At 43.1% G+C, this 576,716-nt stretch overlaps 6 protein-coding genes, 1 long non-coding RNA gene, 1 other non-coding gene and 1 pseudogene across 37 annotated transcripts; 5 read left to right on the top strand and 4 right to left on the bottom strand.

The window, feature by feature from the left end:
- Positions 1-31,203: 31,203 nt before the first annotated feature.
- On the top strand, positions 31,204-40,235 carry MRPS33 (mitochondrial ribosomal protein S33). 3 transcript variants are annotated; one of them, XM_005550959.3, is made up of 3 exons: positions 31,204-31,256; positions 35,787-36,028; positions 39,868-40,235. In XM_005550959.3, the coding sequence occupies exons 2-3, from the start codon at positions 35,814-35,816 to the stop codon at positions 39,971-39,973; spliced, it is 321 nt and encodes a 106-aa protein (XP_005551016.1). In that variant the 5' UTR covers positions 31,204-31,256; positions 35,787-35,813; the 3' UTR covers positions 39,974-40,235. The 3 variants fall into 3 exon arrangements, with proteins under 3 accessions (XP_005551016.1, XP_005551017.1, XP_065398753.1); XM_005550960.5 differs by lacking the exon at positions 31,204-31,256 and adding an exon at positions 31,489-31,617; XM_065542681.2 differs by lacking the exon at positions 31,204-31,256 and adding an exon at positions 31,489-31,816.
- A 6,338-nt stretch (positions 40,236-46,573) lies between these two features.
- LOC102140489 (T-complex protein 1 subunit delta-like) lies at positions 46,574-48,448 on the top strand (annotated as a pseudogene).
- Positions 48,449-114,684: 66,236 nt separating this feature from the next.
- BRAF (B-Raf proto-oncogene, serine/threonine kinase) lies at positions 114,685-317,774 on the top strand. 8 transcript variants are annotated; one of them, XM_045387414.3, is made up of 20 exons: positions 114,685-115,018; positions 191,517-191,618; positions 207,377-207,640; positions 233,583-233,686; positions 234,520-234,622; positions 241,324-241,472; positions 242,417-242,536; positions 248,758-248,917; positions 256,161-256,197; positions 257,620-257,739; positions 260,287-260,423; positions 261,084-261,201; positions 264,516-264,600; positions 265,504-265,680; positions 283,537-283,583; positions 284,374-284,492; positions 288,194-288,325; positions 297,221-297,355; positions 302,454-302,607; positions 310,615-311,981. In XM_045387414.3, the coding sequence occupies exons 1-20, from the start codon at positions 114,893-114,895 to the stop codon at positions 310,635-310,637; spliced, it is 2,412 nt and encodes an 803-aa protein (XP_045243349.1). In that variant the 5' UTR covers positions 114,685-114,892; the 3' UTR covers positions 310,638-311,981. The 8 variants fall into 8 exon arrangements, 6 of the variants coding, with proteins under 6 accessions (XP_045243349.1, XP_005551007.1, XP_045243354.1 ...); XM_065542676.1 differs by lacking the exon at positions 257,620-257,739 and adding an exon at positions 131,034-131,091 and having other exon boundaries at positions 114,884-115,018; positions 310,615-317,774; XR_012432935.1 differs by lacking the exons at positions 257,620-257,739; positions 310,615-311,981 and adding an exon at positions 290,165-290,246 and having other exon boundaries at positions 302,454-302,703.
- LOC123572550 (U6 spliceosomal RNA) lies at positions 157,480-157,586 on the bottom strand. The gene has a single exon (XR_006697122.1). It is a non-coding gene; the product is annotated as a U6 spliceosomal RNA (small nuclear RNA).
- A 6,219-nt stretch (positions 317,775-323,993) lies between the features above and the next one.
- On the bottom strand, positions 323,994-333,992 carry NDUFB2 (NADH:ubiquinone oxidoreductase subunit B2). Of its 2 annotated transcripts, none has more exons than XM_005550947.5 (4): positions 333,852-333,992; positions 327,503-327,647; positions 325,552-325,655; positions 323,994-324,068 (listed from the first exon to the last, which is right to left on the bottom strand). In XM_005550947.5, exons 1-3 carry the CDS (start codon positions 333,947-333,949, stop codon positions 325,581-325,583), a joined length of 318 nt encoding a protein of 105 aa, XP_005551004.1. In that variant the 5' UTR covers positions 333,950-333,992; the 3' UTR covers positions 323,994-324,068; positions 325,552-325,580. The 2 variants fall into 2 exon arrangements, with proteins under 2 accessions (XP_005551004.1, XP_065398752.1); XM_065542680.2 differs by having other exon boundaries at positions 325,552-325,625.
- On the bottom strand, positions 332,214-332,567 carry LOC135970261 (uncharacterized). The gene is made up of 2 exons (XR_010585884.2): positions 332,429-332,567; positions 332,214-332,331 (listed from the first exon to the last, which is right to left on the bottom strand). It is a non-coding gene; the product is annotated as an uncharacterized lncRNA (long non-coding RNA).
- A 2,765-nt stretch (positions 333,993-336,757) lies between the features above and the next one.
- Positions 336,758-359,754, bottom strand: ADCK2 (aarF domain containing kinase 2). 4 transcript variants are annotated; one of them, XM_005550944.5, is made up of 8 exons: positions 358,438-359,754; positions 357,941-358,087; positions 353,427-353,555; positions 351,490-351,585; positions 345,386-345,637; positions 342,978-343,106; positions 341,885-341,938; positions 336,758-337,204 (listed from the first exon to the last, which is right to left on the bottom strand). In XM_005550944.5, the coding sequence occupies exons 1-8, from the start codon at positions 359,368-359,370 to the stop codon at positions 337,064-337,066; spliced, it is 1,881 nt and encodes a 626-aa protein (XP_005551001.3). In that variant the 5' UTR covers positions 359,371-359,754; the 3' UTR covers positions 336,758-337,063. The 4 variants fall into 4 exon arrangements, with proteins under 4 accessions (XP_005551001.3, XP_005551003.3, XP_005551002.3 ...); XM_005550946.5 differs by lacking the exon at positions 345,386-345,637; XM_005550945.5 differs by lacking the exon at positions 353,427-353,555.
- A 29,456-nt stretch (positions 359,755-389,210) lies between these two features.
- Positions 389,211-512,673, top strand: DENND2A (DENN domain containing 2A). Of its 10 annotated transcripts, none has more exons than XM_015448139.4 (20): positions 389,211-389,521; positions 422,348-422,449; positions 425,589-426,727; positions 440,894-441,021; positions 442,919-443,040; positions 454,278-454,478; positions 458,828-458,921; positions 459,751-459,801; positions 461,268-461,455; positions 469,709-469,818; positions 471,363-471,432; positions 473,968-474,045; positions 480,521-480,661; positions 481,967-482,115; positions 503,317-503,494; positions 505,004-505,045; positions 507,292-507,409; positions 508,923-509,168; positions 511,372-511,458; positions 512,354-512,673. In XM_015448139.4, exons 3-20 carry the CDS (start codon positions 425,733-425,735, stop codon positions 512,383-512,385), a joined length of 3,030 nt encoding a protein of 1,009 aa, XP_015303625.3. In that variant the 5' UTR covers positions 389,211-389,521; positions 422,348-422,449; positions 425,589-425,732; the 3' UTR covers positions 512,386-512,673. The 10 variants fall into 10 exon arrangements, 8 of the variants coding, with proteins under 8 accessions (XP_015303625.3, XP_073892246.1, XP_045243358.2 ...); XM_074036145.1 differs by lacking the exon at positions 389,211-389,521 and adding an exon at positions 389,986-390,079 and having other exon boundaries at positions 454,281-454,478; XM_045387423.3 differs by lacking the exon at positions 389,211-389,521 and adding an exon at positions 389,986-390,079.
- Positions 512,674-551,684: 39,011 nt separating this feature from the next.
- Positions 551,685-572,464, top strand: MKRN1 (makorin ring finger protein 1). 8 transcript variants are annotated; one of them, XM_065542672.2, is made up of 10 exons: positions 551,685-551,889; positions 554,578-554,723; positions 556,531-556,639; positions 558,786-558,914; positions 565,605-565,834; positions 566,599-566,825; positions 568,726-568,940; positions 569,692-569,802; positions 570,359-570,497; positions 570,858-572,464. In XM_065542672.2, the coding sequence occupies exons 4-10, from the start codon at positions 558,793-558,795 to the stop codon at positions 571,068-571,070; spliced, it is 1,257 nt and encodes a 418-aa protein (XP_065398744.1). In that variant the 5' UTR covers positions 551,685-551,889; positions 554,578-554,723; positions 556,531-556,639; positions 558,786-558,792; the 3' UTR covers positions 571,071-572,464. The 8 variants fall into 8 exon arrangements, with proteins under 8 accessions (XP_065398744.1, XP_065398745.1, XP_065398746.1 ...); XM_065542673.2 differs by lacking the exon at positions 554,578-554,723; XM_065542674.2 differs by lacking the exon at positions 556,531-556,639.
- The last annotated feature ends 4,252 nt before the right edge of the window (positions 572,465-576,716 follow it).

Here is a 576,716-nt window from a genome sequence, read left to right as displayed (position 1 = left end):
ACTATCCCTAAGAAACCCTAGCTTTCAAATTATCTCAGAGACCGATTTGAGAATTAACTCCCATCCTTCCACTTGGCCAGCCCTGTGACTATTAAACTCTTTCTACGAAGCAAAAAAAAAAAAAAAAAAAAATGGATGAAATAAATGATATGCAGAATACTACCACTGTTTAAAACTGTACTAATAAATTTCATACCAAAAAAAAGTTTATAGCAATTTCCATTCCCATAGAAGAGTGTGAGCATTCTTGGTCCTTCACAGCCTCACCTATCCTGAGTAAAATACCTTTTTAATCTACACCAACTTGATCTCTGGGGGGGATGGGGGTGGAAATCATATAAAGTATTAAACATACCATATGTTTAATACTAAATGCTAAATATACCTATTTCTCATTTCTTCAGAAAGCATGCTAAATATACCTATTTCTCATTTCTTCAGAAAGCATGCAGATGAACTCGTCATCACAAAAAAAGTATTTCTGAAAATGTGTCTGTAGAGAGGATATGTCTTAATTGAAAAAAAAAATCCTCATCAGTTAGTTTAAGCAGAAAAGGGATTTATTAAAGAGTATTAATAGCTCACGGAATCATTTGGAAAGCTGGAGCAACAGTCTCAAGGCTCAGAACTGGCCTGGTGAGTCAACTTTTGCCACCACCAATGACCAAATGCCAGATGAAATTCCTGATTCAGAAGTACTGATATGGGAGTGGTTGAGGAAAAGCTGGAATTCAACTCAACTCAGCTTTGGCTCAGAATTGGCATAATTACTGTCTCTTCCATCGGCCCAAGCAAGTGATATGGCCAAGTCTGGAAATGGGGTGGGGTAATATTCTCCACCTGTATGGAGGCACGAGCAGGCACAGGTGACAGTCAGGGCTGTGTAATCCTCTTACAGGGACAGGAGCAAATACTGGAGAAAAGTAATATAATCTACCTATTTTCAATCTACCAACTACCAGTAACCAATCATTAACTGGAATGTATATTTTATACATATATATCTGAGACAGATTTTCCCTCTGTCACCCAGGCTGGAGTGCAATGGCACAATTTCAGCTCACTGCAACCTCCCCTTCCTGGGATCAAAGGATTCTCCTGCCTCAGCCTCCTGAGTAGCTGGGATTACAGGCATGTGCTACACGCCCAGATAATTTTTGTATTTTTAGTAGAGACAGGGTTTTGCCATGTTAGCCAGGCTGATCTAAAACTCCTGACCTCAAGTGATCCACCTGCTTCAGCCTCCCAAAGTGCTGAGATTATAGTTGTAAGCCACTGTGCCCAGCCAGGACAAAATATTTAACTTGTCACTTTCCTTGACTTCCTCAAATGTAAAAATATCTTTAAGTACTCTTCTTGCTCTGAAATTCTAGAATTTTAAGTAAAACTTTATACATTAAGTCAAATAGTTAACTCACTAGGGTGAATATTAATAGGAAACATAAAGCTTTGTTTAAAGTGAAAAATAATTTTACATGCAAATAGTCACTCCTCAAATAGACATTTCATAAATCTTCTCAAATATCAGCTTCTCTTAAAGTAAAACTCATTTAAATGTCTCTGCTTTTACTGTATCAACAAGTACAAAAAATCTAAAATGTAAAGGTCAATAAACTGTGGACTTTAGGGAAAGATTAAATTTTATTTTAAATAAACAAGGAGCTAGAACATTTCCAATATTTTCATTTTGCTTTAGTGGCTACCAAATACAGTTAGGTTACAGACTTACTCAAGGAGCATGGATATTAGATATGAAGGCTTTTGAAAGAAAATTCTAGGCTGCGTGTGGTGGTTCTTGCCTATAATCCCAACACTTTGAGAGGCCAAGACAGATGGGTTGCTTGAGCCCAGGAGTTTGAGACCAGCCTGAGCAACATGGTGAACCTTGTCTCTTCCAAAAAAAATACAAAAAGTAGCTGGGTGTGGTGGCTCACATCATAGTCCCAGCTACTCAAGAGGCTGAGATGAAAAAATCGCTTGAGCCCAGGAGGCAGAGTTTGCAATGAGCTGAGATCATGCCACCGCACTCCAGAGTGGGTGACAGAGCAAGACCCTGTCTCGGAAGGAAGGAAGGAAGGAAGGAAGGAAGGAAGGAAGGAAGGAAGGAAGGAAGGAAGGAAGGAAGGAAGGAAGGGAGGAAGGGAGGGAGGGAGGGAGGGAGGGAGGGAGGGAGGGAGGGAGGGAGGGAAGTAGGTTGGTTCTGACTTGACAGGGAAAGGAAATAAATTGCAGTAGGACAAATTAACACAGTTAATTTAGTTAATGTCCAGCATTGAGGATTTAGATTGAAGAGTTAGTCTACTCTTTATTCTGAAGTCCACACCATGTAGCAATAAAAAAATTGCTAAAATATTAATTTTGAGAATCCTGTGCCCCAAGTCTCTGGTACATGACCTGAGCATCCAAATCCCACTGCAGCATTTTTGTCTTTGATTTGTTGCTATCGCATGTGGACATTGCTGATTTAAGAAATAATTATTATATGCTACAAGGGTAACTAATAATTAGGGATTCATGAAGGTCTCTGAAAGTTCTCAAAAATCACAAAGGTTTATTATATTTTTTAAAGAAGACACAAACAAGTTTTTAAAAGAAAAATACATCTTTATAAATGAAGAACAAGCTACCATGCATAATACAAAGGTCCACAGTCCAATTGTCAGACGCAACATTAGTTAAGACTCTTCTTGTTGCAAGTGACAGAAACTCAACTCAAATTGTTGTAAGCAAAGGGTTTGGGCTTGTTATTGAAAAGCCTCGGGGATGGTATTAATCTGTTCTCACATTGCTATAAAGAACTACAGAAAAGAGGCTTAATTGACTCACAGTTCCCCAGGCTGTACAGGAAGCATGGCTGGGGAGACCTCAGGAAACTTACAATCATGACAGAAGGCAAAGGCAAGCAAGCACATTTTATCATGGTGGAGCAGGAGAGAGAGATAGTGCAAAGAGGAGATGCTATACATTTTTAAACCATCAAATCTCATGAGAACTCACTATCATGAGAACAGCAAGGAAGAAATCTGCCCCCATGATCTAATCACCTCCCACCAGGTCCCTACCCCAAAAATGGGGATTACAATTCAACATGACATTTGAGTGGGGACACAGAGCCAAACCGTATCAGTGATTTTCAGGCCTGACTTTATCCAGGAGCCCAAATGATGTCGTTAGGACTCAGTTTCTTTCCGACTACCATTCAGTAGGCAGCTTCCTCGGCTCTCATCCTCCCAGGTTATATTCCAGCAAAGATGAGACCCCTTTACTCAGTGTCTCAGGTATAAGTTCCTGGATTCATATTGATTGGATCAGTTTTGGTCACCTGCCTGCTCCTGATTAATCTGGCCTTGGTCACTTGTGCTGCCTCTGGAGAAAGAAGGGAGCCCCCACCCAATCCACAATCCACAGGGATGGAGTCCCAGAGAAGTGGTTTTCCAAAGGCAATTCAGGGTGTCCTAATCCAGAAAAGAAAAGCAAATGTGTAATAGTTCAAAACAGTAAATGTTGCCTATGGATGCTGATATGGTTTGGCTGTGTTCTTGCCCAAATCTCATCTTGAATTGTAACTCCTACAATTCCCACATGTCCTGGGAGGAACCCGGTGGGAGGAGATTGAATTATGGGGGCGGGTCTTTCCTGTGCTGTTCTTATGATAGTGAATGGGTCTCACGAGATCTGATGGTTTTAAAAATGGGAGTTTCTGTGCACAAGCTCTGTCTTTGCCTGCTGCCATCCACGTAAGATGTGACTTGCTCCTCCTTGCCTTCAGTCATGATTGTGAGGCCTCCCCAGCCACATGGAACTGTAAGTCCAACAAACCTCTTTCTTTTGCAAATTGCCCAGTCTTGGATATGTCTTTATCAGCAGCGTGAAAACGGACTAATACAGTTGCTTAAGATAAAACCGAAGGAATCTGTGGCTTCAATAGATGAATGCCAGATCCTAAGCAAATGTAGGTGCAGCGTCAAACTCTCCCTGTTTGGAAAGCAAGAGAAAGTCCCAGGACTCTGGCCAACACAAGTGTTCCAGCAACTGTGGTGAAGCATAGCTGCTCCATGACTGCCCCAGAAAAACATTCTAAAACTTCTGTAGTATCTGTTGCCTTTCTGCCTTTGGAAGTTTAACCATTAATGTAATTGTCAGAGAAACCACACCACCAGCTCAGTGTTATGTATGAATTGATGACCTTATTTTTCATTGAGCCAGTCTTCAGTATAGCCAAATTTATTCCTTAATCTGTTTATTTTTGTGTAATTAGCAGCCTGCATGTTTTAGGTGTTCATTTGTGTGCTTTTTTTTTGGAGACAGGGTCTCGCTGTGTTGCCCAGGCTGGAGTGCATTGGTGCAATCACAGCTCAGTGCAGCCCCAGCCACCCAGGCTCAAACAATTCTCCCACCTCAGCCTCTCGAGCAGCTGAGACGACAGGTGCAAGCCACCATGCCTGGCTAATTTTTTGTAGAAACAAAGTCTCACCATGTTGCCCAGGCTATTTTTGTGCTTTTAAACACATGTTGGAATAAACAGTGCAATATATTTTGGGGGAATAAAACTTGACTTATACTATTGAAACTGTTGAACTAGCATTAGACTATATAGAAGATAAATACTAACCTAAGTGTATACATTTTTTTCTGAGGAAAGTCCACCCCATCTCAAAGGGTTGATGACTCAAAAAGTGTCCAGGGCACTGGCCTAAGCCCAGGACCAGAAAAGCACATTTTGCCCATATCAAAAAGACGATGGAGCATGATGAGGACATGCCAAGGCAATGAAGTCAGACTCAGAGTTTAAACCCTGGCTCTACTCTGTAACTTCACGCAAGTTACATGGTCTCTCTGCGCCTCATTTTCCTCATAAAATAAGGATAATAATAGCTCCTACCTCAAAGGCTTATGCTGTAATTAAATGAGATAATTTATGTCAAGTATCTGAATCATTAACTGATCTGTAGTAAGTAATGAATAAATGTTAGTTATTATTATAACTACATAAATTTGGTTTTCATATTTCTCTTCCTTAAACTTTCAAACTCTATTTGTTACAATATAATTAATCCATAGTTTATGCAACCTCAAGATGCCTATACTCACCATATAGTAATATATTTACATAATGAAGACATACACACCTGGAATTCGGTACTAAAAATTTACAAATTAATTATCTTGTATTTACTACATATGTATATAGCACTAACTGTGTATTGAGGCTGTTATTAAACACTTTACTAATATTAACCCATTTAATCCTGAGAATAACCCTGTGAGGTAGGTTATATCAGTATCCTTCCTTTACAGACGAGGAAACTGAGCCACAGAGAAATTAAGTAACTTGCCTAAGGTTCCATAACTGGTTAACATTAGATTTAGGTTTGAACCCAAAGAATCTGCTTCCAGAGTCAAGGACTTTAACTACTTTGCCATTTGTGTTTCATTTTTGCTGCTCATTTGACGGAGAAGGAAGGGTTAGAAGAAAGAGAAAACAATCATCAACTCTTGGCATTTAGGAAGCACCTACTGTGCTGCAGCTTTCACACTTACTTTAATACTTTCATCTCTGTTAAGACTTTTAAGAACAATCATAAAAAGATTTTTATAGAGCACTTAAATACCAGAGGTTATCTCATTTAATATTTTAATAGCACTACAAAATAGGTGCTATTATTACCGCCATTTTACAGATGGGGAAAGTAAAGCTTAAAAGGATTAAGTGATGTGTCCAAAGTCACATGGGTAGTAAATAGTGGAGCTGGGCTTCAAACCCACAGTCTGGCTTTGAAACTCTTGTGTTTAACCATAACACTCTCCTGACTCCCTAACCCTCTAGGGTACATATTATGATGCTATTATTAATAAATCACATGAAGTTATTCGACCTCCATTCAGAGGATACTGACCACTGACACTGTTATCTATCGCTTTGGAAATGGGAGAGTAAAGCCATGGAGACTAAAGAGAGACTAGAAAGACCCAACGAAGTGTCAGTCTTGTCACTGGGAAAGCCTACTGCAGTCCAATTGGAGAAGCAAATGAGTGTTCCTCGAGGGTTTCCAAGCTCTCTTTCAAACCTGTCTTTCATCCTGGGAACTCTGATTCCCCATGGTGCTATTGGAAAATAATACATTCTCTCCAAATTATTATGGCTCGATTAAGAACTCAAAATAGGTTAGGGAGGATATGATGAAATATAAATGTGGAATTCTCAGACTGCTAATCCTGTCATTAGACCGCTAAAGGCAGGGTGTTTCCATTAACTAAGAATTTCTAACATTCTGGTGTGTATCTGAGGACAAGAACTCCGTCACCCAGGGCAGAATTGTGGAAAAACTTTGAGGAGACTTTTGGATTCAGAAATTAAGAAATATGGAGGACATTTTTAAAAACACTCTACTCAGGAGTTTGACCTAACGGTAATAAGTGCCAGAAACAGAGTTTAACTTACGGAATTTCTTCTTTCTTCCTTTTTGTTTTGTTTTGTTTTTGAGATGGAGTCTTGCTCTGTTGCCCAGGCTGGAGTGCCGTGGCATGATCTCGGCTCACTGCAACCCCCGCCTCCCAGGTTCAAGCGATTCTCCTGTCTCCGTTTCCTGAGTAGCTGGGACTACAAGCGTGCACCACTACATCTGGCTAATTTTTGTATTTTTAGTAGAGATGGGATTTCTCCGTGTTGGCCAGGTTGGTCTCAAACTCCTGACCCCAGGTGATCCTCCCACCTCAGCCTCCCAAACCACAGTGCTGAGATTATAGGCATGAGCCACTGTGCCCTGCCTTTTTTTTTTTTTCTCTTTTTTTTGAGATGGAGTCTCGCTCTGTCGCCCAGGCTTGGAGTGCAGTGGTGCAATCTTTGTTCACTGCAACCTCCATCTCCTGGGTTCAAGCGATTATTCTACCTTAGTCTCCTGAGTAGCTGGGATTACAGGTGCACACCACCATACCCAATTAATTTTTGTATTTTTAGTAAAGACGGGATTTCCCCATGTTGGCCGGGCTGGTCTTGAACTCCTGACCTCAGGTGATCCACCCACCTCGGCCTCCCAAACTGCTGGGATTATAGGCATGAGCCACTGTACCCAGTTTATGGAATTTCTATTGACAAGTCCAGAGAAATTAAGTTTCTGGGTAACTCCTAGGAGGGCAGGTTCACCTTTAAACTGAAAGGAATGACTAATGGCAAACACACACTATGTAGTTCACATATCATGCTTTTTAATTTTACAATTGCTTTGCTAGGTAGCTATGACCAACCTGTTTTATTAATAAGGAAGAGTATCTAAGTGTCATTGGTAGGAAAGATAGGATTCACACATAGTTCTGTCTGATTCCAAAGAACTTTAAAACAAAAAATGCTGCTCCTGGGAGCCGAGAGAAAACATGCCTATCCCAGGATTGCAAAATTCACCCTAGTCATGAGAGAGAAAGGTAAAGTACCAAAGACCAAGCTGAGAGAAGCAGCCAGTCTAACACAAGCATGTGTGCCTGTAATTTACATATAGTATCACACCCCCTTAAACGAGAATTCTTCTACGTGGTCCACTGGCTATGCTAGGCTGTGTTAATCTCTGAGACACTGCCTCCTGCCCAAGTGATCTAAATGCTAACATTTCTGGATACTGATGGGGATGTATTTTCCAATGATCTCTATGACATCAACATCTTTGTCTGGATCCTTTCCCTTTGGTATTGGCAGGTGACTTTCTGCTCTGTCCAACTTGTAAGTTCCAAGATTTGAGTTCAGGTTTGGGAGTAGGCCACGTCAGCCCAAATCTTTATATTCATGAGTCCTTAGGCCAAAGTACCATGATAATGTCACTCATCAGCACTTCATTACAAGGTTCGGAATAGGCTGGGGGGGTTCGTCTTTACTTTTGATTTTTTCAAAATAATACTTGTACTTTAAAAAATACACTTTATATTTTAGGGCAGCTTTAGGTTCACAGCAAAATTGAGCAGAAAGAATAGAGAGTTCTCACATGTCCCCAGTCCCCCAGTGCACAGCCTCCCCCATTATCAACACCCCCCACCAGCCTGGGACATTTGTTACAACTGATGAAGCTGCATGGACACACCATTACCACCCATAGTCCAGAGTTTGCATTAGGGTTCACTCTTGGTGTTATTCATTGTGTGAGGTTTAGACAAATGTATTCACCATTGTAGTATCACAGAGAGGAGTTTCACTGCCCTAAAAATTATTTGTACTCCAACTATTCATCCCTCCCTCCCTGCAGTCCCTGGCAACCACTCATCTTTTGACTGTCTCCATAGTTTTGCCTTTTGCAGAATGTCATATAGTTGGAATCATACAGTATGTGGCCTTTTCAGATTAGCTTCTTTCACTCAGTAATATGCACTTAAGTTTTTTCCAGGTCTTTTCATGGCTTGATAACTCATTTCTTTTCAGTGCTGAGTAATATTTCATTGTCTGGATATACCACAGTTTATTTATCCATTCACCTACTGAAAGACATCCTGATGTTTCCTGGTTTTGTTTTCAATGAAGAAAAAAGTCCAAATCATTTGGACAGGTTAATTGAAATAGGTGCTAATGAACTCATACTATTGTATGATATTTCCATGATGTTTCTAGGACTTGCTTCAAAATAATAATCATGTGAAACAAGATAGGGAATGGGTCGATGTGACCTGAAAGTGGATAACGAGTAAGTAGGGATTCTTCACATTATTCCTCCACTTGTATATATGTTTGAAATTCTCTATAATAAAAACATTTTAAATACATTCCTGGCACCAAGATTTTGTTTAGAACATTCTCACAGCCTGTCACACACTTCTCTTCTTCTCTGAAAACTCAGTCCCATTGCTCTGATTCTTCAATCAATGCTGCTGCTGAGGGGCTTCTAGAAGTCCTGTGAGCAGGAAGAAGCTAAGATCCACTGTGCAGGCCTGAGGTCATTATTCCATTAGCAAAGTGTTAAGAAACAGAGTTAGGGAAAAGTACTGAACAAGCAAGGTCTGTCTGGAAAGAATCTATGATGTGCTGATCACATGGTGCTTGATTAAGAGAAAGTGGCTAAGAACCCAGAAACGAGAGCAATTATGTTACTAGGATTAGGAATCGCTAGAGATAACCAGCCGGGCATGGGGACTCACGCCTGTAATTCCAGCACTTTGGGAGGCTGAGGCAGGTGGATCATTTGAGGTCAGGAGTTCGAGACCAGCTTGACCAACATGGTGAGATCCCATCTCTACTAAAAATATAAAAATTAGCTGGGCATGGTGGCACATGCCTGTAATCCCAGCTACTCAGGAGGCTGAGGTAGGAGAATCACTTGAACCCAGGAGGCAGAGGTTGCAGTGAGCCGAGATCATGGCACCGCACTCCAGCATGGGTGACAGAGTGAGACTCTGTCTCAAAAAAAAAAAAAAAAAAGATAGAGAAAAACACTTTTTTTTCAGTTAGACTAGCTTCAAGGATATCTCCCTCCCACATTCCTTCGACCAAACTGTAAATTCTGATTGAATTTTTACTATGGAACAGGCTCTACACTAGCCTTGAAGGGTACAATGACAAAACACTTATCATCTCTACCCTACAAAAGCCTAAAGTGCAGAATATACACAATAATTACAACAAAAAAGGAAAGAGGGCTGGGTGCAGTGGCTCATGCCTGTAATCCCAGCACTTTGGGAGGCCGAGGTGGGTGGATCACTTGAGGTCAGAAGTTCAAGACCAGCCTGGTCAACATGGAAACCCCACCTCTACTAGAAATATAGAAATTAGCCAGGCGTGGTGATGAGCGCCTGTAATCCCAGCTACTCCAGAAGCTAAGGCAGGAGAATCGCTTGAACCCAGGAGGCGGAGGTTGCAGTGAGCTGATATTGCGCCACTGCACTCCAGCCTGGACAATAAAAGCAAAACTTCGTCTCAAAAAAAAAAAAAAAGAATGTTATTTTTATACAGCTAGAATTCAATGAGCACTTAACTCTGTGACCATCACTGTCCCAAGCATATTACATGTGTACTAATTTATTTGATTTTCACAACAATTTCTGGGAGGTGGGTACTATTGCTATTGCCATTTTGCAGGTAAGAAAACTGAGTCATGAAGAAATGAATTTGCCCAAAGGGCCATGGCTGAGAAATAGCAAAGCCATGATTCTAACTTAGGCACTCTTTATACTCAGTCTAACCACAGCCTTTACCTGCAGGCTACACTGTCCCTAACTACACAATCACACACATTCACTCAGTCACCAACACAGTTTTAGAGCAGCAGGAAAGGCTATCTGAAAGAAATGCTACCTCATCTGAGAAAAGAGGGGAATTAGCCAGAGGAGAAAAGAGAATATCCCAGCTAAAGATGCATCCTAAAACTGAAAGTGACTCAGCAAAACCAGAGTGAGGATTTTGAGGAAGGGAGTGGAGAAATATGAGGCTGTGGGCACAGAAGCCAGCTTGTGATGAGACTTGTAAACCATGCCAAAGAGAAATGGGAAGCCACTGGAGAACGCTGGGGTTGTGGGGAGTGATGTAATCAGATTTGTATTTCAGAAATACAGATACTCTTGCTACAGTGAGCAGAATCAGCTGGAGGGAGAGTAGGCTGGAGGGAGGAGACCAGTTAGGAGGTCATTATAACGTTGTGGACAAGAAACAAAGGGACTTGGAGGATGGATGTGGGGGAGGAGGGATGGGAACTCAGAGATAATTCCCAGACTTCTGACCTGAGCATCTGGAAGGATAGTGGTGTCATTTACTGAGATGAATAACACGGAAGAAGGAACAGTTTAGTGTGACAAAGGAGAGGGGAATGATAATGAGATAAATGAGATACAATCCTGCTAATAATCCAGAACATGCATATTAGATGTTATTTCTCTCCAAGTTTAACAAATCTGCTCATATGAAAATTAGAAGTGAGAAAACAGAAATATTTATATGTTTCCAGTGGGAAATTAGTACTACCATTTTTAAATTTTTTAATTGACAGATAAAATTAGATGTATTTGCTGTGTGCAACATATTGCTTTGAAATATATATATATTATGGCCAGGCGTAGTGGCTCACCCATGTAATCCCAGCACTTTGGGAGGCTGAGGCAGGTCAATCACCTGAAGCCAGGAGTTCGAGACCATCCTGGGCAACATGGCGAAACCTCGTCTCTACTAAAAATATAAAAATTAGCCAGGTGTGGTGATGGGCACCATAACCCCAGCTACTCAGGAGGCTGAGGTACTAAAATTGCTTGAATCCGAGAGGTGGAGGTTGCAGTGAGCCAGGATCGTACCAGTGCACTCCAGCCTGGGCAACAGAGCGAGACCCTGTCTCAAAAAAAAAAAAACATTGCGATATACATACATTATGGAATGACTAAATCTAGCTAATTAACATATGCATTACCTAACATAGTTATCGTTTTTATGATGAGAACATTTTACATGCACTCTCTTAGCATTTTTCAAGAATCCAATATATTGTTAATGATAGTCACTTGTTGTACAATAGATCTCTTGAACTTTCTCCTATCTGAAAAGATGTATCCTTTAACCATCTCCCCAACCCCACGCCCCAACTGCCCCAGCCCCTGATAAGTATCATTCTACTCTCTACTTCTATGAGATCAACTTTTTTAGATTCCACACTTGAATGACAAGATATGTGCATTTTTGTGCCTGATTTATTTCACTTAGTATAATGTCCTCCAGATTCATCCATATCATCACAAATGACAGAATTTCCTTTTCTTATGGCTAAAATGTATCCCATTGTGTATATGTTCCACATTTTATTTTTCCATTCATCCATTGATGGACACTTAGGTTTGATTCCATATCTTGGCTATTGTAATTGATGCTTTAATAAACATCGCAGTGCAAATATCCTTTTGACATACTAGTTTCACTTCTTTTGGATATAAACCCAGTAGTGGGATTGCTGGATCATATGGTAGTTCTATTTTTAATTTTTTGAAGAACCTCCATGCTACTTTCCATAGTGGTTCAGACAACCATTTTTTAGATCAATTCGGTGATGCCTAATAAAGTTGAAAGTTATATCCTTTAAACCAGTGATAACATTTCTAGGTGCCTTACCTAAAGAGATGCTTATGCATATGCTAAAGGTGACTTAGAGCAATGGTCATTGAATCATTGTTTCTGATAACAAAAGATAAAAAATGGAAACAACTGTCCCCTTACTGTAAAAAAAAAGCTAAATAACTGTAATTTATTCATACAGTGGACTACTCTACATAAATTAAAATGGATGAATTAGATCTGTATATATTAACATGGATTAATCTCAAAAACAAGTTTAAGTGATTAAAACAAGCTGCAAAAGATTCACATAGAATAATAGCATCTATACAATTTTTAAATAAAAAATAGTTGTATGTATATGATTTATAGATACATACATATGTCCTAAAAGTTAAAATGGACACCTGAGAATAACACACAACAGTTTCAGAACAACGCTTATCTCTGGAAAGAAAGAAAGTGAGAGAAAAGGTAGGAGGGATAGAACTTCAGCTATATCTGTATCATATTTTACAGAGCAAAATCTAAATTTTAAAAAGCAAAAAGTTAAGGAGGCATTCATTCAAAAAGCTATAAAAAGAATATCTCTTTTTTAACAATTCAGGTTTCTTGTGATGTAATTCCATACCATAAAATCCAGCCTTTTTAGGTATACGGTTTGATTAGTTTGGGGAAACGTTCTGTTGTGCAACCACTAACATAATTAAAAAACATTTCCACTACCCAAAATGTTCCTTCATGCCACCTTTGTGTTCAATCCCCTCCCTTCATGTCCAGCCATTGACAACCACTGATCTGTCCCTATAGTTTCCAGTCCTTATGGTATTACCTTTTCCAGAATATCATATAAACGAACTCACACAGCATGTAGCCCTTTGTGTCTGGCTTTTTTCACTTAGCATCATCATTCTGGGATTTATTCACCTTGTGGTTATGTATCAGTAGTTTATTCCTTTTTATTACTCAGTAGTATTCCATCATATATAGGTACTGCAATTTGTTTCTCTCTTCACCAATTGATGGACATTTGGGATGTTTTCAGTTTAGACTACTAAGAATAAAGTTGCTATAAAAACTGGGGTACAGGTTTTTCTGTAAACATATTTATACATTTCTCTTGGGTGGAATAGAATTTTTGGGCCTCTTGGTAGTATATTTTTACCTTTATAATAATCTGCAAATTGTTTTCCAAAGTGGCTGTACCATTTTTCAATCCCATTAGCTCCACATCCACATCAGCACTTTTTATTGTCTGTTTTTAATTTTAGCCATTCTACTCAGTATGTTGGCTTTAATTTGCATTTCTCTAATAACCTAAGATGTTAGGCATCATTTCATGTGCCTATTTCTCATCTGTACTTCTTTGGTGAAGTGTCCACAGCATTTGCCCATTTTGTTGTTGTTGTTGTTGTTTGTTTGTTTTGAGAGGGAACTTCACTCTTGTTGTCCAGGTTGGAGTGCAATGGTGCGATCTCGGTTCATTGCAACCTCCACCTCCCAGGTTCAAGCAATTCTCCTGCCTCAACCTCCTGAGTGGCTAGGCTTACAGGCACGTGTCACCATACCCGGCGAATTTTTTGTATTTTTAGTAGAGACGGGGTTTCACTATGTTGGCCAGGCTGGTCTCAAACTCCTGACCTCAGGTGATCTACCCACCTCGGCCTCACAAACTGCTGGGATTACAGACGTGAGCCATCACACCCAGCTTGCCCAAGTTTTAATTGGGTTAATAATTGGGTTAATTGTCTTAATTTTGAGTTGTAAGAGTTACTTATATATTCCGGGTACAAATCCTTTTCAGATATATTTTTGTAACTATTTTCTCCCAGTTGTGGCTAGTCTCTTCATTTTTTAACAGTTTATTTCAAAGATCAGAAGTTTTTAAAAGTTGATAAAGTATAACTTAACAAATTTTTTTACGGTTTATGTTTTTCCTGTCCCATCCAAGAACATTTTGCCTAACTCAATTTCACAATAATGTTCTTATGTGCTTTCCAACAGAATTGTATAGTTTTAGCTCTTACATTTAGATCTGTGTGTGATACAGAACTGTCTGAATCAAATCAAGTTGCTAGCCTGCTAAAACAGACAAACAAAAATCAACATTCTCTAGAGAAACGAAACAGGCCTGAGAGACCTCACAATATAATATTCAGATTTTCCAGGATACAGTCCAAAATTACTCAACATAGAACCAACAAACTGTGAACAATCTCAAGGGAAAAGGAAATCAAGAGATCACAACCTCAAGATGACCCAGATGTTAGACATATCAGACAAAGACTTTAAAGCCTATCACATCTATGTTTCGTGAGGTAAAGATAAACACTTCTTAAGTGAATAGAAATACAAAAGTCATCAGATGCTGGGTGCAGTGTTTCATGCATGTAACCCCAGCATTTTGGGAAGCCAAGTGGTGAGGATCACTTAAGCCTAGACGTTTGGGGCTGCAGTGAGCTATGATTGTGCCACTGCACTCAGCCAGGGCAATAGAGTGAGACCCTGTCTCTAAAAAGAATAAAAACATTAAAAAATGTAATTTTAGAAAGCTAACAGAAAAAAATAGAATAACAAATAATCAAATGTAAATTTTAGGACTAAAAAATATAATATATAAGAAGTCATTGATTGGGCTCAATAGCCAAATGGAGATAATGACAGAAAAAAGAGTCCATGAATTTGAAGATGGATGAATAGACATTATATAATCTGGAGAAAAAAGAGGTGTGGGGAAAAAATGAACAGAACATCATCAAATGATCTAACATTCTTTTCACTGGAATCCAAGAAGGATAGGAAAAGTAAATTGGCTCAGAAAGAATATTTGAAAAAACAAAGGCCAGAACTTCCCTAATTTGATGAAGGACATAAATTACAGATTAAAGCAGCTTAGAATCCCAGACAGGACACCTGCAAAGAAAATCAACTGTGGCCAGACACATCAAAGTCAAACTTCTGAACACCAAGGTTTATTATTCTCGTTGCTGATCTTGAAAACAGCCAGGAAGAAAAGTGGCACATTACATAAAGGGGAAGAACTATTCAAACAACTGCTGATTTTACATCTGAAATCATGGAGACCAGAAAACAGTGGAACAACATCTTTAAAGAATTGAAATAAAAGAACTGTCAAACCGGAATTCAACATTTGCTGAAAATACCCTTCAGGAATGACCGTGAAATAAAAACATTTTTACATAAAGGAAAAGTAAGAGAATGTGTAACCAGCAGACCTGCTCTAAAAGAAATGTTGAAAGTTCTTCAGGCTGACAGGAAACTGTATTAGAGGGACACTTAAAATTTTAAGAATAAAGGAAGAACAACAGAAATGGTAAATATCTGGGTAAATATTTTTGTCCTTTAATTTATTTTATTTTATTATTTTATTTTACTTGAGACAGAGTCTTGCTCTGTTGCCCAGGCTGCAGTACAGTAGCATGATCTCAGTTCACTGCAACCTCCACCTCCTGGGTTCAAGCAATTCTCCTGCCTCAGCCTCCAGAGTAGCTGGGATTACAGGCATGAGCTACCACGCCCAGCATATTTTTGTATTTTTAGTAGAGACAGGGTTTCACCATGTTGGCCAGGCTGATCTCAAACTCTTGACCTCAGGTGATCCACCCACCTCAGCCTCCCAAAGTGCTGGGATTGCAGGCATGAACCACCATGGCTGGCCCCTTTAATTTATTTAAAATAGATGAAAGTATTAAAATAGACTGTTGAAAGCAAAAATTATCACATTCCCTGGTGAGGGTTCTAATATATGCAGATGTAATACTTAAGACAACACTAGCATATAAAGGGTGGAGGGTAAATGGAGTTCTATGGCTGTAAATCTTGAAAGAAGAAACCAAGGGAACATAGGAAATAAAGGACCTAGGGGGATGCAAAAACCCTTTGTAATATGTCTTTATATATCTATGCACTGTTAAATCCTTTCACAAAAATTTGACATTTTTAACTATGCTGATGTAAGAGAAGATGTATTGAAATCCATTTCATAAAATAATTTTTCCTACATTGCTAAGTTTTATTTCTCCTTTATTTGTCAACTTCTTCGTATAAAATAGTATGCAACAAATATATGAGAAGGGAATAACAGAAGCAAAAAGGAAGAAAAGGTCATTTGTAGTAGTATGTGCCACCAGAAGAAAATTTTGCTTTCCTGTATCTGTAACTTTGATTAAAACTACACAAGGGCTGGGCAAAGTGGCTCCCGCCTGTAATCCCAGCACTTTGGGAAGCTTAGGTGGGTGGATCACTTGAGGTCAGGAATTCAAGTCCAGCCTGGCCAACATAGTAAAACTGTGTCTCTACAAAACATACAAAAATTAACTGGGCGTGGTGGTGCATGCCTGTAGTCCCAGCTACTTGGCAGGTTAAGGCAGGAGAATCACTTGAACCCAGGAGGCGGAGGTTGCAGTGAACTGAGATTGTGTGGGAAGGAGGGGAGGAACAAGTCCTGAGGGCCCTGCTTGCTTTCTCAGTGGGGAGGCTTGTAGCCTGGGGCAAGATCTCAGCCCTGCTTGCCAGCTGCCTGGATATAAATGTAGTGCTATTGCTGGGGCACAGAGACAGTGAGAACAGCTTTGCTGGCCAAGGGAGCTGGGTGAGGCCTGTCACTGCTGGCTTTCCCCACTTCCCTGGTGACCTGTATAATGTAGCAGAGACAAATACAATCCCCCTGGAAACATAACTCTATTGGCCTGAGAAGCATCTCCCTATCCCCTACAGTGGCACCAAGTTCTGCCCAAGGAGAGTCTGAGCTCAGACACACCTAACACTGCCCCCTACTGATGGTTTTTCTCTACCTGCCCTGGCAGCCAAAGACAAAAGACATAGGCCGGGCGCGGTGGCTCAAGCCTGTAATCCCAGCACTTTGGGAGGCCGAGAAGGGCGGATCACGAGGTCAGGAGATGGAGACCATCCTGCCTAACACGGTGAAACCCTGTCTCTACTAACAAATACGAAAAAAACTAGCCGTGCGAGGCGGCGGGCGCCTGTAGTCCCAGCTACTCGGGAGGCTGAGGCAGGAGAATGGCGTAAACCCGGGAGGCGGAGCTTGCAGTGAGCTGAGATCCGGCCACTGCATTCCAGCCTGGGCCACAGAGCGAGACTCCGTCTCAAAAAAAAAAAAAAAAAAAAAAAAGACATAAACTCGTGGGAGCTCTATGGCCCCATCCACGACCTGAGAAAGCCGATTTCTTATCTGGTAAACGTAGGGCAAGCTTATATCTCCCTTCTACTACTGCAGGTGGGGCTCTCTTGAAAGCACCACCTCATGGCTGGAGGCCAACAAACTCAAGCCATTACAGCGACTCATAAGAGAAAAATCCTGCTCCAAAGAAGGAGAAAACAATAGCTAATTCCACCACCTGCAACATCCTGGCCAACCAGAGGTCCTGAGTCTGTCTATGTGACAACTTCACTGCTAGCATAACCAGCATTCGAGAAAACCAGCACATTAAACAAAACTACAACCAAGGACTTTAACAGAGTCTAATTCACTCCCCTGCCACCACCACCGGAGCAGGCGCTGGTATCCACAGCTGGGAGAGTTGAAGATGAATCATATCACAGGACTCTTTGCAGACATTCCCTAGCACCAGGCCAGGGCCCAGAAGGGCAATAACAATCACTGCGGTCTGGCTCTCAGGAAGCCCCATTCCTAGGGGAAGGGGGAGAGCACCACATCAAGGAATTACCCTGTGGGACAAAAGAATCTGAACAGCAGCCCTTGAGTTCCAGATCTTTCCACTGAAACAGTCTACCCAAATGAGAAAGAACCAGAAAAGTAAGTCTGGTAATATTACAAAACAAGGTTCTACCACACACTCAAAAGATCATCCTAGCTCTCCAGCAATGGATCCAAACAAAGAAGAATCTCTAAATTGCCAGATAAAGAATGCAGACAGTTGATGATCAAGCTACCCAAGGAGGTAACAGAGAAAGGTAAAAACCAATTTAAAGAAATTTTTTTTAAAAACAGGCTGGGGCCAGGCACGGTGGCTCACTCCTGTAATCCCAGCACTTTGGGAGGCTGAGGCAGGCAGATCATCTGAGGTCAGGAATTCGAGACCAGCCTGGCCAACATGGTGAAACCCCGTCTCTACTAAAAATACAAAAATTAGCCAGGTATGGTCATGGGCAACTGTAATCCCAGCTACTCAGGAGGCTGAGGCAGGAGAATCGCTTGAGCCCAGGAGGCAGAGGGTACAATGAGCCAAGATCATGCCACTGTACTTTAGCCTGGGTGACAGAGCAAGACTCAGTCTAAAAAAAAAAAAAAGAAAAGAAAAAAAAGACAGCTAGGCCTGGTGGCTCACGCCTGTAATCCCAGTACTTTGGGAGGCCAAGGCAGGTGGATCACGAGGTCAGGAGATCAAGACCATCCTGGCTAACATGGTGAAACCCTGTCTCTACTAAAAAAATACAAAAAATTAGCCGGGCATGGTGGTGGGCACCTGTAGGGAGGCTGAGGCAGGAGAATGGCATGAATGTGGGAGGCGGAGCTTGCAGTGAGCCAAGATCACGCCACTGCACTCCAGCCTGGGTGACAGAGTGAGACTCCATCTCAAAAAAAAAAAAAAAACAGGCCAGGCACAGTGACTCACACCTTCACACCTGTAATCCCAGCACTTTGGGAGGCCAAGGAGGGTGGATCACCTGAGGTCAGGAGTTCAAAACTAGCCTGGCTAATGTGAGAAAACCCTGTCTCTACTAAAAATACAAAAATTAGCCAGGCATGGTGACATGTGCCTGTAATCCCAGCTACTTGGGAAGCTAAGGCAGGAGAATCACTTGAACCTGGGAGGCAGAGGTTGCAGTGAGCTGAGATCATGACACTGCACTCCAGCCTGGGTGACAGAGTGAGACTCCTTCAAACACACACACACACACACACACACACACACTACAGGATATGGATGAAAAAGTCTCCAGAGAAACAGACATCATAAGGAAAAGACAATCACAACATCTGGAAATAAAAGACACACTTATAGAAATGCAAAATACACTGGAAAGTTTCAACAATACAATCGAACAAGTAGAAGTAAGAACCTCAGAGCTCAAAGACAAGGCTTTCTAATTGACCCAATTCAACAAAGACAAAGAAAAAAGAATTTCAAAAAAATGAACAAAGCCTCCAGAAATTTGGGATTATGTTAAGCAACCAAACATAAGAATAATTGGCCCTCCTGAGGAAGAAGAGAAATCCAAAAGTTTGCAAAACATATTTGAAAGAATAATTAAGGAAAACTTCCCTGGTCTTGCTAGAGATCCAGACATCCAAATACAAGAAACTCAAAAGAACACCTGGGAAATTCATTGCAAAAAGATCATAACACAGGCACATAGTCATCATGTTACCCAAAGTCGAGATGAAGGAAAGAATCTTAAGAGCTGTGAGGCAAAAGCATCAGGTAACCTATAAAGGAAAATCTATCAGATTAACCGCAGACTTCTCAGCAGAAACCCTATAAACCAGAAGGAATTGGGATGCTATCTTTAGCCTCATTAAACAAAACAATTATCAGTCAAGAATTTTGTAGTCAGCAAAACTAAGTTTCATAAATGAAGAAGAGATAAAGTTTTCAGACAAACAAATGCTGAGAGTATTCACCACTACCAAGCCAGCACTATAAGAAATGCTAAAAGGAGTTGTAAATATTGAAACAAAACCTTGAGATACACCAAAATAGAACCCCTTTAAAGCATAAATCTCACAGGGCCTAAAAAACAATAATGCAATTAAAAAAAAGGGTAGTCAAGCAACAACTAGCATCATTACAGAACAGTACCTCACATCTCAATGCTAATGTTGAATATAAATGGCCTAAATGCTCCACTTAAAAGATACAGAATGGCAGAATGGATAAAAATCCACCAACCAAGTATCTGCTATCTTCAAGAGACTTACCTAACACATAAGGACTCACATAAACTTAAGGTAAAAGCATAGAAAAAAATACTCCTTGCAAATGGAAACCAAAAGGGAGCAGGAGTAGCTTTTCTTATATCAGACAAAACAGACTATAAAGCAACAACAGTTTAAAAAGACAAAGAGGGATTATTATATAAAAATAAAAGGATTAGTCCAAGAGGAAAATATCACAATCTTTAATATATACGCACCTAAAACTGGAGCTCCCAAATTTATAAAACAATCACTACTAGACCTAAGAAATGAGATAACCGGCAACACAATAGTAGTGGAAGACTTCAGTACTCCACTGGCAGGGCTAAACAAGTCAAGACAGAAAGTTAACAAAGAAACAATGGACTTAAACTATACCCTAGAACAAATGCCCTTAACAGATATCTACAGAACATTCTACCCAACTGCAGAATATATATTACTTTCATCAGGACAAGGAACAATCTCCAAGATAGGACATATAAGGACATAAGATAGGACACAAAACAAGTCTCAATAATTTAAGAAAACTGAAATCATATCAAGTACTCTCTCAGACCACAGTGCAATAAAATTGGAAATTAACTCCAAAAGGAACCCTCAAAACAAAACAAATACATGGAAATTAAATAATCTGCTCTTGAATGATCTTTGGGTCAACAATGAAATCAGATGGAAATTTAAAAATTCTTTGAACTGAACGATAATAGTGACACAACCTATCAATACGTCTGGGATACAGCACAACGGTGCTAAGAGGAAAGTTCAGAGTATTAAATGCCTACATCAAAAAGCTTGAAAGAGCACAAAGTGACAATCTAAGCTCACACCTCAAAGAATTAGAGAAACAAGAACAAACCAAGCCCAAACCCAGTAGAAGAAAATGAATAACAAAGATCAGAGCAGAACTAAATGAAATTGTAACAAAAAAACACAAAAGATAAATGAAACAGAAAGCTGGTTCTTTGAAAAGACAAACAAAATCAATACAACCTTCGTAGATTAAATCAGGAAGAAATAGAAACTATAAACAGACCAAAACCAAGTAATGAGGTTGAAACAATAATTTTAAAATTGCCAACAAAAAAGGGTCCAGGACCAGATGGGTTCATAACTAAATTCTATCAGACGTTCAAAGAAGAATTGGTACCAATCCTACCGAAACCATTCCAAAAGATAGAGAAAGACAGAATCCTCCCTAAATCATCCTATAAAGCCAGTATTGCCCTAATGCCAAAACCAGGAAAGGACATAACAAAAAAAAAGAAAGAAAGTAAAAGAAAACTACAGATCAATATCCCTGATGAACATAGATGCAAAAATCTTCAACAAAATACTTGCTAACTGAATCCAACAGCATATCAAAAAGATAACACACAATGATCAAGTGGATTTCATATCAGGGATGCAGGGTTGGTTTAACATATGCAAGTCAATAAATGTGATATACCCCATAAACAGAATTAAAAATAAAAATCATGCGATCATCGCAATAGATGCAGAGAAAGCATTTGACAAAATCCAGAATCCCCTTATGATTAAAGCCCTCAGCAAAACTTGCATAGAAGGAACATATCTTAAGGTAATAAAAGTCATCTATGACAAACCCACGGGTAACATTATACAGAATGGGGAAAAGAACTGGAATAGGACAAGGATGTCCACTCTCACCACTTCTATTCAACATAGTACTGGGTCCTAGCCAGAGCATCAGACAAGAGAAAGAAATAAAGGCTGTCCAAATCAGTAAACAGGAAGTCAAAGTGTTGCTGTTGACTGATGATATGATCATATACCTAGAAAACCCTGAAGACTGGCCGGGCGCGGTGGCTCAAGCCTGTAATCCCAGCACTTTGGGAGGCCGAGGCGGGCGGATCACAAGGTCAGGAGATCGAGACCACAGTGAAACCCCGTCTCTACTAAAAATACAAAAAATTAGCCGGGCGCGGTGGCGGGCGCCTGTAGTCCCAGCTACTCGGGAGGCTGAGGCAGGAGAATGGCGTGAACCCGGGAGGCGGAGCTTGCAGTGAGCCGAGATCGCGCCACTGCACTCCAGCCTGGGCGCGAGAGACTCCGTCTCAAAAAAAAAAAAAAAAAAAAAAAAAGAAAACCCTGAAGACTCATCCAAAAAGCTCCTAGATCTGATGAATGAATTCAGTAAAGTTTCAGGATACAAAATCAATGTACACAAATCAGTAGCACTGCTATACACCAACAGCAATGAAGCTGAGAATCAAATCAAGAACTCAAGAGCTGTTTTACAACAGCTGCAAAAAATAAAATAAAATAAAATACTTAAGAATATAACTAACCAAGGAGGTGAAAGAATACAAAAAACTAGCCGGGCGAGGTGGCGGGCGCCTGTAGTCCCAGCTACTCGGGAGGCTGAGGCAGGAGAATGGCGTGAACCCAGGAGGTGGAGCTTGCAGTGAGCTGAGATCCGGCCACTGCACTCCAGCCTGGGCAACAGGGCGAGACTCTATCTCAAAAAAAATAAAAATAAATAAATAAAAACAAAAAATAAAATAAAATAAAATACTTAAGAATATAACTAACCAAGGAGGTGAAAGATCTCTACAAGGAAAACTACAAAACACTGCTGATAAAAATCAGACAATACAAACAAATGGAAATACATCCCATGCTCATGAATGGATAGAATCAATATTGTGAAAATGACCATACTGCCAAAAGCAATCTACAGATTCAATGCAATTCTCATCAAAATACCACCATCATTGTTCACAGAACTAGAAAAATCAATCCTAAAATTCATATGGAACAAAAAGGAGCCCACATAGCTGAAGCAAGACTAAGCAAAAAGAACAAATCTGGAGGCATCATATTACCCAGGTCAAACTATACTAATACAAGGCTATAATTTCCAAAACAGCATGGTACTGGTATAAAAAGAGGCACATAGACCAATGGAATAGAATAGAGAACCCAGAAATAAAGCCAAACACTTAACAGCCAACTGATCTTCAACATAGCAAACAGAAACATAAAGTAAGAAAAGGACACTCTATTCAACAAATGGTGCTGGAATAATTGGCAAGTCACATTCAGAAGAACGAATCTAAATCCTCATCTCTCACCTTATACAAAAATCAACTCAAGATAGATCAAAGACTTAAATCTACGACCTGAAAGCATAAGCATTCTAGAAGATAACATTAGAAAACCTCTTCTAGACATTGGCTTAGGCAAAGTTCATGACCAAGAACCCAAAACCAAATGCAGCAAAAACAAAGATAAATAGATGAGATTAATTAAACTAAAAAGCTTCTGCAGAGCAAAAGAAATAATCAGCAGAGTAAACAACGCACAGAGTGGGAGAAAATATTCACAAACTAGGCACCTGACAAAGGACTAATATCCAGAACCCACAAGGAACTCAAACAAATCATCAAGAACAAAACAAATAATCCCATCAAAAAGTAGGCTAAGGACATGAATAGACAATTCTCAAAAGAAGATATATAAATGGCCAACAAACATGAAAAAATGCTCAACAACACTAATTCTCAGGGAAATGCAAACCAAAACCACAATGCAATACCACCTGACTCCTGTAAGAATGGCCATAAATTAAAAATCAAAAAATAATAGATGTTGGCATAGATGTGGTGAAAGGGAACATTTTTACATGGCCAGTGGGAATGTAAACTAGTACAACCACTACAGAAAACAGTGTGGAGATTCCGTAAAGAACTAAAAGTAGAACTACCATTTGTTCTGTTTAGGAAACGCACAAGGGGAGAAGAAAAGACACACACCCAGTACCTTTAATGGTAAACAAGCTTTAACCCATGTAAATGGCAATGCAGATATAATAAGCAAATGATATACTAAGCAAATTGCAATGGGAAGGGGAGAACGGAAAAGAGATATATGTATTTACACTCACCAGACTATGGAGGATTCACCACCAGACTGGGAAGCAACCAGCCTGGGTTCCAGAGTCGGCCACTCATCTGTGCACAGGTGAGGAAAGGTTTCATGAAGCTTCGGCACAGTCTGGGACCACAGTCTGGGACCCTAGCTCTTTTTGTAACGAGTTGTTTGGCATGAGGCCCAGTCACAAGGGCCCTTCACGACTGGGCTCAAGGAACACAAAAAGGTCAACTTGTTTTTGCAACTGTCTATTGTTTTTCAATAACTAATATATAGGAATAGATGGAAATAGAGATTTCTCCGAAACAGTGCTGGATGAATTTCTGAAGAGGCTCATACAACCTGTTCCAGCACTTGGTGACCATTGTTTGTGTCCACATTCAATTGAGTTGAAATTTAAAATTTAACTTTTCCTGCACACTCACCAATCCCACCACTAGGTATTTACCCAGAGGAAAAGAATTCATTATATGAAAAAGATACTTGCATACGCATGTATGCAGCATATGCATGTATAGCAGCACAATTTGCAATTGCAAAAATATGGAACCTACCTAAATGCCCATCGATCAATGAGTGGGTAAAGAAAATGTGATATATATATCATGTAATACTACACAGCCATAAAAAGGAACAAAACAGTGGCATTTACAGCAATCTGGATGGAGGTGGAGACTATTATCCTGAGTGAAGTAACTCAGGAAGGAAAGCCAAACATCATATGTTCTCACTTATAAGTGGAAGCTAAGCTATGAGGACACAAAGGCATAAGAATTATATAATGACTCTGGAAACTCAGGGGGAAGAGCGGGAGTGGGGGTGAGGATTAAAAGACTACACATTGGGTACAGTGTACACTGCTCGAATGATGGTTGCACCAAAATCTCAGAAATCACCACTAAATAAACTTATCCATGTAGGGCCAGGCGCAGAAGCTCATGCCTGTAATCCCAGCACTTTGGGAGGCCAAGGCAGGTGGATCACAAGGCCAGGAGATCGAGACCATCCTGGCTAACACGGTGACACCCCGTCTCTACTAAAAATACAAAAAATTAAACAGGTGTGGTGGCACACACCTGTAATCCCAGCTACTCGGGACGCTGAGGCAGGAGAATCACTTGAACTAGGGAGGCAGAAGTTGCAGTGAGCTGAGATCACACCACGGCACTCCAGCCTGGGTGACAGAGCAAGACTCTAATAAAATAAAAACAAAAACAAAAACACCTTATCCATGTAACCAAACACCACCTGTTCCCCAAAAAACTACTGAAATGCAGGAAAAGGTCTCCCTGTGTCACCTAGACTCTCGAACTTCTGAGCTCAAGAGATCCTTCCGTCTCAGCCTTTCAAAGTGCTAGGATTACAGGCATGAGCCACTGCACTTGGTCGGTTTACATCATTGCTTTTTCTCCTTGAAGTTATATTCTACTCCTCTCACAAAATGTTACTTTATTTTAATATGTTTTTATGCTTGAAAGCTTTTAATAACCATGTGTCACATTTTCCTGCAACAAAATAGTTGTCAATTGAATTTTAACTTTTTTAACTTCTATGACAAAAAGTATGTGTTAAAAACATTTTTCCCTTTGGATTGAGTTATCCTTACAAATTTTTTGTACACAAATGATCAAAGTGACTTAAATATATCATGAATTTTGATGAACACTTATAAACAAAACACTTCTTAACATATCCCTTAATAGATGAAGCTTTCCCCATTTAATTAATATATTCAAATATGACTTTTTAATTGCTTGAAGGGGAGAGCATTAATCCTATTACTATTTTCACTTAAATGGATGTAAGCATTGAGAAAATGTGTTCACATAAGTGGATGGAAATGGGAAAACCTGTGTTAGAGCAATATCACACAATTTTTTAAAACCACGGTTTAAAAAAACACAGAACATAAAATTTACCATCTTAACCATTTTTAGTGTACAGTACAGTAGTGTTGACTATATGCACATTGTTGAGCAATAGGTCTCTAGAACCTTTTTATCTTGCAAAACTGCAACTCTGTATCCATGGAACAACTGCCCTTCCTTGCTTCCTCCACCCGCTGGCAACTACCATTCTACTTTGCATTTCTAAGAATTTGACCACTTTAGATGCCTCATATAAGTGGAACCATGCAACATTTGTCTTTTAGTGACTGGCTTATTTCCCTTAGCATAATGTCCTCAAGGTTCATCCATGTTTTAGCATATGACAATATCACCCAATTATTTGAACTCTCTCTGAGTTATATGACAAAGGTACACAGAAATCTATTACAAAAATTATTTAATTATCTGTCAGCTAAAAACTTACCTAGTTCCTTCTTCTTTTTCTGAAAACAAAGAATTACTTTCAACCTGACTTTTAAGAGCATGTACAGTCATTCGCTTTCATAATGTTTGGGAAATATACCAAAAAGGCAACACCAAGATTTGCAAAATCTATATTTGTTCTGTTTTCATTTAGAATCACCTTGTTTTGTCCAGGAACAGTGGCTCATACCTGTAATCCCAACACTTTGGGAAGCCAAGCAGGGAAGGATCACTTGAGTCCAGGAGTTCGAGTCAAGCCTAGGCAACATAGCAACACCCAATCTCTACAAAAACTTTAAACAGTAGCTAGGCATGGTGGCTCATACCTGTAGTCTCACCTACTCCAGAGGCTGAGGTGGGAGGATCTTTGAGCCCATCCAGGGGTTAGCAAAATGGAAATATTGTTAATTTTGACACAAAATATCTTTTATAAAAAGATTTTATCTCATCATGCACTTTTACATTTTTGCCAAACCTTGGAGCTGTAGATATGGCTTATTCAATTCATAGAAAACACCCATTAGCCACATCATCTAATTAGTAAAGCTAATCCTCATTGTCAAACCAATCATCTAGGTCAGATTTATTTTCTAACCTCATTTTTAACTCAACTAAATGTATTAGAATATGTATTTTTAGGTTTTTTAAGCTAGGAAATTATCAAATACATCTCATAACCTCAAATATTAAAAGCAGTCAAGATTTAAATGATATCAAAACTATTAGAATAGGTTTATCCACTTTTATTATACACCATAAAACTTAGAATAAATCTTTATGGTTTTTCTCATTACTTATTTCATAATAATAAAACATAATGTGCAAGATAAATGTTATTTATGAATTAGAGTATAACAGGCAGGATTCCTTCAGTATCTGTGTGTATACTGAACTTTGGTTTTCAGCTTTTAGGAACAGCTGAAGAATAATAATATATAAATATTCTAGAATAGCTCTAAACAATTTTTTGGAAATCATAATCAAAATGTTTCCTATATATTTAATGAAGAATAAAATAATATGCTATTTTAAAAGTAATTAGCTTAGAAGCTAAAGCATAATTTTGTTTTTGTTAATAAGAGGCAGAAAGAAGTCAGGATTGAAGTATTTCTCTATTTCATAATAGAATTTGATAAAATAAGTGTATTAGACAAGATAGGCTAGGTCATGCTCCAATAACAAACAACAAATTTGTATGACTTAAAACAAAGGCATGTGAATTAAAACAACAACAGCTCATTTCTAACAAAAGCTATTATTTCCATTATGGGCTGGTGGAACAGGATCAGCCCCTCATAACGATTCAGGAGCACAGGCTGACAGAGCAACAACTCTCTATCTCAGAGGGGAAGGAGAGCTCTGGAGTTTCATCAGGGTAAATAACCACCCTCATCAGAAGGTGATGCTTCACATCTGCTCATAACTCATTGGCCAGAAAGAGTCACATGGTCCTAACCAATCTCAAAATTCCCATGAAATACAATCTAGCCAAAGTAGAAGGAAATGGAAAAGATCTGGTGAACTGTATCAGTGATCATCACAATACACTTTCACCTTCATTAAACATCACACACCAAATCTAAAATAAAATTATGTATTACTTTTGCACAGTTTATTCCAGTGCAATGTGAAAAATATGAAGGTACTTGAAAATAATCTGTATGATATTTACAATGATCAGTGTCATGACCAGGAGCAGTGGCTCACATCTGTAATCCCAGCACTCTGGGAGACGGAGGCAGGCAGATCACCTGAGGTCAGGAGTTTAAGACTGGCCTGGCCAACGTGGCAAAATTCTGTCTCTACTAAAAATACAAAAATTAGCTGGGCGTGGTGGCAGGTGTCTGTAATCCCAGTTATTCAGGAGGCTGAGGCACAAGAATCGCTTGAACCCAGAAGACAGAGGTTGCAGTGAGCCGAGATCACGCCATTGCACTCCAGCCTGGGCAACAGAGTGAGACTCTGTTGAAAAAAAAAAAAAAAAATCTGTCACAAAGCTCCACTACTTCAGCTGTTCAGAGCTGTGTTTCTTTCCAGATAATGATATATCTTATGGAGAAGTACTGAGAATAGCTGAAAAGAATTGCTTAGGTTTAAATATTCGGGAAAAACATTGGCTTCGATACTTTCTTCAATGCTGCTTTGCTCTGCTCTCACCAGACTCTCCTTCAAAAACAATGCACTTTTCGACAGAGGACAGAAGAGATCTAATGATTAAAGGAAAATTACTGTCACTCTTACCACTAACATTCACACAGTATATCTGATTTCAGAAAATCACAACAAACCAACTACCATATTTCTGACAGTCGTACTTCACCGTTAAGTGGAATATATGTAAGATGGGAAGGGACATGAAGCCTAAGAAGGGTTGACAGTGCCTTGATTGATCATTAGAGGAAGCTTCCTCCAAAACATTTTGAATCTTCCTTTCATATGTCATCCTGGAAGGTATATCCCTCACACCTTGGGTGAGAGGGATATACCTTTCTTTTGTAAGGTCCAAGAACTGTTGTAAATGCAGAAGTAGAAAAGAACCTACATGATGCTAAGAAAGAGTATTTATGAAAATACGGTATCTGTAAATTGATTTACTTAAAGCAATAAATTTTCCCCTGCCTCTTGGACTATGCCACACCATAAGAACTTGAAGTTGATGTAGCTTTAATTCTTGCTCTGCCTAATGACAAAGAACATTTGCCAAAGAGTATGATGAGTAATGAAATCACTTAAAGTGGAGGCTTTCCATTTTACCCAACCGACAGCAAGAAATATAGTTATATTATGATCCAATGCACATATACATATTGTTTCATGAAACAAGTTACCCCTACTACATGTGATGCATTTTGATATTTTGTATCCTAATGTCTTTCTTTTAATGCTGTTCTCTATTCATTAAATTGATTTCACAGCCAACTAATGATTCACAGCACACAATTGGAAAACATAGGACTACAGAAAACAGAAATATATAAGGCAATATCTGATTTATAGAGCAATCTGTGATTATAAAAATTGCTCCCAAAAATGTGTTATCTTGGAGGTGTAAATGGGTAAGCCAAGGTCTGGTGAAGTTAATATCCATAGAAGGTTCAATTTTATTCTATTCATTTCATTTTTCCATCCCTAACATTCCAATTTTCCTATTGACCAGTGACAGTCTCTGATTGGTCAATTTCAAGGGCTTGCTCCTTCCAGTCCTGTGGCAGGCTGAAACTGTTCCCAAAGATAACAGATTCTGCAAATGTTACCAGATACGGGGAAAAGGCCTTTGAAGATGTGATTAAATTAAGGCTCTTCATATCCAGAGAGTATTTTGGATTAGCTCCGTGGATCCTAAATGCAATTACACATTCCTAAAAGGGAGGCAATGGGAATTCTGACACACACGGTGAAGGGAATGTGAAGAGGGAACAGAGATTTGAAGATGTTGGCCTTGAAGTCTAAAGTGATGTGGCCACAAGCCAATGAATGCCAGCAGCCACCAGAAGCTGGAAGAATCAAAGAACTGATTCTCCCCTAGAGTCTCTGGAGGGAACACAGCCCTGTCAACATCTTGATTTTGGCCCAGTGATGCTGATTTTGAATAAATGGTCTCTAAAAATGTGAGAGAATAAATTTCAGTTGCGCTACAACACCAAGTTTGTGGTATTTTATTATAGCGGCCTCAGGAAACTAATACGAACCCCATGAAATTGATTTAATAAAAGCGATAGTGCAAAGTACCTAAACAGTCACCTGAAACTCTATATACCTAGCTATGTTTCAAGAAAGATTCATGGTAGCTTACAGCAATTCACAAAACATTGATAACACCAATAATTCATTCGTGAAAAGGGAAAAACAGGAAGGATATACAAGACGAAGCCAACAAGGTTTATGCAAATATATATATAATATATATACACATATATATAAAATATATATACATATATATATATATAAATAGCTCTTGCCTCAAGCCAATTAAAATTTGGCTTTAAACCAAATTTACAGCTTACACGTAAAGGAAGTTTTCTTGTTTATATGATTAAGTAGCCATTAGATAAAAACAAGCCAACTCCACAGAAACAAGTACAAAAGACAAGATGAAATTCCTCCCAAAAGTTTCGCTCCTTAGGACTTCTTTTTCGGACTGCAGCCATGCATAGGATACTCATTACCCCTTTGTAAACGTAAATGTAGTCACTAGACCCAAATTTATAAGGCTGTTTACTATATGATATAGGTTGATAACATGTCAAAACTTAACTTGATAAAAGCAAATCCTATAGCATAGATTGATTAGACGTCAAACTCTAACTTAAAAGTAAATTCTGTAGGAGGAAAGAGGGTGTAAATACAATATCCACTACTAGGTAGGCAACTCACTGCCGATATTAATTCCAGGGTACATTTTGGAATATTTATAAAATGCCTTGAACGATGCTCAGAAACAAGTACTGTTTCCTCACCCAAACTATCAAACGTTGAGTAAGTGCTGCATACAATGCCTATGGGACGTGGCTTGCTTGAAAACAGATTTAGTATGGAGTGAAATACTCACAGTGTTTTCTACTATCTGCCCAGCGAGGTCTAGATAACTACCGAGGAGACAAACGTTCCATCCCTACTCCCTGAAGAAGCTCCTGAGACAATGGGGGAAAGTGCCGCTAACCCAGCGTAGGGGTAGCAAGGAAGGCTTGCAGCTGGTGAGCCTAATTAACTGTTAGAGGATGAGCAGATAGATGGAAGGGGAGGAGGATAGCGCCGAAAGTCGGTCAGAAAGAGCATACGGCACACGCATCGCCATTGCTTCAGAGCTTTTGGGGGCAGGTCTGTAGCCATTCCCAACAAAATATACTACCGAACCCTGCAAGCCCTTCCAGAGAGCCAGACCTCCCTAACTCTCCCCAGCGGGTCCTCTGCACAGGCGGCGGCGCTAGCCTCACTGCGCAGGCGCCAGGTACACCTCGGAGGCCTCAGGAGGGGGAGCCAGTAACTCCGGGTCCACTAGGCCTCCGCTCTAGCCGCCAAGCTTCTGTTTCTCTACTGCTCCCGTAATAGTTGCCTGCGCGAGTTTGGAGCCGGGTAGGGGGCGGGCCTTCCGGGACGAGGGCGCGTGGGTGAGGAAGGTCAGGTCCAGGTAAGGCTGTCAGTGATCTTTGGGGGTCTGCAGCGAGGGGAGATGACTGTAGAGGTCTATGGGGGTCTCCAACCTTGTAGAGTCGCCAGGAATAGGGCGAATCCATTTATTAGTGATCAGTTCGGGCGGTTCACGTGCATCACACAAATAACTCGGCCTTTTCCTGCGTCAGTTGGGGGATTTCTTAAACGTAGGATACCCGCGTTTCCGCTACTGTAATTTCCTCTCAGGCGCAGTTACTCTCTTCCAGATGGGTTAACAGTAGAAGGCTCAGTTTCTCTGCTCGCCACACGGCCTTCTGCACCGTAGCTTTGGGTGGTGGGCTGCAGATTAATTTTGTAACCACCGTAAGAAAAATACGGTAAGGTGATATTTAAGAAAAATGTTTGTGAAATGCGCTCCCGAGTCAAACGTCGGTTAACTTGACACTACTACAGCTCCCATCACAGTCAGGCATGATCGAGTCAGGTGGAGGGAGTCGAAGATTGTTCTTGCTGAACTGAATGCAGCTAATACACTTTCAGTGCCGTTGATGCCTCTGTGACTCCGTAAAATAATCGGTACCGGGCTTTTTTTTTTAAAGCATTCTGTTGAGATTGTTTTTATGTTTAGATTGTTTCTATGACAACGTGTGTACACTGTGAGTTCCTTGGATCCTGATGGTTATTAGGGTAGGCACTGTGCCGTGAATGTTGTATGTTAGCTTCACATCGCAGGTAGTATGACTGTCCTCGTGTGGTCGATGAGAGAACCTGGCAGAGAATAAACACCATTTAAAAACGACGTGACCATTAAAAGGCAGAGGCGAGATTATTGTGCAGCTGGTGCGTTCTGCTAACCAGTGGTTTCTGGGAAACTGGAGAAAGCTCTCTCCCAGAACGATTTACAGACACACGTACATACACATATCAGCATACAGATTTACACTTCCACTGTTTTCAAAACACATCCAGGTTAAGAACTCTTGCACTTCATCTTTACCTTTCAAAGAGAAAAGGCAAACCTAATACAAAGCCACTTATTGAAATAACCTTTTAAATGCATGAGACCTATCAAAAAGATCAAAGAAGTTTGCCGTTTTATGCCAAAGTAAAAATATGGGAATTTTCTTCTCATGTGAGCTTAATTTGTTTTGCTCAGCACATTTGAGTAACTTGTTTTTGCTTAGCATTTTCAGTTCCAGTTAACTTATTTCATGATAGTACAGTTTTCTTTAGTTCACATTTTAAGGAAGGTAACACTTAAAGTGGCTTGTTTTGTATTCCCTGAGAATGGCTTCATGTGAATCAAAATGTAATTGATATGCACATTGTAAGAAAAGCTCCCCTGTCATTCTTCGTGAGAGACATGTATCTGTGCACTGTGGAAGGAAACAACAAAGCAGTGTCATTGGTAACTGTTAAAAGCACTTTCCGTTTCCTCCTGTTTAGCAAGCCTGGGCTTTTGTTTCTAGTAAGGGATTTAGGTTTGAAGAGGCTTATTCCCTTTCTCTGTCATAAAATTTTAGGACTTGGATTTTATGATATAACCATGTTCCAGCCGATTCTAATGTGACCTTTTTACTTACAAGTTATGTATCCCAGTAATTTGCCACATTCCAAAATGGGCATGGAGATAACAGCAGCATCCTGTGATTGCTTCAGTGACTACTTACTGTCCCACTGAGTCCCTTCCTCCTCCTGGCTACCTTGGCAAGTTACCAAGGTGCTGGTCCTCTCCCTATGTTTCTCTGTCAGTCTTTGTAAGTGAGGTCATCATTCCAGGGAGGCACGAAGTTTTTACTGTATGGAATATGTATCTGTCTCTCTCTTTTTTTTTTTTTTTAACATGATTAAGAACAAGGAATAAATAAATGTGTCTATGTAGAACGTATGAAAACCAAACTTACAGTTCAGGGCTCGTTCTTTTTTGTAAGTTACCATTTCTACTGAGTGCCACTGTTACTCATTTTCCCACTAGTCCTGCAAGCTTTGTTTTCAGAAAAGGAAACTCAGGTTTAGAGAGGATGAGTAATGGTTCACAACAACCGGAGGATTAAGTGACAAAGCCAGTAGTCAAACCTAGGCCTCAGGAATCCCTGTTGCCTCTTCATTTACAAACGAAGGGACTTGGAGTTCAGAACAGAGGCCTGAAAACACTGGAACAAACTGGTAGTTCCCAGACCAGCTTACAGATACTGTGGAAAAACTCTGCAATTACAGCAGAAATCTATTCCGATGACACAATGGTAATTAAGCAAAACAAAACAAAGTTGATGAAGAAACTGTTGTTTTTTAATCTAATGTTTGGAAAAAGATAATTTTAAAGGGCAAAGGAAGAGAAAAAGCATGCAAAGAAACTAGGTGACTTCTGGACATTTGCAAGGCTTTTTAGAGGTTAATGGCACTGGTTTGTTTATACATTAAACTGTTAAATGACTTTTTTTCACCTTGAGACTATAACCCTAGTCCTAACAATCCCACCCCCAACCAGAGTTGGGAAAGAAGTGAATCAGGAAACTGAGAATGCTGAATGGAAAAGGAAGAACAGGCTGCAGATGGTGGGAAGGGAGGGGTGGGCGTTGGATCGGACAGTTCTACCATTGCCAGCCTTCAGGTGGCACTATTGACCGAAGATTGCTTGGTGGGTGTTCTGAATGGTTTTGAGGTTGACAGTTGGTTTGAGATCAGCCTCTGCCTTTTTTTTTTTTTTTTTTTTTTTTTTTTTTTTTTTTTTGATGCACAATCTTGCGCTGTCACTCAGGCTAGAGTACAGTGGTGCAATCATAACTCAGTGTAACCTCAAACTCCTGTGCTCAAGCGATGCCCCTCCTCAGACTCCACAAGTAGCTGGAACTACCGTGTGCACTACCATACCAGACTGATTTTCTTCTTTTCTTTTCTTTTTTTTTCTGTAAAAACAAGGTTTTGCCATGTTGCCTCGGCTGGTCTTGAAGTCCTGGCCTCAAGCAATCCTCCCATCTCAGCCTCTCAAAGTATGGGTTTATAGGCATGAGCTACCATGGCCAGCCTCCTCTGTTAATGGATCTTGAAATAGGCATTGAGGCCGGGCGCGGTGGCTCAAGCCTGTAATCCCAGCACTTTGGGAGGCCGAGGCGGGCGGATCACGAGGTCAGGAGATCGAGACCATCCTGGCTAACACGGTGAAACCCTGTCTCTACTAAAAAATAAGAAAAAAACTAGCCGGGCGAGGTGGCGGTCGCCTGTAGTCCCAGCTACTCGGGAGGCTGAGGCAGGAGAATGGTGTAAACCCGGGAGGCGGAGCTTGCAGTGAGCTGAGATCCGGCCACTGCACTCCAGCCTGGGCGACAGAGCAAGGCTCCGTCTCAAAAAAAAAGAAATAGGCATTGAAACTTCCTTAATTTAAACACGGTTTGTTTTCTTGCAAGAACTATTTTGAAATTCACTTGGCACCATGCTTATGTAGGAGGGTTTTTTGGTACATTTCTCCCATTGGTTTTTCAAGGTTTGTGCCTTTTTCCTGCTTGAATATCAGCACCTTTTCATCTCAGCTGAACTGTTTCCCAGGATAGTCTCTGAGTCAGCGAAGATTCTCATCTCACTACTAAACTTTCTTATAAATTGGCATATTCTGCCAACAATAACCCCTACGTCTGGTCTAAACTGAGTTGAGATAGTTATTCCACCAGCAGCTTTCTTGATTTTTATGTATCCCCTGTATATTTTTTTATGTCTATTAGCTGTAATTTGTTCATATCGTGGATATCATTCTTATACCTATTTCAGTGTTGTGCGCCTCTGAAGAAAAAGCTACTGTTTTCCGCTGATAAGAACTTAGCTAGTCTGCATTAAAGCAGAATGTATAAGATGGAAGATACAGCAAGTAACCTCACAATTCATACGTGCCTTCTATTTAGTAAGAAAATGAATCTTTTGAGCTATTGGATTTATTTCTATAGGGCTACTGTCTGTTTGTTTTTCCCAAATGGCTCTCAGTCTCTAGGCAAAATTCAGTTCAGTAACCTAGAAGCCAAATGACCTCATAACTCATTAGCAGCTCTCAGAGCCTTCTGGAGCCCTTGAGGAGAACAGTGTTCAAAGGACTGATAATAAAGACAACAGCATAATTATGTCTCTGCCATGATTACACCTTTTGATGGCAAGCAGTCAGCATATTAACGTTGCGGATTGCTTAGGTGGGTGTTTTCTGAAGGTATAATAATGCTGGACTAGGATAACTTGTTTCCCTGTCTTCTTCATCCCCAGCCTACAAATAGGTAAACTGACTGTCAGTAAATAACCTGGTGAATCACAAAATAGTTGGTTGTAAAGGAGGCAATACAGCAAGGAAGTAATAGCATGTAAACACAAAATGTAAAAATCGCAGCTGTAAAGCATGAAAAGGAAATAGCCATTTGGCCTGTGGATACTTCTCCACTCCTAGGCATATCCTGCCAGCACGGCACTGATCCATGAGCGGCTTGCTGTGTTTGCATTTTCTAAAGTATTCATTAGCTAATCTCGGAATTTCTTACCCTAACCTGTTTATCTTTCTTCTCATTTTCTATAGGAACTCTAACTCCTTGCCACTCAAGAAATGTCCTCCCTTTCAGAATATGCCTTGCGCATGTCTCGTCTCAGTGCTCGGCTATTTGGTGAAGTCGTCAGGCCTACTGATTCCAAGTCTATGAAAGTGGTGAAACTGTTTAGTGAACTGCCCTTGGCCAAGAAGAAGGAGACTTATGACTGGTATCCAAATCACCACACTTACACTGAACTCATGCAGACACTCCGATTTCTTGGACTCTACAGGTGATGACAAACACAAAGAGGGACCTATGAGAGACCTTTTTTTAGTAGATCAGAAAAGGAAAAAACTTAGCCTTTCTATCCTTGCAGTTTTGTTCTTACAATAGAGCCCAGGTAATTCAAAAGGTACAGTTTGCAGGAGAAAGGCTTCTTTCAAAATACCCATAATGGAGAGACCAAAAAAAAAGGAAATTCATGTTTGTTGGAAGATATATTTTAATTATGTCTACAACATGACTAATGTTGAATAGATACTGAGCTGTAGAGAAGTGTTTAATAATTTGTTAATCTAAGAGCACTCTAAAAAGGATGCCGAGAGGCCGGGCGCGGTGGCTCACGCCTGTAATCCTAGCACTTAGGGAGGGATTGGTGGGTGGATCACGAGGTCAAGAAATCAAGACCATCCTGGCCAACCTGGTGAAACCCCGTCTCTACTAAAAATACAAAAATTAGCTGGGCGTGGTGGCGCACGCCTGTAGTCCCAGCTACTCAGGAGGCTGAGACAGGAGAATTGCTTGAACCCAGGAGGTGGAGGTTGCAGTGAGCCAAGGTAATGCCACTTCACTCCAGCCTGGCAACAGTGAAACTCCATCTCGAGAAAAAAAAAAGATGCAGAGAAAAACTGGTCTAAGTACTGAGGAAGAAAGCCCCAGAAACACCACCAGGGCAGTGGGCTCTTGTTGTCAGATGAACGGAATCCCTGACCCACACTTGATCTGCTGCTTAACTGGTATGTGGGAGCCTTCTTTCTCTTCTGGTGGCATTTTTGTTGCCATTTCTTCCTACTCTCTTCTGGCATTTTTATTTTATACCCTTTTTGATATATTAATTTGGTCTGGATAAGCTATAGTTTGCCATTAAGGATAATATGTAAATCACACAGGTTCTTTACACCATATGTTTGTGTGTGTGTGTATGTCTAGGAAGTAGGTGCTTAGGACTGTATGCGTCTCTAAAAAGAAAAAAGATCAGGCCAGGCACAATGTCTCAGGCCTGTAATCCCAGCACTTTGGGAGGCCGAGGCAGGCGGATCACCTGAGGTCAGGAGTTTGAGACTAGCTTGACCAACATGGTGAAACGCTATCTCTACTAAAAATACAAAAATTAGCTGGGCGTGATGTCACACTCCTGTAATTCCAGCTACTTGGGAGGCTGAGGCAGGAGAATTGCTTGAACCCACGAGAAGGAGGTTGCAGTGAGCTGAGATCATGCCACTGTACTTCAGCCTGGGCGACAAAGCAAGACTCTATCTCAAAAAAAAAAAAATCAAATACCTTTGTGATCCTTTTCATTAAATTATTTTTTTGGCCAGGTACGATAGTTCACAGCTTAATCCCAGCACTTTGGGAGGCCAGGCGGGCAGACTACTTGAGGTCAGGAGTTCTAGAACAGCCTGGCCAACATAGTGAAACCCCATCTCTACTAAAAATACAAAAATTAGCTGGGCATGGTGGTGCATTCCTGTAATCCCAGCTACTTGGGAGGCTGAGGGCAGGAGAATCGCTTGAACTCAGGAGGCAGAGGTTACAGTGAGCTGAGATTGTGCCACTGCACTCCAGCAACAGAGCGAGATTTGGTCTCAGAAATAAAAAATTATTTTTTTTAATTACCAAACTAATACATGCGCAATACAAAAGAATTCAAATAGTACATAATTGTACAAAGTTAAAATACCATCTTTTTAAAAATTTAACAAGTTATAATTGGACTTGTCTTTGGGCAACAATACTAAAATTATTTGGAACCATTTATTCTAATACAATAGAATTAATAGTACAGCATAACATTCATTCCAAATCGCTAAAGATTGGTACATTCACTGTCCAGTGGCTATTTCTTACGTACCTTCCAGGTGCAGGCACTTAAGATGGCACTAGGGGAACAGCAGTGAACAAAATAGACGTGGTTGGTTAACATATCAGAGGTTACAATCTATGACATGTTTTGAATGTTTGGAATTGCTTTGGGAGTACCTCTCTTGCCATCAGTCTGGGCTCAGAAAATAAAAACTAATTTTATTATAACCCAAAATAAAATATTGGGAGGCACGTATCCTGAGGAGATTATAACCCATGAAAAAATCACATTCAGTTATTTTATCTTTTTGCTGCTGCTCTCTGTTTGAAGAATAAAGACTTAGCTATCTTTGGGGACAGGGAAAAATTACTTCAAGTATCCATAGAAAAACTTATTTTCATGTAGTCCCTAGGTATGGTAAATGACACCTTTAATGCTAGGCCTCCTGTGGCATCAGGCAGGATGAAACTAGACAGTCTCCAATAAAGAAAATATTATTCAGAGACCTGCAAAAGAGGGAGGGAAGCACCAGTTCTCAGAAACAATTGATCCATTCAGTTAACCAGGTGCCCGGCTTGTATCATCAACAGAGACAGAGTCACCAGAAAGCTATCTTTCTGTCCAATGGTTGATGAGAATGAGGGAGGGACAGAAGAGGGGGAAAAAATAAGTAAATTATGTGATCTGTTACAAAGTTGAACATGCTATGGAAAAAAATAGTAGAGCCGGCTGAGCAGGATCCAGAATGCCGACGGGGCCTGCAGTGGGTGGGGAGAGGCCAGATTACAGGATGAAACAGGACAGTCAGGGTCAGCCTCATAAAGGAGTCGAGGTTTAAGCAGAGGATTGAAGGTGGCGAATAAGCCGAGTAGGACTTGGGGAAGAGCTTGCAAGGCAGAGGGGCAAGAGCACGGCAAAGGCCTTGAGGTGGGAGTGTTCCTTTCCAGGAGGCATGCAGGTTACGGGGTGTGGGACTGGAGACAGGTTGCAAGGGGCTGTGAGGCCGTAGTAAGGACGATGGCACTTGCTCTGGTTGAAATGGGGAACCATTTGCAGGGCTGTGAACAAGAGTAGCATGATCTGACATATACTTTAGAAGAATTACAGCAGCTGCACTGCTGAGAATTATTTGGGGACACTCACCACTAATCCCAAAGAGTTGTATACTGTCCTTGATGTTCATGGATAGCCTAGAAAATTAAAACTTAAGCTCAGCAAACCCTTCTCTTACATTTGATTCATACACTGTTATTATCCATACTTTACAGGTGAGGAAACTAAGGTGCAGGGAGGTAAGGCCACTTATCCAAGGTGACAGATCTAGTAAATGGTGGAGCCATGATTTGAACCCAGGTTCACATGGGATCCAGAGCTTACATGTTTAAACACCATACCATTCTTTAGGTATCTGGGCTTAAGATGTAGACTTTTTTTTTATAGTATAAGTAATCATCAACTTCTATGCCATCCCCATACTTACATAGTCCTGGCTGCTTTGATTCCTTTAGTATCTGTCTTTTGATTTGGCTTCTTCTGCCTGAGCCTTTCCCCAGCAGCCTTTTTGTGGGAGTTACCTACTGCCACTAAGGTTTCACCATGTTGGCCAGGCTGAGCTTCCTCTAGACCTCACCCCATTCTGAGTAGATGCTAGTTCCTAGGGCAGTCAGGGTCTCTGTGTAGCTATTGAAGCTGATGCCCACTTTTTCCCCTCTCTGTGTTTAGTCTTAGTGTTGCAGGGAAATTCGGGGTAATCACTAGTGTTGTGTCATTGTTATGTAGGTTTACATAGGCTGGCCTGGGAATTTCACTGCAGCTTGTGGCATTGTTTCTGTGAAGGGAAACGGACTTATAAGCGAACTTTTGGAATACACTGCATGTCTATGATAGGGACTCCCTATACTTTTGTACACCAAGCTGAGCGTGTGGCGAACTTGTAAAAGTCAAAGATTGATAACCAGAATGACCCAGGAAAACAGCGCTAGATCAGTGTACTTTTCTACTCTCATAAAAATAACTGGTTAATTATTTTTTCCTTCTTCATTCAGAGATGAGCATCAGGATTTTATGGATGAGCAGAAACGACTAAAGAAGCTTCGTGGAAAGGAGAAACCAAAGAAAGGAGAAGGGAAAAGAGCATCAAAAAGGAAATAGTGTTGGTCCCTCAAGAGGGAGAATTTCCTCCTCAGTGGCAGAGAGAAGAAAGTGCATTTATTGTCTTTCCACATATTGGAGGAATGTCATCTTCCTGAATGAAGGTTATTTGGAGGAACACAGTCATCTCCTTGTTGAAATCTAATCCGGTTACATTGTGGCTGATTTCTTGAACACATTCTAACTGTGCACAATTATTTTGGCCTTGGCCATGTAATGTGAGGTTTACCTGATTCTCTAATGAAATAAATACCTAAGTTATTGTTTGACGATTTGTTTGGGGTAGGGTGGGATGGTGGGGAAATGGAGGGGAAACCTCATTAAGTGAGCGTCCTATAGTGTCCTCATTTCTCCCTTTTTGCTTACTCACTCACCCAGCCCTAAACTTCTTTCATCTTGGGCCCTTCAGCCACTGTCTCCACCACCAAGCTCACAAACTTTCTTTGTGTCTTCACCTACTCCTTTGAGAAATCTATTAAGATGAATTTGTAGGGTATCTTTTAAAAGGAAGTATTGAATACCTGCTCTATACAAGATATTGGGGCCCTGGTAATACAAGTGGTTAGCAAATATTCCCTACCTCATGTAAGTTTCAGTCTTGTGGGAGGGACTAATATTACATAATTACATACAATTGTATTACATGCTACAAAGGAAAAAGTCAGACTTCTGTAAGAGCATAGATGGATGGATGGATGAATGCAGAGAGAGATAGCCAGAAGCCCAAACCACGTTAGGGAATTTAAATAAAGCTTCCCTAAAGAAATGATGTTTAAGCCGGGCATGGTGGCTCACGCCTATAATCCTAACTCTTTGGGAGGCCGAAGTGGGTGAATCACGAGGTCAAGATTGAGACCATTTTGGCCAACATGGTGAAACCCCGCCTACTAAAAATACAAAAATTAGCTGGGCGTCGTGGCATGCACCTGTAATCTCAGCTACTCGGGAGGCTGAGGCAAGAGAATCGCTTGAATCCGGGAGGCAGAGGTAGCAGTGAGTTGAGAACGCCACTGCACTCCAACCTGGCAACAGAGCAAGACTCCGTCTCAAAAAAAAAAAAAAAAAAAGTATTTAAGCTGAACCTTGAAGGATAAATAAGAGGTCGCCAAAAGGAAAATGGTGAGAAAGGTGTTTGAGGCAGAGAGTACCATTTGCAAAGCCCTAGGTATGAAGAAATTGTCTGTCCAAGGAATAATGATTTGTTCATGATTGGCCATAAGAAAACAGAGGCCAGATCATGAAGGGCTTTGCAGATTCTGTGGAAAAGCTTGAACATAACTAGAAGTTCTATGAGAGATGATTGTTGTATAGATTTGAGTAGCTCGCTGCTGGTTTTATTGTATTCTACCAATGAGTTTCCAAAGAAATTGTGAAGGCTTGGCCAGGCACGGTGGCTCAGGCCTGTAATCCCAGCACTTTGGGAGGCTGAGGCAGGTGGATCACGAGGTCAGGAGATCAAGACCATTCTGGCTAACACAGTGAAACCCCATCTCTACTAGAAAATACAAAAAATTAGCCGGGTGTGGTGGCAGGCACCTGTAGCCCCAGCTACTCAGGAGGCTGAGGCAGGAGAATGGCATGAACCCTGGAGGCAGAGCTTGCAGTAAGCCGAGATCGTGCCACTGCACTCCAGCCTGGGCGATAAAGCAAGACTCTATCTCAAAAAAAAAAAAAAATTGTGAAGGTTTCTCTGATTTTTTTTTTCCCAAGAGTTGTTCTGAATCTTTAGCATGTCCGGTAAAAACATAAAATTAATGATCTTAACCATATGTAAGTGTACAATAGTGTCAATATTCAAATTATGTATTATTCAAAAAATATTCAAAATATAAAAGTATTTTAGTGCAATAGTATTTATTGGAGTATGTGTAGCAGCTACTCCAGCCGTTAGAGTAGAGTGTAATGCAGTTTTCTTTCTCTGTAACACTGAATGATTCCTGAAGTAGAAAGAATCCCAGTACATATGTTTAAATGAATGCTACTTTTAAAGATACCTAATCCAGATGGTATGGCTAGGGCCTATTTTATAGCCTGTTTAAAAAAAAAAAAAAAAAAAAACTAAAATTGGGTGGTTTGTATGTATGTGATAGAAGTGAATTCCAGCAGGAGAATTCATTCATTTAGAACTTTTTTTTTTTTTTGAGACGGAGTCTCGCTCTGTCTCCCAGGCTGGAGTGCAGTGGCGCCATCTCAGCTCACTGCAAGCTCCGCCTCCCAGGTTCACGCCATTCTCCTGCCTCAGCCTCCCAAGTAGCTGGGACTACAGGCGCCCACCACCACGCCCGGCTAATTTTTTGTATTTTTAGTAGAGACAGTGTTTCACTGTGTTAGCCAGGATGGTCTCAATCTCTTGACCTCCTGATCCGCCCGCCTCAGACTCCCAAAATGCTGGGATTACAGGCATGAGCCACCACGCCTGGCCCATTTAGAACTTTTGACTGAGCACCTGCCATGTGCCTGACACATGATAGTTGTAGAGGATACACAGACAAATAGACTTAGTCCCTAAGATTGTGTGAATGAGCATGTGTGTATTACAAAGTATTGGCAAGATCTCAGAAACGTGCTTAGAAAAGTGCAGATGCACTGTTATTCTTGGCCAATGCAGCTGAGCCAGGTGTAGGTGGATGATTACCCCAGGATGTTGGGCTGAGAAACAGGCTCTCAGCCTGAACCCAGTGTAGCTAAGTAGATGTTTGAATTATGTGATCTCCAGCTTTTGGAAAAGATCTGAATGTAAGAGGAACTTAACAGAATTAGCATGATATTTTAAAGACAGTAACTGCATTACACTCTAACCGCAGACCTGAGTCAGAAAACAAGTAAAGAATCAATGTATTGGTTTGCCAATGGAAGAGCTTCAGTGAGATCTCAGACCCTGACCCTGCAGTGAGCCTTGGCAATGGTTGACAGGGAAGTTTGTAGATAACACAGCAGTAGATTAGTGTGCCACTGCTCCAGGCTGAAAATCAGAAATGAAAGCTAAAACATATTTGTACATAAGCTATACCTTCAATTGATAGAGCAAGCTGTGTGACTCAAAACAGCCTGTACAGAAGTACGATGGACCAGCTGGATCATATTAATAGAAGATAAGGAAAAGTTAACCCTTGACACCAGGGAAGTCAACAAATTTCAGGACAACAGTGACCAATGGTTAAGAGGATGACTAAGGCCAGGCGCAGTGGCTCACGCCTGTAATCCCAGCACTTTGGGAGGCCGAGGCAGGCGGATCACGAGGTCAGTAGATCAAGACCACGGTGAAACCCCATGTCTACTAAAAATACAAAAAATTAGCCGGGCGTGGTGGCGGGTGCCTGTAGTCCCAGCTACTCGGGAGACTGAGGCAGGAGAATGGCATGAACCCGGGAGGCGGAGCTTGCAGTGAGCCGATATCGCGCCACTGCACTCCAGCCTGGGCAACGGAGCAAGACTCCATCTCAAAAAAAAAAAAAAAAGATGTTGACTAAGTGTAATCAGAAAAAAATCTTTAACTCCAAGTTTAGACTAGCCAGTTTGTTTAATTGGATTTCTCTGGTCAAAACCTAACTATTGGTGCTTTCTAACGTGTGGGGATCACTGTGCATAGACCATTTTGCTCTCGATTTCAGCATAACATAGTAAAAAGACTGGGTTTTAGATTCAAAAATCACAGGTTTGTGATATAGTGTACTTACTGGTTATGTGACCTTACGTCAGTTACCTTCTCCTTCTCTATAAAATCATAATACTTCACTGGATTAATGAAATAAGATATCTGTGAAAAGGACTCTGTAAATTATAAAATGTTAAAAACTTTTATATATAGCACATTGTGTGACTAGTAAGTACTGCTGTGTCTTACTAGCACAATTTTCTGTGGCAGCGTTGACACATATCTCCTAAAAATACAAAGTTCTCCACATTTACAAGCAGCATGATAGGTTCAGGAAGAGGAGGTAGATGACAGGTAACATCTTATTATTTATGTAATTATGGGCTCCAGAAGTTTATTTTTTTAAGCACCATGTATGTGTGTGTTTCAAGATAAACATAAGGCATCATATATTTAAACATATATAACCATAATGTTTGTATTTATAAATCATCTTCTAAGAAAGAATAAATCAAAATTTGAAATTCTGCCTGCTTCACCCCGTCTCTCTTTACTCACACATTTCTCCCAAAGATCCTGTGTGCCTAATTTTAGAGATTTAAAGCAGGGAACAAACTTCAGGAGCAATAAATAGGGGGAAACATCTGTTATCCTGCCAACCCTGTCTTCGTGGCTTTCCTTAAGTACTCAAGAAAAGTTCAGAAGAAAGCATTTCTTAGAAGAAAAAAAAAGAGAGAGAGAGAATCAGCAAAACAAACAGTATTACATTCAAGGAGACAGATAAAACAGAGAGACTGTCCAGCCCTGGATATTAAGATAACTGGGAAAACAGTAAAACATTTATGCTGAACTTAAAACAGTGAAATGTTTTTTAAATGCCATAAAAGCAGCAAAATGGAGAGAAGCATTGTAAAACTAGCGAGATGCAATTTTGTAACAATTGGAGATGTGGCAATATTACAGGTTCACATTAAAGTAGAAACTAGAGTTAAACCAATGTAGATTCTAAGACCTTTTTCATTCTACTTAAGGAAATATGTGTTTTCTGAAAGGATGGATTCATTTATGGAGAACTTTCTGTGTCCCTGTCGCAGAAGACTGAGCTCCACCTAGCCTTGTCTCAGTAAGACAATCTAAATGGTGCTCAGTGCAGAATCATTTTCCCGATAGAGCCACAAACAATTGGCCCGTTGAGTTTAGAATAAAAACTATTCTAAACAGAAATGGAAAGTCTAAGGATACAGATTAATCTAAAAAGAGCTCCAGTCTGAGAATATCTGTGAGAAATAGCCAGTGGGTTAAGCACCAAACAAGTTAATATTTAATAAGAGGGTTAGAGATAAAAGAGGTCCATGTTCACATCATCAGGAATGACTTCCCAAGCAGGAAAGCAATAAATGCAGATAAGGCCAGCTTTTCTGGAGTGTTGAATACATTGTGCTTTGTAGGCTATATCTTATTTGACCCCCCCCATATGATAAGTATCCCCATTTTGCACATAAGGAGACCAATGACCAAGATCACCCAGCTATAAATGTCTAAAGTTTTAAATTCAAACTGCTGACTCTAGAGCATGTACCTTCTTTTATTTCTATTCTCCATCCCTGGTAGGTGACAAACCCTGCACCTTTCATCACACTCTTAATGTAGGATTTTCACAAGCAGAGAGAAAGGGTTGAAGCAAATGGCATGAACAAAGACCCACAAGCAACCATAAAAACTCTGCTTAGTGATAGCTGTAGTGCATGGCCTCGCAACCTCAGCGTCATAACCTGAATAAACCAACACTGAGCCCTCAAAGTCCCACTGTCTTTTCATGACCTCGTGATGTAGCTCTAATCTCTCTGAGTATTATTATACCCGTAACTATCATTTGTCAAGTGCTTCACCATTTGCTAGACACTGCTTCACTTTTTTTTTTTTTTTTTTTTTTTTTTTTTGAGACAGTGTCTTGCTCTGTTGCCGAGGCTGGAGTGCAGTGGCACAATCTTGGCTCACTGCAACAACCACCTCCCAGGTTCAAGAGATTTTCCTGTCTCAGCCTCCCAAGTAGCTGGGACTACAGGCGTGCGCTATCACACCCAGCTAGTTTTCTGGTGTTTGTTTGTTTGTTTGTTTGAGACAGAGTCTCGCTCTGTCTCCCAGGCTGGAGTGCAGTGGTGCAATCTCGGCTCACTGCAAGCTCTGCCTTCCAGGTTCACGCTATTCTCCTGCCTCAGGCTCCGGAGTAGCTGGGACTACAGGCGCCCACCACCACGCCCGGCTAATTTTTTTGTGTGTTTTTAGTAGAGATGGGGTTTTGCCATGTTGGCCAGGCTGGTCTCTAACTCCTGACCTCAAGTGATCCACCTGCCTCGGCCTCCCAAAGCACTGGGATTACAAGCGTGGGCCACCAGCCTGCTTCATTCTTACTGTAAATTACATCACTTAATTCCTACAACAGCCCTAAGAGGTAAGTATTATTTTCCCCCATTTTATACACAAACAAGTTTAGAGCTGTGGTTCTCAACTCTGGTTATGCATTAGACTCAAGATTCCTGTCACTGGTCCCCTTCCAGACCAATCAGAATAGGGGTGGATAGAGAAAAGCTCCTTAGGTGGCTCTACTGTGCAGCCAAGGTTAAGAAATATGGTTTAACACAGTATTTCTCAAACTTAAGTATTCATCAGTATCATCTTGAGGGTTTGTTCAACGTAAATGGCTAAGCCCCACTTCCAGTTTCTTATTCAATAGGTCTCCAACAGGGCCCAAGAATTTGTATTTGTAATAGGTTCCCAGGTGTGGCTGATGATGCTGGTCTGGCGATCACACTTTGAGAACTATGGTTTAAAGTAACTTGGCCAAAGTCCCCCAGCTGGTAGATTCCTGTGGCCCCCTAGCTCGCTAGTGGAATTCCATAGCCATCCTGGAGCCTTTGCCTAACCCTAAAGGAGCACATCTTTAGAACCTGACAGCAAAACAAGCAACAAAAAACAAAACAAGATGTAACACATAAGGAGAAAGTTTTAGTTAACATGCCCAAGTAAAGACGTCATTTGGACCGTGGGGCAGGGCACCCACCAGGGCTTCCAGCTGTGTGTGAAGGGTGCCTGTCAGGGACATGACAAGCAGGCTGAGATCTGATTCAGCAACATCACAGCCAAAACTGCTGCTGATGCTATTAAAACCAGCCTTGGACCAAAAGGAATGGGAAAAAAAATTCAAGGTGGAAAAGGCAATGTGACCACTACAAATGATGGTGCCACCATTCTGAAACAAATACAAGTGTCACATCCAGCAGCAGAATGCTGGGGGAGCTAAGATACAGAAGCAGGAGATGGTACCACATCAGTAGGCACTATTGCTGGCTCTCTCATGGGTTCCTGGGCCGAGCTTCTTCAGAAAGGGATTCATCCAACCATCACTTCCAAGTCATCCCAGAAGTCTTTGGAAAAGGGTATTGAGATCTTAAGTAACGTATCTCAACCTGTGGAACTGAATGACAGAGAAACTTTGTTAAATAGTGCCACGAGTTCTTTGAACTCACAGGATGTCTTTCAGTATTCAAGATCTGCTTTCTCCGACAAGTGTAAATGCAGTGATGAAAGTGACCCAGCCACAGGTACTACTGTAAATCTTAGAGATATTAACATACAGTCATGTGCCATGTAACAGTATTTCAGTCAACAGCAGACTGCATATATGACAGTGGTTATAATGCCATGTATTTGCTATACCTTTTCAATGTTTAGATATGTAGTATTCAATACAGTAACATGCTGTACATGTTTATAGCCTACCAAGCAATAGGCTATACTATGTAACCTAAGTGTGTAGTAGGCTATACCACCTAGGTTTGTGTAAGTATACTCTATGATGTTTGCACAACAAAATGACCTAACAATGCCATTCTCAGATTATACCCCATTGTTAAGCAATACATGACTGCAGTTAAGAAACTTGGTGGAAAAATTAATGACTGTGAGTTGGTGGAAGGTCTTATTCTCACCCAGAAAGGGGTAAATTCTGGCATAACCCAATTTGAAAAGGCTAAGATTGGGCACATTCAGTTTTGCTTATCTGCTCCCAACAGATACGGAAATCAAGTAGCAGTTTCTGACAATGTTCAGATGGACTAAATGCTATGAGAGAGACAGCGTATATTTTAAGTTTAGTGTAGCAAACTTTTACAAATGGGTTATAATGTCCTCCTCATACAGGACACTTTAGAGATGCTTCTAGTGATCTTCCATGCCATTTCCTGAACAAAATTATTATGTTGGTTAAGAATATTGAAAAAGAAGATGTTGAATTCATTTGTAAGACAATTGGAACCAAGCCAGTTGCTCATACTGACCAAGTCACGCTGACATGCTGGGTTTTGCTGAGTTAGCTGAGGTCAGTTTAAATGGTTCTGGAAAACTGCTCAAGATTACAGGCTGTATAAGTGCTGGAAAAACAGTTAAAGTTGTCATAGGACTGAAGAATTGAGCCCTCCATTCATGATGTGCTATGTGTTATTTGCTCTTTGGTGAAGAGAGCTCTTACTGCAGGAAGTGGTGCTCCAATAGAATTGGCCCTATGGTTAACTGAATGTTTGTGAACATCGAGTGGTATGGAATTTTCCTGTGTTCATATTTTGCAGATGCTATGGAAGTCATTCCAACTACACTAGCTGAAAATGCTGGCATTGAATCTCATTTCTACAGTAACAGAACTAAGAAATCAACATGCCTAAAAAGAAAAAAATTGCAGGCATTAATATCAAAAGGGTGGTATTTCCATTTTGGAGGAACTGGTTGATTGCCCAACTTTTGTGATTTCATTTATTGCTCTGACCCTAGCAAATGAAACTGTCCAGAGAATTCTGAAAATTGATGCTGCGGTAAACGCTCAGTAATCTGGATAATACTGACTGGCTTACACTCTTATAGCTACTAGTAGTGTGGCTGAAGTGGAAGATCACCTTAGTGCTCTTTATTATTTGGAAGATTATTTCCTCTGTGAATTCCTGGGCTTGGTCTCCCAATTGGCATTTGCTTGAAATTGTATTGATACAATTTAGTGAACACATTAAATATTTGGTTTCCCAAAAAGGTAATTATTCATATTTAATTTATGTAATTTATTTTATAATTTTTATCAAAATTTTAATGGACATTTTTGGAGTGCAGTTGGAAAAACAATCCATTTGGAAAAATAAATAGGAGAGAACACAAGAGAAATTCTAAAATGCAAGAATAATGTGGGGACCCATATGAGATGTTGAAAATTATGTAATTAAAATTGATTTTTAAAAATCAGACCACTGACATTGGTGGTCTTAGGTATTTGTACACTCATGTCTATAGTGACATTATTTAGACAAATAGTCTGCGTCTGAACACAGAAGTGCATACAAAGAGGTAGTCATTGTTGTTGCACCTCCTATTCTTGCAAGCCCCTCTGCCTTTAGCTGAAGTGACTTCAGGAGATTTAAAGGGTAAGGGCCCTCTTTTCTCTTCCATTTTTCTTGTTTTACCCCTTTGGGAGCCAGGCATTTTGTCACTACAAAAAAATGCAAAAGTTAGCTGGAGATGGTGGCATATGCCTGTGCCTTTAGTCCCAACTACTCAGGAGGCTGAAGCAGGAGGATCAATTGAGCCCAGGAGGTTAAGGCTGCAGTGACCCATGTTCATGCCACTGCACTCCAACCTGAGCAATGGAAAAAAAAAATACACACACACACACACACACACACACACAGAAATGAGAAAGGAATATAAACATTTCTCTCCAAAAACAAAAAAACAACTAAACACAAAAGACAGTAATGTAAAAATTAAAGAAAATGAGGAACTAAAAAGCCATAATGTAGAAAACATAGCAAAATAACAGAAGTCCCTTCTTATCAGTAATTACTTTAAATATAAATGGATTAAAATCTCTAATCAAAAGACAGAGATTAAAAGAATGGATAAAAAGACATGATCCAATTATATGCTGTCCACAGAGACTCATTTTAGATCCAACAATACCAATAGAATGAAAGTGAGAAAATGGAAAACGATATTCCATGAAAATATTAACCAAAAGAGGATGTCTCTATTGCCTAGAGCCTGACTCAGTTGGAATCACTAAATTTTTATTGAATGAATGAAAGAAATATCCAAACTCACCTGGATTGAAGAATCAATGAGGTACATTTTCTCATTATATTTCAAGATAAAGTAAGAATAAAAGGAAAGAGAAAGAAAGAGAGAGAAGGATGGAGGGAAGAATAAAGACAAAGATAGATGAATGATAATCCATTTGAATTGACAATGTGATTTAGTAGAACTGAAAAAATTGGTGGCAGTGTGTTTACTTTAAACTTACCGAAAAAATATCTGTATACTTAGCTGTTAGTAATATCCATGTTTTTTTACTCCAAAATACAAGTTGTAGACCTTGTTTTCTAAATACTATTCTCCAACAAAAGAAATTGTGGCTCCTTGAAAAAATAGTGGATTCCAGAGCTAGGAGAGGTAAGACAGAAATTATGCTAAAAAGTAACGAAGTGCCCCCCCACAAAAAAAAAGATGGGAATCTTGCTGAAAGGGCATGAGAGCCAAACTGAAAGAGCCCCCTATGGCCAAGGCTGAAACAATTTGAGCAACAAAATAAATAAGAATAGTACTGGATTAAGCATAGTACTATATTATGATAGTACTAGATTAAAACCCAATGGTTAAATAAAAATCTTTGAGTCCATACCATATAAATAAATTGAGGAGAAAGTACAACTTTACTTTACAGAATAATTCCAGTTGTAAAATGTAAGGAATAAGGAAATAGAAAATCATGATTAGAATATCACAGTAATAATAACTACAAGCAGTATCCACTGATGGACGCTAAAATTGATGGGCAAAAGTTTAAGGAGAAGCAGGATACTTGTACAGTCTCAAAGTATCTCTCCCCAAAAAAAATATTATTTACAAAGAGAAAAGTAATAACTTTATGGTGGAAAAAAAAAGTTTCTTAGTTTTGGTAATTGTACTTTGGTTATAAGATGTTAACATTAAGGGAAGTTGGGTGAAGAATATACAGGAATTCTCTATACCATTTTTGCAACTTTTCTGTAAGTCTAAAATTTTCTTCAAAAATGTTTAAACTATATTTTCAAAAAGCTTTTTTGGCTGGGCACAGTGGTTCATGCCTGTAATCCCAGCATTTTGAGAGGCCAAGGTGGGTGGATCACCTGAGGTCAGGAGTTCGAGACCAGCCTGGCCAACACGATGAGATCCCGTCTGTACTAAAAACACAAAAATTAGCTGAACGTGGTGGCACACGCCTGTAGTCCTAGCTACTTGGGAGGCTGAGGCAGGAGAATCACTTGAACCCAGGTGGCAGAGGTTGCAGTGAGCCAAAAACGTGCCATTACACTACAGCCTGGGCAATAAAGTGAGACTCTATCTCAAAAAAAAAAAGTTGTTTTTTTTTTTAATATCTTAAAAAAAAAAATGACACAGGGTCTTACTGTATCATCCAGACCCAAGGGCAGTGGTGCAATCATGGGTCTTACTGTATCAACCAGACCCAAGGGCAGTGGTGCAATCATGGTTCATCGAAGCCTCAACTTCCCGGGCTCAAGCAATCCTCCCACCTCAGCCTCTCAAGTACCTGGCACTACAGGTACATGCCACCACACCCAGCAAATTATTTTACTATTTGTGGAGACAGGGTCTCATTATATTGCCCAGGTTGGTATTTAAGACTATTTTAAGACAAACACAGGCCAAACACAGTGGCTCACGCCTGTTATCCCAATACTTTGGGAGGCCAAGGTGGGAGGATCACTTGAGCCCATGAATTGGAGACCAGCCTGGGAAACAAAGTGAGACCCCGTCTCCACAAGAAAATTAAAAATTAGTTGGGCATGTTAGTGTGTACCTGTGATTCCAGCTACTCAGGAGACTGAGCCTGGGAGGTTGAGGCTGCAGTGAGCTGCATTTGGGCCACCGTACTCTAGCCTGGGCAACAGAGACCCTGTCTCAAAAACTTTTTTTAAAAATGAATTTAAGAGTTCATGTATAGAATGCTGTCAGTTATAAAAAGAAAAATGCAAATGAACAAAAAGACTGGAGGAACTATGCCCAAATATTAACATTTGTTGCTTATGAGAGATGAGACTATGGTTGGTTTTCTTTTCTACACTTTCTGAATTTTCTGTCACGAATACTTACCATTTCATAATTAGATGTAAAAAAAGCAAAACGTTAAAGAGCTAAAGGAGGGTGGGGTGTGGTGGCTTATGCCTGTAATCCTAGCACTTTGGGAGGCCAAGGCAGGTGGGTTACTTGAGCTCAGGAGTTCAAGACCAGCCTGGGCAACATGGTAAAAACCCGTCTCTAGAAAAAATACAAACATTAGCTGGGTGTGGTGGCGCACGCCTATAGTTTCATCTACTTGTGGGGGCTGAGGCAGGAGGATTGCTTAAACCGGGGAGGTCAAAGCTGCAGTGGGCCAAGATCACACCACTGCACTCCAGCCTAGGGGACAAGGTGAGATGCTTATTCAAGAAAAAAGATAAGGCCATGCATGGTGGCTCATGCCTGTAATCCCAGCACTTTGTGAGGCCAAGGCAAGAAGATCTCTTGAGTCCAGGAATTTGAGACCAGCCTGGGCAACATAGGGAGACCCTGTCATTACAGAACAAACAAACAAATTATTCAGGCATAGTAGTACACACCTGTGATTTCAGCTATTCAAGAGGCTGAGACGGGAGAATTACTTGAGCCTGGGAGGTCGAAGCTGCACTCCAGCCTGGGTGATAGAGCAAGACCTTGTCTCAAAAAAAAAAAAAAAAAAAAAAAGGCTGAAGAAAAAGCAAGAGGGACAAAAACGGGAAGAGAGAACATTCCAGGGTGAGGACATAACATGAGGACACAAATGTGGCATTGGAAGATGGCATGGTCCTAAAAAGAATAAGATGTTGGCTATAGTTAGAGCAAAAGTGGCATTTGGGGGGAGATTTGAAAGAGAGAGAGAGAGAGATCAGGCTGGTGAGATAGGGCCCTGTGGGCCACTGTGAATTTAGGCTTTGCCCTCAGATAATGGGGAACTGTTAAAGGGACACAGCAGGGTGATGATGTCAGATCCATAGTTTAGAGTTCCCTCAGGCAGCCAAACGGAGGGTAGACTGGAAGAGACTAAAAAAGGTGGAAGGAGGTGAGTCAGAAGAGCACCAGGGTGGTCCATATGACAAATAAGGAGAAATTGATTTGAGCAGGGACAGTGGGAATGGTGAAAAAGATCCTTTTAGTTTGGACCCAGGACCAGGAAGACCAGAAAGAGCTATAAGTGCTCCCCCGCCAGTCAGTTTCATTTATATTTCCAGGGAAAATGGCCCACATCAGACTCCTAGAAGGTTGGTGCCCTCAGGATTTTAGAGATAATCCCAGAGCCAGATAAATGGCCAGCCAGACCAGGGCAACAAGTCTGATGGGCGATGTAGGGGCTGGGTCACTCTGGGTCTCCAACCACAACTTGACAGGTCAGCTGGGGAACAGTGGAGCAGAACCCAGGAGGAGCCAGGCCCTCGGGCAGAGTGTAAATCCCACACAGGGATGCAGGAACCCAGAGGCAGAGTGATCCCTGAGAGATAAGAGGTCCACCTTTGCCAGCAAGGGGCTGGAGCTCTCGGTAAACAAGCAGCTCTGCTGCTATGAGGCAAATGGCCCTGGGTGCTCTCTGTAGCTGCTTCACAGGCAGTTCAATTCCGGATGGAGAGGCTGGGCTAAGTAGAAGAGAAAAAAAAAAGGTGACAAAGTCACTACCACATGAAAAATCAAAAGTGGATACATTGAGTTAGACTTAAGGGAAAGTAAAGATTAACTCACACAAATGTGATTATACACAGCCTTTTTAAAATGCCCCTATGATGTAAAAATTGAGGTTTGTCTATTTTGTGTTTTCTCTGCTTTGGGTCTCTTCCCTTCTTTGCCCGTAGCTCCTGGTGGGAGACCAGCAGAGGTAAAAACATGACTTTCTTTCCTAGTGTCACAAGACCTACATTGGTTTTTTTTTTTGTTTTTTTTTTTTTGAGTCTTTTTTTTGTTTTGTTTTGTTTTGTTTTGTTTTTTTGTTTTTTGAGACGGAGTCTGGCTCTGTCGCCCAGGCTGGAGTGCAGTGGCGCGATCTCGGCTCATTGCAAGCTCCGCCTCCTGGGTTTACGCCATTCTCCTGCCTCAGCCTCCTGAGTAGCTGGGACTACAGGCGCCCGCCACCGCGCCCGGCTAATTTTTTGTATTTTTAGTAGAGACGGGGTTTTACCGTGGTCTCGATCTCCTGACCTTGTGATCTGCCCGCCTCGGCCTCCCAAAGTGCTGGGATTACAGGCGTGAGCCACCGCGCCCGGCCGGGTCTTTTTGTTTTGTTTTGTTTTCCTCAAGTGCCTTGTCAGTTAGTGTGAATTCACTAAGGCAATTATGCTCACAGGGTGGGCTCAGTCCACCTCCCGAGAATCACCAGGGGCTTCTCTGAGTCAGCAGGCTGGGCTGCAGCCCAGGAATCTGCATTCCCAACAAACTCTTCCAGGTGTTAAATATGCCTCTAAAACACGAGAATCCCTCTTTTAGGAATTCTGGTGAAAGCAAAATTGAAAGAGATAAACTCTGGTTCCAAGTTGCTTATTTACTAAGTCCCAAGATGCAGGCATCCAGATGACCTGGGCTCTTACCTTGTGCTTGGGAATACATCAAAGATGCATTGACTTTGCATTGTGCTGTCCTCATCACCTAGTCTCCTTCAGCCTCTGGTTTTATCATTCTCTCCAACAAGCTCAGACATCTGTCTGGATTATCCTTAGTGAGTCCTTGGTGTTGATGATTGTTTATCCTCCTAATACAATCTAGCACGATCTCTTGTCTCTGCAACAGTCTTTATGTGGGGGATGTTTTGGGATAGAGGTAGTAAGCCCATCCCAATCCCTGGGTGCTAAATTTTAGCCATGTGGTCTGCTTCAGGCTATCTGTGTAGGTTGTAAATTTTATTAGGGAAAGGAAGGCATGACTAGAATGATCCTTCTTGTGAAAAAGAATCACCTAATCTCTCCTCCTCCTTCATTAATCTTAAGAAGTCTCCTATTCCATTTCACAATCAGCATAAATAGCAGGGAAGATGAAAGTGAAGAAAAGCTCAGTGACCTCATTTTGAGATCACAATTTGTCTGTAGCACAACAAGCGGGCCCCGCAGCTCTTCTGCGACTGCAGATAACAGTTTGCCATATTACCAAACCCTCACTGGTGCCAACACCCCAAGGAGGGTAGACAACTGGGCGATGTATGGAAAATAGAAAGGAGAGGAAATTAGTCCAAATCATCTACTGAACTATGACCACCCCAAAATGTTATGGGGGGTTTTTTGTTTGGTTGGTTTTTTTGTTTTTTGTCAAGTGTTCTGCAAAGAACAAGTGCCTATTTCTAAGATTTTTAAAAGTTTTTTTTTTTTAAGAAAAAAAAAGTTATGAATTTAAAACAAACCATTCCAAGTGATGTAGCTATTTTCTCACTAAAAATTCAACACCTGAGAAAGCATCATCAAAAAAAAACTCAAAGTGGCGATTGGGGTCATGTTTTTCTAGTTATTATTATTATTATTATTATTCTGAAGGAGCCCCAACCAATTTAAATCTTGTGAAAATACTACATGCCTGGCTTTCTTCCCACCTCCTTCCACAGTCCCCTCACACTAAGGATTTCACCATTGCCCTGGATGCACAGGAACTAGTCGGGCCTGTCGGGACCTTCCCCTCACCTTTCCTGTAGTGCTTGCTCCCATGTCATCTGGACGAGTGGCCTCCAGGATGAGTCACTCTGTTTACACCTGGGCTGGTTCAGGACAATGCAGAATCTGTTTCTGAAATATCACAGTCTCAAAAAGAGGGCCTTCAGATACTTGCTATAAATGTTCTTATGGCAAAAGACAAATGTGTCATCTCCATCTTGTTTCTAGGTTGCACCAAGTAGCAGGCCTGACTGAAACACACAACAGTTTACAGTGCTTGCAGCCTTTCTGCTCAAAGTGTGGTCTCCAGGCCCCCGGGAGCTTGTTAGAAATGCAGAATGACAGGCTCGCTCCAGGCCTTCTGAATCAGAACCTGAATATTAATGTGCTCCAGATGGTTTGTATACACAGAAAGTGTGAGAAGCACTGGCCTAGGATTTGCATTAACTTTCAGAGTTCTTGGAGGCCACAGGTGTACAAGGAATCCAAAAGCCTTTCTGCCTTCACTCATGCAATTCATTATTCTCTGTGCCTGAAAATGTCTTCCATTTTGTCTTACCAACCTAGAATTCCTACTCACCCTTCAAGGCCCAGGCCAAAGATCGTATCTCCATTGAAATTTTTCTGATACCCTCAGTCAAAACTAATTATTTCTTCTTCTCTGCTCCCTTGACATTTTACATCTATATCCAGTATATGTCAATATTATGCAGCCTTCATATCATAACTACGTGCTCATTTGTCTGTGTCCCACGAAAGTGTGTTATTCAAGGACAGAGAACATCAATGTCCTTGTTCATCTGTGTTTTTTTTTTTTTCTTTTGAGATGGAGTCTCGGTCTGTCGCCCAGGGCCCAGGCTGGAGTGCAGTGGCGCGATCTGGGCTCACTGCAAGCTCCGCCTCCCAGGTTCACGCCATTCTCCTGCCTCAGCCTCCCGAGCAGCTGGGACTACAGACGCCCGCCGCCACGCCTGGCTAATTTTTTTGTATTTTTTAGTAGAGACGGGGTTTCACTGTGTTAGCCAGGATGGTCTCGATCTCCTGACCTCGTGATCCGCCTGTCTCGGCCTCCCAAAGTGCTGGGATTACAGGCTTGAGTCACCGCGCCCAGCCTCATCTGTGTTCTTTAGCACCCAGCCCAGGACTTGGAAGAGAAACTCAATAAATATTACTTGAAAACTATCTTTTCATCTTTCCTTCCACTGTTTTAAAGTCACATAATAACAAACCTTATGCTGCCTAAAGATTTTCACATTTTAACCTGCTATACTTTTAAAATTATTCTATTTTTAATATGCTAATTTACAGCAATAATTCAAAAGCACTTCTGTTGGCCTGGAAACAATCTCTGAGTATATATCTGATTGGGATAACTATTTCTGCCCCCTTTCCCTCACACATACACCCCTTTCACAAAACATGACATATTTATTGCAGATGAAAAGCCAGACTACTGGATAAAACAGATATTTTTTAGGGGGGATTGTGGGTGGAATAATAAAATAAATTATTATATTTATTCATTTATAGTAAGCCTTTCTCAGTACCTCTGATATTTTCTTACGATATATAACCGATATTGCTACATCAATTGTGACTAAAAGATAATAGTAAAGAGAAGGAAGTAAAGTAGAAGGTAAACAGTGATCCGACTGTCGCAATAATTAATAGCTGTCTGCATTCTTAAAATAAACACAACAGAAAACATGTAGGTAATAATGGGCACTTAACAGAATTAGCATAACCCCTCCAGTTAACAATTAACTCTTGGGAGACTGTAATCATGTACCAGCCTGCATGAGATAACACATAATTTACAAGTAATATACAAGGGCAACTCTCCCTTCTCTGTGCTGATAGCAATGCACACATGGCTCATTGCCATTGCTGTGTGCTGGCCAGCAAGCAATGCACAGCTGTAAGTGCTCATGGACCATAAGGGCTCATCCAAATGACCCACAAATTTGACTTAGCATTATTCACACTTGTTGCTAACATATGGTTCTCCCAGTGGTCATTAAGAGAAGCTATTTAGCTGCACTTTGTGCTTTCTACAGTGCAATAGTCCTTGCAATATTTATCAATAGGTTAAATACAAATATTGTTTGACTCAGGAATTCCACATCTATACCACAGAAAATAGAGGCAAATGCACAAAAATATTACTTGCAGTTTTTTGTTTTTCATTTTTTGAAACGGAGTCTCACTCTGTCACCAGGCTGGAGTGCAGTGGCACGATCTCAGCTCACTACAACCTCCACCTTGTGGGTTCAAGCGATTCTCCTGCCTCAGCCTCCCAAGTAGCTTGGACTACAGGCACGCACCAAATACACCCAGTTAATTTTTTTTTTTTTTTTTTTTTTTTTTTTTTGAGACGGAGTCTCGCTCTGTCGCCCAGGCTGGAGTGCAGTGGCGCGATCTCGGCTCACTGCAAGCTCCGCCTCCCGGGTTCACGCCATTCTCCTGCCTCAGCCTCCTGAGTAGCTGGGACTACAGGCGCCCACAACCGCGCCTGGCTAATCTTTTGTATTTTTAGTAGAGACGGGGTTTCACCGTGGTCTCGATCTCCTGACCTTGTGATCCGCTCGCCTCGGCCTCCCAAAGTGCTGGGATTACAGGCGTGAGCCACCGCGCCCGGCCACCCAGTTAATTTTTGTATTTTTAGTAGAGATGGGGTTTCACCATGTTGGCCAGGATGGTCTCAACCTCTTGACCTCATGATCCACCCTCCTTGGCCTCCCAAAGTGCTGGGATTACAGGTGTGAGCCACAACATCTGGCCATTAGTTGCAGTTTTTTATAGAAAAGGAAAGCAATCCACATGTTCATCAATGGGAAAATTAGTATATGAGTTATATTACATCCATGCCCTAGATATGATAGAACTGCATTAGTTATTTAAAAAAAAAAAGAGGTATATGTATTCGTACTGACATGGGAAAGTGTCAGTAATATAGCATTTTACAAATCAAGCAGCAGGCCAGGCATGGTGGCTCACTCCTGTAATCCCAGCACTTTGGGAGGCCAAGGTAGGCAGATCACCTGAAGTCAGGAGTTCAAGACCAGCCTGGCCAACATGAAACCCCATCGCTCTCTACTAAAAATGCAAAAATCAGCCAGGTGTGGTGGCAGGCACCTGTAATCCCAGCTACTCAGGAGGCTGAGGGAGGAGAATTGCTTGAACTCCGGGAGGCAGAGGTTGCAGTGAGCTGAGATTGCACCACTGCGCTCCAGCCTGGGCGGCAGAGTGGGACTCCATCTCAAAGAAAGAAAAGAAGCAGAATATTCTATTGTATAGTTGAGTATGAACCTACTAGCAATTGTACAGGAACAAACATGGAGACACATACGTATACATGTATTTGTATATGCATAGCAAAAATTTAGAAAGCTACTCACCAAATTATTCATTATGATAATATTTGAGGAAATAGTGAAAGAAGAATAAGAAATCACTTTGAAATCCCTTACCCTTTTTTAAAGAGATACACTTCATATATTGTTTAAATTTTGTTAAATTTTTATTTTGACAAAATTTCAGATTTATACTAAGTTACGAAAATACTATGATGAGGCCAGCTGCAGTGGCTCATGCCTGTAGTCCCAACACTTTGGAAGGCTGACACGGGCAGATCACGAGGTCAGGACTTTGAGACTAGCCTGGCCAACATGGTGAAACTCTGTCTCTGCTAAAAATACAAAAATTATCCAGGCGTGGTGGCAGGCGCCTGTAATCCCAGCTACTCAGGAGGCTGAGGCAGGAGAATTGCTTGAACCTGGGAGGCAGAGGTTGCAGTGAGCCAAGATCGCGCCACTGCACTCCAGCCTGGGTGACAGAGGGAGACTCTGTCTTGGGGGGAAAAAAAATAGTACAAGGAATTACTTTGTAACCTCTACCTAGATTCCCCAAAAGTTAACATCTGTAATATTTGTAATAGATGTTTTATCTTTCCCTCTGTTTTTTTCCCCTCTGTAATCTCTGCATGCGTGCGTGCGTGTGTGCGTGCGTGCGTGCGTGCGTGTGTATGTGTGTGAATTTCAAAAACTGTTTGAGGGTAAGTTGCAGATGTGATTCCCCTTATTTCTAAATACTTCACCATGTATTCTCTAAACACATTCTGTTACATAACCATAGCATAATACTAAAATCAGGATAATTAAGACATTAACACTGATAAAACATTATTAGCTAATCTATAGACCATATTTAAATTTCACCAATGGCCCCAATAATGACTTTTATAGAAAAAGAAAATCCCAGGTAGTGAATCGAATGTAGTTGTCAGGTTTCTTTAGTCTTCTCTAATTACAAACAGTTTCTTACTTAGTCTTTCCTTGTTTTTCATGACCTTGATATTTCTGATGAATACAGTCCAGATATTTTGTGTCCCTCAATTTGGGTTTGTCTGATATTTCTTCATGACTCAAGTCAAGTTACCATTTTTGGCAACAAATTCACAGAACTGTTGTTGTGTTCTCAATGCTTCATGTCAGGAGGCACATGATATCCCATTACAACTGATGTTAAACTTTCAACACTATTGACTGGAAGGTGGCATGCACCTGTAATCCCAGCTACTCAAAGGCTGATGCAGGAGGATTCTTTGAGCCCAAGAGTTACAGACCAGCTTAGGCAACATAGCAAGACCCCTGCCTCATTAAAAAAATAAATAAAATAAAATACTTTGAACGCTGGTTAAAGTGATGTCTGCCAAGTTTCTTTAGTGTTAATTTGCTACTTTTCCCTTTGAAATGGTGATTTTCTGATTCCATCATTCCTTCTACATTAATTAGTTGGAATTTTACCATCAAGGAAAGTTTTCCCTTTTTCCCATTCATCCATTCTTTCATTCATTCACATCAATATGGATTCTTTATCCTCATTATTTACTTTGATGCAGAATGATTTACTGCGATGCAGAATCCATATTGCTATGGATTCTTTATCCTCATCATTTATTTAGATACACAAATTGCCCCAGATTTGGCCAGTGGGGGACCCAGTGGAGCTGGCTCCCACATCCTTTAGACGCGTTCCCTCTGTCTTTGAGCACTTCCTTACTTTCTGACACGAAGATGCTCTACACCAGCGGTCCTCAACCTTTTTGGCACCAGGGACCGGTTTCATGGAAGACAATTTTTCTGTGGACCCAGGGGTGAAGGATGGTTTCAGAATGATTCGAGTGCATTACATTTATTGTGCACTCCAACCTTTTGGGCACCAGGGACCGGTTTTTGGTCCTCAACCTTTTTGGCACTGGGGACTTGTTTCACGGGAGACAATTTTTCCACAGACCCAGGGGGTTGGAGGATGGTTTCAGAATGATTCAAGTGCATTACACTTATTGTGTACTTTATTTTTATTTTTATTACATTGTAATAATCAGGCCTCAGATTCTCATAAAGAGCACGCAACCTAGATCCCTTGCACAGTACCAGTCCATGGTCTGGAGGTTGGAACCCCTGCTCTACACTCATTTTGTACTCTCACAGCCCCAACCTTGCAGTCAGCCATTTCTCCAAGGATATTTGGTTCTCTTTAATGTAGAATGGCATTTGGAAGTTAATTGCTACTGGCTTTCACTGTTTTTAGGCCTTCTTTTTTTTTTCTTTTTTGAGACAGAGTCTTGCTCTGTCCCAGGCTGGAGGGTAGCGGCATGATCTTGGCTCACTGCAACCTCCACCTCGTGGGTTCAAGCTATTCTCCAGCCGCAGCCTCCCGAGTAAACATGGTTTCTCCATGTTGGCCAGGCTGGTCTTGAACTCCTCATCCGCCCACCTTGGCCTCCCAAAGTGCTGGGATTACAGCTGTGAGCCACCGCGCCGGGCCTTTTTTTTTTTTTTTTTTTTTTTTTTTTTTTGGTAGGGGGATGGAGTCTCGCTCTGTCACCAGGCTGGTATCCAGTGGCGCAATCTCGGCTCACTGCAACCTCGGCCTCCCAGGTTCAAGCGATTCTTGTGCCTCAGCCTGCCAAGTAGCTGGGATTACAGGTGCACATCACCATGCCCAGCTAATTTTTGTATTTTTAGTAGAAACAGTGTTTCCCCATGTTGGCCAGGCTGGTCTTGAACTCGTAACCTCAAGAGATCTGCCACCTCGGCCTCCTAAAGTGCTGGAATTACAGGCATGAACCATCATACCCGGACTGCTTTTAGGCCTTCTTAACAGGGTTAGGAAATACATACACAAATGCATACATATGTCCCCCCACCACACACACACACACACACACACACACATTTAAATTTATTTCTATACCATATTTATGTAAATATGTAAAAAAAAAAAAAAGAACCATAAATTCATACCCATACCTTCGATTCTAATCCAATACCACTGGTTCACATTAGCCTTCCACTTTCCCTATTGATAACTAATATTTTTGACACTGGAACACATGACTCCCATTAATCACAATGTATTTACTTTGTTGCTGAATCTTAGGATACACAAAAAGTAGCTTTAGAGTTGTTTAAAACATTGTTATGAGGTACATATTGTATCAAGGTTTTTTATAAACAAAGAAAACAGAATGTATGACATTTGTAATTTGAAAATCAATTTAAAAACAATGAATAACTTAAATCTGTTTCTGGAAGTATTGATTGGTACATGTCCTTCTTTCTTTGAGCATTTCCTTACTTTCTGATACAAGGCAATTAGATAACGAACTTTAAATATGTGAAGTTCACTTGATCCTCGATTTTACTTCTCAGAATTTAGCCCAAGAGTAGAATGATATATGTTTACAAAAATTTAGCCACAAAAATGACCATCACATTATTATTTATAATAACAATAACTTTGAAACTACCTAAGTACTCAAAAATGAGTACTTTGTTAAGTAAATTTTCTTCAAGTAATGGACAACAAAGAAGTGGTAGGCCGGCGCGGTGGCTCAAGCCTGTAATCCCAGCACTTTGGGAGGCCGAGGCGGGTGGATCACGAGGTCAGGAGATCGAGACTATCCTGGCTAACATGGTGAAACCCCGTCTCTACTAAAAATACAAAAAACTAGCCGGGCGTGATGGCGGGCGCCTGTAGTCTCAGCTACTTGGGAGGCTGAGGCGGGAGAATGGCGTGAACCTGGGAGGCGGAGCTTGCAGTGAGCCGAGATCACGCCACTGCACTCCAGCCTGGGAGACATAGCGAGACTCCGTCTCAAAAAAAAAAAAAAAAAAAAAAAAAGAAGTGGTAGAGTATAGCAGTTAAGAGCAGATTTTAAATCCAAGCAGACTAGATTTGAATCCTACCTCTACTAATTATGACATTGGGTAATTTACTCATCTTCTGTGTGCTTCAGTTACCTTGTGTGTAACATGAAGCTGATAATAGTACCTTCCTCATAGGGTAGCCATGAGGATTAAATGAGGCCAAGGCACCTCGCCCAGCCAGATGCCTTTTTTTTTTTTTTTTTTTTGAGACGGAGTCTTGCTCAGTCACCCAGGCTGAAGTGCGGTGGCTCCATCTCGCCTCACTGCAAGCTCCGCCTCCTGGGTTCACGCCATTCCCCTGCCTCAGCGTCCTAAGTAGCTGGGACTACAGGCGCCCACCACCACACCCGGCTAATTTTTTCTATTTTTAGTAGAGACGGGGTTTCACCGTGTTAGCCAGGATGGTCTCGATCTCCTGACCTCATGATCCGCCCGCCTCGGCCTCCCAAAGTGCTGGGATTACAGGCATCAGCCACTGCGCCCGGCCCAGATGCCTTCTTAAACATAAATTTTGGAGGATCATTTAAGACTAAAAATTTGGCGGGATGCAGTGGCTCACACCTGTAATCCCAGCACTTTGGGAGGCCGAGGCGGGCGGATCTCTTGCGGTGAGGAGTTCAATACTAGCCTGGCCAACACAGGCAAACACCGTCTCCACTAAGAATACAAAAATTACCTGGATATGGTGGCGGTTCCCTGTAATCCCAGCTACTTGGGAGGCTGAGGCAGGAGAATGGCTTGAACCCGGGAGGTGGAGGCTGCAGTGAGCCTAGATCGCACCACTGCACTCCAGCCTGGGAGACAGTGAGACTCCTTCTAAAAAAAAAAAAAGACAATATTTATCATTTATCATCACTTTTTAATTTCACTCATTCAAAAATCTGACTTTTCCTGATACTTTTCCTGTAATTAGTCTATGTGCCATCACGTGGCAGTAGTGCCTTAATCATGGCCAGTTTCTTTGCCTATAACAATTTACAGTAGGAAGATATTCTAGTATGTATGTTTTTATTCTTTGCGATGTTTTAATTCTTTATTAAAATATTTGAATTTAATTGAATATGATAGATATTTCTTATACACAGTCACATTGGCCAGGTGTGGTGACTCACACCTGTAATCCTAGCACTTTGGGCGGCCCAGGCAGGTAGATTACCTGAACTCAGGTGTTCAAGACCGGCCTGGGCAACATGGTGAAACCCCATCTCTACTAAAATACAAGAAATTAGCCGGTCATGGCAGCATGCGCCTGTAGTCCTAGCTACTCAGGGGGCTGAGGCACGAGAATTGCGTGAACCCAGAAGGCTGAGGTTGCAGTGAGCCAAGATCACACCACTGCACTCCAGCCTGGGCAACACAGCAAGACTCATCTCCAAAAGATAAAAAAAAAAAAAAGAAACAAACAAAAACAGTCATGTGCTGCTTAACAATGGATATATGTTCTGAGAACTGTGTCGTTAGGCAATTTTGTAGTTGTACAAACATCATAGAGTGTACTTACACAAATCTAGATAGTATAGCTTACTGTACACCTAGGCTGTATGGTGTACCCTATTGCTTCTAGGCTACAAATAGGTACAACATGCTACTGTACTGAAAACTGTAAACAACTGTAACACAGTGATAAATATTTATGTATCTAAACATAGAAAAAGTAATATATTGTGCTACCATATTAGGACAGCTGGATGTCACTAGGTGTTAGAAGCTGTCATTATATGTGGTCAGTCACTGACAGAAACATTGTTATGAGGTACATATTGTACCAAGATTTTTTATAAACAAAGAAAACAGAAAAAGCTATCTAAAAAAGAGAACCAACACAGTCAAGTTAGAGATAGCCTATTCAATTAGTGTTACTTAAAGGAATAACATACATTTGTCTTTCTAGTATTCCTGATTAGCTAAAAAGTTCTGGGCTGCTTCCCATGACTCTCCTAAAATGTCATTTTTATATACGTAAAAAAGAAGAACAAGAAAAGTTATGCTTGTTAGATTTTTCCTAATTGTAGGTTTTTTTTAAATTCAAGTTTTAGAGCTAGGTGAGACCTTAGTGATTTAGCCAAGGCCCCAATATTACAGCTAAAGAAACTGGCATTCCAAGAGCTGGTGTTTTGCCTACAGTCCCTTGAAGATGCAGAACCAAACCCCAAGTTTTATAACAACCCTTGACAAGTGAGCTCAAACAGGACACACATGTCGACTTGTGAAATTTGTGGTCACTTTATAAGGCTGAGTTTACAAAGCCAGTTCTTCACAAACTAAGAAGTTCCTCTTAGTCACTATGCCTGCCGTTCAGAGAGGTTAAAGAATAAAACCTAGGCAGTAGCTAAGAGACCCGTCAGCTAGGCACTTTCCAAGTAAGAATGATTATGAGGACATACGTTACAATTTCAATTTTTAAGAAATGTCCTTGCTAAATGGGTAACCAAAACAAATGTTTAAATAATCCACAGGGGTAAAATAAAAATAAACAGTTCCACAGATAGATAAAATTTTATTAAGTATAAATATTTACCTTTCTCATGTTGAATTTCAAATTGTATGAATGTGTAATCTAATTATGATATCCCTTATTTCATGTCAAAAGGGAAACTTCCAACTTCCTCTCCCTCTGGCTTCACAACTACAGAGACCACCTTCCGTACCCTGAGACTCAAGTTTTCCATTCAACAACCTGCTTCTGTTATCACAGGAAAAGATGGTAAGAGACTCCCGGGCATTCCCAGACTGCTTTCCTCCAGTTCTCTAACCTTTTAGGTGCTCTCAGTTTTTTTGAAAATGAGGAACTTTGTATTCTACAACCCACAGCTACTTTAAGTCATCATTCCTTGGATCCAAGGTTGCTATACATTTCTTCTAGAAACTCAGAAAAAAAAAAGAAGAGAGTGGAGAACATGAGGAGGCCTCAAAAAAAAGAAGAGTGGAGAACATGAGGAGGCCTCAAGTTCAATGTGAAAATGTGTATTTGCAGTCAGGAGGATTCTCTAGCAGCCTTTGTCATCCCAACTCTTCATAACAAGCCACTCATCCACGGTAACAAGTGTTTCTTTCAAATGCTCTTATTGAAATTTGTGGTCCAACTGGTTCTTAATAAAGGACAGCTTTAACTTCTTGGTGAATCACTACCTTTGCCTTCTTTAAGTTGATTGGTATACCCTCTGACTTTCAGGTGTATGTGTAGGTGTGAGGTATATGTGTAGGGGTGTGTGTGCGCATTACATTTTAAATAATGTATGTATATACAGCAAAAGATGCTAGGAGGAAAACTTTATTAAATCTCAGGACTGGAGATAACTTTCTAAGGTTAAAAATAATAAAAGCGGCTGGGTGTGGTGGCTCATGCCTGTAATTCCAGCACTTTGGGAGGCGGGCAGATCACCAGGTCAGGAGATCAAGACTATCCTAGCTAACATGGTGAAACCCCATCTCTACTAAAAATACAAAAAACTAGCTGGGCATGGTGGTACGTGCCTGTAATCCCAGCTACTCAGGAGGCTGAGGCAGGAGAATCGCTTGAACCCGGGAGGCGGAGGCTGCAGTGAGCTGAGATCATGCCATTGCACTCCAGCCTGAGTGACAGGGCGAGACTCTGTCTCAAAAAATAATAATAATAAGAGAAAACAAAAGATTGAAAACATGGAATGCAGCAAATGTTTAAACTTCTATGTATCAAAAAGATATATGTAGGTTTGAAATATAAGCAATCATTTGAGGGAAATAGGAAAACAAACATTATGGATTAAGCACTAAATAAGCACATACAAATGAGTAAAATTAAAAACAATTCTAAATTCTCAATAGTAATGGACAAAGAATATGAATACACAATGGACATGTGATTAAATGATCAACTTCACTAATGATCAAATAACTGATCATTAAAATTGCAAATATAGGCCGGGTGCAGTGGCTCATGCCTGTAATCCCAGCACTTTGGGAGGCCGAGGCAGGCGGATCACCTGAGGTCAGGAGTTCGAGATCAGCCTGGCCAACATGGTGAAACCTCATCTCTACTAAAAAATACAAAAATTAGCCTGGTGTGGTGGCAGGTGACTTCATCCCAGCTACTTGGGAGGCAGAGGCAGGAGAATAGTTTGAACCTGGGAGGCAGAGGCTGCAGTGAGCAGAGATAGAGCCATTGCACTCAAACCTGGGGGATAAGAGCAAGACTTCTCTACAAAAAATACTGCAAATATATAATACTTTGCCTACCTACCAATGTAACAAAGATGTATTAAAATGTGAATTCCCCAAGCCGAAGGTGTACTAAAACAGTTTCTTTCATGTATTGCTGGTGGTAGGAACAAAAACTAATATATCCTTTCCAAATAGCAATTTCATGATGTGTTTAAAGAGGCTTTACAATTGCAACAAAAACTGACAAAAAACTGACCCAGAAAATCTGACAAATGGGAACTAATTAAACTAAAGAGCTTCTGCACAGCAAAACTATCAACAGGGTAAACAAACAACCTACAGAATGGGAGAAAATATTCTCAAACTATGCATCTGACAAAGGATTAATGTCCAGAATCTATAAGGAACTTGCACAATTCAACAAGCAAAAAAACAAGCAACCCCATTAAAAAATGGGCAAAAGACATGACCAGACAGTTCTCAAAAGAAGACATACAAGCAGTCAACAAACGTGAAAAAATGCTCAGCATCACTAATGATCAGAGAAATGTGAATCAAGACCACAGTGAGATACCATCTCACACAAGTCAAAAAGGCCATTATTAAATGTCCAAAAAGTAACAGATGCTGGTGAGGCTGGAGAAAGAAAAGGTTCAATACGCTGCTGGGGGGAATATAAATTAGTTCAGCCACTGTGGAAAGCAATTTGGAGATTTCTCAAAGATCCTAAAACAGAACTACCATTTTATCCAGCAATCCCATTACTGGGTATATATACAAAGAAAAATAAATAGTTCTGCCCAAAAGATATATGTATCACGAGTTTATTGCACCACTATTTGCAATAGCAAAGACATGGAATCAGCCTAGGTGTCCATCAACAGTGGACTGCATAAAGAAAATGTGATACACATCTACCATGGAATGCTAGGCAGCCATCAAAAAGAACAAAATTATTGTCCTTTGCAGCAACATGGATGCAGCTAGAAGCCATCATCCTAAGTGATTCAACGCAAGAACAGAAAACCAAATACTGCATATTCTCACTCGTAAGTGGGAGCATTGGGCACACATGGACGTAAAGATGGAAATAATACACCGTGGGGACTGCTAGAGGTGGGGGAGAGGGGAAGAGGGGAAGGCCTGAAAAGCTACCTATTCAGTATTATGCTCCCTACTGGGTGACAGGATCATTCACATCCCCAAACCTCAGCATCATGCAATATACTCATGTTAACAAACCTGTACATGTACCTCCTAAATCTAAAATAAAAATTTGTGATATTTATTTTAGATTCATAGGGGGTACATGTGCAGGTTTGTTATGTGGATATATTGTTTGACACTTGAAATTATTTAAAAAGGGGATTTAAAATGTTCTACTTTCTGATCCTGTAATTTCAGGGGTTTTGTTGTTGTTGTTGTTGTTGTTTCTTTTGTTTTTTTGTTTTGTTTTGTTTTGCTTTGTTTTGTTTTTGAGACAGAGTCTTGCTCTGTCACCCAGGCTGGAATACAGCGGCACCATCTCGGCTCACTGCAACCGCTGCCTCCCAGGTTCAAGCGGTTCTCCTGCCTCTGCCTCCTGAGTAGCTGGGACTACAGGTGCACACCACCACACCAAGCTAATTTTTGTGTTTTTAGCAGAGACAGGGTTTCACCATTTGGCCAGGCTGGTCTCAAACTCCTGACCTCATGATCTGCCCGCCTTGGCCTCCCAAAGTGCTGGGATTACAGGCGTGAGCCACTGTACCCAGCCAATGTAGCATTTTTATGCAAGTGAAAAGTTTGACATTAACTTGACATCTAACACTTGGGGTCTGTTTAGACAAATTTCATAAGTAAAACACTAACTAGTTAGCCATTTGAACTGATAGGCATAATAATTTTTTAAATAAGAAAAATGTGTATTCTATAACATTACATGTAAAAAGCAGGGCATAACTTTTTTAAAAAAATGCATGGGGAAAGAGACTGGAAGAAAGTATTTCCAAAGGTTAGCAGTGTTTCTAACTGGGAGGTGGGATACCAACTTATTTAATTTCTGCCTCTTTATACTTTTCTCCACTTTTAAAACTTTCTGGCCAGATGTGGTGGCTCAAGCCTGTAATCCCAACACTTTGGGAGGCCGAGGCGGGTGGATCACTTGAGGTCAGGAGTTCGAGACCAGCTGGCCAACATGGTGAAACCCTGTCTCTACTAAAACTACAAAAATTAGCTGGGTGTGGTGATGCACTCCTGTAGTCCCAACTACTTGAGAGGCTGAGGCATGAGAATCGCTTGAACCCAGGAGGCAGAGGTTGCAGTGAGTCAAGATCTAGCCACTGCACTCCAGCCTGGGTGACAGAGTAAGACTCCATTTCAAAAAAAAAAAAAAACCTTTCTATATTCATCATGTATTACTTTTCTAATTAGAATAAAAGAGAAATTAAAATAAAGACTAAAAGGAGAAAAGCCAAAGAACAAAATATGTATTAATGAAACTACTGTGATTTCCCCATCTTTCTGAAAAAATAAATTCAAGACCCTACAAAGCCACCCTCTAGGTAGTCCTCGTTACCCTGATGTTTACAGAGAGGTGTTGGTTTATTGCAATATTAATGTGGTAAATTGAGACATGCCCTAGTTCCTGCCACATGACTTTATAGGGTGCTGAGTTCTCTGCAATAACATGCATAATAATCTTTTTAGCAATCCCTGCAATTAGGGGGTTGCCAAACTGGAAATGTTACTTTATTTGAGACAGGTACACACACATATGCACGCACGCACAATACTGGAGACACAGAAACAACTACCCCCTTGAAGAAAAATAATATAATTAGATCTCCTTTAGATGAAAAGATATTCCTCAACAACCTAAATATTAAAAGATTTCATACTTATTTTTCCTTCTAAAAATACAGATCACCAATTTCTACCACATATTAGTGAGAGGTCAGGGAGATGACATCACATCTCAGTGATATCATAGGTGCTTTGGCCCTTAGGACGAAAAATTAAATTGGTGACTTGTAGGACACAGAGACCCACTCAAGCTTTGGAGGTAAAGAAGCCATGAAGGAAGTTCTCAGGTTGCACCGTGAGAACCAATTTTCTCAAGCAGAACTTAATTACAACTGTACAACTGTGAAAACATTTATGGAGAATGCTAACCCTACACCCACTACTGGGCTTCTATTAAGCTGATTTCTTTGAACTGAATTGTTCCCATCCAGTGTGCACATGTGTGTATGTGAGAGAAACAGAGAGAGAGAGAAAGTGACTTGGAATATCTACTGTTTCTGCTCAGTATCAACAATTTCCCTCCCCTCGTCTCATTTATAAAGCAGAATATTTTCTCTTTGCCTGTCAAGAATTCAAACAGAATAATATCTTAGGACCTAGTACTATTTACCTACCCCCGTCTTGTTTATAAAGCAGAATATTTTCCCTTTGCCTGTCAAGAATTCAAACCGAGTAATATCTTAGCACCTAGTACAAGTCCAGCTCTTGCTTTAAATATAAGAAAACCATATTTGGCCAGGCGCAGTGACTCACACCTGTAATTCCAGCACTCTGGGAGGCCGACGCGGGCAGATCACAAGGTCAGGAGTTTGAGACCAGCCTGGTTAACATGGTGAAACCCTGTCTCTACTAAAAATACAACAAAATTAGCCGGGTGTGGTGGCGCACACCTGTAATCCCAGTTACTCAGGAGGATGAGGCAGGAGAATCGCTTGAACTGGGGAGGCGGAGGTTGCAGTGAGCAGAGATCATACCACTGCACTTCAGGCTGGGTGACAGAGTGAGATTTCATCTAGAAAAAAAAAAGAAAGAAAGAAACACACACATTTTCTAAAGTTATACAGCTAATTAGTGATAGTGGTTTTACTGGAACCCAGTTGTATTCCATTGTTCCATTGCCTTAGCTGTGTGGTACACTTCCTTGCTTTTCCCAACGAGAAAACTAAGATATGAATATTTAGATTGTGTCTTTGAACGCAAAGAAAAATAGAAAAGTAAGACAATGAACTGAATGATTCTGTAGGGGGAAAAATAGCCATTTGTGATGTGAAGGACTCTCGCCCTTCTGGGGAGAACTTGGGGCTGATTCAGAGATGGTCTCTGCACCAAAGATGGTGATCCATGCAAATGAGAAGGTCACACCCACACAGGGATGGGAAAGAAAAGGAATCATGACCAGATAGATACCAGCATCAAGGACAATCAGATGATTTGGGAGAATGGATGGGAATGGAGCAGACAGGAGTTAAACATTCTATTTCAGCCCATTATTTGAAAATAGGGTGGTAGGTCTTTGGAAGAACCATGGGAAGTGAATAAGCACCAGTTGACCTTTTCAGCCTAACACACACACGCACACACACAAACAAACACAAGTACACATCCCCAGGGCACCTCTTAGACTCGCTGCCTATGAACAGTACTGATACACAAACACGCCCTTTAGCGTCTTTCCTTTTGAACATGCAATTGCTTCTACTTTACTCCTCTGAGCAGGATAATTTTTACTTGTCCTCAAACACTTAATTCAAGCCACACTCCTCCGGGACACTGTCTCTGAGCTCCCTCATCCCCTCTGCTTTCACCCAGGCTAGATTACAGACTTCTCTTCTGTGTTCCTGAAACAACTTGGACATACCTTACTGAAGTGCTTTTCACACTGCATGGCAATTGTCAGTTCATTGGTCCATCAGCCATGAAGGGATCAGAAGCTGTTGGAGAGGCAGGGACCTTGTCTTTCCTTTTTATATCCCAGTACAGAACGCTGGGCTTGTCACATATTATTGAGTAAATGACTCCATTCATTCAACCTGTGACCATGGAGCATCTACTCTTCTAGGCCCTGGGGATACAGCAGCGGCAAGATACAAATGGTCCCTGCCCTTAAGCATCTTCTGTTCTGTTAAGGGACACTGGCCCACTCCAAAAGCTTCCCTGTAAAAATTGTTTAGCCTAATGGATGAATGTCAGATCAGTCTGACATAGAAATAAATAAATGTTTATTCTGCAGCACTGTCCTACTTCAATTGTGAAAATAGACCTGAGGAGAAGCATTTACCGTGACTTGGGTTTTCTTAGATAAACTGAATCTTAAAAGGCGTGCTCACAGAGACAGGGCACAGATAAATTGGTCTGAGGCTGAATATTAATCTTTCACAGCAACGCCTCACAAGACTAGCAGTCGATACATACAGCAGAATAAAGACAGTTACTGCCAAACCTTATTTTATTGAATTCTGCTAATTTTGCATTTTTAAATTACTCACTTAGAAACTTGGCTGACCTGTACTTTGACACTGCATATAGAGAATATGGTTTTCAGAGAAATTTAATAATAAAAATGAATCCTTAAATAGCTCTTGCAAGTTTGTCTTTCATATATTTTATTTTATTTGATAATGAGACTGCAACTACTGCCACCTTGGGAATCTTGACCTGTGAGTTTTAGCTCTTCTCAATAGGAGGTACTGAAGAAAATGAAGTTTGATGAACCGTTGTCCTCTCTGAACTGAGTGGCCATCACTTGGGAAGGGCACTCAGTTCAGGTGATGATCGCAGTATTGACTTCATCCTCACACCATTCCCAAGGATCCCAGGGGTTTCAGTTTGAAATATTATGGTTTTTTTTATTGATTTACTTATTTATTTGTATTTATTTATTTTGAGACTAAGCGTCACTGTGTTGCCCAGGCTGGAGTGCAGTGGTGCGATCTCAGCTCACTGCAACCTCTGCCTCCCTGGTTTAAGCAATGCTCCTGCCTCAGCCCCCTGAGTAGCTGGGATTACAGGCGTGCACCAGCATGCCCAGCTCATTGTTGTGTTTTTAGTGGAGATGGGGTTTCACCGTGTTGCCCAGCCTGGTCTCAAACGCCTGGGCTCAAGCGATCCACCCACCTCGGCCTCCCAAAGTGCTAGGATTACAGATGTGAGCCACAGCACCCAGCCTGTCTTTTTTTAGAAAAAAGGCAGGCTCATGCCTCTAAGAATAGAGCTAAAGAATCTTAATTGACTAATTCTTTTCTTTCACCATGTTCAAATCTTTAGAGAAACGTGAAACGTAGCAAAGTGTTTAAATGGAATTTTCAGTTGAGACCCCAAGGCTCTAGATATTAGATACCAAAATGAGTTTTGAGACAAACCATCCTAAAGGAGTCTTTTTTTTTTTGGTTTTTTTTTTTTTTTTTTTTTTGAGACGGAGTCTCGCTATGTCGCCCAGGGTGGAGTGCAGTGGCCGGATCTCAGCTCACTGCAAGCTCCGCCTCCCGGGTTTTTACGCCATTCTCCTGCCTCAGCCTCCCGAGTAGCCGGGACTACAGGCGCCCACCACCTCGCCCGGCTAGTTTTTTGTATTTTTTAGTAGAGACGGGGTTTCACCGTGTTAGCCAGGATGGTCTCGAACTCCTGACCTCGTGATCCGCCCGTCTCGGCCTCCCAAAGTGCTGGGATTACAGGCTTGAGCCACCGCGCCCGGCCCTAAAGGAGTCTTAAAGTAGATACTGAAAACTGGTAACGTGGCTTGTAACAAACCTTGACCTATACTGAGAGCATAAAGGAAGCAAACTGTTTTAAAAAGGAGAATTTGTGGTACATGTACCTGTAGAATATAATTCTGTGACTGTCTCTCCGCACACCTCAGGGAAGTGGTGGAGGGTCCTTCTCCCTTTACATCAAGTGAGTGGATTGGTGCCTGACTCCCACCTGGAAAGTCCTGAAGCCAGAGAAGGGCTGGAACTAGATGCAGAAGCAGGATAAAGACAAGGGAGACAACGGCAGGTGGCCTGTGCTCCTACAGCATCAGAGCAAAGGATGTGTGAGTGTTTTAAAGGCTCACTGAGCCCTCTCAGTAGAGAGCCAGACCGCCATTTTAAATCCTGCCCCGGGGAACCACAAGAAAGAATGAGGGGATATCAGAAGACAAGAGTCTATGGCGCAAACTACTGAAAAACCAGAGAGAGAATTGATCGACCTGTCCAATCACTACTTTCACCCACATCATAGGAAATGCAGCCAAATGTTCCAGGGACAGCTTCTAGAGAACCACCCGAGAAGAGTCCCAGGAGAGAAAAAGTCAGCTTTAAACCCCTGCCAGACCCTGAGTTGTGAAGCCATTTTCCAAGTACACCAGGAAAATAAGAACCTTCCTGCAGTACCATGCCAAGCCCTATTGGAGCCCGAGGCCACAGGGAAATCTATGCCCCTATATATGCACTTACCAAAATACCCTCCCATATTGTGAAGCAAGTGGAAAAGCTAATAAAGGCTCTCCAATCAAAAACCGTGATTACACATAATGTCCCAGCTTGCCCAATCTGTTCACGTGCCATTGTAAATCTTCATAAACCCACCCATCAAGGGACACCAAGGCCCTATAGCCCGTGAACCTCAGGCTGACCAGAAACACTGTTCCCATTGAGCAATAACTCAAGGTCACAGAACAAACAAAAACAGCCTTTCTTTGTTTACATTTTTGGTATTCTGTTCATCCTGGATGCTTTGCATTTGGACTTAAAGAAAAATATTGCAGGGCCAGGAGCAGTGGCTCATTCCAGTAATACCAGCACTTTGGGAGACGGAGGGGGCTGATCGCTTGAGCCGAGGAATTCGGGACCAGCCTGAGCAACATAGTGAAACCCTATCTCCACAAAAAAAAAATAATAATAATAATTTAGCTGGGCGTGCTGGTGCATGCCTGTAATCCCAGCTACTCAGGAGGCTGCCCTGGGAGGATTGCTTGAGCCTGAGAGGTTGAGACTACAGTGAGCAGTGATTGTGCCACTGCCCTCCAGCCTGGGTGACAGAGGGAGACCCTGTCTAAAAAAAAATTGCATTAATCTTTATCTTGATTCTGAGACCCCTTAGATTTTGCACGAGGTGAATGCTTTACTGCTGGCCCTACTTTCCTGGTGTTTTCCTTCTTTATTCATCATCTTCAAGCTCACAGAACCCAGGAACTGTGCTTAACAAGGAGGAAAATGGAATCTAAAATAGACAAACTCACAGAAGCAGAAAGTAGAATGGTGGTTGCCTGCAACTGGGGGAGGGGAAATGGGGAGATATTGATCAAGGGGTACAAAGTTTCAGTTATGCAGGATGAAGACACTCTGTAGACCTAATGCACAGCAGTGTGACTATAGTTAACATACTATCTTATATACTCGAAATTGGCTAAGAAGGGAGATTTTAAGTGTTCTGACCGCACACACAAACAAATAAAATAGTAACTATGTGAGATGATATGTATTAATACCCACATGCCGTGGCAGTCAGTTTTATAGGTACCCTGAAACACAGCATGACTCAGATGCCTTTAGGATGGGCAGGCTCTGCACAAGCTAAAGGATATCCACAAGAGAAAGCCAAATCCAAATGCTTCAGGTTAACTAGTGTTTCTCACCTGCTGAGCATTCTCTGTCTTTTCATCACCTGACCCTCTCCATGAGAGGCAGCTTGGACCCAAAGCACCTTGAGGACCATTCTCTAGATTTTATATGCTTTCTGCTGGGAAGTGTAAGATCAAAGAAGACTCCAATGTCATATGCCTAAGAGATACAAGCTTGCATATTTTACCATGTTCTCAAAAACACCAGAAACTTGGCTGGGTGCGGTGGCTCATGCCTGTAATCCCAGCACTTTGGGAGGCCGATGTAGGCAGATCACTTGAAGTCAAGAGTTTGAGACCAGCCTAGCCAACATGGAGAATCCCCATCTCTACTAAAAATACAAAAACTACCTGGGCATGGTGGTACTCACTTGTAATCCTAGCTACTCGGGAGGCTAAGACAGGAGAATCACTTGAACCCAGGAGGTAGAGGTTGCAGTGAACTGAGATCACACCACTGCACTCCAACCTGGGTGACAGAGTAAGACTCTGTCTCAAAAAAAAAAAAAAAAAAAAAAAAGGATGGGGGGAGCTTGGAGGACAGCCATAGTAACTTCATTGGTTTGATGGGCAATAAGACACTCTAGTTAAGTACCGTATAAACAGAAAAGTGCTATAGAATGTTGACAATGATCATTCTCATTGTGCTGTCCTTGCTGTTGTTCTGTTTCTGCAGGCCAAGCATCAGGGCTGCCAAGGGTATTCATGTTAGTTACTCTGTCCACACCATGGTGTGCCTTTAATATTGTAGTATTTGTGAATGGTGGCCCCCAGAATTGGGCAGCCAAAGGTAGTCTCACTGCCAACATTTTATTTCAAGGACAACCAATAAACCTTAAAAGTTTCTGGTGTGTTGTGTTTTTTGTGTGTTTGTTTGTTTGAGACAGAGTCTTGCTCTGTCACCCAGGCTGGAATATAGTGGTGTGATCTCAGCTCACTGCAACCTCTGCCTCCCGGGTTCAAGCGATTCTCTTGTCTCAGCCTCCTGAGTAGCTGGAATTACAGGCGCCCACCACCACGCCAAGCTAATTTTTGTATTTTTAGTAGAGATGGGGTTTCACCATGTTGGTCAGGCTGGTCTCGAACTCCTGACCTCAAGTGATCTGCCCACATCGGCCTCCCAAAATGCTGGGATTACAGGCATGAGCCGCTGCGCCCAGCCAAGTTTCTGGTGTTTTTGAGAACATGGTAAAATATGCAAGCTTGTATCTCTTAGGCATATGACATTGGAGTCTTCTTTGATCTTACACTTCCCAGCAGAAAGCATATAAAGTCTAGAGAATGGTCCTCAAGGTGCTTTGGGTCCAAGCTGCCTCTCATGGAGAGGGTCAGGTGATGAAAAGACAGAGAATGCTCAGCAGGTGAGAAACACTAGTTAACCTGAAGCATTTGGATTTGGCTTTCTCTTGTGGATATCCTTTAGCTTGTGCAGAGCCTGCCCATCCTAAAGGCAACTGAGCCATGCTGTGTTTCAGGGTACCTATAAAACTGACTGCCACGGCATGTGGGTATGGCCTGCTTAAAGGTAATTGCCAACCCAGACGATTATTGATAGGATCTGGAATGTTCACATTATCCTCATCGGACCTTCTCTTCTCCACCAAATATAATTGTCCAGAAATGAAAGACAGTGCCTAAGAAAGAACTTCAGTGCAATTTCTTCCCGGCCAGCATCATGGGAGGGACCTTGTTTTACAGGGAAACAATTGATCTTCCTCAGATAATCATGGTAAGCCCAAATATGAAAGAAAATGTTCAAATAGTCATTACTAAAACTATAAAAACTTCTGTAAGGTACAGTAAGAAATCTTAAAATATAGAAAATGTTAGGTACACCATGATTATAAATGGATAAAAATATATGTGTACCTGGTTAAGGTATAAAAGGAACGCCAAACTAAAAAACTTATACCTGGTCAAGTGTGGTGGCACCTGCCTGTAGTCCCAACTACTCAGGAGGTTGAGGTAGGAAGAACACTTGAGCCCAGGAGTTTGAGGCCAGCCTGGGCAACATAGTGAGACCCCATCTCAATCAATCAATCAACAGAATTAAAATAATTGTATTAGGCTGCTAATGGGTATGGAGTTCCTTTTGTGGTGATGAAAATGTTCTAAAATTAGATCATGCTGATAATTGCACAACTCTGTGAATATACTAGAAAATTAATTCATACATTTTAAATGGGAAAATTTTATGGTACGTGGATCGTTTCTCAATAAAGTACTTGCACATAAAAAAGTTTTGTCAGCGTAGTAGGATTGTGGATCTTCATCCACCACCTCCCCACTTCCACAGCTTCATCCTCCAAAAAAAAAAAAAATAAGTGGCTCTTTGAGCCTCGGGTTCAAAAGGATGAGCGGAACATGGTAAGATGCTGGAGTCACACCAACAGGAATAACAAGCGACTAAGAGCAAGTCACTCTCTTTTCTCCAGGTTTGCATTCTACTTCTAGGATCCCCCACTGGCAGAGCCTGACATGGGAGCCAGCTGGCGCAGGACAAATGTGGTTTGCAAAGACCTAGCCCTAGCATAACAGGGCAGACAAAAGAAGGGTGGATTTTGAACTAAAAGACAATAACTTCTTTTTTGAGATGGAGTATCACTCGCTCTGTCAGCCAGGCTGGAGTGCAGTGGCATGATCTTGGCTCACTGCAACCTCCACCTCCCCAGTTCAACTGATTTTCCTGCCTCAGCCTCCCAAGTAAGTGGCATTACAGGCATGTGCCACCACGCCCCGCTAAGTTTTGTATTTTTAGTAGAGACGGGGTTTCACCATGTTTGTCAGGAATACTTTTGAACTCCTGACCTTAAGTAATCTGCCTAACTCAGCCTCCCAAAGTGCTGGGATTACAGGCGTGATCGACCACACCCTCCTGGCCTAAAAGACAATAACTTAAAAATCACCACAGATGCCCTTAAGCAAAAAGTAGGGGACCATTGCAAGGAAGTCATGGAATCAATAAATAATGGAAATCCCAGAAATGAATAAACATTTTTTTAAAGTCAATAAATTTGGCTGGGCACAGTGGCTCACATCTGTAATTCCAACACTTTTGGAAGTCAAGCTGGAATAATCACTTAAGGCCAGGAGTTTAAGACAAGCCTGGGCAAAATAGCAAGACTGGGTCTCTACAAAAAAAATGTAAAAATTAGCCAAACATGGTGGTGCACGCCTGTAATCCCAGCTGCTTCGGAAGCTGAGGTGGGAGACTTGCTTGAGCCCAAGAGTTAAAGGCTGCAGTGAGCTACTATTGTACCACTACACTCCAGCTTGGGCAACAGAGCAAGATACCATCTCAAAAAAAAAAAAAAGTCAAAGTATTTATTTATTATTTTATTGCATTTAAGACAGAGTTTCACTCTTGTTGCCCAGTCTGGAGTGCAATGGCACAATCTCAGTTCACTGCATCCTCCACCTCCTAGATTAAAGCAGTTACCCAGCCTTGCCTCCTGAGTAGCTGGAATCACAGGCGTGCGCCATCAGACCCAGCTAATTTTGTATTTTTAGTAGAGATAGGGGCTCTCACCATGTTGGCCAGGCTGGTTACGAACTCCTGACCTCAGATAAGCCACCGGCCTCTACCTCCCAAAGTGCTAGGATTATAGGTATGAGCCACTGCACCCGCTAACAGTCAGTAAATTCAAATAATGACTAACTGTAATTTTTAAATAACTAATTTCTTTGAGTTTAAAAGAGATAATGCAAAGCTATTCAAAAATTAAAAGATGGAAGAGGAAGATTATAGTTAGAATACACAAGATCTATATTGTTTTGAGAGAAGAATAGGAATACTGAATAATTTTAGACATATACGACAAAGGCAAACATATATATATTAAAATAAAATATATTAAACATGCGTATTTAAGTATGTGGTACTGGTATCAAGACAGATACATCGACCAATGCAATAGAAAAGATATTGCAGAAATAAACCCTTACATATATGGTCAAATGATTTTTGATAACGTTGCCAAGACCATTCAATAGGGGAAAAGATGGTTTTTTCAACAAATAATGTTGGGAAAATTGAGTATCCACATGAGAAAGGATAAACATGTACTCTTATCTTACACTAAATATAAAAATTAACTCAAAATGGATCAAAGACCTAAATACAAGAACTAAAATCATGAAATTCTTAGAAGAAACCATAGGAGAAAAGCTTCTTACTGAATTTGGCAGTGATCTTTTGGGTATGATGCCAAAAACACAAGCAACATAAGTAAAAATAGATAAATTGGACGACATCAAGGTCTAAAACTCCTGTGCATTAAAGGACACCACCAACAGAGTGAAAAGTCAATTCACTGAATGGGACAAAATATTTGCAAATCATATATCTGATAAGTGGTTACATCCAAAATATATAAGGAACTCCTACAACTCAACAACGAAAAAACAAACAACCTGATTTAAAAAATAGAAAAAGGTCTTGAGTAGACATTTCTCCAAAGAAGATATACAAATGACTAGTAAGTACATGATAAAATGTTCAACATCAGTATCATCAGAGAAATACAAATCAAAGCAATGAGATACCACTTTACAACCATTAGGATGACTACTATCAAAAAAAAAAAAGCAGAAAATAACAAGTGGTTGACGAGGATGCTGAGAAATTGTTATCCTCGTGTACTCTTGGTAGGAATGTAAAATGGTGCAGTCAGTATGGAAAACAGCAAGCTGGTTGCTCAAAAAAATTAAAAAGAGAATTACCATATGATTTAACAATTCCACTGGGTATATACTCAGAAGAGTGGAAAGCAGGGTCTTGAAGAGATATTTGTACACCGATGTTCATGGGAGCATTATTCACAATGACCAAAAGGTGGAAGCAACCCACGTGTCATTAACAGATAAATGAATAAACAAAATGTGGAATATACATACAGTAGAATAGTATTTATACTTAAAAAGGAAAAATACTCTGACAAATACAACATAGATGAATCTTATGCTAAGCAAATAAACCAGGCACACACACGAAAACAAATATCGTATGATTTCACTTATATGATATACTTAAAAAGGCCAAATTTATAGAGACAAAGCAGAAGAGTGGTCGCCAGAGGCAAGGGGAAGGAAGTGATGGAGAGTTGCTTAATGGATATAGAGTTTCGGTTTTGTGAGATGAAAAGAGTTCTAGAGATTGGTTGCACAAATATATGAATGTACTTAACACTATGAAACTGTATACTTAAAAATGTTTAAGTTTTTTTTTTTTTTTGAGACAGAGTCTCACTCTGTCGCCCAGCCTGGAGTGCAGTGGAGCCATCTCAGTTAACTGCAGCCTCTGCCTCCTGGGTTCCAGCAATTCTCCTGCCTCAGCCTCCCAGGTAGCTGGGATTACAAGTACGTGCCACCACACCCGGCTAATTTTGTATTTTTGGTAGAGATGGGGTTTCTCCATGTTGGTCAAGTTGGTCTTGAACTCTCAACCTCAGGTGATCTGCTCGCCTCAGCCTCTCAAAGTGCTAGGATTACAGGTGTGAGCCACCACCGCACCTAGACAATAGCACTATTTAATTGGCTTTAATAATAATAATAATAGGCCGGGCGCGGTGGCTCAAGCCTGTAATCCCAGCACTTTGGGAGGCTGAGACGGGCGGATCACGAGGTCAGGAGATTGAGACCATCCTGGCTAACACGGTGAAACCCCGTCTCTACTAAAAATACAAAAAAACTAGCCGGGCGAGGTGGTGGGCGCCTGTAGTCCCAGCTACTCAGGAGGCTGAGGCAGGAGAATGGCGTAAACCTGGGAGGTGGAGCTTGCAGTAAGCTGAGATCCGGCCACTGCACTCCAACCTGGGCGACAGAGCGAGACTCCGTCTCAAAAAAAAAAAAAAAAAAAAATAATAATAATAATAATAATAAACTCTCGGCCGGGCACGGTGGCTCAGGCCTGTAATCCCAGCACTTTGGGAGGCCGAGGCAGGTGGATCACAAGGTCAGGAGATCGAGACCATCCTGGTTAACACAGTGAAACCTCGTCTCCACTAAAAATACAAAAAATTAGCCGGGCGTGGTGGTGGGCACCCGTAGTCCCAGCTACTCGGGAGGCTGAGGCAGGAGAATGGCGTGAACCCGGGAGGCGGAGCTTGCAGTGAGCCGAGATCATGCCACTGCACTCCAGCCTGGGTGACAACGAGACTCCGTCTCAAAAATAATGATAATAATAATAATAATAATAAACTCTTATATAAATTAAGTATCCCTAAAACTCCTAGAAAAATAGAAAATGACCCACATACTTTTTAAGTTCCTGTGACTTGGGAAAACTTTGGTAAACAAAAATATTGTTGGTTTAGAAAAAAACTTAAAAAACACCAGACATGTTTTCAGAGTAATCAGCACTAAGTGTAATACAGGCACACAACTTCTTCTACCTAGTTTTACTAGTTAAAAAAAAAAAAAAAAGGTTGTCTTTATGCTACAAAACTTATCAGCAAGAAAAATAACTTAAAATGATGCGTTATTTAATATCACATAAAATTTTCATAAGCAATCCAAACATAATTGTTAAAAATGAGTGAATTAAATAGTCATATATAAAATTAAAGCTTATAAATAAACTTTTAAAAAAATAGTTACAGAAATCTCTTTGGTAACTTATACCTTGCAGTTATAATAAGTTAAATATAATGATGGATAGTCATTGAATATTTAGATCATTTCCAAATAAGATAAAGTCCTGAAATATTAATTGCTGAGCATGTTTATTTACTGTTAGCATTGAAAGAATTTGGAACACACCACCCCAAATATTCCACTCCGGCATATTGACTATTTTGAGTTAAAAGCACTTGAAAAATGGGAGATGCAAAAAAACAAAAACAAAACAACAACAAACTCTACATTTCCATCTTTTTCTTAAAAGCTAACATGAAAATTTTTATTTAAAAATATATTTTTGAAAAAATATGTATATTACAAAAATTGACTCAAGAAGATATAGGAAATTATTCTCCATCAACAGATACCATGCACAAAAGTTTTACAAGAGAATGTTACCTAATTGCCAGGGAATCTCTATCTTATACAAACTGTTACAGAGAATTAAAAAAGCCTGGACCCGGAGAATGCATTGTATCAGATCTGGACTCCCTACCTATCCTCAAACGTCTTGTGGCTTGAGACAAATAATGCTCTGTTTAACAGTCACATTGAAGTTTTTTATTACTTGTGGCTCAAAATATTTCCTACTGATTATGAATTTTGTCAGAAATGACCAGCTGCAAGAAAAAATAAACTAAATCGGGGAATTAGCTAAGAAAAAGTAGGCCAGAGGATACCAAGACACCAATCATTTAAGGCTGAAGAGCTGGCGAAATTTGGCGTATGCTGATGAAACATTTGAGCAGATTGTCACCAGCCATAGCTTGGAATATATACCATATGCTTACTAGGGCTTCTGACTGTTAGTGAATAGTAAGAAAATTTCAGAATGTTGACACACGCAGTATTTTTTCTTTTTAAGTTAATATCTGAGTTTCTACTATGTGCTGCTACTACCACATACCAGGCATTGTTCTAGAAACTCCAGATACAGTGGTGAATAAAAGTGACCAAGGCCCCTGCTCTCATGGAGTGCAGTGGCATGATCCTGGCTCACTGCAATCTCCATCTCCCAGGTTCAAGCGATTCTCCTGCCTCAGCCTCCCGAGTAGCTGGGATTACAGGCCCTCACCAGCACACCCTGGTAATTATTTTATTTATTTTATTTTTTAGCAGAGACAGGGTTTTACCATGTTGGCCATGCTGGTCTCGAACTCCTGACCCCAAATTATCTGCCTGCCTTGGCCTTCCAAAGTGCTGAGATTACAGGTGTGAGCCACTGTGTATGGCCTCATGAGGTTTCTGTTCTAGTGGGGGAAACAGGTAATAAACAAACACACATATGATGTATAATCTAAATCTAAGAAGTGCTATGGGAAAACAAATACACAGAGTAAGAGAGATAGGTAGTTCCCAAGATAGGATTGCTATTTTATATGAGGAGTCAGAACTCCAATAATTTGCCAGGTAAACAGATATTTGAAGTATGTGAGAGAAGGAGCCAGGAGGAGACCTGGGTGCACTGGCTAAGCAGGGAAAACAGCAGGAGTGTCCTTGTAGTGTTCATGAAAGAACATGGAGACAAACAGAAGGATAGCAAAAAGTGATGCAGAGGGGTGTGTCCTGGGGGAGGGGAATGAGATCTGGAAAGACTGTGGCTTTTCCTCCAAGTGTGCTGGGAAGCTGTATTTATTGCCACCTTCAACGAAGACCTCCAAAAGAGGAGCAAACTGAGACTCAAGCCAGCCAGAATTTGAGCAGAGAGGAAAGGGAAGATGGAGAACCGCACGGTCAAGAGGGGCTCACTCTGCAGACTCTCCAGCTCTGAGATAGGGAGACTCATGAAACTGAAAAAGCCTAATGCTTGAGCACCTCACCCTGAGGTCCCACCAGTGGAGCTTTGCAGCAGCAGACCTGGCAGGATCGATGCCCAGGAGGCCAGAACTTTATCCAATGCCTTCATTTTAAGAATGCTTTGCCCGGCAAAGAGGCAACACCAGCTGAAGAAGATAGGATGAAGGATGTTGTCCTCCTGACATTCGTAAGAATGCCTCAAGGCAGTGGCCATTAAATTCTGGGGGTAGGGGATTGGCAGAGCACTAAGGCCAGCCTAAAAGCCAAACATTCTCAGGCCTGAAGTCTGTCTAGAAAATATCTTGGCTTTGGTTACTTGCATGTAAAATTAATTGGAAATAGATTATCCAAAAATCTACTGAGTTTGAGAGAGAACTGTATTGATTAAAACACAAAAAACACTGAAGCTTGCAATCTGGTCTTAAAAAAAAAACAAACACCCAAATCTGATAATAGTCTGTGGCTGTTGAGCCCTAAGGAAATCTATGGGCCCTCAATAGTACCAGCAGGTGGAGAAGGGCATTATCTACAATGCAATGAGGGATAATGGGGACAGGGGGAAGACTGGGGCTGCCAGATTGGCTAAGCAAGGAACTTATTTCACAACCAGGGCAGACAGTCCTCACAGATCTTGTCCAGCAGAACTTAGTAATTGCCCAGCAGCATTCAATACTTCGTCAAGATTGGTAATTGCTGTAGTTTCCCATTCTCCCCTTTTCTCTGAGCAGGAGTTTTTGTTGCAGTTGTCTTCGTTTTCCTCACCATTGTATATTAGATGTCGTGGACATTGGCAATTTGTCTTTAAGCCTATGGGTTGCAGGACTATGGGAAGCCAGGTTCACACCTGATGGAAAGGATGGCACTCCATCCAGAGATCCCAAATGTCGACCTGGACACGCTCCATGGATATGTTTTTGCTCCATAAGAGAAGAAGAATCTGTACAGGAAAACATGAGGTAGCAATTGGAGGTGGTCTGACCCAGGCTCTAGCCTCTTTATCTCTTGACTGCTGAACCATACAGGCTGTAAAGCTATTTCTACTGTTAAAAATTAAACTTTAGACAAATGTAACAGTTTGAACAAAGAACAACTCATGACTCAGGTAGCACTCAAAACTGGAAAATAGAGACAAGCATGTTTATTGCAGGATTGTTTCTAATATAAGAAAAAAGGGAAAGGGAAGACTTCAATATCTATCAAGAAAAAGATTAATAAATGCTGCTATTACTCATTAAATAGTAAATGTTATTATATTCAATTAAAGTAGTAAGTATATTATTATATCATTTATATAAATTTTTAAAACTTGGAAAGTCATTCTATATCCTGTTTATGGATATTTGTATACATGAAGTGCAAGTGTAAAAAATACATGAGAAGACTAAACACGAAATTTAGTACAGTAGTTGCCTCTGGAGAAGGAACGGGGTAATGTCATAAGGGTTTCAACTATATCTCTTGTTATTATTTTTTAAACATAAATTTGAAGCAAATAGGTAAATTAGTAATCACTGATATAGGTTGGTCATGGGTGACATGGTGATTTATTATTCTCTCTCTTTTTCTCTGTGTTGGTAAAATTTCATAATTTAAAAAGGAAAAGAAAAAGGATTTAAGGCAAATACTAGAGCAGAAGCAAGGTAACCTCAAAAAGAAAAATAAACACAGAAATATTATCTAATGGAGAAAAACGTACTGATTAGAAAAAATGAGAGTCATAGGTTTCAGATGCTCCTGCTTCAAATATTTAAGTGCTGCAAGCCACTCTCTGCCTTCCAATTAATTCACCAAGTCTCTTTCTGTGATTTGCTAGATCAGAAGGAAGAATAAAAGTCTTTTGATGCCAAGTTTATTTGAGCCCCAGAATACTTGAGGCATGAACACACCAGGGGAAGTTTTTAGATGGACTTCTTTGCTCAATAAACTTGGTAATTACTAACATTTATTTTGCACTTACTATTTTACAGGTACTGTGTGAAGAACTTTGTATGTATTATTTCATTCCATCTTCACAATAACCCCATTTGGTAGGTAGGATTATTATCTTTATTTGACGAATGAGGAAATCAAGGCTAGTCACTGGCTGGTAGGTGGTGAAGTTCTTGATATAAACTGAGCAGTTTCCCTCCAGGGGGCTTCATTTTTTTTTTTTTTTTTTTTTTTTTTTTTTTTTGAGACAGAGTCTCGCTCTGTTGCCCAGGTTGGAATGCAGTGGCTGGATCTCGGCTCACTGCAAGCTCTGCCTCCTGGGTTTACGCCATTCTCCTGCCTCAGCCTCCCGAGTAGCTGGGACTACAGGCACCCGCCACCTCGCCCGGCTAGTTTTTTGTATTTTTTAGTAGAGATGGGGTTTCACCGTGTTAGCCAGGATGGTCTCGATCTCCTGACCTTGTGATCCGCCCGTCTCGGCCTCCTAAAGTGCTGGGATTACAGGCTTGAGCCACCGCGCCCGGCCTGGGGGCTTCATTCTTAACCACCTTGCAATGTGCCATGCACTCAGGTGCCGAGGGGCCAAAACTTCATAGAGTTGCATGCACAAAACAATTTTATTAATTTGTTCAATTCTATGTCACAGAGTCCTGCTTGTTCAGTGGAATAATTACACAAAGATTTTTTTATGTCCCTCCTTCCCTTTTTTCAGTCTTATTATAGACTCAGGGATCTAAGATACTTCTAAAAACATGATGTTTGAAGACAATGTGAAATTGGAACAGAGCAATGGAACAGAATTAAGAGCCTAGGCCATAACATAACCAGCATTAGTAAGATTTGAAAAGATCAATAAATGTGACTATATATCTCTATATATGTTTGTTATTTTTGAGACAGAGTCTCTCTCTGTTGCCCAGGCTGGAGTGCAGTGGTATAATCTCAGCTCACTGCAACCTCCACCCCCTGGGTTCAAGCAATTCTCTTGCCTCAGCCTCCCGAGTAGCTGGGATTACAGGCACCCATCACCACACCTGGTTAATTTTTGTATTTTTAGTAGGCATGGGGTTTTACCATGTTGGCCAAGCCGGTCTTGAACTCCTGACCTCAGGTAATCCACCCACCTCAGTCTCCCAAAGTGCTGGGATTACAGGTGTGAGCCACCTTAACCAACCAATGTCACTATATTTTTTAAAAATAAAATAAACAAGCAAAACTCTGTTGTTTGGAAGATGACTTTAAGAAAATAAAAAGGCGGCCGGGTGTGGTAGCTCACATCTGTAATCCCAGCACTTTGGGAGACTGAGGCGGGCGGATCACAAGATCAGGAGATTGAGACCATCTTGGCTAACACGGTGAAATCCCGTCTCTACTAAAAAAATACAACAAATTAGCCAGGCATGGTGGCGGGTGCCTGTAGTCCCAGCTACTCCAGAAGCTGAGGCAGGAGAATGGCGTGAACCCGGGAGGCGGAGGTTGCAGTGAGCCGAGATCGCGCCACTGCACTCCAGCCTGGGTGACAAAGCGAGACTCCGTCTCTAAATTAATTAATTAATTAATTAATTTTAAAAAAAAAGAAAAGAAAAAGGCCAGAGTGGGAGAGGATATTTTCAACACATATAACTGACAATGAGCTTGTATCCAAAATAAAAATACTCCTACAAATCAGTAAGAGCCAGACAACACAAAGTAACATGGGCAAGAGAGTTGAACAAGCACTTCACCAAAAAAGGTTATTCCAATGGCTGATGGACATAGGAAAAGGTATTCTCAACCTCATTAGTAATCAGGAAAATTTAAACTATTGTGATAATGATTTAAAATTTAAACAATAGATTTAAGGGGTACATGGCTGGACGCAGTGGCTCATGCCTGTAATCTCAGCACTTTGGGAGGCTGAGGCAGGCAGATCATGAAGTCAAGAGATCAAGCCCATCCTGGTCAACATAGTGAAACTCTGTCTCTACTAAAAACACAAAAATTAGCTGAGCGTGGTGGTGCATGCCTGTAGTCCCAGCTACTTGGGAGGCTGAGGCAAGAGAATCACTTTAACCCAGCGGGGGGAGGTTGCAGTGAGCTGAGATCATGCCACTGCACTCCAGCCTGGTGACAGAGTGAGACTTCATCTCAAAAAAAAAAAAAAAAAAAAAAGATTGAGGGAGTACAAAGTGCATTAGCACTCGGTACTTGTATGATTAAAACTTTTTAGCCAGGTGCAGTGGCTCATGCCTGTAATCCCAGCACTTTGGGAGGCCAAGGTGGGTGGATCACCTGGGGTCAGGAGTTTGCAGCCAGCCTGGCCAACATGGTGAAACCTCATCTCTACTAAAAACACAAAAAGTTAGCCGGGCATGGTAGCACACCCCTGTAGTCCCAGCTAATCAGGAGGCTGAGGCAGGAGAATGGCTTGAGACCAGGAAGCAGAGGTGGCCATGAGCCAAGATTGCACGCCACTGTCTGCTAGCCTGGGCAATGAAGCAAGACTCTGTCTCAAAAAAAAAAAAAAAAAATACATATATATACACACACACACACACACACACACACACACACACACACATATATGTATATATAATCTTAAGAAGTTTATGGAACATCGACTGAAAACTCTCCTACACTGATAATGGCATTGTAAGTCAGTAAAGAAGTTTAGAAAACAACTTGTGTTATTTAACAAGTTTGAACATACCCAATCTTCTGACCCCAAAGTTAACATTCCTACATATATACCCAAGAGAAAAGATGTTTTCTTTTCTTTTTTTTTTGAGACAGAGTTTTGCTCTTGTTGCCCAGGTTAGAGTGCAATGGTGCAATCTCAGCTCACTACAACCTCTACCTCCCAGGTTCAAGCGATTCTTCTGCCTCAGCCTCCCAAGTAGCTGGATTACAGGCATGCACCACCACGCCCGGCTAATTTTGTATTTTTAGGAGAGACAGGGTTTCTCCACGTTGCTCAGGCTGGTCTTGAACTCCTGACCTCAGGTGATCCGCCCACATTGGCCTCCCAAAGTACTGGGATTACAGGCGTGAGCCACCATGTCCGGCTGAGAAATGTTTTCATAGGCACAGAATGTTAATTATAGCACCTAATCGCCAAAAACTGGAAATAATCCCAAAGTCTATTATCAACAGTAGATTTTTTTGTTCAGAATATGTCACTTGTGGTATACCCATGCAATGGACTACTGTGCAGTGATGACAATGAACTGTGGATATATTTTTTTAAAAAAAGGATAAATTTGACAAACAGTATTGAGCAAAAGCAATATTCAAAAGAATATATACTCTAGTTTATTTACATAATGTGAAAGACAGATTGGGCCAGGCACTGTGACTCATGCCTGTAATCCCAGCATTTTTGGAGGCTGAGGAAGGAGGATTATTTGAGTCCAGGAGTTCAAGACCAGCCTAAACAACATAGTGAGACTCCATCTCTACAAAACAGTAAGACTAATATGATAGACAGATAAATAGACAGATAGAGGATAGATAGATGACAGGCCAGTCCACAGCGTTAGAACAGTGTGAAATTTGAAGGGATGAAGGTGCACACAGGAGGCTTTGGGGGAGCTTCTATTGTTCTGTCAAGGTTTTATTTTTGTCTGAGGAGCTATTAGGCAGCAGAAATACCTGTGCAAGAAGGAACAAGAGCCACATGAGTAGTAGGAGGAAGAACCATGACGTGCAGCAGGGGTGTGGGTGCGAGTCTAAAATTTTACATATATATTTTGTTTATTTTTATTTTATTCATTTTTTTTTTGAGACAGAGTCTCACTCTGTCACCCAGGCTGGAGTGCAGTGACACCATCTCGGCTCACTGCCTCAGACTCCCGAGTAGCTGGGATTACAGGTGCCTGCCACCATGCTTGGCTAATTTTTGTGTTTTTAGTAGAGACTGGGTTTCGCCATGTTGGCCAGGGTAGTCTGAACTCCTGACCTTAAGTGATCCACCCATCTCTGCCTCCCAAAGTCCTGGGATTACAGGCATGACCCATGGTGCCCAGCCGAGTCTAAAATTTTAAGTACCATACAATACCATAATACTTAACAATGTATATATAGTAATAGAACAAATAAATGCAATGAGTGAACTTTATTTAAGATAAACTTTTTTCTCTCCCTCAGGTGATAGATGGTAGTGGGAAAAGATAATCCTGGTTGACTTCTGTTTCTCCACTTTCTCCTTCTTTTTGCTCCCTAATCAACTAGACATGGTTTCTGCCCCTCCAAATTTAGGGTAAAATAAAGGAAGGGAAAACCGGGTGTGGTGGCTCTCGCCTGTAATCCCAGCACTTTGGGGGGTCAAGGCAGGTGGATCACGAGATCAGGAGTTTGAGACCAGCCTGGCCAAGATGGTGAAACCCCGTCTCTAATAAAAATACAAAAGTTACTAGGTGCGATGGTGGGCAGCTGTAATCCAGCTACTCGGGAGGCTGAGGCAGGAGAACTGCTTGAACCCGGAAGGCAGAGGTTGCAGTAAGCACCAGTGCACTCCAGGCCTAGGCGACAGAGCAAGACGGAAGAAAGAAAGAAAGAAAGAGAGAAAGAGAGAAAGAGAGAAAGAAAGAAAGAAAGAAAGAAAGAGAGAGAGAGAGAGAGAGAGAGAGAGAAAGGAAGGAAGGAAGGAAAGAGAGAGAGGGAGGGAAGAAAGGGAAGGGAAGAAAGGGCAGAAAGGGAAGGGAAGGAAGGGAAGGAGGGAAGGAAGGAAGGAAGGAAGGAAGGGAAGGAGGGAAGGAAGGAAAGAAGGAAGGAAGGAAGGGAAGGAGGGAAGGAAGGAAAGAAGGAAGGAAGGAAGGGAAGGAGGGAAGGAAGGAAGGAAGGAAGGAAGGAAGGAAGGAAGGAAGGAAGGAAGGAAGGAAGGAAGGAAAGAAGGAAGGAAGGAAGGAAGGAAGGAAAGAAGGAAGGAAGGAAGGAAGGAAGGAAGGAAAGAAGGAAGGAAGGAAGGAAGGAAGGAAAGAAGGAAGGAAGGAAGGAAGGAAGGAAGGAAAGAAGGAAGGAAGGAAGGAAAGAAGGAAGGAAGGAAGGAAGGAAGGAAAGAAGGAAGGAAGGAAGGAAGGAAGGAAGGAAGGAAGGAAGGAAAGAAGGAAGGAAGGAAGGAAGGAAGGAAGGAAGGAAGGAAGGAAAGAAGGAAGGAAGGAAAAGGGAAAAGTGGTAAGAGACAGGAAAGATTTTATTTACTTTGTAATTAGCATCTTAATTTATAATACTCTAGTTTGGATTAGTAGCAACTTAATTTTAATAGTCTACAAAAACTTTATTTCTGTAAACTGCATTCTCCCCATACTCCTTTGTGCTGTTACTGTCATACAGTATACAGTGCACATGCATCAGTGCAGATTCATAATTATTGCTTTATGCAAGTGTGTTTAAATCAAATAGGAGAAATAAAGTTATAAACAAAACATGCATTTACATTGTCTTTCATATGTACCTATCCATCGCCAGGTGCAGTGGCTCACACCTATAATCCCAACACTGAGAGGCCGAGGCAGGTGGATCACTTAAGATCAGGAGTTCGAGACCAGCCTGGCCAACATGGCAACACCCCATCTCTACTAAAAATACAAAAATTAGCCGAGCCTGGTGGCACATGCCTGTAACCCCAGCTACTTGGGAGGCTGAGGCAGGAGCATCGCTTGAACCCGGAAGACAGAGGATGCAGTGAGCCAAGATCGCGCCACTGCACTCCAGCCTGGGCAACAGAGTGAGACTCTGTCTAAAATAAATAAATAAACAAATAAATAAATCAAAAAATAAATATTTACCTATGCAGTTACCTTTACCAGTACTCCTTATCTTTTCATGTGGATTCAAGTTCCTGTATAACGTCCTTTTAGTTCAGCCTGAAAGATTCCTTTTAGTGTTTCTTATAGGGCAGTTCTGCTGCCAACAAATTTTCTCAGTTGTTGTTTATATAGAAATGTCTTATTTTTTCTTTACCTCTAAAATACATTTTTTTGACATATAGAACTCTTGGGTGACAGTATCTTCCTTTAGCATTTTGAGTATGTGATCCCAGGGTCTCTAGGTTTTCTGGTAAGAAATCAGATGATATTTTTATTTAGCCTCCCTTGAATGGGATGAGTTACTTCTGTCTTGTTGCTTTCAAGATTCTCTCTTTGCCTTTGCCTTTTGAGTTTGATTGTGATGTGTCTAGGTCTGACACTCTTTTAGTTTATCCTACTTGAATTTCATTTAGCTTCTTAAATGCGTAGATTGATGTTTCTCATCAAATTTTGGGAAGTTTTTGGCCATTATTTCTTCAAATATTCTTTCTGCCCTTTCTCTCTCTCTTCTCTTTCTTGGCTTCCCATTATACATATGTTAGTGTATTATACTTCACGGGGTCCTAGAGGTCTTTGGGGGCTCTGTTCATTTTTCTTCATTCTTTTTCCTTTTTCTTTCTCTTCTTCACACTGGGTAATTTTAATTGAGCTATGTTTGTTTATTTATTTAGTTAGTTAGTTATTTTTGCTCTGTCTCCCAGGCTGGAGTGCAGTGGTGCAATCATAGCTCACTGCAACCTCGAGCTCCTGGGTTCAAGCAGTCCTGCCTGCCTTAGCCTCCTCAGTGGCTCAGTCTACAGATACACACCACCACGTCGACCAATTTAAAAAAAATTTTTCTTTTCAGACAGGTACACACCATCACCATGCCGAGCAACTAAAAAAAAAAATTTTTTTTTTTTTGAGACAGGGTTTCACTGTGACCAAGGCTGGAATACAGTAGTGTGATCATGGCTCACTGCAGCCTCGATCTCCTAGGCTCAGCAATCCTTTCACCTCATCCTCCCTAGTAGCTGGGACCACAGGCATGTGCCACCAGGCCCTGCTAATTTTTGTATTTTTTTGTAGAGATGGGGTTTTGCCAAGTTTCCCAGACTGGTCTGAAACTCCTGGATTCAAGTGATCTGCCCACCTTAGCCTCCCAACGTGCTGGGATTACAGGGATAAGCCATCACGTCCGACCAATTTTTTTGTAGAGATGGTGTCTCATTATGTTGTCCAGGCTGGTCTTGGACTCCTGGCTCCAAACAATCCTCCAGCCTCCCAAAGTGCTGGAATTGCAGGCATTAGCCACCTTGCCGAGCCTTAACTGAGCTATCTTTAAAGATCACTGATTCTTCCTTCTGTCTGCACAACAGTACTGTTGAGCTCTTCAAGTGAAATTTTCATTTCAGTTAGTTTACTTTGCAACTCCAGCATTTCTAGTTGTTTCTCTTTTATTATTTCTATCACTTTATTGATATTCTGTATTTGGTGAGACATTATTCTCATACTTTCTCTAAGGTCTTTAGTCAGGATTTTCTTTAGTTCTTTGAACATATTTTATTTTATTATTTTTTTTTAGATGGCGTCTCGCTCTGTGTCTCAGTCTGGAATGTAGTGGCATGATCTCGGCTCACTGTAGCCTCCGCCTCCCGGGCTCAAGTGATTCTCTACCTCAGCCTCCCTAGTAGCTGGGATTACAGGCATGCGCCACGATGCCTGGCTAATTTTTGTACTTTTAGTAAAGACAGAGTTTCGTCATGTTAGCCAGGCTGGTCTTGAACTCCTGGCCTCAAGTGATCCACCTGCCTCAGCCTCCCAAAGTGCTGGGATTAAAGGCGTGAGCCACCACGCCTGGCCGAACATATTTTAAATTAGCTGAAAAGTGTTTGTCTAGTAAGTCCAACATATGGGCATCCCCAAGGAGAGTTTCTATTAAATGTTCTTTTTCCTGTGTATGGGCTACACTTTCTTGTTTCTCTGAATGTCTCATAATCTTTTGGTTGTAAAACTGGACATTGAGATAATAGAATGTGTCAACTCTGGAAATGAAATACACCACCCCCTTCCCTGGGCTTGTTTTAATTGTTGTTAACATTGTTTATCTAGTGACTTTTCTGAACTACTTCTATACAATCTGTATGCTTTGTCATGCGTGGCACTGAATTCACTTCTCACTTAATCTAGTTTTTAGTGACTGAATGTAGATTTTTTTTTAATGCTTGGAACCATTAAGTCTCCCAGTATTTGCTGAGGGGCTCTGTTTAAGGGTTGGGGCATGACTTCAACACTCAGTGAGGCCGTTCACAACTCTTCCTTTGCCTTCAATTCATGTTTGCACAGAGCCCAAGTTTAGCCCAAGAGTAGAGCCTAAGGATTCTCAAGTCATTCCTGAACATACACACATCCTAGGGCATGTGCATAGCCCTACACATATCTGACCTCCTCCCATGAATCACAAATGTTCTTAATGGTATCTAGAACGGTGAATCCTTCCCAAAATGTTTTCAATTTACTTTGCCCAGTTTCATCAGAATTATCACTATCTATCGCAGCAATAGCCTTACAAAATGTATTTCTTAAATAATAAGACTTGGAAGTCAAATCACTCCTTGATCTGTGAGCTTCAGAATGGATATTGCATTAGCAGGCATAAAAACAACATTCATCTCCTCGTAAATCTCCATCAGAGCTCTTGTGTGATGAGGTGCTTTGTAAATGAGCAGTAAGATTTTGAAAGAAATCTGGTTTTGAGCAGTAGGTCTCAACAGTGGGCTTAAAATATTTAGCCAACCATGCTGTAAAAGGATGTGCTGTCATCCAGGCTTTGTTAGAGTAGTCAGAGTAGAGTAGATTTTGTGTCATTCTTAAGGACCCTAGGATTTCTGGAATGATAAATGATCGTTGGCTTCCATTTAAAATCACCAGCTGCATTGGCTTCTATCAAAAGAGTGAGTCTGTCCTTTGAAGCTTTGAAGCCAGGCATTGCCTTCTCCTCTCTAGCTATGAAAGTCCTGCATGGCATCTTCTTCCAATAGAAGGCTTTTTAAATCTACATTGAAAAATCTGTTGACTGTAGCCACCTTCATCAATGATCTTAACTAGATCTTTTGGATTACCTGCTGCAGCTTCTCCCTCAGCACTTGCCGCTTCATCTTGAACTTTTATGTTATGCAGATGACTTTTTCCCTTAAATCTTATGAACCTCTGCCAGCCTGCAACTTTTCTTCTTCAGCATCCTCACCTCTCTCAGCCTTCATAGAATCAAAGGGAGTTAGGGCCTTTTCCCGGATTAGGCTTTGGCTTAAGAGAATGTTGTGCCTGATTTGATCTTCTGTCTAGACCACTAAATCTTTCTCCCTATCAACAATAAGGCTGTTTTGCTTTCTAATCATTCGTGTGTTCACTGGAGTCGCATTTTTAATTCCTTTCAAGAACTTTTCCTTCGTATTCACATTTTGGCTAAGTGTTTGGCACAAGAGGCCTGGCTTTCTGCCTGTCTCAACTTTTAACTTGCCTTCCTCTCTAAGCTTAATCATTTCTAGCTCTTGATTTAAAGTGACATATGCGTGACTCCTCCTTTTACTTAAACACTAAGAGGCCATTGTAGGGTTATTTTACGGTGGGGTTATTAATTGGCCTAATTTCAAAATCTTTATGTCTCAGGAAATAGGAAATCCCAAGAAGAAGGAGACAGACAGGGGAACAGCCAGCTGGTGGAGCAGTCAGAACACACACATTTATCAGTTAAGTTCATCATCTTACATGAGCGCGGTTCATGGCACTCCAAAACAATTATAATGATGATGTCAAAGGTCACTGATCACAGATCACCATGACATACATCGTAATAACACAGAAGTTTGAAATAGTGTGAGAATTGACAAAATGTGACGGGGAGACACAAAGAGAGAACATGCTATTGGAAAAACGGCACCAACAGAGTTGCTCGATGCAGGCTTGCCACAAACCTTCAATGTGAAAACAGCACTGTCTGTGGAGCACACTAAAGAAAAGTGCAATAAAATGAGGTATGCCTGATACAAAACAGATGAAGATAAAACGATGGAAAATAAATATTCTAGCGAAATATTAACCAGAAGTAACCTAAGTGTCACAGCAAACAAAATAGATATTAAGGCAAAAAACAAAAAAACATTGTCAAGGATGGAAGGTTCAGTATGCTTTCTTGTCTTGGCACCCCTGACATTACACTCGTTTAGTTTTCTACTGATTTATTCTTTCCTGTTTCTCAGTGCTTTTTATGAATACTTTTTGTTGCTGTGACTTCTAAATGTTAGAGTGTTTCAGTCCTTAGAACTTGACTCCCTTTTCTTAACCATCTTTAGTCTCTCTCTCACTAGTTTCATCCAGATCCAAGACTTTATAAGAAGCTGTCAGACCCTTTTCCATAAATGTTATTTCATTTTACACATCAACCAACAATACATGAGAATTCAAGTTACGGTTGTTCAAATCCTTGCCAACATTTGGTGGTGCTGTTCTTCTCAAAATTAGCTATTTTGGTGGAAGTATAGTAGTATTTCATTGTGACTTTATATTACATTTTCCTCATGACTAGTTAATGATGAAGACTTTTGTGTACTTATTAATAACTTTCTTGTAAAGTCTCTGTTCAAATTTTTTGCCTGTTTAAAAAATTGAATCATTTGTCTTTTTATCATCAAGTTGTAGAAATTCTTTATTTCCTGGGTACCAGTCCTGTCAGAAAATGATTTTATGACTCTCTCTTTCTCTCTCTCACTCTCTCTCTCTCTCTCTCTCTCTCTCTCTCTATATATATATATATATACACACACACACACAAAAACACACACACATATACTATTTTTTGTTTTTGAGACAGGGTCTCACTCTGTTGCTCAGGCTGGAATGCAGTGGTGCAACTTCTGCTCACTGCAACCTCCACTTCCCGGGTTCAAGCAATTCTCCTGCCTCAGCCTCCTGAGTAGCTGGGATTACAGGCAAGCACCACCACGCCCAGCTAATTTTTTGCATTTTTAGCAGAAATGGAGTTTTGCTATGTTGGGTAGGCTGGTCTTGAACTCCTGGTCTCAAGTGATCCACCTGCCTTGGCTTCCCAAAGTGCTGGGATTACAGGTGTGAGCCACTGCGCCCAGCCCTATGACTGTATTCTTCCAGTGTGTGACCTGCTTATTTTCTTAAGAGTCTTTTGATGAGAAGTTTTAAATTTTTATTAAGTCTAATTCACCAATCTATTCTTTTATGGCAAGATAGTTCTGTGTTCTGCAAACCTTGCCTACAAGTCATGAAGATATTCTCCTATATTTTCTTTTATATGTTTTGTAGTTTTCACCTTTACATTGAGGTCTTTAATCAATTTAGAATTAATTTTTGTGTATAGTGTGAGATAGGTCTTAAGGTTCGTTTTTTTCCATAGTAATATTTAATTGTTCTAACATTTTATTGATTATTTATTTATTTATTCATTTTATTTATTATTTATTTATTTTTTGAGATGGAGTTTCGCTCTTGTTGCCCAGGCTGGAGTGCAATATTGCAATCTTGGCTCACCGCAACGTCCGCCTCCTGGGTTCAAGCGATTCTCCTGCCTCAGCCTCCCGAGTAGCTGGGATTACAGGCATGCACCACCATGCCCGGCTAATTTTGTATTTTTAGTAGAGACAGGGTTTCTCCATGTTGGTCAGACTGGTCTCGAACTCCTGACCTCTGATGATCCGCCCGCCTCAGCTTCCCAAAGTGCTGGGATTACAGGCATGAGCTACCGCACCCGGCCTGATTTTTACTTTTTATAAAGACAGGGTCCGTTGTTGTCCAGGCTGGTTTCAAATTCCTGGGCTCAAGCGATCCTCCTACCTCAGCCTCCCAAAGTGTTGGGATTATAGATGTGAGGCGCCTCACCCAGCCCATAATTTGTTGCAAGATTTTCCTTTCTTCATTGTATTGCTTTGGCATCTTTGTTGAAAATCAAACGATGATATGTGTGATTCTGTTTCTCAGATTTCTCCTCAGTTCGTCACCTTTTTGTTGATCCTTATAGCCGTACCACAAAGCCTTACTTTAAACTTATAGTAAATATTGAATCAAGTAACGTTAGTCTTCCAACTTTTTCTTTTAAAAAATTCCTTTGGATATTCTACGTCCTTTTATGCTTCCACACAAATTTTAGAGTGAGGCTTTTAATCAAAGAAAAAAAAGCCTAGTGGGATATGATGGAGATTGCACTGAATCTGTAGATGTATTTGGAGGAAAACTGACATCTTAACAATATCGACTCAGCCAAACCACAAATATGGTATTATTTCTTCATTTAGGTTTTCTTTAATTTATCTCAGCCATGTTTTATAATTTTCAGTATAGAGATTTTACATACATTTCGCTTAATTCTTATCTAAGTATGTTATATGCTTATTATTATTATAAATGGAGTGCTTTTTAAAATTTTCCTTTCCAATTGTTTGATACAGTATACAAATACACAACTGATCTTTTATATGACCTTATTATATCCAGGGACCTTGCTAAATTCACTTACTTGTTCTAGCAGTTGCTTTATGGAGGTCATAGAATTTTCTTCACATTCAATCATATTATCAACAAATACAGGGCAGACTCAGCATTTTATATACCATCAATATTTCAATCACCCCTAAATCTCTATTTCTATTGTGGCCTCTTCCCTGGGCTGCTGACTTGTATACATACTAAATTCTTGACATTTTCCCTAGGCATTTTTTTTTATTTTGAATTTTTAAGATAAAATTTACATAACTTTATCATTTTAACCATTTCAAAGTGTACAACTGAATGAATGGTTTTTAGCATATTCCCAAAGCTAAGCAACCATCACCGCTGTCTAACTCCAGAACATTTTCATCACCCCAAAAAGATATCCTGTCCTCACTAGTGATCATTTTCTATTCCCTCTTCCCCTCAACCTCTGGCAACCACGAATCTACTTTCTGTCTCTATGTATTTGCCAATTCTGCACATTTTATACAAATGGAATCATAAAATATGTAGCCTTTTGTGTCTGACTTCTTTCATTTATTTTTCTAGGTTCATCCATGTTGTAGTATGTATCAGCACTTCCTTCCTTTTTATGACTGAATAATATTCCATTATATGGATGTATGACATTCATCAGCTGATGGACATTTGGGTTGGTTTTTCTCTTTTGCTCTTATGAATAATACTGCTATGAACATTCACGCACAGGTTTTTGTGTGAGCACATATTTTCAGTTCTCTTCGGTATATACTTAGACTTGGAATTGCTGGGTCATATGAAAACTTCATACTTTGCATTTTTAGGAATGGCCAAATTGTTTTCCATAGTGGCTGTACCATTTTACATCACCACCAGCAAGGTATGAGGGCTCCATTTTCTTCACATCCTTGCCAAAACTTGTTATTTTCTGGATTTTATTCTTGTTTTAACTGCAGTCATCCTAGTTGGTATGAGTTAGTATGTCATTGCTGTTTTAATTTGCATTTTTCCAAATGGTTTGTGATGCTGAGCACCTTTTCATGTGTTTACTGGTCATTTGTTCATCTTCTCTAGAGAAATATCTGTTCAAATCCTTTGCTCATTTTAAGATTGTGTTGTTTGGGGTTTTTTCCTTTCTTTCTTTCTTTTTTTTTTTTTTTTTTGGGACAGAGTCTCACTCTATCACCCAGGCTACAGTACAACAGTGGTGTGAACATAACTGTAACCTTGAATTCCTGGGCTCATGTCGTCCTCCTGACACAGCCTTCAGAGTAGCTAGGACCACAGGTGTGTGCCACCATGCCCAGCTATTTTAAAAATATATATATTTTTGTAGTGCTGAGATCTTGCTATGTTGCCCAGGTTGGTCTTGAACTCCTGGTCTCAAGTGATGCTCCTGCCTCAGCCTCCTGAGTCATTGAGATTACAGGTATGAGCCACCATACCTGACCCTGATTACCTATTTTTTCTTTAGTTGCTTGTATTTTTGGTGTCTTATTTAAGAAACTATTGCCTAATCTAAGGTCATAAAGATTTACACCTTTGTTTCCTTCTAAGATTTATAGTTTTACATTTACCTTTAGATCTTTGATACATTTTGAGTTACTTTTGAATATGGTGTGAAGTAGGGGGTCCAAATTCATTCTTTTGCATGTGAATATACAGTTGTCCCAGGACCATTTGTTGAAAATACTATTCTTTTCCTATTGAATAATCTTGACACCTTTGTCCAAAGTTAATTGATCAGAGATGTATGGGTTTTCCCCAGGCTTTTAATAGGTCAAGCGTCCAAAGAAGAACTTCTGTTTTGCCCCTCTGTAATAAATATATACAGCTCATCTTCATTAGATGGTACACAAATCATAAAGCTCACACACATATTAGCATAAGCAAGAAAGCAACATGGGGGCGAGGTGCAGTGGCTCTTGCCTGTAATCCCAGCACTTCGGGAAGCTGAGGCAGGTGGATCACGAGGTCAAGAGTTTGAGACCATCCTGGCCAACATGGTGAAACTCCATCTCCACTAAAAATACAAAATTAGCCAGGCGTGGTGGGGTGTGCCTGTAATCCCAGCTACTCAGGAGGCTGAGGCAGGAGAATTGCTTGAACCCGGGAGGCAGAGGTTGCAGTGAGCCGAGATCACGCCACTGCACTCCAGCATGGGTGACAGAGCAAGACTCCATCTAAAAAAAAAAGAAAAAAGAAAAAAAAAAAGTAAGACAGAAGAAAAACAAACTGTGAAGAAAATACACCAGAGAATTGGTTGGAAGGTGAGACAAGCAAGAAAGGAGGTCTGGTTCATATGGGGTCTTTTAGTCCAGGGTATGCAGTATGGGTTTTATTCTAAATGCAGTAGGAAGCCATTGGATAGGGTTGTTGTTTTTTAAAAACATTATTGGCCGGGCGCGGTGGCTCATGCCTGTAATCCCAGCACTTTGGGAGGCCGAGGTGGGCGGATCACGAGGTCAGGAGATAGAGACCATCCTGGCTCACACGGTGAAACCTCGTCTCTACTAAAAAATACAAAAAACTAGCCGGGCGAGGTGGCGGGCGCCTGTAGTCCCAGCTACTCGGGAGGTTGAGGCAGGAGAATGGCATAAACTCAGGAGGCGGAGCTTGCAGTGATCTGAGATCTGGCCACTGCACTCCAGCCTGGGTGACAGAGTGAGACTCTGTCTCAAAAAAAAAAAAAAACCAAAACATTATTTATTTATTTATTATGTATTTTTTTGTAGAGATGGAATCTTGCTCTGTGGCTCAGGCTGGTCTCAAACTCCTGGCCTCAAGTGATCCTCCTGTCTCAGCCTCCCACAAAGTGCTGGGATTACAGGTGTGAGCCACCACACCCAGTCCATTGGATAATTTTGAGTGGGAAAGTAAGATAAAAAGATTGATATTTTTAGAAAACCATCTGGCTGCCAGGTGAATTCTGGAGCATAAAGTGACAAGGGTGAAAGCAAGGAGACCATTAAGATGTTATCGTAGTATCTAGGTAAGAGACGATGATCCTTTAGATAATGTGGCAGTAGTGACAGGAGGGAGAAGTAGAAAGATTCAGGATATGTTTTAGGGGTAAAGATTTGGAGTGGTGGTGGCTTATGCCTATAATCCCAGCACTTTGGGAGGCCAAGGTGGGGGGATTGCTTGAGGTCAGGTGCTCCAGACCAGCCTGGCCAAAATGGCGAAACCCCATCTCTACTAAAAATACAAAAATTACCTGGGTATGGTGGCGCGCTCCTGTAATCCCAAAATCTCAACTACTCAGGAGGCTAAGGCATGAAACTCTCTTGAACCCGGGAGGCGGAGGTTGCAGTGAGCCAAGAGATTGCACCACTGCACTCCAGCCTGGGCAACAAGTGAGACTATATTTAAAAAAAAAAAAAAAAAAAAAAGATTTGGAGGTAGACATAATGGATGGGGTACTGTGGAGAGTGAGAAAGAGGACTCAAGAATGATTTTTAAGTTTATGGCTTGAATACCTGGGTAGGTGACTGCTCAGTTGCTTTACTTCGTTTGCCTGAATGTGTAAAACTAGAAGAGAGGAACCAGGCCGGGGGGTTGGGCAATCTGGGAATTCATGTAGAGGACAGGCCTGGACCTTGAACTCTGCAAGAGCAGTCAACACAGGGAAATTAAGTTGCATGTGCGCAGATGGGTCTTGTATGTTGATAAACATCCTATGTGACTCTCACAATGAGAAGATAAATAAAAGGTGACTTCAAGGATGTGATAACAAATTCTGAGAATGACAGGAGAGGAGGAGATGGGGGAGGAGGGGAGAGGAAGGGACTGAGGGGGAAGGAGGATGTGTTGAAGGTAGAGGGGGTGGTATTGGTATATGGATATGTGTAGAAAGGATTATGTACTTTTCTCAATTCTGCATTAGGGTTACTAGAAAAGCCCGCTGCTGCATTGTATCATCAAGCTAGTCTTTAGGAACAAATTATATTATATTTTGTGTTTCTTTGTGGGGTTTTTCTTTGTTTGTTTTTTTGAGACAGAGTCTTGCTCTGTCACCCAGGCTGCAGTGAAATAGCTCACTACAACCTCCGCCTATAGGGTTCAAGTCATTCTCCTGCCTCAGTCTCCCAAGTAGCTGGGACTACAGGTATGTGTCACCACACCCGGCTAATTTTTGTATTTTTAGTAGAGTAGAGGTTTCACCATGTTGGCCAGGCTGGTTTTGAACTCCTGACCTCAAGTGATCCAACCACCTTGGCCTCCCAAAGTGCTGGGATTACAAGCATGAGCCACCACAGCCGGCCTTGTTTTGTTTTATGCGACAGGGTCTCACTCTGTCACCCAGGCTGGAGTGCAGTGGCATGATCTAGGTTCACTGCAGCCTTGACCTCCCTGGCTCAGGTAATCCTCCCACCTCAGCCTCCTATGCAGCTGGGACTACAGAAGTATGCCACAATGCCTAGCTAATTTTTTGTATTTTTGTAAAGATGGGGTTTCACCATGTTTCCCAGGCTGGTCTTGAACTCCTAAGCTCAAGTGATCTGCCTGCTTTTGCCTCCCACAGTGCTGGGATTACAGGTGCCACCATGTCCAGCCAAATTATATATTTGGAATGTGAATGGACACTAAACTAGAACCACTAATTCACTGAAACTCATACTTGAGAAATGCTATAGGTATTATTATTATTATTATTATTGAGACAGGTTTTTGCTGCTGTGTTCCCCAGGTTAGGGTGCAGTGGTGTGATCATAGCTCACTGCAACCTCAATCTCCTGAGTAGCTGGGACTAGAGCACATCATCACCCTCAGCTGATTTATTATTATTATTATTATTCGTAGAAGAGGGGAGGTCTCGCTTTGTTGCCTAGGCTGCTCTTGAACACCTGGGCTCAAGGCATTCTCCCACCTTGGCCTCCCAAACTGCTGGGATTACAGGCATGAGACACCATGCCCAGATATGTAGGTATTCTGATCAATAATATAAATAAATTTGGGGCAAGATATGTAATAATACTTGTTTACAGTATTGTTCAGAAGATTAAATAAGATTATGATTTATTTTACTGCCTGGCAGATAGTAACCTCCTAATAAGTGATAACTATTATTGTTAAATGTAAAAAATAAAAGATCAGAATCAGCAGAAATTGGTGGTAATGATAGCAGTATGTTAAATGGTGTATTTAATTAATGTGGGGTTCTTTTATTATAGATCCTCTCTGAAATTCATGGTTTCTATATTTTAAAAATAGTTTTGTGTTTAATGTATGTATGTGTGATTTTTTTTCTTGAGATTTTACCTCTCTTTTGTAAGGTTGCAACAACAAAGAATGCCAGATTTCTTAAATTCTAGCAGCTTGTAGCGTTGTTTGCAATAAAACCATAAATAGTTAATGAGGCTGGGCATGGTGGCTCACCAGCTGAGTTTTATCTATTCTTTAAAGAGCATAAAATCTCAATGTGATTTATACTATTCCAGGCTGTTCAAAAAAAGATAAAAAGCCCATCAATTTACTTTAAGAAGTCAGCAAACTGTAAATCTAAACCCAATAAAGACAATACAAACAAAACCAAACCAAACCAAACAGGAAACTGTAGCTCAGTCTCATTCATGTGTACAGATGCACATTTCTAAGTTTATGGATATATATGCATGATTCCACACAATTACACTGAATTCAGAACTGTAATCAAGATTTTTTAAAGGTGGTTGACTAACAGAAAACCTGTCAATATAATCCAATATATCAACAGATTTAAGAGGAAAACTATATGATCACGTCAAGTTACATGATATATATGATCATGAAAATATAATTGATATAACTCAATAGCCATTCCTAACAAAAAATTCTACATAAATTAGATATAGAAGAAAATTATTAATATAATAGACTATTTATCAAAACCCAACAGGAAATGTCCTAAATAGTAAAATACCAAAAATTGTTTAATTAAAATCAATAACTAGTTGATTTTAATAACTACAACAGCATGCTATACCAGCAGTGTTATTACTTAACACTGGCTTGAACAGTCTAGTACCTTCAGTAAGAGAGGAAAAACAGTATAAATATTAGTGGCACGAGCCAAGACCACGCCACTTCACTCCAGCCTGGGCAATACAGCAAGACTCTGTATCAAAAAAGGAGAAAGGAAGGAAGGAAGGAAGGAAGGAAGGAAGGAAGGAAGGAAGGAAGGAAGGAAGGAAGGAAGGGAGGGAGGGAGGGAGGGAGGGAGGGAGGGAGGGAGGGAGGGAGGGAGGGAGGGAGGGAAAGAGAAGAAAGAGAAGAAAGAAAAGAAAGAAAGAAAAGAAGGAAGGAAGGTTGGCCGGGCGCAGTGGCTCACGCCTGTAATCCCAGCACTTTGGGAGGCTGAGGCGGGTGGATCACGAGGTCAGGAGATCGAGACCATCCTGGCTGACATGGTGAAACCCCGTCTCTACTAAAACTACAAAAAAATTAGCCGGGCGTGGTGGCTGGCGCCTATAGTCCCAGTTACTTGGGAGGCTGAGGCAGGAGAATGGCCTGAACCCGGGAGGCACAGCTTGCAATGAGCCACTGCAAAATGAGATTGAGCCACTGCACTCCAGCCTGGGTGACAGAGCGAGACTCCGTCTCAAAAAAAAAAAAAAAAAAAAGGAAGGAAGGGGAAAAAAAGAAAAGAAAGGAAAGAAGGAAGGAAGGAAAGAAAGAAAGAAGGAAAGAAAGAAAGGAAAGAAAGAAAGAAGAAATAAAGAGAGGGAAAGCATTCACGTGCTTGGATGAGAAGACTACTATTAAAACATGCGAGAGGAACTGAGGAGATATAGATCAGAAGATACAAAGCGGTGGATATGCAGGATGAACAAGTTTCAAGATTTAATGTACATGAAGACTAAAGTTAATAAAATTGGTCAGGCACAGTGGCTCATGCCTGTAGTCCCAGCACGTTGAGGGGCCGAGGTGGGTGGATCATTTGAGGTCGGGAGTTCAAGACCAGCCTGGACAACATGGTAAAATCCCACCTTTACTAAAAATACCAAAAAAAAAAAAGAAAAAAAAAAAATTAGCCAGGTGTGGTGGCAGGCACCTGTAATCCCAATTACTCAGGAGGCTAAGGAAGGAGAATTGCTAGAACTTGGGAGGTGGAGGTTACAGTGAGCGAAGATTGTGCCACTGCACAACAGCCCGGGCGACAGAGTAAGACACCAACTCAAAAAAACAAAAACAAAAAACAAATAAAGTTAATAAAATTGTATTAGGGATGTTTGTTTAAAACAACAAAGTAGACTTTAGCTGCTCTTGTCACCGAAAAAGAAACTATGTGACATTATAGATGTTAATCTGCTTCACTTTAGTAACCATTTTACTGTCTATTTGTACCCTATAACATCATGTTTAAATCTGAAATAGGTTATTAACAATAACATCTATTTGTAAAAACATCTATTTGTAAAAACTAGATAAGTCAATTTTCCCAAAATGATGTATAAATGTAGTTAAATTGTAATTAGTACTCAAATAGGCAGTGAGTGATCTGGATTAAATATCTTTAAGAGTTACACGGACAGGCTGGGCACAGTGGCTCATGCCTGTAATCCTAGCACTTTGGGAGGCCGAAGCGGGTGGATCACTTGAGATCAGGATTCAAAAGCAGCCTGGCCAACATGGTAAAAACCCACATCTACTAAAAATACAAAAAAGGTAGCCAGGTGTGGTGGCAGACACCTGTAATCCCAGCTACTCAGGAGACTGAGGCAGGAGAATTGCTTGAACCTGGGAGGTGGAGGTTCAGTTTTTTGAAGGAGGAGCTAATTTTTTGTATTTTTAGCAGAGATGGGGTTTCACCATGTTGGCCAGGTTGGTCTCAAACTCCTGACCTACACTGACCCTCCCATCTTGGCCTCCCAAAGTGCTGGGATTACAGACTTGAGCCACCACACCCAGCCTACATTCATGAAGAGAAATTCTTACATGAACAGTACCATCTATAAAACCACACTAATTCTGAATAATGTAAGAGAGATACATATATATATATATATATATGCATCTCTGAATAATTAGAATATTTGCCTCCCAAGCCATTAGGTTACTTTAATGTATAAAATATATAAACTGTGATTAACATATATACTAGCAATCTAAATAATATATATCTATAAAATGTTTAATATTTGGCCTAAATCATCTAATAATGAGCTATTAAAATAAAAATGTAAGGAAATGATGAAGGCAGATGTTGAAACCAGAACTTCAAACCCAGGAGTAACTGAGCTACCCAGAGAAGTATCAAAGTAATAAATAAAAGGGAAATATTCATATTTTCCTTCAGTAGAGGACACCTAATGTGGAAAGATGTGAAAGTGAAGACATATACATTTACCAATCTGCTGTTGAAAAACTTCTGAAGTAGCTGAACTCAATTACTAAAAGTGATTACATGGATTCACTGAAATATTTATATTATATCTGCAATAGAGAACAAAGGATAGAATTAGTATTTGTCTTTAAATAATAAAGTCAAAAGGTGGTAACTAACTGAGATTTTAAAAAATTACAGGTTGAGTAGCTGATGAAGCAGAAAGTGGGAATTGTAGAGTTCAGTTTGGGACTTGCCAGTTTGGCAGTGTTTGTGATATATTCAGGTGCAGACAACTAGTAGGTAGTTGGATACAACCGATTGAGGCCGGGAGAAACATTATTGTAAATAAAACCAATGGAATGGGTAACAGGGTAGAAGGAGTTCTGCAATGGACCAAATGTTTGTGTTCCCCCCCAACAAGTTCATACGCTAACATCATAATCCCCAATATTAGCAGGCAAGAGCTTTGGAGGGTCATGAGGATGAAGCCCTCATGAATGGGACTAGTGACCTTATAAAAAGGGGCCCCAGAGAGCTCTCATGTCCTCTTTCTGCCATGTGAGAACACAATAAGAAGACGGCAGAGTGTAACACAGAAGAGGGCCCTCACCAGAACCTGGCCATGCTGGCACCATGATCTCAGACTTCTATCCTCAAGAACTGTGAGAAATAATTTTTGTTGTTTTGAAGCCACCCAGCCTGTAGTACTTTGCTATAGTGGCCTGAACTGACAGAGACAAGTTCTGTAAGAAAAGAAATAGGCAAAGAATGGAGCCCTGTGTTACACCAAAAGTTAAACTGCAGATGGTCAAAACTGATCCCATTACGGAAACCAAGAAAGAACTGGCCTTCAAGAAAAGAAGCAGGAGTATGTAGCATCATGACATCTAAAGCAACAGATGTTTTCAAGAAAAAGGAAACAGTCAAAAACATCAAATGCAAAAAGAGGAGCAACACTTCATATTGTGAGGCAGGAAAGGAAGTAAGAATGAACAAAAATGCATACAAGTTTATAGTTGTAATTTGAAGCTACAGAGTTCATATCTTAGAGCCTATATTTTCTCTGTGCAGTGGGAAGCAAGATCTCATAAAAACATATCTATACCTAAGGATCAAACACAAGAGCAAAGCACAGATTTGAAAATCGGCATCAGAGATATTAAACACACAAAAACAGGCCAGGCGTGGTGGCTCACGCCTATAATCCTAGCACTTTGGGAGGTCGAGGAGGGCGGATCACGAGGTCAGGAGTTCGAGACTAGCCTGACCAACATGGTGAAACCCTGTCTCCACTAAAAATACAAAAATCAGCTGGGCATGGTGGTATGCACCTGTAATCCCAGTTACTCAGGAGGCTGAGGCAGGAGAATCGCTTGAACCCGGGAGGCAGAGGTTGCAGTGAGCCAAGATCACGCCACCGCACTCCAGCCTTGGCGACAGAGGGAGACTCCATCTCAAAAAACAAACAAAAAAAACAAAAACAAAAACCACACACACACACACACACACAGAAATTCTGGTATCTATAAAAGTGGGGGTACTATTAGATATGTACTCTTTAACAGTGTACTGTATTTAAAGCTATCCTACAGTAATGATAAATGTTAAAACAAACAAAAAAATCAAAGACTGTCATTGTTCAGATTATATAAACAGCCTAGCACAGTGGCTGGCATACAGTAGTTATGCAATAAATATTTGTTGAATAACTGAAGAAATTAAAAAATGGAACTAGGGGACACCATAAAAATATTTTAAGAAACCAGGAAAGGTTTTGCTGTAAATGTTTATAATAAAAAACATGTATTCCAAATAAACACTTAGAATAATATACCTATATTTAATATATGTGAAAATTTCTACTCGATAGGTAGAGATACATTACAAGGTCTTATTAAAACTTGATCAAAACCCATAAAAAAATGTTGTCTTGGCTGGGCGTGGTGGCTCACACCTGTAATCCCAGCACTTTGGGAGGCTGAGGCAGGCGGATCACCTGATATCAGGAGTTCAAGACCAGCCCGACCAACATGGAGAAACCCCATCTCTACTAAAAATACAAAATTAGCCTGGCGTGGTGGTGCATACCTGTAATCCCAGCTACTTGGGAGGCTGAGGCAGGAGAATTGCTTGAACCTGGGAGGCAGAGGTTGCAGTGAGCTGAGATAGCGCCATTGCACTCCAGCCTGGGCAATAAGAGCGAAACTCCATCTCAAAAAAAAAAAAAGGTTGTCCTGCAGACTCTTATTGTCTATGAATCATGATGCAAAATGGTTTAATTCCAAAGTATCAGAAAACAAAAAGCATCTACAAAATAATTTATCAGGAATAGAGTTTAGGCAGATAATGCAAGAAGAAGGTAACAATACAATAGTAACAGTAATAGATACCTAACATGTTGTTACTTGTCTGCAAGAAACATTCCTTTAGAGACTCATTACAACATTTTATTACCTTAAATGTATATTATTTTTATGTTACAAAAGAAAAATTTCTTTCAGTTTTTTTTGAGAAAATTTCAAATGTACAGAAAACTTAAAAAATAGTATTACAGGGCCAGATGTAGTGGCTTGTGCCTATAATCCTAGCACTTCAGGAGGCTGAGGCAGGAGGATTGCTTGAGGCCAGGAGTTTGAGACAAGCTAGGGCAACACAGTGAAACCTTGTCTCTACAAAACGTTTTCAAACTTTAAAAAAGAATAGCATTACAATTACTATATGCTTCATCTAGATTAATCAATTGTTTTTCTTCCTCAATTGTTAATATTTATCACATTTTCTTTATTTCTCTGTCTCTTTTTCTGAACTACTTAAAAATTGAAGACATGATATTTCATCCCTAAACACTACTTCTCATAAAATAAGGAAAGAACATTAATTAAATTAATTACTATTAACTCAAAATTATAACTTGGTATACAGCCCATATTTAAATTTTCCCAATTGCCCCAAAAATATCCTTGTAGTTTATTTTCTTATTCAGGATTCAGTTGTTTCATGCATTGTACCTGGTTCTTACATCTCCTTAATCTCTTTTAATCTAGAATAATCCCCCCTGCTTGACTTTTTTGTTCCTCATAATATAGAATTTTTGAAGAGTTAAAGTGATTTGTCTTGTCCCACAATCTGGATTTGACTATTTCCTTATGATTATATTCAGGTTAAGCACCTTTTTGGCCCAAATACCCGCACTACATAGGTGACACTTCGCACAAGCACTTACATAATGTTGAATTGTATCCCTGTTTGTGATGCTAAATTTGTTAGTTTGAGGTGACTGCCACATCTCTCCATTTTAAAGGTAGTATCTCCCTTTGCAATTGATAAGATCTGTGTGATGGTACTGTGAAGCCATGAGACTGTCCTAGACCTCAAAAATCCTTCACCCAGTAATACTTTTAGCAACTCTTGATGGTTCTGACCTGGAGTAGTTTTTATATTGGTGGTCGCAAAATAGTGACTTTTCTAAATCTGTCATTCATTTTCTCTATAGTAACTAGAATTCGTCCTTAAAAGAAACTTCACTTCCTACCTTTCTTTCAACACTTTTCTTTCACACACTCTTTCTCGCTTTCATTATTATGGACTTACGGATTTAAAAACATTAAATATATTGCAACTCATTTCTGTCATTATTATTTCTTATCTTTCTATTGTCCTATTTTGTACCAATGGGGGTCTTGTAGTTGGCTCCTTTTGACATGAGCTAGTAGTCTTTAATAAAGTCATTGATCTCAAGCATACCAAGGCTTGTCATATGCAAGCTCAATTTATGAAGTTCCTGCCCTAGATCTGGAATCAGCCATTTCTCAAAAGAGCCCTGGTTACTTTTAGTGGAGAACAGCATTTCAAAATCAAGATGCTGGTACCAGGTATACTTATTGTTACTCCTAAGCACCCCTTTCAGTGGGCAGAGCTAAGAATACATGAATACACACACACACACACACACACACACACACACTCCTATGTTCATATTGCTACCTCAAATTCAAATACAACACCAAAGGGTTCTTCTTCAATTTCCCTTGTTCTATATTTGTTTCTCACTTTTTCCACAGGAAAAACCCTGATTCCCAACTTTAACATACGTACTTATTCGGTTCTATCACACAATAAGCACAGCATTGTTTCAGAATTACAAACCAATATTGCTATCAATAACAAACCTTCTAAATAAAGTTAAAGGTTTACTTGTAGTTTGTTTTGTCCAAATTTGGTTGCAAGAAACCAAATTTGCATGGACCAAATTTGGAACAGTATTCAATTGATGGGTCTATGTTTTAAGAAGAACATTGAAAAGAGTACACAGCAAGAAGAGAAAATGCTTGGAAGAGAAAGTGCTACAGGAAACAGTTTCCCTCAAATACTTAAAAGAAGTTACATAGAATAAGAAATAGGCTCATCCTGTGTTCCTCTAGAAGGCAAAACTCAGACTAGAATATAGATGTCATAAAGAGGAGGATTTCAATTCAACTTCAGAAACTGTTAGAGTTGAATGTACTATATTAGCAAGGTCCCCATCATTAAAGTATTTAGACAGAGTCTGGAATTCCACACAGGGGTTTCTGAGCACTTCTCAGTGGGAGAGTTGTGCTGAATCAACTCTATAATTCTATTTTCTGTTCACACCTAAACAGCTTCTGGAAGCAGACCTCCATTAAACAATATAGGAAGTGTCGTTATTCATAATAATGACCTTGATTCATAAAGAAATATTGAACTATGATCAGTTATACATCATTGAATCTGGTTGGCACTGCAGAAGCTTCCTAGAGGCTGCTTGCTTGTTTTCCAGTAGTTGATCATATCAGTGTGGGATCAGAGCTGGCTGGGCAGGCCTGGCTGGCTGGTGGGACTCTCCAGCATCTATTATAATAGAATGCAGGATTCGAGATAGAAATGCTGGTAGGAAATAAACTTGCGTCCGGGGAAGAAAGGGTCAGACCTGGCAGTAAAGCTCTGAACAGTGTCTCAGTCATCAGCTGAAGCAATGCTCTGAGCGGTGCCTCTCACCTAGATTTGTTTTCCAACTTCCTGTGAATACATGAATGCCTTAGGGCGAAAGGGGATTTTGAATAAAACCTAAAAGTGCTGTGTTGATTTAAATGTCTCTAAGACTTTAGAATGCAAGATAATGCTGCTTTGATGCCTATATGGCACACTACAACACAAAAGGGAAAGTTTTGGCTCAGAACACGCACTGGTTTAGCTTATTATGGGCTATGGGCTGCAGGAACACTGTTTTGTGCAGAGGGTTTCAGTACATCAACACTGCCTATGGCAGCACTGGGGGTTTGGCGGAGGTGCTCAGAAGACAGGCTGTGTCCAATGGCAAAGGACTTGTATCTATTTTTGCATGCAGTGGAGGCCTCAGAAGCTGAAAAAAGAAGGTAAGGGCTTATTCATTAGCATACTATATTAGTCCATTTTCATGCTGCTGATAAAGACATACCCTAGACTGGGCAATTTACAAAAGAAAGAGGTTTAATTGGACTTACAGTTCCACATGGCTGTGGCTGGGGAAGCTGCACAATCATTGCAGAAGGCAAGGAGGAGCAAGTCAACGTATTACATGGATGGTAGCAGGCAAAGAGAGAGTTTGTGCAGGGAAACTCCCATTTTTAAAACCATCAGATCTTGTGAGACTCATTCACTATCATGAGAACAGCGCAGGGAAGACCTACTCCCTTAATTCAATCAGCTCCCACCGGGTCCCTCCCACAACACATGGGAATTCAAGATGAGATTTGGGTGGGGACACAACCAAATACTGAGATGTATCTTGGTGATTACTAGTAATAAAAAGGAGAGAAAGTTGACTGGTGTAGAACCCTTTGGAAGAAGGTGTGTATGTGGCTACAGAGTAGCCAGTTTATTATTCTAAACACGACCTGTGGTGGCTGTAAATTATTTGACACTTCATTGAGAAGTGGGCTCTATATCCCTTCTCCTTGAATTTCAGCCCGACTTAGTGACTTGCTCATAATATACAAGGATGGAGCAGAAGTCATGCTGTGTGGCTTTGGAGGCTAGATCATAAAATGCAATTCAGCTTTAACCTTGTTTACTGAAACACTAGCATTTGAAGCCCTGAGCTGCTTCGTAAGAAGTCTGACTACTCTGAGGCAGCCATGCTAGGAGGAAACTCAGGCCGCATGAAGAGTAGGTTTAGGTATTCTGGCTGACTGCCCTACCTGAGGTCCCAGCTTCAACCACCAGCCATGTCAGAAAATATGCTCCCAAAGGATTTCAGTCTTCCACCATTGAGACACTCCCAGGCATTGAGTCTTCCCAGATGAAGCCCCAGACATCATGGAGCAGAGATAAGCCATCTTTGCTGTGCCTTGTCTGAATTCTGACTGAGAGGGTAATTTTATATTTTTCAGAGGGCAAAAGTATGTTTGATCCTCACAATGATACAGTTAGGCAGGTTGGACTAGCATTATTATAACCTTCATTTTATAGATTAAAAAACAAAATAACAGGGATTTAAGCTTACCTGCTTTGCGACTATATAGGTAAGGTGTGGAGTGCTGACACTAAAATCCTGATCTTTGGACTCCAAAGCTTATGCTTTCTCTCTTGTTTCCCACTTGGACACTGTAGGACTTTAGAATGGCCTAAGGAAGTAAAATAGGATATATACAGAATTTTAAGACAAGGTCAGAAAATGTCGAATGAGTAGAACGCTAAGAAGAATCAATATTAAATGGATGAGACCAGTCATCCTATGGAGAAATAATCATGGAAAATCTGAACTACAGATTGATGCTGACAAGACTAGAATTCAAAATGGAACCAATGCGAGGAAAAAAAAACCCTTAAGACTTTTAATGTTATAAGGAAGTGTTACAATGATATAACATTTTTAGCAGTTAATTTTTTAAAAATGAAATAGGACAGTTAGAGAATTAAAAAAAACTCTTGCCACTTGTGTTTCTGATGAAAGGGTGATGAAAGGGAAAAGGTGTCATGACTAGCTATTTCAGTCTGCTTCTAAGTATGTCCTTATAGTAAAGGGTGCTTCAGATTCGTTTAGCTTGATTACATCATCCCTTATGATCATTTACTCTACATTTGTCAAGCCACTTTTTGATTTAAATTTATTTCCTCATGGAAACTTTCTTACTTGGAGGAGAATGTACAATGAAGTTAACAAAGCATATCATGTTCGTGTTTTTTTTTTTTTTTTTTTTGGAGTCTGGCTCTGTTGCCCAGGCTGGAGTTCAGTGGTGCAATCTCAGCTCACTGCAACCTCCGCCTCCCAGGTTCAAGTGATTCTCCTGCCTCAGGCTCCTGAGTAGCTGGGATTACAAGTGTGGACCATCACAACAGGCTAATTTTTTGTACTTTTAATAGAGATGAGGTTTCTCCATGTTGGCCAGGCTGGTCTCAAACTCCTGGCCTCAGGTGATCCACCCACGTTGGACTCCCAAAGTGTTGGGATTACAGGCGTGAGCCACTGCGCCCAGCCTACAATGTTCATCTTATGGGTTATATTTTTTCAATGCAGAAGAATGTTAGTATTGATTCATCAAGCAGCCTCACACACCATCCTTCACCTGAGAGTAAGCATCAGCTCCCAGGCTTATTATGGTGACCCTAATCAATATGAAGACACACTGTTTCAGAAGTCAGTAGGACACCTTTCTATTTCTTGAATCATCCAAAATACAGTAAGGAGGTCGTTCGTGACTTCCCCCATGATGGGAAGTACTAAAAGGCAGAATCCACCTAGCTTTTCATGACTTCATGTTTAGGTTACTTTGGTGATTCACTCCAGGCCATTGGGAGCCCACAGTAATTGTTTCTCGTTCCCGTTTCTCTCTTCCTTAAACATTTCTTTTCCAATTATTTATTTTTATTAGATACATGCATTTTAAATAATGAATTTAATTTCATTCTGTAATTGGGCTTCTCAAAGATAATTGACCTCTTCTCTCCCAATTGTTTTCATGCGTATTTTGCAGAGAATGCTTGGAATATTCCGTTCATGAAAGGCACAAAGTACATAAAATATTTTGAGTGATTCTTTTCAAAATAAAAATTAGTTTTGATGCTTCAGTTGTCTAGAATGCTATGTGCCTTGCACAGGCCCTATGGCATGGAAAGTGCTCAATTGATATTTGTTAAATGAATGAATCTGGAAAACGAAAAATACACGAAACATTTTATTCCTCAACAATGAAGAAAAAGCTTTTAGACTTCCATTTAGACTCATTTTAACTAGCTGAATTCTTCAATGAAAAGAAAACAAGCCTCGCACTGCTAATTTAGCTGTTCCTAAATATATTTCCATCAAATTCTGCTTGGCTGTTTCAACCTTGGGGTTGAAGTCCTTATTTTTATGACACAGAGACGTTCATTGCAGTGGAAATAGCAAATAGTATTGGCTTCCCCGCCTTTCTCCCTCTAGGATTTCAACTTCTCCTCGAACACCAGCCCTGCTCTTCTAGTAAATCCCACATTAGAGAACAGGCTGAGGATGGACGAGACGAAAGGAAAGTAGGAAATCGGAGCCATGGAAACGGCGGAGCGGAGGCAAAGTGTGAGAGCGCGGGTGGTTAGAGGGTAAGGAACCCTCCTCTGACGACGGCGCGAGGGCGCTCCACAGATTACGTCACGCACCGGGGTGACGTCACGACCGTGACACGCGGGTGACGCCGTTGCCGCGGCGACTTCTCGTCGTCTCCGCCCCCTTCCCCCGCTCCCCCCCCCCCCCACCCCCGCCTAGCGTCCTTCCCCCAATCCCCTCAGGCTCGGCTGCGCCCGGGGCCGCGGGCCGGTACCTGAGGTGGCCCAGGCGCCCTCCGCCCGCGGCGCTGCCCGGGCCGCTCCTCCCCGCGCCCCCCGTGCCTCCGCCTCCGCCTCCCCCAGCTCTCCGCCTCCCTTCCCCCTCCCCGCCCGGCAGCGGCCGCTCGGGCCCCGGCTTTCGGTTATAAGATGGCGGCGCTGAGCGGTGGCGGTGGTGGCGGCGCGGAGCCGGGCCAGGCTCTGTTCAACGGGGACATGGAGCCCGAGGCCGGCGCCGCGGCCTCTTCGGCTGCGGACCCTGCCATTCCGGAGGAGGTGAGTGCCGGCGCCACCCTGCCGCCCTCCCGACTCCGGGCTCGGCGGCTGGCTGGTGTTTATTTTGGAAAGAGGCAGCGGTGGGGGCTTGGTGCCCTCAGCCACCTTCTCGGGCCGGCTCCGCTAGCTGGGAGGTGGGCATCGCCCCCGCGTCCCTTTCCGTCATGCAGCGCCTTCCTACGTAAACACACACAATGGCCCGGGGGGTTTCCCTGGCCCCCACCCCAGATGTGGGGATTGGGGCAGCGGTAGTTGAGCGGGAGGTTATCAATAGGGGGCGAAACTCAGGGTTGGTCCGAGAAGGTCACGACTGGCTGAAGTATCGAGCTCTGCATCTCTTCGATGTTTTCGTTATTTGGGGGTGGGGGCGGCGGCGGCCTCGAGGTGGAGGATATAGGTTAGTAGCTGGGGCTGGGACCACAACCCGAGTTACTGTCGCGTGCAATTCTTACATGGTCGTGGGGGTGATGGGGCTCATGATTTCCTCTCTCTCCTCTCCCGGACTGTCCTCCTTCTCAGGCCGCTGCCCTTTTTCACGTTTCTGTTTGGGGGGTTTCTCTTCACCTGTTTTACCCAGCAAATGATTTTGATTTAGTCTTTACTTTTTCACTCCTGAATCGCAGTTTCCTATGCCTTTTCTGGTGTCTGGTCCTCTATTCCTAATGTTTGTCGTGCTCTGTCGCTGACTGGTAACCCCCATTCTATTCCCATCTACCGCCCGCTCATTTTCCAGTTGTCGGACCTGCCTGTCTTCTAACCCCACTTCCCACTTAAGAGCATTTTTGCACTTCTCTTACCCTGGTCCTCTTGAGGCTCTATACTTCATCTCACCACTCCCTAACATTGTTGTCTGTTGTTATCCTCACAAATCCTCCTGGACACTTTGGAGCTACTTATTTCTGAGCCCAGAAGCTGTCAAGATTCCATCAGGTTTCACTTGGCTCTTTTCGCCCTTGCACTACTGGCACTTTTGGGCTAGTCTTCCATTGTGCATTCACACCTCTTTATTCCTACCCATTTTTATAGTTCTGATTGATTTCTTAGTGTTGTCCTCCTTTTTGTCCTATTTTTTTTCCTTTTACTTTTTCCTCTCCAGTCCTTGCTTCTCTTAGCCTGTTTTTTCATTAGCCTCTTAGCACTGTGTCAAATTATTTACGTTTTGTTTTTTATTACATAAAATTTATTACAAATATTTGGTATTTTATTACATAAAATAATGCACTTTATTATGCTTTACGAATAAGCTATGGTATAGTAATTGTGTTTACAGTTATTGATTAGGCAATGTGACTTACTCTGTTGACTTTGCTCAAAGTTCTCTTTTCTACCTACTGTTGACATCTGATTATCTGATTTCTCAATTCTCATAACGTCCCATTCTTCTCTCTGCAATTCCTTTTTTTTTTTTTTGCATCATTATCTTTGGAAATTCATCCAATATGCTTACTTTATTCAGCATCAGCTTGTTTATGATAATGTTTGTTTTCTACTCTTTTATATCATCTTTATCTACATGCCTAAAATGTGTTCTGTATCATCATTTGATCTGTTCTAAAATTTCTCATTTTTAAGTTTCTTAAAATCATTCCACTTTTCAGTTTTTATTTTTGCTTAGATCGGTTTCCTCTCATATCTGTTCCTTTCCCCCAGCTTCTTCGTTTCTAAGGAGAAAGCTTTTCTCTACTTCAATTTCCTAGTTTATTCTGTTTCCCTCGTCTCCAGTTACCATTCATTTTGCCTTGTTTCCTGGCTTTTGGTACTTAACTTTCTGAAGCTTCCTCTTCTCCACACCTCCACGTTCCTTCTTGTTTATAAACATCTTTGTTTCCGTTGACATGGAAATTTATTTTTAGGATACATTGTTTTTAATGGATAAATACTAGGGGTCACATCTGCTGTCTGTTTTCTCCAGGAATCGGATATGCCTTTGTCTTAACCAGGCACAGGTGCCTCTGGGCTTTATTTTACTCTGTAATAGATGTGTAGTTTTGTTGAATTGTATACTGTTTGAAGACTACTACAGAGTGGAACATTGAGTAAAGTAATGGGTAGGGGTTATGAATTGTAATTCTCTGATTATAAAATTGTTTATATTGGGAACTTTGTTGCAGAGTTATTGGAACAGTTTGCAATTCTGTAAAGAAGGCTTTTGTGAAGTAAAATCTCTACCCTTCTATTTTATTTGAAAGGGCCAGATTGTTTGGAACGGTACCCCCTGAAGAGTCTGATTTAATAAGTGAGAGCGACGGCAATAGATTTCTGTATTTGGCACGTCTTGAGCAGTTCCCATGTACCAACCTTGAGAACCTCTAGGCTAGCTGAATTTAAGTATAAATTGCCAGTAATTGGAAAGCACATTTACATCTTCTGAAACTATAAGGATACTCTAATTTTATTTGGTTGAAAGACAATTGTTTCCCACCGTCCCCTCTACCCAGGTTTTAATGTTTAGTGGTGAACAGTAGTTTTTCTTCTACATTTTCTTCTGAACTGATAATAAATGTATTTGGCTGGGAGGGTGACATATGATTAAAAAATGTATGTCTTGAATGTAGATATCAATATTACAGATGATAAAATAAATTCCTCCAAGAAATAATTTTAAATTTGAAGTTGATATTTGGTGGAAACTGAAATGTGCTGTGGTCTTTTATTTGAAGTCTCTCTTATATACACTTAAAGGCATCTCTTACTGTAAATTACATGGAAAGAATGAAAAGGTTTGCTTGTGTGTAATGACACATTTTATTCTGAAGATTTATTTTACCTAACAGTAAAATGTAGGTTTTTTTTTTTTAAATAAAAGTTTCTATTAAAACTTTTAATAGAAAACTCCTGACCTCTATTAAAACTTTCAATAGGGGAAAATTTCAGCTAAATAAAAGGTCTAATTTCAAAGGGAAAGCAAGTTCATTGTCAAAAATTAGAAAAATATAAGTACAAAAAGTAAAAAATCATCAGTAATTTTGCCACTAAGATATTATTACTATAGGCATTTTGGTGTATTCCATCTGTTCTTTTTTAATGCTTGTATAACACAATGTAGTTTTGTATTTTTAAAAAACTTAAAGCAAAACTTTCTGTGTATTATTAGATACACTGTGATTTATTTAACCGATCATCGTTTTGGGGTGTTAGGTTGTTTTTAATTTTTTACTGCTATCAAACATCTTGAACATAGGATGTAGATTTTAGTCTTTAAAATATGTTGGGGAGTGAACAAATTTCATGTCCTGTATTTGTAGTATTAATACTTTGTAGGTGCTCAAAATAGAATATTCTGGTAAATGACAGGTGCTTATTAAATATTTATCAAATGAATGTACTTATACTTTTGGCATTAAACATTTACATCTGACCATTTATATTTACCTGATGTTTTTTTCTATGGCCATATGGTATGATATAGTATATGGTATAAAATAACCATATGGTGTAATAAATACTTTTTTTTAAGTGTGATACCAGAGTGATATTTATTAACTGTTTTTCTTGTGCTGTTTCTGTAGAAGGGAGCTTCTTACAATTGCATTACAGTTATTATTTTATTACGTTCTGTTTTCAAGATCTCTGATCATCAATCTTAAACTGTTTAATTATCATAATATATTGACTAGGGAATATTCTGGGATGGAATCTCCTTTATAATGAGGTCCACTGCATTAAAAATACATCTTTGTGAACCACACCAGGTTGGATTGCATCATAACCCTGAAAAGTGATATTCTCATTAATGTAGGTGTTGTGCAGTTTTGGCTATTGTTGTTAAGACTTATCCAGATACATTCACAGGTGCCCTTTTGGCAAAAATCATAAAATAGTTGTTTGTCTTTCGTATTTCTAGGGTTCCCTTTCTGTATTCTTTTCTCTCTCATTATTTACTGAACTGCCTTCTTTAGGCATCCACTCCTTTTTCTGTTTAGAATATTATCTGTCAGTCATTTTGTATGTTGGCCATTAAAGGAATCAATTGTCAGTAAACAGCTAAGAAAGGAATGTTGGACTGGGTGCTTGAATCCTTGAATGTAGTAAATGTGAGTGAGTGCAAACTTGATTTAATTGTACATGTATTTGGGTAATAGGCCAGAAAAATTACATTAGGTTAACAGGCTAGAACAATCTGACTTTTCTTGTTTTTCTATCCCTTACTTTCTTGATTAGGATGAATAGAAGGTGGATCTGGATATAGCACCTGGAAATCTATGTTCCATGAGTGATGGGGAAGAGAGGGAGGGAATAGGTTCCTTTGTTTTTTGGCATTTTCTAAGACCTGATGCCCACCTTGTCAGAGAATGCGATTACTACTTTTGTGTTCTTCCTTTTCCCTTTTTCTCCCAACTATGAAGTTGTTTTCTCTTTCAGAACTGCAGAAGTACGTTTTGTTTCTTTGACACTTTGATATTGTTAATTTAGCTGAATACCTAGTGAACATTCTGTGTCATACTCCCCTTGTTTTATGAAATCCAGCATGGTCTAATCTTTACATTTCTGCCTCATATTGTCCTTAAGATAAGCCTTTTTTTTGTCAGTAGCTCTTACTAGATTTTGTCTTCATCAGAAGTTAAATTGTTTTAAGTCCTTTACTCATTCTTTTTGTCTATTTTAATGTACATTGGTTATTCTGTAAAGTCAGATGTGGCAGTAGGGCTGAGTGTGGTGGCTCACACCTGTAGTCCCAGCTACTTGGGAAGCTGAGATGGGAGGATCACTTGAGCCCCGAAGTTCGAGACTGCAGTGAGCTATGATTGTGCCACTGCACTCTAGCCTGGCAACAGAGTGAGACGCTGCCTCAACAACAACAACAACAACAACAACAACAGCAAAAAAAGCTTGGTTGTAGAACTTCTGAATTCAAAATAGGTGGGCCTCTTTGGGAGGTTTTCTGTTTTTAAGGTGTTAAGTAGTGCTTTTTAAAATCATAGGGTTATAGATAACTTCATGTTAGTATAAGAAGAAAAATATAGCCTCATTTGTTCCATTTCTTTCTTAAATTTTTTGTTTTTATTGCCTTGTTTTTATTTTTCAATTTCAATTTTTCCGACCTAAATCACTAACATACTTAATTAGCATGGTAATCAGAAGAAACTCTTTAATACAGTCTCCACCCGAACATTAAGCAGTTTTTTTTCCCCTTTACCCTCTGAGATTACTTTTGTGTCCATGTTTTCTCTTGGGCTTAAGAAACAAACAAACAAACAAACAAACAAAAAAACTGTTATTCCTTCCCGTATCAAGACTATACATATAGAGGGAATTTGATGCCCAGTACTACTTTTTCTGGGCCCTGGTGATATAGAATATAAAAATTGATACAGAATATAAAAATTGCTTTGAACTCAATTAACTTTATATCTTCTGGAAGCTCTGTAACATCAAATAAAACATCGTTTTCATTCTTGTAATGTAGCTGCAGTTTCTAACAGCACTTTTGGGACAAATGTACTATGGGACGGTGGTTTTCAAATTACGCCAGAGCTCTATGAGAAATTTTCAAAAGCATTCTATCGCTGTAAAGAATAATTTTTTTTTTTTTTTTGAGACGGTGTCTCGCTTTGTCACCCAGGCTGCAGTGCAGTGGCGCTATCTCGGCTCACTGCAAAGCTCTGCCTCCCGGGTTCACGCCATTCTCCTGCCTAGCTTAGAGTACAGGCGCCTGCCACCACGCCCGGCTAATTTTTTGTATTTTTAGTAGAGATGGGGTTTCACCGTGTTAGCCAGGATGGTCTTGATCTCCTGACCTCGTGATCTGCCCGCCTCGGCCTCCCAAAGTGCTGGGATTACAGGCATGAGCCGCTGCGCCCGGCGAGAATAAAAATTTTAAATTGCACTAATACATATGTGAAACTGTTGTTGTCTGTTTTGTACTTTCTACATCTTCATCTGTAATAGTACCTGGCACATAGGTACTAAAATATTTGGTGAAAGAATTAGTGAATAAAGCCTTACTAGATATGAGGTGATCTGATTTTCTATAATGTTCTATTCTTTTTTTGTGCCAGTCATAAAATCAGCTTATTAAATTGACAACCAAATTGGCTGCAACAGGCAGTTTGAAAAACACTGTTTTGGGGTTTCAAGGACCTTCTTCAGAGGTTACTGCAGGGTTCTGTTTAGTGCCTCCATACCAGGGGTCCCCAACCCCTGGGCCACAGCCTTGTACCTACCAGTCCGTGACCTGTTAGGAACCTGACTACACAGCAGGAGGTAAGTGGCAGGCAAGTGAGCATTACACCTCCTGTCAGATCAGCGGCAGAAGCATGAACCCTATCAAACTGTGCATGTGAGGGATCTAGGTTGTATGCTCCTTATGAGAATCTAGTTGTGTGCTCCTTATGAGAATCTAATGCCTGATGATCTGAGGTGGAACTGTTTCATCCTGAAACCCCCTGTGCCCCTGTCCATGGAAAAATTGTCTTCCATGAAACTGGTCACTGGTCCCAAAAAGGTTGGGGAGTGCTGCTCTATACCATAACTATTGAAGTTCTTCATTTATCTGCTTTACATGTTAGTTTCCTTGAAAAAAGAGTTTTATGGCTGTAAAAATTTTAGAGCTACTATGTATGGAAGAGAGGTTTGTGCTGGCATAAATCTTCTCGGGTATCATCTGTGTAGAAAATTTCAACAACTTGTATCTAAGGCAGAGGTCAGCAATCTTAAGGGCCAGATGGCAAATATTTTAGGCATTGTGGGACATACAGTCCCTCTCACAATTCTTCAACAATGCTGTTGTAGCTCAGAAGTAGCTAATAGACAATATTTAAACAAATGAGTTTGACTGGGTTCCAGTAGTCATTTTCAGGACACTGAAATTTGAATTTTATATCATTTTCATGTGTCATGAAAATCTTCTTTTGTTTTTTTTCAACCACTTAAACATGTAGAAATTATTCTCAGCTTGTGAGCTATACAAAAGCAGATAGTTGGCCAGTTCATGGGCTGAACTGTTCTGACTCCTGGTCTAAGGGAGACTACATATATTATATTAGAAGTTCTGAAAGTAAGTTGTAGGTTAGAGGTCTACAGAAAGTTCGTAATTGCTACACAAAATTTATTTATTTGAGAGAGAGAGAGTGGTGGAGTTTTCATTGTATTGCCCAGGCTGGACTTGAACTCTGGGCTCAAGCAATCTTCCATACTCAGCCTCCCAAGTAGCTAGGACTACAGACATGCACCAAGCCCAGCTCCTAGTTCCTCTTTGCACTCAATTTCATCTTCTACCCTCAGCCCCTGGCAAACACTGGTCTGATCTCTAGTTGTGCCCTTTCCAGAAAGTCTTATACATGGAGTCATATAAAAGTCACATCAGTGGTTCGGGGCACAGTGGCTCAAGCCTGTAATCTCGGCACTTTGGGCCGAGGAGGGCAGATCACCTGGGGTCAGGAGTTCGAGACTGGCCTGGCCAACATAGTGAAACCTCCTCTCTACTAAAAATATAAAAATTAGCTGAGCATGGTAGTGGGCACCTGCAATCCCAGCTACTCGGGAGGCTGAGGCAGGAGAATCACTTGAACCCATGAGAGGGAGGTTATAGTGAGCCGAGATCGCGCCATTGCACTCCAGCAATTGTGAAGCAGTGGGTAAGGTTCATTCATTATTTTACATATGGATGTCCAATTGTTTCACATTTATCAGAAAGACTAACCTTTTTCTTTTGAATTATCTTGGCACTTTTATTGAAATCAATTGCTTATGCTTGTGAGTTTTGGATTCTACTGTTTTATTGATCTGTATGTGTTTTCTTAGGCTAATACCCTACTACCTTAATTACCATAGCTTTATAGTTAAATTTAAAATTAGGTAGGTCCAGTTGAGAAGATTTTTAGAACTTTGACTTTTTAATTTCTTGCATTATCATACTTTTGGAAGGAGAAGACCCATAATTTTAATCAGATTTTCAAAGGTTTCTTCTACCCTAAAATACTTAAGCCTTCAGTATATAGTTAATATATCTGTATCTTGAATTATGTGATGGTGAGGTTCATGAAAAGTGGCAGGTAAAAGTTGCAACCAAAATTAATTTCCTTATAAGAAATAAAGGAGATATTCTAGTAGGTTGCACAGAAAAGTCAATCACATCCTTTTTACCATGTTGCAAAATTATGAGATGTAATCAAAATGTGTATAGGGGAAAGTGAATATGTTAAGATGTTTATTCACCAGAAAAAGTCACCGGAAGTGTCAATTAGGCCGTGAAAGATACTAGTTTACAATGTGTTATTCTCCATCTTCTTTAGAAGAGTTCTTTCATTTGAAACCTATGTCATGTTCTGTGATGTTTCAGAATTAGTATCTTTATTAATCTTGGAGGCATCATTAAATCATTATGCTTCTGCTAAGGAAAGGCGTATGGAATAGTTGGTCATATTTCTACCTTTTTCAGTGGGGCCCATAGGGCCCCTTTACTTTGTTTTAAATTGCACTGGTAATAGTTTTTTACTGGTTAGCCCAGGGAATGTCCCTACAGTGTAAAATGATGTTTCTCATCATGATTTTCATTTAATAATATAAAAACAAAGTATCAGGAAACACATGTTTCTAGAGAAGAAGTGTGGAATACCTGACTAGTAGAGGGTCAGGTGACAATTGGGAAGGTAGAAACTGACCAAGCTTTTGATCATGTTGCAAGGAGTATCATTCCAGTTTGATTGGGTCACCCTGCAGAGTTTTTTTTTTTTTTTTTTTTTGAGACAGAGTCTTGCTCTGTCGCCCAGGCTGGAGTGCAGTGACTGAATCTCAGCTCACTGCAAGCTCCGCCTCCCAGGTTTATGCCATTCTCCTGCCTCAGCCTCCCGAGTAGCTGGGACTACAGGCACCCGACACCTAGCCCAGCTAGTTTTTTTGTATTTTTTAGTAGAGACGGGGTTTCACCGTGTTAGCCAGGATGGTCTCGATCTCCTGACCTCGTGACCTGCCCGTCTCGGCCTCCCAAAGTGCTGGGATTACAGGCTTGAGCCACCGCGCCTGGCCCGAGTTTTTTTTTAAAAATCCTTGGGTTTTTTTTTTTTTTTGGAAGAGATGCTGTGTTGCTCAGGCTGGTCTTGAACTCCTGGGCTCAAGCGATCCTTCTGGCCCAGCTTCCCAAAGGGCTGGGATTACAGGCATGAGTCACCGCACCCAGCCTCACCTTGCCGATTTTGAAGCTGCACTTCAGGGAGAGTAATACAATATCTTGGCAGACTATTTTTAACTATTGTTCCAAAATTAATGTGTTTTTAAAAAGTAAAAAAGTGCGGATAGCTTTAAAAGATACTTTAAGTAGGCCGGGCATGGTGGCTCACGCCTGTAATCCCACAGTTTGGGAGGCCAGTACGGGCGGATTACCTGAGGTCGGGAGTTCAAGACCAATCTGACCAACATGGAGAAACCCCCATCTCTACTAAAAATGCAAAAAATTAGCCGGGCTTGGTGGCGCATGTCTGTAATCCCAGCTACGTGGGAGGCTGAGGCAGGAGAATCACTTGAACCTGGTAGGTAGAGGTTACAGTGAGCCGAGATGGCGCCATTGCACTCCACCCTGGGCAGCAAGAGCAAGCGAAACTCCGTCTCAAAAAACAAAAACAAAAAAACCTTTAATTATATTTAAATTGGGGAATACTTTTGTTTTATGTATTTTCTTGCACTAAATATATAACCTTTAAGTTAATAACACCAGAAAATTTTTACTTTATAGTTTTAGAACTGCTTAATTAAAATAAAATGTTAGGATACTTTGAATTAGTCACTTACTTTCAAGTATTTTAAACAGTTTAATGTACTGCTTGGTGTTGTTTCTCAATTGACTTGATATTTTTAAACTGTATTTTGTACCTTGTACCATTTATTTTGCAAAATAAATTTCTGTTTGGGCTTATAGATGTGCTTTTAATATTAAAGGGGATTATTAGTGTCAGCTGTAAAATTTTAATTAAGTCTTAAGTAGGTATGTTTTTTTTTTTTCTTTTGAGATGGAGTCTCGCTCTGTCGTCCATGCTGGAGTGCAGTGGCGTGATCTCGGCTCACTGCACCCTCCGCTCCACCCCGGGTTCAAGCGATTCTCCTGCCTCAGCCTCCCGAGTAGCTGGCACTACAGGCACATGCTACCATGTCCGGCTAATTTTTTGTATTTTTGGTAGAGACGGGATTTCACCGTGTTAGCCAGGATGGTCTCGATCTCCTGACCTTGTGATTTGTCCGCCTCGGCCTCCCAAAGTGCTGGGATTACAGGTGTGAGCCACCGTGCCTGGCTGATTATTTTTATAGAGCTCTTGTTAGCCTAATTTCTGGTAATGTTTTATGAAGGTGACTTAATTCCCATCATGAAAATTTCCCATCTTTTCTGTGACTAGCAAGCAGTTATTGCCTTCATAACTTTTTTTTTTTACTGTAAAAAGATAAAGTGCTATTGATAATTACTCCTAAATAACTCAGAACATTTTTTGTTTTACACACATTAATATATACTTCCATGGGAATAGTGTCAGAGAACATCAAATAGGGAAGAGATTATGATTCAGAGTAGTCTTTCTATTCCTATTCTAGAGCCACAGAAAATGTTCATCTTCCTTTAGTTTTTACAAGATTGCCTCTAACATGGATTCTATTCCACTGATATTCTTCCTGCACATGCCTTCTCATACTAACAGTAAGTCACATATCGCAAGTAAGTTTCATTATACATGAGAACTCAGTTGAATGCTTGCCTTTCACTGGCATCTCTTGATCCTCCTCCCCCTCCTTGTGGTGTGCACTGAACTTCTGGTAGGCCACATGTGTTAAGTAGATCATAGGAGTGGTATGAAAATAAAGTGAAATGATGAAAATGTAAAAGCCTTCACAAAATTATAGTGTTTTCTGTTGATTTTTAAGACAAAAGATAAATACTATATATGTAAAAATTTCCTTTTCGAAGTCTTTTTTCTTTTTTTTAGAATGTGCAATAATATGCTTAGCACAGGGCTGTAGTTAACATTTTTGGCAGTTCTTAATGTCGGACTGATGATTGTCCTAGAACTGTTTCAGTGTTAACTACATTCTATTAATGTTACTTTAAAACATTACTTAAAGAAACATGAAGTGGCAACATATTGATTCATGTATTCAGTAAGCAATTGATGGGAAAGAGGTAAACTTTCTTTTTTTTTTTTTTTTCTTTTGAGACGGGGTCTCGCTCTGTCGCCCAGGCTGGAGTGTGGTGGCCGGATCTCAGCTCACTGCAAGCTCCGCCTCCCGGGTTTACGCCATTCTCCTGCCTCAGCCTCCCGAGTAGCTGGGACTACAGGCTCTTGCCACCTCACCCGGCTAGTTTTTTTGTATTTTTTTTAGTAGAGACAGGGTTTAACCATGTTAGCCAGGATGGTCTCGATCTCCTGACCTCGTGATCCACCCACCTTGGCCTCCCAAAGTGCTGGGATTACAGGCTTGAGCCACCGCGCCCGGCTGTAAACTTTCTTAATAACAGTAGAAAGACCTTTCCATTTATATGAAAACTGGTAATTATGACTTGTGTTTTGGTATTTTAAAGCTGTGGTTGGCTGTGCACAGTGGCTCATGCCTGTAATCCCAGCACTTTGGGAGGCTGAGGTGGGTGGATCATGAGGTCAGGAGATAGAGACCATCCTGGCCAACATGGTGAAAACCCCGTCTCTACTAAAAATACAAAAAATTAGCTGGTTGTGGTGGCGCATGCCTGTAGTCCCAGCTACTCTGGAGGCTGAGGCAGGAGAATCGCTTGAACCAAGGAGTCGGAGGTTGCAGTGAACCAAGATCTCGCCACTGCACTCCATCCTGGTGACAGAGCGAGACTCTGTCTCAAAAAAAAAAAAAAAAGAAAGCTGTGATTAACATTTGTTTTGTCATTCATCCAAAACTACATTGGTGACTTTTGTATTGAGTCATTTCATAGGACAACAGGTATTCATGTATTCAGTAAATATTTGACTTCCTACTATATGCCAGGTAGTGATCTAGGTGCTTGGTAGTACACTTGAAAACAAAACAAAGGTCTCTACCCTTATGTAGCTACTGTCCAGTGGAGGTGTGTGTGTGTGTGTGTATATTGGGGGATGGGACTGAGAAACCTTAGACGTACAGAAAGGAAATTATATAGTATGTTCAAAGGTAATAAGTACTATGGAGCAATGAAAGTTAAACAGGTTAGGGCTGGGATGGGGGTAGGTAGCAATTTAAATAGGGAGGTCAGGGTAGGCCTCACCTGAGAAGGGGGCATTTGAACAAAAACTTGAGAAAGGAGGAGGAGGTATTTCAGATAAACCAATTAGTTCAAAGATTCTGTGTCAGGAATGTTCCTTGCCTATTTAAGAAATAGCAGGAGGCCAAAGTTGCTGGGGCAAGGTAGAAACTAGGAGATCAGGGAAGGATCTCTTTCGGTTATCTAGGCCGTATTGGTGAGAGCAGAAATAATGAGAAGCAGTCAGATTTTGGATGTTTTGAAAGTAGATTCGTCCGGGCGCAGTGGCTCACGCCTGTAATCCCAGCACTTTGGGAGCGAAGGTGGGCAGATTACCCAAGGTGAGGAGTTCGAGACCAACCTGGCCAACATGGTGAAACCTTGTCTCTACTAAAAATACAAAAATTAGCCGGGTGTGGTGGCAGGCACCTGTAATTCCAGCTACTCGGGAGGCTGAGGCAGTAGAATCACTTGAACCTGGGAGGCAGCTGGGAGGCAGAGGTTGCAGTGAGCCGAGATTGTGCCACTGTACTCCAGCATGGACGACAGAGCAAGACTCCTTCTCAAAAAAAAAAAAAAAGAAAAAGAGAAAGTAGATTCAACAGGATTTGTTGATAGATTGGATGTGAGATATGCAAGAAAATGGTGTGAAGGGGGATGGGAAGGGCGCAGATCAGGAATTAAGTTTTGGGCATTCTAAGTTTGAGATATCTATTAGCTGTTTAAGATACTGAGTAAGTAGTTGGATGGATGAGTCAGGAGTTTGGGAGTGAGGCCTTGTGGCAGAGACTCTTCACAGTAATACATGTCTCATTTTCTTTAGATACACATCTAGACACCATTTTCCCTTGCGTTAGGTGTGGTGATGTGATTGAGTGGAATGCGAGCTCATGGAATATGGGCACAAGTGATGTGTGCTAGTACTAGGTCTGGCCCGTGCAAACATCATCCTGTTTTCTCCTTCTGTCAGGCTGGCATCTGGAACTGAGATGATTACTGAAGTATGCTGGAAGCCATGTGTCCAAAAACTCAGCCTAGATTCCTGAATGATCGTGTACATAAGGACCACCCTGTTAACCTGTTCAGATTCCTAGTACTGTTAGATAACTAAGAAATACACTTTGTCATGTTTGTATCCTTTTACCTTTTGCGTGTTATAACCATTAGCCAGCCTTAAATTTGGGCATTTAGATGATACTTAAAGCTGTGAAGCTAATGTGTGCTCATCAAGGGAATGAATGTGGATAGGAAAAAGAAAAGATCCAAAGTTGGAAAAAAGAGGAAGAACCTGAGAGGGAGCAACCAGTGAGGGAGGAAATAAAATGAAGAAAGTTTATTAATAGAGAGTGGTCAGTTGTATAAAATGCTACTGCTAGGTCAAGTAAGGTGAAAACTAAGAATTTATCATTGGAGTTAACAAAGTGGAGGTCCTGGGATTTAGATAAGAGTAGAGCATTGAGGTGAAATATTGAAGGAGATGTTTTGATTGAAGTGATTTTAAGAGAGAAGAGGAGGGGAAGTAAAGATGGTGAGGAATTATCCTGTAAAGAGGAACAGAGAAATGGGGTCAGAGCTAGTGAGGAAAGTGGGGTCAATAAATTTTTAATGATAAGAAAAATAAGGGCATATGATGATAGGAATAAGCCATTAGAGAGTAAAACATTTCAGGAGGGAGAGATAAGAATTGCTGAAGCACTGTCTTAGAAGAGGCAAGAGGGAAAGGGATTTAGTGTATAAATAGGAAGGATTGGCTTTCTGTAGGAGCGTCTATACTTTATGATAATAGGCCATAAAGCAGAGTATGCGGATACAAATGCTGCTAGGAAGGTTGATGTGATTGGTGGAGTCTGTACACATTCTCTTCCAGTTGCTTTGGGTTTTTTCAGTGAGGTAAGACTTGAGGTTATCAGTCGAGAATGAGGATTGGAGATATGTGAAAGTAGCTCCGCAGAAGTATGGGTGCATAAATGAACTGGAAACAAATAGTAAAATTAATGGGCAATTTTTTTCTTTTAAGAGACCGGGGTCTCACTCTGCTACCCAGGCTGGAGTACAGTGGAGTGCAGTGGCACAGTCATAGCTCACTGCAGCCTCCAACTCCTGGGCTCAAGTGATTTTCTCACCTCAGCTTCCCGAGTAGCCAGGACTACAGGCTAATGGCAGTATTAAGTTATTTTATGAGTTGTCTAGACAGCATTATGGGTCTCCTAACTTTCTGGTACTGATCTTCAGATCAGAGTTAAATGTAATTTGCCCAGGCAGTTTAAACGCTCAATGTGAGTCATTTTCATTTGGACTCAAACATGGAATCATTGGGAAATAGAATATTAATTATTATTATTATTATTATTATTATTATTTTTTTTTTTTGAGACGGAGTCTCGCTCTGTAGCCCAGGCTGGAGTGCAGTGGCCGGATCTCAGCTCACTGCAAGCTCCGCCTCCCGGGTTCACGCCATTCTCCGGCCTCAGCCTCCCGAGTAGCTGGGACTACAGGCGCTGCCACCTCGCCCGGCTATTTTTTGTATTTCTTAGTAGAGACGGGGTTTCACCGTGTTAGCCAGGATGGTCTCGATCTCCTGACCTCGTGATCCGCCCATCTCGGCCTCCCAAAGTGCTGGGATTACAGGCTTGAGCCACCGCGCCCGGCCTAGAATATTAATTATTACTCCTTCATGAAGTACCTGCCACTATCCTGCCATGAATGTAAGCTAAATTTGGAGCAGTCTGGTAACTACTTTTCTTTTAAAAACATTTTCTTTTTAAAGATACTAAGTATCGAATACTTACTGGTTTTTCTATGTAGAATAACATAATCTCAACATTACTTTCTTTCACTCTCCAAATTTGACTTGTCTTTGTTCATGTTTTTCCTACCACCTGAAATACAGATTTCCTCCCCCTTCCCACCCTCCAAACCTTCCAGACTTAGCTGACCTACTATTTATTCTAGGAAGTTTTTCTTAACCTCTTTCCAAGCCCTAGTTGATGCCTCTGCTTTGTGCTTTTGTAGAAGCCCAGGGTTTACCTTGTTTTGCTGACTGTATTGTATTGTGTTTTTTTTTTTGTTGATAGGTATTTGTTTTTCCTCTAGACCTGGACTGTTCAGTCATACTTTCTGTGATGATGGAAACGTTCAGTGTCGTCTTAAAATGGTAGACAGTAGCCATATCTGTGTGGTTACTGTGCACTTAAAATTTGCATAGTAGGACTGAGGAACTACATTTTATTTCATTTTAATTAATTTAAAATTAACTAGTCTCATGGCTAGTGACTGCTTTGATCAGTGCAGTTCCAGACCCCTTCAAAGTCAAGAGTGTGTGGGATTCATACTTATTTTCTCATTGCTTAACAATAGTACAGTCTACTACTTAAATGACCAAATTCTTTTTCAGTACTCTTAGCCTGCATAGTTATAACTCACCTGGAATATGGCAGTTTTCTTCTCTAGATTTCTGTCTTTAACCATAGCTTTTCAGTTTGTTTTCAAGATTATGTTGATTTACACAGCACTGAGTTATTCAGTCCTGTGAAGTTAGCATTTTGGTTGGATGTGGTGGCTGGTGTCTGTAATCCCAGCAATTTGGGAGGCTGAGGCGGGAGAATTGCTTGAAGCCAGGAGTTTGAGATCAGCCTGGGCAACATAGCGAGCCCCTGTCTCTACAAAAAATTAGCTGAGTGTGGTGGCATCCACATGTAGTCCCAGCTACTTGGGAGGCTGAGGGTGGGAGGATTGCTTGAGCACAGTTCACGGCTGCAGTGAGCTATGATCGCACCACTGCACTCCTGCCCGAGTGACAGAACGAGACCCTCTCAATAAAAAAAAAAGGTTATTTTTTTTCCCCTTTAGGACTGAAAAATTGGGTGTTGCAAGATTACCTCAAGGACTGATCTGAGAACTGGGCATGGTAAGGAAGAAACTCAAGTGGCCAGGCTCTGGTTTGTGGGGGTAGGTGGGCAATTTCTGTTTCAGCCAAAGCAGTTCTACTTCATAAATTAATATATTGGAATTGTGCTTGGGATTTCATTTGGAGGGGAAAAAAGCCTTATAAACAATAACACTGTTAATTGAAGAGACAAATCATGCATATGGCAGCACGTGATTAAGCACCAAATTGGATGACAGATCAAGAAGACGTGGGAGGTTGTTATGGGTTAGTGAGGTCTTGATGGAAGTTAAGGTTTAGTTTAGGTAGGTAGAAGGAAGACAAAAGGATGTAATAGGCAGCGGGAATAGAATTTGCAAAGAATTGGAGTTGGAAATACGTATGTTAGTTTTGATTAAGAAACAGAATGAGCTGTTTATAGTTGAGCCAATTGTATGAAATAAAATTTGATGAAATTAGATGGGACTGGCTTGTAGAAAATGATAGACTGACAAAAAAATGCACTTTATATTGTATGCAATGGGATGAAATCCTTGGAGGTATTTTGGTTGTTACAAAGATGGAGGAAGAGGACACTATTAGCATTTGATGAGAAAGGATCAGGGAAGTCAGCCATGCCACAATGTTCAGGACAGTTTGCATGTTTAAGAATTGTTCCACATCACCACATGACCTAGAATGACTTTGCTGGACTTTGATGATGTAGGTTTAAAAAAAAAAAGTGATCATATTGATCTGAGCATAGACGGTAACTCCATTTTATGTATGAGGCACTTTGTTGTTGTTGTTGTTGTTGTTGTTGTTGTTTTGAGATGGAGTTTCGCTCTTGTTGCCCAGGCTGGAGTGCAGTGGCACCATCTCGGTTCACTGTAACTGAGGCACCTTTAATATACACTAAGATTTTCAGGAATTCAGTTACTACAATATTGGAGGAATGCTGAAGTTTTTGTTCAGAACTTTATTGGGGTACTCCACTGCTTTAGAAAATCACGTAATTGATGGTAGTGTCACTTGTGCAGTATTGGTGACCCAGATACTCTTCAGTCTGCAGTTGTAACTGCCACAGTCACAGTGCTTGTTACATATATGTATAAACAACCCTCAATATGTTATTTATTATAGTAATTGCCTAAATATTATAAAATTGCACTAAGGTAGATTATCTCTGAATTATATTTATTTATTTTATTTATTTATTTATTTATTTATTTATTTTTTGTTTATGAGACAGAGTTTTGCTCTTGTTGCCCAGGGTGAAGTACAATGGCACAATCTTGGCTCACCAAAACCTCCGCCTCCCAGGTTCAAGCGATTCTCCTGCCTCAACCTCCCAAGCAGCTGGGATTACAGGCATGCACCACCGTGCCAGCTAATTTTGTATTTTTAGTAGAGACGGGGGTTTTCCATGTTGGTCAGGCTTGTCTCGAACTCCCGACCTTAGGTGATCTGCCCGCCTTGGCCTCCCAAAGTGCTGGGATTACAGGCATGAACCATTGTGCCCAGCCTCTGAGTTACATTGAAGGATAGTATGGAGAATGTACAAAATAGTTGTAAAAAGGAGAAATTGATTTCTGTTTTCAGTATTGGAGAACTGGGTTATTCAGATGAATCCTTTTGATGAAAACAACTAAAATTCTTGGAAACAGTATTTAAAAAAAAGAAAGAAAGAAAACTTAGAGCAATTACAGAGCTGAAAAGATAGTGGGGAGCTGCCAGGCCAAATTGTAGGAATAAACAATAATCCAAATAAATAAGTGGGTTAAGTAGCTTTTGCCCTAAGGGCAGTTGCGAATCTGTATAAGTTGGGCTTTGGTTTTTTTTTGTGGACCATTGGGGTGAAGAGGACAGAAATCAAGGCCTAGAGTTCATCTGAAGTGACAGTCAAAAAGAATAACCTCAATTTTAGATGGGACCCCAATGACTCTATCGTTAGGTTAAGGATGAAACAACTAAACTGTCTACACACTCCCATATCCAGGTGATTGTAGGAAAGGTTGAATGGAGCAGGAAGAGGAAAAGGAAGTTAAGAAAAATAAACCTTTCAAGTTGTGACCACAGTTTTAGTCTTCACAGTGATTTACCTTACAGGTTTGCTGTGTCTGGGTGGTCCAGGGACCCTCCATGATAAATGACCCTCCAGCCATTTATCATGGTTACTGATTTCAGACTAGTATTACTTCCATGGCCTGGCAGATGGAAAGGCAAATCATCTGTGGAGAAAGGCCCTTCATTCCAGGAAATTGCTACCAGTAATTTTTCAAGGACAGTGAACAGTACATTGTCGCAAGTAATCAAACATAGTAAAAATAAAAAAATTAGCAAGCAAAATTACCTGAGATATATATAATATGTAATATATGTGTAGAATTCTTTCAGGAATGTAATTAAAATTTGTGTAGTTTTCTTTATGTACATATACCTAAAAGTAAGTTTTTAAAGAGGAAAAATAATAACCAAGCATGCATCCAGTTGGCACTGTGAATAAAAAGAGAGCGGAAATAGATCTATAAAATCTTCAAATGTTGCAAATATCAGATGGATTTAAAACAATCACTGTTAAATTTAAAGAATTGGAGACAAACTTGAAGAACAAAAGACTCTTATAAAGTGACTTAGGGCCGGGTGCGGTGGCTCACGCCTGTAATCCCAGCACTTTGGGAGGCCAAGGCAGGCGGATTACCTGAGGTCAAGAGTTCAAGACCAGCCTGGCCAACATGGTGAAACCTCGTCTCTACTAAAAATACAAACATTAACGATGTGTGGTGACGCATGCCTGTAATCCCAGCTGCTCAGGAGGCTGAGGCGGGAGAATCACTTGAACCTGGGAGGCGGAGGTTGCAATGAGCCGAGATGGCACCATTGCACTCCAGCCTGGGCTACAAGAGTGAAACTCTGTCTCAAAAAAAAAGAAGTGACTTTGGTACATGCCTGTAATCTCAGTACTTTGGGAGACTGAGGTGGGAGGGTCCCTTGAGGCCAGGAATTTGGGACCAGCTTGAGCCCAGGAGTTTGAGGCTGCAGTGACCTATGATTGTGCCACACTGCACTCCAGCCTAGGCAACAGTATGAGAAACTGTCTCAAAAAAAAGGAAAAAAAAGGAAAAAAAAGTCGGACACAGTGGCTTACGCCTGTAATCCCAGCACTTTGGGAGGCCAAGGCAGACGGATCATGAGGTCAGGAGATCAAGACCATCCTGGCTAACACGGGGACACCCTGTCTCTACTAAAAGTACAAAAAATTAGCCGGGCGTGGTGGCAGGCACCTGTAGTCCCAGCTACTCGGGAGACTGAGGCAGGAGAATGGCGCGAACCTGGGAGGCGGAGCTTGTAATGAGCTGAGATCGCACCACTGCACTCCAGCCTGGGTGACAGTGCAAGACTGTCTCAAGAAAAAAAAGGGGGGGTAAAAAATCCAACTTAGTAGATTTTCTAAAAACCAAATAGAAGTTCCAGAAGTGAACACTTTACCAAATATACCTAAGAGAAAGGTTTAACAGGTTATACCTAGCTGAAGAAAGAGTTCATTACCTAGAAGACAAGGCAGAAGAAACTGTTTAGAATGTGGCACAGAATAAAAAAGACAGAAAATATTGACGAAAGGTAAAGAGACATGGAAGACAGAGTGAGATCTAGTTTCTTTAATCAGAGCTCTGGAAAGAGAGGAGAAAGACAATGGTACAGAAGTAATATTTCAAAAGACATTTCTGGCTGAAAATTTTGTAGATCCAGTGAGAAACCAGTTGATTGATTTAAGCTTAATGAATTTCTAGCAATATAAATAGAAATCTACACCCAGACAAATCATAGGAAAACTGCATAAACCCAGATACAAGGAGAAAAGTCTTAAAAAAGATGTTTTTCAAAGAAGCAACTATGGACTGATGGTTGACTTGTCAACAGAAAATCATATATATTCTCAAAATAACTCCCAATCTAGAATTCTATAATTAGCAAAAAATTATCCCTCAAGAATGAGGGTAAAATACTTAGTTGAACAAACCATCAGCTCTTTCTAAAGGAAATTACAAAGTATACATTAATACTTAAGGTGAAAGATTCCAGATAAAAGTCTGAGGTATAAAATGGAATGAAGAGCAAAGAGAGTGGCAAATATGTGGATGTACTGAAAGAAACATTGGCTGTATAAAGTACTAGTAAGACCTTAATTAAAATACGTGACAAGAAGCTGGGCATGGTACTTTGAGAGGCTGAGGCGGGCAGATTGCTTGAGCCCAGGAGTTTGAGACCAGCCTGGGCAACATAGTGAAATCCCATCTCTACAAATAATACAAAAATTAGCTGGGTTTGGTGGTGCATGCCCGTAGCCCCAGCTGCTCAGGTGACTGAGGTGAGAAGATCGCTTGAGCCCAGGAGGTTGAGGCTGCAGTGATCCTTGGTCGTGCCACTGCACACCAGCCTGGGCAACAGAGTGAGACCCTGTCTCAAAATAATAAAATATGTGAGACAAGTGAAGGCAGTGTTCTAAGACCTTTGTATTGTCAGAGAGAAAGGTAGAAAGTATTAATTGACTTGCCCTTGACAAATTATATGTTTTAATTTCTAGTTTATCGTCTAAAAATGTAGAAACCAGACTTTTACCTTCTAAACCAACAGAAGAGAACAAATGATTAATAAAAATTAATCCCAAGGAAGTGAAGAAAAGAAAGAACCAGTAGGACAAATAGCACAAAGTAAGATGGGTAGATTTAAATTTAAACATATCACCGGCAACATTAAATACAAAATGGATTAAATTATTCAGTTAAAAGACAAAGATTGTTACACTGCATTTCCAAAAAAATTCAATTATATGGTGTTTATAAGAAATATATCTGAAACCTAAGAATAAAGATCAAACGTAATTATTGCAATAAGAAGTGCCATGCATATTCTAAGAGACAGTATGGTACAGTTAATATCAAAAGTGGACAGTAAGGCAGAAAACATTGGCAGAAGTGTCACTTCAAATGATAAAATGACCGATTCACTGTGAAGATTTAATAGCCTTAGTAATATAGTATAACCTGAAATATAGCCTTAGAATATTTATAGCAAAAGTTAACGAAACTACAAGAAATAGACAAATTCACAGTCTTGTGAATGGGGTATTTTTAAACAGCTCTCTAACTGATATAAGAAGCAGATAGGTTAGTTAGGATATAGAATACTTGTATAACGCAATGAACAAGTTTAACCCAGTGGGTGTATAGAACCCATTCTACCCAGCAGTGTGGCAGGCTACACATTATTTTCAAGCATGTAGGACTTTGCGGGGGGGAAATTGACTGAGTAAGATGTTGTAAAACAAGTTTCAACAAATTTCAAAGGATTGAAACCAAAAAGGCATCTTTTTCTGTCCATAATGCATTTTCATTAAAGATCTCTATCAGGGTAATTTTTAAAGCTTCATATGTTAGAAATTGAGCAACTGTTAATACTTTGAAATAATCTGGTCAGGCACAGTGGCTCACACGTGTAATCCCAGCACTTTGGGAGGCCGAGGTGGGCGAATCACGAGGTCTGGAGTTTAAGACCAGCCTGGCCAACATGGTGAAACCGTGTCTCTACTGAAAATACAAAAAGTAGCTGGGCGTGGTGGTGCATGCCTGTAGTCCCAGCTACTTGGGAGGCTGAGACAGAAGAATCACTTGAACCCAGGAGGCAGAGGTTGCAGTGAGCCGAGATCATGCCATTGCACTCCAATCCGAGAGAGCAAGACACCATCTAAAACATAGTAATCCATGCATTAAAGAAGAAATCACAATGGAAGTTGGAAAATACCTTGAACTGGATGATTAAAAATTTTTGATTGATCAAATTCCACAACTTAATGTATCTTAGACCATTGAAAGTGAGAGAATCAAATGTTACGTCTTTAGATATGAAGGTTCTTGACGCTCCTCCCCTACCCCCCCAAAAAAGAAGTACCTACCACCTATGAAAGATTCTTGATTGAAAAAAAAAATAACTGAGTTGGAGTTTCATTAATCTTCTAGATCTACTGGGAAATTCACAATCATTTGTTCACTCCATGAGTCATAATTGTTTTGCTGTGGATGGTCTTGCCTCAATGTTGATGGCTGCTGGCTCATCCCTGGTGGTTACTGAAGGATAGGATGGCAATGCCAATTTCTTAAGACAACAGTGAGGTTTGTGGCATCAATTGACTTCTTTGCACAAAAGATTTCTCTGTACCAGGTGATGCTGTCTGGTAGCATTTAAACCACAGTAGAACTACTTTTAAAATTGAAGTCAGTGCTCTCAAATCTGCCAGTGCTTCATCAACTAATTCTATGTAATATTCTAAATCCTTTGCTGTCATTTTAACAGTGCTTGCCCACAGCATCTTCAGCAAGAGTAGAGTTCATGTCAAGAAACCACTTTTTTTACTCATCCATAAGAAGTAACTTCCCATTTGTTCAAATTTCATCATGATATTATAGCAATTCAGTCACATCTTTAGGTTCCACTACTAATTGTAGTTCTCTTGCTGCTTCTACCATACCTGCAGTTCCTTCCTCCATTGAAGTTTTGAACTCAAAGTCATCCATGAGGGTTAGAATCAACTTCTTCCAAACTCCTGTTAATGTTGCCAGTTTGACCTCCTCCCATGAATTACAGATGTTCTTAATGGCATCGAGAAAGGTGAATTCTTTGCAGAAGGCTTTCAATTAATGTTACCCAGATCCATCAGAGTAATAACAATACCTGTGGCAGCTATAGCGTAATGAAAGGCACTTCTTAAATGAAGTGTTGAAAGTCAGAATTACTTCTTGATCCATGGGTTGCAAAATTTATGTGTTAGCAGGTGAGAAAACATTAATCTTCCTGTACCTCTCCATCAGAGCTCTTGGGTGACCAGGTTCATTGTCAGTGAGTAGTAATGTGTTAGAAGGAATCTTTTCTTCTGAGCAGTGGGTCTCAACAGTGGGCTTAAAATATTCAGCAAGCTATGCTGTAAAAGAATGTGCTGTCATCCAGGCTTCATTGTTCCACTTACAGAGCACAGACAGTAAATTTTGCAGAATTCCGAAGGGCCCTAGGATTTTTGGAATGATAAATGAGCATTGGCTTCAACTTAAAGTCACCAGCTGCATTAGCCTCTAACAAGAGTCATCCTGTCCTTTGAAGCTTTGAAGCCAAGCATTGACTTAGGGAAATGTTGTGGCTGGTTTGATCTTCTATCCAGATCACTAAAACTTTCTTTATATTAGCAATTAGGTTGTTTTGCTTGCTTAAACTATTTTTCTTTTAATTCTTAGAGGGTCTCACTGTGTTGGCTAGGCTGATCGCAAACTCCTGGCCTCAAGCAATCCTCCCACCTTGGCCACTGAAAGTGCTGGGATTACAAGCATAAGCCGTAGTGCCTGGCCTGCTTTCTTATCATTCATGTATTCACTGGGGTAGTACTTGCAGTTTCCTCCAAAAACTCTGCCTTTGCATTTACAATCTGGCTGTTTGGTACAAGAGGCCTACCTTTCAACATGCCTTCTTCACTAAGCTTAATCATTTCTAGCTTTTGATCTCAAGAGAGACATGTGACTCTTGGTTTCACTTGAACACTTAGAAGTCATTGTAGGGTTTTTAATTGGCCTAATTTCGATATTGTGTCTCAGGGAATAGGAGGCCCAAGAAGGGGTAGGACAATAGCTGGTCAGTGAAGCAGTGAGAACACACACAACATTCATTGAATAAGTTCACTGCCTTATACGGGTGTGGTTTGTGGCACCCCAAAACAATTACAATAGTAACATCGCAGGTCATAAAACACCAAAATAGACATCATAATGTTGCAAAAGTTTGAAATACTGTGAGAATTACTGAAATGTGACAGAGACGTGAAGTGAGCATATGCTGTTGGAAAAATGGTGCCAACAGACTTGCTCGATGCTGGGTTACCACCAACCTTCAGTTTGTAAAAAACAAACAAAAACCATTATCTGCTCAGAGCAGTAAAGCAAAGCACAATAAAATGAAGCATGCCTATACAGTTTATACTTTACAGTCATTGGTTAAATTTACTCATTCCTTTTAAGCATAAAAAATAATTATTTAGCACCTTTGTGCTGAGTTGTATGCTAGGCACTGGGATATAGAAATGAATGATAGTCTGTCTTCAAGGAGCTTACAGTTTAGTGGTAGAAGCAGATAAATAAGTAAAGAATTAAGGACCATGTACTGTGATGAAAGTGTGCCCCAGATGCAGAAGAGTCACAGAAAAGGAGCACAATTCAATATGCTTTTAGGGGATGGAAGACAGATTTCCTAGGAAAGGAGATACTTAAACTAAATTTTAAATACTTAAGATGTACAAAATCTTTATAAAGAAGAGTAATTAAACCTTATTTAGAGACAGACCACCTATATAAATAGTACACACCATGTACTGAGTGTGGATTGAAAGACTGAGTATGTTAAAAATGTTAGTATTTCTCAAACTGATAGTGGATTTATTGAAATCCAAATGCACATTCCTGTAGGTTTTTCTATGGAACCTAACAACCTGATTCAGCAATTTCCATGGAAGTTTTAAAGAGGCAAGAATAGCCAAAATATACTTTAAAAACAGTAAGGTAGAAAGACTTTTTCTATTTGGCAAATTTTGAATGCTATATGGTAGGCACTGCTCATCTTGGTTATTACCTTGGTGAATGTGAGATCTGGCTCCCACCCAAAGCTCGCATTCAGATCCACTTGTAGTGATATCTAGGGTTTTGAATAGAACACTTCCTGAAATACAGGTAAGTACTGGGACTACCAACAAACAAACTTACAACACTAATTTTATTATATGATATTTGTATTTAAAATTTTTCTTGATCATATTTTTTCATGCAAACTTTCGTTAATTGCTATTAACTTCTTTTGACATAGGAAGCTTAGAAATAGGCTTTGCTTATAATCTTTAATATTTGTGTCAGTTGGACTATGGCTTTGTTAGAAAGGTAGAGGAGAATCTACTGCTGAGTGCTGTCCATAGAGCAGTTACCTGACTGAGGAGAGAGGGAGGATGACCTTGAGGGTCTGACAGGCATGGGTTTTTAGGCCCAGCCTGTGGAGTGTCTGAGGGACTTATAAAAAGAAAAGGGACCCAGGCGCAGTGGCTCATGCCTGTAATCTCAGCACTTTGGGAGGCCAAGGTAGGTGGGTCACTTGAGGCCAGGAGTTTGAAACCAACCTGGCCAACATGGTGAAACCCCGTCTCTACTAAAACTACCAAAATTAGTTGGCTGTGGTGGTGCACGCCTGTAATCCCAGGTACTCAGGAGGTTGAGGCCCAAAAATCACTTGAATCCAGGAGGTGAAGGTTGCAGTGAGCCGAGATTGTGCCATTGCCGTCTAGCCTGGGCGACAGAGCAAGACTCAGTCTTAAAAACAAACAAGCAAACAAAAAATAGCAACAAAAAGAGGAGCTGAATAACAAAATGGCAGGTAATACTAAATAATGTAGATGAATTTTCTTACATAGGGGTAGGTGGATGGACACCTACCTGCTCTATGGCAGATTAGTTGAGAAAGGATACACTTGCTGGAACAATGCCTACCATATTAAATAAATGAAGCTAGACTTCCCCATCTGTTATGCATAAAAATCAATTTCTTGTAGGTTAAAGATTAAATACAAAAGGGGCAACCTTGAAAGCTTTTAGAAAAATAAAGGGCCATTATTTAAGGCAGAGAAGGATTTCTTAAAACTCAAAACACTAGCCATAAAAAATGGACAAATTTGACTACATTGAAAATAGAAACTTCTATTCATTAAGCGCCATTAAGACACTGAAAAGACAAGGCAAGGAATAGAAGATATGTATAACACACACTATTAGTTATCTATTGTTGTGTGATTACCTAAGACTTAGCAGTATGCAATAACATTTATCTCACAGTTCTGTGGGTCAGGAATCTGAGAGTGGCTTAGTTGGATGGTTCTGGCTTAGGGCCTTGAGGCTGTAATCAGTCAATGGCTGCAGTCATTTGAAGGCTTGACTGCTTAGTGCTCCATCATGTGGATGTAGCAGGCCTCAGAAAATCCACTTTCAAATTTATTCACATGGGCCTCTTCATAGGGTCACCTCACAGCCGGTAGCTTTCTAGAAGAGAGTAAGAGAGAACACCCAAGATGGAAACCACAGTATTTCAGTCTTGGAAGTGGCACCCCATCACTTCTGCCATATTCTTTTTGTTAGAAGCAAGGCAGTAACTCCAGCTCACATTCATGGGGAGTTTGTACAAGGCACAAATACCAGGAGGTGAGGATCATTGGGAGCCATTTTAGAGGCTACCTACTACAACATATAAAGAATGAACTGGTATGAAAAATAATGCATGAAGAATTCCTATGGATTACTAAGACAAAGAACACCAAATTGAAAAAAGGGTAAAAAATCCTGAGCTGGCATTTGAATTTAAAAAAAAAAAAAAATTAAATGATTGATAAACATATGAAATGATCCTTAATCTTGTTAACAATTAGGAGAATAGAAATTAAAACTACAGTGAGAGACCATGCCATATAAAGTAGATTGGCAGAAATGAAAACATCTGACAATATTAAGCATTGGTGAGGCTATGGAGCAGTCTGAACTTTCTTCCACTGATGGATGGGAATGTAAATTGGGGGAAAATCCTTTGGAAAATAATAGGATATCCTATAACCAGCAATACCACTCACTCTTAGGCGTTTACCCTGGACTAATGGTTCTTGAGTGTGCATCAGAGTCATCTGGAAGACTTGTTAAACCCAACTGTTGGGGCCACCCTTAGAGTTTCTGATTAAGTAGGAATGGGGTGGAGCCTGATAGTTTGCATTGCATTTTTAACAAGTTACCGCAGGGAGCGGGCTGGGGAATGGGGGAGGGTGGTCGGGATGTTGGTGCTGCTTGTCCAGAAATCATACTTTGAGAGTCAGCCATTGCCTTAGACATAGAGAAATGTGTGAATATGTGAAGTAGGAAGCATGTATATAAGAATGCTCAGAACAGCATTATTCATATTAACCCCAAGATAGAAAAAAAGTTCAAGTTTCCTCAGTAGTGCAGTAGATACCATTGTGTGTTTACTTATGAAACAAAAAACTAGTTCAAATAGCTGAGAAAAAAAAACCACACTACAGACAGCTCCTGCATCAATATGTATGAATCTCACAAATATATTAGTCATACCTTAGAACCAAGTCACAAAAGATTACATGCAACATGATTCTATTCATAAACAGTTTAAAAAACAAATGTAGTTAACTGTATTGTTTAGGAATACAAATATAGGTACTAGAATTGTAAGTAGAGATACTAGAATTATAAGAAAAATTAAGGGAATCATGATGACAAGAGTGAGTGATAGTGACTACCTCAGGGAGGAGAGAAAGTGGATGTGATAGAGGAAGGACAAATGGGAGACTTTTAAGATAATTGGCAATGCCGTTTCTTACCTTGGGTTGTGGGGTTTGCTTTACAGTTGTGCTTTAATGGAACGATGTTTTGCAAATGCTTCTCTACGTAGTTTTATAATAAAAAAGGGAAAGTTTATCTCATTTTAATTTTCATCTCTGATTACTAGTGAGGTTGAGTATATTTTTGTGTGTTAGCCTTTGGGTTTTTTCTTAAATTGTTTGTAGACATGCCATTTGTAGATTATGCTATTTGTTTTAAACTTATTTTTAGGTGTTCTGTTATGGATAGTCTTCTTTATCCATCATATGTCAAATACTTCCTTCTAGTCCTTTTTTATTTTTATTTTTATTTTTATTTATTTATTTATTTACTTAAGAGGCAGGCTTCCCACTCTGTTGAGGCCCAGGCTGGAGTGCAGTAGTGTAATCATAGCTCACTGCAGCCTCCTCGGCTCAAGTAGTCTTCCAGCCTCAGCCTCCTAAGTAGCTGGGACAAATGCACACCACTGTGCTCAACTAATCTCAAAAAAAATTTTTTTTTTTGTAGAGATGGAGTCTCACTATGTTGTGCAGGCAGGTCTCGAACTCCTGGCTTCAAGTGATCCTCCTGCCTTGGCCTCCCAAAGTGTGGAATTACAGACTTGAGACGCTGTTCCTGCCCTAGCCTTTCCTTACAAAGAAGTTTGTTGTTGTTACTGTTTATGTGGTCAGATTTAGCAGTCTTTTCATTTATTCATTTATTTATTTATGAAATCTTTCCTGGCCGGGGGCAGTGGCTCACGCCTGTAATCCCAGCACTTTGGGAGGCCAACGCGGGCAGATCACGAGGTCAAGAGATTGAGACCATCCTGGCCAACATGGTGAAACCCCGTCTCTACTAAAAATACAAAAAGTAGCTGGATGTGGTGATGTGCGCCTGTAGTCCCAGCTACTCGTTAGACTGAGGCAGGAGAATTGCTTGAACCTGAGAAGCAGAGGTTGCAGTGAGCCAAGATAGTGCCACTGCACTCCAGCCTGGCGACAGAGTGAGACTCTGTCTCAAAAAAAAAAAAAAAGAAATCTTTCTTATTCAGAGTTAAAAGCATATTCTCTATATTGTCTTCTCATAAATTTAAAAAATTTTGTTTAGGTATTTAAGCAGTCTAGTATTTGTTACATGAAGATATCTTGGGGGAAATTATTTTCCCAACACCATTTGTACGTATGTGCACTGTCTTTTTCTCACTTATTTGTAAAGCAACCTCTCGTTTCTACCAGATTCCCATGAACCAAATTCTGGGCTATTTCTTAACCTGCTTGTCTATAACTGTTTGTCCACATTACTACTTTATATCTTTGGTTTTGGTAATGCCAGTCTCTTTTGTTTATTTGGTGCAAACATATGCTCATTCACTCTTCCATGTGACCATTAGAAGAATTAGATTGTCAGTGTCCTTGAAGTCTAGGTATTTGGTTAAAAAAAAGAATTAGGTTGTCAAATTCTGTAAAAAGTACTATTGGGATTTTCATTGTGATTGCATTAAGTTTATATGTTACTATAGGGACATGTATATTAGAGATTTATAATCACAATGTTGAGTTTTCCAGTTCCTGAACATGGTTTTTATCTTAATTTGTCTAGGTCTCTTTTTTTTCCTTTTTTTTTTTTTTTTTAGATGGACTCTCGCTCTGTCACCCAGGCTGGAGTGCAGTGGCACAATCTTGGCTTCTTGCAACCTCTGCCTCCCAGGTTCAAGCAGTTCTCCTGTCAGCCTCCCTAGTAGCTGGGGCTATAGGTGCACACCACCATGCCTGGCTTATTTTTGTATTTTTAGTAGAGACGAAGTTTCACCATATTGGTCAGGCTGGTCTCAAACTCCTGACCTCAGGTGATCCACCCGCCTCGGCCTCCCAAAGTGCTGGGATTACAGGAGTGAGCCACCGCACCTGGCCCACGTGTTTGTATTTTTAGTAGAGACAGGATTTCACCATGTTGGCCAGGCTGGTCTCAAACTTCTGACCTCAGGTAATCTGCCCGCCTCAGCCTCCCAACGTGTTGGGATTATAGGCATGAGCCCCCACTCCCAGCTCTGTTTTTTTTTCCTTAAAAAAGGTTTGTAGTTTTCTACATAATGTTTTCATCCTTTTGGATGTAGAGGGTTGGTTTTATTTGTGAGAATCTTTTAGTGCTATTGTGAATGAGATGTTTAGAAACATATATATTTTTTTACTGGATATTCATATACGGAAGAATGAAACTAGAACCCCACCTCTCACCCTATACAAAAATCAACTCAAAATGGATCAAAGACCTACCTGTAAGACCCAAAAGTACAAGATGAAACCACAGTGTGGTATCATCTGGCCCCAGTTAGGATGGCTGCTATAAAACTGTTAGAGGAAAACTTGGGGGAATGCAAATCAAAACCACAATGAGGTATCTTCTCACCCCAGTTAGAATGGCTGTTATATAGAAGACAAAAAATTAAAAATGCTGGTGAAGATACAGAGGAAAGAGAACTCTTGCACGCTCTTTTTCTGGGAATGTAAACTAATACAGCCACTATGGAGAACAGTATGGAGGTTCCTCAGAAAACTACAAATATTAGAGTTAGTTACCTGTGATCTAGCAATCCCACTACTGGCCATTTACCCAGAGAAAAGGAAGTCAGTACATTGAAGAGACATCTGCATCCCCATGTCTATTGCAGCGCACTATTCACAGTAGCCAAGATATGGACTCAGCTTAGGTGTTCAGCAACAGAAGAGCGGGTAAAGAAAATGTGGTTATTTATCCAAGGGAATGCTATTCGGCCATAAAAAGGAAAAATCCTGTCATTTGCAGCAACATGATTGAAACTGGAGGACATCATGTTAAGTGAAATAAGCCAGCAAAAGAAAGTTAAACCCTGCATGTTCTCAGTCTTATGTGGAAGCTAAAAAGAGTTGATTTCTTTTTTTTTTTTTTTTTTTTTTTTGAGACGGGGTCTCGCTCTGTCGCCCAGGCTGGAGTGCAGTGGCTGGATCTCAGCTCACTGCAAGCTCCGCCTCCCGGGTTCACGCCATTCTCCTGCCTCAGCCTCCCGAGTAGCTGGGACTACAGGCGCCCACCACCTCGCCTGGCTAGTTTTTTGTATTTTTTAGTAGAGACGGGGTTTCACCGTGTTAGCCAGGATGGTCTCGATCTCCTGACCTCGTGATCCGCCCGTCCCGGCCTCCCAAAGTGCTGGGATTACAGGCTTGAGCCACCGCGCCTGGCCTAAAAGAGTTGATTTCATAGAAGTGAAAAGCAAAACAGAGGATACTCGGGCTGGGAGTAGTAGGGGTAGAGTGGAAGCTCTGGGAAGATTTATTAATTGATACAAAATTACAACTAGATAAAGGAATAAGTTCTAGTGTTCTGTAGTAGCATAGGATAACTATAGTTAATAATACATAGTTTCATATAGCTAGGAGGAGGATATTGAATGTTCCTAACACAAAGAAATGACAAATGTTTGAGATGATGGATATGTTAGTTACTGTGTATTAAACATCAGTATGTGTACTCTGTAAATATGTACACTTATCAATTAAAATTTAAATTTTCTTATTGGTGGTGGTATATGGGAAATCTGTTGACTCTTTAGTACATAGATGTTATATCTGATTGTTAACAGAACATTTGTTACTTAAGTTTATCAATGGATTGTCCTGGATTGTTAAGTAACACTCATAAGTACAAATAATGATTGTTTTATCTTTTTATTTTCCTATCTTCATTTGTCTTCCCCCCACCCCTTATTCTAAAGCACTGGCTAGGGCCTCCCATGTAAGATTTGATAATTGTAATGATAACAGACATCTTTATTTCTCCTGTCCTCTGTGTTTATAAGTGAGCTTAGTCTATAGCTCTCTGAGCTGTTCCATAGTTTCGGTATCAAGAGCTGCTTCGTTTTCTAGAGTTTTCTGTGATTTTGGCCAGTTTTTATATCAGACCAAAGAAAGTGTTTCTTGAAAGTAAGTTCGTTAGGCTTTAAGTAACCTCTGGGCCCATCTTTTTATTTTCAACTTTTCTGAGTGAGTTTTAGATGTAGATGTTATATACAGCATTTGTTCAGGGCTTTGGTTTGTGAGCCAAGTTTCTTTTTAAAATTTTTTAAATAGATGAGCTTATCTCATTTATATTTTGTTGATAAGGCAGTTCTTCCACATTATTGATTATATTTTTCTTTGGGGGCTTTGTCTCTTATGGATATGTGTGTGTTTCCCATCTGATCGTTTTTGATGGTTCATAAGTCTTATTCTCTTACTACCTTCATAGATTTAATATCCATTTCTTGATTTGTGAAAATACTCAGGATTATTTTAACTCCTTGCTAATAAAGATAAGAAAACCAGTGCACTTATACCTCCCTTGCCCCAGCTACCATTAACAAAAATTTTTTTCCATCCCTTCATGTGGGATATAAACCTTGTCAATGAAACAAATGCATTATTTTTTACTTTATCCTTAAGTCTCAGAGTTACATGTTTCAATGGGATTAATATTCACCTGTAATTCTTTAAAACTATGACTTCTTGATTTCCGATTCTGCTCTTTTATTGATGTTTTCATTAGCTCGATTTTTCTGTCAAGTAGTTCTGTTTTTTCTGAAGGATGGCTTCCTTTTTTCTTCTTCAGCCATTTCTTTCTGTTTCCACTGTGGCCTTCATTTCTGAAGTGGTCTTTTTATTACCTTCCATTTCTTTCTTGAACCCTGCTAGCTGACTTTTCATTTCCTCTTTTTTTTGAGACGGGGTCTGGGTCTGTCACCCAGGCTGGAGTGCAGTGTTGTGATCTTGGCTCACTGCAACCTCTGCCTCCTGGGCTTAAGCCATCCTCCCATCTCGGCCTCTCGGTTAGCTGGGACTACAGGCATGTGCTACCACACCTGGCTAATTTTTTGTGTTTTTTTGTAGAGGCAGGGTTTCATCATGTTGGCCAGACTGGTCTCAAATTCACCTTGGCCTCCCAAAGTGCTGGGATTACGGGAGTGAGCCACTGTCTCCTGCCTCATCTTCCATTTCATCTGTTCTTCAATTTAGTTTTTTCAGTCATTTTTTTCCCCCCTAAAATGCATTTGTTAGTGATAGATGGGGATATATCAGACAGTTCTTTTGTTTCCTTGACTGACTTTTGGTGTTTATCTGTCTTTGCCTATTATGTTTTTTCTGTCATCCCCTGCTCTGTTTTATTGGTGGTGTGGAGGGGTGGGATTGTTAACATTTCTCCTCACAGGCCCTTTGCTGGGTTGTTTCTTTTTATTAGTCATCCTTGTTGTCTTTGAGCAGAGTATTTCTATTTGAGGTTGCTCTTTGCTTAAGAATGTTATGGGGGTCGGGCGTAGTGGTTCACGCCTGTAATCCCAGCACTTTGGGAGGCCGAGGTGGGCAGATCACGAGGTCAGGAGATCGTGACCACCCTGGCTAACATGGTGAAACCCCGTCTCTACTAAAAATACAAAAAATTAGCCGGGCGCGGTGGTGGGCGCCTGTAGTCCCAGCTACTCGGGAGGCTGAGGCAGGAGAACGGCATGAACCCCGGAGGCAGAGCTTGCGGTGAGCCGAGATCGTGCCACTGCCCTCCAGCCTGGGTGACAGAGCAAGAATCCGTCTCAAAAAAAAAAAAAAAAAAAAAAAAGTTATGGGGAACAGCAGGGAGAATAAGCCCAAGCAGGCATAACCTTTTTCTCAGACATCTTGTCTCAGAAAGCTCGTTCACCAAATCTGTTGTGTTCTCTACCCTGGGAATACATCACTCCTCCATTTTTAATGTCTTTTTCCCCCTTCCTGCCATTTTGGGCCAAGCCCATCATTCAGTCAGGATGAAGACTCCATCCAGGCAGGAGATGGGTAAGGTTTATAGTGAAGTTGGACATCAGATAAATTCCTGTTTGATGATTTGATTTTTAACTTATTCTGCTCAGCTGCCTTTAGCTTTTAACCTTTTATATCTTATGTTCAATAGTTAATTCTCAAAAAGGAACTGGTTCCCAACATAAATTTAAAATTAAAAATTATCAGTTCTCTCCTCTAGCAAAGTGTAACTGCTTTTATTTTATGTGATGTGATCTCATGTATTGTTTTGTTCCCTTGATCATTTCGCGGTGGGGAAGTAAAGACAGGGAGGTCTGTGTTTCACTTTAAAAACAAAATCTAAACCAGAAAAGAACTCGTAAAATGTCATATTTCAGGTCCTCTGTGATCTTGCCCTTTCCTACCTCTCTGCCCCTACCCACGTCTATCAACCATCCTTGCTGTGTACTAAATGCTCTAGCACAGTATTTCCTAAAGTTTATATTGTGGATACTGAATATTCAAAGTGTTCTCCCAAAGATGGTTTCCATAGTTTACGATTTTGGGAAATTTTAAATGTTCCTCGTCTAACCTGTTGAGTTTCTAAGCTCAAATGAGGGGGGAAACTGTGTTATCTAAATCTTGTTTGATTTCTGTATTTCACATGTTAAAGGATTCATCTAAAAAGTATCTGAATTGATTTGGCAAGCAGGTGATACCCTGTACTATATTATATAGGTCCCCTTTTGGGATTTCATAGTTGGATATTAGCATAGTAATAGTTGAGAAGAACTGTAGTAAAGAAACTTACCTTTGTTTGTTTGTTTATTTATTTATTTATTTCACACAGAGTCTTGCTCTGTCATCTAGGCTGGAGTGCAGTGGAACAATCTCGGCTCACTGCAACCTCCACCTCCTGGGCTCAAGCAATTCTCTTGCCTCAGCCTTCCAAGTAGTTGGGATTACAGGTGCGTGCCATCACACCCGACTAATTGTTTTAAAATATTTTTAGTAGAGATGGGGTTTCACCATGTTGGACAGGCTGGTCTTGAACTCCTGACGTCAAATGATCCACCTGCCTTGGCCTCCGAAAGTGCTGGGATTACAGCATGAGCCGCTGCACCTGGCCTTAACTTTGTCTAAATTAGAATTGTATAAACTTCCTTGGCTATGGAACATTGCTTGTGTGTAGTATATGCTAATATTCTTTGAAACATTTTAGGGAAATGCTGTTTAATACCAATCAAACCCTTGCATTTTTCAGGATTTTTCCTGTTGTTTTCTGGCCCTTTGTCCTAGAATGCTCTCTTCCTTCATCTTCTCCCCACCACCCAATTTTTTTTTTCCATTGGTTTCTGAGGTGATTGATAACTTGCCCTGCCGAGAGGCATCTGGAAATATTTTGGTTGTCATGACTGGAGGATGCTATTTGGGATTTAATGCCCACAGATCAAGGAACACAATGCACTAAAAGTCCTACACAGCAAAGAATTGCCCCACTCTAAATGCCACTTTTACAGTGGCCCTCCATATCTGCAAGTTCTGCATCCTAGAATTCACACAACTGTGGATCAAAAGTATTAGGAAAACAGTAAAAAGTAATACAAATACAAGATAATACAGTATAACAACTATTTATATAACATTTACATTGTATTCATCATTATAAGTAATCTAGAGATGATTAAAGTATATGTAGAGTAAGTTATATACAAATCCCTCCCTTTTTATATAAGAGACTTCAGTATCCAAGGATCATTGTATTGTAGGGGAGAGTCCTGGAACCAATCCCTTGTGGATATGGAGGGATGACTGTATACTCCTTTGGAGAAAACTGAACTCATCACTTTTACTCATCCTTTAGAATTTAGTCCTGGTTATCTTTTCCAGAAGCTTTCTCTAAGTACTTTTGTTTTCCCCTCTACCCTACACCCTCTCATTTTCTATGCGTGGTACTCTCATAGTATTTTAGGCACATCTTGATTATTTGAAGTAACCACTTTGTAGTGTAGGAGTCTATAACTCTATACCTCCACTGTACTGCGAGTTCAAATCTTTGAGGGCAAAGACATTTTGTATCCTTGGTACATGATATATAATTAGTCTTTTAAAAAATGCATGTTACATGAATACATTAATAAATTAAGTTGTACTTTTAAATCAGAATTGTGGTATGACTCTTAAAAAACTGTTGCTTAGATTGCATTAATAATCTTGTGCAATTGTGGGAAATAATCTCATTTTACTCCCATAATAGAAAATTAAAATATGCTTCCTTTTGTTCAGGTATGGATGACAGATGTTAAAGTAGTGTTTTATTTGGGTTTTGACCTTGCCTGCACATCAGAAGTACCTGGAGAACTTCAGAAGGTACAGATGGCTGGGGCCCTTCCTCAGAGGTTCTGGTTTTTGAGAGTGAGGCCTTGGCATCTGGATTTTTAAAAGCTTCCAAGGTGATTTTTAATCTGAAGTCAAGATTGAAATGTCATTTAGTGAGACACTGATATGTAGCATTTTGGGAAGTCAGTAAACTTAAGAGTGAGAAGTTACTAAGTCATTGAAGAACAGTGAAAGAAGTAGGGATTTTTAGCTTAGAAAAAAAATGGAGTATGTGAGTTCTCTGAGGGCTATAGGAATGTGTCAGTCTTGCTCACCACTGTATCCTCAACTCTTGGTATGAACCTGAGCACGTAGTAGAGATTTGGTAAATATTTATTGGCTGACAGAAGAATATCTATCATTAGGTGTTTAAAAGATAGTCATTGTAGAACTACAGAGATTATCCCCAAAAAAGTTTTATAATAATAATGTGCCACTTAATTTTATGATTAAAAATAATGAACTGGATACTTAATTCATTTATTATTTCAGTTTATTATTTACTTTGTGCTAGGCACTGAGGATTCCATTTGATTCTCTGGTCAAATCCATGAAGTTTGTATCATTCAAATAATAGGGATATGTCAAGAAACTGACACTTGGGGGTTAAGTAATTTGCCTAAGGTTACAAAGCTAAGTGACAAGAGCTGGAATTCTTTTTTTATTTTTTTTTGAGACAGAGTCTTGCTCTGTCGCCCAGGCTGGAGTGCAGTGGCACCATCTTGGCTCACTGCAAGCTCCGCCTCCTGGGTTCACGCTATTCTCCTGCCTCAGCCTCCGAGTAGCTGGGACTACAGGCATGCACCACAACGCCTGGCTAATTTTTTGTATTTTTAGTAGAGACGGGGTTTCACCGTGTTAGCCAGGATGGTCTCGATCTCCTGACCTCATGATCCACCCGTCTCGGCCTCCCAAAGTGCTGGGATTACAGGCTTGAGCCACCGCGCCCGGCCAAGAGCTGGAATTCTTAAAGTCTGTACTCTTAACTACTATGCCTGACCATAAATCTTCACCACAACCCTAAGAGTTAGATACTGTAATTCCCATTTTGTAGTGGAAATAGGTTTAGAAAGGTTATGCAGCTTGCCTAAGGGCACATTGCTTGAGTGGAAGATTTGGGACTTGGACTCAGACATTGTGACTCTAGAGTCCATGCTGTTAACTCATATGCTAAGAGCCCCCTGCTTCCTATCGTATAACGTCCAACCTTGTATTTTCATGAGATTATTAACCACAGTTGACAGCTCATGTTGCTCTCCTTATACCTTTTGGCAGTCCTCACTGACTTTTGACTGATGGTTTGAATTTGGATTACTGTCTTGAATCTCCTTAGTACCCTGGGCTGTGGTAGTCCTAGAAAATAAAACATTTCTTTACTAGGTTCTTTTTCTTCTTCATTTCTTTTTTCTTTTAGTTAGGATTTTAAATTAGAATTTTCATAAACTTGCTTGTATTAATACACTGGTATCTATTAGCTTCAGTTATTTGAGTCAGTAGTCTCTGGACTTAAAAATTTTGTGCTGTATCATTAAAAGAAAAAATTGACCACATTACCCCTGGTACATATCTGTTTTATTTACGCTATATGTGTACCACTGAAGAAAATGGTAATACTTTATAAAATATGAACTTGTTAAATGAATTTTTTTAACGCTAAGCTAAAAATGATACAAGTTTAAAATTATGAAGGGTGTTTTGGTCTTTAGCTAGTGTTTCAAGTTATAACATACCATTAGGCCAAGCTTTGTTATAATAGTGTATACAAATTCATATTTTAAGTAACCTGGATAATTTTTTTAAAATAGCCAGTTTCTTGTCAGAGATTAAGTAACCTGGATAATTTTTTAAAAGCCAGTTTCTTGTCAGAGATTATTAGATTAGGGTTTCTCAACATTGGTGCTGTTGATGTTTTGTAATGGATATGATTCTTGCTTGTGGGGTTTTGATCTGCAGTTGGGTGAATCCTAGGATGCAGAACTTGCAGGTATGGAGGGCCACTGTAAAAGTGGCATTTTGGGTGGGGCAATAATACTATGCATGGTAGGATGTTTAGCAGCTTCCCTGGCCTCTGCTCACAAGATGCCAGTAGTACCCCCCAGTAGAAACATTAAAAATGCCATGAGACATTTCCAAATGTCTTGAGGGGCAAAATTGCTTCTGGTTAAGAACCACTAGATTAGATCATTGTTTTTGTTTTTGTTTTGTTTTCTTTTTTTTTTTTTAAAGACAGAGTTTTGCTCTTATTGCCCAGGCTAGAGTGCAATGGCGCAATCTTGGCTCTCTGCAACCTCCACCTCCCGAGTTCAAGCGATTCTCCTGCCACAGCCCCCTGAGTAGCTGAAATTACAGGTGCCCACCACCACACCCTGCTAATTTTGTACTTTTAGTAGAGACAGGGTTTCTCCATATTCGTCAGGCTGGTCTCAAACTCCCGACCTCAGGTGATCTGCCCGCCTCAGCCTCCCAGAGTGCTGGGATTACAGGTGTGAGCCACCGTGCCCGCTAGATCATTGTTTTTATCCTGTATTATGGATGACAAACAGCTTGTACTAGAGTAGGGTAAGTGTTAACTTTGATTTTTTTTCCCTCTAGCAGCAATAATGTTTTCTTCAGTATGAAGTTTAAGGTCTGTTTGTAGGAATTCTTTTAAGTCACTTATCCATTATATAAGGTTTAGTTTAAGCTTGGTAACATAATCCATACATTTACTTAAATCAATATATGGGAGTCATAGTATGTCACAATGAGATAAATGCAAGAGGAGAGCCCCTGTCAAGTGTTCTGCCATATGGAATGCCCAGTCTTCAGCAGACCTCTTGACTGCATGTGTCACATCTCTGATACTAACCCTAAGTTAGGGTGCCTATGTAAATAGGTGCCATATTAAATGCCGAGGCCAGGCACAGTGGCTCATGGCTGTCATCCCAGCACTTTGGGAGGCTGAGGTGGACGGATCACAAGGTCAGGAGATCGAGACCATCCTGGCTAAACACAGTGAAACACCATCTCTACTAAAAATATAAAAAATTAGCCAGGCGTGGTGGCATGCGCCTGTAGTCCCAGCTACTTGGGAGGCTGAGGCAGGAGAATCGCTTGAACCCAGGAGGTTGCAGTGAGCCAAGATCATGCCACAGCACTGTAGCCTGGGTGACACAGCGAGACTCTGTCTCAAAAAAAAAAAAAATAAATAAACAAGCATGGTGGCATGCATCTGTAGTCCCAGCTACTTGGGAGGCCAAGGTGGGAGGATTGCTTGAGCCCAAAAGTTTGAGCCTGTAATGAGCTGTGATCACACCACTGCACTCCAGCCTGGGTACAGAGTGAAACCCTACATCTCAAAAAATAAATATTAAATGCTTACTTTTTCTAATTTTCTAGATGAACACGTTAACTAAATAATGTAGCCTACCTATATCCCCAACAAAGAGTTTTCCTATGGGCCTTCAGGTGTATGTGCATACCTATTTTGTAAATGACTTGTTTGGCCATCACATTGTAACTTACTGTTCAATTTGTGTCACTGCAGCCATATTACTGAAAAGGGAAAAGTAATTTTAGCTCTCTGAACTGACCTCCACCTAACCAAGTCATCAGGTTAACTGATGTTCTCCATTTCAAAAAATATTTGTGGTCAGATTAGGTGTGAATCATATTTAAAGGAAGACTGTTGGTCCTATATCAAAGATTAGAGAATGAATGTTCATTTTACAGTTTTAAGTTAAAACGTTTAAGGTCAGTGTTTACCATTGCTTATGATTCCCTGATTTAACTGACCTTTTCAGTTAACTAGCCACTAGGCATAATTACATTGACTGTAGGGGCTTCTTTTGTGCCACACCAGTGTTGGAATTGTGTTGATTTACTTGTGGAGTTGGAACTACAGATTCTCTCAGCAGCCTGCTTACTTACCTGGTTGTCTCAACTTGTAGCTGAATTATTATACAAAGTTTTCAAACTTTCTGTTTTGAAATGGTCATTTACTCAAAACCATGGCTTCCTCCTTGCTACCTTACAGGGTTGTTGTGAGAGTATTCCTTAGCAGTAGTTCAGACTCTCATTACTTCTTGCCTATAATTGTAGCATGCTTTTAATGGGATTCCCTGCCTCCAGTACCTCTCTGGCTTGTTGGTTAACATAAACATTATTGCCAGATTAAACATCCTGAAATATAATGTCTAATCAGAACAAAAGCCATTTATAACAATAAAAACTACATTAAAAATTACTTATGTCCTGGGCTTAGATGTGGTCTCTGCAATCAGATGTTCGTTAAACAAATTATTTAAAAAAGTACGTATGTACACACACACACGAATTCTGAATTGTGTTATGTGCCAAAAGAAAAAATACGGGGTGATGTGAGAGCTCAATGAGGATCAAATATAGATTGGCAGGAGGGTGATGAGGAGAGACTTCTTTGAGAAAGTTAGATTTAAACTATCTGAAGAAGCTGTGCTTAGTTTAGAAAAGTGCTAGGCAAAGAGTGTTCCAGGAAGAAGGAATAGCATGTGTGAAGGCTCTGCTCTGCTTCTGAAATTGTGGAAGCTTATTGAGTATGGCATAGAGTGAATAGTGCCTGATGAGGCCGGAGGTAGGCTGGGATGAGATCTTTTCACATCTTGCACTCTATACTAAGAAGTTGAGGTTTTATTCTGAGTGACTGGGGAGCCATTAAAGGGTTTAAGGAAGGGAAGTGTTGTGAATCAGTTATGTGTTTTACAGATTCTACTCTGACTACAGAGTGGATGAGACTAGAATGGGAGTTAGAGCAAAAGAAGTGAGGAAACCAGTTAGAATTCCTTTTTAAGTAGTAGGTCAGAGAGAAAGGATGATAATTTTAACTAGAGTCATGACGGTAAACAAGGTAACACATGAAGTGATTATGTCATAGGCTATTACCATTACCCTGTGAAGAAAGTATGAGCAGAATAAGATTTAGAATAAACTTATCTAAGCCCATCTAATAAAGGGTGGTGTGAGGAACTGAAACAATGGGTGTTTAAGGACATTTGGTCCTTGTCTCTAAAATAAAATCCAAACTCTGTTGAAGATTTTTCAGCCTACTCTTATTATCTTTATCCTCTCCCAAACTCTTACTCACCTATGCTATAACCATACCAAACTATTGCAGTGAGTATCATGAACATGCCCTGTACCCTGATGCCACTGATGATTGTTTACTATGGCTAGAATACTCTTACTCCCCCACACACTTAACAAAACCCTACTCATTGTTTAGGATCCAGATCAAATATGAATGAAGCCTTCCAAATTTGCCTCCAGATTGATACTGCCCATTTATCTTCTTTTAACCATAGTAGTTCTTATTAATATCACATTATAGTATATTATTCAGTAGATTTCTGCGTAACCGATTATGTGCCAGGTACTATGTGTAGACATTATGGACATATCCACATGTAAAAATAGACACAGTTGCCACATTTGTGGAATCTACATTCTAACACAGACCTTGAAGGAAATCTGGGCACAAATATGTAACTAAATGTTAATAAGAGGTATGAAGGGATAGTAAAGGGTGCCTGCAGGTTTCTGAAACCCTAATAAGGCCCTTGAGGTCAAAATTATTTTCATAATCCTACTAAGATACTATTTGCCTTTTCATTTTCGTTCTCGTGAGTATATAGTAGTAATAGGATTTATGATATTGCAACAAATTGAATACAGAAGGTGGGAGAATCCAGGTATCTTTTGTTAAGACAGACGTTAAAGAAATTGGCAAAAAAAAAAAAAAAAATTTAAAAACAGCCACTTTGGGGCCGGGCACGGTGGCTCACACCTGTAATCCCAGCACTCTGGGAGTCCGAGGTGGACAGATCACTTGAGGTCAGGAGTTCAAGACCAGCCTGGCCAACATGATGAAACCCTGTCTCTACCAAAAATACGGTAGCCAGGTGTGGTAGCACACGCCTGTAATCCCTCCCTGTAATCGGAAGGCTCAGAGGCAGGAGAATCGCTTAAACTCAGGAGGTGGAGGTTGGAGTGAGCTGAGATCGTGCCATTGCACTCCAGCCTAGGTGACAAGAGCAAGACTGTGTCTCAAAATAAATAAATAAATAAAAATGAATAGGCCACTTTGCCTTCTCATTGTTTTTTGATGTTTTGGAAAATGTGGTTATTTTTTTCATTAAAAAATAGATCACTTTTGTTAATTAGTTTTCTTGTCATTTTAAAGTGAATTTTAAACATTTCTTGGTTATAATTTTTAATGTGGTAAATACTGATAGCAATAAACTACATAGATAAAAGCTTTCTAGGGTCCTCCATAATTTTTAAGAATATAAAAGGGCCAAGTGTGGTGGCTAACACCTGTAATCCCAACACTTTGGGAGGCCAATGCAGGAAGATCCAACATAGCAAGACCCTGTCTCTACAAAAAATTTAAAAATTAGCCAGGCATGATGGTGTGTGCCTGTAGTCCTGGTTACTTGGGAGGCTGAGGTGAGAGAACCACTTGAGCCCAGCCCAGAGTTTGAGATTGTGGGGAGCCATGGTCATGCACTGCATTCTTGCCTGGGCTACAGAGTGAGACCCTATCTCAAAAAAAAATAAAATTATGTTTATACACACACACACACACACACACACACACACAGAGATTGTGAAACCAAAATGAGAATCCCTGTAATGGGGATCTTATTTAAATTGGGGGCTTCTAGAGAAGTGAAAGATATCTTATGTCTCCGTTAAACACTTACGTTCTAAAAATTAGGAGTGTGGTTTTCTCCATATTTCCAAAAACTACAATTCTTTTTATATAATGAGTTTGTTGGTTGAATCTGATTTTTTAAAAAAAATTTTAATTTAAAAATTTTTTAATTTTTAAAAATATGGAGTGCTTCATGAATTTACATGTCATCCTTAGGCAAGGGCCATGCTAATCTTCTCTGTATTATTCCAATTTTAGTATATGTGCTGCTGAAGCAAGCACCAGATTTTGTTATCAAAGTCTACTGTAGATGCCCGTTCTTTCTTTAAGTTGTGGTTTGGTTGAAACCTTTGTTGGAAATACCGTCTTATTTCTGATTGCTGTAGGAAATAGAACTTGATTCAAATTCCTCTTTGGTATGAAGCTGGGAAGATTACTTATCTTGCTAAACCTTACCATTATTTATGTGTAACATGGAATACATTTTATCTTACTGTGGTGTAATGATTTAATGAACTAATGTTATATGACCTGATTAATAAGTGACCAGAACAGAGACGATCCATAAAATGGTAATTCTTTTTATTTTATATACACAGCATATACATACTCGGGTTAGTTTCAGTTAGTGAGCAGAGAGGTCTGTGGATAAATCAGGATATAACAATCGTCATTCAAGGACATATTCACCATTCAGTGTATCAGAAGGCAGAAAGCCAGAATGATCTGTTGTATGGTTATTCATCTTTAGAAAAAGGAACAGAAAAGGTGAGCTTAGAATATTTTAAATAAGTAGCTCTATATTACAGTGTAGATGATTTACGGATAGGGTAGAGTTTTATGTGTCTGGCACTGCAAAAGTGCCTCACATTTACTAAATGAATAATATTAATTAACTAGAGATTCTTGAAAACACATTTTTAGAAGCCTTAAAAAGATGTATACTACAGATTAAAGGCCAAGCCTGAGAAAGCTTACATGGCTAACTGGAAAAATAAATAAAGGTACCATAGAGGAAAAACAAAATTGCCCTGTGGGGAGAACATGTGGTGTCATATGGTGTGAGTAAATAGGATCCAGTGAGATAAGACAAGGTAGAGCATCTTGGGAGTGATTCCATGTTCCAAGGTTGAAAAATATTAACTACATTAAAGATAGTAAGCCAGTGAAAGAATCCTCAAGATCCCAGTGCAGAATGTTTGCCAAGAGATAAGAAGATCAACTGACTGCTTTGGTATTCATAGCAGAAAGCCATAAGAAAATTATCCTTTTGATACTCTTTTTTTGAAGAAGATAGGTCCTTTTTTTTTTTTTTTTTTTTTTGAGATGGAGTTTTGCTCTTGTTTCCTAGCTGGAGAGCAGTGGCGCAATCTCGGCTTACTGCAGCCTCCACCTCCTGGGTTCAAACAATTCTCCTGCCTCAGCCTCCTGAGTAGCTGGGATTACAGGCATGCACCACCATGTCCGGCTAATTTTGTATTTTTAGTAGAGACAGGGTTTCTCCATGTTGGGCAGGTTGGTCTCGAACTCCTGACCTCAGGTGATCCACCCGCCTCGGACTCCCAAAGTGCTGGGATTACAAGTGTGAGTCACTGCGCCCAGCCAAAGATAGGTCCTTTCTAAAGACAGATACTTAGAGCCAGGTGCTGTGGCTCATGCCTGTAATCCCAGCACTTTGGGAGGCTGAGGCAGGTAGATCACCTAAGGTCTGGAGTTTGAGACCAGCCTAACCAACATGGTGAAACCCAGTCTCTACTAAAAATACAAAACTTAGCTGGGCGTGGTGGCATACGCCTGTAGTCCCAGCTACTCAGGCGACTGAGACAGGAGAATTGCTTGAACCCCTGGGAGGCAGAGGTTGCAGTGAGCCGAGATCACACCTCTGCCCTCCAGCCTGTGTGACAGAGCAAGACTCCATCTCAAAAAAAAAAAAAAAAAAAGATACTTTGATAAAGAAATAATAGTTATTTCTCATTTTATTTCTCATTTGAGATGATCTCAAAGTTGGCTAAAGCGACTCACAGGTTTGGACCTATAAATTGCTTTCATTTTAAATATTAGGTTGGTGCAAAAGTAATTTTGGTTTTTGCCACCCAATAGAGAGGATTGTAGGCATTTTTTTTCTTTGTATAACAACTGTAAAGCATTGCAGGAATTATATGTAGAATAATAGGCATACTTTGTTTTATTATGTTTCATTTTATTGTACTGTACAGATGTGTTTTTTTGTTTGTTTGTTTTTAACAAATTGAAGATTGGTGGCAACCCTACATCAAGCAAGTCTGTTGGCACCATTTTTCCAACAGCACATGCTCACTTTGTGTCTCTGTGTCACCTTTTAGTAATTCTTGAAATATTTCAAATTTTATCCGTTTTGGTGTTCTGTGATCTTCCATGATACTATTGTAATTGTTTTGGGGTGCCACAAACCACACCCATGTAAGGCAGTGAACTTAATCAGTAAATGATGTGTGTGTTCTCACTGCTCCACTGGCTGGCTGTTTCCCCAACTCTTCTCCAGCCTCCCCATGCCCTGAGACACAACAATGTTGAAGTTAGGCCAATTAATAACCCTACAATGGCCTCTAAGTATTCAAGTGAAACCAAGAGTCACATGTCTCTTGAAATCAAAAGTTAGAAATGATTAAGCTTAGTGAAGAAGGCGTGTCAAAAAGCTATTCCTTTTGTGCCAGACAGCCAGGTTGTAAATGTAAAGGCAAAGTTTTGCAAGGAAACTACAAGTGCTACTCCAGCGAATACATGAACGATAAGAAAGCAAAACATGCTCATGCCTGTAATCCTAGCACTTTAAGAGGCCAAGGTGGGAGGATCACTTGAAGCTAGGAGTTCGAGACCAGCCTGGCCATCATAGTGAGACCTCGTTTCTGTTAATTTAAAAAAAGCAAGCAAGCAGAACAGCCTAATTGCTGATATGGAGAAAGTTTTAGTGATCTGGATAGAAGATCAAACCAGCCGCAACATTCCTTTAAGTCAGTGACTGGCTTTAAAGCTTCAAAGGACAGGCTGACTCTGTTATTAGAGGCTAATGCAGCTGGTGACTTTAAGTTGAAGCCAGTGCTCATTTATCATTCCAAAAATCCTAGGGCCCTTTGGAATTCTGCAAAATTTACTCTGTTTGTGCTCTGTAAATGGAACAATGAAGCCTGGATGACAGCACATTTTTTTACAGCATGATTTACTGATTATTTTAAGCCCACTGTTGAGACCCACTGCTCAGAAGAAAAAAATATCCCTTCCAACATATTACTACTCATTGACAATGTACCTGGTCACCCAGGTACACTCTGATGATGTACAAGGAAGATTAATGTTCTCTTTTGTTTTTTATGTGTGTGTGCTTTTTTTGTTTTGAGACAGGGTCTCACTCTGTTGCCCAGGCTGGTGTGCAGTGGTGTGATCATAGCTATCTGCACCCTTGAACCCCTGAGCTCTAGTAATCCTCCTGCCCCAGCTTCCTGAGTAGGTGGGACCACAGGCACGCACCACAATGCTCAGCTAATTTTTTTTTTTTTTTTTTTTTTTTTTGAGGCAGAGTCTCGCGCTTTTGCCCAGGCTGGAGTGCAGTGGCCGGATCTCAGCTCACTGCAAGCTCCGCCTCCCGGGTTCACGCCATTCTCCTGCCTCAGCCTCCCGAGTAGCTGGGACTACAGGCGCCCGCCACCTTGCCCGGCTGGTTTTTTGTATTTTTTAGTAGAGACGGGGTTTCACCGTGTTAGCCAGGATGGTCTCGATCTCCTGACCTCGTGATCTGCCCATCTCGGCCTCCCAAAGTGCTGGGATTACAGGCTTGAGCCACCGCGCCCGGCTTTTTTTTTTTTTTAAAGATAGAGACGGGGTCTGACTATGTTTCCCAGGCTAGTTTCACAAACTCCTGGTCTCAAATGATCCTCTTGCCTCAGTAATGTTTTTCCCAACCACTAATATAACATTCATTCTGCAGCCCATGGATCAAGAAATAATTCTGACTTTCAATTCTTATTTAAGAAGTATCTTTCATTAGGCTATAGCTACCATAGATAGTTATTCCTCTGATGGATCTGGGTAACATTAATTGAAAACCTTCTGCAAATTATTCACCTTTCTAGATGCCATTAAGAATGTTTGTGATTCATGAGAGGAGGTCAAAATAGCACCATTAATAGGAGTTTGGAAGACGTTGATTCTAATGCTTGTGGATGACTTTGAGGGGTTCAAAACTTCAGTGGAGGAAGGAATTGCAGGTGTGGTAGAAATAGCAAAATAACTAGAATTAGAAGTGGAGCCTAGAGATGTGACCGAATTGCTACAATGTCATGGTAAAACTTGAACAAATGAGAAGTTGCTTCTTACAGATGAGCAAAGAAAATGATTTTTTGAGATTGGATTTACTCCTGCTGAAGATGCTGTGAACACTGATAAAATGACAGCAAAATATATAGAATTTTACATAAAATTAGTTGATGAAGCACTAGCACAGTTGAGAGGACTGACTCCAAGTTTGAAAGTAGTTCTACTGTGGTTCAGATGCTATCAGACCATATTGCCTGGTTCAGATAAATCTTTTGTGAAAAGAAGTCAGTCGGCACAGCAGACTTCATTGTTGTCTTGTTTTGGGAAATTGCCGGTCGGGCGTGGTGGCTCACGCCTGTAATCCCAGCACTTTGGGAGGCCAAGGCAGGCAGATCACCTGAGGTTAGGAGTTCAACACCAGCCTGACCAACCTGGTGAAACCCCGTCTCTACTAAAAATACAAAAATTAGCCAGGTGTGGCAGGCACCTGTAATATCCCAGCTACTCAGGAGGCAGAGGCAGGAGAATTGCTTGAACCCAGGAGGCAGAGATTGCAGTGAGCCAAAATTGTGCAACTGCACTTCCAGCCTGGGAGACAGAGCGAGACTCCCATCTTAAAAAAAAAAAAAAAAAAAGAAACAAAGAAATTGCCACAGTTACCCTAACCTTTAGCAACCACTGACTTGATCAGGCAGCAGCCATCGACACTGAGGCAAGACCCTCCACCAACACAAAGATGATGACTCGCCCAGGTAATTGTTAGTGGTTTTTAACACTATTTTAAAATGAAGATATGTACTTTCTTTTTTTAGAATAATGCTATTGGACATTACTAGACTACATTATAGTCTACACTTTTTTGTTGTTAATTTAAAAATTGTGGGCCGGATGCAGTGACTCACCTCTGTAATCCCAGCACTTTGGGAGGGTGAGGCAGGCAGATCACAAGGTCAAGAGATCAAGACCATCCTGGCCAACATGGTGAAACCCCATCTCTACTGAGAATACAAAAATTAGCTGGGTGTGGTGGCACATGCCTGTAGTAGCAGCTACTCGTGAGGCTGAGGCAGGAGACTCTCTTGAACCCGGAAGGCGGAGGTTGCGGTGAGCCGAGATTGCGCCACTGCACTCCAGCCTGGCAACAGAGCAAGTCCCTGTCTCCAAAAAAAAAAAAAAAATTTTTTTTTTGGCCAGACGTGGTATTTCACACCTGTAATCCTGGCTCTTTGGGAGGCCGAGGCAGGCGGATCACTTGAGGTCAAGAGTTCGAGACTAGCCTGACCAACATGGTGAAACCGCGTCTCTACTAAAAATATGAAAAAATTAGTTGAACTTGGTGGCGCATGCCTGTAATCCCAGCTGCTTGGAATGCTAAGGCAGGAGAATCGCTTGAACCCGGGAGGCAGAGGTTGCAGTGAGCTGAGATTGCACCACTGCACTCCAGCCTGGGCGACAGAGCAAGACTCCATCTCAAAGGGAAGAAAAAATGGATATGTATAGTTTTACGTATTTCTGGGGTACGTGTGATATTTTGATATAGGTATACAGTGCGTGATGCTGAAGTCGAGGTGATTGGGATACCCGTCACCTTAAACATTTATCTTTGTGCTGGGAACATTACCGTTCTTCTTTTCTAGCTATTTTGAAATATACAATAAATTGTTAACTATAATATCCCTACTATATCAAATACTAGAACTTATTCCTTCTGTCCAATTGTATGTTTGTACCCATTAACCAACTTCCCTTTATCCCCTTCTCCCTCCTTTTCTTCCCAGACTCTGATAACCACTACACTACTGTTTACCTCCTTGAGATCCTTTATGTATTTTGGATACAGATCCTAACTAAATCCATGACTTGCAGCTATTTTCTGGCATTCTGTAGGTTTTTTTTCACTTTCTTGAGAATATTCATTGCAGAAAAGGTTTTAATTTTGTTGAAGTACAATTTGTCATTTGTTTTGTTGTTGTTGCTCATACTTTTGGTGTCATATCTAAGAATCCACTGCTAAATCCAAGGTCATTAAGATTTACCCCTATGTTTTCTTCTAGGAGTTTTATTATTTTAGCTGCTATGTCATGTATTCATTTTGAGGGCTTTTAAAACATGGTGTGAGGTAGAGGTGGACTTTTCTAGCTATAAATTGTCCTCTGAGCATTGCTTTTGCTGTATTCCATCAGTTTTGGTATGTGTGTTTTTTGTTTTCATTTGTCTAAAAGTATTTTCTAATTTCTCTTGTGATTTCTTTTTTGATCTTGTATCTATTCATGAGGGATATTGTGTATAATTTTTTTTGTACAATGTTTCATATTAGTGTAAAGGTGATGCTGGCATCATAAAGTGAGTTGGAAATTATTTACTCCTTTTCTGTTTCATGGAAGACATTTTATAGAGGTAGTCTTTTTTTTTTTTTTTTTTTTTTTTTTTGAGACAGAGTCTCGCTCTGTCGCCCAGGCTGGAGTGCAGTGGCCGGATCTCAGATCACTGCAAGCTCCGCCTCCCGGGTTTACGCCATTCTCCTGCCTCAGCCTCCCGAGTAGCTGGGACTACAGGCGCCGGCCACCTCGCCCGGCTAGTTTTTTGTATTTTTTAGTAGAGACGGGGTTTCACCGTGTTAGCCACGATGGTCTCGATCTCCTGACCTCGTGATCCGCCCGTCTCGGCCTCCCAAAGTGCTGGGATTACAGGCTTGAGCCACCATGCCCGGCCTTATAGAGGTAGTCTTATATCTTCTTTAAATATTTGATAGAACTTGCCACTAGAGATTTATTTTTAGAAAGGTTTTTAACTATGAGTTTAATTTCCTTAATAGTTACAAGATCATTCAGATTATCTGTTTTATCTTGTGAGAGTTTTTTCTTTGGTTTTTGAGGAATTGGTTCATTTTTTTCTAACATTTTGAATTTATGTAGAGTTTTTCATAGTATTAATCTTTAAATGTCTGTGTGTAGGGGAGTCTGTATTTCATTCTTTTTTTATTACTGATATTGTTAATTTGTGTCTTCCCTTTTTGTTTGTCAGTTTTGCTAGAGATTTATACATTGTATTGGTCTATTCAACAAACAAGCTTTTGTTTTCATCATTTTTTTTCTGTTTTCAATCTCATGAATTTCTGCTTTTTATTATTTTTGTGTTGCTTTCTTTGGGTTTTTTTTTTGTTCTTCATGTTTCTTAAGATAGACTTGCAACTGTTTTTCTTTGCTGATATAACAGTATCAATTTAAGAGCAGGGCTTAGTGGCGCATGCCTGTAATTCCAGCTATTTGGGAGGCTGAGATGGTAGCATCATTTGAGCCTAGGAGTTTGAAACTAGACTGTGCAACATACAAGGACCCCCCCCCCCGCCCGCAATCTCTTAAAAAAACTGAAAAAAAAAATGGCATAAGCTTAATGATATTAGTTCACTGTAGCACTACTGTAGTTGCATCCCACAGATTTAGTATGTTGTATTTTCATTCCGTTGAATACTGAACTAGCCTTGTGATCCTGGAATTAACCTTATTGTCATGTTTATTATGCCTTTTATAATTGCTGGATTCAATATGCTAATGTTTTGCTAATGATTATGAGGAATGTTAGTATGTAGTTTGGGGCTTCCATTTGACCCGAAGATTATTTAGAAATGTGCTGTTTAATTTTCAAGGATTTAGAGATTTTCCTATTAGCTTTCTATTTCTAGTTTAATTCTATTATGGTCAGAGAACAAACGTTTGTGTGTTTTTTTAAGCTTGTGAAAGTTTGTCTTATGACTCAGAAGAACATGGTCTGTTTTGGTGAGTGTTCCATGTGCATTTGACAAGAACATGTATTCAACTGTTAAATAGAATGTTATATAAATATCAATCAGATCAGGTGAGTTGATGGTGTTCATTTCTTCTATATTACTAATTTTCTGTCTACTAGTTCTATTAAAGGAGTGCTGAAGTCATCAAATATAATTAAGAATTTGTTTTCCTATTTGTAATGTTCTGTAAGTTTTTATTTCATGTTCTTTGAAGCTCCATTATTAGGTGCATATACATTAGTTATGCTTTCTATTATGTGAATTATATTTGAAGTGAATTACTCATAGATTACATATAGTTGGGTCATTTTAAAAATTCATTCTAACAATCTTGTCTTTTAATTTGTATCTATAGACTATTTACATTTAATGTAATTTGGGTATGTTTAGATTTGGGTTTATCAGTTTAGTAATTTGTTTTCTCTTAGCTGCTTCTGTTTTCCATTACTCTGTCTTTCCTGCATTCTTTTAGATTGTTTGAACAATTTTTAGCCATTCTGTTTTAATTTACCTGTTGTGGCTTAAAAATTCTTAACTCTCCATGTAGTTTTAGTGATCAATCCAGAGATTACATTATAAAAACTTAACATTTTTACCACCTGCTTTAAAATAAATTCATTTATTTTAAGTGGATTATGGTCCACTTAAAGAAATGTTAAAACTACATGGGTCTCTTCATCCAGTCTCCTCCTTTTCTCTTATTGTTAGCTGTATGTTACATTTCCATTAATTGAAAGCTTCATTGGGCAGTGCTGTTGTTTTTACTTCCAACCATTAAACATATTAAAGGAAACTAAGAGGAGAGGGTTAGTGTATTTTTGTCTGCATGTTTACCATTTTCCTTACTCCTCAACGTACTCTTCCTGGTTACCTCCTGGTATCATTTCCCTTCTGTGTGAGAAATTTCTTTTAGCAATTCTTTTAGAACAGGTCTGCTGGTAGCAAATTCTCTTAGTTCCCATTTATCTGAAAATATCTTTGTTTTATGATCATTCTGAAAGATACTTTAACTGGATATAGAATTTTAGCCTGACAGTTTTCTTCTCTTTCAGCACTTTAAAATGTGTAACTTCCTTCTGGCCTTCATGGTTTCTGCTGAAAAACCTGTTGTTATTTGAAGTGGTGTTCCCCTATATTTTATGGATTGTTTGTCTCTGTTTTCAAGATTTCTAGGCTGGGTGCAGTGGCTCACACCTGTAATCCCAGCACTTTGGAAGGCCGAGGCGGGTGGATCACCTGAGGTCGGGAGTTTGAGACCAGCCTGGCCAACATGGTGTAATCCTGTCTGTACTAAAAGTACAAAATTTAGCCAAGCATAGTCACGGGCACCTGTAATCCCAGCTTCTGGGGAGGCTGAGGCAGGAAAATCACTTGAGCCCGGGAGGCAGAGGTTGCAATGAGCTGAGATAACTTTTGCACTCCAGCCTGGGTGACAGAGTACGATGCTATCCCAAAAAATAATAGTAATTTTTTGTGTTTCATTGTCACCACTTTATGATGTGTGAGAGTGTGAAATTCTACGTATTTATCCATTTTGGGATTCACTGACCTTTTTGAATCTGTAGTTTTATGTCGTTTGTCAGATTTGGGAAGGCTTTTGATATTATTTCTTCAGATATTTTTAATCATCCTATTATTTGCTTTTAGAAGTTCACTGACACAGATGTGAGATCTTTTGTTACTGTCCCATAGATCCCTGATATATTACTCTATTCTCGAATTGCTATAAAGAAATGCCTGAGACTAGGTAATTTATAAAGAAAAGAGGTTCAGTTGGCTCATGGTTCTGCAGACTGTACAGGAAACATAGCAGATTCTACTTCTGTGGAGGCCCCAGGAAACTTAAAATCATGGTGAAAGGTGTAAAGGGGAAGCAGGCATATCTCTCATGGCTGGAGCAGAAGCAAGAGATGGGGAGGGTGCCACATACTTTTAAATGACCAGATCTTATAAAAACTCACTATCGCAATGACAGCACTAAGGGGGATGGTGTTAAGCCATGAGAAACCACTTCCACGATCCAATTATCTCCCACCAGGCCCCACCTCCAATATCGGGGATTACATTTGAACATGAGATTTGGGCGGGGACCTAGATTCAAACCATATCACCTTGGTTCTGTTCATTTTATTTTAATCCCCACAGCTACATCAAGTGGAGACCCTGGTTCTCTCCCCGCTCTTAGAATGTTGGCTCTTTTGAAGATGCTATTGTTGCTGCTGCCACCATGGGGTTACTTGAGGGTTAGGGTGAGAAAAGTGAAGGGAAAAAACTGAGACACTATCTTTGAATGTTATTTCTTTTTTTTTCTTTGAGCTAGAACTGGCGAGCTTCCCCCAGAGCTCTCTGTACCCCAGTGCCCCCTTCTGGGTTGGCTGAGAGATACTAGAATTTCTTTTAAAAAATAAACTTTTTAAACTTTTTTTTCTTTGCCTTTTTTTTTTTTTTTTTAACTTCTTTTTCTTTTAAAAAGTGAACTTTTTTTAGGCCAGTCGCAGTGGCTCACGCCTGTAATCCCAGCACTTTGGGAGGCCAAGGTGGGCAGATCACAAGGTCAGGAGATCGAGGCCATCCTGGCTAACATGGTGAAACCCCGTCTTTACTGAAAATACAAAAATTAGCTGGGCCTGGTGGCACGTGCCTGTAATCCCAACTACCCAGGAGGCTAAGGCAGGAGAATCGCTTGAACCAGGGAGTTGGAGGTTGCAGTGAGTCGAGATCATGCCACTGCACTGCAGCCTGGCGACAGAGCAAGACTCCGTCTCAAAAAAAAAAAAAAAAAAGTAAACTCACTGATGGTTTTGTAATGATTGAGATCCTTGTCCTCTATCCCAATCTGTCTACTGCTATTTACTTCCAGCGTTCTCGATTAGCTGCTCTGTGTGTTCTCTCCAAGTTTTATAGTTGGACTACATCTTTGAAGTGTGTTCCCACCCCCCATAATGTGTGACTACTAATATTTCTGCCCAATTTGTTTGTTTTTTTTTTTCCCTTGTTTTTATTTTTATTCTTGGCTTCCTAGGGGTTGCTCCTGTCTTTCCATAGCTTAATGTCAAGCTAAAAATATTTTGTTTAAATATTTCAGGGCCAGTAAGGTTTCTGTTCTTTCTTTGTGTGTCTATCTGTGTATCAGGGAGCATATTCAAACTTCAGGCCACCATGTTGCCTGACCTGGCTTTTGTTTTCCTTCAGGCTCCTCTGTGTCTCCTGTGTGCATGAACATGCAGAGGCTCAGTCAGTCAAGGATGTGTGCAGTTGTGGGCCCTGTCCAGACTTTGTAGCACATGCTTGCAGTGTCCATTCAATCAGTGGTGTGTAGAAAGTGCATGAAGCCCCCAACTTGCAGTGGAGGTTATCACTTAAATTCACAGTACTCCAAATCAATTGACAACACCTTCACGCACACAGTTTCTAGCTGAACACACAGCAACAGAGGGAGAGATTGGGCAGTCATCAGAAGAAGGGCTGGCAGCAGCCTCAAGCAAAAATGCCACAGATGGCTGGGCATGGTGGCTCACACCTCTTATTTCAACACTTTCGGAGTCCAAGGTGGGTGGATCACCTGAGGTCGGGAGTTTGAGACCAGCCTGGCCAACATGGTGAAACCCTGTCTGTACTAAAGATACAGAAATTGCCAGGTATGGTGGCGCATGCCTGTAATCCCAACTACCTGGGAGGCTGAGACAGGAGAATCGCTGGAACCTGGGAGGCGGAGGTTGCAGTTAGCTGAGATCGTACCATTGCACTCCAGCCTGGTCGACAAGAGCAGAACTCCATCACAAAAAAAAAAAAAAAAAAAAAAAAGCCACAGACTGTGATGTTCTTACTCAGATTCAGCCTTTCAGCCTTTGGCTGAATTCCAGAGCACTGAAATGGTTGTTTTGACGGTTTTGTTCAGCTTTATAGTTGCTTTTGGGGGAGAGGATTTATCAACGTACTCATTTCATCATGCCAGAAGTAGTAGTATTGATACGATTTTTTATATATATCTTAGAATTTTGAAGATACTGTTCCCTTATTTTCTAGTATACAACAATCTGATTCTTGTTTTTTATTCCTTAGAATTTTATTAGTACTTTCTTGTTTCCTTTTGAGTTTAATTTACCAAGATTTGTTTAATTTTATCTCTCTCCAAGCACCCAGGCTGGAGTGCAGTAGTACAATCATGGCTCACTGCAGCCTCCACCTCCTGGGCTCAAGTGATTCTCCCTCTTTGGCCTCCTAAATAGCTGGGACTACAGACACATGCCACCATACCTGGCTAATTTTTTTTTTTTTTTTTTTTTTGATAGAGATGAAGTCTCGCTATGTTGCCCAGGTTGGTCTCAAGCTCCTGAGCGCAAGCAGTCCTCCCGCCTCAGCCTCCCAAAGTGCTGGGCTTATAGGCCTAAACCGCCATGCCCAGCTCTTATTCTTTCTTTGTTGAAAAAGGAACTTTGGTTCTGAAGACTCTTATTTGCCTTTTGGCTCAAGGAGAAATTCTTAAATTTTATTTGTTATTTCTTCTTTTTTTAAATTCTCATAAAATTTCTCTTAGATGTATGTAGAATAATTTAATCTGTATTCTGTGATACTAACTTTACTCTCATAATTTTAGCTTTCATTTTACTTCATATTTTTTATTTCTTTTTTACTTTTTGTTAAAGTACCATTTGGACTTTAGCTTTGTCCATTTTGCTCGTTAACTCCTCTTATAGGTTTATTTCAACAAAGATTTTAAATTTCAAGCTTGTTCTGTGCAATTTATTTATTTTGAGATGGAGTTTCACTCTTGTTGTCCAGGCTGGAGTGCAGTGGTGCAATCTCGTTTCACTGCAGCCTCTGCCTTCCAGATTCAAATGATTCTCCTGCTTCAGCCTCCCAAGTAGCTGGGACTACAGGCATGTGCCACCACGACCGGCTAATTTCATACTTTTAGTAGAGACGGGATTTACCATGCTGGTCAGGCTAGTCTCGAACTCCTGACCTCAAGTGATCCACCCTCCGCAGCCTCCCAAAGTGCTAGGATTACAGGCATGAGCCGCCGTGCCTGACCTCTGTGCAATTTATTATTTTTGTTTTGTTTAATGAGTGCAGCTCATCCATAATAGGACTAGATACAATATAATTTTCTGTGCTCTTCAATATATTAGCCAGTAGCTGCATGTGGCTGGGAATATGGCCTATGAGACAGATAAACTAAATTTTATATTTTATTTAATGTTAGTTTATATAAAATTAAATAGCCATACATGTCTAATGACTACTAGATTGTACAGCACAGCTCTGCAATTTAAGAATCCTTATACTTTTTGGCTTCAAAATAATTCTGATGCCTTAGTTTATCTCCTCATTCAATTGCATGTCTGTTTTTTATGCTCTTGGTTTTTTTTTTAGGTGTCTAAAGGTTAATAAAGGTTAAAAATTATCAATATTGGAAGTTAGAGTAGGTTTCCTCAATACCTAAGTGAGTTTCTTCTGGAGAAAGTTAATATTGAATATAAAAATCCATTAATTTCTAGTTCTACTAAGTGAGCCTAGGCAGTCCTTGCTTTAGAGAATATGAGTACTTCTTCTCAATTTGTGTATGTGTGTAGCCTATGTCCCTGTGGTCGCCAGAATTTACTATAATTCTGTCTCTGGCCATAGTGTCCAGACAGAAATCCCTGTAAACTGATTACCCTTTTCCACCAGGTTTAGACCAGATACAAATATTTGGGAGCAAAGACTGAGTTACTCTTTTATTTTTATTTTTTTGTGCGTGAGATGGAGTCTTGCTCTGTCCCTCAGGCTGGAGTAGTGGCGCAATCTTGGCTCACTGCAAGCACCGCTTCCAGGGTTCACGCCATTCTCCCGCGTCAGCCTCCCGAGTACCTGGGACTACAGGCGCGTGTCACCGTGCCCGCCTATTTTTTTTTTTTTTTTTTAAGTATTTTTAGTAGAGACGGGATTTCACCATGTTAGCCAGGATGGTCTTGATCTCCTGACCTTGTGATCTGCCCACCTCAGCCTCCCAAAGTGTTGGAATTACAGGCATGAGCCACCGCGCCCGGCCAGACTGAGTTACTCTTGAACATGTAATTTGCATGTAAACCAAATTTGTTAAAAGTCTTTTTTTTTTTTTTTTTAAGTAAGAAAAGGCAGTGGTTTTGATTTGTGATGTCTCTTGTTAAGAGAAGTAAAAGAAAAAAAATTCTTGAAGAAAAGTGAGCCAGAATTACTGCCTAGGGAGCGATAGTCATATAGGTTCACAATGAAGCTTAGAAATGCTCTTTGTGGTTCTGTTTCCTCTTTTGCTTTAGTGTTCAGGAAACCAAAAACTGACAGTAGACTAGTTGGAAGATAGACTAAGGCTTTTTTTTTTTTTTCTGGTTAACCTGTCTTAAGGGCGATATAACTAGAGACTTGGAAGTAAAGAGAGCTACCTGCAAAGACTTGAAGTACTAAGATTACCTAGAACCTGAATGCCCTGTGTTACTCTGCAGGTAGGGCATTTTATTGTTATGAAAAGATAAGAACTATTGTAAATAGTCTAAACTAATAATAATGAGTTAAGTATGGAATTGGCGTTTTTCCTTTAAAGTTTTAGCATTTAATTTTGAAATGTTTTAAAAATATTTTTGAAATCTGTTTCTATTTTTGAATTTCTCTTTTAAAAGTCAATCTAAAATAAGTGTGTATATCTTACATGTAAGGAATTATTAACTTCATTTTTTCATAAAAATAATCAGAGTAAGACTTTCAACAGATGTAACCTCTGTTCAACAACTGCAAGAGTTCAACAACTGCAACCTCTGTCTTCCAGGTATAAGCGATTCTCATGCCTCAGGCTCCTAAGTAGCTGGAATTACAGGCACCCGCCACCATGCCTGACTAATTTTTGTATTTTTAATAGAGATAGGATTTTGCCATGTTGGCCAGGTAGGTCTGGAACTCCTGACCTCAAGTGATCTGCCTGCCTTGGCCTCCCAAAGTGATGGGATTGCAGGCATGAGTCACCGCGCCTGGCCAGAAAACAGTGATTTTTTAAGATGTCATCAATTGTATGGTAAAATCTGAATTCAAAGATGTTAAGAACAGGATGGAGGGAAGGTGTCTCTTAGAACATATGAAAGACATGTTATTTCTGTCAACTTCCAAACTTTTATCTTCAGCCACATCTTTTACTTGATTCCAGATTTGTATATCCAGCTCCTGTTTTACATTTCCACTCTGATTGTTTAATCCACCTCCCAGGATATTTAAAATATAATTTTTAATTCTGCATCCTGTGCCTTGTCCTCTCAACCTCAGTGATCCTCCTTCATTCTTTTTGATTTTTGGCTCTTACATCCTTTGACTTAGGTTATAAACTGTAGAGTCAAGGATGACTCCCTTTTATGATACCTCAGATCTGTTTACCAGCAAATCCTACTGACTGTACCTTTATAATATATTTAGCATCTGACACATCTTACCATCTCTTCCACTATCAGGCTGATAAAAGCCACCATCGTCTTTCAGCTGGCCATCATTTCCCATCTAGTTTCGTGGCATTAACACTATGGTTCATTTCCAGTATAGCAGCCAGAGTAATACTTTAAAAATATAATTGATCATATTGTTTCCTTTTTTTTAAAAGTAACTTCATTGAGATTGAGTTCACCTACCATACAAATCACTCATATAAAGTGTACAGTGCAGAAGTTTTAGTGTATTCAGTGTGCACAACAACCATCACCAAATTTAATTTTAGAATGTTTTCTAATTAGCGGTAAAAGAAACCCCACACCCATAGCCATTCTCCCCCAATCCTTATATTCCCCTCATTTCTAGGCAATCTAATTTCTGTCTCTGTGGATTTTTCTATTCTGGACCATTTTATATACGTGGAATCATACACTGTGTGGTGTTTTGTGACTGCTTCTTTTACTTAGTGTGATGTTTCCAAGGTTTGGTCATGTTATAGAATATATCAGCGTTTCGTTTCTTTTTATTACCAAATAAAATTCCACTGAATGGATATGCGACATTTAATTTAGTCATCAGCTGATGAGTGTTTGGACTGTTTTAACTTTTTGGCTATTGTGAATAATGCTGTTATGAACATAACAGCATTGTTGTGTCTTCTGTTGTGGACTACTGTTTCTCTAACAGAATGTATTAATTTTCTTTTGTATAAAAGCCACTCCAAAGCCTGGTGCTTAAAACAACCACTGCTTGGGTCAGTGAGCATGCTATATTCTGCGCTGTGCTAACTTTGGCTGTGCTCATTCGTGTCTGTGACCAGTGGTGGTTTTAGGTAGATGGCTAGTCTAGGATGGTCTTGAGTATACAACTTGGTTCTAGTAGACTAGTCCAGGCGTGTTCTCATAGAAAGGCACAGGTGAGAGAGTGAGCAAGTTCAATTGTACGAGAGGACAAGACTTGCATACTTGCATTTTAAGACTCTCTTTGGGTCATGTTTGCTAATACTGCATTGCAAGATGTCACAAGAACAAGGAGAAGCCCAGGGTCAGAGTGGAAAGGGGATTGCAGCGTTATGGGTAAAAGGTGTGCCTACAAAGAAGCCATTAATTGGGGGTCATTAATGTGATGTCTGTTGCACATACCAATTGTGCTTCTACCTTAGTGCTTTTTGCATTTGTTTCCCTTCTGTTTGAACTAGTTTTCTCTTACATGCCTACATGCTAAACTTGTTTCACTTCCTTCCTAACTCTGTTCATGTATCATCTTATCAATGAGACCTTCAAGTTTTACCATACTACAAAATGAATAGCCACCCAACCCCATCCTGCTCACAATCTCTATTTTTCTCTATAACTTTTTATGACCATCTGACATATTCTTTTTTTTTTTTTTTTTTAGTGCTTATCTTCCCTCAACTGGAATGTATGCTGTATGAGGTTAGGGACTTGAATTACACTGTCTTCATTGCCTAGAACCCTGGCATTCATTAAATGTTTGTTGAATGAAGAAATGAATCTACATGGATCCACTTTTACCTAAATTTGAATTATCTAAAAGTTCTAACCTGGCTTCATGCCACGGCACGTATAAAGTGTCAGCTTCTCTTGATTAGAGTACCTAATGATGGAATATTTCTTCTTATGCAGACATAGGCCATGCAGTATATGAGCAATTCTACCGCTTACTTAGCTGTCTGACTTGGGCCAAGTTTTTTTTAACCTCCCTGTTTCCTCATCTGTAAAATAGGGGTAATAATAGTCCCAGCCTCATGGAACCTGGCACAAGGTAGGCCTGTATAAGGTTGGTACAATGTGTATTGCATAATATTTTTTATCACGTACTTGTTATTGGAGTATATGGCACAAGGGAAAATGGAATTGAAAGCTGGAACAATTTTGTATTATGGAGAAGTTGCAAAATCTTTGAAAACTTTTTTTCAGAAGGGACAAAACACATAAAACAAATGAAATAGGTGATTTTTTTTTTTTATTGAGTGCTTCATAACATTATATCCTTAAAACACTCTCTTATAAAGTGCTCTCTGAAAAATACTGTTCTTTATTTCAAAGTTTACTAAAAAGTACATAAAACTAGCAAGCATACATCTTAACTCTCTGAGAGTCTTGTAAGTACCATCCTAGATGCATGGAGAGAAGATAATTCATTACTTACACTAGGTCATGCCTTAGGTCATTAAGACTTAAGTCTGTCATGGAACCCCAGTTGAGAAAGAACAAAAATATAACATCTTGACTAAGGTGGCTACTGCTTCTCTGATCTTAACTATTATTTCTCTAGCCTCAGGTGAGCCTTCTTGAATGTGATTTCATCAATCTCCTCTAAGCTTACCCAGAATATAGAATTTTTAATATTTTTTATAGACAGAACTTATAAACTACCTACTTCATGCTAGGTAGTATACTTAGGTGCTAGGAGTAAAACTGATCAAGGGGGGTAGGTTCCAAATTCACAGAGCTCACAGTCCTAACAGGCTGTCATGCCTCAGTTGTTTATTTGTGGCAATGTATCCCACAGACTTTTAATTTTGGAATGATAGGATGTGGTGCTCTGGAATGGTGTCCCAGGGTTTTGGAGAACTGAGAGTAACTTGGGAAAGCAGGCTACAGTGAGAGAAAGTTATGACCAGGAGTTGTACCAAAATGCAAGAAACATGATATGTATGTTGTTATGGTGCATAAAAATATTTACAGTTAAAAGTCCTGAACCTGTACTGCATCTATTGTTTCACATATTTCCCTTCAATTTAAATCCTGCTCCAAATCCTGAAATTCATTTCAGTCTGTGTGACAGAAATTTGATCTGTTTCATTGAAAACCCATTTGAATAGTAATTGTGAGCAATTGTTGAATTTGTAAATGTTAAGTAAATTTAGTGGATAACTTTGTGGACAGTTTGACGTTATAGACAGTTATTCATGATACTGTTTTGTCTCCTCTCCCCTGCCATCCCTGAAACTTTAGGGTTTAATCTGCTCTTAATTATCCAGAAAAAAAATGTTTGATCCTCTTACTCAGTTTTAGATTATTTTAGATGATTTCTAAGTTAAACTCTAAGTTAGAATAGTTTCTGCTTATTGATTTCATGAATATCACTTCTCTATTTCTATTTCTCACCTTCTACCAGGCCAAAGGAATTGTGGAACTATGATTAACAAACTCCTAAATCATCAGCCTTTTCCTTAAACCTTGAAAGGGTTCTGTCTATGTAGACACTTGTCTGGCTCCTGATTACAGTTTTACTATTCTCAAGTGAAACTGTTTCATCACAACTCACATAATTCAGGGTCAAGATACTATTATGAAATGACTGTAAAAATTACTAGTACCTTTGACTCTCTAATTCTTCTCTGTTTTCATTACATGGGCCTGACAAAATGCTGACTACCTGCCCGCACTTAGGCAGTTGAATGTAGTGTTTTAAATGTATACCAGAGTCCTCAACAGGGCATCATCAGTGTCTGGCAGTGCAGCTGCTTCTTCACTTTCCGAATTAAGAATGCATTTGCTGGCTCGGCACAGTGGCTCACGTGTGTAATCCCAGCACTTTGGGAGGCGAAGGCGGGTGGATCCCTTGAGGCCAGGAGTTCAAGACCAGGCTGGCCAACATGGTGAAACCCCGTTTCTACTAAAAATATAAAAATTAGCTGGGTGCGGTAGCACATGCCTGTAATTCCAGCTACTTGGGAGACTGAGGCAGAAGAATCGTTTGAGCCCAGGAAGCAAGAGTCTGCAGTGAGCCAAGATTGCACCACTACACTCTGACCTGGACAACAGAATGAGACTGTCTCGGAAAAAAAAAAAAATGCATTTCCTCCACTCATTGCAAACCTCTCACAGCTCCCACTCCTATCTGTGGAATTCACTTCAAACTTTTACTGAGAAATTAAGTGCAGCTCTTGTCATCTTTTCACCACCAATTCTACAGACTTGTCTGCATTGGTCCTCTTGTTCTTCCTTTCATTTGTTGTCAAAGACCACTCCTGACAGTCTGATTTCTCTACTTGTGACTTAGATTTCATCTTTTCTGCATCTCTGTCTTCCGTATCATTTTTCTCCCCTCTATTGAATTCCCTTCAGCCACAAACATGCTCTATTATCTCCTAGCCCCAATACATCTGCAAATGTATGTAAATAGGAATGACCAAGTACGTACAGATATACAATTCCTACCTTTCCTAATGTCTTCTATCCACTATTATATGTTCCTATTCTTATCTAATAAATTTTCTTCACTTAATATTTTTTCCTTCTACCTCAGAGTCTCTTTCTTTTCAGCCATTTTTGGTTTCTCTTGTAAATGTTTATGACACCCAGAGCTGAGCCTTCTTAGCCTATACTTCCTTGTAGGTCTGCCTCCCAGTATGCTAGTGACACCCAAATATATCTTCAACCTCATCTCTCCACCAGGGTTCTACACTTGCATAGCCAGCTGCCTTCTTGATCATTTAGTCAGCCTCTCCTGTTGGTGACATAATACTTGATTTCTCTCCCTCATGGCATCACTGTCCACCCGTTGCACACATCAACATTTCAGAATCAGCCTTAATTCTTAGTTTTTTCTCACTCCTCCTCCATGTCTAATCCAGTAGCCCTATCTCCACTGTTTTCCACCTTGGTCTAAGCAATCATCTCTTGCTTAACTATGGTTGCTTAACACAACCATAGTCTCAAGTAGTCTTCCTCCCTGCATTCATTCTTGGTCCACCGTAATCCATTCTCCACTAGAGTGATAATTAGAGGTACTATAATATATGCTGCTCTAGAGTTACATTGTCTAGAATTAAATCCTGACTCTATCATTTACTAGCTGAGTGGCCTTTAGCAATATATTTAACACTTGTGCCACAATATGCTTATCTATAAAATGGGATGGTATATTTATCTATTCCCTGATTGCTGTAAAGGAATACCTGAGGCTGAGTAATTTATAAAGAAAAGAGGTTTAATTGGCTCACAGTTTCACTGGCTGTACAGGAAGCATGATGCTGACATCTGCTCAGCTTCTGGGGAGGCCTCAGGAAACTTACAGTCATGACAGGAAGGCAAAGCAGGAGCAGGTGCGTCTTACATGGCAGGAGCAAGGGGTAGGGGAAGGTGTTAAACACTTTTAAACAATCAGATCTTTTGAGAACTCACTCATCAAAAGGACAGCATCAAGAGGATGGTGCTAAACCATTCATGAAGAATCCACCCCCATGATCTAGTCACCTCCCACCAGGCCCTACCTCCAACGTTGGGGATTATAGTTTGACATGAGATTGGGTGGGGACACAGATCCAAACCATATCAGAAGTAAATTGTTAGTAATTAAAATATAAATCAGATTATGTCACAGGTACCTGTTTTTGAAACTTTAGATTCTCATTGCTCTTAGAATAAAAGTAAAACTCTATTTTCCATGGCTTTCAGGACCCTTCATAACCTGGCATCTTGCCTAATTTTTCTGATATCCATCTTGTTTCTACTCTCCCCTTGCTTACCAGATAGCCACAATCACTATCTTTAACTTTCTAGTTGGAAACATGGCTTTTTGTGGGGTATATTTCCTATTATTTTTTATTGTTTTTGGACCAACTTATTCACGTCAGTTTTGTGTTTGTTTTGTTGTATGTAAAAATAGTGCCTTAAAAAATCAGTTAATTTTTTTTTTTTTTACCTGGTGAATCATTTGTTTTATCTTTATAAATGCTGGGACGAGAGGCCTACTCTTTTTTTCCAATTTTGTGAGAGATTGGTAAAATTCCTAGAAGTTTAATTGATAGGTCAAAAGATAGAAGTGTTTTCAGATGGATGATTCCTATTGAAGTAAATTTTTTGAGAACTTAACATGTCCAAAAAGGTTTTCATTTGCCCTCATGCTTGCCTGGATGTAAAATTCCAGATTCATAGTCATTTTTGCCCAGACAGTGAAGACATTATTCCACTATCTTTTAAAAAATAACAGTTTTATTGAGGCATAATTCATATATCATACTATGTGCAATTTAGTGGTTTTTAATATATTCACAGAGTTGTATAGCCATCACCACAGTCCATTGTAGAATATTATCACTCAAAAACGAAACCCCTGGATTTATTAGCAGTCATTCTCTGTTCCCACCAATTCACCCACCCCCCAACTTGAAGTCAACGAGTAATCTACTTTCCGTCTTCATTGTCTTTTAATGTTGCTGATGAAAACTCTGCTGCCAAATTAATTCTAGTTATACGAAGCTTTTAGAGTTTTGAAATTCTGGAATTTAATTATGTAAACTAGGATTTATGTAGAGTTTTGAAATTCTGGAATTTAATTATGTAAACTAGGATTTATGTAGATATTAGTCTTTTAACTCATCTGCCTTAGCCTCACTGAGCCCTTTTATTCAGACCATTGGTATTTTAACTCCAAATATTTTTAGCATCGTCTTTATTTCTTCTATTTTCTTCATTTAGAACTCTTATTAAATGTGTTTTGAACTTCTCAAGTGTATTCTTTATATCTCTTCAACTTTTTACTTGTATCACCCATTTCTTTCTCTCTCTCTCGTTCTCTCTTTTTTAACCTCTCTACCTTCTGGTACATTTCTTTGTATTACATATCACTACTATGATCTTTATCAAACTTCTGTTATTTACCCCTTCTCAAATGTTTTCTTAATAATAATATTTCAGTTTTCTCCTTGCCTGTTTATTCTGTTTGTTCATTGTGATCTTTTTCTTTCCTCCCATTGGATATTCATAGTGTCTCGTGATTCTTGTTTTTGAATAAGGAGTAAATTGTTAGAAGAACTTTGCAGTTATATAGGTCTAGGATTCTTTTTTAAATGGGAAATGACTACAAGTGTTGTGTATTCACTGACTGGCTTTCTTCCAGGGTGCAGGGATTTTAAGAGGCAGACTTAAGGCCACCCCAGTTACAAAAGTAAGGACAGCTTTAGTATGTTTATTTCTGGAAGGAGCTAGCTAACTTACTTAGTATCCTCCTCCTTCAGTATCTTCCCTCTTTTCCTCTTCCCTTCCCACTTTTCCTTTCTACTTCAAGTATATAGGAAAGTGTAGGGAATGATAACTGTGTACCTATTAACTCAGTTTTGTTGAATTGTCTTATATATGCTTCAGATTTTTAGAAACCAAAAAATTATAGACACAGCTATAGCACCTTACAGGCTTACTTTGATACTTTTCCCTGCCCTTTCTGCCTTTTCAGAAGTAACCATTATCCTGAATTTACTGTTTATCGTGCCCATGCACATTTCAAATACTTTTGCTGTGGGTATATATCCACAATCTAGAACATTGATTGCATGTTTTTGTGAACGCTGAAAGAACCAACCCTTTAATACAGATCCTGAGTGGCTAACAGTCCAAATTCAAAATAGAGCCATGCGATCATTTGCAGACTTGTAGAGATCACATGTGTACTCTGTATTCCTGGAATATCTACACACCCAGTAACTTTAGGACTTTCATAGCTGTCTGTTCCTATTTATGCCACCTGAAACACCAGCTACGAGAAAATACCATTTGGCCTTTGGACCTAACAGATACACTGTGACCTGCCTCAGCCAATCAGAACTGAACAAGTTTGCACCCCTCATTTGTATAGTGGACCAGAGTGGAAACCTGACTGTGAACTTTCTCTGTAAATGACAACCCCTTTTCTTTGTTCTCTCAGAAGCTGCCTTTATTTTGTACCAAGGTACGTCTCCACGGTTTGCAAACTGCTGGAATAAAGCCTGTTTCCTTTTTTAAAAAGAAAATATTTTTCGGTAGATTGTTGACATTTTAAAGTTGTATGTATCCTGAAACTTGCTTTTTCATCAATACTATGTTTTTGTGATGTATTCATGTGATAAATATAGCGCTAGCTTTTTGTTTTGACTTAATATGTGGTATTTTGTTATACAGACATACCAGTTTGCCATTTTTTCTCTCTTAGGGAACATTTGAGTTGGTTCTAGTTTTTTGCTATTACAAACATTGCTGCAGTGAAAATAGCTTGTACATATGTGAATGTAAGTAGCTACATGATAGGATATGCTTATCCTTAGCTTTACTCTAGATACTGCCAATTTACTCTCAAATATTTATGTTATACCCCATGTAGAATATGGTAGTGTTTGTTGCTGCATGTACATGATTACCACTCTTTGTATTATTAGGCCCAATTTTTTTGCAATCTCACTGGTTTTTCATATGTATGTATGTATTTTTTTGAGACAAGGTCTTGCTCTGTCGCCCAAGTTGGAGTGCAATAATGCATTCCAGTCTTATTGTAGCCTCAAACTTCTGGGCTCAGGCAATCCTCCCACCTCAGCCTCTCAGCCTCCTGGTAGCTGGGAGTACAGGCATGCGGTACCACATCCAACTAATTTTTAAAAATTTTTTCTAGAGATGCGGTCTTGCTATGTTGCACAGGCTGGTCTTGAACTCCTGGCCTCAAGCAATTCTCCCACTTTGCCCTCCCGAAGTGCTGGGATTACAGGGATGAGCCATTGTACCAGGCCTGGTCTTTCATTGTATTTCTTTGATTACTAATAAGGTCATTTATTTTATGTGTTTATTAGATATTCTGAATTCCCTATAGTGAACTACCTATTCATAAGTATTTTGCCCATCTTCTTTTGGATTAGTTGACCTTTTCCAAAAGGATGGTCACTTACCCTGGCAATATTTATTATATAGTCCATTCTGTTCCCTACTAAATTATAATGCCAACGTGAACCGTATGCTGTGTAAATAAATACCTGTGCCTCTGTTTCTGAGCCCTCTCTTCTGTCCCTTTGGTCGTTCTGTCTGTATGCTAGTATCATTTCTCTGTAAGTCTTGTTTTCCTGGTAACACCAGTCTTACCCTCCTTATTATTCAAAATAGTCAAAGGCTACTACTATACAGTGCTTCCATAAAAATTTTAGAATCAGGCTGTGCACGGTGACTCACGCCTGTTATCCCAGCACTTTGGGAGGCTGAAGTGGGTGGATCATGAGGTCAAGAGATTGAGACCATCCTGGCCAACATGGTGAAATCCCGTCTGTATTAAAAATACAGAAAATTAGCTGGGCATGGTGGCGTGCACCTGTAGTCCCAGCTTCTTGGGAGGCTGAGGCAGGAGAATCACTTGAACCCAGGAGGCGGAGGTTGCAGTGAACCAAGATCATGTCACTGCACTCCAGCCTGGTGACAAAGCGAGACTCCATCTTTAAAAAAAAAAAAAAAAAAAAAATTAGAATCAGTTTTTCAAGTTCCATGGAAGAAAAATTATTTTTGGAATTTTGTTTATTTCACTACACTGAATTTATTTGTGGAAAGTTGACATCATTATAATATTGAAACTTCCCATAAAGGATATTTGTGTAGGTCTTGGTCAAGTGAAGGGGAACACATCTGCATGCACACATGCATGTCATTTGGTGTAATGTGAAATAAGGTTTAGTGGAGAAAAATAAAGTATTAAGGCACACACAATTCCCTAAGGTCTGTTGTCCCCATATAGATGTGTGCGTTGACCAGACACAACTAGAACAATGTGCTGTGGAAAGGGCTCCTATGTAATAATTGGAGCTTTGAGGTTGATGAAATGGCCTTATGAGGACGGGAAAGCCGTCGGTACTCTGTGGCTGATCAGCCTTTTCTTGCATTAAACAAACTCAGACCTGCTGAGCCAGCTTTTTGATAAGCTACCAAAACAGGGGTGGAAACCTCTAGAGTCAACTGAATCTGTTTCTCTTCTTAGTAGTCTTTTGTGCACCTGCACATTATTTTGTTGTTCCTGTCGCAAAAGTCTTGGGAATCTTTTGTTAGACTTTTCTTCTAGATTCTTTATAGTGTTGCTATCATGAGAAGCGTCTTTCTTTTTATTGACTCTGGCTAATGTGTTAGAACACCATGTAATTTTATGTCCTTGATTTTATATCCAACAAACCTTGCTAAACTCTTCCCTTAGCTTTTATAGTTAATAGGTATTAGCCCTCATGGTTTGTAGATTCTCTTGGATTTTTCTGTAGATAGCATGTTTCCTACAAATAAGTTTTTTGTCTCTACATTTCTAATTCTTAGGCCTGTCTCTATATATATTTATATAAACACTTATATAAACACTACCTATACTACCAAGATTCAATGATTGTTAACATTTTACTGTATGTATATCTCCTAAGAAAAAGGAAATCATTTGACCAAAATATCATATCTAGGAAGATTAACAACTCCATCATCTTACATCTGATATGTGTTCAGATTTCCGTGGTTGTCCCAAGAATGTCTCTTACAGCTATCTTCCATCCCTAAACTAAGATCCACTTGTGCATGCACTGAATTATTTGTTGTCTTTTAGTAGTAGTTATCTTTTAAACTGGCCACCTACTGTTTTGTTCTCCCATGAAATGATTTATTAGAGAGTCCAGGACAGTTGTCTTAGAATGTGCCACATTTTGGATTAGTCCGATTGCCAACGCTTTGACTTTCAAAGAGAAGAAAAATGTCTTATAGAATGTCCCACAATCTATATTTGATTATTTCATTGTAGTAGTTTTAGCATATTTCTCTATTCCCTGTATTTCTTCTAAACTAGAAGTTAAGTTTAAAGGCTTGATTAGATTCAGTTTAAATGTTTTGCATGTATACTTCATGGGTGATGTCTCATGTTGCATCACATCAAGAGGCATATGTTGGTTTGTTCCACTATTAATGGTTCTAAGCCACTTGAAGGTATGTTTTCCCCTTCATCTTTAATATGTGGGAAAATACTTTGGCACTATGTAAGTATCCTGTTCTCAATCAGCTTTCCTCCTAATGATTTTAGCATCCTTTGATCCTTTTCTAAACCAATTATTTTATATTAGCTGGCATTCTTTTGTAAAGAAGCATTTCCCTATATCAAGTGGGAATAACTAATTTTTCCTAAAAAGGCAGGATACATGCATAATTTTTTTCATTTAAAATTCAGTTTTCTAAGGGTGTAATAGTCATCTACAGTGTGAGCAAATGCTCTCCTACCCTTTTAATTGTTATGGAATTATGAAGTTTTTTTGTTTATTTGTTTTTGCATACCATCTGTTATGGTCAATTACAGTACTTATTTTTCATTTTTATTTTTTTGCTGAAAATCTCCAAATTTGGTCAGTAGGAGTCCGTTCAACCTGGTATCTGGCACAAGATGTTCCTAGATCTCTCTTCTTGAATAATAATAGATAGGTTTTGAAATGCTGTAATGTGGGCCCTTTCCCCCATTCATGTAGTCATTGTTTTGTTACTTTTATGTAAATCTAATATGCTTATTTTGTTAAGACCTAATATGCTTATTAATAAACTTATTAATAAAACCTAAATGCTTATTTAGGTTTGCTTTCATGTGTATTAGTCACTAGATTCTCCATCTATGTTCATTTTCTATGGCTGCAATAATAAATAACAACAAACTTGGTCACTTACACCACCACAAATGTACTCTCTTACATTTCTGGAGGTCAGAAATCCGGAGTGAGTTTGTTTTACTGGGCAAAAATCAAGGTATCAGCAAGACTGCTCTCTCTAGAGGGAATAAGGAAAAATCTGATTTCTGGCGTTTTCTGGGTTCTAGACCTGCACGCCTTGTATTTCTTGGCTCATGGCCACCTCCTCCATCTTCAAGGTCAGCAGTGTAGCATCTTCATATCTTTCTCTGCTGAGTTTTTATATCACCTAATCAACTATAATAAAATTCTCCTTTATTTCCCTCTTATAAGTATGCTTGTAGATTACATTTAGGGCTTACCCAGATTTCCAGAATAATCTCCCTGTTTCACAATACTTAATCACGTCTGCAAAGTTCCTTTTTAACATTTACAGGTTTTTCTGGGTCTTGGTATATGTTTAGTTATCTTGGTGGGGGAGCTACTATTTAGCCCTCTCATGCCATTCTTTCTTTGATACTACTTCTTGATTCAGTTTCCTTTTTCTAGGTTGTTAGTTATTTTCTTCTTGCATCTTAACATCAGTTCATTGTCTTCTTGCTTCTTTTACTGATGTTGAGAAGTATGCCACCAATCTAACTTGTCTTTTCTTTCCAGTTGACTTTAAGAACTGAATTTTTTTATTTTCACTTGTTTTGGAAAATTTATGGCCAGCTTCTGTTCAAATATCTCCCCTATTCCCTGTTTACCTCCCAGATTAACTCATTCTGTGCTTCATGTCTTTCATATTTTCCATCCATTTATCTCTGCCTTTTGGCTAATTTTCTGAGTCACCTTCTAGTTCTTTAATTCTCTCTTCAGCAGTAATCTGTTTTACATTACCTGAGGTTTTAATTTGATGACTGTATGATTCAAAACTCAGGTCTTTATAGTTTCTTCATGCTTCCTTCTTATATGTGTTGTCTTTAAGCTTGCTGTTCTTCCAGAGTTATCTTAGTAGAAATTTACTTTTGTGTTTTGGTCTGCAGTTTATTAGCTTTGATTTCTTTGTCAAACTGATTATATTCATTTTCTATTTTTCAGGAATGTTCTGAATTTTTCCAACTAAATGGTTGATGGTTCTGGCCTCCTTGCTTTCAGTACTGTGATTCTTTCAACCATTTTCTTGAAATTTTGGGACAACTTCTGTCTCTTCCTTCCCTCCCTCTGTTCCTCCCCCAACCCCACCTTTCATAACAATTATTTGTTTCTTGGAATCTTTTAGGCTGGTCCTGTAGTTTTCCCTTTGACCTATTAAGTATTATGTTACTGGATTCCTAATTAATGATTATTCTTGCTTTTAATGTATATATTTTTATATATACTGTTGTATATGTTTATATATCATATATATGAATTTAAGAGTTTGATGCCTTTCTTCACAGTTTGGATTATTTTATGTTTTGTTTGTTTGTTTGTTTGTTTAGAGATAGTCTTGCTCTGTCACCCAAGCTGGAGTATAGTGGCGTGATCTCAGCTCACTGCAACCTCCGCCTCCCAAGTTCAAGAGATTCTCCTGCCTCAGCCTTCCAAGTAGCTGGGAGTACAGGCGCACACCCGTACCCAGCTAATTTTTGTACTTTTAGTAGAGAAAGGATTTTGTCTTGTTGGCCAGGCTGCTCTCGAACTCCTGGCCTCGGCCTCCCAAAGTGCTGGGATTATAGGCATGAGCCACTGCACCCGGCCTGCTTTTTTTGTTTTTTTTTGTTTTTTGTTTTTTTTTTATATTATCTTTGTTGAGTTTTAACATCTAGGTTTTGCTAGCTTCTTAATTTAGAAGATATTCATGTATATAAGTATATATATATATATATAAAATCACCTATTACTAATTGTTATTTTAATTATATTTTCTTTAAGGGATGAGGGGAGCCAATGGCTGTAGGTATTTTTTTGTGCCATAACTCACTCCCCTTTATGTCCTTCCATAGCAGTTTGTCTGCATTTATATTTTAACATGGGCATCTTCTAGGATTTTTTTTTTTTTTTTAATTCTCAGCCTTTTTTTTGGGAGAAGGAGTTTTGCCATTTGTAAAGTCACTAAAAATGATGACTTATTTACTAAGCTTGCTTGGCTGTAATAGCTGTGGCCTACTGAAGAGATTAAAACAGGAGAGGAGATCTTTTAGTAACTTTCTTGAAGTTTTTAGTTTTGTTTTTAATTTTTTCATCTCCCTTTTAGGATTGTGGCAACAGATTTTCCTTTTTTTTCCAAGAAGATGTTTTAACTGTGTACCTACTGTTAGCTTCTCAGTATTGTATTCTACTTTTTAATATATCTCTATTTTATAAGAGTCATCAGAGTTCTTTCTGTAACTCCTCTGGAGATTCTGAAAGACTTTTCTCTCCCAAACTCATTCTTTAAAATTCCAACAAGGGTCATTGTGACTTTTGTTTATTCTTCGGATATAAAATTACTCTTCTTTGGGGAGATAAAAAACCCGACTTCCAGACACTCATGGTCTGGCCTCACTATACCTAACCAATCTTATTTTCTTTTTCTTTTTTTTTCTTTCTTTTTTTTTTTTTTTTTTTTTGAGACAGAGTCTTGCTCTTGTCACCCAGGCTGGAGTGCAGTGGCGTGATCTCAGCTCACTGCAACCTCCGCCTCCCGGGTTCCAGTGATTCTCCTGCCTCAGCCTCCTGGGTAGCTGGGATTACAGGTGCACGCCCCCATGCCCGACTAATTTTTGTATTTTTAGTAGAGACGGGGTTTCACCGTGTTGGCCAGCTGGTCTCGAACTCCTGACCTCAAGTGATCCACCCACCTCGACCTCCCAAAGTGCTGGGATTACAGGTGTGAGCCACCACTGCTGGCCCAATCTTATCGTTTTTTTATATCTCAGCAAGAAAATTTTATTCTAATCAACTCATTCTCTTCATTTCTCATCTCTGATTATTTTCCCCCACTTTCTCTCTCCCATCCCTTGGGAGAAATAGTTCTTTATGCTAACTGCATATAAGTTTTTATTGAAAAAAAAAAAGGGGGAGTGTGGGTAATATCGTCCTGAATTTACTGGACCTAAGAAAGGATCACTGAACTAGGATGACTTGTTTTCTTTCTTACTCTTTTCTGAAACCAGCTTAAATCTTCAGCTTTAATTGAGTACCTATTATGACTAAGACACCAAAATAAGTCATGAGGGGACATAAAAAGAAAATGTTTCTGATCTTAACGTAGCTAAAGACATGGGAAACATAATCAACTCTGTGTTATCAAATTATGACTTAGAAAACAGTTTTGTCCAGTTGATCAGTGAACACATCATAGAGGGATGCTCTAAGGAAAGATCCATCCTGGGCAATGTGGCAAAACCCCATCTCTACTAAAAATACAAAAATTAGCCAGGTGTGCTGGTGCGCACCTGTAGTCCCAACTACTTGGGAGTCTGGGGTGGAAGGATTGATGCCAGGGAGGCTGAGGCTGCAGTGAACCAAGATTGTGCCACTGCACTCCAGCCTGGGAGACAGAGACCCTGTTTTAAAAATAAATAAAGTATTCATTTGTTTTAAAACAAATATATGTTTGAGTGCTTATTGTATGCTAGGCACTGTTCTAGGCTCTGGGGATAAATCAGAAAAAATAAGACAAAAACCCATACTCTCCTGGACTTTATTCTTTTGGGGAGTGGGGAAGACACACCACTAACAAAATAAACACATAAAATATATATAGTAAGGTGGTTGCATATGCTATGGAACAAATAAAATTAACAAAGGGTATAACTGACTCTGTGCCTCTAAGGAATGGGAGGGATAGAGGCTTTCTAAATGAGAAGGTAAGAGAATGCTTCATTGATAAGGTGACACTGGGATAAAGAGATGAATTAACTTGATAAGATAGCAAACCTTATAGAAATCTTAGGGGAAGAGCATTCCAGGCAGAAGGAATAGTAAATTCACAAGTCCTGCATTGGGAGTATACTTGGCATGTTCAGTGAGGCCAAGTGTGATTGGAGAGGGATGAGTGACGGGAGAACAGTAAGAAATGAAGATAGACAAATAGCAGAGGGCCAGGTCATGGCTTTGGTGATTTTTATTGAGGAAGCCAGTGGAGGGTTTTGAGGAAGAGAATGACATGTGATCTGCAGTTATAGTTCTGTTTTTGAGATGGGGTTCACTCTGTTGCCTAGGTTGGGGTGATGCGATCACGGCTCATTGCAGCCTCAACTTCCCAGGCTCAAGCGATCCTCCCACCTCAGCCTCTGGGACCACAGGCACACACCACCACGTCTGGCTAATTTGTTTTGTTTTGTTTTGTTTTGTAGAGACAGGGTCCTACTATGTTGTGATCCTCCTGTCTCAGCCTCCCAAAGTGCTGGGATTGCAGGCATGAGCCACCATGCACGGCCTGCAGTTATAGTTTTTGAAGAACAGCTACTGTCCCATTCTAGGCATGAAACAGGAGAGGCCGTTTCAGAAACTGTTGTAATAAACTAAGAGAGAATTGAAGGTGGCTTAGACCAGGATGGTAGTGGTAGCGAAGGTGACTAATATCTACATATCTTTTGATCTGGAGATGGATTGAGATGGATTGTCAGATGTGAGAAAAGAGTCAAGGATGATGCTGAAGTTTTGGGTTTACTCAAAGAATGGAGCTTATCATTTTTGAGGTAAAGAGACTAGGAAAAACAAGTTTTGTGGGGGTGATGGGGGAGATCAGAAGTTAGTCTTTGAACATGTTAAGTTTGAAATGCTTTTATTAGGTATAATAGTAGATATATTCAGCAGGCAGTTAGGAATCTGGTGTTGAGAGGAAAAGATAGAGTTGGATTTTAAATTTTGGGCATCGTCAGTTCATAGTTGGCATATAAAGATACAAGATTGGATGAGATCACCTGGGGAGTAAGTGTAGCTTGATAAAAGAAGCCATCTAACACTTTTTGGAGATATGAGAAATTAGCAAAGGCATCATGAAAGAAAATATTGAAATACCTGACTGGAAAAACAATTTGGAACCTCTGTCCTTGCTTCTCAGACTTTAATATGCATATGAATCATTTTGTTAAAGTTCTGTATATCTGAGGTGGAGCTTGAGCTTCTGCTGGTTTTTTTGTTTTTGTTTTTGTTTTTTGGCAGGTTGTGGGGTGGCGGTAGAAACTGAATCTCACTCTGTTGCCCAGGCTGGAGTGTAGTGGTGCAGTCACGGCTCCCTGCAGCCTCAACCTCCTGGGCTCAGGTAATCCTCACATCAGCCTTCTGAGTAGCTGGGACTACAGGCTGGTACCACCATGCCCAGCTAGGGTTTTGCTATGTTGCCCAGGCTGGTTGTGAACTCCTGGGCTCAAGTGATCCGCCTGCCCCGGCCTCCCAAAGTGTTGGGATTACAGATGTGAGCCACTGTGCCAGGCCAGCTTCTGCTGTTCTCACAATCTTTCAGAAGATGCTGCTGCTTCTGGTCTATGGACCACACTTTGAGTAGCAAGACTTTATATGACAAGAGTCATGAAAAACAATTGAAAGACCTTAACATTTGCAGAAGAGTAAAGATTAGTATCCAGAATAAAGACTATCTATAAATGAATATGGAAAAAACAACTCAATAGAATAAAAGGGAGTACAGTATAGGAAATTTTCCAAAATCTCAAATGGCCAGTAAGTATAAAAAGTGCTCAACTTTGTAAGAAATACAAATTAAAACATGATTGCCTTTTCCCTTTCAGATTGGCAAAAGTTTAGAAGTGTGATTATGCTGGGTGTTGGTGAGATTGTGGGGAAAGGAGTGGACTTATACCCTGCAGATAGGGACTTGACTTGATACATTTCTTCTTTTGGAAGACCGTTTGGCATATATATTAAATTTTAAAATAGGTATGTCCTTCAATCCTGGAATCCTGTACCTAGATACCAAAAAATAAAACTTGCACCTTTACTGTGAAAAGCAGTTCAGAACTATTTTTTGAAGTATTGTTTGATGTTGAGGAAATCGAATAATCTAAATGTCCATTAGTAAGGAAATTATTAAATAAACCAAGAGATTTGGAACTCTTTTTTTTTTTTCATTTATTTCCCTGTACATTTAAAAATTGATATCTCACATTTTTTCATTATAACTTTGAATAGTTCAAAAGGCCATAATTTCTACTGTGTATTACTTTGAATAGTTTAAAAGGTCATAATTTCTACTGTGCATTATATTTATGTTAAATGCATTTTTTGGACAAGCCTTTAAGCTGCAGATTTAGATCATTCAACTTAGAAATAGAATCTGCCATATAACCTGATAGCCAGTTCTCACTATCAAACCAGACAAATTGGACTGTTTTTCTTTTTTATCAAGAAAGAAAAAAACCTGATGACTTATTTATCTTAAAACAAATATGCTAATATGTGCCTTTTAATAACCACTAAACTTCTGGATTCTAGTCTGGCTGGCTGGATAGATGGGTAAGGCTTGGAGCCTTGCCACAGATTTGTTTCATTGATAAAATATGGTCCTGCTCTTAATTTTTCCCCCTTTTCTCTCAAGGAATTTCCCCGTTTTAATTGTCTATTTGTTAGGTACTTTGGAATTTATACATCTCAGAATGATGCATCTTAGTAGTATTTGAGGTGGAAAAGAACTTTGCCTTTTTTTTTATAAAGTGGAAAATAATTATTTTAAAAGAAGAAGTAGGGAAGGAGAACCAGTTCTTAAGCAGATCAATCAGGGAACATACAGATAAAACTTGAGGATCTGCAAATTCTCTTAAAATTGTCTATGCCCACCTAACCCCTGGATACCACTGAAGTTTAGAGACTGTTGAAATAAGCAGTGCAATGCTATGAAATGAATGCTATATAACCATTAGGGAGTAAAATATATGCATATTGACGTGGAGAGACTTCTGAGGCATTATTATTCTGTGAAAAAAGCAAGTGTTAAAAGTATTTTATATATGTATTTAATTATATTTGTACATTTCATATACATATGTCTTTATGTTTTTTCCATGAGTAAAGGGAAGACATGGAAGGTTGCTCACCAAACCGTAAACAGAACTTAACCTTTTTGAAAGGGGGCCTGAGAATGTGAGGAAGATGAAGAGAGATTTCGTGGTTTATTCTGAATATTCATGTATTATTTGAATCTTTTATAGTTGAGAATACGTTGTATTACTAGTGTAGAAAAATATTTAAAGATGTTTAATAATAAAAGAAAAACCACTATATTAAATGATCTCGAAGCTCAAAATTTGAGGAACACTGGCAGTTACTGTGATGTAGTTGTCTACGTTAAAATATTTCTAATTCATATCCTAAGTGATTTTTATTTAAATTCTTTTAAAATATTTTTTAGGTGTGGAATATCAAACAAATGATTAAGTTGACACAGGAACATATAGAGGCCCTATTGGACAAATTTGGTGGGGAGCATAATCCACCATCAATATATCTGGAGGTAAGCTTTTGAGTATCATATCTGTAGTAATTTTGAAAAGAAAAAAATGAACTTGTAAAAACATTTGTACTGATAATCTTGATTATTTTAGGGGGTGGGATTAGGAATAGATTTGGGAAGAGAGAATTAGCTTTGCCTGTATTATACTTCTTAATCTTGTTTTGTGTCACTTGTTATAATAAACATGTATTTTATAATTTAGAAAACATCAGAACTAAGGGGGAAGTCATATAAATTTCAAGGTATTACTCTGAATTAAATTTTTTTTTTTTTTTTTTTGAGACAGAGTCTCGCTCTGTCGCCCAGGCTGGAGTGTAGTGGCACAGTGTCGGCTCACTGCAACCTCCGCCTCCCAGCTTCAGGCGATTGTCCTGCCTCAGCTTCCTGAGCAGCTGGGACTACAGGTGCGCACTACCAGGCCCGCCTAATTTTTGTATTTTTAGAAGAGACGGGGTTTCACCATATTGGCCAGGCTGCTGTTGAACTCCTGACTTTGTGATCCACCCACCTCGGCCTCCCAAAGTGCTGGGATTACAGGTGTGAACCACTGTGCCCGGCCAATTTTTTTTTTTTTTTTTTTTTTTTTTTTAAAGAGAAAGCACACAGTTTTGGAGCTCAGCAAACCAGTTACCATATTGGAAAATGGAGCAATTTTGTAAAATATTTTTTCCAGAATGAGTCTCCCCAAAATTGGTTTCTGCTTCCTTATAGGTAAAATTTATAATTTTTAAATAGCTCAACATTGTTTAGGTTTACTGTTCAATAGTGCCTTGAGGTTTGTATCAAACCTTGAGCATAATTGTAAATTTATATTCATTAATCCTATGAGTTAGTAGGTGCTGTTGTAATCACAGATGAGCTTTCTTAGCATTAGTTTTCTTATGTAGTCAGACTCCACAGCCAACAAGGTGTTACAGAATCTAGGTGGTAAGGCTCTAGAGCCCATACTGCTCACCACTACCCTACACCCCCTTTGTCTATAAAAGCTGGCTCAGCTATCATCACTAGTGATGCAAGGAGATGGAGAACTCTAAATTAGAAATGATCAGGTTGCCATTTGGCTCCAAATACCAGAGGTTTTTAAGCACAGATTGAAAGACTTCTAAACTAAATTTCTAACTTAGTTATTTAATTACTTTTTGAAGGGCAAGTTAAGTCAAGTATTTTATGAGAAAGTAAGTTTATATTTCTAAAGTAAACTTGGAGGCCGGGCGCGGTGGCTCAAGCCTGTAATCCCAGCACTTTGGGAGGCCGAGACGGGTGGATCACGAGGTCAGGAGATCGAGACCATCCTGGCTAACCTGGTGAAACCCCGTCTCTACTAAAAAATACAAAAAACTAGCCGGGCGAGGTGGCGGGCGCCTGTAGTCCCAGCTACTCGGGAGGCTGAGGCAGGAGAATGGCGTAAACCCGGGAGGCGGAGCTTGCAGTGAGCTGAGATCCGGCCACTGCACTCCAGCCCGGGTGACAAAGCGAGAGACTCCGTCTCAAAAAAAAAAAAAAAAGAAAATAAATAAATAAATAAATAAAGTAAACTTGGAAGTTTGGAAATAACAGGTAATATGCTGTTTTTTTCTCCTCCTTTCATATGGCTTATCCCAGATCACACTCCTAGTTAATATCAAAGCTAGGACTAGAATTCTTATTTCTCATTACCAGTTAGTGTACTTCCTAATATCCTGTGCTGTCTTCTATACATATATTATTAGGAGGCTGATCAAAGGTGTCATAAGGAAGCAAGTACTCCTAATGAGAATGGCAATTTTTTATTAACCAGAATTAGACAATATAACCAGCAAATTTTCTTCCAACCATTTCTGTGTCTTGGAGACTTTGAACCCAGGCTGAGATGTAATTCATTTGCATCAATAACTAGGTCCCACTATATCAGTGAGTCACCGCCCCCTCCTCACATATCTCTTCAGGCTTTTTACTATTTGAAGACTGATCACTAACAACAACAAACCTTAGAGCTTCTTATTCTGTGCCCAGTACTGTGTTAAATGCATTTTATTACTTAATTCATTTTTTATAGTTACTTTGAGCAAGATACTAGGTACTAGATATTTTTGTTATTCCCATTTTACAAGTGAAAAAACAGAGAGAGGTTGAGTAACTTGATTCAGGTGACACTGCTAGTTAGGGGAAGAAGGCAGATGTAAGTCAGAAATCTGTGCTCTTGATCTCTATCTTATTCTACCTTTATCTTGACATTGTCCCGTCTTCCCCCACCCTCACCTCCCAGACAGCTTTTCTTATTTGGGCTAAATATTTGTATTCCCTTCAGCCATAGCCATTCTTTGTAACATAATTTATGGACCTTTTATTAGATATAGTCTTTTCAGTTGGTTGTTTTAGAATTAGACACACAAAATTGAACTACTTATTAAAATTAAATCTGACTAGGACAGCATACATCAGACCATAACTCACAGGTTATATTATTAGCTTGTGGTAAAACAGATTTTTATTCTTGGGGACTTGTGCTATATAGTGTGTGTGTATTATGTGTATGTAGTATGCATATATGCACGTACATACACACACACTGAAGTCGGCAGTATAATATAATGATTACGATGAGCCGTAGAGTCATACAGACTCCATGTTTGAATCCCAACTGTGGCTTAGTTTCTGTACTCAAGATATCCAGCCTTCTTATATCCTACCTCATTAGTAAAGTGGGAATAATATCACACCTTGGGTAATTTAAGGATTAATTGAGTTTATAATTATGAAATAACGTAATTCCTGATACAAATATTAAGAATTCTATAAATAGTTGATTCATCTTGTGCTGTTCTAGGCCTTGGGGAATAGCAATTTTCTTTCTTTTTTTCCCCCCCGAGATGGAGTCTCGCTGTCTCCCAGGCTGGAGTGCAGTGGCACGATCTCAGCTCACTGCAACCTCCACCTTCCAGGTTCAAGCAATTTTCCTACCTCAGCCTCCCAAATAGCTGGGATTACAGGCATGCACCACCATACCCAGCTAATTTTTTTGTTTTTAATAGAGATGGGATTTCATCATGTTGGCCAGTCTGGTCTCAAACTCCTGACCTCAGGTGATCTGCCCGCCTCGGCCTCTCACAGTGCTGGGATTACAGGTGTGAGCCACCGCGCCTGGCCGGGAATAGCAATTTTTAAAAAAATGGCCAACAATCTCCGCCTTTTTAAGCTTGTGTTTTATTGAGGGGAGGGAGATATAGACAATGAACATATAAATGATTTTTAGAACATTGCACTTATCACCATTTTAATTTTTTGTTGAGATGGAGTCTCGTCCTTTTGCCCAGGCTGGAGTGCAGTAGCACAATTTCAGCTCACTGCAGCCTTCTGTCCTGTGTTCAAGCGATTCTCCTGCCTCAGCCTCCTAAGTAGCTGGGATTACAAGTGTGCGCCATGACTCCTGACTAATTTTTGTATTTTTAGTGGAGACAGGTTTTGGCATGTTGGTCAGACTTGTCTCAAACTCCCGAACTGAAGTCATACACCTGCCTCAGCCTCCCTAAGTGCTAGGATTACAGGCGTGAGCCACCATGCCTGGCCATCACTATTTCATATACTATGAATGGACTCTCACCAGCCCAAGAGAAAAGACCTGTATATACTGATATTTGAAGGCCCATCAGTGAAGAGCCAGATCTACTGATTACTCACTGAGACCCACCATTCTGCAGGTTTCTAATCTGCCATTTAAGATTCCTTAACACTTTTTATTTTTTTCATTGGGGTAAAATATGCCTAACAAAATTTACCATTTCAACCATTTTTAAGTATATGGTTCTATGGCATTAAGTCCATTCATGTTTTTGTGTAACCTTCGCCACCATCCATCTCTAGAAATTTTATCCAAAACCGAAACTCTCTAGCCATTAAACACTAAATCTCTATTTCCTTCTTTCCCTAGTTCCTAACAACTACCATTCTACTTTCTATCTCTGATCTATGAATTAGACTACTCTAGGAACTTCGTATTAATGGAATCATATATTTGTCCTTTTGTGACTGGCTTATTTCATTTAGCTTAATGTCTTTGAGGTTTATCCATGTTGCAACAAGGATAATGCATATAGCAAATTTTTTTTCCTTTTTAAGGCTGGATAATAATCCATTGTATGTATTTACCACATTTTGATTATCCATTCATCCATCATTGGACACTTGGGTTGCTTCCACGTTTTGGCTATTATCAATAATGCTGTGAACATGGGTGTACGAGTATCTGTTTGAGTTCCTTTTACTTCTTTGGGGTATATACCCAGGAGTAGAATTGCAGGATCACATGTTGATTTTATGATTATTTTTTTCTGGAGTTGCCACACCTTTTTCTGTAGCACCTATCCTATTTTATATTCCTACTGGCATCGCACGGGGTTCTAATTTTTTACATCCTTACCAACACTTACTGTTTTCGGTTGATTAAAAAAACATAGCCTAGGCCAAGCACGTTGGCTCACACCTGTAATCCCAACACTTTGGGAGGCCGAGGTGGGTGGATCACGAGGTCAGGAGTTTGAGACCAGCCTGACCAACATGATGAAATCCTGTCTCTACTAAAAAATACAAAAATTACAGGTGTACGTAGTGGTGCATGCCTGTAATCCCAGCAATTCAGGAGCCTGAGGCAGGAGGATCGCTTGAACCCAGGAGAAGAGGTTGCAGTGAGCCAAGATCATGCCACTACACTCCAACCTGGGGGACAGAATGAGACTGCGTCTCAAACAAAACAAAACAAAACAAAACAAAAAAACATAGCCTAATGTGTGTGAAGTGATACCTTATTATGGTGCTGATTTGCATTTTCCTGATGACTAACAATGTTGAGCCTTTTATTATGTGCTTATTGGCCATTTGTATATCTTTTTTGAGAAATGTCTGATTTAAGTTCTCTGTCCATTTTTTAATTGGATTGTTTGTTTTGTTGTTATTGAGCATAGTTCTTTATATATTCTAAATATCAGTTCTTATTGGATATTTAATTTGCAAACTTTTTCCCATTTTGTGGGTTCACTTTTTGCTCTGCTTATAGTTTTTAAGTCCAAATTATCTGTTTTTCTTTTTGTTGCTCGTGCCTTTAATATCATATCCAAGAAATCATCACCAAATCCAGTGTCATGACATTCTTCTCCCAAATACTCTTGCATTTGGGTCTTTGATCCATTTTGAGTTAATTTTTATATATGATGTAAGGTAAGGGTCCAACTTCATTCTTTTGCATATGGATACCCAGTTTTCTCAGCATCATTTGTTGAAAAGACTGAATGGCCTTGGCACCCTTGTCGGAAACCATTTGACTGTATATGCAAGAGTTTATTTTTGTGCTCTCTGTTCCATTGGTCTATATGTCTGTCTTTATGCTGTCATCTTACTGTTTTGATTACACTACCTTTGTAGTAAGTTTTGAAATCAGGAAATGTGAGTTCTCCAACTTTGTTCTTTTTCAAAATTGTTTTGGCTATTCAGAATCCCTTGAGATTCCATGTGTGTGGTTTTTGTTTTGTTTTGTTTTGTTTTTTTGAGATGGAGTCTCGCTTTGTCACTTAGGCTGAGTGCAGTGGCATGATATTGGCTCACTGTGACCTCCACCTCCCAGGTTCAAGCAATTCTCCTGCCTCAGCCTACTGAGTAGCTGGGATTACAGGCACCTGCCACCATGCCTAGCTTTTGTATTTTTAGTGGAGATGGGGTTTCACCTTATTGACCAGGCCAGTCTCGAACTCCTGACCTCAAGTGATCCATCTGCCTTGGCTTCCCAAAGTGGTGGGATTACAGGTACAAGCCACTGTGCTCGGCCTCCACGTGAATTTTAAAAAGGATGTTTCTGTTTTTACAAATAGGTCATCAGGATTTTGATAGGGATTGCATTGAATCTGGAGATTGCTTTGGTTGATACTGACATCTTAAGACTGTTTTTTTTTTTTTTTTGAGACGGAGTCTCGCTCTGTCGCCCAGGCTGGAGTGCAGTGGCCGGATCTCAGCTCACTGCAAGCTCCGCCTCCCGGGTTTATGCCATTCTCCTGCCTCAGCCTCCCGGGTAGCTGGAACTACAGGCACCCACCACCTTGCCTGGCTAGTTTTTTGTAATTTTTAGTAGAGACGGGGTTTCACCGTGTTAGCCAGGATGATCTCGATCTCCTGACCTGGTGATCCGCCCGTCTCGGCCTCCCAAAGTGCTGGGATTACAAGCTTGAGCCACCGTGCCCGGCCCATCTTAAGACTTCTTAACTCTGAAATATGAATGGACAGTTAAGAATAACCAGATATTTAAAGAAAGCTTTCAACAGGAAAGACAACAGCAGAAATGGTCAACAGAAACTCAGAAATAGTGCAGAAAACAGAAGAAAACTTAAAAATAACTATAACATCAGAGATAAGATCCATTAGTCCAGTCTTGCTTCATAGCAGTACTAAAGAAGCAAAAGTAACAGAGAACAAGAAAGACCTCTTAGAGATTAAAAATACAATAACCAGAAATTTATTTTATTTTTATTTTTTAAATTTTTAATTCTCAGCCAGGCAAGTTACTTCTGTAGAAGGGTGCGCCCTTACAGATGGAGCAATGGTGAGCGCACACTTGGACAAAGGAAGGGAAGGGGTTCTTATCCCTGACGCATGTGGCCCCTGTTGCTGTGTCGTTCCCCTGTTGGCTAGTGTTAGAGCGCACAGGCTAAACTAATTCCGATTAATAGCCAGAATTTTTTTTTTTTTTTGACAGAGTCTAGCTCTGTCGCCCAGGCTGGAGTGCAGTGACATGATCTCAGCTCACTTCAAGCTCAGCCTCCCGGGTTCACGCCATTCTGCTGCCTCAGCCTCCCTAGTAGCTGGGACTACAGGCACCCACCACCACACCCGGCTAATTTTGTTTTTGTATTTTTAGTAGAGATGGGGTTTCACCATGTTAGCCAGGATGGTCTCGATCCCCTGACCTCATGATCCGCCCGCCTTGGCCTCCCACAGTGCTGGGATTATAGGTGTGAGCACAGTGGTGCCCAGCCCAGAAATTTTAAAAAGTATATGTATATACAGACATATAGGTATGTATATGTGTATATATGTATGTGTTGTGTGTATATAAATAAATGTTGAAAAATAAGTATTGGAAGATAAATGTTCTAGAAAGCAGAGTAAAAGCAGAGAGATGGGAAATTTTAGAGGAAACACAAGAAAAATGAAGGAATAAATCCGGTTCCATAAAAATTATAAATGCTTTTAACTGCAAGAAACAGAACCCTTCAAGAATAAGTTTCCTTTCACATAGTAGGAAGCATAGAGGTAAGTTATTGTAAGACTAGTTCTACAGCTCAGTTGTCAGGTACTTGGTGGAATCTGTATAGTCCCTTTGGCTTTTCTGTCAAGACCACAGCAGAGTTTTAAGATCTTTCCCTTATACAACTCCTCAAAGCAGAAAACAGAGAACTTCTCTTATATACTAAGCTCTTGCTAGGAGGAAAATCTTTCTCAAAAATCCTCTATAGCTTCTCCTTTTATCTCATTGACTAGAATGAGGTCACTTATCACCCCTAGACCAGTGACTATGCTTACACTTCCTGAAATAAGAGTCTACTAAGTCAAAAATTTCCAGTGTTCACAATTTTTCCTCAGATTAGTTTGTATGCTGTCAAGTAGAAGTTGTACTATGATTATTTTATTCTATAATGTTTCAACAGAATCCCCTGTTATGTTTCTATAGGAAGATAAATCTTCAACTACTTATTCTTGCTGCTTCTCTTCATTGTAGCAAAACAGAGACATTGGTTACACCACCATCAGAAATCCTCTTGATTTTCTTTTTCCCACTCACTAATTTATTTAAAAGCCATCTTTTCAGTTCTAGATGTTCTGCTGCAGATAACAGTCAACATTCTATTGATTCCCTTTATGATAACTACAGTGAAATATGAGATACAGTACTCTATAAAGAATTTCAAATTTGTCTTCTCAGTCGATCTTTGGTTCCCTTTTTTCTACCATCATCCAAAGGAAGAAAAATAAGTTTACCCTGAAAAGTTGTTCCCCACAGTTTCTTCATTTGCTCTCTGTTTCTGTATTCATTTATCCAACAAATTATTGGAATGCCTTCTCTGTGTAAGATGTAATGCTAGATACTTCTCTAGTAGTAGATTCTTTTTTCTCTACTTGATTTATTGGAGCCCAGAGGTGAAGGGATATTGTCTCTGTAATCGCCCTACAGCTGAGTCCTAACTACTTCAGAATTTATGGTTGAATCCTAGAGTCCCCTGTAGACTGATGAAGACAGTAACAGCTCCTGACATTTACTGAGTACTTACTATATATCAGGTACTAATCATATATTAGTTCATTTAATCTTCAACCTACCCTTTGAGTTACACTTAGGTATTCTCATTTTCATTTTATAAATGAAACAATTCAGGCACAGAGGGGTTTAATAATGTGGCCAAGGTTACACAACTTGTAAATGGTAGCCAAGGTTTGAATCCCAGACATTCTGAATTTACAGCCCATGCGTTTAATCACTGTATCATTCTGACAGCCTTTCTGATTTTTAGTCTATATAGAACCTAGAATAATACAGAGGCATTTTATCAAACCCTGCAGTGAAATGAATACTGGAAGCTGGATGCTTCCTGTGGAATGCAGAACAGTCCAGTTATGGGCAGTTTGTAAGATTTCATTGTATCTTGTGAGTAAGAATAATTAGACTAAATTTAATTAACTAAATGATAAAAAATAAAATTTTTATTTCACTGCTTTTTCTCGTTACATTGAAATTAAATAGATCCTTAGATTTTTCCCTTCTATTTTAATTGAGAATAATTCACATACTATATGATTAACTTTTTAAAACTGTGTGATTCAGTGATTTTTACTGTATTCACCATATCTTATTCCAAAACATTTTTATCACTCCCCAGAAGAAACCCTTTATGCATTAGTAGTCATTCCCTGCAGACCCTGAGAACCAGTGATCTACTTTTTGCCTTTATGGATTTGCTGGTTGAAATATTTCATATAAATAGAATTACATTATGTGGCCTTTTGTGACTGGCTGCTTTTACTTAATGTAATGTTTCCAAAGTTTATTTATGTAGTATTATGTCTCAGTACTTCATTTCTTGTTATGGCGGAATATTTCATACACATATACCACGTTTTGTTTATCGGTTCGTCAACTGATGAACATTTGGACTACTTATATGTTTTGGCTATTATGAATAATGCCACCATGAACTTTCAAGCGCAAGTTTTTATGTAGATACATTTTCAGTTTTCCTGGCTGTATGCCTAGGAGTGGAATTGCTGAGTCTTGTGGTAACTCTGTTTTACACTTTGAGGAACTGCCAGATGGTTTTTCAAAGTTGCTGCACTATTTTATATTCCCAACAGCAATGTATGAGGGTTACAGTTTCTCTCTATCCTCATCAACACTTGTTATTATACATATGTTTTTTAATTAAAGCCATCTTAGTAGGTGTGAATTGGTATTTCATTTGGTTTTGATTTGCAGTTTCCTAATGACTAATAATATAGAGCATCTTTTCATGTTCTTGTTCGCCATTTGTATATCTTCTTTGGAGAAATGTCTATTCAAATCCTTTGCCCACTTAAAAAAACTGGGTTTGTGCTTTTATTACTGAGTTGTAAGAGTTCTTTAGGCCAGGCATGGTGGCTCACACCTGTAATCCCAGCACTTTGGGAGGCCGAGGCGGGCAGATCGCTTGAGTCCAGGAGTTTGAGACGAGCCTGGGCAACATGGCAAAACCCCGTCTCTACAAAAAATACGAAAATTATCTGGGCATAGTGGTGGATGCCTGTAGCCCCAGCTGCCCGGGAGGCTGAGGTAGGAGGATCACTTGAACCTGGGAGGCAGAGGTTACAGTGAACCAAGATGGCAGAGTCACCCAGGCTGGAATGCAACCTCCGCCTCCCAGGCTCAAGCCATCCTCCCACCTCAGCCTCCCGGGCAACTGGACTACAGGCGTGCGTCACCGCGCCCAGATAATTTTTGTGTGTTTTGTAGAGATGGGGTTTTGCCATGTTGCCCAGGCTGGTCTCAAACACCTGGACTCAAGCAATCCGCCCACCTCAGCCTCCCAAAGTGCTGGGATTACAGGTGTGAGCCACTACACCTGACTAGGAGTTCTTTATATATTCTAGATAGTAGATCCATGACTTGCAAATACTTTCTCCCATTCTGTGGTATTTTTTCCCACTCTTTCATTTTTGTCTTTTGAAGTACAAAAGTTTAAATGTGGATGGAATTCCAATTTATCTATTTTCTGTGGTTGCTGTGCTTTTGGTGTATCATATATGAGAGATCATTGCCTAATCAAAGGTCAGGATAATTTACTCCTGTGTTTTTTCTTAAGAGTTTTATAGTATTGGTTATATAGCCAAAACAGGTTTAGTTGCTTGCTGCCTGCAGAGTCCAATTAATAAGAGCAAAGTCTAGTATAAAGTGACTTTTTTATTCCAAAGTTAGCTTAAGGAAAGAAGTACAGGCTTCCTGCCTTAAGGGTACTGCTTCCCTGTTGGAGCAGAAAGTGGGCGCTTTTAAAGAAGGTGCCTACACGGGAGCAGAAATGAGCAGGTGGAAGATCCACATATACCCTTCGGTGCCTTCTCTCTCAGGCAGTCACGTTGGTGGCTTCATGGGCAAAAATACCTCACAGAGGTGGCTGAAAACTCTAGCAGGCATACTTTTGGTTGTAGATCAGGGTTGCCTCAAGAGGTAACAGTGTGAGAGTTCCACTCTGGATTGTCTAAGCACATAGTTAGATCAGATCAGCTTGCCCTGTAGGGAGTGTCTGGTGAAAAGGAGATAAAAGGTCATAATTGCATTTCTTTTATTCCTTTATGTTTTTGTTTTTCTTTTTTTTTCTTTTCTTTTCTTTTTTTTTTTTGAAACAGAGCCTCATTCTGTCACTCAGATTGGAGTGTAGTGGCATGATCTTGGCTCATTGCAGCCTCTACCTCCTGGGCTCAGGCGATCTTCCCACCTCAGCCTCCTGGGTGGCTGGGACTTTATGGGCATGCCACCATGCCCAGACAAGTTTTTGTATTTTTTGTAGAGATGGAGTTTTACCATGTTGCCCAGGCTAGCCTCAAACTCCTGGGCTCAAGTGATCTGCCTGCCTTGGCTTCCCAAAGTGCTGAGATTACTGGTGTAAGCTACCACCCCTGGTGTATAATTGCATTTCTAAAGAGCTGAGTAGGAAGTGGGGGGGAGGAGGAAAGAAAAAAATAATTTAACTATTTCTTAGAAAAATGGGGTGCACAATCATGTAATAGGTATATGACCCATTTTGTTTTATTTTTAATTTTTGTGAAGATGGAGTCTATGTTGCCCAGTCAGGTCTTGAACTCCTGGCCTCGAAAAGTGATCCTCCTGCCTTGGATTCCCAAAGTGCTGGGATTACAGGCATGAGCCAACATGCCTGGCCTATTTCGAGTTAGTTTTTGTGTATGTTGTGAGGTAGTAGCCCAACTTCATTCTTCTGCATGTGGATATTCAGTTGTATCAGCGCCAGTTGTTGAAAAGACCATTCTTTCTTCATTGAATTGTCTTGCCGACATTGTAAAAAAAAAATCAATTGACTGTAAATGTAAGATTTTATTTCTTGTTCTACTGAGAAATAATTCACATACTGTATGATTCACTTTTTAAAAGTGTGTAATTCAGTGATTCTTAGTGTATTTACACAATGGGCAACTGTCACCACTATCTGATTCTAAAATATTTTTATCACTCCCAAAAACAAACCGTTTATGCATTGGAAGTCATTCCCTCCAGCCCCTGACAACCACTGATCTACTTTTTGCCTTTATGGATTTACTAGTTGCACCTTGTTCTATCCTGTTCTATATGTGTGTCCTTATTCCAATATTATTACACTGTCTTGATTACTACAGTTTTATAGTAAGTTTTGGAATCAGGAAGTACAAGTCCTCCAACTTCTTTCTTCTTTTATAAGATTATTTTGATAATTTCAAGTCCGTTGTATTTCCATATGAATTTTAAGATCAGCTTGTCAGTTTCTACAAAAAAAAAAATTGAAATTTTAATAAGGATTACATTGAATCTGTAGATCAACTTGGGAAGTGTTGTCATTTTACGATATTAAGTCTTCTTAGATTCTTTTTTTTTTTTTTTTTTTTTTTTGACATGGAGTCTTGCTCTTGTTGCCAGGCTGGAGTGCAGTGGCGTGATCTTGACTCACTGCAACCTCTGCCTCCCAGGTTATCAGTTATTACTAATACAAATATTTATTGGATTTTTTGCTATGTGGTAGTCTCTACAATAATTTGTTTTACTTGTATTATCTCATTTAATCCTCACAAAATTATTTTGAAGTTGAGAAAAATTTGCCGTATAAAGAAGAGTATGATAACATATTCTAAAGGAAATAAAGAGAAAGGATACCTCTTCTGGATTTTAGCAAAGAGAGCTTAGAATTAGACTTTTTGAAAAATAAGTAGAGTTTTGATGAGAAGGAGTAGAGTTTTTGGAAAATTGTCTCCTGAAGAAGTGGCATCTGGTATCTGCAGCATCTTGAATAACCAAAAGAATTTTGGTGGTGGTGGTTGTGGTTGAGGTTTGCACATATGTTGGAGTGGCTTGCTCATATTAATAGAGTGAGAAAACAGAGGGAAAGGGAAAAGTAGATGATATGAGAGAAAACTGAGGGGGAATGGTAGACTAAGGCCCTAAACACCCAATGTTAGCCTGAAGTGAGAGTAGAAGAAGAATGGGGAAAGATGTGGAGAATTATGTAGATAAAGAAGTAGAGTAAACTTTTCATTTGATTATGTTGATCTTCAGAGTGGATTTGAAGGTAATGTGATTTTCAGAGTGAATTAAAAGTTGAGGGATGAAGTTAAGATCCAGAGAAGAATTCAGAAGGTTAGAATAACTGTTGTGACTATAATATGATGTTTAAAACAAGCATGATTTTCAGGCAGTAGTGTGAAGGACCAGGCAAATCTAAGTTCCATGAATTGGTCATGGAATCAATTACACTAGTTTTATTATTTTCTCCACCAGTGTGTGGTAACCTGACAGGAAAAATGGAATAATTGAATGATCAGATTTACCCAAAATTTGTATCTGGCAAACTAGATGATAAAATAGCAAGAATTAGCCAGAAAATCTAAGACATCACCAATGGCATTGTTGCAATTGTGAGCCACAAAGTATGTGAAGGAAGACAACAGTGGCCAGATCTTAGCAACTGTTTGAGAGATTAATGTTGACCTTGAGCAGATTAATATAGTGAGATAGACATTTAAGAAGCTGGAATAAGTATGTGTGCCTCTGGGGTGTGTGAGGTTCTAAATTGAGATCTTTTCATCATTTTTATTTCTTTTGTAAAGACTGTGATGCTTCTTTGGGTCTTGAAGATAGAATGGAAATAAATGCTTTTAGAGGTGAGAGGTTAAGAGAAATCTATGGCAGAGTGTTAAAAGAGTAATTGAAGTTCATACTGAATGCAGCAAGGGTAGTAGGTAAAATGAGCCAGAGGCCTTGGTAGATTGCAGCTTTGAGGATGGAGAGAGATGGAATAAGTAGATGTCTTGTACTTAACTAAAGGAAAAGCTATTGATAAATGTGGTGAAGTGATAGTTTATAATCTGTCATGGAGGGATCAGTATACTTTCAAAAATTAAGGCTAACATTTTGGTAAGGAAATATGTTTGGAAAATTGTTCTATTCATTACTTTTCCTAAGGTTTATTTTATATAGTAACTGTACTTGCTCAGGTGACAGTAAATAAGAATATTTTATCCCTGCAGGAGGAACCTTTGTGTTCCAGACTGCATTTATGTGATCTTCAAAGAGTAAGAACTGTGTTTGTCTTATTTGTGGTTGTAGTCTGAGCCCTAACAGTGCCAAGCACATGTATTAGTATATATTTACTTAATGATTGAAGGCTCAATAAATAGATTGTATTGAGAGAAGTATGCTTAAGTAATTAGGCCTTGGTACTGAAAGCTAAACCAAATTGCAGCTCAGAAAATTTGGAATCTATTTGTTTATAATGCCCTGATCTGCTATGAAACAGTCTAGGTAGGGCAACTAGCAGGCTGTAAACAAAGAAGACCTTTTGATGAAGTTTAAATCTCTTACCTCAACAGCTCTTGTTACTATTCCCCGCCCCCCTTATTTTCTTTGAAATTATGTGGTAAGATGCAGCATAGCAGGGTCCTGTGTCCTTTATTGAAATGAATTTTCTCTTTCATTTTCCTCTACATTTTATAATTCTCTCTTGCTCCCTTATGTTCAGACTTCATAGCATGGCGTATATACTCTCTACAGTCTAATCCCTTTCACCTTTTCAGCCTTATTGTTTCTCTACCTGTTTTTCATTTAAATTTCTCTTTCTTTTTTTTAAGAAAACAGGGATGCTGCTAAAGCTTCATTTAAATTTCACAAACATATATCGATCCTTTGTTATGTCCCAGGTATTATATGACATTGAGCTATACCAATCTAGTTTTTCCTGTGTCTTAAACTTTCTCGCCTGTGTTTCAGAAAAAACAAACTCTTTGTTACAGAATTTTTCCTATATATAGGACTCCCTCCTCCGTACTTTCTTCGTCCATCTAAATGCCAACCTTTCAAGGCCGTCCTCCTTCCTCATTATTACCTTGTGTCAAGAATATTGTTTATTTCTCATGTACAGCAGTTACACAAATAAAAATACAACTATCTCCTACTCCACTGCCCAACGGTAAACTCCTTAAGAGGCGGGAAGGCCATTTTAAAATCTTTGCTTCTCCCTTTCATAAATGTTTATAGTATTGCATCTATTTGAGATGATAGGTAGAAATAGTAGAGCACGGTGTGAGTGAGGGGATTACCAATGCCTAAAAGAACTATGGACTTGTATATTCCAATTCGTTCAATGTCATTCTGTCCTTTTAAAATTTGATATCTTGTATGGTTGCTTGACTTTGTAGCCTTTGTCAAATGAAACTTCTAGGAAGATACCCTGATGGATAGTAGCCCCAGAATTTCTTGGCTATAGGGTATAATCCACATTTTCAAATACAATTCTGTTTTTGTTTTTTCACAAGGCTTACGGCTTTGCATACAAGTTCCAATCTCTAAACAGCATTTGTTGGGGAAAGAAGTCATCAAAGAGCCATACTGAGAAGAATAAACTATTTTAACTGATAGCTATTTCAGAAAGAATGTGGCAGTTAAACATTTTCTAAACCATATTGAGGAGGTTTTGGTGCTAACAGTGAGATCTGGCTGGTACTGTGTCCTAAATTTTGGGGGTTTTTTGGACAGATCTTCTTTAATACTGAGGTATTATATTATATATACTTTTCAACTTCTTTTTCTGTTGAGAGAGAACAAATGGAATTTATATGCCTACAACTTTTCTGGGACAAAATAATTTTTTTAATGGGAGGAACACTTATCCTTGATACAGTGTTTTATGTTAGACGTGGTTTGGAAGGTAAATATAAGTGGACCAGAAAATTGGAAATACTGTGCTTTTTTTATTATTCATGGACCATCTAGATATCCCATATGCATAGGTCACATTTATCAGGTGTAATATAGTGTAGTGTCTAATAACAAAGAATTTATCCATTTAAAGATGAAAGTATTCATTTATAGTATTTCTGGCACTTATTTTGTAATTTGAAACTTAAAACCCTATCAGCTGGTAAAAAGATTATAAGCAAAGGCTAAAATTTTATATTATCTTTTGTTAATGTCAGGGCAAAGTCCAGATTGAATATAAGTCTACTTTATTTTATAGGCCTATGAAGAATACACCAGCAAGCTAGATGCACTCCAACAAAGAGAACAACAATTATTGGAATATCTGGGGAACGGAACTGATTTTTCTGTTTCTAGCTCTGCATCAATGGACACCGTTACATCTTCTTCCTCTTCTAGCCTTTCAGTGCTACCTTCATCTCTTTCAGTTTTTCAAAATCCCACAGATGTGTCACGGAGCAACCCCAAGTCACCACAAAAACCTATCGTTAGAGTCTTCCTACCCAACAAACAGAGGACAGTGGTGAGTCAGTTTTAATATCACCATTTTGCTGTTTCTTTGTATTTTTCAGACAGATCAGTTGTTGAAAATTAATATATTATTACTTAATACTCAGAGGTCATGCAAATAGAGGCATCCATGTCATGCAGGAATTTTAAAGACATAATTATTTGGTGGCAAAGTCTATATTCCTTATCTGAAATAAATTGTATTGTCTCTGGTGTTGGATTTGACATTTAAACCCGTCTGCCAAACTTGAACCACAGTCATGTCTAAGCACTAGTTTAAAATAAATCAGAATTTTAAGACTTGAGCTTGTTCGTTATCTAATTTGTGTCAGGTAAGATTCATTCTTCACCCTTGAGAAATCTCCTTTCTGAGTTATATTATCGGATGTTGAACTCTCAGTGTGATTGATATGTTTCCTCTCATCTACTTGACTTTTGGTTGTTGAAAATTAGTATTACCATTGGAACAGTGTACCCTGTAAGTAACATTTAAAGCATTTAAAGAGAATCTGTGGAATTATTGTGGATGGTCTATAATCCTTAAGTGCAACAAATATTGTCAGTAGACTTAATAAGTAACCCATCTGTATACATCACTACTTTTTAAATGTCTATGGTTACTTTTGACAATAAAAAAAATTTCATTTCCAAATACAACTGAAGTCAAAATTTTTCATTTTTTTCTCTGACATCAGAAATTAAAAGTGCAATTGGTCATTGTTTAATGTTCCAAAAATTCCTTTCTGACTTAAGAAAAAATGTTATTATAAAGGCATTTTACTCTCAGAAGTTAAGAATTCCTGCATATGAGTTTAGAAAACTAATGGAGTTATAAGTTATCAGCCTATAAATTTTTATCTTAGGAAATATGGCTTTCTAAAGGCATCGTTTATTGTCAGGGAATAACATGCCTTTTTTCCAGGTACAGACAAAACTTGGTGGTAAAAAATGGACTCTAATTTTTATTGTACAGAATTACAAATCAATTTATAAAACAAATCCAGTTCTCCTACCCTTTCTCTTCTGTTGGGTAGAATGAAATTAAAATTATTTTTCCCACATTAAGATGGGGAATTACTAAGCATATCTTTCCAGGGATGCCCCATTTAAAGGGGAATGTCAACATATGAATTATCTGTGAATAGATAGTCTATCTTTGAAGTAGCCTAACAAAACTGTGGCAAATATCCCATCCCCAGTAGATCTTAAATTAATTCTTTATTGTCTGTATTCATGAGTGGAAAGTAGGAAATGTGTTCTTCAGTCCTAGGCGTTTCCCTTCTCTTCATCATGGTATTCTTGTTCCTTCCAGGTTCCACTAAACTTGGTAATTGTGTGAGTTTCTATATACAGATGTAAAATTGGGGTTGTTGGAGCCCTTTCAAATTTCTCAGCCTAATGATTAAGTTTAACTAGCCTCCGGCCGGGCGCCGTAGCTCATGCCTGTAATCCCAGCATTTTGGGAGGCCGAGGCAGGCGGATCACGAGGTCAGGAGATGAGACCATCCTGGTTAACACATGGTGAAACCCCGTCTCCACTAAAAATACAAAAAAATTAGCCAGACATAGTGGCGGGCTCCTGTGGTCCCAGCTATTTGGGAGGCTGAGGCAGGATAATGCCGTGAACCTGGGAGGCGGAGCTTGCAGTGAGCCGAGATTGCACCACTGCATTCCGTCCTGGGTGACAGAGCGAGACTCTGTCTCAAAAAAAAAAAAAAAAGTTTAACTGGCCTCCTCGTATTTATGAGAGAGGACAAGAGAAATTTACAAGTATCCCTAAAGCTTATAATTTCCCTTTTAAAACGAAATGAAAACAACTGAGACTCTTCAAAGATGTAAAATGATCATAAATGAATAACTATTGGGCAATTGACTAGGCTTACCTTCATTATTCTGGCTAGGCTTACCTTCATTATTCTGGCTAGGCTTAGATTAAATAAGTAACTTGTTCCTGTCCGTCATACTCCCAGTTTAACAATTCATATTCAATACTCAGAAAAACTGTATATCGTGAACTTAAAAGGTCTTATGAATCGTCAATAAATGGGTTTGTGGTAGTAGACTCTTTCAAGAACATTATTTTGCCATTCTCTCTTTTATCTGAATCTGTTAACCCTTTACTTAACTACCTCTTTTCCTCTCCTTTTCTCCCCTCAATTTTTATTAAGATTAACAGTTACTGTTTGAGCATTTGCCATGCTGTGTTCCAAGTTCTGTGCTAAGGACTTTACATATATATTCTCAGCCAGGATAATTCACATTCTAAGTAAAATTGTTTGTGGTAGTGAATGACCACTCCTCCATCAAAATACATACGCTTCTGTTTGTCCTGAGCACTCAGGAACAAAGGTTAGTAGAACCTACTAGCAGCAAATGAAATCAAGTACGAAGAATGAGATTATATTTTTTAAAGTGGACTTAGATTTGTAGACCAAGATAGCACACTAAACACTTGCCTTTATATCTTTATTCCTCTCCAGAAATTTCATTGAAATGATAGTAAAGATATGTAAAAAGAATAATAAAACAGGATAGGATTTTGTCAGAGAACTAGAAATGTTTAAGAATTCCTGGACGATGGAAACTATATGAGTGGTTACATAAATAAGCCAAAATAGAAAACCAAACAAAATACTAGGAGCTAGAGTCTTACATGAAGGGAGCCATTCTTAGCAAAATCCTGATGACGCAGATAGCATAGTCAGCAGATTACAAAGAAGTGGATTTGCCTGTTGGGTAGTCATCAGACTAATTAGTCGAAGGTCTTGCTCTGGCAGGAAGACAAAGTCATGTGTCTTCATAAATCGAGCAGGTGATGTAAATATGAATATTTTGAAGGTATGTATTAGTTGTGAGTCCTGTAGAGAACCAAAACAAACCAGATTCAACTAAAAACACTGAAATTCTGAATTAAAAAAAATTTTTAAAGGTCCTGGCCTGATATTTTGAGACATCTGATAATGGGTTGCTGAGTCCTGAGTCCCCGGTATAGCCTTACATTGCACATGTCCGTAGAGATGTGAATGTTGCCTCCTGGAATTGTTCAACAAGGGGATCCTGTTAGTTCCTCTTCTGTATATATGGAACAAATAATTTATAGCATTTATTCCATGAAAAAAGCTCTAAAAGTCATTTTCTAAACAAAATTTCTGCCTGGAGAGTTCTGTGTGACTGCTGTGTGTGTTTAAATGGTGGAACTGAACATCAGATGTCTCTGAACCTCAGAGAAATCCAGTGGGGTAAAAAGTAAAGGTTAATCTACCCAGGAGTAAAATAATACTCTGCTTCCGTCTGGAATATACCAGACTTCTCACCTCTGTACCCATTAGTAATCTGTTTGGAAAACAAACTGCTTTCTCCTACTACACAACACATTTTTGTGACTAGATGTGTGGGGGTGTTTTTCCCCACCAAGCAATCTCCAGTTCTCTGTAGGTAATCAGCTGGGTGTCTCTACCCAGTTGTCTACAATTGTTAAGTCGCCTTCAATTTAACTCAGTTCTGACACTATCTACCCAGGGATAGCGTAGACCCCACAGGTTAAGAGCTCAGTCCCACAAGACTGTGTCCTCTTGAGATGCTAGTCACAAGTTCCAGGTTGTGACTTACACTTCTCACCAGCTGGCTATAAATCAAGGATTCCCGCATCTTCTAATCTTTTATCATTTGCTAGAATAGCTCAAAAAACCTCGAGAAACACTTACGTTTACTGGTTTGCTATAAAGGATGTTACAAGAGGTAAAAAACAAACAGCCAGATGGAAGAAATGCATAGGGAAAGGTATGTGGGAAGGGATGCAGAGCTTCTGTGCTCTCTTTAGCAGCATCACCTTCCACTACCTCCAAATGTTCAGCACCCTGGAAGCTCTAGGAACCTTGCATTTCAGTGATTTTTATGAAAGCTTCATCATATAGGTGTGATATTTACTAGGCCAATCTCTAGGACCTCCCACCTTCTCAGAGGTTGGTGGATGGGGCTGAAAGTTCCAGACTTCACATCATGGCTTGGCCTTTCTTTTGACCACCTTCCATTCAGGAACCCACCAAAAGTTACCTCGTTAGAACAAAAGGTACTCCTATCACTTAGGAAATTCCAAGGGATTCAGAGCTCTGTGTCAGGAGCCAAGGTCAAAGACCAAATATGAGAACAAAAGATGCACCTGGCACCCTGATCACTCAGGAAATTACAAGTTTTAGGAGCTCTGTGCCTGGAAGTTGGGTTGAAGGCCAAAGGGTTGAAGACCAAAATATATATTATTATAAACCACAATATCAGAGTTTGTCAACGTAACAAACCACTTGCCATTTGTTGGACCTCTACAACTGTGCAGGAGAAAGTCCCCACCAAATCAATCTACTTTTTATTTTATGAATATGACTAGAACACCAACAGCAACAGAGAAAACTCAAGAAATAAAGCAACTAGAAGATGTAAAAATATTATAGCTCAGGATGTACTTCATTCTCGAAGCCAAATCAATTTGATATAGAAATTGAGTCAGAGGACCACAGAGTTTGAAAATTGAAAGTATGATTGTTGACTTTTGTTAAACAGAAAGGCCAAATATTAGGACAGCTAGAGTTAATAAGTATTTTGGAAAGTAAAGCTAAAGACATACCTTTTAAGATACGCAATAAGGGGGCAAATATGAAAGAAAAGATAAGAGACATGAAGAGAGCAAACGTTCCAACTTCTGTTTAATAAACGAAGAAGCAAACAAAAATAGAGGGAAGATGTATTCACAGATATAATACAAGACAATTTTCCTGTGTTGAACAAAAACCAGCCTTCAGATAGATAGGGGCAACTGACTGTCAACAGGAAAACAAAAACGGAAATTGACCTGGATGCTTGCTGTATAATTCGAAAGTTGAAAGAGAACATCTTAAGCCCTTTCAGAAAGATAAACTGGCAATCTACAGGAGAATGAAAATTGGATAGTTTTCTCATTGGCAAACTGAGGGCTAGAAGGCAGTGGATCAGGGCCATTAAAGATCTAATGAAAGTTGATAGCCAAGCTAATATTAAAAGTAAGACACTTTGGGTATCTGGGGACTGAAAATTATTTCAGTAGAATATAATAGGTATCTAGAAATAGATCCCAGATTTTCAGAAAATGTTATATGAAAAGATGGTTCAATCAGTAAGAAGACGGTACATTATTTAATTTTTGGTGCTGGCATATCTAGAAGAAAACAAAATTGGGCCCACATCTTAGACTGCTTACAAAAGTAAATTCTGTCAGAATCAAGAGATTAAATACCAAAAAAAAAAAAAAATGTAAATCTTTCAAGAAAAATCTAGTAGGCTGAGTAGGCTGCATGTAAAATCTAGGAGTTGAGATCACTATCTTAATCAAACTTAATTAGCTCAAAAGCTGTAAGAGACAGATTGATTAAATACAATTTCGAAATTATGTATGCTCCCCCACAAAAAAAAAAAAAAAAAAAAAAAATCCTTGACAAAGTCAATAGTCTGTATAAATTTGGAAACAGCATTGGTGCCCAGATAACAACAAGTAAATAGTCTTTTGTATATTCAAAGAACACTTCAAAATTGACAAGAAAAAGACAAAACCCGGTAGAAAAATAGGGAAAAGATATAAATAGGCAGTTCATATAAGATTAAATCCAAATGAACAGTAAAGCACATGAGCACTGTTCAGATGCAGTCAGTTGTGAGTGTGCAAATTAAAACTATGAGATCATTTAATCTGTCTGGCAAAATAGAAATTATTATTGGCAGGGATTTAGTGAGAAAACTCCCTTAGTTAAGGATAGAAATGTGAAGTATCACAGTTTATTGGAAGGCACTTTGATAGTATCTGTCAAAATTTACAAGAGCTGTATCTTCCAAGCCAGTACTCCAACTATTGGGAATTTAGCACATAAAAGCACCAATATATAGGGACATTTATACAAGGATATTTGTTAAATCATTGTAATGAGAAAAAAATATAGAATGTCATCAGTAGAGAAATGATTGTATAAATCATGGTACAGACACACCATGTAGTACAAAGCAGCCTGTAAAGACTTGTACTTGAAGGTTTTTCTGAGAGGTATTATAATTGAGAAAAGGAAAGATGTAGGAAACTTACTTATTCTTTATGTGTACCACATTGCAGTATTCTAGTAGGTCTAGAAATATCTCTCTCAACTAGAAATGCTGAATAAAATATGTTTATTTAAGTATATAGCTGAGCTTAATAGAAAAACCTTTAGAGGGTGAAAACAAAAGGGAGTTGAAAAAACCAAAGAAGCATGGGGGCTGATCTGTTAAGGTATTGCTGAACTGTAGCCTTCAACAAATGTAACCCACAGTCTATTTTTATATAGCCTGCAAACTAAGAATGGATTTTACAGTTTTAAATGCTTGAAAAAAATTAAAGGTATAATAGTATTTCATAATCTATGAAAATTACATGAAATTTAAATTTTGGCCAGGTACAGTGGCTCATGCCTGTAATCCCAGCACGGGAGGCTGAGGGGAGTGAATCACCTGAGCTCAGGAGTTCTAGATCAGCCTAGCCAATATGGCGAAACCCCCGTCTCTACTAAAAATACAGAATTAGCCGGGTATGGTACCTCATGCCTGTAACCCAGCTACTTGGGTGGCTGAGGCAGGTGAATCGCTTGAACCTGGGAGGTGGAGGTTGCAGTGGGCCGAGATTGCGCCACTGCACTCCAGCCTGGGCAACAAAAGCGAAACTCCGTCTCAAAAAAAAAAAAAATTAAAATTAAAATTTCAGTGTCCATAGGTAAAATGTTATTGGAACACAACAATGCTAATCTGTTTACATGTTGTCTGTGGCTGGTTTCATGCTTTAGCAGCGGTGTTGAGCAGTTGTACATCACGCTGTAATCTACAAAACCTCTGGTTCTTTATGGAAGAAGTTTGTTGACCTCTGCTATAGTGACCTCAAGGCCAGTTTGTCACTCTGTAATAAAGGACGTGAATATCAGTGTGTGGGGATACAACACTGGGCCTTCAGCCTGTGTCACAAAGGTAATTGGAACCCAGATTCTCACATAAAACTGACCCTTTGAAGGACATCACCTTCAGTGAAAGGATGAAATCTATTCACCAGAATACATAAAGGTAACAATAAACTTGACTGTCTTTGACAGTACTCTAAAGTTTCTCCTGTGACTTCTTAACTATGGACCTATTCTAATCATTGTGTGGGATTCAAATTTATACTACCTACATTGTCTAGGAACCCTCAAGCCATGAAGTGGGCATAACAACTGGTCTTGAGTGGTAATAGCACTCAGGCACTGAACAGAAGCAATGCAAACCCTCCCTTGGCCCATCTAGGTCTCGTAGAATTCACAGAGATAATGCTTTACTGACGATCTCAAGATCTCAAGTTATAAGACATGCAAGGAAACAGTCTACCATCAGTGAGTTAGCAGACTTAAAAACAGCAGGGTTAGACTCCTAAGAAAGAACCAAGTAGAGCTTTTAGGTAGTCTTGATTTAAACCTCATCATCTATGAAGTATTCTTGCTTGGATTAGGACTTTCTCCTGTGCCCCTTCCAATTCACTAAAAGTAACCACTATTTCATTTCTATCTTTGTCAGTTACTTTGAAACTTCAAATTGTGTGATGGAAATCAACATGCAGAGAAAGAGAAAAAGCAAATATGAAAAGATAATCTTAGAATCTAAGAAAGAATTTGGATGTTAATTGTACCATTTGTTCAGATTTTCCGTCTGAAATTTTTTTATAATAAGAGTTGGAAAACTTGAAATGACATAGAAAAAAAGAAATGTAGAAAGTTCAAAAGAAACAGTTGTCTCTAGGAAAAAAGAGTGAACATACTGATATTCATTTGAGGATGTAGCAAGATAACACTTTAAGTTAAATTTCAGTGTATCAAGTTCGCTACAGCAAATTACAGAAGAAATGTTTAAATGTTATATAGAAATTCAAATATTTATTTAAAAAACTCAGTGAACAAGGTAAAGCTAGATTAAACCCAACCAAAGAATGAGTTAAAGAACTCTGGAAAGCAAAGAGAACTATAGAAAATATAAAAGAGAGGTTAAGCGATATGAAAAATGGAATGAGCATTATATGTCTCAAAGGAGTTCCAAAAGGTAAGAATAGAAATAAATGAGTAGAGAAAAATTCAAATAAATTAGGGCTAACATTTACAAGTGACATAAATCTAATGATTTAGGAAGCACACTCTCTGAGTTGGACAAACAATTTGAATCTGATGTAGCCATAATAAATCCAAAGAATATTTTTTTAAAAGCACTCAGGGAAAAAATTATGTGGAAAATAATTATAATTAGTCTGGGAAATTTTTTTTTATGGCAGCTGTAGAAATTAGAAGACACTAGGATAATATACTCAAAGTACTGAGAGGTACCTGTAAATCTCTCAGCTAAGCTAAGCTATAAATCATAAAGTCCTTTCCAGAGAAAGAGTTTACTTTCATAGGGTCTGCTTGAAGGAATTGTCCAAGAAGGTTTACTGTATAAAGGAAATTCAACTCAGAAGGAATGAAAAGTAAAAATTAAACCTAAAATTTGCAGAAGAAAACACGACAGAAAACTTTTGTGACCTGGGGTTTGGCAAAGATTTCTTAAATATGACACCAGAAGCACAATCTATAATGAACATATTTATTGGATTAATCAAAATGTAAAACTTCTGCTCTTCAAAAGACAGTGTTAAGAGAATAAAAAGAAAAACCATAGATTATCTTTGCAAGCCATATATCTGATCAAGGACATGTAAAATATATAAAGAACTCTGAAAACTCAATAACAAGAAAACAAATGGCCAGATGTGGAGACTCACTTCTGTAATACCAGCACTTTGGGAGGCTGAGGCAGGTGGATCACGAGGTCAGGAGTTCAAGACCAGCCTGGCCAAGATGGTGAATCCCCGTCTCTACTAAAAATACAAAAATTAGCTGGGCATGGTGGCAGGTGCCTGTAACCCCAGCTGCTCGGGAGGCTGAGGCAGAAAATTGCTTGAACTCGGGAGGCAGAGGTTGCAGTCAGCCGAGATTGTGCCACTGCACTCCCGCCTGGGCAACAGAGCGAGACTCTGTCTCAAAAAAGAAAAGAAAAGAAAAGAAAAAACAACCCAATTAAAACTGGACAAAGGATTTGAACAATTTCATCAAAGAGATATATGGATGGTAATAAACACATGAGAAGATGATCAACATTAGTCATTGGGAAAATGCAAATTAAATAGGCACATAATACCCTTACATGCCTCCTAGAGTGGCTGAAATTAGAGTGGCCACACCAAGTGTTAGTGGGGATGTTAAAGAACTAGAATTTCCACGCACTGCTGATAGGAATGTTTAATTGGTACAACCACTTTGGAATAAAATTTGGCAGTTTTATTTAATGAAACTTTTTCAAAATCCGAACAGTGTTTTTTGTTTGTTTGTTTGTTTGTTTGTTTTCCAGAAATAGAAAATCCTTCCTAAAATTCATACAGTATCTCAAGGAATCCCATGTAGCCAAAACAGTCTCCAAATGAAAGTACAAAGTTGGGGGCATCATGCTTCCTGATCTCAAAACTTACTACAAAGTTACAGTAATCAAAACTAAGTGGTACTGGCATACAGACAGATGAGAGTCCTGAGCTAAATCTTCACATTTATGGTCAAATGATCTTTGACAAGGTTCCCAAGACCACTTCATGAAGTAAGGAGAATCTCTTCAGCAAATGGTGTTGGAAACTGAATATCCACATGCAAAAGAAGGAAGTGGGACCCTTCCCTTATACCATGTACAAAAAGAATAACCCAAAATGAATCAAAGACTTGAACATAACAGTTAAAGTCATAAAACTTTTACAAGAAAACATAGGAGAAAAGCATCATAGCTTTGGATTTGTCCATGATTATTGGCCGCAATGCCAAAAGCCCATGGAACATAAGAAAAAATGGAAAAATTGTACTATTATCAGAATTTAAAACTTATGATCATCAAATGATATAATCAACAGAGTGAAAAGCCAACCTGGAATGGGAGAAATATTTGCAAATCGTATATCTGATAAGGAGTTAATATCCAAAATATAAAGAACTCCTATAGTAGCATACAACCCTGTTTAAAAATGGGCAGAAGACTTGAACAGACATTTCTTTAATGAAGATATCTGGATGGCCACCAGCATATGAAAAGATGCCCAACATTGCTAATTATTAGGAACACGCAAATCAAAACCACAATGAGATACCACCTGACACCCATTAGGATGTCGGCTATCAGATAAAAGAGAAGATAGCAAGAGTTGGCAAGGGTGGGGAGAAATTGGACCCCTGATGCACTGTTGGTGGAAATGTAAAATGGAGGAACTGCTATGGAAAACATACAGAGGTTCCTCAAAAAACTGAAAATAGAATTACCATATAATCCAGCAATTCTTCTGTGTATATACCCAAAATAATTGAAAGCAGGATCTCAAAGAGATATTCGTACACTCATGTTCATAGCAGCATTATTCACTATAGTAGCCAAAGGCAGAAGCAACCCAGATTTCTGTTGATGGAGGAATGGATGAACAAAATATGGTATGTATATACATTGGAATATTCAGCCTTAAAACAGGACATTCTAACACATACTGCAACATGAGTAAATCTCAAGGACATTATGTTAAGTGAAATGAGCCAGTCATAAAATGACAAATACTGTATGATTCCACTTACTGAAGTACCTAGAGTGTTCAGACTCATAGAGACACAGAGTAGAGTGGTGCTTGCCAGGAGCTGGGGAAAGGGGTGCTGGAGAGTTGTTTAATGGTTATAGAGTTTTAGTTTTGCAGGATGAAAAGAGTTCTGGAGATTGGTTGCACAACATTGTGAATGTGCTTAACACTACTAAATTGTACACTTAAAAAGTGGTTGAAATGTTAAACTTTATGTTAGGTATATCTTACCATAGTTTTGTGAAATAATAATATGGTAGTTATATAAAACATTAGGCTGGACATGGTGGCTGACACCTGTAATCCCAGTGCTTTGGGAGGTCAAGGCAAGAGAAGCACGTGAGACCAGGAGTTCCATACCAGCCAGGACAACATAGTGAGACCCCATGTCTACAAAAATTAGCCAGGTGTGGTGGTGTACATCTGTAGTCCTAGCTACCTGGGAGGCTGAGACAGGAGGATCACTTGTGCCCAGGAGTTAAAAGCTACATTGTGCTATGTGCACCATTGCACTCAGCCTGGGTGAAAGAGCAAGACCCTGTCCACCCCCACAAAAAGTCAAACGTACACTTAGTATATCACCCAGCCCTTCTACTCCTCCGTATTTACCCAGGAGAAAAGTGAGCATATGTTCATTCAAAGATTTGCATACAAATGTTCTTAGTTGCTTTGTCATAGCCCCAAACTGGAAATAACCCAAATGTCCATAAACAGGTGAATGGTTAAATTGTGGTATGTCTATAAAAGGGAATACTACTCAGTAGAAAGGAATGAACTGCTAATGCACACAACATAGATGAATCTCAAAATAATTATGCTGAGTGAAAGAAGTCAGACAAAAATTGATTACATGTTTAAAAATTCAATTTACATAAAATTCTAGAAAATGCAAACTCTTCTATAGTGACAACAGATTCTTATTTGCCTGGGCACAGTGTTACGGCAGGATGGAAGGTTACATAGGAGCACAAGAAACCTTTCAGAAAGTGATGGGTATGTTCATTATCTTGAATGTGATGATGGTTGCCTGGGCATATATATAATCTCAAAATATATCAAATTGTGTACTCTAAATCATTGCAGTTTATTATATGTCGGTTGTACCTCGATAAATCTGTTTTTTTTTTTTTAATAGCCTTTAAGAAAGCTGATAGTACTGTGGAAATATTATATGAAATAGACGTTGGGAGAAATAATTATTAAATTTTTTTTTCAACTTTTATTTTAGATTCAGGAGGTACATGCGCAGCTTTGTTATCTGGGTATATTGCAAGATGCTGAGGTTTGATCCCGTCATCCAAGTACTGAGCATAGTACCCAGTAGTTTTTCAACCTTTACCCTCCCCCCTCTAGTAGCCTCCAGTTTTTGTTATTGCCGTCTTTATGTCCATGAGTACCCAAACTTTAGCTCCTACTTAGAAATGAGAACATTTGGTATTTGGTTTTCTCTTCCTGTGTTAATTTGCTTAGGATAATGGCTTCCAGCTGCATCCAGGTTGCTGCAAAGGACATGATTTCATTCATTTTTATGGCTGCATAGTATTTCATGGTGTATATATACATTTTCTTTATGCAAACCGCCATTGATGGGCAGCCAGATTGATTCCATACCTTTGGTATTGTGAATAGTGCTATGTTAAATATGTGATTTTTTTGTAGAATGATTCACTTTGTTTTGGATGTATACCCAGCAATGAGATTGCTAGATCGAATGGTAGTTCTATTTTAAGTTCTTTGAGAAATTTCCAAACTGCTTTCCATAGTGCCTAATTTGCATTCCCACCAACAGTGTGTAAACTTTCCCTTTTCTCTGCAGCTTTGCCAGCATCTGTTGTTTTTTGCGAGCACTTTGGGAGGTTGAGGCGGGAGGATCACTTGAGGTCAGGAGTTTGAGACCAGCCTGACCAACATGGTGAAACCTCATCTCTACTAAAAATACAAAAAGAGAAATTAGCCAGGCATGGTGGCGTGCACCTGTAATCCCAGTTACTCAGGAGGCTGAGGCAGGAGAATTACTTGAACCTGGGAGACAGAGGTTGCAATGAGCTGAGATCCCGCCACTGTACTCCAGCCTGGGTGACAGAGCAAGACTCTGTCTAAAAAATAAAAAAAAAATAAAAATAAAAATAAAAAATTCAGAGGCTGGGTGTAGTGGCTTGCGCCTGTAATCCCAACACTTTGGGTGGCCCAGGCAGAAGGATTGCTTGAGCCCAGGAGTTCAAGACCAGCCTGGGCAATGTAACCAGACCCTGTCTCTACAGAAAATTAGCCAGGTGTGCTAGCATGAGTTTGTAGTCCCAGGTACTTGGGAGGCTGAGGCGGGAGAATCCAGGATCTTGAGGCTTCAGTAAGGTATGATTGTGCTGCTGCACTCCAGCCTGAGCAACTGAGTGAGTCCCTGTCTTAAAAGGAAAAAAGATTTTCTAGATCCTGGAATATATGCAATAACTAAAAATAATAAACATATATGTCCTTTGAGATTTTTATTTTTAATTTTATTTTTTGAGAATGAGTCTTGCCCTGTTGCCCACAATGGAGTGCAGTGGTGTAATCACAGCTAACTGCAGTCTTGACTTCCCACGCTCAGGTGATCCTCCCATCTCAGCCCTCAAGTAGCTGAGACCACAGGCATGTGCCGTGCCTAATTTTTAAATTTTTTTGTAGAGATAGGGCCTTGCTATGTTGCCCAGGCTGATCTCAAACTCTTGGGCTCAAGCAGTCCTCCCTCTGTGGCCTCCCAAAGTGCTGGGATTATAGGCATGAACCACTGCACCTGGCCCTGAGATATATTTGAATAAATTGTAAAAGTCTGTTAATTGTGGTTATCGGAGGGATGGGGATATTCCCTGGGACGAGAAAAAGGGACTGACCTTTTGCTTTATACTTGATACCCTTATTTCGCATAATGCCAGGATGTCTGTTTTTTATGATTGTTCAGGATAATTATATATTTATTCATGTATTATTGTTTAGGGTGGTTATATCTCATTTAGCTGTTTCTTTCTTGATAGATAATTAGGTAATGTTGCAGTATATATTTAAATACATATATCCTGAAACACCATGGGAATATTTTTACTGGGGAAGATAAATACCTTGAAATAATTATTGGCATAGAATATAAACACTGAAAACTTTGCGATAACTTAATATAAGAAAAGATTTTGATTCTCAACAAGTGTATGAGACTTCCTTTTCCCACAAGATCCTGGCCAACATAGAATGTTAACAGAATTTTTAAAGTATTACCAATCTAATAACACTTAAAGTATATTTGACTTGAGTCCTGTGTATATTGTTTGTCTGTATGACAGTTGTTTGTGTTATATGACAAAAAATTAACCAAGAAATATTAGACTCACCTGATTACCCCCAAAGATGGCTTGTGTTCTAAGCCTGTTTAGGTTTATAAGTCAAAATAAAATTTCTTTTAAAAAATTTTGCTTGATGGTTTATTGAGATATAATTCAAAAGCCATACCATTTACCCATTTAAAGTATAAAATGATTTTTGTATATTCACAAAGTTCTGCGGCCGTGATAATCCATTTAAAAATATTTTTTCACCCCAAAAAGAAACACTAAACCCGTTAGCAGTCACTTCCCATTCCTCTCATCCCTGTGTAACCACCCATTTGCTCTCCGTCTCTATAGATTTGCCTATTCTCTGGCATTTCATATAAATGAAATCATACAATATGTGTTTGTGACTGACTGCTTTTCCTTAGCATAATGTTTCCAGACTCTATCCACATTGTACCCTATGTCAGTCCTTCATGCCTTCTTATGGCTCAGTAATATTTCATTGGATGTATATACCACATTTTGTTTACACATTTATCAGCTGATGGACATTTGTGTTGTTTCTACTTTTTAGCTATTATGAACATTGCTGCTGTGAACATTCATGTTCAAGGCTTTGTGTGGACATATGATTTCTTTTATGCCTCTAGTAACCTTTTAAGAGACTGGCAGAATGTTTTTCAAAATGGCTACACCATTGTACTTTCCCTTGAGCATGAGGGTCCTGTTTTTTTCACATCGCTGCCAAACTTGTTTATTATTTGTCTTTTTTATTATAGCCATCCTAATGGGTATGAAATGGTGTCTCATTTTGGGTTTTATTTGCATTTCCCTTCTATCCTAGGAATGTGAAGCATCTTTGTGTGTGATTGTTGGCTTTTATATATCTTTGTGGAGAAAGGGTTTGCTTTTATAAATAGTTTTACATACAATTCATAGTTAAATACCAATGACCTGAGACAAGAAAAATTACAAAGATTTTTGAACGATGCTCTAATAATAGAAGTCGGACAGAAAAGAGAAAGTAGCCAAGATTATTTCCTCTAGAGATGGGAAGATGTACAAGTTCTCCAAGGATCTATGACACAACAGGAGAAAGAAGTGGAGATAACAAGAATAAAACTGAATGCTCTAGGGACACAAAAGGGAAATATTGAAGATAGGTAAGCTATCTTCAGTATCTTCTTTGTTTCTAACTTTATTCCTAGGTAAGCTATCTTCAGTATAAGATAGACTACGTAAGATAGGTAAGCTGTCTTCAGTATAAGGTAGCCTAGGTAAGCTATCTTCAAAATAAGGTAGACTAAATGAAAGGATTGTAATATCAAGAAATGTGATAGTAGCAAGTCCCTGGATGTGGCCTTTTATATCACTAAATGAAAACCATACTTATAAGTTGTATATAGTGTTGTAAAGAAAGTTGCCTGTTTTAGGTATTTCAAAATTGGTAACTTTGGTTTAACATTTAGAAAATATTGTTCATAAGGTTTTTTAACTTTTTGTTTAGAAAATTTAAAATACTTGGCCGGTGCCGACGTGTTGGCTCATGCCTATAATCCTAGCACTTTGGGAGGCCAAGGTGGGTGGATCACCTGAGGTCAGGAGTTTGAGACCAGCCTGGCCAACATGGTGAAACCCTGTTTCTACTAAAAATATAAAAATTAGCCAGGCATTGTGGTGCACACCTGTAATCCCGCTACTCGGGAGAGTGAAGCAAGAGAATTGCTTGAACCTGGGAGGCAGAGGTTGCAGTGAGCCGAGATCATGCCACTGCACTCCAGGCTGGGCAACAGAGCAAGACTTCATCTAAAAAAAAAAAAAAAATTAAAATACTTATATGGAAAAGTATAAAGGACAATATATTAAACAGCTGTGTTTAGTTACCTACAATGAACAAATACTATTTTTTTGTTATATTTGCTTCATATTATACATAGAATTACAAATTTAGGTTCCTCTGCCAGTCCCATTCCTCTGCTGAACACCCCTCATCCCATCTTGTCCCCAAAGGGGCAATCACTATGATAAATGTGAGGTACCTTCAATCATATTTTTATATTTTGTTATGTATATGTGTTCCATAAGCCAGTGTTTTTGTTTTTTTAATTTGTAAGGTGATATGATACTATATGTATGTAATGGTCAGCATCTCGTCCTTTTTATTCAAAATTATGATTTCAAGGTGTATGTATTTATATGTTGATACATACAGATCTATTTCATTCAATGCTATTATCAAGTATTCCAGCTTCTTAATATACCACAGTTTATCTTTTTCTCCATTGATGAGCATTTAGGTTATATTTGGATTTTTTTGTTATGACAAACAGTGATGTAATAAGAACATTCTTGTGTTAGTCTCTTTGTACACATATAACAAGATGTCACAAACCTGAAAGTGGAATTCCTGGGACAGGGAGTATTATTTGAAGAGACTGTCCTTTCCCCAGTGTATGTTCTTGGCACCTTTGTCAAAAATGAGTTAACTGTAGAAGTATGGAATTATTTCATTGTTCTTTATTCTGTTTCATTGGTCTGTATGTCTGTTTTTATTCCAGTACCATGCTGTTTTGGTTACTATAGCTTTGTAGTATAATTTGAAGTGAGGTAATGTGATTCTTCCAGTTTTGTTCACTTTGCTTAGAATGGCTTTGGCTATTCTGGGCCTTCGGGAGTTCCATATAAATTTTAGGATTATTTTTCTATTTCTGTGAGGAATGTCTTTGGTATTTTCATAGGGATTGCATTGAATGTGTAGATTGCTTTGGGTAGTATGGACATTTTAGCATATTGATTCTTCCAGTGTCTTTCCATTTTTTCATGTGTTCTCTCCAATTTCTTGCATCAGTGTTTTATAGTTTTCATTGTAGAAATCTTTCATTTCTTTGTTTTTAAGTTTATTCCTAGGTATTTTATTTGTAGCTATTGTAAGTGGAGTTACTTTCTTGATTTTTGTTTTGGATTGTTTGCTGTTGGCATGTAGAAATGCTGCTGACTTTTTAATATTAATTTTGTATCCTGCAACTTTACTGAATTTGTCAGTTATAATTTTTTTTTGGTGGAGTCTTTAGACTTTTTCAAATATAGGATCATATTATACACAAACAAGGATAATTTGACTTATTCTTTCCAATTTGGATGCTCTTTATTTTTATTTTTATTTTATTTTTTATTTTTTTTTTTTTTAGATGGAGTCTCGCTCTGTCGCCCAGGCTGGAGTGCAGTGGCCGGATCTCAGCTCACTGCAAGCTCCGCCTCCCGGGTTCACGCCATTCTCCTGCCTCAGCCTCCCGAGTAGCTGGGACTACAGGCGCCCACCACCTCGCCCGGCTAGTTTTTTGTATTTTTTTAGTAGAGACGGGGTTTCACCGTGTTAGCCAGGATGGTCTCGATCTCCCGACCTCGTGATCCGCCCGTCTCGGCCTCCCAAAGTGCTGGGATTACAGGCTTGAGCCACCGCGCCCGGCCTATTTTTTTCTCTTATCCAATTCCTCTAGCTAGGACTTTCAGTAGTATGTCGAATAACAGTGGTGAAAGTGGGCATCCTTGTCTTGTTCCAGGTCTTAGAAGAAAGACTTTCAGGGTTTTTTCATTAATTATGATGCTAGCTGTGGGTCTGTTGTCTGACTGATGAAAAGTCTGAAACAGTACCTAAAACTACTAAATAAATTTTAACATCTATGGGATGATTTTAGTTCTGTGAGAACAGCTTATCTATTTTGGTTTACTCAGTGAGTAGAGTAGTGTCTAATACTGAGTAAATGTACTGTAAGTATTTTTGAAAGAATGAGTCTTTGGGTTTACCATACCCTGGGGTTTGTAAATAAATGTCTGTTGATTGGCATTAATCCTGGTGGCATCCAAGGTAAAGGAATGGCAAAGGGAAAAAATAGGGCAATAATGACTGACGCTTCAAAATCATGCCCTAGTTGTGCTATAATCAAGCAAGAAATGTTTATGGAATGGAAATGTTTATGGAATGGAAAAGGTATGTTCTTATTTTAGCCAGTTTAGGAATAAAACTAATACCAGAAACTTTACCTTTCACCAGTACAAATAAATAGTTTCAATGGAATATGTCGAAAGTAAAGGGACATCACTAGAGTAAATGCTAGACCTTCCCTCCCCTTTTATTTTTAGCAACAGCAAAGCAGAACTAAGTTCTACAAGTGATAAAAGAGGGTGATCCATTCAATTTCTGTGTGGTACAGTTTGTAAAAACACTTTCACTTACTCTCATTTCATCTTCATAGCAACTTGATGAGGATGAATACCATAGGAAGCAGTATTAGCTCAGGTTGATACTTAAATTACTATGTTTAAATTTCAATAAAACAGCTATGGAATCGAGGACATTCTTGGCTCCTAATAAACTATATTCTTTGCCAACAGTGAAAGTGCTTCTCTGTTGCCTGGTAGGTTTTTTCCCCTTAGAATACTAATAAGGTAATTGATTAACTTTCATTTTTATTTTGATTTGATTGGGACAGCAGTTTAGCAGTAAAAGATGTCACCTTTATAAATCCTGTGGTTTCTGGTTCTTGGCCAGTTAAATTCAGCCTGACCAGGAGGCGTGCTTAATTCTAAAATTGCTTTTACCTTCTGAAGTTTTTGTGGTATAGACATCCTTCTTCTTCTACTTTAATGAAAACATGTTATAAGCAGATCATAGCAATCATTTTTCTTTAAAACAATATTGTAATTAGGCCAGGTGCAGTGACTCATGCCTGTAATCCCAGCACTTTGGGAGGCTGAGGCACACAGATCACTTGAGGTGAGGAGTTTGAGACCAGCCTGATGAACATAGTAAAAGCCCGTCTTTACTAACAGTACAAAAAAATTAGCTGGGCGTGCTGACACATGCCTGTAATCCCAGCTACTCTGGAAGCTGAGGCATGAGAATCACTTGAACCTGTGAAGCGGAGTTTGCAGTGATCCTAGGTCGCATCATTGCACCAGCCTGTGTGATAGAGGGAGACCCTGTCTCAAACAAAAAAAAAGACTGAGTGCAGTGGCTCATGCCTGTAATCCCAGCACTTTGGGAGGCGGAGGCGGGCGGATCATGAGGTCAGGAGATCGAGACCATCCTGGCTAACACGGTGAAACCCCGTCTCTACTAAAAATACCAAAAAAAAAAAAAATAGTTGGGCATGGTGGCAGACGCCTGTAGTCCCAGTTACTCCGGAGTCTGAGGCAGGAGAATGGCATGAACCTGGGAGGTGGAGCTTGCAGTGAGCCTAGAGATCGCGCCACTGCGCTCCCGCCTGGGCAACAGAGTGAGACTCCATCTCAAAAAAAAAAAAAAAAATGTAACTGATATAATAGTGCCAAAAAAGAACTTGGTGTTAAGTTAAATCATAACATCAGAAAGCTATATATTTAAATTTGTATTCAGAATCTGTATATTGGCATGTGTATTCTGTGCCAGTTTATTTAAGATGTTACTGTATCATGAAATTTACTCAAAGCATGTAATAGTCTGCACTGTAAAACAAATTATCAAATTAATGTACTAGCTCAAAGAATTAAACGTATAACAATTTCGATGACCACCTAAATTTTAGAACTATTTTTTTTAAACTTTTTAACTATGGAAAATTATATATATATATATTTATATATATATATTTTTTTCCCTTTGAGATGGAGTGTCACTGTGTCACCCAGGCTGGAGTGCAGTGGCACCGTCTTGGCTCACTACAACCTCTGCCTCCTGGGTTCAAGTGGTTCTCCTGCCTCAGGCTCCCTAGTAGCCAGGATGACAGGAGCCTGCCACCATGCCTGGCTAATTTTTATATTAATAGAGATGGGGTTTCACCATGTTGGCCAGGCTGGTCTCGAACTCCAGACCTCAGGTGATCTGCCTGCCTTGGCCTCCCAAAATGCTGGGATTACAGGCATGAGCCACCATGTCTGGCCAACTATGGAAAAGTTTAAACATACACAAAAGTAGAGTAGTATGTGAATCATCGTGAGCTCAGTAACAAAAGATAATTTCGGCCGGGCGCGGTGGCTCAAGCCTGTAATCCTAGCACTTTGGGAGGCCGAGATGGGCGGATCACAAGGTCAGGAGATCGAGACCATCCTGTCTAACCTGGTGAAACCCCGTCTCTACTAAAAAATAGAAAAAACTAGCCGGGCGAGGTGGCAGGCGCCTGTAGTCCCAGCTACTCGGGAGGCTGAGGCAGGAGAATGGCGTGAACCCAAAAGGCGGAGCTTGCAGTGAGCTGAGATCCGGCCACTGCACTCCAGCCTGGGCGACAGAGCGAGACTCCGTCTCAAAAAAAAAAAAAAAAAAAAAGATAATTTCAATTCACTTTAAAAATTGACGTGAAAGTTTGGACTCATGAATTTTGTTTTGGTCTAAAGTTTCCTTGGCAAATATTCACATGATTCCATTGACTCTGGCTCCTTTTTAAGGTAGGATGCTTTTGTATTTTTTTAAGAGAAAAATTATTGCTCTGACGAGCTAATCAAAGATACTTAATTTTAGATTTTGGAGGAAAGGCATAAACCTAGTTTATTACAAAAATACCTCTTTTTAGTTTTCCTCACCTTAAAATATGAGACAACGTCCCTCCCTTTACACAGGTTATACTTTCATATGGTATTTACGTAAAGAAATCTTGTTTTCACCCCAGCCTAAATATATGTCCAATTTTCTCTGCACCTTTTAGCTAACTCTTTTTTAAGGAGGGGTGTGTGTGTGTGTGTGTGTGTGTGTGTGTGTGCGCGCGCGCGCGCGCGTGCGTGCACACACACACATATACCTGCGTGTATGAATTTTCATGGTTTTAAAAATATAGACATAAATACAAATACATTTATTTCCCCACTCTTCATACATAAGATATACTGTATATATCATTCTGTATTTTGTTTTTAATGTTTATGTAGGGCATTGTGGAAATTTTGTTTCTATACGTAATTTTTTTTTGTATCTGTAACTAGTTCCATTGTATAGATGTACTATAGTTTATTTAACCAGTGATGTGTTTATGGACATTCAGGTTCTTTCTGGACTTTTAATGTACAAGTAGTACTGTAGTGAATAATGTTGCAAATACATTATTCTTATATATTGCAGGCATATCTGTAAGATAGATTCCCAGAAGTACGCTTGACTAGGTCAAAGAGAAATTTGCATTTGTGACTTTGATAGATACAAATTTTGCTTCATGGGTCTTGCTTAATTATGAGATGTCTGTTTACCTATAGCTTCGTACCAGTAGAATATGTTATCAAATGTTTGGATTTTTGCCAATCTGATAAATGAAAAATATCTTCACAAATTTGGATTTGCTTTCCTCTGAGTGAGAGTGAATACATTTTCATATGTATGAAGGCCATTTCTACTTCTCTTTCTGTGACCTGTCTCTCATATCTTTTTCCCTTTTTCTCTTGGTGGTCTTCATCTCAATTTTTCAGGAGCTCTTTGTGTGTCAGGAAGCTAACATACCTGCTAAATGAGTTGCATATATATTTTTCACCATTTGTACGCTTTTTACTTCACTTTTAATGTGTTTGTTTTGCCATCCAGAAGGTTTTTTTTAGTTTTATGTAGGTGAATTTAATATTTTTTTCCTTTATGACTTGTAGATTTTGCATCAGAGTTGTAAAAGCCTTTTTCATTTGAAGATTTGAAGGTGCCATGCTTTATTCTAGTTCTTTTATGGTTTGTTTCAGTCTCCTACCCTTCCTCCTTCCAGCATTTAAATATTTGATCCATTTGTAGTTTATTCTGGTATACAATATGAAGTATGGATGAACCTTTTTCTCTAGATTAGTTCCAGTTGTCCCAGCATCAATTATTTAAAAGTTCATCTTTACCCCATTTCAGATGTTGCCTTTATCTTATTCACACTTCCTTTATGTGTTAGAGTCTATTTTGGTCTTTCTGTTTTGTTCCGTTGATGTCTTCATCTGTTGCACAGGTACTATCATGAAAGAACAAATAGTGTAAAAATTAAGCCCACAAAAGTGAAATTAAAAAGGACTGATAGATGGCTTGCCTTGGTAGTAGAGCAGAAAACCAAATTTTTGCCTGTTGATGAAATATATATACAACTTAGGATCAGCATATGTAGAGAAGCATGAGGGAGCATAGCCATATTTGAAGTGCATTCCTGGAGTGCCTGAGGGAAATTACCAAAGAGGCTGAAGGATAGATAACTCCAAGTCATTGGTGGCCTTTTATGAAACATTATGGAATTTGAATTTTGTCTCATAAATAATGGGAAAATTTTAAGCAGACTAGTGAAATGTAAGAGTATATTTTAGAATGGGTTAAATGCTGAGTTCAGTGAACTCATCGTGGGCTTCAGATTGCACAAACCCTATGAAATTTTGTTTCAGAGAGCACATTTGAGGCTTTCATTAGATTCTCAGAAGTCTTTCTTTCTCTCCTCCTCCCACCCTCACACACACACACACACACACACACACACACACACACACACACGGGTATGCATGCACATGCATGCGCAAAAGTTAAAAATCCCTTCTTAAAAGTAAATTAAAAACAAAGATAAAAAAGAAAAAGAAAAAAAGATGTCTTCTTTAGAAAGATTTCTATGGTAACATAGGATAGGATACATTGGATGTGGTTTAAAACTAAAAATCGGTCACCAGTCAGGAAATTTTGGCATTAGGCAGAAGATGAGTGGCACAGGGAAAAGTGAGCTTTCACTTCAGTTCATTATTTCTGAAAGGTTACAACCAGTTCTCATTGTTTGTAGTAGTTATGTTCTATAAATTCAGTACAAACAGTTAGTGAACACTGAACCTTGCTCCTAGAGGAAATACAAGGATTATTATTATTTAAATGAGCCAAAAAAAAAAAAAAACCACCCTCTGTATATTGGCCTCTAGGTTGTTTCTTCCATTACAAAAGGTTGAGACCTATTGGCTTAAAAGTGTGCTTGCAGCAAACTAAATTTTTTATACATCTAATTGTTTTAAACATAATCCTGATAAGCAGATTTTTAGCCACTGAGAGCCTGCCTACTTTGCAGTTCCCACAAAACTACTTTGCAGTCCCCACAAAACTATTTTGTACTCAGCATCTATTAGGTATAGATAAGATCAAATCCCAGGGCTGTAAAGATTCCAAGCTGCTGTTGCCCTTTGGAGCTCTTCGATACATAGACTCCCTCCTGGGTTGTCTAGCATTGTCAGCTAGACATATAAGCTCCCTCTCCTATTCCCCTCTCCCCTGAGAGTCCCCTACCCCTCCTCTTCTGGATGATAGCCACTCCGCCTCAGCTTCTGGCCAGTCCTGTTTGGGTAGAGGCCACTCTGCCTTAGCCTCTGGACAGTATGCTTTAAGGACATCCTCTGCATGCAGACCTGTCAGTGTCACCCATTAAAGCTATGCATGCGATGGCCGGGCGCGGTGGCTCAAGCCTGTAATCCCAGCACTTTGGGAGGCCGAGACGGGCGGATCACGAGGTCAGGAGATCGAGACCATCCTGGCTAACACAGTGAAACCCCGTCTCTACTAAAAAATACAAAAAACTAGCCGGGCAAGGTGGCGGGCGCCTGTAGTCCCAGCTACTCGGGAGGCTGAGGCAGGAGAATGGCGTAGACCCGGGAGGCGGAGCTTGCAGTGAGCTGAGATCCGGCCACTGCACTCCAGCCTGGGCAACAGAGACTCCGTCTCAAAAAAAAAAAAAAAAAAAAAAAGCTATGCATGCTACTGCCACCTCGTGGTCATATATTTTTCCTTGATCAGACCCCAAATCCCTCAAATTTAAAATGCAGTTAGGTTCCTACCAGCCTCTAGTCACATTTTCATCTATCAGTCAATACATAACCTTGTTTTGTGTGTGTTTCTGTTTAAAGACATATTGTTGATTCATTAACATTGAACTCATGGCTGACATTACTATCACTCATGCCCGAAGGAAGCTGGCCTAACACATGTACTTAGTCTGCCAGGGATGTTACAGCCTTCTTATGCTTACCAGCCCTAAACAGCACTTGAGCACTATGCTTAGAGATTATTTTAAACAGTAGAATCATCAACAAAAAGCACAAAAGTGAGAAAAAAGTGGCACCAGATAGGCTCTGCCCAGGATACTTGTTTATAGTATGAAAATTGAAACAAGAAGGCAAGAGAGAGCTTCACTGTTCGACCTCAGTTGGAGAGGTGCATGCGTTAGATGACTCAAATATCTCACTGCTCTGTGCATGCCTGTGAAAGCACTGCAAGTATTGACTTTAGAGTTATAAATAAATTTTAGCAAGTAGAGAGATTTGCAAGTATGGACTCCACAAGCAGTGAGGATCAACTGTACCAATCCAGTCTCCTCTTTAATACTTACGATGATAAGCCCACTCCCTCGTGACAAACTTTTACCTTGCTGGATAGGTAAAAGTTTAGGTTTTGTTTGTTTGTGGTAATGTCTCACTCTGTCACCCAGGGTGGAATGCAGTGGTATGATTTGGCTCGCCGCAACTTCCACCCCCTGGGTTCAAGTGATTATCGTGCCTCAGCCACCTGAGTAGCTGGGATTATAGGCACCCGCCACTACGCCTCGCTACTTTTTTTGTGTTTTTTTGTAGAGATAATGTTTCACCATGTTGGCCAAGCTGGTCTCGAACTCCTGACCTCAAATGATCCGCTCACCTCAGCCTCACATAGTGTTGGGATTACAGGTGTCAGCCACCGCACCCAACCTGGATAGTTTTAATGGTTATATTGCACTACCTGCTGCATCCTGTTATTTCTGGTCATAGATCCTAATTAGACTTTCTGGACTCTTCCCCCTTCAATATATTATTTGAATTCAGCTGTCTTATATTTACCTTTACCCCCATTTTTTCCCCTCTAGCATAAATACTCCCAGTTTCTTTGGAAACTTTTGGTTTGCTAAGAACCTTAATTTAAACGAATGGAACTTATTGTTACAAACTAACACTTCCCCTACTTCTTACACCTCCTCCCAATAAAAACTGTATCCTCTGTACTTACACTGCCTCACTTTAATCTACACCTTCAGTTCTAACTTACTCAGATTTGCCTGTGGGGGATGAGGCAAGGCAAAGGCTAGAGATATGGATAACTTTAAATATACAGAAAGATCGCTTTCTTTTTCCCTTTCCCTTTCCCTCCCCCCGCCTCTCTCTTCCCTCTCTGCTTCTTCGTATGTTAGCTTCATTCTGTAACAGATTTTCTCAATGTGTGGAGAGTATGTCCACTGAGGGCTCCAAATTTGTATCTTCTACAAATCTACAAAACTACAGTAGAAACAAGGACTTTTCTCAATCAGTGTCCATGTATCAATTTAGGGAAGAACTCAGCTGCTGTTTGGGTCATATATATAGCCCTGGACCAGTTGCTCTTGCCAGGGGTATGGGAAACTGATTAGCCAGCTTCTGTCATCTGTAGTGACATAAAAGTTGTGACCCTTGATTGATAGCTTTTCTAGTACTATGTGGATTTCTAGAGAAGGGAATATTCCCAGAGGAAACAGGGGCACCAAACAACAAATATCAAGTATACACATTACATTTTTTTCTTCTCGCTATGTTTAGGGCCAGTAAGATGTCTCTTAAGGACAGTCAGTGTGATTGAAGGGTTGTACAGTTTTCAGTTCTGAACAATATTGGATCAAAATTGATTTTGCTTTTAATATTGACATGACATCTATTATTTCGCAGTGATGGATGTACTGTGTTGGTGGGTATATTGTAGCAGATACTGTTATTTTTTCTTTTTATGTGTTTAAAATATTTCATAATTTTAATGAAAATTAATTTTGCTTTAAGTTGGTGAATAATAACACATATTTGGGTTATAATTTTCCTTTAGTATTAAGTTAGCTGTAGAAATGGTGTTGTGTCTGACCTAGTGACCCATTTGACTTTTTAAAGGTGAACTACTAAATTTTTTTAATGATACGAAAAAATGTAATTTGCTCCCTTTACCTCTTATCAATATATTTATGATACCATAGGTACCTGCAAGGTGTGGAGTTACAGTCCGAGACAGTCTAAAGAAAGCACTGATGATGAGAGGTCTAATCCCAGAATGCTGTGCTGTTTACAGAATTCAGGATGGGTATGGTTTGTATGTGACGTGAAATTTTGTTTAAAAAGAAAATCACACATTAAATTTTGAAGTTTTCTTAGGATCTTTACCCAAATCTAGGGAATTGAAAGTCTACTTTAAGAAAAAGTATTAAATTAATACTAAGCCTGAAGAAATTTTGTAGACCATATGAGGAGTTAAATTAAATAATTTTATATGACTGTAGTGTTTGTTACTTTGATCAAATGATTTTATTTGGAATTTGAGATTCTTACAATTTTTGAACCATTCAGAGTGTGATTTATTTGGATAATGGACTCTTACCCCCCTCCCATTTTTAATACAAATTCATAGTTTCACAAAAGGTATATCAAAATTAACATTTTATATTGACCTACTTTTCTTTCAGAAAGTGTCTAACATTGTTCCAAGACCCTCACATTTTGAATCCTCTTTTTAAAAAAAAAAAAAAAAAGAAATCATTTTGGGGGCATGTCGTCCCTGTCTCTTCAGTACTCTTTTTCCGTGAATGGATAGATAAGTCCGTACCTGTGATTTTTTTTTTTTTTTTTTTGGACCCCAGGAACAATCCATTTTCTGCTGTTGTAGGTCTTTTCTGGAGCTGACTTGAAGAAAAGAGTACATCTCTTTACCCTGCTGTTTGTCCAAGAGTGATACATTTATTTGGGGTAAACTTAAAATTAATTTATTGCCATTTAAATTTCTAACGATGGAATACTAGGGAGCCAAACCTCCCTCACTGTTACTAGCCCCTTGATAACCAATTTTCATATCTTCAGCATGAGGTATATGAATATTTTTAGGTGTAATAACCAAGAAAGGCTTGTGTCTACATTTTTCAGAGAGAAGAAACCAATTGGCTGGGACACTGATATTTCCTGGCTTACTGGAGAAGAATTGCATGTGGAAGTGTTGGAGAATGTTCCACTTACAACACACAACTTTGTATGTATCTTTACATTTTTTTTGAAATGTCAGAAATGTTCAAATTTTATTGAATGAATTTTTATTTAAGGAATGTGAAATATGGATGAGTAATTTTGGAATTGACATTTTACCTGAGTTGAAATCAGTTGTTTTCTTTAAAAACTTATAGTTAAACAAGAGTTTAATTTTAATCTTTATACTCTTTTTAATTTAAAAAAGTAATATGTATGCATTGTTAAAAGAAAATTTTGAATAGTGCAAAAAGTATGTCAAGTAAAAAAAGTGAAAATACCCTCCTAGGGGCCAACATTTGTTTAGATTAACAGATTATTGTTCTGTCTTCCAAACTTTTTTCTGTGTATATAAACATGTGCTTGTACCTGTAAGCCCAAAGTTTTTTCCTTTCTTTTTTTCTCCTTTTCCTTCATTACTTTCTTTTCTTTTCCCTTTCTTAAATCAAAAATGGAGCCATACTATGTGATATTCTTTGCTTTTTTTAAAATTCAACAGGATGTCATGGACATCTTTTCATGTCAGTATGCCTGGCTTTATTTTAGTATGGTTATGTAATAATTCATAAGAATAGGAATTCAGTATATTTAACCATTTCTCTATTGATAAACATTTAAGTTTTTGTATTTTAAAAAATCTGTTACATACAGGGCTAAACAGGGTCTTTCTGCATATATCTTGACACACTTGTACACATCCTTGTGTTTCTGAAGGATAGGTTAATGGAAATAGAATGGCTGGGTATTAAACTCTCCTTGAGGCTTCTTTCTTTGTCTGGTTTTTGCATTTGCTAGAACCTAGCATGAGCGTAAGTGTCACCAGCATAAGGCCCAGAATGTGGGACCTTTCATCTTAGAGATGAAGATCTACATAGAACTTGAGAACCTAGCCTCTAAAATGGCAGGCAGAAGCCAAAAGTTGTCTGTGAGTCAGGAATATATTTCTTTCTTTTCTCTATATATGGAATTTTGGCCAGAGTTTTTTCTAGGTGGATAGTTACTGCTACCTTTTAGGCGTCAAGTATTTTCCCATGTGTCTTTGTGATTAATCCAGCTGGGCTCTGAAAGCAGATGATTGATTAGATTATTTCATTTGGGGTTTATGCTTTCAAGCCTCCATTAGTAGTGAATAATCAAATCAGATTTGTGTTTCTGTAAGGCATTTTTTTTGGGCAAGTGTAAGCTACACCTAATGTCAATCAAACTTTACTGTGCAGCAAATAATTTTAACATGTTGAATTTTAAGTGGATAAATTTTAAGATTTTTATTTAAGTTCTTAAGAATACAAATACAGTTGAGCATACATTTCATAGTGATTACTACTCTGTTTCTTAATAATTCTTCTTAGCTAGCAATTGGATATGAGGAGATAAAAGAAGACCTAAGTTGCTAAGCATGAGAAAATAGCATTAAAATGATGCCTCAGGAAGGTCTTTGCCACAGAAGGATAGTGAAAGCAAACTGCAGATTGATTCCAGAGTATGGAAGTTGTCACCACCTAGTTGGATACTTGCCAGTAAATTTTTATTGAGAACTTTCCATTTGCCAATACCATATCTTACCTAGGGATATGACAAATGAATAAGATAGTGTCATTGCCTTAGAGTAGAGAGAAGATTTAATAAATTTTCATAAACATTCATAATTACTATGTTTGTATAAAGTTCTGTAGATGCACAGAGATTCCTAACCTGGCTTTTGAGGAGTCAGGTTTCTCAGAGACAGAAATATCTAAGCTTAGGCCTGATGGATGAGGAAATAAGTATCAAGTAAAGAGTACCCTAAACAGAGGGAACAGCAAGAAAGCATGTTACCTTTGAAAGTTTTGAAAGAAGTTCAGAATGGATGATACAAGGTTGAAGAGTGGGTTGTTAACAGTACTGTGGGTAGAATAAGAGTTGTGGGTAGAATAAGCAGAGTCCAGCTCATGAAAATCCTTGTAAGCCGTATTAAAGATTTGGACTTTTCTGTAAAATAATTAGAAATGTAATAGTTGTAAGCATGGAGAGAAATGTGATTAGATTTGTGTGTTAGAATGATTGCTTTGAGTGCCATATAGAGGCAAGAGTAAAAAGCTGTGTTCCGCTTAGAAAGGAAAAGTGTTCTTGGCTGTCTTAGGTTTTGCTTGGCTATTCAAGGAGTACTGCTTATGCCTCATGGTTTCATAGTCAGTTATAAAAGAATCCCTTCAAGATTTCTCTATATCCCAAGAGTCCTTGGGAACTGAGAAGGGAGGAAACAAGATTTAAAACATATATTATGTATCCAGCCCTTCTCCTTTTTCTACAGACACTCAGTGTCTTCCTTCACACAGCCCCACACCTTACAAATTAATGCATGCAAATTGCCAGGACTGTGCCTCTCACTAATTTGCCATACATATTTATGTATACTCAGATACTAGATTAAGTGTAAGTTATGACCCAAAAGAAAGATGTATCTTCCAGTGCTCATCTTTATTGACAAAGGTATACTTACAGATATAGGCTTATATTGCTTAAAATTTATGATCAAATGCATATCCACATGTTTTCTTTCCTTCAGATGTTTTGGTCACCTCCCTACTTGGTTTGGTAAATAATGGCCACATAAAAAATTTTAAAGATTTTAAAATTTCTTGTATATTCAAAGACAAATGGAAAAATAACACAACTAGAAATAGGCACTTACCTGTTTTATATCCCCTGGAAAGTGATACATAGGAAAAAAGGTGAAGAAAATAAGAGCCACTTTTAAAACTAAATGTCCTCAAAAAGCCAGAATGTATTATGTATCAGGATGAATTTTTTTTTTTTTTTTTGGAGACAGAGTCTCGCTCTGTCGCCCAGGCTGGAGTGCAGTGGCGTGATCTCAGCTCACTGCAAGCTCCGCCTCCCAGATTCACGCCATTCTCCTGCCTCAGCCTCCCGAGTAGCTGGGACTACAGGTGCCTGCCACCACGCCAGGTTAATTTTTTGTATTTTTTTTAGTAGAGATGGGGTTTCCCCGTGTTGGCCAGGATGGTCTCTATCTCCTGACCTCGTGATCCACCCACCTTAGCCTCCCAAAGTGCTGGGATTACAGGTGTGAGCCACTGCGCCAGGCCAGGATGTAATTTTCTTGAAATATTTTCAATAACTTTCTATTCTTAATGGAACAGAATGTGTAAATAAGTATGTATTGAAAATGGAGTTCTGGCTGGGCACAGTGGCTCATGCCTCTAATCCTTTGAGAGGCTGAGGCAGGCAGATCGCTTGAGCCCAAGAGTTCAAGACCAGCCTGGGTAACATGGCAAAACCTCAACTCTACAAAAAAATACAAAAATTAGGTGGGCGTGGCAGTGTGTGCCAATAACCTTGGCTATGCAGCCTGAAGTGTGAGGATAACTTGAGCCTGGGAGGCAAACTTTGCAGTGAGTCATGATTGTGCTTCCATACTCCAGCCTGGGCAAAACAGCAAGACCCTATCAAAAATAAATAAAATGAAAAATAGAATTTTGATGTTGAAATCTATTTAATATATCATTAAAAAATTACATGTAGCAGAATAGATTAGAAAGTTCTAATTCATGTTGTATATAGTAAGGGTAAGTATTGTTGTATGAATACAGTTATATATGGGATCATAATGTAAAATATATTTCTCACTATTGCTTATGATTAAAACTCTGAAAAACTGGCCGGGCACAGTGGCTCATACCTGTAATCCCAGCACTTTGGGAGGCTAAGGTGGTCAGCTGACAAGGTCAGGGGTTCAAGACCAGCCTGGTCACCATGGTAAAATCCTGTCTCATTTGAAAATCTTGTGAGTTGTAACTGGTTTTATACAAAATATCGAATAGTGGAAGTTGTATAATTACAATCATGTAGTTAAAAGTATTAACCCCCCCCCAAATGAAAAAACCTGTCTCTGCTAAAAATACAAAAATTAGCCGGGTGTGGTGATGTGCACCTGTAGTCCTAGCTACTTGGGAGGCTGAGGCAGGAGAATCACTTGAATCCAGGAGGTGGAGGTTGTAGTGAGTCGAGATCGTGCCACTGCACTCCAGCCTGGGTGACAGCGAGACTCTGTCTCAAAAAAAAAAAATCTTTGAAAAACTGAAATGAATTAAGAATATAGAGGCTGAGTGTGTTGGCTCATGTCTGTAACACTCTGGGAGGACAAGGTGGGTGAATCACTTGAGGTCAGGAGTTCGAGACCAGCCTGGCCAACATGGTGAAACTCCATCTCCACCAAAAAGTACAAAAGTTAGCCAGGCATGGTGGTGCATGCCTGTAGTCCCCAGCTACTTGGGAGGCTGAAGCAGGAGAATCACTTGAAACCAGGAGGCAGAGGTTGCAGTGGGCCGAGATCCTGCCACTGCACTCCAACCTGGGCGACAGCGAGACTCCATCTCAAGAATATAGAGCAAAGAATAAATAATGAAATAGAAGTCACCCATGTTCTCGCCACTCTGAAATAGCCACTGTTAACATTTTAATATTCTTATGTTTTCTTCTTATTATATACACTAAATAAATATATTTTAAACAATTTCTGGCTTTAGTAGGATAGATTCTCCCTAGCTCAGTTCTGTTATGTGACTGATGTTCTACATCATTTGCCTTTGACGTGGAATTCTTACATGTTGCCTTCTAAGTTTCACCTAGAGAAGTGTTCACAAATAAGTTTATGTGGCCCAAACATTCTAATCCTCTAAGAAATTGCTCATTTGTTAGAAAAAATAGATCTTATTGTCTTTTAGGTGATTTTTCTGTTCATTATTTTTTTTAGTAAGATTAGGAAGAGCTGTTTCGATTTTCATATGATTGCTTACTAGTTTTATCTTTTATAAATAATTGTTTTTACGTTTTTATCCAAAGTTAACCATTATGTTTTTGGACCGTAGATCGGGGGTTCTGATTCTGTCAGCTATTTTGTTTTTGTTTTAGCTATTATGTAGATTATAGTCTCTCCTTCCCACCCCCAATTCCACTCTAGAGGAAATCACTGTTAATTTTTAATGGTTTTTGTTTTAAGCTCTTTGGTGGTTATTTTCATCTAAATAAATACAGTTACACATTGCCTAACGACTGGGATATGTTCTGAGAAATGCATCAATGGTGATTTTGTTATGCACTTACACAAGCCTACATGGTATAGCCTAACTGTGCAACTAGGCAATATGGTAGAGCCTGTTGCTTCTAGGTTAATAACCCGTACAGAATGTTACTGTACTGAATGCTGTAGATAACCTTAACACAATGGCAAGTTTGTGTATCTAAATATAGAAAAGGTACAGTAAAAATACAGTATAAAAGATAAAAAATGGTGTATCTGTGTAGGATACCTACCATGAACAGAGCTTTTAGGACTGGAAATTGCTCTGGTGAGTGAGTGGTGAGTGAATGTGAAGGCGTAGGACATTACTATCTGTTACTGTAGACTTTATGGTAAACATTGTACGCTTAGGCTACACTACAGTTAAAAAAATTTTTCTTTTTAATAAGTTTATAAAGTAAAAAATCTATAGTAAACTAAGATTTAATTTTTTTAACTTTTTGACTCTTGAAATAACAATTTCAAAAAATTTAGAAAACATATAGCTATACAAAAATATTTTCCTTATGTGCTTGTTCTATAAGCTTTCTTCTCTTTTTAAAATTTTTAATTTTTCTTTATTACTTTTTAAACTTTTCTGTTAAAAATGAAGACACAACCTGCACACGGTGGCTTATGTTCGTAATCCGAGCACTTTGGGAGGCCTAGGCAGACGTATCACCTGAGGTCAGGAGTTCGAGACAAGCCTGGCCAACTTGGTGCAACCCTTTCTCTACTTAAAAAAAAAAAGGGAAAATTAGCCAGGCGTGGTGGCACGTGCCTGTGGTCCCAGCTGCTCGGGAGGCTGAGGCAGAAGAATCACTTGAACCCAAGAGGTGGAGGTTGCAGTGAGCCAAGATTGTGCCACAGCACTCCAGCCTGGGCAACAGAGCCAGACTCTGTCACACACACAAAAAAGAAGTAGTCACAAACATACACATTAGCCTAGATCTACACGGGGTCAGGATCTTTAAGGTGTCACTAGGCAATAGGAATTATTCACCTCCATTATAATCTTGTGGGACTACTGTGGTATAAAGTCCATGATTAACTGAAGTGTCATGTGGCACATATGCCATAATTTTAGCCATAATTTCTTGCTTTATTAACTTTAGATATCATATACTGATTACTGATCCTATAAGGAATTAGCTCATTTTTAGTTCTTCCTCTTCCTCCTCTCCCACAATGTTTTTATTAGTAGTAGTTTTTTGGTTCTTCTATTGGATGCCTTTGTAACTTTAATATACACCTTTCTTGTTCCATCAACACCAGTCAGCATTTCTTAACCTCCCTCTCTGTATGATAATTAAAGTATACCCTTCTTCTTTTCACCTCTGTTTCCTCCTCCTTTTCATCTCTACTTTTACTTTTATGTTGTCAAGCTTGAAATCAGTTGCCAGCCTTTTACTCATTTCTCATTTTTTAACTTCTGAGTTTTTAAGTTAGATACTGGGATGGGAAATAAATATGTGTAGTCCATCTACTATCTTGAACCCCCTGGTTTTCATTTTGTAATAGTACTTTAGTGTATGAATTTCATGATATAAATATATTACAATTTTATTTTAAACAAGAAAGTAGATATGTCAGTTTCTAGAAAGTTTTCTTGTGAGTTTTTGAAATCTGTATGATTTTTTACCTTGCAGGTACGAAAAACATTTTTCACCTTAGCATTTTGTGACTTTTGTCGAAAGCTGCTTTTCCAGGGTTTCCGCTGTCAAACATGTGGTTATAAATTTCACCAGCGTTGTAGTACAGAGGTTCCACTGATGTGTGTTAATTATGACCAACTTGAGTAAGTAATCCAAAAATGTCTCTTCTACCTACCATTTTACACTTAAATTTTTTTAACGTGAAGCTATGATGTTTAGAGTCTGTGAGAGTTTTTTCTTCCTTACAGTTGTTACAGAGAATTTTTTTTAAGTGTAGTTAGAGAATAATACGTAGAATGGCCAGTATTTCTCTCCAAAATTGTAATTCTGGTTCAGCTATATAGTTAATTTATATTTTATATTATTATTTAATTAATCATGACCCCTAACCCATAGAAACCATTTTTGGATAGTTTCTAGGAGGAGAGGGAGAGTTGTTTCAATTAAATTAAGCATTATGATTTTGTACCACAGATCAGGTGGTCTGATTCTGTTAGCTGTTTTGTAAATTACGTTTATATTCTTCCTCTCTCTCATTCATCCGCATTCAACTCCCTTCCCCCAATTTATTTGAGTAAGATGTAAAATTTTTGTATCCAGTACATATCCCTTTCTAAAATTTCTCTTTGCTGTATGCCAGTTTTTCTAATAGATTAGACTGAGTCTGTTATCTCTTTTTGTATCATTGTTGCTGCGGCTGTTAAAGTCTTATTTTTCTTGATCACCTGAGCAAATAAAACTTAACTCTGTACTTTAAGTAAATTTAATGTCACCTAATTTACAGTAGATACTTCTTCTTCTTTAACCATAAAGCATGATTCTTTAACCATAAAGCATGATTTTCATCTTGTAGTATGTAGAAATTTGCTGAATAGAATGATTAGCTTTTGGTTATAAGCATGCCTTTGAAAGCGCAGTATAATTTTTTTTTTTTTTAAAGCCTTTAGACAAAAATACAACTAATTGAATTTTAACAGTTGTTTCTGAGAATGGAATTTGATCTCAGGTTTTTTTGTTAACTACGTATTTTGGTCTATGAAGCTTCTGGGTTTTGCACAAGTTAGGTTTGTTTTGTTTTGCCTCACAGTTTGCTGTTTGTCTCCAAGTTCTTTGAACACCACCCAATACCACAGGAAGAGGCCTCCTTAGCAGAGACTGCCCTAACATCTGGATCATCCCCTTCCGCACCCACCTCAGACTCTCTTGGGTATGATTTGACTTCTGCTCTTTGGCGACATGCTACTTGAACCACTTCCTTTTGGATCTCCTGTTTAATTAGAAACCTTTCCAACATTTAAATGGTTAAATTAAGGATTTTTTTTCCCCAAATAACTTATCATACCACTCAGATATTTACATGCATTTGGTACAAATAAATGGGATTAAAGCTGACATAGACTACTTCAGAATCCGTCCTGAAAAAATCAATATTGGGTATGATTTGACTTCTGCTCTTCGGTGACATACTTCTTGAACTGCTTTCTTTTGGATCTCTTGGTTAATTAGAAACATTTCCAAAATTTAAATGGTTAAATTAAGGATTTTTTTCCCCAAATAATTTATTTTATCACGCCAGTCAGATATTTACATGCATTTGGTACAAATAAATGGCATTAAAGTTGACATAGACTATTTCAGAATCAGTCCTGCTAAAACCATGCAACAGATCATTTTGAGTCTACAACTTGAGTTCATCTTTTATTAGGTATAGAAGTATATGACTTCCACTTACGAAGAAGCATTGATATATGAGACTATGGCAAACAATGTAAAAAATAGTATATAATTATAATCTACAATTTATGATGGAGTATATTAAACTATGTGATGAGGACATAAATGTTTTCATGTTTACAGAAGGAAGAATGGTGAGAGGAAAATTTAATGAAGAAGGTGGGATTTGAACTAGACTTTAAACAATTACTACAGTCTGAATGGGCCTAGGGAATAGAAGCATGGTGAGAGGGGAATGGAGAAACAACAGATATAAAGGGAATGAGGATGTTAGGTTTAGGAGCTAGTGAAGAAAGGTTTATCTAACTTAAGAAGTACCATGTGTAAAACCAGATTATGGAGAGTCTTGGAATTGAGGCCAGAATTTAGACTTACAGGTCTTTAAGCAGATTACTAACTTGATGAAAATGGCTTTAAAGAAAAAATCAATTAGCAGTGAAATACAGATGGATTGACAGAAAATTTAGGGTGAGGAAGGCCAACCTAGGATATTGTTGGTAGTGAAGACAGAGAGGCAATGAAGACAAGTTCAGGTGCTAGAAGTGTGGAAAAGGGATAGATATTCATAAAGCATAAAAGAAAAAAATTAATAGTATTATTAATCAGTTGTGGAGGATAAAGCTGAGAAGTGACTTTAAAAACAATGCAAAGGCAGCTGGGTGCAGTGGTTCGTGCATGTAATCCCAGCACTTTGGGAGGCTGAGGTGGGCAGATCACCAGGTCAGGAGTTTGAGACCAGCCTGGCCAACATGGTGAAACCCTCTCTCTACTAAAGATACACACACAAAAAACCAAATTAGCTGGGCATGATGGCACACACCTGTAATCCCAGCCACTCAGGAGGCTGAGGCAGGAGAATCACTTGAACCTGGGAGGTGGAGGTTGCAGTGAGCCGAGATCACACCATTGCACTCCAGCCTGGGTGACAGGGCGAGAGTCCATCTCAAAAAAAGAAAAATAATGCAAAGGCATCGTATATTTAAGCTTCATAACAGGAAATAAAAAGGAAGACAATAAAGATGAGTTAAGTGGGTATCAGTTTACTTTGCAACATTTCTCGAACTCCTGGCCTCAGGTGATCTTCCTGCCTCAGCCTCCCAAAATGCTAGAATTACAGGTGTGAGACAGTGCACCTAACTAGCTTTGGAACATTTCTGACACAGGTCTATGTACTCTTTCACATTGAATTTGGGGCAGCGTTATTTAGGCTGCATCTGGAAGCAAATGCTTTTAAAAAAAAAAAAAAAAGGCCGGGCGTGGTGGCTCACGCCTGTAATCCCAGCACTTTGGGAGGCCAAGGCAGGCAGATCACGAGGTCAGATCAAGACCATCCTGGCTAACACGGTGAAACCCCCGTCTGTACTAAAAATACAAAAACAAAAATAGCCGGGCGTGGTGGCGGGCTCCTGTAGTCCCAACTGCTCCAGAGGCTGAGGCAGAAGAATGGTATGAATCCAGGAGGCGGAGCTTGCAGCAAGCCGAAATCGCGCCGCTGCATTCCAGCCTCAGCGATAGAGTGACACCCCGTCTCAAAAAAAAAAAAAAAAGTCCCCATACAGCATTCTGTTCTAGAATATTCTTGAGATGTTACGATTAGAAATATTTATTGTCAGTTTTAACCCTGCTTCCTCCCACTCTTCACAATGTAATGTTATTTCTTTAGATTTCTACCTAGAGAAATCTTTTCAAAATCAGTTGACATTTTCAGTACAATTTTGTAGTTTTTACAAAACCAGCCTTTTTAGTGATCTCATAGGTTAGAAAATTTTGCAAAAGAATTTTGTGTTAAGCAGTGGGTATACTTACCTATTTGGAACACTGGAAAATGCAGCCATTGTGTTCTCTTGTCAGGTTGTAGCAGTTATCTACTCTAGTGGAGTCATTTTATTCTTGTTGGCTCTATCATTACTTGTGTGCAGCTGTGTGTTTTTTAGATGGTCAAATCAAAATGTTCTTATTGTTTGGTTGGTTTTTAATTAATCTTTTGGTTATAACATTTTCTCCTGACAGATTCTATAGACCATGATGCCTTTCTATTGCCAGGTCCCAGTTCTGTGAACAGTCACAAAACACCATAATGAAATTAGCTTGGCCTCTCTGAAGGTTTATAATGGTGATGATCCAGGACATTTGCCTTCCAGTGAAGGAATGCTATCTTAAAATTAAGAAACCATTTGCCTGTGCCATGAGTATTTTATTGGTAACTGAACTGAAATAGATTCTGATCTTGAGCAAATGATAAAGATGTTCAAACTTGTCTATAAGTCATTTTTCTGATGTTTTTATGACATAACTCTATATGGTTGTCTCTGTAAAGATAGAAGGCAATCTTGTTCAGTATCAAAACTCTTTTGCAGTTTGTTACTAGTCCTGATAACAATAATAATGGTCATGAAACAAGTGTAATAATGGATGTAATCAAGAAATACTGGAGAAGTGATACATTGCCCAGTTTTGAGTACAAAGTGAGAGATACCTCCTTTTCTACTTTTTAAAAATGCTGTAGAATGTATAAATTTATGAGAGATCAACATTTAAAATGTACATATCACCAAACCAAAGTTTTCAAAACTTTTTAATATTCTAGATTAAGAATGAGATCTAAACTAACTAGTAATTTGCTGAAGGGTATTCAAATTAAAATTCCTGTTATCCTTAATTTGGTACTGCTTTAATTTGGTACTGTCTTTAATTTGGTACTGCAAGATAGGTACAGGTATCATTGGGAGAAAGCCAGTTTGCTGACTGCCAAGATACATCATAGGGTATAAGTTACCTTGGTTAGTGGAAAGATTTCCCAGTATGGTAATGTAATTTTATTGATTCCCAGAAATGATGAGATTAGGAGTTATACTGGTTTATATTAACCGAAATCAGAAAAAAAATTGAATCTGGATACCAAGTAATATTTATCAGTGAAAAATATACCTGTTATGTAAATTAGACTTCTTGTATTGTGTGCACCAGCACTCACTCTTCTTTTGGAAGAGATTTATGGGAAATCAAATTATAATCAGAAGACTGTTTTCGTTAAGCATAGAATTAGAACATGGCTCAGATATTCAGTGACATCAGAGTATGATCAAGTGTTCCCCTGTACTTGCCCTCAAAGCTAGAGAAGTTGACTTAGTGGACCAAGGCACAACTATTAGATACCAACTACCAAATTGAGTTTCTCTGATTTTGTATAATATGCAGATGTCTTCATTTTTTAATATATGCATTATTTAGATATGATAGTGAAGTCTCTTAGATTAAATCTAGTTTTTGTTTTTCTTCTGGACCAATGTCCTTTGCATAGTTATTTCTGATTTGTTATCTACTACATGTTTGTCATATTCCTAACTTGGTGAGTTTCAGAAGTGACTTACTGCCATCTCTGCCTATACCAGATGAATTATTACAATAGACTGTCATATACAATTCTAGTTAATTCATACTTTTCCCAATTTTAAGCCTTGGTTTTGTTTTTTTGGGTTTTTTTTTTTTTTTTTTTTTAAGATGGAGTCTCACTTTGTCACCCAGGCAAGTGCAGAGACGTGATCTTGGCTCACTGCATTCTCTGCCTCCCAGGTTCAAGTGATTCTTGTGCCTCAGCCTTCTGAGTAGCTGGGATTACAGGCCCTCAACACCACACCCAGCTAATTTTTATATTTTTGGTAGAGATGGGGTTTCACCATGTTGGCCAGGTTGGTCTTTAACTCCTTATCCACCTGCTTCAGCCTCCAAAAGTACTGGGATTACAGGCATGAGCGACCGCACCCAGCCTGCCTTGAGACTTTAAATCAGCCTGTAAATAGTTGTCTTGACAGTCAGTGCCCTTTCTAAAACTTTATTGACTAATGTCATTTTTGCATTCCTTTTCCTGCTCCTAAAATTTTCTAGCTATGGACATATATTTGGCTGCCTAAAGCAAAAATAAAGACAGCTCTGTCACAAACCAAAAAATTCTCAATAATCAGAAAAAAGAAAAAGGACCTAGGTGGAACATGCTAGTTTTCCTAAAGGCTTTTTATTACCTATAATTCTCATTGGGCTGATACCAATTTTTTTTTAAGTACATAGTATTTTATTATTTGCATATCAATTCTAAGTGGATTCATTTCGTTAATATAAACACATGAAGTCAAAACTTCTTTCCCTATCTTTAATAATGTGCTTCAAAGAAGTAAAATTGTGAACTGGTGTGGTTCAGATTCTGACATGTTTTATTCAGAGGCTGACTTTCACTGTTAGGCTTCCTTTGCTCTTCAAACCTTTATCCCCGGGCACGGTGGCTCAAGCCTGTAATCCCAGCACTTTGGGAGGCCGAGACGGGCGGATCACGAGGTCAGGAGATCAAGACTATCCTGGCTAATACGGTGAAAACCCGTCTCTACTAAAAAATACAAAAAACTAGCGGGGTGAGGTGGCGGGCGCCTGTAGTCCCAGCTACTCGGGAGGCTGAGGCAGGAGAATGGCGTAAACCCGGGAGGCGGAGCTTGCAGTGAGCTGAGATCCGGCCACTGCACTCTAGCCTGGGTGACAGAGTGAGACTCTGTCTCAAAAAAAAAAAAAAACCTTTATCCATTCCTTTCCTACTATATATTTTTTCCCATTCCTCATGTCTCATGAAAGTGTCTTTTTATTCCCTCAACATTGTCCTTGTAGCTGTGTCTTAGTAACCAATAAATAATGCTATATATAATAATAATTAATTTGCATAAAATAGGGTGGAATGATAACCAATATGTGAAGAGAGCTTATTGGCACTTAGCCATTCATTTGTCCTGATGGAGTTAAGTGAGATAGCTTACCTCATCTATCAAGTGACACTCACTTCCCCACTCCTAGGATAACCTTTCTGAGGGGCTAGATCCTTCCAAGTGTTTACAATCTAGGCTCAAAACTTTAGTATTCTCTGTGAGTGCCAGGTTCATTTTAGGGTGAGATATCATAGATTATGTTATTTTGCTACCATACCAAAAAAGGTATGTAACATATTTTGGTGGTTTTCCAAATAGCATACAAGTGTAACATTTTGGTGGTTTTCCAAATAGCAGTTTTAAAAAATATTTGCTCTAATGGTTAATATATGATTCTCTTGTGTCTTTGTTACCAATAATGGGCATGATAAAAAATCCAGAATATGAGAGATATTGGCATTCTGAGGACCATCTTCTGAATTTGGAAAGGATTTTTCAATATTGTTCTGGATTTTCATTCAACTCCCATAAAGGAACAAGTACATCATTCAGGTCCTGAAATATGCATGTGTATTCTCAAAATATTTATAATTTCTTAATATGTAAAATTTTCATTTTAGTAAATTCAGATGTCAAGACAAAGTTAGAAAAAAATGGCAAATTATATTCAGTTATTCTCAGAGCATTTTTATATAACTTTAAAGGTTGAACTTCTTCAGTTGATGGCCACAGGTAATTTCTAGCCATTTGTAAATTTCCCTAGTGTTTTCTGGATAAGAATCAGTGTTCTTATCATTGATAGTTCCTGGAGGGCCTGCTTCAGCAAAGCAGCTTTGGCAGTATTGGATTTTTAAATTAATACTTTCAAAAGTCATTACTGCTAGGTTTTTAATGCTTTAATGTTTTTGAGAATATAAAAACAAGAAAATCCTTTTATCTTCCTTTTTAAATATTATTATCTTTATATAGTTACTCTGAATCTTATCTTCCAATGACTTCATTTTTCCAGGCCCCAAATTCTCACCAGTCCGTCTCCTTCAAAATCCATTCCAATTCCACAGCCCTTCCGACCAGCAGATGAAGATCATCGAAATCAATTTGGGCAACGAGACCGGTCCTCATCAGCTCCCAATGTGCACATAAACACAATAGAACCTGTCAATATTGATGTAAGTATCCAGCATTGCTAGAACTAAAAAAAATCAAGTATATATCTTTACCTTTCTTCTCTAATTACAACTTAGATCAGAAATAAGCGCGCTTTTTGTGAATCACAAATCAGAAAAGCCTCTGGTTTCTCTCTGGTGGCATTAAATACTTCACTGACACTAAGTTATACAGTCACTCTGATTTTTTTCCCTTATGATACCATCTCTTCAATGAAATGAAAATGGTTTTCTTCATCTTCAAATGAAAATGGTTTAAATATCAAAGGACTGATAGAAACCCTTGGCAGAATTGATTAAGTTCTTTAAAACTTTTATAAAAATGATTATGATTGTGCTATAAGAGGTGAATATGAAATTAAGAATTTCAGGCCAGGCATGGTGGCTCATTCCTGTAATCCCAAAACTTTGGGAGGCCAAGATGGGAGGAATGCTTGACCCAGAAGTTAGAGACCAGCCTGGGCAACATAGTGAGACCCCATCTCTACCAGAAAGAAAACAAATTAGCCATGCGTGGAGAGGTCTCAGCTGTAGTCTCAGCTACTCAGGAGGCTGAGGTGGGAGGATTGCTTGAGCCCAGGAGGTCAAGGCTGCAGTGAGCTATGATTGTACCCCTGCACTCCAGCCTGAGCAACAGAGTGGGACCCTGTCTCAAAATAAAATAATTTCAATTTGTGCTATCGTAAGCTTGGCATTATGACCAACAAAAAATTCTTTCTGTTTTTATTTTTAAATTAGCATATAGTTGGAACTATAAATTTTATTAAATGTTAATATAAAAGAAAAACTATTATAAATTTTTATTTTGTTATTTTAGATAAATTTGCAAATCATACTTTCTTCCCACTTTTTACTAAGAAACTTTTCTCTATTTTTATTGGATTCATTTTAAGTGACTTTTTTCTAGTATTAGTTTTCCTTAATTAGTAAGGTTCACCTCTATCTAGCAAGACCTAAAAACAAAGGAAGAAAGGGGAAAAGGAGAATGTGATATAAGAAATCAAACCATATGTCTAGGTTAGGGTTGTTCTCAGTCTGTCCAAAATTGCAACCACCTTCTTTACTTTGAAAACTACCATCGTTTTAGACTATTCACTTTTTCTCTGATTGTTACCACTGTTCCCTGGTCTGTCGGGCTTCATTTAGAGTGTCATCTTTATATCTTGCCTTTTCATCCTCTCTTATAAGCAGTCAAAAGGTATCACCTTTTAATGTGCATCACAAACTGGTTTTTACTTATTACTGCTGCCATTTCAGCCCATATTTTTTCACTTGAATTGTATGCTACATTAATCTCCTAAATAGATTTTCTGCCATTGATTTTTCTCTATCCATTTCCATTCTTTCTGCAACTGTCAGAATAATTTTTTTACACCTCTAGCATCATCTGTTCTCTTGTTCCAAAACTTTTAGTGACTTACCATTGATTACAAGATAAAGTGCAAACTCTTTAGCATTTTTATCCATGCTCAATCACTTATGATTCCATTAAAAAGATTTACTAATAACTGTGGGCTATGCATTGTGTTAGGCAATTGGGAATTATTTTTGAATTAGCACATCGTCTTTGCCCTTAAGGAAGTCACAGGCTAATGGGTGAATCAAACATTTAAATAGATAATTACAAAACATATAATGGTAGTTTAGAGAAGGGGGTTATAAACTCCATCTGGTTGGATCTAGGAATATTGAGCAGAGAAGGAATAATATTTAAGCCAGATTATGATGAATAAGTAGGAGTACAGTGCATAGGGGGATTTGGAAAGTCATTTGTTAAGGAAATGAAAGGCATAGAAGTGCCTTTACATGGAATGTAATTACTACGTGATATTTAAGTTTAGGGTCCAGGAGAAGGCTTGGGGAATGGTGGAAGGTGAAACTAGGTAGGTAAAATCTACAGTGAAAAGCTTTGTATATTACTCTAAAATCTAAAGTAGTCCTAGGGAATCTGAAGAATTTTGAGTGTGAGAGGAAGTGATCAGCTCTATATTTTAGAAAAATCTTTGATGGTAGTGTGGAGGATAGATGAAATGGGAAACACATAGAGGCAGCACTGTCAATAATGTGGCTTTTGTAGTATTTCAGACAGAAATGATATTTAAACTCAAGTAATAGCATTGGTGATGTGAAAGAGTGTGTTGTGGTGAGGGAGACTATGAATTAGTGAATCAGTGTTGAGTCTTAGGAATCATGTTGAAGATGGCTACTATTTATGAATACTTATATATCAGGTACTATGCTAAGTGCTTTACATAGACTTTCTTATTTCATCCTCATAAAAACTCATAGGTTATGTACCATTATTATCTTTATTTTACTGTTAAGATTTACAGAGGTTAAGAAACATACCCAAGATTACACCGCTGATAAATTATTGAAGTGGGTTCAAACCTGGCCTTTCCCTCTTATACTTAACCACTATACAGTTTTGTAGTAGAGGAGAGGAGCGAAAAATATGAGAAGTAGAGGATAATGCCAGGTTTCTGGCTTATAGATACTTAGCTTATAGACCGAGTTTCTGGTAAATAGCACCGTTTGCTAAATACCAGAGAAAAACAAGGTTTGCAGAAGCAAAAATTTTAGCTTTTTGGAGGGATATATTGACTTTAAGATAGATGCCTGTGGGACTTTCAGATTTAGAAATCCAGTAGCAGTTGGATATAAGGACCTTGAGTAGAGATACAGGTTTAGGAGTAATTAGCATATTTATGTCAGTTAAAGCCATGGATGTAAATTACTCAAAGAGCATATGTAAATTGAAAAGGGGAGAAAATGTAACCCTCATAAACATTAACATTGTAGGTGCAGGCAGAGAGACTCTGTCTCCTTTATGGGCTGTCTCTTCCTAAGTCTAGCTCCAGATAACTAAGAAAAAGTGTTGCAGAAGCCAAAGGAAGAAAAGGGATTTCAAGAACACTGAAGTAGTTGGTGTCAGTTGCCATTAAGATTCAAATAAGATAAAGACTGAAATGACTTATCAATTTTGGCAATTGAAATGTCATCTTTACTTCATTGAGTTGTTTTAGAGGGCCAGTAAGAGGAGAAGGCAGCAGGTGAGGAAGTAGGATTAAGTGTTAATTTTGAGAAGCTTGGCTGTGAAGGAATGACAAAAGAGGATAGCTTGATTCAGGGTTGAGGGACAATTTTTTGTTTGTTTTTCGGTTTTTTGTTTGTTTGTTTTTTGTGTTTTGAGTGGAGTCTTGCTCTGTCACCCAGGCTGGAGTGCAGTCGTGTGATCTCTGCTCACTGCAGCTTCCACCTCCCAGGTTCAAGCAATTCTCCTGCCTTAGCCTCTCAAGTAGCTGCGATGCCCAGCTAATTTTTGTATTTTTAGTAGGGTTTCGCCATGTTGACCAGACTGGTCCTGAACTCCTGACCTCAAGTGATCCGCCCACCTCAGTCTCCCAAAGTGTTGGGATTACAGGTGTGAGCGACTGCGCCCAGCCAGGAGACAATTGTTTTTAATGTAAGAGACATTAGTATATTTGTAACTGGAGAAGAAGAAGCCAGTGAAGAGAAATTGAAGATAACAAGAGAGGGAATAATTGATGTAATAAAATTCCTTGAACTTGGAAATTATGTCTCTCAGAGACTATGAAGAATTAAAGATGGACCTAGCCAGCTCTGTAATTCTTTACAGACTGTGTGATGTTGGGCAAATTATTTAATCCTGGAGCCAGTAGTGTTTACCTTCTATAGGGGTTTGAATTGCTTATTATGCCTGGTACATAATAATTCAGAAATTATAGCTAATATTAATATGCAAATAGTTATAGATATTAGAGCAGAAAAGTTGTTTGATGGCTTTTGTTTTCTCTATTATGATGAAGGGAAGAGATGTAAGTAAGAGAAGGAACTACAAAAGAGTGGGAAAAAAGTTGAAATATCCAGTTTTCAAATGCTAGAAGAACCTTTGAAACCTAGAATGAGTAGAAAAGATTGTCAAGGAGCTTTAAGAACACATTCGGAATTAAAGAATCTAAGTTTATGTTGTTACTAGCAGTAACTTGTAAGAGCGGAGAAAGCAAAATTTGGTTAATCCATAGTTGTGGGGAGTTTCAGAGCTGATGCAACAAAAGAAGAAAAGGATATGGCCTTTGTCTTGTTTCTTCCATCTAAAAGACTCTTTGCTCTTCTACATGCCTCTCTCTCTCTGAAACCCTAACTCAGAGTAAATTCCTTGACTGCTTTACCAGTGACCAAGTCCTATAGTTATCATACATAGCACTAAAAATCTTATTGGCCGCGTGCAGTGGCTCACACCTGTAATCCCAGTACTTTTGGGAGGCTGAGGCAGGTGGATCGCCTGAGATCAGGAGTTCAAGACCAGCCTGGCCAACATGATGAAACCCCATCTCTACCAAAAATAAAAAATTAGCCGGGCATAGTGGCAGGCACCTGTAATCCTAGCTACTTGGGAGGCTGAGGCAGGAGAATCACTTGAACCCAGGAGGTGGAGGTTGCAGTGAGCTAAGATCGTGCCATTGCACTCCAGCCTGGGTGACAAGAGCGAGACTTCATCTCAAAAAAAAAATCTTACCACGCGTATCACTTAGTTGGCAATCAACTAAGCAACAAACTTTGGCATCTCTTTTATTATATTCTTACGCAATTTTTATTAAATTATTTGATTTTCACTTACTTCCATCTTACTTCCAATGTGTGCGTCTTCTAATGAGATTGTAAGCTCTCAAGAATGGAAAGTTAATGACATCACTAGGATTTTTATATTTTTTGGTAGCCACATAACTCCTATCACCTTGTTTTCAGGTATGTATTTGATTATTCTGTAGAAAATGTTGAAGGCTTTTTATGATACATTAAACATAATAGAAATACATCTTTAAAGAATTTGTTTTAGCCTCTAAACAAAAAGTTGTCTATTTGCAGAGACTATTTAGAGATATTTGGGGCCATTCAATCCCTCATATTTAAGTTAAACTAAATAAACAGACTAATGAAAGTTCTACCTATCAAGGCCCAAATTGCATTACCCATAGCGACTGTCCCCACTACCAATGTTGTTATAAAGAGCTATACATATATATAAGTTTTTGTTTTTTGTTTTTTCTGTGACAGAGTCTCACTCTGTCACCCGGGCTAGAATGCAGTGGCATAATCTCAGCTCACTGCAACCTTCGCCTCCCAGATTCAAGCAATTCTCCTGCTTCCGCCTCCTGAGTATCTACGATTACAGGCGTGTGCCACCATACCCGGCTAATTTTTGTATTTTTAGTAGAGATGGTGTTTCACCATGTTGTCCAGGCTGGTTTCGAACTCCTAACCTCGTGATCCACCTGCCTTGATCTCCACTGCGCCCGGCACATAAAGAGCTATATTTTAATAATAAAGACAAATTTTAGCCGCCAAGTGCGGTGACTCATGCCTGTAATCCCAGCACTTTGGGACACTGAGGTGGACGGATCACCTGAGGTCGGGAGTTCAAGACCAGCCTGGCCAACATGGTGAACCCGTCTCTACTAAAAATACAAAAATTAGCCGGGCATGGTGGCGCATGCCTGTAGTCCCAGGTACTCAGGAGGCTGAGGCAGGAGGATCACTTGAACCCAGGAGGCAGAGGTTGCAATGAGCCAAGATCACACCACTGCACTTCATCCTGGGCGAGAGAGCAACTCAGTCTCAAAAAAAAGGACAAATTTTAGCAAAACCTTTCTTTTTTTTTTTTTTTTTGAGACAGAGTCTCGCTCTGTCACCCAGGCTGGACTGCAGTGGCGCGATCTCAGCTCACTGCAACCTCCGCCTCCCGGGCTCACACCATTCTCCTGCCTCAGCCTCCCGAGCAGCTGGGACTAGAGGCACCCAGCACCACGCCCGGCTAGTTTTTTTGTATTTTTAGCAGAGACGGAGTTTCACCGTGTTTGCCAGGATGGTCTTAATCTCCTGACCTCGTGATCCACCCGTCTCGGCCTCCCAAAGAGCAAAACCTTTCTATGAGCCATTTTGTTTCTTCCCTCTTCTATTGTGCCCTTATCCATCCATATTTTTATGATTGTAATCTGTGTACTTTTAATTTTGTATTTTTTTTTTTTTGAGACAGAGTCTCGCTTAGTCGCCCAGGCTGGAGTGCAATGGCGCGATCTCGGCTCACTGCAAGCTCCGCCTCCCGGGTTCACGCCATTCTCCTGCCTCAGCCTCCCGAGTAGCTGGGACTACAGGCGCCCGCCGCCTCGCCCGGCTAATTTTTTGCATTTTTAGTAGAAGCGGGGTTTCACCGTGTTAGCCAGGATGGTCTCGATCTCCTGACCTCGTGATCCGCCCGCCTCGGCCTCCCAAAGTGCTGGGATTACAGGCGTGAGCCACCGCGCCCGGCTTAATTTTGTATTTTAAAATTACACTGTAAACATGTTTCGTGATTCAAGCTTCATAATTATTTTGGTAGCTGCATAATACTTCATTAAATTGATACACCAAAATTTTCTTAACCAAAGTGTGTCAAAATGCCTATAATAGAGAAATAATTATTTCTAACTTTTTAATATGATAGATGATGTTGCACTAAACATCTTTGTGCATATCACTTTTTCTTCTGAATTATTTCCTTAAGAAAAGTTCCCAGAAGTGGAATTACAGGATCAAAGACTATGAACATTTTTATCGCTCTTAATATGCGCCAGTATAATTTTTTTTAAGGATTGATGAAGCCATTTTTTAAAAAATTTATTTATTTCCAAAGTTCAGGGGTACATGTGCAGGATGTGCCGGTTTGTTACATAGCTCAACATGTGCCACAGCGGTTTGCGGACAGATTATTCTATTACCTAGGTATGAAGCACAGCATCCGTTAGTTATTCTTTCTGATGCTCTCCCTCTTTTTACCACCCACCCTCCGACAGGCCCCAGTGTGTGTTGTTTCCCCCATGTGTCCACTTGTTCTCATGATTCAGCTCCCACTTACAAGTGAGAAAACGCAGTATTTGGTTTTCTGCTCCTGCATTGGATTGTTGAGGATAATGGAAGCCATTGGTTTTGAATGGCCTGAAATGGATTTCAGCATTTGATTAGGACTAATAATTCTTTCTTTATAGGCTTACATTGACAAGTACTTCAAAATTTAGATTTTATTATGTTTGCTAGATAATTCCAGATTGTTTTGTGTAATAGTTATAAGATATATTGTTTTAATTAATAAAATAATTCTTTTAATGTTAGTGGAAAAATCAGTGTTATCACTACTTTCTGATTATATGCTTGCTTGGAATAAATATACATTACTGTTTATTTGTAGGACTTGATTAGAGACCAAGGATTTCGTGGTGATGGAGGTAAGTAGTGATTTCAGTTTTTTTGAAAAACTCGAGGAAACTGCAGTTGCTTTGCTGCTTATCTCCTTTATACTTGCCTCTTACATGAAACAGACGCAGAGAAAAATGTGTAGAGAAACCCAAAATTTTTTTGTTTTTCTATAGTATTTGTCATTTATCTCTAATAAAATGTTAACTAATTTATAACATGAGTAGAAAAGATGACTGGACATAAAAGGAAGTCTTAAAATGTACTATCTACATTTTTAAAATATCTTCTGAGATCAGACAAGATCGGACACGTTCAGGATGGTATGGCCGTAGACTACAGTTTTAAAATATCTTACCAAGGAAAGATCCTTAATTATTATACCCACTTTATTAATTTCTAACTGTCTTGAAAGCTATTGTTGATAAATTTCCTTTGTGGGTCTTCACTGATACTTAAAGATTGACCTTAGAATCAGATAAAACTTTACTTTGCTAAATCATTCTGAAGAGGGGGTTTGTCAGACATTATCAGCCACTTCCCTTCAACTTTCTACAAGTGTTTTAAATGTACATTTTATAGAACAGACCCATAATAGCGAAGCCCATTTGTCCTCTTCTTAGTTCAGTAAATACACAAATGAGAAACTGAATTGAGATTTCTAACTGAATTTTCATCTAGTATTCACTCTAGCACATAAGACAACATTACTTAAGAAAATACTTTTTGTAAGCATTACCCTATATGTTTTATAAGAGGTGACATTTGAGACTATCTTGAAGTTTTCTTCCAGGTGGTCCTTTACACTTACCTTCCCTGCTGTCTTCTGTCTAGTAAGGAAGACCTGTAATAACTGCATATCATGCTTAGAGTTGACCTCTTCACTGTGACCTTCTTTATCTTCAAAATATCTAAGCCCAGACTCAACAATATTTTACATTGAGTAAACATGGTTATACACCTTCTTTTGTTATGTTTCTGTATACCCGTGAAGCAACCAAAATAATAATAAGCCTGCATTCTATACTCTGGACTTGGTATTGATGATAGCACATAGTTACACAAGCATTTTTTTTTCCTGTTTGTTATTTCATGAACCTGCCAATTAATGTTGCTGCCAGTTTGACTTTCATATGTCTTAATAGCTGTGGCTTTTGATAATTTTGCCTAATACATCCAGCATTTAAATGTTGCCATCATGTTAGCATCACAAAATTAACTTAGTCATAAACACAGCCTGCTTAGTACCTAAAATCAAATGGCGTTTCTTGTCCTTTTCATGAGTCACTTTTTAAAAAATCATTGGGATTTTATGAAAATGAGCAGATTTTTGGTCCAGAATTATTTTATGAAGCAGGCTTCGATTCATCTTATTTATTCCCCATGACTTCTTTCATTTCTTCTGTGTGTCTGTCTTCCTGTGTTTGCCTGCCCCTCTCTTTCTCTTCTAACAGCCCCTTTGAACCAGCTGATGCGCTGTCTTCGGAAATACCAATCCCGGACTCCCAGTCCCCTCCTACATTCTGTCCCCAGTGAAATAGTGTTTGATTTTGAGCCTGGCCCAGTGTTCAGAGGTAGTTGGGCTCTTCTTTCTTGTTTTCACCCAAAGCAAACTAAATATAAAACTACAGATGCTGTTTGTGCCTCACCCTCACAGCGTGTGTTTGTAAGTGTGAAAGTTTTCAGTACTAAATTTCTGCTTGGCCTGGCTGGAATGCTCTGAATGTGCTTCTCACACATACTCACTGCCACAAGCTTTCTGTATGCTGTCTGTCATAAATTTTTAAAAGCAAGAAAATCCTGACCTGAGATTTCCATCTTGTTTTTTGTTATTTTATTACTTCCTGGTCTTGATAATTTGTTAAACTTAGTGGGTGGGAATAAATAAGGTGGGTGGGGAAGCGCTTACTGGATTCCTTTGATTTTAATGCATTTAAGTGATTATTCTTGATGGTTTATGATTGTTAATAATTTTTGTGGTTTTTAAGAAAATTGAAGTGTCAGTGGAAACTTCTATTATGAGATTTTATTAGGCTTTTGGCCTTTTTTCAGATTCTGTAATACTAGCTGTGTTTTTTGGGTTTTTCTTTCCTCCAATATGGGATGTGTGTATTTTTGTCAAAGGTAGGGAGCTGTTAAAAAAGAAAAAAAAAAAAAAGATTTATAACATATTTTAGATATTTCAGTGTACTTCAGAAATTTGAGGATTTATCCTTTTAATTATGTCCTAATAGAAGAAAGTTTACAGTATAATTTCATTCTCCCATTTCATCTTGCTGTTTTATTTAGTGGTTAAACTGATTTGTAAAAATTTAAGTTGGGCTAGGCGCGGTGGCTTACGCCTGTAGTTCCAGCACTTTGGAAGGCCAAAGTGGATGGATCACCTGAGGTCAGGAGTTCGAGACCAGCCTGGTCAATATGGTGAAAACCCGTCTCTACAAAAATACCAAAAAAATTAGCCGGGCATGATGGCGGGTGCCTGTAATCCCAGCTACTTGGGAGGCTGAGGCTGGAGAATCACTTGAACCCAGGAGGCGGAGGTTACAGTGAGCCAAGATCGTACCATTGTACTCCAGCCTGGGCGACAGAGTGAGACTCCATCTGGAAAAAAAAAAAAAAAAAAAAAAACTTAAGTCAAAGCTGGGACAGATGTCTTGCTATAAATATTTTTAAAGATTTATATTTACTGACTCTTGCTAGTTAGTATCTGTTACATATTCTGAATGTAGTAATGGTGCTTTAGATATTTGCTCTCTCAGCCCTGCTGTTTCTCAGAAAATCCATAGAATGGGATGGAAGTCATACAGTAGTGAGTAACACAATTAAGTGATACAATAAAACTACTTAGTAGATCATAACTGTGAAGCCTGGTGAAGCAGTTAAGGCTTTATAATGTTGAAAATTATCAATGGGAGGTAGAAAATGGATTGTGCTCTACTTAATAGACATTCTGGACACCATTTTATTTTAGAAAATTGCATATGAGATCATGAAAATTCTACATGGTGATATAATATGATGTAATAATAGTAAATATTTTCTACAGATTTAACATTTAAATGTGGTTATTGGTATCCTTGTTATCTGAAAGATAGTGACTCTTTTTTTCCTTAAGAGTAGCAGTCATTTTTTAAAAAGAATCTATTTTCTTGAGGTCATTTTGTTGTTCTGTATATAGAACTATTACCTGGACATCTGAGTTCTACTCAGCCGTATTCAGGCCCCAGTAAGATTCACTGCCCTGAACCCTTCTGAACCAGGTGCTACTGTACCTTATCTCAGGATGTTTGCCATGAGAAAGGTATGCAACCCTGCCAACGGAGATCACTTCCAAAGAGTATACTCCTCAGGCTCACCTGACCTATAGAATATTTGTATTTATAGTAACTCAGCGGAGAGGCCATAGCGCTTACTTACAAAGCTCTCACTTACAAAGGCAGAGATTTTTCAGAAAGTCTTGAGAAATATGGCTGGCTTTATTTACATTAACTTTGTTTTGCAGGTAACAAATAATCTTTGTTTAATAATGTAAGCCTCTAGGAACCAATGATACTGACCAATATCTCTTAAATAGTAGAGCATGTAGTTTAGGATTGTATTTGAGTTTAGTGATTAATATGAATAAGTCAGATATTTTCAACATTATGGCCATTATTAGAAAATGTTTCCATTTGGGGATTTCCTTTTTTTTTTATATTGATTGGCTGTTGAGGTAATATTAAATAATTAATTAAAAGTGTATTTGTTATATAGGCATTTACATTGATTTTGCTTTTTGATTTTTTTTTCATCAAAGAAACAGAAACTTGGGAGTATTTTTAGTATTTCTATCTTGTTTTAGAGAGATTGTTTTTCTCCTAGATTTTGTACCAGGAAACAAAGTATGTATCTATCATCAGATATCTTAAAGGTCATTAAATTGGCCAGAAAACTAAAAGAAATTATAGTTGTAATCACCAAATGAGGCCCCCTTTTTTTTGTCCCATCCTTTCCAAAAGGTCTATATTTAAATATGCACTACATTTTAAAATTAAGTCTAAATATCCCCCAACCTTCTACCCCTGATAAATTAACATACTTGCTCCTCCTTAATGTATACATTTTTCTTATCACTAATTTAGGATCAACCACAGGTTTGTCTGCCACCCCCCCTGCCTCATTACCTGGCTCACTCACTAACGTGAAAGCCTTACAGAAATCTCCAGGACCTCAGCGAGAAAGGAAGTCATCTTCATCCTCAGAAGACAGGAATCGAATGGTAAGAGTATATAATATCTTTTTTTCTCTGTCTGTCTTCTTAGAAGTCATAGCCAAATGTAATATTATCCTTTAGATATATTATGTCCATATGTGACACAGAACTCCCATAATTAAATTTCAGAGCTGATAGTTTTTTGCTTAAAGCATATTTCCACAGCACTGCTTTCTGCTGTCATCTGTAATATAATTTAGTAGAAGGCAGTTTTGGAAGAGTAACAGTGTTCTGCTTCTAAAATAAGGAAAAAGAGAGAAAACTAGTATTAGAAGGCATGAAAAGGCTGGTCCAGAATTCAGATATCTACCGAAGGACATTCTTCACTATTTAAAAAATCAACTTTCTTCTGCAAAATGAATCCACCATGGCACATGTATACCTATGTAACAAACCTGCACATTCTGCACATGTATCCCAGAACTTAAAGTAAAATTTAAAAATAAAATAAAAAACTAATACTTTTTAGCCATAGTATTGTTACTAATTATTGAATAAGTGGATCTTTTACTCTACCAAAGTACTTTTATATGTTGATTTTTTTTTTTTGAAAGACTGAATTAGATATGATACATAAAGAAATTTAGCACCAATTAAAAAAGAGTGAAACATAAGGTTTTCTTTTTTTGTTTGGTTTGACTTGACTTTTGTACTATATTTATCAAGAAAACACTTGGTAGACGGGACTCGAGTGATGATTGGGAGATTCCTGATGGGCAGATTACAGTGGGACAAAGAATTGGATCTGGTTCATTTGGAACAGTCTACAAGGGAAAGTGGCATGGTAAGTATGTAATGTGGTGACATTGTGACAAGTCATAATAGGATATGTTTAACAACTTTTATTTTGTAAAAACAATCATCAAAGGAAATATTCACTCTTTGCATCAGTAAACTATATTAGTTTCAGGACTCCTCCAAAAGTTTCTAACAAAAATTATGGGAAATAAAAACCGTTCACAGCAATCAGGACTCCTGTCATTATATTATAGTAATAATTTTTAAAGGAGAATTCCTCCAGGTTAACTAGTCCTCAAAAGGATTTTTTTTTCTTTTAGAGTCTTTCAGCTGATAATTTTATTTGTATTATAAGTCACAAGTAAACATATTAAAAATGTACTTACTGACTGGGCACAGTGGCTTACGCCTGTAATCCCACCTCTTTGGGAGGCCGAGGCTGGCAGATCACGAGGTCAGGAGATCAAGACCTTACTGGCCATGGTGAAACCCCATCTCTACTAAAAATACAAAAATTAGCTGGGTATGGTAGTACGTGCCTGTAGTCTCAGCTACTCGGGAGGCTGAGGCAGGAAAATCACTTGAACCCAGGAGGCAGAGGTTGCAGTGAGCTGAGATCGCACCACTGCACTCTAGCCTGGCAACCGTGAGACTTCGTCTCAAAAAAAAAAAAAATTAACAAAGAAATATAAGTGGCCAGTAAACATATACAAAATGTTCGGCCTCACTAGTTATCAAAGAATTGCACATTCAAAAATAGAAATCATTATTTGCCTCTTAGTTGGACAAAATATTTTAAAATTGGATTATGTTTAGAGTAGTGAGTGTATTTTCATCAAAGGTTTAATATTAATGAAAAATGAAAATGAACATGTATCCAACTATTAGAGAACTGGGTAAATTTGTACCTTCATATATGATTATATAGGAGTTAAAATGGCAAAGTAGAGCTATATTTATTGATATAGAAAGGTGTCTTTGGCATATGAAATTTTACAAAGCAGTATGTATAATATACCATATTATGGAGCTCATGGAAATATATAACATAATTTTTTATATGACAGTATTTTAGGCCACACACAGTGGCTCACACCTGTAATCCCAGCATTTTGGGAGGCCAAGGCAGGTGGATCACCTAAGGTCAGGAGTTCGAGACCAGCCTGGCCAACATGGTGAAACCTCGTCTCTACTAAAAAGACAAAAAATTAGCCAGGCTTGGTGGCAGGTACCTGTAATCTCAGCTACTCAGGAGGCTGAGGCAGGAGAATTGCTTGAACCTGGGAGATGGAGGTTGCAGTGAGCCAAGATCCCGCCATTGCACTCCAGCCTGGGTCACAGAGCGAGACTCTGTCTAAAAAAAAAAGACTGTATTTTAGTATATACCGCCTTAAGCTGTCTTTTCACAGGTGTTCATATTCACACTACATTCATGTAAAAGCCTAATAACATATAATGTCACTTTTGAGTGACATAATTAAAGGAATTTTTTTATACCTTCAAAATGTCTTTAAACATTTTTTTAAGTGCTATGCAGTATTTTATGATATGAACAATAGAATAAGCACTGTATTACTTTGATAATTGAGAAAAATCAATGTTGATTTAACTTATTAAAATATACATACAGGTTGAGTATCTTTATGTATTTATTTTGTTTGTTTTGTTTTATTTTGTTTTGTTTTGAGACAAGGTCTCACTCTGTCGCCCAGGCTGGAGTGCAGTGGCACAATCTCGGCTCACTACAATGTCTGCCTCCCAGATTCAAGCAATTCTTCTACCTCAGCCTCCTGAGTAGCTAGGATTACAGGCGCGTACCACCACACCCGGCTAATTTTTGTATTTTGAGTAGAGACAAGGTTTTGCCATGTTGGCCAGGCTGTTCTCAAACTCCTGAACTCAAGTGAGCCACCCACTTTGGCCTTCCAAAGTGCTGGGATTACAGGTGTGAACCAGCGCACCCAGTCAGGTTGGGTATCTTTAATCCAAAATCCAAAACCCAAAGTGCTCCAGAATCTAAGACTTTCTGAGCACTGACATGATGCTCAAAGGAAATGCTTATTGGAGGATTTCAGATGTTTGGATTAGGGATGCTAAACTGGTAAGTATAATCAAAGTATTCCAAAATCAGAAAAAAATTGAAATTTGAGACACTTCTGGTTCAAGGCATTTCAGATAAGGGATACTCAGCCTGCATATAAAAGTACCCATAAATTAGCCAGGCATGGTGGCACGTGCCTGTACTCCCAGCTATTGAGGAGGCTGAGGTGGGAGAATGGCTTGAGCCCAGGAGTTCAAGGCTACAGTGAGCCATGATCATACCACTGCACTCCATCCAGCCTGGGTGACAGAGCAAGACTCTGTCTCTAAAAAAGTTAAATAAGCAGAACATTAACTAGCACTCTAGAAACACACCCCCACAACTATGTCCTCTTCCAGCCAATCACCTCTCTCCCAAGGGTAACCACCATTGTGATCACAACAGGAAGTGCATAGTGTGTGCTCTTTTGTGTCGGCCCCTTTCACTCATCATTGTTTATAAGATTCATCTATATTGTTGTGTGTAGTTGGAGGTCATTCATTCTCTTTATAGTATTTCATTGTGTGACTATAACATGATTTCTTCTTTCATCTATTGCAATTGGATCGTTTCTAGTTTGGGGCTTTGATTGATGCTGGTGCTGTAAACATTTTTAGTATATGTCTTTTGGTGAACAGAATTGTGAGACCACAGGGTATGCATACGTCCAGTTGTAGTAATGCTGCCAACAGTGTTACAAAGTAGTTGTACCAATTTCAACACCTACTGGCAGTGTTGAGAGTTACAGCTGTTTCACATAAAGTTTTTTTTTTAATTTTAGTGACAATGTTAGTCATTTTACTAATCGAAGTATCATAAGTAATCCATAAATTTGAAAAAAACGTTAACTACTCTGATAAACTTTTACAGTTTCCTACTTTTAAGCAAAATTCCATAGGGCCTGTTAATTGTAGTTTCAACATTACTTGTAGTTTCAATTAGTAAATAAATATTAAGCCTAGTAAGTATAATTTAATATTGTCAAATAATTTGGAAAATACCATGGATACTTAATTGATTTCACCAAATTTCCATGGAACAAACAAGGCTGGCTATTTTTTGGATTGATGTTTTAAAATACTAGTACAGGAATATCATTGTTAGTTGAGTGTTTAGCCTTAGAAAACAAATGGAGTTTAGATAGCTAAAGTATAATTTATCTGTGATTTAATAATGGTGTGGAGTTAGGGCTATGATAATTAGTGAAAACACCCAAGAATGTTCTATACTTTTAAATTTTAAAAATTGAAATGACACTTGGAATAACAATTGCCTTTTAGGTGATGTGGCAGTGAAAATGTTGAATGTGACAGCACCTACACCTCAGCAGTTACAAGCCTTCAAAAATGAAGTAGGAGTACTCAGGTGAGCTTGTGTGGATTACCATTTTCCAGAGAAAGAAGTTATTTTTATTAGCTCCTGGTTCCCAGTGGTAGCGACTATTAGCTTTACAGATTTACTCAAAATGGATAAATTTGTAGAAACAGAGTATGTCTGAGTACATTTTTGTCTTTAACCACATTCTTTTAAGTAGTATGCAATGTTATATGGTACAGTTGATAGAATACTTAATCCTAGACAGAATTAATGGAAATATAGTATTCTGATAATATAAAATAATAGTTCTACTTATGAAAATAATGCTCTCCAATGTTTAAGCTTATCATAATACATTTCAAGATGGTATTTAGTCCTGGGCTCTGGAATTTTAGAAACATTGACAAACTAGAATATGTCCAGTGAGGACCACCTAAACAGGGAAGATTCTAGAGGTGTAACGGGGGAAAATAATCAACAGAACTGAGGATATTTAGTTCAGAGAAGGCTGTTATGTTCAAGAGAGTGCACGGTTATTCCAGAGTGCAGGAAAAAAGTTATTCCAGAGAGCAGACCAGAGAAGCAAGCCAGAGGTGAAAGTTGTAGGAAAATGATTTTGTCTCAACACTTGGAAACTTTATAATACCAGAACCACTTAAATAAAAATAAGAGAGTCAGCTACATACTGAGTGATGAACTTCCCATAGTTGAAGGTATTTAAGCAACCTCTAGTTGCCTGTCAGATATGTTTAAAAAGATATTTTTGCATAAAGTAGGAGGTTAGACTTGGCAATTCCCAGTCTCTTCTAAATTTATCCTTTTGTTGCCTTTTTAAAAAAACAGCTTTTTCTGACAACATTTTACCGATAGGTAGACTACTTTGGTTCTCTTTTGTAAGAACAGCTACAGTTTGTCGACATTTAATATTTACTGTCACGTTTCTTTGTACAGGAAAACACGACACGTGAATATCCTACTCTTCATGGGCTATTCCACAAAGCCACAACTGGCTATTGTTACCCAGTGGTGCGAGGGCTCCAGCTTGTATCACCATCTCCATATCATTGAGACCAAATTTGAGATGATCAAACTTATAGATATTGCACGACAGACTGCACAGGGCATGGAGTAAGTTCCATTCTGTTAAATGTCTTATAAATTATTTTTGAAGACCATTGAGGATGTTTTAAAGGTTTTGGCTGCTATTCTTTTGGATTGCATTTTAAATTACTGTCCAGGAACATAATATAGATGCTAACTAATGGCTAGTAAATAATATGATACTAAAAAATAAATGTCTTTGTCTAGTGCAGCCTTCAGAACATATATCAAGTATTTGATAATAAATACATGACTGCAAACTTAGGCTCAGCACTCAGTGATTGAGCTAAGCAAGAGAGGTTCAGAAGATAGAAACAGCAAAAACCTACTAAAAAGTTGTTAATGGTTGTTGAAATAAACAGAATGGTTGTTAATTAGTTACTTTTTCAGATCATTTTCTCTGAGTGCCCATATTTTTTTGTTGCAAAATGGTCAGTTAATAAAGTGAAAAATCTGCATTCTGACCCTTTTTGAGGATTTCAAAGTGAGTTCATATCTGTTGAATTTTGCTATGCAATTTAAAGAGTTATTTTATAAAGTTTATCATAAGCTAATATGGGGAACTGACTTTGAAGGATAAATTTTAAATTTTGTATGCAACTCTTAAGTGCAAATGAATACGTAAATTAAAAAGTAAAATTAAATTTTGAAAGTGCTTAGATGAAAATTATAAACTCAGTAAAATATGAATTTGAAAGCTCTGTGAAAAGTTTAAAAATAGATATGATCTTAATTATTTTGTTTTTTACATATTGCTTTCACTTACATAAATTATTATGTCATTTAATCTTTATAATGTTATGAAGTAGATCTTTTTTCTTTTTACAGATAAGGAAATTGAGGCTTTTAAGTGCCTTGTCTAAGGGCACACATTTAATAAGTGGCACCAAAGATGTTTAACTCAGGATTTCTGACTCCCAATCCAGTATTCTTTCCCTGTAACCACTAAGCTACTTTTACATTATAAAATTAGAATAAAAGAGTAAAAGGGTATATATGTACTAACACCTACAACTCTGAGTATTACTCCTAGCAAGTAAGTGTAGAGCCAAGACTCAAAACCAGATCTGGCTCTTAGATCTTCCAACTGTACCACCTTCTCTTTCTCAAAACTTGGCAATATATCTATAATTTAGATTGTTTACAATCCTATATTCAGCCAAAATACTTAATTACAGCAAATTATTACCTTATTCAGTAACACTCCCACTTGCCCCTAGACTTGAAACAATCTCAACCTTTCAGATAAGTTAGAATCTCTGAATCTGTTCGAATCTAAAGGCTTTTAAAGAATTAAAGTCTTGGCCAGGCATGGTGGCTCACACCTGTAATCCCAGCACTATGGAAGGCCGAGGCAGGCAGATCACCTGAGGCTGGGAGTTCAAGACCAGCCTGACCAACATGGAGAAACCCCATCTCTACTAAAAATACAAAATTAGCCAGGCTTGGTGGCACATGCCCGTAATCCCAGCTACTTGGGAGGCTAAGGCAGGAGAATCACTTGAACCCGGGAGGCGGAGGTTGCAGTGAGCCAAGATCACACCATTGCACTCCAGCCTGGGCAACAAGAGCGAAATTCCATCTCCAAAAAAAAAAAAAAAAAAAAAATAGAATTTAAAGTCTTGTGAAGAGCAAGCCATGGCACAAATTGTAAACATTCAGTGAGAAACAAAGCTTATTCTCTTCCCACACTACTGGTCTCTTTGCAGTTTCTTCAGCAGGCCAAGCGTGTTCCTTCTTTAGGACCTTTATGTTTGTTACATTCTCTTTAGGATACACATGCCACAAATATCCTTATGTCTCTGTTCATCCGTCCCCTTTTAATTGAAACCCTTGCTCACCTTATATAACTAACATGTCCCCACATCACTCTGTCACTCTCTATACCCATAGGCTTGATTTTCTTTATAACGCACAGCTCCATCTGACTTGTTTGTTGTCTTTCATCCCCACTAGAATGCAGGCTGTATGAGAGCAGGGGCTTTTTTTTCTTCTTCTTCTTCATTATTTTATGCCTAATGCCTAGAATGGGACCTGGCATACTCAGTACATAACTGTCAAATGAAAATGATTACACACAACTGCATATTATTGATAGATTTACCTTTCAGAAGAAAGAGATGCCAAATCCTTCTCACATCGCAACTGAGAAATGTGGCTGGGCATATTGGCTCACACCTATAATCCCAGAACTTTAGAAGGCCAAGGTAGGATGATTGCTTGAGCCTAAGAGTTCAAGACCAGCCAGGAAACATAGGGAGACCCTTGTCTCTGTAAAAAATAAGAAATTTAGCCAGGTGTGGTGGCACTTGCCTGTAGTCCTAGCTACTCAGTAGGCTGAGGTGGGAGGATCACTTGAGCGCAGGAGTGTGAGGATGCAAGGAGTCGTGATTGTGCCACTGCACTCCAGCCTGGGCAACAGAGCAAGACCCTGTCCCAAAACAAACAGGCTGGGTGTAGTGGCTCATTCCTGTAAACCCAGCACTTTGGGAGGCCGAGTTGAGTGGATTAAGACAAGAAGTGACAGTAAAGAAGTACATTATCAAATTGGAATAGTGCTTCAGTCTGAAGAACAGTCAATGAAGAGGTGATATATTTTGAAAATATCACTTTACAGTTTGAGATTATCAGTGTAAATTTTACAGTCATCTACTCTGAAACACTTTGTGTTTTTAAATAGATCTCACAGTTTAACATGATGCAATGAGTGTACGATAGTATGAACATAGATCATTCCATTCAGTTTATCCTAGATTTTAGTAACTGAAAAACTATTAATTCCAAGTTTTAAGCCCTCCAGCAGAGTATACTTTTTAGTAGCGGTTTAAAATTAACGAAGGAAGATACAGTTTCTTTTCCCTTTTAGTTTTGTCTTGTAAGATGATAACATACAACTGGTTAAATGTACTGACACATCATCAGTTTCTGAAGGATTTGGCAAGTTGAAACTCCTCTTATTAACAGGGCTATGTGGGTTTCAGATTAAGGTGACAGATTTTTGCTCCTTCCTGGAACTCCACTAAAACTATAATAAAGGAATTTTTTTTTAAAGCATAGACACATAAGGATGGGGATAACAGAGAGGAAGGAGACAGTATCAGCAACATTTTGAAAGCTGGAAAGCAAGTGGAGAAGTGATCATGGACTTAGACCCCAAAAGGCTAAATGATCAGTTGGCAGTGGGGAAATTAAAGCCAACCTGGTTTATACCATAGAATCCTCAATTCTCAGGAATTGGCAATATCACTGTCTCAGGGACGAAAGGGTTAAAATGAAAGGCCTGTTTGAAAAGCTGTTATTTCTCTAAATCTGTTCTCTTACTCACCAGGTAACTGCTCCATCCCTATCCTAGCAGTAGACTGGAAGTTAGAGGGGAAAGTAAACATCTCTGGACTGGGAGACCCTAATCTATGTCTAGGACGTGGATATCTTTCCCAAAACATGGGGATTTGATGACTATGTGCTTACTAAATGATGAAGGGAGATTTCCCCAGCCCTCTCTTTTTATTTGATTCCCAACATGCTAGCAGCCAAACCTTACTCTTCCTGCAGGAGATTCGAGGAGTCTTGGGTGAATTTTACCAGCTCAAGAGGAAAGACCCAAAGAAAGTGACATCAGAGATTCCACCTAGATTACTGTACAGTTCAAAAATAGCAAACAAATCTGTATGTTCAAAGCCTCCAAGCAGCTTGTAAGTCCCTCACTTAGTCTGAATAAGAGTATCGCTGGATAACTAGATATTGGTGGGGAAGTCTTACGCAAATAAGGAGACTGTAAAACACATAGAGAAAAATAGGCACTGGGAGAAACACATACAATGCAAGATTCTCTCTCCCCCACCTCATCCCACTTCCAAAAAACCTATCGGTTTTCTCAGAGGGAGAGAAGATAACTTTATATCCATTAAACAGAAACAGAGGTTTTCTAAGGAACATTCATATAACAGCAACAAAATGCTAAAATGTTGACATTTACAGTACACTGGAAATTATATCCTTTGCAGTTATTTAAACATAACTTTTAAATGTTAATTTAAAAGGAGTTATGTAGTTTCTCAGAATCTTTTAAGGGGTGTTTAGCAAAAAAAGTTTTAAAACTATTATTTTAAACACTATATGGTTTAATATTAAATTTCTATATTATGCAGCATAATTCAGAAGGGACACTTAGGTAAACTTTTTATAAACCAAGTTACATAAAATGTATATAATTAATTGGAACACATAACCAGATTGCATCAGTGAGTCTTGAAGTGGGTATTCCTGTTTTCTTCTCTACTGTCAATGACTAAAGCACACTATTTTCACTACTTTTTTAAAATTTTGAGACAGAGTCTCCCTCCTTTGTCACCCAGGCTGGACAGGCTGGACAGGCTGGAGTGCAGCAACACAATCTTAGCTCACTGCAACCTCTGCCTCAAGTGATCCTCCCACTTCAGTCTCCCTAGTAGCTGGGACTACAAGGGTGCACCATTATACCCGGCTCATGTTTTTGTATTTTTTGTAGAGACGGAGTTTCACCATGTTGCCCAGGCTGGTCTCAAACTCCTGGGCTCAAGAGAGCCACTGCTTCCGCCTCCCACAGTGCTGGGACTACAGATGTAAGCCACCAGGCCCAGCCTATTTTCAGTACATTTGATTGAACTTTGTTGTTGTTGTTGTTGTAGAACAGTCTGTTCTAAGGTATCAGGCTGACAGATGTTAGAACAAACAGAATGGTCCTAGGGGTCATGAACTGGTTCTTCAAGTCCTAACTGTTGCTGCTGATTTTGTAACAGATTTTAACATATCTTTTGACTTCCGGTCACCCATTTCAGCCTCATGTTTGGTTCTCTGTTTTAGTTTCCCCCTATATATTCCCATGGATCAAATGACACAGATGGAATTCCTTACATACCTCATTTTTCCTCCCTATTTCCAATACTTGTTCATCTAGAATGCCAACCATAGTTTCAGACTGAGGGCTTTGTTTTGGAATTATCCCAGAAGTTACTCCGAGTTAGAAGCCTGCTTGGGTAATTAATATTGCTTCTTAGCTCCCTCCAGCTCTCTTTCTTCCTGTCCCCTGGCTCTACCCTGAGCACAGATGGTAATTCTCTGTGGCCATCACAGCCACCTTCTTTTTTTTTTTTTTTTTTTTTTGAGACGGAGTCTCGCTCTGTCGCCCAGACTGGAGTGCAGTGGCGCGATCTCGGCTCACTGCAAGCTCCGCCTCCCGGGTTCACGCCATTCTCCTGCCTCAGCCTCCGGAATAGCTGGGACTACAGGTGCCCGCCACCACGCCCGGCTAATTTCTTTTTGTATTTTTAGTAGAGACGGGGTTTCACCGTGTTAGCCAGGATGGTCTCGGTCTCCTGACCTCGTGATCCGCCCGCCTCGGCCTCCCAAAGTGCTGGGATTACAGGCTTGAGCCACCGCGCCCGGCCACAGCCACCTTCTTACTGTGCCTCCTTTCAACTCTTCATGTCTATATCCTCTTCCCTGACCAGCATCATCTCACAAAGGACTGACCAAGCCAGATACAGTCTATAGCTAGACAATAAAGCTATAGGGTATTTAAATAGCCTCTTAATAATGTACTTTTGCAAAGCCTTTATTTCAGAATAGCCTGCCCTGTGTTGAAAGTGATCTTTTCTGACTACTCACCAAAATTAATTCTAAAGTCTCTGGATATAAGCAGAATAGGAACAAACAGATTCATTTTATAAAGTGGTAGGGTTGCAGTTAACTCACAATATAAAACCTTTAATAATTAGAAAAGTTAGGCCGGGCGCGGTGGCTCAAGCCTGTAATCCCAGCACTTTGGGGGGCTGAGACGGGCGGATCACAAGGTCAGGAGATCGAGACCATCCTGGCTAACACGGTGAAACCCCGTCTCTACTAAAAAATACAAAAAAAAACTAGCCGGGCGAGGTGGCGGGCGCCTGTAGTCCCAGCTACTCGGGAGGCTGAGGCAGGAGAATGGTGTGAACCCAGCAGGCGGAGCTTGCAGTGAGCCGAGATCGCGCCACTGCATTCCAGCCTGGGCGACAGAGCGAGACTCCGTCTTAAGAAATAATAATAATAATAATAATAATAATAATAATTAGAAAAGTTAGTCTAGGCACCGTGTCTCACACCTGTAATCCCAGCACTTTGTGAGGCCAAGGCAGGAGTATTGCCTGAGTCCAGGAGTTCAAGACCAGCCTGGATAACACGACAAAACCCTGTCTTAACACAAAATACAAAAATTAGCCGGATGTGGTGGTGTGTGCCTGTGTTCTCAGCTACTTGGGAGGCTGAGGTGGGGGGATCACTTGAGCCCAGGAAGTCGAGGCTGCAGTGAGCCATGATCATGCCACTACACTCCACCCTGGATAACAGAGCAAGACCCTGTCTCAAAAATAAATAAGAATACTTAGAAAATTTGAATCATTAGGACTTTCAAATGTGTCACCTCTATTGGATTACAGAATATAAGCAAAAAATGGATAGGTAACATTTTTCCTGTGTGGTTCTGTCTTCCATTTGTACCTCAGTGAAAAACTATTTCTGATTCCAAGGTTTACCTGAAAAGGAGCAGAGCTATTCTAATGGTAGATAATTATAAACTCACTCTGAGGAATAAGGGTTGGTAAAGTATGTTTCATCATCATCTTGTTTTTTGTTTTTATTGAGATGGAGTCTCACTCTGTCACCCAGGCTGCAGTGCAATGGCACAGTCTTGGCTCACTGAAACCTCCACCTCCCAGGTTCAAGCGATTCTCCTGCCTCAGCCTCCCGAGTACAACTGGGATTACAGACGCCCACCATCATGCCCTGCTCAATTTGTATTTTTAGTAAACGGGGTTTCACCATGTTGGCCAGGCTGGTTCAGGAGTTCAAGTGATCCACCTGCCTCGACCTCCCAAAGTGCTGGGATTATAGGTGTGAGTCGCTGCACCTGGCCTGTTTTATCATCTTTTCACCTGCCAGTCATTGATTCATCCCAAGGACCCAGGTATCTTAAGAATACTGTTACTAAAGAAATTCCAGGAATGGTCAGTACATCATGCCTTTTTTTTCTTTTTCTTTTTTTTTTTTTTGCAGGCCTTATAATTTCAGTATAATATTCATGGTATAATTTTGAATTTAACTTTATCAGAAAATTAAGTATTAAAGAGGCACATAGAAAAAGTTGCAGCCTATTGATATATTTACAGGAGCATTATATTCTCAAAATAAGATGATTAAAAATAATTTGGAGATAAATCCTTACAATTTACTTTGTTTTAAATAATGATGAGCATGCACCTTTTACTCATAAATGAACCCAGTTGAAGATAGAAGGATTAATTAAAGCTGAAAAAATGGTGAACATGTATTAGTGATTGATAATTCTAAGTGACCAAAGAATATTTAATTATAGTGAACATAATTTTCTGGTGGGTAAAAATAATAATAGGGTGCTGATAATAATAATAATCAGAAAATGCAAGGTAAAACAAAAAAGTACCACTTTCCACCCACTGGAATCGGCAAAATGCCTGAGTTCTGATAAGATCAAATGTTCATAGGATTAGAGGAATTGCTTCCCGGGACATTTCTGATGCAACCAACCACCTTAAGGGCGTTCTGGAAGTATCTGTTAAAATAGAAAAATGCTTGTTCTAACCCCAAGAAATATTAGCTTTCGTTCCGAGTCACGTATACAGAAAGAGGTGTATTATAGGAAACCATATAATAGTGAAAAATTGGTCTGGATGCAGTGGCTTATGCATCTAATCCCAGCACTTTGGAAGACTAGGGTAATAGGATCACTTGAGACCAGGAGTTTGAGACCAGCCTGGACGACACTATGAGACCCTGACTCTACATAAAACTTAAAACATTATTTTAAGGAAATTTTTTTAAAAAAGAAAAAGTTATTGAAAAATTGGAAACATGTTCATCAGGAGAAGACTTGATAAATAACATATTGGCACTTATGTGCAGTAGAATCATATATAGTAGTAAAAAATGGATTATATAGGTATCAACATAAAGCTTTAAAATATTAATGTTAAGTGAGAAAAGCAAGCTGCTGCATGAGACCATTTAAAAATTTTTAAGCGGAACATTTTTTATATTTGGGCTTTAAAAAGTGGTATATATGTATGTATGTAAAAGTACTGAAATAAGGATTAGAAAGCAAAGATCAAGTAACATAGTGTTTATCTCCAGGAATCAAGTATAAACTTTGAAAAAAGACTGGAGGTGGCCAAGCGCAGTGGCTCACGCCTGTAATTCCAGCACCTTGGGAAGCTGAGGCGAGTGGATCACTTGAGGTCAGGAGTTCGAGACCAGCCTGGCCAACATGGTGAAACACCATCTCTACTAAAAATACAAAAAATTAGCTGGGCATGGTGGCAGGTGCCTGTAGTCCCAGTTACTCTGGAGGCTGAGGCAGCAGTATTGCTTGAACCCGGGAGGCGGAGGTTGCAGTGAGCCAAGGTGGCACCACTGCACTCCAGCCTGGGTGACAGAGGAAGATTCTGTCTCAAAAAAAAAAAAGACTGGAAGTGTTTTAGTCCATTTTCTGTTGCTATAACAATACCTGAGGCTGGGTAATTTATTCTTTTCTGCAAAAAGAAACTTATTTCTCATAGTCCTAGAGGCTGGGAAGTCCAAGGGCATTGGTGCTAACATCTGCTGGGCTTCTGGTGAGGGCTTTCCTACTGCATGGTAACATAGTGGAGAAGCAGAAGGGGAAGTGGGCACACGCAAAAGGGGCAGAACACAAGGGAGGACCTCTCTCTATAACAACCCTCTCTCACATTAACTGTAGAAGTCATTCCTGGCCAGATGTGGTGGCTCATGCCTGTAATACTAGCATATTGGCAGGCTGAGGAGGGAGGATTGCTTGAGCCCAGGAGTTTGAGACCAGCCTGGGCAACATGGTAAGACATCTTTACAGAAAAAAGTTTTTTAATTAGCCAGGCATGGTAGCACACTCCTGTAGCCCCAGATACTCTGGAGGCTGAGGCAGGAGGATCACTTGAGCCTAGAATTTTGAGGCTACAGTGAGCCGTGGTTGAGTCCACTGCACTCCAACCTGGGTGACAGAGTGAGACCCTGACTCAAAGAAGAAAAGAAGTCAGTGACTCCTGCTTTCAGGAGAGCATCCCTCATGACCCAGACCCAAATGCCTCTTGAAGGTCCCACCAACTCTCAACACCATTACACTGGGGCCAAGCCTCCACATGAGTTTGTGGGGACAAACCATATTCAAACTGTAGCAGGAGATAAATGTATAAAAGTTGTAACGGGTCTGATTATGGTAAGAATATGAGTGACATTATCCTTTGCTACTGCAGTTTTTTAATATTTCAAAATAAAACATGTTACGAAGAAATATGTAATCATTATAGGAAATTCAGAAAATACTAACATAAATGAAAAGCACCAGTAATCCACCATCAAGAGATAACTGCCATTAATATTTTGATGTGTATTGTGTATCCTTTCAGATTGATGTGTTTTAATACTATACACAATGGTTTCTTGTTGTTTTAAATCATACTGGGTTTGCTTTTTTTGCTCTTAAATATCTCTACTGGTCAATAAATATTCTGATACCAGCTTTGCTACATACTGTTAACTCACTGTCTCCCCCTTTCCTTTATACCAACTGTGTTCTGTGGGGTTTTTTTAAAATATACTCTAATGTATTTAGCAATGATATGCACTTACTATGTGTCAGACATTCTGTGTACTTTATATACATTACCTCATTTACTCCTCAACAACCCTGTGAAGTAGCAGCTTTTATTATATCCTTGTTTTACAGATGAAGAAACCTGGTTGTGGAAGGGGCAAGTAACTTGCCCCAGGTACTTCGGCTCCAGAGTGTATTCCTTTAACCATTAAAGCATGTTGCTTCCCCAACTTATTCAGTCCCTTTGAAAACCTCAAGTAGACCCTTAATGTTATAGAGCAGTTATACTTTCAGTTTCCTAGTTCATTCACTGTCGTCTTTTAGACACTGGCATACCTCCTCAAAACCTCATATCCTTAAGCCTCTAAAGCCTCTTCTTCAAGAAGTCAGCGATGACATTGCTTGCCATCTCTTTCAGAAAGTTGGAAGTAACCGTTATGACATCTACCCACCTGCCTGCATTCATACCGGGTTCTTCTGCCTTATCGCTAGTAAAAGGCAGTCCCTCCATTTGTACACTAGATTCCAACCCCTTACCCCTAACCCACAGACATCTTTTGAGTAAATCTCCTATCTTGTTCATCATCAGTTTTTCCTTTCCTACTGAATTATCTCCTATTTTAAAACATATTTTGGCTGGGCGCGGTGGTTCACGCCTGTAATCCCAATACTTTGAGAAGCTGAGGCGGGTGGATTGCTGGAGCTCAGGAGTTCAGGATCAGCCTGGGCAACATAGTGGAACCCATCTCTACCAAAAAATACAAAAATTAGCCAGACGTGGTGGTCTGTGCCTGTGGTCCCAGCTACTATGGAGGCTGAGACAGGAGGATCTCTAGAACCTAGGAAGACGAGGCTGCAGAGAGTTAAGATCGTGCCACTGCATTCCAGCTTGGGTGACAGAACAAGACTCTGTCTCAAAAATAAATAAATAAAACATCTTTCACCGAGTGCAGTGGTTCACGCCTGTAATCCCAGCACTTTGGGAACCTGAGGTGGGAAGATCACTTGAGCCCAGGAGTTGGAGACCAGCCTGGGTAACAGAGTGAGTCCTTGTCTCAAAAAACTAAAGTAAAATTTAAAAATAGGCCAGGTGTGGTGGCTTACGCTTGTAATCCAAGCACTTTAGGAGACTGAGGCGGGTGGATCACTTGAGCCCAGGAGTTCAAGACCACCCTAGGCAACATGGCAAAACCCTGTCTCTATAAAAAATACAAGAATTATCCAGATGTGGTGGTGTATGTCGGTGGTCCCAGCTACTTGGGAGGCTGAGGTTGCAATGAGCAGAGATTGTACCACTGCACTACAGCCTGGGCGACAGAGTGAAACCCTGTCTCAAAAAAAATAATTTAAAAAATAATAATAAAACATCTTTCTTATGCACATTTGACAGAATGTTGACAGTTATGGAATCTACGTGGAAGATGTATGGGTATTCTTTCAGTTTTTCTGTATGTTTATTATTTTCATTAAAAAAACTTGTGGGGTCCCTCCCTTAATCCTGCTTCCCTCTTCAGTTATTACTTCCTTCCTCTTCTTCCTTCGACAGTAAAACTTCTCAAAAGACTTATTGGTATTCACTCTCTAATTGCTCTCCTTCCTTTTTGTCTTGGACCCCACTTAAGCCAGGCTTTTGCCCCTGCTGCTCCAGGAAACATCTTTTTTTTTTTTTTTTTTCCCCTCAAGACAGTTTCAGTCTGTCGCTCAGGCTGGAGTACAATGGCGTGATCTTGGCTCATTACAACCTCTGCCTCCCGGGTTCAAGTGATTCTCCTGCCTTAGTCTCCCAAGTAGCTGGGATTATATAGGTGCACACCACCACACACAGCTAATTTTTGTATGTTTAGTAGAGACAGGGTTTCACTATGTTGGCCAGGCTGGTCTGGAACTCCTGACCTCAAGTGGTCTGCCCAATCTCGTCATCCCAAAGTGGATCATGGTTGCCTAGCCAGGAAACAGCATCTTAATACGATAGTTACTGATGGCCTCTGTGTTGCTAGATCCAGCAGTAAAATTCTCAGTCCACAGTTTATTTGACCTGTCAGAAACATCTGATACAGTTGATCACTCTTCTTCATGAAACAGGTTCTTAATGCCTTGTTTGTGTTCTTAGTTTCTTGCTGCTCAGAATGTGGTCTGAATAGCATCTGGACCACCTGGAAGCCTTTTAGAAATGCTAAGTTTTAGATACCACCCTAGACCTGAATCAAAGACTGCATTTTAACAAGATCCCCAAATGATTTGTGTCCATATTAAAGTGTGAGAAACACTGCTTTCAAGCATATTCTCCTGATTATCCTTCTACTCACTCTCTACTCCTCAGCTGGTTCCTCCTCTACTTTGGCGTTTCATGGTTTGACAAGTCATTTAAAATACCTATAATCAGGGCCGGGTGCGGTGGCTCACGCCTCTAATCCCAGCAGTTTGGGAGGCCAAGGCAGATGGATCACTTGAGGTCAGGAGTTCAAGACCAGCCTGACCAAAATGGTGAAGCCTCATCTCTACTAAAAATACAAAATTAGCCGGGTGTGGTGGTACATGCCTGTAATCCCAGCTACTTGGGAGGCTGAGGCAGGAAAATCACAGAAGTTGCAGTGAGCCAAGATTGTACCGTTGCACTCTAGCCTGGGCAACAAGGGCAAAACTCCGTCTTAAATAAATAAAAAAATAAATAATCTATAATCAGAACCAGCAATACAAAGTATTTTCAAGGATGAAGAACAACTGGAACTCTCATACATTGCTGGTAAAGATTTTAAATGATACAGCCATTTTAGGGATCAGGTTGGCAGTTTCTTTTAAAGTTAAATTTACCATTTGTGCAATTCTAATCCTACCTAATTACCCAAAAGAAATGAAACCATCAGTCACCAACAAAGACTTGTATATGAATACAGCATCTTCTTCATATTTGCCACAAACTAGGAACAACACAATGTCCAATAAGTAAATAGACAGGTTGTGATGTACCCATACCCTGTAACACTGCATGCAGCCAGTGTGTGAATCTCAGAATTGTTATGCTGAGCAAAAGAAGCCAGATGATTCTGTTTATGTGAAATTTGAGAAAAGGCAAAATTAATCTGTAGTGACAGAAGTCATTATCAATGGTTGCCCAAGCCTAAGGGGATGTTATTAATTGCAAAAATGTATGAAGAAACTTTCTGGGGTGATGGATATTTTTTATGTTGATTGTGACTGGTCATTACACAAGTGTATGTGTCTGTTGAAACTTTTAAAACTGTTCATGTTTGGACTCAGGAAGGGGAACATCACACACCGGGGCCTATCATGGGGAGGGGGGAGGGGGGAGGGATTGCATTGGGAGTTATACCTGATGTAAATGACGAGTTGATGGGTGCAGCACACCAACATGGCACAAGTATACATATGTAACAAACCTGCACGTTATGCACATGTACCCTACAACTTAAAGTATAATAATAATAAATAAATTTTAAAAAAAAAAACTGTTCATGTAAAATGGGTGCATCTTGTATGTAAATTGTACCTCAGTAAATTTCAGTTTTTAAAAGTGAAAAATACCTGATGGCTTACACCTGTAATTCCATCACTTTAGGAGGCCAAGGTGGGAGGATGGCTTGAGCCCAGGAGTTCAAGACCAGCCTGGGCAACATAGTGAGACCCATCTATACAAAACAGTTTTTTAATTATCCAGGCATGATGGTGCCCACCTGTAGTCCCAGCTACACAAGATGCTGAGTTGGGAAGATCTCTTGAGCCCAGGAGGTTAAGGCTGCAGTGAGCTGTGATGATGCCACTGTACTCCTACCTGGGCAGGAGAACAACACCCTGTCTCAAAAAAAAAAAAAGGAAACTAAGAAATCAGGGTAAAAATAGAATTTAGGCCACTATGGAGCACAACTTTAAAATATGTGAACTTTACCTATTGGAGATTTTAATTATTTTTAAATTGATAAATGATTACTGACTACAGAGAAGTAACAGAATGCCGTTCTCATTAATCTTACTTTCCAGGGTTGTAATAAGGGAGCAGAGGGCATCAAAGTATAAGGAAGACTGTAATTTGACACTGTCAGCACTATCACACCTACCAGTCCAGGTGGTCACCCAAGGAGAGACTCATCTTGCTGCCTAAAGTCTGATGAACCTTTGTAAAATGGTGCAGTATTAGGTGAAAGAGGGCTGACATGCAAATGGCTAAGTAGGTCAGTTCTGTGTTTTACCAATAGTTTAAAATACTTGAAAATAGCAGCAGACTTAAGTGAGAGACACTGGTGGCTTTTACAAATAAGCTAAGCTGATAAATTAGCCAAATGGCATAGCAATATTATCAATAGGCCTTTTAATGATAATCTCCTGTGGTTTTCTAAAGGATAAGATCAAGAGATGTAACATGAATGACAGGATTTGACTGGGTTCATACTGGATGAATGACCATACCTGAAGACAGCAAACTAGAATGAGATTCCTATCCTCAGTCCTCTCTTGAATATAATTACATATTTAGAAGTAACTTATGTGAAGAATTATTAGCATGCTGATCTTTAAAAATCTCCCTTTTTTCAGCTCTCACATAAGACTCTTGAAACAAGAAAATAAAAATAACCTGTGTTTTATTAAAGAAAAATGAAGCAGCCAAGAAAAAAACTGATTTTTTTTAGTGAAAGCTAAAGTTTTAGTCTGAAATTATAGACCATGTCTACAAAATTAAAAATCCTAAGGCCGGACATGGTGGCTCAAGCCTGTAATCCCAGCACTTTGGGAGGCTGATGCAGGCAGATCACGAGGTCAAGAGATCAAGCCCATCCTAGCCAACATGGTGAAACTCCATCTCTACTAAAAATACAAAAATTAGCTGGGCATGGTGGCAAGCGCCTGTAGTCCCAGCTAAAGTATAAGATAAGGAAAATATTTTATAGGAGCAATTCAAGGATTTGCTTGAATTGCTGGGATTGTAATTGAATATAATTCTTTTTGTGCCCCCCCTTTTTTTTTAATTCTATTTATTGGCATAAATTTTGACCCATTCGCAGGAAGCATGTAATTGAATATATTTTAATTGGACTCAGTAGCATGACTTTGGCTGCCATAACAATCACAATAATGTCTGATTTAATGTTGTATGCCCACCATGAGGGAGATGAAGACGAGGATCTCACCATAGTTTGTGTTGGTTAGATCCGATCTGAAGTATTGCTTTTAATTTGGGGCACCACATTATGCTCTGTAAGAATGTGGAAAAGCTGAATCTTGGATAAGAGCTTGAAGTAGTGTGAGAAGAAATTTTACCAGATGATTTTGTAGCTCTAAGATTAAGTGGTTCTGTAGCTGGACACTTTTTCTTCAAGGAATGAGACTGTTAAGAGAAACCTATCAAGAGAATGTGTTGTTCCTTTGGTTGATAACATGTTTGTTCTTTCCTAGTACTTTTGTAAGCCTGTAATGCTCTCCTTAACATCTTACCAAGGAAAGAGGGAGGTCCAATCTAATTATCTTAATTAAGGGATTGACTTCTGTGTCATCTATGGCAAAGTAAAGTTGATATATTCTTGTTCCCTTCCTTACCCCACAAACAGTTATGTGAGATTTTTGTTTTCTGTGTGTGTTTTTGTTTGTTTGTTTGGCATTTTCCATTGAACTGGGTGGTGCTTAGGAAATTATGTTTTAGTGTCCGCCTATTTAGAATTATCTGGGGTAGTGATTACTGTGAAACATTATCTTATGTAGGGATTGGGTTGTCTCATCCCATTTCTCTAGCTGGAGAATTAGACTCCCTTTTCCTTCCAGCCTTTCATTCTGCAGACCTGGACTTCTACTCTTTGCTGCTTTTGTTACAGAAGGATTACAGAAAGAGAATTAGTCAATGAGATAAAAATTAAGAAAGCAGTTTGTAAGTTATAAAGGATTACACAGGTATAAAGTGGTGTTATTTCAGGTTGTATTTTTATGCAGCTTGGCCTATAACAGGTTTATTCTATACAACTTCTATGCTGGTTATATCACTAGTTCCCCAATTACATTTGTATCTTGTTAATTATCCAGTACTTTCATGGTCAGAAAATTTCTCTCCTCACTCTCCCCAGTTACTTTTCTATCTACTTTATTCTTGCTATATTCCTTCGCATTAAATTTGTTGAAAGGATTAACACCATCCCATGGAGAACACCTTTATCTTCCCCTCTTTTAACTTCAGCATGCCTCTCTGTTTTCATACGGTTGAAGCCCATTTGTTTTTGTTTTTAAGTCTTGCAGGAAAAAGAACCTCCTTTCAAAGACCAACACCTTTGCTGTATACTAGATCCCAGGTCTCTCTGAGTGCAGGACCGAGCTCTGCCAACCGACACCATCATCGTTTATCCCCCTTTCTTTCTAATGGAGATAAGATCTCACCGTCTTAAAGCTTTCATTGAGGCCCATTTATTTCCACAAGTTTTTAACTTTGTATGTCACTGCAGAATTTTGTAAGCAGTGAGACCTATAACTGACATCACATTTTCTTTCAATGAAAGAGTGACAATGTGATATAGAATACTGAGCCTAAAGTCCTGACAAGATAATTTTCTTTTTTTTTTTTTTTTTTTTTTTTTTTATTTGAGAGGGAGTCTCGCTCTGTCACCCAGGCTGGAGTGCAGTGGCGCGATCTCGGCTCACTGCAAGCTCCACCTCCCGGGTTCACGCCATTCTCCTGCCTCAGCCTCCTGAGTAGCTGGGACTACAGGCACCCGCTACCGCGCCCGGCTAATTTTTTGTATTTTTAGAGATGGGGTTTCACCATGGTCTCGATCTCCTGACCTGGTGATCCACCCGCCTCGGCCTCCCAAAGTGCTGGGATTACAGGCGTGAGCCACCGCGCCCGGCTGATAATTTTCAATTGTAGTAAATGCTATGAAGAACATAAACTGTGATATGAAATAGTAATTGGAGAAGGGATTACTTTAGATAAATAGTAATTTGAAATGAAAATTTTATCTAGAAAATACTCTTAAAATTTTGATGTTGGGAAGAATGAGGAAGTTTAAATGAAGATGAGAAAGCATAAATAATTGTGGTTATTTGCAAATCTTCCATTTTTAACAGTGTTCATTGCATGATTTTGATTATACCATTTGGATTTTAAATTCTCATTTTAAGGTAAAAGTGTCTAATGATCATTGTCAGATTTCAGAAGTGTCATATATCTATTCTTTCCAGTATTCAATTAAGAAAAATAACCTTGACTAGCACATTATATGCATCTTGTTGTAGTTGATTCAATAGACATGTATTGAATACTTGCCACACATACCAGGCACTGTTCTAGGCACTGGGTATACAAAGAAATAAACAAGACACAGCCCTTCTGAGACAGGAGGATCGCTTGAGCCCAGGAGGTGGAGGTTGCAGTGAGCCAAGGTCATGCCACTACACTCCAGCCTGGGTGATACAGCAAGACTTTGTCTCCAAAAGAAAAAACAAAACGACAACAACGCTGCCTTTTACTTCAATGAATGTAGCTAAAGCAGTTTTTAGGGGTAACATAGATGATTTTAAAGTTATCATTGACTCTAAAACAGACCCACTATGGCCATTTTAGAGAAAATTTGCTCCTCACTAGTTTTAAGAAGATTAAGAGTATATGACAACTACCTTTAAAAATAGTTTTAATTACCAAACTGCATGTTCTAGTTCTAGTAGTTTACATTCCAAATAGAAGTGAACATAGGCACATTGAAAAAACACGTGAATGAAGCCATTATTATGATAATTACTGTATAAGGTGAACAGTGAAAGATCACTTTCAGTTGGGTTAGTCATGGGAAAGCTTCACTCAGGAGTTAGAATTTGTATTCAGTTTTAAAGGATGGATATGAATAGGTGGAAAATAGAACGAAAGCTAACTTGGAGGGTTGGGTGTAGGAGGGGAGCATTGAACGCAGTGGTGGAATTAAGTATCAAGGTATATTTAAGGGACATGGATAAATAGGCTTGACTGGAGTGAAAGGTTTGTATTGGTAACTAGTAAAAGATAAAGCAAAGTCTTCTAATAGAAAACAAGATTTCGACTGTACCATTATAGTGATATGTTTCCTTAATCTTAAATTCATTTATAGTCTGTTTTGATATTCTGTGAAGGGTTTATCACAATGTACAATTTTCAATTGTATCATGATTCTAAATAAGTCTTTACACCCCTAAGTATGTTCTATAGATTTTGAGGCCAGAGTCCTTTAGCCCTACTCAGGTTAAAATGATGTTTTGTTTTTCAGTTACTTACACGCCAAGTCAATCATCCACAGAGACCTCAAGAGTAATAGTATCCTTCCTGAAATTTGTCTGCGAAGTTTGAAAACATCCTGACTTTTTCTTCTGCACTTTGTCTTCACATTATGTAAAAACAGTTTTCATGCTAAGTTCGATATACTGTAAAGAGAATTAACAAAGAATTATGCATGCGTGTATAGGAGAGCAGGATACCACAGCCTGCTTTTGGTTTCTTGACAACTGAACATTACAAGAAAATCTGTCAGAAGTCTTTACAATAGTAGGATTTTTTTATTGCTTGCTTACATTTTATCAGCACTATAAAACTAATAGTTTTGTAACTGTTAGTCCCTTTCAGACCTCTGACCTTGCTCAGTGGTAGTTGAGATATAACTGAAGGCTCTAAATTATATAACAACGAGGTGAGAAAAACATAGTATTTCTTCTTCCCTAAGTGCAGACTAAGATACTATCTGCAGCATCTTCATTCCAACGAAGAGCCTGTACAGCTTGCCCAGGAGTGCCAAGAGAATATCTGGTCCTACATTGCTAAACTCTAATGGGAAAGTTTCAGGTTCTCCCATAAACTTAGGAAAGCATCTCACCTCATCCTAGCACATTTCAAGCCCCCAAAATCTTAAAAGCAGGTTGTATAGGCTAAATAGAACTAATCATTGTTTTAGACATACTTACTGACTTTAAGAGGAAAGATGAAGTACTGTGTTTTAAAGAATATTATATTACAGAATTATAGAAATTAGATCTCTTACCTAAAATCTTCATAATGCTTGCTCTGATAGGAAAATGAGATCTACTGTTTTCCTTTACTTACTGCACCTCAGATATATTTCTTCATGAAGACCTCACAGTAAAAATAGGTGATTTTGGTCTAGCTACAGTGAAATCTCGATGGAGTGGGTCCCATCAGTTTGAACAGTTGTCTGGATCCATTTTGTGGATGGTAAGAATTGAGGCTGTTTTTCCACTGATTAAATTTTTGGCCCTGAGATGCTGCTGAGTTACTAGAGAGTCATTGAAGGTTTAACCTATAGTATTTTCATAGTCCCCAGTATTCACAAAAATCAATGTTCTTATTTTTCATGTAAATAGATTTTTTAACTTTTTTCTTTACCCTTAAAAAGAGTATTTTGAAACCAATTTCAGTGTATCTCAAACAAAAATATATGTCTTATAAACAGTGTTTCATATTTTATTCAAAATTATTTAAAGTATTTTGTGTTCAAAATGTTCTGTGTATCCTGTTGAAAAAAAACAGGTATGCAATTTAAGGCAGGTGTGATCTACAGCCATTATTATGGTTTTGCTAAGAAAACTACTCCTTTTAACAGAGAAGCTGTTTCACAATCTTATTTAAGCCTAATTTGGAAAGTTACTTCCTTTAGACTAGAAAGAGTCTCATAATTATGGGGCAGCTGGAAGAGGAAAGACCAAAAAAAAGAGAGGTAGATTAACAGCCTTGTGCTGTCTTGCATAGCTCTTTCTTTCTCTTTCTTTCTTCCTGTTTTTTGCTTTGTGAAAAAGAAGAAAGAGAAGTTCTAAAAGAAGGGAACTAAAACTTCTGTGCAGTTGCAGCAAGCTGTGGAAAGTTCAGTCATATGAATCATTCCCTAAAACAGCATTCTTAAAAGGGTCCCTCACAGCGTTTTAGAGGGCCCACAAGATCTTCCCTTTGTGAGACAAGATTGTCTTTGTATCATTCAACCAAAACAACACATCGCAACAGATTGAGTGCAAAAGCAAATATGAGAATCCAGCTGGCTTCTGTTAAGTCAGACATTGAAGAGAATCACAGGCCAGGCATGGTGGCTCAAGCCCATAGTTCCAGCTATTTGGGAGGCTGGGGCAGGAGGATCATTTGATCCTAGAAGTTGACTGGCCTGCTCAACATAGTGAGACCCAATCTCTAAACCATAAAAGGAGGATAATTGTACTACTATTCTTACTAAACTTTTTTTTTGTTTTCGATAATAGTTATTTTTCATTTAAAATGAATGATCTGTGTTAACATCTGCTTGTCATTATTTTAGTAGTTAAATGAATTAATAGTTTAATTTCTCCATTAAATTTTAATGATAAATATCCACAGATACAATCCACATAAAGAAAAGTGCTTTAGTGTCCTCAATAATTTTTAAGAGCAAAAGAGTCCTGAGACCAAAAAGTTTGAAAACCACAGCTCTAAGCTGAATACAGGCTTTCCCAAAAGTCTTAGTGTAATTCTAAGCTTTAAATAACTTAATCTGCACTGAGACTTTCGGGCACCCTGCTGGAAACAGAAAAGTTGTAAGGGCTTTCAAAGCCGCAAACTGTATGTAGCAGTCTCCAAAAAGGGAAGTCCAAGGTAGGACTCCCAAGTTTGTCCGAATAAACCTAGAGTTAAATTGAGCTATGATTTCTTATGACAGTAAGTAGAATTAGGGCAAGTGGCAAGGTGGAAGAGTATTCTAGTACCCTAACCTCCTCTAAGTCTCTTGATCTGAAATGTTGAGTTGGACTAGTAGATTTCCAGTGCCCCTTCTGTTTCTAAGATTCAGTGATTGGAGTTAGCTAGATTTTTTTCATCATTTAACATGTTTAACTGTTTTAATTTATAATTGTAAGTGATAGAAAAATTAATAACTATAATCTGATGTCAGGCACCTTTATTAAGGCATACACACCTTGTGAAAACGATGGCATTGTATCCTAAAAGGATGAGGGAAAACAGATTTTAAGTGCTGAAATTGCAAAACCTAAAACTATAAACAATAGTCACGTGCTTCTAAAGTATGTTAATTTTTAACTATGTGGGAGAGTTAGGCTCAATCAAGTCTCTAGTTTTGTCCTTTTTCAAAAACCTTAATTAATACAGTTTGTAGATTATTATACATAAAGTTTTATATTTTCTTACAATTAATTTTTTGTTGATACCTGTATTCTTCCATGCTGAGTTTTAAGACAAGAGAATAATAGCCAACAGCACCCTTCATTGTTAAACCAATCCTGGGTTGATACTGCCCTCAGAAATATGGAACATTCATATCATAGGAGAGAAGAATTTGGTTATAACTAAGGCTGTGTGGTCCTCTGAATTATATACAATGTTCTTCTCAACTTTGTTTTATTTATATCTTAGGAGAGAGAAACCTTTGTGAGAGTTTTTACAAATTAAATCACTAAATTGAAGATTCGTCAGGCATTTCTTAAAATAGGTGACGTGCAACTTGTCATCAAACTATCTACCACCAACAGTGTGAGATAAAACTAAATTAAAAGAAAAAAGCAGTTCATCTGATTTCTACTTCATCTCTCACAAAAATTGGTTCAGGCTTTGAAAATTATACCTTTGCCATACCAGCCTCTCAGTATTCTGGCTTGCTCATTACATCACAGTTATATGTGGTTTATTTTGTACTGTATTACTAAAAGTAACTATGAACAAAATGTATGACAAAGCGAAGTAGATCAACTTTCTCCTTCACTTCCATCCTCTCGTGCTCTTCAGGACATCCCACAGATCTTCCATCAGTGGGTCTCAACTTTGGTTGGACATTAGAATCATCTGGGGAGCTTTAAAGACTAATTAATGTTTGGGTCCCACCACCAGATTCTGATATGTTCTGTGATTGGACTGGAGTGTAGTCTGGACGTTGAGGGGTTTAAGGCTCCACGGGTCATTCTCATTTGCAGCGGTTGCTGAGTGCCATTATTGCCTCTCCTCGTGAGATGCCTGCCTTACCCAGACCAATAACCAGGAATTTTGTCCCAGGTCTTTCAGCCATTTTTGCAGAGTTAGTACCACTTTTGCTGTCAAATTGACATTGTCATAAACTTTTCATTAATATACTGCCATTTCGATTCCTTCCAAATGAAACAATACAGAAGACAAGGTGAAAGAATAACTCTTTTAAGCTCATATTTAACCAACTGTTTATTGTATTTCATGTAAATAAGAAACCTAATTGTGCAATACAATGACTGAAATGCGTAAAAATGTAGCAAATAGGATTGTTTCATTGCCCAAGAAGCAGCAGCCAAAAGATTCTTTATACCATCTTTTACTAAATCTACCCGCTGTCTTGCTTTTGTTAATAAAGCATCCATGGCATGTTTATACCATATGCTGATTCCATAGTTTGAAAGGGGATTTGAGTTTATCAGTCTTGAAATTCTACCATTATTTTCTAAGGTGTCCTCAGATGAGAAAAGTTGTTTGTACCAATGGGGAAACTTAAATTCTAGGACAGTTACTACAGTAGTTGTGCTGCTCCTAAGCATCTTATAACCACAAGTCTAGTATTTATTTGCTGAATCAGGAATGGGAAGTGGGAACTGATTCTAATAGGGTAAATCATGGGAAGAATTCAAATGGCAGTGATGGTATTTTGTGCAGAAAGAGATTGCCTAAATAATTATTGAATTATAAAATCTTAGTAATGCAATAACAAAATATCTGCTAATACTGTCTCTTTCTGAGTTTATAGAGCAGAGGCTTTTTTCTTCATCTTAGTTTTATTTCTTTGACTATTAAGAGAATTGATTACATATTAGACAGATGTTTTAACGGTAAAAGCATTACCCTAGGAATTATAATAGCTTGTTTTTCAGTCTTTGTTGAAGTGAAGAATTAACTAGAATATTTTTCTTTGTATGTTCTAACAGGCACCAGAAGTCATCAGAATGCAAGATAAAAATCCATACAGCTTTCAGTCAGATGTATATGCATTTGGGATTGTTCTGTATGAATTGATGACTGGACAGTTACCTTATTCAAATATCAATAACAGGGACCAGGTAAATATTTACCACCTCTTGGTGTTTATTTTACCATCTGTATACAAGGCTCCAGGTAGTTGTAGAAAATAAGTGTTAACTTCTGGGTAAGCATGAAGGATAGAACTCTTGATTTTTGTTACCAGTTTTAGAAATCGTTTGTATACTTTTGGCAGTAATAGCAACACGTAAGTCCTTTCCTTAGAATATCAGTCATAAATGTTACAATGGAATAAAATTCCTGATTTTCTGACTAGAAACTACAGATACAACAATGGATATTTCTTGACCATAGCACAGTTAGAAGAATGAGCTCTGCTACTGTAGCATCTGGGCATTATACTGTTCACTGTATCACAGTTGTGCTGTCAGAACAGGCAGTCAGCTATGAGCTTCTTTATATTAAATTCTTTTAGAATTACTAAGGTTTCTTGAAATCTTTAATTTTTAAAACTAGGTAAATGGAAGGAATCACGCTTTGATTTTTCTATAATGAGAATTCTAGTAGGAGGGTAATTTTTTACTTCTTTCCTTCCTCAGCTCTTGTTCCCTGTCCCTTACCTTCCAAAAGGTACTAACATAGCCTCATGGAGCTCTTAGCCTTTTCTATCTCTGCCTCAGTAAGCTCGCTTAGACTTTTAAAATTGGCCAAGAAAAGTGAATTGTCTTTACTAAAATTACCTTGAATAACTACATTTTAAAAGGTTTGTGAATGTGTGTGTAGAGAGATTACAACAGTTACCCTGTTAATATATTAAAAACACTAGTTGACCACATAAACTCTAATTAAAGAATATTTATCCTTTATGCTGTGATTTGCCTCAGAACCACCTGAGAATTTTGTTTAAAAATGGGGATACTGGTGCAGATTCTAATTAAATGGGGAGGAGCCAATCACCTGCATTTTTTTCTGTTTCCCAGGTGATTCCAATACAGACCAAAGTTGAGAATCACCAGTCTAAATAATTTTTTAAAAAGGAGCGCAAACTTTTTAGGTATTTCATCATAACTTCCCAACCTAATGAGATGGTAGTTCTTGTATATAAATATTACTGCTTCATTTAAGTGATTTGGTCTGTTTTGTCAAGAGCTCAACTCTCTCTTTTTGGTGCTAACTCTGAGTAGCTTTCTCACTTCACTGTGATATCGGAGAAATAATCTCTTAAGTTACCATGTACTTTGTGTGTGTACTTATTGAATCACCATATGCCCCTTACACAACAGTGGTCTTGACTGTGTTTGATGGTTTTTAAAAATGGCTACATTTCTACCCAGTTCATCATAAAACTAAATTTTGGTTAGTGTTGGCCTTTCTAACTACTTCATAGCTTTAGAATGTTGAGTCTTAGTTTTGAATGTGAAACAACATGACTTTGGATCTGATGTTTTAAGCCTGCATGAAACTTAGATTCAGGATGGACTGAAATTTCAGCTAAAGAACATAACTGAAACATTGTTCTTACTGTACTTGTGATAGATCTATATCACTGAAATGGTTGATTTGACAGTGGCAGTCGGGGTAGCTAAATGGTCTCTAATTTACAAGCTTTATGTCCTCTGCCTTTTATAGTCTTATTAATTCGATCATACAGCATAACATCCTGCACCATGTTCACTTTTCCTGTACATAATATTTTTCTGGAGGAATTATGGATTTTTAGTTTAGTTTCAGTTGATTTATCATATAGACTACAAATTAATAAAAATTTATGAACCTAAGATCTGGATGAAATTTATTTGTCAGTGAATACGTTTATCTTAATACAGTAATAAAATTGTAATATAGAAACAAGTATTATCTCCAAAATACGGATAAAAGCATCCCAGAGTTCTGCACTCATCCACTTCTTGGCATTTTAGGTGCTTTGTCCTCCATGGGAGTATAATAAATGATGTGGCAAGGGCTTACTCTCCATGAGAGGAATGTGTGACCAACAGAAGGGTAAGGCCTTTACTAGTTAATTCTTTCTAATAGTATAGTTAGAACCTTCTGGAATTTACTAGTCTGAAACCAAGTTAAGTATTTAATGGAGAAGAAGGAGGTAAAAGAATGATATCCTCTTACAACTACCCCCATTCTGCTTCATTACCCTCTAGTCTACTTTCATCAAATAGTACTTTCTATGAAACTCCACATTTTGAAGAGTTAACTCTGGCCATCCTCAATGAAGTTGCCCTAGGTATTGTTCCATTCATCCTTTGATTTTTCTTTTGCTGTCTGTAATACTTGGATCTCCATGGCTCTCAGATTAGACTTCTGTTTAAGAATCCAGGAATATTCTTTACTATGCAATGTGAATACCATTCCCCTAGACTCTCATGCCCATAGTCTGAGGTGGCAGATTTTGCCTGTAAATTCAGAGCACAGCTGGTAAAGCAGTGTGATGTAATGGCAGGTCTTGGACTCAGGTAGGTAGACTGGTCTACCTACCTCTCTGGGTATCTTTTTTTTCCTTTTTTCTTTTTTCTTTCTTTTTTTTTTTTTCCCAAGACGGAGTCTCGCTCTGTTGCCCAGGCTGGAATGCAGTGGCCTGATCTCAGCTCACTGCAACCTCTGCCTCCTGGGTTCAGCGATTCTTCTGTCTCATCCTCCCGAGTAGCTGGGATTGCAGGCGTGCACCACTATGCCCAACTAATTTTTTTGTATTTTTGGTAGAGACGGAGGTTTCACCATGCTGGTCAGGCTGGTCTCGAACTCCCGACCTGATGATCCGCCCGCGTTGGCCTCCCAGAGTGCTGGGATTACAGGTGTGAGCCACTGCACCTGGCCTTTTTTCTTTTTTCAGTTACCCCCAAAATAAGGGAATTCGGCTAAAGAATTTCTTCCAGCTTCAAAAATCAGATTCTTTTCTAAAATAGGTATCTTAGCTCTTTGCAAAGTAGTATGCCTTTTTACCTTTATTCACCCTAGTACTAAAAGTCTGGGAGATCACTTTGTCATCCCCCAACTCTTCTTTATCACTCCAACATTCTTCTCTCTAATCACCCTGTTCTTCCCTCCTTCAGTGCATTTTCTCTTGTCAGTTGGGATTAATAATGTGCTCACTTAAGCTAGGAATATTGACTATACCTTTATGGCTTTCTTTTCTTGGAGCAGAAGTGCTGTGTCTTCTTCGAAGAATAGATAGCATATATCCGTTATTTCAAGTGTATTCCAGTTATTATTGCTGCATAACAAACCACCCAGAATGTAGTAGCTTAAAATATGAATCTGTAGGTTGGGCTGTTCTCAGTGAGAAAGATTCTTACCAGTTTCACACCGTATTGACTAGAGTAGGTATACTGGGTGTTAAAAGGATCTACTCGAAAGTGGCTCATTCACATATCTGGCAAGTTGGTGCTAGCTAGAAGCCAGAAGCTCAGTTATTCTCCACCTGAGCCTTTCCTTGCGGACCTCTTTGCAGGTCTTCGAGGACCTCTTCATTGGTCTTCCTCACAGCATGGTGGCTAGGTTCTAAGCACAAGATCTGAAGAAACAGGAACTAAGTACTAGTCTCTTATCAACAGGCAAATTATTTTAATAGAAAATGTTTTCAATACCAACTATATACAAAGCACTGTGAAATATAGAAAGATTCAAAATGAATAAAAGAAAACACAGGCTCTGCTCTCTCAATGGCATGTGCAGTCCTGTTGAGGCTGTGCTGGGGGTGATACTGAAAATGAGCAGGCATGAGCTCCAGTAATACCATGGAGTGAATGACAGGGTCGAGACACCAGGAGTACTGAGTGTGGATTGAAAGTATGAAGAATCAGTCCCAGAATTTCAAGCCAAAGTATTGGTTTCGTTGTGTGTGTGCCACATGAATCTTCTGTCCATGAATAACATCCAGGAAGAACTTTCCCTTTTTTCTTCTTTCTGTTTCTTCATCAGTCAGCCTCTGCACCCCACCCCAGCAGATACTGAAAGTTGCCTGCTTTGTGCTCTGCACTAACTAAATTCTGTGGGATGTTTAAAAACATGAGAGTTGTCTTTGATTTTTTTTTCTCACATTCCTCCTGAAAGACTCTTGAAAAACTATGTATCTCCTTGTATATTTTTTAAGTTGGCATCTAAAAGTTTTTATCTTAAGTTTAAATAATTGCAAAGAATGTAATTTCCAGTATATTCTATTAACATTTTAAAATAAGACTATCTTAGAGAGAGAGATACATACATATATATATATCCCTCTTTTTGAAATATATGCATCAGAATCTTAAAACCATACTGATTTTATGCCTATTAAAAAATACTGAAGCTCTTCATTAATTTCTGGAAGTTTTACATGTTTCCTTTTTTCTCTTCAAACTATTTGTATTGTTTCTCACAGAAGTTCATCCTAGTAACATTTGTATGTTTTAAAGCCTTTTATTGACTACCTAAGTTACATCTCTGCAATAAAAATATGTATATAAGTTTAAATTTAGAATTTTACAAAATTGTGACTTCAAGCTCTGATTAGTAATTTTTTAAATTCTGAATTACGTCTTTGTTGCAAGTAATATATAGCTGATGAAAGTAGCATATAAGTTTTGATATATGGAAACATAGAAGGTAAAATTATATTGGAAATATGTATCTTAATGATATGGGGCTTTTCTTTTCCCTTCAATTAATGTATGTATCTGTGGATAAATACAGCTTTTTTGCTAGGACACTAGATACTAAGACTTACTATTTATTCTTTCCATATTTCATTTTTAAAGAGGTAAATACTGAGAAATTTTATCTAAATTATAAGAAGATGACAAAGGCAGGAGTTTTGTTGTAACCACATGCAGAGTTTAGTGGTCCCCAAGACCAGCTTCAGGTTTGTTAAAAGGACTCACTGAAAACTCACTGAAAGCTGCTCAAGACTCACTGACAACTGTTAAATTCACAGTTACAGTTTATTACGATGAAAGAATACAGATTAAAATTAACAAGGGAAGAGACCCATAGGACAGAATTCAGGAGCGTTCTTGTTGGAGCTTCCTGTCATCCTCTCCCAATGGAGCTGTGGACAGATCTTCCAGTAGCAATGTATGACAACACACATGGATTGTTGCCAACCAGGGAAGCTCACCTGAGCCTTGGAGTCTAGAGTTTTTATTGGGATTCAGTCACATAGATATGATTAATCACCTGCGGGGCTGACCTTAGTTTCCAGCTCCTGCAGAGGTCAAGCTGATGCCACATGACCCAGAGCCCTCTATAAATCACATTGTTAGCATAGACTATCTGGCATGGCCCATGGCCCCCAAATAAACAGACACTCTTATCAGGCAGGACATTTTAAGGGCTTAGTGATTACCTCCCAGGAGCCAGGAGCAAAGGCTAGCTCTCTCTTTGAGCAGGGTTAATTCTTTACCACATACTATATCACTCAGTCATTTGAGCTCATTCCTATAATGTACCAAAATTTACTTAGTAACTTGTCATTAAAAATGTTTTAAAAGCTCAGCTGACATTTCAATTAATATTTTTGAAAGTAAAGAGTTGAAAACCAACAGACGCCGGGCGCGGTGGCTCACGCCTGTAATCCCAGCACTTTGGGAGGCCGAGGCGGGCGGATCACAAGGTCAGGAGATCGAGACCACAGTGAAACCCCGTCTCTACTAAAAATACAAAAAATTAGCCGGGCGCGGTTGTAGGCGCCTGTAGTCCCAGCTACTCGGGAGGCTGAGGCAGGAGAATGGCGTGAACCCGGGAGGCAGAGCTTGCAGTGAGCCGAGATCGCGCCACTGCACTCCAGCCTGGGCGACAGAGCGAGACTCCGTCTCAAAAAAAAAGAAAACCAACAGACTTGTTTCCCATTCGTTGGAGCCCAGTTCGACACCAGTATTTAGAAATGTCGGCCGGGCGCGGTGGCTCAAGCCTGTAATCCCAGCACTTTGGGAGGCCGAGACGGGCGGATCATGAGGTCAGGAGATCGAGACCATCCTGGCTAACACGGTGAAACCCCGTCTCTACTAAAAAATACAAAAAACTAGCCGGGCGAAGTGGCGGGTGCCTGTATTCCCAGCTACTGGGGAGGCTGAGGCAGGAGAATGGCATGAACCCGAGAGGAGGAGCTTGCAGTGAGCTGAGATGCGTTCACTGCACTCCAGCCTGGGTGACAGAGCAAGACTCCGTCTCAAAAAAAAAAAGAAATATCTCTTTGTTGCCCCAGAGGTTTTTACACCCTGGGACAATGTATACTATAGTTAGGTTACATATGCGTAAAAGGTGTGCCTTTTGTAAAGTGGTAGAAGGGCAGTTATAACAGGGAAAATGAGAAAGGAAGATAAGTGTTATGCTTCCACTTGAGTGGTTCTCTGGCAAATCACTTTTTTCAAAGGGGATGCCAGTAAGTTGATAGTTGTAGAAATTAATTCCCTTAAAACGACCATGTTGGCTGGGCGTGGTGGCTCACACCTGTAACCCCAGCACTTTGGGAGGCTGAGGCAGGTGGATCATATAAGGTCTGGAGTTCAAGACTAGCCTGGCCAACATGGTGAAACCCCATCTCTACTAAAAAAATATAAACATTAGCTGGGCATGGTGATGTGCACCTATAATCCAGCTACTGGGGAGGCTGAGGCAGGAGAATCTCTTGAACCCAGGAGGGGGAGGTTGCAGTGAGCTGCAGTCATACCACTGCACTCCAGCCTGGGCAATAGAGCAAGACTCTGTCTCAAATTTAAAAAAAAAAAAAAAAAAAAACGCACCGTGTATATACCTTTGGCAAAGCCTTCCTGTAACCCCAGGGATACTTGACCCTAATTTAAAGACTACGGACATATGACATGGCTAATCAACTAGCAAAAAGTTATCACTCACCTTAATGAATAGTTAACTTAAACATTGAAAACCTCCTGTATCCACAAGGTTATGTTAAATACTGGTGGTAGTGGTGTTATAGATATTTTTTAAGTTGTTTTTTTTTTTTTTGAGACAGTCTCGCTCTGTTGCCCAGGCTGGAGTGCAGTGGCACAATCTCAGCTCACTGCAACCTCTGCCTCTTGGGTTCAAGCAGTTCCTGGCCTCAGCCTCCCACGTAGCTGGGACTACAGGCACTCGCTGCCACGCCCAGCTAATTTTTATATTTTTAGTAGAGACAGGGTTTCATCATCTTGGCCAGGCTGGTCTTGAACTCCTAGACCTCATGATCTACCCTCCTCGGCCTCCCAAAGTGCTGGGATTACAGGCGTGAGCCACCAAGCCTGGCTTCTTTAAGAATTTTTTAAAAACACATATGTATGAGTCACAATCTCTCTGCCCGAGCACCTATAGTCTCATTGGAGAACTTAGATAAGAAACATACCACAAAAAGATTAATAACCACACAAGGCAGTAAATGATCATCACAGCTAGTGGTGGGAAGGAGGACCATTATTACTTCTAGGTGTATAAAGAAAGGTATGATAAGCATGGTTACCTTTCAGTTAGGCCTTGATTCATCTGGATTTCAGGTAGCTGGCGAAGGGGTGAGGGAGGGCATTACAAGCACAGTAGGAGCAGCGGCAATAAAAAAGTTAAAAGTGGCGTCGTGTTGGGATAGTCTTCTCTACAAATCCTCTGTTACTTACTTAACTATATTATCTCAGGCAAGTTACTTAATTTATTTGAGCTTTGGATTCCTTATCTGTAAAACGGGGTCAACACCACCCTTGTAGAATTCTTTTTTGAGTATTAAATTAGATGATATCTAGAATCCAAGTGTCCCAAAGTTTTTTGGCCTTTCGGGGCTATCTTTTCCATTGATAGCCAGGTAAGAATACCTGAATTGCTGTCCATACTATATGACTATAGGCACTCCAGATCCTTTCTCTCAACTTTGAAGACCCCTATTCAAAGTGCTTTACATTCTCCTGGCTGTTGCTTATCACCTGTTGCTCCAAGGTATTATTCCAGGTTACTCCCACGATTCTAAGACTGCTGTCTTCCATTAAAATGATGATGTTTTGATGGTGTAGCTTCAGTAGGGGGCATTGTGAAAGAAAACTGTACTCCCCTCAATTCAGTATCTCTTTCCAAGGTTCATCCTTTAACCTCTACTATATAGAGACCACATTGCAATCAAAGCTTTACTAATGCCTGGCAGTTAAACAGGGTCATTACAACACCAAACAGGAAATAACACAATGTATCAAGCTTGGCCGTTTCTAAAATTCATCAGCTCTGCCCTGTAGCGGGGATCTCTTACGGGCTTTCAATCCACTTTACCCTCTACTCTCCACCTGTTGCACCTATTTCCTCTAAGACCAAAAGCCCTTCTCTCAGGCTGTCCTCCCTGAGTCCCAAGACTCCTAATATCTATCCCTGCCTGCCCTCAAAAGAGGCAAAATATTAGGAAATTAAGAAATTAGAAAAAATTATAAATCTCCGAATCCAGAGAAGACAAGCCTTTTTATTTCATTAAACAGATTTTAGCTCCTACTGGCTTCCCCTTCTCTCCTCTGGGGGAGGCTCTGGTTTGTATAACCAAGTGGTCCATTAGCATTTCCACAATAAAAGGGCTTAAGATGCAGATGCCAAAAAAAACTGATAAAATGTTAGCCTTTTTGGTTTTCCCTACATATATGTAAAGGACTTACCACAATATCCAACAACAAGATGTGCTGAATGATTTTTTTTCTTTTTTAAAGTAAAAAAGAGACACTGTCAGATCTGTTTTAGATGGTTACCCTGTGATTGGGAAAATGGACTAGATAAGGAGAGACCAAAAGCAGGGGAGCAATTAGAGAACCTTTGCCATAGTCCAGCAATCATGAAGATTTGAGCTTGCAACTCCTTTTGTGGGTTCCCTACAATCTATGATGTAGCATTGGTTTTTTAAAACTTTTTATTGAGGTGTAGTACATACATCATAAGCTGTAAATGTACAGCTTATTGTGTTTTCAGTGAATATGAAGTATATTTTTCAACGTATCTACAAGGTTGAATTATTTCCCTTTTTTTTCTCTCTCCAGATAATTTTTATGGTGGGACGAGGATACCTATCTCCAGATCTCAGTAAGGTACGGAGTAACTGTCCAAAAGCCATGAAGAGATTAATGGCAGAGTGCCTCAAAAAGAAAAGAGATGAAAGACCACTCTTTCCCCAAGTAAGAAAAAGCTTCATGCTATCCAAAAGAACAGACTAACATTCATAGACAGATTTCTGAGCACTTTTTTGGGCACACATTCTGTATTTCGTGAGTTTGGATTCTATGTGCAGACTCCAGACAAGTAAACATATTAAGATGGTTTCCTGAGGGTTGAGCAGTGGTACACCTAAAAATTTCGGGTCCCAATACAAAATATTCAGAAAGACTCTGCATTTGTCCATCAGTTCTCAGACTTCTCGGTCTTTGAATTCTTTTACATGTTTAAAAATTATCGAAGACCGCCCCCGCCCCCGCAAAGAGCTTTTGTTTATGTAAGTTTTAATTACCTTATTACAAATTAAAACTATGTTTTTAAAAATTTATGAATTAAACATAATAAACCAATATCTTAAATAATATTTAGGAAAAAACAGTTCTATTATCTAAGAGAAAAAAATTAGTGAGGAGTTGCATTGTTTTACTTTTTTTGCAAATCCCTTTGCAAAAAGAAGACAGCTGGATTCTCAGCTTTTGCACTCACATTGCAATATCTCACATCATGTCATCCATAAAAACTCTACTTAACGCTTGTAAAACAATGGCAGTAAAAAAGGCAAATGATATCTTATTGTTATTACAAAAATAGTTTTGACCTCATGGATCCCCTGGTGGTCCACAGACCACATTTTGTGAACCACTGCTTTATTTCTTCTTGGTGGTAAACAGATTCAAGCTTTCCTTTAATACTAGGTCTTTTTGAGGGGCATTTCTGCCTGGTGCAGAAAAAAGAAAAGGCAATAAGACAGTTGTCAGCTCAGCCTGCCTTCACCTAATTCTTGATAACTCATTGCTTTTTTTTTTTTTTTTCCATGTTGGATAAAGCCTTAAGTTAATAAGTCTTAGAAAGAACTGTAACTAAGGCCAGGCGTGGTGACTCATGCCCGTAATCCCAACATTTTGGGAGGCCAAGGCAGGCAGATCACTTGAGGTCAGGAGTTCGAGACCAGCCTGGCCAACGTGGCAAAACCCCATCTCTACTAAAAATACAAAAATTAGCTGGGGATGGTGGCAGGAGCCTGTAATCCCAGCCACTCAGGAGGCTGAGGCATGAGAGTCACCTGAACCCAGGAGGTGGAGATTGCAGTGAGCTGAGGTGACGCCACTGCACTCCAGCCAGGGTGATAGAATGAGACTGTCTCAAAAAAAAAAAAAAAAAAAAAAAATACCTCAACTAGCTTACAGAGTTTAGCTGTAGTAGATATTGTATTATAAATGCAATGTTTTCTGATACTTAGGGAGCTCCTGATAACACTGGATAAATATGCCTTCATGAATCAGTACAGTTTCAAGTGGGAAGTGCTGTTTCCCATAGTAACCCTGCTACCCTAATTACTGGAGTGTTCATTTATGAACTCTTAGGCCTTCGAATGCCCAATCCTAGCTGGGTAACTCAGACAGAAGTCACTGTTACTGGAATGAGATTCACTCATCCTTTATTTTTAAATCTAAAAAACATTCTTCTCTAAAGAATGAAAGAAGGTAAAATTGATGGTTTTTAACAAGTCTCTCAGGGTGTTGCCTAAGAAAAGAAAGGGAAAGCTAAGTGGTTCAGTGGGTAGATATAAGTTTCATTTTTCAGGGTTCAAAGTTACTGTTCCTTTGAGGAAGAGTTTTTATTTTTTTATTTGTTTCTCTAAGTCAGGAAACCTCTGAGTTGAGACTGTCCTGGTGAGAGACCAGTGCTGCTGACCAGCTTCAGCATGACCCTCTCCCATGTTCCCTTTTCACATCATGGTGCTCGGGTTTCTTACTTAGCATGGTTGATTGACATTAATAATGCAAAGTACATCCTTAGGCCTACTTTTAAAATGATATTAAAAGGGGCAAAATGCTTAGCTCATACTTCTAAATATAACATTTCATTAATTACATGGTTTCAAAAACTGAAGTACGTATGTGAACTTTCCAGATTATTGGAGGCTGTCCCTTTTAAGTGTTATTTTAAAATTTTTGTTACAGGATATCTTTTCACACCCTATTGTTATGTGCCACATAAATTTTAGATGGCTAAAGATCTATATATTTTTAAAAATATAAAATATTAAATCATTTTTATAGTTTTGAGGTAGGAAAGCCTTCCTTAATAGACAAAATTCAGAAGGAAAAAATTAGCAGATGTGAGTACATTAAAAATGTTTAAACTTCTATATAGAAAAATAACATTGAAAGATAAAGAGAATAATTATAGCATATATAACAAAAAGTAAATGTTTATAATATACAAAGGATTCCTTCAAATCAGTAAGTAAAAAACAATAGAAAATGGGCAAAGGGAATATGAACAGGTGATTCACATAATTAATACAAATGGTGAATGAATTTAGGGAAAGGTGTAAAGATGTCCATGGCGGTCAGTAAAATGCAAAGACACACAACAGTGAAATATATTTTAATTTTGCCTCTCAGGTTGGTAATATCCAGCACTGGGAACAATGTTGGGAAGTGAGGAGAAGAGCATTCTTTCTAAAATTTTAAAGGTTTGGTGGGAGGCACCATTTTGGAAGAACTTGGTAGAATCCATAAATTCAAAGTACTTCTAAAAATCTGTGCTATGTAACCTATTTCATAAGTATTCAGATCTATATAAGAATGTTTACTATAATAAGAAAAAGACATTAAGATTTAGTTTTGTATTGATGACATAGATATTGGTGAGAGAAAAAGAAAACAAGACAGAAAACAAAATGTAGTATGATACTCTTTTTTTTTTTTAAATAGGCAGAGCCTGTTCTGTTGCCCAGGCTGGAGTGCAGTAATATGATCATAGCCCACTGCAGCCTCAAACTCCTGGGCTCAAGCGATCCTCTCACCTCAGCCTCCTAAGTAGCTGGGACTGCAAGTGCCTATTACCACACCCAGCTAATTTCTTGTGGTGGTGGTGGTGGTGGCGGCGGTGGTGGTGGTGGTTGTAGAGACAGACTCTGACTATGTTGCCCAGGCTGGTCTTGAACTCCTGGGCTCAAGCGATCCTCTGGCCTCAGCCTCCCAAAGTGCTGGGATTACAGGCATGAGCCCCAGTGCCCAGGCTGACAACCACTTTAAAAGGTTGTACAGAGGCCAGGCGCGGTGGCTCACACCTGTAATCCCCGCACTTTGGGAGGCCAAAGCAGGCGGATCACTTGAGGTTGGGAGTTCAAGACCAGCCTGACCAACATGGAGAAACCCTGACTCTATTAAGAATACAAAATTAGCCAGGCATGGTGGCACATGCCTGTAATCCCAGCTACTCGGGAGGCTGGGGTAGGGAAATCGTTTGAACCCAGAAGGTGGAGGTTTTGGTGAGCCAAGATTGTGCCATTGCACTCCAGCCTGGGCAACGAGAGTGAAATTCTGTCTCAAAAAAAAAAAAAAAATGTTGTACAGGTGGGCTCTGTTTTCATAGATGTATTTTTATACATAAAAAAGGTACTGAAGAGGCCAGGCGCAGTGACTCACACCTGTAATCCCAGCACTTTGGGAGGCCAAGGTGGGTGGATCACTTGAGGTCAGGAGTTCGAGACCAGCCTGGGCAACATGGTGAAACCTGTCTCTACTAAAAATACAAAATTAGCCGGGCTTGGTGGCACATGCCTGTGATCCCAGCTACTCGGGAGGCTGAGACAGGAGAATCACTTAAACCTGGGAGGCAGAGGTTGTGGTGAGCTGAGATTGTGCCACTGCACTCCAGCCTGGACAATAGAGTGAGACTCAGTCTCAAAAAAAAAAAAAAAAAAAAAGATACAGAAGAAAGTATAGACTCCAACAGTAGTTATCCCTGGAGAGCAGGATTTGAGAGCCTTATACTCTTTATACATTTCTATAGTATTTTAATTCTTATCTGCATGCTATACTTGGAATTTAAAATTTTTTGCAACTGCTTCTTTTTCTTATGTTAATCATCATAAAGATTACTTTTTTAAAAATACAAGTTTAACTTTTGAAAACAATTTTCAGCCAGGTGTGATGGCTGGTGTCTGTAATCCCAGCCCTTTGGGAGGCTGAGGCAGGCAGATCACCTGAGGTCAGGAGTTTGAGACCAGCCTGGCCAACTTGGTGAAACCCTGTCTCTACCAGAAATACAAAAATGTAGCTGGGTATGGTGGTGGGCACCTGTAATCCCAGCTACTCGGGAGGCGGAGGCAGGAGAATCGCTTGAACCCAGGAGGCGGAGGTTGCAGTGAGCTGAGATTGTGCCACTGCACTGTAGCCTGGGCAGCAAGAGTGAGACTCCCTCTCAAAAAAAAAGAAAAAAAAAATTTGATATCTCAGGACAATAACAAAAGTAATAATAATAGCTGCTAAAGTTTTACTGAGTGCTTATTATAGGCCAGACATTATGCCAAGCCCTTTAAACACATATTTTGTGATTATGAACATGCATTATCATGCTGTATGCCTTCAAGGATTATAACCTGTTTCTTTGTACCTTAAAATTGTGAATTTCTGCATTTTATGTATTGGGGTCTGTTTGTCGAGTTCTCCTCTCTTTGCTCTTGGGTTGTCACCTGTCATTTCTCATGTGCTACTAGCACTCTGGGTCCATGGGGTTCTGCTTTTCATTAGGTGTATGTAAAACATTTCCCATTGCTAGGTTCCTTTAAAGGGCAAGTAGCTGTGATAGTTCTGTTAGGAGACAGTCATATAGTGCTTTACTTATTTATACTCCATCTTCTTCCCAACAGAGACTTGTGGTCTATAACAAAAAGGTGTAAAATTGGTTTTAAATTTCTATTATTTACTGTTTCAAGACTAACAAATGATCTAAAATATAAAAAAAAAAGCTGACTAAGAATTATTCTCCCCATTTAATTTACAGGGATAGTTTCTTCTTAAGAAAAAATACCAGTTCTTTACAAATATTTTCCCAAGCATTTATGACAATACTGAAAACAATGTAAGATTTCAGGTGCTTTCTTGTAAAGTGTGATGGGACTCTTAAAGATTTATACCACACAGATTTTCATTCTTCTTTCTGTTTTTTCTTTTTCTTTTTTTCTTTCTTTTTTTTTTTCTTTTTTCTTTTTTTTTTTTTTCTTTTCTTTTTTTTTTCTTTTTTTTTCTTTTTTTTTTTTTGTAGATTCTCGCCTCTATTGAGCTGCTGGCCCGCTCATTGCCAAAAATTCACCGCAGTGCATCAGAACCCTCCTTGAATCGGGCTGGTTTCCAAACAGAGGATTTTAGTCTATATGCTTGTGCTTCTCCAAAAACACCCATCCAGGCAGGGGGATATGGTGCGTTTCCTGTCCACTGAAATAAATGAATGAGAGAGTTCAGGAGAGTAGCAACAAAAGGAAAATAAATGAACATATGTTTGCTTATATGTTAAATTGAATAAAACATTCTTTTTTTTTTAAGGTGAACCAAAGAACACTTGTGTGGTTAAAGACTAGATATAATTTTTCCCCAAACTAAAATTTATACTTAACATTGGAGTTTTAACATCCAAGGGTTAAAATATATAGACATTGCTAAAAATTGGCAGAGCCTCTTCTAGAGGCTTTACTTTCTGTTCTGGGTTTGTTTCGTTCACTTGGTTATTTTAAGTATTAAACTTCAGTTTCTCATGCAACTTTTGTTACCAGCTATCACATGTCCACTAGGGACTCCAGAAGAAGACCCTACCAGTGCCTGTGTTTGCAGGTGAGAAGTTGGCAGTCGGTTAGCCTAGGTTAGATAAGGCAGACTGAGCAGATCGTAATTTAGGAAGTCAGTAGAATTTAATAATTATTATTATTAATACTTTTTCTATAACTGTTTCTTTTTATAACAATTTGGAAAATGTGGATGTCCTTTATTTCCTTGAAGCAATAAACTAAGTTTCTTTTTATAAATTTTGAGTGCAGGTGACCAAAAATATTGCTAAGGAGTGGCATGTTTGACATGAGTAAAATGTCTTAACTTTGGATTTTTAGCAGGAAAATGTTATAAATTGGAGTTTCTTTTAAATAGCTTTTTTTTAAAATACATTAAGGATGTCTTGCTCACGTAGAAGTCAAATTTCATTGCAAATGCATTGCTGCCTTCATACCCAATCCCTCCCCTACAAAAAATCTTCACAGAATTCTGTGAGAACTTTTAGGTGTGTTTTTCTTTGAGATACCTATCTGGTTGCCAAACACCAGGTAATAGAGTTTTTAAGTTGTTATTAGATTATCCTTACCTCTCATGATGCGTATTTTAGCAATCACTTTGTCATTGTGTCTCATGTTCTGTCCTCCTTATATTCTTTGCCCAGCAAGATTCTACTTATGATGAATGAATGCTCTTCTCCTTTTTGCATTCCATGGTATGAAGTATTTGTTAGGGTTCTTTAATACTTATAGATTGTTGTGTAGAAAATGACTGTAATGTGGTGGTCAGTGTATTCTTACTGTGATTCAGAGGGAATCCTTTGTAGAAAGCAACAGCACGTGGTCCTGTCAAAGATTTGGCCATCTCTACTTACTGTCAGCCTCTTAACTATATCTTCACTTACTCAATTTGGTTTTGTCATGATTTTTAAATGTAGCCAGTAGTTCAAGGTCCTTCCAGTAAACAGACATCTGTATGAATGCCTCCTTGAAGTCAATAAAGAAGTAAATTGAGAAGACTTTAAATTAATGATAATTTAGTTTTTAAGTGCCCATAAATAAAGTTTTGAAACATTTTCTTTGTTTGAATAGTTAGATGTCATCCAGGAAACCACTCAATAATAATTATAGCAAACCTTTAGCCCCTCATTTGGGTAGCTTAAGATAAGTAATGCCATTATGATTTCAGAATTGATTCATGACTTTAGTTAAGAAAATGAAACATTTCTCATATTTAAAAAAAATGATACTAAGGAATAAAGAAATGTAACTATTGGAAAATATCTAAGTATCTGATTTTTAAATCCTCCAGTGGCACTAAAAATATGATTATTAGTAATTGTAAGATAGGGTTTTATTCATTCACAAATAGAAGACTACAAGCATGTAACTAACCAAGTGTTTATAAAATTGACTTTATGGAATGCTCCAAAGGTTTGGCCATTTTGAGGCACAAGGTCAAGGGATCTCTTTATTGATACAGCTCCTTCTAGAATTTCCCAGCATACCTGCCTCACTGTTCTTCCTTTCATTCTTCACTCTCTTTTTCTTCTCGGTGCCATCCTGCCTAGGCTCCCATCGTCTGCATCTGACGCCTTTCCTTTCTTTCTTTACTAGTCTCCTTTGCAATGGGGCATGGCTAAGCTCTGTAGAACCACTCAGAAACTCATTGTTCCATTCTGTAGCCAGTAAAACATGCCTCCAAAGTAACACAGAGTAATTCTACTCTGTCTTTTAAATTAGGTCGACCAGAAATGTTAGTGAAAGGACATTAAAAATGTGACAGGTGACATGTTTAGCTAATACAGATATGGAGAAATAGGAAACAGTAGAATTAAATGTTTCCCTTTCAGGTTTAATTGTATTTGTTCTTGGGTTTTGTTTTATACTGAGTTTTAAATATATTTTCCAAATAAAAACATTATTTTTTCTAACCATATGTAGAGTTAATCTCTTTGACTAAGTAGTTGAAACAAAAGAACATTTGTTCTTTTGTGACTGCTTTTTTCCTAAAACCTGAGCCCTCATATTTTTTTTAATTAAAGTTGATTTCCTTCTTCAGTAAGGAAACCTTTTTACAAAATTTGTTTTACCTTTTACAAGTTTTACTAATCAGTAATAGGGAAAAAGATTTGTCTTCTTGATTTTAAGTAGTTTCAGGATCACAGGATATAATCAGATGCTTCCTGTGTAATCAAATGCTTCCTGTGAATAAATAAATTTATTTATTTTCAGGCATTATACTAGCCATTTAATCTTTTTTATTTATTTGCTTCCTGCCCCTTGGATGGCATATATTAGCCATTTAGATACTAAACTCTAATAGTTAAGCCAATAGTTAAAATTGTCCTCTCTAAAACATTGGCTATTTAATATACCAGCTTAAATGACCTTTCTCGCAAGTGAGTCACTCTTTTTTAAGAACATATGTGCCTTTTTAAAAAATACTATGAAATGGTGCTTCATGACAGAAACATTTTACCAGTTATAGTCTTATTTGACTGAAAATTTTTGAGCATTTCTGTAGAACTTTTTACTTTACTAAATATTTCATCTCTCCTGTGACTGTTTCCTCAAAGAATTTAAAAGACCCAATGTGTCTATGCCAGAATGTTTCCCATCCTTTTGAAACTGCCTGGGCCAGGCGTGGTGGCTCATGCTGCAATCCCAGCACTTTTGGAGGCCAAGGTGGGCAGATCGCATGAGCCCAGGAGTTTGAAACAGCCTGGACAACATGGCAAAACCCTATCTCTACAAAAAAATTTTAAAATTAGCCAAGCATAGTGGTGCACAACTGTAGCCCCAGCCACTTGGGAGGCTGACATAGGAGGATCGCTTGAACTTGGGAGGCGGAGGCTGCTGTGAGCCTTCATCATGCCACTGCACTCCAGCCTAGGCAACAAAGCAAAACCCTGTTTCAAAAAAAGAAAAGAAAAAAAGAAACTGCTTGAAAGTCATGACAAAGAGTGTCAGGAGGGGATTTACTCTGGCTGCAGTTGACTTTCTCCTTAAATGTCAAGTAGTGATTAATTTGGGTAAGAAGTAACCTGTTATATTTTTTATAACATACTTTAAGGAATTTATCAAATTCTGTGTATAATGCCCATTAAAATATACTCCATTCTGGAATAAAGGGTAATGAGTAATATTTTTAAACTAGTTAATAAAGTCCTTAGCTTTCACATAAACCATGACATTTGAGGTGTCTAAAATCACAGGGTCTTTTTTTTTTTTTTTTCAGTCTTCCCAGTTGTTCTCTGCTGTATTCCTAAATAAAGTTAAATTGAAAATGCATGGCTGGTTGTGGTGCCTCACACCTGTAATCCCAGCACTTTGGGAGGCTGAGGCAGGTAGATCACTTGAGGCCAGTTCGAGACCAGCCTGGCCAACATGGTGAAACCCCATCTCTACTAAAAATACAAAAAGCTGGGCGCGGTGGTGTGCACCTGTAATCTAGCTGCTTGGGAGGCTAAAGCACAAGAATTGCTTGAATCCAGGAGGCGGAGGTTGCAGTGAGCCAAGACTGCACCACTGCACTCCAGCCTGGGTAATAGAGCAAGACTCTCTCAAAAAAAGAAATTGAAAATGCAGCTTAAGTTATCCTCAGCCTGAAAGAAGGGGAAAGAAAATGCTTCAGTTTGGCCTCAAATTGATTTTTTTTATTTATTAATATACCAAGATTTTTTTAAGACACAGAGTATCGAAGTATTTCACTTCAAATAACCACACAAGCACAGTTGGCTCTTCAAATAAAATCGGGTAGGAAGTAGAATAGTAGAGATTTCCAGATCGGCAAGAAGGAATCATTAAGACAAGATACTTTTTCTGAAAGCAGATTCATCACCTGTTACTGCCATGTTTTCCTTAAATTCTCCATGATTTTAGGGACATTTTAAGAGTCTTATTTTATTGATTCCTAAACTATGGATTCTTTTCTTTTTTTCCCCTCAATCCCAAGTGTGACTATAAAAAGGACTGCATTCTGTTGGAAGCACTAGACTTTCGATAGAGTGATAGTGTTTACTTTGTTCTTTGTGCGGTTGTTTGGTTTTAATTTTTTTTTGGAGACAGAGTCTCACTCTGTCATTCAGTCTGGAGTGTAGTGGTGCAGTACCACCACGCCCTGGTAATTTTTGTTTTTGTTTTTGAGACAGAGTCTCATTCTATTGCCCAGATTGGAGTGCAGTGGTGTGATCTCAGCTAACTGCAGCCTCTGCCTCCCGGGTTCAAGTGATTCTCCTGCCTCAGCCTCCTGAGTAGCTGGAATTACAGGTATGTGGCACCACACCTGACTAATTTTTTTTTTTTTTTCCAGTAGAAACAGAGTTTCACCATGTTGGCCAGGCTGGTCTTGAACTCCTGACCTCAGGTGATCCACCCACCTCGGCCTCCCAAAGTGCTGAGATTACAGGCATGAGCCACCTTGCCGGCCTGGTTTTTATTTTTAAGACTAATATTTAAGTTTGTGGAGCATGACACTTCAACAAAATGAAATTTCTAATTATTATAATGAATAGGAAACATTATCTGAAGTTGTGTGTGTGTGTGTGTGTGTTTTGTTTTGTTTTGTTTTCGAGACAGGGTTTTGTTACTCAGGCTGGAGTGCAGTGGTACAATGCTGGCTCACTGCAGCCTCAACCTGCTGGTCTCAAGTGATCCTGCCACTTCAGCCTCCTAGGTAGCTGGGACTACATGCATTTGCCACCACATCCAACTAATTTTTTTTTTAATTTTTATTTAGTTATTTATTTATTTATTTATGTTTTGTAGAGACAGGGTCTCACTATGTTGCCCTACCTGGTCTCAAAGTCCTGGGCTCAAGCAGTCCTCCTGCCTTGGCCTCCTGAAGTGCTGGGATTACAGGCGTGAACCACCATGCCCAACCTTAGCTGAAGATTTTTTTAAGTATTTTTTAATGTGGTATATTAAGATTTGGCTTAGATATTATCATTTTCTGATTTTTTTTAATAGATTAATTCTAGGCATTTTTATAAAGATTTCTTTTCTGTAAATCTTATGTTTACATTGACCTTAATGAGATTTGGATTCGGCTAGATACATGATTACTCATAAGAATGTTGCAAGTCACTTTAAAGGAACATTAAAACACTAAAAATAGCAGCCTTAAAATTATAAGTACTCAAACTGTAAGCAACAATAGTAAGAATGTTTGTATATTTCTGGAGTGTGTTACCATAATAGCCTCCTATGATTATACTCCAAATGTTTTACTCTAAGGTCTTCGTAATTTAATTTAGCCTTTAAAAAAAAAAAAAAAAAATCAGTGCCAGATTCCCCAAACCTTTTAACTTTAAATATGAGGCAATAATTCTTTTACCCTTTCTTGATCTTTGGACTCACAATACCTTAGTTAATTGCTTGTTAAAAGGAATCCATGCATAGAAAGAGGTAGTATGACTATCTACAGTTCATTAGTAGTGGTATTCAGATTGGGAAACAAAGTGTTAATTGTTGAAAGTTGTTTAGGGACTGCTGGGTCTTGGAGTCAGCACCTGGGTTTGCATTTCCACCTCTGCAATTTTTTGCATATGATCTCAGGCAAGTTGCTTGACCACTCTAAACCCTGGCTTCCTCATCTATATAATACAGGTAATAGCATCCGCCTCACAGTGTTATTATGAGGATTGGATGCAGATGTGTACAAAGTGTTCAGTGAGGCATCAGGCACTCAGTCAGTCACTAGTACCATCAGCTTACAAAGCTGAGGATTCAGTCATCCAGTCTTTAGCAATTTGTTGTTTGTTGGGATGTGCCAACGTTATCTAGCAACCAGTTGGAATCTGATAGCAATCAGAAATTAGACAGGTTATTCCTGGATTACTTAAACGGTATATTCATATAAGTGATTGCTTGGATCCTCACCAGAAGCTGCTATTGAAAAATAGTGGTATGGCTGGCCAGGCGCGGTGGCTCACACTTGTAATCCCAGCACTGTGGGAGGCCGAGGCGGGCGGATCACGAGGTCGGGAGATCGAGACCATCCTGGCTAACACGGTGAAACCCCGTCTCTACTAAAAATACAAAAAAGTTAGCCGGGCATGGTGGCGGGCACCTGTAGTCCCAGCTGCTGGGGAAGCTGAGGCAGGAGAATGGCGTGAACCCGGGAGGCGGAGCTTGCAGTGAGCCGAGATCACGCCACTGCACTCCAGCCTGGGAGACAGAGTGAGACTCCGTCTAAAAAAAAGAAAAAAGAAAAAAGAAAAATAGTGGTATGGCTGACTGAATTTTGATAATTGTCAGTTATTAACTCATCCCCAGAAATTATCTATAGTATGTATAACAGGAACTGGGTTTTAGTTACAAGTAGAAACTGTGGACAAAATGGTCGATGAAAAATAATGGCGGCCGGGTGCAGTAACTCACACCTGTAATCCCAACACTAAGGGAGGCCAAGGCAGGCAGATTACCTGGAGTTTGAGACCCAGTCAGGAGTTTGAGACCCAGCCTGGCCAACATGGTGAAACCCCATCTCTACTAAAAATACAAAAATTAGCCAGGCCTGGTGGCGGGTGCCTATAATCCCAGCTACTTGGGAGGCTGAGGCAGGAGAATCACTTGAACCCAGGAGGCAAAGGTTGCAGTGAGCCGAGATCGCACCATTGCACTCCAGCCTGGGCAACAAAAGCAAAACTCCATCTCAAAAAAAAAAAAGAAAGAAAAAAGAAAAATAGGCCGGGCGCGGTGGCTCAAGCCTGTAATCCCAGCACTTTGGGAGGCCGAGGCGGGTGGATCACAAGGTCAGGAGATCGAGACTATCCTGGCTAACATGGTGAAACCCCGTCTCTACTAAAAATACAAAAAACTAGCCGGGCGTGGTGGCGGGCGCCTGTAGTCTCAGCTACTTGGGAGGCTGAGGCGGGAGAATGGCGTGAACCCGGGAGGCGGAGCTTGCAGTGAGCCGAGATCACGCCACTGCACTCCAGCCTGGGAGACACAGCGAGACTCCGTCTCAAAAAAAAAAAAAAAAAGAAAAAAGAAAAATAATGGCATGAAGCCCCCAAATTCATTAAGCTATAGGAGCATGATATCACAAGGGTACTTTGTGGTTTAAAGAATCCCTTATGCTGATAATTATGTTCGGTGACATGTGCCTATATTTAATTTTTTGTTAGTTTGAAGGTGAAATTAAATAGAAAATGGGAGGTCTGGATTTTCTCTCTCTGTCAAACGTTTGATGTGAACAAATCATTTGACCTCTTAATTGTATCTTTCGCAAAATGAGGATAACTACTGCCTCTCTTTTCCTAATAGTGGCATTATAATAATATGATAGGTGAAAATGAGTTGATAATTCAGGGGTGGAAGTATTCTACAAATTAACATTACTACTTTACATTCAGTTTCTGAGAAATTTTGTTCATTGGAACTGCTTTCAGCTTGATCAGAACCATGATACATAAAACCCAACTGGGAAACTCTCTGCAGACTTGCTGTTTAATTGATACAGCTGAACCATGTTCTTCATACTATATATGTTGTGTTCTTCCATGGGTTTCAGCCATTTTAGCTTTTAAATTGGCAATGCTGTTGCTAGACTTGAAATATATAACTAGTCACTTTTCAGTGAAGCTCAAATGAGGCTTTTTCTGTGTCTCTAGGTTATTTGAGATGACTTTTTTAAAATTAGCTCTTGTCCTCCCTCTACAGGAGAATTTGCAGCCTTCAAGTAGCCACCATCATGGCAGCATCTGCTCTTATTTCTTAAGTCTTGTGTTCGTACAATTTGTTAACATCAAAACACAGTTCTGTTCCTCAAATCTTTTTTTAAAGATACAAAATTTCCAATGCATAAGCTGATGTGGAACAGAATGGAATTTCCCATCCAACAAAAGAGGAAAGAATGTTTTAGGAACCAGAATTCTCTGCTGCCAATGTTTCTTCAACAAAAATACCACGAGCATACAAGTCTGCCCAGTCCCGGGAAGAAAGAGGAGAGACCCTGAATTCTGACCTTTTGATGGTCAGGCATGATGGAAAGAAACTGCTGCTACAGCTTGGGAGATTTGCTATGGAAAGTCTGCCAGTCAACTTTGCCCTTCTAACCACCAGATCAATTTGTGGCTGATCATCTGATGGGGCAGTTTCAATCACCAAGCATCGTTCTCTTTCCTGTTCTGGAATTTTGTTGTGGAGTTCTTTCTCCTAGTGACCACCAGTTAATTTCTGAGGGATGGAACAAAAATGCAGCTTGCCCTTTCTGTGTGGTGCGTGTTCAGGCCTTGACAAATTTTATCAAAAGGAAACTTTTATTTAAATGGAGGCTGAGCAGTGAGGAGTCGATGCGTCTTGGTATGGAGGAAAAGGGCATGCTGCATCTTCTTCCTGACCTCCGGGGTCTCTGGCCTTTTGTTTCCTTGCTCACTGAGGTGTCTGCCTAACCAAGCAGGCTAGATAGTGCTGGCACACATTGCCTTCTTTCTCATTGGGTCCAGCAATGAAGATAAGTGTTTGGGGATTTTTTTTTTCCTCCACAATGTAGCAAATTCTCAGGAAACACCGTTTATATCTTCCTCCTATGCTCTTCCAGTCACCAACTACTTATGCGGCTACTTTGTCCAGGGCACAAAATGCCATGGCAGTATCTAACTGAAACCCCACAAAACTGCTTAGTAACAGTTTTGAATGTGAGAAATTTAGATAATTTAAATATAAGGTACAGGTTTTAATTTCTGAGTTTCTTTTATATTTTTATTAAAAAGAAAATAATTTTCAGATTTAATTGAATTGGAAAAAAAATACTTCCCACCACAATTATATATCCTGAAAATTGTATTTTTGTTATATAACAACTTTTAAGAAAGATCATTATCCTTTTCTCTACCTAAATATAAGGAATCTTAACATAATGACAAATATTTATAATTTTTCAGTTAATGGTACTTGCTGGATCCACACTAACATCTTTGCTAATAATCTCATTGTTTCTTCCAACTGATTCCTAACACTACATCCCATATCTTCTTTCTAGTCTTTTATCTAGAATATGCAACAAAATAAAAATGGTGGCGTCTCCATTCATTCTCCTCCTTCCTTTTTTCCCAAGCCTGGTCTTCAAAAGGTTGGGCAGTTTGGCAGCTGAATTCCCAGACAGAGAATAGAGCAATTTTAGGGATATTAGGACTGAGGGAGGGTGTGGAAAACCTGTCATCGGTGGTTTTTATAGAAAGAGCTGGCATTCGTTAAGAACCTAAATCTTTATCTTTGCATAAAGGGAAAATATAACCTAGTTATAGCTTCCATTGGCCTTTATTAAAGGGTAATATCAATCACAGTCATAGCAAAGAAAGCGGATGTATTAATGGCAAATTAATGGAAAACTTCCCTTATCAGGAATCTAGACTCAGAATTTAGGAACGTAAATCAAATCAGATATACCAGCCAAGCTATAGCCAAGGACTTGAAAGAAATTAAACAAGACCCAGAATAAATCAAGGAATTAGAAATTGTTATTTAAAATTTTCAGATTGTAACTCCAGGCCCTGCTCTCTGTATTTCAGCCTACTAAAAGCTCACTACCATTAGATTTTTGCTAACATACATGTATTCAGAAGAAAACCTATTGAAATGTTCATTGTCTTGTAAAAGATTGTCCTAGTAAAATGGAAAAGATCCTTAAATTATTCATCAGTTTGAAAAGCAAATTGTTTTTAAGTTTTACATCAACAGGGCAGTGTCTTACAAAATTCAGAAATTGCAAAGGTGAAAATAATTCCCACTGATTTGAAGAACATCTTCTGTGCATAATAACTGCCTCTCTTGAAAAGCATTAGCTATTTTTTTCTTTTTAAATATATCTCTAGATGCTTTTAAATGTGGCTGTGTTCCCTTTACCAAGATTGGCTTCAAGTTTCTGCAAGTAGAGAGACCTGGGCTTGAACAAGAGGATGTGTTTCATGTCCTGCCAAGGAGGCAGAACGTGTGCAGCCTGGATCCAGGACTGCCTCCGCGGGACAGGGGCAGTACCATTAGGGAGGAAGCTTAGCATTTCAGTTTCCTAAACAACATTCAGGGTGATACACTTTTTCTTCCCTTGCATTTTAGAATAGGCTGGTATCTCATTTGAACAGGGGAGCAGACTTGATCTCAAATGAAGCTGTGCCCAGGAGCCAGGCTCAGTATATTGAGATTTTTATAGAGACCTTTAAAAATAAAATATTTAAACCTCTCTTTTCTTCCTTTTTCTACAAAATAGGTTTTGTCTCTAGTTTACAAATGACATGAAAATAGGTTTTATTTGTGTTTTATCTGCTTTATTTTTTGATGCCTAGACAACAGATAGACTTAACTGAGCTCCTAAAAATGAGGAAGAAGTCCTTATTTGTGAAAAGCACTTTATGAGTAATTGTATAGACAGTATGTGGCTGCATCACTGATCATCTTCTAAGGGTGTAACAGTCTGGTCTGTAAAGTGGCTGCAGTGCCTTCTGTAGTGTGTTTTATTTTTGGTAGGGAGAGGTAAAGCCTTCTGAAAAATTTGAGAGCAACTATAGAGGACTGTTTGTAACTGTGTAGTATTCCTGATGGACTTTTTTCATCATTAGAGTCTAGGACCTAGACTTTTGCCACTGAAATAATATTGACCAAAAAAAGTAGTTTATAAAAGGGATTTGTGAATAGAAAATTCAATGTGATCGTTTGTTGTTAATGTGCACCTTAAAAGAAGATTGTGTCTAGCTGTCACATTCTGGTTCCTGAATATCCCACCCCTGACTGTATTTGAGATCTAGTAGGGCATACTGGGGCATTCTAGAAGATAAAATCCCATACAAATGATATGTGCTATATTTATGTTGGTGTTGGAGAAGAAAGAGCAGTATATAAAGAAATAATTCAAGACTGCAGCACTGTCAACCTGAAACTTTGTAAATATTTCCTAGCTTCTGGTTTGGTGCAGTGACAGCACTTTCATCACAGGATGTTACCTTGTATTCATCAGGCAGAGTGCGAGCTGCCGCACACCCTTCTCAGATCTCACCTGTCCCCACTGTACATCCACCTGCCAGCCGCTTGCAAACCTCATCTCTAGCTTTAGTTTGAAACCACATTGCAGGGTTCAGGTGACCTCTTCAAAAACTACCTCCTCAGAATGAGGTAATGAATAGTTATTTATTTTAAAATATGAAAAGTCAGGAGCTGTAGAACATGACGATGATTTAAGATTTTAACTTTTTTGTGTACTTGTATTTGAGCACTCTCATTTTGTCCTAAAGGGCATTATACATTTAAGCAGTAATACTGTAAAAAAAAATGTGTTGCTCAGAATATCTGAATGTTGTTGAAAGTGGTGCCAGAACCAGTTTAGGGGTACGTTTCAGAATCTTAACCTTGAGTCAGTTGCATGAAATTAAATAGCTGTGGTATCACTTCACTAACAGTGATGTAATTTTAATTTTCAGTAGGCTTGGCAAGACAGTACGTCCTCATAATGAGCTTGCTGCAGCTTTGTCACATGCACAGGCATTCATAGAGACTGCCCAGCTGAGAGGGTAGAACGTTACTCTTTTTGCAAGATTCTCTTCTTTGTCCAAGTTGGCATTGTTAGTGCTAGAATACCAGCACCTTGAGACTAGCAGATTCCAACCATTAGGCTATAAACACCATAGCCAGAGATGGCAGGTTTACTGTGAGTATGAAGAGCAAATAGCTTACAGGTCATGTGTTGAAATGGTATAGGTGAGGCTCTAGAAAAATACCTTGACAATTTGCCAAATGATCTTACTGTGCCTTCATGATGCAATAAAAAAGCTAAAATTTTAGCAGAAATCAGTGATTTGTGAAGAGAGCAGCCACTCTGGTTTAACTCAGCTGTGTTAATAATTTTTAGAGTGCAATTTAGACTGCACAGGTAAATGCACTAAAGAGTTTATAGCCAAAATCACATTTAACAATGAGAAAACACACAGGTAAATTTTCAGTGAACAAAATTATTTTTTTAAAGCACATAATCCCTAGTATAGTCAGATGTATTTATCACATAGAGCAACTAGGTTGAAAATATAGTTCAGTGACATTTCTAGAGAAACTTTTTCTACTGCCATAGGCTCTTCAAAGCACGGAACTTTTACACAACAGAAGTGTTGACAGAAGTTTCAAGAAATTGCTGCAGTTTAGGGTTGAAGTACTGTATGATGGGCAGCAATCGTGTATTCACTTAGAAGGGGAAATTGAAATACAGGACCGAATTTGGTTTTATCAGTTTCCAGAGTACTGCTGCCAACCTAGACACTGATTTTTCAGAGTTTGAAATGTAAATTTCTTCCCAGGACTTGCTTGCACATGAAGCTGGACTGCGTTAGTCATCCTGTCCCAAAGTGCTGTCGGGGCCAGGGTGGAAGTCTCGAGGCATCCTTTATGACCTGGCCCCTGGATGTAAAAGAAAACATATTCCATGGTGTGGTTCTTGTATCTTGTTTCATTCCTCACCATTGAAAGAGGAAGTCCATGTATTGTCTCCAGCGCATCCCTGAAATGTTGTACTGGGATGGATTACTGATGCCCATTGGTAGATGAACCCCAGAGGAGGGTTGTAGCATGTCTGCCCCAGGCAATGATTTGTGGCTTGGCCAGAGGAGAGCGAAGTCACCAGTGTATCTGTGGTCCATGTTGCTAGCTCTGGTAAAATTAAAAATATTGGTAAGATGTTTGTTTTATTAGTATACTAGACAGTAAGCTCTGTTTTGTTGTTTTCAAATAACCTATTTTCACTTTTGTTTAGGCAAAGACATTTAAATTGAAATTCAATTCTAATTTTTGTTAATTGTGGAAAGGGTAATTAACAGTTCCTATCAGGTATTTTTAAGGTAGAAAAGGACAGAAACCCAACACCTAAAATCTTAAGGTAACAGTGCTTTAAAAAAAAAAAAAATGCATGGGGCAATTAGTCCCCAACTCAATGAGTGATTAAAGTACTTTTATTTAACATCCACAACTTCAACTGTTAGGTTTTATGAATTACTAAATCAGCTTTATTAAAATGTTGACGTTTATGTAGCTGTTTTGAATAATTACAGTGACTTGACCAGTTGTGTATGAGGACACAGCCAATGTAAGCCAGTGTATCCATTTTTTAGAGGTGCATTTTTTAAAAAATTCTGTAGATGGAAGTGCTCTGAAAACAACTAAAATATGTTTATTCATGTTAGTATCAAAAAATGTTTTGTACAAACCGTCTGCTTCTCCCGGCCGGCCGAGTTCATTCTCCAGCATCATGACCGCTGGTTCTCATGTACAGCACAGATGCGGGAGAGTTGGCAGAAAATTTATGAAGAGATGCCACAAAGGAAGGGTCTGTTTACAGGGGTGGGATTGGGGGTTTTGATGAAGTTGCTTAGTCCTGGTTTTGTTTTGAAAATTACTGCGTTGCATTTTTGTGTTAAGTTTTTGAACCCACGTGTGTTTTGGTGGAGTATGAGTTGGAAGTAAACAATAAAGCTCACAGAGTAGGCACAGATGTAGAGAACAGAGACCAAAATGGAGTGAGGTGGCAGTAAATCTAGGATAGGGAAAAATTAATGTGAGGGTGGGAAATAGACTGTAATTACCTGAAATCAAATGTAAGAGTGCAATAAGTATGCTTTTTATTCTAAGCTGTGAACGGTTAAGAATCATTCCTTCCTAATACATTTGTGTATGTTCCATAGCTGATTAAAACCAGCTATATCAACATATAATGCCTTTTTATTCATGTTAATGACCAACATAAGTGGCTAGCCTTTATGTCTTATTTATCTTCATGTTATGTTAGTTTACATATAGGGGTGTGTGTGTGCTGTCCCCTTCTTCCGCCTTCGTTTTAAAGTACATCCATGGGTCCTCCGTGTTTCCTTTGGCCATGCCACATAGTATAGACTCAGTTTGGCCTTCATGGTATCGCCTGATTTTTGAGGACTGTATCACAGTGATATATATTTGTGGTAATCTCATTTGTTGGTTGTACATCTGATCCTTTCCTCAACACGGCAATTGCTGCTTTTCCTAAGATAGGATCATACAGCTGATCAGGGGATTGAATTTGATCATTCATCAACATGTGTCTCTCTGAATTTTATTCAGTAGTTGTGATTGCTCTTTGGTTTAGACCAAGAAAAAGGAAATCCCCCCTTTTCATGTATTCCTTGGTTTGAGGACATGTCTCCTGTAAGGGAGAGGAAAGGGAGATGATTCCTGTTTGAACTGCAGTGAATTCACGGTTCCTGTTTCACCACTCCAAACCTTATGGCAACTCACACACACATTCCTCTTTTCTGTTGCTGCCGAAGGTTCGGGTTTAGTACACTTCAGTTCCACTCAAGCATTGAAAAGGTTCTCATGGAGTCTGGGGCGTGCCCAGTGAAAAAATGGGGACTTTTTAATTGTCCACAGACCTCTCTATACCTGCTTTGCAAAAATTACAATGGAGTAACTATTTTTAAAGCTTATTTTTCAATTCATAAAAAAAAGACATTTATTTTCAGTCAAATGGATGATGTCTCCCTCTTTTCCCCTATTCTCAATGTTCGCTGGAATCTTTTAGTATTTTTTAATTCTCCCCATACCCACTTCCTGATCCTTTGGTTCTCTTTCCTGCTCAGGTCCCTTCATTTGTACTTCGGAGTTTTTCTCATGTAAATTTGTATAACAGAAAATATTGTTCAGTTTGGATAGAAAGCATGGAGAATAAAAAAAGATAGCTGAAATTCAGATTGAAGAAATTTATTTCTGTGTAAAGTTATTTAAAAACTCTGTATTATATAAAAGGCAAAAAAAGTTCTATGTACTTGATGTGAATATGCGAATCCTGCTATAATAAAGATTGACTGCATGGAGAAGTCTTCTTCAAGACTATTTTTCTACCACGATTACATTCAGTAACAAAAGTAGTCAGCAGCTTTAACAGTTTTTCTAGACAATGGAGAGACGGAGAAATGTACGTTTTGTTTCATACATAATGTTGGTTACTGTTCAGTGGGTAGAAGTTAAAGGAAGTTGTCAGGATTCATGCATGGTACTTTATAGATGCTATACAACTTGTAGTGGCAACAGTCTTGTCAAGTGTTGGTGATGACCCTTCAACATTTCAGATGTTGTAACCTGATGTATCTTTAGTTCGAATGACTGCTCTCCTCCATGTGATTCAGTTGGAGTATGTGCTCTACTTTAGTAATGTTTAAAGTTTATCTGCAGAAACTCACCTTAGAATTGTATTTTTTCAAACTTTTGACACAGCTTACATTTTCCATAGCAACACAGCACATGCACGCTAACATTTACTTGAAACTATGCACTCACGTTTTCTACTTCATTTTTTTAATGCTGGTTACCTCAGTGAGTTGATTTTGTGCATTTGATTTCATGACCCTCCCCCAAATAAAATTCACTGAAGTCTGAAAAACACCTAGAGTATCTTCAGACAAAATATATCAAATTACTGGGCAAAGTTTCCAGAAAAGAAGTAAACAGTTTTAAAACTCACCTGTGGCCAGGCACGGTGGCTCACGCCTGTAATCCCAGCAATTTGGGAGGCCGAGAGGGGTGGATCACCTGAGGTCAGGAGTCAAGACTAGCCTGACCAACATGGTGAAACGCTGTCTCTAGTAAAAAAAAATACAAAAAACTAGCGGGGTGAGGTGGCAGGCGCCTGTAGTCCCAGCTACTCGGGAGGCTGAGGCAGGAGAATGGTGTAAACCCAGGAGGCGGAGCTTGCAGTGAGCTGAGATCCGGCCACTGCAAAAACAGCCTGGGCGACCAAGCGAGACTCCGTCTCAAAAAAAAAAAAAACCATAAAAATTAGACCAGGCACGGTGGCTCATGCCTGTAATCCCAGCACTTTGGGAGGCTGAGGCGGGTGGATAACCTGAGGTCAGGAGTTCGAGACCAGCCTGACCAACATGGAGAAACCCCGTCTCTACTAAAAATAGAGAATTATCCGGGCATGGTGGCGCATGCCTATAATTCCAGCTACTCAGGAGGCTGAGGCAGGAGAATCACTTGAACCCGGGAGGCGGAGGTTGTGGTGAGCCAACCGAAATCGTGCCATTGCACTCCAGCCTGGGCAACAAGAGCAAAACTCCATCTCAAAAAAAAAAAAAAAAAAAAAAAAAGAAGCCGGGCATGGTGGCCAGCACCTGTAATCCCAGCTACTCGGGAGGCTGAGGCAGGAGAATCGCTTGAACCTGGGAGGTGGAGGTTGCAGTGAGCCGAGATCACGCCATTGCACTCCAGCCTGGGCAACAGAGCAAGACTCCATCTCAAAAAAAAAAAAAAGAAAAAAACCACTTCACCTGCAATCCTTATGTCTGAGAATAATATGAAGGAACAGAAAAGCCTCAAGCGGGTTTGTGCCTGAGAAATCTGGTTTCACCCCTCCTCCCAAACAATAAAATGCTATCAAGACTTAAAAGGTTAAGGCAGGAGGATTGCTTGAGCCCAGGAGTTTGAGGCAAGCCAGGGCAATATAGCAAGATGCCCACGCTAAAAACAAAAATAAATGTCAAGACAATTTCCTATGAACTGCAGTTTTCTCATCTGAAAACTAATTCTATAATATAAACATTGTAGAAATTCATTTTCTAAACCTTCATGCATGATTACAACAGAGTAGTTGTGGCTTTAAGAACATATACCATATATATGAAGTTTTCCTTAAAATTTAGCCCAGAACTATGGACACTTTGGTTATTAAAAAGTTCTATTTTAAAGAACTCTACTACACTAGCTCTTCTGAAATTTTGTTTTATCAGGGGCTGTGACGATCGGACCTACTATCTTTTAAGAGTTTTATAGTTCTCTTACACTCAAAATGTTAGGGCAAAAAGTGTTCTTAAAGAACACTGAGTTGGGTTCAGTGGCTCACGCCTACAATCCCAGCACTTTGGGAGGCTAAGGTGGGAGGATCACTTGAGGCCAGGAGTTCCAGACCAGCCTGGCCAAAAAAAATTTTAATTAGCTGGGCATGGTGGCACTCACCTGTGATCCCAGCTGAGGTGGGAGAAGACTGAGCCTGGGAGGTCAAGGCTGCAGTGAGCTGTGATAGCACCACTGCACTCCAGCCTGGGCAGCAGAGCAAGATCCTGTCTCAGAGGGAAAAAAAAAAAAACTGGTCCAACTCCTCTCATATCAGTTGCTGAATATGCAGCACTGAACGATAAGACTCTGCTAGGCTTATGTAGCCAGGACCCGAGATCTGTAGCATGCATTTTATGTAGGTATATATTACATAGATATAATTTTGTATATCTCGTTATAAGCCATCTCGTTACGATGGCTGTAACGAGATTTGGATAGAAATGAGTGTTGACTCCATGACAGAGAGTTCGTAGCCAGAAATGGATGTTGTGTTAGGCATGCTCCACTTGTCCCTACTGTTGTCATCACCAATCTGGGAAGACACTGCTAGTGTAAACCAAAGGCACCTGCTGAGGCAGGTCCACACACCACCTCAGGGAGCTCCCATTTCCCTGACACTGCACGGTGGTGTCCTGCCATTGCTCCTGGTGAAATGGTTGCAGCAGGTGACAGGGTCAACCTCTTCTATAAAATAGTTCTAGGGGCAATTGGAACCAAGATGACTTGTGTATCTTCCTGTAACATGCATGTAACAGCTGTTCCTTCTGTAACACCTCTCGTCTCAGGCGTTATTAGACAGCTAATTGTGGTCCTTTACATTAAAGCTTCCCTAGGAAACTAACAAAGTTACAAAGGTGAGTGCTAAATTTAACACTTGACCTCCGTTGCCATTTTAGGCCATACCCTAAAACTTACTTTGAATGTACTCGTAGCTGCCCATCAGGAAGAGAAACAGATACCGTAAATGTGTTTGTTTTGCTTCGGCAAATTTTTGACAGAGGGGAGGGGTGGCACTGCCTCTGTTGGAGTATGTTTACAATCTGGCCTATCTGGAAGTTTTTCTATAAAAATCAAACTGGGATTCCAGGGTCACTACACTTAGCTTAGGTCCAATGGTCTAGAAATAACAGCTGATTCCATGTAGAGGGTATTTCATTCAGGCCAGGCCTAGTTCTAAGAGCTTTACTTAACTCATTTAACCTTTTTAATCCATTCTACAAATTAGGACATTAAGGTACAGATCAAAGTTAATTTGCCCAAACTCACAGCAAGCAAATGGTAGAACTTCTAGTCAGATAAAGCAAGTCGGACTCCAACAGCCTGAGTTCTGGAAGCATTACGCCAGCTTTTCAAATGTCAGATTGACACAACGTAGTAGGCTGTAAAATCAGTTAGGAGGTCTCAACTGGCCATTCTTTCTTTAGTATGTAGAATAAAATGAAAATAGTGTGCCTAACAGATAAATACTGTTTTATGAACTTTTGGTTTAATATGTGTGTACACAAGCCTATTTATACGCTAGGTAACATGAAATTAATTCTTAAACTGTGATCAAAAAGGCTGATCCCATGCTGTGTTGACTCAGATCATCTGACTCCGCCTAGAACAAGACGGCAGGATCTGAATCTCAGGTATGAGCTTGGCAAAGCACCTAACCCATCTATAGCTCAACGTCTTCACCTATAAAGTGGAAATAGTAACATGAGGCTTTGATAAACTTAAGTGCTAACAACAGTGCCTGACCCATAGTAAATTTTCACTATTATTTCCTGTAACTGTATATTGCCATCAATCAAATGTACTTAAAATCCTTCTGGGACTCCTCCCATGTATCTTCCCATATGCTATACAGCGGGTGGAGGATCGTTCCTTTGAGAAGGCTTGGAACAATTCCCTGCATGGCCCACATGTGGAAAAGAAGATTCCAATATGGCCTCCTTATTCTTTAAACAGAAGAATGCTCTTTTTAGAGTTATCTTTTTAAGTCAAGCAACTGATTTCTAAGGAATAGGGCTAATGAGATTATCCTACTTGAGTTCACTGTTGTAGATTATATTCTTTCCAAAAAAACTTTATGGATATTGGGGAGTGAGCACGTCATGAGGGGTGCGGTGGGGATGAGTGGAAGACAAGAAAAAATGAAACCTAAAAAGTACAGAGATCGGATCGTTTTCAAAGTAAAGACCTTAAACATGGCTTCATCAGCTCTGGCAGCTCACACACAGGTGAGTAAACACAAAACCGGGGAAGTGTCCCCAGCACCCCTTGCAACAGGGACAGACTGCTGAAGCTGTCAGCAGGGGAGGGTGCAACTGTTCCACTTGCTTCAGCTTTTCCTGCCACGGTGCCTGCTCTGTGACATCCAAAGAGAACCAAAGTGGGACTGGAAACCCAGCTACTAGGAAAGCGTATCATACCACACCCCAGCTTAAAAAGCCTGCCAGAGGCTGCTTGCTGCATTCAACCCAAAATCTAAACCTGTGACCCCGATCTGCTCACGAGATCTCGTCCCATCCTCTCACCAGCTGGAGGTGCCCTGGACTTTGTTCCTTAAACACAGGAGTGACTGTGGTCCCATGCAAGACCGTGATTCCCGCTGTTCCTTACTCCCAGAACACTCTTCGCCCTCGTACAACTGACGACTCCTACTCGTTCCATTTTCAGCTCAAATGCCTTCCCTGACCAGTCAGAAGTCCAAGTTGCCTTCTTCACCCATCTCTAGCACCTCACCCAGTGCCATTTCCTCCACAGCACTTAGTAAATCTCACTTGGTTAGTGACTATCCATCTACCCTTTCTAAAATCTTAAGTTCTCTGAGAACAGAACCTTTTCTTCTTTAGTGCCAGATTCTCAATGCCTGGGTAGTCAAAAACCTAAACTGTAAAAAAGGGAGTCCACGCACGGTGGCTCACACCTGTAATCTCAGCACTTTGGGAAGCCAAGGCAGGAAGATCACTTGAGGCCTCGAGTTCAAGCAACATAGACTCTCTGTCAACGCACACACACATTAGCCACGTGTGGTGGCACACACTTGTAGTCCCAGCTACTGGGGAAGCTGAGGCAGATCACTTGGGCCCAGAGGTCTGAGGCTGCAGTGAGCTAGGATCGCACCACTCCACTCCAGCTGGGGTGACCGAGACAGACCCAGTCTCTACAAAATAGATATATAGATACAGATTTAGATCTGTGGCTAGAGGAGACTTCTGTCCAGTCTCAGAGAGTCGGAAAGTGCTTTGCAACAAATTTTAGAAAAAGTAAAAACTCCTGCTTCACCCTTGTCTCCCGTTCCTCTGGCCCTAAATACTCCTAGTTAGAAGTATGCCTTAAGAATTGCGCAACGGCCCCTCAACACAACTGCCCGGTCCACAGGAGTTACTTCATAAATCCACTGCATTGACCTCTAACCTCTGTCCACTCAGAGCAAGAATCCACTGCAACGGACGAAGGACAAGAGGTTTCACAGGAACTGCTGACACACAGCGAAGACACCAGCTGAGGCGGTGCAGATAAGGGTGAGCTCTGGAGTCCTCACCTTGCTGCCTACCAGCGTGTGATACTAAGCAAGTAACTTCATCTCTGAGCCTTGCAGTCTTTATTGAGAAATGGAGCTAATGCCTATCTATGTCAATGGGGTGCCCAAGAGGATCAGCTGAAAGGCACTAAACCACTTAGCGCAGGAGTTGGAAAAAATAATAATCCATAACGGGTAGTTGCCATTATCAGAAAGATCCAGGCCAGGCGAGGTGGCTCACACTTGTAATCCCAGCACTTTGGGAGGCCGAGGCAGGTCAATCACCTGAGGTCAGGAGTTTGACACCAGCCTGACCAGTATGGTGAAACCCCATCTCTACTAAAAATACAAAAATTAGGCCGGGCGCGGTGGCTCACGCCTGTAGTCTCAGCACTTTGGGAGGCCGAGGCGGGCAGATCACTTGAGCTCAGGAGTTTAAGACCAGCCTGGCTAACTCGGTGAAACCCCATCTCTACTAAAAATACCAAAAAATTAGCCGGGCGTGGTGGCGGGCGCCTGTAGTCCCAGCTACTCAGGAGGCTGAGGCAGGAGAATGGAGTGAACCCGGGAGGTGGAGGCTGCAGTAAGCCGAGATCGCGCCACTGAACTCCAGCGTGACAGAGTGAGACTTGTCCCCCGCCCCACTCCCACCACCCCACCTCCCCAAAAAGAAAGATCCATAACTCCATTCTCATTCTTGACCACGCCACTTTAATTTGTAACTTTAAATATGAAGTCGATAATCCTCGAAATTCTCACCTGGCTCCTGCAGGAAAACAAAAGTAGAAAGTTTTAAGTACTTTTATATTCACTAATTCAAATCCATAATTCATTTATTCAATTATTCAAGTCTTTATTGAGCACTGATCATGTGACAGCCTTGTCGAGGAGAGAAGCAAAATCACCCTTCCTCGCTCAAGGGTTTACAGTTCAGTCATTAAAACAAACTTGTTGGCCAGGCACAGTGGCTCACGCCTGTAATCCCAACTCACTGGGAGGCTGAGGCAGGTGGATCACTTGAGTCCAGGAGTTTGAGATCAGCCTGGACAACATGGCGAAACCTCATCTCTACAAAATATGCACAAATTAGCCAAGAGTGGTAGTCCCAGCTACTGAGAAGGCTGAGGCGGGAGAATCACTTGAGCTCAGGAGGTTGAGGTTACAGTGAGCCATGATCACACCGCTGCACTCTAGCCTGGATGACAGAATGAGACCCCATCTCAAAATAAAATAAAAAAATTAAATAAAATAAAAATAAAATAAAATAAATTTAAAAAATAAATATAAGTAAAATAAAAGCATGTTAAATAAGAACATCTTAACCCCTAGGGGCTTATGGGGAAAGGGAAGCTTCTTAGTACCTCCCTTTTTAAAGAAAAACTCTTGACTTCCTGACCTGGAAAAAGAAAAAGCCATAACCCTTTACTGTTTAAAGAGTTAATTTTCATATAGTTCTATGTAGTAATATTCCCATATGCTGGATCTATTTAAATGTTGAGAGCAGGACACTGTAGTTCTGCAGCTACATACTGTAGGCTCCATCTGTCTTGTTCACCACTGTAGGCCTGTGCTTGGCACAGAATTGGTCTTAATATATCTTTGATCAGTGGATAGATAAATGAAACCCTAAAATTATAACCTAACTTAGGAAAAAAAATTTTTTTTATTATACAATGGGCCAGGTGTGGTGGCACACGCCTGTAATCCCAGCACTTCGGGAGGCTGAGGCAAGAGAATCATCTGAGTCCAGGAGTTCGAGACCAGCCTGGGCAACATAGTGACACCCTGGTCTCTACGAAATAAAAAATGTAAATAAAATAAAACATACAATGAAAAGAAGAGACCAAAGCAAATGTGAAAACTTAAGACAGAAATCAGATACATGGCCAGGCGCAGTGGCTCACACCTGTAATCCCAGCACTTTGGGAGTCTGAGGCTGGCAGATCACTTGAGGTCAGGAGTTTGAGACCAGCCTGGCCAACGTGGCAAAACCCCGTCTCTACTAAAAATACAAAAATTAGCTGGGTGTGGTGGCATGTGCCTGTAATCCCAGCTACTCACTTGAACATGGAAGGCAGAGGTTGCAGTGAGCAAAAAAAAAAAAAAAAAAAGCAGATACAGGACTTGGTTAATTCAGCTTCATGCTGTTAGAATATGCAGTTTTTTCAAGTCCATCATAGGCATAAAGTAAAAACTAATGTTTATGAAAAAAGGTAAATATGACATAAAGAAATTTGGAGCACACCCACTTGTACAGAGCGAGTCTGAGTCTGTATCTTCAGTCTTCATTATCAGGAGGGATACCTAGTTCTTCATCTGTCCACTGGGAAGGATCAGGATACGGAAAGTGACCCTGGTGACAACCATTTAAAAGAAAGAAAAGTCGGCCGGGCGCGGTGGCTCAAGCCTGTAATCCCAGCACTTTGGGAGGCCGAGACGGGCGGATCATGAGGTCAGGAGATCGAGACCATCCTGGCTGACACGGTGAAACCCCGTCTCTACTAAAAAATACAAAAAAAAAAAACTAGCCGGGCGAGGTGGCGGGCGCCTGTAGTCCCAGATACTCGGGAGGCTGAGGCAGGAGAATGGCGTGAACCCGGGAGGCGGAGCTTGCAGTGAGCCGAGATCTGGCCACTGCACTCCAGCCTGGGCGACAGAGCGAGACTCCGTCTCAAAAAAAAAAAAAAAAAAAAAAAAAGAAAGAAAAGTCAAGAATTTACATTCCATGCAACTAATTAAATTGTTAAATAAATCTTGGAAAGAAAACAAAACCAATATGGCTCAGCCGCTGACCACAGGAACAAATTCTACTTCAATTATTCGATGGCCCACCTGTTCTTTATTCATTATATGGGCCCTGGCCTGAATTTTAAAAGCCTCCCCATTTGGAGGTACCAGCCTAAGCCAATGGTACGTGTTTGTGATGGAGGGAGGATGGGGGAAGTGGACGCAACAGGTTTCAAAGGTTCCTGACATCCTGGCAGTCCTGGCAAAATGTTTCCACCTCTCCTAACATGACTGCTGTGAAATGGAGAAGCCTCAGGAGAAGCCTCAGGTGGCCTTCCTCATCTTCAATCCTGATCTAAGGGCTTATCTGGCTGCATCATCATCATCTCAGACCTAACAGCTATATACACTATGTCCACTCTGGACAACTGACCGACAGTGAGGCAGGGGCACCTCAAATATTAAATGTGCTGCCAGTTCACAGACACCCAGGCAGCTCCTTACTGAAGGACAACGGCACAGAGAAGTTCTAAGAGAAATGGGATATGAAGACACCTGATGCTTCTAAAACTTACATACTGCTTAAGATTTTTTTCCTATCCTGGAAACAAACCCAAATTTACTAAAATTCAAAGTATTCTGGATCAACAAGCACAGATTTCAATGTCTTAAAGGTGTAATTTCCTAAAGAACAATCTGCAAATGTAAAACCTCAGTTGAGGCTAACGATATGTTAGAAAATCACTAAAACTAACTTCCCTTCTCAAGACAAATTCACTCATATCCATCCCACCCAAACCTGGCTGCCCTGCGCCTCTGGACAGACTAGAAGACACTTGTCACTTAACGGAATGTAAGTGTGAAACCTAACCTACCAATGAACCGCTAGTTCAGAAGCTAAAAGAATTCATTTCTGGCCGGGCGCAGTGGCTCACCCCTGTGATCCCAACACTTTGGGAGGCCGAGGCAGGTGGATCACTTGAGGTCAGGAGTTTGAGAGCAGCCTGGCCAACATGGTGAAACCCTGTCTCTACTAATAACAAAAAAAAATTAGCCGGCGTGGTGGTACACACCTGTAGTCCCAGCTACTCAAGGGACTGAGGTACCAGAGTCACTTGAACCCGGGAGGCAGAGGTTGCAGCGAGCCGAGATCGTGCCACTGCACTCCAGCCTGGTGACAGAGTGAAACTGTCTCAAAAAAAAAAGTTGGCTTCTAGTCTCCCTAGGATGGCTACCTAACAGAAACCTTAAGAAACCAACCACCTAAATATACATCCTCGTGTAAAAAAAGGTGAGAAGATAACGGTTCATTAAATAACAGGAGTCTCACATATACATATGGACAACGTGGTGGCAAAGGGCTATGTCCAGACAGAAAAATGGTCTACAACAGAAAAATAAACCAGTTAAGCTATTAATACATCCTCCCTCCCCCTACCCAAAAAACGACAAGAGCTGTTCTCCTGCACTTACCAGCACGTCTTCTGAGTCATGCCAAAAGCGCCAGAGGATCCAGAACCACATGAATCCACTGTATAACTCGCCCTGGAACACCTGGGATCTGGTCAGCTGGGGGAACTGTCTATACCGGGGCTCGATGTGCACACCCCCACCGGCACTGCAAAACAAAACAAGGCTGACAGCGTGCCCGTTCTCAAAGCATTACGTCATCCAGAACTCCTCCGAGTGACATCCTGGAACCAAAGCTAATGTTTCTCCTCTCCACTGAAATACACACAGTTCACAATCCCTTGAAATACTCATTTTTTACTAAGCTTGCTTCATGTGTAGCAGCAAAAACTGACCAAAACTGACAAGAGGCTCATTTTGGTTTTCAATTAGTGAAGATTCATTATTTTGCACTAGAAATTTGAATGTGTTGATTCTGGGGTGCCAGCTCCAAAGGTTTTAGTTAAAAGACTGTGAACTTGTTAGTAGGTCACTAACTTACTCAGAAAAATAAATTAATTTTGTTTAGCTATCTATCTGAGAGGCAAATTATGTCCTCTGCCTATTACAATCTTTATTAAAAGGCAACCATATGGGAAAGAGGACTCGCAAATCCTATTAAATATGCTAATGGCTCTGAACAAAAAACTTTAAACAGTAAGTTTGAAGACGTGTTTCTTTTTACTTCATTTAGACTTTTGACAAGTTGCGGCACAGAGTCCGTAAGAGTTATAGTCAATGTATTCAGTTGGAGTATAAATACTATACGTTGCATCTAATTTAAATTATTTGCACCTACTGGGGCTATTCCTAAAACCTATTCAGCAGCCATACATACGCTAATACACAAAAGTGGATAAAAAAATTTTTAAAGAATTCCTATATAAAATATGTTTACCAATTTCATCTAGGTAGGAATCAGCTTATCAACCATATTCTCTTTTGTGCAGCACAGAAATTAGTACCTGTACAAAAAGTGCATTAAAATGTCTTGTCTTCCTAATGCACAGATTCGTGAACAGTAACATGGCAGTGGTTCTTGATACACGTTAGCTACGACTGTTTGTTTTGTTTGTTTGAGAGAGTCTCACTCTGTCGCCCAGGCTGGAGTACAGTGGAACAATCTTGGCTCACTGCAACTTCCGCCTCCCCGGTTCAAGCAATCCTCCTGCCTCAGCCTCCCACGTAGCTGGGACTACAGGTGTATGCCACCATGCCCAGCTAATTTTAGTATTTTTTTAGTAGAGACGGGGTTTTACCATGTTGGCCAGACTGGTCTCGAACTCCTGACCTCAGGTGATCCACCCACCTTGGCCTCCCGAAGTGCTGGGATTACAAGCGTGAGCCACGCTCCCGGCTGTTTTGTTTTTTTAAAGATAGGCTCTGTCACCCAGGCTAGAGTGCAGTGGCGTGACCTTAGCTCAAGCGATCCTTCTGCTGACTGAGCACCTCCTGGGCTCAAGCAGTCCTCCTGCCTCAGCCTCCCTCCCAAGTAGCTGGGACTACATACAAGTGTACACCCCCAGACCTGGCTAACTTTTATATTTTCTGTAGAGACAGGGTTTCCCTATGTTGCCAGACTAGTAGACTGTTTTTATCCTCTCCCACTCTAAAAGATAACTGGCAGTTATCGAGTGTTTACCATGTGCCAGATACCACACTAAGCATTTTATAAGTTTTAACTCACTTAATTTTCATAACCTTACAATACGGCCTGTAATTATTAATGATTTACCAATGAGGTGCTATGTGATGGCAACGCCCAAGCTCTTGCCCACGAACACACACCATTAACAATTTTCTCCTTTTATTAATCAAAGACATAACTTTTAACTAGAATTCCAACCAGCATAAAACCAACATTACCACATTGAAATGATAAATTCCACTTTTTTTCTAAATAGTCATCCAAAATTTAACACTTTTATTTGGAAGCCTCTATTTAGAGTATTGATAACTAGTTATGAATAAGGTGATGTTTGTTTTTTGCAGATGTGTATATATATGTACTTTTTAAGTATCATGTTTAAAAAGGTCCTACCAAATATCGCCACTTTACAACTTGAATGACATAGCATACTGTTTCCATAATGTCCTCATATACCAATATTGTTTATTCAGGATCTACCTGTGTGTATAGATATTACATTATGTAAATAAACCATGCAGGATCATTCCATGTAGTGTAACATGAGCTTTTTTTTTTTTTTTTGAGACAGAGTCGCGCTCTGCCTCCCAGTTCAACCAATTATCCTGCATCAGCCTCCCAAGTAGCTGGGATTACAGGCATGTGCCACTATGCCCAGCTAATTTTTGTATTTTTAATAGAGACAGGGATTCCTTATGTTGGCCAGGCTGATCTCGAACTCCTGACCTCAGGCCAACAAGATCCTTATTCTTTGATAGCTTTTTGATACAATCTAGGTATAAGTGCCCAGCAGTAAAACTGATTAAAACAAGATTTGAAGGCCGGGCCCGGTGGCTCACGCCTGAAATCCCAGCACTTTGGGATGCCAAGGCAGGTGGATCACCTGAGGTTGGGAGTTCAAGACCAGCCTGACCAACATGGAGAAAGCCCATCTCTACTAAAAATACAAAATTAGCCGGGCGTGGTGGTACACGCCTGTAATCCCAGCTACTCGGGAGGCTGAAGCAGGAGAATCACCTGAACCTGGGAGGCTGAGATTGCAGTGAGCCGAGATCATGCCATTGCACTCCAGCCTGGGCAACAAGGGCAAAACTCAGTCTCAAAAAAAAAGACTTGAGTAATGCCGATGCCAGCATTATAGTTCAAACCCATCTTAGCAGCTCCCCACGCTTCATTATTGCTAGAGTGACATGTTGTTTTAATTATAACCTGAAGTAGGGACTGCAAGATGGAAACCTTTTGGAACAAAGATTTGAAAGACTGCAATTATACCACAGGAACAATGACAACAGTTGCCATGATTAAGGAATGTAAAGACTCAACACCGGCCGGGTGCGGTGGCTCAAGCCTGTAATCCCAGCACTTTGGGAGGCCGAGACGGGCGGATCACGAGGTCAGGAGATCGAGACCATCCTGGCTAACACAATGAAACCCCGTCTCCACTAAAAATACAAAAAAAATTAGCCAGGCGTGGTGGCGGCGCCTGTTGTCCCAGCTACTCGGGAGGCTGAGGCAGGAGAATGGCGGGAACCCAGGAGGCGAAGCTTGCAGTGAGCCGAGATCGCGCCACTGCACTCCAGCCTGGGCAACAGAGCGAGACTCCGCCTCAAAAAAAAAAAAAAAAAAAAAAAAAAAGACTCAACACCAACTTCACGATGTTATGTTCCAAACCAGGTTGTAAACTGCACTGTGGCAAACTAGATACCCTGAACAACCCTCCAAATTAAACAACTACGCTTCTAGATGAGATTTTTAAGATTTTTACAAACATCACTGACCAGGCACAAAAGGAAGGAATCCACCAAGGGCAAAATCCAAGTAAAAACAAGGCCTGGAAGCTAAGCAATCACTGACGCTGCCTTCACCGGGAGCCCTTGAACCTCCCCCAGCATAGCTACATGAGGTGTGGGGACAAGAGACGCAGCCTGGAGCCCACCCAAGGTGGGAGGGCTAATGACGAGATCGCTGAATAAAGCTGCGGCCCCATATGGTAAAAGGGTGAAGAAGAAATAAACCTTCCATGGACAAGGGAACACGAATTTGTTCTCAGAAGCCAGTCCTCAGGTAGATTTGCACCCAAATTCACACTACCTGCGTTGGGCCTGTGTAAACCAAAAACCCCAAGCCAAGAATTTAATGTGAGCTTGAATTGGGGCAGCGCCCTCAAGAGACTAAGAGAAGCAAGATCTCAAAGAAGTTGCAGGGAAAACAAGTTCAAGATCAAAAGCCATAAGGGAGTAAGACACTATGCACAAGTCCTGTAAGAAGGAAAGAGAACAGAGAAGAAACAACATCCAAGGAAATAATGGCTGTTCCAACTTCGAATGTTTGAGAGTCAAGTTTAAAAACAAAAATGCACCGTAACTGTTAGTTACATTTTTATTTTTTTGAGATGGGGTCTCACTATGTCACCCAAACTGGAGTGCAGTGGCGCGATCTCGGCTCACTGCAACCTCCGCCTCCTGGGCTCAAGCAATTCTCCTGCCTCAGCCTCCCCAGTAGCTGGAATTACAGGCGCGCACCATCATGCCCAGCTGATTTTTGTGTTTTTAGTAGAGATGGGGTTTCACCGTGTTGGCCAGGCTGGTCTGGAACTCCTGACCTCAGGTGATCTACCTGCCTCAGCCTCCCCAAAGTGCTGGGATTACAGGTGTGAGCCACCGCGCTTGGCCAAAGTTACATTTTTAAAATATAAATCAGACCACATTACTTTCCTGCTTTAAAACTCCAATTTTAAATAAAATTGGAGTTTTAGAATAAAATTCTTAGAATAAAATCCCGAGTCCTCCAAAGCCCTCTCTAATCTGACCCCACACTTGTCCCTGTGACCTGGTCTCTCCCACTCTTCGCCTGCGCTCCACTCCAGCCTGGCCTCCTGCCAACCCTGCGGGCTCCGGCCTCTCCACCTGATGCCTCCTCTGCCCTCTTATGTCCACCGGGCTCTTCCCTTGAGGTCTCTGCATGGTTGACTTCTCATCCCTCAGGTCCCGCTTCAAATCACACTCCCAGGCATCCCCACGCCATCCCCAAATACAATATCCCTTCCCCTCCCACACCACGCACTCTCCACATTAATCCCCAGCTGTATTCTTCTCTTCGTAATCCTTGACAGCACCTAAAAAATGTCCTTCTTCTCTACTTGTGTCTCTCCTGTCCAGAAGGTGCGCTTCATTCTCTCTCATGTATTCTGCTATATCCTCAGCACCTACATAGGAGCGGGCATAGAGAAGACGCTCCATAAACACGTACGCACTTAATTATCACACCCTCGAAATCAGCGTGTGCTACGAACAAGCCAATACCTCAGGGAGGAGCAGCATCCCCCCCATCTCCTCACGCAGGACCAAGGGCCGTCGCTCGTGGCTCTCCATCACTCTCTTTGCCCAAGTCTCAGAGGACTTTGCCTTCTGCCCACCTGACACCTGCCTCAGCTCCAGATTCTTAATCCATGTGGGACTTCATGCAAGTCACTCCTTTCATTTCCTGGGCCTCAGTTCCTTAATAACAACAACAGTTAAAGAATACTTGTATGGTCCTTAGCAGGCACCAGCAATTGCTTTAAACACTTTAGTGAGGCCAGGCGCAGTGGCTCACGCCTGTATTCCCAACACTTTGGGAGGCCGAGGCTGGAGGATCACCTGAGCCCAGAAGTTACAGGCTGCAGTGAGCTGGGATCGCGCCACTGCACTCCAGCCTGCGCAACAGTTAGACTCCATCTCTTAAAACACACACACACACAAAACAAAACACGCTTCAGACAACAGTAACTCATTTAGTTCCTTGCAAATGGACGCTAAATGGGTGAGAAAACTGAGGCATTAAGAGAATAAGAAACTCTTCCAAGGTTCCGCTGCTGGAGTGTGGCAGAGGTGGGATTTGAACCCAGCCACTGTGGGGCCAGAATCCCGCTTGGAATCACGACCCCACACTGCCTCTTGGTAAAGCGTAGCTGATGATCTAAGGGATCTGGAATCATCCATTACTCTTTTCCAGCCCTGCTCTTATGGAATCTCCGCACACCACTAACTGGGCTTCGGCAGGTGCTCCCGGCCTCGACCCCCAGCCCTCAGCCCTCCGGTCAGCGTCTCGGGACACCTCGCGGGCGGCTCTGCCCGTCACTCTCCTAAACGCCGCAGCTGCCCCAGCGTGGGCTTCCGGCTTTCTTTCCTCTCACCCGACGGCGCTCTCTCTGGGCGGTCGCCTCCACTCCCTGCAGTCGGAGTGATTTTTCAGCATTAAAAAGCCGCCACGTGACGTCTCTGATAAAAGGCTGCCGAACCGACTCTACCCTAAATTCCGCAGCCAGGTACCAGGACCCTGGACCGCGCCCTTCCTAGGCCTCACCGCCGCCACCCTCCGCCTCGCTCCAGCAGCGTCCACAAACGCCGCGCAGGCTGCTTCCTCCGCCTGGACCGCCCGCGCCGGCGCCCATTCGCTCAGCCGGCTCCGCATTCACGCGTGCGTCTCCCGAGGGCAGGCAGCCCCTACGACCAGGACAGCCCCGCACACGGTGTCCCATCTGCCCAACGAAGTCTCTCCCTGTCTCCCTCCGCCCAGCGGGGTCCCTCTCCCCGAGCCGCGGCGTCAGGGGACGGGAGGACTACATGTCCCAGCATGCCTCGGGACGCGGCCTCTCCAGGCGCCCCAGTCAAGGTGAGAGCGTCCCAGGGACCCGCGCTGTCCGCTACAGGCCGGCGAGGCCCCCATCCCCTGCCGGACACTCACTGACGGACTCCACCATCTCCAGCAGTCCGTGCGCGGCCGCTTCTGAAAAGGCGGCCTCCAACGCGAGCGAAATACGGCAGCCGAGTCAGGGCGGACATGCTCGCCTGCGTCCGCCCCGCAGTCCCCAGCCGCCTCGCCCTCGCCTACTTCACTTCCCCGGCGCCCCGCCTTCCGTGACGTCACGGAGTCGCCCATCTCCGGGAGTGGGGGAGGTGGCAGTTGCTCCCGACTGGGTTCTTTAGCTGCTGCAGGAAGCGTCTCTCCTGAGAGCAAAGCCCACGCATAGGTTCTGGTTGCTGAGCTGCCCCGTGCCTCCTGAAACAGCTTGTTGGTTGCCCCTCTGATCCTGTAGGGCTCTCCCCCTGTTCTCCTGCCCCTCCTAAAACTGAGTGGTGTATAATTGTTTTTTGTTTTTGTTTTTGTTTTTTTGGAGACAAGGCCTTCCTCTGTCGCCCAGGCTGGAATGCAGTGACACCATCTCGGCTCACTGCAACCTCTGCCTCCCAAGCTCAAGCGATTCTCTTGCCTCAGCTTCCCGAGTAGCTGGGATTACAGGCGCGCGCCACTGCGCCAGGCTAATTTTTGTATTTTTAGTAGAGACGCGTTTTCACCATGTTTGCCAGGCTGGTCTCGAACTCCTGAGCTTAGGTGATCTGCCCGCCTCGGCCTCCCAAAGTGCTGGGGTTACAGGCGTCAGCCACCGCTCCCGGCATGAACGGTGTATAAATTAGAGGAGAGCATCCGCTGTTTTCTGGATGAAAGTTGACTTTCCAGTCGACATGGAATAGTGTGGCTATTTTTGTCGACTTATTTGCATACTTATTTGTTTTCCAGATATTCGCTAAGAACTCTAAGGGCAAATATCCCTTTCTGCGTTTTGCAGACCGAATCGTGGCCCTCTTCTGGTTATCAGATGAACACCCTATTTGAACGGATGTATTTCAGAAAGTGAGGGAAGGGATGCCAAGCCCTACCACCAAGCGCTCAGCTTCTAAATGCAAATAAGATTCCCATTCAAATTTTAACTAACTGTGAGGACAGACTCTAGGTGACCTCACATACAGCATCTAAGCCCAAATCAAGAAGCTACTCTGGAGTTGGAAGTAGAAAACAAAGAGATGAGGAAAAAAGGTTGTTCACAAAATTTTATGTTGACTTAATTCCCTACTCTGAAAGGTTCACTTGATTTCCCCCTCCCTATAGGTTTTGTTGAGACGGAGTCTCACTCTGTCGCCCAGGCTGGAGTTCAGTAGTGTGATCTGGGCTCACTGCGACCTCCGCCTCCCAGGTCCAAGCGATTCTCCTGCCTCAGCCTCCCGATTAGCTGGGGCTACAGGCACCCGCCACCACGCCCGGCTGATTTTTGTATTTTTAGTAGAGACAGGGTTTCACCATGTTGGCCAGGCTGGTCTCAAACTCCTGACCTCAGGTAACCTGCCTGCCTCAACCTCCCAAAGTGCTGGATAACAGGCATAAGCCACTGCAGTGGCCCATGTGCCCCTTTTCTATTGCTGCTGTAACAGCTCCTAGGAACTGAGGCCCTGGGCCCCACACCCCCCAAGCTCACCTGGCATCAGATCCACCCCAGTGAAGCCTGGAGATGCAGCTGCCTTAGGAGAGACCCTGAGCCAGAGGACCCAGCCTACCTGCACCCAGATTTCTGACCCACAGAAACTGGGAGACAATAAATGCTGTTGTTTTAAGCCACTATATTTTGGGATGGTTCGTACACAGCAATAGATAATACAGGCCACAAATGGCTTGATTCAATCCACTGGCTTTAAGGCTGTGTTGGCATAGGCTGGGGGAGGAGACTGCTGTCTTTTTGTCCCTCTCCCGCCTCCACACTGTACCTGAATGGGCACTGGCACAAGGGGCTGTGTGACCAGCTGGTGTGCTCTCCCCCAGCCATCTGGAGCTATCCCAACTCCTCTCTGCCTGCCTTGAACGCCCCCTCAAGACCTGGGAAGGAAAAAATAACATCACCTCCCTAGAAAAAAACTGCACCAAAGGAATCTCTGTCCACCTAAACCATACTGCTCCCTGAAAGACAGGAATGAGGAACTTTATCCTGGAGAAGGAAAGAATGGAAGAAACTAGTCCTGTGGTCAGGGTAGGACTTTTGGGGAGCACAAGGGCTTGACTCCATTCGCTGCCTAGTGGTCTCTAAGACGAGCAATATAATCTATGAAGGTGCAGGGATAAAATGTGATTTTACCTAAAAAAAAAAAAAGAGAGAGAGATTAAGCTTTACAAATATCCCCCCTCCAGGCTGACCCCCAGGCCCCTCCTAGTCTGCCAGCCGGCCACATCAGCTCAGCTCTGAGAAGAAAGCCCATGGTTGGGCCTGGCGGAGAGGGGCAGGCAGTGGTCACTGCAGGTATGCCCCAGGCACTGCCATGGAGAAGAGGACATACTGGTTATATTAACTCTGTTCCTATTCACCAAAATTAATGCCTGCAAGTGGACAGGTGCAGACACTGTGGCAGAGAAACTGTAGTTCCAGACTAGTGTGTGAACCCGGGGCCATGTTAAGGAAGTAGCCAAGCTGTTCTGCTCATGTGCCCAGTATGTCAGCCACTTTCATCAGTTTTGTTTTACCTCATAATAAAAGTTAGCAAGGAGTTGGCAAAATCTATTAAAAATTACCAACAAGATAATTTGAAGTACAATGAAATCTGCCCTAAGTGTATATTTATGCTGGCAGGTAGCACCTGCAGGAAATTTATACATAAATTGTGTGTGTGTGTGTGTGTGTGTGTGTGTGTGCGCGCGCGCGCACACACACACACACTAAGGAGCAATAGGACTTGATGGCATTTTCTAACCTAAATATCAAAGTCTGGGAACTACCAGCAGGACCCACCTGACCAGGGAGTACAGCGGGTCAAGAAAAGAGAAAAACAGGAAAACAAAATAAATTTATTCGTCCTCCTACACAGAACATTTTCCCTGAAGGAGAGTGTCCCTGGCACCTGGCCCAGCTTCCACAATGGAATGGATAGGCCCCTTCCCTCCTTTTACTCCCTAATTGGCCCAAAGCTTTTGAACAGACCCTCAAACCAAGCGGAGGAAGCCATGATGTGCCTTCTACCACTGGAGGGTCACATTTGAAATTGGTGTCCCAATTTTAAACATCCCAGCTGCCATAGGAGAGGCTCTTGGAAGTGGCCTCCAGCTCTTGACAAAGGCCCACACAGGCCACTGCCCCATCACGGAGGGCACACTGGGCCTGTGAGGAGGAAGGGCCTCGCTGCCTCCAGGATGTCCAGTTTGGGGTCCAGCGAGCGGCCAAGCCCCTCCAACACCATGATGGCAAATACAATGGAGGCAAAGTTGCTCTCAAGCTTTACCTGGAACAGAAAAACAGAACAGTTCATCTCGGAACCTACTGATACAGGGACGTGTGTCCTGGATAATCACCTTGCTATCCACTCTCAGCCCCCCTCAGACCTGCCCACGGGATGTTTACCATCTACCTGACATTCTGTTCTCTACCGCATCATCTCCCCAACCACCTCATCTACTCGCCCAGCCTCCCATCTACTGGACACACTAAGGAAAAATCTAGGGGTGCAGAATATACTTTTCTAGGTTTGTGTCCATTTGTGCGTATGAATGAATGACCAAATAAATCTTTCACACACATCCCAGACACTATACATTTAAATACAAGTCATTCTTCAAAACCTATGGTAACCTGTATGTATGTATGTATGTATGTATTTTATAGACAGGGTCTCACTGTCACCTAGGCTGGAGTGCACTGGCAAGATCACAGCTCACTGCAGCCTTGAGCCCCTGGACTTAAGGGATCCTTCTGCCTCAGCCTCCTGAGACTGGGACTCTTTTGTAAACAGAGGGTCTTGCAATGTTGACGAGGCTGATCTCGAACTCTGGCCCCAAGGAATCCTCCCACCTTGGCCGCCCCAAGTGCTGAGATTAGAGGGAGGAGCCACGTCAGCTGGTCTACAATAGCCTTTTTAAGAGACAACACACAGGCTAGGCGCGGTGGCTCATGCCTGTGATCCCAGCACTTTGGGAGGCCAAGGTGAGTGGATCATGAGGTCAGGAGATCGACACCATCCTGGCTAACACAGTGAAACCCTGTCTCTACTAAAAATACAAAAAAATTAGCCGGGCATGGTGGCGGGCACCTGTGGTCCCAGCTACTCGGGAAGCTGAGGCAGGAGAATGGCGTGAACCCAGGAGGTGGAGCTTGCAGTGAGCCGAGATTGCACCACTGCACTCCAGTCTGGGCAAGAGAGTGAAACTGCATCTCAAAAAAATAAAAAACAAATAAGAGACAATACACAATTGACTGCTCAAACAGGGTACAGCTATCCCTTCAGAGCCAGATTAGTAGTAATAGCAATTGACATGGATTATTCAACTGTTCTTCAAAAGTATCATCATTATCCCCATTCTATAGAGAAAGAAGCTGTGGCTCAGAGAGGTTCAATGACTTGCTCAAGGCCACTGAGTGAGGAGGAATAGAGCCAGATTTAAACCTAGAAGAACAGGAATCTGCTTTTTAAGTGGACAGAAGGTCAGGAAATGGAAGGTTGAATCATGGGAAATATTCTTTGTTAGAAATTTAAAAGTATTTGTCTCCATTAAGGGCTGGAAGGTTGTCGGGGGTTGGGCTGATCCAGAAGCAGCAGCATGTGGAGCCCAGGAGCAGCTTGTGGAGTTCCAGCCTGGCGGACTGGCCACACAGGCTCTGGTCAGGCTGGGAACCCAGGGCTCCAACACCTCTGGGAATGCTTTCATTCTGAAGCTGGGTGGTGGGTTCTTGGTGTGGATTGGATTCCTTTACCTCTATGTTACTGTCAAATACTTTATTTTTAAAAATTAAGTGCTACCTGAATAGATATTTCTTCTAAGGAAGATATATTATATAAATGGCCAACTGGCATATGAAAAGATGTTCAACATCATGAATCAGTAGAGAAATGCAATCAAAACCACAATGAGACATCACCTCACACCCATTAGGATGGCCACGAAAAACAAAACAAAATGACAACTGTTGGTGAGGATGAGAGAAACGACCCCTTCTGTACTGTTGGTGGGCACATAAAATGGTACAGCTCCTGTGGAAGTTCCTCAAAAACTAAAAACATACCATAGGATCCAGAAAACCCATTTTGGGGTATATGTTTAAAAATTGGAAAGCCAGAATACAATTTATAGACTTTACTGGCTACATTAAACATTTTTAAAACTTTTCTAAAATTTGAAAGTAGGATCTTGGAAAGGTATTTACACATTCATGTTCACTGCAGCGTTATTCACTACAACCGAGCAGTGGAAACAACCCAGTGAACATCAACAGAGTAACAGGCCGGGTGCGGCGGCTCACACCTGTCATCCCAGCACTTCGCGAGGCCGAGGCGGGCGCATCACCTGAGGTCAGGAGTTCGAGACCAGCCTGGCCAACATGGCAAAGCCCCATCTCTACTAAAAATACAAAAATTAGCTGGGCATGGTGGCGGGTGCCTGTAATCCCAGTTACTTGGGAGGCTGAGGCACGAGAATCGCTTGAACCCAGGAAGCAGAGGTTGCAGTGAGCCAAGATTGCACCACTGCACTCCAGCCTGGCGAAAGAGTGAGACCCTGTCTCAAAAGGAAATCCTGTCACATGTTACAACATGGATGAAACCTGGGGACACTATATTGAGTAAAACAAGCCAATCACAAAAGGACAATATACTGTATAATTCCGCTTATATGAAATATCTAGAGTAGCCAAAATCATGGAAACATAAAACAGCATGGTGGTTCCCAGGGCTGGGTGGAGAGGGGAATGGGGAGCTAGTCAATTTGCACAATGCTATACTATGCATCTGGAGAGGGTTGGGGGGTAAATTTTCTGTGTTTTTCATCACAATGAAAAATTTGTAAATGTTTTCAAACTTAAGGGCCTAGTGAAGTGCTTAGAATGCAGTAGCTGCCCTAGACCCTCTGTCTGCTCTTCCATCCTAGGAACAGCAGCAGCAAACACTCAGGGCCCCTCACCCACCATGCCCCAAACTATGTGGGGAGCAGATGTTCAGAGTGAGCCACGGAGGCAGGAGGACCCAGCAGCAGGCGGGGGCTCGGCCCATGTGGCCACAGGTGAGCTGCTCGGCCTCTCAGCTTTGGTGCCTGCCTCTTGGAACACTGAGGGGATAAACTGGATACTAATAGATGTCATATAGCTAAGGGCGGTACCACAGGGCAAGCAGAGGGGGCCACAGCACAGCCCTGTAAGTACAATCACCACGGCCTCTGCGGGCTGAGAACTGCTGGCACAGGTCAGCGCTGCTGGGCGAAGGGGCTGACGTGAGCCTTTCCGCCTGCTCCAGGCCCCGTGCTCTCAGCTCCCAAGAGTGCACATCCATTCCTGTTCCTCCCTGAGCCACTCGCTAGCAATGGTTGAGGCTCTCCCCTAAGACTAAGGCAACACTTAAGCTGTTTTTACAACAGAACTTTGCCAAAGTTTTAGAAAGCATAAAAAAGTTTTTCACCAAAAACTAAAAACAAACAAAAAACCCCACCAACAAAGCCAGCCCAAGCTCTGGAGTTAGAGAGACAGGGGTCCAGACTGTGGCTTCACCATGCACAGGACATGGATAGTTACTTAACCTCTGTCCTCCGTCTCCTGGTGGGGACAAAACCGTGGGGCTCCTACCCGCCTGTGGGACTGTCCTGAGATTGAGCTGAGGTGTGTGGAAAGCACCTGGCCTTTCCCAGATGGTGAGCTTCACACACACACCAGTGGCAGCCCTAACTGCTCCCATCACTCCTGGGGGCCCTAACTGCTCCCGTCAGTCCTGAGGGACCCTTCGGTCTGTATCTCAGTTGAGTCCCAAGCACATGGCTATTGCAGAGCACTGTGGGAGCAGCAGAGCCAGCACCTGGCCTGGGTCCTGGGTCCTAGGACAAACCCTGGCTCTGCTGTGAGGTCGACCAGATGAGCTGCCCACCTGTCCTCCAGCCTACCCACTGCAGGATGAAGGGGCCAGAGCAGACACAAAGCTCCTTTCTGGCTCTTACTTCTGTGTTATTATTCTTGCCAGCTGCTGCCATTTCCACGTAATGTTTCCTTCTTAGAATGTAGACCCTCAACAGATGCAATGGAAAGGGCCATCTTCCGACAAGGTCCTCCCTTCTCCACCTTCAACACTGCTCACCCCTGGCCAGCAGCCTTAGTTTAAAGAGTGCCCGAGACTAGGCTCCATGACAAGGCAACAGAGCCAGGACACAGGCTAAGATGAACCATGAGGCCAGCTCCCTCTAATAGACTGCAGCAGCCAGGCAGGGGCCACAACAGTCCTGCTAGGGTCTCTGAAAGCACCAGGACACGAGGCATGACCCTCTCGAGTGGACCCTGGACCCCAGGACTTCATTCCACCAGGAAAGAGCTAAGCATGATTTACATTAACACAAGCATCAAGAATGTGAACCAAGGAGGGAAAGACATGAAAAGCCAGAGGTAGAGGCTGTTTCTACATTTTAAAATACACTTTTCTACATTTAAATGTCACAGATACTTAGACTACACCGACTTGACAGAGACACAGACTAACTGTGCTACAAAGCACTTGTTGCAAATGGCTTGTTACTAAAAATGCCTTCAAAATATATAATAGGCCGGGCGCAGTGGCTCATGCCTGTAATCCCAACACTTTGGGAGGCCGAGGAAGGGTGGATCACCTGAGGTCAGGAGTTTGAGACCAGCCTGGCCAACATAGTGAAAAAAAAAAAAAAAAAAATACAAAAATTAGCCAGGCGTGGAGGTGCGTGCCTGTAATCCCAGCTACTCAGGAGAGTGAGGCAAGAAACTCACTGGAACCTGGGAAGCAGAGGCTGCAGTCAGCCGAGATTGTGCCACTGCACTCGAGCCTGGGCAACAGAGTGAGACTGTGTCTCAAAAAAAAAAAAAAAAACAACATATAATAGAAGCACTTCCCACTACCCTGTGTCCTCCCCTCCCACCCTGCCCCGTCCCACCTTCCCCAGAGACCTCCTCTCTGACTGGCCCTCACCTTGTGAGTCATCAGCAACTTAAAGACACTGGAGAGAAGGCTGGACACATGAAGCTGGAAAAACAAAATAAAGGCTAATGCAGACCACAGAGCCTTCCAGAACCGATTCTTTCCCACCACCCACACACTCTCAGCCCCAGGATCCCACCCCACTCCCCCGCCAGGGCATACATACATCAGTGAGCGCAAAAGGGACCATCTGACAAACTTGGAAAGGACTCCTCCAGCACAAGCCCAACTCCCACCTCAAGACTCGGTCACAGAGGCCTTTGGAGGACAAGCTTTTGAGCCCCACCCACCCCATCCCTGAAGCAACCACAAAAATCACACCTGCCTGTAATCCTAGCACTTTGGGAGGCCAAGGCGGGAGGATCACTTGAGGTCAGGAGTTCGAGACCAGCCTGGCCAACATGGTGAAACCCCATTTCTACTAAAAATATAAAAATTAGCCGGACGTGGTAGCGGATGCCTGTAGTCCCAGCTACTCAGGAGCCAGAGGCAGGAGAATTTGCTTGAACCTGGGAGGTGGAGGTTGCAGTGAGCCAAGATCGCACCACTACATTCCAACTTGGGTGACACAGCAAGACTCCGTCTCAAAAAAATTTAAAAAAATAATCACACCTGGATAGACTAGATCAGCAGGGCCAGCGTGCCAGTGGCCACTCCTTGTCTGACCCATTCCTGTTAATGTGGCCATGAACTTGGGGATAAAACAGTCAATTTTGCTAGAACTGTGTGTAAAATACAAAGCAGGCTCTGGCTTGGGTTTAAATAAGGGACATGTGCATTGGGCACATCATTTGGCTGCTTGGAGACCACAGTCCTCCCTCCCTGTGTGCTTGGCTGTCCCCAAATGAACAGTGACCCTGGATGAGGAAGGAGCTGCAGCCTCCTAAGTGGCACTGCACAAAGGGGCCCCCTTGAGCACCAGGAACTTCATCGGGCCTCCTCATGCCTGGAAGATGTGGGGTGGCTCTTTTTTTGCTTTAACACTCACTCCCCTCATAAAGAGATCTCCCTTAGACCCAGGATCTGCTCTGCCCCAGGCCAGGTATGGACACCCCGGCCCCTGTTCCGCAAGTAACCTGCCCACCTTCTCCAGGGTGATGGTGTTCTTCCTGGCCTGGGTCACCAGCGTGGCCATCTCGGTTTTGAACCCCTCCACATCCCTGCACTCGCTGGCCCGGGCATGATGCAGGATCAGCTCAGCCACTCTCTGGCCCTGAAAGATGCAAAAGAAAAGGGACTTGGAGTGGAGCGAGCATAAACCTGGACGTGGTGCCCAAGCGTCTTTCTCATCTCAGCAGCTCCACCCTGACTTTTCTGGCATCTTGCTTTTGGCTCTTCCTCCTCGGGCTGTGATGTTTTCCCTTTGCCCAAACCCACAGGGAGGAATGCCCCCACTCCTGCTGCACTGCACCTCAGTGCTTAACCTTGGCCCAGGGGACACTTTCAAACCAACTTCAGGCCCCAGCTTTGGATTTGCCCTCTCGGAGGCGGGGACTGTCCTGCATTTTGCTGTTTTAATCCCAACATTTTGGGAGGCCGAGGCAGGTGGATCACCTGCGGTCAGGAGTTCAAGGCAGCCTGACCAACATGGTGAAACCCCATCTCTGCTAAAAATACAAAAATTAGCCGGGCGTGGTGGTAGACGCCTGTAATCCCAGCTACCTGGGAGGCTGAGGCAGGAGAATTACTTGAACCTGAGAGGTAGAGGTTGCAGTGAGCTGAGATTGTGCCACTGCACTCCAGCCCAGGTGACAGAGTGAGATTCCATCTCAAAAAAATAATTAATTAATTTTTAAAAAAAAACACAGTTCTCTTTTTTCCAGCGTTCTTCTTGCTAGAGAATTCTTTGCCAGCTGGCCAGAGCATCTCCTCACAGTCACCCTCGATGTAGTCCTTTCACTTGACTCTGCAGAGGCCTTGCCGAATGCCTTTTCTCTGAATAATCATTCTCAACCACTGCAGCCCCTCAGAATTATAGGGGAGGCTGCAAAAACTACTCATGTCCCCACATCGGACGTGCCAGCATGCTGTGCCCCACTTAGAGGCTGTGTTCTCTATGCTGTCGCATCTCACCAGCCTGCCACCTTGAAGCAGGTAGCACACACCAAGGGCAGCCATAATCTGGTCAAGAAGCCAGCGTTCCTGGTGACCACCTGGATGTTTGCTGGAGAAGGACCAGAAATTACTAACACGAAACAGCACTTGTTTATTCCCATGGTCCCAAACCATTTGCCACTCAGAACTGGCCTGATTCGCACCCAACACCTGCTAACAGAAAGCCCCATAAGGGCAGCCTAGCCTCCTGTCCTCCTGCCTCCCTCCACTCGTTTCCGGCAGGCTGGCAAGTGTGAGCATTGATAAGAATGACTGGGCTAATGAGACCTGTCCTGTGTCAAGACAGAGACATTCCGGCCGGGTGCAGTGGCTCACACCTGTAATCCCAGCACTTTGGGAAGCTGAGGCAGGCGGATCACCTGAGGTCAGGAGTTCGAGATCAGCCTGGCCAACATGGTGAAACCCCATCTCTACTAAAAATACAAAAAGTAGCCAGGCATGGTGGCATGTGCCTGTAATCCCTGCTACTCAGGAGGCATAGCAGGAGAATTGCTTGAATCCAGGAGGTGAAGGTTGCAGTGAGCCGAGATCACTCCACGGCACTCCAGCCTGGGTGACAGAGTGAGACTCTGTCTCAAAAAAAAAGACAGACACAGAGGCATTCCCCAGAGTACAAAAGATTTGCCCTCCACCCAGCCTGTAGTCCTAGCTACTCAGGAGCTTGAGATGGGAGGATGGCTTGAGCCCAAGGCAGCCTGCACAATATAGCAAGACCCCATCTCCATTAATTTTTTGAAACTTTAAAATAAAAACAAGGTCTCTCTCTGTCACCCTGGCTGGAGAGCAGTGTAATCCTAGTTCACCACAGCCTTGAACTCCTGAGCTCAAGCGATTCTCTCACCTCAGCCTCCCAAGTAGCTGCGACCACAGGTGCACACCACCAAGCCTGGCTTTTTCTTTTCTTTTTTTTTTTTTGAAATGGAGTCTCACTCTTTCACCCAGGCTGGAGTGAAGTGGCCTGATCTCAGCTTACTGCAACCTCTGCCCCCTGGAGTTCAAGCGATTCTCCTACCTCAGCCTCCTAAGTAGCTGGGATTACAGGCGCACGCCACCATGCCCGGCTAATTTTGTATTTTTGTAGAGACCATGTTGGCCAGGCTGGACTCGAACTCCTGACCTCAAGTGATCGACCCGCCCTGGCCTCCCAAAGTGCTGAGATTACAGGCATGAGCCACTGTGCCTGGCCTATTTTCTTATTTTTTATAGAGACAGGGTCTCACTATGTTGCTCGGGCTGGCCTTGAACTCCTGGGCTCAAGCAATCCTCCCGCCTCAGGCTTCCAAAGTGCTGGGATTACAGGTCTGAGACACCATGCCTCACCAACTTTTTTAATTTAAAAAAATTCACCCCAACTTCTGTGGTCCCAGTGAGTCTCACCTGCCCCATCACCACAGCCATGAAAACTGCCCGGAAATTCCTCAGGTCGGAGGCCTGCAGCTCCGCCACAATGCCAGCATCCAGCAGCACCAGTCGCAGTGGGCACAGGGAAGATGGCACGGCCACCACCAGAGTGTCACAGACGTCCGCCTGCTGCAGCTGCACCTCCCGACTCGAGGACAGGCTGTCGGCACCCTGGACCAGGATGTTTCCAGGGTGAAGGTCCGCATGCACAAAGTTATCCACAAATATCTGGAAGGAGATCACACTGCTCATGAGTGAGTCACCCCTACAGCACCACCAAGCCACACAGAAAGAAAGTTGCTGGGTGACAATAAATTCCCAGCAATCTATCAGCCACAAAGAGGTGCATGTCCTAAAGACCTTTCTTGTTTAGATGTCAACTCAGAATTTGTACTGGATGAGCTAAGTTAAAGTTTCAAAATAAAAATTATTTTCAAAGCATTTTAAAAAGATTATAAAGGGGCTGGTCTCAGTGGCTTTACACAATCCCAGCACTTTGGGAGGCCAATGAAGGAGGGTCACTTGAGCCCAGGAGTTCAAGATTACTCAAGTTCAAGATCATAGTTCAAGAGCTATGATCATGCCACTGCACCCCAGCCTGGGTGACACAGCAGGACTCCATCTTGTAAAAATAAATAAATAAGGCTGGGTGTGGTGGCTCACGCCTGTAATCCCAGCACTTTGGGAGACTGAGGTGGGTGGATCACTTGAGGTCAGGAGTTAAAGACCAGCCTGGCCAACAAGGTGAAACCTTGCCTCTACTAAAAATACAAAAATTAGCTGGGCGTGGTGGCACATGCCTGTAAATCCCAGCTACCAAGTAGAGGCAGGGCAGGAGAATGACTTGAACCTGGGAGGCAGAGGTTGGAGTGAGCCGAGATCATGCCACTGCACTCCAGTCTGGGCAACAGAGCGAGACTCCGTCTCAAAAAATATATAATAAAAATAAATAAAATAAAAAGCCTAAGGCCAAACTGCATTTGAAATGCCTTATTTTTACTTTATGAGTTGAATCATTAATATTCTAACTAAAATAATTAGCTACTTATTAAAGACTTTCGGCCGGGCGCGGTGGCTCATGCCTGTAATCCCAGCACTTTGGGAGGCCGAGGCGGGTGGATCACGAGGTCAGGAGATTGAGACCATCCTGGCTAACATGGTGAAACCCCATCTCTACTAAAAATACAAAAAAAAATTAGCCGGGCACGGTGGCGGGTGTCTGTGGTCCCAGCTACTCGGGAGGCTGAGGCAGGAGAATGTCGTGAACCCGGGAGGCAGAGCTTGCAGTGAGCCAAGATCGCACCACTGCACTCCAGCCTGGGCGACTGAGCAAGATTCCATCTCAAAAAAAGAAAAAAAAAAAAAATAGATTTTCCCCAAACCTCTATGTTCTTTTTTTTTTTTTTTTTTTTTTTTTTGAGACGGAGTCTTGCTCTGTTGCCCAGGCTGGAGTGCAGTGGCCGGATCTCAGCTCACTGCACGCTCCGCCTCCCGGGTTCAGGCCATTCTCCTGCCTCAGCCTCCCGAGTAGCTGGGACTACAGGCGCCCGCCGCCTCACCCGGCTAGTTTTTTGTATTTTTTAGTAGAGACGGGGTTTCACCGTTTTAGCCAGGATGGTCTCAATCTCCTGACCTCGTGATCCGCCCGTCTCGGCCTCCCAAAGTGCTAGGATTACAGGCTTGAGCCACCGCGCCCGGCACCTCTATGTTCTTAAAACTCATAGAATTGCATTTCTTTAAAAACAGCTCATAAATCAGACTTTCCCTCCATTACTTCAACCTGTCCACATCAGTGAGGTGTGGGAGTGAGTGCCACTAGCAGCCACATGCACACAGAGCCCTTCTGTGGAGGAGGACACAGTTCTCAGGACATACTGGCATGCAGAATTGGAGGAGCAGGAAGGACACAGCTTTGAACCTGCTAAACTGGACAGCAACCCCCAGGGATTGTGTTGGATTCAGGCATGGCTTGTGGAACAGGAATCAGCCTCCAATAATCAGTCATCTCAGAGGTCAGAGAAACCCCAGCAATCCTTCCACAGGAGATGAGAGGAGAGACCAAGGCAGGAGCAGAACAGCTGCTGGTGGATGGGCTCTCGGGACTGCTTCCAGCTGACACAGGGCCCCAAGCACCATGGATCCCTCCTCCCTGTAGATCCAGGCCATAGACCCCATCCCTCATGGCGGCAGACCATGAAAGGACTGTCCTAATCCAGATTGTAGCTTTGGTAGGGATAAGGGAAGCTGCTACCCATGTGAAAATCCTGGGACCTAGGGGGCTGGAACCTGCACACCTGCAGGACATGGTCACCAAAGGCTGGGCTGACCCTCCAGCAAGGCTAGCGCCTCCTAAGTAGGTCACTAATCTTGGCCCTGGTATACTTTTTTTTTTTTCTTTCTGAGACTGAGTCTCACTCTGTTGCCCAGGCTAGAGTATAATGGTCTGATCTCAGCTCATTGCAACCTCCACTTCTTGGGTTCAAGCGATTCTCCTGCCTCAGCCTCCCAAGTAGCTGGGACTACAGGCAGGCACCACCACACCTGGCTAATTTTTTGTAGTTTTGGCCAGGCTGGTCTGAACTCCTGACCTCAAGTGATCTGCCCGCCTCAGCCTCCCAAAGTGCTGGGATTACAGGAGTGAGCCATCATGCCTGGCCTGGCCTGGCCTGGTATACTTTTAAAATTTCACTGAGCATAATTTAAGATCTATGCACTTTATAGAATGTTGCTGTAATTCAGTTTGTTTGTTTTTTTTTAAGTTTCTGAATCTTCTGGAACCTTGCCTTCAGCTCCACCCAGGGTCTCATGCCCCGATCCTGACCCCAAAACTGGAGCCCTCTCATCCTCTCTCCTCTCCTGGTGCTGCTTCATGCTGCTTCTCCCCTGGCTACATCCCTCTTGTGCCCCTTGGAGCCCTGTTCCTATGGACAAAGTCCTCTTGCCACTAGGTTCTAACTGCAACTACTGAATTGAAACCTAGGTGTGCCTCAACAATCCTGCTTCTCCAGGAGCCAGAGGGGTGGGAGCTGCTGACTCCCCATCCCACAGGCCCTGGGATGGAGTGGAGTTGGGGTTGGAGAGGAGTCACCTGAGCCTACCCCTAAAATGGCTCTCAGCCTTCTGCACGTGCGTGCGTGCTGTCAGCCTGCAGGACTCCACCTGTTCTGAGCGACCCTGCTGCGGGGACTCCAAATGTGCCTCCACCCACAGCTCCATCTCTGACTCCTCAATTCATTCTCCAGCTCTCACCACATGCCTGGGTCTTCGCTACCATGATTCTTTGCCTCTGAGACCTAGGTATTCTTCCTCCCTATCCACCTCGACCCTGTCGCCCATTCCTGTCATCCATCCCTTCAACCACCGTCCTCCGTCCCAACCACCAGAAAGACCAGACCCCCAACAATCTAAGATCTTCTTCCTTTGGTCCTGCATGGGGGCTGCTAACAATGCTGGGTCACAATTACTACCAATAAAGGCAGCCATAACTAGCGTGGCTTAGGACTCACTGTGGCTTCTTAGGAATTTCCACTCCTTTAACCATCATGCGGACCCTATGAGGAAGGCACTTCTTATCCTCTTTTGAAAGATAAGAAGCCTGAGGACAAAGGTTAAGTAACTGGCCCCAGACACTCCTCTCTGCCCCAAGCTAGTAAGCTGGAAGCTGAGATTTGAACTCAAAACAAATCCTGCTCTGGGCTCCCAGCTCCTAACCCCCAGGCTACACTGCAAATAGGCAAAACACCCCCTCTGCCTCTCCCACACCAACATGGCTTGCCCCTCCTGACGACCATCCACATTTTCCAAGTAGCTCTTTCTAGTCCCAGGGCAGCAGTTTCAAACCTCTCTATTCTCTTTAAACCTCCTCTCCCACAACCCTCTGCATCCTACTCTCAGCAGAGAACAATGGCCCCTCTTAGTTCACAAGGAAATAGAAGGTTTCCCCTGGAAGCACCATCAAATCCTGTCCCTGTGCCTGTAAGTTTCTCCATCCCTCCAGCCCAGGGTTTCTCAGTCTATTGCTGGGGGTGGGGACGGCCGTCCCTGCACTCTGGGGTGGTAAGCTCCTGGCTTCTTCCTGACAGGTGCCAGCAGCACCCCCGACCCCCAACTATAACAACCAAGAATGTCTCCAGACATCACCAGGTGTCCCCTGGTAGACAAAACCACCCTGTTGTAAACCACGGCTCTGGCCTTTGTGAAACAAAGAATGCCCTCCTGATGCAGCCAGGCCCTTCTTCAGCTGGGGGGCCTTCAGAATCCTCGCTGGTAGATACAGGAAAGACAAAACCTACCAAGAGTTCTTAGGAGGTGGAAACACTTGAACATGTTCAAATGTCCAAGAATCAAAATCTACCTTCTGGCTCCCCTGACTCTCGTCTCACCCTCCCGCTCCAACTCCATGAAGCGGACATGAGGTTGTGACATTAGGGCATTCCTCAGCATAAAAACCTCCTATGTCTTTTTATGGTTTTTTGTTTTTGTTTTTGTTTTTTTAGATGGAGCTCTGTCGCCAGGCCGGAGTGCAGTGCCGTGATCTCAGCTCACTGCAATCTCTGCCTCCTGGGTTCAAGCAATTCCCCTGCCTCAGTCTCCCGAGTAGCTGGGACTGCCACCACCTCATGGTGGTAGTTTTTGTATTTTTGGTGCTAATTTTTGTGTTTTGTTTTTTTTTTTTTTTTTTTTTTTTTTGTAGTGACAGGGTTTCGAAATGTTGCTCAGGCTGGTCTCAAACCCCTGGGCTCAAGCAATCTCCCCGCCTCAGCCTCCTGAAGTGCTGGGATTACAGGCATGAGCCACTGCGCCCAGCCAACACTCTCCTATGTCCTAATCTGGGCACTGGGATGCTTTTTAAAAATTCACTAAGCATCATTTAAGATCTGAGTACCTTATATTTAAATATTATTGGAATTCAATTTTTTAAAGTTAAGGGCAAAAAGCTTCAAAATGAACTTATCTGCCCTTGGATTAAAGTCCAAACTCTTTTATATATTTACTAGACCCTTCGTGATCAGGCCCCTTTCACCTCCTCAGCCTCAGCAATCACTGCTCCTCCTTCAAACTCTCTTGCAAGCCATACTAAGTGCTTTCATCTCTCCAAGGGCATCATGCAGTAGCTCACCCAGGCCTCGGCAAAAGCTGTTCTCTCTGGACAACTCCCTGCCACCTGTCCTTATGCAGTGACACCTAGACCTTCACACTGTAGCCAAGATGGAGCCACTTCCTGAGTGAATCCCTGGGTTAGCATAAGCCCCTCCGAAATGACCCTTTGGCACCCTGCACCTATCCCTATAAATCAGTGACTTAGTCGTAGCCTGTCTTCCCAAGGAACAGTATGTCATGAGCATTGTAATTGTGTCTATTTTGCTCACTACTGTAATCCCAGCCCTTAATTCAGTGCTTGGCACCTAGCAGGTGCTCAAAAAACATGTGCTGAACAAATGAGCAAAGCAGCATTTAAAATATGATATTGTCTCAGCTGTTCGCTAAACTACAGGCAATGCTGGCAGAACTGGGTCATGGTCACCCTTCTGCCCACAGCACACAGAGCCTGAACCACTGACAAAGTACTTAAGAGGCTGGGCACAGTGGCTCATGCCTGTAATCCCAACACTTTGGGAGGGAGGCCAAGGTGGGAGAATCACTTGGGCCCAGGAGTTCAAGACTCCCCTGGACAACATAGTGAGACCCTGCCCCTACAAAACAATTTTTAAAATTAGCCAGGGTTGGTGGCTCATGTTTGTAGTCCCAGCTACTCAGGAGGCTGAGGAGTGAGGAGGGAGGATCACCTGAGCCCAAGAGGTTGAGGCTGTAGTGCCTGGAGATTTTGCCACTGTACTCCAGCCTGGGCAACAGAATGAGACCCTATCTTAAAAAAGGAAAAAAAAAAAAAAAGTGCTTCACAGACACCATGGACATATGGCCATTTATGGTAGCCTCCACTCTTTCTAGACCAGACTTTCTCAACCTGGCAGCTTGCTGCTTGGCTCTCCTTCCCACCCAGATAGCCAGAGTCCCAGCCCACTCCCCATCTGCAAGCTGACCACATGCTGGGCCTGAGCCCACTCCAGCCATGAGCTCACCATCTTCAGGAGCATGTTGATCCCCAGCCGTGCGATCTTCCTCTTCAAGTCCACAGGAATTCCTGCCTGCTGGTAACTGGACACAGGCACACTCTCCTTCAGAAAGACCAGGGAGAGAACAGCTTAATCCCAGCCAGCCTGTGATGCCAGCTCCTCCTCCCACGTGGCACTACAGCACTGCCTTCTCACTGATTAGGAAGTAACCCAAAGAGTTCTTCCTTTCCTAGAACCCATCTGTCATTCAGCCATGTGCAGTGGCTCACACCTGTAATCCTAGCACCTTGGGAGGCCAACGTGGGTGGATCGCTTGGCCCAGGGATTCAAGACCAGCCCGGACAACATGGTAAAACCCCATCTCTACAAAAAATACCAAAATTAGCCATGGGTGGTGGTGCACAACTGTGGTCCCAGCTACTCAAGAGGCTGAGGTGGAAGAACCACCTCAGCTCGGAAAGTCACAGCTTCAGTGAGCTGAGACTGCGCCACTGCACTCTAGCCTGAGTGACAGGGACTCTGTCTCAAACTAAACAAAACAAAAATCTGTCATCCACACATTGATTTGAACTTCTTTACATTCCCTCCTATAACAGCTATCAGAAGGATGACAAGTCACATAGGTTTACTGGAAAGGAAACTTATCAATCCTGCTACTGAAGATAAGAGATGTGATGTCCTGAAACAATAGGGGCGGGCATCAGAGAATTCGTTTCTGGGCAAGAATCAGCCAGTGGGGATCTGGGCAATATAAGGAGACCCCATCTCTACAAAAAAAAAAAAAAAAAAGTAGCCAGGTGTGGTGGCTAACACCTATAATCCTAGCACTTTGGGAAACCAAGGCAGGAGGATCACTTGAACTCGGGAGTTTGAGACCAGCCTAGGCAACGGGGTGAAACCCAGGCTCTACAAAAAAATACAAAAATTAGTCAGACATGGTGGCTTGTGCCTATGGTCCCAGCTACTTGGGAGGCTGAGGTGGAAGGATCACTTGAGCCCAGGAGGTGGAGGCTGCAGTGAGCCGAGATCATGCCACTGTACCACAGCCTGGGCAAGAGAGCAAGACCTTGTCTCAAAAAAAAAAAATTGTCAAAACAACCCATGGAGATAGATCTTGTTATCCCTAATTAACAAATGAAGGCATCAAAGCCCAGAGAAGTTAAGCAGCTTGCTCAAGTTCACACAGCTAGGAACACTGCGTGGTTCACGTCATGTTCATGAGATTCCCTGAATCTCACATCACCATCTGTAAAGAGGAGGCTGGGCTGGGTGCAGTGGCTCACGCCTGTAATCCCAGCACTTTGGGAGGCCGAGGCGGGCAGATCACTTGTGGTCAGGAGTTCAAGACCAGCCTGGCCAACGTGGCAAAACTCCATCTCTACTAAAAAATACAAAAATTAGCCAGGTGTGGTGGCACGCACCTGTAATCCCAGCTACTTGGGAGGCTGAGGCACGAGAATCACTTGAACCTGGGAGGCGGAGGTTGCAGTGAACTGAGATCATGCCACTGCACTCTAGCCTGGGCTTCAGAGTGAGACTCTGTCTCAAAAAAAAAAAAAAGAGAGAGAAGGCTGAACTAGAGTAGAGGATAGCTAGGGCAAGTGAGATGACACAAGGTTGTTCAGCACTTTCTCTGTGCCCAGCTCCTCGTTTTGCATTCAATGTGTCATTTACTCCTGAGACAATCCTGTAAGGCAGGTCACTAGCTAATAAAACGGGAGAGTAGATTTTCAAATCTAGGAGATCGGGCCACACCCAGTGCTCTCAGCTACCTCACTACAACACTGCCTCCCCCACCCCCGAGGCCAACACGTCCCAGCTCCTCACAATTTTACCACACAAATCCCATCCTCTCTCCAGACTGAAGCCTTTCTGTGGGCTGGAGACGACCCCACTGCAAGTGGCAAGCGAAAGGTATGGCCAGGCAAAGCCACCACTCTTACTTCATACGTTTCCACCAAGACTTCCCTGGTGACAAAGGGGCGCAGAGGGGTGGGGAACTTGACAGCTTTCACATTCTGGAAGTTGACCTGGAAGTGTTCTAGATTCTGAGCTTCATAACGCAGGTCGATCTACAGAGAAATGAACAGAAAGGAGGGCTAGTCTGGGCACAGTCACACTGACATCTGCAATGCCAAGGAGCCGGCAAGTCATGAGATCCACCCCACCTTCCCCACCAGCTCGCCCCACAGGACTTGTCCAGAAACTCAGGAGGCAAAATCCGTGGGCTACAGCCTGCCCCAACAATCCCAGATCTCTGTGTGAATTCCTGGAGGCTGCAGACAGCAGGTGCCCTGGTGGGCTTTGGGCTGTACTGCTTCTCCGCTACTCTCGCCCTTGCCACCCGTCTGCTTCACACCAGCCCACGGGTCCCTTCTCCGTCTCCCTGGGATCTGGCTTCTCTAGGCCCAGCCCCCAGCCCTCTCTTTCCATGAGGGCCAGCATGCTGTAGCCACTTCCACACAGGGCTCCCCGTCTCACAGCAGCTCTCCACCCACCGCATCAACATTGCCACCGCTACTCTCCCCAGCCACCACTCAACAGACCCAAAGGACCAGTTCCAGGTTTATCATCAACCTCTGTGGGCATCCGGGGCTGGTGCTGCTGCTGACCTGGCTCTTCGTGGTGGCTCTTTCTCTGGCACCTGCCCTTCACTCTCCCGGCGTCCCTGCTGCCTCTCACTGTCCTGTCTTGGCCGGGTCTCCTGTACCCCCAGGAGCTGATGTCCTTTCTCCTGACTGAAGTCAGCGTGTGTGCCCCCTTGACATCCACCAAGCCCTCAGCCGGTGCCTCCTCTGACAGCACCTTGATCCCCAGGTCAGACCTCAATGCCAGCCTCCAGAGTGACATATCCAATGACACCTGGATGTGGCCCGGTGGGAGCCCAGAGACCCTGAAGCTCAACATCTAAATGGAATTTCCCTTCACCATCCCCACACATTCAGTCACCTTTGAGTCCCCAGATCACGCCTTCTCTCTTCCCGTCCGTGCACAGCAACGGCCCAGTGCCATCAAGTCTGCAGACCTCACCGTCCTCAGATCAGTCCCTCTCCCACAATGCCATTCCCAAGGCACATGCCCTCAGATCCCGTCACCTGAGCTCAAACAGAGGTGCCTCGGGTGTGCTCCTTGACCCATCCTTCCCCTCCGATCCATCACCTGCATGGTGAAGTCTGCACTCCTTAGAATGGCATCCAGGTGGGTCATGATTTGGCCCCTACTTCTCTGTCCAGGTCCATCTCTCATGGCACTTTCCCCTTCCTTTTACCACCCAAGACCTGGCCTCACCCAACTCCACAGAGTGCTCAACATCCCAGAGTGGCTAACACCCCCAGCTCTCCTCTGGCTTCTTTACTGCCTCTGATTGGAATGTTATTCCCCCACTTGGTCCAACTGCAAACACCAGTCACCTTTCAATACGCAGCTCAAGCCAAGGACAGCAACCACGTCCTCCTCCGAGCCCTGCTGAACCATGCTCAGGTTCAGCCAGGCTCAGGTTCATTGCTTCCAGGGCCTCCCTCAGATACCAGATGGCTCAGTCCCTGACTTAAAATTGCATAGTATTTGCATATAACCTATGCATATCCTCCCACATACTTTAAATCATCTCTAGATTATTTATAATACCTAACACAACCTAAACACTCTGTAAATCATTGTTAAACTGCATTGTTAAGGGAATAATGCAAGAAAAAAAAAGTCTGTACATGTTCAATACAGATGCAACTATCATATACCTAACTACATTTTTTATTGAATCCAGGGATACACAACCCATGGACAGAGGGCTAACTGTCTTTCTTTTTTTTTTTCAGATGGAGGCTTGCTCTGTTGCCCAGCCTCGAGTGCAAAAGCGTGATCTTGGCTCACTGCATCCTCCGCCTCCCGGGTTCAAGTGATTCTCCTGTCTCAGCCTCTCGAGTAGCTGGGATTACAGGTGTGTGCCACCATGCCCGGCTAATTTTTGTATTTTTAGTAGAGACAGTGTTTCGCCATGTTGGCCAGGCTGGTCTTGAACTCCTGACTTCAAGTGATCCACCTGCCACTGCCTCCCAAAGTGCTAGGATTACAGGTGTAAGCCACTGTGCCTGGCCCTGACTGTCTTTCTTAAGGATAGGAAAGCTCACTTGTTTTCTTTGTTTACCAGCTTCTAACAGAGTTTGGTTTTTGTTTTTTTTTTAGATGGGGTCTCCCTCTGTCACCCAGGCTGGAGTGCAGTGGCGTGATCATGGTTCACTGCAAACTCTGCCTCCCAGATTCAAGCGATTCTCCCACCTCAGCCTCCTGAGTAGCTGGGCTACAGACAAGCACCACCATGCCTGGCTAATTTTTTGTATTTTTAGTAGAGATGAGGTTTCACCATGTTGCCCAAACTGGTCTCAAACTCCTATCAAGCAATCCAGCCACCTCAGCCTCCCAAAGTCCTGAGATTACACGCATGAGCCACCGCACCCAGCCCTAACAGAGATTTTAGTCACTATTACATAAATTTATAAATGAATGGAGAGACACTCACACACTATATCCAGACCCACAACTCTAAGGTTTCCAGCCTAGGAACATGATGGGACTACTGACAGATGGAGAGAGGCTTAGTAGGAAGAGCTGATTTTTTAAGGCAAATGGGGTGTAATTCAGAGACGTGAGTTTGAAGTGATGGAACCACATGATGTCTGTCAGACTTCTGCAAGGGGAACTGAAACTCAGATGAGTGGGAAGATTGAGAGGAATTAATGCAGAGATGGTTGTTGGAATTGATGCCATTTTCTCTGTTTTAATTTGCTTTTATTATCAAATTACATTGCTCTGTAGCTATGAATGTTTGTGTCCCCCCAAAATTCCTGTGTTGAAATGCTAAGCCCTAAGGTGATGGTATTAGGAGATGAGGCCTTTAGGAGGTGATTAGGTCATGAGAGCAGAGCCTGCATGAATGGATTAGCACCTTTACACAAGGGACCCAAGACAGATCCCTTACCCCTTCCACCATGTGATGACACAGAAGGTGCCAATTATGAACCAGAAAGTGAGGCCTCACCAGACACCAAATCTGCCGATGCCTTGATCTAGAATTTTCAGCCTCCAGAACCTCGAGAAATACATTTCTGTTGTTTGTAAGCTACTTAGTTTATGGTATTCTGTCCGAACAGACTAAGAGACTTTCTGAACATTAGAATGAATCCCTAGGACTTAAAATCTTAAATCAGAGGCTCTAAACAAAGACTTGGCAGGTTGCTTCTGAAAACCTGCCAATTTCTGCACTACCCAACAAGGAGCCAACAGGTGCCTACGTGGAGCCCCAACTCTCAGTGTGTTTGCTAAGTCTGTATCCTTATACAAATGTCCCAAGGGCCCTGAGCATGAAGGAGGTCCTTGTTGACTCAATTTGCCCTGGAATCAAAGCAGAACAAAGGCACAGTGTGTGACTTTGCTAATTATTTTCTCACTCTGGAGTCAGTGATTATGGCAGAAATAATGCTAGACGCTCTCCACCAAAATCATTTCCTTTTCCTCCCTGGCACAAAGGAAGATGGTGTTTCCCAAGCTCACAGTTAACACTGGGCCCATGCGGTTAAAGCTCTGATCAGTGAACGGGGAAGAAGCGATGTTTGCCACTTCCAGGCCTGGCCACAAAATCTCTTATGTGACCCTGCATGGCCTCTCCCTTCAATCCACGCTGACCCCAGATGACACATGTCGAAGGAGGCAGTGCCAAACTTGGGAAGAAATTGAGTCCCCTGAAACTAGGGAGTAGAGCTTCCTCTCTTGACCGGGCACGGTGGCTTAGGTCTGTTATCTCAGCACTTTGGAAGGCGGAGGAGGGAGAATGGCTTGAGCCCAGGAGTTCGAGATCAGCCTGGGCAACATAGCAAGACTCTGTCTCTATTTTTAAAACAATAAAATAAAGAGCTCCCTTTCTCTGCCTCAGTTCACCTGCATAGAACTTTGTTTTTTGTTTTTATTTTTCTTTTGAGATGGAGTCTCGCTCTGTCGCCCAGGCTGGAGTGCAGTGGTGCGATCTCAGCTCCCTGCAACCTCCGTCTCAGGTTCAAGCAATTCTCATGCCTCAGTCTCCTGAGTAGCTGAGAATACAGGCATGTACCACCACGCCCAGCTAATTTTTGTATTTTTAGTAGAGACAGTGTTACACCATATTGGCCAGGTTGATCTCGAACTCCTGGCCTCAAGTGATCAACCCGCCTCAGCCTCCCAAAGCGCTAGGATTACACACATGAGCCACCACTCTCGGCCAGAATTTTGATATAAGCAAAAACTTAACTCGTTGCATTAAGCCACTGAGATTTGGGTGTTCTCTGTTTTATCAGCTAGTGTTACCAGCTCTAACACATCACATGAGCTATGACATACCGGAAAATTATTCATTCAACATTTACTAAGCAGCAGCTAATGGCAAGAACTATGTTAGGTGCTAGTTACAGCTGAGGGGAGGAGAACTCACCTGTTGGACCATCAGCTTCTCAAATTCCTCCACAATCTCAGGCAAGCTAAGCCACTTGATGCCTGGCAAAAGTCCGAGGACTCGGCTGCCAATCTTCATCAGCAGCAGGTCCATATGCACCTGAGCGAGCAGGCCAGGGTGTAACACCTGTCGGAAAGAGGAACCGTGAGACAGGAGGAGAAATCCGCTGGACACATTTTACCCAGCCAGGGCTGGGTCCCACCATCCAAGGAAGAGCCAGGTGGTTTCTCATCAAAGGAAAGAGAATGTGGTCCTGACTTCCAAGCAGCTAGTTCACTCCAGACCCAGTTCATCTTCCTCTATCAGATTATTCACAGCGCCACTTCAAGCCAATAAATGAAACAGCTTGCATGAAATAAGCTCTCAGATATTGGTAAGGCAAATAGAAATAAACGTGGGGGCGATTTGCATGGCGGGTGTTTCTGATCTGGGAAAGCTCAGTGGAGAGGTGAGCTGTGAGCTCTCAGAGCACTTACTTTCACTGCCACGGGGATGAGGTGACCTGGCTCAAGTTGGTGGCCAGGGACCTGAGCCTGAGACACCCCTGCGTTTGATCCAACCAGGTCAGCTTCAGGGAGGAGCAGCCTTTCTAGAAACGACTGGTCTGCGAGATTTCCTGGAGGTTTCCGGCCATTTCCAAGGTATCCAAAGAGCTCTCTCAGGCCCCCGACTGCCCCAGCATCTGGGAAGGGCGGCAGACAGGAGGCCCTGCCAAGTCTCTGGACGCTGTCAGTCTCCAGGAAGGCAGTGTTGGCGTATGCTTTGTACACCTGGGCCACGCAGCCTGAGCCCACAGGTTCCCGGTTCTCAAAAGAGAGGATGCTCCCCCAGTCCTCCCCAAAAGCCTGCCGAAGGAAGCGCTCAGTGTGAGCCCACGGGTGGGGGGTCACTCGGACATGCAGCTTGGAAAACTGGGCACAGAAAGCCTCGGAAAACAGATCGCGCCGGGTGCTGGCCCACTGGCCCAGTTTGATGTAGGTTGGGCCTGAGGTCTCGGTGGCTTTCAGAAGCAGGTGGAGCCAGAGGGTGGAGACGCTGGGAGCCAGGTAGGTGAGGGGGTAGAGGAGAAGGAGGGGGAAGAATTTCACCAACAGAGCGCCGGCGCGAAGCCAGAGGCGGAGATGCAGGAAGACGCCGCCCAGAGGTCCCGCTCGGGGGAGGCTCTCAGCGAGCCCCGCGCCGGCCGCTGCGCTGCAGCGGACCCTTTGCCGACCCAGGACGTCAGTGGCCCCCTCACCCACGTCCCCGCACACGGAGACGACCTTGGGCAAAGTACCCAGCAGAAGCCAGCAGAGCCTGGCATCGCGAGGGCACTCGGAGGGCCTCAGGAGGCTGAGTCCCTGTCTGAGCTCGAAGCACCTCAGGTGCGACAGGCAAACCCTGACGGAGACGCGCCAGGGCGCCACCATCCTCCCAAGGCCCGCGGCCCAAGCAGCCCGCCCTCCACTTCAGGGGCGCCCGCTCAGGCGAGGCTGCGGTGAAGCCGAAGCCCGGCCCTGCACCCGCGGGCGGAGCTGCCCATCCGAGCCGGCTCCGCGCCCCGCTCCCGCCCGCACCTCGCAGGGCCTCAGGCCGGAGGCCCGCGCCCCGCCTGACACCCGCCGGCCGCGCCGAGCCGCACGGAAGGGGCTGTCAGACCGCACCAACTGCGGAACGGGAGGAGCCAGGACCCACGCGAAGCCAGGCCCCCGGCGCGCGCGACCTGAGCGACGGGGCCGCGCGGGCGGAGGCAGGGGCCGGGCAGCCGCAGGGTCACCGCGCTTCCAGGCGCCAGTGCGAGACAGCTGGGGAGCGGGCACCAGCCCACGGCGCGGGCGCGGCGGGGGCCGGGAGGGCGGGGCGCAGCGTTGGGGGCGGAGCGTGGAGGGCGGGAGGCGCGTCGGGGGCGGAGCCTCGGGGGCGGGCGGGGGTGCAGGCGAAGGGAACCCAGGCACCGAGGGCTGTGGTGGAGGGGAGGGGCGCAGGAGATGAGTGGGACGGGTTCGGCCACTGGGTTGTAAGCGCCATTGCAAAATTACAACAGATAATGAAAGAGATCTGACCTAACCAACTCCATCTTCCTTCTAACCTCCAAGCTGTCCTTGTTCATTCCTGGGCGTAGGCTGAACTAACTTTGGGAGGAACTTAGTTTATACTTTATAGTTTAAAACAAAGATGATAACAGCCCTTTCTTAAAACAAACCTCCTTCTTGCCTGGGGAATAGACTGTCTTTGTAGGACTAACAAATTAACCACAAGATTAGAAAGTATGGTTTAGGAGTCCGGCAGCTGGAGGCTGCAAGATTCTGACCCTCCCTAAACTGCTCATAAGATCAGCGCTCAAGATATTTTGCAGACCCTGCCCTTGATGGATCAACTGACACCTCCCAGATCGACAAACCGGGTTATCTGATCTTGGGCCCCCACTCGGGAACTAACTTAGCGCGAGAGGACAGCTTCAATTCCCTAAGATTTCATCTCTGACCCAACCAGTCAGCACTCTCCACTCATTGGCCTTCCCCCACCCACCAAGTTGTCCTTAAAAACTCTGCTCCCCGAATGCTCGGGGAGACTGACCTGAGTAAGAATAAAACTCCCGTCTCCTGTGCAGCCGGATCTGTGTGAATTACTCCTTCTCTATTGCAATTCCCCTGTCTTGATAAATCGGCTCTGTCTAGGCAGCGGGCAAGGTGAACCCGCTGGGCTGTTACAGGGTGGCCTGGGGGGGCAGAGGGCTGGGTGCTGGGCGGTGAGGGTCGCGGGGCGCAGAGGGTCGGTGACAGAGGCCTGGGCAGCCAGGGTCTTCCGGGAGAGCCCCGGACCCGCCCCTTAAAGAGGACGGCGACCCCAGGCCGAGACCGCCCTGCGCTTGAGTCCTGGGTCCCGGGTAACAAAACGCAAAGGCACCTTCTATGTCCCCCTCCGCACGTCTGTCTCCCCACTGACTTCTTCGTATCTTTCATTATTCCAAAGAGCGTGGCTGAAAAGTATGAAGGCAGGTTCTGAACACAGGTTCGCTTTTCAGCGGGGGTTTGGGGGGCGGTGTTGGATGGGGGAATTGGATGCTGTGTCCTTGGCTGCATTAATTCAGCAATTGTGTTGGACCTTGGGGAAAGGCTCCGGAAAGGCCGTATTCATTTATTCAACAGTACTCATTGAGCCCAGTAAATATTTATTGAGCCCAATCTCATATTTGTCGAGCCTCAATAATATATACTGATCAAGCTAGGTAATGTGCTGGACCCTGGGAAAGTGGACACAAATATCCTGCCTGTACTGGCTGAATAGGTAATGATGGGGACCCAACATGGGAACACGTAAATGTGCAATTTCAATTTTTTTAAAAAAACACCCTCGATAAGAAATCAAAATGTGCAATTTCAAAGTGTGGCAAAGCCATGCAAGAAATGACAGGGCGCCGTGGCTCACGCCTGTAATCCCAGCACTTTGGGAGGCTGAGGCAGGGGGATCACTTGAGGTCAGGCATTCAAGACCAGCCTGGCCAACGTGGTAAAACCCCATCTCTACTAAAAATACAAAAATCAGCTGGGTGTGGTGGTGCACGCCTGTAGTCCCAGCTTACTCAGCAGGCTGAGGCAGGAGAATGGCTTGAATCCAGGAGGCGGAGGTTACAGTGAGCCGGGATCGCACCACTGCACTCCAGCCTGGGCGACAGAGGGCGACTCTGAAAAAAAAAAAAAAAAAACATGAAATAAAAAAATTACCAGGGGCACACATAGCATGTGGCTACCCTGGAGAGGAAGGGAAGGCCAGAGAAGGCCTTAGAGCAGGGGGTCAAATAAAGCCCTAAACATAGGAGGGAGTTTGGTGTGAGGTTTGGGAGGCGGGGATGTTGTGTAACCTTGAAGTCGGGTGGCCCTGTGACCAAGGGGAGAGGGGTGGAGCTTGGAAATCAGCCCACAGAGACCTCCAAGGGTCCCATGTTACTGCTTCTAAACCATCTTCTCTGTCCTTTGAGATTTTTGCAGCTGCCTGCCTTGAGGGGCCACAGTCACCTCTACGTATAGACAGGCTTTATCCCCATGTGAGTGAGAGGCTTCCACAGAAATCTGCCCAAGGGTCACTCTGTGGGCATCATAAGGGGAAGGGGCACTAAGGAAAGAGAAGCAAGGGGCCGGGCGCGGTGGCTCACGCATGTAATCCCAGCACTTTGGGAGGCGGAGGCGGGCGGATCACGAGGTCTGGAGATGGAGACCATCCTGGCTAACACGGTGAAACCCCGTCTCTACTAAAAACACACAAAATTAGCCGGGCGTGGTGGCAGGCGCCTGTAGTCCTAGCTACTCAGGAGGCTGAGACAGGAGAATGGCGTGAACCCGGGAGGCGGAGCTTGCAGTGAGCTGAGATCCGGCCACTGCGCTCCAGCCTGGGCCGCGACAGAGCGAGACTCCGTCTCAAAAAAAAAAAGAAAGAGAGAGAGAGAGAGAAGCAAAAACAGGCCTATGTCCCCGGTTCCCACGGCTGGAAGTGTGACAGCCATTCCTTAAGGAGGTCCCAAACTGTGGGACCTAGGCTGTTGCTACAAACAGGAATGGGGGGATGACCAATGGCTCCTCTTGCCTTGATAACTAACAATCCGCTCCCCAGAGGTCAAACCTACCACCACTAGTTTGTAATAGAACCAGTCATTAATTGACCCCTTCCCTAACTTCCTCCTGATTTATTTACCCACTATTTGGGACAAAAAAAAAAAAAAAAAAAAAAAAAAAAAAAAGATGTATAGAATATTCTTGTGTGCCTCTGATTCACCAAGGAGTTAATCGAGGACTTAATTTGAAACCAGGGGCCCTAGGTTCTAGCCCCTTTATTAGGAGGTAACAATATGATTCTAGTACTGCTCTCTTCAAAGCACGAAAACAACAATAATAGCAACAAAACAATATGATTCCAGGTATGTCTCTCTGGACCTTTGTTTCTCCTTAAGCAAAACGTTGGGGGGAATTTAATGAAAGCTATCCAAATTCAACTAAAAGCTCCAGGCTGGGCTCAGTGGCTCAGGGGCTGGGCGCCATGGCTCAGGCTGGGTGCGGTGGCTCACGCCTGTAATCCCAGCACTTTGGGAGGCCAAGGCAGGTGGATCACCTGAGGTCAGGAGTTCAGGACCAGCCTGACCAACAGGGAGAAACCCCGTCTCCACTAAAAATACAAAATTAGCTGGGCGTGGTGACGTATGCCTGTAATCCCAGCTACTCAGGAGGCTGAGGCAGGAGAATCACTTGAACCCAGGAGGCGGAGGTTGCAGCGAGCTGAGATCATGCCATTGCACTCCAGTCTGGGTAACAAGAGGGAAACTCTATCCCCCTCCCCCTCCAAAAAAAAGCTCTACAAGTCCTCCAGATGTGCATTTATGATTCTGGGAATTAGTACATTTTTTGTTTGTTTGTTTTTGGGGGTATTTTTTATTTTTTTGTTTTTTTTTTTGAGATGGAGTCTTGCTCTGTCACCCAGGCTGGAGTGCCGTGGCGCGATCTTGGCTCACTGCAAGCTCCACCTACCAGGTTCATGCCATTCTCCTACCTCAGCCTCCTGAGCAGCTGGGACACAGGCGCCCGCCACCATGCCTGGTTAATTTTTTGTATTTTTAGTACAGATGGGGTTTCACCATGTTAGCCAGGATGGTCTCGATCAATTCTGGGAATTAGTACATTTAACAGTAGCTAAGAACGGCAAATTATGGAGCTAAATAGGTATGGCCTCAATCCCTAGTTACTTAACCTCTCTGAGCCTCTGTTCCCCATCTGTAACCACTGGAGGCTGTGGTAAGGAGTAAGCCAGCTGTCTGTGATGTGCTTAGCACCATGATTCAATAAACGGTAGCAAATGTTGTCATTTATATTGTTGGGGGATGCAGAGGACTAGAGAGACAAGTATGGGTAAATATAGGAGGATATTTATTTTAAGGTGAGCACTAGCTCAGTGGATTCACATTTAAAAAGCTGAGTCCCGGCCGGGCGCGGTGGCTCAAGCCTGTAATCCCAGCACTTTGGGAGGCCGAGACGGGCGGATCACGAGGTCAGGAGATCGAGACCATCCTGGCGAACACGGTGAAACCCCATCTCTACTAAAAAATACAAAAAACTAGCCGGGCGAGGTGGCGGGCGCCTGTAGTCCCAGCTACTCGGGAGGCTGAGGCAGGAGAATGGCGGGAACCCGGGAGGCGGAGCTTGCAGTGAGCTGAGATCTGGCCACTGCACTCCAGCCTGGGCGACAGAGCGAGACTCCATCTCAAAAAAAATAAAAAATAAAAAATAAATAAATAAATAAAAAGCTGAGCCCCAAACAAAGACAGAGTTTAGCTTATACAGGCTAGTATACAAGAACAAAACAAAGGCAGTAAATTATAAAGTGACAAGTCACGTAATTTATGGCATAACTACTGACTTGGCATAACTTATGGCCTTGTATAGCTAGTGGCCTTCCAGCTGCGTTGAAAGAAAAACAGGAACTTATAAATCTTATAAATATATAAATATAAGCTTATAAATATAAGCATTGGCGAACATAGTCATAACTAATAGTTCAGTACAGGAGAGACAGTAAAGGAATTTTTTTTTTTTTCTTTTAACCTTGCTCGGTGTGTCTCGAGCTTATTTTTGCAGGCTAGGTCACGACAACCTGTCTATAGCCTTGTTTGCAGTAGAGGAAAACTTGTGTTTCTCACTTAACCCTTACTTTTCTTGGAGTTAATAAATGCAGTATTTATTTTTCCTTAAATTTCTGCCTCAGTCTCCCCCTTTGATGCTTTTTATAAACAAGATTTTAATAGAAAGCATCCCTATTGTTTGATTTTTTTATGAAAGAGCAGGTCTTCTTTTTTAGGCACAGGCTGATATTCACAGAGCCATTAGCTGAGTGGTAGTTTGCCTAGTTACGATTGCTTTTTATAGTTGATTGGATGCTTTAATAAGGAGGGGTAAGAGGCAAGAGAGTATTAACCAAATTCCTGGTAGGGCTAGAACTACTCCTATTAAGGTTTTGAATCCACTGAAGGAGGAAAACCAACTTCCAAAGAGAGAATTAGAAGTCCACCCCTTCCAAGTTTGGACTGGAACATGGGCTGATTTTTTTTATTTTTGCAGTTATTTTCTTTTTTTTTTTTTTTCTTTTTTTTTTTTTGAGACGGAGTCTCGCTTTGTCGCCCAGGCTGGAGTGCAGTGGCCAGATCTTAGCTCACTGCAGGCTCCGCCTCCCGGGTTTACGCCATTCTCCTGCCTCAGCTTCCTGAGTAGCTGGGACTACAGGCACCTGCCACCTTGCCCGGCTAGTTTTTTGTATTTTTTAGTAGAGATGGGGTTTCACCGTGTTAGCCAGGATGGTCTCGATCTCCCGACCTCATGATCCACCCGTCTCGGCCTCCCAAAGTGCTGGGATTACAGGCTTGAGCCACCGCGCCCAGCCTGCAGTTATTTTCATAATAGCTTTCCCATAGTTATTAATTTTTAGGCAGTAATTAGTTAAACTTTTTATATACTTCTCCTTCCTGGGCTAGGAGGTAGTTTAAAGCTAATCTATTTTGGTAGATGGTATTTTTTATTTTCGTGGCTTGCTGGGCAGTAAATCCAGTGCATTTGCTGTTTCATTAGTGTTGATTTTAAGTACTGCCTGCAACCTTATGATGCAGCTAAGCATGTAAATTGGGATGCAGTATCCCCATGACCCATCTTGTGCCTAGCTGGCCCATAGTATTGAATTATTCTTTCGGGGGGCCAATCTGTGTCTTTTTAATGTTATATTTTTATATCTTTTTTTATGTCTATATTTCTTTTGTGGTTTTTTTTTTTAATTTTTATTATAGACAGGATACCCTAAAGTTTTTCCTTGTTGCAGTGGGAGTAAGAAGAAAGATGGCCTAATTGTTCCGAGTACACAAGCCCCTGTCCATTTGGCTGGCAACTGTCGGTAGGCCCATGGCCCACAGATCCAGTAGAGACCAGAAGGTGCTTGCCAGGTATTTGGAGCTTTAGGCTGATACTAGGTGTGGTTTAGAGAAGAGAAATGAATGAATGGATTTGGATGAGGGGATTTGGAGTTATCTTTGCCCCGCCACAAAGTTTTCCTTAGTGTTTCATTACAATATTGCTGTCCTAAGCAGGTTAGTTCTCCTACCAGGTCTGTAAAAGCCTTTCCCCAGTGAGTGACACAGTATCTTTCGATAATAGAAGTTTTTAGGAGCCAGATGCTTGAACTTATGGGCGTCAGTTCGGGGTCAGAGTAAAATTATTTTGTGGCATTAACTTTTTTGCTTCCTAAGGCCATTGGTCTCCCATATTAGTTCCTCCACAAACATAACATGAGGAAATGCCTAGGCTGCCAGCAATGTTTTCAGCCAGCTGAGCAAACAAGTTTTTGGCTAAAGGACGAGGCTCTGGTAACTTTTGGTCTACATGCTTATAGAATGATTTAAAGACTCAGAACTGGTGCTGGGCCGGACGGGTCCGGGTTTCTGTGTTGATAACATGTTTGCTGGGTATGTGTGTATAGACACATGTGGGGTAACCTGCAGACATATAGGTAGGTCTGGCCTTAGAATGGTGAAATTCACAGGATTACAGGTTTTTGTTTTACAATCTGGTTTTACCAGCATTTCGGTTAGGATAATTGGCCTTTGTTGTGTGCTAGGGCGTCATGATATGCAATACCGACAATCTTTTTCTGGGGTCCCAGGGGGACAAGGTGACATGCATATATATTTGTCGTCATTTTTATAGTATCTTTTTAAAGGTAGGTTACCACAGATGGGTGAGTCTAGGTATGCTACCTGACAAGCATCAAAATATAGAGAAATAGGCCCTAGGTAAAAGGGAGAGACCTTGGTTTGGTTTAAGAGGGGACCACCCTTTGATGCTGCATGGATTTCAAACCATTTACCAGGTGAAAACTTGGGGTCATAACATACATAGATTGGTTATTTCCTGGGTCACAAATTGATTAGGTGGTCTGATTATAAGTACAAGTTCCTAAGCGAGTCCCTGTATGCTCATAATAAGTATGGTACAATAGAGTTTTAGTTATACTGTTTCCTGACCAGGTAGTATGTGTACAGTGGGGACACCCTTCTATAGGTGCTTCTTCTACCATGGTTAAGACAGCAAAACAATGTACAGAATTGTTTTGTAACAATGTACAGAACAGCAAAACAATGTACAGAATATTTATATTCAGGAAGGACAGAAGAGGTCTTTACCTGGGGGAGGAGATTGAGCAGAGCGACAGAACAATAGGAAAATAGTATTACAAGGAAAGCTATTAGTTCTAAGATTTCTAACCACATTTACTTGCTTGATGAGTCCTCAAGCTTTGGCCGTGCATAGACTAGTCAGCTTCTGGAGTGACCAGAGCAGAGCGGTCATCTTTAGCAGCAGCGTGGTCTCATCTCAGGATCAGCCGGGTTAGATGATCTGGGTCCTGCTGACTGGTCCACTTGTCCTGAGCTGCTGGTTTTAGCCAACTGTGGTGGATCCAAGGTACAACACCTGCAACTTTAACAGCAGTGGGAGTGGACAAGATTACAGTATACAGCCCATGCCATTTGGGTCCTAGAGAAGTTGGATTCCACTTTTTAACCCAAACAGAGTCTCCAGGTTTAAAGGGGTGTATTGGGTCTGCCAGCCTTATAGGCATTCTTTCTCGTACCCAGCCATGGACCTCTTGCATGGCTATTTCTAACGCCTGCATTTGCTTTCTTAAGGTTAATATCCATAGTTCCCGAAGATTACCTTTTATTTGACTTGTGACTGGGGGAGGCCGACCGAACAAAATTTCATAGGGTAAATACCCAGTTTGTTTGATAGGGGTGCACCTGACTCGGAGGAGGACCATAGGCAAGACCTGATCCCGTCTTAGATGAGTTTCTTGGCAATATTTCTTCAGTAGCTGCTTGAGTGTCCGGTTCATGCATTTTACTTTTCCTGAACTTTGTGGCCGATAGGCTGTGGGTAACTTCCATTTTATTTTTAACAGTCTTACTAAATCTTGCATCATTTCAGCTACAAATGCCGGCCCATTGTCTGATCCTAAAGTTAGAGGCAGTCCAAACCTGGAGATAATGTCTTTTTTTTTCTGAGACGGAGTCTCGCTCTGTCGCCCGGGCTGGAGTACAGTGGCGCGATCTCACCTCTCTGAAAGCTCCGCCTGTCAGGTTCACGCCATTCTCTTGTCTCAGCCTCCTGAGTAGCTGGGACTACAAGCACCTGCCAACACGCCCGGCTGATTTTTTTGTATTTTTAGTAGAGACAGGGTTTCACCGTGTTAGCTAGGATGGTCTCAATCTCCTGACCTTGTGATCCGCCCGTCTCAGCCTCCCAAAGTGCTGGGATTACAGGCGTCAGTACTTTAGTCACTTCTCGTGGTTTTTCTGTCCTGGTGGGGAAAGCCTCAACCCATCCTAGAAAGGTGCAAATAAGCACTAGCATATACCGATAGCCTCCGGCATGGGGCAGTTCGGCAAAGTCTATAAGTAAGTTTTTACAAGGCATGGCTCCTATTTCCTGAATTCCTGGGGGCCATGTGGGCACAGGTTAAACATTGTTTACAGATGGCTCGAGTGATGGCAGAGAGCCGTGGCACATAGAAATGACATTTTAATAACATTTTTAGTGCCGTTTTTTTCATATGAGTTCCTTGATGAATTTGTTTCACAAACTTATGAGCTAACATCTCCAGAATGACTAACTTTCCACTGAAGAATTTTCACCACCCTCCTTTAATATATTTTCCAGCTTCCTGGGCAAACCAGGCTCTTTCATTTGGAGTATAACGTGGGTCCTCTTGGAAAGGAGGTTCTGGGAGGAGAGGCATAGCTAAGGCTTTCTCTTTAAAATGCGGCATAATCATTGCTGCCTGCTTTGCCCCTCTGCCTTGCCTTTCTGTTTCCTTTGGCTTCTGGCGTCCCTGCCTTTTGGTGCCCTCTGCAGTGCATTACAGTTACTTTTTCTGGAGCCCATGCAGCCTCTAAAAGCTGTAGAATTTTTTCCTTGTACTTTATTTCCTTGCCTCCATCTGTTAAAAGTCCTCTCTTTTTGTACATGGCTCCATGTGCATGCAATGTAGTAAAAGCATATTTAGAATCAGTGTGAATATTGACTTTTTTTTTTTTTTTTTTGAGATGGAGTTTCACTCTTATCGCCCAGGCTGGAGTGCAGTGGTGCTATCTCAGCTCACTGCAACCTCCACCTCCTAGGTTCAAGCGATTCCCCTGCCTCAGCCTCCCAAGTAGCTGGGATTGCAGGCATCTGCCACCATGCCCAGCTCATTTTTTGTATTTTTAGTAGAGACGAGTTTTCGCCATGTTGGCCAGGCTGGTCTCAAACTCCTGACCTTGTGATCTGCCATCTCGGCCTCCCAAAGTGCTGGGATTACAGGCAGGAGCCACTGCGCCCTGCCAACATTGACCTTTTTGTCTTTTGCTAGCAACAGTGCTCTTGTCAAGGTTATTAATTCTGCCTTTTGAGCTAATGTTCCAGTAGGCAGACACTGAGCTTCTACTACTGAGTCTAACGTTACCACTGCATACCCGGCATGTCGAACCGCTTCTAGCACAAAACTGCTTCCATCTGTGAAGTACTCAACATCTGGGTCTCTGAGGGGCTGGTCCATAAGATCTTTTCAACTAGAGAATACCTCATCTACTGTTTTGACATAGTCATGGAGGGGAGCTCCTGGTTCAACTGGGAGCAGAGTAGCTGGGTTTAAGCTGTTCACTGTTTCTAAAATAATGTATGCGTTGTCACATGAAGCCGTTGGTACTGAGTCATCCTCAAGTTTGACAACCAATGGTGTCTTCTTTGATCTGTCAAAGTTATAATTGAGTGCAGCACCCAGATGGTTAGCTGCTGTCCCAGAGTTAATTTACTAGCCTCTTGTACTAACAATATGGTGGCAGCTAATGCTTTAAAGCAAGGAGGCCATCCTAGCACCACAGAGTCCAGTTGTTTGGATAACTATGCCACTGGGCGATGCCATGATCCTATAACTTGAGTCAGAACCCCTATAGCCATTCCCTTTTGTTCATGAACATACAGAAAGAAAGGCTGGGTTATGTCTGGTAGTCCCAAGGCTGGGGACCGAGTTAAAGCTTCTTCGATCTGTTTGAATGCTATTTCCTGATTAGTTTCCCAAAGGAAGGGCTCTTTTTTCCCCCACTTTGTGGCTTCATATAATGGCTTAGACATCAGTGAAAAATTTGGAATCCAGTCTGCTGCCCCTAAAAATTCTCTTATTTGACATCAGGTGGTTGGGATTGGAAGCGCACACATGGCTTGCCTCTACTCATTGCCAAGCCGGCGTTCCCCATGGCTCACTATGAAACCCAGATATTTAACCTCTGCATGGCAAATTTGGGCTTTTTTTTTTTTTTTTTTTTCTGAGATGGAGTCTCACTCTGTCGCCCAGGCTGGAGTACTGCGGCGTGATCTCAGCTCACTGCAACTTCCGCATTCTGAGTTCAGGCAATTCTCCTCCCTCAGCCTCCTGAGTAGCTGGGATTACAGGCGCCCGCCACCACACCTGGCTAATTTTTTGTATGTTTAGTAGAGATGGGGGTTTCACCATGTTGGCCAGGCTGGTCTTGAACTCCTGACTTTGTGATCCACCCACCTCGGCCTCCCAAAGTGCTGGGATTACAGGCGTGAGCCACCGCGCCCGGCCAAATTTGAGCTTTCTTTTTAGGTACGTTTCATAGGAGATGGTTGCTTTTCATAGGAGACGGAGGAGGTCTTGTGTTCCCTGAAAACAGTCCTCTCGGATTGGGGCCGCCAAAAGAAGGTCGTCTACTCACTGTAACAAGGCGCAGTTATCACTGGCAGGGTATAGGCCTTGAGGTCTGAGGCCAATGCTTCCCCAAAGATTGTGGGAGAGTTTTTAAACCCTTGTGGGAGCCTAGTCCAGGTGAGCTGTGTAGCTTCTTTGTACCATTGAAATGCAAAGATAGGCTGACTCACTGGTATGCTTTTCATGCCATCAGTATCCTTTTCATGCAAGAAAGCATCCTTTAAGTCTAAGACTGTAAACCAGGTAGCACTTGCTGAAATGAGTTCCATTAAACTGTATGGGTTGGATACCGCTGGATGGATGGTTACCGTGGCCCAGTTTACGGCACGTAAGTCCTGCATTGGTCTATATTCATCAGACCCCGGTCCTGGCAGTGGCTTTCGTACTGGCAAAAGTAGAGCATTCCCGGGCGACTGGCATTGGACTAAAATCCCATGTTTATAGAACCACTCTAAGTGTTTACAGACACCCCATACAGCCTTTTGGGTAACTGGGTACTGACGAACCTGAACAGGAGCTGCTCCTGGTTTTAATTCTACTACTACTGGTGCATGATTTACAGCTAACCCAGGTGGGTTGTCCTTAGCCCATACTCCAAGAATTGCTTTAACTAACTGAAATAGTAATTTTTCTTCCTCTTGTGTATGAGGTTGCAATGGTGCCTGCAATTTCTTTTTATAAAGTCTCCACTCCTCAGCCTGCAGGATGGAAAGGGTTAACACCAGGGCCTCTGGGTGAGTCAGATTTAAAGTCATACCTCCCTGTGGGCCAAAGTAATCTGTGTTTGCAGTTTTTGGAGTAGGTCTCACCCTAATAAGGGAACTGGACATTTTGGGAGGTATAGGAATTTATGCTGGACTTCTCATCCTCCTACAACACACCTCCTTGGCCGGCAGAATAGCCTCCTCTCTGAGACTCCAGTAGCCCCTACAATAGTTATATAGTTTTAATGGCCCTTTGGGTTGAGTTACTACAGAGTGTTCAGCCCCAGTATCTACCATAAAGTCCATCAATTGGCTTCCAACTTTTAATGTGACCATAGGCTCCTGAAGGCCCAATGAGAAGGAGCGTGGTCTGTCCTAGTCCTCATATCTTTCAGCCCCTGCCAGCCCGATCAGATCAGTATCTGGGTCCACTATGGTGTGGCAGCCCCTGGCTGGTGGCCTCTTTGTCTCACGGCCTTGGTCATTTCTCTCATTGCCTTATGGACATTTATTCTTCCAGTGTCCTTTCTTTTTGCATTGTGCATATTGATACTTCTCTAACCTTGGTCAGCTCTCAAATCCTTGTCTTGGCCTCTTCCACATCCATGTCCACATCCTCATCCTCTCACATTGCTGGTCTCTCTCTCCATGAGGGCTGCTGCTAACAGATCGGCTTTCTCTTTAAGCCTCCGATCTGCTTCCTTCTTTGCCTCCTGGTCACGGTTAACATACGCTTTGGTGGCTACTTCTTTTTTTTTTTTTTTTTTTTTTTTTTTTTTGTTGAGACAGAGTCTCACTCTGTCACCCAGGCTGGAGTGCAGTGGTGCGATCTTGGCTCACTGCAAGCTCCACCTCCCGGGTTCACGCTCTTCTCCTGCCTCAGCCTCCCAAGTAGCTGGGACTACAGGTGCCCGCCACCACACCCGGTTGATTTTTTTGTATTTTTATTAGAGACAGGGTTTCACCATGTTAACCAGGATGGTCTCGATCTCCTGACCTCGTGATTCGCCTGCCTCAGCCTCCCAAAGTGCTGGGATTACAGGTGTGAGCCTTTGGTGGCTACTTCTATAAGCTGGGTGGCATTCATGCCTGTGAAACCTTCTAGTTTCTGAAGCTTTTGCTTTATGTCACTCTGGGCCTGTCCTACAAATGATGTATTTACCATACACTGATTTTCAACAGCCTCAGGGTCAAATGGGGTGGAAAGCCCATATATCTCAGAGTCTTTCATAAAACTGGCTAGGGCTCCCATCACTTCCCTGAAGCACCCCTGAGATCTTTTCTTACTGACTGCCTTTTTTCCACCATCCCTTAGCCCTTTCAGAAGTGTCTTTCGGTACCTCTGCAAACACTGAAACTGGGTCGCATCTTCTGGGTCCCAGCTGGGATCTTGGTCTGGGAACTGGCCCTGAGCGTATGCCTGAGTATTCACTGTGTCTACTGGTGCGTGGGCTTCTAGCCAGTGGACAGCTGCCTGGGTTACTCTTCTGCGGTCCTTAGCATTAAACAGCGTGAGAAGAAGCTGCCTGCAGTCTGGCCAGGTTGGATCGTGTGTCAGAAAGATGGACTGCATCAGATCTATAAGAGCTTGGGGCTTCTCTGTATAGGAGGGAGTATGGTGTTTCCAGTTTAAGAGATTAGTGGTTGAAAAGGGCTGATAAATGAAAGTCTGCTGCCCCCCTTGGACTTGGCCTTGGTCATCATAATAAATGGGTCCTCCCGTCTCTCTGAGAGGCATTTGCAAGCTCGAGCACGGCCAGATCTGAGACGCCCTGCTTGACTATCTTGATTCCTTCCCTGGCCTCTCAAGGCTCTGATTCTTCCCTTTGGGGTGAAACTTGGGGTGTGCTAGCTCCAGAATTTGGTTCCTGGGGGGCTGTTGACCTCAGTAAAGGTGGGTAGGCTGGGACATATGGAGGAGGAATCTCTATTCCTTCTGGTAGCTCCTGCAGAGCCTTTCTTGCTCCCTCTGGGACTTCTCCTTTAACTCTGTATCTGCTGGCTAAGTTGCTCTTTCACTTCTGGCTCAGCTTGGGCCACAGGTGTTTTGTAATGAGCTGCTGAACAGGGCCGGATCCAGACTGGTCTTATTTGTACTATATTTAACCATGAGTTAATGTAAGGAAATTGATCTTGATGCCCAGCCTGTCCTCCGACCCCTGTCACCACCCTAAATACACGGCCAATTATTTCCCTGTCTATAATTCCTTCGGTCAGCCATCCAACTCCAAAACAAGGCCATTCTAATTCACAGAGAGTTCTCAACCTTTGGGGGGTCAGCATAACTCCATAATCCCCTGCAAAACCTTTCTTAGAGTTTTGTAACCTGCACTCCAATGGAATGGGTTTTGATGACTTTCCTCCTATATCCTCCCTTTATGATGCAGCATACTCATTCTTCCTTTTGCCTCAGACCAACCAGACCTTCTCCTATTACGGGAGTTTTCAGACACCACCTGCCTTTGGAGGGGTTCTTATTCCCACCACAACTCTGAGCTGTGGGGCAGCTCCTGTTAGCCACATGTAGTCCGCCACTAGTCCAGGTTGGCCCCACACTTCGCTTGGAGCACACAGTTCACGCTAAGAGATCTGTGACTCCCCACATCACTCCCCACATTGGTTTCTCCCAGAACCGTCTCTCACACACTTTCACACACCTCCCTGCTCCCAGTTCCTGTGTTCCTAATTGGGGTGGTGAGCCACTCTCGCCGCCTCCAGTTTCCTTTTCCTAACCAACTTAGCGAGCCACTCTCACGTCCTGTGTCGGTTGGGGCTTGAGTTTCATCTGAATTGGTGAGCCATTCTTGCCAACCCTAACCTCTGTGGGTCAGACTACCAGTTACACCCTGGGAAGTGATCAGGCACCCCTTCCGTCCTTATGGGACGGGTCCTGCCTTGGGCCCCAATACCTTACCGCAGTTTCTGAAGCATGCTGTTTCTGGAATTGTCCTGTAGCCCCTCTCAGGTTCCATTGCGCTGCTGGGTAGGGGTGCCGGATCACAGGAGAGCTAATTTCCCCTCCAGGCTGAAGTTATCCTGGTGGTGCCTGGGGTCACAGGTCTTCCCTGGCCCACGGCTCCAGCCCCATAGGCAAAGGAGACAGTACATCTGCCGTCTCCACTCCTCCTGGCTGGCTCACCAAGAAACGTTGCGGAATGCAGAGGACTAGAGAGACAAGTATGGGTGAATATAGGAGGATATTTATTTTAAGCTGCGCACCAGCTCAGTGGATTCACATCCAAAAAGCTGAGCCCCAAACAAAGACAGAGTTTAGCTTATATCAGCTAGTATACAAGAGCAAAACAAAGGCAGTAAATTATACAGTGACAAGCTCATGTAATTTATGGCATAACTATTGACTTGGAATAACTTGTGGCCTTGTATAGCTAGTTGGCCTTGCAGCTGCATCAAAAGAAAAACAGGAACTTACAAATTTTACTAAATAAACTGGCTGGGTGCAGTGGCTCACGCCTGTAATCCTAACACTTTGGGAGGCTGAGGTGGGCGGATCACGAGGTCAGGAGATCGAGACCATCCTGACTAACACAGTGAAACCCTGTCTCTTCTAAAAATACAAAAAAAATTAGCTGGGCATGGTGGCGGGTGCCTGTAGTCCCAGCTACTCAAGAGGCTGAGGCAGGAGAAAGGTGTGAACCCGGGAGGCGGAGCTTGCAGTGAGCCAAGATTGCACCACTGCACTCCAGCCTGGATGACAGAGTGAGTCACTGTCTCAAAAAAAAAAAAAAAATTTTTACCAAATATAAGCATTGGCAAACATAGTCATAACTAATAGTTCAGTACAGGATAGACAGCAACGGATTTTTTTTTTCTTTTGACGTTGCTCGGGGGTGTCTGGAGTTCATTTTTGCAGGCTAGGTCACCACAACCTGTCTATAGCCTTGCTTGCAGTAGAGGAAAACTTATGTTTCTCACTTAACCCTTACTTTTCTTGGAGTGAATAAATGCAGTATTTATTTTTGCTTGAATTTCTGCCTTGATATTATCTAGATAAAGATTGTCCTGTTTCTCTGACTACTTCATAAGACAGGCAAATTTTCACAAATTTAAAGGATACATTGTGGAAGGTCTGACTTAAAATAAGGCCCTTGTGGGCATCCTAGAAATTTATCTAGAATGGTGGCCCTCAAACTTTAGCATCCATCAGAATTAGTTGGAGTGCTGGCCCCACCCCATTGCTGATTTTTGTAGGTCTGGGGTGAGGCCCAAGAATGTGCATTTCTAACAGTTACTATGTGATGCTGATGCTGTTGGTTTGGGGAAAACATTTTGAGAACCATTGACCTTTTAGATAGTCGTAGTGGTGAATATGGTGGTGGTGGTGATGGTGGTGACAGTGGTGGTGGTGAAGATGGTGGTGGTGGTGAAGGTAATGTTGGTGGATGGTAACAGTGGTGGTGGTGATGGTGGTGACAATGGTGATGGTGGTGGTATTGATGTTGGTGATGGCCGTGGTGGTTATGTTGGTGGTGGTGGTGGTGGTGACAGTGGTAGTGGTGGGGATGGTGATGGTGGTGACAGTGATGGTGGTGACGGTAGTGGTGATGGCATTGATATTGGTAATGATAGTGGTATTGTTGATGGTGGTATTGATGGTGATAATAGTGGTAGTGGTGGTGACAGTGGTGGTGGTGATGGTGGTGACAATGGTGATGGTGGTGGTATTGATGTTGGTAATGGGCATGGTGGTTATGTTGGTGGTGGTGATGATAATGGTGGTGGTGGTGGTGACAGTGGTGATGGGGATGGGGATGATTGTGACAGTGATGGTGGTGACAGTGATGGTAATGGCATTGATATTGGTAATGATGGTGGTATTGTTGATGTTGGTGGTATTGATGGTGATAATAGTGGTAGTGGTGGTGACAGTGGTGGTAGTGATGGTGATGGTGGTGACAGTGATGGTGGTGACAGTGATGACAGTGGTGATGGTAATGGTGATGGCATTGATATTGTTGATGGTGGTGGTGATGGTGATAATAGTGGTAGTGGTGGTGACAGTGGTGGTGGTGATGGTGATGATGGTGACAGTGATGGTGACAGTGATGGTGGTGACAGTGATGACAGTGGTGACGGTAATGGTGATGGCATTGATATTGGTAATGGTAGTGGTATTGTTGATGGTGGTGGTGTTGATGGTGATAATAGTGGTAGTGGTGGTGATAGTGGTGGTGATGGTGATGGTGGTGACAGTGATGGTGGTGACAGTGATGACAGTGGTGACGGTAATGGTGATGGCATTGATATTGGTAATGATGGTGGTATTGTTGATGTTGGTGGTGGTGATGGTGATAAAAGTGGTAGTGGTGGTGACAGTGGTGGTGATGGTGATGGTGGTGACAGTGATGGTGGTGACAGTGATGACAGTGGTGACAGTAATGGTGATGGCATTGATATTGGTAATGATGGTGGTATTGTTGATGTTGGTGGTGGTGATGGTGATAATAGTGGTAGCGGTGGTGACAGTGGTGGTGATGGTGATAGTGGTGACAGTGATGGTGGTGACAGTGATGACAGTGGTGACGGTAATGGTGATGGCATTGATTTGGTAATGATGGTGGTATTGTTGATGCTGGTGGTGGTGATGGTGATAACAGTGGTAGCGGTGGTGACAGTGGTGGTGGTGATAGTGATGATGGTGACAGTGATGGTGGTGACAGTGGCAATGGTGGTGGCATTGATATTGGTAGTGGTGGTGAGAATGGTGCTGGTGATGGTGTTGGTGGTGACTGGTGGTGGTGGTGCCAAAAGTGGTGGTGATCATAATGACATAATGGTGGTGGTAATGGTGACAGTGATGGTGGCGACCTACAATCTCTGCAGCAATAGGCCCACCATAACCATCACCACCATCATTACCACCACTGTTACCATCCACCACCATCACCACCACTAAATGACAGGTGGTGGTGGTGGTAGTGGTAAAAGTGCAGCATTGTAAAGAGCTAGAGTCAGCTCCCACACAGGTGAAGTTGAGATTATTACTGAGGCCCATGTCAGTTAGGAGAATTATGTCATGCATATGAAGGCACTATGGGCAGTAAAAAAAAAACAGTTCTATCACATACGAACCCTAAATCAAAGTTTATCAGGGCAACCATTGAAAATCATAGATGCTGGCTTGGAGTCAACCTGCTGTTCACGTGGGTAACTTTATGCAATCCGTTTCAGGATTAGTAACAGGAGAGATGGATATATTTAGAATGTTTAATGAATTAAGAGACTGAATATGCAAAGGGACAATGACCAGATATAACTATGCATTTGGATGTCTAGTGTCATATATGGTCATTGACCCTTTGCATATTCAGAGGCCGTGACCCGCAACCTCTGCAGCAACCGGGGCAGGAAGCCAAGCCAACCTTCTATGGCAAAGGCCCAGAACGTCAGGACTTGCTCAATGACTGCCTTCTGCCCTAATTTTCACCGACACTTCCAACTCAGGACCACTCCAAGAAAGCCAAACATCCTCTCCAAACCCATCACATAAGATGCTGCTGCCTGCACCTCCCCCCTGCCAACATCTTCCAGTTAGAACCCACCTGAAATCTTTCCTTTTTTCCTATAGAAGCCTTTCCCACTAGCATTTGAGTCTCCAGTTATATTTGACTCCCTGCCAAATGCAAGCGATGGTGGCTGACTGTCTGGCCTTGGAAAGCACTAAATAAATAGCCTCTGCCTTCCTCATTTGGGTGGCTTTCGTTGATTCCCATTGAATCTTCTCAACAGTGGAAAGCCAGCTAATTTTTAGGTTTCCAGGTGTATGAAATGCTTCTGCTGGTGTTGTTAACTCTATTCCCACTAGGTGGCACCATTCGCTCGGGAAGAGTAACACACGCGTCCTGGAGGTTCCCAGACCCAGGCGGGAGGCAAGGGAAGGGGAACTCGGCAAAGGCCCATCTGGCTGTGCTTCTCTTTCCACGTGAACCACATGACCGGGTTTAGCAGCTCGCACGTAACATTGCTACCCAGCAGATGTGATGCAGGGCAAGTACTCGTTCAAGGGGAAGAGGGTGGAGGTGGGGGATGGGGCTGGCTCTGGGCTTCCCGGCCTCTGCATTTTAGGCATTCCGGACAGGACCATTTTTCGTTGTGTGTGGAGAGGGAGGCTGTCCTGTGCTTTGGAGGATGTTTAGCAGCATGTCTGGCCTCTACCAACTTGATACCAGAAACACTCCCTGTCTTAGTCCGTTTGAGCTGCTATATAACAAAATACCATGAACTGTGTGGCTTAGAAACAGCAAATATATATTTCTTACAGTCCTGGAGGCTGAGAAGTCCAGGATCCAGGTGCAGCATGGTTGGGTTCTGGGGAGGGTCTGCTTCTGGGCTGCAGACTGCTGCCTTCTCACTGTGTCCGTGGTGGAAAGAGTGGGAGAGGATGAGAGCGTTCTCTGAGCCTCTATGATGAGGGCACTAAACCCATTCATGAGGGCTCCACTCACCTCCCATCACCTTGGGGGTTAGGATTTCAACATCTGAATTTTGGAGGCGGACGTTCAGACCATAGCACTTCCCTTTGCCAATTATGACAATAAAATGTCTTCAAACATTGCCAAATGTCAGCCAGGCATGGTGGCCCACACCTGTATTCTCAGCACATTGGGAGACCAAAGTGGGAGGACTGATTGAGCACAGGAGTTTCAGACCAGCTGGGGCAATATAGCAAGACTCTGTCTCTACAAAAAAAAAAAAAAAAAAAAAAAAAAAACCTGGTCATGGCAATGGGGCACACCCGTAGTCCTAGCTACTCAGGAGGCTTAGGTGGGGGGATGGCTTGAGCCGAGGTGTTCGGGGTTGCAGTGAGCTATGATTGTGCCACTGCACTCTTGCCTGGGGGACAGAGTAAGACCTTGTCTCTAAAGAAAAAAATTACCAAATGTCCCCTGGAGAAGCAAAGAAGCAAAGTTGTCCCTGCTTGGGAATCACTGGTCTTAGGTCCTTGTGGACAGTTCTCTGCAGAGACCCTCTCAGTACCCCCTGACCTCCTTACCCCTCTTCCCACCGCACACCCACACTTTCTTTAGAACTGAATACAAAAGAAAGGAACGCCCTGCACTTACCTGCTGCAGCTTCAACTTCTTTGTTCCCCCCTGAGCAGGCTCTAAACCAGTGTGTCTTTGGTGGGGACTTGAGCCACCTCCACCAAAAACACCTGGGCGGCTGGGCACAGTGGCTCACACACCTGTAATCCTAGAACGTTGGGAGGCCAGACAGAGCAGGAAGATCTCTCAAAACTAGGAGTTCAAGATGAGCCTGGGCAACAGAGTGAGACAACATAGGAGACTCTGTGTCTCTACAAGCAAACACACACCTGGAGTGCTTGTAAAACTGCACATTCCTGGGCTGCATCCCAGACCCGTTGCATCAGGATCACTCAGGGAAGGCCAGAATCTGTCCCTTTTTCTTCTTCTTTTTTTCTTGTAAACCCAATGGGATTATCAGGCAGATAAAAAGTATGAGAAAGGCCAGGTGTGGTGGCTCATGCCTGTAATCCCAGCACTTTGGGAGGCTGAGACGAGTGGATCACCTAAGGTCAGGAGTTCGAGACCAGCCTGGCCAACGTGGTGAAATCCCATCTCTACTAAAACTATACAAAATTACCCAGGCGTGGTGGCGGGCACCTGTAGTCCCAGCTACTCAGGAGGCTGAGGCAAGGGAATTGCTTGAACCGGGGAGGTGGAGGTTGTAGTGAGCTGAGATCGCACCATTGCTCTCCAGCCTGGGCAATAAGAGGGAAACCCTGTTTCATTATTATTATTTATTTTTTTGAGACGGAGTCTCGCTCTGTCGCCCGGGCTGGAGTGCAGTGGCTGGATCTCAGCTCACTGCAAGCTCCGCCTCCCGGGTTCGGGCCATTCTCCTGTCTCAGCCTCCTGAGTAGCTGGGACTACAGGAGCCCGCCACCTCGCCCGGCTAGTTTTTTGTATTTTTTAGTAGAGACGGGGTTTCACCGTGTTAGCCAGGATGGTCTCGATCTCCTGACCTAGTGATCCACCCGTCTCGGCCTCCCAAAGTGCTGGGATTACAGGCTTGAGCCACCGCGCCCGGCCAAGGGAAACCCTGTTTCAAAAAAACAAAAAGGATGAGGAGCGCTGGCTCTCCCCCCAGGTCCTGCTTGGTGTCTCTGGCCTGCAATTCCTTCCTAAGAGAGTCGGGCCCTGGCATGTGGATTTTGGCCCTGGGCCACCCATATCTACTCCCCAAGCTGGCAGAGGAGAAAAAACCAGAAATAATACTAAAAGAAGCAGGGAAAGGAGGAGGCCGTTGTGTGCGTGTGCCCTGTGGCAATGACCCATCCCTTCCTGGTGAGACCACAGCCTTCTCGCTTTCTCTTTCTCACTCTTCAGTTGAATTGTCTCCATTACTCCTTATCATGAGAATCTTTACTCCTCTAGTTCCTGCCTTCTGGTTTTCTAGGTGGCTTGCTCCAGACACCTTTCTCCCGGTGCCATGGAACTGGTGCTACTGCTACCCACGTTCAGTGCATGTGCTAACCCTGTGTGGCCCAGGCATGTCCCCTCCCCTCCTGCCTGGAGGGCTTGAGTTGCTCATCTCTGAGGCCACTTCCTGTTCTGACAAGCTATGCCCCCACCATGCTGTGTGCAACTCTGTTGCCCCTGGGCCCTGTTAACTTCTTTATTTTATTTTATTTTTGAGACGGAGTCTCGCTCTGTCACCCAGGCTGGCGTGCAGTGGTGCGATCTTGGCTCACTGAAACCTCCGCCCCCTGAATTCAAGCGATTCTCCTGTCTCAGTCTCCTGAGTAGCTGGGATTACAGACACACGCCACCATACCCAGCTAATTTTTGTATTTTTGGTAGAGATGGGGTTTCGCCATGTTGGCCAGGCTGGTCTCGAACTCCTGATCTCAGGTGATCCGCTCTCCTCAGTCTCCCAAAGTGCTGGGATTACAGGAGCGAGCCACCATGCCCCACCAAGCCCTGTTAACTTCTCTGTTCTAAAGCTTGTCCTGGCCACAAAGCCAAGATGGTGCCGTCCTGGGCTCAGACTGCCTGGGCTCATCTCAGCCCCAGTACTCCCTGGCAGTAGCCTTGGGCAAGGCAGCCAACCCCTTTTTGGTTGCTGCTTCATCTCTAGAAGAGGCTAATATTAGAACCTACCTACTAGGTAATCTCTGTAATGCATTAACACTGCCCAGCACATATTCAGGAAAACATAGAGTGAGAAAGAACAGACCACTGCTCTTGCGCTTTTTTGCCTACATGAGAAGGCTGGGGCTGGGAGGGACCAGACAGCCCCTGTGATCTCCCCAGGAATCTGACACCAGGAATCTGACACCCAGAGAGGGAAGTTGACTCACCCAAACTCACACTCCTAGCAAGAGCAGTGGTATATCACCTGGCTTGCCTTTAGCCAATCTTTTGTATTTTGATTTGACTTAATCTGAGAGACGTAGGAAGGGGACGGATATTAGAGCTTTCAGAATATGTTCTCTCAAGCAAGGTGTGGCCTCTGAGAGGCAGTGCAGTGCTGTACAGTCATTTGGAGGTCTGAAGGCTGACCTTGGGCCTGGGGTGGATCTTGGTAGAGAGAGGGTGATCTGGCAATGAGGAATGAGGACGTGGATGTAATGCCTAGCTCATAACCTGGTGTGATTAAAATATTTTCTTCTTGGCTGGGTGCAGTGGCTCACACCTGTAATCCCAGCACTTTGGGAGCCCAAGGCGGGTGGATCACGAGGTCAGGAGTTCGAGACCATCCTGGCTAACATGGTGAAACCCCGTCTCTACTAAAAATACAAAAATTAGTTGGGCACGGTGGCGCGTGCTTGTAGTCCCAGTTACTCGGGAGGCTGAGGCAGGAGAATTGCTTGAACCCAGGAGGCGGAGGTTGCAGTGAGCCAAATCATGCCACTGCACTCCAGCCTGGGCAACAGAGCAAGACTACATCTCAAAAACAAAAAACAAACAAAAAAAAAACCAAAACCTGAGGTCAGGAGATCAAGACCAGCCTGGCCAACATGGTGAAACCTCATATCTACTAAAAATACAAAAATTAGCTGGGCGTGGTGGTATGCACCTGTAATCCCAGCTACTAGGGAGGCTGAAGCAGGAGAATTGCTTGAACCTGGAAGGCAGAGGTTGCAGTGAGCTGAGCTTGAACCTGGAAGGCAGAGGTTGCAGTGAGCTGAGATCACACCATTGCACTCCAGCCTGGGTGACAGAGTGAGACTCTGTCTCAAAAAATAATAATAAAATAAAATATTTTCTCTTTTCTTGTTGTTGTTTTTGTTTGTTTTTTGAGACAGGTGAGACAGAGTCCTGTTCTGTTGCCCAGGCTGGAGTGCAGTGGTGAGATCATGGCTCACTGTAGCCTCAACCTCCCAGGTGTGTGCCACCACAGCCAGCTAATTTTTTGTTTTTTGTAGAAATGGGGATCTCACTATGTTGCCCATGCTGGTCTTGTGCCCCTGGCCTCAAGTGATCATGCTGCCTCGGCCTCCTAAAGTGCTGAGATGACAGGCATGAGCCACTATGTCCGGCATGATTAAAATCTTTAATGAGGGCTGGGCGCGGCGGCTCACACCTGTAATCCCAGCACTTTGGGAGGCCAAGGCAGGTGGATCACGAGGTCAGGAGATCAAGACCATCCTGGCCAACATGGTGAAACCCTCTCTCTACTAAAAATACAAAAATTAGCTGGGCATGGTGGCACGTGCCTATAATCCCAGCTACTCGGGAGGCTGAGGCAGGAGAATCCCTTGAACCAGGGAGTCAGAGGTTGCAGTGAGCCGAGATCACGCCACTGCACTCCAGCCTGGTGAGAGAATGAGACTCTGTTCAAAAAAAAAAAAAAAAAAAATTAATGAAGAGTATTACCTCACTCCTTCTCCTGACTCTGAAGAGATTGCCTCATTGGGCTAGAAAATAGGCAGGGAAGGCTCTCAGAAGCAAGAGGTAAGGTGCCTTGCATCCCGTGCACAGAAGTCCATGCAAAAGAGTTGGATTCACTGGCCTAACTGTCCTCCTGTATTCTGAAATCACAGTGACCACAAAGAGCTACAACAGCTTAAACACAGAAAGCCATGCCTCTAAATCCAAATCACCACATTCTTGTTCCTTTTTTTTACTGTTCAAATACATCGTCCAAAAGGAGCAGAAAGAATATAAGTATAGAGGGGACTTGGCGTGGCAGGCTTCATATTTGGACATTGCTTAGTGTTGAATGACCTGGAAAGTTCACACCTTTGTTCTTTGCTTTTTGTCATAAACATGCCAGTCTTTATAAAGTTACAAACACTTTAATTCTTTGTGTGAAAAAAAAGACAGTCCAAAATAAATTAGGGTCATGAAATGAAACAGAAATGGTTCTTATCTCAAAACGGTATGTTGAGATGCTATCTGCCAATGCAGAGATTCTCCCAGATTCCCCATGGTAAGCCGGGAAAGGTCAGCCATCCGTGGTAAAAACAAAGACCATCTGCCCCACAGCACCCCTAGTGGGCCTCAACAGCTGCTCATCTTTTTTTTTTTTTTTTTTTTTTTTTTTTTTGAGACGGAGTCTCGCTCTGTCGCCCAGGCTGGAGTGCAGTGGCTGGATCTCTGCTCACTGCAAGCTCCGCCTCCGGGGTTCCCGCCATTCTCCTGCCTCAGCCTCCCGAGTAGCTGGGACTACAGGCGCCCGCCATCTCGCCCGGCTAGTTTTTTGTATTTTTTAGTAGAGACGGGGTTTCACCGTGTTCGCCAGGATGGTCTCGATCTCCTGACCTCGTGATCCACCCGTCTCGGCCTCCCAAAGTGCTGGGATTACAGGCTTGAGCCACCGCGCCCGGCCAACAGTTGCTCATCTTACAGTCCCAGCGAAAGCGGTAGGTGTGAGAGCATCCTGGGAGGACACAGCACCCCTAGTGGGCCTCAACAGCTGCTCATCTTACAGTCCCAGCGAACGCGGTAGGTGTGAGAGCATCCTGTGAGGACACAGCACCCCTAGTGGGCCTCAACAGCTGCTCATCTTACAGTCCCAGCGAACGCGGTAGGTGTGAGAGCATCCTGGGAGGACAGAGGGCGCAGAGGCATCTCCGCCAAAGACCAGCCCTTCGCAGCCAGGGAGGATGAAAGAGCCCTGGGGCTTCAGTCTGGGCTTTGCACACTCCTGGGTGGCCTTCGCTCCCCCCATCCCTCCCACTCCCATCCCACACCTCCTGGATTGCATCTGATTGGGACCAATAACAAACCAAGCCTGGTTTTGAGGTTTGGGTAGGATGCTTGGCTTGGTTTTGTTTCCTCAGAGAGAGGCAGCCAGCAGGGACTGCAAGGAACTGGCACCCAGCTGTGTCTAGGTGGGAGAATGGGCCGAGGATGGGGTTAGAGACAGAATGAGAGAGCAGGAGGGAGGTGGCCTTCTGTGGAGGAAAGGCATCAGGTGCCAGCAAGAGACTAGAAGGGGAAGCCTGACATCTGTCAGCCCTGACTTAGAGCCTCTCTAAGATGGCTTGGTGGGCTCTGAGCCTGCAGGGCTTTGGTCTATGGATGGGAGGGATGCCAAGGCTGTGTACTTTTCCCAGCCCTTAAGATAAGTTCCTTCCTTGCTCTACCTCATCCAAACTTGTCTAAGCACAGACATGTGATTCTTCTCCCCACACCGGCTCTCCAGATGATCAATCAATAAACCTCTTGTCCATCATTCATCTACTGTGTGTATAGCTTTTTAATTTTCTTTTTAAATATAATTCAATTATCATCTTTTTTTTTTTTTTTTTTTTGAGACAAGGTCTTGCTCTGTCGCCCAGGCCGGAGTGCAGTGGCGCAATCTCTGCTCACTGCAACATCTGCCTCCCAGGTTCAAGTGATTTGCATGCCTCAGCCTCCTGAGTAGCTGACATTATAGGCGCGCGCCACCACGCCTGGCTAATTTTTTGGTATCTTTAGTAGAGACAGTTTCATCATGTTGTCAGGCTGGTCTTGAACTTATGGGCTGAAGTGATTCACTTGCCTCAGTCTCCCAAAGTGCTGAGACTGAGATTACAAGCATGAGCCACTGAACCCAGCCTAATTATTTCCAGTTTTTTTTCTACAGATGGATTCTGACTATGTTGCCCAGGCTGGAGTGCAGTGGCTATCCACAGGTGCGATCCCCCTACAGATTAGCACGCGAGTTTTGACCTGTTCCATTTCTGACCTGGGCCGATTAACCCCTCCTTAGGCAACCTGGTGATCCCTTGCTCCCAGGAGGTCACCATATTGATGCTGAATTTAATGCAGACACTGGATTGGCGAAGTGCACCACAACCCAGGACTCCCCGGCTCAAGTGATCCTCCCGCCCCAGCCTCCCATGTGTATACCTTTCACCTATGCACCTATGCGGTCAGCCAAGATCACACCACTCACTCCAGCCTGGGCAACAAGAGCAAGGCTCCGTCTCAAAAGAAAAAAAAAAAAAAGAAAGAAACCACGGGAAATGGGAAGTACCGAGGGATATGACAAGGCTAGCCCCACCCATCAAGGCAGGGGACAGAGCCTGAGAAAGAGCCTTCAGACACTCTCTCAAATGTTTTCATTTCCACTGAGATTCCTTTTGGATGTAAATGTTGACAGAGCATCATTTTTGTCCCAGGCACTTTGACCAGTCATGGCATTAGGTCCGCCCTGCAAATCTGAACAAGGAAGCATCACTCCCGCCATTTCATGGATGGGAAAACCAAGCCCCAACGGGTTATGTGCTTTATCTGAGGTCCTACAGACCCAGACCTGTCTGGCTCAACCCATGTTCTTTTTGTTACCCCATGAAGCCCGTGAGCATCAGCTCTGCCCAGAGCCAGCTCCTCTGGAGGGAGAGTTCTGGATCAAGATCCAATCCATGTCCTCACTGTGGCTCCCTCCTCTGGAAGGTACAGGCAGTGCAGTTCCTTGGGGCATCCCTGACTCAACCTATCCCCTTGAGATCTGGCTCCCCTGCTTGGGTCACTGTGATCCATTCCTTCTTGGCCTCTTGGCTGGCAGGATCTTTCTTCTGTCTCGTCACCACCTGCCTGCCCTCCTAGGTTCAAGCGATTGATTCTCCTGCGTCAGCCTCTAGAGTAGCTGGGATTACAGGTACCTGCCACCATGCCTGGCTAATTTTTGTATTTTTAGTAGAGACAGGGTTTCACCACGTTGGCCAGGCTGGTCTCGAATTCCTGACCTCAGGTGATCTGCCCTCCCCGGCCTCCCAATGTGCTGGGATTACAGCCATAAGCCACCACGTCTGGCCTGGTTTCTTTATTTTTATTTTTATTGGAGGGCAGTCAGAACCTGGAAGAGAGGGTCTGTTCCACCCAAACACTGTTGGAGCAAGAGACAGAGCCGTGGGCCCATTGAATGCACTACTCCCTTGGCTTATGGCTGAGATAAAGCCAGCTCTGTTGCCTGTGCGTGCTGGTAGATGGTCCTGGACCTACAAGGGGTGGGGAGGGAGGGGGAATTGAGCACTGATGCAGGAGAAGAAAAACTGCCTGCCTGCCATTCTTCAACCTTGACGCCCTGTGTTCATGGAGGGCGGGGGAAGGAGATTAGGAAAATAATAATAACCAACAGGACAGTACCTGTGAGTCCTCCCATGGACCAGGCACCATATTAAAACCTCACAACAGTGCTCTTAGGAGGTCACAGCCATTGCCATTTCCACCCTACAGATGAAGGTTTAAAAAACTGGGATTTAGAGGCTGAGCAACCTGCTGCAAAGCTGAATGTGCCTCTCCAAGGTCTGCGCTCCTCAGCAGGACGCTGGAGGAAAAGGAGGAGAGGAAGGAAGAAATGTTCTTTCTCCTGGGCAGTGGCCCAGGGCTGCTCTGCGTGGAGGAAACAAGGTTACTATTCAGGAGGCTGAAGTGGGGAGTTTGAGGCCAGCCTGGGCAACATAGCAAGACCCTGTCTCAATATAAACAAATTAAAATAAATTTTAAAATAAAATAAAAAAGACTGGGCACAGTGACTCATGCTGGTAATCCCGGCACTTTGGGAGGCCAAGGTGAGGGGATCACCTGAGGTCAAGAGTTTGAGACCAGCCTGGTCAACATGGCAAAACCCCATCTCTACTAAAAATACAAAAATTAGCCGGGTGTGGTGGTGTACACCTGCAATACCAGCTACTTGGGAGGCTGAGGCAGGAGAATCACTTGAACCCGGGAGGCAGAGGTTACAATGAGCTGAGATCCCGCCACTGCACTCCAGCCTGGGCGACAGAGCAAGACTCTGTCTCAAAAAAAAAAAAAAAAAAAAAAAAAAAGCCAAGCCTCTGATCTTTATTTAGAACTTGAAAAACTTACTGAATAATGCTTCAACAAACAAAACAATATTTTAAATGCTTACACTTAAAAAAAAAAGCTTGCACTTTGCAAATGTGGGCTCTAAAAGTTGACTCTGCTTAGTTAAAATGGGTATGTCATGAGGAGTTTAAGGAACTTCGTAAGCCCTGGAAAAGCTTCAAAGAGTTCCCAGAATGCATAAAACCCTCAGCTGAGAAGAAAACAGCTTTTTTTCCTGTGACTTTGAACAAGTCCCTCAAATCTCAGGCGCCCAGTCTATAGGCACTGCCTGGGCAGTATTACGTCAAATTACACCCATCTTTTATTTTTCACTGTCTCCCTTCTGCCTTTCTCTCGCGCGCACACTCCTTCTGTGGATTTTTAAGGCTAAGCCTCTTTTCTCTCTTTCCCACTTGCCTGAACTTTAGGCCTCTTTGCTGTCCCGCAGGGCCATGGCTCCCAGTCCTTCTGGAAGTCACTGAGCTAAAGACGAGGATGGCCATCCTCTGGTGTGGAGATGAACCTGAAGCCTGCTCCCACCGCGCGCAAATCACCCCGCCAGGCCCCCCTCACTGTCACCAGGGCACTCCTCTGCTCAAAAACGTTCTGTCCCCCACTTGAAATCTGTCCAAGCCTACCCATCAGACCGGATTCACCACTAGTCCTCACTCGGCTGTTTCTGAAATGCCTAGCCTCCGCTTCTGGCCTCCGCTGGTGCTCTTCTCTCCACTCAGAACCCTTTCCTTTCCCCCACTTTCTTCCACCTATGCAAATACTATTAAGTGTTCCCGGCCCGGTCAAAGCTCCAGGGAACTTCCTCGAAGGCCCCAGCCCGTATTCCAGACCGTCTTCCCCGCGCCCACGGCATTTCCCTGCAGACTTCTGCTTGGCAGCCCGCATCCTGCAGTCTGTGTTCCTTGACGGTGTCCTGCGTGAGTGCGGGCAGCGGGTCTATGAAGTCACTTCTCTTGGAAGCTTTTCCTGACCTCCTCCCTTCCCGCCCGGTCTGGGAGACCTTCTGCAGGGCGCTTGGCCCTAGGAACTCCCCGGCCTCCATCACCCTCATCGCCCGTCTCATGACTGTCATTACCCCTGCCCGACGGCAAGCTGCCTGGGGCAAGGGCGGTGCCTGACTTACTGCCCGGGGTGCCCCCGACCCGGGCCTAGTGCCGAGTGTGTTAACCGCCTGGAGTGAGCGGGGCCGGGCCTCCGTTCCCTTGACTTGGACGTCCAGCTCTCAGCCCCGGGCCGGGAGCACCTCGCGAATCCGCCCGGTCCCGGGTGGAAGGGAGCCGGCGCGCGGCGGGCGTCCTCCCAGGAAGGGTTAAGCCACCTCTCCCCCACCCCGAGAGGCGAGGGGGCGAGTCCGGCAGAAGGTCCTGTTTACCGCTGCTCCGCGCGGGGCCGGGCCCTGGGAGAGGGGTTGCCGTGGCAACCGGCCGGGCGCCCGCCAGCTGCGGATTAGCTCACTGGGCCGGGCGGGATGGGTCGGGAGGAGGGGGCGCGCGTCGCGCAGATCGTCGCGGAGCCGCGGGAAGAGAAGGCAGGGGCAGCGGGCGAGCCTGCGCTGGGCCGGCCGAGGGAAGCGAGCCGCTGGGGCCGGGGACGGCGGAGACCCCACGGGAGCGCGCGCGGCGGGGACCCCCCAGGGGCTTGCGGGCGGCCGGGGGAGGCTCGGCGGACAAAGGGGCGGAGGGCGGAGAGCCATGGCCTCCCCGGCCCCCGCCGCCGCCCGCCCCCGAGCCGTGCCGCCAGCCGTCCTGGCCCGCCCCGGAGCCCCCCAGATACGCCCCAGAGCCCGCGGAGCCGCCGCCCGCGGGAAGGTAGGGCCGGGCCGGGTCCGGGGGTGCAGGGTCGAGCTGGGGAGGGAAAGGGGACGGAGGAGGGGACGCGCGGGGGAGGGAGGAAACGGCTCGCGCGACCCGAGCCCTGACGGGGGAAGTGGCTCTGCAGACGGGAGTCTGAGTTCCCGCCTGGTCCCGGGACTTGTGCAGAGCGCGATCCAGGCGTCCCTCCCGGGCTCTGGCTGACTCCCAGGGCTGAGCCCGGACGCCGCCGTCCCGCGCGCCTCGGGGACCTGCAGAAAGCCTGCAGACCCCCGCCCTGCGTTGTGCTGGGTCCCTCGGGGCGCGAGTGCGAGTGTGAGTGTGTGCGCGTGTGTCCGCGCGTGTTTGTGTCTGTGTGAGTGTGTGTGCGCGCGCTTGTCTGTGTGTGTGCGCGCGGGTCTGTGTGTGTGTGTGCGAGTGTGTGCGCGCGCTTGTGTGTCTGTGTGTGCGAGTGTGTGTGTGTGCGTGCGCGTGCAAGCGCAGGGCATCGAGGCGGCTGAGCAGCTGGGCTCCCCTCACAGCGGTCAGCATTTGCAGTCTTGGGAAAGCAAGAAGGTAAAGATGATTGAATGGTCTTACTTCTTCCACTTTGTCCCCAAGGGTGGAGTTGGGAGCAGATGGAGCCCAGGGGAAGTCTGGACACAGTCGTATTAGGAGGGTCACAGAGAGCTGGGTGAGACCACGGAGCAAAGTCAGACCTCAGCCGTGGAATCTTGTTATGGGGGACCTGGGACAGGAAGCAGGAAGCTGGTCAGGGCTCTCCAGGGGCGTAAATTGGGCAAGGGAAGTGCAGTGACCCTGCCTTAACCAGCTGGTGCTGACTTCCAGCTGCTGTTCAGATTCAGGAATGTGACTTCCCCAAGGTTCCAAATGACATGGGACAGTAATGGGCTGGGGGTAACAGAGTTGTAATAGGCGTGCTCCAGTAATCTTGTTAGTAAACTCTTACACTCTCTGCGGTTACCACATAAAAGAAGAGAAAGAAATCCCTTCTCCTTACATCATCAAATATCAGATACCAAAAGAGTGGAGTAGAAAGTCTTTGGGTGGGCAGTGTGGGAGGGAGCAGAACTCCAAGAGTAAGTGTGTGTGAGTGTGTGTGTGTGTCAGAGACGGTTTCTGAGTCCTGGTAATGAAAACGCTGGCGGGAGGCTGGCCTCCAGTCCTTTTGTTTGTTTTTTATTTTTATTTTTTTGAGTCAGAGTCTTGCTCTGTCACCCAGGCTGGAGTGCAGTGGCCCGGTCTCAGCCCACTGCAACCTCCGCCCCCTGGGTTCAAGCAATTCTCCTGTCTCAGCTTCTTGAGTAGCTGGGATTACAGGCGCCCACCACCACGTCCAGCTAATTTTTGTATTTTTAGTAGAGACGGGGTTTCACCATGTTGGCCAGGCTGGTCTCAAACTCCTGACCCCGGGTGATCTGCCCGCCTTGGCCTCGCAAAGTGCTGGGATTACAGGCATGAGCCATTGTGCCTGGCCTCCAGTCCTTTCATTCTGGAAGATTAATAAAATCGTGTGTCAAGTATTCTATTCATCCCCTTAAACAGCTAGTGTGCAAGGCATGTGTGCTAGACATCAGTGGCACAGCGAGGAATGAGACGTCCCCCTTCCTTCGAGGAACACCATCCTAGCTGGGTAGTCAAACAAAAGAGTAAAACCAGTCCTGGCCCAGCCTGGCTGTGAGGGTTGCATGGCGTAGAGCTAGGGCAGCCCAGAGAGGAGTTGCTGCAGGGAAGCCCCACAGATTAGGTGATGCTTGGGCTAAGCCCTGAAAACCACCTCACCAAGGAAACAGCAGGGAAGGTTGTTTCAGGCTGAAAGAACAGAATGTGCAAAGTCACCAAGAGGGTCTAGGAGAGGCCAGTGAGGGGAATTCGGTGTGGCTGCGGGTTGCAGGATGTGAGTGCGTGCTGGGGAGAGGTGAGGCGGGGGCTGTCAGGGCAGAGGCACAGGGAAGGAAGGATCCGCCAGAAGGAGGCAGGAGTATGCACTGAAGCAAGAGTGATGCGCTCCTTCTGGCTGTTGGTTGGGGAGGCCTGAAGGAGGAGGAAGAGACCAAGACTTTTTGCAACACCCAGGCCAGAATTACTGAGGAGCAGGAGAAGCTGAGAGGATGCCAGGATCAAGAGGCAGGACCTGATGACTGGTTTGGGCAGAGTGTGATAACTTAGACTAAAAGCAAGTATGTACAGAAATGCTCAGGAGAAAACAAAGCAAAGCAAAAGGAATGTGGACCTTCGGAGTGGCCTGCATTTAGCAGATTACAACACTTGGATAACGCATTTGGCTGTAAGTTTTCTGGCAGCTTAGGGACAAACAAAAATACACTGGGTTGCATAGTTTGGGATTTTGGACAACAGAAACCATACAAATTAATTCTCAGAACAAAACTTTTCCTGGAATTGAACTCAGCTGGGAATTTATCATGTGGAACTTTATGTAAAGACTGAAGAGTGACGTAGAAAAAAAAAATCCTCGTTGCTGGTGTTACAAAAGATGGGAAGATAAAACTCCCCATTACTGCCTTCCTCTGCCATCCTGTTATGTCTAGGGGAGTGAACTGCACTTCTGTGAGGACTGGGTGTCATCTCAGGGTATGGGGCCAGGGGAATCCTGTACAGAGGACACAGTGGTACGTCAAGTGCAGGAAGAGCTGACACCCATCTCCATGAATGTAGAGAGCAAGGCGTCTGGGGTGCTCAACCATGAAGGGAAGGAGGCTCATCATAGTATAGCCCAGAGAGGGGTGGGCTGAGACTCTGGTCTGCAGAAGGGGACAGGTAGGGCACAGCATGTTGGAAGGGCCAGCATCCAGGAATCCCGACCCCCGGGGAAACAGGCAGGGTGAGTGCACACAGCATTGTAGGATTCCATTCATATGGGCAAGTCCACTTCCCAGGGCGGTCCTGGTCATTCTGCCTCCAGACTTGATGTAGATCCTGCCTCTAAAGGGGTAGGAAAAGGGTGGGACTCAGGAGACCAGAGATCCTCTTCAGGAGACCAGAGAGGCCCAGGAGGGTGGAAATCTTGTTTGCTACAACATAAGGAAGTTGCAGAGAAACCAGGAGTGGGAGCTGAGAACTGGGAGGTCCTGCAGACTCAGCCACAGATTTCCTGGCCAGGCTCTTCTCTTTGATTTCTGCAGAAGGCAGAGAACCTGCAGAATCTATGTCCATACATTGCTAATATACCCTCTGAACTTTAAACTGTTTCTTGCCAACTATAGCTGTCTTAAATTAACATTCAGTAGGGATGGGATTCTACCCCTCCAATTAAATTTCTTTTTTTTTTTTTTTTGAGACGGAGTCTCGCTCTGTCGCCCAGGCTGGAGTGCAGTGGCCGGATCTCAGCTCACTGCAAGCTCCGCCTCCCAGGTTTACGCCATTCTCCTGCCTCAGCCTCCCGAGTAGCTGGGACTACAGGCGTCCGCCACATTGCCCGGCTAGTTTTTTGTATTTTTTAGTAGAGACGGGGTTTCACCGTGTTAGCCAGGATGGTCTCGACCTCCTGACCTCGTGATCCACCCGTCTCGGCCTCCCAAATAAATTTCTTAACATTTTTAATCTTGGGTTGTGCATTAGAATATACATTTAAATGCTGGGGAGGAGAGTTTGAGACCAGCCTGAGCAACATGGCAAGACCCCATCTCTATAAAAATTAAAAGAAATTGGCCAGGCGCAGTGGCCCACGCCTGTAATCCCAACACTTTGGGAGGCTGAGGCAGGCAGATCACTGGAGATCAGGAGTTTGAGACCAGCCTGGCCAACCCCATCTCTACTAAAAATACAAAAATTAGCCAGACGTGGTGGCACATGCCTGTAATCCCAGCTACTTGGGAGGCTGAGGCAGGAGAATCGCTTGAATCCAGGAGGCGGAGGTTGCGTGAGCCAAGATTGCATCACTACATTCCAGCCTGGGCGACAAAGCAAGACTCCATCTCAAAAATAAATAAATAAAAGAAATTAACTACACACGGTGGCACATACCTGTAGTCCCAGCTACTCGGGAGACTGAGGCGGGAGGATCACTTGAGCCCAGGGAGGTTGAGGCTGCAGTGAGCATGATTGTGCCACTTCACTCCAGCTTAGGCGACAGTGAGGCCCTGTGTCCGGAAAAAAAAAAAAAAAAAAGGCTGGGGAGGCAGATTTAAAAACAGCTGATACTTAGGTCAATTAAAATCTCTGAGAGTAGGCCCTGGCATCAGTATTTTTTTTAATATCCCCAGATGATTTTATGATACAGCTGAGGTTGAGACTGGCTGCTCTAACACTCACTTATAGAGAGCCCATCACAGGGCGGGATAGAAACTCAGATTCCAAAAGATCCTGGGTGGGGCACATGGGATGCCTCGCAGGTCCTCAAAAGTGGACAAGGCTGGCCTTGCTTGTTCCTGGCGTTCCGCACAGTCTCCTGGACTCCTGGTCTCGCTGCTTCTCCCCCAAGGTCTGTCTTTACCAGCGCTCTGTTCCTTCTGGCAGTCACCTTGCTGAAGACTGGGGGTTAGGAGTTGCTTCCCTGGAGCTGCCCTGGATTGCTCTTTCTTGGAGAGATTTTAGTGAGACTGGTTTTCCACGGGTTCACTGTGTAGCCCGCTTCGGGCCGTGACTCCTCACTGTCCTCATCACTGCCTCTCTGCCCACACGCATTGTTGCTTGTTACCCCAGGAGCCTGGCCCTGGGCACTGGCTGTCAGCCTCGTGTGTCCAAGCATAAACCCTTCTTCTGCCACCTGAACCAGATGGCCTCCACTTGTACCCCACACTCTCTTGAAATTCCCTGTGCTGGTTACTCAGGGGGAAGAGTGCCAGGTCCTGCTGCCCCCTTTAGTGATAGGAGGCAAGCACTTCCTGGAACTGGGGCAAGCGGTGAGCTAAGTTCTCTACTTTTCATATGCAAAAGACAGCGACATGCTTGGAAGCCAGAGTCAGACTCTCCTTTACCCTGGCCTTAAAATCAATGTCTGACGTGGGCAAAAGTTTATTCCGTCAGCCCTCTGTTTGCCAGCTGGGCCTAGAATTGCCACTCTAGCTTCAGCTGCTCTTTGGCACGTTCGTCCCTGGCTTGCAGTTCAGAGGGGCTAAAGAACAGATAAGCCCGAGACCCACTCTTCCAACTGGTTGAAATACGGGAAACCAAGTGATCGTTTTTTCCCCTGGTCTTGGGGAAGGAAGGGGTGAGTCACCCTTGCAGCAAGCTTAGGGAAGAGGTTAGCTTCCCTCAGTGGAAGGGAACCAGGAGGTCATAGGCATCCCTTCAGAAGGAAATGAAAGCAGGGATCATTGGCTGGAGAGTGGGGCCAGTACAGGGAGCCGTGACCTTGGCTGTGACCCCTCCTCCCAGGATCCCCAGGCCTTCCACACACTGCGGATCTTATCTGAAGGGCTTGTCAGACCACTTCAAGCAGAGTGCCAAATGCATTTCCTTTTGTTGTTTTGTCTTCTAAAAAAGTACACTTAAAAATTGTAGGTTTACTTATAAACTTTATATGTAATATATGAAAGTTATATTTGTCATAAAACATTTATTTATTTATTATTTATTTATTTTTAGACAGGGTCTTGCTATGTTACCCAGGCTAGAGTGCAGTGATGTAATGATGGCTCACTGCAGCTTCCACCTCCTGGGCTCAAGTGATCCTGCTGCCTCAGCCTCTTGAGTAGCTGGGACTATAGGTGCGCACCACCGTACCTAGCTAATTTTTGTATTTTTAGGAGAGACAGAGTTTCCCCATGTTGCCCAGGCTGTTCTCAAACTCATGGACTTAAGCAATCCACCTGCCTTGGCCTTCCAAAGTGCTGGGACTACAGGCATGAGCCACGGCACTTGGCCAAAATTTTTTTTTCTTTTTTTGAGACGGAGCCTTGCTCTGTTACGCAGGCTGGAGTTCAGTGCCGTGATCTTGGCTCACTACAACCTCCACCTCCTGGGTTCAAGCAATTCTCCTGCCTCAGCCTCCCAAGTAGCTGCACTGGAGTGCAGTGGCGTGATCTCAGCTCACAGCAACCTCTGCCTCCCAGGTTCAAGTAATTCTCCTGCCTCAGCCTCCCAAGTAGCTGGGACTACAGGCGCCCACCACCTCGCCTGGCTAGTTTTTGTATTTTTTAGTAGAGAGGGGGTTTCACCATGTTCGCTAGGCTAGTTTGGAACTCCTGACCTCAAGTGATCTGCTGGCCTCGACCTCCCAAAGTGTTGGAATTACAGGCGTGAGCCACCACGCCTGGCCAAAAATTTTAAATTTCTAATTTTAATATGTTTTCTTTTAAAAGTTAACAAAACTCAAAATATAATACATTGCCTCTGTGCATGTGCCATGGTTTGAATTTTAATGTTCATATTAACTTAAATAGAAATTTATAAAATATTCGGGGCAAAACCAGTGTGGGTACAATTGGGTTAAGGAACAGACAGGTACTATATCTTATTATTGTTTTAGAAGGGAGTATTAGTATCTCATTTTCAAAATAACCATCACTTGGCACAAATAGATTCAATAAGTATGTGGCTTTGAAATATATTTTAGGCCGGGCATAGTGGCTCACGCCTGTAATCCCAGCACTTTGGCAGGCCGAGGCAGGCGGATCACAAGGTCAAGAGATTGAGACCATTCTGGCTAACACGGTGAAACCCCGTCTCTACTAAAAATACAAAAAATTAGCCGGGCGTGGCGGCATGCGCCTGTAGTCCCAGCTACTTGGGAGGCTAAGGCAAGAGAATGGCGTGAGCCCAGGAGGTGGAGCTTGCAGTGAGCCGAGATCACACCACTGCACTCCAGCCTGGGCAACAGAGCGAGATTCTGTCTCAAAAAAATAAAAAAATAAAAAAAGAAAAAAAAAAGAAATCTATTTGAATCTCGCAATTCCACTTTTAGGAATTTATCTTAGGAAAATACTGGAACAAGGGCTGTAGAGTATTTGTGGCAGCATTGTTGGTAGTAGCTGAGCTTGGAGGCTGAAGTGGGAGATCACTTGAGCCTGGCGGGCGGAGATTGCAGTGAGTCAAGATCACGCCACTGCACTCCAGCCTGGGCGACAGAAGTCTCAAAAAAATCTTTATAGATTGTCTTCCATGTTGTCTCAGTTTTGTCTCTTGCTGTTGGTTTCATGTTTCCATAACCTTGATGGCACATCACCACAATTCCACATGTTGTGTAGGTTGAAACCTAGGATGGGTGGACCAAGTGACACAACACAGCCAACCCAGCAAAGCAATTTCAAGGGCCTTTCTTTCTCCCCCTTACACTCCCCCACTTATCAGAAGAAAAGACGCAATAATGGTCAAATTTGATTCAGCACTAAATTCTCTGCAAGTTCATGGTAGGTAAAAGATAGGGTAACCATATACACAAAGTGGGACAGTAGAGAAAGTAAAAAGCGTGCATTAGGCCAGGCGCGGTGGCTCACACCTATAATTCTAGCATGTTGGGAGGCCGAGGCGGGTGGATCACTTGAGCTCAGGAGTTTGAGACCAGCCTGGCCAAACCCGATCTCTATAAAAATACAAAAATTAGGGCTGGGCATGGTGGCTCATGCCTGTAATCCTAGCACTTTGGGAGGCAGACCGGATCAGTTGAGGTCAGGAGTTGGAGATCAGCCAGGCCAATGAATCCCTGTCTCTACTAAAAATACAAAAATTAGCCAGGTGTGGAGGCGGGCGCCTGTAGTCCCAGCTACTCAGGAGGCCGAGGCAGGAGAATCACTTGAACCTGGGAAGCAGAGGTTGCAGTGAGCCAAGATTGCGTCACTGCACTCCAGTCTAGGTCACAAGAGCTAAACTCCTCAAAAAACAAAACAAACAAACATAAAAACACTAAAAATAAGTTGTTAATTGATATACAATAGGCTTAACCTGGACTGGTCCCTGCAAACTGCACCTTGTGGCCACGCTGGAAAAGGCTGAGAGTTGGATATGCTCATTCATTCTCCTTGCTGGGACAGGTGTGTTGACCCAGCCAGAGGTGATTTGGTACCACCCCTCTGTCTATCTCCCACCACCTTTCTTATCCACATCTAGAGTTGAGGCTTGAGTTTAGGGAAGGGGAGGAGGCCAGGTGGGTAGTCCAAGGTTGCATATGAACTTCCTTCTTGCTCCCATTCAGTGAATCAGAGGAGACAGATTCTATTTTCACTGCCTCTCCCAGCTCACCATGGAAAAATAATAACTGCCTATCTTCTTCCATCAAACTTTAAAGCGTTAAAACAGGACACTTCTATAATTTTATTTGGGCATTTCATGTGCCTGGGAAATACAGGCTAAACCTCCCCAGATGACCAAGCAGAGGCATTTGTAAGGGATCACACGGCAAATCACAATTCAGACTGACCCAGCATGGTCCAGGGTGAAGTTGGTTGGGGAAGAAGCCATATGCTCTGGTTTGGTTACTAGATAGAAATAATGGGACAGCCTAAGACATAGAATGTGCATCCCCCGAGCTTGGAGTGAGACTAGTCTCTCAGCCACAGATTTGGTCGGGGTGGTGACCGCGAAGATGGAAAGGAACTTCCCAAACCAGCTTGCCTCATGCTCTGGGATCTTCAGCCAGGGCAATGTCTCCAGCACCCTGGCGTCTCAGAGGGATTCTCTACTTAATGCTCTGAGCTGCAGATGAGATTTGTTCAGATTTGTCATGAAGTGTGTGGTCATCCAACCTCAAATACAACTCCCTGGCATCTTGTGGTGACTGTCATCTGTCATCTGTGCCATTTCATCATCTGTATTTGTGACGATCAACAAACATACACAACCTTACAGGATATCAGAAGGGGACCAGTGCCCTCTGTTTACTCTCCCGCTGACTGATGCATCTAATGGGGTGGAAAAATGTCAGAGAAGAGAGAGCTTCTTAATCCCTCTCAAAGCAACCAGACTTGAAGTTTCCAGTACTGCAGAGAGCCAGGAGAGCCTCTTATTCCAGGCTCTTCCTTCCCTTGAACATAGGACAGCCAAGATTCCTGGTCTGGTATGGAACTGAGAGAGATGGGTAAGCGGGCTAAGAGGCTGCTTCCGGGTACACACCCAACCCCAAGATTCAGACTGCCAGTTTGTCAGGAGAAAGCGAGAAAGAGAATGCTCCTTTTGGGAGCAAGAAAGAAGCAGAACAAATGCAGGAGTCCCATGAGGCAGATCCACATGTTCCTTCCCCACACCCCTGAAATCTGGCTTCTATTCCTAACCATCTGCTGAAACCACATCTCAGGTTACTAATGGTTCATCTGTGGCCAGTTCCCTGTTCTCATGCTTCTTTATCTCGCTAATGCACTTGACACACCCTGACCCTTCCTTCTTGAAACCCAAGTCAAGGTGAATGTAAAATGCGTGCAGTGATGTATCTGCGCCACTTGTCAAAATACTGAAATGCTTCTATTCTGGTTGATAAATAGGGTGTCCCACACTCCCAGAACCATTAACTCTCCCCCTGCCAAGAGCTGGCCATTAAAGGGTTAACAGTAAGGCCATAGCTTGTTGGGCTCCTGCACACTTTTGTTATAATTTTGTTGTGTGTGGTGTGTGTGTGTGTGTGTTTTTTCCTTTTTTTTTTTTTTTTTTTTTTGAGACGGAGTCTCGCTGTGTCGCCCAGGCTGGAGTGCAGTGGCCGGATCTCAGCTCACTGCAAGCTCTGCCTCCCGGGTTTTTACGCCATTCTCCTGCCTCAGCCTCCCGAGTAGCCGGGACTACAGGCGCCCGCCACCTCGCCCGGCTAGTTTTTTTTGTATTTTTTAGTAGAGACGGGGTTTCACCGTGTTAGCCAGGATGGTCTCGAACTCCTGACCTCGTGATCTGCCCGTCTCGGCCTCCCAAAGTGCTGGGATTACAGGCTTGAGCCACCGCGCCCGGCCTTTCCTTTTTTTTTGAGACGGAGTCTCACTCTGTTGCCCAGGCTGGAGAGCAGTGGTGTGATCTTGGCTCACTGTAACCTCCACCTCCCAGGTTCAAGTGTTTCTCCTGCCTCAGCCTCCCGAGTAGCTGAGATTACAGGTGTGTGCCACCATTCCTGGCTAATTTTTTGTATTTTTGTATTTTTTTTTTTTGGTAGAAATGGGCTTTCACCATGTTAGTCAGTTTGGTCTCGAACTCCTGACCTCAAATGATCAGCCTGCCTTGGCCTCCCAAAGTGCTGGGATTACAGGTGTGAGCCCGTCCTGTTAGATATTTTGAATAATACTGCCTCAGTGTAGAAACCATACTGTTTTGGTTGTTTTAATTGTCTTTCAAAAAAGAGATCGTCACTGATTCCTCCTGTTCTTATTCAACGGGTATTTATACAACACTCACAGAAGACCAAAATCTCGGTTAGGCATTGTGGGGAATAAAAAGAAGCCGGTGTGTGTGTTCTGCCATTAGAACTCCCTGTCTAGTTGGAAGGCCCAGGTAAAGAAACATACGAAGAGCCTGGGCAACATGGTGAAACCCTGTCTTTAAGAAAAATACAAAAATTAGCTAGGCATGGTGGTACATGCCTGTGGTCCCAGTCACTCAGGAGGCTGAGGTGGGAGGATCACTTGAGCACAAGAGGTAGAGGCTGCAGTGAGCTGTGATGGCGCTACTGCACTCCAGCCAGGGTGACAGAGTGAGACCCTGTCTTTTTTTTTTTTTTTTTTTTTTTGAGGCGGAGTCTCGCTCTGTCGCCCAGGCTGGAGTGCAGTGGCGCGATCTCGGCTCACTGCAAGCTCCGCCTCCCGGGTTCCCGCCATTCTCCTGCCTCAGCCTCCCGAGTAGCTGGGACTACAGGCGCCGCCACCACGCCCGGCTAATTTTTTTTTTTGTATTTTTAGTGGAGACGGGGTTTCATTGTGTTAGCCAGGATGGTCTCGATCTCCTGACCTCGTGATCCGCCCGTCTCGGCCTCCCAAAGTGCTGGGATTATAGGCTTGAGCCGCCGCGCCCGGCCGAGACCCTGTCTTAAAAAAAAAAAAAAAAGACCTGTCACGGTGGCTCACTTGAGGTCAGGAGTTCGAGACCAGCCTGGCCAACATGGTAAAACCCCGTCTCCACTAAAAACACAAAAATTAGTCAGGCATGATGGCAGGCACCTGTAATCCCAGCTACTCGGGAGGCTAAGGCAGGAGAATTGCTTGAACCCAGGAGGTGGAGGTTGCAGTAAGCTGATATGGCGCCACTGAACTCCAGCCTGGCCGACAGAACGAGACTCCATCTCAAAAAAACAAGAAAGAAAGAAACATAAAAGACACCATGTAGAGAGTGAAGTAACTAGAGCACCATAAAAGCAACCCGTGCCTCACTTGCTCACTACCTTCTCCTTCTTCACTGTCTCCCTCAGCTCATCATGCTCAGTTTCATCGCTCCCTCCCAAACTGGACCTCTGAGTTGTTCTTTATACAGACCATTAGCTCATTACCTCTCACTGCCTCTTGCGTGTACCACTCTCACCTTAATGTGTCCAAAAGAGAACATATTTTCATTACATTCTGTGGCCTCCTTATTTCCCTGGCTTAGCAAACCTTCACTCCTCTTATTTCGAAACATCCCAACATCTAGCCTGCTGCCGGGCCTGTCTTCTCCCTGGCTCCCGCATGAGTCCCGGGCTCCGTCCTAGCAAGCAGTCTTCATGCTGGGCAGGCTTCGCCTTATTCTTTACTCCATGCGCTAGCCTCCTCAGGAGCACTTTCCCTTCCCCAACTCTCGGAATCCGATGGAGTCTTTCTTGGCCACCAGGCGCTACCTCTTTGAAGCAGTCCCTGGCTCCCCTTTCATTGCCCTCCTCCAAATTTCTCCAGTTTATATTTGTTTCATAACATTTGCCCCCTTAGTTCAAAAGTATTCCTCCACCCAGTCTGATGGCGCTCCTGCACACCTCTGCGGTTAATTTTGAATACTGCCTTTCACCCTAGACACCATTCTGTTTTGGTTGTCCTAATTGTCTTTGAAAAAATATATCTTCATGGATTCCTCTTGAGTTTTCTGTGAGTTTTATTAAGGGCATGTCAGGTATTCTCTAAACCAACCTTGTCTTTCTGTTTTGAACAATTGCAATCTTTTATTGCCATTTGGTTGATAGGGTTTATATCTTTTGTCTCTAGCTTGAGGGCAGGGACCATTTTTTATACTTGTGTATTGCCAACAGCACCTCAAAGAGAACTGTCTCCAGCTTGCTGGTTAATCATATTGATTAGTTTTAAATCGATCAATGCTGGCTCAGATTAACTAAATGAAATTACAGGCCAGGTGCGGTGGCTCACGCCTGTAATCCCAGCACTTTGGGAGGCCAAGGCAAGTGGATCATTTGAGGTCAGGAGTTCAAGACCAGCCTGACCAACATGGTGAAACCCCGTCTCTACTAAAAATACAAAAAAATTAGCCGGGCATGGTGGTACGTGCCTGTAGTTCCAGCTACTTGGGAGGCTGAGGCAGGAGAATTGCTTGAACCTGGGAGGCAGAGGTTGCCGTAAGCTGAGATTGCGCCACTGCACTCCAACCTGGGTGACAGAGCAAGACACTGCCTCGAAAAAAATAAATAAATAAACAGAGAAAAGAAAAAGAAATTTTAGGCCAAAGGGGATTATCCGTATCTTGAAAGTTAGCTAAATAAAAATGAACACATTTCCAGTCATTACACAACTTCTGAGTACAAAACACCAGGCACAGATAGTAAACAAACAGAAGTAGGGTCTCAGGTCAGTCAGAGCAGGCTGCTCTGGTCTGAGGGCGACCTCGCCTTACTTTAACAGTTGGCACCACAGCCAGTGCAACAAGTACTGACTTCTGCTGCAAAGGAAAGGGGAGCAGGTCACCTAATTCCAAAACCAGCTTTTCAGATTATAACAGCACTTATATGTTGAAGAGTAGTTTAGACTTGCAAACAAATGAGGCTTCGTAAGCAGCCCTGCAGGTGAGTTGAGGACATGGCGTTATTACTAATTCATTAAGAATTAATGCTTGCTGGCTGGGCACAGTGGCTTACACCTGTAATCCCAGCACTTTGGGAGGCCGAAGCTGTCAGATCACTTGAGGTCGAGTTCGAGACAAGCCTGGCCAACGTGGTGAAACCCCATCTCTACTAAAAATACAAAAATTAGTTGGGCATGGTGGTGCACACCTATAGTTCCAGCTACTCAGGAGGCTGAGGCAGGAAAATTGCTTGAACCACTCCAGCCTGGAGGACAAGAGCAAAACTCTGTCTCCAAAAAAAAAAAAAAAAAAAAAGAATGAATGCGTGCTGGGCATGGTGGCTCACACCTATAATCCCAGCAGTTTAGGATGCTGAGGTGGGAAGATTGCGTGAGCCCAGGAGTTAGAGACCAGCCTAGGCAACAAATCGAGACCCTGTTTCTATGTCGCTACAAAAAAAAAAAATAGCCAATTGTGGTTGTGCACTCCTGTGGTCCCAGCTAATTGGGCGGCTGAGGCAGGAGGACTGCTTGAACTCGGGAGTTTGAGGCTGCAGTGAACTGTGATTGCACCACTGCACTCATCCTGGGTGACAGAGTAAGACCCCATCTCAAAAAAAAAAAAAAAAAGAAAAAATTAAAAATAAAAACAGGCCAAGTGCAGTGGCTCACACCTGTAATCCCAGCACTTAGGGAGGCCAAGGCAGGCAGATCACACGAGGCCAGGAGTTCGAGACCGGCCTGGCCAACATGGTGAAACCCCATCTCTACCAAAAATACAAAAAAATTAGCCAGGCATGGTGGTGTGCACCTGTAGTTCCAGCTACTCGGTAGGCTGAGGCACAAGAGTTGCTTGAACTCTGGAGGTGGAGCTTGCAGTGAGCCGAGATTGTGCCACTGTACTCCAACCTGGGCAACAGAGCAAGAGTCCATCTCAAAAAACTAAACTAAAAATAAATATAAATTTAAAATAATATATTAGAGCATTATTACTTATTAGTATTATTTGACAGGGTTAAGTTCACCTTAGAATAATGGAAGACATTTACCGAGCACTTTTTCTGGGCTATGCACTGTGCTGAATGCTTTACAGGTGCAATTTCATCTAATCCTTAGCAGTCGTTTAAAGTAAGTGCTACCATTATCACCACTTTACGGAGGCGAGAACTAAGGCTTAGAAAAGCAACTTGATCAAGGTCCCGCAGCTCTCCAAGTTCACTGGAATTTAAACCTGGGTCTGTCTGATTCCAAATCCTTTGCTTTTAATCCTAATGATAAACCCTTTCTCAAGCTTTTTCTCAGAACCCGGGAGCAGCTGCAGGAGTAGCCTCAGCTCCATTCTCTTGTGCTGGCCCCAAGCAAGGGGATGGGAGATGACGTCTCCCTCTAAGATTGCTGCCTTTTGTCCAAATGTGCTGGCCGGGAGCCAGGCCTGGAAACTCTCTGCTCATGGAAAGAAAGAACAGAAGCCAGCAAAAGAGGGTGGGAAGAGTCTGAGGGGAGGAAAGGAAGAGGAGGACAGGAAGGCAAGAGGGAGAAAGGAGGTGGGAAAGAGGATTCTGTGGGTAGCACAGCTGGAGAGGGAGATGTTGTGCCAGGAAGCAAGCGAACGAACGTGACCTTCGGGTGCATTCCATTCAAGTGGGCTGTTCAGTGGTGCAGCGTGAGCCTCCAGCCCTAGGAGGCACAGATCCTGGAGCTGTCCAGGTGCTCAGAGACCAGGACAGATCACACCAGGTGGTCCTTCCTCCCATTCTCAGGATTACTGTCCGGTGAGGTCAGATCACAGTCAACAGCAGGAAAGCCTTCAGAGGGAAAAGCCACAAAATGGCAGCCCGAGGGCTGCCTCTGGAAGTGGAGGAGCTGGCCAGGCAGGGTCTCAGTGTCACGGAGTGCATGGTGTGCAGGGGACGGAGAAGGGGAAGGGAGGAGACTGGGTGGTGGGTACTTTGAATAAAATCAAATCATAACCTTCCCAAGTTCCTACTCTGGATTGAGGAGTGGAAGGCCCATACCCTGCCCCCAAGGTGCACGTGTAGGCGTTAGGCGCCTGGACGCTGGAGTCAGACACCCTGACACATGCAGCACCCATGCAGCCTTGGGAAAAGTTAATCCCTCCAGGCCTTAATTTCCACATCGGAGAAGGGGAGGCGATAGTAAGCTTACTGTGAGCCTTAAACTAAATGACCTGGGTAAAATCTTGCTTAGGGAATAGTAAGTGCTCAATTACTATCAGCTGTTCATTGATCATTGCAGCTTAATTTGAGGTGTCAAAACATAATGTGAAACCTTCAATAAAAAATGTATAAATAGCATTTGAAGCCAACCATAGAAGACATAACACAAGGTTATATACATTTAGTTAGAACATCAACTTTTTCTTCTTTTCTTATAAAATAAGAGAAAGCATTCAGTAGGAGCCCATGGCTTTTTTTTGTTTTCTTTTTGTTGTTGTTTGTTTTTGTTGTTGTTGTTTTTGAGGCGGAGTCTCACTCTGCCAGAGCTTGATCTCCGCTCACTGCAAACACTGCCTCCTGCGTTCAAGCGATTCTCCTGCCTTGGCGTCCAGAGAAGCTAGGTTTACAAGCGCACACCACCACGTCCAGCTAATTTTTTTGTATTTTTAATAGAGACAGGGTTTCACCATGTTGGCCAGGCTAGTCTCGAACTCCTGACCTCAAGTGATCCACCCTCCTCAGCCTCCCAAAGTGCCGAGATTACAGGCATGAGCCACCGTGCCCAGCCTGTTTTTTTTTTTTTTTTTTTTTTTTTTGAGATGGAGTATCGTTCTGTCGCCTAGGCTGGAATGCAGTGGCGTGATCTTGGCTCACTGCGACCTCTGTATCATGGGCTCAAGTGATTCTCCTGCCTCAGCCTCCAGAGTAGCTTGGATTATAGGCATGTGCCACCATGCCCAGCTAATTTTTGTATTTTTAGTAGAGGCAAGGTTTCACCGTGTTAGCCAGGCTGGTCTCCAACTCCTGACCTCAGGTGATCCTCTTGCCTCGGTCCCCCAAGTGCTGGGATTACAGGCATGAGCCACCGTGCCCGGCCTCATGGCTAATGTTATCTGGTAGCTATAAGGCAAATGTGTTTTATTTTTTGTTGTTTTTAAAAAAATCTCCAGGCTGGGCGTGGTGGTGCACGCCTGTCATTCCAGCTACTTGGGAGGCAGAAGCAGGAAGATTGCTGGACATAAGGTCGAAGCTGTATTCACAAGACTGCACTCCAGCCTCGGCAACAGAGAGATTTCTCAAAAAGCAAAAAAAAAAAAAAAATCCCTCAACAGCCTGATAATAACAAAGAACATTTCTCACTTCTAAAAAAAAAAAAATAGTCACCAGAAACACGAACTTCACAAATCTCTCTGGGTTTCTAAAGAAGTGGCTCTTCAGCTCAGAAAAAAAAAGAAAAAAAAGAGAAGAAATGCCTTCAAGAACATGGAACATGTAACTAGCAGATCCAGGTTCTCCTGTGATAGCTTCTCCGTGGAAACCTGAGTCCCCTGAGGCAATGGGAAAGGAGGGTGAGGGGGTGAATGAGCCCCAGGCAGGGTAACAGGAGCCCTAGGTTCTGCTTCTACCTCTGCCACCATGTGGCCAGGTGACAGGCTAGGTGAGCCACAAAAGCCCTGGGCCACAGTGTTGTCACCTGCAGCCCTGGCGTCCCACCTATCCCCTCCCTGTGTCGGTGTTGAGGAGCCTCTCCGTGCCAGGGGCTTTTCCAACATCATTACTTTTTTTTTTTTTTTTTTTTTGCCTTTCCTCTTTGAATTTCCTCACTAGACTGGGACCTCTGAGAAGCACTGTCATATACCGGCTGGGTTCCCAGTAACCCACTGGGTCACAAGGAGAGAACTGCTGAGGCCAGGAGGAGGATGTGGAAGGCTGGGTCAACCAGCGCAGGCGTCACTCCCAACAGGGTCCTGGGAGAGGGGGCTCAGCATTTCCTGAAGGCAGATGACTCCATAAATAGACCGGGGGATGGGAAAAGGATTCGATCTTCCCATTCCTCCTGTCAGCTCAGCTCCTCCTTCTGCTCATCCGGACTCTGCAGCCTCTCCTAAATGTTTTTCACTCACATGTCGCCCTGCCAGGGCATTAGGGTGGAAACGGGGATGTGATGGACTTTTCTCCTAGATTGTAGATCCAAACAAGAACTGAAGAAGGTGTACCTGCCGTTATTTATTTTTCATTTCCCACGGAAACTTCTCCTTTGTCCATGTCAGTATAAGGCCAGAGTTTTTTCAGTGGGGTTTTACTGGAAGGAAGGAAGTGAGCGAGGAAGAAAATTGTACACCTTCTGATACCGTGGCCTATTTAACTTCAGGGGTTCAGTAGATCTTCCTGTTGTGACACTTTCCATTTGCTCTTTTTTTTTTTTTTAGACAGAGTCTTGCTCTGTCACCCAGGCTGGAATGCAGTGGTGTGATCTTGGCTCACTGCAACCTCTGCCTCCCGGGTGCAAGTGATTCTCCTGCCTCAGCCTCCTGAATAGCTGGAATTACAGGTGCCCGCCACCATGCGTGGCTAATTTTTGTATTTTTAGTAGAGACGGGGTTTCACCAAGTTGACCAGGCTGAACTTGAACTCCTGACCTTGCAATCCTCCCGCCTTGGCCTCCCAAAGTGCTGGGATTACAGGTGTGAGCCACTGCACCCAGCCCTCCATACACCCTTTAGGTCCTCAGAAAGATTAGGTCTCCTGACAACACCCTTACTAAGACTTCAGATGTTCCTAGCACCTTCATTGTCATGAGAGTCTCCTCTGAGAGGGAAAGGCACTTTTTTTTTTTTTTTTTTTTTTTGGAGATAGAGCCTTGCTCTGTCGCCCAGGTTGGAGTGTGGTGGCATGATCTTGGCTCACTGTAACCTCTGCCTCCCAGGTTCAAGCAATCCTTCTGCATCAGCCTCCCAAGTAGCTGGGATTGCAGGCACCTGCCACCACACCTGGCTAATTTTGGTTTTGCCATTTTGGTCTCGAACTCCTGAGTTCAGGTAATCTGCCCGCCTCAGCCTCCCAAAGTGCTGGGATTACAGGCGTGAACCACTGCACCCAGCCAGAGAGGGACTTCTTGAGGGCTGCTTTTGTGACCTCCATAATGCAGAGAACGATCAGTTCACACCAAACTTCCTGGGCCAGTCTAGAGGCAAACCTAATGCGGGCTTTAGTTTACTTAGCAGCCAAAGTTTAGTCAGCTCCAGCCATGTGGATACAGATTCATGTTTAAAACAGTCATAGGGGCCTGGCGTGATGGCTCATGCCTATAATCCCAGCACTTTGAAAGGCCAAGGTGGGCAGATCCCTTGAGTCCAGAAGTTCTAGACCAGCCTGGGCAACATAGCAATACCCCATCTCCACAAAAAAGAAGAAGGAAAAGGTATTCAGTGCCCTCCTGGAGGGTTGGTGGATGGTTGGGGCTGCGACAGGGGGTTGAATTGTCTCTTGGACCTGGGCATGCTTACTTCAGTACACTGGGGTTGTAAAATTCTGTGTTCTCTTATATTCACGAGCACTGAAAGCTCCTGATGGCTGGATAGCACTCATTTAAGCTGAGCCTCCAAAAGATCATTTTAACAGTCTGAGGAGGAGGGGATGTGAAACCTTGGTGAATTTGTATAGAGTATATAAATTTTCTGTACTATTCTTGCAACTGTTCTGTAAACTTGAAATTGTTTCAAAATTAATTTTTTTTTTTTGAGACGGAGTCTCGCTCTGTCACCCAGGCTGAAGTGCAGCAGCACAATCTTCGCTCACTGGAACCTCTGCCTCTCGGGTTCAAGCGATTCTCTTGCCTCAACCCGCTGAGTAGCTGAGATTACAGGCATGTGCCACCACGCCTGGTTAATTTTTGTATTTTCAGTAGAGATGGTTTCACTGTGTTGGCCAGGCTGGTCTCGAACTCCTGGCTTCAAGTGAGCTGCCCATCTCGTCCTCCCAAAGTGCTGGGATTACAGGCATGAGCTACCGCGCCCGGCCCAAAATTTAAAAATTTAAAGGTCATTATGCTTCTGGTATCATCTTGACAACAGCTTTCAGAAAGTCTACACAAGTTGTGTTCACAGATTCTGCCTTGGTTTGTGTGTTGCTTGACCCCTGCAAAGAGATCCTAAAAATCGTTTGGGCGTCTCCTCCTTATGGAAACAGTCTTGCTTTTCATTCAGTGGTTGGTACTTCCTTAAATATTAGTCATTCTGAGATTATGCAAATATCTGTGCCCTCCAGCCACGTACCCAAAGGAAATTCAGCCCAATCTTCAAGCCTAACTCAGGGCTGCTCTTCCACAAATGGCATTCACTTTCACCTGTTTTGCTTATGTTACTGTGTTTTGTACTGGAGACATTCATGTGCATCTTATTTCCTGTGTGAGAATGGAAACTGTCAGAGGGCAAATTAATCTATTTTACATTTCTCCCAGGTGTCTCTCTGTTCCCTGAGAGAAGCAGGCACAACTATTGCAAGAATGAATTACATGACTATAACAGGCCCTTTGTGAGTTCCGCATCTGAGGATTCAATCAACCACAGACTGAAAATACTCAGAAAAAAAAATTCCAGAATGTGTTACGTTGCAGATGTGTACAATGTAGTTATGCCTAGGGTGTCTGCATTTGTACTGAACGTGTACAGACTATTTTTCTCTTGTCATTGTTTCTTAAACAACACCGTATAGCAAACACAGTAACATAAGCAAAACAGGTGAAAGTGAATGCCATTTGTGGAAGAGCAGCCCTGAGTTAGGCTTGAAGATTGGGCTGAATTTCCTTTCGGGTACGTGGCTGGAGGGCACAGATATTTGCATAATCTCAGAATGACTAATATTTAAGGAAGTACCAACCACTGAATAGCATTTAGGTTGTATTAGGTATTATAAGTAATCTAGAAATGATTTAAATATGTGGAAGGGCCAGGCCTGATGGTGGCTCACATCTGTAATCCCAGCACTTTGGGAGGCCAAGCTGGGAGGGTTGCTTGAGGCCAGGAGTTCAAGACCAGTCTTGGCAACATAGCAAGACCCTATCGCTACAAAATTTTTTTTTTTAGTTAGCTGAGCCTAGTGGCTCACACGTGTAGTCCCAGCTACTCAGGAGGCTGAGGTGGGAGGATCACTTGAGCCTAGGAGGTTGAGGCTGCAGTGAGCCATGATGCCACCATTGTACTCCAGCCCAGCTACAGAGCGAGACCTTGTCTCTTAAAAAAATTTTTTTAGCCGGGCGTGGTGGCTCATACCTGTAATCCCAGCACTTTGGGAGGCCGACGTGGGCGGATCACGAGGTCAGGAGATCGAGACCATCCTGGCCAACATGGTGAAACGCCGTCTCTACTAGAAATACAAAAATTAGCTGGGCGTGGCAGGGTGTGCCTGTAATCCTAGCTACTTGGGAGGCTGAGGCAGGAGAATCACTTGAAGCCAGGAGGTGGAGGTTGCGGTGAGCCGAGATCGTGCCACTGCACTCCAACCTGGGTGACAGAGCGAGACTCCATCTCAAATAATAATAATAATAATTTAAAAATTAAGAATATGGGAGGATGTGCATAGGTTATATCCAAATACTTTGCCATTAGCATCCATGAATGTTGGTATCTGAGTGACATCCTGGAACCAATCCCCCAAGGATACCAAGGGATGACTGTATTTCCCTTTAGCCATTGGTTTCCACATAATCACTCTGGACCCATTGAAACATCTGTACTGGGATGTGGTTACGGTAGAACAGGATCTAAATCTTGGTTGTCTCTAAGGGAAAGGAGCTAATGAGAATAAAGTATCACTTAGCCTTCCCTTCAGGAGATACAATGGCAAAGCAAAACAGGTGCAGAGTGATGAACGCACCTGAGCTGGATGCCCTGCAGCTGTGGTCGTGGCTGCAAGGCAGCTGTGGGGCTTGCTGGGCGCCGCAGAGCAGACCCAGACACCCACAGACAACAGCAGCACTTATATGCCTCCCTCCCCTGCTGTATTTGTAATAGCAACTATAATACATGCTCATTATAGAAAATTTGGAAACCTGGGGGGTTGGTTTTGTTGTTAAAAATATAGATATTAGAGAATGGAAAAAAAAAATCAAAGTTTCTTACCCAATGGCAACTACTGTTACTCCCTCATTAAATTTACTTCCAGTCATTTTCTTTCATGTGCAGTTTTGAATAGTAATAAATTCCTCCTCCCCCGCCCCTTTTAAACATTGTTTCATTCATTTTGGACACAAGCTTTTGGATTCTGTTTCTTTTGGCTAACACTAAAACATGAACGTTTTTTCCATTTAATAATAGTCTTTTTCTTTTTAGCTTCAGTTTAAAATTTTCTTTTTTTATTTTTTTGAGACAGAGTCTTGCTCTGTCGCTCAGGCTGGAGTGCAGTGTCGCAATCTTGGCTTGACGCAACCTCCGCCTCCTGGGTTCAAGCGATTCTGTTGCCTCAGCCTCCTGAGTAGCTGGGACTACAGGCACCCACCACCATGCCCGCCTAATTTTTTGGGTATTTTTAATAGAGATGGGTTTCACTATGTCGGCCAGGCTGTTTTTGAACTCCTGACCTCAGGTGATCCACCAGCCTTGGCCTTCCAAAGTGCTGGGGTTACAGGTGTGAGTCACTACACCCAGCCTAAAATTTTCTTTTTAAATAATAGCTTGATTGAGATACTTGATTGAGATATAATTCACATGCCTTACAATTCACCCATTTAAAGTGTATAGTTTAATGTGTGCACATTTAAAATGTACAGTTTTGGCTGGGCGTGGTGGCTCACACCTGTAATCCTAGCACTTTGGGAGGCCAAGGCAGGCAGATCACTTGAGGTCAGGAGTTCAAGAGCAGCCTGGCCAACATGGCAAAACCCTATCTCTACTAAAAATACAAAAATTAGCTGGGCATGGTGGTGTACACTTGCAATCCCAGCTAGTCCGGAGGCCGAGGCAGGAAAATCTCTTGAACCTGGAAGGCGGAGATTGCAGTGAGCTGAGATTGCGCTACTGCACACCAACCTGGGCAACAGAGTGAGTGAGACTCCATCTCAAAATAAATAAATAAATAAAGTGCAGAGTTTTTAGTATATTCATGGAGTTGTGCAACCCCTCACCACCAGCAATTTTAGAACACTACCTGAGAACAGAGAACAATTTTAGGCCTACCTGAGAACAGAGAGAAGGAAAAGCAAGTTTAAATATTTAGAAGTTGAAGTAAGTTGGAACCTGACTCCTCCCTGTTTGGTGATCTGTAATACACAAAAGGAAGTGTACTTTTTTATTCAAAAAATATATTTATCTGAATTCAGACTATTAAACCATACTTTACCTGTATTAGCATATTTCATAACTTTTGTAACTCATGCTTTAATGATTTATGGCAAACTCATACTAGCCTTGATCAGAGAGGTGACCCTGGCAGTTATCGAGCGTTAACTCTGGAGAACTGTTGCCACTGAAACTTTCTACACACTGTAATTTAGTGTTCCTATCCAAGGTGGCCACTAAATTGCACTTCTATTTTCACCCTCTAGAGAATGGTAAAAAAGCATGGTTTGCAAATATTGTCAAGTCCAAAGTGTGTTTCTATCCTACTAAGGTAGTCAAATGCATCTCTATATGTTAGAATGTTCTGCAGATGTGAAAAAACCCTTCCTGGGTTTATGAAAGTGAGAATGATCTGCATCTTCAGCTGCCTCTGGCATCCGGCACATCACAGAGTGTGGTCAGTCCAGTCTGCAGTCTCAGGCTGCCCGAGCCACAGATTCCCAGTGACTTCATTTGTCAAACAAACTGACAGGTGTTGGCCAAGAAAATATTGATCAAGTTGGATTTTTGTTTTTTGTTTTTTTGGTTTTTTTTGAGAAGGTCTCGCTCTGTCACCCAGGCTGGAGTATAGTGGTGCGATCTCGACTCACTGCAACCTCTGTCTCCCAGGTTCAAGCGATTCTCCTCCCTCAGCCTGCCAAGTAGCTGGGATTACAGGCGCCCACCACAACGCCCGGATAATTTTTGTATTTTTGTAGAGACAGGGTTTCACCATGTTGGCCAGGTGGTCTCGAACTCCTGACCTCAAGTGATCCACCCACCTCGGCCTCCCAAAGTGCTGGGATTATAGGCATGAGCCACAGTGCCCGGCCTTCAAGTTGTTAAAAGAAAGTATTATTGTCAATGACTGAGTATTTATAATGACAGAAATTCCTGAAATTACTCCGGTGATGCTCCTGGTCCTGAGGCCTCCTTTAGAGTACAGGGGAGCCTTGATATTGAAGGCTATGGAGGGAAGAACCAGCAGAGCAGCATCTCCGAGCACCAGCATCTGGGTTCGAGGAAAAGGTGCACGCACTTTGTGCTGGTAACACCTGCATCAGATTCCCAAGATGCTCTGAAACAGAAGTATTTACTGGAGTAAAATACTGCCTTGCAGGCCACACGCAGTGGCTCACACCTGTAATCCCAGCATTTAGGGAGGCCAAGGGGGGGCGGATCACCTGAGGATGGGAGTTCGAGACCATTCTGGCCAACATGGTGAAACCCCATCTCTACTAAAACTACAAAACTTAGCTGGATGTGGTGGCACACGCCAGGAATCCCAGCTACTCAGGAGGCTGAGGCACGAGAATCGCTTGAACCCAGGTGGCAGAGGTTGCAGTGAGCTGAGATGGTACCACTGCACTCCAGCCTGGGCGACAGAGCAAGACTTTGTCTCAAAAAAATTAATTAATTAATTTTTTAAAATACCGCCTTACAAAGGAGAGGGCAAAATAGAGTATTTCTTATGTTGACTGACAATGCAAGTGACATGAAAATAAACCCCAGGATTCAACTCTAGACCAGCAACTCTTACTACTATGCCTGTGAACTATCTGGGAAACTTACAAATGTAAATTCCTACATCCTACTCTGGCAGTGGGCTTTGTTTGGTCTAGGGTGGGTCCGGGACTCCTCACGTTTAGTAATTGTCCCTGCCGATTCTTTATTTTAAATAATGGTTTTATTGGGATATGATTCACATACCATAAAATTCACTCCATTAAAGCATACAATTTAGTGGTTTCTAGTATACTGTGTTGTGCAACAACCACCACTCTATAATTTTAGAACATTTCCATCATCCCGCCCCCAAAATTCATACCTATTAGCAGTCACTTCTCACTTCCCTGCCTCACTTAGCCCCTGGCAACCACTAATCTACTTTTTGTATCTGTGGATTGGCCCACTGTGTGTGTGTGTGTGTGTGTGTGTGTGTGTGTGTGTGGGCGTGACGGAGTCTCTCGTTCTGTTGCCGAGGCTGGAGTGCAGTGGCGTGATCTCGGCTTACTGCAACCTCCACTCCTGGGTTCAAGTGATTTTCCCGCCTCAGCCTCTAGCTTAGATTACAGGCACCGGCCACCACACCCGGCTAATTTTTATATTTTTAGTACAGGTGGGGTTTCACCATTTTGGCCAGGCAGGTCTTGAACTCCTGAGCTCACCTTAGCCTCTCAAAGTGCTGGGATTACAGGCGTGAGCCACCACGCCCGGCCAGGATTGGCCTATTCTGAAATTTCTTGAGAATTGCATTACACAATGTATGATCTCTTGTCAGTGGCTTCTCTCACTTACCACAATGTTTTCAGGGTTCATCCATGTTGTAACGTGTATCTCAACTTCATTCCTTTTTATGGCTGAATACTATTCCATTGTATGTGTGGAACACTTTTGTTTATCCAGTTATTTGTTGGTGGACACATTAAGCATAAGAAAAATGATATGTAGGCCTGGGTTCAGTGGTTCACACCTGTAATCCTAGCACTTTGGGAGGCCAAGGTGTGTGGATCACTTGAGCTCAGGAGTTCAAGACCCGCCTGGCCAACATGGCAAAACCCCGAAACCCTGTCTCTACAAAAAAACACAAAAAAACAAAAAACAAACAAAAAAGCCAGACAGGGTGGCACGCTCTTGCCTCAGTCACAGCTAGTTGAGGGGCTGAGGCAGGAAGATTACTTGAACCAGGAAGGTCGAGACTGCAGTCAGCCAAGTTGTGCCACTGCACTCCAGCCTGAATGACAGAGTGAGACTCCATCTCAAAAAAGAAAAAAAAAAATGCAGAACTAGAAATGGGCAGACTTTGGTTGTTAGCAGAGAAGTTGTACCGTTGGTACTGCCTCCGTCTATCTAATGTGGTGCTCTAAGGGCTTGATGTGCGGTGCTTTTGTGCAGAGCACAGTTTAAGCATTTGGTCCAAGAAGGATGCAGTCCACAGTTTCACCAAATTTGTCCCCAGGTGTTGTTCTGAGGCAGCACACTGCCTTTGGCTTCTCTTATTCCTCATCTGCTTCAGATTCTTCTATCTTCTATCTTCTTCCAAATGCGAAAATATTGGTTTGTTTCTGACAATATAACGAATCAGATAAATAAATAAAGTTATGTATAGGCCTAGAGCAACCCATTTTAAATTTTTTAAAACCTTTTCATTGGCTGGGTGCAGTGGCTCACGCCTGTAATCCCAACACTTTCGAAGGGCAAAGCAGGAGGAGTGCTTGAGGCCAGGAATTTGAGACCAGCCTGGGCAACATGGTGAAACCCTGTCCCGACAAAAAATATGGAAATTAGTCAGGCATGGTGGTGCACACCTGTAGTCCCAGCTACCTGGGGCAGTGGGGAGCTAAGGTAGGAAGATCACCTGAGCCCAGGGAGGTCGAGGCAGCAGGAAGCTGTGATTGCACCACTGCACTCCATCCTGGGCAACAGACCCTATCTCCAAAAAAAAAAAAAGTTTTGTTTAAAGAAAATGAGGAAAATGAAGCATCGAGACTCCAGAATGAGCTGCACTATGTAGTTAGACACAGCGAGAGTTGTATTACATTGATTGTGTGCTTTTATTTCTCAAGTTGTTTTTGGAAACAAATAATTTCCAGATATGTTTGCTAAGAATGCTCAGACAAGAAAACAACAATTTTTGTTCTACTGTAATTGCTATGGTTTCCTCTTTATTTTTTGCCTGCTCATCATAAGCTGATAAAACCAAGAGATATTGGAATCACTAAAGCTGAATAGCCGTGGCTTTATTTGCAATACAAAAACTATTTAAAATGTAATTTTATTAATATGTAATCATTTACAATCCTGTAAACCAAAAAATAACAGGCATCTCAATCAATTTAGAGGTTTATTTTGCCAAGGTTGAGAAGACTCCTGGGAAAAAGAAACACAAGTCCCAGTAAAACCTGTCTCCTGGCCAGGCACGGTGGCTCACACCTGTAATTCCAGCACTTTGGAAGGCCAAGGCAGGTGGATCACTTGAGGCCAGGAGTTCGAGACCAGCTTAGGCAAGGTGGCAAAACCGCATCTCTACTAAAAATACAAAAATTAGCTGGATGTGGTGGTGCATACCTGTTAATTCCGGCTGCTCAGGAGGCTGAGTTACAAGAATCACTTGAGCCCAGGAGGCGGAGGTCGAAGTGAGCCAAGATCGCGCCACTGCACTCCAGCCTGGGTGACAGAGCGATTCTGTCCCCAAAAAATAAAAAATTAAAAAATTAAAAAGATCTGTGTCTCCTGTGCTTTTTCCAAAGAGGCTTTGAGGACTTCAGTGTTTGAAAGTGGAACAGTGAGCAGGAGGGGAAGGAGGAAAAGAAAAAAGGGGAGAAGGGTAGGCAGTGAGGCAAGTGGTCACATTCTGATGAGGCTCTGATTACTGCTCAGTGAATCCATGTTTTTCCCTGGGAAACGAAGGGAATGGGGAAAAGTCAGTTGTGTATTCATCCAACTCTCAGTTGGTCTACATTTGACACCAGATAAAGTTAGCATGTGAAATTACAGCTATCTGTTTGGGAACAAAAGGAAGGCAGTTTTTTTGTGTGTAACTCAGTTCCCAAGCTGTTATTTTCCCTTTGGCATAGTGAGTTGGAGGTCCTGATATTTTATTTTTGTTTCACAATCTAAGCGGTGGGTTTTTTTTTTTTCTTTTTTTTAAATTTTAAGAGTGGCTGCTCCATAGGCAAAGCAGGGCTACCCCATAGGCAGAGTAGTCTAAACTATTTTTTAGGAGATGGGGTCTTGCTGTGTTGCCCAGGCTGGAGTGCAGTAGCTTTTTTTTTTTTTTTTTTTTGAGATGGAGTCTCACTCTGTTACCCAGGCTTGAGTGCAATGGTGTGATCTTGGCTTGCTGCAACCTCTACCTCCTGGGTTCAAGTGATTCTCCTGCCTCCACCTCCCAAGTAGCTGGGACTACAGGCGCACACCACCACGCCCAGCTAATTTTTCTATTTTTAGTAGAGACGGGGTTTCACCATGTTAGCCAGGCTGGTCTCAAACTCCTGACTCAAGTAATCTGCCTGCCTTGGCCTCCCAAAGTGCTAGGATTACAGGCATGAGCCACCGTGCCCGGCCTGCAGTGGCTATTCACAGATGCCATTACAGCTCACTGCAGCCTCAAACTCCTAGTCTCAAGCAGTCCTCCTGCTTCAGCTTCTCCAGTAGCAGGGACTGCAGGCTTGCATCACTGTACTCAGCTAAACTTTTTTTTTTTTTTGAGACAGAGTTTCACCCTTGTTGCCCAGGCTAGAGTGAATGCATGATGTTGGCTCACTGCAACCTCTGCCTCCCGGGTTCAAGCCATTCTACTGCCTCAGCCTCCCGAGTAGCTGGGATTACAGGCATTCACCACCCGGCTAATTTTGTATTTTTAGTAGAGACAGCATTTCTCCATGTTGGTAAAGGTGGTCTCGGACTCCCAACCTCAGGTAATCCACCCACCTCAGCCTCCCAAAGTGCTGGGATTACAGGTGTGAGCCACTGCGCCTGGCCCTAAACCTTATTTTTAAATTTAGTTTAACAGGGCTGGACGCGGTGATTCACGCCTGTAATCCTAGCACTTTGGGAGGCCGAGGTGGGCGGATCACTTGAGGTCAGGAGTTCAAGACCAGCCTGGCCAATATGGTGAAATCCTATCTCTACCAAAAATACAAAAATTAGCCAGGTGTGGTGGTACATGCCGTAATTCTAGCAACTTGGGAGGCTGAGGCAGGAGAATCGCTTGAACCCAGGAGGTGGAGGTTGCAGCGAGCTGAGATTGTACCATTGCGCTCCAGATTGGGCAACAGAGCAAGACTCTGTCTCAAAAAAAAAAAAAATTAGTATAACAAATATTACGCTTTTGGTGTCCAGTTATATATAATACATATTCACTTATGGTTCAGAGCTAACATATCAAGTTTAGATTAGTAAAGGGCACTGGGAAATTATAATTGTGTGGATTTTATTCCTCACTCTACCTCTTCCCCTGTGCATGTATCTTATTTTTTTCACGGAATATACACTGTACTTACATAATTTATTTCCACTGAGATAGAATGCACATAACATTCACCATCTTTTTCTTTTTTCCTTTTCTTTCTTGAGACGGAGTTTCACTCTGTCAACCAGGCTGGAGTGCAATGGCGCAATCTTGGCTCATGGCAATCTCCTCCTCCTGGGTTCAAGTGATGCTCTTGCCTCAGCCTCCCAAGAAGCTGGGATTACAGGCATGTGCCACAATACCTGGCTAATTTTTTGTATTTTTAGTAGAGACGGGGTTTCACCATGTTGGTCAGGCTGGTCTCGAACTCCTGACCTCAGGTGATCCACCTGCCTCTGCCTCCCAAAATGCTGGGATTACAGACGTGAGCCACCACGCCCAGCCAACGTTCACCATCTTAAACTGTACAGTTCAGTGGCTTGTGGTGTATTCACCGTATTGTGCAACTATCACCGCTATGAAATTTTAGAGCATTTCTATCAGGCTCACACTCCAGCCTGGGTGACAGGGCGAGACCCTGTCTCCAAAAAAAAAAAAAAAAGAATACTTGAAAAAATCCCACAAAGATACTAGTCAAATGCAGTAGTGAGAAGAGGGGAAGAGAGGGGAAGAGTAGAATAAGGAGTTGGATACATAACTGACTGTGAATAATCAATTGAGTTGACTCACTGCCTTCAGACCAGTCCCACCCAGCTTCTTAACTTCTGAACCCTCCAGTCAACATCATGTCAATGGCCAAACAAAATTTTTGAGCCAAGAAAAGATTTTACAGTATTCACTTCAGCAAGAGGAACAACAGGGTTAGATTATGGACTGGGTTGATAAACATCATCAGCTATAGATGTTAGAATTTTAAAAATACTTTTCTTCAGCTTGTAGGACTTAGTTTCTGAAACTTACAGAAATGTTCAAGCCTACAAAAATTACATGAACTCTTGTGTACTCATCAGCTAGCTTCAAAATTTTGTATGACTTTTTAGTCTAATTTTTTTTTGTTTGTTTTGAGACAGAGTCTCAAAAAAGAGTCTCGCTTTGTTGCCCAGGCTGGAGTGCAGTGGGGCGATCTCGGCTCACTGCAACCTCTGCCTCCCGGGTTCAAGCGATTCTTCTGCCTCAGCCTCCCCAGTAGCTGGGATTACAAGCGCCCACCACCACGCCCACCTAATTTTTGTATTTTTAATAGAGACAGCATTTCCCCATGTTGGCCAGGCTGGTCTCAAACTCCTGACCACAAGTAATCCGCCCGCCTTGGCCTCCCAAAGTGCTGAGATTACAGGCATGAGCCACCATGCACAGCCAGTCTAATTAAAATTATTAATAATAAGCCCATCTGGTTAATAGAAAGTTCTATTTTTATGGAAAGCAGTTGAGTGGGAAAATGTGTTATTACTATCAATCATTCCATTATCTCTCTTGGAATATAGTCTACTTGGATCACAAGACCAAATTGCCTAAAAAGAAATAAGGAACCTTGGGTTGTGTAAAAACTCAAGCTGTCTTGAAGCCCAGACCTTTGATTTCTTGGGAGTGAGGGATGCCCAGGCCAGGACATTGGCCTCTATGGCCTTTGATTTACCATATTTAAATGCCGATTCCAGAGCAGCCCTCAGACAGTTCGCTTTGGTACGTCTTGGTACATTGGAGAGGCGCCCAGGAATCTGCATGTCTGACAGGGTCCCCAGATTGACTGGAACTAATCCCCCATGGACCACACTTTGGAAAATAGTTCTATCTCACAATCCCGGACCTGTAAAGTGATAATGAAGTTTATCATGGTATTTTAAGTCACAGAGCACTCCCAACTAGCAAATTCAGCTGGGTTCGTTACTTAATTAATGGTTTTTGGTTTTTTTTTTTTTTTTTTTTGACACAGGGTCTCACTCTGTCACCTGGACTGGAGTGCAATGGTGCAGTCTCAGCTCACTGCAACCTCCATCTGCTGGGCTCAAGAGATCCTCCCACCTCAGCCTCCCAAGTAGCTGGGACTGCAGGCATGCACCACCACACCCGGTTAAGTTTTGTGTTTTTGTAGAGACGGTGTTTTGCCATGTTGCCCAGGCTGGTTTCAATCTCCTGAGCTCGAGTGATCAGCCCACCGCAACCTCCAGAAGTGCTGGAATTACAGGTGTGAGCTACCGTGCCCAGCCAGTTAACAATTGCTAATCATCAGAGACAAAAAGGGAAAGGTCAATTTTTTATAGCAGCATTTTTAATATTTTTGTGAATTCAGAAATGCTGATGGATTGATTGCTGAGTGTGCAGGGGGATTCTATGCCCCCTCAGTGCCAGCCTCTGAAGCCCCCTGCACTTGCTTCTCAGTATACGGCATCAGCCGTTTCTCTAGAGATCGTGGTTTTCGTGCTGGAAGTTATTACTCCCTGATGGGAAGTGAGTTCACTTAAGTACCATGTTGTTTAAGTGCTTTTTGTGATCTTTGACCTCCAGGTTCACACATGCATCTCTGTGCATTAGACACAGTGGACTTTTTTCCTTTTGGAAAAGCTGTGCTTCCTGAGAACTATAGGGAAACTGTTTTCTTGAGGGCATGGGAGGAGTTACAGAGTTGACTGTGACCCAGGCACAGCCCTGGTGCTGTCGATGACGGCAGAGACTGTGTCTCACTCATCTTTGAGTCCTCCGGTGCATCCTGCACACGGCCTGGCACGTTGTCCTAGTGCCAATGAAAGGGGATGCCAGCTTGGAAGAGAGCTGCTGGCTCATATGGAACAAGGTTGGATTCTTGTGGGTTTGGTCTGCGTGGAGGGTGGTGGCAGTGGTGGGGAGGGGCTGTTCTCCCTGACGTCCACTGGGGCCTCTGCCAGATGCTGGACAGAAGAGTAGTGTCTGTGGGCCCAGCCAAGTGGAGGGACTCCAGAAGCTTTCAGCTCTGCGGAGCTTTGTAAGAGGGACAATGAGTTCCTTCCTGTCCCTGAAAGGCCTTTCAGGGCTATGCTGCATGATGGGATGGGCAAGCCCTGGGGCCTGGCTACTTTAAAGAAGTAGGCTTGGTTACAACATAGATCAAGCCCTACGATGTCTGGTGCTGAGTTGCTGGGTAGGGGGACAGCTGAACTCCATGGACAGGCCAGAGCTCCATGTTCCTGTCCACCCACACACACAGTTGGCAGACGTGTCTGTTCCTTTCCTTGCTCCCTCAGCTCATGGTTCCCCAGCCTCCCTCTTGTTCGTTTGTTACCCATGTGCACTCTCCTTTTCTTTTTCTCTTCCTCTCTGGCTTTCCTCCCTTCGTCTCCTTGTTCTCAAGAGCTACCTGCATGTCTTGAAGTTCTGCCCTTTGATTTCTCTGGAGGGAGAGGATGCCCAGGCCAGGACATCCGGCAGCCGTCCCATCACCTAACAGGGAAACCATCCTGGGAAATAGGGTAGGAATCTTGGAAACTGGAGAAGGAGCTGGGAGGGGGCTTCCCTGGAAAAGTAATGTGAATACCCAGTATCCTGATATGCCTTGAGCTGTAGTCAAGGAGGCGGCTCCCCTCCACTAGGGAGGACCAGCTAGCTGGTGTTCCTGCCTTACAGGACTGCGTGGCCCATGCTGTTGGCCTTCTCTGATGGGCCTCATCTTGCCAGCACCTTCACCTGAGCCATGTCCATTTATGCTCGTGTTGGGAGACACTTCTTCCCACAGAGTTCTGGAGGGACTTGCTATGAAGCAATGAAGTTTAATCAGTTACTTCAGTTTATATGGGGGTCAGGCACCAGAGTCTTCGACTGCTACTTCTGAGCTGAGGCTGCTGCCTTGGTGTCCACACAGGCCTTGCTATTTGGGGGGTTTAAGGAACTCAGTGGGATTCCTGGGCTTGTCAAGATCATCTCCTGGTGTTCCTCAGACCAGACAGATGACCTCATGACTGGGTGTTTCTTCCTCCTCAGTTTGGAGGAGCTGGGAGGGGCTCCCCATGCGGGGCTCTGCAGACAAGGGCAGTGTGGGTTTACACCCAGTGTCAGGGTTCGCAGAAGGCTAGAGTATCCCTGTGGAGACAGTTCCACTTTGGTGTGTGGTTGATGTCTTGTGTCAAATAAAAGGGCAACTACTTTCTTCTTTGGGGACTATTAGCTCATCACAGTGGTTCTTAGAGAGCCTGAAAAAGCATTGGGTCTTGTTGTTGTTTATGTTTTGCTTTCTAAGTTTGTATGTATTCTTAAAATTTTTGGTGAACTTAACTAAAAGATATATACAAAGATGGCCAGGCGCAGTGGCTCACGCCTGTAATCCCAGTACTTAAGGAGGCTGAGGCGGGCGGATCACTTGAGGCCAGGAGTTCAAGACCAGCCTGGCCAACAAGGTGAAAAACCATCTCTACTAAAAATACAAACATTATCTAAGGGTGGTGATGCACACCTGTAATCCCAGCTACTGGGGAGGCTGCGGCATGAGAATCACTTGAGCCCAGGCAGCAGAGGTTGTGGTGAGCTGAGAGCATGCCACTGCATTCCAGCCTGGGCAACAGAGCCAGACCCTGTCTCCAAAAAACAAACAAATGAGCAAAAAAGATATATACAAAGAGGGTGGCATGAGTTCTGAATCCGGGTGGACCTCAAGATTGCACCCTTGCTCTACCTGCTAGGCCGGAGATTCCAAATTGTGTGTTCTTTCCACCCCCTGCTCCTGGGTGGAACCTACCAGGGATAAATAGTTTGGAGTGTGGGCCTAGATTTACTGCCCTCTGAGGGAGGCCCTGCTGTCGTGGCTCACTGGGTGTGCATCCCTATCCCCCCAGGCGACCTGGAGCTCCCCTCGGTGCTGACATGATGATAGTGTGCAGGCCGGCCAAGGGCAGCCACAGCCAGACTGAAAACCTGAGCTACAAATTGGCCGACAAGTAAGAACACTACGCTGGCCCAGCTTCTTACTCTCCTACCACCTTTCCTTCTTCACCGATTCTACTTCCTTGAGCTAAGGAGCTCTTTTCCAGGTCATTCTAATGAGACTCCTGCAGACCGTCTCCATGCACTGCACTCATTTAAGGCTTCAGGCCAAAGTGGTCAAGAGAGAGTCTGCCTAATGGCCGGTGTGTGGAGAGGATGATCCCCCGGCAACTTTAGCCCTGTCCCCATGATGCGTTCCAATTCCAGGTGTATTTTTCTAACTACTAGGATGTTCAGGTATTTTAAGTATGTTTGAGTCCTAAGTCTTTGCAGCTGTACCTGTCCACAGTCAGTTTTCCCATCTAATATCAGTGTGCTTGTTTCCTTCTCCCCAGATGGAGCCCTTTCTCCGATCCTCTCACATTCCATAAAGCAGTTGGCAGCCACTGAGGGGTTCTCAGCTCTGCGCCCCAGGCTGGAACCCCTTACGGGACGGGAGAATCCTGGAAACAGGAACTCTAGAAACTCTTGGGCTGGCAACCACGTGGAGCAGGAACTCTGTCCCTGGGGACTCGTAGGGCGGTTGCGGCATCCTTGCCTCTGTTGCATGAGTTTTGTAAATCCAGTGTGAGCTTGCAGCAAGCCATCCTTCGTTCCTCTCGAGTTTTCAGACAGAGTTTCCATGATTGTGACGTCACTCCATGTGTTTGGGCTCTTAGACAATAACTATGATACTTACAATAATAATAGTTTCCATTTGTTGATACCGAGATTTAGAATGTATGCTGTACTTTGGGCATATTACATGTTAACTCATGAATTCATTCATTCATTGAATAAATATTTGTTGACTAGTTGCTATGCACCAGACACAGTAAACAACATAAATGTGGCCTCTGACTCATAAGGTTTCAGTCTGCAGAAGGAAGATGAAAAACTTAGGATTCAAGACTCAAGTCCCTCAATTCCAAAGCCCATGTGTTTAGCTACTAGGCAATAGTGCCTCACAGCACATAGGACATTAATAACCATGTTGTAGATCATCAGTCATCCCCATACAGGCACTAACCTGGATTGTTGTGTTTTTAATGTGTGTGTCTGTCTCTCTCTCCATCTTGCCTCTAGCACTGTGAGAGCAAGGACTATCACTTCTGCCTTTTGAACCCTCAGTGAAATAACACACTGATTCTGACTAAAATCTGAATCCATGCTAATGTCCCCAGTGGTGACGGAACAATTTAAAAATATTTTCTCTTTGTAAACACACTGTTTTGAACCCTAATTGTTTATTTAAATAAGGAATTCTGCCTTGATAGCCATATTTAAAATAGGAAAATGTGTTTGCCAAAAAATGTGTTTGCATTTTCACAAGTTTCTAATTTATGCCGTGCAACCAAGAACTGTGGCGCAATTTATGTGCTAATGTCTCCATTGAGGAAGAGATCTTTACACAAACAACCTTTGGAATAGAAAGCTGAATAGTAACAGGATGCATGAAATTGCTATTTATTCATCCCTCACAGTGAACCTTAACTGGAGTTTCAGAATTTCCATGCGGTCAGATCTATACATTCAGAAAATGGGCAGCAGGAGGTGTTAGCTAGTGTCGGCACATCTAAAGTCACTGTGCCCAGTCTTTGCTGGTGGAAGAATGTTTGCATTGGAAAACACAAATACTCTCATTTTTGTTAGACTAATCTAAAAATGTTTTCCTTTCAAAATGATTTTTAATATCTTCATGGCATTACCTAATCTCCTAAAATTACATTTGGAAGCATATATCATTACATATACGTTCTAGACCAGAACTTTCTTCAGTGATGGAAATATTCTTCTTCCCCATCCAGTACAGTAGCCATCAGCCACGTGGCGCTTCTGAGTCCTTGACATGTAGCAGGTGTAACTGAGGAACTGAAGCTTGAATTTCATTGGATTTAAGGTTAAATAGTCACGTGTGGCTGGTGGCCACTCTATTAGACAGTGCATTTCTAGGCCAAGTGTGAAGTCTGAATCTGCCTCTTTATTCACGCATTCATTCATGCACCAGATATTTATTGACCACCAACTCTCCTGGGCATTGTTCTGGGTGCTAGGGGTGCAGAGTTGGCCACAACAGGCCAAAATAACAAAACAATCCCTGTTCTGGTGGCAAGGCTCGTGGAGAGCTCACTCTAGTGAGGCTCCATTCCCGAGGAGGCTCTGTTCAGATGCACCCAGTCATTGTGGCTTTGCCCACTTGAATCAGACAATTTGTCAAGTTCAGGGGTAGCACAAACTTCATGACGTGTGATGATGTTTTAGTTTTTAAATAGTCATTGCAAAGAACTGCCTGCAGATACAAAAAGCAGGAAAAACAGCGTATGTAATCTTTTACCTCATGAAATTACTATTTTATTTTTATTTTTATTTTTAAGACAGTCTCACTCTGTCGCCCAGGCTGGAGTGCAGTGGTATAATCTCAGCTTACTGCAATCTCTGCCTCCTGGGTTCCAGCAATTCTCCTGCCTCAATCTCCTAAGTGAGTAGCTGGGATTACAGGGCCTGCCACCACACTCGGCTAATGTTCGTATTTTTAGTAGAGATGGGGTTTCACCGTGTTAGCCAGGCTGGTCTCAAACTCCTGACCTCGTGATCCACCTGCCTGGGCCTCCCAAAGTGCTGGGATTACAGGCATGAGCCACAATGCCTGGCCTATATTATTATTATCTTCATTTTACAGAGGTGGAAACTGAGGTTTAGAGGACTTAAACAACTTGCCTAAGGTCACGTGGCTGAATTAGGATTTAAACCCAAGCCTATTTGACTCCAAAACCTGATTGCTCCTTCATTTCACCATGCTGTCTCCCCAAGAAAAACACAAATTGATGGTTTAAAAAACATTTTTGTAGAGATGGGTGTCTTGTTATGTTGCCCAGGCTGGTTTTGAACTCCTGGCATCAAGTGATCCTCCCACTTCAGTCTCCCAAAGTGCTGGGATTACAGGCGCGAGCCACCGCACCCTGCCCACAAAGTGATTTTTTTTTTTTAAATAGGGATTTCAATGTTTGTGGTTTGTGACTTTCATATAACATTTATATCTAAGTTCTAGCAAATCTCTGTGACCAGCCAAGAACAATAAGAATCACTCACCTGGTGTTTGTCTTTCTTGTGCAGGGTCAAGGTGGAAGGTCCAAGGACTGAGAAAGACCCTCGAAGGCATCGCTTAAGTCCTCCATTCCTTTCCTAGAGACTGATCAGGAGTCGGGCTTCAGAAGGAGCCCCCCGGAAGGGCTCCGCAACCTCACGCTAGAGTCGAGAATGGATATGTTCAGCTTGGATATGATCATCAGTGACCCAGCTGCGGAAGCCAGCAGGGCTGGGAAGAAGCAGCTCGGAGGCATTCAGAACCCTTGCTCATCTGCCAGAGCCGGACCCCGGCACAAGTCCCTCAACATAAAGGACAAGATATCAGAATGGGAAGGGAAGAAAGAGGTGCCCGCTCCTGCACCCAGCAGGAGAGCAGATGCACAGGGGGATTATCTGACGTCCTGTCTGGTGGAGAGGAGGAGTAGTGATGGGGTGAGAACTCAGGTCACAGAGGCTAAGAATGGAATGAGGCCAGGAACAGAGAGCACAGAGAAGCAGAGGAATAAAGGAGCAGTGAACGTCGCGGGACAGGACCCAGAGCCGGGGCAAGACCTAAGCCAGCCAGACCGGGAAGTGGATCCTAGCTGGAGCCGAGGCCGAGAGCCAAGACTTGGCAAGCTACGCTTTCAGAACGATCACCTCTCGGTGCTGAAGCAGGTCAAGAAACTCGAGCAGGCTTTGAAGGATGGGTCGGCAGCGCTGGATCCTCAGCTGCCAGGAACTTGTTACTCCTCACACTGCCCACCTGAAAAGGCAGAGGCGGGGCCCACCCTTCCTGAGAACCTGGGAGGCGGGAGTGGCTCGGAAGTCAGCCAGAGGGTCCACCCCTCCGACCTGGAAGGCAGGGAGCCTGCCTCCGGGGCTGTGGAGGACAGGAAAGGCTCGTGCAGAAGGCCCTGGGACCGGAGCCTTGAGAACGTGTACAAGGGCTCGGAGGGTTCCCCCACAAAGCCCTTCATCAACCCTCTGCCAAAACCCCGGAGAACGTTCAAACATGCCGGAGAAGGGGACAAAGATGGGAAGCCTGGCATCGGCTTCAGGAAAGAGAAAAGAAACCTGCCTCCTCTGCCCTCGCTACCTCCCCCGCCTCTGCCCTCCTCTCCCCCGCCGTCCTCTGTGAACAGAAGACTGTGGACTGGGAGACAGAAATCCAGTGCAGACCACAGGTAGGTGCCGGTGTGGCAGGGCAGAGCGTTGCCACCTGGCTCTCTCAGTGGTTTATGTCCCATCATAACTGTCTGTTCTCAGCTGAATTATTTGTTTTATTAAACTGATGGATCTTGTAGTCCAGATGGTTCACAGCTTAAGATACTTTGTTAATTAACCTGGAAACTTGGTACATGATGCATGTATTTTGTGTTTGTTCTCAGTCCTCAAAAAAGAAGAGTATTTGCTTTTAAAAATTACCCTTTAGATGTAATAAGGACTTGAAATTGGGACAGTAACCAAGGGTTAAATGAAGGACTCATGTTAACCCTGGCAGTCTACAACCTAGTAGTCCCTGCTAACTACCAGTGCTTGAATTTTTCTTGGTATGGGCTTTAGAAACACACTGCCTGGAGTCTACACTGGCCCGATCAGTGTCTATCTATGTGAGCTTAAACAAGTTGTTTAACCTCTCGAAGCCTCAGTTTCCTCATTTATACATATGGATGCACGCACTGTGAATATTTTATAATGTTAAAATAACACATTAAATAATAAAGCATGTTAATGCTTAAAAATAAAATCTGTGCTTCGAAAACAATTTTTCTATTGTGCAACTTAATCTCTAGTCCATTTCTGTAACATGCTACTTGGTTTGATACCCACTAATCTAGAAACCAGCTTTAGAGCAATCTCCTCAGGATAGTTGTCATACTCCCTTTCATCATTTCACCTCCTGTTTTCTCCTGACCCACTCCATTGAGCTTTGGGAACCTGTTCCTGAAAGTACCCTGTCCCAAGGCCACCAGTAACCTCCATCTTGCTAAATCCAATTGCCAGTTCTTTGTTCTTTTCTTAATTGGCCCCTCTCAGTATTCGAGGAACACCTGTTGACTCGCTCCATCTTGAAACACTTCCTTCATTTGGCTTCTGGGTCACCCACGTCCCTGGAAGTCCTGTTTCTCTGGCTCCTCTGAGTTCCATTCTTTTTTCCTGTCTGTCAGAGCACACCCCGAACCTATCCCCACCTCAACCCAGGGCCAGACCTGAGACTTTTCTTCTCCGTCTACACTCACTCCCTAAATGATCTCATCCAGTCCCATGGCTTTCAATGTCAATGTCATGTTTATGATTCCCAGATTGAGGCATTCAGCCCCAGCTCCCTCTCCCAGCTTAAGGTTTGTGTAGTCATCTCCTGCTCAGATCTTCATTTGGTTGTCTTGTCATTCGTACTTAACATGTCCAAACCTAAATTCTCCATCCAGGCTGCCAGTAACCACCTCCTCTTACAATAATTGTCATCCTACTAAATGGCTTCACCCTTTGTTTAACTGGTTAGGCCACAAACCTAAAAAGTCATCTTCAATTCCTATCTTTTTCCACATACCCCCTCCTAATTTATCCCAAATCTGCCTATATCTCCTCCACTGCTACCATCTTAATCATCCTAGATTCACCTCCCACCCCCAGAACATTCCTCCCTCAGCAGCTAGAGGAGTCTTCTAAAAATATAAACTATAAATTAAATCCTGTCACCCCCCACTCAACATGGTCTGTCATGTAGGATGATTCTTTTGGCTGTAAATAGCATAATTTCTTATGTTCTCTTCAAGGGGGAAAAAAACTTGCATATTCTAGAATTTATTTACATATATATGTGTATATATATATGTGTAAATATATGTAAGTTATTCCCAGTTTACAAATAATGCTGTGATAAGGAGCATATAGTATTACTAGTTTTGCTACTTACTAGCTGTGGGACATTGGACAAGCCACTAAATTTGTGTTGGCCTCATTTTACCTACCTGTAAAATGGTGATAATTATATTATAGTAACCACTTCACAGAGTTGTTGTGAAGATTGAATGAGTTAACATGTGTAAACATAAACTTAGTACAGAGCCTCTTCAATATGTGTTAAGTGTTTTATTTTTCTATGGCTCTATTCTGTTTCATTAATCAGGCTATATCTTTTTCAGTACCAAACTATTTATTTTAAATTCATAATGTATTATTATTATTATTATTATTTTGAGATAGAGTCTCGCTGTATCACCCAGGCTGGAGTGTGGTGGCACAATATCAGCTCACTGCATCCTCTGCTTCCCGGGTTCCAGCAATTCTCCCACCTCAGCCTCCCAAATAGCTGAGATTACAGGGGCACACCACCACGCCTGGCTAATTTTTTGTATTTTTAGTAGAGGCAGAGTTTCACCATGTTGGCCAGGCTGGTCTTGAACCCCTGACCTCACGTGATCTCCTGCCTTGGACTCCCAAAGTGCTGGGATTACAGGCATGAACCCCATGCCCAGCCCATAATATATTTTAATATCTAGCAGGGCTTATAGAAATTTATTAATGTTGCTAATAATTAGTTGATCCTCTTGGATTTCCTATATATAACATCATTTCATATGCAAAAAATAATAATCGTTTTGTCTCTCTCCTTTTTAGTAATTATAAACCTCTTATTTGTTTATTTACTTATTATTCACCTTTTCCAAAAATGTCTTGAGCGTTTCTGCCTGTATTTTTCTGAATGTTCTAAATATTACTATCAAATTTCACATACACAAAATATGTGGGGGGTTTTGTTATTAATATATAATTATTTGGCATGCTGTGTATTTGCTACGTTTATTTCTAAGTCTTTTCTCTTTTTAATGCAATGGTTAATGTAGTCTTTTTTCTCATATGGTCTTTGTATTTAAGAAAACTACTTATTTTGTGTGTGTGTGTGTATATATATATGTTTTAAGACATCTTAAATTTCTTATCATTTCTAATAATCTGTCAGTTGATTCTCTTGGGCTTTCTATGAATATAACCATATTGTCTAAAAGAATCATCATTTTACCTTTTTCTTTTTAATTTATACCTAATTTTCTTACCAAATTGCACTGGCTGAGAATTCCGAACAGTGTTAAATCATAGTGCTGAAAGCAGTGTGCAGCCCTACTTCACCCCTAACTTTAATGGTAATGCATCTAGAGTTTCACTTGCAGGCACTCTTATTTGAGATATGTTTTTACATTATCAAGTTAGTGTCCTTTTATATTTATTTTTTAACTTAGAGTTTTAAAAATTAGGATTAGAGATTAGATTTTTGTTAAAGTACTTTTCAGAAACTCCTGATGATCATATGATTCTTCTGCTCTGATCCATTCATAGTGAATTTATATCTTAATACTAACCCATCCTTAAATGTGGGGGATGAACTCCCATTCGGGCCTGGTTTATTATTCTTTTAATGTACTACTGAATTTTATTTGCTAATATTTTAAGATTTTTGGATCAGTAAATAAATTGGACTGGTCTATACTTGGGTTTTATTGCACTATCTTTTTTTGTACAGAATACATACAGGATGATTGCACTACCTTTACTAGGTTTGAGTGTCAGTGTTACGTGAGGTCTGGAGAAGAACTTAGATGCTTCCTTCTTTATGTTCTGAGAAAATCTGAATCCATCTCCAATAATAAATCCTTTCTCCAGCCACTGCCAAAGCCAGGGTCCCCGAGCACTCCCATGACTTTGCTGCTCCTGCCCAGTGCTTCCCACAGCAGCCCTTCCACGCCCCTTCTGGCTGTTCCTCCAAGGAGGCCCCACAGCCCCAGGGACAGGTTGGTTCTGGGAAACTGGAATCCTTCATCTGTGTCATCACTGGGCAGGCGAGTCAACCTGGGGAACAGTTATTCCCATTATCTTTTCTCTCTTAACTACCATCTGTGCTTTTCAGTCTTCCAGCATTTTCTTTATAACCAGCTAAAGTTACTTATTTCAGTCCAAAGATGAAATTTTTCTTGGCCAGTTTGAATATGGTTGCATCAGCTGTGTTTTAACAATTTTGGCTTTGGGTTTTTCATTTTGTTTAAAATAGTACAATGGAGGTGATTAGGGCAAGATGTTCACTTTCTACTCTTAAAAAAATAAAGTATGCTCTTTACTGTGGTCCTATCTCTTAAAAACAAAAAGGCCTGTACCACGAATTTGGCAGACGCACCACCCCCTCTGAGGGAGGAAAGCCAAACCAAGGTTGAAGAAAGAAATGATTAAGGATTTAGAGGTTATGAGGGTTTAGAATTTCATGGCCAGGCTGTGTGTGCCTTAGAGAATGTACTCAGCTTATTTTCATAGGCCCATTAGTTCACCTCCTTAAGAGTAAAACCTGTGGCTTCAGAGCCTCGGTTTAAGAAAGCGTATTTTTCTTTTTCTCTTCCCATTTCTCTCTCTTCTTTTTTCTTTTCTCCTCTTCTCTTTCCTTCCCTTTTCCCTCCTTTCCTCTCTCCCTCTCTATTTGCTGTCTTCTCTCTTCTTTCTTCATTTCTCTAAAGCCCCAGGAAATTAAATGCAAGGACTCAGGCCTTCAATCCTCAAATGGAAAATGAGAAACCCTCAAATGTCAGGAAATTCCAAAGATAAGGTTCCTACAGCAACATTAACTTGGTTCTATGTGTTTTATGGCATACATTTAATAGCTCTGGCAAGAATGCCTTAAGGCCAACGTATAACAAGAAAAGTTCCTACTCTTTAAGTGTGAGCAGCATCCTGAGTTCACATGTATCTACATTCTCAAAATGTCTTAACTGGAATTCAGATTTTTAAATTTTTGTTTACCTTGGTCATGTGACAGCTTGTAGATCTTTATGAAACCAAATAACTGCCTTGACCAAAATTTCAACTTTTCAGCTGATTGTTTTGGCACCATATAGATTTGGTCTTTCCTTGGGGCTTTAGTGTAAGACTTTCAGAACTTCTTGAGGACACGAAACCTCAGTCATTATATGGCTGCCAGATCACACTGTGCTGTTATTGATTCCATAATTTCCATCTTCTATGGGACCGATACGGATTCCCCACAGCTCTCTGGCTGGGCAGCAGCCCTCGGCTCTCACCAGTTTAACAGTTAAAATTAACTTACCAGCCAAGCGGTGGTCCGTCTCAGGCGGCAAGATGTCCCTGAGACAACTCGGAATTACCACGTCTAAAAACTGAGTGTTTCAAGTCTTCAAAGGAGGACATTGTTCGATTTAGTTGATGTTTAGAGCAAAAGCTACTCTGGAAGCTTCTGAGAAACTTGGTTTAGTAAAGCCATTAATTTCAATAGAAGCTGCACTGGAAAACAGAGAGATGGTGCTTGCTCTTCCAAGGTTGCTGTTGTCCATTACAAGAGTGATTTTCATGTCATTTCTCATTGAAAGGTGCAAATTGTTGGATATTAGCCACAATGGGGGACAGAAATAGTTTTTCCTTCTGACATTTAGGGTTTGAATCCAGGATAGAGAAAAGCAGAAACCGTGTGAGTGGTCCTAGTATACAGTGGAGGAGCTACCTGATAACAGAATGCAAGCTGAGAGCTAACGGAAGCCTCCTTCTGCCTAGCCGCCTGCCCTGAGCACCTGGGGGTAGGAATGCCCTTCCTGGGGTATGGTGAGCCATGGGGAAGAGCTGCCTGTGGCCACTCAGGATAGACAGGCAGAAAGACTCTGGCAGCTGGAGGAGGATGATGGAAGTCAGCGCATCCTTGGTTTCCAACCCAGCTGGATGATGTTTTAAATGGTTGCTAGGGGGCTGGGCGTGGTGGCTCACGCCTGTAATCCCAGCACTTTGGAAGGCCGAGGTGGGTGGATCACGAGGTCAGGAGTTCGAGACCAGCCTGACCAACATGGTGAAACCCTGTCTCTACTAAAAATACAAAAATTAGCTGGGCGTGGTGGCACACACCTGTAATCCCAGCTGCTCAGGAGGCTGAGGCAGGAGAATGGTGCAAACCCGGGAGGTGGAGCTTGCAGTGAGGTAAGATCGCGCCACTGCACTCCAGCCTGGGCGACAAAATGAGACTCCGTCTCAAAAAAAAAATAAAATTAAATAAAAAAATAAAAATAAATAAATAAATGGTTGCTAGGTGCCAGGCTAGCCAAGTTTTTTTTTTTTTTTTTTTTTTTTTTTTTTTAGCAGGGTCTTGCTTTGTCACCCAGGCTGGAGTGCAGTGGTTCAGTATTGACTCACTGCAACCTCCACCTCCTGGGCCAAGCGATTCTCGTACCTCTGCCTCAGGAGTAGTTGTGACCACAGGCATACGCCACCACACCCAGCTAATTTTTGTACTTTCGTAGAGGCAGGGTTTTACTATGTTGCCCAGCAGGCTGGTCTTGAACTCCTAGACTCAAACCTGCTCTGTCGCCAGGCTGGAGTGCAATGGCGCATCTCAGCTCACCGCAACCTCTGCCTTCCGGTTCAAGCGATTATCCTGCCTCGGCCTCTCAAGTAGCTGGGACTACAAGCGCGTGCCACCACGCCCAGCTAATTTTTGTGTTTTTAGTAGAGACGGGGTTTCACCATGATAGTCAGGATGGTCTCGATCTCTTGACCTTGTCATCCGCCTGCCTCAGCCTCCCAAAGTGCTGGGATTACAGGCATGAGCCACCACACCTGACCTGTAGCCAAGCTTTTTTAATCCATAGATGAAAATAATCCTGGGGGAAATGGATTCAAACCAATTTGCTAAAAATTAACTCAAGAATACAGCTGCTTTTTTTTAATCTTGAAGTAGAGATAAATTATAAACAGTAAATGTGGCACTTAAAACCAGCTTTTAAAATATTTATTCACTGGGCCAGGCATGGTGGCTCACGCCTGTAATCCCAGCACTTTGGGAGGCCGAGGTGGGCAGATCACTTGAGGTCGGGAGTTTGAGACCAGCCTGGCCAATGTGGGGAAACCCTGTCTCTACTAAAAATACAAAAATTAGCCAGGCATGGTGGCACACACCTGCAATTCCAGCTATTTGGAAGGCTGAGGCAGGAGAATCACATGAATCCAGGAAGCAGAGGTTGCAATGAGCCGAAATCGTGCAACTGCACTCTAGCCTGGGCACAGAGCAAGACTCCGTCTCAAAAAATGAAATAGGCCCGGCAAGGTAATCTCAGACGGTAATCTCAGCTCACGCCTGTAATCTCAGCACTTTGGGAGGCTGAGGCAAGTGGATGACAAATTCAAGAGATGGAGACCATCCTGACCAACATGGTGAAACCCCGTCTCTACTAAAAATACAAAAATTAGCTAGGTGTGGTGGCGCGCGCTTGTAGTCCCAGCTACTTGAGAGGCTGAGGCAGGAGAATCACTTGAACCGGAAGGCAGAGGTTGCAGTGAGCTGAGATGCACCATTGCACTCCAGCCTGGCAACAGAACACAACTAACTAAATAATAAAATAAAATATTCGTTCATTTATTCAACCAACAAATATTTACCACATACCTATTGAGTGTTAAGACATAGGAATGTAATAATGAGCAAGATAAACAGAGACTCTGTCTTCACAGGATTTGCAAACCAGTAATAGTTAGAAGGACACAGCTGGTGTGATCATAACTGCTGTCAGCGCTGTGAGGAATCCTGGTGCCATGGGAACATTCAGTAGGGATGTGTAGCCTATCAGGGAAACAGACGGGATCAAGAGGAAGTGATGCTCAGGCCAGCAGGAGGGTGGGGAGTGGGCGTTCAGTTTGAGTGAACTAATAGGTGAAAGCCCTGAAAGACTGCATCATGTCAGAGGAACTGCAAGGCAGGAGTGTGGCCCGAGGGGCCAGCAAGGGTCTGGGGTGAGGCCTGAAAGCCTTCTGGACCTGTACACACAGTATGGATTTGGGCCTATTACCTAAGGGCAATGGAAAACGGGAACATTTTTAAGAAGGGGAGAGAGATGATCAGATTTGCACGTTTAAGGCTGGGCGCAGCGGCTCACGCTTGTAATCCCAACATTTTGGGAGTCTGAGTGGGGTGGATCACCTGAGGCCAGGAGTTCAAGACCAGCCTGGCCTACATGGTGAAACCTCGTTTTGGGTAAATATACAAAAATTTAGCCGGGCATGGATGGCAGGCACCTGTAATCCCAGCTACTTGGGAGGCTAAGGCAGGAGAATCGCCTGAACCCAGCAGGCGGAGGTTGCAGGAAGCCTAGATCACGCTGTTGCACCCCAGCCTGGGCAACAAGAGTGAAACTCCGTCTCAGAAAAAAGAAAAAAACAATAAGATTTGCATGTTTAAGAGACCATCCTAGCAGCAGCCTGGAGACTGGGTGGGCACCAGTGGGCAGATGGGGAGAGGCGATGGGGAGGAACAGTGAGGTCTTATGGTTACCCTGTGGTGTAGCTGCCTTAGGGACTGAGAGAAGTGGGTGGGTTCAAGAGATGCTTTGGAGGTAAAACTTGGGTTAACTAGTTAGACATAGGCAGTAAGTGGGAGGGATGCTGGGAGTCTGATTTCCAGGTTTAAGACCTAAACCTCTGGATGGCAACACTGGGCAAGGAGCTGGTTCTCATCAGGGAGAAGCAATGGGATTACGAGTTCAGCTTTGAGATTCTTGTGCATTGTCCAAACAGAAGGAGCTCTAAGTTAGGATTTCATTTACAAAAATATGGAGAAGTCGTGAAGAACATTCAAAATACGACTCAGAATCACAGTGTTTGGCATTGGTTGCTGAAATTTGGCTATTGCATAGGTTATAATGCCCTTCAGCAAAGTTCTTTGGAACAACCAGCTCATTCTAGCATCTCTGAAACTCAGAAGTACCAAATACCAAATGATCATTTGAGGACCTGGGAAGTAAAGTGAGGCTGAGTGGAAGTTACACCCCTTTCCCAGGCTGTGGGCTCCCCAAAGGCAGGGAGCTCTCGCCTTTGTGTCACCCACTTTGAGCACAATGCAATGTGATTCGCATGTTTACTTATTAAACATGCAGGCAGGATGTGGAATGAATGCTGAACATGTTTAAATTAGAGAGAAGCCTGTTTGGATGTGGTTATTCATTAACCTTTCACAGTTTCCTTTCTCTCAAAGTTAATGTGTAAATGAGGATACTAAAACTTTCAAGTTAAAAAAAAAAATTGTACAGAACAGAATTAGCTTAGCGGTTGGAGGATGAGTGTGATCACCTTTCTCCTCTTCAGGGAGCCTGATCACCTACCTGAACCTCAGAAGGGGAGGACTGATGTCCCTGACATTTATGTAGGCTATAGAAATAATGCTAGGTGGTCCGGGCATGGTGGCTCACACCTGTAATCCGAGCACTTTGGGGGGCTGAGGTGGGTGGGTTGCTTGAGCCCAGGAGTTCAAGACCAGCCTGGCCAACATGGTGAAACCCCCCCATCGCTATGAAAAATACAAAAATTAGCCAGGCATGGTGGCAGGTGCTTGTAATCCCAGCTACACAGGAGGCTGAGGCAGGAGAATTACTTGAACCCTGGAGGCAGAGGTTGCAGTGAGCCGAGATCACCCCACTGCCTTCCGGCCTGGGCCACAGAGCCAGACTCTCTCAAAAAAAAAAAAAAAAAAAAAAAAGGCAGGGCGCGGATCACCTGAGGTCAGGAGTTTGAGACCAGCCTCCCCAACATGGCGAAACCCCGTCTCTACTAAAAACAAAAAATTAGCTGGGCACGGTGGCTCATGCCTGTAATCCCAGCACTTTGGGAGGCTAAGGTGGGCAGATCACAAGGTCAGGAGATCGAGACCATCCTGGCTAACACGGTGAAACCCTGTGTCTACTAAAAATAAAATTTAAAAAAAAATTAGCTGGGCATGGTGGCGGGCACCTGTAGTCCCAGCTACTGGAGAGGCTGAGGTAGGAGAATGGTGTGAACTGAGGAGGTGGACCTTTCGGTGAGCCAACATTGCGCCACTGCACTCCAGCCTGGGCGACAGAGTGAGACTCCGTCTCAAAAAAAAAAAAAAAAAAAATTAGCCGGACGTGGTGGCAGCCACCTGTAATCTCAGCTACTTGGGAGGCTGAGGCAGGAGAATTGCTTGAACCCAGGGTGCAGAGGCTGCAGTGAGCCGAGATTGCGCCTAGGTGACAATAACTTGGGTGACAATAGGGAAACTCTGTCACAAAAAAAAAAAGAAAAGAAAAGAAAGGGGAGGGGAAGGAAGGGGGAGGGGAGGAGAGAGGTGGGGAGGGAAGGGAAGGGAGGAGAAAGAAAAAGCAAGAGAGAGGAAGAATGAAATAAAGAAAGGTAAGGAAGGGAAGGGAGAGGAGAAAAAGAAAGCAAGAAAGAGAAGGAAGGAAGGAGAGAGAGAGAAAGAAAGAAAGAGAAAGGAAGGAAGGGAGGGAGGGAGGGAGGAAAGAAAGAAAGAGGAAGGAAGGAAGGAAGGGGAGAAAGAAAGAGAAAAGAGAGAGAGAAGAAAGAAAGAAGAAAGAGAAAGGGAGGGAGGGAGGGAGGAAGGAAGGAAAAGAGAAAGAAAATAAAGAACTGCTAGGAAGAGCTAACTTTCTAAATGCTTTGGCATGTGTTACCGACACATGACAATGATAGATCCAATGTTGTAATTGGAATCCTATTTTCCCACTAGTTCTAGAAACTGGGCAGGTAAAGATTTCTGGCTTCTCCTTGATCTTCTAATGTACTGGACCTCATGTTAATTTGTTTGCCTTTCAGACTTACTGCATAGGAATTAGTCACCTGAAAACCAACACTTAAATACAAGAAATAGAGCTGCTATTTGAGAAACCTTTTGATGAATTGTTTTGCAAATTAGTTTTGCAATGTGAATAACCATCTTTTATTTTGAAACAGGGTCTCGCTCTGTCTCAAAATGAGTGAGAGTGCAGTGGCTGGAATGCATGGCTTGCTTTTGGCTCACTGCATCCTCCCACTCCCTGGCTCAAGGGATCCTCCCACCTCAGCCTCCCAAGTAACTGAGGCTATAGGTGTGCCCCATCACACCCAGCGAATTTTTGTATTTTTTATAGAGACAGAGTCTTGCTGTGTTGCCCAGCTGATCTGAAACTCCTGAACTCAAGCAGTCCACCTGCTTTGGCCTCCCAAAGTGCTAGGATTATAGGTGTGAGCTACTGCACCTACCCCCATCTTAATTTTTTTAAAGGGAGTTTTTAATTGTTTTCAAATTGGACTTTTCTAATGCTGTTTAGACTAGTGATACCTTTTATGTGTCAGAAATCAAATGCAAAGCATGGCTGACTTTTTTTTTTTTTTCTCCAGAAACAAGGTCTCACTCTCTCACCCAGGCTGGAGTGCAAGTGGCATGATCTCGGCTCACTGCAACCTTCACCTTCTAGGCTCAAGGGATCCTCCCACCTCAGCCTCCCAAGTAGTTGGGACTTCAGGCACATGCCACCACGCCCAGCTAATTTTTGTAATTGTTATTTTTTGTAGAGATGGGATCTTACTTTGTTGCCCAGACTGGCCTTGAACTCCTGGTCTCAAACAATCCTCCTGACTCAGCCTCCCAAAGTGCCGGGATTACAGGCATGAGCCACTGTGTCTGGCCCAAACTCTTATATTAGCATCGTGTTCTTGGAAATATAGAAAGATTATACAAAACATTCAAACTATGTCTTGAAATCCCAGGTGTCTGACAGTAACCACTGGGATAAAGGCTAATCCCATCCCAACAAACCCCAACACATAATCCGGATTCCCGCTTGCATTACATGTGCTTTAGTTTTACCTATGTATGTATGTATGTATGTATGTACTTTATTTTTTGAGACAGAGTCTCTCTCTGTCGCCCAGGCTAGAGTGCAGTGGCGCAATCTCAGCTCACTGCAACCTCCACCTCCCGGGTTCAAGTGATTCTCCTGCCTCAGCCTTCTGAGTAGCGGGAATTACAGGGGTACAACACCATGCCCGGCTAATTTTTGTATTTTTAGTGGAGACAAGGTTTCACCATGTTGGCCAGGCTGGTCATGAACTCCTGACCTCAAGTGATCCGCCTGCCTTGGCCTCCCAAAGTGCTGGAATTACAGGCATGAGCCACCGTGCCCGGCCTGCGTTGCATGTGCTTTAAATAAGCAAGCAGTCTGCTGAGATTTGGAGAGCCTTTAACCCGTACAAATATCTTTTGTTGTTAGGGTACTTATTATGAAAACATTTTAAAGATCCAGACATTATTTCATAGGTACTTTATCATTTTGAAATTTGACCTATACAAATGTTGTTTCCAATGAGATTTTAAAAAATAAAAACAGAACTATAATCTCAGACAACAAGGAGGCTGAGACAGGAGGATCGCTTGAGCCCATAAGTTTGAGACCAGCCTGGGCAGCAGAGCAACACCCCCATTTCCTCAAAAAATTAAAACTTAGCCGGTCATGGTGGCATGCAACTGCAGTCTCACCTACTCAGGAAGCTGAGGGACAAGGATTGCCTGAGCCCAGTAGTTTGAGGCTGCAGTGAGCTATGGTGGCACCACTGCACTCCAGCCTGGGCAACAGAGGGAGACCCTGTTTCTAAAAATAAATAGAGCTCTCACCATGGCAAAGCAAGGCACAGCTACAGCCCCTTTCTCTCTCTCAAAGAAAAGGCCAAACTCAGCCAGGGTCATGCTCTAATTCTGGGCAGTCAAGGCTTTACCTGTAGGTGGTGGTTACTACCCTGGCCCTGAGAGTGGGAGAAACTGCCTGGCTCCCAGTGAAATGGCCCTTTCCTGTCCGCCTTTTCCCTGTGAGGGTTCATAGCATCTCCTCATAGCATAGATTACTTACTATGTGAGGGAAATAGAGGGTCTGCCTGGGTATCGCACAGTACTGTGTAATGCAGTAATGTGATTATCACTGTGTAATGCAGTTTTGCATGGAAAATTAGTTCAGGTTCCCAACGACAAACTGTTGAAATTCAGCCTGTTTTAGTTTGGAGCCTGTGAATGCAGCTTCCTCCTGATGTGCCTCACTTAAATAAATGCTCTCCATACATAATGCCTTGTGTCATTAAGAGCATCAGTCTCCAGCCAGACTTCCTGGAGTCAGACCCTGATTCCACCACTTTTTCCGAATGTACCTGGAGCAATTTATCTAATCTCTCTATGCCTCTGTCTTCTGATAGATAAAATGTGTGTAAGAGGCCGCGTGCAGTGGCTCACCCCTGTAATCTTAGCACTTTGAGAGGCTGAGGCAGGTGGATCACCTGGGGTCAGGAGTTCAAGACCAACCTGGCCAACATGGTGAAACCTTGTCTCTGCTAAAAATACAAAAATTAGCCAGACATGGTGGTGCATGCCTGTAATCCTAGCTCCTCAGGAGACTGAGGCAGGAGAATCAGTTGAACCCAGGAGGCAGAGGTTGCAGTGAGCCCAGATCATGCCACTGCACTCCAGCCTGGGCAACAGTGTGAGAATCCATCTCAAAAAAAAAAAGGAGGGGGGATAAGAGTAGTAATTTTGGGTTGGGCACAGTGGCTCCAACCTGTAATCCCAGCATTTTGGGAGGCCCAGGCAGGAGGATCACTTGAGGTCAGGAGTTTGAAACCAACCCAGGCAACATGGCAAAACCCCATTCTACAAAAGTGTACAAAAATTAGCAGGGCGTGGTGCTGTGTACCTATGGCATAGACAGTCCCTGATTATACTGTAATAAGATAGTCAGGGACTATCTATACTATAATAAGGACTGTTCCATATCTTTATTCACAAGCCTTTTAGTCTTGGATGAACTACATAAATGGGCTGAAACTTAGTGTCGTGATTTGTAAAATAGTATGGACAGTCTCTATCCATATGAGTGAGCCACTGCGCCTGGCCCCCTTTTTTATTTTCTATGTATATGTTTGTTTACAAGTTGGGATTGTATTTTTTTACATATACTTTATTATTTTCACTTAGCATAATAGCATGAACATTCTTGCACATAAAAGCCACACCTCTTATTCATGGATTTTCACACCTTTTACAATAAAAGAAGTTGATTTCAGGCCGGGCACAGTGGCTCACGCCTGTAATCCCAACACTTGCAGAGGCCAAGGCGGGCAGATCACCTGAGGTCAGCAGATTACCTGAGACCAGCCTGGCCAACATGGTGAAACTTCGTCTCTACTAAGAATACAAAAACTAGCCAGGCATGGCAGTGCATGCCTATAGTCCCAGCTACTTGGGAGGCTGAGGCAGAAGAATTGCTTGAACCCAGGAAGCAGAGGTTGCAGTGAGCCAAGATGGCGCCGCTGCACTCCAGCCCGGGCGACAGAGCAAGCCTCTGTCTCAAAAAATGAAATAAAATAAAAGAAGTTGATTTTGGTAATAGTTTTTCTAAGAATGAAATAAAATAAAAGAAGTTGATTTCGGTAATAATTTTTCCTAGAAAAGGAAAATTTGGGTGAGGGGACATATTAATATATTCTCTGAATCTAATTTGATTCAAATTCTTTTTTTTTTCCTCCCATCTTGCACATTCCAGAAAGTCCTATGAGTTTGAAGATTTACTGCAGTCTTCCTCTGAGAGCAGCAGGGTGGACTGGTACGCGCAGACTAAGCTGGGGCTGACACGTACTTTATCGGAGGAGAACGTCTATGAAGACATTCTAGGTAAGAGGCCACAGCGTCTGTGTGTGGGTCTGAATCTGTCTCGGAGAAAGGGGAGGGAGAGTGGGGCTGGCTGCTGGAAATACACATGCAGACACTCGAAGACACCTGTGCACTCGGATGAGAGAGCAGGCAGGTGGGGTGGGAGAGCGAGCCTCGCGGGATATGTGAGAGACTCTGGGGCTGGAGGGGGAAGACTGGCTGGTGATGCGTGGCCAAGGAGGCAGTGTAGCAGCGTGGCGTAGCAAGAAGCGTGGGGCCTAGAGTCTGAAGATCCAGAACCACGTCTTGGCTCTGCTGCCTATTGGCCGCAGGACATTGAGCGGGTGACTTCACGTCTCTGAACGTCAGTTCTCCCATCTGCATGATGAGAATGAAGCTAGCTCCCTTGCAAGGTTAAGGACTGGAGAGAATGGTATGTCAACTCCCTCACTTATGACAGATGCTCGGTCAACTGCAGGGATTACTGAATGAAAGAAAACACTACACACCAGCGCCTCCTTCAGAAACCGTCAGAGTGTGGCACTAACGGCATCAGAACACAGACTAAATGCATGTCTGTGATTTCAAAAGTAACTTGGGCTCCAAAGCTTCCTCTGAGATTTCAGAGCGGGTCTCAGATTCAGAGTTTGGTGAGTTCAGTCATCTTCAGGGAGGTTGATGGTTTTAGTGAAAGGCGAATCCAACTGCTTATGGTGGGGGTGAGGGCTGGGAGAAGAAACAAGCTGGTAAAAGGGAGAAACCCGTATGTGTGTGCAAGTGAGGGGCAGGTAAGGTGGATATACGCAGACATGCGGGCATGTAATCATCAATACTAGAAAAAACTTGCAGAAGGAGGAAATAGAACGTTTGAGGAAGGGCAGATACTGAGCTAAGCAATTGGAATTGCATGTGTCCAGGCTGCTGGAGATGGGCTCCTGCCAAAGCAGCGGGATTCCCAGATCTGAAGTGGGAGAGAGATCTGGACTTCTCTTAGCAGTGACTACCTAAGAGGATGCTTCAGTTATAAGGAACAGAAAACAACTAAACTAGCTTTTCCTTCCTCCATTTATTTTCTTTCTTTCTTTTTTTGAGACAGGAGTCTCACTCTGTTGCCCAGGAGTGCAATGGCACAATCTCGACTCACTGCAGCCTCTGCCTCCCGGGTTCATGCGATTCTCCTGCCTCAGCCTCCCAAGTAGCTGGGATTACAGGCACCCACCACCACACTTGGCTAATGTGTGTGTGTGTGTGTGTGTGTGTGTGTGTGTGTGTGTGTGTGTGTTTATTAGAGACGGGGTTTTCCCATGTTGCCCAGGCTAGTCTCAAACTCCTAGGCTTAAGTGATCGACCCGCTTCAGCCTCCCCAAGTTCTGGGATTACAGGTGTAAGCCACCACACCCAGCCTCCTTCCTCTATTTCTTACCTCTCAGGTTAGTTTTATTCTCAGCAGGCTTCCCAGGATCCCCACAGTGGCTGCCACCAGCTTCCTGGAATTCATATCTTCCTGGTGGAGAGAAGAGCTTGTATCCTGCAAGTCCCACCAGAAATCCTGAGGTTCACCCTCATTAGACCAGCCGAGGTCCCTTATTCACCTTTGGAGCCCGGGAAGGCCATGCAGTGATATCCCCTTAGGCTTAGAATATGAGCCCTTCCCTAAACTGATCACTGAGGCAGGGATTTGGGACACCTAGATTAGCTAAAGCACTGAAACTGAGAATGGAGTTAATCTCCCATGGCCACAGATGAAGAGATACAGAGGTAACCCAGTGAAATCAGGGGCTGCTACCAAGAGGAGGGGCACATGGATGGCAAAACAGCAGGGACCAAGACAGGAGAGGCCAAGATGCTGACCTCAGTGTTTCGAAAAGGGAAATGTCCTCAGTGTTCCCAGGTTCTGACACATTGCCTTTGAACACAGATCCGCCAATGAAGGAGAACCCTTATGAGGACATCGAGTTACACGGTCGCTGCCTGGGAAAGAAGTGTGTCTTGAATTTTCCTGCTTCTCCCACCTCTTCCATCCCTGACACGCTCACCAAGGTATGAGTCCCCAGGGAGTGGTGGCAAGAGAGGGGGCCACAGCACGGTGGCCTTGAGCACTCTGGAGTTCCGGCCAGCGCTGGAACTCCAGGCCACCCCCACTTGCCCTGCCAGGCTCCTGGATTTGTACATTGCTGGCTGACTGGTCTTTCTGCCTCTAGTTCTCTTGGAGCCCCCCTGCTCAAAAAAGCTTCCTAAAATACCATTGAGCTTCAGGCTCAGAAACCTCCTCAAACAGGGTAAATAAAAGATGTACATCTGTCCCGTACAACTGTTAAGAATGTCTTAACATAGAGTACACTCTAAGATACAAGATGGAAAGGCATGATGTAGAACAGTAGTTTTAAAGTATTTGTGGGTTGTTGTTGTTGTTGTTGTTGTTGTTGATTTGAGTCAGGGTGTTGTCGCTCTGTCACCCAGGCTGGAGTGCAGTAGTGCAATCACGGCTCACTGCAAGTGAACTCCCAGACTCAATAATCCTCCCAACTCAGCCTTCTAAGTACCCGGGATTATAGGCACATGCCACCAGCCCAGCTGATTTTTGTATTTTTTGTAGAAACTGGGTTTCGCCATGTTGGCCATGCTGATCTTGAACTCCTGGGCTCAAGTGATCAACCAGCCTTGGCCTCCCAAAGTGCTGGGATTACAGGCGTGAGCCACCACGTCCAGCCTGTGGGTTTCTTAATGAAAAAAATATACATATATGTAAACTCGCACATGTCTGTATGTGGGTTTTTTTAGTGAAAGATATGCATATATATAAATATGAAAGAATATACATATATGTAAACTCACACATGTATGTATAAGAATATCTTCATCCCCAATATTGGAGGTGAAAAAACAATCTGTGTGCAGACACCCAAGCGTGAGGAACTGAGGACCTCAGAGGGGTTGTCCTGTCTGAACACCCGGAGGGGGGGAAGGCTGACCTTCTTTTTACAGAATATCCTTTTGAACCTTTTGGAGTTACATACCATATGCATATAGATAATATAACATATTCATGTAGATGGTAATTTCAACCTACTGCCTGCAGGGCTAGCATTTGTAACAGGTATCCTGGCACCCATTACCCCTAATCTCCCATAGTTCCTACATGCAAACGCCCCCTCCAGCCAGAGCCTACCAGCTACCCCTCTGATGTAGGCCTGGGACATGCGCACTCTCTCTAAAGGGCCAGAGAGTAAACATTTTGGGCTGTGTGGGCCATGTGGTCTCTGTTGTAACTACCGAGAGTGGCCACTGTAGTGTGAGGCAGTCATAGACAATGTGTAAATAAATGAAAGTGGCTGTGTCTCAATCAACCTTTGTTGTTGTTGTTTTTCGTTTTTGTTTTTTGAGACAGAATCTTGCTCTGTCACCCAGACTGTAGTGCAGTGGCGCAGTCTCGGTTCAATGCAACCTCCACCTCCCGGGTTCAAGCGATTCTCCTGCCTCAGCCTTCCAAGTAGCTGGGACTACAGGCATGCGCCACCACGCCCGGCTAACTTTTTGTATTTTTTTTTAGTAGAGATGGGGTTTCACCGTGTTAGCCAGGATGGTCTCAATCTCCTGACCTCGTGATCCGCCCACCTCAGCCTCCCAAAGTACTGGGATTACAGATGTGAGCCACTGTGCCCAGCCTTAATATATCCCAAAAACATCTCCCCAACTAGATTATAAATTCCTCAAGGTCAAAAGGTATATATTTTAACCTAAGTTAAAATAAATAAGTAAATAAAAATGTATATATTCTATTTCTTTGGTTTTCCCGTAAGGCCTAACAGTTCTACAATATTTAGTAGAAGAAATTAAGGAAGGCCAAGTATCAGCTGCAAAGGTCAACTTAAATCTCATTGCAAGGCTCTGTTTCCAGCCTAGGAAAAGCAGTGGTCTTCCTGTCCCTGCCCCACAGGGTCAGCATCGCTGGCAGGTGGGGCTGTCTCCACCTGAAGCCCGTCTTCTGTGCTTGATGGCCGTAAAAGGATGCTGCGTGCCACCAGGCTTCTGGAAGAGATGAGGGAACAACCTGTCCTGAAGGATGGATCTTACAGACCCAGATAAATTGCTACAATACTTGCCTGTACCACTTAACTGCCATTTCTCTTCTTATATGGAAAAGGGTGTCATCAAGAATAATCCATGGCCACTGACAATTAGCAAATACTTTCTGCTTGCCTTGGAAATGTGTTGTTGGTGTTTTCATTGCAATAGGGATGTCTTCAACATTTAGGAAATCCTTCATTTCCCATGGCAGAGAAGCCTGACTTAGAATAAGAAAGCAAGCTGTCACACCTAGTCTGTCCCCTTTGGGTCCTACCTGGCTCCCCACTTCATGTGGGGAGTGAACTGCCTCACCCCTGAGGAACAATGAAAAACATCTGCCCAGGCCAAGCACAGTGGCTCACGCCTGTAATCCTAGCACTTTGGGAGGCCAAGGCTGGTGGATCACCTGAGGTCAGGAGTTCGAGACCAGCCTGGCCAATATGGTGAAACCCCATCTCTACTAAAAATACAAAAATTAGTGAGGTGTGGTGGCGGGCGCCTGTAATCCCAGCTACTCGGGAGGCAGAGGCAGGAGAATCGCTTGAACCTAGGGGGCAGAGGTTGCAGTGAGCCAAGATCACGCCACTTCACTCCAGCCTGAGTAAAAGAGTGAAACTCCGTCTCAAAAAAAACAACATCTACCCAAGGCAGCTTTGCATTCAGGGCAGAGCACTCCTGCCTGATACCAGGAAATAAAGGCTTACCAACCCTTTTCTTCCTGTCCCTGCTGGGCTGGAGAAAACCTAGAGCCTCTGCCGCCAAAGCAGCTGAGCCCAGTAAGTGAGAATGTCAACAAGAACTTAACGTCCAACTGTGTCTGTATCTGTAGCTGTAGCTGTCCTGAAGAAAGAGAATCCAGTTGTCCAGAGCATGTATCTGATTGTCACAGATCCTTGCAAGCCCTCAGCGGGACACCGTGTCCAGGCCCATTATTCTGCTCATCCACATCTGGGTGTCGGCTGTGTGCCCTGCTCTAGGGGACAGCTGAAGACTTCACCACTTCCTCCATTAGCTCATCAAATATTCATGGAGCATCTGCCGCATCTGGGCTGCATCTGGGACCTCAGAGCTTGCAGGAGCAGTCCCTCCATGCGACTTCCCCTGCAAGCTGCGGAGAGATCCTCAGCCATCTTTGGGATGTTCATTTTATTAGGCCATGGCTAGTTATTTGAGCCACTAGAATTTCCATGTGAGAGGGAAGGGCCTGTTGGATAGGCGCTCCTCAGAAAGGACCAAGCGTGCAGCTGGGGGCAGATGCTGCTGCTACTGAACACAAACTGCAAACTCCTGAAAGGGACTGTTTTCTTGCTACGCATCACCCACCATTTCTTTTCTTTTCAGACAAAATCTTGCTCTGTCGCCCAGGCTGGAGTGCAGTGGCTCGATCTCGGCTCACTGCAACCTCCACCCCACCGAGTTCAAGTGATTCTCGTGCCCCACCCTCTGAGTAGCTGGGATTACAGGCACAGGTCACCATGCCGGCTAATTTTTTGTATTTTTAGTAAAGACAGGGTTTCACCACGTTGGCCAGGCTGCTTTCGAACGCCTGACTTCAAGTGATGCGCCCGCCTCAGCCTCCCAAAGTGCTGGAATTACAGGCATGAGCCACCACACCTGGCCTATACTTTTCAATATATGTTCTTTTTAAAAATAACAAACTGGGTGGCCAGGCACAGTGGCTCATGCCTGTAATCCCAGCACTTTGGGAGGCCAAGGCGGGCAGCTCACCTGAGGTCAGGAGTTTGAGATCAGCCTGGCCAACATGGTGAAACCCCATCTCTACCAAAAATGCAAAAATTAGCCAGGTGTAGCGGCACGCTCCTATATTCCCAGCTACTTGGGAGGCCGAGGCAGGAGAATCGCTTGAACCTGGGAGGCGGAGGTTTCGGTAAGCTGAGATCACGCCACTGCACTCCAGCCTGGGCGACAGAATGAGACTCCATCTCAAAACTAAATAAAAAATAATAATAGTGAAATAACAGGCTGGGTGCAGTGGTCCATGCCTGTAATCCTAGCACTTTGGGAAGCCAAGGTTGGGGGATTGCTTGAGGCCAGGCATTCAAGACCAGCCTGGTCAACACAGTAAGACCCCATCTCTACAAAAAATTTAAAAATTAGACAGGCATGGTGGTGTGTGCCTGTAGTCCTAACTACTCAGGAGGCTGACATGGGAGATTCACTTGAACCCAGGAGTCCAACGCTGCAGTGAGCTATTTTTGTGCCACAGCTCTCCAGAGTGAGAGCCTGTCTCCAAAAATAAGTAAATACATACATACATGCCTTTCTTTCTTTTTTTCTGAAAACATTGTAATTATAAAAGTTTTTCTGGTTACATGATACAGAATAAGTGTTTCAATTACTGAAAAGTTTAATGAAGAAAATAAAACTCGTCCACAATTGGGGAATTCTACTTTTCTGTATGCCTCTATTTTCTAGTATTTCTGTAATAGATTTACATTTTTTATTTTTTGAGATGGAGTTTCCTTCTTGTTGCCCAGGCTGGAGGGCAGTGGCGTGAGCTCAGCTCACTGCAACCTCTGTCTCTGTTTCCCAAGTAGCTGGGACTACGGGCGTCTGCCACCGCCCAGCTAATTTTTTTTATATCTTTAGTAGAGACAAGGTTTCATCATTTTGGCCAGGCCGGTCTCGAACTCCTGACCTCAGATGATCCACCCACCTTTGCCTCCCAAATGCTTGGATTACAGGCACGAGCCACCTTGCCTGGCCCAGATTGGCATCTTGTGTATGTGTATTTATGTGTGTGTATTTTAAAGATCTTTTTAAAACACACATGTAACCCCAACACCCACTGCTGACACTTCAGTTTATTTCCTCGCTGATTCTCTCACACACACTGTGTGTGGTGTGCATCCATGTATTTGTGTGCATGTAAGTATACATTTTTTAAAAAGATCTGTGATCTTGGGAGGCCGAGGCGGGCGGATCAACTGAGGTCAGGAGTTTGTAACCAGCCTGGCAAACATGGTGAAAGCTCGTCTCTACTGAAAATACAAAAATTAGTCAGGTGCAGTGGCATGTGCCTGTAATCCCAGCTACTTGGGAGGCTAAGACAGGAGAATTGCTTGAATTTGGGAGGCGGAGGTTGCAGTGAGCCGAGGTCGCACCATTGCACTCCAGCCTGGGTGGCAGAGCGAGACTCCGTCTGAAAAAAAAAAAAAAAAAAGATTTATGATTATATTGTATATGTAGTTTTGATGCTTTTTTATATTGATCATGAGTATTTTCCCATGTCATCAATTTCTTTTTTATTTTTATTTTTATTATTTTGAGACAGTCTCTCTCTGTTGCCAGTCTGTAGTGCAGTGGCATGATCGCGGCTCACTGCAACCTCCACCTGCCGGGTTCAAGCGATTCTCCTGCCTCAGCCTCTTGAGTAGCTAGGACTAAGGCACGCGCCACCACGCCCAGCTAATTTTTGTATTTTTAGTAGAGATGGGGTTTCACCATGTTGGCCATATGGTCTTGATCTCTTGACCTTTGATCTGCCCACCGTGGCCTCCCAAAGTGCTGGAATTACAGGTATGAGCTGCCAGGCCAGGCCATGAGCCACCACACCTAGCCTAATTTATTTTTAGAAACAGTTTTTATTGCCTGCATGGTATTCCATTATCTTAATAGAATGTTATTAGTCCCCATTGTTAGAATGCCCTTGTATGCCTTTATATTTTTATTTCGTTTTATGAGACAAAGTCTCACTCTGTTGCCCAGGCTAGAGTGCAGTGGCGTGATCTCAGCTCACTGCAACCTCTGCCTCCTGGGTTCAAGCGATTCTCCTGTCTCAGCCTCCTGAGTAACCCAGGTGCCCACCACCACACCTGGCTAATTTTTGTATTTTTAGTAGAGATGGGGTTTCGCCACGTTGGTCAGGCTGGTCTCGAACTCCTAACCTCAAGTGATCCGCCTGCCTCAGCCTCCCAAAGTGCTGGGATTACAGGTGTGAGCCACTGCACCCAGCCCTTGTATGCCTTTCTCTGTATATATATTTAGGGAAGTGTCTCTTCTTTCATATAAGAATATGTATACCTACAGGCATGTATGAGCAAATATGTATGTTTGTGTGAATGACAGACAGCACAGGAGGTCTCCTAAGAGTAGGAATGATGTTGAGATGGGTGAGGGGAATGGGGATAGTTTATATCAAGGACCCCTGTAGTCTCCCATAGGCAGAGTCTCCTGAGGCAGTAAAGACAGGGGCAGTAGACGACTGGAAGGAATTGAGCCATCAGCCACCATTCACAGACAAGAAAGGTTAATGAACCTGGGCTCGAGTCCAGCTCAGGCCCCTCTGATGGGGCACACAGCTTCCTTGCCACTGTGCCCCCCAACCCGACCAGGATGTCCCCTGCCCACTCTCCTGAAATAACTGAAGAGGCTTCAGCAGGGACGTCAGACCTCAGACCATGAGGGTTCTTGTCTCTTTTCCCTTTTGAACACTACAGATCTTTTGCTGTGCCCATCGTGAGTCAGAGATCTATACAATCAGGGGTGTCTGCGAGCCTCTCAGCAGAGCTAAGCCCCTGAGGTTACTCCAGAGAGACACAATGGGATTGGGTGCCATACATGTTGGTGTAAGGTCCTCTGATCAAAAGCTAGAATCTTCTCTGGACCACAGTCTGACACATCATTCTTGGTATCCTAGAGTGACTTTCCTTTTATACTATAATTCTGGGTATAACAAACAACTGCTGGTACCCTGACATTATGAGTAAAGTTCTATGGGAACACAGCCAGGCTCATTCATTTACATATTATCTACAGCTGCTTTTATACTACAAGGGCACAGTTTAGTAGTTGCAACAGAGAGGATATGGCCCACAAAGCCTTAAGTACAATCTGGTTTTTAAGAAAAGGTGTGCTGGCCAGGCCTGGTGGCTCACGCCTATAATCCCAGCACTTTGAGAGGCCACAGTGGGCGGATCACCTGAGGTCAGGAGTTCGAGACTAGCCTGGCCAACATGGCAAAATCCCGTCTCTACTAAAAATACAAGAATTAGCCAGGCGTGATGGTACTCACCTGTAATCCAGCTACTTGGGCGACTGAGGCAGGAGAATCACTTGAAACTGGGATGTGGAGGTTGCAGTTAGCCGAGATTGCACCGCTGCACTCCAGCCTGGGCAACAGAGTGAGACTCCATCTCAAAGGAAAAAAAAAAAAAAGTTTTCTGATCCCTAAGTCCAAGATTCATATCCTCACTTTCAAAGGCCTTCAGTAGACAATTAGATGTCTTCATTGCTGTATCATCCCTTCCATCTGTTTCACTGCACTTACTCTAAACCTTGAAGACTCTTTTGATCTAATTTACTCTCCCTCCCACTGTTCTCAGATTGTGCTGTGTCATTGCTAATACTCTCCACCACAGCTAAGTCTTCCCATTCTAGCAAATAAATATCTACTGAAATCCCACCCCATCACGAAAGCTCCCTGAACATTTGGTGGCTTATTTGGGGTGCCGCGGGACACATCAGGATCCCCGTTCTCCAGCAGGGTGACCACTCAGAGATGCAGCCCACACATTCTTCAGAAAGCTGTGTGCTGTGTTTCCATTCCTTCTCTGGTTTCTTTCTCCTCTGACCTTTTCACAGGTCAGATCTTTGAATGAACACCATCACAGTCTACATCTCTAACAAAAGCAGATACCTGCGTTTTCCCAACAATTTGATAGGAGATTCTAGTGCAATGATAGGATCATTTCCTTGGATTTTACTGTAGATGGAATTTGTAGCCTCAAAGAAGGTTTGCCCCGCTTCCTTCTTTTTGTGCTGGTAGGATTGAGATGCTCATGGTGCCTAATCCAGTCAGCTCTTCCTCTGCTGAAAGTTGATGGTACTACGCAATTTATTGCTCCTTGGAGACCTGTGATAAAACATTGGAGCTGGCCACTTAGGAAACTAGGAGTCTTTATTTTTGGAAATCTTTACAAAGAAAAGATTCTGAAGTTATTGCTACTTACTATTTGGAACTAAACAAATAGTGAATGGAGAAATCAATGTAGCAAAATATGCCTGTTCTATGTGAGTTTAAGACAGGATAAATGTGGCCTCATAAGTTGGTAAAGAAAAGCTCATTCATTAAATAGAATAGGAATAAGTTATTTGGGGGAAAAAAATGATTTAGATGAACATATCACAAAATAAATTACTGATGGAATAATAAATAAAATACGTTTGAAACAAACCAAGAAAATCCGGAAGAAAATGGAATTGAATATTTATTAAACCTCTAAAAGGAGATAGTTTTTTAGGCAAAGAAAGAAGAGATTAAATGAATTACAAAAGAAAAGATTAACACATTTTCATATAAAAAGTTATAACTAAAATAAAACTACAAATAAACCACATGGGAAAAGCACACTTACAGCAAACCTGACAAATAGTTCCTATCTGTTCTATGTAGAGCTCACTGAAAATAGTAAAAACGTTAGAATCCTAAAAGATAAACAAAGAACATAAAAAATACACTAAAGAAAAATACACTTGGTGTATTGAAGTATGAAAAAATGTCAATGTTGTAAAAAAAATTATATATGTATATCTCTGAAAGAACCTTCCATATCAGTACATTAAGGTTTTTGGTTTTTCTTTTGAGACGGAGTCTTGCTCTGTTGTCTAGGCTGGGGTGCAGTGGCATGATCTCAGCTCACTGCAACCTCTTCCTCCTGGCTTCAAGCAATTCTCCTGTCTCAGCCTCCCGAGTAGCTGAGAGTAGAGGTGCACACCACCATGCCAGGCTAATTTTTGCGTTTTTGGTAGAGACGGGAGTTTCACCATATTGGTCAGGCTGGTCTCGAACTCCTGACCTCAGGTGATCCACCCACCTTGGCCTCCCAAAGTACTGGCATTACAGGTGTGAGCCACCATGCTCAACAAGTACATTAAGATTTTTTAAATAATTGCATAGTATTCCGCTATGTGGGTTTATCATAATTTGTTTGACCAGCCTCTATTGATGGATATCTAGGTTATTTCCAGTATTTTGTGATTACAAACCATGTCGCAATGTACAGTATCCTTTGCACAATATGTTTCCTTGTAAAAAATAACATTGCACAAATAAGAGTATATCAGCAGATAAATTCCTAGCAGTGGAATTGCGGGGTCTGAAGCTATATGCATCATAATTTTGTTAGCTCATGTAGACTGCCCTCCGTAGCCCTGTGCCAAGTGATACTCCCGCCAAGCCTGTATGACAGTGTGGGAGCGACTTTTCTCTCTCACTTTCACCAACAGAGTGAGCTATCAAATTTTCTTATCTCTGAGCAAAAAAATGTTTCTTTAATGGAGTTTTAATTTTCCTTTCTTTTGGGAGTGAAACTAAGAATCTTGTTGTTTTTTTTTTTTTTTTTTTTTTTTGAGACGGAGTCTTGCTCTGTTGCCCAGGCTGGAGTGCAGTGGTGCGATCTCGGCTCACTGAAAGCTCTGCCTCCCGGGTTCACGCCATTCTCCTGCCTCAGCCTCCTGAGTAGCTGGGACTACAGGCGTCTGCCATCACACCGGCTAATTTTTTTTTTTTTTGTATTTTTAGTAGAGACGGGGTTTCACCATGTTAGCCAGGATGGTCTCAATCTCCTGACCTCGTGAACTGCCTGCCTTGGCCTTCCAAAGTGCTGGGATTATAGGCATGAGCCACCATGCCCGGCCACTAAGGATATTTTTATGTATCTAAGAATCATTGTATTTCTTTTTCTCTAAATTTTCCATTATTGCCTGTTTTTCTTTTGAGTTGTTAGTCTTTTTCTCATTAATTTGTAGTGTATTTTGGGAAAATGAGTTAATTCTGTGGGTTATTTTCTATGGGTTCTAAATTTTTTTAGCAAGTGTTTTGTTTGCCTTTTGACTTTGTTTTTTGTTTTGTTTTGAGACAGTCTCACTCCATCACCCAGGCTGGAGTGCAGTGGTGTGATCTCAGCTCACTGCAACCTCCACCTCCCAGGTTCAGGTGATTCTCCTGCCTCAGCCTCCCAAGTAGCTGGGATTACAGGTGTGGGCCACCACACCCAGCTAAATTTGTATGTTTAGTAGAGACAGGGTTTCACCATGTTGGCCAGGCTGGTCTCAAACTCCTGACCTCAAGTGATCCTCCTCGGCCTCCCAAAGTGCTGGGATTATGGTGTGAAGCAACCGCACCTGGCCAGCCTTTTGACTTTGAAGAGGCCTGTTTTAGAAATAAGATATTGAGGCCCAAAGAAACACAATTCCGGCCGGGTGTGGTGGCTCATGCCTGTAATCCCAGCACTTTGGGAGGCCAAGGCGAGAAGATCACGAGGTCAGCAGATCAAGACCATCCTGGCAAATATGGTGAAACCCCGTCTCAACCAAAAATGCAAAAAATTAGCCAGGTGCTGTGGCGGGCGCCTGTAGTCCTAGCTACAGGAGGCTGAGGCAGGAGAATGGCGTGAACCCGGGAGGCGGAGCTTGCAGTGAGCCGAGATCGCGCCACTGCACTCCAGCCTGGGCTACAGAGCGAGACTCCGTCCGTCTCAAAAAAAAAAAAAAAAAAGAAAAGAAAAGAAAAAAAAACACAATCCCTTGTATAAAAGGCACTCAGCAATCCTGCAGCAAGGCCAAAGTGAGGCTTAGGCCCTGTAACTCCCAGTCCTTGTGTCTTGGGTTGTCAGAAGGCCTCAGCTGTAACGTGTAGGAATTGAGGCAGGTGACCTTGCACTTGTCCAAGAAGAGAAACGGCTCACACATGTCATCCTAGCACTTTGGGAGGCTGAGGCGGGCGGATTGCCTGAGCTTAGGAGTTCGAGACCAGTCTGGGCAACACAGTGAAACCCTGTCTTTGCTAAAATACAAAAAATTAGCCGGGCGTGGCGGCGTGTGCTTGTAGTCCCAGCTACTCGAGAGGCTCAAGGGGGAGAATTGCTTGAACCTGGGAAGTGGAGGTTGCAGTGAGCTGAGATCGCGCCACTGCACTCCAGCCCAGGTGACAGAGTAAGACTCCTTCTCAAAAAAAAGAGAAACTGGATTAGATTTACATCACTCATCACACATTTTTGGTAACTGGATGATACGTGTTCATTGAACACTTACTGGCATAACCAAACTCCACCTACCTTGGGAAGGTGTAGAGGAACTAGACCAGTTCCTCTTCTCAATTTCATTGTCTTGTCCCTGGCACCACCAGTTATCCACTGGTTAGTCTCGTTTGAATTCATTTACTCTTCTTTTCTCCTTTTCCCTCATAGCAGTCATTGTCCAAACCTGCTTTTTTCCGACAAAATTCAGAGAGGAGGAACTTCAAACTGCTGGACACTAGGAAGCTGAGTCGGGATGGAACTGGGTCCCCTTCCAAAATCAGCCCCCCCTCCACTCCCAGCAGCCCTGACGACACTTTCTTTAACCTTGGAGACCCACAGAACGGCAGGAAGAAGAGAAAGATACCTAAGGTAATGGTGGCAACAAGCTTCATGCTCAGATGTGCATGACCCTTTCTCTGTGAAAGAAGACTGCAGAGGGGTCTGGGTGGGGGATACATCACTGGCCCCTCTCCCACCTGTGTTGCTGCAGGCCAGGGGGACACAGTGAAGCCAGCAGGCTGGAATATCTGGACCTTCATCCTGATCATTTTTGTGGTCCTGTGGTCTTCCTCTTAGCCACTCTTCTCCCAATCTGAGCTGCTTGTCTGATCCCAGACAAGGTTTTAATGCCCATCCTCAAAAAGCCACAGCTCCTTCCTTCATCGCCACAAAAAAACAGAACTCCATCCATCATGCTCTGAACTGAGACTTGGTCTACACCCGCTGCAGAGGCAGGTCCCAGTCTGTGTTCTGAGACAGCCCTTGTCAACAATCCTCTTGTGGCTCTTTGCAGCCAAAAAGGTAAAATATTCCCAGGGGCTTGGATATATACATCTTTATGCATCTGTTGTTGGTTACATTTCCTTTTGCTCAGTTTCAGTGCTGCAGTTTGGTCTCTCTTCATTGACCAGTTTGGTACTGTAGGGTAGGCAAAATTTCTCCTCTACCCTCTTAGGGTCTCCAGCTGAGCCTTAGATTTAAACTGACGTAAGACAATTAACAGGAAAAATGCATACTCATTTTATTTACAAGTACGTGGGAGCCCTCAAAAGAAAAATGTAAGACCCAAAGAAGTGACTGGGTCTATGTGTTTATATACTAGGCCGAACAAAGAGCGGCAATTGTGGAAAAGTAACCAGGAAGATAGGGGTTAAACAAGATTTGTTTGATTAGATTTATCTTGGCCTCAGCTCGCCATCGCTGGTGATAATGTTTCTTTCCTCCCGTTATAAGGAGGGCCTCTTTTATGTGGAGTTTCATCTCCTGTTTTAAGAAGAAAAGGGAAGGTCAGAGCGACCTTCGTGCACCTTCTGTTTTTCAAGTGTCTTTAGTTAAAAATAATCAATATGCCAAAGTGGCATATTTTGGGGAGCTATGTCCTGAACTCCTTCAAGATCAACTTTTTTTTTTTTTTTTAGATGGAGTCTCACTCTGTTGCCCAAGCTGGAGTACAGTGGTGTGATCTCGGCTTACTGCAACCTCCACCTCCCAGGTTCCAGCCATTCTCCTGCCTCAGCCTCCTGAGTAGCTGGGACTACAGCCACCATGCCCAGCTAATATTTGTATTATTAGTAGAGATGGAGTTTCACCATATTGACGAGGCTGGTCTCGAACTCCTGATGGTGTGATCCGCCCGCCTCAGCCTCCCAAAGTGCTGGGATTACAGGCGTGAGCCACCGTGCCCAGCCAAGATCAGCTTCTTACAGGAACCTGTAGAGCAGGGATTCTTAATTTCAGAGTTCATGGATGGGCTTTAGGGGGTCATGAAATCCATAAAAATGTAAAACTTTATGCAGATAAGTTTCCATGTGGGACATTGTCCGTAGCTTTCATGGGATTTCTCTGAGTAACTCATCGACCTGAAAGAAAGTCAAGGGAGGCCGGATGCAGTGGCTTACACCTGTAATCCCAGCAGTTTGGGAGGCCAAGATAGGAGGACCACTTGAGCCCAGGCATTCAAGACCAGCCTAGACAACATGGTGGAACCCCATCTCTACAAAAAATTTTACAAGTAGCCAGGCATGGTGGTGTGCACTTAGAGTCCTAGCTACTTGCGAGGCTGAGTTGAGAGAGAATCACTTGAGCCCAGGAGTTAGAGGCTGCAGTGAGCTATGATCGTGCCACTGCACTCCAGCCTAGGTGACAGAGAGAGATGCTGCCTCTAAAAAAAGAGAGAGAGAGAAAGAGAAAGAGATGGTTCTGCTGAAGTCCACCTAGGGATATTGCCTTTAAGTAGTGGTGCCTGTTGAGTGACTCACTTTGGCAGCACTAGGAGAGGTTATGAAAGGACCTGGCAAGTCTGAGGACAGCTAAGAACTTTCATCCTAGAACCGAGAAAGTTAGAGTGTTGGAGGTATCTCACATAAGTGGAATCACACAATATCGTCCTTTTGTGAATGACATTTCACTTCGCTTAGTGTCTTTAAGGTTTAAGCATGTGTCAGCATTTTCTTCTTTTTTAAGACTAAATGGGCCGGGCGCGGTGGCTCACGCCTGTAATTCCAGCACTTTTGGGAGGCTGAGGTGGACGAATCACAAGGTCAGGAAATCGAGACCATCCTGGCTAACACGGTGAAACACCGTCTCTACTAAAAATACGAAAAAATTAGCCGGGCATGGCGGCGTGTGCCTGTAGTCCCAGCTGCTGGGGAGGCTAAGGCTGGAGAATGGTGTGAACCCGGGAGGCGGAGCTTGCAGTGAGCCAAGATCACATTACTGCACTCCAGCCTGGGAGACAGAGCAAGACTCCGTCCCAAAAAAAAAAAAAAGACTAAATGATATTCCATCATATGTATATACCACATTTTGTATATCCATCTATCTGTCCATGGACACTTGGCTGTTAGAAATTTGGAGTGTTTCAACAGAAGTGAAACACTCCAACCCCTTCATTTTTCCAATGAGGACATTTGACCCCACAGAGGTCAACTAAATGGCCCTGAGACACCCAACCAGCCAGAGGCAAAGAGGGCCAGACAATTTCTAAATATCGAAAATAAGAATTAAAATATTCAAGCCAACACAGTGGCTCATGCCTGTAATCCCAGCACTTTGGGAGGCTGAGGTGGGCGGATCACTTGAGGTCAGAAGTTCGAGACTAGCCTGGCCAACATGGTGAAACCCTGTCTCTACTAAAAATACAAAAAAAAAAAAAAAAAAATCAGCTGGGCGTGGTGGCACACACCTATAATCCCAGCTTCTCGGGAGGCTGAGGCATGAGAATCACTTGAAACCGGGAGTTGGAGGTTGCAGTGAGCCAAGATCACGCCACCGCACTCCAGCCTGCGTGACAAAGCAAGACTGTCTTAAAATAAATAGATAAATAAAATATTCATAGAACATGGAAATTGGTTACTATCCTATATTTTTGTTTACTGACATACAGATAACAGTGTTATCTAACATTTAACATACAGCTACGAGATAATAAGATTAATTTTGTAAGCACACAGAACAACTAATTTTAGAGTTCCTCCACGTGTGGGATTCTAAATCACATGTGGCATGAATGTGTGCTCTTTGATAGCAAGCCCCGGGGGACCCAGCAAAGCAAAATATATAAATTCGCACTCACCAGCTTCTCACGCAAGAAAGGGGAAAACAAATACGTAGGAAACACCAAACTCTTTTGGTCTGAAACATGAAAAACATTTTCCATGGAAGCAGGTCTCCTTTCAAATGCATCAGATAACTAGGCCGGCCTGGGAGGTGAGGAGGGGCAGGGCACAGGGCGTCTGGCAGTGGTGATGGGGGAGACCATTTAGGCTGAGTGGCCTGCTTGGAGGCTTGGAATGTGTCCCACACCAGGGTATCCGTGTGCACTTGCACACTGCATGTGTGTGTCCTGTGAACACATGGAGGGTGCATGACGTCTGGGGTGCGTGTCCCTCTACAGATGGGGCTGCTCGCGCGGGTGCATGGTGCCGCTCCCTGAAGTCCCAAGCTAGGGCTCAGGAGCTGTTCTAATCGCGGTTCCCACCCCACTCAGGGCTGCTCTGACATTCTTTGGAATGGTTCCCACGAAGGGAGCCCTGCCTGGGAACCTTTTTTTTTTTTCCTGTCTCTTCCTTTTCTTGTTTTGTTTTGGGAGGAAAAGCTCCTTCCCAAGCTGCAGTGACATCGAAGCCTCAGAGGGAAAGCAGTCACCGCACTGTGAGCAATGGGCTGTCCCCCCATCTAGACAACAGACGCCCACAGGGCAGTGGGGCTGGCAGCCTCCTTTAGTTTCCTTGACAGTCACGTTCCTGTGTGGTAGGAAAAAAATGACTGGGCTGGGTGTGGTGGCTCACGCCTGTAATCCCAGCACTTTGGGAGGCTGAGGTGGGTGGATCACCTGAGGTCAGGAGTTCAAGACCAGCCTGGCCAACGTGGCAAAACCCCATCTCTACTAAAAATACAAAAATTAGCTGGGCATAGTGGTGGGTACTTATCATCCCAGCTACTCAGGAGGCTGAAGCAGGAGAATCTCCTGAACCCAGAAGTTAGAGACTGCAGTGAGCTGAGATCGGCGCCATTGCACCCCAGTCTGGTCAACAAGAGCGAAACTGTCTCAAAAAAAAAAAAAAAAGATTGAAAGACACCCACAAGCCCATAGGAAGTTTCTCCCGCTCCCCCTGGCCCTGGCCCTCCATCATCGTAGGAGAGGGGCAGTGAGGGAAGCCCAGCCGCCACAGAGAGCTGCTGCTAACACTGGCTGTTCTTCTCCTGGTGTCTGGCAGCTGGTGTTGCGAATCAACGCCATTTATGAGGTCCGGAGAGGAAAGAAACGGGTGAAGAGGCTGTCCCAGTCAATGGAGAGCAACTCAGGAAAAGGTAGAACCCCCACCACCAGCCCTCTCCCGCAAGAATCGGAAAAGAGATTCTTTCCAGAAGTGGCTTCCTGTTTTTTCTGGTTGGCTCACCAAGGAGGAGAACAAGCTGATGCTTTGTAAATGTCCTGCACTGTCTTTGGGACAAAGGGAGCTCAGCCTGGGCGGCATGTCCCCTGCCTCCCCATCCTTGTCCTCATCCTTGTCCTCGCCCACCACCAAGTCAGCCCAGCACTACAGGCCCTGGCGTGACTGTGGGAACAACCTTCCTTGCTTAACCTCCACAAAAGGGACCAGGACCTTCTGCTGTATTATCTGATATAGGTACCATCTAGTACCATCTGAACTAGAACCAAATTAATTTGGCAGTACATTGAGTTGGACGAGATGTGGTTTGTGCAATACATTGAGAGACAGCAAGAGGCTGGGCACAGTGGCTCAAGCCTGTAATCCCAGCACTTTGGGAGGCTGAGACAGGCGGATCACCTGAGGTCAGAAGTTCGAGACCAGCCTGGCCAACATGGCGAAACCTGTCTCTACTAAAAAATAGAAAAATTAGCGAGGCATGGTGGCGTACACCTGTAATCCCAGCTACTCAGGAGGCTGAGGCGGGAGAATCACTGGAACCTGGAAGGTGGAGGTTGCAGTGAGCCAAGATTGCGCCACTGCGCTCCAACCTGGGTGACAGAGTGAGACTCCGCCTCAAAAAAAAAAAAAAGACAACAGAACACCCCCTCTGAATTAGAACGTTGATCTGTGCTGCCACACAGAAAGAGTTTCCTACATGAGAAGAACTCACATTTGCAACTTTCTTCCTTGTTCTTTTCTTCTAGTGACAGATGAGAACAGTGAGTCTGACAGTGACACAGAGGAGAAGCTGAAAGGTGAGGAGAGCTGCTATTGTGCAGGATGCAGGCAGGTGACTTGGAAGCTACAAAGGTGGCCCCTCCTCCTTAGTATGAGGGACAGAAGCGTCCTGCCCGAGCTTGCTTGGCAAAATGTGAACATCTCGGGAGACAGTGGGGCCGCAGGGTGCTCCAGGGCCGGTCCGTCATGGGCATGATCAAAATGGCACTACAGTTGCTGAGAGCCAGGAAGGCTACAGTAACGGCAGCGACCTCTGCTCCCATGCCTCTCCTTATGTCCTGATGTTTTCCATGCTTCAAGGATTGACACTGCGGCCCGAAGGCTTCAGAGACCTGGAGCTTCTGCCCACTTCTGCTCAAATTACTGTGTGATCTGGAGGAAATCACTTAAGATCCAGGGCCTCTAGTTCCTCGTCTGTCTGATGAAGTTGTTGAAATAATTGGTCCCTGTGGGTCTAAAATTAGATAGTCTGGGCCTAGGCTTTAGTGAGTTTTCTGCAATTTTTCAGACCCCAGGGAGAAGCCAAAGAAAGCAAGTCCAGAGGCCAGGCGCGATGGCTCATGCCTGTAATCACAGCACTTTGGGAGGCCGAGGCGGGTGGATCACAAGGTCGGGGGTTCGAGACCAGCATGGCCAACATAGTGAAACCTTGTCACTACTAAAAATACAAAAAATTAGCCAGGCGTGGTGGCAGGTGCCTGTAATCTCAGATACTCGGGAGACTGAGGCAGGAGAATCGCTTGAACCCGGGAGGCAGAGGTTGCAGTGAGCCAAGATTGAGCCATTGCACTTCAGCCTGGGCAACAGAGCGAGACTCCATCTAAAAAAGAAAAAGAAGAAAACAGCAAGTCCAGGTTGCTGAACGAGGTGACAGGGACCCGTCCACTCAGTGACCCTGCTGCATTCGCCTCAGACACCCAGCTGCTCCCAGACTCACCTCTAGAATGAAGCAAGGCCATTTCATTGCAGAGTCAGTGACAGAAGAGGAGGTGGACAGGAGTTCCTGAGTTAGTGGGATCTCTGCCAGTTGAGTCACAAGGGATGTTTATAAAGCTCCCAGCTCCAAAAGCCCTCTAGTCTGGATTCCGTCTCATCACACAAACCAAAAGACGAGGGAAATGGGTGAGGGGAGGAGTCACTGTCCCTACCTCATCAGACAGATGAAGGCAAGGACATCTTCAGCCTCTGCCCAGAGTCCAGACAGCAAAACCATGGCAGAGTAGAGCCACGAGTCCAGGCTCCTGCACCCTGATTGATTTGGTAGCCAACTGAGTGTTGCTTCTCCCAGAACTTTGGCAGAGATCCCAAGTAAAGAGCTTCCTACTAATTTGTTAGACACAGAAGCACTTTGGGGATTAGAAAAAAGTACTTGAGCTGAGAATTACATAACCTATTGCAGCTCAGTACAGTTCCACATGGGCTTATGGTCATTTCAGGCTCTTTGCGCTCTCTCTCTCTCTCTCCCCCCCTCTTCCTCACCCAGCTCACAGCCAGCGCCTGGTCAACGTGAAGTCCCGCCTGAAGCAGGCGCCTCGGTACCCATCACTTGCCCGGGAGCTCATCGAGTACCAGGAGAGGCAGCTCTTCGAGTATTTTGTGGTTGTGTCTTTGCACAAGAAGCAGGCTGGGGCTGCCTACGTACCAGAACTCACCCAACAGTTCCCTCTGAAGGTACAGGGTGGCCAGGTCCCTGTGGCCTGCCAGGGTTCTAACCATCACCTTGTTGGGACTCGTGAATTCAGGGAGGTGTGGGAGTCTGAGGACCACCTAGCATCTAGAATCTTGAAAATGGATCCTAATTAGGGTATATCAGATGGAAAAAAAAAAAGCTGCTGCTAGAGAATTTGGGAGGTCCCAGAAAGGAGAGATTCAGGGACTCAAAAAGTATGGCCAGACAAATACAAAAATTAGCCAGGCATGGTGGTACAGCCTGTAGTCCCAGCTACTCAGGCTGAGACAGGAGAATCACTTGAACCCGGGAGGTGGAGGTTGCAGTGAGCCGAGATCATGCCACTGCACTCCAGCCTGGGCAACAGAGCAAAACTCTGTCTCCAAAAAAAAAAAAAAAAAGGATGGCCAGAAATGCTTTCTCACTTCCTGTGGTTCCTGTGCTGACCATGCCATCCTCTTTGCTCTTTCCTTCCATCTCTTTATCCAGACAGCCGCATCTCTTCCTAACCTAGCCTAGAAGTCTCCTTCCCCTGAAGCCCCAAGTCTCCCTAAGCAGCATCACGCTTGTGTCTGTGCTAAATGTCTGCTTTGCTTGTGTGCTGTGCATCTCTGTGTGTGTCCCTTCCTTTTGTTACAGGAAGGGAATCTCAATCCAGACCTCTAGAGAGGGTTCTTGGATCTCGCACAAGAAAGAATTCAGGGCGAGTTCAGCAGAGTAAAGTGAAAGCAAATTTATTAAGAAAGTAAAGGAGGCCAGGTGCGGTGACTCACGCCTGTAATCCCAGTACTTTGGGAGGCCGAGGCAGGCAGATCACTTGAGGTCAGGAGTTGGAGACCAGCCTGGCCAACATGGCGAAACCCCGTCTCTACTAAAAATACGAAAATTAGCTGGGTGTGGTGGCATGCACCTGTAATCCCAGCTACTCAGGAGGCTGAGGCTGGAGAGTCGCTTGAACCTAAGAGGCAGAGCTTGCAGTGAGCTGAGATTGCAAAAAGTAAAGGAACGAAAGAATGGCTACTCCATAGGCAGAGTAGCCCTGAGGGCTGCTGGTTGCCCAATTTTGTGGCTATTTCTTGATTATCTGCTAAACATGGGGTGGATTATTCATGCCTCCCCTTTTTAGATCATATAGGGTAATTTCCTGACATTGTCATGGCATTCGTAAACTGTCATGGCGCTGGTGGGAGTGTAGCAGTGAGGACGACCAGAGGTCACTCTCATTACCATCTTGGTTTTGGTGGGTTTTGGCTGACTTCTTTACAGCAACCTGTTTTATCAGCAAGATCTTTATGACCTGTATTTTGTGCCGACCTCCTATCTCATCCTGTGACTTAGAATGCTTTAACCATCTGGGAATGCAGCCCAGTAGGTTTCGGCCTCATTTTACCCAGTCCCTACTCAAAATGGAGTCACTGTGGTTCACACACCTCTGACACTTTTACGTCATGGACCATGGTCGTGTGGATTCAGCTTTACTGTATGTTAAATCATGGCACCTAAAATAAAATCAATAAAATAGCACTTAATATAGCCTGAGGCAACATGGCCAATAATTTATAAATTATTCTTAGGCTTTGACATCAGTATTAAAGAGCTTCCACCATATTCTAATTCAGTTCAACCAGAATTTACTAAGAATATATTACATTCAAGCAATTTTCTGCTTGGCCTTAGGGGATTACAGTGATGAACAAAATGTGTCTCCTGTCCTCAAGGAATTTAAACTCTGCCAGGAGGACATAAAATAACCATCTCCCCCCATCCCCGGAAAACATGCAGAGATTCACCAGGTAGAATCTGATGGTCTCTGGACAGACTCATGCCTCAGGGAGGGCAGAAGGGAGGGAGCTTCTGTCCTTGCCCACTCAGGGCCTCCCTTTGCCACCACGACCCAGGCATAACCCCAGCATCTACCAAGGCCCAGATCCCGCTGTCCCCAGGCCTCCCCTCCTTTCCCAGGCTAGCCTTCCTTCCATCCTGCCCACTGTGTTCCAACACCACAATCAAGTCCTATTTTTGGAGTTCAGGATAGCAATTATGTAAATTGAAGTAAACCATAGGCACTGGCCTTCCAAAGGTGACACTCACCTTCCTCTAGTTGTCACACCTCTAAGGAATGAGCCCCTGACACCCCACAACCACGGGTATGCCCAGATTTTTTTTTCGGCAGGGGCTGCCCATGGATAAGAGAGGCTGCTGGGTGTGCTCACACTGACTCAACAGAGATCACCGAGGCATGAAGGGTTGTCCTGCTATCCTGTTCATTGCCTTGGGGCCTAACACAACGCTGTTCACATGGCAATGCTTAATCAGTGTGGTAGGAATCAAGGCTGCATTAATTCATGGGTTAGTTAATGACTCACCATAATGATCAAATGATTATTGTTTCCAGCCTGGAGTCACCCACATTAAATTTTTTTTCTAAAGTAAAGTTGCACAGTCACTGTTTAAAAAGAAACTGATCCAGAAATGTATTGGGAAAGAAATCACTGGTAATCACACCACACAGAGACCATCACTGTTAACATTTTCTTTTTCTTCCAGTCTTTTCTAATGGTGTAATTTTCTTACAAAAGTGGAATCATACACTGCAGAATTTTTGTATCATGCTGCATGTACTCTTTTGTAAACCTCTCATTATTTATAAGCATATTTAATAAAAATTCTAAAACATCATTTTTCAAGTTATATGATGCTCCATTATGTGAGTATTCCCCAGCCTATTTATCTATGTAACCAGTCCCCTTCTGTTGGAAATGTGTCTGGCTACCAGTGTTTGTGTGTGTGTGTGTGTGTGTGTGTGTATTTTGTTTGTTTGTTTTGTTTTGTTTTTTGAGACAGTCTCATTCTATTGCCTGGGCTAGAGTGCAGTGGTGCAATCTTGGCTCACTGCAACCTCCACCTCCCAGGTACAAGCAGTTCTCCTACATCAGCCTCCCGAGTAGCTGGGATTACAGGCATGTATCACCACGCCCAACTAATTTTTGTATTTTTAGTAGAGATGGGGTTTCACCATAATGGCCAGGCTGGTCTCAAACTCTTTTTTTTTTTTTTTTTTTTTTTTTTTTTTTTTGAGACGGAGTCTCGCTCTGTCGCCCAAGCTGGAGTGCAGTGGCCGGATCTCAGCTCACTGCAGCTCCGCCTTCCGGGTTCCCGCCATTCTCCTGCCTCAGCCTCCCGAGTAGCTGGGACTACAGGCGCCCGCCACCTCGCCCGGCTAGTTTTTTGTATTTTTTAGTAGAGACAGGGTTTCACCGTGTTAGCCAGGATGGTCTCGATCTCCTGACCTCGTGATCCACCCATCTCGGCCTCCCAAAGTGCTGGGATTACAGGCTTGAGCCACCGCGCCCGGCCAGTCTCAAACTCTTGACCTCAAATGATCCGCCCACCTCAGCCTCCCAAAGTCCTGTGATTACAGGCATGAGCCACCACGCCCAGCCTGTGTGTGTATTTTTGAGACAGGATCTCACTCTTGCTCTTGTTATCCAGGATGGCGTGGAGTGGCACGATCACAGCTCACTGCAGCCTCAACCTCCTGGGCTCAAGTGATCCTTCCCGCCTCATCTTCCCAAGTAACTGGAACTACAGGCACATGCAACCATGCCCAGCTTATTTATTTATTTAGTTTTATTTATTTATTTTTTTTGAGACAGAGTCTTGCTCGTCACCCAGGCTGGAGTGCAGTGGCGTGATCTCAGCTCACTGCAAGCTCCACCTCCCGGGTTCATGCCATTCTCCTGCCTCAGCCTCCCAAGTAGCCGGGACTACAGATGCCCACCACTATGCCCAGCTAATTTTTTGTATTTTTGGTAGAGACAGGGTTTCACCGTGTTAGCCAGGATGGTCTCGATCTCCTGACCTCATGATCCGCCCGCCTCAGCCTCCTAAAGTGCTGGGATTACAGGTGTGAGCCTGTAGTCTCTTTTGTAGAGACAGGTGTTCTTCTGTTGCCCAGGCTGGCCTCGAACTCCTGGACTCAAGTGATCTGCCTACCTCGGCCTCCCAAAGTGCTGGGATCCACTCTGCCTGTTTTTTCTGTTTTTTTTTTTTTAATGCAATGGTGATCATCTTTGTACATGCCTTTTTACATGTCAGGCATTATCTCCTTGCCTTTGCTCACTTGCTCCCTCTCTAGAAAGGACCTTTTCCTCCTCCTCTCTCTTCTCTTTTTAAACTTTTTTTGTGGGTTTTATCCCTCACTTCTGTCCAGTCACCTGAATCAAGGCACAGTCCCTATTTGCATGCTAATGTTCCATTAAAATGTTTCCTATCCCGTATTTATCTTTGACAGTTCAAGGAGACTGGGCAGTTTTCCAGCCATCTGTGATTGGTTGTATTTGTGGGAGATTTCTGTGTGCAGCTGCCTGTAACTGTGCTCCTGTGCATATACGAGCCTGTGTGCGTATACGCTGATAACTCATAGGTTGACGACGTGTGCATAGGCACATGTGTGCCTGTATTTGTGTGTGTCCTATGTGTGATCTGGGGTGGGTGCATGCAAGTAGCAAGTGTGCTGTTGAAAAGGGCTGGAACTTGTTTCCCCACAAGGTCTGCTCTTCAGTCTTGAATGCTGTTTCTTTTGTGGAGAAACTCCTTTGGTATTCTTCCTTCCTTTGGTATTCTTGGCTGGTCCTTTCTTTGGTGTTCTTTATAATTTAAGTCATTCACTCTGTGGTAATTAATGACTCCTTCCTATAATTACACCCCGCTGGTATTTGCTTCTTTGCATGACTGTGCAAGGACAGTCAAAATTACTGTTTAGGGGACAGTCTGAGTTTGTGAATTACCAATTCAAAGACTGTTCCTGGGCCAGTTGGGTTCATCTGTGTCGTTGTGGATGGAAGAAAGAACTGTTATATAGAAAATAAATAGTGGCTATTTATTCTGAAGGAGAACAACTAAAGGACAACTAAGTCTTTAAATAGTGACTGTGTTTTACGGATTGATTGCTGTCTCAACCACTAGTATTAGTGGCACCCCATGGCTTCAATTAAATTTGGTCTAGCCTGAGGGGAATCATACTGGAAGCCGGTTTTATTGTTGTTTGTTTGTTTGTTTTGAGATGGAGTCTCGCTCTGTCGCCCAGGCTGGAGTGCAGTGGCCGGATCTTAGCTCACTGCAAGCTCCACCTCCCGGGTTCACGCCTTTCTCCTGCCTCAGCCTCCGGAGTAGCTGGGACTATAGGCGCCCGCCATCAAGCCCAGCTAATTTTTTTGTATTTTTTAGTAGAGACGGGGTTTCACCGTGTTAGCCAGAATGGTCTCGATCTCCTGACCTTGTGATCTGCCCACCTCAGCCTCCCAAAGTGTTGGGATTACAGGCGTGAGCCACCGCACCTGGCCAGGAAGCAGTTTTTAAAGTTGAAAACAATCAGCCTGGTGCTCTCTGCCTTTGGATACTCTTCTTCAGAGCCCTCCTCTCCCTGACACTTGGTGACTTTGGGAAGGCTTGTTGACCGTCAGGAGCGGTGAACAGGACTACTAGCCTGCCGACTTCAGAAACTGTCTGCAAGGGTGTTTTAAAGTAGAGCTCGGGCCAGGCGCGGTGGCTCACGCCTGTAATCCCAACACTTTGGGAGGCCGAGGCAGGTGGATCACTTGAGGTCAGGAGTTCGAGACTGGCCTGGCCAACATCGTGAAGCCCCGTCTCTATTAAAAATACAAAAATTAGTCGGACATGGTGGCAGGCACCTGTAATACCAGCTACTTGGGAGGCTGAGGTAGGAGAATCACTTGAACCCAGGAGGTGGAGGTTGCAGTGAGCCGAGATTGCAGCATTGCACTCCAGCCTGGGTGACAGAGCAAGACTCCATCTCAAAATAATGAATGAATGAATGAATGAATGAATGAATGAATGAATGAATAAAGTGGAGCTCACTAGCAAGCTATTGGAAACAAAGAAATTGATGCAAATTATTACAGAAACAATTTAGGTTAGGGCCAAACACCGTGACTCACGCCTGTAATCCCAACACTCTGGGAGACCAAGGCAGGCAGATCACTTGAGGCCAGGAGTTCAAGATCAGCCTGGCCAACATGGTGAAACCCTGTTTCTACTGAAAATACAAAAAAAAAAAAGCTAGGTGTGGTGGTACATGCTTGTAATCCCAGCTACTCAAGAGGCTGAGGCAGGAGAATCACTTGAACCCATGAGGTAGAGGTTGCAGTGAGCCAAGATCACACCACTGCACTCCAGCCTGGGTGACAGAGTGAGACTCTGTCTCAAAAAAAAAAAAAAAAAAAAGAAAGGAAGGAAGGAAGTTAGCCGTTATATTTAGGTTAGACACTATCAATTCCTAACCTCAGATATTCAGATATGTGATATTTCAAATTACTGAAGATAACCTTAGCATGATGCATTTTTCTTTAAATTTTTATAAAGGAAATTTAACAAGTATAAACCTATAAACAATAGCAACAAAGCCTACAATTCTCCTCACATGAAAAAGTACCTGTTTATAAGCAAATATGAATAATAATGAGATAAATAATTAGAAATTATTATTTTGTGTTTCCCAAATTGTATCTGGGGTGCTTTTTAAAAGCACAGATTGCTGGCTAGATGTGATGGTATGCACTTGTAAGTCCCGCTATTCAGGATGCTGAAGCAGGAGGATTGCTTGAGCCCAGGAGTTCAAGTCCAGCCTGGGCAAGATAGCAAAATTCTGGCTCTAAAAAATATATATTTATACATAGAGAGACCAAAAAATCACAAATTTCTGTTCATAAGCAAAACAAACAAACTCATGACTTTAAATATAATCTCTAAATCAGACTTCATTAATTCATCCTGTCCCTTTTTTTTTTCTTTTTTTTTTTTTGAAATGGAGTCTTGCTCTGTCGCCCAGGCTGGAGTGCAGTGGTGTGATCTCGGCTCACTGCAAGCTCCGCCTCCCAGGTTCACGCCATTCTCCTGCCTCAGCCTCCCGAGTGCTGGGACTACAGGCGCCCACCACCACGCCCAGCTGATTTTTTTTTTTTTTTTGTATTTTTAGTAAGGACAGGGTTTCACCATGTTAGCCAGAATGGTCTCGATCTCCTGACCTCGTGATCTGCCCACCTTGGCCTCCCAAAGTACTGGGATTACAGGCGTGAGCCACCGTGCCCAGCTCTTTTTCTTTTTTCTTAGACAGCATCTTGCTCTGTTGCCCAGGCTGGGGTGCAGTGGTGTGATCTCAGCTCGCTGCAACCTCCGCCTCCTGGGTTCAAACAGTTCTCATGCCTCAGCCTCCCAAGCAGCTGAGAGTACAGGTGCCTGCCACCAAACGTGGCTAATTTTTTTGTATTTTTAGTACAGATGGGGTCTTGCCGTGTTGGCCAGGCTGGTCTCAAACTCCTGACCCCAGGTGATTCACCGGCCTCAGCCTCCCAAAGTGCTGGGATTACAGGTGTGAGCCACCACGTCCGCCCTTGTTCTTTTTTTTTTTTTTTTTTTTTTTCGTAGACATGGGACCTCACTATGTTGTCCCAGCTGGTTTTGAACTCCTGGCCTCAAGTGATCCTCCTGCCTTGGCCTCCCAAAGTGCTCATCCTGTTCTTTAACAAGATAACATTCATCCAGTCTTTGATATGTCAGATACTGTATGATGTGCTAGAATCTCATAGAGAGAGAGAGAAAAAAAAAGATTAGATCATTTTTCTTCCAAGTTCGAACATTAACTCATGTGACCGGGACACATCACATCACACCTCAGGGCTTATTTCCTTCTTGCTGAAATAAGAATGTCAGGCTGGATGGCGTCACGCTTCCTTCTAGTTCCAACACTCAAAGACTGTCTGAAATTAGTTGAATTTCCCAGCATAATATGGTTTTACTGAATGTATTCACTGAGAGTGTTGTAAGTCTTTGCCTGGAGTGAGAAGGGACTGCTTTGCCTGGGCCCAGAGATAGAAAGGCCTGATTGGAGGCTCTGCCCTCCAGTTTCCTGAGCCTCCTATTTGGAAAAGACCCCTGGCAGTGTTTTTTTATTCATTGAAATAGTTACATTCTAGAATGTCAAGCGGAGAAGCATAGATAAAGTTTCTCTCAAGCATACTGTTTTTTCCTCCCGACTTCTCCCAGAGGTGTAGAGTTGGAACTGCCCTGGGGGGAAGAACGCCCCAGCAGACTGAGCTGCAAGCCCTTCCCAAGGGAAGAGGTTAAGGCGGCAGTCACAAATGTGGAGAGGTGGGAGAGGCCATCCTTCCATCATCTGCCTCACCCTCCCACGCTGGGGTTTGTTCTCGAACCGTCTCTTACCTTTCTCCCTGCAGTTGGAAAGATCTTTCAAGTTCATGAGAGAGGCTGAGGACCAACTGAAGGCCATTCCCCAGTTCTGTTTCCCTGATGCCAAGGATTGGGTTCCTGTCCAGCAGTTCACCAGGTACGAGCTGGCTTCTCCCCTTCCCAGCCCCAAAGACTAAGGTGGGACTTAGAGATGGGGTTACGGGTGGCAGACCCCGTGAGTCATTCCCACCGTTACGCAATCCTGATGGGCCCTGGCCTAGAGCTTTCCCCAAGGGGTGTTTTATAGCTTCCCTGAAGGTGAGAGTCACCTGCCCAGCATGCAGACCTCCCAGGCCTCCCACTCAATCTGGGGATGTTTGTTTCAGAAGCCTCCCGGAAGGTAATTCTTAGCCTGGGAAAAGTTAGGGCAACATTGCCCTTCCCCGTTCTCATCCTGAAACATCTCTTCAGTCTCCTATCCAGCTGTTTCTTGGATTGGGATCCGCTTACATTTCTGCTTCATCTTGTGTTATTAGACACCAGTGTTTTTATTATCAGATGTTTCAGCATTTGGCCAAACTCAGTAGACTGCGGGTCCTGTCTTTAAGGGGTACTGCATTCCTTGAGGGTGGCTCAGCAGTCTTTAAGGACCGTCCAAGCCTTGGGGCTGCTCTGTACAGACCATGACCTGAGAGAGCTGCCCCGGGGCAATTCCAAGAGGGGCACAGAACCGTCCCACTCTTCCGCTGCTCTCTCACCGAGTCACATCCCCAAATGAGCAGATGTCACTGCACTCACACATGCTCGGCTCCCTAAGGACAGCACCCCAGGCGCTTCCCTCTCTTCAGCCTCCAGAGTCAATGACAGTTGTGTTTTGTAAAGTAGGGCAGCCCAGGTGATTGAATGCTGGGAGAGCCCTGAGCTAGGCATGGTGGCGAGCGCCTGTAATCCCAGCTACTCGGGGAAGCTGGGGCAGGAGAATCGCTTGAACCTGGGAGGCGGAGGTTGTGGTGAGCCAAGATCACACCACTGCACCCCAGCCTGGGCAACCGAGTAAGACTCTGCCTCGGAAAAAAAAAAAAAGAGGAAAAAAAAAAAAGAAAAAATGATGGGAGAGCCCTGGATGGAAACGAAGTACCACATTTCCTCTCAGGCCACAGCAACACTTTAGTTCTCAGTCTCACTGACTTTTTTTTTTTTTTTTTTTTTTTTTTTTTTGAGATGCAGTCTTGCTTCTTCCTCCAAGCTGGAGTATAATGGCATGATCTTGGCTGACTGCTACCTCCGCCTCCTGGGTTCAAGCAGTTCTCTTGCCTCAGCCTCCCCAGTAGCTGAGAGTACAGACATATGCCACCATGCCTGGCTAACTTTTGTATTTTTAGTAGAGACGGGCTTTCACCCTGTTGGCCAGGTGGGTCTCGAACTCCTGACCTCAAGTGATCCACCCACCTCGGCCTCCCAAAGTGCTGGGATTACAGGCATGAGCCACCATGCCCAGCCCAGTCTCACTGACATTTACTTTGAAGCTATGGGTGACCCGTGTCTCAGCATGGACAGGGACAGGTGGGACGGGGAGTGGCCTTTCCTACGGCCTCCTGCAGTGCGTCCCCTGGCTGCTCACTGCCACCCCTTGCTGCAGAGTGATGAAGTGTCTTTGGTTTTGTTTTGCTTTGTGATGTGTTTGTGTTTTCCCACCCACAGTGAAACATTCTCATTTGTTTTAACTGGAGAAGATGGGAGCAGAAGGTTCGGTTACTGCCGAAGACTGCTGGTGAGTACAGTCTGCTTTCAGCCTGCAAGAGCCTCGTGGACAGCCAGGTCTGACTTCCTGGTCCCATGAGACTGAGATTTCCCAATGGGCCACAGGAGGAGAAGGAGCAGGGGGAGTGGCAGGTGAATCAGGACAGTTAATACCACAGAAAAAAGCTGGCACGGTGGCTCATGCCTATAATCTCAGCACTTTGGGGGGATGAGGGGGACAGATCACTTGAGACCAGGAGTTCAAGACCAGCCTGGGTAACAAATGAGGCCCCAGCTCTATTTTAAAAATGTATACTAAAAAATTAAAAATTAAAAAACAGGAATTGAGGGTGCTCACCTGAGTCTTCTTGGTAGGTGGCAATGTCCATTTCCATCAGAAAGAAAGTACTTTTATTTCATTTTGAGATGGGGTCTCACTCTGCTGCCTGGGCTGGAGTGCAGTGGATCATGTTTCACTGTAGCCTCGACCTCCCCAGCTTAGGTGATCCTCCTGCCTCGGCCTCCCAAGTAGCTGGGACCACAGGCATGTACCACCACACATGGCTAATTTTTAAATTATTTGTAGAGACAGGATCTTGCTATGTTGCCCAGGCTGGTCTCGAACTCTTGGGCTCAAGCAATCTTCCCACTTTGGCCTCCCAGTGTGCTGGGATTACAGGCATGAACCACTGCAACTGGACAAAAATACTTTCTCCATTATTTTTCCTGCCAAATAAAAGACCTTTCTCTCTTTAAGCAAAATATTTTTTTCTAATAAAATGTGCCAAACAGACCCTGATCACTTAGAGAGAACATTCAGAATGGTTGCTAAGGACAGAAGACTCAAATAATTCAAGAATGTCCCCTTCAGAAGAATCACCTTTAAAAGTCAGGAACTGGGCCGGGCGCGGTGGCTCAAGCCTGTAATCCCAGCACTTTGGGAGGCCGAGATGGGCGGATCACGAGGTCAGGAGATCGAGACCATCCTGGCTAACAGGGTGAAACCCCGTCTCTACTACAAAAAAAAAAAAAAAAGGCCGGGCGCGGTGGCTCAAGCCTGTAATCCCAGCACTTTGGGAGGCCGAGGCGGGTGGATCACGAGGTCAGGAGATCAAGACCATCCTGGCTAACATGGTGAAACCCCGTCTCCACTAAAAATACAAAAAACTAGCCGGGCGTGGTGGCGGGCGCCTGTAGTCCCAGCTACTCGGAGGCTGAGGCAGGAGAATGGCGTGAACCTGGGAGGCGGAGCTTGCAGTGAGCCGAGATCGCGCCACTGCACTCCAGCCTGGGTGACACAGCGCGAGACTCCGTCTCAAAAAAAATAAAATAAAATAAAATAAATAAATAAAAGTCAGGAACTTGTTTCAGTGCAATGATCCTGCTAAAGCATTTTAGAATTGTCATTTTGAGGCCCGTTCTTTTGAAAATCTTCAGTAATGGTGAATCTTTTTCCACTGAGAATATACTTGAGCCCCTAAAATAGGCTGAAAAACTTTAGAGTCAAGTATAATGCATGGCACATAGTAGGTGTTCAAGAAACATTTTTTGAATTAATCAGTAAAATGAAAAGCATGGATAATTGAAAAAGTTAAGTGAGATAATAATTTTGTTGATCAAATTACTTTAGGGTTAAAGTATTGAGATTGAGGTCGGGCGCAGGCTCACGCCAATAATCCTAGCACTTTGGGAGGCTGAGGTGGGCAGATTGCGTGAGCTTAGGAGTTCAAGACCAGCTTGGCCAACATGGTGAAGCCCTATCTCTACTAAAAATACAAAAAAATAACTGGGCATGGCGACACACGCCTGTAATTCCAGCCATTCAGGAGGCTGAGTCACAAGAATCGCTTGAACCCGGGAGGTAGAGGCTGCAGCGAGCCGAGATCACGTCACTGCACTCCAGTCTGGACAACAGAGCAAGACTCTGTCTCCAGAAATAAATAAATAAAATTTTTTTAAGTATTGAGATTGGGCAGGGTGCCGTGGCTCTCCCCTGTAATCCCAGCACTTTGGGAGGCCGAGGTGGGCAGATTACGAGGTCAGGAGTTCGAGACAAGCCTGGCCAATATGGTGAAACCCCTTCTCTACTAAAAGCACAAAAATTAGCGGGGCGTGGTGGTATGCACCTGTAATCTCAGCTACTTGGGAGGCTGAGGCAGGAGAATCACTTGAACCCGGGAGGTGGAGGTTGCAGTGAGCCAACATCGTTCCACTGTACTCCAGCCTGGTGACAGAGTGAGACGCCGTCTCAAAAAAAAAAAAAAAGTATTGAGATTGATCTTTTTTTTTTTGGTTTGAAAATTAGCTTAAAACTGAGTTTTCAGAAAGATCTTCAGAAATGATTTCTCACTTGAAATTATCATTATAATAAACATATAGTGATAACAAACAATTGTAACAAACATTATAATAAACACAATGGGATAACAACTTACTTTATTGGGTTTTCCAAAGCTACGATATGTGGAAACATCTGGCACTTGATAGTTTCCCAAAAAACGTGTGGGTTCCTTTCTTCCCTGAGGTTGTCAACACTCATAATTCCCTTGTGTTTCTCTCCAAAAAGCCTGGAGGCAAAGGGAAGCGCCTTCCTGAAGTTTACTGCATTGTGAGCCGCCTCGGATGCTTCAGCCTCTTTTCAAAGGTGAGAACTTGGACCTCAGAGAAAGAGGAAGGGAAGGAACGGGAGGGCTCTAGAGGGGTCCAGGGAATACCCCCATGTCCTGGGCCTTCTCTCGTTTTATTCTCTACCTACTTCCCTTCCCATTTCTTCACTCCTCTCCTCATCACCCCTCTCTTCTCTCACCAGTGGTTCAGGAAATGAGAGTTGATGGGCCTGGTGCGGTGGCGGGGTGGCTCACGCCTGTAATCCCAGCACTTTGGGAGTCTGAGGCGGGCGGATCACTTGAGGTCGGGAGTTCAAGATGAGCCTGGCCAGCATGGTGAAAGCCCATCTCTGCTAAAAATACAAAAAAAATCAGCTGGGCATGGTGGTGCCTGCCTGTAGTCCCAGTTGTCGGGAGGTTGAGGCAGGAGAATCACTTGAACCTGGGAGGTGGAGGTTGCAGTGAGCCGAGATCATGCCATTGCACTCCAGCCTGGGTGACAGAGCAAGACTCCGTCTCAAAAAAAAAAAAAAAAAGAAAAAGAGTTAAGGAAGGGCCAGGTTCAGAAAGTGTGTGTGGTGCAGGGAGGGTGAGATAATTGCAGTTGAGAAAGGGAGGGGTGGAGGACCCTCCCAGAATACTGCAGGTGTTTTATTTTTCTTCTTCTGAGCATTGCCTTTTGTCATATGAGCTTTGGCGTAAAAAAAGCTACTGTAATAGATGGATAGGTGTGTACCCACGTGTATATGTGTCATGTATGTATAACAGTTTTGTGGAGGGGGGATTAATTATTTTAATAGTGGTCTAAGATTATCAAAATATTCATATAATTTGGTCTTCTTTTCTGGAAAATGAGCCAATATATGAACACATAGGAATTGCCATATTGAATTAGCTCATCTACCCCAGTATTCTGGATTGGTATATAGGAAAGAATTACTATCCTATGTGATGCTGATCTCAAAAACTAGGTATAATCCAACATCATTTCCTATATTAACCAGACATGAGTGTCTAATTCATAATTTTTTTTTTCTTTTTTTGAGACAGAGTCTCACTCTGTCACCCAGGCCAGAGTGCGGTGGCGCAATCTCGGCTCGCTGCCACCTACACCTCCCGGGTTCAAGCAATTCTTTTGCCACAGCCTCCTGAGTAGCTGGAATTATAGGCACGTGCCACCACGCCTGGCTAATTTTGTATTTTTAGTAGAGATGGGGTTTCACCATGTTGCTCAGGCTGGTCTCAAACTGGCCTCAAGTGATCCACCCACCTTGGCCTCCCAAAGTGCTGGGATTATAGGCGTGAGCCACCGCATCCGACCTAATTGATAAATTTATTTTCAGTCCTTCTTGAGTATATAGATCTGTCTGAGCTTGCTTTTGGGAATTGAAATTTGTGCACCTACGGTCCATGGATGTTAAAGCAGTACTCCCTAAAAGCATTTCTTTTTTGTTTGTTTGTTTTTTTGAGACGGAGTCTCACTCTGTTGTCAGGCTGGAGTGCAGTGGCGCAATCTTGGCTCACTGCAACCTCCACCTCCTAGGTTCAAGCAATTCTCCTGCCTCAGCCTCCCGAGTAGCTGGGACTACAGGCACGTGCCACCACACCCAGCTAATTTTTGTGTTTTTAGTAGAGACGGGGTTTCACCGTGTTAACCAGGATGGTCTCCATCTCCTGACCTCATAATCCACCCGCCTCAGCCTCCCAAAGTGCTGGGATTACAGGCGTGAGCCACTGCGCCCGGCCCCTAAAAGCATTTCTATAAAAAAGCCTTCCTCCTGCCCGCCCTCTCCCTAAATTCAGAGGAAGCCTGAATTATACCGATACAGTGTGATCTCTTCCCATGGTAGAACTTGTACTTCTCTGCAAGTCTGTTTGAAAGAATTAATGTCTGGTCAGGAGGCTGAGACCGGTAGATCACTTGAGCCCAAGAGTTCGAGGCTGTGCTGAGCTGTGATCGCATCACTGCACTCCAGCCTGGGAAAACTAGCGAGACCCTGTCTCTAATTAAAAAACAAAAAACAAAAGAAGGCCAGGTACAGTGTCTCACACCTATAATCCTAGTACTTTGGGCGGCCAAGGCAGGAGGATCGCTTGAGCCCACGAGTTCAAGACCAGACTAGGCAACATGGTGAAACCCTGTCTCTACAAAAAATACAAAAAAATTAGCCAGGCATGGTAGTGTGCACCTGTAGTTCCAGCTACCTGGGAGGCTGAGAGGTGGGAGGATTGCTTGAGCCTAGGAGGCTAGGCTGCAGCAAGCCACGTTCACACCAGTACACTCCAGCCTTGGTGATAGAGTGAGACCCTGTCAAGAAAGAAAAGGAAAAAAAAGAAAAAGAGAAATAAAGAGAAAGATAAAGAGGAAGGGAGGGAGGGAGAGAGGGAGGGAAGGAGGGAGGGAGGGGAGAGGGAGGGGGGAAGGAAGAGGGGGAGGGAAAGGAAGGAAAGAAAGGAAAATGAAAGGAGAAAGGAAAATGAAAGGAAAAAGAAAGAAGGAAAATGAATGCTATCAGTGTAATCTTAGCCAGGGTCTCCCCTCCCCTCCACCAGAAGTGGTCATCATTTTATGTTGGAGTTGGCCATTGGCGAGGTCTAGCGGGCTAGGCATTACTGCTCAGGCCAGTCTTTCATGTGATTTGTTTACATATGAAGTAAGGTTAGAGGTCGTAGCCTTTGTTGTTGTCAGAATGCTTATGAACACTGGAAGTAAAACAGCTCATGTGAGTTAGGCCAGCTTCCAAGTGGAGGCTTTGAAGTTCACATAAGCGGTCCTTGCTGTCATGGGCAGGGGACGTGAAGCCAGTAAATGTGCTAACATACTTCTGTGATGCAGAGTCCTTGGTTTTCCTGTCTGTTTTCTGACCAGGGATATTTTAGGAGCACAGTGTGATGACTTGCTGAAGACCACACAGCAGATATTCAGGACAGAACCGGAACCAGAGCTTTAGCTAACTGAGCCCAGGAACTTGAGCTATTTCTAGGTGTGGGGCAAGGATGGCCAAAATGGCATATTGTCCTTTAGAACAGAAAGGAGTCATGGAGAAGAAGAAGAAGAGAGCAGCTCTTAGAATCTCTGAAGGAAAGGGTATCAGTGAACAATTGCTCTAGTAATACCATCTAATGAACCACAGAGCCTTCAATATTCAATCGTTTGTTCTCCCAGCTGTGAGGTCAGCTGGGGTTTGGGCTCGGCAAGTATTGTGAAGAGGCTGGGTTGGCTGATTGAGGCTGGCTGGTTGGCTGATCTAGCTGCTCTAGAGGCTGCAAGTCTGGGCGCAGGCCTGCTCCACGTGTCTCCCATACTCCTAGACAGTGAGATGGCCCACATGTGCTCTTCTCGTGGCAATGGCGGAGGCACAAGAGGGCACACAAAACACAAAGGCAGGCCTCCTAAGGCCTGGACAGAGAACTCGCATGGCAATGCTTCTGCCTCATTCTGCCCAGTATCCCAAAAGCTTTTTTTCTTTTTTTTTTTTTTTTTTAGATGGAGTCTTGCTCTGTCGCCCAGACTGGAGTGCAGTGGCGCGATCTCGGTTTACTGCAACCTCCGCCTCCCAGGTTCAAGTGATTCGCCTTCCCAGCCTCCTGAGTAGCTGAGATTATAGGCACCTGCCACCACACCCAGCTAATTTTTGTATTTTTAGTAGAGACAGGGTTTCACCATGTTGGCCAGGCTGGTCTTGAACTCCTGACCTCAGGTAACCTGCCTGCCTCGGCCTCCCAAAATGCTAGGATTACAGGCATGAGCCCCTGTGCCCGGCCACAAGCTTTTTTAAATTACTGTCCCCCAAAGCAGCCTTTTTAGATGTGTTTTCCTTAACTGCCTCCCCCAAAATTCTTATTAATTTTTTTCATATTATTGTCTTTTTTTTGTGCTAAAATATATACATAACGAAAAATTTACCATCTTAACCATTTTAACAGTTCAGTGGCATTACATCCACATCGTTGTGCAACAATCACCACCATCTATCTCCAGAGCTTTTTCATCTCCCCCAACAGAAACTCTGTACCCATTGAGGCCAAGCGTGGTGGCTCACGCCTGTAATCCCAGCACTCTGGGAGGCTGAGGTGGGGATCACCTAAGGTCATGAGTTCAAGACCAGCCTGACCAACATGGTGAAACCCCATCTCTACTAAAAATACAAAAATTAGCTAGAGCCAGGTGCAGTGGCTCACACCTGTAATCCCAGCACTTTGGGAGACTGAGGCGGGCAGATCACCTGATGCCAGGAGTTCAACACCAGCCTGGCAAACATGGTGAAACCCTGTTTCTACTAAAAATACAAAAATTAGCCAGGGCTGAGGCAGGAGAATCACTTGAACCTGGGAAGCAGAGGTTGCAGTGAACCAAGATCACACCACTGCACTCCAGCCTGGGCAACAACAGCGAAACTCCGGCTCAAAAAAAAAAAAAAAATTAAGTGAATGTGGTGGTGAGCGTCTGTAATCCCAGCTACTCAGGAGGCTGAGGCAGGAGAATCGCTTGAACCTGGGGAGCAGAGGTTGCAGTGAGCCAAGATCACGCCATTGCACTCCAGCCTAGACAACAAGAGCGAGACTCCATCTCAAAAGAAAAAAGAAACTCTGTACTCATTAAACAATAATTTCCCATTCCCCCCACCAACCCCTTACCATCGCCATTCTACTTTCTATTTTTATGAATTTGAGGATTCTAGGAGCATCATAGAGGTAGAACCATCCAATAGCTGTCCTTTTGTGACTGACTTCAATTCACTTAGCATAATATTTTCAGGGTTCACTCATGTTGTAGCATGTATCTGTACTTCATTCCTTTTGTGGCTGAATAATATTCCACTGTACGTATATACAACATTTTATTTATCCATTTGGTATGTACAACATTTTATTTATCCATTTATCCATTGATGGACATTTGGGTGGTTTCCACATTGTGGCCATTGTGAATTATGCTGCTAGGAACACACGTGTACAAATAAACATCTATTCAAGTCCCTGCTTCAATTCTTTTGGGTATACACCCAGAAATAGAGTTGCTGGATCATATGGTAATTCTGTTTAGTTTTTTGAGGAACTGCCATCCTGTCTTTTTAATTTTAATAATACATTTTATTTAACAGAATATGTCCAAAATATTATTTTATTTCAGCATATAATTGACATGAAAAAAATCATTGATATATTTTATATTCTTAATTGTCTATTTTGAGGGCTGGGCATGGCGGCTCACACCTGTAATCCTAGCACTTTGGGAGGCCAAGGTGGTTGGATCACCTGAGGTCAGGAGTTCCAGCCTGGCCAACATGGCAAAATTCCATCTCTACTAAAAGTACAAAAATTAGCCGGGTGCGGTGGCACGTGCCTGTAATCCCAGCTACTTGAGAGGCTGAGGCACGAGAATCACTTGAACCCAGGAGGCAGAGGTTGCAGTGAGCCAAGATTGGGCCATTGCACTCCAGCCTGGGCAACAGAGCAAGACTCAATCTCAAAAAATAAAAAAATTTTTAAAAAGTCCGGGCACAGTGACTCATTCTTGTAACTCCAGCACTTTGGAAGGCCGAGATGGGCGGATCACGAGGTCAGGAAATCAAGACCATCCTGGCTAACACGGTGAAACCCTGTCTCTACTAAAAAAATACAAAAAAATTAGCCGGGCATGGTGGCAGGCACCTGTCGTCCCAGATACTCGGGGGGCTGAGGCAGGAGAATGACGTGAACCTGGGACGTGGAGCTTGCAGTGAGCTGAGATTGCGCCACTGCACTCCAGCCTGGGCAACAGAGCGAGACTCCGTCTCAAAAAAAAAAAAAAAAAAAAAAAAAAAAAATTTTTATGTGAACATATATGTTTTCATTTTTTTTGGGTAGGGACCTAGGAGTGCTATGTGCTGGGTCATATGGTAACTCTATGTTTAACCTTTTGAGGAACTACCAGACTGTTCTCCAGAGTGGCTTCACTATTTACATTCCTACCAGCAGTGTATGAGAGTTCTAATTTCTCCACGTCCTTGCCAACACCTGTTATTATCCGTCTTTTTATTAGAGTCATCCTAACGGATGTGAAGTGGTATCTCATGGTGCTTTTGATTTGTATTTTCCTGATGGATATCCCCTCCCATGACATTTTAATCCATAAATAAACTATTATCTGTTTATGTACTTTGACCTCTTAGAGGGCTACAAACCATTATAATATCTCAGTTTTTTCATTCCTGCCAAAAACCAGTTCTTACCCCCTTGGGGTGATATTACCCCCATTGGGAATGCATGTATTAGCACAACCAGTCACATGGCCAAACCCTAAGTCAAAGGGGCAAGGAAGTAGACTTCACTCCTTGAGTAGGAGCTGCAACGTTGCATGGCAAAGGGTGTGGACACACAGAGGGGAGAAGAATTGGGGACAATCATGTGGAGGGTCAGAAGGCCTGTTCTGGCCTCATGGGGAAAGCAGGGCTTCCCCGTAAGTCTTAAGTCACCATGCCATGGTGCTCTGGCTTCAGAATAGCTAAGCCGCTTTTCTGACCCTTGCAGATATTGGATGAGGTGGAAAAAAGACGAGGCATCTCTCCTGCCCTGGTTCAACCACTCATGAGAAGTGTCATGGAAGCTCCTTTCCCAGCCCTGGGCAAAACCATCCTTGTCAAGAACTTCCTGCCAGGTTCAGGAACTGAGGTAAGTTGCCAGACTCCTTCCTTCTCCCTGGGGGGAGGTAGTGGCCCAGACAGCCGAGTCTCCGTGCTCAGAGGGGCTGCCTTTCAGTGAGCAGTCCAATTCCATGGTGTCCTCTCCCCGCCCCTCGGGCTGGCCCAGATCACTCATCATGAGTTCCACCCTCAGTCCATCCAGGCTAGGACTCTGCCCAAGCGGGAACTATGCTATGGCAGCTGGGGTGTTCCTTTGCATGATGTTGGCCTCAGATTAGGGATCTGCACTGAACATCCTTAGTTTCTTTTAATAGCCCATTTTCATTCATACAGTGTATTGAAACCTATTTACATTTCAAGTCTGTATCGCCTCTATAACTTTATTTTTTGTTTTTGTTTTTGAGACCAAGTCTTGCACTATTGCCCAGGCTGGAGTGCAGTGGTGCAATCTCAGCTCACTGAAGAAGGGAGCATGCCTGTAATCCCTTCTTTTGGGAGGCCGAGGCAGGTGGATCACTTGGAGTCAGGAGTTCGAGACGAGCCTGGCCAACATGGTGGAACCCTGTCTCTACTAACAATACAAAAATTAGCTGGGCATGGTGGCGGGCACCTATAATCTCAGCTACTTGGGAGGCTGAGGCAGGAGAATTGCTCGAAGCTGGGAGGCAGAGGCTGCAATAAGCCAAGACTGCACCACTGCACTCCAGCCTGGGCAACAGAGTAAGACTCCATCTCAAAAAAAAGAAGATATAGACACAAAGCACAAAAGCTGAAAGCACACATCATCAGAAATGGAGTGGGATGGAGTCAGGATTACCTAAAAAACACCTTCTTGAGGTGGCAGCAAGTCTCCGAAGTGCTGCTCAGGCCTGCTGGGCGTTCCGTGCTAGCCTGGGATTTCCACCTAGCAGGTACCAGTTCCTCAAGAGACAGAGATGCTCTCCGCTGGACTCTCAGGGACAGAACAGTTTTCAAAAGTCCTATAAACTCTCCATGGCGAGTGCAGATACGCTGTTGCCGGGGAGAGCCCCCAACCATTTGGGGCCAAAAACCATTGATTTTGCCATCCTGTGTCCTCCCCTTCATCCACACCGTCCTCAGTCTCATAGCTGAATGTGAGACGCTTGCTTCCCTATCAAAGCTACCTCCTTCCCCAGTCTTCTGGCATCTTTCTTTTCCCCCAATCCTTTCGTTTTGCTTTTTTTCTTTCCCTTTTCCCCCGCCAGTGGGTCACCCCTGATGAGGACCTCAGAGCCCCGTGACTGCGACGCCCGTGAGAGGCCTGGCTGCGTAGCTGGGCCCCTCCTTCATGGCTGCTCCTGTTCCCTGGCAGGTGATCGAACTGTGCCGCCCGCTGGACTCCCGGCTCGAGCACGTGGACTTTGAGTCTCTCTTCTCCTCCCTCAGTGTCCGCCACCTGGTCTGTGTGTTTGCCTCCCTGCTTCTGGAGAGGAGGGTCATCTTCATCGCAGACAAGCTCAGGTACCCGCCTTGGCTACTTCGCTAAAGCGTTTGAATGACAGTCACTCTTGGACCCTCTAGTCTGTAGAGCAGGTGACTGCCTAGCATTGAAGAGTAAGCCCTTCTGAGATAAGGATGGAATAGGCTGGGCACAGTGACTCATGCCTGTAATCTCAGCACTTTGAGAGGCTGAGATGGATGGATCACTTGAGGCCAGGAGTTTGAGGCCAGCCTGTCCAACATGGTGAAACCCCGTCTCTACTAAAAATAGAAAAATTAGCCAGCTGTGGTGGCCTACACCTGTTATCCCAGCTACTTGGGAGGCTAAGGCACAGGAATTGATTGAACCTGGGAGGTGAACATTGTGGTGAGCTGAGATCTCACCACTGCATTCCAGCCTGGGCAACAGAGGGAGACCTTCTCTCCTGCCCCCACAAAAAAAGGATGGCCAGGCACAGTGGCTCACGCCTGTAATCCCAGCACTTTGGGAGGCTGAGGCAGTCGGATCACCTGAGGTCAGGAGTTCAAGACCAGCCTGGCCAACATGGTGAAATCCCATCTCTACTAAAAATACAAAAATTAGCCAGGCATGGTGGCTCGTGCCTATAATACCAGCTCAGCTACTTGAGAGGCTGAGGCACAAGAATCGCTTGAACCCCAGAGGCAGAGGCTGCAATGAGCTGAGATCGCACCATTGCACTCCAGCCTGAGTGACAGAGCGACATTCCATCTCAAAAATAAAAGTAAAATAGGCCAGGTGTGGTGACTCATGCCTGTAATCCCAACATTTTGGGAGGCCAAGGCAGGCAGATCACTTGAGGTCAGGAGTTCGAGACCAGCCTGGCCAACATGGTGAAACTCTGTCTCTGCTAAAAATACAAAAATTAGCCGCGCGTGGTGGTGGGTGCCTGTAGTCCCAGCTACTCAAGAGGCTGAGACAGGAGAATCGCTTGGACCCGGGAGGCAGAGATTGCAGTGAGCCAAGATCATGCCACTGCACTCCAGCCTGGAGACAGAGCAAGACTCCATCTCAAAAAATAAAAAATAAGATAAAATAAAGGATGGAATCAGTTGGCAGCTCAGACTGGAGATCTGGGAGGCATACCGCTTTGCACTGCTATGTGCGACTTCCCTGGCATTGGTGGGCTTTCCACTCATTCTGCCATGTGTCAGACACTCCACTATGTGGTAGGAAAACAGAGAAAAGACACAACTGGCATGGTGGCTCACGCCTGTAATCACTGCACTTTAGGAGGCTGACGTGGGAAGACTGCTTGAGTGAAGTAGTTTGAGACCAGCCTGGGCAACACAGTAAGATCCCCATCTCTACAAAAAATGTAAAAAAAAAAAAAAAAAAAGAACATTAGCCAGGTATGGTGGCTCGAGCCTGCAGTCCCTGCTACTAGGGAGGCTGAGGTAGGAAGATTGCTTGAGCCCAGAAGTTCAAGGCTGCAGTGAGCTATGATCATGCCACTGCACTCCAACCTGGGCAACAGAACAAGACCTTGTCTCAAAAAAAAAAAAAAGAAAGAAAAGAAAAAAACCCACAGACTTGTCTCAGTGCAGTGGGGTAACAGAGACATAAGCCGACTATCCAGGACCCCATTAGAGGCAGGTGGAGGCAGTGAGTTCTGGAGACCGAGGGAGGGCGCTCACTCCCAGGGAGGCGAGTTCTGAGAGCCAACACTCAGAACAAGTAGTCAGCACAATGCAGGCAAAAGGAGCCATCCTACAGAGATACGGGGACAGGTGAGGCCTAGCTGTCACCTTCAGGACTGCAAAGCAGGCTGGGCGCAGTGGCTCATGAGTGTAATCCCAGCACTTTGGGAAGCTGAGGCGGGTGGATCACTTGAGGTCAGAGGTTCAAGACCAGCCTGACCAACATAGTGAAACCCCGTCTCTACTAAAACTACCAAAAAATTTAGTATGGCATGGTGGCGCACGCCTGTAATCCCAGCTACTTGGGAGGCTTGAAGAGGAATCGCTTGAACCCGGGAGACGGAGGTTGCAGTGAGCCGAGATCATGCCATTGCACTCCAGCCTGGGTAACAAGAGCGAAACTAAAAAAAAAAAAAAAGAGAGAGAGAGAGAGAAAGAAAAATAACTGCAAAGTAGTTCACTAGGGCTGGCGCAGAGAGAGGAAGGTGGGGGAGGGAGATGAGCTAGCAGTGGTGGACAGAAGCCAGCTCACAGAAGGCTGCAGGGCCATGCTCGAGAGGACAGACCGTCCTGAGGGCATCCCTTCCTCACCGTTAAAGCGAATGCCCTCCCATCACACACACAGACTCAGTGCCCCATAGGAGGCCACCCCCATCCCAGTGGGCACATTCAGTGATTTGCTAAGGCCATGTCACAAATCAAAGAAGATCCGGAAGGAAATGCAGACAAGGACTTGGGTTCGTTCTAAGCTTCTAAAAAGAGAATTCCTTGCATTTTTGAAATACTGAATCAGAGCCTTCTTTGCTTTGGAACTGGGGGCACAGAAGCGTGAGGGGTGGCTGCAGCCCCAGAAAGGGCCGAGATGCGGGGCCAGCCAACCGGGTGGTGCAGATGAGGCCACCTGAGAAGTACATCTGGAAAGAAGCAGTGCCAAAACAAAAAAAAACCTGAAGCACTGTGGTTTGGAGAGGAAATCTGACTCTGACCTATGGAAAACAAAAGGGAAGAAAAAAAGGCATAGAAGAATGGAAGGGACAAACTCTGTAGATAGGCGGGGCGGGAAGCGGCCCCACCCTCTCCCCTCACGCGGCACATCTGGTCACCTTTCTGATGCACCTCTTTGGACAGCAGCCATCTGGCTGTTCCCAGCCTGCTCCCACCCTGTGTTTTAGTTCACTATTCACTTTTAAATGTCAGCGTCATTGTACTCCTGGTGCACTTTTGTCAGCTCTGGAAGCAGGCCCTCTCTGTAAGCCTGCAGCTGGTGCTGGGCGCTGGGGAGCTCTCCAAGCTCCTGGGCACTGGGGAATTCAGCCAAGGGAGTTCTCAAGGTTGGAGCCCTGGAAGCCGGGATGAGTAATAACCCTTCAGTGACCAGGATCGGATTTCATCAGCACCATAGTAACTGTCTTTATCCTCTCCATCCCCCACTCCCTCCATCCCCTAGAGGTGGAATTCTCAGGCTTGGATTTGGGGGAGGAGAAAATGATGGATTTCAGAAAGGCCTGGGCTAGAAGTGGAAAGCCAGCCAAGGAAACCCAGCTGGAGTGTTGGTGGGGACAGTCCCCGGGGAACGTGCCTGCGGGGTGAAGATGTTAGATTTGGGGAGGGCCCACCCTGAGAAGATGTCTGGGAAGGGCACCGCTGGAGAGGAGCCGTGGGCCCCCTTCACACACCCCAGCCTCCCCCAGACTCTCTCCAGGGGGAAGAAAACAAAGTATCATGGGTTTTTCTGGTAAAAGTACAGTGAGACACCACTGCACTCCAGTCCTGGTGACAGCAAGACTCTGTCTCTAAAAATTAAGAAGAAAAAAAAAAAAACTTAAAGTGCAGGGAGAGAAAAGGGGGGAACAGAAAAGGGAAGGGGCCTTGTCAGAGACAAACACCTCCCCAAAGGGCAATGCAGGGGGACATGTCAGAAGGCTCGGGACACAAAGAAACCTGGAAATGCCAGCCAGTCTCAGTGGCTCACACCTGTAATCCCAGCACTTTGGGAGGCCGAGGCGAGCAGATCACCTGAGGTCAGGAGTTCAAGACTAGCCTGGCCAACATGGCGAAACCCTGTCTCTCCTAAAAATACAAAAATTAGCTGGTCGTGGTGGCACACGCCTATAATCCCAGCTACTCGGGAGGCTGAGGCAGAAGAATCACTTGAACCCGGGAGGCAGAGGTTGTGGTGAGCCTAGATCACGCCATCGCACTCCCGCCTGGGCGACAGAGCGAGACTGTCTAAAAAAAGAAAGAAAGAAAGAAACCTGGAAATGCCTGCCCCACATCTGGGAGAGGACTTGACGCCTTCGCCTTTTTGCCGGACAGATTTCTGTGTGGACAGGTTGGACGCTGGGCCAGCCCCACAGAGCTCCTGTCACGAGAGACAGACAAAAATAAGCAAAGCCCAGCAGCCAAGAGTGGACCCCGCCTGGATTCCTGGGCCTTGGCTGTTCCCCAGCCACCCTCCCTGCCCTACTCTGGGGCCCCACGACGGAGGAGACAGTCACCAGTGGGATCCGTAGGAGAGGCATTGGTGTTTCTCTCCAACCTTCCACAGTGCCTGGCATTCTGCCCTTGGAGAGTTCATCTTTTCAAACGGCTCATGCCGTGAGTGGGTCCAGACACCAGCTGTGGCTGCCGCAAGCAGGTCTCCCCACGGGCACGTCATGCCCATCAGGGGTTTTCTTCTGCAGCAGCTGCCAGATGTCAGGCGCTGGGAGGATGGGATTTCTGTGGGAAAAGAGAAGGCAGTGGGAACGTGGATCATTTTGGTGCCCTCCTTGGAGCCAGAGCTGGGCGATGGTACAGTAATGGTGTGCGTGTGTAAGAAAGACCGTTATTGGGTTTTTAGACCCTTTACAGCTTTCAGAGGTACACATCCCTCTCCCATCACTCAGGGAGGTTTCCCAGAGTAGGGAGGACCCCTGGGCATCCTTAGCCATTGGCCCTGGGTCTCCTAATTCGTAAGACGCGGCCCCACGTGGCTCTGACTTTCCGGGACTCCACTGTCTTTTCTCTGAAAGCAGCCCTCGCTTTTCCTGTTACAAATGGCTCCACATGCTCTCCCCACTGCCCAATAAATCATCCTTCCATCCTACACGGGTTCCGTGCAGACCTGAAGAGATGGAAATCTGCATAAAGAAAGGCCTGAAGAGCTCTGAGACAGGAAGAGGGTAAACAAAGCGTGAGCGAAGCTGATGAGGATGACGGCAGCGACCAGGCGTGGAGCGGCCTCTGTGCCAGGTGCCTTCCGAGGGTCTGACCTGCGTCATTTCACGGCCCCCCACAGCCCTGTCACGTGGGTAACTAACAGGCGTGCAGAGGATCCATCATTCTGCTCAAAGAAGCAGGGAGTGGGAGAGCTGCCGGGCTTTGGAGAGGACGGAGGGAAACCATCTGGGCTGCAGGCTCCAGGGATGGGTGAAGAGCAGGGTCTGGGGACCTGTCCGTCTACAGAAATGTATAAGGAAAGCCTCCCTAGCACAGGTCCTCACGCCCTGCTTCGTGCTGGGCAGTCAGGGGAAGTCTGTGCTTTTCTCCTCAGGGCCCGCCCGGCCTCCCTTACACCTTTGTCTTTCCAGCAGGGTCCCAGTGAGAGAGGTGTGATCAGGTCACCCCCAAGGCCTCCCCCAGCTTTGAAACTGTCTGACTCCACGGGCCATGTGGAGGAATCCGTATCCACCTCGATCTGTCTGATTTACGGGAAAGTAGCCATAGGGAATTGAAGCGTTATTTGGCCAGGCCATGACAAACAAGGGTTTGGAGACCAATGATTGGCTGCAAGTTGCCTGACCTGGAAAATTCTGGAAAGTCTTTAGGCCAGGCGCAGTTGCTCATGCCTGTCATCCCAGTATTTTGGGAGGCCGAGGCAGGTGGATTTCTTGAGGCCAGGAATTCAAGACCATCCTGGCCAATGTGGTGAAACCCCGTCTCTACTGAAAAGACAAAAATAAGCCAGGTGTGGTGGCACACGCCTGTAATCCCAACTACTCGGGAGACTGAGGCAGGAGAATCACTTGAACCTAGGAGGCAGAGGTTACAGTAAGCTGAGATTGCACCACTGCACTCCAACCTGGGCGACAGAGCAAGACTCCATCTCAAAAAAAACAAAGAAAGAAAAAAAATTTTTAAAAAGGCCAGGAGCAGCCAGGCGTGGTGGCTCACGCCTGTAATCCCAGCACTTTGGGAGGCCGAGGCAGGTGGATCACAAGGTCAGGAGATCAAAACCATCATGGCTAACACAGTGAAACCCCATTTCTACTAAAAACACAAAAAATTAGCCGGGTATGGTGGTGCACACTTGTAATCCCAGCTACTTGGGAAGCTGAGGCAGGAGAATCACTTGAACCAGGGAGGTGGAGGTTGCAGCGAGCCGAGATAAAGCCACTGCACTCCAGCCTGGGCAATAGAGTAAGACTCCGTCTCAAAAAAAAAGAAAAAAAAAAAGGCTGAGTGCAGTTGCTCATGCCTGTAATCCCAGCACTTTGGGAGGCCAAGGCAGATGGATCGCCTGAGGTTGGGAGTTCAAGACCAGCCTTGCCGACATGGTGAAATCCCATCTCTATTAAAAATACAAAAATTAGCCAGGCATGGTGGCGGGCGCCTGTAATCCCAGCTACTTAGGAGGCTGAGGCAGTAGAATGACTTGAACCTGGGAGGCAGAGGTTGCAGTGAACTGAGATCACACTACTACACTCCAGCCTGGGCAACAAAGTGAGACTCTATCTCAATAAAAAATAAAATAGGCCAGGCGCGGTGGCTCATGCCTGTAATTCCAGCACTTTGGGAGGCTGAGGCAGGTGGATCACAAGGTCAGGAGTTCGAGACCAGCCTGACTAACATGGTGAAACCCCGTCTCTACTGAAAATACAAAAAAAATTAGCCGGGTATAGTGGTGGGTGCCTGTAATCCCAGCTACTTTGGAGGCTGAGGCAGGAGAATCGCTTGAACCCGGGAGGCGGAGGTTGCAGTGAGCCAAGATCATGCCATTGCACTCCAACCTGGGCAATAGAGCAAGACTCTGTCTCAAAAATAAATAAATAAATAAACAAACAAACATTTAAAAAATTAAAAATTTTTTAAAAAGAAAGTCTTCAGGTTAAGTTACAGCTGGTACCCTCATCCCCGGTACTCCCGGGGCTGCACATGCACTGATACCCAACCCTGCTCCACTCACGTGGCAGAAAGCCTCCTTATTCTCCTGATTTCCAGCTGTAGCCCTTAAGTTAGTAAGGGCACGGAACAGGGCATGAGAACAGGACATGTCACAGACTCAGTGCATGGCCCCGTGACATCCCAGAGGGGACCTTCGCCCACTCTAGGTCGGTAGGCACCCCCGCAGCACTCTCCCCCACAAATACAATTTATTCTCTCATCTTCGCTGCTGTGAGTCTCCCACTGCAAGAGGAAGCTTCAGGGAGTTATGGCAAATATTGTATGAGTTATAAAAGGGTTTTAAGTTGAGCCAAAAATCTATCAAGTTTAGAATAACATTTTTGCTCTGTTTTATCTTTAGGGTGGACATTGAGTGTTCTAATGGCTCTGTCAAGCTGGAGTTTGACAGATGGAAAGGAAAGAATGCTGTTTTGATGGCTTGTTCTGTGGTCATGACAACAGATAAATACTTCTCTACACCCTCGCCTTCATTTTCCTGATGATAAACATTTTGTGTTTTACTTTACTAATTTCAGTTCCCCAAAGTTTTGGCTAAACCTATAGACCAGGCTGAATGATAAAGTCAGAGCTGCATATAAACAAATATGTGCAAAAAGTTTTAGAGGGAGGCCGGACATGGTGGCTCATGCCCATAATCCTAGCACTTTAGGCCAAAGTGGGAGGATTGCTTGAGCCCAGGAGTTTGAGAACAGCTTGGGCAACTTAGCAAGACCCCATCTCTTAAAACAAACAAACAAACAAAAACCTTTATAGCTGACAAAGTTTTCAATATTCAAGAAATTTATGAGCTAGGCATAGTGGCACATGCCTGTAGTCCCAGCTGCTCAGAAGGCTGAGGTGGAAGGATCATGTGAGCCCAGGAGTTTGAGGCTGCAGTGAGCTATGACTGCACCACTGCCCTCCAGCCGGGGTGGACCTTGTCTTTAAAAAGCAAATTAAAAAATAAAACGAGTAAGAAATTGACTTACATGTTTGTAGTGCATGAAACCATAAGCTAAATGATAGACTACTGGCTAGTGATAAGTAGGATTAGGTGGGCAAATCTTGACACATACAGGAATTTGAACCTTGTCTTTGACATATAGGTAACTACACAAATAAGTTCATATGTAGCTGTGCACTTTCATCCTCTTATTTGTTTGGTTTGGTTCATTTTTAATAAGTTTACACAAGCTTAAATGAGAATCCCATGTCCTCTCTAGAATTGGTTGCACCCAACATTTGCCATCCCAAGAGGTTGGGCTTCTCACCACACCCTCTCCAGGGAGATGAGTTTGCCCAAGGCCTGGCTGAAAGTGTTCAAAGCTGCCACCTTGCTGCTCTGGCATCCATAAGATACTTCAGATGTCTAGCTAGTCCTCAGCGTGGTTGACAGAGTCTTAGAGATAAGTGCATTTAGTTCAGCAAAGTCCTATGAAAAATAACAATTTTAGGCAGGTGCGGTGGCTCATGCCTGTAACCCCAGCACTTTGGGAGGCCGAGACAGATGGATCACCTGAGGTCGGGAGTTTGAGACCAGCCTGGCCAACATGGTGAAACCCCGTCTCTACTAAAAATACAAAAAGTAGCTGGGGGGGATGGCAGGCGCCTGTAATCCCAGCTACTCAGGAGGCTGAGGCAGGAGAATCACTTGAACCCAGGAGGCGGAGGCTGCAGTGAGCCAAGATGGTGCCACTGTACTGCAGCTTGGGCAACAGAGCCAGACTCCATTTCAAAAAAAAATACAATTTTAATAGTATAATTGTACAGCCTGATTAAATGTTAAGAATTAACTACCTGTTTTTGGATATGAACACCAACAAGGTACCAATTAGAGCAAGATTTAGAGTTTAGCATAGCCGCAAATGCTATTGTCTTCTAATCCAGACCCATCGCTAACATATGCTGGGGCTGGAAGCTTACTCCAGTTCTTCTCTTGGAGTCAAATCCCTCCCAGACTGTACTGGCTTTGAAACGCTGGCATCTTCACCTTTTGGGTGCACTGCAGCCGCTGGAAACCTCTCAGACAGGTTTCTCTGCTTCTTTTTTTTTTTTTTTTTTTTTTTTTTTTTTCCTGAGACGGAGTTTTACTCTATTTCCCAGGCTGGAGTGCAGTGGCATGATCTCGGCTCACTGCAGCCTCCACCTCCCGGGTTCAAGTGATTCTCCTGCCTCAGCCTCCCAAGCAGCTGGGACTACAGGCACATGCCACCACAGCTGGCTAATTTTTCTGTATTTTTAGTAGAGACAGGGTTTCACCATGTTGGCCAGGCTGGTCTCAAATTCCTGACCTCAAGTGATCTGCCTGCCTCAGCCTCCCACAATGTTGGGATTATAGGCATGAGCCACTACACATGGCCTTCTCTATGAATTTCTTAGTGAGTGTCACCATCATTATTTTGTTCTGTCTTGGCAAAGGAGCCCTAGAATTACCTTCCCGTGACGCCCTTCGTTCTTTTGATGGCCTCAACAAAAGCTCCTATTTCCAGCTCCTGGCCTTTGCTCTCTCTTCGGGGTTCATCATTTGTAGATTAAGTTAAAGTTGAAAGGACAGCCAGGTGCGGTTGCTCACACCTGTAATCCCAGCACTTTGGGAGGCCGAGGCAGGTGGATCACCTGAGGTCAGGAGTTTGAGACCAGCCTGACCAACGTGGTGAAACCCCATCTCTACTAAAAAATACAAAATTTAGCTGGACGTGGTGGGATATGGCTATAATCCCAGCTCTTCAGGAGGCTGAGACAGGAGAATCACTTGAACCCGGGAGGCAGAGGTTGCAGTGAGCCGAGACCACACCATAGCACTCTAGCCTGGGCAACAAGAAAGAAACTCCATCTCAAAAAGTAAGAAATGAAAAAAAGCTGGACGGACATCAGCAACGATCTAGCGATGATCTAGTCTACTTTAGTTATTTCACAGGTGAAGAATCTGAGGCCTGGAGCAGTTAAGGGCTTTACCTGAGATCACGCAGAGAGTAACAGAACTAGTTGTCTTGGAGCCCAGCCCGTGTTCGTTTTCATCTGTGTGGCACACGGCCTCAGGGTTTGCAAGTACAGTGATGGAAGCCAGGCAGCCCCTCCTGGTAGGTTTCACCAGGCACCAGACCACACCCGAGTTTACCTTTCACTCATGTTCTCGGGAGTGGTGCATTAACAGGAGAGCTACTTTGCTTGGGATACTAAAGGGTAGTCATTGAATCAGCCTTCCAGTTCCAGGGGTGTTCCTCTAATTCGGGAAACTCTTCATTTACTTTTCTGGTAGCATCTTAGAGGAAGCTCTGTGCTGGATCCTTACTGGTTCATAGAGAGTTGGAAGTCAGCTGAGCATAGGAACACCAAGTATGGAGCAGAGGCCTGGTAGCAACCAGAACTAAAGAGTTGGCTCCAGGAAAACTTTCGCATTCCTTACAAGTGCGTCCTGATGTTCTGGAATACTGCTCCAACCCTCAGGAACCACCACCCAACAGCAAAACATCCTTGGACCCAACCCTTCTCACCCATGCCCAACTTTTAGCCCTGCGGCCCAGCCAACCTCCCACTGGGGCCTTCTCTTCCCTGCCCCACTTCTGTACAATTGATCACAGCTGTGAGTGCTGGCGTTTCTTTCCTCCACACCACTGTAATGCAAACCAGCTGCGAGCGAGGACTCTCTATGACTTCCTTCAGAAACACTGCCTCTCCTCCAGCCCCTCCACCTCCACACTGCAGCAAGCCCTCTTGACCAGTCATCCCTAGCATCCCCAGAACCACTGCCTATTGGCATGTTCCTAAGAGACCACCAGTCCCAGCCGTGCCCACCTCTGGCTTTCACAAGTCGGGGAACAAAATTTTATTACCACTTGCATCAGGGATTGAGAAAAACAAGCTCCATTCAAAATAATCCTTTCCTGCTCTATCATTTATTTTGAGGAAAGGGCTGCCACTCGTGTAATTATTTGCAAAATTTGACCTTTTAATGTTTAGGGGCAGAATTATTTTTAGAATATTGGTGTGGGCCAGGTGTGGTGGCTCATGCCTGTAAATCCCAGCACTTTGGGAGGCGAAGGTGGGTGGATCGTGAGGTCAAGAGTTCGAGACAAGCCAGACCAACATGGTGAAACCCCGTCTCTACTGAGAATACAAAAATTAACCAGGCGTGGTGACACATGCCTGTAATCCCAGCAACTCGGGAGGCTGAGGCAGGAGAATCACTTGAACCAGGGAGGCAGAGGTTGCAGTAAGCCAAGATTGCACCATTGCACTCCAGCCTGGGTGCCAGAGCAAGACTCCATCTCAAAAAAAAAAAAAAAGAAAAAAAAAATTAACCAGGCATTGGTGGCACATGCTTGTAATCCCAGCTACTTGAGAGACTGAGGCGGGAGAATCACTTGAACCCAGGAGGTGGAGGTTGCAATGAGCTTAGATCATGCCACTGCACTCCAGTCTGGGCGACAGAGTGAGACTCCCATCTAAAAAAAAAAAAAAAAAAAAAAAGGTGATGTGGGCTAGAAAGCAAGAGGAGTGAGACCCCTTCACCTGCCTGCTTGTTGCCATATTGTCTCCAGCACCCTGTGCTCCATGGGCTCCAGCTAACGAGGTATTCATGATGACCAGGTACAGAAACGTTCACTGCAGCCACAACAATGGGATCAGACTACTCAAAACAAACTTGCTACAGGAGATAGTTAACAAACAGCGGCAGCTTCTCCCACGCGGCCAGCTGGTTCCCCAGCCAGTCGTCATCATTTGTTACATCAAGCCTGAACACTGCTGTCCTGGAGCCCCATGCATCCAGTTCACTGAGTGAACTTTGCCTTTCTTTCTGTCACGTTTCTCCACTAGCCTCTGCATCTAGCAGCAGCATTGCGGGTCATCTTTCCTGACCTTGCTCCCACGACCTTCTCCTCCAGACGGTTCACACTCGCTGCAGCTGAACCAGGGCCTCCGAGTGTCCCAGGCCCCAGGGGCCTCTCTGTCACTGCAGGCAACATAGGGCTTTAAGAGTCCCAAATGGCTGTACAGCAAGGAGAAAGGAGAGGAGCAGCCCTTCCTCCTAGGAATGAGACCACAAGGAAGTAAAAATGCAGGTAGCCGGCCAGGCACAGTGGCTCACACCTGTAATCCCAGCACTTTGGGAGGCCGAGGCAGGCAGATCACAAGGTCAAGAAATTGAGACCATCCTGGCCAACATAGTGAAACCCTGTCTCTACTAAAAATACAAAAAATTAGCCAGGCATGGTGGTGCGCATCTGTAGTCCCAGCTGCTTGGGAGGCTGAGGCAGGAGAATCGCTTGAACCTGGGAGGCAGAGGTTATAATGGGCTGAGATCGTGCCACCGCACTCCAGCCTGGCAACAGAGTGAGACACTGTCTCAAAAAAAAAAAAAAAAAAAGCAGGTAGCCTTTTCTTTGAGTTAGGAAAACACATTAAAAACATGTTTTGTTTTGTTTTTCTATTGCAATGATTGAAAAAAACAACACACATAGGCTATCCTCACTGTGCCTCCTTGCCTCCTTTTTATATACGTGTAATTTTTTTGTTTTAGAGATGGGGATCTAACTATGTTGCCCAGGCTGGACTTGAACTCCAGGGCTCAAGAGATCCTCCCACCTCAGCCTCTGGGATTCAGTAGCTGGGACTACAGGCACATGCCACTGTGCCTGGATCATAGGGTGCGTCCTAATGCCTGCATTCCTCTGAGCAGCAATCCTGCCTCCTCCAGTCGCCAGGACCCTTCTCTCCCTACTCTGCCCCATCCTACATTCAGAGGTTACTTTAGCCTCATTTAGCCTCACTCTTCCTACCTTAAAAATCCAAAAGAAACTGAATTCAATCCCCAAGATCTCTTCCAGGTCTAAAATTCTGTCATTCTGTAACTGTGAAGTCAAAAGTGCTTGAACCACAACTCTGAAAGGAATCTTAAACACAAATACTGCGTTTTTTTCTTCTCCTTTAAGGGACTAAAGTGAGAGCTTCAAAGACTAGGGAAATGGACCATGGATCTTGTCATGAACCACTTTGTTTCCAAGTCACATTTAGGCACTTTGACAAACGTGCTATAAAAAGAGTCTGGTGTCATGCAAAATACTTTCATGCAGGGATCTCCTTCTTTTTTTTTTTTTTGAGACGGAGTCTTGCTCTGTCGCCCAGGCTGGGGTGCAGTGGCCGGATCTCAGCTCGCTGCAAGCTCCGCCTCCCGGGTTTACGCCATTCTCCTGCCTCAGCCTCCCGAGTAGCTGGGACTACAGGCGCCTGCCACCTCGTCCGGCTAGTTTTTTGAATTTTTTAGTAGAGATGGGGTTTCACCTTGTTAGCCAGGATGGTCTCGATCTCCTGACCTTGTGATCCGCCCGTCTCGGCCTCCCAAAGTGCTGGGATTACAGGCGTGAGCCACCGCGCCCGGCCAGGGATCTCCTTCTTAAGGTCTCTTTTATTTTTCTGGGGCGGAGTCTCACTCTGTTGCCCACACTGGAGTGCAGTGGCGTGATGGTGATCTTGACTCACAACAACCTCTGCCTCTTGGGTTCAAGCGATTCTCCTGCCTCAGCCTCCCTCCCTAGTAGCTGGGACTGCAGGTGCCCGCCACCTCATCTGGCTAACTTTTTTGTATTTTCAGTAGAGACAGGGTTTTACCATGTTGGCCAGGCTGGTCTCGAACTCCTAACCTCAGGTGATCCACCCGCCTCAGCTTCCCAAAGTGCTAGGATTACAGGCGTGAGCCACTGTGCCCGCCACCACTCCCAGTCTTCTAGTCCAAATAATTGGCTTCAAGCCTTTTTCATTGCAGCCCACAATGAGAAGTACATTTTACAATCAGACCCAGGGTATGTCCTTCCACCTGTTCCCGCCACAGACACACAGATAGTTGTTTTTGTTTTTGTTTTTTTCCTTTGAGATAGAGTTTCATTCTTGTTGCCCAGGCTGGAGTACAATGGCATGTTCTTGGCTCACCGCAACCTCCATCTCCTGGGTTCAAGTGATTCTCCTGCCTCAGCCTCCCGAGTAGCTGGGATTACAGGCACATGCCACCATGCCTGGCTCTTTTTATTTTATTTATTTATTTATTTATTTATTTATTTATTTATTATATTTTTAGTAGAGACAGGGTTTCTCCATGTTGGTCAGGCTGGCCTCGAACTCCCGACCTCAAGTGATCCACCCGCCTCAGACTCCCAGAGTGCTGGGATTACAGCGTGAGCCACCACACCTGGCCGACACACAGATGGTTATTTACAGCTGGGAAACATGCAGCACACTCTCTTATTTTCTATTCTATTTTTTGTTGTTGTTGTTCTTGTTTTTAATGCTGACTGCAACCTCTAAAATGATTTCAAGACCCACTAATGGGCTGCAACTATAGTCTGAAAAATCTTGCTCCAGAAACAACTACCTTCATTTGTATGTTAATGTTCTGATTTTCTAAGTCCTGACTTTACAACCATACGACACAAGCATAGCAACTTTGTAGTCTGGCTCCACACATCAACATAGATTCGTCCTAAAATCAAAAAAAAAAAAAAATTTAGAGCAAAGTGAATTCAGCACATTCAGTGGTTTATAGATCAAGGAACTAAAACACAAATGGTAAGGAATTAACCAAAAGTATTAACATTCTTGAATATTTGAGAGGAAGTGATGCCTTAGGAAAAGGTATCTCTGCTTTGACAGAAGATGTAGATCTAGATCCTTCAAAAGACGTAGAAGTTGGCCGGATGTGGTGGCTCACGCCTGTAATCCCAGCACTTTGGGAAGCCAAAGTGAGCAGATCACCTGAGGTCAGGAGTTCGAGACCAGCCTGACAAACATGGTGAAACCCTCTCTCTACCAAAAATACAAAAATTAGCCAGGCATGGTGGCGTGCGCCTGTTTATCTCAGCTACACAGGAGGCTGAGGCAGGAGAATCACTTGAACATGGGAGGCGGAGGTTGCAGTAAGCTGAGACCATGCCAGCCTAGGCAACAGAGTGAAATTCTGTCTCAAAAAAAAAGAAAGACATAGAAGTCACTTCACCTTAAGCTCTGGCTAGATTATTGATATTACTCTCCTTAATATAAGTCCTAACTTCATTACTCTCTCACTCTTTTTATTTTTTCTTGGTATCTTCCAAATGCAATGTCTTATTCTTACCCAGCTAATAAACGAGACAGTATAGGGATAAGAATGAAATCTTGGGATAGCGTTTTTCTCATCTTGGGAGTGATCATTTGAAAGAAAAGATAAGGACCGAATATGAGTACCATGCGTGGATGCCATGCTGCTAAGAGGTATTTCACAACTCCAGTGAGTATCAGGAGAACGACTATTTGCAAAGATGGGGAACAGGAAGGTTAAGAGACTTAGGGTGACAAATGAACAAGATTCAATAGCACCATTATTAGTCCAGGGGCCCCCAAACTGGGGAATGGAAAAGAAGGCTATGTGTACATATATTTTTAAATTTTAATTATTTTCTTTTTTTTTTTTTTTTTTTTTTTTTGAGACGGAGTCTCGCTCTGTCGCCCAGGCTGGAGTGCAGTGGCCGGATCTCAGCTCACTGCAAGCTCCGCCTCCGGGGTTTACGCCATTCTCCTGCCTCAGCCTCCCGAGTAGCTGGGACTACAGGCGCCCGCCATCTCGCCCGGCTAGTTTTTTGTATTTTTTAGTAGAGACGGGGTTTCACTGTGTTCGCCAGGATGGTCTCGATCTCCTGACCTCGTGATCCGCCCGTCTCGGCCTCCCAAAGTGCTGGGATTACAGGCTTGAGCCACCGCGCCCGGCCATTTTAATTATTTTCAATTGTCATATAAAAATGGCATATATTTATCATGTGTGACAATGATGATTTTATTGTTGTTGTTGAGACAGGGTCTCCCTCTGTCATCCATGCTGCTGTGCAGTGACATGATCACAGCTCACTGCAGCCTTGACCTTCCAGGTTCAAGTAACCTTCCCACTTCAGCTTCCTGAGTAGCTGGGACCACATGTCACCACCACAGGCTATTTTTTTTTTTTTTTTTTTGGTAGAAACAGGGCCCCACCATGTTGCCCAGGTTGGTCTCAATCTCCTGGGCTCAACTGGAGCATGATATTTTAATACATACATTTATTTTGTTGTTGTTGTTGTTTTGTTTTGTTTTGAGATGGAGTCTCACTCTGTTGCCCAGGCTGGAGTATAGTGGTACAATCTTGGCTCACTGCAACCTCCTCCTCTCAGGTTCAAGCAATTCTCCTGCCTCAGCTTCTCAAGTAACTGGGATTATAGGCACGTGCCACCATGCCCAGCTAATTTTTTTATTTTGAGTAGAGATGAGGTTTCACCACGTTGGCCACACTGATTTCGAACTCCTGACCTCAGATGATCCAACTGCCTTGGTCTCTCAAAGTGCTGGGATTACAGGCACAAGCCACTGCGCCCAGTCTGATGTTTTGAAATATGTTTACTCTGTGGAGTGGCTAAATTGAGCTAATTAACATATGTATTACCTCACATACTTATTTTTTGTGATAAGAAAACTTAAAATCTACTCTCAGCAATTTTCTACGATACATTGTTATTAACTATAATTGCCATGTTGTACAATAGATCTCTTTAACTTATTCATTCTATATATGAGCTAATGTCTATTTTAAGGATATTTCAGGGGGTGTTAAATCCAAGAGAAACTCACTTGGAAGCAAGGTGATCTTTGTTTTTAACCCTTTCTTCTTTTAGAGACAGACTATCACCCAGATGCAGTGTAGTGACACAATCATAGCTCACTGCAACCTTGAACTCCAGGGCTCCAGCGATCCTCCCATGTCAGCCTCCTGAGTAGCTAGAACTGCAGGCATGTGCCACCACACTGTGCTAATTTTTAAATTTTTTGTAGGCAAGGGGTCTCACTATGTTGCCCAGTCTGGCCTCAGACTCCCAGCCTCAAGCAATCCTCCTACCTCAGCCTCCCAAAGTGCTGGGATTACAGATGTGAGCCACCACAGCTGGCTTGCTTTTTTTGTTGTTGTTATTGAGACAGAGTTTCACTCTTGTTGCCCAGGCTGGAGTGCAATGGCACGATCTTGGCTCACTGCAGCCTCCACCTCCCAGGTTCAAACGATTCTCCTGCCTCAGCCTCCCAAATAGCTGAGATTACAGGCATGCACCACCACGCCTGGCCAATTTTTGTATTTTTAGTAGAGGCGGAGTTTTGCCATGTTAACCAGGCTGGTCTCGAACTCCTGACCTCAGGTGATCTGCCCACCTCAGCCTCCCAGTGTTCTGGGATTACAGGTGTGATAGGTGTGATCTGGGCTGCTTTTTTTTTTTTTCTTTTTGTAGTAAAATATATATAACATAAATTTACCATATACATAACATAATTTACCATTTTAATCATTTTAAATATACACTTCAGTGGCATTAAGTATATTCACAATATTTACAACCATCACAACTACCCATTTTCAGACCTTTTTCATTGTCCCAAACTGAAACTCTGTAGCCACTATGCAATAACTCCCCATTCTCTCTTCCCCTTAGCCCTTAGACATTTGTCTCCTTCCCGTTTCCATGAATTTGTTAGTCTAAGCACTAAGCAATATGTATGGAATCATACAGTATTTGTCTTTTTCTGTCTAGCTCAGTTCACTTGCTAGCAAATATCTTATTTATTATTTTTATGATTTGTGATGTTATTATAGAGACAGGGTCTCGCTATGTTGCCCAGGCTGGTCTCAAACTCCTGGGCTCAAGTGATTCGCCAGCCTCCCAAAGTGCTAGGTGGGATTACTGGCACAGTCAGCCACTAATATCTTTTTTTCTTTTTTAGAGACTGAGTCTCGCTCTGTCACCCAGGCTTGGGTACAGTGGCATGATCTCAGTTCACTGCAACCTCCACCTCCCAGGCTCAAGCAATTCTCCTGCCTCAGCCTCCTCAGTAGCTGGGACTACAGGCACCCACCACCATGCCCGGCTAATTTTTGTATTTTTAGTAGAGATGGGGTTCCACCCTGTCGGCCAAGATGGTCTCAAACTCCTGACCTGCCAATATCTTTTAATTCACATATTTTCCCCTCAAGTAAGCCAGAGCTAATTGATTCTTTTTTTAATGGCTCAGGAAACTTTTAGGACAATGAGATTAGAGGTGCCTGATGTCAGGGGTGTCTGCATAGATCCATCTAGGCAAAACTCAGCTTCCTTGCAACTTTACCTAAGCAAAGCCTAGGTCAGAACTTGGGCAAATGTTCAGAAGGCTAACATTAAGCAGGCTTTCTAACAAATGCACTGCTGGCTATAGGCCCCACACCTGAGGAGGATGTAGTACACTCATGGTAGAACCACTGGGCCCTCACTTTTATTCTTACAAGTACTTCTAACAAGCGTCTAAGGTGTTTGTTTGTTTGTTTGTTTGTTTGTTTGTTTTTGAGATGGAGTCTCGCTCCCAGGTGCTGGAGTGCAGTGGCGCGATCTCAGCTCACCACAACCTCTGCCTCCTGGGTTCAAGCCATTCTCCTGCCTCAGCCTCCCAAGTAGTTGGGATTACAGGCGCCCACCACCACGCCCAGCTAATGTTTGTATTTTTAGTAGAGACGGGGTTTCACCGTGTTGACCAGGCTGGTCTTGAACTCCTGACCTCGTGATCCATCCACGTCGGCCTCCCAAAGTGCTGGGATTACAGGCATGAGCCATAGCGCCCAGCCGCGTCTAAGGTTTCTAATCCTATCATATTGTAGAAATCATATAATAGAATGAGAGGAGAGAGGAGCTGCTGCAGCAGGCTCAGCAGCAGTAAGAGATGATTGCAAGGAAGAAGAGAGGAAGTCAACTCCCACTCGCCTTGGAAGGCCATCAGTCATCACTGTCTTGCAGCATAATAGAGTTGATAATTCAACATGATAACCCTGCAGAATCCATTCCTTCATTCAACAGACTTGAGCTTGAATTCAGGCACTGTTGCGGAGAGATCAATAATGCTCAGTGCCTGCCAATTAAAAAAAAAAAAAAAAAAAAGGCTACATTGTGACCATTACTCTTTTTCTTGCTTGCTTGCTTTTTTTGTTTTGTTTTGTTTTGTTTTGTTTTTGAGACACACTCTTGCTAGGTTGACCAGGCTGGAGTGCAGTTCAGTGGCACGATCCGATCACTGCTCACTGTGGCTTGGACCTCCTGGGCTCAAGAACCTCCCACCTCAGCCTCCGCAGTAGCTGGGATTACAGGTGTGTACCACCACACCAGGCTAACTTTTTCATACTTTATGATTTTTTATTTTCCCCATCCAATGACCCATCAGACATCAGGCTAATTTTTACATTTTTTGTAGAGATGGGGGTCTTCTTATGTTGCTCAGGCTGGTCTTGAACTCCGGGCCTCAAGTGATCCTCCCTCAGCCTCCCAAAGTGCTGGGATTACAGGCTGAGCTACGAAGGCAGGCCTGACCATTTTTCTTTATTCTTTTTTTGTTTCTTCCATAACCACAATGCCATTATCACTGTTAATAAACTTTTCTCTTTTTTTTGGAGACAGTCTCACTCTGTCACCCAGGCTGGAGTGCAAGCTACAATCTCAGCTCACTGCAACCTCTGCCTCCCGGGTTCAAGCGATTCTCCTGCCTCAGCCTCCCAAGTAGCTGAGATTACAGGCACCCACCACCACGCCTGGCTAATTTTTGTATTTTTAGTAGAGATGGGGTTTCACCATGTTGGCCAGACTGGTCTTGAACTCCTGACCTCAGGTGATCCACTCACCTCGGCCTCCCAAAATGCTAGGATTACAGACGTGAGCCACCGCACCCAGCCTGACCATTTTTCTTGAAGGGAAACTACCAGTATTTCTCCCAAAGGTTTTTTTGTTGTTGTTGTTGTTTTTGTTTTTGAGACAGGGCCTCACTCTGTGGCCCAGGCTGGAGTGCAACGGCACAATCTCTGCTCACTGCAACCTCCGCCTCCCAGGTTCAAGCAATTCTCCCACCTCAGCCTCCCGAGTAGCTGGGATTACAGGCGTGCATCACCACGCCCAGCTAAGTTTTGTATTTTTTGATAGAGATGAGGTTTCACCATGTTGGCCAGGCTGGTCTTGAACTTCTGACCACCTCAGCCTCCCAAAGTGCGGGGATTACAGGCATCAGTCACTGTGCCTGACCTCTCCCAATGTTACTATGTTATTATTTTTGAAACTTTCAATGCTTAAAATGGTTAGCCCTCAGTCATCTCTTTTTTTTTTTGTTTTGTTTTGAGATGGAGTTTTGCTCTTGTTGCCCAGACTGGAGTGCATTGGCGCAATCTCGCCTCCTGGGTTCAAGCGATTCTTCTGCCTCAGCCTCCTGAGTAGCTAGGGTACACCACACCTGGCTAATTTTTTGTATTTTTAGTGGAGACAGAATTTCACCATGTTAGCCAGAATGGTCTCGAACTCCTGACCTCAGGTGATCCACCCACCTTGGCCTCCCAAAGTACTGGGATTACAGGCGTGAGCCACCGTGCCCGGCAGCCCTCAGTCATCTCTAGCATATCATCCTTGACCAGAATTCTGGGTGAGGCTCAACTGTATATGAGTTTCACCTTTACATGAACCCATTTGGAGCTGACCGCTGGCATGTGAGTACGAAAGGAATTTTCTGTCCTTCTTTTTCCGGATTGCACCTAGGTGTTCATGCTCAGCTGAGAGAAGGCTGGGAACAGAACACAGCCAAAGCTACAGTGTTTCGATAGAAAGCATTTTCAGATCTTCAGTAAGAGAATGAGCATTCTTGAGAAAATAGGCTTTCACTGTTTTTGTGTTTTTGTTTTGTTTGGGGAGTGGGCAGGGAGTAGGGGTGGAAAGGAATGTAAATTAAAACCTTACAAGAGTGCAGGCACGGTGGCTCACACCTGTAATCCCAGCACTTCGAGAGGCTGAGGTGGGCAGATCACTTGAAGTCAGGAGTTCAAGTCCAGTCTGACCAACATGGTGAAACCCTATCACTACTAAAAATACAAAAATTAGCCGGGTGTAGTGGCAAGTGCCTGTAGTCCCAGCTACTCGGGAGCCTGAGGTGGGAGAATTGCTTGAACCTGGGAGGCGGAGGTTGCAGTGAGCCCAGATCGCACCACTGCACTCCAGCCTGTGCAACAGAGTGAGACTCCGTCTCAAAAAATAATTAAAAATAAAAATAAATAAATAAATAAATAAAAACCTTACAAGAGTATAGCTCACACAAAAAAGCTGAGGGCGGGAGGGTGCAGGGCGTGTAGCTCACATGTGAAAACACACTTGTAAAAATTATCCAGGACATTAAACTCGTCCCTGCAGCTGTGCCTCCAAGCCTCTCGCACAGGCTGTAAGTGCCTGGTGTGGCCTGTGCTGAGACTGTCCCGTGCTATGCGTGCTATGCCCCATCCACGTGTGTCCTTTCCTAATCATCCTGCCTCTGGGAGGAGCCTTCTCCCCTGGAGGCTTCCCTGGGCCCTCGCTGAGCCGGCCTCTCTCCCTGTTCTCTCCCTGGCTGCAGCACCCTGTCCAAGTGCTGCCACGCAATGGTGGCGCTGATCTACCCCTTCACCTGGCAGCACACCTACATCCCGGTGCTGCCACCCGCCATGGTCGACATCGTGTGCTCACCAACGCCCTTCCTCATCGGGCTGCTCTCCAGCTCTCTGCCCCTGCTCAGGGAGCTGCCGCTGGAAGAGGTGAGCTCCCACTCGGCCCTGTCCCCCTCCCTGCAGGGTGCGGAGAACAGAGCAGGGTGCTGGCCCTGCAGGCATCATGGAGCAGTTCTCAGAGCCAGCAGTGTTGGGGAGCAGGGCGCAGGGGCCACCAGGGCTTTCTCTGGCATGTGTCCTGCCCAGAGGCTGACTCAGTCAGACCCTCAGTGACTGCAAACACTGTTTTCCCTTCCAAATGAAATGCCTGGTATGAGCACCCCTTGAGAAGGTCAGCAACGAACAATTTAGCCAGATGTCGAAACTCTTAAGTCATGAATAGCCCTCTGCTCTCCCCTGCCCTCCCGCCCACTCCCCCACATTGAGGAGCTAGCAAGATCCGGTCCTTTGTCATATCCGTTAAAAATGTTTTTGATCCCCAAGTTCTGGGTGTCCAGTTTAGCATCGAAGCGGGGAAAGTCCTCCTTGGCACTTGTGGAGTTACTTAGCCCCAGCCCCTTCTTCTAAATGGTGTCGACCCTGAGGACTGGGGACTTCCAGCAGTCAGAGAGGGAAGCTTAAATAATGTTGCTCAGCCCTGAAGCACCAGGAGGAACGCCTGTCCCTGTGTCCTGCAGTTCTGTCTGGGTGCCTAGAAGCGGCTCCTCGAATTGCCCAGATAGTCCTAATGCCCCATTAAACATCACCCACCAGCCTTAGGGCTTCCAGTGCAGGCTTGAGGGCCGCCAGGAGTTCGTCTGGCGCCCTGTGCTCCTGCAGGTGGCTCAGTTCATCCCCGGAGGGTGTGAGTGGGAAGGAAGGAGAGGTGGCCCTCCCTCCGCTCCTGGGCAGGCCTCCTGTGTTTCCAGCTGTTGTTATGGTGACCATCCAGGCCCCTGGCTCCTCCTCCATCATGGCCAGTGGCCTTGGCTGGGGTCTGAGTGAGGGTCGTGCTCTCAGGAGTAGCAGCCCTTGTGTGGCCTTTGCGCCCCAGGCACCTCACTTGCCCCATCCTGGTCCTGGCCCAAGTCTCATTCTCACTCTGAGGAGTGAGGGAGGAAGTGCTTTATCCTGAAAGGCTTCAGCAGTGAAAGCCCAAAGCCTAACCGAGTCTCAGGTGGGTTTCTCTCCTCCTCTCCGCTGGAGAGAAATGACACGGTTAAGTGGGCAACTGGGGGAAGGACAAGGCAGCGGCCCCAGGGTGGGAACCAGGGAGGCCTGTAGTGTCTTTGGCCCACCTCAGTAGCCCACACCCTAGAAGGCAGCATGAGAAGCTCTGCCTCAGCCAGTGTGAGCCAGGCGGAGAGTCCAGCCACAGCACACACGTGTCCCAGCCTGCGGTGTCAGTGTTGAAAGCAGGCAGTTCAGGAAGGACCCTCCCCAGCCCTGCTCTTCATTATCTGTGGCTACTGTGGCAATATCAGGAAACCACACATGGCTCACCCCCAGTCCCGCCCCAGCTGCCTCTCTGCATGCCAAGAAGGAAGAAGGCTACGAGTCCATCCCTATCCCAGAAGCCCTGGTGACAGTGACAGTCCCTCTCCTCTCATCTCATAGGTCCTTGTGGTTGACCTCGTCAACAGCCGGTTCCTCAGACAGGTGAGTGAGGCCAGCGACGGCCTCCTGCTCCCTTTGTCTTCACCTATTTGTTGTTTGGGGCTCAGCTCTCCAGCCTTGGAAAGGCTCCGTGGAATTGCAGAGCAGGGTGGCAGAGCTGTGTGACCCAAGGACGGGGCTGGGCTGAGGACAAGCCAGAAGGCAAGGGGCAAAAAGGAAGAGTTTGGACAAAGGATTGCTTTCCATGTGTTCTGACACAAAATGGTTTTCTAACAATTAGAAAAAAAATATTTGTAATCTTGTAACTATAGGTACCCAGATATTTCATTTTTAAAAATAGCTAGGTGCAGTGGCTCAAGCCTGTAATCCCAGCACTTTGGGAGGCTGAGACAGGTGGATCACCTGAGGTCAGGAGTTTGAGACCAGCCTGACTAATATGGTGAAACCCCATCTCTATTAAAAATACAAAAATTAGCCAGGCGTAGTGGCGAGCACCTGTAGTCCCAGCTACTTTGGAGGCTTAGACAAGAGAATTGTTTGAACCCGGGAGGTGGAGGTTGCAGTGAGCCAAGATTGCACCACTGCACTCCAGCCTGGGCGACAGAGTGAGAACCCATCTCCAAAAAAAAAAAAAAAAAAAAAGATAGGGTCTCACTATGTTGCCCAGGCTGGTCTCAAACTCCTGGCCTCAAGTGATCTTCCCACCTCAGTCTCTTCAGTAGCTGGAGGCGTGCACCACCATGCCCAGCTTCAATATGCATTTAAAGAATATTTGCCCCAGCCTGGTGTCTCACGCCTATAATCCCAGCACCTCCAGAGGCTGAGGCAGGAGGATCACTTGAGCCCAGGAGTTAAAGACCAGCCTGGGACAACATGGTAAGACCCTTGTGTCTACAAAAAAATTTAAAAATTACCCAGGCCTGCTGGTGTGCACCTGTAGTCCTAGCAGCTACTCAAGAGGCTGAGGCAGGAGGATCATTTAAGCCTAGGAGTTCAAGGCTGCAGTGAGCTGAGATTGTGCCACTGTACTCCAGCCTGAGAGACAGAGTGAAACCCTTTCCTGAAGAAAAAAAAAGGAGAGAAAAGGAGACAGGAAAAAAAAATGTATTTGTGTGTGTGTGTGTGTGTGTGTGTGTGCGTGTGTGTGTGTGCGTGTGTGTGTGTGCGTGCACGCGTGCGCCTTAAAAGGACTGAAAGGAAAACCCAATGAAACATTAATGTGTGTTGTCTTGGGGAGGGAAACTGAAAGGAGACAGATGATGAGTGATTTTTAAAATTGTTTTAGTACATTCATATATTTTTATAATGACCATCAGTTACTTTCACTAGCAGAGAAGATAACACACACTTTTTTTTTTTTTTAATCATTTGCCAGAGAGGCCTAACTTCTGTCAGATATAGGAAGAAGTAATTATAGTAATTACAGAAATTTTCTGTGGGCATTCTGATGGATTACTTCCAAGTGTTGCCACATTGCTGAAAAGTTCAGTAGCATTAGTGCTGTTTTTTTATCATTACTTTCACTTCCTCAAGGCCCACAGGGTAGGCCCTTCCCGAGACCCTCCTGCTCTGAGGTGCAGATCCCAAAGTCAGCCTTGGATCACGCAGGCCGTCTGCCCTGGCCAGAATCCCCTGGTTACCAGAATCCACTGGCTACCCTACAGGATGGGGCAGTGGAAATCATCTATTGAGTATCCTGTCAGTGCCAAGCCCTTTCACAGGGTAATTGTAGTCCATTTTAGCTTCACAACAAGGTACAGATTGATTGGTAGTCCATTTTACAAGTGGGGAAAATGACGCTCCCGTCGCTTGTAAAAAGTAGGCTCGGCTGGGTGCGGTGGCTCACGCCTGTAATCCCAGCACTTTGGGAGGTCAAGGTGGGCAGATCACCTGAGGTCAGGAGTTTGAGACCAGCCTGGTTAACACGGTGAAACCTCATCTCTACTAAAATTACAAAACATTAGCCAGGCGTGGTGGCACACGCCTGTAGTTCCAGCTACTTGGGAGACTGAGGCAGGAGAATTGCTTGAATCCAGGAGGCAGAGGTTGCAGTGAGCCAAGATCGTGCCATTGCACTCCAGCCTAAGCGACAAGAGTGAAACTCTGTCTCTAAAAAAAAAAAAAAAAGGTAGGCTCAAGATGGAAAGCTCGGACCTCTGGCTTTCAGTTGTATTCCTTCCATGAAACTGGGGACTGAGCCAGGCCTGCCCTGCAGTGACTCCAGTGTGTCCTGCGGCCAGGACACAGCCACCATGCCCATACGCCCGCCTGCTACCTCTGCTTTCCAGATGGATGATGAAGACTCCATTCTGCCCCGAAAGCTTCAGGTGGCCCTGGAACACATTCTGGAACAGAGGAACGAGCTGGCTCGTGAGCAGGACGAAGGGCCCCTAGACAGCAGGCACGGTAAGTGTTCGGCCACCTCCCAGTGGGTCTCTCCCTTCCGCTCTGAGGGTCAGGGAACAAAAGGGCAGTGGCCAAGGGCCAAGTAGGAAAATGGGCAAGGGAGACATAAGGACAGAAACTGGGGCCTCATTCTGTTTATCCGGATTTCACTCCCATGATGAATTGTGGGAAAGGTTTTCCCACCTCCCCCATTTTGGCCCTAAAGTACCTGTTTAAAAGGGGGATGTGGAAATTATCTGGGCATGGTGGCACATGCCTGTGGTTGCAGCTACTCGGGAGGCTGAGGCAGGAGGATCCCTTGAGCCCAGGAGGTTGAGGCTGCAGTGAGCCATACCACTGCACTCCAGCCTGGGCCACAGAGTGAGACCCCATCTCAAAAAATCAAAAATTAAAAACTGTGGCCAGGCGCGGTGGCTCACACCTGTAATCCCAGCACTTTGGGAGGCCGAGGAAGGTGGATCACCTGAAGTCAAGAGTTCGAGACCAGCCTGGCCAACATGGTGAAACCACATCTCTACTGAAGATACAAAAATTAGCTGGCCATAGTGGCAAGCGCCTGTAATCCCAGCTACCCGGGAGTCCGAGGCAGGGGAATCGCTTGATCTAGGAGGCAGAGGTTGCAGTGGACCGAGATCATACCACTGCACTCCAGCCTGGGAGATAGAGCAAGACTCCATCTCAAAAAACATAAAAGGCTGGGGCCGGGCACAGTGGCTCACGCCTGTAATCCCAGCACTTTGGGAGGCCGAGGCGGGCGGATCACAAGGTCAGTAGATGGAGACCATCCTGGCTAACATGGTGAAACCCCATCTCTACTAAAAATACAAAAAAATTAGCCGGGCGTGGTGGCACACGCTTGTAGTCCCAGCTACTTGGGAGGCTGAGGCAGGAGAATGGCATGAACCCAGGAGGCAGAGCTTGCAGTGAGCCGAGATCGTGCCACTGCACTCTAGCCTGGGCGACAGAGCAAGACTCCATCTCAAAACAAAACAAAAACATAAAAGGCTGGGTGCAGTGGCTCATCCTGTAATTCCAGCACTTTGGGAGGCCGAGGTGGGCAGATCACTTGAGGTCGGGAGTTCGAGACCAGCTTGTCCAACATGGTGAAACCCCATCTCTACTAAAAATACAAAATTTAACTGGGTATGGTGGTGCGCACCCATAATCCCAGCTACTCGGGAGGCTGAGGCAGAGGAATTACTTGAACCCAGGAGGCAGAGGTTGCAGTGAGTCAGGATTATGCCACTGCACTCCAGCCTGGGCGACAGAGTGAGACTCCATCTCAAAAAATAAAAATAAAAATAAAAACTTGTTTTTAACAATTTAAAATTTAAAAAATTAATCAGGGAAAGAAACGTCTTAATAACCTAGGGTAACCCTCCTCCTGGATAATCACAGTTTCCATCAAGGGAACTAGCAGTTACTATACTTTGATTACTAATTGGCTTGTCTCAAGGGCTCTGGCCCAGCCTGTCTGCCCTCACCGTTCCTGGCCTTTCCTCCCCTTACTCAGGCTCAGAGTCCAGCCCCTTGAATGAGGTGGTGTCTGAAGCCTTTGTCCGCTTCTTCGTGGAGATTGTGGGACACTACTCTTTGTTCCTGACGTCCGGTGAGCGCGAGGAGAGAACCCTGCAGCGGGAGGCCTTCCGCAAAGCTGTCTCCTCCAAGAGTCTCCGCCACTTCCTGGAGGTCTTCATGGAGACTCAGATGTTTCGGGGCTTCATCCAGGAGCGGGAGCTGCGCCGGCAGGACGCCAAAGGTTAGGGGCATCTTCTCTGTTGGGGCCAAGTCAGCTAGAGCTCCCCCTATTCCAGGCGGCTGATGAGCAGGGAGAAAGATCACAGGGCAGGGGCACAGATAGGGCTGTGCCCACCTCCCCCAGAGAGCTTGCAGTTATGCCCTGATTGAGCTGGTGGGAAGGCCCCCTCTCCTGGCTTCTCTGTTCCCTCTGCCAGCCTCTCCCAGAACCACATTCTAGCATCTGTGGCAAGGTCTCCTTCTATCCCATTCTTTCCAAATTGATGAAATTCTCAGGCTGGGCACAGTGGGTGACTCATGCCTATAATCCCAGCACTTTGGGAGGCCGAGGCGTGCAGATCACTTGAGGTCAGGAGTTCGAGACCAGCCTGGACAACATGGTGCAACTCCTTTTCTACAAAAATATTTTTAAAAATTAGATTGGTGTGGTGGTATGTGCCTGTAGTCCCAGCTACTCAGGAGGCTGAGGTGGGAGGATCACTTGAGCTTGGGAGTGGAGGTTGCAATAAGTCAGATCATGTCACTGCATTCCAGCCTGGTTGAAAAAGCAAGACTCCATCTCAGAAAAAAAGAAAAGAAAAGAAAACTGATTGGAGAGTATGACTTACAGGAGGCACCTGCCGAAGGAGTTTTAAAAATATTAATAGATCTACCAGATCCATTTAAATATCTCTTTACAGATCATTTGGTAAGAGAGGTGAGAGACACACAAGCTTAAAAACTACCTGGAAGCTGGGCGTGGTGGCTCACACCTGTAATCCCAGCACTTTGGGAGGCCAAGGCAGGTAGATCACCTGAGGTCAGAAGTTCAAAATCAGCTTGGCCAACATGGTGAAACCCCGTCTCTACTAAAAATAAAGAAAATTAGCTGGGCGTGGTGATGTGTGCCTGTAATCCCAGCTACTCGGGAGACTGAAGCAGGAGAATTGCGTGAACCCAAGAGGCGGAGGTTGCAGTGAGCCAAGATCGCACCATTGCACTCCAGCCTGAGCAACAAGAGTGAAACTCCATCTCAGAAAAAAAAAAGAAAAAGAAAAGGAAAAAAAAAATTACCTGGAAAAAGCCGGGCGCTGTGGCACACTCCTGTAATCCCAGCAGTTTGGGAGGCCGAGGTGGGCAGATCACCTGAGGTCAGGAGCTCGAGACCAACCTGGACAACTTGGTGAAACCCTGTCTCTACTAAAAATACAAAAATTAGCTGGGCGTGGTGGCAGGCACTTGTAATCCCAGCCACTCAGGACGCTGAGGCAGGAGAATCGCTTGAACCCAGGAGGCGGAGTTTGCAGTGAGCCACAATGGCGCCATCACACTCCAGCCTGGGTGATACAGCAAAACTCTGTCTCAAAAAAAAAAAAAAAAAAAAAAATCCAGAACCCTCTGTCCATGAAAAATCAGTCAGCAATAAGACAGAGTGCCTGAAGCTCAGACCCCAGGGGTCTGAGAAGCCGCCTAGGAGATGGCCTATCCAGCCATCCTCCCTCCACAGAGGGACTCCTGGAAAACTAAGCTGCTTGGCTAGGGCCCTCTTACAGGAGAATGCAGGGAAATGGGAGTGCACAGGCACCCCTTCCGAGCCAGGACAGTCTGGTTCGACTTTTCTTTTTTTTTTTTTTTTTTTTGAGATGGAGTTTCATTCTTGTTGTCCAAGCTGGAGTGCAAAAGCACAACCTTGGCTCACCGCAACCTCCGTCTCCCGGGTTCAAGCGATTCTCCTGCCTCAGCCTCCCAAGTAGCTGGGATTACCAGTGTGCACCACCATGCCTGGCTAATTTTTTGTATTTTTCAGTAAAAACGGGGTTTCACCATGTTAGCCAGGCTGGCCTCGAACTCCTGATCTCAAGTGATCTGCCCACCTCGGCCTCCCAAAGTGCTGGGATTACAGGCGTGAGCCACCATGCCTGGCCACTCCAGTTCAGATTTAAAACCGCCCACCTGGCACAGTGTAGACGCTTGGAAGGCGTTTGTTGAATAAAAATAGGATTTCATCTACAAGGTGGCTTTATAGCCTTCCAAAGACAGTTATTGCACAGGTGGGGCAACTATAAGAGCAATAAAACCCTTATAAAACCTGATTCAGAGCATGTTTATAGGAGCAGCTTAGTCTCAGAAACAAGGTTTCTCTTTTTTCTGGTAGGGAGGAAATGGGCACGTTTAGAAGCACAAAGACCAATAACTCAAATGACTGGGATTTCTCTTGTTAACAGGTCTGTTTGAGGTCCGAGCCCAAGAGTATCTGGAAACACTCCCCAGTGGAGAGCACAGCGGTGTCAATAAGTTCCTGAAGGGACTAGGTAAGGACCCGGGCTCTGGGTGCCCAGCCTATGTGCCTCTGAGTTGTCTGTCTCCGAGTCCCAACCAGTTCCCTCCACTGGAGCCAGCGCCCTGAATAATGCAGAGCTCTACGGCCTGCGCTGGGCAGATGCTACTGGCATTTTAACCTCCTGTTCTAATCTGTCCCCAAAGAGAAAACAAAGGAAACGCTGCCCCCAGCACCTCCTTTTCTGGGTCCCCGGGCTTTCTCGCTATCTTCTTTCTCTATGATCTCCTACACTTTTAAATCTCAGTGGAACTGAGCCGAGGGAGCATGGCAGGAACCAGACAAGTATATCTGACAAGGAAGACTCGCACTGGTGTCCAAATTCCCCTGGAAAGTAGAAACGTCACACTTACAAGGACTGCAGTTTAATCAGTGAAAAGGCCTTACAGGAAAAGGGAGGATGAAGAACACAGCAGAAAAAAGAAGACGGATGCCCCAGTAGGGAGGTGTCTGCAGCAGTGAGGCTCTCCCAGAGGGCCTGCCAGGGGTGCCATGTCTGTGCCTCCTGCAGGATGAAGGGCTACCTGGAAGCGGAGTGTTTTAAATAACACAGCATTGCTGGGCACTTTCTCTTCCCTTGGCTCCTGAGGGATGTGTTAATTCAGTGCTTTCTTTATTACCACAGCAGAAGCCAGCCCTCCTAGACAGCTCTGATGGTCTTCCTTTCAAACCCCTCAAAGTCTAAGGAAGACCCTAGGGGGATCTCTGGAAAGAACAAAGCCCCTTTGGTTTATCCAGAGCAAGGGATGAGGCTCCCTGGGGTGGCGTGGGGGCCCCGTTACCCACACCACTTCTGGGTGGAAAGGGCAAGATTTATCTCACCCTCCTTTGTCTACCTTGTGAAATGTTCTCATTTTCCTTTTTTTTAGGCAATAAAATGAAATTTCTCCACAAGAAATAACTCTCAGCTCAGCCTCAAGGGAAAACTTCCTCCTAGTGCAGCTCCATGCTTTAAAAACAGTTCCTGGGGGCCTTTCTGAAAGGCTGGCTCCCAGGTTGTCCTGGTGCGGAACTGGAGGCCACGGTGGCTTCTGACTGAGGCTGGGCTTTCCCCTGGATGGGGGCCTGGAAGCCACCCGGGAGGACAGCCCCGGAAAGGGAGCCCGAGACCAGGCGTGTGGCGGACATGCAAATGGGTTGTTTCGGCGGTTGGGGTTTTTTTTATCTTAGATATTAAAAGTAAGAAAAATGTGTGGGTTTTCTGTTTATTATGCCAAGGCCAAGAGGAGCCTGTCCTGCCCTACATGTTCCCCTTGTTCGTCCCATCCAACCACTCAGCAATGGAGCTAAGAGGTGCGGTGATGGGCAACAGAAATGAGGTGCTCCTCTGGGCGGGGCTGAGGACACACGAGGACTGTGAGGGGAGGAGGCAGAGCCGGTGCCTCGGGTTCAGGGCGCGAGGCCTCCTGGTGAAAGGCTGAGCCCTTGCCCTAGAGTGGAGGCCGGGGAGGGACGGGACCTGTAGACGGATGTGGCTTCCCAGACACGCTGCACTTCCAGAAGGGTCAGTGATGCCACCTGGTGGCCGAGGCCGTGGACGTCTCTCTTCCCAAATGGACCTGACTCTTCTTGACTGCCTGTTCTCTTAGAAGCAGCCATGAACTGTCCACTGCCTGAGTAGTCCCTGGCTTTTACAGGCACACACGAAAAGAGGAAGTCTGTTAGTAAACTGTTCTGGGGGTCCTCAAGTTTATGACACTGCCTACGGCCCACCTTCCAACACATAGCCACAACTTTGACCCCATTCCCATCTCATTCCAGGGGCCCAGAGCAGCAGCATTAATGCAGTAGTGGATGTGCACTGCGTGTACGCGGTGGGGGGCGGGGGGACCTTTTGTGACAGACGGTAACAAGATGGAGGGTGAGAACGCTGGGGCGGCGGCATTAGCCTTGTGCAGCCACACAGGCAGCTTGCGTTTTCTGGACCAGAAGCAGGGAGAGTGTGGAGAAGGCCGAAACCTCAGGGCGACCTAAGAGCTGTCCTGCAACGGGGACAGTGGGGACAGCAGGGACAGCGGGGAGGCAAGAAGAGCCCAGAATGCAGCTCAGGCAGGTTCCCAGAGCAGGCCTCGGGGCCACTACCGAGCGGACCGCTGCCCGCAGCCCTCACCAGCGACCCTCACAGAAACACAAAAGGGAGGGGCCCCGACCTCAACAGTGGCCCAGGGGGTCTGTGCTACCTGGCAGGGGTTCTCAACCTTTAGGGAGGGGGAGCAAGGGACCTCCTGAGGATACATAGAAACAAGAGGAAAATGAGGAACGGTGACCTCTCATCCTTCCTCTCAGCTGGAATGATGGACCACCTCTCCCCTCCAAGTTCTACCCAGGCTTTGGTGTGTCCATTACTTTTTCAGAGGTGAGGATCCACAGTTCACATCAAATTCTCAAAGATGCCCCCAGAATGGTAGAAATCAGGCTGTGCATAAAAATTAATCTGCCTTGCCAGACGCAATGGCTCACACCTATAATCCTAGCACTTTGAGAGGCCAAGGCAGGTGGATCACCTGAGGTCAGGAGTTCAAGATCAGCCTGGCCAACATGGCAAAACCCCATCTCTACTAAAAATACAAAAAAAAAAAAAATCAGCAGGGCATGGTGGTGAGCACCTGTAATCCCAACTCCCTGGAAGGCTGAGGCAGAAGAATCACTTGAACTTGGGAGGTGAAGGTTGCAGTGAGCTGAGATCATGCCACTGTACTCCAGCCTGGACAACAGAGCAAGACTCCTTCTCAAAAAAAACTCTGGTTGGGTGTGTGTGGGTGGGGACTGGGGGGATGCCTGAATGAGAATCCCTGAATCCTTGAGTGTGGGGGCTCAGGAATATGTATCTAACAAGCTCCTTGGATTAGTCAAGTTTGTGTGGGGGCTCAGGAATATATGTATCTAACAAGCTCCTCAGACTAGTCAACTTTATTAACAGTCTGCATATTTGTATATTGACCAGAAAGGGTCACTTTTTGGAATATACTTTCTTTTTTTAACTTATTTCACATTATATTGTTTACTTAATAACTCCAAGCGAATAAATGTACATCTTTATCAACATTCCTAATGACTGCATAATATTCCATTTTGTGGGGATACTAAAAGCTATGAGTTCATCAGCCTTTGGCTCTTTATGCATGCAGGACGTTTCCAATTTTTAACATCATAACATCAAAAAAAGCATCTTTGTACAAGTATCTTAGCACACTTGCCCCATCTTAATTTTCATTTTTTGCTTAAAGTAAAATATACATACTTTATTTTTTTATTTATTTACTTTTTTTTTTTTTAGATGGAGGCTCGCTCTGTCGCCCAGGCTGGAGTGCACTGGCACGATCTTGGCTCACTGCAACCTCCACCTCCTGAGTTCAAGCAATTCTCCCCCTTCAGCCTCCCGAGTAGCTGGGATTACAGGCGTGTGCCACCATATCCGGCCAATTTTTGTATTTTTAGTAGAGACGGGGTTTCACCATGTTGACCAGGCTGGTCTCAAACTCCTGATCTCAGGTGATCCGCCCACCTTGACCTCCCAAAGTGCTGGGATTATAGGCATGAGCCACCACGCCCTGCCAAAATACACATACAGATATTAGTGTACAGCCTAACAAATGTTCACAAACGACCATGTGAACGTTGCCAGAATCAAAATGGAGCCACACAGACACACAAAATACTTGTGTGAGGATATCTGCCCAGCAACTGCCTGTCCGGCCTCAGACTGGCGCCAACCTTATTACGGATCCTTGTAGCCAAGCATAATGATCTCAAAACAATGTGGTCCTCCCTACTTTTCCTTTAAAATCCTCGTCTTCCTTTACCTCCTTGAATATGCAGCACATAGTTTACTATGTTCCGTGTATTACCTCTGCAATGGCTATCCTCAAATAAACATGGTTTTCGGGCACAGAGGTCCATGCTTATAATCCTAACACTTTGGGAGGCTGAGGCGGGAGGATCACTTGAGACCAGGAGTTCAAGACCACCCTGGGCAACATAGTGGGTCCACCTGTCTCTACAGAAAATTTTAAAATTAGCCTAGCGTGGTGGCACACTCCTGTAGTCCCAGCTACTCGGGAGGCTGAGGCAAGAGGATCACTCGAAACTACATCACTGCGCTCCAGCCTGGGTGACAGAGTGAGACCCTGTCTCAAAAAAAAAAAAAGAAGAAGAAACAGATGCAGTTTACCTATGTTACAAATCTACATACATATCCTCTGAATCTAAAATTAAAATAATAGGCTGGACACATTGGCTCACGCCTGTAATCCCAACACTTTGGGAGGCCGAGGCGGGCAGATCACCTGAGGCCGGGAGTTCAAGACCAGCCTGACCAACATGGAGAAACCCCGTCTCTACTAAAAATACAAAGTTAGCTGGGCATGGTGGTGCGTGCCTGCTACTCAGGAGGCTGAGGCAGGAGAATTCCTTGAACCCGGGAGGCGGAGGTTGCAGTGATCCAAGATCACGCCTTTGCACTCCAGCCTGGGCAACAAGAGTGAAAGTCCGTCTCAAAAAAAAAAGAAAGAAAAGAAAAAGGCTGGGCACGGTGGCTCACACCTGTAATCCCAGCATTTTGGGAGGCCGAGGCGGGTAAATCACCTGAGGTCAGGAGTGCAAGACCAGCCTTGCCAACATGGTGAAACCCCGTCTCTACTAAAAATACAAAAATTAGCCAGGTGTGGTGGTGCATGCCTGTAATCCCAGCTACTCAGAAGGCCTAGACATGAGAATTGCTTGAACTCAGGAGGTGGAGGTTGCAGTGAGCCGAGATAGAGCCATTGCACTCCAGCCTGGGCGACAGAGTAAGAGACTCGGTCTCAAAAAATAATATTTATTTATTTATTTAGAGACAGAGTTTTACTCTTGTTGCCCAGGCTGGAGTGCAATGGTGCTATCTTGGCTCACTGCAACCTCCGCCTCCCGGGTTCAAGTGATTCTCCTGCCTCAGCCTCCTGAGTAGCTAGGACTACAGGCATGTGCCACCATGCCCAGCTAATTTTGCATTTTTAGTAGAGACGGGGTTTCTCCATGTTAGTCAGGCTGGTCTCGAACTCCCAACCTCAGGTGATCCACCCGCCTCGGCCTCCCAAAGTGCTGGGATTACAGGCGTGAGCCACTGTGCCCAGCCAAAAAATAATAATCATCATAAGCTTGCTTGGTGAGTAGGAAGTCAGACCAAGGGATCCAAGAGCCGGAGGAACATTTTCCCTGGAGGGCTGGGGAGGTCTGGCACTGTGGCCTTGTCTTACAAGAGAGTGTGTCCTCTGCCCACCAGATCTTCCTCTGCTTCCTCTTGGCAGTGCTAGACAACCCTTTGTTCCTCAACCACTTGCGCTCTCCACACTCCCCATTCTCTTTCTTCCCCCTGTTTCTTTTTCTTCTTTCTTATTTTATTGAGGTGAAATTCACACAACATACAATTAACGTTTTGTTTTATTTTTTGAGACAGGGTCTCACTCTGTCACCCAGACTGGAGTGCAGTGGGGCAATAGTTCCCTCAAATGCCTGCCTTTAAAGGATGCCTTCCTTAGCTCATTTCCTCAGGTGACTGATAGCCTGTCTTATACGCATATTCTCCCTTAAGTTTCACTGACAGAGAGTGATCTTAGGGCTAAGTTTTGGAAACAACTCTTCAGTCCCTCAAGTCCTAAATTCAGCATTACCTAAGAGCTTCTAAAGTGCTTTGAAGAATAAGAACATCACGCCTGTAAGGCCGAGGCAGGCGGATCACCTGAGGTCAGGAGTTCAAGAACAGCCTGCCCAACATGGTGAAACCCCATCTCTACCAAAAATACAAAAATTAGCCAGGTGTGGTGGTGGGCGCCTATAATCCCAGCTACTGGAGAGCCTGAGGCAGGAGAATCGCTTGAACCTGGGAAGCAGAGGTTGCAGTGAACCGAGATTGTACCACTGCACTCCAACCTCAGTGACAGAGCAAGACCCTGACTCAAAACAAAACAAAACAAAACAAAGCAAAACATCACGCCTGTAATCCCAGGACTTTGGGAGGCTGAGGTGGGTGGATCACTTGAGGTCAGGAGCTCAAGACCAGCGTGGCCAACATGGTGAAACCTCGTCTCTACTAAAAATACAAAAGGTAGCTAGGTGTGGTGGCGGGCGCCTGTAATCTCGGCCACTCGTGGGGCTGACGTGGGAGGATCACCTGAACTCGGGAGGCAGAGGTTGCAGTCAGCTGAGATCACGCCAGTGCACTCCAGCCTGGGGAACAGAGTGAGACTTTGTCTCAAAAAAAAAAAGAATGAAATGAGTGAAAGCATCCAGGGCCACCGGTGTCACACTCTCAGGCACATTAAAGCTGGTAAATTGAAATTTTTTTTTCTTTCTTTTTTTTTTTTGTAGAAATAGGGGTCTCACTATGTTGCTCGGGCTGTTCTTTTTTTTTTTTTTTTTTTTTTTTGAGACAGAGTCTCAGTCTGTCACCCAGGCTAGAGTGCAGTGGTGCTATCTCGGCTCAGTGCAACCTCTGCCTCCTGGATTCAAGCGATTCTCCTGCCTCAGCCTCCCGAGTAGCTGGGATTATAGGTACCCACCACCATGCCCGGCTAATTTTCTTTATTTCAGTAGAGACGGGGTTTCACCATCTTGGCCAGGCTGGTCTTGAACTCCTGACCTTGTGATTCACCCACCTCGGCCTCCCAAAGTACTGGGATTCCAGGCATGAGCCACTGCACCCGGCCGTCAGGGCTTTCTTGAACTCCTGGTTTCAAAGAATCCTCCTGCCTTAGCCTCCCAAAGTGTTGAGATTACAGGCATGAGCCACCATGCCTGACCTGGTCTTTTTTCTTTTAAGTACCATTGCTCTGGATACCTTGCATAGGCTTGAAAAGCAAACCCAAAGCAGTACACAGCAGGCCCCAAAGACCCTGAGGAGCCAAGCAAGCTGTGGGAGTGGGCTTAGGGGAGGACAAGATGAGTGGAAGCTGGAGGCCTGTGCAAAGGTTAGTAAGAAAAGTTATACATGCGGCCAACAAGCATATGAGAAAAAGTTCAGTATCACTTAACATTACAGAAATGCAAATCAAAACCACTATGAGATACCATCTCACACCTCTCAGAATAGCTATTATTAAAAAGTCGGCCAAACGTGATGGCTCATGCCTGTCATCCCAGAACTTTGGGAGGCCACGGCAGGTGGAATACTTGAGGCCAGGAGTTCAAGACGAGCCTGGGCAGAGGAGTGAGACCTCATCTCAATTAAAAAAAAAAAAAGTCAAAAAATAACAGATGCTGGAGAGGTTGTCTGCGAAAAAGTAACGCTTAAAACAAGCTTGTCAAACTCACAGCCCATGGGCCACATACGACCCAGGACAGCTTTGAATGTGGCCCAATACAAATTCCTTAACTTTCTTCAAACATTTTGAGAGCCGGGTGTGGTGGCTCACACCTGTAATCCCAGCACTTTGGGAGGCCAAGGCAGGTGGATCACTTGAGGTCAGATGTTCGAGACCAGCCTGGCCAACATGGTGAAACCCCATGTCTACTAAAGCTAAAAAAAGAAAACACAAAAATTAGCCAGGCATGGTGGTGCACACCTGCATTCCCAGCTACTCGGGAGGCTGAGACTCAAGAATCGCTTGAACCCAGGAGGCTGATTGTGGTGAGCTGAGACTGTGCCATTGTACTCCAGCCTGGGTGACAGAGTGAGGCTTCATCTCGAAAAAAAAAAAAAAAGAAAAAGAAAAAGAAAAAAGAAATTTGATACATATACACCATGGTATACTATGCAACCATAAAAGAGAATTAGATCATGTCCATTGCAGGAACATGGATGATCTAGAAACCATCTTTTTTTTTTTGAGATGGAGTCTCACTCTGTCATCCCAGCTGGAGTGCAGTGGCACAATCTTGGCTCACCGCAACCTCCACCTCCTGGGTTCAAGCAGTTCTCCTGTTTCAGCCTCCCGAGTAACTGGGATTATAGACATGCACCACCACACCGGGTTAATTTTTTTTTTGTATTTTTAGTAGAGGCAGGGTTTCACTATATTGGTCAGTCTGGTCTCTAACTCATGACCTCAGGTGATCCACCCGCCTCGACCTCCCAAAGTGTTGGGATTACAGGCGTGAGCCACCACACCCAACCAACCATCTTCTTTAGCAAACTAATGCAGGAACAGAAAACCAAATACCGCATATTCCTGCTTATTGGTGGGAGCTAAATGATGAGAACACATGGACACAAAGAGGAGAACACACTGGCGCCTACTTGGGACAGGACGGGTGGAAGGACAGAGAAGATCAGAAAAAATAACTATGGGGTACTAAGCTTAGTACCTGGGAGATGAAACGATCTGGACAACAAATCCCAGTGACGTGAGTTTTTTTTTTTTTTTTTTTTTTTTTGAGATAGAGTCTCACTCTGTCACCCAGGCTGGAGTGCAGTGGAGCAATCTTGGCTCACTGCAACCTCTGCCTCCCAGGTTCAAGCAATTCTCCTGTCTCAGCCTCCTGAGTAGCTGGGACCACAGGCGCCCACCACCACACCCGGCTAATTTTTGTATTTTTAGTAGAGACAGTGTTTCACCATGTTGGCCAGGCTGGTCTCGAACTCCTGACCTCAGGTGATCCGCCCACCTCAGCCTCCCAAAGTGCTGGGATTACAGGCGTGAGCCACCACGCCCAGCCACGAGTTTACTTATATAACAAATCTGCACATGTACCCTTAAACCTAAAATCAAAATCAAAAAAAAAAAAGCAAAGCCAAAGGCAAGCGAGCAGGGCCATGTACCTGCTGACACCTGTGAAAGCCTATTAACTTCAGCCCACGGCTTGTACAGTGACCACACCCAGCCCTCACCCGGCACTTAGCTGGAGTTCAGCAGCCCAACCTCTGACTTCTTTCTGGCATGAACAGATGCTGGCAGCAGGCCAGGGAGCAAACCATCTGACCTTTGATCAGCCCTGGGCTCGTTACCGGTCCCTCTTGCTCTCCTCGTACTCTGCCCATCACCCCTTTCCGCCCCAGTATAATCCTAAAAGACCACACACTTAAGGTCCGAAACTGGAACCTCGTAACAGGTTGTCCCTCCTGCTATAGAGCTAATTCCAGTGCCCCTCACCCTGCCACCACCCCCCACCCCCACCCCCACCCCCACCCCCACCCCGGCGGAATGTGGACTGGGTTGTTTTCCTGTCAGAGAACTCCAGATTCACACCGACCTGCCCTTCTCTCTCACCAGCCCCATGGACAGGTGTGAAAGAGCTATTCAATGGGGCTGTGGGTGATTGAGGAGGACTACCCACAAGATGAGGCTGCAGTGAGCCCTGATTGCGCCACTGCACTCCAGCCTGGGTAACAGGCTCTGTCTCAAAAACAAAACAAAACAAAACAAAAAGCTTAAAAAAAAAAATTAAAAGAGATGGGGCTATGAGAGCCAAGTGTAAAGCCACAGATGCCCTGTATCTGGAGACGGGGGCCGTTCACCCTCTGAGGAGGAAGGCTGAATGAGGGCTTGCCACACCAAGCAGAGGCGTCATGACTGTACTTCCTGGCCTTACCAAAATTAAAAGCAAAAAGCAGAGCTGAGCTTGGTGGCTCATGCATGTAATCCTATCATTTTGGGAGGCCCAGCCAGGTGAATCATTTGAGGCCACAAGTTCGACACCAGCATGGGCAAAAAAACAACATCAAGTCAAAAAAAAAAAAAAAAAAGACCAGGTGTGGTGGCTTATGCCTGTTATCCCAGCACTTTGGGAGGCCAAGGCAGGCAGCTCACTTGAGGTCAGAAGTTCGAGACCAGCCTGGCCAACATGGTGAAATCCTATCTCTAATAAAAATACAAAAATTAACCAGGCACAGTGGCTCACGCCTGTAATCCCAGCACTTTGGGAGGCCGAGGTGGGCAGATCATGAGGTCAGGAGTTCAAGACCAGCCTGACCAACATGGTGAAACCCCGTCTCTACTGAAAATACAAAAATTAGCCAGGTGTGGTGGTGAATGCCTGTGGTCCCAGCTACTCAGGAGGCTGAGGCAGGAGAATCGCCTGAACCCAGGAGGCAGAGGTTGCAGTGAGCCAAGATTGCGCCACTGCACTCCAGCCTAGGCCATAGAGTGAGACCCTGTCTAAAAAAAATAAAATAAAATACAAAAATTAGCTGGGCATGGTGGTGCACGCCTGTAGACCCAGATACTCCGGAGACTGAGACAGAAGAATTGCTCAAACCCAGGAGGTGGAGGATGCAGTGAGCCGAGATCGTGCCACTGCACTCTGGGCTGGGCAACAAAAGGATACTCCATCTTTTAAAAAAAAAAAAAAAAGGAAAAGGGCTGGGCGTGGTGGCTCAGGCCTGTAATCCTAGTACTTTGGGAGGCTGAGGCAGGCCGATCACGAGGTCAGGAGATCGAGACCATCCTGGCTAACACGGTGACACCCTATCTCTACTAAAAATACAAAAAATTAGCCGGGTGTAGTAGCAGGCGCCTGTAGTCCCAACTACTCAGGAAGCTAAGGCAGGAGAATGGTGTGAACCCAGGAGGCAGAGGTTGCAGTGAGCCGAGATCGTGCCACTACACTCCAGCCTGGGCGACAGAGTGAGACTCCTTCTGGAAAAAAAAAGAAAAAGGAAAAGGAAAGGGAAGGGAAGAGAGGGGAGGGGAGGGGAGGGGAAGGGAAGGGAAGGACTGAATATGTAATACCTGTGCATGTTTTTGCACGTAAATTATTTCTCTATTTTTGAGACAGAGTCTCACTCTGTCGCCCAAGCTGGAGTGCAGTGCCACAATCTTGGCTCACTGCAACCTCCGCCTCCTGGGTTCAAGCGATTTTCCTGCCTCAGACTCCAAGAGTAGCTGGGATTACAGGTAGGGGGTACCATGCCTGGCTAATTTGTGTATTTTTAGTAGAGATGGGTTTCACCATATTGACCAAGCTGGTCTTGAACTCCTGATCTCAAGTGACCTGCCTGCCTCGGCCTTCCAAAGTGTTGGGATTACAGGCGTGACCTACCAAGCCCCGCCCCCCTGTTTGTTTGGTTTTTTTTTTCTGCAGATACACTGGCTGGAAATGTAAATTATTTCTCAATTTGAGAAGTGTAATTGAAAAAAATACTGGGGGAAAAAAGTCACCTCATCAAAAAATATCATTAGGAGAGTGAAAAGATACGTCATACACTGGGGAACAATATTTGTAACACATATAACCAACAAAGGATTAGTATTTTTTTTTTCCTTAAGACAGGATCTGGCTCTATTGCCCAGGCTGGAGTGCAATGGCACCATCACAGCTCACTGCAGCTTGGACCTCCTGGGCTCAACCCCACCTCAGCCTCCCAAGTAGCTACAAGCACACACCACTATATCTGGCCAATTTTATGTTTTTTTGTTTTTTTGAGACGAAGTCTCGCTCTGTCACCCAGGCTGGAGTGCCATGATGCTATCTCAGCTCATTGCAACCTCCACCTCCCGGCTTCAAGGAATTCTCTGCCTCAACCTCCTGAGTAACTGAGACTACAGGTATGCACCACCACGCCCAACTAACTAATTTTTTTGTATTTTTAGTGGAGAGGGGGGTTTCGCCATGTTGGCCAGGCTGGCTTCGAACTCCTGACCTCAAATGATCCACCCGCCTTGGCCTCCCAAAGTGCTGGGGTAGCAGGCATGAGCCACTTCACCAAGCCCCCAAAGCATACATTTTTAATTAATATTTATGAGCACAGGAGTTCACAGAAAATTGAAACTCAAAGAAGGTCGCTTAGACTCTGGGGTTTATATACCATTTTAACAAAAGAAAGGGGGTTTGGGCCGGGCGCGGTGGCTCAAGCCTGTAATCCCAGCACTTTGGGAGGCCGAGACGGGCGGATCACGAGGTCAGGAGATCGAGACCATCCTGGCTAACACGGTGAAACCCCGTCTCTATTAAGAAATACAAAAAACTAGCCGGGCGAGGCGGCGGGCGCCTGTAGTCCCAGCTACTCGGGAGGCTGAGGCAGGAGAATGGCGTGAACCCGGGAGGCGGAGCTTGCAGTGAGCTGAGATCCGGCCACTGCACTCCAGCCTGGGTGACAGAGCGAGACTCCGTCTCAAAAAAAAAAAAAAAAAAAAGAAAGGGGGTTTGGGCTTCAAGGGTTGATTGACTACTTGTGGGAAAGTGACTAGGAATACAGGAGAAACTAATGGCAGACAAGGGTTATTTTCACCAGGCTTGTTTATGCAGACTCACCCTGCTGCCAGCTCTCTGTCTCTGGTGATAAGAGCGGCTCTCCTCTTTCTGGTACAAGAAGGGAGGCACCTTCACAAGGGAAATTCATACCACCGACGGAAATTTCTGCTCTGCTCTTGGTTGGCTAAGAAGAGGGCAGAGAACCTTCTTCCATCTGTTGATCCTCAATTTCTTTCAGCTCAAAATAATCCTATGCCAAAGTGCATTGCTTGGGGCTGGCACAGCCTGATCCCTTTCCATTTAAACTGTGCACATTGCTGAGAAAAAGCAATAATCTTCCAAAAAAAGTCATCATCCCCTTTTCATGTTATGCCAAGCCCAGCCAACTGGCATCTCTCTCTTTTTTTTTTTTTTGAGACGGAGTCTTGCTCTGTTACCCAGGCTGGCGTGCAGTGGCGTGATCTCAGCTCACTGCAGCCTCTGCCTCCCAGGTTAAAGTGATTCTCATGCCTCAGCCTCCCGAGTAGCTGGGATTACAGGTGCATGCCACCACGCCAGGTTAATTTTTTTGTATTTTTAGTAGAGACGGGGTTTCACCATGTTGACCAGGCTGGTCTGGAACTCCTGAACTCAGGTGATCCGCCTTCCTCGGCCTCCCAAAGTGCTGGGATTACAGATGTGAGCCATCGCACACGGCCCCAGCTGGCATCTCAATGGCAAACCGGTTGTCTTGGCCTTTCCTGGGGGAGGGGAGGAGACTTATGCCAGCCATTGCTCCAGACTCTTACCTTCCCTTCTGGGGGCCAGGGCACCAAAGGGGCCGAGGGGCACAGGAGAGAGTGAGGCACGGAGCAGCTGCGTCAGCACTGCCACCTGCTTACTGTGGAACTTGGAACATGACTCCTCTCCTCCTGGCCCCCTGTTCCCCTATCTGTACAACAGAAGAGGTCCCTCCTGTCCCCAGCCTTGTCTGACACCAGGCACACCTGTGGCCATACCCAGGATGGATGACCTGGAAGCCTGGTCCAGGGCCTTCAGTTGATGGTGACATTGTCCGATTCAGGAGGCAGGGAGGAGCTGGAGCCCTGTGCAAAACAAGGGGGTGCTTGAGGAGGGAGGAGACGAGAGTTAGCTGTTGCCCCCATGTCTGCCAAGCAGCTAACAGCTGAGCTGACCTTAAAGTCAGGGCACGCCTCAGCTTGTCTTAACAGCTATTTATAGCTCGGGTGCCTCCTTATTTGGTAGCTGACTGCACTGTAGGCTGCGGCCTCTCTCCACAGGGATGCCTGCCTTCCTGACAAGCAGCCCAGGCTCCTGATGCAGTTCTGTCTCCTGCAGGCTTTGCACAGAACAGGCTCACAGCTGTGTGAGACTTACCTATTCCAAATGCCCTTTAAAGTCATTTACATAGCCGTTACATGTTTAATTGTGTTAAAATACACATAAGATAATCCCAGCATTTTGGGAGATGAGGCGGCCAGAGGATCATTTGAGGGGCCAGGAGTTTGACACCAGCCTGGGCAGCATAGCAAGACCCCCATCTATACTTTAAAAAAAAGAAGATAATGGGGTTTAGGATGCCCTCTGTGACTGGCCAGGGTTTGGAGGTGATCACTCTAGCCTATGTACTCTCACCAATCCAAGACACCTGCTAACCCCCAGAATCTTTAAAGGACCAGTCTTTCCACCCTGTCATGCATTTGGGGGCACAATGGGTACCTGTCTCTCCTCTCCCACCCATTATGGGCTTAACTGTGTCCATCCCAAAATTCATATGCTAAAGTTTCAACTTCCAGCACCTCAGAATGTAACTATTTGGAGATAGGGTCTGGAGGAGGTAATTAAGTTAAAATGAGGGCCTATGGGTGGCCTCTAATCCAACATGACTAGTGTCCTTAAAAGAAAGAAAATTGGGGCCAGGTGCGGTGGTTCATGCCTGTAATCCCAGCACTTTGGGAGGCCGAGGCAAGAGGATCCCCTGAGGTCAGGAGTTTGAGACCAGCCTGGCCAACATGACAAACTCCATCTCTACGTAAAATACAAAAAAAAAAAAAAAAAAATAGATGGGCGTGGTGGTGCATGCCTGTAATCCCAGCTACTCAGGAGGTTGAGGCAAGAGAATCACTTGAACCTGGGAGGCTGAGGTTGAAGTGAGCCGAGATTATGCCACTGCACTCCAGCCTGGGTGACAGAGCGAGACTCCATCTCAAAAAAAAGAAAGAAATGTGGACGCAAACACACTTAGAGAGAAAACTGTGTGAGGATACGGGGAGACAGTGGCCATCTACAAGCCAGGGAGAGAGACCTCAGAAGAAACCAACCCTGCCAATCAACACCTTGATCTCAGACTTCCAGCTTCCAGAATTGGGGGACGATGAGTTTCTCTTAGTTAAGCCACGTTTGTGAAACTTGGTAATGGCAGCCCTAGTCGACTCTTATAACTCCCCTCCTCTGTTCTCTGATTTTACAAAGAATATCCTGAGCTGGATTCCTCCTCAAATTTGATTTTTGGGGCAAAGAGAGGTTCAAATGGCAAAGCATTGGCTGGGCTTTTGAGGCTCACCCTCCTCAGTCCTCCACAGCACTGACACACCAGGATTCCCGGGACCTCTGGACGGACACCTTTTCCCATAGCCCCCTGCTGCTTTCTCAAGGAGCCAGTGTCACTGCTGTCCTCTCCCAGCTCTGATGGCCTTCCAACTTGCCCATCTCACATGGGTCTCACCTCAAACCAAGCTTCCCAGGCCTCATTTGCGCCACGAGGATTTCCCCAGTAGAGGCTGTGGCCAGTGAGGCAGCATTTAACATAGACACATGTCTATGTAAACACATTGAGCAATGACGGTGAATCAAGACACAATGCTCCACAGGCCTGAGTCCTTCCACCCCTCCCCACATCACAGTCCACCCCTAAAGGAATTATCCATTGAGATTCCACTCAAGACATGTCGCTTTAGTATCTTCTATGGGCCGGAGACTCCAGCAAGCAATGGCACAAGAAAAATGACCCATTCCTTGTTCTCAGGAGATCCCACCTAGTGGGGAAGAATTTTTTTTTTTTTTGAGACGGAGTTTTGCTCTTGTTGCCCAAGCTGGAGTGCAATGCCACGATCTCGGCTCACTGCAACCTCCACCTCCCAGGTTCAAGCGATTCTCCTGCCTCAGGCTCCCGAGTATCTGGGATTACAGGCGCATGCCACCACACCCAGCTAATTTTTTTGCATTTTTAGTAGAAACGGGGTTTCACCATGTTAGTCAGGCTGGTCTCAAACTCCTAACATCAGGTGATCCAACCACCTCGGCCTCTCGAAGTGCTGGGAGTACAGTGTGAGCCACTGCGCCCGGCCAATTTTTTTTTTTTTTTTAAACAGAATCTTACACTCACTCTGTCGCCCAGGCTGGAGTGCGGTGGCGCGATCTCGGCTCACTGCAACCTCCGCCTCCCAGGTTCAAGCCATTCTCCTGCCTCAGCCTCGTGAGTAGCTGGGAATACAGGCGTGTGCCACCACACCCGGCTAATTTTTGTATTTTTAGTAGAGATGGGGTTCGCCATGTTGGCCAGGCTGGGCCACGGCTTGGATAAGCTTGGCTTAGGTTCTGCTGCTCACCACACAGTAAGACAATGACTGAGACTACAAGTATTGCCAAGAAGAAGGTTTTAATTGGTGTTGGAGTAGGGGGTGCGAGGGGCGCTGCAGCCCAGGAAATGGGAGCTCAGTCTCAAATCCATCTCCCTGATGGACTAAAGCCAGGGATTTATATAGCAGGGAAGAAATGTAACAATGTGTAAAAAAACAGGAACTAGAGAGGGGCAAGGAAGCAACAATCATGATGAATGAGGGATCAGGTATCTCATTGTCTGGAGGTAGTGATCTGGTGAGTTTCAATTCTTTGATAGGCTTTTTTTTTTTTTTTTTTTTTTGAGACGGAGTCTCACGCTGTTGCCCAGGCTGGAGTGCAGTGGCGCGATCTCGGCTCACTGCAAGCTCCGCCTCCCGGGTTCCCGTCATTCTCCTGCCTCAGCCTCCTGAGTAGCTGGGACTACAGGCGCCCGCCACCGCGCCCGGCTAATTTTTTGTATTTTTAGTAGAGACGGGGTTTCACTGTGGTCTCGATCTCCTGACCTTGTGATCCGCCCGCCTCGGCCTCCCAAAGTGCTGGGATTACAGGCTTGAGCCACCGCGCCCGGCCTGATAGGCTTTTTTTTTTGAGACAGAGTTTTGCTCTGTCTCCCAGGCTGGAGTGCAATGGGGCCATCTCTACTGACTGCAATGTCTGCCTCCCAGGTTCAAGCGATTCTCCTACCTCAGCCTCCCGAGTAGCTGGGATTACAGGCGTGTACCACCACACCCAGCTAATTTTTGTATTTTGGGTAAAGACCTGGTTTCACCATGTTGGTCAGGCTGGTCTCGAACTCCTGGCCTCAAGTGATCCACCCACCTCAGCCTCCCAAAATTCTGGGATTACAGGCATGCACCACCATGCCCGGGTCATTTTTGTATTGTTAGTAGAGACAAGGTTTCACCCTGTTGGTCAGCCTGGTCTCAAACTCCTGGCCTCAAGTGATCCACCTGCCTTAGCCTCCCAAAGTGCTGGGATTACAGGTGTGAGCCACCATGCCTGACCTGATACATTTTTTCTTTTTGTTCTTTTTTTTTTTTTTTTATAGGACCAAAAGTCTTTCCTGAGAAAGAAACTCAGATAAAACAAGCTGGTCTTCCCTGGTTCCAGTTGGTGAAGGCCCACCATTAAAGGGAGCATTTTACCACACACCATACTTTTTTTTTTTTTTTTTTAATTATGCTATTCAGGCTGGAAAACAGCTGGGACTATAGACGTGCACCACCGGGCCTGGCTTACACCATACATCTTTTTTTTTAATGCGGTAAAATATATATAACGTAACATTTACCATTTAATCAATTTAAAATAAACAATTGAGTGGCATTAAGTATTGTATTAGGTTGGTGCAAAAGTAATTGTGTGGCAGGGGTGCGGTGGCTCACGCCTGTAATCCAAGCACTTTGGGAGGCCGAGGCAGGAGGATCACGGGGTCAGGAGATCAAGACCATCCTGGCTAACATGGTGAAACCGCATCTCTACTAAATATACAAAAAATTAGCCAGGCGTGGTAGCGGGCACCTGTAGTCCCAGCTACTGGGGAGGCTGAGGCGGGATAATGGCGTGAACCTGGGAGGCAGAGCTTGCAGTGAGCCAAGATTGCGCCACTGCATTCCAGCCTGGGCTACAGAGCGAGACTCTGTCTCAAATAAATAAATAAATAAATAAATTGTGGTTTTTGCCATTGAAAGTGATGGTGGCTCACACCTGTAATCCCAGCACTTTGGGAGGTTGAAGCCGGTGGATCGCCTGAGGTCAGGAGTTCGAGACCAGCCTGGCCAACACAGTGAAACCCCATCTCTCCTAAAAATTCAAAAAGTTAGCTGGGCGTGGTGGTGGGCACCTGTAATCCCAGCTACTAGGGAGGCTGAGGCAGGAGAATCACTTGAACCCAGGAGGCAGAGGTTTCGGTGAACCGAGATCATGCCATTGCACTCCAGCCTGGGCAACAAGAGCAAAACTCCGTCTCATCTCAAAAAAAGAAAAAAAGAAAGTGATGGCAAAAACTGCAACTACTTTTGTGCCAACCTAATACAACAATTACCATCATCTATCTCTAGAATTTTTTTTATCTTCCCAAATTCTATACCCATGAAACAACTCCCTATTCTCCCTTTTTCCAACCCCTGGCAACCACCATTCTACTTTTTGTCTCTATTAATTTGACTATGTTTTTCTTATTTTATTTTGAGACAGGGTCTCACTGTCACACACACTGCATGGAGTGTGGTGGTGAGCTCATAGCTTCCTCCAGTATCAACCTCCTGGGCTCAGGTGATCCTTCCACTTCAGCCTCCCGAGTAGCTGGGACTACAAGTGTGCGCCACCACGCCTGGCTAATTTTTTTTTTTTTTTTTTTTTTTTTTTTTTTTTTTGAGACAGTCTCGCTCTTGTCCCCCAGGCTGGACTACGATGGCGTGATCTTGGCTTGCTGCAACTTCCGCCTCCTGGGTTCAAGCAATTCTCCTGCCTCCGCCCCCGCGAGTAGCTGGGATTACAGGTGCCTGCCACTACACCCAGCTAATTTTTGTATTTTTAGTAGAGATGGGGTTTCACCATGTTGGCCAGGCTGGTCTAGAACTCCTGACCTCAGGTGATCCACTCACCTCAGCCTCCCAAAGTGCTGGGATTACAGCCGTGAGCCACTGCGCCTGGCCTAATTTTTTTGTTTTTTGTAGAGACCAAGTCTCACTATGTTGCCCTGGCTGGTCTTGAATTGCTAGGCTCAAACGATTCTCCCACCTCGGCCTCATAAAGTGTTGGAATTACAGGTATGAGCCACCGTACCCAGCCCACATGTGGATTTTAAAGATGTCCAGAATTTTGATATGGCTTGGCATAGAAAGACTTCAAGGCGGGCGCCAAGGTCTCTGATAAATGGTCAGGACTTGTTTACTTGACTCAATTAACAGGGTTGATTTGTTTTTCAGAACAGCTTGTGTGTAGAAACCTTGAGTAGAACTTGGAAACATCCCAGTTAGAAGGCTAGATAACACCAGCAAAACTGGCAGCTGCAGGGCCCAAAGCTACCTTTCTTCCACAGCTAGAATGTAATCTGACCATACCAGTCCTCTGCCTGAAACCACCCAGGGGCTCCCTGTGGCCTGCAGGACTCAGTCCAGCCACCAGCTGGCTGCAAGCTGCCCTGGCTGCCTAGGCCTTTACGCTCCAACAATAAATGCACAGCTCGGGCCAGGTGTGGTGGCTCATGCCTGTAATCTCAACACTTTGGGAGGCTGAGGTGGGTGGATCACCTGAGGTCAAGAGTTCGAGACCAACCTGGCCAACATGGTGAAACCCCGTCTCTACTAAAATACAAAAATTGCCAGGGGTAGTGGTAGGCAACTGTAATCCCAGCTACTCGGGAGGCTGAGGCAGGAGAATCTCTTGAACCCGGGAGGCAGAGGTTGCAATGAGCCGAGATCGAGCCACTGCACTCCAGCGTGGGTGACAGAGCGAGACTTGGTCTTAAAAAAAGAAAAAAATGGGCCGGGCGCGGTGGCTCAAGCCTGTAATCCCAGCACTTTGGGAGGCCGAGACGGGCGGATCACGAGGTCAGGAGTTCGAGACCATCCTGGCTAACACGGTGAAACCCCGTCTCTACTAAAAAATACAAAAAACTAGCCGGGCGAGGTGGCGGGCGCCTGTAGTCCCGGCTACTCGGGAGGCTGAGGCAGGAGAATGGCGTGAACCCGGGAGGCAGAGCTTGCAGTGAGCTGAGATCCGGCCACTGCACTCCAGCCTGGGCGACACAGCGAGACTCCGTCTCAAAAAAAAAAAAAAAAGAAAAAAATGAAGCAGGACGGAGTCAGTTAAGTCAGATCTCTTTCACTATAATAATTCTGTCAGTTATAATTTTAGCAAACGTGGTTTTAATGGCAGGGCAAGTGTCCCCTAACATCTCTCTCCTTGGTTTGCAGAGGAGTCTTCTGTGTCCTCACAAGGCCGTCCCTTTATGGGTGTCTATGTCCTAATCTCTTCTTCTTCTAAGGAGTCATGTTGGATTAGGGCCCATCCTAATGAGCTCATTTTAATTCAATAAAGACCCTGTCTCCAAATACAGTTACATTCTGAGCTACTGGGGGTTAGGACTCTACATGAATTTAGGGGTGCGGGATACAATTTAGCTCACAACAGGGTCAAATTTCATAAGGCTCTGTAGATCATGTTAAGGATTTTAACTTTAACATTAATCAGAGGTTGGATGTGGTGGCTCAAGCCTGTAATCACAACACTTTGGGAGGCTCAGGCAGGAGGATCACTTGAACCCAGGAGTTCAAGACCAAACTGGCCAACATAAAGAGACCTTGTCACTACAAAAAAAAAAATTAGCCAGGCATGGTGGCACATGGCATAGTCCCAGCTGCTTGGGAGGCTGAGGCAGGAGAATCGCTTGAACCCAGGAGACAGAGGTTGCAGTGAGCTGAGATTGTGCCACTGCACTCCAGCCTGGGCAACAGAATGAGACTCCATCTCAAAATAAATAAATAAATAAAAATTTAAAAATCAGATGAAAGGAATCTGAAACTATGAAAAATTTTTGCTGGGCGTGGTGGCTCATTCCTATAATCCCAGCACTTTGGGAGGACGAGGTGGGTAGATCACCTGAGGTCAGGAGTTCGAGACCAGCCTGGCCAACATGGTGAAACCCCATCTCTACTAAAAAATACAAAAATTAGCAGGGCCCGTTGGCTCACGCCTGTAATCCCAGGACTTTGGGAGGTCGAGGCGGGCAGATCACAAGGTCAGGAGTTCAAGATCAGCCTGGCCAACATGGTGAAACCTTGTCTCTACTAAATACAAAAAAAATTAGCTGGGCGTGGTGGCGCATGCCTATACTCCTTGCTACTCAGGAGGCTGAGGCAGGAGAATTGCTTGAACCCAGGAGGCGGAGGTTGCACTGAGCTGAGATTGTATCACTATGCTCCAGCCTGGGTGAAGGAGTGAGACTCTGTCTCAGAAAAAAAAAAAAATACAAAAATTAGCCAGATGTGGTGGCAGGCACCTGTAGTCCCAACTACTCAGGAGGCTGAGGCAGTAGAATCACTTGAAACCGGAAGGCGGAGGTTGCAGTGAGCCAAGATCGCGCCATTGTACTCCAGCCTGGCTAACGAGCGAAACTCTGTCTCAAAAAATTAAAAAAAAAAAAAAAAAAAAAAATTTAAGCAGGAGAATGACATTAAGTACCTTTGGATTTAGAAAATCACAGACTGCAATGCAGACAATAGAACAGAAGGGGTCAGAGTGGATGTTGACAGACCAGTTAGGAGGTCACTGTAACAACGCAGCAAGAAACCTGCCCAAGTCCTGGCATTTTTACTTATGAGATCTATCTCAAATTTGGCCACTTTGCTCCACGACTGGCATATTTAAATAGAAGGCCAGGCATGGTGACTCACGCCTGTAATCCCACCACTTTGGGAGACCAAAGCAAGCAGATCACCCGACGTCAGGAGTTCAAAACCAGCCTGGCCAACATGGTGAAACCCCATCTCTACTAATAATACAAAAATTAGTCGGATGTGGTGGCACACGCCTGTAATCCCAGCTACTCAGGAGGCTGAGGCAGGAGAATTGCTTGAGCCTGGGAGGTGGAGGTTGCAGTGAGCCGAGATCGCACCATTGCACTGCAGCGTGGGGGACAAGAGCGAAACTCTGTCTCAAAAAAAAATTAAAATTTAAATTTAAAAATCAGCTGGGTGTGGTGGCTCACACCTGTAATCCCAGCACTTTGGGAGGCCGAGGCAGGTGGATCACCTGAGGTTAGGAGTTCAAGACCAGCCTGACCAACATGGTGAAACCCCGTCCCTACTGCAAACACAAAAAATTAGCCAGGCGTGGTTGCAGGTGCTTGTAATCCCAGCTACTCGGGAGGCTGAGGCAGGAGAATTGCTTGCACCCAGGAGGCAGAGGTTGTAGTGAGCCGAGATTGCACCATTGCACTATAGCCTGGGCGACAAGAGCAAAACTCCATCTCAAAAATGAACAAATAAATACAATTTTTTAATAACAAATAAATAAATAAATACAGGGTCTTGCTATGTTTCCCAGGCTGGTCTTGAACTCCTGGGCTCAAGCAATCCTCCTGCCTCAGCTTCCTAAGGTGCCAGGACTTTAGCCAGGTGTGGTGGAGCATGCCTGTGGTCTCAGCTACTCAGGAGGCTCAAGTGGGAGGATTGCTTGAGCCATGGAAGTGGAGGTTTCAGTGAGCTGAGATTGCACAAAAAAAAAAAAGGGTCTCACTCTGTTGCCCAGGCTGGAGTGCAGTGGCTCAATCTTGGCTCACTGCAGACTCCACCTCCTGGGGTTCATGCCATTCTGCTGCCTCAGCCTCCCGAGTAACTGGGTAGCTGGGACCACAGGTGCCCGCCACCACGCCCAGCTAATTTTTTTGTATTTTTAGTACAGACGGGGTTTTACCGTGTTAGCCAGGATGGTCTTGATCTCCTGACCTTGTGATCCGCCCACCTTGGCCTCCCAAAGTGTTGAGATTACAGGCGTGAGCCACTGTGCCAGGCCTAAGAATATTTTTTTTTAATGAAAAAACAAAGAGCAAGAACTGGCATTATGAGCACGCACCACCAAACCCGGCTAATTTTTTAAAATTTTTACAATGTTGCTCAGGCTGGTCTTGAACTCCTAGGCTCAAGTGATCCTCCCTCCTCAGCCTCCCAAAGTGCTTGATTACAGACATGAGCAACTGAGCCCAACCCCTAGAGTTTGGCTCTTTTTATCAACAGGTTTCAGCCATCAATTACATGTGCGATTTTATTTTTTGGACAGTAGGCACACGACACTGAGCTCTATGTTAGCTAACTACTAAATCCAGAATGTACTGCTGCAGTCCCTCAGACTGAAGCCCCCAGACAAATGTGAGGCCAGGACCCGCAGCAGCCACGAAGCCAGAGTGACACTGCACACCTGGGATTATCCAAGTGTGGAAAAGGAGTATTTTCTCCCTCTACCCCACCACTCAGAACGCTCCCATCCCAGCGGCCTGAGTCTGCTGCAGTGTCACTGGGTCTGATAACTTCTGCATGGCTGGTAGAGTAACACCCAAAGATACCCTAAAGTGTGCTGCGAGCTGGGGAGGAGGAGTCTGTTCAGTGGGAACACTAGCTCTCACTGTGTCTCTAAAAGCGCCTTTGCAAAATTAATACTGTAAGAGAAACCTGACATTGTTGCCTCCATCTTGCTTCTAATCGCCAAGCTGTCCTTGATCATTCCTGGGAGTAGGCCAAACTAACATTGAGAGAAATTTAGTTTATAGTTTAACCTTAGGCAGGGCGCAGTGACTCATACCTGTAACCCCAGCACTTTGGGAGGCCGAGGCGGGTAAATCACCTGAGGTCAGGAGTTCAAGACTAGCCTGGCCAATATGGTGAAACCCCTGTCTCTACTAAAAATACCAAAAATTAGCTAGGCATGCTGGCACGTGCCTGTAATCCCAGCTACTTGGGAGGATGAGACAGGAGAATTGCTTGAAATCAGGAGGTGCAGGTTGCAGTGAGCCAAGATCATGCCACTGCACTCCAGTCTGGACAACAGAGCCCGACTCCGTCTCAAAATAAATAAATAAATAATTTAACCTTAAAGTAAGGATGATAATGGCCCTTCCCAAAACCAAACTGCCTTTGTAAAACTAATGAAAAGCCATAAGATTAGGATTATGAGAGGAGCCTGAATTTTGCTGAGATATAGGCATAGTTAAAGGATAACCAGCCATTGTTCTGGAGGTCAGAAGATTTGTGACTTCCCCAGTTACTCCTGTAGATAACATCACGATTGTAGAAGCTAAGACTGGCCTTCCCAGATGTCCTTTCGCACTTTCACATTTCTGGCTACCTGATGGCTCCACCTGCACTTGTGACTCATGACTCAACCAGTCCTGTGGACCCCACCCAGAGGGAACTCAGTACACAAGATCCATTTTCCACACCCCTATGACTGCATCCCCAGCATTCATTCCCCAACCCCTAATCCCCTGCCCACCAAACGATCCTTGAAAACCCTTAACCTCTGGCCGGGCGCGGTGGCTCAAGCCTGTAATCCCAGCACTTTGGGAGGCCGAGACGGGCGGATCACAAGGTCAGGAGATCGAGACCACAGTGAAACCCCGTCTCTACTAAAAATACAAAAAAAAATTAGCCGGGCGCGGTGGCGGGCGCCTGTAGTCCCAGCTACTCAGGAGGCTGAGGCAGGAGAATGGCGGGAACCCGGGAGGCGGAGCTTGCAGTGAGCCGAGATCGCGCCACTGCACTCCAGCCTGGGCGACAGCGTGAGACTCCGTCTCAAAAAAAAAAAAAAAAAAAAAAAAAAAAAAAAAAAAGAAAACCCTTAACCTCAGGTGGCGCAACTGGTTTGAGTGACTGGAAATAAGATGTAGAACCCCCAACGCAGACACTGAGTAGAATGACTTTTTTTTTTTTTTTTTGGAGATGGAGTTTTGCTCTTGTCGCCCAGGCTGGAGTGCAATGGCATGATCTTGGCTCACTGCAACCTCTACCTCATGGGTTCAAGTGATTCTCCTGCCTCAGTCTCCCAAGTAGCTGGGATTACAGGCGCACCACCAAGTCCAGCAAATTTTTGTATTTTTAGTAGAAATGGGGTTTCACTATGTTGGCCACGCTGGTCTTGAACTCCTGACTTCAGGTGATCCACCCACCTCTGCCTCCCAAAGTGCTGGGATTATAGATGTGAGCTACTGTGCCCAGTAACTTGCCGAACCTTCTTGTGACAAATTTTATCTGGATTTTTTTAAAAAGAAAAAGCAAGAATGAATCTTTCTGGTTTTTAGTTTTGTATAAATTATGTTTCAAATCTTTACATTTCAGAAATAGTCATGATTGAAAATGCTGTTAAGTTTTTTGGAACTCTTTTTTAAGATTATAGTATTTCCGGCTGGGCGCAGTGGCTCACACCTGTAATCCCAGCACTTTGGGAGGCCGAAGTGGGTGGATCACCAGTTCAAGAGTTCGAGACCAACCTGACCAACATGGTCAGGTTTTTAGTCTCTCCAAAAAAAAACCATGGTCTGGTTTTTAGTCTCTACTAAAAAAAAAATACAAAAGTTAGCTGAGTGTGGTGGCGGGCACCTATATATCCCAGCTACTCAGGAGGCTGAGGCAGGAGAATTGCTTGAACACGGGAGGTGGAGATTGCAGTGAGCTGAGATCATGCCACTGCACTCCAGCCTGGGTGATGGAGTGAAACTCTGTCTCAAAAAAAAAAAAAAAAAAGATTATAGTGTTTACTCTAAAAAAAAATTAAGGCCGGACGCGGTGGCTCACGCCTGTAATCCCAGCACTTTGGGAGGCCGAGGCGGGCGGATCACAAGGTCAGGAGATCGAGACCACGGTGAAACCCCGTCTCTACTAAAAATACAAAAAATTAGCCGGGCGCGGTTGTGGGCGCCTGTAGTCCCAGCTACTCGGGAGGCTGAGGCAGGAGAATGGCGTGAACCCGGGAGGCGGAGCTTGCAGTGAGCCGAGATCGCGCCACTGCACTCCAGCCTGGGCGACAGAGCGAGACTCCGTCTCAAAAAAAAAAAAAAAAAAAAAAAATTAAAATTGGCCAGGCACAGTGGCTCTCGCCTGTAATCCCAGAACTTTGGGAGTCCGAGGCAGGCAGATCACGAGGTCAGGAGATCGAGACCATCCTGGCTAACACAGTGAAAACCCATCTCTATTAAAAATACAAAAAATTAGCTGGGCATGGTGGCAGGCACCTGTAGTCCCAGCTACTTGGGAGGCTGAGGCAGGAGAATCGCTTGAACTCGGGAGGCGGAGCTTGCAGTGAGCCAAGATCGCACCACTGCATTCCAGCCCGGGTGACAGAGCAAGACTCCATCTCAAAAAAAAAATTTAAACCAGGTATTGATATGGAAAAGAAAAAAGAGAAAGAAAAGAAAAGAAAAGGAAAGGAAATCCCTAACCTCAGAGACTTCAAGGAGATTGATTCGTAGCCAGCTTCTGTCAATTCAGCATTCTTTACTGCTGTGCCATGCATGGTCTCAGGGGATTGATTTTGTCTGTTCTGCGGGCAGGAAGAACCCATCAGGTGATTCCATCTCCCCTTTGCTCTCCAGTCTGCCTTGTCTCTGACCACCCTTGGCCTGGCTCCCTGGGTCCAGCCACAGTGGCGTCAGCAGGTCCCGGATCACCCCAAGCAGGGCCCGGCCTCCAGGCCAAACCTGCTGTTCCCTCTGGCTTGTGCGCTCTGCCCTCATGTCTTCACATGGCTCATTCTTTCCACTCCTTTGGGACTACTTTCAAATACTGTCTTAGAAGCGCCTTTCCTGACCACCGTACCTGAATGAAGGAATGAATGAATCCACTGATGCCATTATCCCCTAAGACTGTGGCTCATTTAGGCTGCACCTGGAAGACACTTTTTCTTTCTCTCTCTCTCTCTCTCTCTCTCTCTCTCTCTCTTTCTTTCTTTCTTTCGTCCAGGCTGGAGTGCAATGGTGCAATCTCGACTCACGGCAACCTCCGCCTCCCGGGGTTCAAGCGATTCTCCTGCCTCAGCCTCCTGAGTAGCTGGGATTACAGGCATGTACCACCACGCCCAGCTAATCTTTGTAATTAGTAGAGACGGGTTTTCACCATGTTGGTCGGGCTGGTCTTGAACTCCTGACCTCGTTATCCACCCGCCTTGGTCTCCCAAAGTGCTGGGATTACAGGCGTGAGCCCACCGCGCCTGGCCTGAGACCTTTCTTTTTAAAGCAAGCTACATTTTCACCCAATAAGCCCAGGAAATTCATCAATTCATTCTTAGCATTCACTTCCTAGTTTCTGCAGACACTAGGCTGCCTTTCCTGGCCTTTCTTTCCTGGAAGGCTGGGTTCTGCTACGGCAGAGGAGAGTTGGAGCAGCATTAGCTCGAAGGGCTAAGGTACCTGCACACAAATCACTCACACACGCTTACCACATAATGCAGTCAGGCTTTCTATCAAACTGCAGTGCAAACTCATGCACATGAATACATCGTAGTTCCATTTATAACTTTTTTTTTTTTTGAGATGGAGTTTCGCTCCTGTTGCCCAGGCTGGAGTGCAATGGCGTGATCTTGGCTGGCAGCAACCTCTGCACCCTGGGTTCAAGTGATTCTCCTGCCTCAGCCTCCTAAGTAGCTGGGATTACAGGCGCCCACCACCACGCCCAGCTAATTTTGTATTTTTAGTAGAGACGGGGTTTCTCCATGTTGGTTAGGCCGGTCTCGAACTCCTGACCTCAGGTGATCCACCTGCCTCAGCCTCCCAAAGTGCTAGGATTACAGGCGTGAGCCACGGCACCCGGCCTCCATTTATAACTTTTTTTTTTTTTTTTTTTTTTGAGACGGAGTCTTGCTCTGTAGCCTGGGCTGGAGTGCAGTGGCCAGATCTCAGCTCACTGCAAGCTCCGCCTCCTGGGTTTACGCCATTCTCCTGCCTCAGCCTCCCGAGTAGCTGGGACTACAGGCGCCCGCCACCTCGCCCGGCTAGTTTTTTGTATTTTTAGTAGAGACGGGGTTTCACCGTGTTAGCCAGGATGGTCTCGATCTCCTGACCTCGTGATCCTCCCGTCTCGGCCTCCCAAAGTGCTGGGATTACAGGCTTGAGCCACCGCGCCCGGCCCATTTATAACTTTTAAATCACACACACAAAAAAATCAAGAACTCCTCACTAATATATGGATTTTATTTATTTTTATTTTTACGAGATGGAGTCTCACTGTGTTGCCCAGGCTGGAGTGCAGTGGCATGCTCGGCTCACTGCAACCTCCCCCTCCTGGGTTCAAGCGATTCTCCAGCCTCAGCCTCCCGAGTAGCTGGGATTACAGGTGCCTGCCACCACAGCCGGCTAATTTTTGTATTTTTAGTAGAGATGGGGTTCCACCACGTTGGCCAAGGTGATCTCAAACCCCTGACCTCAGGTGATCCGCCTGCCTTGGCCTCCCAAGGTGCTGGGATTACAGGCATGAGATACCGCGCCTGGCTTGTTTTTTTTTTTTTGAGACTGAGTCTCACTCTGTTGCCCAGGCCTCTTACGTTCAAGGGATTCTTCTGCCTCAGCCTCCCGAGTAGCTGGGATTACAGGCACACCACCACACCCGGCTAATTTTTGTACTTTTAGTAGAGATGGGATTTCACCATGTTGGCCAGGCTGGTCTTGAACTCCTGACCTCAAATGATTTGCCCACCTCAGCCTCCCAAAGTGCTGGGATTACAGGCATGAGCCATTAATCCTGGCCTGTAAATGGATGTTAAGCCAAAAAACAAAACAAAAAATCAAAGAAGTAAAGGTTCAAGCACGTAAGAGTTTTATAAATATAGCTTCTTGGTATTTTATTTTATTTTATTTTATTTTATTTTATTTTATTTTATTTTTTGATACCGAGTTTCGCTCTTGTTGCCCAGGTTGGGGTGCAATGGTGAGATCTCGGCTCACTGCAACCTCTGCCTCCCACGTTCAAGTGATTCTCCTGCCTCAGCCTCAAGAGTAGCTGGGATTACAGGCCTGCGCCACCACTCCTGGCTAATTTTTTTGTAGTTTTAGTACAGATGGGGTTTCTCTATGTTGGTCAGGCTGGTCTCGAACTCCCGACCTCAGGTGATTCACCCACCTTGGCCTCCCAAAGTACTGGGATTACAGGCGTGAGCCACCGCACTTGATGGTATTTTATTTTATTTTATTTTTATTTTTACTTTTTTGAGAAGGAGTCTCGCTCTGTCACCCAGGCTGGAGTGCAGTGGCACGATCTCAGCTTACTGCAAGCTCCGTCTCCAGGGTGCACGCCATTCTCCTGCCTCAGCCTCCAGAGTAGCTGGGACTACATGTGCCCACCACCACGTCCGGCTAATTTTTTGTGTTTTTAGTGGAGACGGGGTTTCACTGTGTTAGCCAGGATGGTCTCTATCTCCTGACCTCGTGATCCGCCCACCTCGGCCTCCCAAAGTGCTGGGATTACAGGCGTGAGCCACCGTGCCTGTCGACGGTATTATATTTCAAAATGCTTACTATCAGCCCTTTTCTGAAATCTAATTTATCTTTTTCCCACCGGCAGGTGGCCCCAGTACATTTCCATACTTTAGGACACCTATGGGCTAATTGCAGGTCAGATTTGGTAGCAGGGGACAGAACAGAAGAAGGTAACTTTATTGGTATTTTTGCCCCTCCCTAAGAGAGCCCTCCAGCAGCATAAGCACAATCCCCTCCAGGGGTGAGGGCTGGGGTGGGAGAGCTGAGATATCTTGCCATTTCTAGGGAGGAACTGCTCTACGTTTTCCTGATCTTTTCCTAAAATCCTTTTGTTCCTAACCCTTTTGAGGGAGGAGGGGAGCTAAGAGATAGGGTAAGGCCCCACAAATTCACATTTGCATTCATTGATTCATGTGTCATCCATTCATTTGGTTTTTTATTTATTTACTTTTATTTTTTTATTTATTTTGAGACAGAGTCTTGCTCTGTCGCCCAGGCTGGAGTGCAGTGGTGTGATCTTGGCTCACTGCAGGCTCCACCTCCCGGGTTCACTCCCGCCCACTGCACTCCAGCCTGGGCCACAGAGCGAGACTCCATCTCAAAAAAAAAAAAAAAGAAAAGAAAGGAGAGAAGACTACAAATAAGACACAATAACATTAAGTGCTGCAAAATTAAAAGATAAGAGATTTGTCTGGCATCTTCCCAAGCCAGTGTGGAATATTTTATTGTCAGCAGATCTGGTTTGTACTATGTTACACAAGTTTTGACAACCTTAATCTGGAAACTATAGTCTACACAATAAACATAATGTTGATCTATGTGTTATTTTCTTTCCAAAGGGAGTTTAATTAATGATTTGTTCCCTGTAAAAACAGTCTGTATTCTCTTGTAGGCCAGTGGTTCACTGACGTTGAAATCCTCCTCAATCAATGCTCCTGCCTGGGCCTCCCTCGGTAATCCCATAATGCTAAGATTATAGGTGTGAGCTATCACCCCCAGCCATGAGTTATTTTATTTTATTTTATTTTTATTTTATCTTATTTATTTTACTTTATTTTATTTTTTTGAGACGGAGTCTCGCTCTGTCGCCCAGTCTGGAGTGCAGTGGCGTGATCTCGGCTCACTGCAAGCTCAGCCTTCCAGGTTCACGCCATTCTCCCACCTCAGCCTCCCGAGTAGCTGGGACTACAGGCGCCCACCACCACGATGGGCTAATTTTGGTTTTGTATTTTTAGTGGAAACGGGGTTTCACCGTGTTAACCAGGATGGTCTCGATCTCCTGATCTCGTGATCCACCTGCCTTGGCCTCCCAAAGTGCTAGGATTACAGGAGTGAACCACCACGCCCAGCCATAGTCTTTTCTTTCAAAGGAAAAGCTCCTTTAGGGCAAGGCCTAATCTCCAGCACCAGCCAGGGAAACAATAGAGCAGAAGCTTAAATTCCTCAAGCTCCAAGCTCATTTATGGGCTATGTGATTATGGGCATTTGTGCAAGTGACAACCTCATTTTCCGGGGTTTAAAATGGCAAAGTACTCTGTACTTCTACTTCTAAAGGCCACTGTAGGACTCAAACTAAATAATGCAGGTGTAAGGCCTTTGAAAATCATCAAGTGTGGTTCTTTATATAAGGTTGCCAGGTAAAATATAGATTAACTAGTGTGAACTCCCCAAATCTAAGATTTTGAAAGTTTATTTTGCCAAGGTTGAGGATGTGCACCTGTGACACAACCTCAGGAGGTCTTTTTTTTTTTTTGAGATGGAATCTTGCTCTGCTGCCCAAACTGGAGTGCGGTGGTACGATCCTGGCTCACTGCAACCTCTGCTTCTCAGGAGAAGCTGGGATTACAGGTGTGCCCCACCAGCTAATTTTTTTGAAACAGAATCTCACTCTGTCCCCTAGGCTGGAATGCAATGGCATGGTCTTGGCTCACTGCAACCTCCACCTCCAGGGTTCAAGTGGTTCTCCTGCCTCAGCCTCCTGAGCAACTGGGATTACAGGTGCATGCAACCATGCCTGGCTAATTTTTGTATTTTTAGTAGAGATGGAGTTTCACCATGTTGGCCTGGGTGGTTTGGAACTCCTGACCTCAAGTAATCTGCCCACCTTGGCCTCCCAATGTGCTGGGATTACAGGCATGAGCCACTGCACTCAGCCTCAGGAGATTCTTGTTTATATGTGTCCAAGGTGATCAGAGCACAACTTGCTTTTCATACATTCTAGGGAGACATGAGCCATCAATCAACATATGCAACACCAACATTGGTTCAGTCTGGAAAGGCAGGACAACTTGAAGCAAAAAAGGGAAGATTCCAAGCGGGGAGGAGTTTTCCAGGTCATAGGTAGATAACAGACAAATGGTTGCATTCTTTTGAGTTTCTGATTAGCCTCTCCAAAGGAGGCAATCAGATATGCGTTTATCTCAGTGACCAGAGGGGTGACTTTGAATAGAATGAATAGAATAGAATGGGAGACAGGTTGGCCCTAAGGAGTTTCCAGCTTGACTTTTCCCTTTAGTTTAGTGATTTACAGGTCCCAAGATTTATTTTCCTTTAACACTATATACATGTATTTTTTTTTTTTTTGAGACGGAGTCTTGCTGTGTGGCCAAGGCTGGAGTGCAGTGGCGTGATCTTGGTTCACTGCAACCTCCGCCTCCAGGGTTCAAGTGATTCTGGTGCCTCAGCCTCCTGAGTAGCTGGGATTACAGCATACTTCACCACCACAACCGGCTAGGTTTTTATGTATTTTTAGTAGAGATGGGGTTCTACCATATGGGCCAGGCTGGTCTCAAAATCCTGACCTCAGTGTTCCTCCCACCTTGGCCTCCAAAAGTGCTGGGATTACAGGCATGAGCCACTGTGCAAGGCCAACACAGTAGTTATATTTTAATTTCAGATAAATGATGAATAAATTTTAAGTATATCTCATATTTGGAATATATTTATACTAAATACTGATTATTTAGCTGAAATTCAAATTTAACTTGGCATCCTGATTTAATTTTTTTTTTTTTTTTTTTTGAGACGGAGTCTCGCTGTGTCACCCAGGCTGGAGTGCAGTGGCCCGATCTCGGCTCACTGCAAGCTCCGCCTCCCGGGTTTACGCCATTCTCCTGCCTCAGCCTCTGAGTAGCTGGGACTACAGGCGCCCGCCACCACGCCCAGCTAGTTTTTTGTATTTTTAGTAGAGACGGGGTTTCACCATGTTAGCCAGGATGGTCTCGATCTCCTGACTTCGTGATCCACCCGCCTCGGCCTCCCAAAGTACTGGGATTACAGGTTTGAGCCACCGCGCCCGGCCTCTGATTTAATTTTTAAATTTAATTTTTATTTTGTAGCCATGGTCTCACTACGTTGCCCAGGCTGGTCTAGAACTCCTGGCTCCAAGCAATCCTCCTGCCTCAGTCTCCCAAAGGGCTGGGATTACAGATGTGAGCCAGGGTCGCCTGCCATTCTCTATCTTTATTTGCTACGTTTGACAACCCTATTCTAATGTCATATAACAACAGCAATGAAAACAATAGCAAACACGTATCTAATAGGTTTTGTTTTGTTTTGAGACGGAGTCTTGCTCTGTTGCCAGGCTGGAGTGCAGTGGCGCGATCTCGGCTCACTGCAACCTCTGCCTTCCGGGTTCAAACGATTCTCCTGCCTCAGCCTCCTGAGTAGCTGGGACTATAGGTGTGTGCCACCATGCCCAGCTAATTTTTCGTGTTTTTAAAAGAGACAGGGTTTCACCACGTTAGCCAGGATGGTCTCAATCTCCTGACTTCGTGATCCGCCCACCTTGGCCTCCCAAAGTGCTGGGATTACAGGCATGAGCCACCACGCCCGGCCTATATCTAGCAGTTATTAAATGAAGTGAATAGCCTTTGAGTTTTGTATCCATTAACTCCTTTAATATTTATAAGGAAGGTGTTTTTGTGTGCAGCTTTTTGTTTGTTTTTTGCTTTTGGCTTTATTTCTTTTCTTTTCTTTTTTGTGTGTGTATGAGATGGAGTCTTGCTCTGTCATACAGTCTGGAGTGCAGTGGCGTTATCTTGCTTCACTGCAACCTCCGCCTCCCAGGTTCAAGCGGTTCTCCCGCCTCAGCCTCCTGAGTAGCTGGGACTACAGACACACACCACCATGTCTGGCTCATTTTTGTATTTTTGGTAGAGACAGGGTTTCACCATGTTGGCCAGACTGATCTTGAACTCCTGACCTCAAGTGACATGACTGAAACCACCTTTGCAAAATTATGACTGAAACAGAGAGAGATCTAACTTAACTGACTTCATCTTGCTTCTAACCTCCAAGCTGTCCTTGTTCATTCCTGGGTGTAGGCTGAACTAACTTTGGGAGAAACTTAGTTTATACTTTATAGTTTAAACAAAGACCGTAACAGCCCTTTACCAAAGCAGACCTCCTTCTTGACTGGGAACTAGATTGCCTTTGTAGGACTAACATTAGCCACAAGATTAGAGATTACAGTTTAGGGGTCATGCAGCTGGAGGCTACAAGATTCTGACCCTCCCTAAATTTCTCCTAAGATCAGTACCCAGCACTTTGAGAGGCCCAGGTGGGCTGATCACCGGAGGTCAGGAGTTTGAGACCAGCCTGGCCAACATGGCGCAACCCCGTCTCCACTAAAAATACAAAAAAATTAGCCCGGCATGGTGGCGGGTGCTTATAATCCCAGCTGCTCCCAGGAAAGAGATCAATAAACTGGCTCATCTGATCCTGTGGCCCCCACCCAGGAACTGACTCAGTGCAAGAAGACAGCTCCGATTTCTTAGGATTTCATCTCTGACCAACCAATCAGCACTCCTGGCTCACTGGCTTCCCCTCACCCACCAGGTTATCCTTAAAAACTCTGCTCCCCGAATGCTCTAGGAGACGGATTTGAGTAATAATAAAAGTCTGGTCTCCCGGACAGCTGGCTCTGCATGAATTACTCTTTCTCTATTGCAATTCCCATCTTGATGAATTGGGTCTCTCTAGGCAGCGGGCAAGGTGAATTCCTTGGGCAGTTACACGAACAGCTGGGCCTTTCAAAGCGCTGGGATTTCAGGCGTGAGCCACCACACCTGGCGTGTTTTTGGCTTTATTTCATCAAGGAAACTGAGGTGGTAATTTGCCCAATGTCACGCAGCCACTATGTACAGGAACAAAAGTGCCCATGTGACTCCTATATAGCTCAGATTTTCTGCGCAGTTATGATTTTAAGTATTCTGTTATCCTGACTAGTTCTACTCAACACTCCTTGCCAAGCCATGCAACATTTTGTTCTAATGAGTATGATCACCACACTCAGAAGATGACTATAGTTTCGGCCAGGCGTGTTGGCTCACGCCTGTAATCCCAGCACTTTGGGAGGCCAAGGCGGGCAGATCACAAGGTCAGGACATCGAGACCATCCTGGCTAACACGGTGGAATTCCGTCTCTACTAAAAATACAAAAAATTAGCCGGGTGCGGTGGTGGGCGCCTATAGTCCCAGCTACTCCGGAGGCTGAGGCAGGAGAATGGCATGAACCCTGGAGGCGGAGCTTGCAGTGAGCCGAGAGCGCACCACTGCACTCCAGCCTGGGCGACAGAGCCACACTCTGTCTCAAAAAAAAAAGAAAGAAAGAAAATGACTATAGTTTCATGTAAAGTTGTGAAGGAGATACCCACCACCGCCTCTTGTTATTCCTGCTTTCTCTACCAAGTGTCCCGGCTGAAAAATCAACTGACAAAGGCAGATTAATAGAGAAAATGCATACACATTTATTAACATGCACGGGGTATGGGTGGGGCGAATCACACAGTAATTACCCAATATCCCAGTAGTTGTATAGCCTTATTTCAGAGAGGAGGGAGAGATCAGAAACACAGCAGTTCTGTTAAGGGGCAATAAATGATTACAAGTCAGAATGAATGGATAAGGGAACAGGGATTAACTTGTAAATGGTTCTCTTTGGAAACTGAATGAGCCTGAAAGACAGACATTGTCTTGTAAAAGAATCTGTTCTGATGTGATTACATTCTTGGTCTTCCTTCCTGCAAAAGATCAAAAGATAATAGACAGGGGGAGGAAAAACAATTGCTCTTGGAGGGTCCTTGGGTCTTTATGTAGATTGGGGAAGTCTCTTCCGACCCTGTTGATCTCTAGGGCATGTTTATTTCAAAAGACTCCTTATACCAGGGAGTCATATTTTGGGGTGAAGTTCCCTGTGTTCCTTTACTGGCCTTAACCCCAGTCAGTGGAGATGGATGAGGCAAAGATCTTCTGCTCCTACTGGAGTCCTTCCCAGCATACAGGCATCCCCCTCTGGACTTTGGCATCTGAGAAGGCATTAGTAATCGGAGAAAGTTCTGGGTACCTTCACATCACACCAAGGCTTTACTCCGCCTACAATTAAGAACCTAGGCCAGGCATGGTGGCTCAAGGCTATCATCCTAGCACTTTGGGAGGCCAAGGCGTGGGAAGGGAAGGGGGGATAAGACCAGCCTGGTTTCTATTAAAAACAAACAAAAACACAGGCCGGACATGGTGGCTCATGCCTGTGATCCCAGCACTTTGGGAGGAGGAGGTGGACCAATCACTTGAGGTCAGGAGTTCCAGACCATCTTTACCAACGTAGTGAAACCCCATCTCTACTAAAAATACAAAAATTAGCTGGGCATGGTGGTGGGCTCCTATAGTCCCAGCTACTCGGGAGGCTGAGGCAGGAGAACCGCTTGAACCCAGGAGGCAAATGTTGCTGTGAGCTGATATCACACCACTGCACTCCAGCCTGGGCGACAGAGCGAGATTCCATCCCACAAACACACACAAACACATACATATACACGACAACAGCAACAAAAAACACCTGGCTATGTAGTGCTGGGCACAGTAGGGTCCCTAATAAATAGTTTGGTAGGAAATAAATGCATGAATTGCCCTTTTGCTTCATGTTTACCCCCGCACACTAAAGGAGAGATGGCTTTTGTTTATTTTGTTTCCTTTTAATACAACACGTTGTTACTTTTGTTTGGTATGAATGGTGAGCCAAGGCATAGTATTTATTGCTGGGTAATTTTGATAACATCAGAGATTGAGCACCTACTATATGCCAGACACTATTCTAGTCACTTGGGATATATCTCTGCAAAGATCCCAGTCCTCCGAGAGGCTGTAGTCCTAGAACTTTGGGAGGCCAAGACGAGAAGATTGCTTGAGCCCAGGAGTTCGAGACCAGCTAGGACATCATGGCGAAACCCTGTCTCTACCAAAAATACAAAAATTGGCTGGACATAGGGGTGTGTACCTGTGGTCTCAGCTACACGGAAGACTGAGGCAGGAGGATCGCTTGAGCCCGAGAGGTGGGGGGATTGCAGTGAGCCGAGATTGCACTACTGCACTTAATCCTGCACGACAGAGCAAGACCCTGTCTCAAAACAAACAAACAAACAAAAACCCTGGCAGATTAATTGGTGAAAAGGCATACAAAGTTATTAATGCGCACAGGGAGAATAAGAGAGTGATGATCCCAGCCCCTCAACGGGGAAGGGAAGGTTATATTCCATCTTGATGTTACTGAAAGAATGGGGAACATACCCCAAAACAGGATATAAGGGTAAATCATATGGTGGCCAGCAGTTATGGGATGGAGAGAAGCTGAAGCCTGGCTAGCCACAGTGGTCTGTTAGGTCATTGAAACCACACAGGTAGCAGCCTTCAGAGACAAAATAGGTAGTAAATATTCCTTCAGGCTTTAAAAGTTGTCAGGCTCTCAGCTAATGTTTCTACATCTGGGGAAGGGAGGGCTCCAAAGAAATCCTGGCTGCCTCAGGGCAGATTTTCTCTACAGATGCACGTCTTTCCCATGAAAGACAGCTTTCCTTCTATTCTTGTATTTCCAACCCTTCTGAAGAGGTATCTTCTTTTTCTTTTTTATTATGAAATAATAAAATATGTCAAATAAGTTTAATTAACTAATTTATTTATTTTTGAGATGGAGTCTTACTCTGTTGCCGAGGCTGGAGTGCAGTGGTGTGATCTCGGCTCACTGCAACCTCCGCCTCCCAGGTTCAAGAGATTATCCTGCCTCAGCCTCCTGAGCTGGGATTACAGACGCCCGCCATCAAGCCCAGCTAATTTTTGTATTTTTAGTAGACACGGGGATTTCGCTATGTTGCCCAGGCTGGTCTCGAACTCCTGACTTCACACGATCCGCCCACCTCTGCATTCCAAAGTGCTGGGATTACAGGCATGAGCCACTACACCTGGCCAGAAGTATATATTTTGAGGTGAAGTGAAATATTTTGGTTTCCTTCAAGGGAATTATTAGTTATCTTGCTGTGGTGTGGCCTTGGGAGATGCATTCTTTTCTGTTGTTTTTGCCACCTTCTTTGTTTGCCTGCGTTGGGCGCATTGTGGTCTGATGATCAATAGGCTGATTTTCACTTTCTCAAAGTAGAGACTACAGAAAAGTCGAACTTAAGGGCTTATGAAAAACTGCCTATGGAAGCTCAGAGTTTAATATGTTGCATCTTAGTGGACAGTAGGCCTTATGGGGAAAAATAATTAAATACGCTCTAAGGCCTGGAGTGGTAGCTCATGCCTCTAATCCCAGCACTTAGGGAGGCCAAGGCAGGAGCATCACTTGAGCCCAGGTGCTGGAGACCAGCCTGGCCAATATATAGTGAGACCCCATCTCTAAACAAAATTAAAAGTTAAGTACACTTAACTTTTCATAGTTTTAGAAGTAACCCAGGCTGGGCGCAGTGGCTCACGTCTGTCATCCCAGCACTTTGAGAGGCCTAGGCGGGGGGGTTGGCGAGGATCATGAAGTCAAGAGATCCAGACCATCCTGGCCAACGTGGTGAAACCCTGTCTCTACTAAAAATACAAAAAATTAGCTGGGTGTGGTGGCACGCATCTGTAGTCCTAGCTACTTGGGAGGCTGAGGCAGGAGAATTGCTTAAACCCGGGAGGCAGAGGTTGCAGTGAGCCGAGATTGCACCATTGCACTCCAGCCTGGTGACAGAGAGAGACTCCGTCTCAAAAACAAAACAAAACAAAACAAAACAAAGAAGTAATCCTTAGAAGTTAGGATATGCCTTATTTCTAAGCCATAAAATAGAAGGCTGTATTTACAAGAGACTTCTTTGGCTGCTCCCTTCCCCAGATCTAGGAGATATTAACTGAGAGTCTGACAACTTTGAAAGTCTGAAAGAAACATTTACCACCTATTGTGTCTCTGAAGGTTACTACCTGTATGGTAGCCTTTATTTGCCATAACATGGATAAACCTGCAGGACATTATGCTAAACGAAATAAGCCAGACACAAAGAACAATACTACATTATCTCACTTATATGTGAAGATGTGAAAAAGTTGAATACATAGAAACAGAGTAGAACAGTGGTTTACCAGGAGCGGAGTGGGGAGTGGGGACATCTAGGTCAAAGGGGACAAAGTTGCAGCTGCGTAGGATGAATAAGTCTAGATATCTAATGTACCACATGAAGACTATGATTATTGTTAATAGATAATATCGTATTGTATACTGGAAAATTGCTAAGAGTAGAGCTTGGGTTTTTACCACAAACACATACACAAAATATTCATGTGAGGTGATATGCTAAATCTGCTTGACTGTAGTAATCACTTCATTATGTACGTGTATATTAAAACAATGTTTTACACCTTAAATATATACAATTTTAAAGATGCATTTAAAAAAAAGCCAGGATATTCCAGACATATTTTGTTACTCATTTTATATTCACTGCAGTGTGAAAAGCACAACGCAAAGGGTTGTTGTTTTTTTTGAGACGGAGTCTTGCTCTGTCGCCCAGGCTGGAGTGCAGTGGCCCAATCTTGGCTCACTGCAAGCTCCACCTCCTGGGTTCACGCCATTTTCCTGCCTCAGCCTCCCGTGTAGCTGGGACTACAGGCGCCTGCCACCACGCCCGGCTAATATTTTTGTATTTTTTAGTAGAGACGGGGTTTCACCGTGTTAGCCAGGATGGTCTCAATCTCCTGACCTCGTGATCCGCCCCCCTCGGCCTACCGAAATGTTGAGATTACAGGCGTGAGCCGCTGCGCGCAGCCAATGCAAAGGTTTTTTTTTTTGTTTGTTTGTTTGTTTGTTTTTTTTTTTTGAGACGGAGTCTCGCTCTGTCGCCCAGGCTGGAGTGCAGTGGCGCGATCTCGGCTCACTGCAAGCTCTACCTCCCGGGTTCACGCCATTCTCCCGCCTCAGCCTCCGAGTAGCTGGGACTACAGGCGCCCGCCACCACGCCCGGCTAGTTTTTTGTATTTTTAGTAGAGACGGGGTTTCACCATGTTAGCCAGGATGGTCTCGATCTCCTGACCTCGTGATCCACCCGCCTCGGCCTCCCAAAGTGCTGGGATTACAGGCTTGAGCCACCGCGCCCGGCCGCAAAGGTTTTTAAACAGACTCTCATTTAATTTTCACAGCCATCTCTAGAGTAGGTACTATTATCTATTATTACTATTATTTTGAGATGGAGTTTCACTCTGCCGCCAAGCTGGAGTGCAGTGTGGCGCAATCTCAGCTCACTGCAACCTTTGCCTCCCGGGTTCAAGGAATTATCTTGCCTCAGCCTCCTGAGTAACTGGGACTAGCCACTATACCCGGCTAATTTTTGTATTTTTAGTAAAGACAGGGGTTTTACCATGTTGGCCAGGCTGATCTCCAACTCATGACCTCAGGTGATCCACCCACATTGGCCTCCCAAAGTGCTGGGATTACAGGCGTGAGCCACCGCGCCTGGACTGTTATTATTATTATTATTATTATTATTATTGTCATTTTTACAGAGGAGAAAGCAGGAGCACCAAGAGGTAGGATAATTTGCTGGAAGACACACATAGCTTAGAAAGGGAAGCCGGGAGATAAGGGGAACAGCCCATTGCTCAGCCAAAATACTTGGCCAAGATCACATCTCTGATACCAGGAATGATATAACCTTTATTAACTGTTTACCATGTACCAGGCACTAAGTTCAGTGATTTCTAAAGACATCATGTAATCCTCACAGCAACCATATGTGGGTCTGCTGTCATCTTGATTTGAGAGAGGCTGAAACTGAGGCTCAGAACAGGTACCTAGCTCAAATCTTACTAGAGAATTGGGAAAGTGCAGATTCAAACCCAGGTCTTCCGACTGCGGGTTCCTAGTGGCCCCAGCCCCCGCTCCACTATATCAGCCTCTGCCAGGAAGCAAGCCGCTAACTGCGGACTTTCGTCGCTGGGGTTTCGAGCCCAGGACACACCTGTACAGACCCCCCGCTAGCCCCGCCCCTTTCCCGGAGGAGACGTCCCCTCCACCAATCAGCGGCGCCGTGGGCGGGCCGCGGGCGCGCACGCTCCGGGCCCGCAGTTGAAGTGGCGAGAGCGCTCAGAGAAGCGACGCATAGCAGGCGGGGACGGAGCGGGTGCCTCAGTGTCCTTCCCCTCCCCTCTCCTGGCCTCGCCGTCCTCTCCCCGCAGCCGGACCGGAACTATGTGATCCCGGAAGTTCCGGGGCCTTTGCTGTGTGGGATAAACAGTAATGGCGGAGGCTGCAGCTCCCGGAACAACAGCCACAACATCAGGAGCAGGAGCGGCAGCGGCGGCGGCGGCAGCAGCCTCCCCCACCCCGATCCCCACAGTCACCGCCCCGTCCCTGGGGGCGGGCGGAGGGGGCGGCGGCAGCGACGGCAGCGGCGGCGGCTGGACTAAACAGGTCACCTGCAGGTAGGACGTTGCGCGGCGGAGCGCCGGCCGCGGGGAGGGGGCCGCGGGCCGAGCCTGCGGCGCGGGAGGAGGGAGAGCGGCCGGCCGGCGGCGTGAGGCGCGGGAGGGCGGGGACCGGCGTTGTCTCGACCTCTGCAGCCCTCGCGGCCGCCGCCGCCGCCGCCGCGTTCCCCCAGTCACTGCGTCAACCCCCGCTGGGCCGCGGAGACCTCAGCGCTGTCCGCGGAGGCCTGGCGGTGCGCGATTGCTGCGGAGCCGCGGGACTGCACCGCCGCTTACCCTTCCCTGAGCGCTGCCTGAGCTGGCTGCGAGTGCATCGGAGAGAGGTGGGCTGGCTCCTCCCCTGCCGCTGGAAGGATGCCCCCGCCGCTGCCTCCGGCTCCCGGGGCTCGGGAGGTGGGCTCTTCCAGCCGGTCTCCCAGCGATCCTCTCCGGGCCTAGATACCCCGCCGAGGGCCCCAGCGAGCTTGCCTGGCTCCCGGCCCTCTTCTTCCTCCGTGCCATCCGTTTGTAACGTCTTTCCACGTCCCTCGGTCCCTCCGCCCCCCATCCTCCGCCCAACTGTGAGAAGAAGCTTTTGTATTTCTTCTTTGTTTGTTTGTCGAGGTTGGCGGTGCGAGCTTTGTCTTAGAAGCAGGCGTTCGGGGGCCGGGGTCGTCTTCTCCACCCGTGGGTTTTTGAGCTGCAGATTATTACCCTCCCCCAGCACTGTGTTCCTCTTTTGAAATTTACGCATCTTCTGAAGGGCGTGAAAGGGCTCTTCGCTCCCGGAAGAGAGAGGTTTGGTTTTGGTTTGATATGCGAGACTTAAATATTAGAAAAATTAAGGGATGGCGGTTGTATGGATGTGTACGCTTGTAAAAAAAAACTAGCTCTACGCAGAAGAGGGCATTTAATTGTACGTTTTTTATATTCCAGTTTTTAAATAGTGATCAGTAGCGACTGTAAGCTTTTCATTTTCTATCAGTTGAATAAATCAGCTGAAATGCCGGTTTTCACCTAGGTGGTGTAATTTAAATGCAAGTATGTAAAAATGATTCCTAATAAGAACTTGTAGTATTAAGGGTGAAATTTGAAACCTTCCCAGTCTTTGCTGGGATACATTTATCCTGGCGACCTTTGAAGCTCTCTCAGCCTTTGATATGATACATTTGAGGTGTGAAAAATAAGCTTAATTATTTTACATAATGGGATGTAGAAAGCAGAAACGCAATTTTAGATCACTTGTCTTATTCATCGGTGGATTGTAAAAATGGAATATTGCAAGGAATGATGATTTTAAAGTTTCTACTCATGGAGCAAATTATTTGAGTATCTGTTTCCCTTTTACAATGCTACAGTTGATTTATATGTGCTAGTTACGTCTTTTTAAAATTGAAGCCGGCCTGTCCGGGTGGCTAGGTCGGCGGTGGCTCACGCCTGTAATCCCTGCATTTGGAGAGGCAGAGGCGGATCTCCTGAGGTCAGGAGTTTGAGACCAGTCTGGCCAACAGGGTGAAATCCTGTCTCTACTAAGAATATGAAAATTAGGCCGGGAACGGTGGCTCACACTTGTAATCCCAGCACTTTGGGAGGCCAAGGCAGGTAGATCACGAAGTGAGAAGTTCAAGACCAGCCTGGCCAGGATGGTGAAACCCCGTCTCTACTAAAAATACAAAAAACGTTAGCCGGGCGTGGTATCAGGCCCCTGTAATCTCAGCTACTCGGGAGGCGGAGGCAGGGAGTTGCTTGAACCCAGGAGGCGGAGGTTGCGGTGACCCGAGATCACACCACTTCACTCCAGCCTGGGCGAAAGTGAAACTCTGCGAAAAAAAAAAAAAAGACCTTAGATTTACCAGTTTTTGGGGTTTTTTTGTATAGCTTTTGCTTGAGACTTTTGTTGTTGTTGTGCAGATTACTTGATAGGTCTGGGATTTTAGTGTTTGACATTGTTTTCGGTTGTTCTAGGTACCAACATGATCTCTTAGTAAAAACTATATTCTCATTTGGATAGAGGAATGTCAACTATGAGCTTTTTTTTTTTTTTTTTGAGACAGTCCCCCTCTTGTTGCCCAGGTTGGTGTGCAAAGGTGTGCTCTCTACTCACCACAACCCCTGCCTCCCAGGTTTTATTGATTCTCCTGCCTCAGTCTCTGGGATTACAGATGCCTCAGTAGCTGGGATTACAGGCATGCACCACCACACCCGGCTAATTTTGTGTTTTTAGTAGAGGGCTTTCTCCATGTTGGTCAGGCTGGTCTTGAACTCCCGACCTCAGGTGATCTGCCCCCCCCTTGACCTCCCAAAGTGCTGGGATTACAGGCGTGAGCCACTGCCCCCGGCCTATGATCTGTATTGTACACTTTGAGCTCTCTGAGAAGAGCAGGGCCCTATTTTATCTGCAGGACTTTCCTCAGTTCCTGGCATAGAGCAGATACTCAGTAAATGCTTGAATGATGTTGATAAAGCCATACTTAGAATTACCCACTTTAACAGGAACTTTGTAAGATTCTTCTCCTTTCATTTAAAAAAAAAATTGTAAATTACTAAAGACAAAGTACTTAATAGAACACATGTGTATCTTTGTTGTTTTCTTTCTTTTTTTTTTTTTTTGGGACGGAATCTCGCTCTGTTTCCCAGGCTGGAGTGCAGTGGTTGTTTTCTTTCTTTCTTTCTTTTTTTGGGACGGAATCGTGCTCCGTTGCCCAGGCTGGAATGCAGTGGCAAGATCTCGGCCCACTGCAACCTCTGCCTCCCGAGTTCAAGCGATTCTTCTGCCTCAGCCTCCTGAGTAGCTGGGATTATGCCCGGCCACATGTGTGTCTTTCTGGAACTTGACCTTGTTCAGTCATTCAGTAAGTAAACATTGCACGCCAGCAATGGGAGACACAATATTAGGTGCTCAAGAGAGTGCAGACGTGTATACTATATTATAAATAAACATTTTCAATGTTTTCTAGGTAAACGTCCCCTAAAGAGAATCAGGTAGAGGTGTGGTTTAGTGTTTGTGCTGATTTCTCCCTATAGCACATCCCTCCTGTATCTAGGAATTTGACTAAAGCTGTTTTCTTCACTTAGGGTGTAATCCTCTTAAGTTAGTTTTGATTAGAATGTTTTTAATTGCTCAGAATCACCTGTATTTTCTTACTGGTTACATTTTTTCTGATGTTTCTCCCGAGGTTTTCATTGTGTTTTACTTCTGCTGCTTAAGTAAAACCTAAGAATACCTTTCTTCAGAAACTGTGTTATGCTGCCACCACCAGGCTGTTTTTCGTATCTTTTATTACAGGAATACTAAGAAATAGAAATATGCTCATTGCATCTGCTACCTTGAGTTACCTTGAGTGTGTGCAGTTAGAACAGTTAATACTTAAAGAGAAGTTGTAATTTGAATTTAGACCCCGCTTTATTAGAGTGCTTCTGTAATGGTAGATGAGTGTTCTGGTAGTTGAAATAATACACAAAAATCGAAGGTTTTTTGATTTTTATTTTTTGAGATAGGGTTTCTCTCTGTCCCCTAGGCTGGAGTGCAATGGCAGTGTCTTGGCTCATTGCAGCCTCCACCTCCCAGGCTCAAGCAATCAAGCAATCCTCCCGCCTGAACCTCCCCAGTAGCTGGAATTACAGGCACATGCCACCACCCCGGCTAATATTTGCATTTTTGGTAGAGACAGGGTTTCACCCTGTTGCCTAGGCTGGTCTTGAACTCCTAAGCTCGAGTGTGTTTCACCCGCCTTGGCCTCCCAAAGTGCTGGAATTACAGGTGTGAACCACCATGCTCGGTCTTGAAAGTTGTTCTTTTTTTTGAGACAGAGTCTCTCTCTGTAGCCGAAGCTGGAGTGCAGTGGCATGATCTCGGCTCACTACAACCTCTGCCTCCTGGGTTCAAGCAATTCTGGTGCCTCAGCCTCCTGAGGAGCTGGGATTACAGGTGCGTGCCATCACGCCCGGCTAATTATTTTTATGTTTAGTAGAGATGGGGTTTCACCATGTTGCCCAGGCTGGTCTTGAATTCCTGACCTCAGGTGATCCACCCGCCTCGGCCTCCCGAAGTCCTGGGATTACAGGAATGAGCCACCGTACCTGGTCTCAAAAGTTTTGAAAAATGTGGTTAACATAACTTAAAAATCGGCTGGGCATGGTGGCTCACGCCTATAATTCCAGCACTTTGGGAGGCCAAGGCAGGCGGGTCACTTGAGGTCAGGAGTTCGAGATCAACCTGGCCAACATGATGAAACCTCGTCTCTACTAAAAATACAAAAATTAGCTGGGCGTGGTGGCGGGCGCCTGTAATTGCAGCCATTCTGGAGGCTGAGGTAGGAGAATTGCTTGATCCCAGGAGGCGGAGGTTGCAGTGAGCCAAGACTGTGCCACTGCACTCCCGCCTGGGTGACAGAGCGAGACTTCATCTCAAAAAAAAAAAAGAAAGAAGAAAGAAAGAAGGAAATCCTTCTAGAAATTCTTTATCTGAGTGCTGTGATGTCCATAGTGAAATTTATTACTTGGAAACTACCTAGTGATTGTGAGAGGAAATAAGTAATAAATATTTAGATGGTATTAAAAGGTTATGCAGCTGGGAAAGAAAAATTAATTTGCTATTGGTACCGTGATTCACCATCACATCTAGCTGTCTTCTACAGCCTTTTATTCTTTTTTTTTGAGACGGAGTCTCAGTGGCATGATCTTGGCTCACTGCAACCTCTGGGCCCCCCACCCACCGCGGGTTCAAGCAATTCTCCTGCCTCAGCCTCCCGAGTAGCTGGGACTACAGGTGCGTGCCACCATGCCTGGCTAATTTTTTGGTTTTTTGTATTTTTAGTAGAGACAGGGTTTCACAGTGTTAGCCAGGATGGTCTCGATCTCCTGACGTCGTGATCCACTTCCCTCAGCCTCCCAAGGTGCTGGGATTACAGGTGTGAGCCACCATGCCCGGCCTAATTTTTGTATTTTTAGTAGGTAGAGGGTTTCACCATGTTGGCCAGGCTGGTTTTGAACACCTGACCTCTGGTGATCTACCCGCCTCAGCCTCCCAAAGTGCTGGGATTATAGGTGTGAGCCTCGGGGCCCACCCTACAGCCTTTTATTCTTTCTTTTTTCTTTCTTTTTTTTTTTTTTTTTTATTTCCCAATCTCAGATGATCCGCCCAATTTAGCCTTCCAAAGTGCTGGGAATACAGGCGTGAGCCACCATACCGGGCTATATAGCCTTTTATTCTATTTACTTTTTTTTTGTTTTATGATAGGGTGTTGCCCAGACTGGCCTTGAACTCCTGGCCTGGCCTCAAGCTATCCACCCACCTCAGCCTCCAGAGTAGCTGGAATTACAGGCATGAGCCACCACCCCGGCTCTTCTACCTTTTTCTTTTTCTTCTCTCTCTGTCTTTTTTTAATCTAAGATGGAGTTTTGCTCTTGTTGCCCAGGCTAGAGTGCAGTGGTACAATATTGGCTCAGTGCAGTCTCAGCTCGCTGCAGCCGCTGCCTCCTGGGTTCAAGTGATTCTCCTCTCAGGCTCCTGAGTAGCTGGGATTACAGGCTTGTGTCACCACGCTCAGCTAATTTTGTATTTTTAGTAGGAACGGGTTTCACCATGTTGGTCAGGCTGGTCTCGAACTCCCAACCTCAGGTGATCCACCTGCCTTGGCCTCCCAAAGTGCTGGGATTACGGGCGGGAGCCACCGCGCCCAGCCTTCTACCTTTATCTGACAAGTACATATTATGTGCACAGATAGTAGGAGATAATAGGGGGAATAAACCAGTCTTTACCCATCAGGAATTTATAATCTAGTTTGATAAACAGTGTACTCACTCATTAAAAGTTAAATATCAAAGTAAGAAATGTCACTGCAGATGAATTGATTAAATGCCATATCTATAATTTATAGAAATTCCTAAAGAGGTTGTTAAGATGCCTAGAGATACTCTGAGGGTGCTGTATGGTTCTCTTGTACCCTTACAGGGTAACTTGGCAGTTTGTTTTCTATCTTGGAGGCCACTATTAGGTTTCTAAGAGGCACAGCAGTAGGGGGATTCTAGTAAATTTTGTCTTTATTACTGGACAGTGTCTCTCATGGAGTCAGTCTGCACGGTGGAAGGAACTTCAGAAATAATATATGGCCCAGGCTTTCACCAAAGGCAAACTCAACTTGGGTAGTGACATTAAGGTGAATTTGGATGATGGTTTTTTTTTTTGGTGGTGTCATTTAAAAACAAGACACCTACTTATATTCATTGGGTTTTGTTTGGAGGAGAAATTCTTTGACGTAGACTATCTTTTTTTTTTTCTTTTTCTCTCTTTTTGAGGTGGAGTCTCTCTCTGTTGCCCAGGCTGGAGTGCAGTGGCTCAGTGGCGCCATCTCAAGCCCAGGAATCTGAGACCTGCCTATGCAACATAGCGAGACCCCCAGCTCTACAAAAAATTAAATTTGAGAGTTACTTGTTTAACATCCATAGATAATACATGTAGACATTTCTGAACTAGGAAGACAGAAAAGCCCTACCCAATTTTCTTTTTAAGGTGGAGTCTCACTGTGTTGCCCAGGCTGGAGTGTAGTGGCAGGCTCTTGGCTCACTGCAACCTCCGCCTCCCGGGTTCAAGCGATTCCCCTGCCTCAGCCTCCCGAGTAGTTGGGATTATAGGCGCCTGCACCACGCCCGGCTAATTTTTTTATTTTTAGTAGAGATAGTGTTTCACCATGTTAGTCAGAATGGTCTTGATCTCCTGACCTCGTGATCTGTCCACCTCAGCCTCCCAAAGGTGCTGGGATTGCAGACATGAGGCAGCGAGCCCGGCCCTTTCTTTGTGTTTATTTCGTGTGTTTATGTATTTGATGGTTGAATATATTAGCCATGAATACTAATTGGTTTTAATCTTTTCAAGGATTGGTTTTAATCTAGTTTTGTGGTCCTTTGTCTCACAGGTATTTTATGCATGGGGTTTGTAAGGAAGGAGACAACTGTCGCTACTCGCATGACCTCTCTGACAGTCCGTATAGTGTAGTGTGCAAGTATTTTCAGCGAGGGTACTGTATTTATGGAGACCGCTGCAGGTAAGAATGTTTATAAATTTGTTCAGGGGTGGGTTGGAGGAAAAATGTAAAAGACGTAATTCTGATAGCTTTATATGTCATTGATTAAAAATAATGCTTTGAAAATGACTCTTGACTGGGCAGTGGCTCATGCCTATAATCCCAGCACTTTGGCAGGCTGAGGTAGGAGGATTGCTTGAGCTTGGAAGTTTGAGACCAGCCTGGGTAACCTAGTGAGACCTCGTGTCTACAAAATATAGAAAAATTAGCTGGGCATGGTGGTGTGCATCTGTAATCCCAGCTACTTCGGAGGCTGAAGCAGGAGAATTGCATGAACCCGGGAGATGGAGGCTGCAGTGAGTCAAGAGCCTGCCACTACACTCCAGCCTGGGCAACACAGTGAGACTCCACCTTAAAAAGAAAATTGGGTAGGGCTTTTCTGTCTTCCTAGTTCAGAAATGTCTTAGGTGTATTATCTATGGATGTTAAACAAGTAACCCTCAAATTTAATTTTTTGTAGAGATGGGGGTCTCGCTATGTTGCATGGGCTGGTCTCAGATTCCTGGGCTCAAACAATCTTCCTGCCTTGGCCTCGGGAAAAGTGTTGGGATTACAGACATGAGCCACGGAACCTGATCCACCCCCAAATTGAGTAACTTAAAACAGTGAACATTTATTAACTCAGTTTCTGGGGTTGTGGATTCTGAGTGCCTTAGCTGGATGGTTCTAGCTCAGAGACTCTTAAGAGATGGTAGTCAAAATTTTAACAAGGGTAGTAGTCATCTGAAGACTTGATGGGGACTCCAGGATATATATATATATATATTTTTTTTTTTTTTTTCTTTCTTTCTTTTTTTTTTGTGAGACAGAGTCTCGTTCCTCTGTCGCCCAGGCTGGAGTGCAGTGGCAAGATCTGGGCTCACTGCAACCTCTGCCTCCCAGATTCAAGCAATTCTCCTGCCGCAGTTTCCCGAGTAGATGGGATTACAGCTGTGTGCCACCATGACCGGCTAATTTTTTATATTTTTGGTAGTGACAGGGTTTCATCATGTTGGCCAGGCTAGTCTCAAACTGCTGACCTCAAGTGATCTGCCCACCTCGGCTTCCCAAAGTGCTGGGATTACAGGCATGAGCCACGATGCCCAGCCAGGATTGTTTTTTGTTTGTTTGGTTTGGTTTTTTGTTTGTTTGGTTTGTTTTGTTTAAGACAGAGTCTTGCTCTTGTCACCCAGGCTGGAGTGCAATGGCACGATCTCAGCTCACTGCAACCTCTGCCTCCCAGGTTCAAACAATTCTCCTGCCTCAGCCTCCCGAGTAGCTGGGATTACAGGCATGCACTGCCCCGCCCAGCTAATTTTTGTATTTTTAGTAGGGACAGGGTTTTCACCTTGTTGAAAGGATGGTCTCAATCTCCTGACCAGCCCACACCAGCCTCCCAGAGTGCTGGGATTATAGGCATGAGCCATCACGCCCAGCCCACACACCCCACTAACTTTTGTATTTTTAGTAGAGAGGGGGTTTTACCATGTTGTTGGCCAGGCTGGTCTCAACACTTGCGCTCAGGCAGTCTGCCTGCCTGCCTCTGCCTCCCAAAGTGCTGGGATTAAGGCCTGAGCCACCATGCCTGGCCCACATGGGCCTTTTCATAGGGATGCTTTAGTGTCCTTGCTGCTTGGCAGCTAGCTTTCCCTAGAGCAAACAATTTAACAAAGGAGACACCACAATGCCTTTTATGACCTAGTGTCGGGAGTCATGTAGTGTCACTTCCACTGATTCTGGACTAAGTCCAGCCCACATGTAAAGGGAGAGGATTGGGCTCCAACTTTTGAAGGGAGACATGTCAAAGAGTTTTGCACATACTTTAAACCACTACCCTCGGTAAGACTTGACAGTGTTATAGTCAATGTTTTTTTGTTGTTGTTGAGATGGGTCTGGCTCTGTCGCCCAGGCTGGAGTGCAGTGGCGCGATCTCAACTCACTGCAACCTCCGCCCCCTGGGTTCATGCCATTCTCCTGCCTCAGCCTCCCGAGTAACTGGGACTGCAGGCGCCCGCCACCATGCCTGTCTAATTTTTTGTGGTTTTGGTAGAGGTGGAGTTTCAACGTGTTAGCCAGGATGGTCTCGATCTCCTGACCTCGTGATCCGCCCATTTCAGCGTCCCAAAGGACTGGGATTACAGGCATGAGCCACCGCGCCTGGTGTCATAGTCAATTCTACTGTCATTATCAGAAAATCTAGTGTGAGTCACTGGGTTCAAATGATTAGAGTTCAGAACCTGACATTATTGATGGGGTGGGATATTAATATTAAGTCATCCCACATCTGTTTATTAGAGAGTCCAGTCAAGATGGGGGTGAAGAGAAGATCTTTTTCAAATGACTGTAGGATTTCAGAAGTTGATCCCATGAAAACTTTATTTAGTTGTTATTCATTTTGCCCTCTGCTAATTTGTCATTAGAGTATTGCTGAAAAGGGGGAAAATGACACAGTGACATTATTCTCAAACTCTCCACCAGGTATGTCTTTTTTTTTTTTTTTTTTTTTTTGATACAGAGTCTTACTCTGTCGCCAGGCTGGAGTGCTGTGGCATGATCTTGACTCACCGCAACCTCCGACTCCCTGGTTCAAGCAATTCTCCTGCCTCAGCCTCCCGAGTAGCTGGGATTACAGGCATGCGCCACCACACCCAGCTAATTTTTGCATTTTTAGTAGAGATAGTTTCGCTATGTCAGCCAGGCTGGTCTTGAACTCCTGACCTCAGGTGATCCACCTGCCTTGGCCTCCCAAAGTGTTGGCGTGAGCTACGGCGCCCGGCCTCTCCACTAGACATGTCTTCTGCAGTCCCACTATAAAAGGCAGAAAAAGTAGTGAGAACTTCACCCTACAGTGATGAATGGGGAATCTTTGTGGTGGTACAGTCTCTGCAGGTATTGAGGCTAATTGTAAGGGAGCTGTGTTCCTTGAACTGGGTTCCAGTCTTTTGAGAGTTACTGCCAACTGTTACTGGGGCAGGAGGAGTTGAATATTGATGAGAGTGAAGAATCCAACCTCCCAAGCAGAGGGATGAGAATAGACTTTGAGATAGAATCAGAAGGCTATAGTTAATTAGCATTTGGTCCCTATTTCAGAAGAAGTGCTCATCTGAATGGACTGTGTGGATGAGTGAATGGAAAAATTGAAGGTTAAATTGAAGACATCTGTGCTAAGCCCTAGGCTTTGCATATTAACCAGCTTATTTTTTCAGGCAACTTTGCCAGCCCCAAATAGTTTTGAGACCAGAAGAAATTAGGTAGGTTCCCTATTTTGGTGAGCCTCTGATGTTGACGCAGATGCAAATGGCTCAACTTAAAAGTTGAAAGGGACTAGGCACGGTGGCTCACACCTGTAATCCGCGCACTTTGGGAGGCTGAGGCGGTTGGATCACTTGAGGTCAGGATTTCAAGACCAGCCTAGCCAACATGGTTAAACCCTGTCTCTACTGAAAGTACAAATATTAGCTGGGTATGGTGGCATGTGCCAGGAATCCCAGCTATTTGGGAGGCTGAGGTGGGAGAATCACTTGAACCCCGGAAGGTGGAGTTTGCAGTGAATCTAGATCTAGGCAACAGAATGAGACTTCATCTTAAAAAAGGGCGGGGGGGGGGCGGCTGGGCATGGTGGATCACGCCTTTAATCCCAGCACTTTGGGAGGCTGAGGCAAGTGGATCACCTGAGATGGGTAGTTCGAAACCAGCCTGACCAACATGGAAAACCGCGTCTCTACCAAAAATACAAAATTACCCAGGCATGGTGGCGCATGCCTGTAATCCCAGCTACTTTGGAAGCTGAGGCAGGAGAATCACTTAAACCTGTGAGGCGGATGTTGTGGTGAGCCAAGATCGTGCCATTGCGGTCCAGCCTGGGCAACAAGAGTGAAACTCCGTCTCAAAAAAAAAAAAAAAAGCTGAAAGGAACCTTAATTGTTTTTTTTGTTTGTTTCTTTCTTTGTTTTGAGATCGGGTCTTGCTCCCTTGCCCAGGTTAGAGTGCGATGATGTGAACATGACTCACTGCAACCACCACCTTTGGCTAAGTTTTTTGTTTTGTTTGTAGAGACAGGGTCTCCCTATCTCACCCAGGTTGGTGTCAAACTCCTGGCCTCAACTGATCCTCCCACCCTTGCCTCCCAATATGCCGGGATCATAGGTGTGAACCCACTGGGCCTCCTGACCTCTTAGTTTTCTTTTTAATAAGGATGTAGCTGCCTCTTTTTTTTTTTTTTTTTTTTTTTTTTTGAGACAGAGTCTCGCTCTGTTGCCCAGGCTGGAGTGCTGTGGCGCGATCTCAGCTCACTGCAAGCTCCACCTCCCGGGTTCACACCATCCTCCTGCCTCAGCCTCCCGAGTAGCTGGGACTACAGGCACACGCCTCCATGCCCAGCTAATTTTTTGTATTTTTAGTAGAGATGGCGTTTCACCGTGTTAGCCAGGATGGACTCCTCCTGACCTTGTGATCCCCTTGTCTTGGCCTCCCAAAGTACTGAGATTACAGGTGTGAGCCACCGCACCCGGCCATAGCTGCCTCTTTTCTAAAACTCTTTAAAGGATGAGCCAGAATTGAGCTGGGTTTAGATCTCATAGCATAAAGTGAAAGAATGTAGAGAAACTATAGTAGTAGTCTACTTGAAAGTTTGGTGATAATTGTTGATTACAAGCTGATATAGGTGATTATTAAAAGATTGATTATGGACTAGCTAAATAAGGAATCTTAAAGAGAGGCTTGCTCTGTGATCTTGTTTTCCTATTAAAATTATATCTAGGAACTTAAACCTACTCCTTACTCTTTTTTTTTTTTTTTTTTTTTTTTGAGACGGAGTCTCACTCTGTCGCCAGGCTGGAGTGCAGTGGTGTGATCTCAGCTCATTTCAGTCTCCGCTTCCTGGGTTCAAGCGATTCCCCGACCTCAGCCTCCTGAGTAGCTGGGACTACAGGCGCCCACCACCATTCCCAGCTAAATTTTTTTGTATTTTAGTAAAGACAGGGTTTCACCATGCTGGCCAGGATGGTCTCGATCTCCTGACCTGGTGACATCCACCCGCCTTGACCTCCCAAAGGGCTGGGATTACAGGCATGAGCCACCATGCCTGGCCACCTACTTCTTACTCTTAGTGTTGGGATCCTTTTATGTAACTTGCTCAATGCCCAGGGATTTCCCTCTTCATAGAGGGAGTAGATCATTGATAATGAAGGATAGCATCGTAGCCACAGCAGTTCAGAGGATTTTCTGCATCAGTGTTTTGTAATGATGGTGCTGTTGTTTAGTGAGGCCAGTTCTTTGTTGCTGTTTTGGGACTGTTCTTTGGGACTGTTTTGCATATTGCAGATACCTAGTATTCTCCCAGAATGCCATTAGAACTCCCAGTCTTTGTTTCTGGACACCCTCTGGGGAAAGGGGCGATATTGGCTTGGTTGACTTCTTTCTTTTTTTTAAGACAGTCTCGCTGTGTCGCCCAGACTGGAGTGTAGTGGTCTTTTTTTTTTTTTTAAACAGTCTTGCTATGTCGCCCAGACTAGAGTGTAGTGGCACAGTGTCACAACCTCCACCTTCCTCCTCAGCCTCCCAAGTAGATGGGATTACAGGCATGTGCCACCAGGCCTGGCTAAATTTTGTATTTTCAGTAGAGATGGGGTTTCAATATGTTGGCCAGGCTGGTCTCGAACTCCTGCCCTCAAGTGATCTGCCTGCCTTGGCCTCCCAAAGTGCTGGGAATTACAGGTGTGAACTACTGTGCCTGGGCTGGCTTAGCTGACTTCTTGTTTGGAGTTTTGACTTTTGGACCAGCTGAAGAATCTGATACTTTAAAATACTAAAGGCCACAGAAGCAATGGGGTGGGGGTTGTAAACCAGCTGGGGAAAGAGAGGGCGTCTTCTCTCGCAGAGACAGAAAAATTGATTAAACTTCCTTACACATTTATACTAGGCTGGGCGGGGCAGATCACTTGAACCCAGGAGACCAATGCAAAAACCCCCGTATTTACAAAATAAAAATTAGCTGCGTGTGGTGGTGTGTACCTGTGGTCCCGGCTGCTGGGGAGCCCAGGGAGGTTGAATGCAGTGAGTTGGGATCGTGCCACTGCACTCCAGTCTGGGTAACAGAGCGAGACCCTGTCTCAAAGAAAACAAAAGATAGAAAGTGTGTAAAAATAATTTTTTTAGGCCGGGCGTGGTGGCTCAAGCCTGTAATCCCAGCACTTTGGGAGGCCGAGACGGGCGGATCATGAGGTCAGGAGATCGAGACCATCCTGGCTAATATGGTGAAACCCCGTCTCTACTAAAATATACAAAAAACTAGCCGGGCGAAGTGGCGGGTGCCTGTAGTCCCAGCTACTCGGGAGGCTGAGGCAGGAGAATGGCATGAACCCGAGAGGAGGAGCTTGCAGTGAGCTGAGATCCGGCCACTGCACTCCAGCCTGGGTGACAGAGCAAGACTCCGTCTCAAAAAAAAAAAAAAAAAAAAAAATAATTTTTTTAAAAAAATTATCTTTTAAACCAGAGTTGTTTTGTTTGTTTGCCCACCACCATACCCAGCTAATTTTTGCATTTTTAGTAGAGATGGGGTTTCACCACATTGGCCAGGCTGGTCTCGAACTCCTGACCTCTGGTGAAAGTGCTGGGATTATAGGCGTGAGCCACCACGCCCGGCCAACTGCTTACTTTTGATTTTTTTCTTAGATATGAACATAGCAAGCCATTGAAACAGGAAGAAGCAACTGCTACAGAGCTAACTACAAAGTCATCCCTTGCTGCTTCCTCAAGTCTCTCATCGATAGTTGGACCACTTGTTGAAATGAATACAGGCGAAGCTGAGTCAAGAAATTCAAACTTTGCAACCGTAGGAGCAGGTTCAGAGGACTGGGTGAATGCTATTGAGTTTGTTCCTGGGCAACCCTACTGTGGCCGTAGTAAGTATTCTGAAGAAGAAAATAAGAGTTAGAGGGCTTGGATAGCAGTTCATCCATTTGCTTAGCTTTGACAACTTTCCCCTTTCTGATTCCATTCCTTTTTTAGTTTAATCTTAGTACAGTACTTTAATTTGGATTACCTAAGATTTACAGATAGAGTGAAGGAAACTTTGAATCCCAGTGAAATGAATTCAGAATGTTTTGAAAAACTGAATCCTCTCTTTAATGAGTACTTTTTGAAATTAAATTTCAATTACCCAAGACGTAGATAAAGAAGCAGTGTTTTTTGTTTTGTTTTGTTTTACAAGTCTAATCTTGGAAATACCAGCGTTATAAATCTGTAGCCCAGGCTAGAGTGCAGTGGCCGGATCTCAGCTCACTGCAAGCTCCGCCTCCCGGGTTCACGCCATTCTCCGGCCTCAGCCTCCCGAGTAGCTGGGACTACAGGCGCCCGCCGCCTCGCCCGGCTAGTTTTTTGTATTTCTTAGTAGAGACGGAGTTTCACCATGTTAGCCAGGATGGTCTCGATCTCCTGACCTCGTGATCCACCCGTCTCGGCCTCCCAAAGTGCTGGGATTACAGGCTTGAGCCACCGCGCCCGGCCAACATTCCTTTCTTTCAAGTGAAGAAATTAGTTCAGTAGACTGTTTTGGTATTTAATTGCAGTTTTATTTTCATTTTTTGAAGTTAGATTCTCAGTTCCCTTATAGTTCATGTATCTGCCTTATCGTTTGGACTTTTATCACCCTCTTACACATTTTCAGCTGCACCTTCCTGCACTGAAGCACCCCTGCAGGGCTCAGTGACCAAGGAAGAATCAGAGAAAGAGCAAACCGCCGTGGAGACGAAGAAGCAGCTGTGCCCCTATGCTGCAGTGGGAGAGTGCCGATACGGGGAGAACTGTGTGTATCTCCACGGAGATTCTTGTGACATGTGTGGGCTGCAGGTCCTGCATCCGATGGATGCTGCCCAGAGATCACAGCATATCAAAGTAAGTCTTTAGGGAGTGTGTGTGTGTTATTAGGTGTGATAATCATTATTTGCCTTTTCACAGCATGGTGGGTTTATTTCAGAGAAACATTTGATGAATTGAATGGTTATCAGTGAGTAGGGAAGTTTTCCTTCCTTGGGCTTCTTGGATGCTTTATCAAGAAGTCCAGTGAACAAAATTAACTGGGCATGGAGGCGTGTGTCTGTAGTCCCAGCTACTTGGGAGGTTGAGGCAAAAGAGAAAAAGAGGTCATACTTCCAGAACCTCAGACTATGGACTTCTAACATTTTTTTTCTCTTTTAAAAAATAATGTTTCTGAGATTCACGCTGAACATATTTAATCTTTTGAAAATGCACATTTCATTGGTTTTTAGAATATTTACAGAGATGTGCAATCATTGCCATTTTACAAATTTTAGGATACTTTGATCATCCTACACCCATTAGCAGTCACTCTTCGTTCCACCCTTCCTCCAGCTCCTGGCAATAACGAATGTGCTTTGTCTCTGGATTGGCCTATTGTGGACATTTCGTATAAATGGAATCCTGTAATGTGGTCCGTTGTGACTGGCTTCTTTCACTTAACATACTGATTTCAAGGTTCTCCGTGTGGTTGTGTGTATCTGTTCTTAGTTTTGATGGCTGAATTATTGTCATTGTATGACTAGACCACATTTGTTTTTCTATTCATGAGTTGATGAACACTTAGGTCATTTCCAGTTTTTGGCTATTATGAATAAGGCTGCTAGGAATATTGGTACATAGTTTTTTTGTGAAGATATGTTTTCAGTTCTCTTGGGTATATATACCTAGGAGTGGAATTGCTGGGTTACATAGGAACTCTATGCTTTATGTTTTGAGAAACTGCCATACTTTTCCATAGTGGCTTTAGGATTTTACATTTCCAGCAGCAATGTATGGGAGCCAGGGTAGGTTCAGAAGACAGTGTTATTACAAACTTTAAATTTATTGGAGCAAAGTTTGCTTCTAATCATTTCTATCTCTTTTAAATTTCCATCTGTTTAAATTTGGTTGTAGGGGGTGAGGCATGTTATGAGGTAGACATAATTTGATCCCCTTGTTTGTTTGTTTGAGACAGTCTTGCTTTGTCGCCCAGGCTGGAGTGTAGCAGCACAATCTCGGCTCACTGCAGCCTCCGCCTCCCTGGTTCAAGCCATTCTCCTGCCTCAGCCTCCCGAGTAGCTGGGACTACAGGCGTGCACCACCATGCCCAGCTAATTTTTGTATTTTTAGTAGAGACGGGGTTTTGCCATGTTGGCCAGGATGGTCTCAAACTCCTGACCTCGTGTGATCCACCCAACCTTGGACTTTATAAAATATGATGTCCACACAAAAATTGGTACATGAATGTTCTTGGCAGCATTATTTATAATAGCCCCAAAGTGGGCTAATCTAACCTAACCTAAGTGTTCATCAATCTGTCAAGCTGAGTAGTTGAAAAATCTCGAAGATGTTTTTCTTTAAAGGCACAAGAGAGTTACGTGCCTGTCACCCTTATTTTCTGACAGGTTTTAACTAGGGTCTTAACCTCATGTAGAAACCAGAAATAACAAACACTGTGGGAAGCTGTCTTTAATGTAGTTGAGCTCCAGGTTTGGGGCAGAGAAAATTGGGTAATTTTTCCATTCCCAAAGTTGAGTCTTCATAGTTTGATTTTCTAGTATTGTTAAGTACCGCCGCAAAACAAACAAACAAACAAAAAACCCAAAAAACACCACACCTGTGTTTACTAGTCAGCAAAGCTAATTTTTGTGTCACCTTGGGAACATTGTTTTTTCAGTTGACTGTTTGATTCTTTGAACGTGCATCATTAACTGTTGGTCAAGTTTTTCAGGATTCAATGACTCGATTCCACTTGTTCTCTCTCCACCTTCTCTAGTCGTGCATTGAGGCCCATGAGAAGGACATGGAGCTCTCATTTGCTGTGCAGCGCAGCAAGGACATGGTGTGTGGGATCTGCATGGAGGTGGTCTATGAGAAAGCCAACCCCAGCGAGCGCCGCTTCGGGATCCTCTCCAACTGCAACCACACCTACTGTCTCAAGTGCATTCGCAAGTGGAGGAGTGCTAAGCAATTTGAGAGCAAGATCATAAAGTGAGACTCCTCCCCAGTCTTCATTTGTGCTTTCTCTTTTGGGGAAGAATTTAGTAACTTGTGCCAACTTTCAACCAGATGGACCGCATTTAAATGCATGCATTTTATCTTGAAACTGGGATATTCTAATGGGGATTTCTTCTTTGTATTTCAGCTAGCTTCTAGGTTAGTTGGTCTATCTACCTACTTTTATTTGAATGAGGAAACCTTGTGTATCAGTTAGTAGAATCTTCGTGCTTTTTCTGAGGAGATTGTGTTTAATGGATTATTAGCCAGTTTAGGCTCAGTGAACAAACTGATCTAGCTCTGAATGTATGTTTCCTGACGTTTTACATTTTCCACTTTCCTATTCCATTCATTAAGCTAGCCAATAATCCACCATCCTTTAAAGATTGTTCTCATAACTGAACAAAAACCACATAATCTAAACAGAGCAAAGCTACAAGAAATAAATTTATTTAAACGAAAGAAAAAGGAGTCTGTGTGAAATGTCTTCTTTTGTTTTTGTTTTTTACCTAAGTTATATTAAAAAAAAAACGAACTGGCTAGCCGTTGAGTTGGATTTATAAAGGAGGTTGTTTTGCTTGAAAGAAATGGTCAGTTGTGTGACAGTATGTGGAACCCTTTCAGGAAATGCCCACGTGCCTTTCAGTTAAGTCTTTAAGTCTGGAGGCGACACACCAGGGTGTGTCCTTGAAGAGTGGGCCTGTGAAAGGGGAATTTGCATTGCAGCCTGTTCATTGTTTCCCAGGTCCTGCCCAGAATGCCGGATCACATCTAACTTTGTCATTCCAAGTGAGTACTGGGTGGAGGAGAAAGAAGAGAAGCAGAAACTCATTCTGAAATACAAGGAGGCAATGAGGTATGAGCACTGCAGCCTTTTCTCAAGCGAAGAGCCCAACAGAGCTTGGGTTCACTTTGAAAAGAATGGTGCTGCATTATACACTCCTACCTCCTTCCTACCCTTCTTTGACTTCCCAGGAGAGTTTATTTTGTCACCCTGATAACACTTACCCAGTACGTATCTTGCTATAACACAGTCCTTGGGGTCCATACCAAGGGACTGTGTTATAAAGAGGTCTCTATTGTTGACAAGGCCCCACGAGTGGGGTTCTACGTTATTCTGAATCCATGTCATAGCTGTCCTGTGTTCTTGTGTGTTGGCTTTCTAGAAGATTTTCTCTCTATGGCATCTGCTTGTACTAGAGCTATTAACCAGCATAGACTTGAACAGAGTTATCGGTTTCTAGTTAGTGTTTCTTGCATTGGCACACACATGTTCGTAAGAACACATCTTGGGGAGGGCTGTAAGCTGACATACTGGTTCTATCCCTACCTGTTTAAAGAAACCCCGGATGATAGTCAAATACAGACCTGAAATCCACTGTGAATAAGGGTTGCGATATTTTCCTTTCCAGCAACAAGGCGTGCAGGTATTTTGATGAAGGACGTGGGAGCTGCCCATTTGGAGGGAACTGTTTTTACAAGCATGCGTACCCTGATGGCCGTAGAGAGGAGCCACAGAGACAGAAAGTGGGAACATCAAGCAGATACCGGGTAACTCTCACTGTTTTTTTAAAAGAGGGGAAATTCCAAGGTATCAGTTGAGTCCTGCACATACTGGGGTAGGGGAAGGAAAAGGTTAACGCTCAGATCTGGGAGCGAAAGTGTAGAGTATTAAAGGAGGAAACAAACCTCAGAAGCCTGGGAGGGATAGGAAAGGAAAAAATGTGTTAAAGTTCTAGCCTAAACAATTTCCATCAAGTAACCATAGGGGAGGAAGTGGTAAATGGAAACCCTAACTGAGAAGTCTGGTTCGTCATGCCCTCTGGTGTGCTGGACGTTTTGCCTTATAAACAACAGGATAGAAGATACTGCTCGACAGTGCCATCCCTATCATGGCCTTGTTTTTTACAGGCCCAACGAAGGAACCACTTCTGGGAACTCATTGAGGAAAGAGAGAACAGCAACCCCTTTGACAACGATGAAGAAGAGGTTGTCACCTTTGAGCTGGGCGAGATGTTGCTTATGCTTTTGGCTGCAGGTGGGGACGACGACCTAACAGACTCTGAAGATGAGTGGGACTTGTTTCATGATGAGCTGGAAGATTTTTATGACTTGGATCTATAGCAACCTTGCGTGGCGTGTGAACTGGTCTGCTGACCCCAGACAGCAGCTGTGCCCTGTGGTGGTGCGGCAGGGCCTGTGTTCTCTCCTAGGCAGGCCTCTCAACTCCAGGTGCTGTCCTAAGAATTTTTACCCAGGGCCTGTCTTCTCAACCCCTCACCTTTCCCTGAGGAGTGTGTTGTTTTCCCTGTTGAAAAAAAGTTACAAAAATAAATCTTAAAGTTAGTTTTTTGTAACACAAATTTAACTGTCAGACAGTTAGTGTAGGTGTGTTGCGTCATCTGTTTTCAACCAGATTGCGTTTATGGACTTTTCACACACTCATTTTGAGGACCCCAGGTTCAAAAGTAAAAGCAGTGGCCCTGCTTTGGGGTCCAAGAATAGGAGTGATGGGTGAAGGGACCTAAGCTGGCCAATAGCCCTCTGCCCCAGACATGGGATGTGGATCCTTGAGGTTTCTGGTGAAATCTGCACATCTGTGTTTTTTTTTTTATCTGTTCCCTACCCTGTAATCCCTACCACGTGCACTTGTTCTGTGGTTTTGGTCTCTTGTTTAATTGCACACAAGTAATACTACTGGGTAACCAGAATCAGGGGTGAATGTGTTGAGATTTCTACTGTTTTGCATGATAGGAAAATTGAGAAAGAATACATATAAAAGATAGAGAGGCATAACATCAATGCAGAGTTGGAAGTTGACTCCCAAGGGCTGACATGGTGTGTGTGAGTGTGGGTGTGTGATAAGCTTCTCATCCCTGCATAGATGCAGTATTCTTAGCCTTAGTAGAAAAACTTGGTTTAGTGGTTTAAGCCTTGTGTGACGGATAGATCTTAAAGGGCAAAGCAGTATATTGGTAGTTGTCAATATAGCAGTGCTAGCTCTGTCTATATAAATAGAGAAATGGGGTTAGCCATAGAGGTTAAAACTACCTGGTTATCCCATATATTAACACAAACTGGGTCTTGGATACACAGTTGTATTTAATGTTTTACGATCTAGCCTTTCCAGTACAGGCACTTTCTGAGAAACCTTTGTCCTCATTTGGGGCATTTTGTTGTCGGGTTTTTAGTGTTTGTTTTTGTGAGTATCTGCCTCATTCCACCCCTGAGCTTTCAGGTAGACAGATGTGGTTCAAAACTCTGTTCTAAGGTGTTTATTGTAGTGGAGTAATGGGTTTGCAGTGATAAGTCATACTTTTCCACCGAAGGGGAGGGCTTGGGAGAATCCCTGAGACTAGCTAAAGTTAAGTTGTTGGAAGAATTCCTTGATTGGAAATTTTACCTTTGTGTTTTGTTGCTCTGTTTCCTGAAAGTAACTCGGGGATGCTCCTGGTGTGTCCATCTACTGCTTTGATTCCTTGGATCCCGCTCATTCTTTCACTTTAAGAAAAAACAAATAATTGTTGCAGAGGTCTCTGTATTTTGCAGCTGCCCTTTTGTAAGAAGCACTTTTCCCAAATAAAACAATTTAAAAAAAAAAGTTGGCTGTTCTGTGTAATGAGCTGTTTTGAAATGTGCCAATGTCAAAGAATAATGATTTTCTTTCACTCACTCTTCGATTGGTCTCTTGTCAGGTATTCGTGAGGATAGATAATTTGAGAAATGTGTGAGAGAGAGAAAGAGGAACCTTAACTAACCGGGGTCATCAAACAATTCTATACTTGAAAATGTTCAAGACTAACGCTGAGCCGCCTGATCAGCAAAAGGCACCAGCAATTTTCTGCCACCATGCACTTGTGGTTGAACTTGCTTCATGCCCTCAGATAACGGGGGAAGGTCATAACATAATTGTGTTTTGAAAGCTTGTTGTTCTGCATAATTATTTTGTGATTTTTTTTTTTTTTTTTTTTTTTTTTTTTTTTTTTTTTTTTTTGAGACAGAGTCTCGCTCTGTCTCCCAGGCTGGAGTGCAGTGGCCGGATCTCAGTTCACTGCAAGCTCCGCCTCCCGGGTCCACGCCATTCTCCTGCCTCAGCCTCCCGAGTAGCTGGGACTACAGGCGCCCGCCACCTCACCCGGCTAGTTTTTTTTGTATTTTTTAGTAGAGACGGGGTTTCACCGTGTTAGCCAGGATGGTCTCGATCTCCTGACCTCATGATCCACCTGTCTCGGCCTCCCAAAGTGCTGGAATTACAGGCTTGAGCCACCGCGCCCGGCCTATTTTGTGAATTTTTAAGGAGTTTTCATTATTGTGAATTTTTTGTGACTAAGAACCATTCTGCCACTCCCATGGAAGACTTCAGGTGACCTTTTTTCCACACTTATAAAAATAACTTCCTTGATATTAATATTTATATTAAGAATTTATGGCCGAGCATAGTAGCTCATGCCTGTAATCCCAGCACGTTGGGAGGCTGAGGCAGGCTGATCACGAGGTCAGGAGTTTGAGACCAGCCTGGCCAACATGGTGAAACCCCGTCTCTACTAAAAATACAAAAATAAGCTGGGTGTGGTGGTGCGTGCCTGTAATCCCAGCAACTCGGGAGGCTGAGGCAGGAGAATCACTTGAACCTGGGAGGTGGAAGTTTCAATGAGCCGAGATCGCACCATTGCACTTCAGCCTGGGCAATAGAGTGAGTGGGAGACTCCACCTCATAAAAAAAAAAAAGAAAGAAAGAATTTATACTATTGGGGCCGGGCGCGGTGATTCATGCCTGTAACCCCAGCACTTTGGGAGGTCAAGGCGGGCAGATCACGAGGTCAGGAGATCGAGACCATCCTGGCTAACACGGCGAAACCCCGTCTCTACTAAAAATACAAAAAATTAGCCGGGCGTAGTGGTGGGCACCTGTAGTCCCAGCTTACAGGCTGGCAGGCTGAGGCAGGAGAAAGGTGTGGGCCGAGATCATGCCACTGCACTCTAGCCTGGGCAAAAGAGCAAGACTCTGTCTCATAAAAAAAAAAAAAAGAATTTATGCTATTGTAAAATGTTTAACCATCTAGGAATCATTTCTGAGTGTGCTTACTGTAGTCATGACAATAACTGGAGATCCACTGAGTAGTTTGTTTCCGTAAGCTTGCAGTACAGCAGCTCCCTGGGGGAGTTAAGCCCACCCTCAGCTGTACTAATCAGGCTATTCTGGGGACCTGCAGAGGGATGGGGAAGAAAGAGCCTGAGAGATGGGTTGGTAGTGCTGGAGCTAGGAGGTGGAGAGCCTTGAGCATTTCTGGAAAGTAGGAAGAAGCACCCTGTTTGCATATCTGAATCTGCAACAGGGAGAGAAGGGTATGGCAAGGTCCAGGGAGTGGCAATCAGTCACTTCTGGGGTGTAGAGAAGTGTATGTTTAGAGCAACTTTTGTATCTTGGAAAAGGCAGTGGAAGCGTCTGTACTAGTCGGAGTAATCTGGAATGCAGATTGCCCCGCTCGCTGGATGCTTTGAAGAGTGAGTTCTCTTCTTCCCGCTAGTGTTAATTGCCTGTTGCAAAACAAGCTGAGGTGTAAGCATTGATGGATGGAATGTCTTACTTTCTCATTTGTGCAAAACTACAATTTCAACCTCTTCCCTGCCAATATACACAATAAATGACATCGCATCGTGCCAGTGATTTGGGAGAGAAGAGGCTTGGTATTGATAAAGGTAGTTGATAAAGGAGAAGAAAGAGCCTTGATATTGATAAGGTAGGTATTGAAATGGTAGTCACAGTACTGGCAACAGATTTCCAATCCTGCTTTGTGGGTTCATGGTTCCGTTGCAAGGCCCAGCTGACTTTCCTAGGCTGAAATGTGAGCAGAAGTGTCGTTTCTGGATGAAAGTTTAAGAGCCCACATGTGATCCTCTTTCCATGGCAACTAGTAAATTTTGAGAAGGTGACTGTTCAACCAGCCTGGGTCACCATGCTGGTATACTTAACTGGAACACTCAGTTAATCCATGAGGGACATGGAATGTGAGCAACTGATAAACCTTTGGGGTGAGAAGCCACTGAGCCAAACAGCCTGTCCTGTCTTGAAATCTTGTTTAAACTGTCATTGTATAAGGAAAATTAAGCAAAAGACTTTTTTTTTTTTTTTTTTTTTTTGAGACGGAGTCTCACTGTCACCGGGCTCGAGTGCAGTGGCACAATCTTGGCTCACTGCAGCCTCTACCCCTGGATTCAAGCGATTCTCCTGCCTCAGCCTCTTGAGTAGCTAGGCTACAAATGTGCGCCACCATGCCTAACTACTTTTTTTGTATTTTTAGTAGAGATGGGGTTTCACCATGTTGGCCAGGATGGTCTCCATCTCCTGACCTCATGATGCGCCTGCCTTGGCCTCCCAAAGTGCTGTAATTACAGGCATGAGCCACCTCGCCCAGCTGAGAAATAATTTTTAAAAACAGTAAGTCCTGTTACTGACGTACTTGTTCATCTGAAGTGGTTAATACAAACTCTCACGCAGTGGCTGTGTTTTATTACTTTTCAGTGTCCAGGACTTATTTCACAAACCTTTAAACAAGTTTACATTGTTGATAAAGGAAGTGCTCTGTTGCAAATTGTTTTAAGACACAGCTTATTTCTTTGTATTGAATGACAGGAAGAGATCTGTTGCTGGTAATAGAATATGCCTTAGATCTTACTTCCCCAGAACTGTCCTGGGCTCTTTGTTTAGTTCACTAGGTCTTTATCTCAGCCCCCTCATCAGTGTATAGAAGAAATAACACCACACAGTACCTGAGCAAATAAAAGCATTTTTAGGTTCTAGTGATAGGCTTCGCGCACACGTGTGTTTTTGAGATGGAGTCTCACTCTATCACCCCAGCTGGAGTACAGTGGCGCAGTTTTGGTTCACTGCAACCTCTGCCTCCTGGGTTCAAACGATTCTCCTGCCTTAGCCTCCTAAGTAGCTGGGACTATAGGTACATGCCATCACGCCCAGCTAATTTTTGTATTTTTCGTAGAGACAGGGTTTCGCCATATTTTGTTTGTTTTCTGAGACAGTCTTGCTCTGTCACCCAGGCTGGAGTGCAATGGCACAATCTCGGCTCACTGCAACCTCTGCCTCCTGGGTTCAAGCTATTCTGCCTCAGCTTCTCAAGTAGCTCAGATTATAGGCGCCAGCCACCACGCCTGGCTAATTTGTGTGTGTGGTTTTTTTTTTTTTTTTTTGAGGCGGAGTCTCCCTCTGAGCAAGAACAGAGAAAATTAAACATTAAGTAATGTTCTACCTCCTGTTTACCAGGCACTCTACTAGGAGATTTTTTTTTTTTTTTGAGACAGAATCTCGCTCTGTCACCCAGGCTGGAGTGCAGTGGCCGGATCTCAGCTCACTGCAAGCTCCGCCTCCCAGGTTTACGACATTCTCCTGCCTCAGCCTCCCGAGTAGCTGGGACTACAGGCGCCCGCCACCTCGCCCGGCTAGATTTTTGTATTTTTTAGTAGAGACGGGGTTTCACTGTGTTAGCCAGGATGGTCTTGATCTCCTGACCTTGTGATCCGCCCATCTCGGCCTCCCAAAGTGCTGGGATTACAGGCTTGAGCCACCGCGCCCGGCCTAACTTGTGTGTTTTTAGTAGAGGTGGGATTTCGCCATGTTGGCCAGGCAGATTTGCCTCCCAAAGTGCTGAGACTACAGGCACCACCACACCCGTCCTAAAACACTTAATGGATGACCTCTTTAGCAAAATGAAGGTATCCACATATTTTAGAGATAATTTGAGTCCTTGTGCATAC

The sequence above is a fragment of the Macaca fascicularis genome, chromosome 3 (assembly GCF_037993035.2).
Source record: "Macaca fascicularis isolate 582-1 chromosome 3, T2T-MFA8v1.1".
NCBI lineage: Eukaryota > Metazoa > Chordata > Mammalia > Primates > Cercopithecidae > Macaca > Macaca fascicularis.
Note: the sequence above shows the minus strand (reverse complement) of the source record. Positions and strands in the feature narration are given on the sequence as shown.

Coding starts and splice junctions, on each gene's coding strand:
- MRPS33 (XM_005550959.3), top strand. CDS start 35,814: ATGTCCTCCCTTTCAGAATATGCCTTGCGCATGTCTCGTCTCAGTGCT. Junction 36,029..39,867: donor CGATTTCTTGGACTCTACAG/GTGATGACAAAC, acceptor TTCTTCATTCAG/AGATGAGCATCAGGATTTTA.
- BRAF (XM_045387414.3), top strand. CDS start 114,893: ATGGCGGCGCTGAGCGGTGGCGGTGGTGGCGGCGCGGAGCCGGGCCAG. Junction 233,687..234,519: donor GTTTACAGAATTCAGGATGG/GTATGGTTTGTA, acceptor TACATTTTTCAG/AGAGAAGAAACCAATTGGCT. Junction 284,493..288,193: donor CTGGATCCATTTTGTGGATG/GTAAGAATTGAG, acceptor ATGTTCTAACAG/GCACCAGAAGTCATCAGAAT.
- NDUFB2 (XM_005550947.5), bottom strand. CDS start 333,949: ATGTCCGCCCTGACTCGGCTGCCGTATTTCGCTCGCGTTGGAGGCCGC. Junction 327,648..333,851: donor GGAGATGGTGGAGTCCGTCA/GTGAGTGTCCGG, acceptor TTTGTTTTGCAG/TGCCGGTGGGGGTGTGCACA. Junction 325,656..327,502: donor ATGACTCAGAAGACGTGCTG/GTAAGTGCAGGA, acceptor GGTTGTCACCAG/GGTCACTTTCCGTATCCTGA.
- ADCK2 (XM_005550944.5), bottom strand. CDS start 359,370: ATGGTGGCGCCCTGGCGCGTCTCCGTCAGGGTTTGCCTGTCGCACCTG. Junction 351,586..353,426: donor TCTTGGTGGAAACGTATGAA/GTAAGAGTGGTG, acceptor GTCTTTCTGAAG/GAGAGTGTGCCTGTGTCCAG. Junction 341,939..342,977: donor ACACCATCACCCTGGAGAAG/GTGGGCAGGTTA, acceptor TTGTTTTTCCAG/CTTCATGTGTCCAGCCTTCT.
- DENND2A (XM_015448139.4), top strand. CDS start 425,733: ATGGATATGTTCAGCTTGGATATGATCATCAGTGACCCAGCTGCGGAA. Junction 471,433..473,967: donor GTTACTGCCGAAGACTGCTG/GTGAGTACAGTC, acceptor CTCTCCAAAAAG/CCTGGAGGCAAAGGGAAGCG. Junction 505,046..507,291: donor ACAGCCGGTTCCTCAGACAG/GTGAGTGAGGCC, acceptor TCTGCTTTCCAG/ATGGATGATGAAGACTCCAT.
- MKRN1 (XM_045388237.3), top strand. CDS start 551,705: ATGGCGGAGGCTGCAGCTCCCGGAACAACAGCCACAACATCAGGAGCA. Junction 569,803..570,358: donor AAATACAAGGAGGCAATGAG/GTATGAGCACTG, acceptor TTTCCTTTCCAG/CAACAAGGCGTGCAGGTATT. Junction 570,498..570,857: donor GAACATCAAGCAGATACCGG/GTAACTCTCACT, acceptor TGTTTTTTACAG/GCCCAACGAAGGAACCACTT.